Source organism: Hemicordylus capensis, chromosome 3, assembly GCF_027244095.1.
Source record: "Hemicordylus capensis ecotype Gifberg chromosome 3, rHemCap1.1.pri, whole genome shotgun sequence".
NCBI lineage: Eukaryota > Metazoa > Chordata > Lepidosauria > Squamata > Cordylidae > Hemicordylus > Hemicordylus capensis.
Window position 1 is genome coordinate 274915348 of NC_069659.1, and position 576716 is coordinate 275492063.

The 576716-nt window shown below is 43.5% G+C and overlaps 6 protein-coding genes and 1 long non-coding RNA gene across 35 annotated transcripts in view; 4 read left to right on the forward strand and 3 right to left on the reverse strand.

The window, feature by feature from the left end:
- The window catches only part of VTI1A (vesicle transport through interaction with t-SNAREs 1A), a 433539-nt gene extending 384553 nt beyond the window's left edge, over window positions 1–48986 (reverse strand). For 3 of the 8 annotated variants that reach the window (XR_008319201.1, XR_008319199.1, XM_053308122.1), the window contains exons 1-3: window positions 48693–48881; window positions 45503–45561; window positions 28133–28243 (exon numbers count right to left, since the gene is read on the reverse strand). Coding sequence is in view for 5 of the 8 variants with exons in the window: in XM_053308122.1 (XP_053164097.1) it covers window positions 28133–28243; window positions 45503–45561; window positions 48693–48786 (264 nt within the window). In the remaining 3 variants the exon portion in view is untranslated. Of the gene's footprint in view, window positions 1–28132; window positions 28244–45502; window positions 45562–48692 lie in introns of all 8 variants that reach the window. The other 5 variants (XR_008319202.1, XM_053308124.1, XM_053308125.1 and 2 more) reach the window with 5 other exon arrangements.
- A 114-nt stretch (window positions 48987–49100) lies between these two features.
- Window positions 49101–66536, forward strand: ZDHHC6 (zinc finger DHHC-type palmitoyltransferase 6). Of its 8 annotated transcripts, none has more exons than XM_053308116.1 (11): window positions 49101–49239; window positions 54392–54499; window positions 56707–56756; window positions 57246–57405; window positions 58680–58841; window positions 59191–59244; window positions 60938–61105; window positions 61249–61290; window positions 62272–62417; window positions 62507–62550; window positions 66197–66536. In XM_053308116.1, the coding sequence occupies exons 1-11, from the start codon at window positions 49234–49236 to the stop codon at window positions 66298–66300; spliced, it is 1044 nt and encodes a 347-aa protein (XP_053164091.1). In that variant the 5' UTR covers window positions 49101–49233; the 3' UTR covers window positions 66301–66536. The 8 variants fall into 8 exon arrangements, with proteins under 8 accessions (XP_053164091.1, XP_053164090.1, XP_053164088.1 ...); XM_053308115.1 differs by lacking the exon at window positions 56707–56756 and adding an exon at window positions 56902–56993; XM_053308113.1 differs by lacking the exon at window positions 49101–49239 and adding an exon at window positions 49437–49591 and having other exon boundaries at window positions 54392–54869.
- A 5245-nt stretch (window positions 66537–71781) lies between these two features.
- On the reverse strand, window positions 71782–122016 carry ACSL5 (acyl-CoA synthetase long chain family member 5). Of its 3 annotated transcripts, none has more exons than XM_053312228.1 (21): window positions 121906–122016; window positions 95180–95368; window positions 94951–95059; window positions 89854–89918; window positions 89678–89779; window positions 89060–89159; window positions 85286–85464; window positions 84192–84224; window positions 84045–84096; window positions 83380–83453; window positions 82469–82546; window positions 81592–81726; window positions 81129–81263; window positions 80901–80996; window positions 79730–79802; window positions 77457–77545; window positions 77258–77374; window positions 76126–76269; window positions 75478–75579; window positions 74206–74277; window positions 71782–72549 (listed from the first exon to the last, which is right to left on the reverse strand). In XM_053312228.1, the coding sequence occupies exons 2-21, from the start codon at window positions 95333–95335 to the stop codon at window positions 72412–72414; spliced, it is 2049 nt and encodes a 682-aa protein (XP_053168203.1). In that variant the 5' UTR covers window positions 95336–95368; window positions 121906–122016; the 3' UTR covers window positions 71782–72411. The 3 variants fall into 3 exon arrangements, with proteins under 3 accessions (XP_053168203.1, XP_053168201.1, XP_053168202.1); XM_053312226.1 differs by lacking the exon at window positions 121906–122016 and adding an exon at window positions 112743–112894; XM_053312227.1 differs by lacking the exon at window positions 121906–122016 and adding an exon at window positions 106463–106535.
- Window positions 122017–129272: 7256 nt separating this feature from the next.
- On the forward strand, window positions 129273–243851 carry LOC128350597 (guanylate cyclase 2G-like). Its single transcript, XM_053308994.1, has 22 exons — window positions 129273–129641; window positions 151268–151616; window positions 154424–154533; window positions 164917–165102; window positions 165974–166118; window positions 167729–167864; window positions 174730–174833; window positions 176664–176821; window positions 181161–181310; window positions 184784–184867; window positions 185027–185131; window positions 186045–186116; window positions 187546–187711; window positions 189389–189544; window positions 199897–200074; window positions 201203–201343; window positions 206027–206219; window positions 217111–217285; window positions 234121–234219; window positions 238979–239070; window positions 240577–240684; window positions 243353–243851. The coding sequence occupies exons 1-22, from the start codon at window positions 129273–129275 to the stop codon at window positions 243356–243358; spliced, it is 3282 nt and encodes a 1093-aa protein (XP_053164969.1). The 3' UTR covers window positions 243359–243851.
- Window positions 243852–245029: 1178 nt separating this feature from the next.
- TECTB (tectorin beta) lies at window positions 245030–301457 on the reverse strand. 6 transcript variants are annotated; one of them, XM_053306013.1, is made up of 14 exons: window positions 301438–301457; window positions 299119–299278; window positions 273904–273958; window positions 269729–269936; window positions 261052–261236; window positions 259554–259744; window positions 257225–257367; window positions 257049–257148; window positions 253153–253256; window positions 252992–253075; window positions 251093–251255; window positions 249457–249526; window positions 248456–248488; window positions 245030–245449 (listed from the first exon to the last, which is right to left on the reverse strand). In XM_053306013.1, the coding sequence occupies exons 5-14, from the start codon at window positions 261125–261127 to the stop codon at window positions 245397–245399; spliced, it is 1017 nt and encodes a 338-aa protein (XP_053161988.1). In that variant the 5' UTR covers window positions 261128–261236; window positions 269729–269936; window positions 273904–273958; window positions 299119–299278; window positions 301438–301457; the 3' UTR covers window positions 245030–245396. The 6 variants fall into 6 exon arrangements, with proteins under 6 accessions (XP_053161988.1, XP_053161987.1, XP_053161991.1 ...); XM_053306012.1 differs by having other exon boundaries at window positions 301350–301450; XM_053306016.1 differs by lacking the exon at window positions 301438–301457 and adding an exon at window positions 301147–301419 and having other exon boundaries at window positions 257049–257121.
- Window positions 301458–301470: 13 nt separating this feature from the next.
- Window positions 301471–369475, forward strand: GPAM (glycerol-3-phosphate acyltransferase, mitochondrial). 8 transcript variants are annotated; one of them, XM_053306008.1, is made up of 21 exons: window positions 301471–301636; window positions 305459–305589; window positions 307742–307864; window positions 308599–308672; window positions 313006–313119; window positions 314022–314171; window positions 314801–314897; window positions 317415–317551; window positions 322299–322398; window positions 324465–324677; window positions 326288–326401; window positions 334395–334480; window positions 336062–336177; window positions 345623–345693; window positions 350851–351115; window positions 352187–352329; window positions 352989–353066; window positions 355037–355174; window positions 357923–358112; window positions 358235–358293; window positions 361036–369475. In XM_053306008.1, exons 2-21 carry the CDS (start codon window positions 305488–305490, stop codon window positions 361150–361152), a joined length of 2487 nt encoding a protein of 828 aa, XP_053161983.1. In that variant the 5' UTR covers window positions 301471–301636; window positions 305459–305487; the 3' UTR covers window positions 361153–369475. The 8 variants fall into 8 exon arrangements, with proteins under 8 accessions (XP_053161983.1, XP_053161977.1, XP_053161982.1 ...); XM_053306002.1 differs by having other exon boundaries at window positions 301472–301636; window positions 355034–355174; XM_053306007.1 differs by lacking the exon at window positions 301471–301636 and adding an exon at window positions 301685–301732 and having other exon boundaries at window positions 355034–355174.
- Window positions 369476–376635: 7160 nt separating this feature from the next.
- On the forward strand, window positions 376636–379342 carry LOC128349212 (uncharacterized). Its single transcript, XR_008318618.1, has 3 exons — window positions 376636–376765; window positions 376921–377136; window positions 378562–379342. It is a non-coding gene; the product is annotated as an uncharacterized LOC128349212 (long non-coding RNA).
- Window positions 379343–576716: the final 197374 nt, after the last annotated feature.

Genomic DNA, 576716 nt, shown 5'->3' on the forward strand with positions numbered 1-576716 from the left:
TCCTGGCCATATTACTTGAGGGGGGTGGGGTGCATAGATGGAAGAATCAAGATATGCCTATGGAATAGGCAACCGTCTTCTTTTAGCAACCATCCCTCCTGACGAAAACGCAGCAGTTGAAGTGCTTTCCTTCCATTCAGCCATCTGCTATAAATGTGATAAGGTACATGGTTCTGCTGCACTAGCAATTATTATTGATAAAACAAAGAGCGCTCCCTCCTAATCTTTAGATCAGGATGTTTAATTTCACTGGTCTACAGAGAAAGTTGTTCTCTTTCACGGGACTACTGACTAAAGGCAATGTAGCTTTTCTTCCCCCTCTCTTCTGTGATGTGTACAGCACAGTTTGTGCCAGCAACCTCCCCTGAGTTCAGTGCTATTTCCCAGATTATCAACCAGTGTGTTGTGTGTGTTTGGTTTTGATCACAAGAGCAGCAAAAAAAGAAAAAGAAAAAAGAGGGGCTTCTCCAAATGCATCTAGCAATGCACCTGAAAAGGTTATATGTCAAAAGATACTGTCACAGAAAGCACCACACATGAAATATTATTAATATTAGTATTAATAATTATTATTAACAAATAATTAAGGGAAATAAATGTAAGTGGAGGAACAACAATAGAAATAATACTTAGTATTTCTATTTTAAATGCCTCTCTCTATGCTATATGCATAGTAGCTAAAGGCAAGCTGGAAACCAGCCAGGTCCTGGCTGCCAGCAAAAATTTTGTCACCTCCTTTGAACATCTGAAGTATGTTTACCCAATAGATTTCATTAAATTACACTTCCATTAGGAAGCATACAATGTTGATACTCATCTCAAAGATAAAAGGGATTGCTAAGAGGCATGTCATCCTGCTCCCCAGCTGATTGCTATTTCTGGGCCAATCAAGGAAAGGAGCCAGAACAATACTTAGTTAAAAAAAAAATACAGCATCTCCCCAAGGACTCCATGCTAAGAGACTGCAGCTCCATTATCAAAATGAGCATATCATTAATGACAATACAAATACAGTGTGTTATTTTAATACAACTCATACACAACAAAACAAGCTGTATTTGGGTCATTAGTTGAATTTGTAAAGCAGTACTTCCAAGGGTTAGCAACTCTCTATGAAGGCAGGAAGTTTTTCAGGTTGGCAAGGGCAAGGTGAACATTTCACAGCATCCCAAAATACAAAGCATCATCTCAAAATACAGCATCCACAAGCACACCAAAGAGATTTTGAGGGCTTTATAGTTGCTAATAAGCAATTTAAACAAAAGCCACTGATTTACATAAAGCAAGAAATCATTTAACCATTACGATCTGTATGATTAATTACTTTGAAAGGAGATTTAATATGAATCACCACAAGCACAGTTTAAACTGCAAAGTGTATCATTTTTCAAATCATTAAAAAAAAACTGTTTGGCCAACTGCAGAACTACCAAAATGAGGCAAAGCAAGGGTCATATATTAATTTTAGAAAACATTAAATACATATTGTATAATCAAAATAAATAATACACTTCTATTTGGAGACAAGAACACACATGTCATAGACATCTTCTGAAGTGAGGAATGATAGAACCTAGCCCAACAGGACTGATGAGCCAACACTGTATAGTAGCCATGCATGTACAGTGCCAAACATTACCATTCCCCCTGTCCACCACACACACAAAATTGACTAGTCTAGCAATTTACTAACCACACCTGTCTGTATATACATTTCACCATGATTAATGGGTCTAGTAACCTATTCACCTAGAAGGAATTACCTAGTCATCCAGGGTGAGTAGCTAACAGCAAATCAAAGCCTCAGCAGTATTAAGCAAAAAAACCCAAAGCAGCTCTCTTCTAAGAAATGCACTGTAATTGCAAGGTGCAGACTCCTCACTCATCTATAGAAATAACAGATTAAAATGGGATGAATGCCAAATTAAAACTAGACTTCATGACAAGGAAGTTGGGGAGTTTACAGTCCATTGACATCAATCAACCTGTGCACATATATCTCCAAGAATGTTCCTTACATGGTATTATGCAACTTCCATTTAAGCGGATCTCTTTCAACATGCAGACGAGCTTTTGGTTTAGCTATATTTGACATACCATATGAACTCTAATTATCCATCTTTTTGCAATTAATCATCTCACAATTACATTTCCTGCACCTATAAGCATCCAGCTGGGAACAGAGTTTTAATCTAGGAAATAAAAAGACGACGACTCAGGTTTCTAACAAATTGCTTCTAATTAACCAGAACCTTTCCTAGTCATTCCAACCTAAAGATGCCTACAGCAAGTTGAACAATTTATTGTTTGCATTCTTAATTATATTTTTGCAATTCTATTTAAGTTTCCCCAATGAGTAAGTAGCTTGCTGGAAATGCAAGGCTCTTATTTAACTAAACAAATATTTTGCAGAGAAACAAATATACAATTAAAAATAAGTTAAGCAACCAACCAAAATGATATGCCACACAAAAAAACACTCACTAATCAAGTGTTAAAGGAGTTAAAGAGTTAGCACCCTTGCTAACTTGGCAAAAAGGCACCTTTTAATTTGGTGATTCTCTATATTTAGCAGGAGGAGAGTAACTGGCCCTATCCACCCCCAGCACAGTACCTCCAGTGACTGTTGCTAGTATCTATTTTATGTTTCTTTAAGATTGTGAGCCCTTTGGGGACAGGGATCTATCTTATTTATTTTTTATTTCTCTGTGTAAACCGCCCTGAGCCATTTTTGAAAGGGCGGTATAGAAATCATATAAATTATAAATAATAATATTAATTATGATGATGATGGTACTTGCAGTTTGCACTGATCAAGTCCTGCAAATGCCAGTTATTATTTTAGAATAAAAGTTATACATTAGTCTGGATATTAAGGCACAGGAGAGAATGTCAAGGTTTTGGAGAGAACGTCCAAAGGTTCCCTCCAAAGGTTAGGAAAATTCTGTTGGCTCATATGTCTCTTCAGGCCCACTGAGCTTCTATGGCTAGTATACCAAGGCTTCTCTTCCTTTCCCACTGCCATTGTTGTGGATATTCTGAACATCTTCTGGGGCAAGAAACCCGACTACTACATTTCCTTGTTTACTTTATCACACACTCTTATCATCTAGAAAAGTTACAGCTGGCGTGGAAGCATGAGAGGCAACTGGAAGCAGCAGCTGCATACAGCTGGAAATCTGTAGGCAAGTCTAGCCAGCACTACCGCAACACAAATGAGGAACACTACTAAAATGAATAAGAAAACCAGGTGGAATTGCCTGGTCGAATGGAAAGCAACATCTACAAAGATCTATTTGCATTGATCTCCTGATGTGAAAAAGCACACTACAAGTAGGGTTAATAGTCCAAATAATAAGTGTCCTTGAAAATCACTGGAAAATAAAAACATAAATCAGCCCAATCCAGGTCGGGCCTCACTACATGGAAGCAGGTTTTAGGGAAAACAACGTGATTGCTACTACTATGGAATCCTGATGAGATAATCAGTAACAACTTCAACCACCTGTGCAAGCAGGAAAGGGAAAGGAGGGAATAAGCTTAGACCCACCCCCATCTACTCCCCCCTCACAAGAATAGCCCTGCTGGATCAGGCCCAAGGCCTAACTAGTTTAGTATCATATTTCACACAGTGGCCCACCAGATGCCTCTGAGAAGCCCACAGGCAAAAGCTGAGGGCATGCCCTCTCTTCCTGTTGCTCCTCTGCAACTGGTATTTAGAGACATCTTGCCACTGAGGCTTGAAGTGGCCTATAGCCACCAGACTAGTAGCCATTGATAGACCTGTCATCCATGAATTTATCTAAGCCCTTCTTAAAGCCATCCAAGCTAGTGCCCAAGGGACAGGGTCTGCCAAGGGACAACCACATCCCTTGGCAGAGAATTCCATAGATTATGTGCTGTGTGAAAGAGTACAGTACTTCCTTTTGTTGGTCCTAAATTCCCTGGCCTTCAATTTCATGAGATGAACCCTGGTTAGTGTTGTGAGAAAGGGAGAAAAAATTTCTTCTGTCCTCTCTCTCTATTCCATACATAATTGTAAACACATCTTAGGGGTATGCACGGAACTGGTTCCGTGCACAGATGGGAGGGGTCTCTTTAAGGCACAGGGAGGGCATTCTTATCTCCCCTGCTGCACTTCCCCCTCCGCCGCTGCATTAAAAATCACTGGCGTGGGCTGGCTGTATTCCCTGTGGCTAACCCAGTCAGCATAATACCGGATAGTAAAAACACCCTCCCCGTGCCTTAGGGAGATCCCTGCCCTTGTGTTCGAACCGGTTCAAAACAAGGGGTCCAAACCTGTTCGGTGGTCTGTGTATAGACTGTCAGACAGGTTTGTGCACGTCCCTAACACCTCTATCATGTATCCTCATAGTTGCCTCTTTTCCAAACAACCCCCCCCCCCCCGAGAGATTAGCAATTTTAAAAGGGCTATCACAGATAGTCTGACTAGGGCTTTGCACTCACAGCTCAGGCTGCTAGATAAGCTTTGAGACAGTAACAGTCTGGTGCTATGCATGTTGAATCAGGGCTAACATGTTGATGTATAGAATCTTCACCGGTAGTTCACACTGTACCAAACATACAGTAATAACGATTTTTTTATTGTTGCTCATTTGTTCCTTCCTACTATATGCCTTCTGAAACATTGTTGCCATGCCCACCTATTCCACTGCACCAGTGCATTCTCAGACTAGATCTTAGTCATAGGGACATAGAAAGCTGCCATATACCGAATCAGACCATTAGTTCATTTAGCTCAGTACTGTCTACTACATAGACTAGCAGCAGCTTCTCCAAGGTTACATACAGGAATCTCAGAACTATCTTGGTGATGCTAGAGAGGGAACTTGGAACCTAGATGCTCTTCCTAGAGTGGCTCCATCCCCTAAAGAGAGTATGTTGCAGTGCGCACACATGTAGTCTCCCATTCATATGCATCCAGGGTGTATCCTGCTTAGCAAAGGGGACAAGTCATGCTTGCTACCACAAGACCAGCTCTCCTCTTGGCTGTGTGTAATCAGTGGTCCTTCTAATGCTTTTTCGTCTCTGTGTGGAATGAGTTTTGTTCTGGGCGGCAATATCAAGACACTGTGTGCACACATGCATTCAGATTGAGACCTTCCTTATTCAACCTGAGCGGGAACTAAAAGTAACATCAGAAAACTTGTGAGCACAAGCATGCCTTAGAGGGAACAGTATGTGTAATGATTATATCACTGTTTCTAGTAAGAAATATATTTTAGAGCACTCCTCTTATTAAAGGGAAAGAGTCATTCTGGCCAGGTTTTTCTTGAGTGCCCCCAGTACTAAATCAGTAGTGTGATTGAAGAGATACCATTTTCACACCACTACCATTTTGAGTAGTGGTCAATAAGCATCGCTGTGGGGTGGGGGAAAATACTGTTTTAAACAGCAGCAAACTTACCCACCACCCATACCCAAAATGATCTATGGAGCAGAAGAGCCCAACCTGGCATCCCGCAGACAGGCTGCCCTGCCCCTGCTGCTCAGTTGGCCTCCACGCACACACGGAGACCATTTGAGGTGTCCGTACAGAACAAATCTGCTGTACTAACCCCTCAAATGGTCTCTACACATGCACAAAGGTCCAGAGCAGCAGGGGAAGGGCAGCCTGCCTGCAGGATGACAACTGGCTACTTCTGCCCCATACAGCATTTTGGGTATGCATGGTGGGGTAGGTTTGCTGCTATTTAAAGCAGTATGTTCCCACCCCTCACCACCACCTCTGGAGCAGTGCTCACTGGCCACTACTGCACTCCTGATAGTCACAGCCCCTGAGCGTGCACAGAGAGTGCTAGAATAGGCAAAACTTTGGAGCACTTGCTGTTCCCAAGGATTGAGGCTGCCCACTTCTCACTAACCCAACCATCCACCCTACTGGAAGCCCAGTGGAAAAAAACACCTTCTGTGAATTAGTCGTATTCCAAAGCCTCAGAATCTCTGAGCTGAAATCACTATTTTGGGCCCCCTCAATTCCTTGCAAGCTGGCAACTCAGCCAGGTAAATGTCCCATATCAGTGCTCCAGCACAAGGCAAAGTAGCTAGGCAGATATGTACAGACACCACCACCCATTTCCTAGTGCCCGCCACTGTATCCCCTGCCAAGTCAGTGCTAACATATGAATGTGTATTTGAGACAACTCTATGCCATTATCTGAATGGCCAGAGTTAACTGTGGAGATCTCTTCCCCCTGCCATTTTGTCTGAAGGAGTCATTTTGTGGCTCATTTTGGGGGAGGGGGTGGAACCAGACTCTCCCCAAATTTTTCACAGTTGAGGGGCATTTCATCCTTTTGGGGGCATTCTGCGCATTGGGGGGGGGGATTTCTGGACATATGCAGATCCTGAGGCGCATACCACAGTACTTTTTTTTTTTTTTTTTGCTATTTACCCTCCAACCTGGAACACAACTCCCCTTGTCCCTTAACCGTAATGCCTTGTTACTTGTGATTCCATTACTCAAGAGTTGGCAAGGAACATAAGTAGTAGGCAAGGAATGGAAGCTCCATGAGTAACAAGGTTCTCCTCTACTCTAACACAGGTGTATCCTGTCCATGGTCAGCTTTCCCAGTACCTTAGTTTTATAAGAGGGCTGTATGCAGGTTTGCACTAAACTGTATTATATTCCCCATGCTAAGCCAAAGCATATTCACAAAGGATGGTAACTACCATGCTTCAGAGTTGCATTCTTCACTGTGTGGCCTAAGAGTAGTCATCCCCATCAAGTACAGCTCACCCACAAAAACAGAAGATGAGCCAAAGCAGCAGCACGTTTTAGTGGAGCAAGACGGGGGATGATGATGCTTCAGCATGTTTTCCAGAAGACACTGCTGTGGGCAAGCTGTACTTAGGCTCAATGAGAAAAACAGTCCTGCAGAAGCCCTAGTTAAAGGGAGAGAGACAGCAAAGGCCAGGGGAGACATCTGTGGAGAAGAGGAGGGCTTGGATGCCAAGTAAACTTCCTCCCCTTCCTTAACCAAGCATAAAATACTTAAGAAGCCCACAGAACACATCATTTTTCATAATTTGGGTTCGCATTATTTTAGTAAAATAGTACCACTTGTTTAACAATAATCTTCCTTCTTTTTATTACCAAAGAGAAAACCTCTTTCATAGGTTTGATGTGTGTTCATGTGATGTTTGTGCATGGCAAAGTTTGGGGGTTTTTTTTGGGGGGGGGGGGGTAGACTGCAGTGGGGAGAAGTGTATTTGATTTTTTTTCCTTGATAAAGAAAGAAAGTTGAGGACATCTGCTAAGTATTATAATAGTTATTATACACTACTTTTCAAATAAGTTCTCGCAGCAGTTTACATAGCAAAAGATAAAAGACAGTTCCTTCTACCACAAAGGGTGATTATCTAACACACACATACACATGGACTATTGATCCTAAGGCAGAGTTGCAGTTGTTGCTCACCATAGTATGCATCCAGACAGGTCTTGCATGTAGATTTGAAACTTTTGGGTGGGATGCTGTGCTAGGGTTAAATAGTGACAGTTGCTCTACCCGTGCTACATAAGAAGAACCACCACTTGAATGATACCTAGGTTTTGTTGTTTTATAAAAAGATGACTTATACAAATGAACTTTGTTTTAGTTATACAAATCACTCTATAAAGTTACACTATTAAAGATACTAAGCAATGTCTAATTTAAGTGTTAGCAGTGAATGTGCTCTTTTATTCAAGCTTTTTTGCCAAAGTGGTCCTTGCCTGAAAGATAATGAAGATCACTGCCTTACAGCAGGGTGAACAACTCAAATATCCCAGTTGGCTGAAATCAATCATTTCTTGGTATGTAAGAGGACAGAAGTAAAGTTTCAGCACATTAATTATTACATTAAAACTAATTATTGAAATATTAATGAAAGTGAGGGGGCAGAAGACTGGAGGGGGAAGGCAAAGAGGAATGATGTCAGTGGACTCCAGTCCAGAGTTGGAGAGCATCTTGTCTCAAGAGGCCAGCGTGGTGTAGTGGTTAGAGTGCTGGACTAGGACCAGGGAAACCTGAGTTCAAATCCCCATTCAGCCATGATACTAGCTGGGTGACTCTGGGCCAGTAACTTCTCTCTCAGCCTAACCTACTACACCGGGTTGTTGTGAGGAGAAACTCAAGTATGTAAGTACACCGCTCTGGGCTCCTTGGAGGAAGCGCGGGTGAAATGTAAAAAATAAAATAAAATAAAATAAAACTGCACTGAGCCACTGGTGCTCACGAGCAAGACAGGCCAAGAGCTCTTCATTGTTCCTACTGTTGCTGAGTGATATTGCTGAGTAATATTCCTCCCTGTGGCCCAGCGGAAAAGTCCCTGTGGGCTGGATCCAGTCTCCAGGCCTTATGTTGTGCAAGCCTGCCTTACAACAATAGAAATCTATGAGCCAGATATAGATATATATAACTACTTCCCACGCATTTATTACACGACTGGCAAACTAACTGGAAGTGCCCACAAAATCTGCCTAGGGAGTTTATGCAAGTCCTACCTCAGAGGTCTTCCAAAAATGGGAAAGCACTTATTTTTGAGTATGAGACACGGGATCTGTCACAGCAACCAAGTTTGTTAGTAACTACTGAAGGCGAGACAGATGTGGGGAGGTGACAAAAGTGAAAACATGAGGAAACAAAACAGCAGAAGGAAAAAACCCACAGGAAAGGAGAAGCAGCTTATTTTTCTTAGGTGTTAAGTTTACAGACATCTTATCACATTAGTAGGCTCACCAGTGGTATGCCTAAATCACTATTAACATTTAGCACAATCAAGAATTTATTATTTGGTCAAGAACACATGCCCAGCATTACCAATGATTCCAATATAGGAAACAGCATACCTTTGTTTTTAAAAGATCTTTTTAAAACGCAACCCATGAGCATGCATTTCCAGGAATAGTCAAGCACAAACAGGAAAAGCTACACAAAGATCTCTCAGCTACCAGATGAGCATTAGAAATAAAAATAATTAGAAACAACGGTGGGGGGAAAGCTATACACAGCAAGTTAAGTAGTAGCACCAGAGAGATGCTCTTAAGTGCAACTCTTTCTTGTTGCAGCATTACTTCCTGCACACATGAAAAAGAAGTGATAACAGGTTTTAAAAAAAACAAAACTTTGTAAAGTTTAAAAAAAACCATGTAACTTAAAACTAACATATCTTCCAACACAAAAAGGTTAAATTGTGGGGTTGACATTTGCATTTGTTACGTTGTCAACGCTTCCTGCCTATCAGCCTCTGTACAAACAATATCTAAAGATGTCATCTACATATTTATACCAAAGGAGCTTATGAACAAGACCTGTCAGTATATTTTAACACCTCTCCAAAACGTCAGCTTTCATCAGGTATAAACACAACATGTATAATTTATTAGTTTGGTTTAATATAAAAAGTTGACAATCAGATGTCACCACAACTATTGATAAGGTAAATAAGGACTACAGGAAAATGTCAAAAAGTTATTAAAATGTTTTACAGTTTCCTGAGTGAAATTGTATTAATCGGCTCTTGTTTGTCAATAGAACATTGCAGGCTCTCCTTTATGTGGCTATTATCAAACAGCAGCCTAACACTTGAGTTAACAGAGTCAGCTACAAAAAACAAACATATGTTCTTTAAAACAAAATTGAATTGCAACGTTCTTGGAGACATCTAAATTTCTCAAGGGCCCAAGCACTATTTGCATTTTGTGTAAACATGAAGAAGGGCAAACATGGGCAGAAGTTATTACATGAATGGAAACTGGTATGGTTACTTCACAGAGGCAGCAGCAACAGGCACACTGGTATAGGTACCAGTAATGGGGGTCTTAGACAAAGACCTTCCAACTGTACTTCTGTATCCCTAAAACATTATGACATGCCAAAGGTTACCAAGTTCAAACCCTTCCCAAAGCTGACTGAAATAAGGGAGAAGGAAATGGAGCTAAGTTGCACAATCTAGACAGTTCAGCTATACATTTCTGACAAATGGCAATTGTGGATTCTGTATATGGCTAACCATTCAGAAATTTATCAAAACCATTATGTGAAGTCATATGAAGTATTTAGTCATCAAGGAAACTGGGATTTTTATATTTCCCATGGACAATAGTCTCAGTAACTAGGAAGGAGAGCCAGAGCACTGTGGAAGCTAGATTGCTGGAAATGGATTGAGGGGACCCGAATTCTAACATGAACACAGCCATGAAGCTCTCTGTTAGCCTTGGGCAAGGAGGTCTCTCTTATTTATTTATTTATCAAATTTGTACACCACCCCAAACTTTTGTCTCTGGGTGGTTAACAATAGCATAAAACAAGTTAAAAACATATACAAAAATGTAAAACAAATTAACAATTTAAAAAACAACCACAGATTAAAACCTATTTTTTAATTTTTAAAAAAAGCTGAGAAAGCTTGGGTGAAGAGGTGGGTTTTCAAGTGTTATTTAAAAATTGTCAGAGATTAGGAGGATCATATCTCAGTAGGTAGCTCATTCCACAGTCTCGGGGCAGCAACCAAGAAGGACCATCCCCATGTGGCCACCAGCTGAGCTGGCGGCAGCTGGAGATGGACCTCTCCAGATTGCCTCAATGGGCAGTGGGGCTCATAGCGAAGAAGACGCTCTCTTAAATACCCAGGGCCTAAGCCGTTTAGGCTTAGTTATAACTAGCACTTTGTATTTTGCCAAGAAACCTGTTGGCAGCCAGTGCAGCTCTATCAGCAAAGGAGTGATGTGGTCTCTCCGAGATGATCTGGAGACCAATCTGGCTGCCACATTCTGTACCAACTGAAGTTTCCGGACTACGTACAAAGGCAGCCCCACATACAGCACATTACAGAAGTCAAGTCTGGAGGTTACCAACAGATGTACCACTGTTCGGGGGTCATTCATCTCAAGAAACGGCCAAGCTGGCATATCAGCCAAAGCTGATAGAAAGCCCCTCTGGCCACCGCCTCAACCTGAGATAACAGGGAGAGGTGTGGATCCAGAAGTACTCTCAGACTGTGAACCTGTTCCTTTTGGGGAAGTGTGACCCCCATCTAGAACAGGGAGATCAAAATAGTCTTGGAGTTCTGACCTCGCACAGTAAGTACATCCGTCTTATCTGGATTCAGTTTTAGTTTTGACCTGTCAGTCTTGACCTAACCTGATAGTTGCTGTGATAAATCAAAAGCAGACAACCACCATGTACACTGACCTGGACTCCTTGGAGGAAGGGCAGCATTTAAGTGTGATAAAACTGGTAAAATAAGAATCAGTTCATCATTTTCCAACCCCTACCTCTTAGTAATCTAATGGGGTTAAAGATTTGATTAAGTGTCTTTCAAAATTGCAGTGGAAGTACTAGGATGAGAAGGTTCTACTGTGTTTCAATTATAAGTGAGTAAGTAGTAAAGCATGGCTACTCCAGATGGCTAGCAGAAAGTCAATAAGGAGAAAGTGAGGCAATACGTGGATTTCCACCTCAAATCAAAACAGGCTAACCTATAAAACCATTGTACCATATTAGCAACACACCATACTGGCACAACTTGATCTTTCCTTTGGTTATACATCTGGATCACTTGGGATGTAGGAACCATTTAAACATCTAAAAATAAAATAAATAGGCAGAGAACAAATTTTGTCATGGTGTTACTTTTCTAGAATTAATACATATATAATAATTTATGGTCCAAGTTGGAAACATGAAGCATATAAGCATCTGGAAATGGAAACTTTGTTTCAACTGCATCCCAGAACACAAAAAAGATGTTAGTTGTCAACCAACTCTAGAGACAGCATACTGCCAAAACAACAGATGCTTAGAAATGGGTTAAATATATATACATACTGTACAGTGAAACAAAGCATATCCACACGCAAATGGGACAATCAAGTAAACATGCAACATCCAGACTAAGCCCCATTGAAATTAATTGGACTCCATGGTCATGATTACCTCACCTCATTGCTTTCAGTGCTGCCTAATCATAACTAACTAGTATGAATGTTGCTAAATATAATCAAGTGTAAATTATATGACCTGAGATATTTTCCCCCTGTTGATTCTCTACATTCTCAGAGATTCCCACCGAAGCACCCACTGCTTATTTGGCTTAAGACTGTAGACTGAAGGCAAGGGTTCCATTTCAAACAAATATCAATATATGTTGTTAACTACATATATGCCTTCAAGCTATACAAAAATTATTTGATAGTTCAGCCAGAGAAACTATGTATGTGCACACAAACACTTAAGCAGGCAGACATTTTTCCTTGCAGAAACTCCCAACTGATAAGGAGGACAAGGCACTAAATTTAAAGAGAGGTTTACTTCTTTAGCTGTCAGAATTGTAGCAGAAAACATTTCAAGGAAAGCTCAAATTGCTTACACAGTCTCTACCAGCAGATATAGATATAGGATGCTACTGCTCAATACTGCTCGCATTATGAAACTATGTGGGGAAAAGAGAAAGCCATCTAACGGTGCAGCGGGGAAATGACTTGATTAGCAAGCCAGAGGTTGCTGGTTGGAATCCCCACTGGTATGTTTCCCAGTCTATGGGAAACACTTGTATCGGGCAGCAGCAATATAGGAAGATGTTGTGATGAAAATATAGGTGATGAAAATATAGGTGATGAAGAGCATCACCTCATACTGAACGGGAGATGGCAATGGTAAATCCCTCCTGTATTCTACCAAAGAAAACCACAGGGCTCTGTGGTTGCTGGGAGTTGACATCGACTCAACAGCACACTTTACCTTTACAAGCATCAGAACCATCAACCACCAAGTAGGGATATTAAACCTAAATAGTTAAATGTTTTCACCATTAAAATGGGTCTGAGCAATTTCAGTAAGTATGTTAAAAAAAACATAGTTCAATTGCTCCATTCCTTTCATTATGCTAATAAAGAACTAGGTTATTTTAACTTTTTTTTTAAATTAGCCAAGATACTCCTTGTTCCTGCCCACATTCACAACCTCATTTCTGAACCATTCCTCACTCTTACATAACAATTGAATCAGGACATCCAAATCCTCAGAAAGCCCTTTTTCTTCTGAATCAGTTGAATAAATAGTTCATCTATGCAGCATCCATAATATATTTAGTCATGTATCTTTGGAAAAACAAGTGCAGTCCACAGGAAGTTAAGCACACTTGGCTGTCCAAGGAAATAAGAGTTTAGTGCATGCTTCAATACTTAACCCCCGTTGATTTAAATGGGACTTTTAAAGTCCAGTCCAGAAATGTTGCAGCTATGAAAATGTTCTGTTTCCCATTAAACAGTAAAGCTGTAATAGACCAAGAAGCCAGCAACTTTAATCAGCCCCATTTAAGAGCACCTCACACCTCAGCACCAAAAGATCAATCCATTCAATCTAGAATGGACTGGCAGACTTAAGATTTCCAGGACCTACTATTGCCACCACCCCGCCCCCCAGAGCTTTTGAAGCTACCAGCATAAAATGGTGGCTTGGCAAGATGGAGCTAGTCACAAATGACAACTTGTAAAAAAAAGTAAAAAATTTTTTGCTGCTGCTGCTTCATTATCCTTCCCCTGCTTGCTTCTAACCAATCCTCATTGCTCAAGTCAAGCATGAGGAAGAAAAACGAAGCGTCCAGCAGCAAGGAAAGCAGTTTGCTGGCTAGGGAGAGAGAAGGGCCATTGCACATTCATGGCCAAGCACTGGTCACTCTCCTTGTGTCAGCATGCTGACACAGGTGAAGGAGCATGACCAGTGCAGAGTAACATACACAGCCTTGGCAGGGACCTTAGCAGCTTGTCCAAATACCACCAGCAACCTTGCTATGTCCATTATTTATATAGCCTGTCATAGCTCCTACCAGAGCTAGAGGAGGAGGGAGGAGTTCAAAGGGTTGAATCCTTGACTGTAAAGGATTTACAGTAGGCTGCCACCATCCACTTGAGTTTAATGTGGGACAAACCACTCTTTATATAAGATTTCTGGGGAGTAAAGTGGCAAAACTTCCCTAGAAGGGCTGAGCAGTCCTAGGCTTCCAAAGGTATGTGACTGAGGCAGATCCAAAATGAGGAGTAGCACACTTCACCAACAAGGGTTTATTTTATTATTTTAAAAAACACAAGAGTGTGCAATAAGAACAATTGTCTCTTCATAGAGCAGTTTTTGTGTGTGAGAGAGAGTTTTAATTAACCAAGCAACTCAGATTCAAACAATACCATAAGGAAAATAACTTCCCTCACCCATCTAACTGAACTGGTCCCTATCTTATTACTCACAGGCAGGGATCCTGCTGTCTCCAGCCTCCAGGCTGTGGCCTTCTCATTTCCCCAGCAGCTTTTCAGCCAGTTGCTTCCTCAGTGCACTCTTGGGACAGAACACACAAGAACAAAGCTTTCTCTTCAACTGCTAGTGGCTGTGAGTGTAGTTCCTGCTCAGTCCTCTGGATTGATCCTTCTGTTTTGATTTTCCCCAGGCTTTTTCCCCTATTAGGAAAGGTTCATCCTCCCAGCCAGAAGGCCTAGTCCTCCCTCAAATCTTTCCCATTACTACAGCCCCATTTTAGGGATCGGAAAAACTGAGAAATACAAACAGTCTAATCAATGCATTTTTTACTCCAGTTGCTCAAACAGAATAGTATACAGTTATAGTCTCAGAACAAGAACCACCATCATTTCTGTGAAATTTATTATCAAGAACTGAATACTGATGCCAGTACTATGCAAGATAATCAATCTTGAAAATTTCTAGGACTTGGTGGTTTGTTTGTTTTTTGCAAGAGATCTGACACACTGACTGCAAACCTTGTTTTTCTACTACTACTACGGCTATGAATATTTATACACCGCTTTTCTTCCTTTTAGCCCACAACAAAGATTGGCCAGACTGCTCAAATTCCTGGAGAGCTGTTTCAGGTAAGCCCAAAAGCAACTAGCAGCTCCCAACCTACCCTTCCCCCTTAGACCAATGGGTGGCATGAGCATTTCAGTACATACTATAAGAGAGACCAGAAGTCAAGAGTACCGGTACTCCCAGAATGAAGGACCAGTTTATAGTCCTTTTGGCTAAAAATGTGGTAATTATAGAATGCTATGATGAATTATCACAGCCATCTGAGAGGAACATCAGAATTTAGCATCAGTGAGAAGCAGTACTGAACCAGAACGAGCGGGGGAAGAAGAGACACATATCAACCCATGTTTTGGCCCTACCCCCAAAACCCCCCCTGACAGTTGCATATCTGAATGTGGGTCTTGTCCATCTACACTGCACTATGATGCAAACTTGACAGTATCTCCATCCAAGTCTTATCCCAACTAGTCAGTTAAATGCAATTATAACTAGACTGTGGAGAAAGTCCTGCTGCACAGCATTGGCAGGCAACTGAACTGTTAGTGTAGCATGGCAAGACAAAGAGCATAGACCCAATTGTCTGGCCAATGGATAGAGAGTGCATTCTCTCTTTCCACCTTGCCTTCAGGGATGTTAACATGTAGTAAAATCAAACTGACTATGTGGTGCTGTGACATCTTCATGGTAACTACTTGGTCTTTGACTTTCAAGTTAAAAAAAAAAATCTCAGAACAGGTATAGATGAGGAAAGTATGGCAGTGGGCAGGTATGGAAAAGAATGTGGAAGACCATCCAAAAGGGCCACTTTTGCATTGAGAATAATACTTAAAACCCATCATGAAAGCAAAACTCAGTCACTAACCATGGTCCACAAATAATTTGCTTAGCCTTATGGTATGTCCATTCAAAAACTTAGCTCTAGGAACCAACTCAGATTACACATTTATAGACAGCACAACTGGATTCCTCTTTGCACACACAGTGGCATGTTTTGGCTGCAATTCAAGAGTGTCACAGAGCTCTCCATGTACAAAGACTTTAGGTAAATAATTCTTTCTCCGCATCCGTTCCCCATTGGTAAAATGAGAATAATAATAATGTTGTGATGATGACAAACCAGATAAAGATTTAAGCATGCCTTGAATTAAATTAATACATTTATGAAAAGATTCAGTAATTTCAGTAATTTAGTAGTTTTCATTTTAGCATACAGAATGCAGTTACTCTGCAGAGTATGACAGCAATTTTCTTTTAATACAATAATAGTGTTGTACTTTGTACCTGAGGATATAGAAGTTTGCCTCCTGAACACTACTGGATATTTTGAGAAAGTGTGTGAAAAACAGTTTAACTGTTTCTTTTCCAAAATAATCCATCATAGGACACTATTGGCCCCAAGTAAAGTCCATCTCCTGCACACAACTTCACCTTAAAAGCAAAGCTATTTTTGACCGCAGCAATTAGTATCCTCATGTTCCAAACACTAAATTCTATTTTCTCATTAATTTTTAAACCAATGTGGCTCCAACTTAAAATAAACTGTACATCAAAAGAATGGAAAACAAACAGCCAGGAACACAATTTGACGAATTGGATTTATTTAGTTTATTTAGCTAAACAGGGTCCACTGGATCTCTTTAATAGGCTGACAGTTGCACTGGGCTGGTTAATAAAACATTCAACACAGTGTCTTCAGCCAATATAGAAATGCAAATCCCACCAGAAATATTTTATTCATGAAACAGTAATTTCAGTTACTACCAAAGCTCAAAAACCCCCACAAAACCCACAACCCTACCTTTCTTGCAAACAAACAGTGCCATCTAGTGCTGATATTTAAGGAAAGAAAGATGAAAAGGTCTGAAAATGCTCTATAATGGTTTGTTCTAGTATCAAGATCTTCTCTTTGAACCGAACTTCTTTACTCTCTTTAGAAGGAACTCGCACTTGAAATACCTTCACCTGAGAGAGAGAGTTAGGAATGAAAGGGGTTTTAAAGGAAAGTATGGTGGAAAATGTTTACATGTTTTCTTAATTTCTTTGTCTGCTACTGTTTTTAATGATGCTGCATTCACTAGTTTAGCAGAGCAGGAATAAGTTTCAGTGGTCCAAGAAGCACATTAAAAAGGTGAGCCAAATTTTCTTCCCTCTCAATACCCTGTAAGCATGGACAGTCAAGTCCCAAATGCACACTGCTCTTCATCACCGTAATCAGAGCAGGACAGCCACAACTAAGCAAGTTTTTAGGGTAGGCTGCTATATTTCTGGCTGTGATCCTCAGTTCAAACCAGATTAAATTTCTATGGAGACTGACCAGAAAAAATATTCTGTGGGCCACAGGTATATCATACAATGAAATGTTCAAACAAAATATAATGAAACTACAGCACCTTGTGTCTTTGTCTCAAAGGGAAGGCTCAGAAGCATTTTATCACCTGTAAGAATGCCTGCTAAATGAAGGAAGGGATGAGAATTTAACTTTGCACTCAGCATGTGATGTAAGGTATTTGCCTGAGCTATCTTTACATGTTTTATTTTTTAAAAAAATTCCTGGTGAAAGGACAAACTAAGAGTGAAGAAACCCACAGCTGCCTGCATATGGTCCCCTGAAAATTCCTTATAGCTTACAACATGAAATAAAGCAACAGCCATTCAACATGGAAATTACAACACTAGTAATCCAGCAGGAAATAAGAGCCTTTGGGAAAAGAGAACATATTCTGTGCAAAGAGGCATCTTTCAAAGTGGTGATTAACTGTATATTAAGCAGGGGGACAGCAACTGGCCCTATTCAACCCCAGCACAGCATCCTTCCAGTAGCTGTTGCTAGTGTCAACCTTGTGTTTCTTTTTAGACTATCAGTCTTGGAGAAACTGCTTTGGAAACATTTTTGTTGAAAAGTGGTATATAAATAACTCCACCACATTCAGGCCTAGAAATTGAAATAGTATTAAAGTTTAGGGGCACAGACAGGTTCAGCACAGGAGCTGTACAAAGCCCTTGATATCTGAGCATTCATTTCCCATGGTTTCAGCTATTTAGAGTCCACCTGCCTGATTTAGTTAGTTATCACAGGGGATCGTTTCACTTATTCACACGTATAACCCCCATCATAACTAAACTGTCCCAGCCACTCACACCTCTGTGTGCACCAGCTGAGAAGCGGGGAAGAGCTGCCAATAAATTGCCACTCTCCCCACCAGTGCTCCCTCTAATAGGAATTCCCAGATGTTGTGGACTACAACTCCCATAATCTCCAAGCAAAAGCCATTGCACCTGGGGATTCTGGGAGTTGTAGTCATCAACATCTGGGAACCCCTGTTAGAGGGAACACTGCTCCCCACTTCCCAGCTAGTGCATTTGGCAGCACGAGTGGCTGGGTGACTTTCCTGCTGCTTCTAAGCATCTCCACTTCCCTGGGAAGCAGAGTTGCTTAAAGAGGCAGCAGGAAAGGCATCCAGCCAATCACACCGCCTCTTTAAGCCTCCCCACGCATCAGCAAGGGAGAGTGGCAATTTCAGAGTGGCCACTCTGCCCACTTCCAAGCTAGCGCATGGGAGGCTTAAAGAGGAGGCGTGAGTGACTGGGACACCCTAAGTGTCCCAGCCGCTTGCACCATCTGATTGCTGAACCAAACCCTATTTTGGGGTTTAGGTTAAATACTCCAGTATAACAGATTCACTGTTCATGGGACTTTCCCAGAACATAATCCACATTATATTGGAGGGCTTCCAGTACTTCTAACCGATCCCCTGTCAGCAAATGTAATCCAGACCAAAATCTCTTTGTGTTGGTAAAGTACAATTAGATTTGACATATCATAGCCATGAGATGCCCGTCTATACTTCCAAAGTTCCAAAGTAGTGGGAAAGGATGTAGTTACAGTTCCTCCCATCCAGTTGGTCAGTCAGTCCATCTATCTTTCCTTTGTAGCAAAGCAATACTCCATGCAGAAGAAGGGAGGGAGAAATGGATTCTTGAGAGCAGGAAATGCAGATCTACATCTTCTCTTGTTGCATGGGACATTTTAAAGGTAGAGAAATTCCGGGTTGTGATACTGAGACCTTAGGTGTAATTCTCTCTTTATTAAATGAATGTGAAGAAGAATGGCAGCAGGCAAGCCTAAATTAATTGGGTGGGAATAAAATTACTTAACCTAGCTGTCCATTCCCTTTACACTTTTTATGTCAATCCTTTCTCCAGCTCCTTCATGCAGCTCACTGCCAAGCACAGAATAAGGCTCTGTAAGTAGGACCCTAAAGCTTATGAGCAAATAAATAAAGCAAGCTTCACTTGAGATAGTCCCTAAGGAATCTCAATTAAGACATTCATAGCTCTAGAGGTTAATTATAAATTAAGATTGTTAAATTGTCTTTCACACTTCCTTCTAAGAGATCACTTCATCACTGGTAAGTTTAATGAAGAAATAACTCTGTCTTCTGAGATACATATAATGGGGTGGGGGTGGGGAATGTCATATTATCCTTTTCAAATGCAGCAGGGCCTAAATTTTGGAGGTATCTTTGAGTTTTAGCCAGCTGCCTTATGGCTCAGTTTCTGCTGAAAACTTCAGTTTGAGACCTAAAGGCCAGTTCTCACAAGCAACACTCAGAAATAGTCAACTACTTTCCCTAACACTTTGTTCGTGATGAATAGTCATGGGAAAGCCTCACCAAATTCCTGCAGGGTATGCCTTGATTTGGTGACACACCCAATCAAATGTGAGCCAATTGTCGAATCATAACAAATCCACGTTCTACAAGAAAACTATACTTAAACAGTGTGAATTGACCAAACACACTAAAAGATCATGCAGTTACTTTGGCACATAGATATTATTTTCCACAGATCTGAGGCAGGGATCAAGTGTGCCACATGGTCTTCTCTTCCACATGACTGACTGACTACTGCCTTTAGGGGAATGTAATTTCATGATAAACAGTTTACTTGGTGAGTAAGCATCTGATGCCCTGACCCCTCAACAGACAGAGCATGCCAGACAGCTGACGAAGCTTATCCAGGGAAGGATTAGACAAGAGTTCTGCTGAATTCTAACAAGACTTTCAGGTTTAAAATAAATGAGGTAATCAGTAGCAGAATTTGGGTATTCTTTATTTGTCATTTGTTTATGGAAGCGACAGATTTATTTCACAAGCAAGTATTCTATTGTGGGATTAGTGCATTTTCCCAGTACCAAAAATACAGTATTGTGTTGCTGTGAGAAAAATGCACTCCATCACTCTAACTCTTACTTTGGTGTACTTGTGAGTGCTGCATAGAATGCAGGGTTACTGCCCGCCACCTAGATATGCACTGGATATAATGGCATTACAAGTAACATGTAACATGATGATTCTATTCCTCCCTCCTTCCCCCACCCACACCTTCTAATACACCTTTAAACATTGATCAGGGCATAGATGGATTTTTTAAAAATTGATTAATCTTCAAGGCCATCTCAATTTCCAAATAAATGGCAAAAATTTACAAATTTTTACAGATTACAATGGTGGCCCTTGGCTTGGCAATGGGACTTCTAATGGCCCCAGGACCCTGACAAGTGCTCATCTTGACTGATCCCTTACCTCTGTCATATCCATGTGAACAGGGCCGTCCCTAGGGGCTGGGGGTGAATCAGTATGTGTCTCCTTAACATTTCATATCATTACAGAATCATACTGATTGATAACATACAGTGTAAATAGTGTAAGTGAGGTTTTTGGACATATCTAACCAGCTTGAACATCAAGTGCATTTCTAAAGAAAACAAACAAACACAGAACACATGCTTCACAGTTCTCATTCAGACCTTCTGGGCTGTAAGCCAACTTGAGCACAGTACATTTATAAATAAATAAAATATATTGTTTGCTTATTGCAGAAGTGTTTGTAATTTTCTGCCATGAAACAAGCCACTTATAGGACATTTTGGTGTGTGTTTTAAATTAATTAAAAACCTAGCAATTCCCCAATCCATTCCAAGTTAAATATTCAGTGTCTTCCCTACATCTGTGCCCAATATCAAAGCCCTATGGCAAGCCAATCCCTAAATATTCAGCGGGGGGGGGGAGAATAACCACAAAAAGGAAATCACATTATACCTCCACTACTAAGCCTGAGGAGTCAGACTGTCAGCAAGCAGAGGCAGGGCAAGGCAGGGCGTCTGCACAGAGCTGTGGTAGGCAAGGGCAGCCAGCGCAGGCCACTCTGCCTCCTTCCTTCCTTCCTTGCTGCAGCAGGCAGTCTGCAGGCTTCAGCGAGGCCCACAGGAGAGGCCTCTCTGGAAGACCTGCCCACCCAACAAACAGCTGAAAGGCAGAGAAGAAACGAGCTGCAGCAGCTTGCCTGGAAGGAGCCTTTCAGTCACAGGCAAGCCTGCGTTTTACACATACACACACACACACGGACCACTCTCGGCAGGGCTCCACAGGGAAATAAAAAATGTTGGAACCAGACTGGGAGAGAGAGCAGGACAGGCAGTGTGCCCAGAATGGCACCTGTGCCAGCACGGGGCTGGGGATGATCTCCCCAGTCACCCCACCTGAAGACCAGCCCTGCATGTGAAAGAGGTACACATCCATATGGCAATTATAGTATCATGCTTTGCTTAAAAAGATTACCACACAATAACTTTCTTTCCACCATATAAACAAGTGTGTCGATATGCACTGGTAAATTTCTCTCAAAAAGGCTTTGTGCATAAAGTACAATCTGCTACCTTTCTGTGAAATCATGGGAACATATTATAGGCAGTGCCCCTAGGAGAAAAAGAGTTTTCTCCATATCCCTATTAATACAGGAATAATAAATTGTTGCTGAACTCAGATCCAAAAGATACAGATATTGTACATTATTTACAAAGCCATTGAATTTTAAATGGCTTGACAGTTAATATGCAAGACAGTTAATGTTTTTATATAATCACTGGACACCCAAGTAGAGATTTATTTATTTATTTGACATATTTGTATACCGCCCAAAACTTACCTCTCTGGGCAGTTTACAATAAAATACAAATTCAAATAATTTAAGATGTAAAACAATGTCAAAACTTTAAATCAGCATCTAATTAAAAGCCTGGGTGAAATTTTAGAAGTGGTCAGAGATGGGGAAGCACTTATTACAGCAGAGAGAGGGTTCCAAAGCCTCAGGGCAGCAGCAGAGAAGGCACATCCCGGTGCAGAGCCAGTGGCAACTGCAGACGAACCTTTCCTAATGATCTCAATGGGTGGTGGGGTTCATGGAAAACAAGATGTTATCTGAAATACCCAGGCCCTAAGCTGTTTAAGGCTCTAATGGTTATAACCAGCACCTTGTATTTTGCCCAGAAACATATCAGCAGCCAGTGTAGCTCTTTCAAAACTGGAATAATATGGTCTCTACAAGATGACCCAGTGACCGACCAACCAACTGGCTGCCAAATTCTAGACCACTTGCAGTTTCTGGACTATGTACAAAGGCAGCCCCCACAAAGAACGCATTGTAGTAGTCAAGTCTGGAGGTTACCAGCATATGTACCATCATTCAGAGGTCTTTTATCTCAACAGACGGACATAGCTGGAGTATCAGACAAAGCTCATAGAAAGCACTTCTGGCCGCTGCCTCTGCCTGGAACACCAGGGAGAGGCTTGGATCCAGAATCACCCCAGACTGTGTACCTGCTCCTTCTGGGCAAGTGTGACCCCATCCAGATACTGCTCTGGTGAGTTTGCTGTTCCTGTTCTCCACCAGGGCATTAACAGAATCATCAGCAGAGCAACACTAAATCCCTAGAAGGCTTCTTGGAATCCTATTGGATCCAATAACGATCTCAGGCAGACCATCCTAATGGGCCTCTCATCCCTATGAAAATGGTGTGTGATTGTGAGTCCAACCTTAACCAGATGGTGGTTCATCCATGAAAATGGGGAAATCATGTTAGTCCCCACCCACAGAACACCACCCTGATCAGAGTGAAAGACCAGGTCAAGTGTGTGACCAACAATGTGTGTCAGTCCCAAGACCACTTGGGATAGGCCCATAGTTGCTATGGCCTCTATGAACTCCTGAGCCGCCCTGGACAGATTGGTCCCAAAATGAAGTACCTCCACCAACACCACAAGACTGGGGGACCAGTACACCATCAGCATTTGCCATTTTGTTGCCCACTCTCCTAGTTTGGAGAGATCATATTGGAGCTCCTCACTCTCTCCTTTGGATTTCACTAACCGAAATAGTTTGGTGCTTCACGAAGTTGGCCACTTCACTGCTTACCCCAACTTCTAGGTAATGTATGAATAAAATTAAAAAGCACCAGTTTCCAGTACAGATGCCTGGGGGACCCCACTTCTTACTTCCGTCCATTATGAAAACTCTCCATTTTTACCTACCCTTTGTTTCCTCTCCTTCAACCAGTTAGCAATCCACACATGTACTTGTCCCCTTATCCCATGACTGTTTTCTCAGAAGTCTTTGATGAGGAACTTTGTCAAAAGCTTTTTGAAAATCCAGGTATACTATGTCAACAGGATTACTGTTATCCACACACATGTTCACACTCTCAAACAACTCCAGAAGGTTGGTGAGGCAACATTTACCTTCGCAGAAGCCATGCTGGTTCTCTTTCAACAGTTTAACACTTTTATCCTTGAGAATGTTTTCCATCAATTTGCTTGGAACAGACGTTAAACTAACTGGCTTATAATTTCCCAGATCTCCCCTGTATCCCTTTTTGAAAACTGGTGTTACACTGGGCTCCAGTACAGATCCTGATTGTAGGGCTAAGTTATACCATGGTTAACACTGGCTCAGGCCTAATAGTTAACCATGGCTAAGACTGGTAGAGGACAAGGAAATTAACATGTGAGAATTAACATGTAATCTTACAGCAATTACGAGTGTGTGTGTGTGTGTGTGTGTGTGTGTGTGTGTGTGTGAGTGTGTGTGTGAGAGAGAGAGAGAGAACGAGTACGTGTGTCTCAGCTCTGAGTTAAGCCTTTCATGCAGCAATACGGGAGGAGTCTTATACACATTATATATAAATTGCAATATTGCAATTATGTTACTAAAGGCTGGATTCTCAAAAGTAGGAATGTTGGCAAAAACTGCTAGACAAAATTTCTATCTGTCAACACCTCTTTAAAGCAATACCCAAAAATGTTTTGTGCAACTCCACATCTGGCCACAAGATAGAGCTAGCTACATAACACTCAATAAGCTACAATATAAAACAAGCATTTGTATGTTGCTTAGCATTCAATACTGCAGTCATTTGATTTTACTAGCAATAAACTCTCATAACATTCTAAAATGCAATTAGTCAAACAGAGAAGATCAACAACAATTATTACATAATTGTCTGCTACAACGTCTTACCTGCATCTTTGGAGACTACATAGCCAGACACAAACACATTGGGGTTTGTATCCCCAAGAGCTTGCTCAAACATTTTTTTCCCCTATTTCCTCCTCAGCACAGCAGCCTCCTCTGCCATCCAAAAATCCACTCCTGAGAGTTGAGGAACTCAGCAGAACAGAATTGTATGTAGCGCAAAGACTGTACAGCAAGGGGAGATTAATTCAAGTTCCTTCTGTCACTCAAATTCCTTCTGCTCATTCAAGAGGCACTTAGAATACAACGCTTGTAATTTTTATTTTCTTTGTTCAGGATCAAGTCAGAGTTGTATCCTATCAACTCTGGATACCAAGTTGTATCCAAACTTGCATCCTATCTTTTAAACACTACTATGTCTGAATAAAAGATATTTTAGCACATGCTCTATGTTTCTTGTTCTGCAGGACCAGCATGGCTACTCAGATATATCATGATTGCCCAAAAGGGCATCCTTAATGTACTGTATATGAAGCACTTCTAAAGACTGTTAATCCCAATTGTACTGATCCATGCAAACTTTATATCTGAATCTTAAGAAAAAGCTTATTCTACAAGTAATAAGCTACTTGTCAGGTAAATGCCATACAACATTTCCAGAAACATGGCAACTCCAAGGGAGCCATGGGATTGTCCCAATGATGAGTATGGTCCACCAAGAGCATGTTTTGCTACTACCTGCTTCTTTCAGAGGACCAGTACCTCCGTGGGAAGTATGAACAGGCCTAGAGAGCGAGTTTGAAAGAACTTGTAGTACAATTGTAGCTACCTTCTAACTGTGCAACTACCCTGAATGGTGAAAGTCAATTTGCAGTGTGAGCATGCAGTCACTCTTTGAGTGAATGCAAAGTGAGAAGATTCCTGGAATACATATTATTTGACTTATTTTTGTCCTTAGTAGACACTGAAAGAAAATACCACAAAAGCAAAGTGCTATCCAAGCTGAACAAAATAACAAAATCAATTACAATTGCTAAGAAAAATGTTGCAGCTCCATCTATGCTGAAGTGCATTTCATCTATGCATGGCAGAAAATTAAGCCACTCTGAATAGACATAGCCTTATGTCTTAGGTTATGATGTATCTCTCTTACTGCACTACTCACTTTTCTGGGTTTTTTTGTTTTGGGGCGGGGAGATGTTACACCAGGGGAGTTATTAAAGGCAGAGGTAGATTGGTGGGCACCGGTCTTAGCCAGTCTTTTTACATATATAGATCAGGCTGTGCAAACCCCAGAAGAATGGAATACGGCCGTTATTGTTCCAATATTCAAAAGTGATCAGTGTTCCAATCCTGTGAATTATCATCCAATAAGTAAAATGTAAGCAAGACATCTATGTCAAAAGCTTATTGAGTGGGCAGAACATAATAATGTTCTTAGAGAGGAACAGGTCAGCTTTCAACCTGGTCATTCCACACTGGACCAGGCCTTGGTTTTGCATCACCTCACGGAAAAATATACCAGTAATAATGCCTCCTTATATGCGGCATTTATCGACTTCCAAGCTGCCTTTGACTCAATTCATAGATCTCGTTTATGGAGTAAACTAGCCAAAACTTCAATAGACCTTCACCTACTCTCACTCATTCACATGCTGTATGAAAATACTTTTGTGAGAGTTAAGTATGATACTATTGGCCATTTATCTGATCCAGTTTCCACACAGAGGGGGATTATACAAGGTTGTATTTTAGCCCCCTTTCTTTTCAACTTTTATATTATTATTTTTAATTCCCCTCCTGGATAGCCCTGATGTTCATCAACCAAAGCTAGCAGGTAGACCTACTTCTATACTGCTTTATGCCGACGATGCGGTTATGTTACACTCGTTGACATGCAAAGAGCTTTGAGAATACTCATGTAATTTTGTGAGTATGAATCTCTTATTACCCATGTCTAAACTCATGGTATTTAGTAAGAGACCAAAAAATCATAAATGGGCAATAAATGACAATAAATGGTTCAACAGGTTAAAACTTGTAAATATTTAAGTATTGTTTTTCACTCCGGAGGATCGTGGAAACCGCATTATGAGTATGTGGCAGCAAGTGCCAAAAGGCGTGCAACTGCAGTTAAAACATTTTTCTATACTAAAGCTGGATATTATATTCCAGCAGCCCTTAAGGTGCTCCAGGCCAAAATATTAACCCAAATGTTATACGGGATACAGTCTTCCCTACAGGTAACTTTTCTATATCAGAAACTGTTCAGGCGGGCTTCCTTCAGGCTAGTTTTCATCTTCCTAAATGTGTTTCCAATGCCACCTTATGCCTTGAAGCTGGAGTGATTAGAGTTGAAGCCCAGGCGTGGTTATATCTGATTAATTTTTGGCTTAAACTCCACACCCGCCCCTTGGGCCTTGGGCCGTTAGTGTTGGAAGATGAATTCCAGTCATCCTGGCAAATAACTCACAGGTCATCATTGGTAAGTGTGGGTTCTCATGGCAATATCTGTCATCTTTAACACCTGATGCTGCTAAAAAGATAGTCAAGCAAAGAGTGCTAGATATGGAGAAACAAAGAGAACTAAGTTTGATTACTGCAAAGAATACCTTAGGTAGTTTTTTGAACTATCCCCAGCCAGCAGGATATTTGATACGCCTGACCACTTTAATCCATAGAAGAGCTTCCTCACAGGCAAACGTTAACGTGTTACCTTCTGTGGTGTTAGAAGGGAGGTTTAAGGTAATTCCCTTAAGGAATCGGTTATGCCCTTTTGGCGCTGGAGTTGTTGAGTTGGTAGCTCATGTGCCTTTACACTGTGCCTTTTATAGGACTATTCGCCCTATATGGATATAACCTCTTTTAAAAGACAAACCAGGTTATTCTGATGATTGTTATGTTTCTTATTTTTTAATGGATGGCCATGAGGAGGTTACAGAGAGGATTGCAAGATTTTGTGCTGCAGCATGTAAAATGAGAAGAGATAAACTTAGCTGTGTATGACCTTACTTTGTAACTCAGTTTTATGTAATTTATTCTTTTGATGTTGTATATTTTTATTGTATTGTATTGTTTTTATTCTTTGGGTTTTTTGGTCATGGACTGTAATAATAAATTTGATTTGATTTGATGTTGCACAAACTACACATTGAGACCTTGTGGAGAATCTGTTCATTGCAGCCAGTACAATTATAACTATTACTATTATTATATACATTTTTATATCCCACTCTTCCTCCAAGGAGCCCAGTGCGGTGTACTACATACTTAAGTTTCTCCTCACAACAACCCTGTGAAGTAGATTAGGCTGAGAGAGAAGTGATTGGCCTAGAGTCACCCCACAAGTATCATGGCTGAATGGGAATTTGAACTCGGGTCTCCCCGGTCATAGTCCAGCACTCTAACCACTACACCATGCTGGCTCTCTAAACTAAAAAAAAAAAAATCCTCCCCTTGAAGTTCATGCTTGGCTTCATGTAACACGAACAGTGGCCAACTGGCTCAAGCACACTGTTGACTAGCTGAAAGAGTTCCAAGTAAAGGAGACTAAAGATCCCAAGCAAACTCTACATCTGCTGATATAGTAAGAGTAACACCAATAATGGACAAGGTCCAAGTCAAAACATGGCTACTTTCCCACTTTGGTTTAATATACATTCTGCAATACAAATGTGCTTTGCTAACTTTAGTTCTTTGTGTAAAAAAGAAAAAAAGAAAAGGGAGTGGACAACAGTGAGATAATGGGCCTGGCATGGTTTGTTGCAACTTCAGACTTCCATATGAAAAGTGTTGAGATAGTATGTGAAATGGAAGGCAGATATAACAAAACAAAAATTCTTGAACAATGTCAGCATTTTTAGAGAGAAAATGCTTTCTGCCATTCTTCTACAGCAACCAAATGGTGATTGGAGGAAAGAATCATCACACCCACAATGAAGCTTCTGTGCAGCAGCATCACACCCTCTCACATACAAAATACCACACATAATATAACTCACAAAATCAGCTTCAAGTTTTTCCATCTCTTGCTTGTAGCTCCTCATTCTGCTGCTGTACATGCCTCGGCTCTGTGGAGGGATTTCTCGAACTTCAAGTTCCATTTGTTCCAACTAGTGATTAAAAACATGAAGAGGAAAGGAAATGAGAGAAAAGATAAATCAGATTGATTTGATGTACAAAAAGCCAATGCTTCAGGAAAGATTTCTTGAGCATAGTTCCAAATTACTCTTGCAAAAAGTCTTGTGGAATCTTAAGGCAGATTTACTATGGCATTAACTTTAACGGACTTGTCAGATAAAAAGTCTTTTCCTCGGCTGGCAGATAGTTACAGTACAGATACATATACCCATATACAGTATAACACAAAAAAAACCCTGGAAACTAATGTTAGGGAGAGTTGTACGCAGGGTGGATTTGATTTAAATCAAACTGTTTTAAATCACGATTTAAATCACTAGCAGGGTGGATAAAAATAAAAAAAATCTGATTTAAATAAAAAAAATCCAATCTTTTTGATTTAAATCAAATTTTTTTTATTTAAATCGGATTTTTTTTTATTTTTATCCACCCTGCTAGTGATTTAAATCGTGATTTAAATCAGTTTGATTTAAATCAAATCCACCCTGGTTGTACATCTTGTAGAATTCAAATGCATATACAATACCAGATAGATCCATTCACAAGTTCAGTCACTATGGTGATACTATTCTTCTAATTATGATGTACCAACTGAATGCCTGTAATGGGGGGCAGGGGGAGAAGCAGATTCCTACTTAAGTCAGAATAGAACAGAACAGAATTCTGGTTCTGCAATTAACTCCGGAACCTCTCCCTAAAATCTTTTTGTCTAAAGTCAGCAACAGAATGTCCTGGGAGAGTGAATGTTTTCATACTGGTTTTTGACTTTGCCAGTTGTTTAGTTGTAATATCAGTGTGCATTTATTCTCTTGTGTAAGGACTGATCAGTTTGTCCCACTTAGGCAGCAGCAGGGCATTGGTGGTAGACAATGGGCATGCATCATGTTGGAGGATGAGAAAACAAATGAGTCCCGAACAGTATGGCTAATATTATACTATATTATCAAGTCCCATCATAATGTCACAATGGTAATCTTGTCTCTTCTGCCTAGAAGGATTTTTAAAGTGTAAAATATTTTCACACACTCATGCACAAGGCTCAGGAAATCCACTAGTCCTCTAGTCCAGAGTTTCTCAACGTGTGGGTCCCCAGATGTTATTGGACTTCAACTCCCATAATCCCCAGCTCCAGTGGCCTTTGGTTGGGGATTATGGGAGTTGAAGTCCAATTACATTTGGGGACCCACACGTTGAGAAACCCTGCTCTAGTCCATGGTGAATGGAAAATGATGCCTGAAAAAAAATCCTGACACGTAATGTACAAACATAGCTCGAGGACAAGCAAAACATTTTGTCTGGCTGGTGAACTGAGCCAACATTTCTTACCCCTGCTCATGCATTTGGCTTTCTGCCCCCAAATGGACATTGATTTACTAAAATTCACTTTGCTGCAACCATTCAGAAATTGTCAACTGAGGTGCTCTAACAAGATAGCAATGAACTTGCCAGTAGTAACTTTTACACCTATTCTCTCTGCATTAGCATTGACAGTGCAGTCCATCAAACCATAAACCATAACTTCAAGGATACTTGTTTGAACTGCTATTCTCAAACACAAAATTTTGTGTGCATGTTTGCGCCCATGCCCACACCCGCCCACACACACAGCACGCAAAATATTGGCCTGTTGCTGAAAAGCTCTCCATGTCTATCCCTTTGTTCCCAGGCCCTTTTTGTTCATAGTTCTTTTTCCAGATTTCTTCTGCCTGTTCCTATTCTGTTGATCTGCTTTAACAGATCAACAGCTTTGCAAAAAGCAGCTCTGTTTCACTGAAAATGATTGTGGAAATATAATAGAAGGCCGAAGAACGAGGAAAAAAAGATATGAATTTATTACTCTTCTTCATGGTGTCATTTCAGAAGATACAACCCTCAATGAGGTGTTTCAATACAGACAAGTTGTTGCAGTTAGAGAAATTTACAAAGACATATATACACACTGTTCCCTCTAAGGCATGCACACGTGTACACGCTCACAAGCTTTTGGATGTCCTTTCAGTTCAACTTATATCCCACTCAGGCTGAATGAGGAAGGCCCCATTCTGAATGCAGGTGTGCACACCCTGCTTTGATACTGCCGCCCGGAACAAAACTCATTCCACACAGAGATGAAAATAATTAGAGGGACCACAGCGTTTACAGTAGTTCAGTAACAGAGTACAGCGAAAGCTATCCAGCATTTCCAGTTAAACCAATCTCAGAACTACAACTAGCTGAACCGGGCACAAAGCATCTGCACCTCTAGTTCTCTACCACCACCCCCTGCCGCCCACCCTCGCCGTCTTCTTCTGCCTCCGCTTCCCCACCTGCCAGCCTCCGCCACCGCCATTTTCTTCCTGGATGCCCTCCCTCTTTGCTGGCCGGCCGGCTTGCTAGCTAGCGCTATTTTGTTTTCCAGCCAGCTGGCCAGCTGCCGCCATCACCCCGTCACTATCCGACAGCTGCTTGAACTCTCGCATGAGCTGCCAACATGGGATTAGCGATGGGTATGCCTAAGAGAAATACAACTATATAAGTAAGAAAATAATGAACTTTATTTGTTAGCCTCCCCATAACAAATTGTTCTCTGGGTGGCTCGCAACAGAGGATTAAAACATACAATAAAAACACATAACACATAAATTATAAAAGACAAAAAAGGTGAAAATACAGAATACAACACAAAGAAGCTTAAAACCTCATTTTAAAATTGGCTAAAAATCAGATCAAATTAAAAAACCCAAATTCAAAAGGTCTTGGTGAACTAAAGGGTCTTTATTTGGCATCTAAAAGAACAAAATGATGAAGCCAGGTGAACCTGGCTTAGTCACTGGGAGGAGATCTAGTCTTGTAATAGCAAGCTAGTCTTGTAGTTAACTAAGCAGGGTCCACCCTGGTTGCATATGAATGGGAGACTATATGTGTGAGCACTGTAAGATATTCCCCTTAGAGGATAGAGCCGCTCGGGGAAGAGTATCTAGGTTCCAAGTTCCCTCCCCAGAATCTCCTAGATAGCTCTGAGAGAGATTCCTGCCTGCAACCTTGGAGAAGCTGCTGCCAGTCTGCGTAGACAATACTGAGCTAGATGGACCAATGGTCTGACTCAGTATATAGCAGCTTTCTATGCTCCTATTTAACCTCACTGGGGAGGTTATTCAATAAATGGGGTTCAGCTACTGAAAAGGCCCTCCCCCTGGTAGCCAACCACCTCAAATCGTTTGGCAGGTGCACCCAGAGGAGGACCTCTGAAGAAGATCTTAACGTTCAGGTAGGGACATGCAGGGGAAGGCACTCTCTCAGGTAACACAATCTAGTGGTGTGCACGGTTCGGTTCGGGGCCACTGAAAAAGCCTCCGGACCGGTCTGGAATTCCGGCAGTCTGGTAGGGCGGGGGAGTGTCTCTTTAAGGGGGGGGTAGTACTTAACACACACCCCCGCCGCTCTTCCCCCTCTGGCGCTGGTGCTTTTAAAAACGTTCTTGGGGCGGCACAGTTCCTCCCTGCCGCCCCTGCCCCCGTCGTTGTCCTTGTAAGCCTTAAACGACGAAGAGCTGGCGGCGCGCATGCGCCCTTCGCGGCGCGCGCACTCATCTTTGCTGCTGGTGCGTGTGCGTGTGTATATGGCGCGTGCGCGCCAGCAGCAGAGACGAGCGCACGCGCCGCGAAGGGCACATGCGCACCGCCAGCTCTTCGTCGTTTAAGGCTTACAAGGACAACGACAGGGGCAGGGGCGGCAGGGAGGAACTGTGCCACCCCAAGAACATTTTTTAAAGCACCAGCGCCGGAGGGGGAAGAGTGGCAGGGGGGAGTACTACCACCCCCCCTTAAAGAGACACTCCCCCCAGTGCCGGACCACGCTTCTGTGGTTCCGTACACATCCCTAACACAGTCCCAAACCATTTAGGGGTTTCAAAGTTAAAACCAGCACTTGAATTGGGCCCGGAAATGGACTGGGAGCTGGTGCTGCTGACAAAGCATGGCATAATAGGATCAAAACATCCAGTCCCAGTTAATAATCTTGCAGCCCTATTTTGTACTAGATGCAGTTTCCAGACTGTTTTCAAAGGCAGCCCCACATACAACAATTGCAGTAATCTAATCCAAGAATGCAGTAGGAGACTGAAAAAGAAACTCTGCTCAAGACCTTGGAGTAAACAGTTTGGGGTTAGATACACCAACAGTCTGACTCAGTATAAGGCAGATTCATGGGAAAGCTTTTTACACAATCATTGCCCAGGATAAAAACAAAAGGCTGAAGTAAATTGGGAATCAACAAGCTCTGCCAAGATCAAAGGCCCTGGAAATCATTTCTCATTCATCTCATGATAAGATATCACAGAAAAATAATAGGGTTTTTACCTCAGGAGAGTGTACCATTCCACACAGAAACACAGTGAATTACTCATGACAGTAAATAAGTGGGTGAACCTGAAACACTTTAAATTCCAAGTTTGCATAGACATCAGGATAAGGATATCAGTTTGGTTTTTACTAGGGATGTGCAAATCAATTTGGTTACAGATTCAGACAATTTGGAGACAGAACAAATCACCCCTGTGGTCTATTGGCTACATTTGAGTCCAAATCAAATCATGCCAGATTCGAATAGATTCAAGATTTGGTTTACTCTTATTAATTCCCCCAGATTCCCAGCTTTCATTTAAAAAAGAAAGCTAAGCTCTAGCCCTTGTAGAAGTAGAGTTATGGAGCAAAATGTGTGGTCACTATTTTTCAAGTGTTTGGATTTTTTGGTGTATAATAACTTCCTCACTGAATCCCTATGAGCATTCATTACACACCTTCATTTCTTCTATTCATTTTTAGTGTCTTTAGTGTCATGTGCCAACTACATGCCTTCCCACTCACAAGGGAGTGAGGTGCTACTTGGTTTATGTTCTAGGGAATTTTTTTAAGTGTTTAAACTCTTTGGTGTCTATTAACCTGAGAGCCAGTGTGGTGTAATGGTTAGAATGCTGGACTAGGACCAGGGAGACCTGAGTTCAAATCCCCATTCAGCCCTGATACTAGCTGGGAGACCCTGCGCCAGTCACTTCTCTCTCAGCCTAATCTACCTCACAGGGTTGTTGTGAGGAGAAACTCAAGTATGTAGTACATCACTCTGGGCTCCTTGGAGGAAGAGCAGGATATAAATGTAAATAATAATAACAACAACCTTTCCTCATAATGAATCCCTACGAAGATTCATTACACACCAAAGAGTCTAAACAACTGAAAAATTCCTAAAATATAAACAGAGTACGCAGTGGCTTGTGGGGGTGGTTGGCCCATGGGATGCCACTAATTCCCCCCCCCCTCAAAAAAAACCCTGAAAAGCAATGGAGTCAAAATGACCACAAGAAGTGAAAGTGTGTAATCAAGACACCAAAGAATCTAAACACTTCAATATCCCTAAAAAATAAACTGAGTACCCCACTGCCTTGCAGGTGACGGGGAAGGGGTAGTTGGCACTGTCCAATGATAGTCAAAATGAACAGAAGGAATGAAGATGTGTAATGAATCTTCATAGGGATTCATTATGCAGAAAAGTTATTATACAACAAAGAATTCAAACACTTAAATAAAATGTGCGGTCACTATTTTTCATTTATATACTGCCCTTCCAAAAATGGCTCAGGGCAGTTTACACGAAAACGAACACAATTAAAATCACTTAAACATTAAAATAATTTAAAACCAAAATTTAAAATTTAAAACCATAAATCTAATTAAAAGCCTAGGTTAATAAATGTGTCTTCAGTGCCTTTTTAAAAGTTGCCAGAGCTGGGAAGACACTTATTTCAACAGGGAGCACATTATAAAGTCCAGGGGCAGTATCGGAGAAGACACATTCCCGAGTGGCTGCCAAACGAGATGGCGGCAACTGCAGACGAACCTCTCCAGATGATCTTAACAGCTGGTGGGGCTCATGGTGAAGAAGATCCTCTCTTAAATACCCAGGGCCCAAGCTATTTAGGGCTTTACAGGTAATAACCAGCACCTTGTATTTTGCCCAGAAACTTATCGGCAGCCAGTGTAGTTCTTTCAACACAGGACTAACATGGTCTCTCCTAGATAACGCAGAGTCCAACCTGGCTGCCCCATTCTGAACCAACTGTAGTTTCCTGACTACTTACAAAGGCAGCCCCACATAGAGCGCATTGCAGTAATCCAGCCTAGAAATTACCAGCATATGTACCACCATTCTAAAGCCATTCATCTCAAGAAACAGACGCAGCTCGCGTATCAGTCAAACCTGATAAAAAGCACCTCTGGACACCGCCTCAACCTGAGACACCAGGGAGAGGTTCAGGTCCAGAAGCACCCCCAGATAGTGTACCTGTTCCTTCTGGGGGAGCGTGACCCCATCCAGTACTGGCAGATCAAAATCTTCTCCCAAGTTCTGAACCCATACAAGAAGTACCTCCGTCTTATCTGGATTCAGCCTCAGTTTGTTATCCTTCATCCAGCCCATTACTGCCTCCAGGCAGGCATTTAGGGAAGTTATGCCTTCTCCCAATGATGTTGACATGGGTGTCATCAGCATATTGATATCACCCTGCACCTAATCTCCTGATGATCTCTCCCAGCGGTTTCATGTAGATGTTAAACTACACTGGAGACAACATGGAGTCCTGAGGGATACCATTTTTTAAAAAATAACAGTCTCCGAGGGACACCATGTGGAATCTGCCCAAGACGTAGGAGCAGAACTACTGAAAAACACAGCCTCCACCCCCATCAGGCCAACCAAGGCAGTCTCCACCCCATAGCCCACCCAAAAGCCAGTTTGAAATGCATCTAGATAATCAGTTTCTTCCAAGAGCAACTGGAGCTGGGAGGCCACCAGTTTCTCAATCACCTTGCCCAACCATGGAAGGTTGGAGACAGGCCTATAGTTGCTTAATGCTGAGGGATCCAAAGCAGGCTTATTCAGAAGCGGTCTAATTATTGCCTCCTTAAGACAAGGAAGCATCCTGCCTTCCCTCAGAGAAGCATTTACAATCTCTGCTAGGTCCTCTACAACAGCCTCCCTGCCACATAGTATAAGCCATGTCAAGCAAGGATCAAGAGGACAGGTGGTAGGCCGAACCACTCTGAGCAACTTGTCCACATCCTCAGGAGTCACAAACTGAAACTGATCCAGGTTCATGAAATAAGAGGAGCTGCTGGACACCTCAGCATCAGATTCTGTAACAATTGTGGAGTCTGAATCTAAGCTGGCCAAAATATGAGAGATCTTGTCCACAAAACACTCATTTAAAATGTCACAACAAGCAATTGTTTGTTCCAGGTACAGATTCAAGGAGGAAGGGGTTCACATTAGCCCCTTCACAACCCTGAACAACTCAGCTGGACATCAACTTGCGGCCGCGATACGGGAGAAGACACATCACTTCCTTGCCGCACATATTGCCTGAGCATAGCTCTTCAAATGCGCCCTATGTAGTAATCTGTCGGATTCAAGTGGAGTCTTTCTCTACTTGTGCTCTAGTCGTGTACCTCACTGCTTCAGCTCCCATAGTTCCCCCGTATACCAAGGGGCCAGTTTAGAAGCGGGTCGGAGAGGATGCTTAGGAGCAATTGTGTCCACTGCCCCAGTGAGTTGATTATGTAATGTAAATAAAATAAATTATTCTAATTCTCCACCAGAGTGTCAACAGGATCACCAGCAGAATCCTATTGGATCCAATAATCTTCTTTTGCTCCATAACTCCACTTCTACATGGGCTGCGCTTAGCTTTTTTTTAAAAAAAAAGAAAGTAAGCAAGCTGGGGATCCATGTTAGGGTTAGAATATGGCGACTTTGTATCCCCATTATTTCCTATGGTAGAAATACACAAAATAAGTAAAAAATAAATAAATAAATAAATAAATAAATAAATGTCAACTAAGTGTCCCACTGCCTTGAAATTTGGGTGGCAGATGGCACCCATGGGGACCTACCAATCACCCGTTTGGTGCCCCTAGGACCTTTCTAAGTGGTCTGAATCTGAATCAAATCAAATCGAAATTGATTAGAGGGGACAGATTCAGACACAAAACAAATCAGTGGTGATTCAATTTGGGCACAAATCGAATTGAAAAAAATCAATTTGTACACATCTGTTTTCACAACATGTAATCTAGACTTTCTTAGTGACTCCTCTACCAATTATTTTAGCCTCAATCTCTTCTTGCCCATGGAGCCTGTAATATCACAGAACTATTTTTAAAAAATCTCACAACTGTGTGCCTCTCTGTGTGTTAGTGCTGCAGTTGCTGAGTTTGAGCTGTCAGGAGTCAAAAAGGATGCTTAAATACCAAGGAAGTACTAACTTATCAATGGACGGTGCTGCATTTGAATTTGTAGGTGTATACTATAATAATAATAAATATACTTCTAGCACCCATGATAAGCACTCACTCAACCTGAAGTTTCTCTTGAAGAGTTCTTGTATTTTACAACTCACAATAAAAGAAAAACACATAGACTAATGTCAGGCAATTAACATGTTTGTGACTGCCTGTCCTCACTTATGAATAATGGCGTTTCCAACCCACAGAGCCTATACAACTGAGCAGGTTACCAACCAGCTGAGTGTCTGAGAGCCTAGAGGATTTGAAAGAGCATACTATTATTCACATTACAAAATTTAGCTGCTGCTTGCTTTCATTGTTTCAAGTTTGCCAAAGCTACTGGTCAAGACTGTTTTCCTATAAGTTATTTAATACAGTACTTTGCATACTGCTAATTAGAGGAGATAACCAAGTAAGCAGAAAGCTGGCTGCCTAACTAAACTCAACTTTAGAAGAATGCTACTGTCTCTGAAAAAAGCTTTCAACGTTATTTACCCTATTCATCCCATGTTAACAAGAGGAGCAGAAATTGATTGTGCAAATAATTCCCTTCCCCTGAGCTCTATCCCAACAGTCCAAATTCACTGTTACGAGTCAGCAGGCCTGCTCTCTCTCTTCCCCCTGCCTCTCACACACACACTAGTTTGTGTTCTCTACCCTGGATGGATAGAGGGCACAAACTAAGATATATGCATGTTTAACTGCTCAGAATCATGTCCACAGTAATAAATCCTTCCAGGGGGAGCACATGGTAAGTGACCCTGTGATGGCTTTGTGGCTGCAGAGGATCTTGGATGATATGGATTATGGATACCCTTTTCAATCTGGCTTCCATCACCGCTGTGCTCATCTTAGTGGATAACCTGCACCAGGAACTAGTCAGAGAAAACAGATCCCTATTGGGTCTGCTGATACCACTAGCCGTGTGTCTTTTTGGGTTGCATCTTGGATATGGGTATTGGGGGCACCTTCTTAGGTTGTTTCTGGTCCTTTCTTTAGGGGAGGGCCCACAAGGCAGTGCTGGTCTATCCCGTGTCTTCCATGCTGTTTAGTGTTCACATGAAACCACTGGGAGAGGTTGTCAGGAGATTTAGGCTGGTGTCATCAATATGCAAACACCACTCAGTTCTATCTCACTTTGTCAGCTGTTACTAAGCAGAGAGAAAATATTCTGAACCAGGGATTGAGGGCAGCGACGATCTCAATGTGGATTAGTAAATTAAGACTGGATCATTAAGACTTCCATTAAGATGGAAGTGTTATGGTACAGTAGGAGAGCCAGTCGGGATGAGGCGATTTGAATGGCTCTTGAGGGGGATGCAGTACCATTATAAGCGCAGGTGTGCAGTCTGGTCAGGGATCCCTTTGCACTGCTTCAGCTACTGTACCAGCTGCTCCCCTTTCTCAAGAAGGCAGGTCTGACCACAGTTGCCCATGCCTTAGTAACATCACAGCCAGGTTACTGCAATGCACTCTAAGTGGTGATGCCCCTGAAGAATATTCACAAACAGCAGCTGGTAAAGAATATGGCTGAATGTGGTTCTTTCCATGGCCACTCACTGGGAGCATATTGTCCCAGTTGTGAAAGAGCTGCACTGGTTACCAATTTGTTTCCAGATACAATTAAAAGTGCTGGTCATCACCTTTAAAACCTTTAATGGTTTGGATTCTAGATATCTGAATGATACCTTGATCCTGAATGTTTCTGCCTGCCCAACAGTGTCATCTGAGGGGACTCTGCTCTGTGTGCCAACATTGAGAGAGGCTCGACTGTCATACCTACAGGACAGACTTCTCAGTTATTGCCCCCAGGCTTTGGAATACTCTCCTGGTGGATGTCTGTTCCCTGGCTTCCCTTACTACCTTTAAATGGCACAGCGGGCAAGTAACTTGCCTAGGGATCAAGAGGTTGGTGGTTCGAATCCCACTGGTATGTTTCTCAGACTATGGGAAACACCTATATTGGGCAGCAGTGATATAGGAAGATGCTGAAAGGCATCATCTCATACTGCACGGGAGGAGGCAATGGTAAACCCCTCCTGTATTCTACCAAACAAAACCGCATGGCTCTGTGGTTGCCAGGAGTCAGCACCAACTCGACAGCACAACTTTACCTTTAAGGAGTTGATATTAATTTGTGCTTTTGGCCCTTAGGGGGTGTTGTTCGCTCTGTTTGCTGCTTATGCTGCTGTCTTTTATTGTTGTATTTTGATTCTTTTAATTATTTGTTTTTTAAATTCTGAAAACTGCCTTGGAATAAAATTTATGAAAGGCAGTATAAAAATCCAACAATAAAATAAAATAAAATAAAACTGAAATGAAGAAAATGAAGTGGTTTGTGGTGCAATTGTGGAAGTACTAAGTACTTACCAGTCTGATCATATGCAGAGTTAAAGCATGCTTACTTAAGCTAATTCATTTCAGTTAGGTGGGTTCAGGCACACCTAGCTCTACAGAGGATTTGCCTATAAGCACCACAGGCTTTGGGTGGCAATGTTTCTGGTCCGATTTCTACTGCAGCCTGTTCTAGAGACTCTTTTAATGAGTTGTGTTACCCAGCCAGTTTTGTTCAAATTGATATTTATATGCAAGCCTTGACATTAATCACTAACATGTTAGGTAATTGCTTCAAGCCAATAATTGCATTAAGCACCTGTCTAGAAGTGTTAGTAGCAAGATCTGAAAACAAACACATGAACGAAAAAAGAAGTACATTAAATGAAGATCATCATTAGGATGGAAATGTTAAAACAGGATTTTCTTTTTAATCTTAGAGAAAAGTCAGCCAAATTTGTTCATATTATGATACAAGGAAGAAGCAAAATAATGAGCTGTTCGCTCAACTTCCACTCATCCCAGCATTTAAGAGCAGAGGAATATTTTGTAGAGAGAAGTAGATGTGAATTATTTGTTATCACAAAGACTGTCTCTTTTTTGTATTACATTAACAGCAGCTTTTTTTTCCTTTGAAAAGTTGTGGAGAAGGAGAGATTGTCTTATAATTATTTGGTTATCAATGCCTTTTATAATTAATAATTTACCTTTATCACTCATGTGAGGTAGAAAACTGTCACCCTTGCAGAATCAAAGAACCAAAAGCAGAGATTAAATTATCTGTCAAAGGTCATAGTATTGTAAATTGCTTTAATGGAACCACAAGAGGGATATGACGAATAAATATTCCATTGTGGAGTTAAATGATAGAAGGATATGTTCAGTAACACAAAAACCATTGTTATAAGATTAGAGTTGATGCTTTAAATTTTCTAATGATCTGAAAATGTGCAAGTTTCAAGTTATGATGCCCATCTTAACTTCTGCATCATATAAGCTCTAAAGACTTTGTACAGTGCCTTGTGTAGATGCATTCAGCAGAAATTCATAAGGGGCATTTCAAGCAAGTGACTAGGGAAACTGCCCCTATTCAGTTTCTACCTGGATGAATCCTTCCCCAGCCCAATGTCGAGATGAAATACAAGATTACACTTCAGCATATACATGATTTTTTTTAAAAGTTAAACAGTTAAAAAATATATTAAGAGGTCTTATATGATGGCCAAAAAAGGTAGCCAGCTAGTGTCCATTTTTAAACTGTGCTTCTCAGTCAATTTACATTACATCTGCACCAAATTTAGAAGGCTGGTGTCACTTGTCACCTAAGTTGATGTCTACAAATGTTCAGACAGATTGGAGAGATGGTTTTGATTTTGTGACCAATTGAGTGTTCACAGATTATAATGGGAGAATGTTGAAACAACTCATCTTACTGGTGCTGCTGTGCCAGTAGAATTACTCTCTGCTAGTTGAATGAAGAGGTACCTTTTGAAAGTGGTGGTTCTCTTATATTTAACAGCAGGAGAGCAACTAGCCCTATCCAGCCACAGCACAGCATCTCTCCAAGGGCTGTTGCTCATGTCTACATTATGTTTCTTTTCATTTGAGAGATATTTTGGGACAGGGTACCATCTTATTTATTATTTCTCTTTCTATATAAACACTTTGATAACTTTTGTTTAGAAGTGGTATAGAAACATTCGTAGTACTGGTCTTTTTCTCTTTAACACAGATCATAATGGTCTTGAAAAAAGACCATATGAACGAGAATCTTAAGCTACAAAACAATGTCCAAATTGCACTGCTATTGGGTTACTATTAATGTATTGCCTTAAAAATAGGTTTATTGGTTACAATGACACTTTAACACTTGTCTTCCACCTTTTAACTTCACCCTACATACCCCTCCAGTTAAATATGAATCAAGTTGAGCTTTTCTTGACATGCAGAACCAAAAGGTATCCTGTCTCATTTATCCTGGAAAAGCATTTTAAAAAATAATCTGATATTCTACCTGAATTCTTCTCATTCAATAAAATGTCTTAGACCAGACTAAAAAAGAAATACAGTATAAGTCCAAAGTATAGATTAGCCCTAAGATTAATGAGTTCTACCGTATTAATAATACATGCTTGGTGTGGTTCCATCAATTGTAGTAGTTCTGCAGCATGAGACTATAGTAATATCTTGACCACAGCCTATAATCTGTGATCCAGCAGAACAGAGATCAGGCATTCCATGAATTCCTTTACAGGTATGTATAAATAATTGTGCCTAGCACAAACTCTGTGAAAACTGTTCAGCCTATTAAAAGAATCAAGAAAAGGAGACTATGTATTTGACAGCTCACCAGACATAAAAGGGCTAAAAATCTAAACACAGAACCATCTGAGGTGAACTGCTGTGTAGTCCAAAAGCATCTTCTCACATTCACTTTACCACTTGTTTTTCTATCCTAAATGATAAACTGTTCATGATTGAAATATCTCTACAGGAAAATGGCTTCATCATGAGTATGATAAACAAGGTATTAGGGATGTGCACAAAACCAGTTTTGCCAGTTTGGTTTTGATTCCAGTCAAACTGGGCCTGGTCCAGTTTGAGTGCCGAACCAATTCAGAGCAATACTGGTAAAGGAGATTCCAGTGAGGATCCTCCTTTACCAGTAAAGAGAGGAGGGGTGCTTTCCCAGAGGGGGTGGGATGGGAGTAATATGTACTTACAAGTTCAAGCCACAGCAGCTCCCACCCCTGCCAGCCTACCCCTGACTAGCCAGGGTTGGCAGTGACCTGGTTTGAGCCTTCCCTGGCCCCGTTCAGGCTTCTGCCTATGCGTGGAGGTCATTTTAGCCACACATGTGTGGAGGTCACTAAAATGGCCTCCATGCATGCATAGAAGCCTGAACGGGGCCAGAGAAGGCAACTGGGCTGCTCTTGTACCTGGTTACTCAGGGGGAGGTCAGTGGATGGGGGGAGCCACCACCTGCAGCTGTGGCTTGCACTTGTAATACTAAATTACTTCCCTCCCACCCGCTCTAGACTTAGGAGAGCCCCCCCCCCGCCACCGCCCCTTTACTGGTAAAGGGGAATCCTCACTGGATTCTCCTTTACCAGAAGAGCTCCGAACCGGCTCAGTTTGAACCGGGCCTGATTCAACCCTGAACCCGTCGAACCAAGCCAGTTAGACGTCGAGTCTGGCTCAAACCGAGCCAGCTTACACACCCCTACAAGGTATTATCTAGCATTTGGCCAATAGTACTCTTCAGGGAGATAAGGAAACAAATTAATATGTTATTGTCCTCATTTTATGCTATTATACTAAGCCTCTGTTGGGCTGAAAATATATTTCAAAAGCTAATTAAATTGATTTTTAGTCAACTGACCTACATTTTTCTAAAAGATACTTTAGATGACTGGAATCCTCATGGTGATGGAAAGTGTGATTTGCAGGAAAAATATAATAGAAGTTATTGATCATTATTTATACAACTATCATTATATGAAGGTGAAGTTGTTTACACCTTTACTGAGAAAGGGAACAATGTATGGTCTTATCTTCATCAATAGTTATTATCATATCTCCAAGAATCTCAAGTTTAACAGGCCTGCTATTCAGCCTTGTTTCTGGAATTCACTGCTGCCTCATTAATGGAAACCAAATGATGGTTCAACTAGAAGTACAATCATTCGGAAGAACCATTTTTTAAAAAAAACCCTCAAATGCTGCATAGCAACCAACTAACACCAATTTAAGAACTGATCGATATAATAATATTCACAAGTGATCAAAGAAAATATACCAAAATCATTCAATATATCCAATTCCATTCTCTTAGAATTACTGGACTTGAATATATCCAGTAGGATTTTGCTTAACTTCCTTTCCCAAGGGAAAATCTTACACACATTAACCAAAATCCATACCATATACTAAACCTTCTACAGATTAACACATCACTGAGATGACAGTCTGCCACAAAGAGAATTGGGGGTGACGGGGAGATACAATACGAGCCTCCTGTAAGCAAGAGATACTTTGAATATCAAGTTAATCAGAGTAAGGAGACATATTACATCCCTGCACAGTTGTTGCAATGAGCATTCAGTGTGGTTTCTCCATGTAGCTGCCACAGCATATACTGTTCCTTACAACGCAGAGTCTGTGCAAGAATACACAGTAGTGGTGTAGAGCCTTTCCACACAATAAGCACTATGCAGCCAAATGGATGATATGTTTCCATGCAGAGGCCACAATATGCAGATCAACCCAAAGCCACATGAAGATAAATTTTATAAAAGCTTCTCAGCTAATAAAACCCAGAGGGTTGTTTTTTAAAAAAAATCATAACCACCACCCCCACCAAATATGATCATTAACTAGACCTCAAGTATTCACTGAGCTTCTCCCAAGGGAGAAAATGCTGTTAGCTTTTTAATATAAAGCTGTGCCATTCAGAATTCCATCTACAGCTGTTAGCAGTCCCAGAGGAAGGGGGAAAATGAGGAAATCTCCCTTTTAAACAAAAAACAAATTATAATTCATTCATATGTATATATGTGTGAACAAGCCCATTCACACACACAGATTCACATGCCCATCCATCTTCTCTTTCAGTTACACTAGGAACATAGGAAACTGCCATATACTGAGTCAGACCATTGGTCTATCTAGCTCAGTATTGTCTTCAATACTGCTCATTGTCTTCAATACTGCTATCTAGCTCAGTATTGTCTTCTTGGCAGCGGCTTCTCCAAGGTTGCAGGCAGGAATCTCTCTCAGCCCTATCTTGGAGAAGCCAGGGAAGGAATATGTATACTACATATACAAGTAGCAGTTACAGAAGTCAATCATCCTTCGATATATTCACTAATTTACCATGAGCAAACCACTGGTAAATCACGTGAATCTGTAGCAATTGGAATATTTCAGAAGTTAATCTCAGAACACAAATTAGGCTAGGTCATGATCTGTGTGCCAATAGCACAGAGATTACATTAGAAGGGAAATTAAACTGAATGTGCATTTCCTCTTTGCAACTGTAGTATTTACCAAACGGATCTAGTTTATGCACAGAGAATCCCTAGTCAGTCATACATCTAGTATAGTTCAGGCCTACACAGTATAAAGGCTACAAGCCAATTGCAGCTCTATGGGAAAATTCCATTGTTTGTGGCCCTTACTCACATTTGAGAACATCCAAGATCTACCCTAGGCCATCAAAAGTGGGGGGGAGATGGCGGGGGGATGACTGCATTGCTTCTCCTCCTCTTGAAATCAGAGCTGTCTAGTACAATTGTTGCTTGTTTTTCCAGCTTTTGCAGCCCCCCAGCCATGCTGCATAGCACACCTGTATCACTCAGTGCATCACTGTATCACTCTATTGCAAATGCTATTTGCAACAAATTCGGGGGGGGGAGGTAACAAATAAGACTGCAGAGATCCATAGGGTGAGGAAAGAGAAAACAAGTGAGTGACAGAGATGATGGTACAGAAAATTAGTATGTGCTATAGGGTGCAGATTGCAGAAGGAAAAGAGAAATTCTGAGATAGTACAGAGAGATTAACAAGATTATGTGATGGAATACAGAGCGGGGAGGAAGCATGGAGTGGAGAGGGGAAAGTATTTGAAAGACAGGTGTAGAGATACCAATATGGTAAGAGAAGAGAGAAAGAGGGAAACATCTGAGGCCTGCAGGGTAAGAAAACAGAAAAAAGCAGAAGTAATCAAGGCATGGGCCAGCAATTTACTCCAAATTCAATGCATGACATTGAGCCAATTCAGAAGTCACATGGAACTTGTGACTTAACCAAGTTAAATCTTGGTTCTGTGCACTATTCTCTGAGCCTCAGGAACGTGTTCCTTTCCACTTATCTGCCAAACCTCCGAGATTAAAAAACAAACAACAGCTGTGAAGTCCAAACTGACTGATCTTGACTTAGTCTGAACTCCGCCCTGGAAATAAACTGAGAACAGGACTCAAGTATGAAGTAATTTCAGATCTTGGTTTATTTCAAGGAAGTTGGTTAGAATAAACCAAGTTCAGTCAGTTCACAACTGATTTTTGCTGGGGGGGTTTTGTTTTGTTTTTAATGCAATTGGAAGTAGGGTTCTTCCATGGCTCATGCTGCCAGGTGCGATGGGAGTGCAAGCTCCGGGGGCCTAGGGATGTCATGCAGAGCCAAGGTTTAAACAATGTCTGAAACAGTCCATTACAACAAACTAGCCTGAGAAAAAATAAGTTCTAGTTTATTCTCCTCTCTCTACTGAAAAAGATGAATTGCAGGAGATGATTACTCTTCCCTTTTGTGATCTCAGCCTCTCTCAGAAGTCCTCCTCTGATATTTTACATCCTTTCCTTTCAGTACCCTATTTCTGTTGTCTCTCCTCTTTACCCTATCTAATGGCCCAGTCCCAGACATCCAGGACACTTCAATCAGCAACTTCCCAACAATAAGAATCAGCAGTTGGACAATGAATAGCAGTATCAAGCATAGTCCACTCCAGGCAGTAATGGGAGGAAGTTCATCATCAGGTACCTCTCACAAAAACTTTCATGCAATGCATGGAAAATTGCAATTTACCAGTTCTCTTGCTTCTTCCAGCTGCTTCTCCACATTTGAAACCATCTGTTTTTTTTCATCTAAAAATAAAAGAAAACACAAATTAAATATCATTCTCTGTTGGCAAGAGTTTATTTACAATCCAATCCAATCCAGTCCTTTGGGGGAGAATGCATTCTTCACCATTAAATTGCAGCTTAATTTGCATGTTGGACAGTCTGCTTTGAGAACATGATAAGGGGATTCTTGGGTAGATATGTTATGCATTTGCTGATATTCATCTCAGCACTGTATTTTGAGTTAACATTCATCTTTACAGAGAATAGCTTTGTAGGGGTACAGGGTAGGATGCCTCTAAACCCATATCATCAATCCCTTAACCCTGCTTAAATTTGATAGTGTTTCCACAATAGGGATGTGCATGAACCTCTTCAAAGACCCTTTTATGGGCCTCCGAATAGGATCGATAAGCGGGCGGTTCGAAGGCAGGGGGCATAACTTTAAGGGCGGGAGAGGGTAGTTCCCTTCCCACCCACCACCATGTTTCCCCTGCCGGTGCTCGCTTAAGAACCTGTCCGGCAGGGCAGCAGCATACCTCCCTGCCACTCCTCGGACCAGAAGTGACCAGAAGTAGTGCATTTCATGCTTGCTTGCACCCACACACTGACATGCGCAAGTGCTACTTCCGGTCTGAGGAGCAGATGGGGCAGCAGGGAGGTACGCTGCCGCCCTGCTGGACTGGTTCTTAAGCGAGCACCAGAGGAGGAAGTGCACCCTCCCCTCCCCTTAAAGTTATCCGCCCCACCTTCAAACTGGCCCCAGCTGTTTCCATGCACATCCCTATCCCACAGTACACTTTGTCTCAACCTAGTGAGGCTCTAAGACCTTGCAAGGATATGCTGCACCCAGCATAGCAACCTACCCTGTACCCCTACAAAGCTATATTCTGTAAAGTTTACAGAGGTGTAGCTAGGGTAGCTAGACTGCCTAAATTCTTTGTACTAGTGTAGAAGGTGAGACTTCTGGTTTCACTGGTGCAAGGGGGTGACCAGCACCCTTGCACCAATGCAAGGCCACTGGTTGGGAGCCATCCTATCCACCTCATCCACTGTTTAACATTAGATATTATGAAGGCCTCAATGTAATCCTTTGCAAACTTACTTGAAGTCAGCAGGACTAATTTCCAAGTTGGCATTAAACTAGTCTTAAAGAACTTAAGTTAGCCAGAGTCATGAGGGTGAGAATAAGTCACCCATTTCTGTTTTGTTTTGTTTTGTCAAAGAGGAAAGAGCTCCAGATCTCTCAGTCATTCTATGGTGCTGAGGATTTAACAGATTACTGCATGGTCAACATAGCAATTCTAACGTGATCCACTTGTGGAACTCTCTGCCACAGGATGTGGTGACGGCCAACAACCTGGATGGCTTTAAGAGGGGTTTGGATGACTTCATGGAGGAGAGGTCTATCAATGGCTACTAGTCAGAGGGCTGTAGGCCACCTCCAGCCTCAAGGGTGTGCCTCTGAGTACCAGTTGCAGGGGAGTAATGGCAGGAGAGAGGGCACGCCCTCAACTCCTGCATGTGGCTTCCAGCAGCATCTGGTGGGCCACTGTGGGAAACAGGATGCTGGACTAGATGGGCCTTGAGCCTGATCCAGCAGGGCTGTTCTTATGTTCTTATATTCTAACTTACAGTATTACTACCCAGAGCACTCAAAATTCTCTGATATGTTTGTTTTAAATATGTTCTGTGCCATCCTTCTGCCCAAATAGCATTCAAATCCATAAATAAAATAATAACACATAACTGAATCAATCATCAGGGAAAAGCCATTTAAAATAGATCTCAGGAGCAAGTTCCATAACTGAAGCACAATTAGAGAAAAGGTCCTAACTCAGGTAGGCATCTGCATAATTACTGAAGGCATGGCATCTGGAGAAGGCTTCTTGCTGGACAGGTTCATGGGGAGAAAGTGTCCCTTGACATACACATAAAAGTTTAAATCAGCACTATTATTAACAGTTTTATTCCAGTCTTCCTCCCAAGAGTGGTGTACGCTCCCATTCTATTCTCACAACTACCTTAAGAGCTGATAATTGACACAGGTGAGGTGATAACTGGCACAGTTATCCAGTGAGCTTTATGAGTGAGTGAGGATTTATCCCCAGGCTACCCAGATCTAGTCTGACACTCTAACCATATCTCAATAGGTTTCTCAATTGTGCATTGAAACAGCAATGAAAATCTTTAAATTTACTGTGGGTGGGGGGAGGGTGGTATTCTTATTCCAGAAAGTCCTGGTTAGCAACCTGGTCACCATATTCAGAACCAGGTCAAATGTCCCAAAGAAACACAACAGATTACAGTAATTGTGACCATCCTTCCCTTTCAACCCACCCACTTGCACCCTTACCTTCTCTGACCACGTTTCAAGATTGCCATGATAGAAAAGTTATCTTATCCTACAAAAGTGTGTTTTGCCTTTTTGTAACTATTCCTGTTGAAAGGTAGCAGAGATGAATGCAGCTGCCTGGCAGCATCTTAATACTTCTCCCAGTTACCTGGTCCAGCTTTGTCTAAGGATAAATCATTCTTTGTCTAATAATAAATAATAGAAAGAAAGTGGGTGTGGAATCTGAGCTACCAAAGCACACAACTAGAATTAGGCACCTGGGTGAATAAAGTTTGCAGGGGGCGGGGTGGTGGTGGTATAATGTTTGAAATAAGCAGTAATAACTGGTAGAGATTGAGCGAGAAGAGCGGCAGCCAAGTAAAGCACAGAGGAAGGAAAAGCTACGATTACGTTGAAGTGCAGCTTTAGCACCAACTCCTGGATTTATCACTCTGCCTTAGAAACTGATGTTGTGCTGATGCATCAGGTCTTACAGTATACACAGTCTGCTTGCCCCTTCTAGTTTTGAATTTCACTCCTGGTCTACGGTCACTGCCATTCAATTAACCCTACAGGGAAACCGTCTGCCTGTTTGTTTTAAGTGCTGTTTGATTCTGTACGTTATTTGTTGTGCACCGCCCAGAGCCTTTGGATTGGGGCGGTATAGAACTGTAATCAAGAAATAATAAATAAAGCTAGGAAGCCTAACCCTAACAACTCGGAGCCCAGGCAGAGACACCACCTGAGTAAATGCCGGAGAGACGCTGCTGCTGCTGCTGCTATCTACCACCCTCCCCATCTTTCTGTTTCAGCGACTCACCCCCCAGCAACTTGGGCACCTTCCCGATGCGGTTCGTGATCTCAGCCGTGAGCACCGAGAAGTCCTGCTCGTAGCCCTCGAAGTCGGAGGACATGGTGGTGGCAGCGAAGACGAAAGACCAGGCCGGGGGGAATAAAAGCGAGGATAGCTCAAGACGGAAGAGAGGTTGGTAACAGGACCCGAGCAGCCGAAGAAGCCAACCTCAATTCAGCTGTCCCTGCTGCTACCGCCGCCGCCTCTCCTGTAACAGCTAGGAGATTTCCGGGTTGCGCCCCATTAACAACATTCCCCCTTGGAGTTGCAAGGCACTAGGTATGGTTCCGCTGTCCTACCAGCATTCGTCTCAATCGTCTCTTCTTGGATATTTTAATCCGCCTCTCCACAATTGTCCACCTCCCTGTCTGCAGCTTGCCTTACTAAAGGGAAAGAGTGGGGCACAATCTACATCGGAGAAGGGACTCCTCCGCTCCTGCCACCGTACCGATTCCCATAATTGATACGAGGCACCGTATCAATAAATCCCTTCCCCTGCCTAGGAGAGATGAAGGTAAGAAGCCGTTGTGCCCAAGCATGGCTCAAAGTGCCTTATTGAAGCTCATCAGTTGTCCCTTAGATCCCGCTCATGCTGTTGTGTTAGAAGAGTTCCTGTCATTGGGGGTTGGGAGAACATGTTTCCCGGCGCACCGGCCAGGCTAGTGAAGGCGCGATGGAGTCAGGGCGGAACCGAAGGGTTATATGTCCGGGTTCTATCAAGGTGCCCCGAGGAAGTGGACGCGCAGAGAGCAGAGCAAGAGGGAGCGGCACAGTGACTCCAGCGGTGCTGGGCATGGCTGGCTGGCTGCCGCGGTCCCAGGAGGACGTCGCAGAGCAAGTGGCTGCAAAGGAGCCGATCTACTTTGGTAAGGCGCCCCCTTTGATCTTGATCGGCGGCATCGACCTTTCCCCGAGCTCTTTCCCAGGCTGCAGCCGCTGGGGAGAGGAGGAGAAGGAGGTAGCAGTCAGCCCACTGGTAACAATCCCGCCATCCTCCGCTGCCTTTGCCATGCTTGGGGGAATTGCTGAGAGACAAATAGAAATTCAGCAAATGCAGCCGTTTTGTCTTTTTGCAGAAACACAGTTCTGGAGCAGCCCGCTTTGCCTGTTGAACTGCTGCCCGCTACACTGCTCTGTTAGAACCACAGGGTGGGGGATGGGTGGGAGGTGACAACTCGAATTGGCAGGAAGGACCTGCTTCTTTATTTCTGGGTGGCTGTGGGGACACAAAGTATATCCCTAGAGCCCAAGCTATTAATCAAAAGCCAGAGACCGCACCCACGTGCTATAGCAGCAAGAAAAGTAGGGGCGGGAGGCTGTGGTGTCGTTGTGTGGTATTATCTTATAGAGGGCAGCTAACTTAACTGAGGCGCTTTCAGTTTTGGAAAGCTGTTCCTCTTATGTTTGCAGTTCTGCTACTTTTCCTTTCTCTCTTCGTTGGTTGGTTTGTAACTGTGTGGGTAGTTAGTACCATTGAGGTGTCTGCACTCGATTCCAGCTGAATACCAAAGTTCTCCCAGAGATTTCCCCTGCCTTCTTATCTAGCAAAATAAACCAAAACTTTCCATAAAATGTTCTCCTTTTAATTTGCAGAACGTTTGGTTTTGGTCACTGTGCTCTTTGAATCCAAATGCTTTTTGTTCTAGTGGTCCCACAGTTAGTAGGCTTTAATTCTCTTAAGTTCCCGCCCTCATTACTGTATACAGTTAGAGTGGGGCTGGCTGCATAAAATACATAGCTTTATTTTGTGTTCTGTAGGCTTGTCTTTAATATTATGCTGCCTTCAGATTTGTCAGGTAGTGGGAATGAAACTTACTGGCTCTTTCTGCTTTCTTCATACTGTTAATTTCAAGCAGAATGGTGGAACTGATTATATAGTAATTAATAAGTTCCCAAAATATGTGAGGAAAAGTGAAAGTGAAATTTGCTTGTGTTGCCATAATCAAAGTGAGGTAGATAACCAAGGTCAAGCAACATGAGTATGGCAAGCTAAATGAGGAGTTCCAAGGATGGTCTATAAAACATGTTAAGTGTTTCCCAAACTTCTGATAGCTGGGGCATACTTTGTAAAAGTCGCTCGCATCCTTGCTGACCTTGACATCAGAGTTTTGGCAGTTCTGGCAGACGTGCCTTTGGTACCATCTGGTCCTGTTGTGTTGGATTCTTTTCAGTTGGTGCAGCCTGAGGATGTGGACAAGATCCTGTGCAGTGTGTGGGCGACATTGTGCACTCTTGACCCTTGCCCTTCATGGTTAATAAAAGCTGCCAGGGAGAGTACAGGCAGATGGTTGGAGGTGCTCATTAATGCTTCATTAAGGGAGGGCAGGATGCCACCGTGACTCAAGGAAGTGGTGATAAAACCATTATTTTAAAAAGCTATCCCTTGATCCCTCCAACCTGGACAACTATAGACCTGTATCTAACCTTCCCTTTTGGGGCAAGGTGATAGAGCATGTGGTGGCATCCCAGCTGCAGAGGGTCTTGGATGATACGAATTATCTGGACTCTTTTCAGTCTGGCTTCTGCCCCAGATATGGGACTGAAACTGCCTTGGTCATTCTAGTTGATGACCTTTGCCGGGAACTAGACAGGGGGAGTGCGTCCTGAGTGTTGGTTCTGCTGGACCTCTCGGTGGCGTTCGATACCATTGACCATGGTATCCTTCTGGACTGCCTCTTGAGTATGGGAACTGGAGATACTATGCTGGGGTGGCTCCGTTCCTTTTTGGGGGGGAGGGTCCAGAAGGTGGTGCTGGGGGACTATTGCTTGGCCCTGTGGCCATTGGTCTGTGGAGTCCCGCAGGGTTCAGTATTGTCCCCCATGCTGTTTGACGTCTACATGAAGCCGCTGGGAGAGGTCATTCGAGGACTTGGACTGAGTTGTCAGCAATATTTGGATGACACTCAGCTCTATCTCTCCTTGTCACCTGATCCTAGGTGGATGTCCTGAATTGAGGGTTGGAGGCCGTGATGGGCTGGATGTGGGCTAATAAACTGAGACTGAATCTGGACGGAGATAATGTTGGTCAGTAGGAGAGCCAATTGGGATGAGGTGATTCTACCTGTTCTAGATGGGGTTGCACTCCCCTTGAAGGAGCAAGTATGCAGCTTGGGAGTATTACTGGACCCGGCTCTGCTTCTGGAATCTCAGGTGGGGGCGGTGGCCAGGGGTAAAATTGCATGGTCTCGGCTAGTGCACCAGCTGCGTCCCTTTCTTGAGAAGGCAGATCTGGCCACACTTACCCATGCCTTAGTCACGTCATGGCTGGATTACTGTAACACGCTCTACGTGGGGCTGCCCTTGAAGAATATCCGGAAACTGGTTACCAGTGTGTTTCCTGGTCCAATTCAAGGTGCTGGTTGTGACCTTTAAAGCCCTTAACGGTTTGGGCCCGGAATACTTGAGGGACTGCCTGCTCCCAAGGGTTGCTGCCCGCTTGACGAGATCATCTGAGGGGGCTCTGCTCTGGGTGCAGACAATGAGGGAGCCGGGAGGCTCGGTTGTCATGCACACAGGACAGGGCCTTCTCTGTTGCTCCCCCTAGACTTTGGAATGCTCTCCCAGTGGTCATTCGCTCCTCTATCACAGTTTTTAGAAAGCTTGTTAAATCTTGGCTTTTTATCCAGGCCTTTATATGATTGTTTTGTTGATGCTCCTGTGTGCTTTTATCTGTGTACAGTTTTTGTTTGTATTTTATATATTTTTAATCAGATTTGTTGTCATATTTTTATCTTAATACTTTTAACTGTCATTTTTATTATATGTTTTTAAACTTTTGTAAGCCGCCCTGGGATTGTTTTTAATGAAAGTTGGTATATAAATTTAACAATAAATAAATAAGAATAATAAATGAAATCTAGACTAGAAGCAGACTTCACTCCTAAGGCCAAAAAAAAAAAAAAAGTTTACTGTGTGTGAGATAAATAACTACTGTATATATACTCTAAAAGGAGCCAACCCTCTGTGTTTGTGCCTGAGTCACTGTTCTGGATTCTTGCCCTCTGAAGGTGGGTACATAGGAAGGTGCCTTCTACCAATTCAGACCATTGGTTCATCTAGCTCAGTATTTACACAGACTGGCAGCAGCTTCTCCAAGGTTGCTGGCAGAATTATCTTTCAGCCCTATTTTGGAGATGCCAGGGAGGGAGCTTGGAACCTTCTGCATGAAAGCATGCAGCTGGTCTTCCCAGAGCAGCCCCATCCCCTAAGGGAAATATCTTACAGTGCTCACACATGTAGTCTCCCATTCATATGCAACCAGAGTGGATCTTGCTTAGCAAAGAGAACAATCCACAAGACCAGCTCTCCTCTGCTGCATCTCCATTAGATGAGATTTCATGATCCAGTTACAGTACCCTTGATGTAGAGATGTGGTAGAATTGTCCATCTTTAAAGGTGGATAATGCGGCCAGAACAGTTACTAATGTCCTGGCCCACCACTTACTATGTATTCCAGCCCCCTTAGCTGCTATTTTTAGCCTACTTTCCCTTAGGCTTATGAGATCACCCGGCATTCTGTGTGTCTGTGTGTCCGTCCGTGTCTGTGTGTTTCCCCTCCCCCATTAACTCTGTAATACCTGGACCAATATGAACCAAATCAGGTACATTTGTAGGGACACCTCAAGTGTGTAGCTTGTGATGATGTTATCCACCCCAATTCAAGATGGCAGATGCATGAATGTTTGGTTAGGCAGTTCACAATTTAGCTCACATGTGGCTCAAACATTCACGCATCTGCCATCTTGCTACAGCTGTAGGGATAGGGACACCTCAGTAGCTTAGTTCATGGTGATGTTATCCACCCCAATTCAAGATGGTGGACACGTGAATGTTTGAGGTGCAAGTAGGCTAACTGATTTGAACCATATTTGGTCCAGTTGTGGTGAGTGACACACAGACACCTCAATGGTGTAGTTTGTGATGATGTCATCCACCACAATTCAATGCGGAGACATGTAAACATTTGTGGTGTAAGTGGGCTAATTGTGAATTGCCTTGTCCAGTTGTAGGGATAGTGAAAGGAAACTTAAGTATATTAGTTCTTACTAGAACAACTTGTTAAAATGCTACAGGCCGGGGCATGATATGGCTAAATGGGGACCAGTCATGTGGATTTCATTAAGGGCCCCTACCAGTTCTCACATAATCTGAGCAGCAGTTAGCTGCCTCTGCAGGTGGGTACTTTGGATATTTTGGATTATTTACCTTTTTATTTATTTTGACCCTTGTATACAGCTGAGGAATTACTGTGTTACATAATACAGGATATTTATTTTCCATTGTACTCAGAAAGGAGCTCTGAATTGTTTGCATCAGTGACATTTAGTGACTGGATATGTGTCAGATGTGGGTTTTCTTGAAAATTTGAATTTGAAATTTTTTCCATGTAATGCATATTTTCCTAATGTCCTAAATAGATTGTGATTTGATTTGACCTGTTTGACCTATTTATACAATTTCTTAAAAACAAAAACCCCTTCACTGTGTTAATTTTCTTTCATTGTATCTCAAAAGTTTTTCAAGAAGGCAAGTAGAATTTTAGAAATGGAAAATTTTCCACGGAAAAATTAACTCTGGAAAAATTTCCACCCCACATCTCTCGTCGTCTGGTTGTTTTCTTGGTTTCTTTCAAAATATTCTTGAATTTTTCTCTACTTCTTTTCCAGGTGGGCTGTAGAGGCAGCTTTACCTTCAAAGACTCACATGAAGAGCTTCTGTACCTGATGGTTCTTCCAAACACCCCAAATGGCCCAATCACAGCTACTTTGCACGTGGTACTTGGACATGTAATCATTGCTACAGATATGAAAGCGTATGACAAATGGAAACTAGTACCTGAAAGGAATCGCTTAAAATAGGAAATCACTTGACTGCACAATGGGAATGTTTTGTTCAATTGTCAGGTTTGAAAATCTCCATGAGCTGAAGAGACTGTGCCACTGGGGCCCTATCATAGCTCTCAGTGTAATAGCAATATGTTCCACCATGGCTATGATCGATGCTGTTCTATGGTACTGGCCTTTGGACACAACAGGAGGAAGTATAAATTTCATCATGCTCATCAATTGGACTGTTATGATTCTTTACAATTACTTCAATGCTATGTTTGTGGGCCCTGGATATGTTCCCATAGGATGGAAGCCAGTAAGCAAATAATAGCATGGGATTTGGGCGGCGTGGGTGGGTGGGTGGGAGAGCACAGCTATGTTTATCACAGCTTCTTTTCCAAACATATCTGATACTACCCTGACAACTGAATTTGTCAGGCCAAGCTTATGATACATAGAATCATATCTAGATGGAAGTCAAATGTGGATTGTCAGTATACAGGTGAAACTCAGAAAATTAGAATATCGTGCAAAAGTCCATTAATTTCAGTAATGCAAATTAAAAGGTGAAACTGATATATGAGACAGACGCATTACATGCAAAGCGAGAGAAGTCAAGCCTTAATTTGTTATAATTGTGATGATCATGGCGTACAGCTCATGAAAACCCCAAATCCACAATCTCAGAAAATTAGAATATGACATGGAACCAAGAAGACAAGGATTGAAGAATAGAACAATATCGGACCTCTGAAAAGTATACAGTGTACTGTGCTTGACTGGCCAGCAAACTCGCCTGACCTGACCCCATAGAGAATCTATGGGGCATTGCCAAGAGAAGGATGAGAGACACGAGACCAAACAATGCAGAATTGCTGAAGGCTGCTAATGAAGCATCCTGGTCTTCCATAATACCTCATCAGTGCCACAGGCTGATAGCATCCATGCCACGCCGCATTGAGGCAGTAATTGCTGCAAAAGGGGCCCAAACCAAGTACTGAATACATATGCATGCTTATACTTTTCAGAGGTCCGATATTGTTCTATTCTTCAATCCTTGTCTTCTTGGTTCAATGTAATATTCTAATTTTCTGGGATTGTGGATTTGGGGTTTTCATGAGCTGTACGCCATGATCATCACAATTATAACAAATTAAGGCTTGACTTCTCTCGCTTTGCATGTAATGCGTCTGTCTCATATATCAGTTTCACCTTTTAATTTGCATTACTGAAATTAATGGACTTTTGCACGATATTCTAATTTTCCGAGTTTCACCTGTAGATAAATTAGTACACATCCTCCCAATGTCTTGATCAATGCCAGTGAGTTACAAAATCATCACCATACAACTGAGGCCAAATGAATCACTTGTAGCCTCTGCTGAGTAAAACGTGCTTCAAGGTGAACAGGTGTGCTCCCTCACTGCACAGCATTGTGTTGCATTTTTCTAAATGGGAAAACAAAGCTCTAGGGTTGTGCACGGAACCAGTGGGGGGTGGTTTGAAGGGGAGGCATACCTTTAAGGGTGGGGGAGGGTGCCCTTACCCCTCCTGCCACATTTCCCCCCACCGGCGCTCCATTTTAAATTTGCCCGTCAGGGCAGCAGCGTACCTCTCTGCCGCCCTGGTGTCCTTCTTGGCTGGAAGTGCTGGGTGCTCGCACGTCACGGGAGGGATAAGGGCACCCTCCCCTGCCTTTAAAGGTATGCCTCTTTGCCTTTGAACCAGCCGAACTACCTGTCATTCAAATCATAAAGGGCCTCTGAACTGGTTCCGTGCATATCCCTACAAAGCACTACTCTATATTACCTGCTAATCAGTATCTCCCTGTCTCCTTCTCTGTCCTTAAAGGAAAATTCATAATACTTTTCAGGGTAGTGGGGGATTGTTTTAAACAAAATTTTAAACAGGTTCTAGAGTTTTACATAGCAATTACTCAGACTTAAATCAGTTCCATTGAACAAAATGGGCAGCACAGCCTAGCCATATGCTCATTTGTTTGGAAATAAGTTTTATTGAAGGAAAGGCTATTTTATTTTATGCAGATAGGCTGCTTTCTTAGCACAAACAATTCCTGCTCATTATTTTGTTCATTAATGTCAAGCTCAGCACTCAGATTGGCAGACAAATATAGTTTGTTTTTTCCTGACAAGGTGATAGCAGTGAAACTTCTTTCCAAGGAAAATATCCTGATGGGTGAAAGGTGAGGTTTGCCTCTCATTTGCACTTCCACCAGTTAGAAAAGTAGACACACCTAGGCAGATCAGAAAAACATCTTGGGGAATGTGCCAAGATGGAGTTTGCAAATTTGATACTTGCTCTTTACGTGCCTTCTCTTTGTTTTTGAGGAAAACTCTCAGGACTACATGTATCTTCAGTACTGTAAAATATGCCAGTCTTACAAGGCTCCACGTTCACATCACTGCCGAAAGTGTAACAGGTATTATTGCTATCTGTGTTGTTCATCTTCACAGTTTACAACTATGTAACACACAGTTGAAACTGATGTATTACAAAGTGTAGAAATAGATGCCCATGTCACTTTTCCATAATACACTTATGCATCTTTTTAATTTGGTTATAAATATCTAAATCTAGGAACGGGAATAATAGTGGCCCTCATGTAGACTTTGTTTAGAAAAGGCCTATTGGTACTCATTGTCAGGAGTATTAAATTTAGATTGCTTCTCAGGTGTGTGATGAAGATGGATCATCACTGTCCTTGGATCAACAACTGCTGTGGCTTTCAGAATCATGCCTCCTTCACGCTCTTTCTCCTGCTAGCCCCACTTGGATGTATCCATGCTGCTTTCATTTTTGTTATGACCATGTATACTCAGCTTTATAACAGGGTAAGAAAATGCCTTTGGCTACCTTAAACCTCTACAGAATGAATTCACCTCTGGAAATATAGCTTCTCTGTGTCTCCTTAACTCTATCCTGTTTTATCTCTGTGGTGATTAAATAGATAGATAATGTTTGTTGTGTAATCAGGTGAGGACTGTTTTGGCATTAGTACCTCTTTGGAGGCATGTGACATTTGCCTTGTGATTTGTGCCATATCCTCTTTATTTTTTCCTGCACCTGAGCAGAATTTAGTTACTTTGTCTATAGGAAATCTTACAAGAGCAGCCAAAGACTCAAAATAGTTCAAAACAATAAATAAAATGGAGTAGAAAAGAAAATCAATAATGCATTTGTGAAGTGTGATTATAAATAAATATAGTGAGTACTTAAATGATTTTCAGCTGGTTTTAGTTTTGTATTAATGAGTTTCACCCTGCTAACTTGGCAAAGAGGCACCTTTTACCGTGGTGATTCTCTTTATTTAGCAGGGGGAGAGTAGCTGGCCCTGTCTACCCCCAGCACAGTACTTCCAGTGACTGTTGCTGGTGTGTATCTTATGTTTCTTTTAGATTGTGAGCCCTTTGGGGACAGGGATCCATCTTATTTATTTATTATTTCTCTATGTAAACTGCCCTGAGCCATTTTTGGAAGGGCAGTATAGAAATCGAATTATTATTATTAGTATTATTATTATTATTTTATTATTTTATTATTGCTTATTTGTGTTTTATCTGTTTTTATATTGGTGAACTGCCTAGAGCCATCTGGGTGAGGCGGTGTAAACATCTACTCTAATAAATAAAGTGATTATCCTTCAAAGCAAAATTGTTTCCCAGGCATCTCTACCAAAATGCTTGGGATGCCACCTGGGGCCAAATGCAATACATGTGTCAACCATTCAGATATGGATTCTCATACAAAACAATTTCCATAAGTGTGGCTTTAATTAACCAGAGATCTCCTTCAAGCAAAACATAACTCTCTGAGGCTCATGTTGCTTAGGCATGTATTGTACCATAAACTTTGAGGCTGTTCCAGCACTGTTCCCTCTAACAGGGATTCCTAGATGTTCACTACAACTCCCAACATTCCTAGCTGCAATGGCCTTTGGCTAGGGATTCTGGGAGTTGTAGTCAACAACGTCTGGGAATCCCTGTTAGAGGGAACACTAGTTCCAAGATAGAGTTGTGTCAAGAGATGTTTCTTACTGGGTCACTTGATCTGCTTCTACAGGCAGCCATTTGCTCAAATGTTTGTACTTTGGTTTCTCTTTCAATAGGTATCATTTGGCTGGAGTTCTGTAAGGATTGATATGAGTGCAGTCAAAAGAGACCCCCGCCCAATTGTCCCTTTTGGATTGTCTGCATTTGCTGCATCCTTATTTGCCTTGGGACTAGCACTGGGGACAACCATAGCAGTTGGTATGTTGTTTGTTATCCAGGTGAGTCCAGTGTTTATGTTTAAAATGGTTAGTGGCTGAGAGCTATCTGAGGCATCAAACTGTTGTGTGGGACAAAGCAATTATTTATGGCTTGTTACATCATAAGTCATCTCTTATTCTGGGATTGTTCTTATCAGTGAACAATTCAGACAGAGTAATTAAACTAGTTGTACAAGGTTTTAGAAAGCCAAGTTTCCTGTATGTCAGCCTATGTGTACTGTATATTTCATACATTAAACAAAAATGCTTCCACACAGTGCTGAATGCTGATTCTGTTGAATCATTTTCTGTTCGTCCAGTCGATCCTCTTCTACAAATAGCCCCCAATATTAATTGTCGTTGTTTTTAGATTAAAGTCATTTTAAGGAATAAAACTTCAATTGAATCATGGATTGAAGAAAAGGTAGGATAATCAGTAATATATTGTGTCTGAGAGATGCTGGTCTATATTTGTGTTTTGCTTCTCCCAGTCTCTTATGTCTCCACATGTGCAAATAAATGGCTAAACAATCGATTATACCCATTAGTGACTAAACCACAGCCAAGATGCTTTCCTATTCATGACCCATACCCACATCTCTATTAGAATTACACTTGTATTATACTAATTTTGCTTTAAGCTTCTAGCCAAAAAACGGAATAGTTTGTGGATGAATTCTTATGACTTAAACATGGACATTTCAGCCCACCCAATGGTCCGCTGTAGACATCAGAGCTTCAGTGCCCCTCTGAGTTGCCTTTAACAGCACGGACTTCCCTAGCCAGTAAAACTGAATAAATCTTTACACATTAGAAGAGCCATGTGCAGAGAGGTGCCCCTCCTGAAGTGAATGGAGCATCTCGGGTGCACCCAAGCTCCATAAGCTATGTATTCAGGTAATAATGTGAGCAGCAACTCCAGAAACCTAAAATATGTTTTAATATATACTGTTACTGCATCACTAGAGGTCAGTATAACATAAAGAACTGAAGACTTACTCATTTTAAAGCTCACACTTGTTTTTGGTTATTACACTTTTTAAAAATCCATTGTACATTTTTCACATTCTGTTTTATTTGGTGACAAATTCCATAGCGAACTCTCTAGGCAAGGCCTGGTTTGCTTTGTCCTTAAAGGAAGCAGGTGTAAAGAGGTAGCTCACACACACACACAACAAAGTTTGAGCTAACAAAGTGTGTCAGTGTGAAATTTCAAGTCTGCCTAAGAATATGCAGTGTGAAAGCTTGCCGTGTGTTAAACAAGTTGCTTCAATAAAACTGTTCATCCCCAGGCCTCTAGACAGATAGTTTGTGGTGAGATGCCTTAAAGGATTTTGAATTATTGCAGAACAGCCAGAACATAAATACAGGTACCCTGATTAAAGTTATTTAATTAAATGGATTACTTCTTAGAGAGAAATTTGATAGAATACTTTTTCACTTGTAGAGAGATAAGCAGGGGAAAGGTTGGAGACTGACTTTTAAAGTGAAAGCTAAATATTCTGGGAGGACAGCTAGAATATCTCTGAGGTAGCTAGGCCTTATAGACTCCTCTCTTTAACTATGCTCATGCTCACCACTCATGTTCACATCCCCTGTTCTGCCAAGAAATTGGCACTCTATTGTATCTGATTGTGTACAGTTTGGTTGGACCATCTGTTCCTGCTGTTTCAGCCCTCAAGCTGTTTTGCCTTCCCCCTGCAGGATAGCTTATCAAAAGTCTTGCTCCTTTTCCTGCCGTTCCACCTCCACACCGCCTTCCTCTAGCTAGACAATAGCTCCTTCCCTCCATTCCCTAGCCCAACCTGCTGCTTACCTTAGAACCTGACCACTCCTCCTGAGTTCCTTTGGTCCTAGCTTGTGGCTTGGAGTGTTGGATCTCTGTGGTGTTCCTAGCTGACAGGCACAGTGGGGGCTTGTTTCTTTTATTCTGTTCACTTCCCAGAGATGACAGGAGCCATAGTTGACCCTGATGTGGCATATAAACCACAGTTGACCCTTCCTAGCCAGTTACACGGTGAATTTCATTAAGAAATTTCATAGTGCATGAACTGTGTCTACCATTAGCTTTAGGATTTTATTTCAAATTGTTTTGTGCTTATGTATGTCTCTTGCAGGCCAAAGACCGTATCCAATATTACCAAACCGGAGAAACCTTTATTTTTCCTTATGAACTGGGAAGCAAATGGAATAACTTCAAGCAAGTGTTCACTTGGTCTGGAAACCCGGAGGGAGATGGTTTGGAATGGCCCGTTAAAGAAGGCTGTCATCAGTACAGTCTGACGGTAGCCTGTTTCTCTCTTTCTCTCTCTCTCTCTCTCTCATGCGTGTGTACACACACTCAGAAATTAAATATATTCCAGTTAAAGTTGAGTAACTGCTCTCCAGTGAAATGCTGTCTAACCATTCCATGTATTATCTCTTACAGATAGAGCAGCTGAAACAAAAAACAGACAAGCGAGTGAGAAGCGTAAGTACACTTGTGTGTCTTCTGTTCTTAGCATGTTGCTCTGAAATCTATATGGACTTAGTCTGATTTATTATTGTGATGGGGGGGGCTATTTTGTGCTTGACAGCAGGCAGTGGAGTATTGGTCTCTCAGACTGCTGTATGTTGGGTCACAGCCCATATTCCCTGTAACAGGGAATCTTTGTTCATTTGATTGTTTGTCTGAAGATTTAACATGCCACCCAATCCACAGACTCAGGGCGGTGTACAAAGCGAGAACAGCATCTGAGATTTTTTTTTTTTTTTTAAGGGTTTTAAAGGGCAAAAACCTGGCGGAAAATAAATGTCTCCAATAAGGTCTTAAAGGCTGAAAGGGAGGAGGCAGACCAAATCAGGGGGGCGGGAGAGGGAGAATTCCAGTATTGTTGACGATAACTCTCAGGATCCCCAGCTGGAATGACCTTTGGCTTGGTAATGCTGGGATTCCTTGTCACAGGGAACACTGAACATGTGTACACTGTGTGTCTATGAATTGCACCCACTTGTGCACAAAAAGTCCAGTAATGCAAGATGATAGAGGAAAAACACCAACCCAGAACAGAAATCTCAGTTCTTTTCTGCTCCAGTCTGCCCTTTATCTCCTTCCATCCCAGTTAAGGTACATGTTCCTTTTGTCATCATGGTCTTTTAAATCACATTCTCTAACCTAGGTGGCTTCCGTTATTTGCAAAGAACATGAAAGACTGCCACATTTTAAGGATATGATTCCAACAAGCACTTGGAAACAAACTGCCCTGAGCCATTTTTGGAAGGGCAGTATATAAATCGAATAAATAAAATAAATAAGCACTTGCAGTTAAACTTATGATGCCACCTTCATCCTAGCACAGCATCAAGGGTATTAAGGCATTTTCCCCATGGAGGCCCAGATAATAAAGTCAGTGTGTAGTCAGCAAATGGTATCTGACAAAGATTTCTTATAGTGATCTCTCAAAATCATCAGGTGCGGTACCAAGCAAAAGAAGACTACAGTGGTGCCTGCTGCCCGCTTACAAAAGGCTTGAGGACCTTCTTCACAACTCCATGTACTGAAGAACCAAGAATTGCACTTCACAAAGGAGACCAGATTTTAGCTACCAGAGGCTTGAAGTCAGTACTTAAATGTTAAAGATTCAAACTTTTTATTGAGAACCATTTCTGGACTAAACTCATGCCTTATTTATATATTTATCTTTCAGACACTGGATGTATGGAGACAAAATTATTGACTCGACAACTGATGGTAATTCCTCTATTGTGGCTTGGTTGGGGTTTTGTTTTTAAAGCTTTATACTTTATACTTTAAAGCTATAATTCCCTATTTCAGTGTTTATCATTTCATCCAAAACTGATATCCCAAACAGAAATGCTAATTGTGTTACTCTTAGTTTGAAGGACTTAAGAAACAAAACATGTTGCTACAATTGGAAATCAAGTTGATTTGTATGATAAAAAGCCAACCAAGAAGCAAGGAGATTGCAAGCCAATCGGAAGCCAGTGCCAAAATCAGTCAGGAAGGGAAAACAGATCTCCCAAAATGGCACTCGGAACGTTCCAAGCTCATTCTGTTGGAACCACCAGCTCAAAACCAGTTCTGACGGAACGTTCTAGGGATTTGCATTCTGTTCCAAGCTCAAAACAGGAAGTAAATCCCATTCCATGCACATCTCTACTAAGAACTGAAAAACCTGTCAGATAAAATAGCTAGAAAGTGTTAATGAAACTGACCCTGGGGTGATTGGTCAGCACCCCAGTGTTTGGGCTTGTGTGGGGAGTTAGCTGTTAAAGGGGTCAGCTTCACCAGTTTTAATTTGTGCAAACGTTTGGACTCAAGAAATGACTGGATCTGAGACAAGGATATAGTTTCAAAATCAAAAGAAGAATTTATTGAAATTAAGGGAGATACAGGAAAAGAATGGTGTGATGAGAGTAATAAAAATGTCCTAAGCAATTTAACTACAGTGAGGCATTTCTCACTTAAAGAGCAATAAAGTATGTTTCTAAATAAATAAGGTCTAATTGTGTAAGTTTCCCAGGTGGGCAAGAGAAAGATGCTAAGAGAGGGGGAAGTTTGAAAAGAAATCATATATTGGGGTTCTGAGAGCCAAACAAGCACTTTATACTGTCTCTAGGCAGCGGGGCCTCGAGCAGCTGGAGATTCACTTCCTTTGGGAACAGCGAGGAGGAGAGCAAGGATTGCAAGGAGTAGTATAGGGAGGGATGCCGTAGTCAATAGTTTCAATGGGCACATTTCTGAGCCTACGTCACTGACTCATCTCCTTTGTGATGGGGAGAAAATTACTTCACTGTCTTATCTACTTTCTCCCTGCTTGGCATAATCTGTTCATTAGCAAGTTGTGTTTTCTCCTGTGAAAGGAGGGGAGTGATGTGGTTCATTCCAAGTACAGGGTGTCCTTGAAGGTTCCAAAGCCAAGGGGCCACAACCGAAAAGGCCTTGTCCATGATAACTGGATCTCTGTTAATTGTGGGGCCATGAGCAAGGCTTTAGCAGTGTCCTGACTCTGTGCCCTTTCCTTTTGTAGTGGATTTAACCCAGCCTTTGTCTTAGAGCAACCTCTAAGAAAAATGCTGAATCATCCTCTCTCTTGGTTCACCCACAAAGACTGCTCCCCAAAACTTTCCTGGTAGATAATACACTGACACCACACGCACTAATCAAGAGCTTTTTCCCCACTGGCTTGGGTGAATTTCCAGGGAAACCCCTTCTCTTTACTATTGGAAAAGTACATAAAAACCTCCGCGTGCAAACCTACATGTGATGAGAAAACTTGGTAGACTTGCTAAACAATCAAATTGAGATGTGTGTTGCACCAGAGTAAAATCCCTCTTCCTGAGTTAAAAAATCCATTCAGAGGCATGTAAAATTGCAAAGAACAAAAAGAGAAAAAAACTGTATTCAAAATACTACAGACTGTTTCCATCTGAGGCTTTCTCAGCTTTTAGTTACAGGTAAAAGGAGCACTCAGTAGCTGCAAGAATACTTCAAAAAGCACCCTCCGATGATATTGGAGCAGCACACTTTAAAAATCGTGGTGTACATGCAAAATACATAGATGTAGCAAACTACAAAAGCACCCTTGAAAGCTTGCAGGGACCTTTGCATCGCCCTAGCTGGATAGAGGGGAGCAGGCTACTCTTTCTTAGCTTGTTACATTACATATATAAAACAATAAAACAGTTGCAAGGCTATGCCAGGCACACGGAAGGAAAATAAAAAACGCAAACTGACTAACAAACTGTTGCCTATGCTAAACCTTTCCCCGAAGCCAAAGTCCTGGCTTCTTTCTTGAACTCACCAAATCCATGGTAGAGAATTCAAGTCCCTTCAGTCCTAACTTCCCAGGATTGCAGTCCTCCTTGTTGCAGCCATTTGCCCTGCCCAGCCTAGCTTCTTCTGAATAAAGGAAAGTTCTCTTCCTGACGCATGGCCTTCAAGGTCCCACCCCCCATGTGCTGAGTGGCTGGTCCTTAGAGGTCACTGCCTGTCAGTCAGGACAGGGTTCACTTCCGGTTCACTCTTTAGGGGAAAGGAGGGGCTGTTCAGTGACTGATCACTACACCTTTAGATTGGGCTGGAAACTTCTGTTGATTTAACCAGATCGGGGATTTTCAACCAGGGTTATGTGAGTCTTGTGGGAGTACATGGAGCACAGGGCCATATAAAGTGGGGCACAGGTGTCACATGCCCTTGGTATTCCATTACCCACTCCCTGAATGGATCATGCGTGAGTAATTTACTATGTATGTAGTCAATTACTTTAGTAGCCTGTGTCATAATTGTAACATTTACACGTGTGGTCTGCACTGACTGTCAGCGGCTCCCCAGGTTTTTCCTAGACCTACCTGGAGATGCCAATGATTGAACCTGAGATTTTCTGTATGCAAAGCAGACACTCTACCACTGAACTGTGGTCCTACCTGAGTTTATTTATTTTTACATGTATATCCTGTTTTTTCCTCCGAGTTGCTCAGATGGTGTACATGGTTATGTTTATCCTCACAACAGCCCTGAGATGTAGGTTAGGCTGAGAGTGAGTTTCATGCTTGAATGGGGATTCGAACTCAGGTCTTCCCAGTGCTAGTCCCACACTCTAACCACTACGCTATGGATTAATAAGTTTAAAGCTTTAAAGGGGTAGCTGGGTAATCGGGTTGCAGATTTTAAAAAATATTATTTTTAATGCAAATATTTACAAAAACTGAGAGTGGCAGGCTAATCTCATGTGTGACAGCTCTCGAGAGAGTTTGGAGAGCAGCTGGATAGCGACGGGCTGGACAGATGCTCTGCACCTGGCCCAGCTAGTATATTTTAAAAGACTCTACACCTTAAGGTTCTAGAGGTTTGTTGTTGGATTTGCTGTGTTCTTTTATTTAAAGTTTCATAAGAATTAAACATTTCATAACATACCTTCTAATATAGGTTTATAAAGTACTCTTCCAAAATCCTCATTTCCAACAGAGTTAATAATACTCTATAGCCAGAACCAGCCTAACTATTGAACAAATAGGCCTTTGAAGGGCAATGCAGAACAACCTAAAAAGACCTTGCTGATCGTGTGTGTGAATTTTTCCCAAAATGATAATAAACACATGAATCATAGCATGACCTCCAAGAAGCACAGCTGCTGACTGGCCATGGCCTGACACTTACCATAGTTATGCTGGGTTTGGGCAGAATGCTGACTACATGTTCACAAACTGAAAGGGTTGTGGCATTGTGGTTAGAGATACTTAGCAGTGTGTTTAGTAATGTGCAGGTGGCTTAGTCCTTGAAAGAGTCAGTTCCTACAGTGATTGGGAAAATATCCCTGCCAAATGTTGTTGGACTAACTACTGTTTTGCTGTTTGTTTTTCCCCGTTACCTCCAGATGGGAAGAGAATCAGAGGCTGGTTCCCAAGAAGGTGTGTAGAGAAATGCCTCTATGATGGTGAAACTAATCAGCCATTAGATAGAGAAAAGAAGACCAGATAGCCCTTTCCTTTTTTGTAGTAGTAGTAAATGGAAACGTTCCTTTTGGACTACTGTCCTTTTACTTGAAATGTTCTGTATATTAGGATAAATTGACACATCAAACAAAGAGTATGTATGTGTGGATTCATAAGGATGAGTGTCCCAGTGCCATAACCTTAATACCTTTTGCCATTTTTAAAGTGGAGGAAGCTGTCTGTGGTTACCTTTTTGATATTAAAGTCTCACAGTCCAGAACACATTTGATGTACTTTCCTTCTTGTTTAGTACTGATGTACGACTGATATCAGGTGTTGGTCACTTAAGGGTAGCTGTATCTTGTGTAAGCTGCTTTTCTTAACCTACCATTGCTTCATTCCTCAAGTTGCCTTGTCACCTCCACTTTGCAAGCTGTAAGAGACATTTGGGTGAATGCAGATGCAAGTAAAAGATTTGAAATCTTTTTATTTTAAAACTGGCTTTTTTGTGAATCACACCACCACTATTATCTTTGTATTCCATTGTACATATTTAGGAGTATACTACTGAACAGTTCCCTTCATCACATATGATTCTTTAGTTGCTGAACTTCTTTCTTTGGCCACTGATATTCCTAACCTATACACAAGGTGGTGTCAGCCAGCCTCATGCTGCATTGCTGGCACCCACACAGATCACTATGCTAGATAACTCTCAGTTCTGGCTTATTCTACAGCAGAGTGTCCTCACAAGTCTAAGTTGTATTGCATTATCTTGGAAGAATTTAGCAAAATTATACACATAGATCTAAGAATACTAGTGTTTCCTGCCTTTGTGGCTTTTACTCTAATGCAGCACAGTGGATCAAGAGTTCCTAGGCATAAATTACCATTAGGTTAGAGAGATACAGTGATCATAATAGAGGAGGATGAGCCATGCAATGCAGTGTATGTGTGGTGGCAAACCCAAGAATGGCACAGTTTTAAAAGCTTAGTGTAGAAGACCTAGTCCTATGAATGGGACCCTAGTAAAGAAAGCTGAGATTCTTGTCTTTTACTAAAACTATAATTTTGAGTAGCTAAACTGAAAATATATGAAAGCTATATGTATTTAAATTTGAGAGATGAAGAGCTTAGACCAACAGTTTTGTTATAGCCTTGTATTTTTGAATTTCTCATCAGCTAATTCAATGAAGTGTAGAAACAAAAACACACCATTAAGCTATGGAACCAATTGGCTTTAAAGAATTGGATTATTTTAATCTAGGTAGGAAAGGTCTATTAAAACCTATTAGCCATGGCGGTTAAACTAAACCCCTCTATTCAGAAGCACTGGATACTAATAGCAAGGGATAGTCTTCATGTTCTTTGTGTGCGTGTAGTACATTTGGCTAGCTCACAATAGATATTGGACAAAACTTTAGTCTACCCCAATTATGTTTGAAGCCCTGCTCAGCCAACTGGTCTCTTGAGGACCACTTTAGAAAGCAAATGAATGCTGGTTGGCCAGCACTTCAGCCCCTGCTGGTGGTTGTGTAGCCTCAGATTTTTTCTTCTGCTGCTGCTTTCAAGTTGGCCTATTAGCTTCTTCTTGCTAATACTAATCTTAAATGTTTAGAAATCAGGATTTTCAGTCTGAATTAAACATTAGCCCAAATGCTAGTAGGTAGTGGGACTGTATCTATTTCATCTCATCATAGTCTTGAGTCTAGACTGCTACTTCAGAGAAAACTAGTCCAATTTCTAGCCTTTTATTCAGCTGCCCTGGCTTGTGAAAGACTGCTTGCCCCAGCAAATGTATGCCAGCATTCTTTTGTTCCAGTGTGTATTTGTGTCAAACTAGTTCTGAATCCAATTATAGCCTTTCTTTGGTTTATATTTCAGTATAGTAAGGGTATGATTTGCATGTCAGTATCATGAGTAGAAATAATTTTTTTTTTTACTTTTGTGGATCTGGGAATGGGATAAGTAGTCTCACAATATTGAAGCAGCCCCAGTAGTGCGTGAGGGAGAGAGGAATATGCAGTGTGCAAAAGTTAAATTCAAAAGCTGTATAAAGGATTTGCTTTCACAGGGAAGCTGATTAGAATGATTTTCCATCTGTAAAGTTTGTACTGTATGAGACAGCTGTATTATTCCTATATCCTTGCTTAGACAATGTAAGACACACTGATGCCTCATATTGCTTGCAACTCAGCTTTTGTAGTATTTCATTCCATAGCTCATACTTTTCTCAAGTTGGTGTCAAACTCTAGTTTCCATACAGAGTGCATCTGAGCTTCTCAATATTTAAAGAATGAGCAAGAAAACCTCTGCACCATTATTTAGCATATTTATAAACCACCCAAAACATCTCTGGGCAGATGTTTAAACATTTTCATATTTTAATCAGTTAAGACAGATTAAAATATGAAAATTTAAACACAATGAATTCTATAAGTTTAATTAAAAGCCTGGATGAATCCATGTCTTAATAGCCTTTTTTAAAGCTGTCAGAGATGGGGAGGCTTATTTTGGCAGGGAGCACATTCCAGAGCCTTGGAGCAGCAATGGAAAAGGCCTGTCTGAATAGCCACCAGATGAGAAATCACACACAGACCTCTATCTCAGTAGGCAGCAGGGCTTATAACAGAGAAGGCATTCCCTTAAACATTTAGTAAACTGAATTCAGAGCCTATAGCTGGAGGCTTCAGCATAGACAGCAGAGATCTTATTTTAGCAACATATGAGGCTTTGCAGATGCTCATACAAGGGGCACAAGCATGCTAGGTATTTCCAGTAGCCCAAGAACAGCCCTTTCAGTTGCTTGGCATAATAGTAGAAAGCTTGTTTAAGAACACTCATGAGTAGTGAGTATTACATTATGGGTGCTTTGTCCAAATTTCTAGTAGCTAGCAGTTAGGCATTTATTGTCCTTTAAAGTTAAGGGACATACGAGTTATGTTCTTATAAGGGACTTAGACAAATGCATGGAGAACAGGTCTATCACTGGCTACTAGTCTGGTGGCTGTGGGCCACCTCCAGCCTCATAGGCACTATGCTTCTCTATTCCAGTTGCAGGGGAGCAACAGCAGGCGAGAGGGCCTGTGGACTCCCTAGAGGCATCCAGTGGGCCACTGTGTATAACAAGATGCTGGACCAAATAGGCCTTAGGCCTGATCTAGCAGGGCTCTTCTTCAAGTCAATCTACATGCTTCTAGAGTAGGCCGGCTCTACCTAGCCCACCAGCTGTTTTTGAACTCCAATTTCTAGTGGCCAATAGCCAGGGATTATGGGAGTTGTATGCCAACATCTGCAGGAGGGCCGATGTTGAGCAGCCCTTTTCTAGAGCATGGACTTCCATAGTAAGTTTCACAGGAATAGTGTCTATCCAAGTTTGTTCTTCCATATTAGTGCTGTTGTACTTGCACAGGAGCAGGCAACGGTAAACCCTTTGTGTTCTACCAAAGAAAATCAACTGGACAGCACACTTTACCTTTTACTGGTTCAAGGACCTATATAAGGCTGTGAAGTGTCACTTCAGCCTCCTAGCACAATAACTAATCTCTGGATTGTTTTGTGCCATGTCTTTACTCTGTCCTTGCACCAGTAAAAGGTAAAGTGTGCCGTCAAGTTGATTTCGACTCCTGGTGCCCACAGAGCCCTGTGGTTTTCTTTGGTAGAATACAGGAAGGGTTTACCATTGCCGCCTCCCGTGCAAGTACAACTGCACTAATATGGAAGGACAAACTTGGATAGACACTATTCCAGTGAAGTTCTTGCTGTGGAAAGTCCTTGCTCTACAGAACACAGCAAAGCAGCTAGTGATATGCATTTTCAGTTACGTTAGTACATCACCTGTCTGGATGTAGGCTGCTGTACTATTAAAAGGTCCACTAGTGAGACCAGAATTACCCTAATTCTTTGGGGAAATATCTGTAGCCCTTTGTCCAAAAGAAGAGCTCCAGAGTAAGTAGTGCTGTGTAGGCTCCAAATCCTGCCCAATCCTACTTAAACCACCTAAACAGGAAAAATGGTCAGTACAGCTATCCTTTTCTCCTCACTTTGGTTTCCACTCAAGACCTTAGATTTGGATATTATGATCATTGAAGTACAAGTGGAAAATGAAGGTTGCTGCTCATGGAACTGTGGTGGGAGAGCCAATAGGAAGACAAACAAGCCTTGTTCTAAGTACTTTCTGCTGTATATTAGAACTCATTTTAATTAGCAGAGCAATCCTATCTGTGCTTAGACAGAAGTTCTAGGTTTCCAATGGGGCTTACTTGAACATGTACATATAGCAGCCTTGCTCTGCAATATGAACATGGGCATATGTTTTCCCTCCCACTAATAAAAATTGGTTGCAGGCCAGTTTGTTTGTATCTGTCCCATGCAATTGGCTTGTGTACTATGGACAGTTTCATCCAACAGAAGACCATCTTATTGCGAGGAGTGGAAGAGTTCTAGTGTCTTAGAAGTTCATCTGTGGGACATAGGAAGCTGCCATATACTGAGTAAGACCATTGGTCTATCTAGTTAAGTATTGTCTTCAGACTGGCAGCGGCTTCTCCAAGGTTACAGGCAGGAATCTCTCTCAGCCCTATGGAGAAGCCAGAGAGGGAACTTGGAACCTTCTGCTCATCCCAGAGCGGCTCCATCCCATGAGGGGTATATCTTACAGTGCTCACACATCAAGTCTCCCATTTATATGCAACCAGGGCGGCCAATTTTAAACAAGCTCTGCTTATCAGAAGCTGCAGCCCAGGGCTGCCATGAAAAACTTCAAGCAATGGATTCTATCTCATTAAGCCCTCGCTTTTTGCTCATTATAGACATGCAAGCGAAGAAAATTATGCAACGTGCTTTGTTTAAAGTCATGTAAAAGAGACAACCTTAGAATGATAAATGGATCTCACCGTGGACCAGTATGCAGGTGCCACAGACCCCCACGATAGGATCCCTGGTAGTTTTGGCTTAGAGGGATGCAAGAAGCCTTACATCACTTTTTGATTGAAGTACCACCTGTGTCTTTCTCCATCTTGTAGGGGTTTGCACAGAACCAGAAAACCCAGATCAGCTTGAATCAAACAGGACTCAAGCCAAACAGGGTCCAGTCTGGTTTTGTGCACACTCTAATCAGACCCAGTTCGGTGGAGCTCAAAGCCATACTGGTAAGGGGAGATCCAGTAAGGATAAGTTTAATTTTACCTTAAACTTGCCAGTGGAGCTACCTCCCCCCACCCCTGCTGGAGCAGGTGGGCACAGAGGTAAATAAAATGGCCCACCACCAGCCCTGTACCCACTGAATAACTTTAAGGTATATTTTAACTCCCCTCCTGCCCCAACTCACTTTAGTTCAGCCTCCTGGTCTCCTTACCGGATTCCCCTTTACCAGTATGTTCTGAGCCCAGCTCAGCCCAAGCCCCATTAAGCCAGCTCACACATTCCTATGATCTTGGCACCAAGAAGGGACTGTGGCCCCAGCACAACAGCTTGCTAAGCAGAAACAGATTATGTTTCCCAATGTAGAAAAAAAGACTTCTGAAAATGACATTTGCTTGTTTATTTTTCACAAATTCAAGTTTCCCTGCAGGAATGCAATCTTATGCTTCAGCAAAAATCTGGATATCCCAACTAGAAACCAGAGTACTGGCAGCAATACATATATTTATCTGTTCACAGAGTGAGATGTGTATTATACAAATGTAGAGACTATATAACTGTAGAACCCCTTCAACATTAAGCAGATGCTCACAACAATATTGCATGTCCCTGTATGGGGAAGAACCATTCACTAGGGATCAGATCAGTACAACTTATCATTATAGAGTCTTAATTGCCTGCCACAAGCTTTCAGATAGATGCTCTACCACAGCCATTTTATCCATAACAGAGGCTTCATCTTCCAGCCATAACTAGACCTTTTCAGTTACATACAGATGTAACTGGCTGTATTTCACAAGGCAGCTTCTGCAATTTCTTTGAAGAAAACAGGTCAACATGATCAATTAGAATGTGATATTTTACACAGAACGAACTAGAGGCTGGTATTTGTTAGCTGGGTTGTTGTTTTTGACACAAGTTGTTTCATTTAGGCCCTTTGTTATCCAACTATTCGGACTTGAGTGCTTTCATAGTCCATTGCAAATCTGTTTGGTCAAGTTAGCCTTTGTGCCTCTTACATGTTTGAAGTATAAAGCGCATCAATTTGGCTCCTGAGGTATTTGGATATTTCTGCTCTCTTTGCCTTTAGTGTTGGGGTCAAGAGCCCATTTTCAATTGTGAACAATTCTGGATGAAGATAGAGATCTTTCACCTGGTTGTAAAGAGAATGTTGCATCATGATCAGAAATGCTAGACATGCTTGTAAACATCAAATGTTCTCTCTAGGATGCACAGAGCCATTTCTAGAACTACCTATGGTAAGGAATTCCTTTGAAGCAAGTGTCCAGTCTTCCCTTGTGTAGGCATTCCTATTAGAGATGTGTAGGGAAGGCCCCAGACTGAAGTACCAGCCACCATTTTATTTTATTAAGATTTAATATACCACCCAATCCACAGCCTTAGGGCGGTGTACAAAACAAGAAGAGCATCCGAGTTAAAGGGCAAATGCCTGGTGGAAAAGAAATGTCTTCAATAACATTTTAGAGGCTGAAAGGGAGGAGGCAGACTCAATCTGGGGGCGGGGGGCGTGTTTCCAGAGTAAAAGTAAAAGCCCTCCCACAGGCCCTTGTACTATGGACCTCTACGACCAGAGGCCAAAAGAAGGGCAACCTAAGAAGTTTTTGTTGCTCTACAACAGATAGTGCCTATTTCTTCAGTCTGTGATATTCCTCCTCAGCTATCTTATGTCATCTTCTCTCCCCTACTGCTCAGTACTGTATCATCCAGTGCAAGCCACTTTGGGAGTCCATCCTGGCTGAAAAGCAGCTGAGGGCTATGATTGGGGCCTTTTAGATTCAGAGGCTTGGGGAAATGTTCCTTTCCCACTTTCTCTAACTGAGATAATGCACAGCTTCTGCACGTTGTGCAACTGTTCTGTTCCACCATGTGCACAAGTCCATTTGCACAGTATTTCAGCCACTGTAATAACCCCAAACAGTGAAGTAACTTAATACTGAGGTTATATTTTAGCTGTTCTGTTTTACTCCTTGAATAAAGAGGATTGCTCTTATTTCAGATCCTAAAGCATACTTTGGGTGCTCCCTCAAACACAGGGTACTACTACAAATACAGTGTATGTAAGACAGTTTGTCATTGTATGCAGAGCGCAACAAGCACTATTCAGATACTATATTGTTCTTCATGCATCCAGACATCTGAGTTCAGGTACATGTTTCTGTATGAACTGTACTTATGTTCATTTTAAGAGTTATTCTGGGCACAATCCCCTTCAAATGCAGGACACAAATACATGTACTGATGTGTGTGCATTCAAGATGTTAATCACTACCTGTATATACTATACACAGATAGTACAGGTATTGGACATATGTTAACAGGGCTGTGTGTGTTTCATTTCTAGTGCATCTCTAATTTAGCAGCCTCAGTATGTGTGAAGCCATAGTAATCCAGCAGTGTCCTTGCCTTGTCAAAACGTCAGCCACAGTTTGAGGTGGCTAGAGGTTTGGACTATGTGTGCCAGCATTACACACAAACCCATCTATCATCCCTCCTGAATTACCCCAAAGTTTTTTGGGATCTCAGCAGTAAGATTTAAGGCCAGCTAAAACGCACTGAACAATTTCAAGGTCTCTTGTACTTGTAGATCTATGACCACCGTTAAATATGCTGGCCTCTTAAACAGAGCTATTAAAATCCCATTTATGCATGCAAGCCTTCAACCAAGCTTCCAACCAATGTTGGTTGAAGCTTAACTATGCTAGCCACATGAGCTTTTTGCAGAGTTTTGCATTAGAACAGATTTTAAAGAGCAGTTTACCAGCAAAAGCTTCTAGAACCAACTACTCACTTGCTCAAATGATTTGAGGCCAGCTTCTTTTCCCAACTTGAGCAGGTCTGTCAATATACCCTTTTTCACTACCTAAAAACAAACATGCAATGAATTTTACTTAGCATTTTTGGAACAACTGTCATGCTTTTAAGTCTAGAAGCAGAGACTGCAAACATGAACTGTACAGTACTGTGTAAGATTCATGTTTTAACTATAGGCCAGTTATCCATACAGTAGTGGCAAGCAGAACTGTTGTCACACTACTAAAAGCAGCCGTGAGACAAATCCAAGATACTTAAGGAAGCCACCTCTCTGCTACTTATTTCCCTTTCTATCCCTTAATCCTATGAAATGCAAGGCACAGTTGTCCTGCACATCTATCTTCAAGTAATAAGACCTCCTACATTCTAGGAGTTCAGTTTGTCCTTTTGATGAATGCATTTAGGTAGCATTTATAGCACCACCATTTCCAGGACTGTTAATCTGAAAACCTTCAGTAAGGGTACAACCCTCCCACTCAAGTGCCATTAGATTTATTTTAGTCATTCTGCTGAACAAGAGCACACACTTGCAGGATTTCAAGAAGCAGAAGTCCTTGCCAACCAGACTAGTCCCCACCCTAGAAGGTTATATGCAGATGTGACATGACACTGCACCAAAGAGAGAGTCACCAAGCATCGTCCAGTATCCAATCCACTGGTGTATTGCTCAAAAGATATGAGTCACTTTGTACCCAAGCTTCAAGTTAACATTTGCATCACTTTCCAATGAAGCTACACACTACAGGCAATGTACAAAGCTGAAATGGAATTCAGTTTTAAAGTGGCTATGCCTGAAGCTCAACATAAACAGTTCAAAAACTTCCTCTTATGTGACTCACTAGCCCAGACTAAGCTGCCAACACTTACTAACTGTAAACTAGCTGTAGACATATTTTTTCTAAGTCACTTTGGAGTGCTACTTCAATCCAGCTTGGCAGGCAGGCTATACCAAGGGCTTGTGCCACACACAAACCTTTTCACAATCTAGCATCATGCATCTACTTGTATGTGAACCATCAGTGGATTTTCACATCACCTGAAACCTATGCTTTTTCAGAAGCCCATTTGCACAGTCAGCTACAATGCCATCTGCTGCTGAATAATCAAGTCATGCCCATTTGTCTGCTAATCAGTTCTCATGTTATTACGCTGCAAAATCCAGTTTAACTAGACGGCACAGTGCAGTATAGCTTTCCCTAGTTAGCTGAAGGAGCTGTCTTCTGTAAGTAGGGGAGGGAGTAGCACTTACTTCATTTTTGCATAGTTCTTCATATGAACCTTTTACTCCCAGCTTTGCAGCAAAGTCTGCAAGAGTCTCTGCATCAGGAACCACCACACCCACCACGAAAGACTGTTGAAGGAAGCAGATTAGCATTCAGACTCCAGGCATTTTAGGAAAAAGTACTTGACATTGAAGATCCCCATGCACAGAGTCATAGGTGAACACAGGAAGCTGCCATATACCGAGTCAGACCATTGGTCGATCTAGCTCAGTATTGTCCACACAGACTGGCAGCGGCTTCTTGTGGGGTTGCAGGCAACTGGAGCTACCAGGAGGAAACCTGGAGCCTTCTGCTCTTCCCAGAGCAGCTCCATCCCCTGAAGATAATATCTTATACAGTGCTTACACTTCTAGTCTCCATTCATATGTAACCAGGGTGGACCCTGCTTAGCTAAGGGGACAAGTCATGCTTGCTAACATGACCTGCTCTCCTCCTCAGTCCCTTCTGGTCTGGGGCAGAAATCCTACATGCCATTTCATGTTTGGAAGCAGCCCTGTCTTTGTGTTAAATCCACAGTAAGCCACCACAACTACTTAACACATTCCACCTGCCCTCAAAGTAGGCCAGCCAGCACCTAGTTCTCATCTGAACCCAGCTCTAAGGTGTGCCATTACCTGTAAGCTGTCTCCATGGATGAAGACCTGTGCTACTGGAGCACTTCTGATGTAGATGTTTTCAATCTTTTCAGGTGCAATGTACTCTCCCTGAGCTAGTTTGAAGATGTTCTTTTTTCTGTCAATGATCTTCAGTACACCACTCTACAAAACAGTGTTACAGTCAGCAAGTTTCCTGGCTTAATTGTTTACTTCAGTCCCAAGCAGTTTCTTCTGCTAGAATTTCTATGGTTGTGCATGTGCTCTTTTGTATACGAAGGGTCCTAAAATCATGCCCTAAAATTACAGGGGTGCAGAGGGGATTAGACCCCTTTAGCTACTATTAGGTGAGCATGATTTTGATAGTGGTGGGGGAAGCTAAAGGTGGGGCTTGGGGATTGTACAGAGCCACACACTTGCTCTTGCACTTAAAGGATCTTCTTTAAAGAAGCATTATTTCTGTAGTCCGGGATTCCTTGCAGAATCAGCAAGAGGGCATGCCCTCAACTCCTGCCTGTGGCATCTGGTGGGCCACTGTGTGAAGCAGGATGCTGGACTAGATGGGCCTTGGGCCTGATCCAGCGGGGCTGTTCTTATAGTAGAGTCAGCCTTCTATCCATACCTGCTGTAAAACTAGCTATGATCATTTAACCTGTGACCCCCCATTACTGAAGTTAGCTATCTGGTGTCACAACACGTTGGTTGGATTTGGGGAATGAGTTTACACTACATCATTTTTGCCCAACCATATTTGCCAATGCTCCAGAAAGCATGCCCTCAGGCTACTACTTGTGTTATACTATACCAGCTACAGAATTTGTATTCAAGTGCAGACTGGGATATATTAAGATGTAATGGTGTTATTCCTACTTTATTTCTGCTGCAAGCCAAAAGTTAGTGCAAGTTTTCACACATGCAACTCTTCAAATAGTAGTTGCTCTGCCTCATGTTTACTGGGTGTCTCCTGTTTCATTTTGCAGGGATGACAGTCTTCCTCTCAGCTTTAGAGGAGGGGCTGTGGGGGAAGATGATGAACTCCTACAAGGCTAGACTCTTTGTCTCTAACTTTAGGTTTGGAGCCTTTTGGTGCTTTGAGTCATATGACCCGGCTACTGGATATTTTCTGAACCAAAATTCAGTGACCACTCCTTACCGGCATCCATTTCCCAATGTCTCCTGTGTGAAGCCACCCATCCTTATCAATAACTTCTGCTGTTTTCTCAGGATCCTTCAAGTAACCTTTGAATACACTTGGCCCTTTAATGCAAATCTACAGAAGACAGAGAGTTGGTATTAGAGTTGTTTAAAAGAAGTTGATCAGCCCACAATGCTATACCAGGACAAGTACTTACCTCCCCTTCATTGTTAGCTGAAAAATAGTTCATTTCAACAACATCATCAAGTTTTATTATGTTGCAAGCCAGGGGTGGTCCAACATGGCCTAGAGAAGAACACGCACATGGAAAAAGTTAGTTTGATCATCAAAGGATTTCCCTTCTTTACCTACTTGACAGATGTTTAGGTCAATAGAAGCTAGAACATCATCGAGTGCATGTTGCTGCATTTTAACACTGATTAGCCCATTCTTTTATTGCCCCTTTTTGAAGCTATTAAATTTATATTTTACACTTTAGAAACTATTACAAGCAGCCACTTTAGGCTACTGGAGCCAATTGCAAAGTTGAGAATAAAAATATACAGTCATTTTCTCAGAACAAGATACCAGCTTCTTCTCCCTTCTACCAACCATTAAAAATATTGATATAAGCAGTTTAGATACCAGGGTAGATTTTAAATACAAAGTCTACAGAGCTCCAGCTCCTCCCAGACACTAAATGTTAATCTCTTATTCAAGGACCCAGAGGCGGTGCAAGGGTGCAGTTGTATTCCCCCTGTGAATTTGGAACCAGATCAGTGGTTCCGCAGCGGCAAAGAAGGGGTTAATTTCACTTCTTTCTGCTATTCTCACTCTCTCCCAGCAGGAAGCAGCAGCCTGATTTGTTCTTCTAGGGTCTTGGGCTCCTCCCACTCTGGCAGGCCTCTGAATGTACTGCAATTTGACACGAGGATGATGAAGTTGCTGGCTCTTGGGCTTGTCTCCCACCAGGAAATAGCAATAGCACTAGCACTTACATTTATATACCGCTCTATAGCTGGAAGCTCTCTAAGCGGTTTACAATGATTTAGCATATTGCCCCCCAACATTCTGGGTACTCATTTTACCGACCTCAGAAGGATGGAAGGCTGAGTCAACCTTGAGCCCCTGGTCAGGATCGAACTTGTAACCTTCTGGTTACAGGGCGGCAGTTTTACCACTGCGCCACCAGGGGCTAAAGTAAAACATAAAAACATCCAAGCCTTATTTGGGGGAATGTGTGTATACACACACATGAGAGAAGTAATCTCAATTTGTGTGCATGTGTTTGTGAGAGAGTTTTACACATTAAAAAAATCATTTTCAGTTCTAATACAAATTTGTAAGAAAAACCCTCTCCATCTCAACAATAAATTTTCTTTTGGGAAATTAGTCAGTTAAAATGTATTATAAACTTTTTTTAAAATGAGAGAAGGAAAAATGCTCTAACAAAATGTTGAGGATTGGGGTACATGTGGCTAAAAGTAAATATAAATATATATATATGTTATAGACACATATCCCGTTCTTCCTCCAAAGAGTTCAGAGTAGTGTGCATGATCTTCCTCTCCACTTTTATCCTCACAACAATCCTGTGAGGCAGGTTTGGAAAAGAGGGAGAGAGACTGACTCACCTAAAGTCTTGCAGCAGGTTTCATGACTGATTGGGAGATGCCAAGTCCCCAGTCCTAATCTTAACACTCTAATCACTACAACACAGTGGTTCTAAACAGTGTGTGCATATCGATTGCAGGACAAACATGACTGCAGGAGAAGGAGACTAATTTTTAGCAGTGAAGTAAACTAGTCGAGAGGAGAATGTTAGATACCTTAGAGCATGAAAGGGTTTAATTATCAAAATGTGGGGAGGCTCTGGGCCCAAGCCCCAGATCTTTTAAGTACCTAGCAACACCTGCAAGGGAGAGAAGAGGGGAGAGTGGCAGGATTATGCATGCAAAATTGGGTATTGGCAGGTATGGTCAGAATTTCTTCTAAAATATATATTTTTTAAATTCAATCTTCCTCCAACTGTGTTTTGGTGTAAAGATTTGTGCATTCAGCGAATTTAAATGGCAGGGCAAGGGGCAGGGGAGAAAGGGAATGAGAAGAGGAAGACAGAAAGTGGTGCAAAGTGGGCACGAGGTGACAGAAGGTGGCATAAGACTGTGTGGCTCCCCAGAGGTTCATCAGAATCCAATCCGACCCTCCACCAGATTTGTGTTGGACACCTCTGGCATAGTGCATTTGCAAGAGAGAGAAAATCCAAGCCCCAATATTTTTTTATTGGGGGGAGCATTCCTGTTGCACCCCCTGTAATTTCATCCTGGATCTGCTCCTGCAAAGACCTTATCCCATACCTAGCCCATCTGAAGAGCTCTTTCAGTTCTCTTTTGGACTCTCACCCTTTCCACATAACATCCTGATCTTCCCACTGAGAGTTTGAGGTCCAAGACATTGTCCCAGTTTATACTTTACAGTTCAAAGCAATACCTGTTGTCCAGTCCCCTGGCAATGAGAATGTGCAACCAGCTGTACATTCTGTCTGACCATATGCTTCAAAAATCTGATTAGAAAAAAACAAGTACTTTAATATTAGAGGCAGCCCTTGAGTTCCAGTTTGCAATTTTGTTGTGCATGTTTTAGTCAACATACTGGTGTGAGAAGTACTGTATTGAGTCGTTTGAATGCCTAGCAGCCCAATCCTAAGCATGTTCAACCAGGAGTAAATTCTACAAAGGTCAACTGGAACTTAATACATTTGCCTAGGAACAGAGCCTAAATAAAGTATGCTGTACAGATTGGTTTTTAAATGGTGTTCCACTCTTTCACATAGAGCTTGCATTTTGTAGGACAGTTGTTTGCAGTAAGGTCCTAGACTCAGCGGTAGCTCTAGCCTAGTTATAAAAGCAGTGTGCCTACCACTTGTGCACTTAGATGCAAGTTTGAAGTGTTGGATGGAGTGCCATAATCAAATCTGCAGGGGACAGTATATGGGTGCCCCTTGCAGTGCTGCATTGGAACCTGTAGGATGGGAAGGAGGCCTCTGTAGCAGAATGGAGGTCAATGGTACCCCCACCGCGCCCTTGTAAAAAGGTAGAGTCCCAATCAGAACATGCCTCTGGGTCAGTGTTCCCTGTAGCAGGGATTCCCAGATGTTGACTGCAACCCCAGCCAGAGGCCATTTCAGCTGGGGATGAAGGGAGTTGTAGTCAACATCTGGGAATCCCTGCTACAGGGAACACTGCTCCAGAGCCATATGAAGTTGCATTAGCTGTTTTAGAACCTTCCACATGTTCACTGAAGAACTCAGCAGTTAGTAGCCTGTTTGTTCACAGAATGCCCTACACCACACCATGGAAGTTATGCTCTTATTCCAGTTAATAATTGACTATACCAAGTATAAAATTAGCCATTAGGCCTTTGGTGCATTCTACAGAGTTTCATGATATCCAAGATACCATCCAACCTAATCACACAGTTCCAAGTTCAAGGAGAGCAGGAAGAAAAGAAGTTCCTTCTCCCATATCTGTTCTTCAGACAACTTGTCACTCACACATTCCACCCTGCCAATCTTTTGTAAAGGAACGGGCAAGTTCCACAGTAATTCCAAACAGAAAGAACTCTGTTCTTTTGCAGAAACCATATTCCTCACCCACCTTACCCGACATCCAAAGGCTGCTCTGAGGAATGTAAGGACAGACTGAGATATTGGTGCAGCTCCAGTTACTACTATACGCAGGTTTCCGCCCATCATTTCCTGTTGAGTAATAAAGAGAATGTAGTCAATACACGTGTCCACATTAAAGCTCTTAGCAGCATTGTTTCATACCCAGTCTTAGCAGTTGTATAGATGTCTGTTGCTAACTTGAAATGTCAGAGCAGCACATACCTGAATTTTCTTGAACACTAGTTTGTCCCAGAGACTAGTATTTCGGAAAATGCCCTGCTTCACTTCAGCATGTTTCCTGGTCACAGCAATGTTCAGCATTAGCTTCTGGAACTTTGTTTGGGCACCACTTTGTATCTGCAGAAAGTTAATCCATTGTATTACAAACACTGCTGTGAACAAGCCACTTGCACATGAATTAACTTCATTCTGTTAAGTTTGGGGGTGCAGGTATCCATGTACTCCCTACCATTATGGCCATATTCCTGGTTAACGTGCTGGCATTTTACAGCCTAGTCATTATGTACTTTAAGGAATGAGCACCAAGTGCTTCATTGTCTAATGAGCTTTTGGTTTTTGCCATCAAATTGGTATACTAAAGCCAAAATATTTAAGAAGTTTGTATCTAAGATACATGCTCATTATTGTCAACTACTTTGTTTAGGTTACCATTTAAGTGTCTCACCTTGTCATAGATCCTATTGAGTAGTCTCGGCACCACTGGAAAGATAGTTGGCTTCAATGCTTTCATGTCATCTGTTAGAAGTTTAATATCTCCTTGAAAGAATCCCACTTTTCCTCCATTGCTGTACATTAGTGTCTAGAATGAACAGAGCATAACCATGAGTATATTGCAAGAGCAATCCGGGTGAAGACCACCCGAGCTCCAAGCCAAGTTCCATTGAAATGGTGTAGAAGCAAGTCTATCTCATTACAGACATTTGAAATGGTAGATATTTGTAAAGTAGGAAAGGGGACAGATTGCTACACTGTATTTCTAGAGCAGGCCTGCTCAACTTTGGCCCTTCTACAGATGTTGGCCTACAACTCCCATAATCCCTGGCTATTGGCCACTGTGGCTAGGGATTATGGGAGTTGTAGTCCAAAGATAGCTGGGTAGGCAAAGTTGAACAGGTCTGTTCTAGTCAAATCTCCCACCAGAGATCCAGTCCCAGTTTCTACTCAAGGAAATAAAAACACAACTGATGAAGAACAGTTGCATGTTTTACACAGTAGACCGACATCTAGTCTCATGCTGTTCAAGTTAACTGCCTTTGCTGTACCCAGCTTTTCTACTACAGAATTGGATTTCAGAGAGTACTTAAGGCAGGACTCCCCATCTTGCTTGGACATTCTTCAAAGTATTCATAGAGCCACTTCAATTGGGAAGGGACCCAATCCTGCTTAGAGAGCCATTATGTGGCTACAAGTACCCTCTGCATAGCCACTCACATGTGAGTGTCAATGTTTTGGAGCACCCAAAAGCCACTGTATCTCAAGTAAAGGTCGATTTCTACTCCTGGCGCCCACAGAGCCCTGTGCACCCAGGGAAAAACACTTACCTGCACTGCTCTCTCAAACATATGAGCCAGAGGAAGATAGGATATGGAGATATCAGATGCTCCAAAAGGAGTTGTCGTCTACAAAAAGAAGCAGTAGCAACATTTTTTAAAAGTTTGGTAAGAGTCTAACCCTGCTTTTCAGCCAGTTCTGAAAGCAGCTTATCAGTACAGAATAGCATCCACAGCCAGTGTGCAGAAGGAAGTGGAATTATTTTTACATTTATATCCCGCTCTTCCCCTGAGGAGCTCAAAGCAGTGTACATGGTTATTTTTATCCTCACAATAACCCTGTGAGGTAGGTTAGGCTGAGAGAGATACATGACTGACCCAGAGTCACCCAGTGAGTTTCATGGTTGAAGGGGGATTTGAACTCGGGTCTTCCTGGTCCTAGCCCAACACTCTAACCATTACACTATGTTGGCTAGTTCTTCACTTCTCATCCTCCTCGCAGCTCTACCATCAGTAGCAGTGTGGGATGTCACACCATTGGCTGCAGCTGGTAGAATAGGGAATATCAGACCCAGTGAGACTGTGGAGACTTCTTTCACTAGTGGAGCACAATAAGGCTGTACTTGCTCCCACCCCCCACAGCCACCAGTGCTGCATTCCTCGCCATTGCAGAGGGTCCCTTGAGTTTTCCAGTGAGTCTGGGGGCGGCAGAGAGGGTGGAAAGCAGCAGACGCTTCTGTGAACTAGTCTTCCTGCATGCGCTGCTATGGATGGTCAAGCTTCTGCTCAGTACACAAAACTAGTCCATCTCCCTTCCAGAAGGGTAGAGGTGGAAGGAAGGAGACACATTCCAACTGAATTGTCTCAGGCATCTAAACGTCTTAACCTCTCTCACACATTCTGCTTACCCTGTTAGCCTACAGACCAATAAGTGTCTCCCCAGTATGTACATGGCTCTTTACCTCTAAGCTTTTTATGAAGGCAGCAGCATTGGCAACAACACACTCATGTGTCAGCATGGCTCCTTTAGGGTTACCTACATACAAGTATTCAAGAATTAGTATCTGGGCATAAGGAACTAGGCATCCAGTACATTTTAGGGACAGCATAATGAAGCATTTCTAGTCAGGGCAGCTTGGGTCATTTAATTAAGCTTAGGTTGTCCTATGAAGACAGGGCCATGCAAAGCAAGTGGAGATCAGCTTGAACAGAAGGTACCTAGTCCTAGCTTATGGACACAAGCAAACATTCAGAAGTTTCAACTCGGGTTTCACCTACGTCATATTTTAAAGGGATCCAGTCTTTCCTTTCTTCCCCAAGGTGCTCAGCTCCCACTCACTATCTTAGCAACTGGAGTGAATTTCACCGAAATAGATAGGCAAGTTTTGAGGCTTCTATTCAAGCAGCTTATCCAAGTGAAAAAGTTTCAATAGCTCAGTAAGGATTACTGCACATCCCGATTAGTCACCCAGGAGTTTATGATGTAGAAGAGGAGGATTTTATTCAGAAGCAACTTAACACTTATCAGCCAAGGGTATTAACAGTCAGATGGTACATTTAAAGCATTTGAGTTCAAATTAAGTTACAGTACAATGCTAGTGATGAAACAGTTGCCCAAATCACATACCCGTTGTTCCACTGGTGAAACAAACGATACTAAGATCTTCTGGTTTTGGAGGCTGAAATGATACAATTGAGTCCAAATGGGTCTAAGTGTACAAGAATAGCACTGTGATGGATAAGCACAGTTTTGAGTAAACTGGAGAATACTTACAACTGGTTTGTTTAAGTTGTCTCTCCCTAGTGCCTATAGAAAAATGAAGAGAATAGGATTAGTTAGCACAATTGCCTTGTCTCTGGATGAACATCTGAGCGCCCAACCCACCCTTGCTAACTAAGCAAAAGTGGTTTTCTCCCTAGTTGGCAAAGGAAAAGAAACTGGCCCTATCCATCCCCAGAACAACATCTCTCCAGTGGCTGTTGCTGGTGTCTTTCTTTTGTTTCTTTTTTATATTTTGAGCCCTCTAGGGACAGGGAGCCATTGTGTGTATAAACCACCTTGATAACTTTTGTTGAAAAGTGGTATATAAGTATTCTTATTCGTATCTTGCTATAGTTTCATTTCTCAAGTGGCAGATTATTTGAAGTAATTGAAGCTTCCATCCAAAAACTTTTGAATACAAGTGTTCATTTGCCTTACTAGTTTGGGCTAGTCAAAACTGCATCTAGGCCAGCAAGGTGCATTCAGCACTCATGCTTGCAGAGATGATCTTGGCCATGTTACTGCCTGTCAGCTATAGTGCCTTGCAGTTCATGTGATGGGTTAAAACTACATGTCTTTAGGCCTAACACACATGTTTGAACTGTCAAGATACAACTTTTATGGGTATCTGCAGTTACCAAGGATATCACAGGCTATGTCAGGGTTCTTTGTTTATTAAAAAGACCAAAAAGATTCACATAAGAGTTGGAAAGGAATGGTGTGTGTAGTTTCCCTTTTAAAAAATATTGTCAATATTACAAATGAAAGTCTAGTATTATTGGGAAGGTAGCCATTTACAAAGCCTGTATCCCACTCTGTTCAGCAGAAGCAGTCTTGCTCAAAAAAGAACTAAGGGTAGGTATGATACCATCTGACAAATATTTTTGGAGGAACACTGTGGGTTTGTTCTGATGTTCAACCACAGTATGCCAGAACATCATTTTCAGTATCAATTAGCAGTCTCTGAGGAGTCTGACCTTTTAGCATGAGTAGCCCTGCATGTGACAGCAGAGCTCCAGTGAGCCAGATCGAGTGCACTTATTCTGGCTTTGAGAAGATTAAATGTTCAAGTAGAAGCAGACTCTGCAAGCAAGGGGATTCTGTACCTCAAGTTCTTTTAATGGCAGAACTTCAACTCCTAAGGTAGCTCCTTTTTCCTTTAGTTTGTTGTCAAAGGAATCCATCAGAACAACAGTCTTCAACCCTGGGGTCTTCCCTTGTTCACAGTTCTCAAGTATCAGTTGTGCCTTGTCAGGTTTGTCACAAATCACAGTAGATAGGTCAGCTGTAGGAACACACATACTTTAGGAGTTCTATCCAGAGGAACTAGAGTATAACAATGAAATTCTGACAGATCAACCCCAGTTGGCTTGTGTTACTCCAAAAGAGCTAGAAAGCAAATCTCATATGCTTCAGGGCCACTTAGTCCAAGCCTTGATTCCTTCCAGAACACTGTTGCAAAACCATTTTAGAATGCTGGGTAGGGGAAGTTTCACAATATTGCTCAACACCAATACCACTTAGGAGAGTCACTTAGGGCGCTCAAATGCATGCATCATCACTCAGTGGCCCTTTATCTGGAAATGCTGCATAGTATGAGAGCAGTTTGCATTGGAGAAGGGCTGAAGTATTTAACACCCACCTGCTTTTAGTTTTCTCCCTTTAATCAGCTTTGACCCCTCTCCCCATTCTAAACACATGCTTCACTGAGGGAGAAGAACTGCTGACAGGAGAGCTGGAGCAGAAAACAGTGGACAGAGAAAAACATCCCCGCCCACACTACTTGTGATCCCAATTATTCTTCCCAGTGCCGCTTTGCCAATTAAGCGAGTAGATGAAATGGTACTGATGCATTTGTTGTACAACTTGGCCCTTACCTGCTCTAAATGCAAGTTGTATCATGCCAATAGAACACAATTTAATGAGTTGTCATCTTGCTCAGACTAGTACAGGAAGTCTATAACTCATATGCCATCCCAAGAGACATCTTCTTGCAGAACTGGTTTGAGCTTTGTTGGTCTAGGTTTACCAGTTTTCCCCATAATAAGCATTAAGGTTAATCTAGCCAGTGAGAAGAGACAACTTGAAGGTACAGTTTCAACTGTTACCAAGAAGACTGCATTAGTAATTTTATTATTCCCCCCCACCCCTCACCATTACTGGAAGTTCCAGGACACTAACATTTAAGGAAAAGGCTGAACAACTGAATGTAGACATTTAAGCCCTTTATCCCTAATTACATTTCCCCTCAAGAGTTGTTGCCCCCTCTGTTTGAGGAATCCTTCTTTGGCTCAAGATAACAGTATCTCTCTCTTTCTCTCTCTTTAAAGAAGAGCTGAACTACAGCATCCTTTCCTACTTAGGTTTGCCAAGTGGCCAGCTACACCGTTTACTGTTGGAGATCCAGCTCCAGATGGCATCATCCTTTTGCACCAGTAACCCTAATGACCCCTAGGGGCATTGGGAATAGAGATAGATAGTCAGGGTCTCCTTCACTTTCCTGTTTATTTCTGCCTCTATGACCCCTCTATGGATAGAATGTACTCAGGAGGAACTTCCTGGGAGTGACTTCCTCCTCCTTCCCAGAATGATTCTAGTTCTTTCTGAGCACCAAGCTTTTATAGGTGTCTCTCTGACCAACATGTAGCCAACTGTTAGATATAGGTCTATTCTATCATCATGTACTTCTGAATAAAGTAGATTAGTTTAACCTTACATCAATCTCCATGCTTATCATTTACAAGCTGTTGCCCCCAGATCCTGTTAACTTCTGCTGTAATGGGAGTTAGCTCCTGAAATACTCTGCTATATGAGTAAATACCTCCAACGTTTACAGCACAGCAGTCTATTAGGTATCAAGCCACAATATTCACACTGGCTGAATTTATCAAAGCAGCAGCTTATAGTTCCAGTCAGGCAGTAATCTTGTGAGAAAATGCTTGATAGCAGCATGGATGAACAACATTTTCAAGAACTAAAGTAAAGTGTGCCATCGAGTCGTTGTCGACTCCCGGTGACCACAGAGCCCTGTGGTTGTCTTTGGTAGAATACATGAAGGGTTTACCCCAGCCATTTCCACACAGTATGAGATTATGCCTTTCATCATCTTCCTATATTGCTGCTGCCTGATATAGGTGTTTCCCATAGTCTGGGAAACATACCAGCGAGGATTCAAACTGGCAACCTCTGGCTTGCTAGTCAAGTCATTTGCCCGCTGTGCCATTAGGTGGCTACTTTCAAGAACTAGGACTTCATAATTACTTACCTTGCCCCATCCAATCATGCATAAACCTTTTGCAACCGAACTATTTGAACTGCTCTCATTTTTACCCATCTTTAAAGAGCTAGTACAGCAATATCACATTTGAAAGAAACAACTCTTTAAGGCTAAATGAACCAATATTCTTCCCCACTAGCTAGCCATTGTTATTAGGGCTCCTTGCCTGTATTTGCAGCCTTCTCTTCAAAGGGCATTTGTTTTTATTTTTGAAGAGTCTAGTTAGAAAAGCAGAAGTAACTGCAATTATTTGTTACAGGAACCCCTCCTGCTTGCCTAATCCAGCCATGCCTTCTCTGCTGGCCAGTTGGTCTGTTCTTTCACAGGCAGCGGCCTGATCAGGGATGTAGCTATAATTGAACAAGGTCTGAGACAACTGACCCTGAGCCTCAAGGGAAAGGTGCCCACCAGCTGAGTGACAGCTTGCTCCTCTCTCCTCTTCCACCTCCTGTGAAGAAGGTAGGGAGAGGCCTCATCTTCACTCTGTCCCAGGGCCCACTCCAACCTTGCTACACCCCTGAGCCTGGTGATGGGAAGGAAAGGAATGAAGGAATGAAAAGACAACACACAGAAGGAATGAAAAGGCAAATGCAACTTAAGAGGGTCCTTGCTAGTTTGATAAGAAAATATCAAGTAGTGCAAATGAAAGTTAACTCTTTCACTGTGCTCCTGATCAGGGTCAAGCCCTATACACCCTGTTTGGAATTTATGGAAGTCTAACACACCGACAAACACACACACACACACACACACACACACACACACACACACACACACGGTTGGAAGCAAGCAAGCAATTTTTATTACAGTCTCAGACTAGGGTTGTGCACGGAACTGATTCGGAGGCCCTTTATGGGCCTCCGAACCAGTTCGAACGGTGGGTGTTTCCGCTGGTTCAAAGGTGGGGTGTGCTGCTTTAAGGTCAGGGGAAGGTACACTTACCCCTCCTGCCGCTGTTCCTCTGCTGGTGCTCCGTTTTTAGAAAGTCCATCGGGGCGGCAGCATGCCTCCCTGCTGCCCTGCTTACTGGAACTAACCAGAAGTATCTGATGTGCCTGCACATCAGATACTTCTGGTTAGTTCCAGTAAATGGGGCAGCAGGGAGGTACACTGCTGCCCTGATGGACTTTCTGAAAACAGACCACCAGGAGAGATAAATGTTCCCTTCCCCACCTTTAAAGCAGCACACACATACCTCCGCCTTAGAGTCTCTCCCGCCCGGTTCTGTGCACATCCCTAATCTCAGATCAGAATAAAGTAAAATTACATAAAACAACTATTAAAAGCCTGTGGGTAAACTGGTTGGAAGCATGTGTTTGCATGTACATCTAGGTTGAGCCTTAGCTTTTCCACAGAAGAGCCCTGCAGTCACCACACCACCATTGGTGGCATCTTCAGTAGTCTGCTTTCCAGTAAGTGATTGGTATGCTGAAGACTATATCAGAGAGCTGCAGATATCCTCTTCTATATCTCCACAAGCTTTTTTGTAGACAAAGATACATATTCAGATTTTACTTGGTATTAAATAGGTCCCTATAAAAAGGAGGAATAGACTAGCTTTCCTCATTAAGTGTGGGTTTGTGAGGTGGGGGTGAAACCTTACCTTTGTTAATGATGTACACAATTGCCTCTGGCCCCAGAGTATCATAAATGGGAACAGCAACCATTGAATAAGTATAGCAGGCAAGTTCAGAGATGACCCACTAAAGACAAGAACAGAACAACAATATGACACTTTATTCCAGTTTACAGAACATTACTTTAAGATCAGGCATTTGCTAGAAATATTCTAGTAAAGACTCTAGACCTTGTTAGGAGAGCTTCCCCCCACCTTGCAATGTAGCCTCATTACTTGCATTTAACAGAAGCTACGCCTTATATTGAAGCGAACTTCAACACCCAAAAAGGAACTGCTACCATTATCTATAAGTGCCTGCAACAACTGTGTAAATTAAAAGAATCATATTAGGAAATCCTTAGGACATCACATACCATTTCACAGAGGTGATCTGAACAGTATTGGCATGCTACACATTCCTCTAAGTAAACAAGACAAGACTGATACATTACGCAAAGGGATGCCACTCATTCCACATGGTTGCAAGATTATCAGGCAAAGAATCCAGTTCATCTACTGAGCTGCTCCAGTATATTAAGGTAACCAGTTCAGACATGTACCATTTACAGCTATAGCCTCTCAACAGGAGTTCCTATAAATTACCTCTGGTCTATTCTGGGCAAAGATGCCAATGAATTGGTCCGATGATGGCTTACATCCTTTGTGCAGAAAGCCTGATCCCAAGTATTCAGCTCTATCCAGAACCTAGAAAGAAGCCACAGTCACTAAAAATCCATAGAAGTCAAATTATTTGTTCAACTCCATGTCTTTTAACCAACCTGTTGGTAAGACAGCCATTTATAAGGTTGTTTTGGTTTTCTGTATCCTAAACAAGGGCCATTTTCTGCAAAGTAAAGAAAGGTTATGAATATAGAGTGTGCATTTGTCTTCAGGCAAACTGAAGAGACTACACTTTTTAAGCAAGCATGACTTTATTCATACACATTTCGATACTGCCACATATGCAAGTCCCAGTTTGAAGTAGATCCATCTTATCGGTTTCTTCCAAGACTGCCTAGAGCCCAAACACCACCACCCTCTAAATCACCTTGCCCAGCCATGGGAGATTGGAGATAGGGGTGAGTCCGAACCGGTCCGGCGGCCATTCTAAAGAATGGCCGAACTGCTGGACCGGTTCGGCCCTTGCTGGTCCGGGTCCGGGTGGGGGGTATTGCTTTAAGGGCGGGAGGGCTTGCTTACCCCTCCCGCCTCTTTGCCCCCTCCAGCGCCCGTATTTAACAGACTAACGGGGCTCTGGAAACCAGCCGCCCCCGCCCCCCTGCCACGGGCAGATTTACCCACCAAAACTACCAATACCCCTGCCGCCGCCGTCGCCCGCCAGCCCTCCCTCCCTCCCAGCTGCCCGCCCGCCCGCCTGAGGACTCACTCGATGCTTTAGAAAAAATGAGAGGAGCTACCGGACGGAGCTCCTCTCGCTACGAAGGCCTGCTGCATACTGAAGGCGCTTTGCGCGCGCGCACATGCGCACGCCACAAAGGACGCCGATCGCCGGAGGCCCGGTCTACCCGCCGGGAAAAGGCCTCCGATCGCCGTTTTATCCAGACATCGAGTCCTTCCCAAGGACCTGGGATGGCTGAATTTTATTGTCAATTGTTATGGATATCGTCGCAGAATATAGGCTGTTCCCAGTAAAGCTGCTTTTTTTAATTGGCTGATAGTGATTTCTGTGGCCCCTATGGTGTTGAGGTGCTCTTCAAGGTCTTTTGGAACTGCACCCAGGGCACCAATTACCACTAGGATTATTTTAGTCTTTTTCTGCCACAGCCTTTCAATTTCAATTTGTAGATCTTTGTATTTTGTGATTTTTTCTATTTCTTTTTCTTCTATGCTGCTATCCCCTGGTATTGCTATATCGATTATCTTAACTTATTTTTCTTTCTTCTCGACTACCGTTCTATCTGGTGTATTGTGTGGGCAGATGTTTGTCTGTTTGTAGTCGGAAGTCCCATAATATTTTTACATCTTCATTTACTACCACTTTTTCAATTGTATGGTCCCACAAATTTTTGGCTACAGGTAGCTTGTATTTTTTGCAGATGTTCCAGTGTATCATCCCTGCTACCTTGTCATGCCTTTGTTTGTAGTCAGTCTGTGCAATCTTTTTACAACAGCTTATTAGGTGGTCCACGGTTTCATCTGCTTCTTGACAAAGGCGGCATTTGCTGTTTGTTGTTGATTTTTTGACTTTTGCTCTTATTGCATTTGTTCTTAGTGCCTGTTCTTGCGCAGCCAGTATTAAACCCTCTGTTTCTTTCTTCAAGTAACCATTCTTAAGGCATTGCCAGGTCTTGGTGATCTCTGATTTTCCACTTATATTGTGCAAATATTGACCATGCAGGGGCTTATTTTTCCATTTTTCTGCTCGGTTCTTGACTTGTTCTTTCTTGTAGGCCTGCTTTCTTTCATTGGTGTTGAATAGTTTCTCGTTGTTGACCATTTGAAGTGCATCTTCTTCACTGTCCTTTATATATTCTTCAAGGCCTCTTTTCTCCTCCTCTACTGTTTGATGGACTTGCACCATTCCTCTTCCACCTGAGCTGCAAGGGAAGTATAGCCTATCTACATCACTGCAGGGGTGCAGAGCATGACTGATGGTCATGATTTTCCTGGTCTTACAATCTAGCGTCTCTAGCTCTGCCTTGGTCCAGTCTATTATTCCTGCAGTGTATCTGATAACAGGTATAGCCCAGGTGTTTATGGCTTGTATGGTGTTCCCACCATTGAGTTTGGACTTGAGGATTTTTCTAACTCTCCTGATGTATTCTTTTCCAATTTTTCTTTTAACTTCAGTGTGTGCAATGTTATCAGCCTGGAGAATGCCCAAGTATTTGTAATGCTCTTTCTCTTCTAGGTTCTTGATCTTGCTTCCATTGGGCAGTTCTATTCCTTCTGTTTTTGTTATTTTCCCTCTGTTCATTATTAATGCAGCACACTTGTCTAGTCCAAACTCCATTGCTATATCGCTACTGAATATATGGACAGTGTTTAGCAGTGATTTGATTTCTGACTGGGACTTTCCATACAACTTCAGATCGTCCATGTACAGCAGATGGTTGATTTGACTGGATGTTTTAGATGTTTGGTATCCGAGGCCTGTTTTGTTTAGTATTTGTGAAAGTGGGGTCATGGCGATTACAAACAACAGAGGGGATAGTGTGTCCCCTTGGAAAATGCCTCTTCTAATGCTAACCTGTCCAAGTGTCTCGCCATTGATTGTTAACTGTGTACTCCATATGCTCATTGCTTTTTTAATAAATATCTGAATGTTTTTGCTGACACCAGTTGTTTCTAAACATTTTAGTATCCATGTGTGAGGCAATGAATCGAAGGCTTTCTTGTAGTCAATCCATACAACACTTAGATTTGTTTTTCTTCTCCTGCAGTTTTCTAAAATCATTTTGTCAATCAGCAGCTGGTCTTTTGTGCCTCTGGTGTTCAGGCAATTTCCTTTCTGTTCAACTGGAAGCTGTTTGTTAGTTAATAAGTGTTGCATCACTTATTAACACATCATCAAAATTATGTGCTTTAAAAATAAACCAAGGAAATTTACATGGACCTTGGATGGACATAAATTAGAACAGGTCAATCAAATAAAATATCTTGGGGTGGTTTTTCAACAAAATGCTGGGAAAGCAGCACATATGAGAATGGTAGCTGACTCAGCAAAACGCAGTGTGGTGGCAATTAACAGATTTTTCAGAACGCAGGGAGCAGGTTTCATTCCTGCGGCTTTTAAACTATATTTAGCAAAGGTTATCCCTCAGCTGTTGTACGGGATCCAATTGGGACCTTATGCGAACTTTGATATGCTTGAAAGAATTCAATCCAGTTTCTTGAGAGCTATCTTTGGGACTACAAGATGCACCGCAAATGTAATACTGCGTATGGACGCCGGCCTCATAAAGATCGAATCTCGTGCCTGGCTATTAATCATTTACTTTTGGTTGAGAGTCCACCTACGCCCAGTGGGCCTAATTCCTCAGTTTCTATCATTAAACCCACAACCGCAGTGGTGCACTGTAGTTAGTAAAAAGCTTGCTGCTCTAGGAATAGACCCTGAACAACTGCTGGAGTTAGACTTGGGAAATGCTAAAAGAATAGTAAAACAGTGTTTGACAGATAGTGAACTGCAAAATAACTGGGCCTCTCTGACAGAATTCTATAAAGGAGCAAGAACTAGATGGGATCTTTCACCAGCAAATTATTTGTCCCATATTACACTCAGCAAATTCCAGTGGGCATTTACAAGGGCAAGAACAAATTCTTTTCCCTCTGCACTATTAGCTGGGAGATACAATGGTGTTCCCCTGGAAGAACACTTCTGCAGATGCGGCAGTGGGGAAATAGAATCTATTGAGCATATTCTATTATCCTGTAAAATACATAGGCAATCAAGGGAGCACTTAATTCTACCTCTGGTCTGTAAACAGACAGACCAATCTGCTGAACAACTTGTTAAATTCTTACTTTCTGATGAAAATGTTTTTAATTTTAACTCTGTAGCCAAATTTTGTTATATTGCTTTTAAGATGTATAATGAGAACCTATACAGTTTTTTATAAATTGTTCTGCTATTTGTATGCATGGATTGTTTGGTCTAGGACCGTAAATAAAACTTGACTTGACTTGTTACATCACTTCATCTGCTATTATTATTTCAGCTAATAATTTGAACATGGTTGGTAGGCAGGTTATTGGTCTATAATTACTTGGAACTGCCCCTTTTGCTGGGTCTTTCATTATGAGATGAATTTTCCCAGTTGTTGGCTATTGTTCAGTATCACCTCCTTGCAAAATGTGATTGAATTGTTTTGATAGTTGTTTATGAAGGCTTGTTAGGTGTTTAAGCCAAAAGCCATGCAGTTCATTGTTGCCTGGTGCAGTCCAATTTTTAATTTTCTTTGCTCTTTCACTTATTAATTCTGGTGTTATTATTAGATCTTGCATTTGTTGGTTACATTTTTTGACCTCTTTCATCCAGCCTGCTTTTTTATTATAATGCATTGGATTGTCCCATAATTTCCCCCAGAATTGCACTGTTTCTTCTTTATTTGGTGTTTCTAGGTTTCTTGCAGTTTCTCCTTTTATGCTTTGGTAGAAACGTCTCTGATTCGACTGGAATTGGAGATTCTGCCTGTGTTGTGTAATTCTGGCTTTGTATCTGCTAATCTTCTTTGACACTGCTGTTATTTGCTGCTTTATTATTTCCAGGACTTCTCTAATTCTCCTTGAATCTAGGTGTATTTTTGGATCAGATACTGTTTGGTGTTTTGATTCTTCAGCTTCTTGTCTTTCATATCTTTCAATTTACTAGCATCTGATCTAAGCCTGGCGATTTTATTTTCTAATCTAATCTTCCATTTAGGTGACGTACAGCTTTCTTTTTTTACAGGTCCACTGATCTTATATCCGAGCTCTTGTGTTGTTATTGTTGCTGCACTGTTCATTATTATTATTATTTATTATTATTAACATTTTATATCCTGCTCTTCCTCCAAGGATCCCAGAGCAGTGTACTACATACTTAGGTTTCTCCTCACAACAACCCTGTGAAGTAGGTTAGGCTGAGAGTGAAGTGACTGGCCCAGAGTCACCCAGCTAGTATCATGGCTGAATGGGGATTTGAACTCGGGTCTCCCTGTGCCATTAACCTACCTCTCCTGCATAAAGTATCCTGTCAAAAGCCTAATGGTGGCTTTATGCCTTCACCACCACCACCCCACAAACAGCAGTCACTGAAACTAAAAGGGGTTGCAGGACCCACATATGTCCTTGCCATGTAATTTGGTATAATTACCAGCTGTTTTAACAGCAAGAATAATACATGGTTTTAGTGAACAAGAGTCCCAACTTACCTGACACATATCGTCCTCTTTTGAAACCCTCATACAAGGTCTTTGCATCCTCATAGTGGTAAGAAGGCAGTTTCCCATCATCTACAAGGACACTTCTTCTAGCTCCTCCCTACATTTAGAAGTTTTTCAGGTTAGTTAATACACTGGCATGAGTGATGAGTAGATTTAGTTCATATTTTCTCATCTTATCCATTTACTACTGGCTCAAAAATAGTTGCTTTGCTTTTACCTCAATGCCGACTGACTGATTATTTAAATTAACAGGGGGTACAGTTGGCTTTGGTTTAGTTATCAGCCAGAGAAAGATGGTTGTTCCAAAAGTAACAAGACCAATCAGAGCAGGAGTTGGGAGCGGAGAAAACAGGAACTGAAGTATCCAAATCATCCTGTTGGGTTAGTACTGCCAGAATGGTGAAGTCTAAAGTGAAAGTAACAAAATAGTTTGCAGATAATTCATTACATTCCTTAATATTCTTGTCCAGTGCTATATAAAAATGTTTTATGATTCAAGACTTAATACCACTTCTAGCCAAAGTTTAATCTAGACCCAAGGCAAGTAGTCCAATGCTTACTGCATTGTTATCAGATACCATACACAAAGAGAACCATATCATGGAGAGCAGACATCCTCAGGGATATGCTTGTTTGGCTGGAGTAAGTTCCTTCACAACACTAAATAGGAAGCCTGTTTGAATGTCTAGCCATGTTAGACTTGCAGGTTGTGCTATTCACGCCCACCTTAGACACATGGTAGTCACAATTCAATCTTCCAGCATTATCCATCATGCTACTCACCTCAAAGTCCTTTACTGGCAGAAAGCAACTCAGAATAACCCTCCTAGTACAATACAATACAATACAATACAATACAATACAATACAATACAATACAATACAAGCCAGTAACCCTCCTAGTACAATACCCTCCTTACAATGATTGTGTTCCAAATCTATATGCTCTCAAGTGCTCATATGCAGTTATTCACAGAGAACAGACGCAGAAAATGCAGTATATACAAGATAGGTAAGTAGAGCTAGTGTCTGAAGCTTTGTGACTTTTCTTCCTCGATAGTCATCCCTTCAAGAATTAACTTGTTTCCATGGTTACATTTCTCATGCGAAGCAAAAACTGACAGACAGGTATTAGATATAGTATTCATCATCATCAGATGAAGGTATGTTGGAACTTCGCTCTTAAATTAGAAGAAACTTCTTGCATCATCAAAATGATTTCCAGTCAATTCCCCAACATTCTTTATCTAGGATCAGAAAGTATTAGTTCAAGCCCTCATTCTGGTCACAGTGCCAGCTGGAAGTGGTTGTTACCTTCTCAGTATCATGCCATACTAGTCAAAAGCATATGTTTTGATACTGAAAATAGCTATTTTCTATGTTCTCACACAAAGTGAGCATTTCTCCCAATATTACTGGATCTTCCCCAGGATGATGGATTACATACTGCCAGTATGAACAATATTAACTTCTTCCTTTAAACAAGACTCAAAGAGCAAGTTCACTCACTGCTTCCTTCTGATTTCTAAAATGGTTTCAAGTCACATTGATTCAATTAGGCTTACATTCAAGTAAACCTGTCTATAGTTGGGCTAGGTCTCACTTCTGTTTGAAAGTGGAAAGCTGTTTTAAAGATTGAATTCAAGATAAAAGGTATTTATACATCCTTAAAGTTAGTTTCTAGAATAGAAAAATGAGGATGGGTCCCTGTCCTAAAGGGATTCTCAGTTTAAAGAGAAGATGAGATAATAGCTGTTGGCAAAGATGCTAAATTGGGATTAACAGAGAACTGTTGCTACCCCATCCTTAAAAGAGAAAACCCAGTTTTAGAAAAGGTGCCTCTTTGCCCAGCTAGGAGTAGCAGGAGCTGCAGCCTACTTGAATGATCAAATTTAATGACTCTGGGTTTAGACCCAGAGTTACTTTGCATGTGGAATACTCATGCAAAGTAGTTCATTGGCCTTTTACAGAGAGAGTGTTAAAGCAGTAGTGACCAGGCTTTCCAACTCATTGTGGTAGTTGTATTGAACATGATTCATTAAAATTCCAGCAAGAGCTCAGGGATAATCTTCAACCATTCCCTTGTTTGTGACTGACTAGACTTTAGAATACAGGCATGGATAAGTCTATACATGCAAGAGTAATTGGATGTTAATGCCAATTTCCTTGTGTCTTGGCAAATTAGGGCTTTCTTGGTTGAGTCAGATGTGCTAATTATCCACACTTCACCTGGGCTTTGAGCAAAGAAAAGGCTTGGAACGACTTACAATTTAAATCAACTCCCAAGGTTGATTTAAGGTATTAGACCCCACTTTCAGTTGTGCCAGGATAGTTAACAGTAACCCATCACTGTTACTCAAGTTTAGCACTCTAGATATAGCATTACCAAGATCCACAATAGGAATCAAGTTGAACTGGAGCAGCAGCAGGTCAGTTTAAGTGCTAGAGCAGGGTTCTCATACTTGGTTCCCCAGAGCAACTACTTAGTGGCATGTTGTGCTCACTGGGGCAGTGAATAAGTTAGCTGATGCCTTTGATGCGGTAAGTCATTCCACCGCTGCAGCGGCAGTGGCCACTGCTCAACTGGGAGTTATTCACACATGGCTTCATGCCTCAGGGGATCTGAAGAGTGAATCTGCTTTGTTTAATTTGAAGGATTAAATTGACAGTTCACATAGCTGTCGGCTCCTCCCCGCACTCCCTGACAGATCTTTTTCCTGTGCGTTCCCACCTACTTGCTCTGGGTTTTCCCTCCAACTACTCACAAATCAAACCACAGAGGAAGAAGCGAGAGAGCTCTGTGTTTGACAGCTAAGATTAGAAGACTAGCACAGCGGTGCTCTTACCCCTGGACATCCAGGCCAAAGTCCAGGGCCTCAACAGCCCAGGAGGACCCCCAAATCCCCTTTTGTCTGTCCTGAGTGGTATGGTTGCCTGGCCAGGCATGATGATGCTTAATTTAGGGGGGGGGGCTCCAAAGGCCTTTAGGTCCAGGCTCCAAAGTTACCTAGGTGCACCTCTAGATTAGCATGACCAATTACCAAACAGCTGGATCAAACAGCAGGATGCTTAACCCTTGCCTTTGTGAGTGACAGACTTCAGCACATCATGTTTTCACATACCACACACACACCACACCCCTAATAGAATCAGCTGAGACAAAAAAAGGACCTGGTTACATCCATTCTGCATATCTGAAGCCTATGTAAAACAAACGAAGACACACATTTTGTAGTTTGTGCTTGTTTTTAATTTAGTAATTTCTCCCCACCCCACCCCACAGAGTATCACCAATCTGCCACAACAACACCCCAGCACTTGCACTTGCAAATCACTTAGAGCAGACCATACCTAAAATAGCTGTCAAACTCCCCTTCATTAGGGCTGCCAAGACTGTGTTGGCAGAAATTGGGACGGGGACTCTGAGGGGGACAGGAAGGCCAGGGGCGTGGCCACCTAGGGGCAGGTTTTTAAAAACTTTTAAAGCCACAGCTGAGCAGCAACAGTGCAAGAGCAGCTCTCCCACCTCCCAAACTATGAAGGGAATGGCTCTCTGGGGCGGGTGGCATGCTGGCGAGTGGCAACAGGCACGTGTTGCTGCCTAAAGAAAGCCTGGACTCTGACTACAGCACTCACTGCCACAACCACTGGCCACTCAATGAGTCTGACTGTTGTATGTAACTGAAGAAGGAGGGAGGGGAGGAGCCGGGCAGGCAAGCGGGCAAAAAGCTCCCTTCCTTGGCCCTGCCTGCCTCCAAGTGAGGCAGATGGGCAGATTTCAGGCTTCTGCACATGCTTCAAGCAGCTGAGTGTAGTGCAGCTGCTGCAACTTGGGCTAGTTACCACATAAAAGGCTTCAGCTGCCTTACTCACCACACCTCACACCCCAGCAAGCAGCAGCCACCACTGCAATTCCCTTCATTCCCAGCAACAGTGGCCAAGGCCATTGTGGCAGGGGATGATGGGAATTTTAGTCCCAATAGTATTTGAGAACTCCTGCTCTGGAGAAGAGAGTGTACGTACTGTAGGATCTTGTTACATAGCACGAACATGGAAGTGGAGATTTGCCACATAGAAAGTGGAGTTTCTGCCCAATTATTTAATACAAGGATAATGTATTTGAGCAGTTTAAGTAAGGAGAGGGCTCCTAAGCCTCACTTAATATTTCATTTTCTTCTGTATCTGAGATTAACAATACTGAAGACATTTATACAGGATGGCTGCAAGATTTTGTTGGAGATGGAGTTCCAGTGCATCGACCTTTTGCACCAACTATCCTAATGACCACTAGGGGCATGGGGAGCAGAGATAGCTAGTGAGTGTCTCCTTACCTGTCCCTGCTTGCCTCTACTCTATGGCCCCTGCTTTGACTCCTCAGGTACTTCCTGTAGACAGTCAGTCATCTTCCTTTGCTCCTAGTGAGAAGATGGAAACATCTCTCTCTCCTTACCTATTAATTACGTAGCTGATAGGTAGGATAGGTCTTTCCTATCTCAAATGTAAAGTTAAGTTGCGCCATCGAGTCAATATCAACTCCTGGCAACCACAGAGTCATGTGGTTTTCTTTGGTAGAATACACAACCACAGAGTCATGTGGTTTTCTTTGGTAGAATACAGGAGGGATTTATCATTGCCATCTCCCACGCAGCATGAGATGATGCATTTCAGCATCTTCCTATATCTCTGCTGCCCAATATAGGTGTTTCCCATAGTCTGGGAAACATACCGGCAGGGATTTTAACTGGCAACCACTTGCTCGCTAAGCAAGTTATTTCCCAGCTGTGCCATTAGGTGGCACCATCAAATCAATTTAGTTTAGACTCTACATTGATCTCCATGTGTGTTACTTAAATAGCTGTAACAACTAAATTCTGCACTCTAACTGGAATGGTAGCTTCCTTGGTGCTTTGCTAAATAATCGCAAACCCCAACAGATTTAACTGACACAGAAATGCCAACAGGCCAATAATAGTCTCACATTTTCTCACATTTCCTCTGCTGCATGTTGCTACAGCAGCCAATGCCAAACAAGCTGCCCAACCTTTGTCTTCTCTGCACATATGGATAAGTCCATTCTTCTCTGCTCGACAAACCATTGTCAAGATATTAAGTTCTGAAGCCAGACTTATATAACAGATGGCAACAAGTTTACTTGGACGCCCCATTATATCTGTGGAATGGATTTAAAAGCTCATTGACAAAATTATTAGTAGATAGCCCAGTTTTCTGAATGCACAAGGAAGCTTCACACACGTGTCACTTAAATACATTTACTAATTCGAGAAAGAGGCACTAGGCACTAGGGAAGACAAAAATGGCTTCGTTCAAATTCAAACCAGGGTGGCTAGGTTTGTTTTTAGTTTTGCTTGAACCGCCCCACCCCCAACGTCGGTTCAGTTCAATTTTTTTTAAAAAAATCACATGCCCAATTGCTTTGGGGTTCAGGTGACAGTTGGCACCCATGGGTGCATACCACCTACCCTGGTTTTATGCCCCTAGCAGGCCGCAATACCAACAGGCAGTGACACAACACATACAACTAAAACGACACCAAGCTGAAAACTAAAAATCCCCCACAGAGTCAGACCTGCTCCTGCTGCTGTGCCCACACAACTGCAAAACCAAGGGAACCAAAGCAAACACCACAGACTGCAACAGCCACAAACAGACAAGACCTAGCAAGATGGTGCAAGACAGTAAAACCAACATAGCACACAAACTGCAAAGAAAGAGGCACAAGGCAAAAAACACACCACATTGAAGGAGAACTTAATGTAATGCACTTTGATTTTCTGCTCTTCTCTTCGCGCATGTGTTTTGCCTGTGGGGAAGAGCGCTTCAGAGTGGCAGGTCTACCACATCTTTGCTAAAGGCCACACAGGCCCCAGACGTATGGTGGCAACAGACCACACAGTCATAATCAATGTGCATGTGTGTTTGGTGTGTACACTAGACTGAAGAAGGGAAAAAGAGGAGGCTCTAAAAAAAAGTTAAAGGGATAGGAAATTCCGGCTCAGAGGCAGGTCCAGTGGAGGCCACATGATGTGGTGCAGAGGCAGACCGCTTACTCATTATTGCCGGTGCATGTGAGTTTGGTGTTTGTGCGTGCGTGTCAGAACTAAACTGGAGAGGGAAAAGAAAGGGGGGCCTAAATAAACACATTTAACAAATACATATACACAAGTATATACAAATCCATCTATAGAGCTATAGTATTTACACACCAATTATCTACACAAACCAAAGTTTCCAAAACACTATCTACACAAAAGAAACCTCTACCGACATCCAGTCACCCACACAACAGAAAATTCCACACACACAAGCGCGCACACACAAACACTTTTGCACAAGCACATATTTACACCTTTACAGTTTGAAATTTTTTACAGTCACCACTGCCACCTGTCCCTGAAAGTCACCTATGTATACATTCAAAAATTTACATACTTACAAATCTAAATATTTACAAATCAACACATTTACAAATATACACAGTTCCACACTGGCACAACTGCCTAGTGTCCATGTGTGCACCCATGGCCCCCTAGGTGCTGTGGCCAGGTGGAACCAGGGGCTTGTTCAGCATCGGTTTATGCCATTGTGGGGTAGGGGGTGTCCAGTTGTCATGTCACAGCACTAGCGGGCACGCTGTAACATGGCACAGCTGAAGGAGGAAAAGGGGAGGACAGGGACGAGTGGAAGTTGTTGCCGGGCAGGTGACCAACACTATGGGTCAACCATGGGCCAATCACTCACCCAGCTCAACGTCCAGCTCGGGGTAACCCAGCAGGGGGAGGTTGACCTTGAGTAAGGCCAACTGCTCAACCAAGCAGGGTCTAACCAAGACCGAGCGGCTGTTACCATGTCACCAGCACATAAAAACACCTGCTCCGATGCTGGTTGGCGGGCAGGAGAGGAACCAAAACAAAAGCAAGGGCAGTCACGGAAATACAACCAAGCAAAACAGAGGGGGGGAAACCCAACCGAGACTAAGACGAAAGTATAATGAAAATCATGTGTATCAAACAGAAATATGTATTACTATACAATAAGCCAATAGTAAGGTAGTATCCGATTTCTTTCACTAATGAGAAAATAAATAGTTGAACCAAAGATAATTCGAGATGAAACATGAATAATAACATATACACTCTCGAATTGTTATCTTTGGTTCAACTATTTATTTTCTCATTAGTGAAAGAAATCGGATACTACCTTACTATTGGCTTATTGTATAGTAATACATATTTCTAACTGTTTGATACGCATGATTTTCAATATACTTTCATCTAAGTCACAGTTGGGTTTCCCCTGCTCTGTTTTGCTTGGGCAGGAGAGGAAGCACACAGCAACCACCAGGTCCAGCCAGACTTGGTGGTGGGTTGCCCAGAACTGAGCGCAGTCCATCTTGGGGTTTTCCTCCACAGGTTCCTCCAAGTACTGGGCAACGCATTATGCAGCACTGGTGGGCCTGGTAGGCTGAGCCTCTTGCAAACCAGGCAAAGTGCCAAGGCACATCTGCTTAAGCCATTGGACTGATTTAGCAGGAGGAACTGACTTGTGTTGGCACCACTGCCTGGGATGCCACAACACTAGACTGGGAAGAAGAAGGGGTGGGAGTCAGCGGGCTGCCCTCACTGCTGCTGCTGCTGGGTGTGGGTCACACATGCTCGGGGGGCAGGCATCACCATCCTCCTGGTCTCTGCCAGTCCTAATGACCTCCTCCTCCCTAACTCTATCGACCAGGAGTCCCCACCACTTGGGCAAGTCATCCACGCAAATGACATTGCCCTTGATGGTCAGGTCACAGACAAGCCAGGACATACTGCTCCCTGTCACCCAACTCATTGACCAGCCTGTTGACAATCCCAGCCCTCAGCCTTCCAGCCAGAGCACACCCCTCTGGTGTCATCAGTGAGGTCCAGAGTTCACTCATCAGCTTCTCTAGGAGGAGAGCCAAGGGCAGGGCCTGAGTCTGAAGAGTGGTGTCGGCACACAAGCTCTTCATGGCAAGCAGGAAGGACTCGAGTGTCAACACCATCTCAGACATAAGCTTCCACTCCGTATTGGATAGGTCGCACATGCAGGCACTGGAACAAGAGGAAGGTGGCGTTCCATCGTTTATCTACATCCATAAGGATGAGATGTTGAGGAAGCCCATGGACACACTGCCGCTCGCAAAGCAGGCATATGGGCTTCTCACTGTGGTGGAAGTGAGCTGCAATCTTGCAGGACTTTTCCACAAGCACAGATGTGGCAGCAACAGCACCTCTCATGCAACGGCCCTGTTCCCTGGACTCCTTCACCTCCGTGAGGCCAAGGGCATCCCTGATAGCCAGGTGGAGAGTGTGTGGCATGCAGCAGATGTTCATACACTCCAACACTCTACTGCTGCTGTGATGTTAGAGCCATTGTCTGTCACAATCAAGCCCCAGGTGAGGTGTGGCAACCCACCTATCCACTCCTCAATTTGGAGTATGGCTGCCACCTCCTCCTTGGTGTGCTTGACAACCAGGGTCTCCATGTGCAAGATGGCCCACTGTGCCAAAATGTGGTGTGGGACGTGCTGGAGTCAGAAGCATCACCAGAGGGCCCCTCTCTCTCCAGACCCCACCAGTGAGCAGTTAGGGCTAGGAAAGCAGCGTGCATTCCACTCGCACTGTTCCAGAGATCAGTGGTGAAATCCACACTGGTGCCAGCCTGTGCTGCATGTAACATGGCTGACAAGAGCACCCTGCATCTTGCATGGACGGACACATTCTGGCTGAATGTGGTCCTTGAGGGGATGGTGTAGTTGGGTGCTAGCCTCTGGAGTAGCTGGCAAAAGCAAATGTTCTAAACCAACTGAAAAGGCTGGTTGTCAGTGGCCATCATCTCCCCTATGAGGCAGGTGAGGAGATGTGGTCCTACATGACCATGACACTTCTTGCCCAAAGACTGCATTCACCGCTTGACTGGCAGTGTGGCCTGCTTCATGGAAGATTTTGCACAGCTTGTGTCAGCGCTAGTCACAGGCACACTAGCACTGTCAGAGTCATCAAGGTGATCCGGGTGATGCCATTGCATGTGTCACCACATGGAGGTTGTCCCAAGAGGTTTAGCATCCTTGCCCCGACTGACCTGTGACCTGCAGTGGACACAGCGAGCAGTGGTTGGAACATCTTGAGGAATCTCAAAATGCCACCAAATATCACTGCTCTGTGTAGCCTCTGATGCCTTGGACATCATCTTGGGCCTTTTGGGTGACAGTGGACCTAGTGGGGCTGCTTGTGGTCACCTGCCACCATCATCCACCCCCTTCCACCCTGCACAGAAGAAGCAGGGCCAGGCTTCATTGGAGGAAGGGGGTCTTCACTTGTGTAGCAGTCCCTTTCCCCTTGAAGCCAGATTGGGAGGACCCAGAACTGGACTCTGCCACAACCTGGGCATCATCGGGGGCCCCCATTGAGTGGTAAGAACATAACAGCCCTGCTGGATCAGGCCCAAGGTCCATCTAGTCCAGCATCCTGTTTCACACATTGGCTCAAAAGATGCCGCTGGAAGCCTACCGGCAGGAGTTAAAGGCATGCCCTCCCTCCTGCTGTTACTCCCCTGCAACTGGTACTCAGAGGTAATCTGCCTTTGAGGCTGGAGGTGGGCTATAGCCCTCCAACTAGTAGCCGATGATAGACCATGAAGTTATCCAAACCCCTCTAAAGCCATCCAGGTTGTTGGCTATCATCACATCTCATGGCAGAGAATTCCACAAGTTGATTATGTATTGTGTGAAAAAGTATTTCCATTTGTTGGTCCTAGATTGCCTGGCAACCAATTTCGTGGAATGACTCCTGTTTCTAGTGTTATGGGAGAGGGAGAAGAATTTCTTTCGATCCACTTTCTGCACACCATGCATGATTTTATAGACCTCTATCATGTCTCCCTACACAGTCATCTTTTTTCTACACTAAATAGCCCCAGGTGTTGCAGCCTTGCCTCATAAGAATGGTGCTCTAGGCCCCTGATCATCTTGGTTCCCCTCCTCTGCACCTTTTCCAGTTCTACAATGTCCTTTTTGAGATGTGGTGACCAGAATTGTACACAGTACTCCAGTTGTGGCCGCACTATCGTTTTGTATAAGGGCATTATAATATTAGCACTTTCATTTCCAGTCTCCTTCCTAATGACTCCTAGCATGGAATTGGCCTTTTTCACAGCTGCCGCACATTGAGCCGACACTTTCAATGAGCTGTCCACCATGACCCCAAGATCTCTCTCCTGGTCAGTCACCAACAGCTCAGATCCCATCAGCGTATACTTGAAGTTGGGATTCTTTGTCCCAATGTGCATCACTTTACACTTGCCAACATTGAGCCGCATTAGCCATTTTGTTTCCCACTCACCCAGTTTGGAGAGATCCCTTTGGAGCTCCTAACAATCCATTTTGGATTTCACTACCTGAAAGAGTTTGGTATCATCTGCAAATTTGGCCACCTGGCTGCTTACCCCTACTTCTAGATTTATGAATACATTAAAAAGCACCTGTCCCAGTACAGATCCCTGGGGGTTCTTACTTCCCTCCATTGTGAAAACTCTCCATTTATACCTACCCTCTGTTTTCTGTCCTTCAACCAGTTAGCAATTCACACATGTACTTGCCCCCTTATCCCATGACTGCTAAGTTTCCTCAGGAGTCTTTGATGAGGAACTTTGTTGAAAGCTTTTTGGAAGTCCAGGTATACTATGTCAACTGGATCACTTTGATCCACACACTTTGTGAGGCAAGATTTACCTTTGCAGAAGCCATGCTGGTTCTCTCCCAGCAGGGCCTGTTCTTCTATGTGCTTTACAATTTTATCCTTGAGGATGCTTTCCATCAATTTGCCTGACACGGATGTTAAGCTAACCAGCCTGGTGAGAGGAGCGTTGGTGGGGCCAGAAGAGGGAAGGAAAATCTGGCTGCACTGCCAGCCGTCAAGCCCCTTCCCCCCACCACAGAAGCAGCTTCCCTGGAAGGAGAGCTCCCTGCACCACCAGGCTCTACACAGGGCAGCAGCACCAGTGGTTCATCCGATGGACCAGCCACTGGTCCTGGCTTGGTGATAGCAGGCTCCTCTAGATAGGAGAGCCTTTATGCTGCCACCTCACCTGGGGCAAAGAACTCACCAATGGGGACTTGTGGGACCCCATGCCATCTTCTCTGCCCCCCCCCCAAGCCTCCTGCACCAGCCTTGTGGACCCCTCCCACCTCTGCCTGCCACGAGCTCTGCTCACCACATGGAGCTCAGACATTCCCAAAGGTACCCTGGAGGCTTTTAATTTTTTAAAAAAGGGTTTTTTAAAAATAACCCTATTTTAAAAAGCCTTGTTTAGGAAAACCTGCAAAAACAAGAAACAACCTGTAAAAAAACCCAAAAAAACCACAGACACAGGGGGAAAAATACCTCCCCCAACCCAAACCAGAAATGAGGCCCTATTTAACAAATGCTTAGGACAAAGGTGCCCCGTAAAAAACGGCTTACCCCCTTGTTGTCCTGGAGATCTTCTGCCCCACACACTGTTCGGGGGGGGGAAGCTTTCTTGACCAGTGGCAGGCTGGCAGGCATACACAGCTGGAGCATGGGAGGGCAGAATAAGCAGCCTTTCAGGTGCCCACCCCCACAAACCAACACATTAAAATAAACACTAAGTAACTTAAAATAAAAACTGGTGGAGGGAAAGGGCTGTGGGGATGGGGAATAAGTGAGGGGGAAAGAAAAGGAGGGAAAGAGGACAGAGGGTAGGTGCTGCTGGAGTACTCTGGAACAGGCAGTGTGCTAAGCACAGCAAGAAATGGATTAAAAAAGAAAAGCACCTGCTCCAAAGGAAAAGCACACACACCAAAAAGCCCAAAATAAAACACAATTGGCAGCTGCTGAGCTGAGGACTGTGGTGGCTGAGCTCTGAGCTCTGGAGGACTCTGAGCTCTGGAGGACTGCTGAGCTGAGCTCTGTGGTGGCTGTTGCTTTTAAATCTCTATTCAGCCAAGATTTAAAAGCAACAGCCACCACAGAGGCAAAAAAAGGTGGGGGGGGGCAGTGGGGGTTAGGGAAATGGGCTGGAAAGAGAGGCCTCCCAGGCCAAAGGGCCTCACCCCCCCACCCCCAGCCCACAGCAGTAGGGGACCAGAGACATTCACTCACTTTGTGGGGGGGCAGGTAACCAGCAGCAGAAGCACACACACTCACACCAAGGGGAAAAATGGTTTAAAGCAGAGGGGAATGGGCGGGGGGGAGGAGAGAAGCAGGCATAAGGGGACTGAAAAGAAAACACACAGCACAAGTCTGCAGACAGACTCTCACCAGCAAACAGCAGTCAGCAGCACTCAGCAAGCCAAGGAGGACTGCAACAAGAGTGATTTTGCAAGGCCAGAGGCTTGCCTTTAAACACAACTTTTGGAGCCCCCACCTCCCCCGCCCCCAGCAAACAGGGTGCCAGTTCTCAAGGAGTGGCACCACTGCAGAGCCTACCAGAGAGCCAGACTTAGCTGGCCATTCAGGGAAGCATGAGCTTGGCAAATGAAATTAAGCAACCCAAGTGACACAAAATGGAGACTAGCACCTAAAGCCTTTGAACTGAACCAAGTTTGGTTGGCTCAAACTGGCATTTGCCAATGCAATGCCCAGTTTGGTTCAAACTTGAACCTTCAAACTGAACCGGTTCCAACCAGGGGCGTAGCTAGCCTGCTGGCAGCCCGTGTGCAGCCATGGCAGGCGCCCCGATAGCCACGCCCCCGCATCTGACATCAGACGTGGGGGCATGGTCTGGCTCCCGAACAGAGCCTTGAGGCTCCGTTTGGGAGTTGCTGCTGCTTGCCATTTTTAACTGCCGAAGGGGCCGCGCGGCCCCTTTGGCAGTTAGACAAAGCCTGGTGCTGCATTCGCAGCGCAGCCCAAGAGCGGCTCTTCCCTGCAGGGAAGAGCCATTTCTGGGCTGTGTTGCGAATGCAGCACCAGTCTTAGCTCCTGAAGGGGCCACGCAGCCCCTTCAGGAGCTAGTTAGGCTGGCGCTGCCTTTGCAGGGAAGAGCCGCTCCTGGCTGGCACTGTGAACGCAGCGCCAGCCTTTGTTTAGCTCCTGAAGGGGCCGCACGGCCCCCGCTCGGGAGCTAAACTACCACCCCCGCATCTGACATCAGACGCGGGGTGTGTGTGTGTTGGGGCCACTCTCGCGGCTCCTGATTGGCCACCGGCCCGGGTTCTTTGAACCTGTTGGCCCAGTGGTGGCTCCCCCCCTGTTTCCAACTCAAACCTGTTTCCACATCCCTAAGAGGCACTAGCTCACCAGAGGAGCACAGTCATGATAGTGAGTCCAGCCATTATTTGCTTTTAATCTGTCAAGTGTAAGATTGCCACTCTGGTCTTCAGTGCTATGATTAAGGTTATGAAAGTACTGGGAATATGAACTCCAGCTTCAAGAACACATCACCAAGCATTTACCAAGAAAAAGGGGTGGGTTCTAGAATTCAATAGATATCAGAGACCTTTACATAATGTTCTACAGAGTACTGAGTGTGGCTTTTGTCCTTGGATGTATAACTACTTGGCTACCTTACACAAATGTAGCTCACACCCCACAATTGCAGGAAGACCTTTTCACCTATTTATCACAGACATAAGAGGTCACGATTCCTCTTAGAGTGCCGAAGTTCAAGCAACAGTGAACTTTAAGTCTCTCTTATCACTCAAGTCCTCCTTGTATACCAAGTGCAGTTTCACACCTTTTCATTAGCTTGAGACAGCCAATTCCAGCATCCTTTAGAGTTCCACATGGAATCCATGCCCCTCTCCCTCTCCACACAAGCTAGTTCCTACAGTTTACAAGTAGGCGAGAGCCTGAATTCCAGAAGACAATGCAACATCTTCCCAAGGTATTTGATGAACAGAGAAAGTTAAGGTTGTGCAGTGAAGTAAAAACAGTGAAGTGTTGCCAAAACCTAAGGATTATACTCGTGGGTCAAATGGGCCATAACCAAAAATTTGGCTTTAAAAAAGCCAGATCTGGCAACAGAATTTTTACGGTAGCAACTGTTAAATTTTTAGTTCAAGATTGGCTCCTGAAACACAAATTCATTGCTTGGGGCATTGAAATTTAACATCTTTAAACTAGTATCAGTGCTGGACCAGGAAAAGCAAGCAACAGAAGAGATGCAGAGCTATAACTGACAAGTTTAGAGATTTAGGAACATAGGAAGCTGCCATATACCAAGTCAAACCATTGGTCAGTCTAGCTCACTATTGTCTTCACAGACTGTCAGTGGCTTCTCCAAGGTTGCAGGCAGGAATATCTCTCAGCCCTGTCTTGGAAAAACAGACTTGGGAAGAACTAACATCGGGTTTGAGCGATAGAACCTCTTTTCGAGGTCCCAGAAAAAAACCTTGAAGGAAACAGGACAGAACGGGTGCCCTCATACTTGGGAATTGGAATGTTCCCCTCCTCGTAATCAGGTTAGTAAACCTGTATGTCATTTATGCAATGCTCCTGCATAGGAATAGGGAGGGAAGACGCGACCAAGAGGTTCACGCAGATGAGACAGTAAATCTCTTCTGGAAAAGTTTGTATGGTTATGTGCAAAAAGACAAGAGTATCTCTTCTAAACGGCAGTGGGACAAATTGTGGAAATGGACGTCGAATGTAAAACCCCCCCCCCAATTACCTGATGTGCCTTGAAATCCCCCACCCCCGAGTTACAGTACTACCTGCATATACTGCATAACCATGTGGGTTTCCAAATCATTGTGTGTAAATCTTTGTAGATATATCATGTACAAACAACCACTTTGTATATAATTGTGCTTTGGCAACGTACTGTATGCTTTGGTAGTTTGTTGGTTCAATTAAAAAAATCTTGTCCTATAAAAAATCTTGTCCTATCTTGGAGATGCTGCCAGGAAGGGAACTTGGAACCTTTTGCTCTTCCCAGAGCAGCAACATCTCCTGAGGGGAATATCTTACAGTGCTCACACACATTCATATGCAAACAGGGCAGATCCAACCAGTCTCCCATTCATATGCAACCAGGGCAGACCCTGCTTAGCTAAGGGGACAAGTCATGCTTGCTTGTCATGATAGGGGACAATATATCCTCCTATTTCCCACATTGATAAGAGGAGCAGGGCCCCCTCTTATTACAGGGAGGGAAACTACAACCAATCTGTTTAATACACACTGCAGTTTTACAATGTAATCTTCATGGTATCCAGAAGTAGTCAGGACTGAACTTTGCCATGGGTTTTCTTTCCAAGCCTTTCTCTCCTCCCCACACTTGAAACAGCATCCCTGCTTTAAACAGACACCAACTCATTTGATAGTATAGTTAAAAGCCAGTTGTTGCCAATCCTTACATGACCTCTCACCCATAAACACAGTGCTGTCACTAGACAGACACAACTAGCATTTGTACTAGACTGCTACACAGAAGGAGGTTACTACCATTAGTTTATAAGCAATGGCACTGTAGTCTGCTAGCAGCCCAGCCCTGTTCTCATGCCGTTGTCACAGAAACAGGCTCTATTCATGTTTGTTCGATCAGGCTTGCAAGACTTAAGAAGGTATGTAGTTTTGTTTGTTAGGCTGAAACTGAAGGTTTTTCACAGGCAGTACAAATATATGAGTATTTAAACTACAAGTGTCCCAACTGATTAGGATTATCAGAAAAACTTCTGGGAGTAGTACTATCAGCCAGGATTTGAGAAGATTAACAAAAATGGGCTGCTGACCCACCTGAAATAGTTATATAAACAGAGGCGTATCTAGGGAAAATAGTGCCTAGGGCAAACACTGAAATTGCACCCCCCTGTCCAAGCATCTGACACCCATCTTTCAGATAACTTTACCATAATATTAGCTGAAAAATACAAGTCAGGCTCGTTAATCTTTTAATATTTCAAAAACTATTTAGCAGTGGACTTAGCCAGACCAAAAAATGCTGGAAAACTACAAATTTCAGTATGCTGGGGCTCATGAAATACCCAAATACTATGTGGAGGTGTACTTGGAAAACTAAACAGAAGTGCCTGTCTAATTCTCTACTATGGATTGTAGCATCACTATTACATAAGTTTTAAAATTTGACTTTTCCCAGATACTCTGAAAATAATTAAAGGATATGCAGAGTAAACTGTGTCACTGCTTGGAATATATTCTAGTCTTTCAGAAAGACAGTTAAAATGAGAGAAAGAGAGCAAGAAACTCCCAGTGGGCCTTAATATTAAGGATTTCACACTGATTCAAAGACAAACTCACCATTAATAGTCATATTATTAAGATATCACATTTAACTCACTTATCACAAGAAGCAAATTAAGAGCAAATGAATACAATCCTAGCTCATAAGCGTCAGCTCAGTATTCACAAGCCCTGATTCTCTGTACATAGTGCCAATCTGAATATGTGTACAGTGTCTTATATTATTATTATTATTTTATTTTTACCTGTAGCCCCTTTGGGGGGCTTCCTAAAGGCTAGGGGTTTTTTTTGTTTGTTTGTTTTTTGGCAAAGGTTCCCCCTGACCCAGTTGGCCTCTAGGGCCTCACAGGTACCATTTGAGCATGTGCAGTGGCCATTTTTAAAAATAATCTTTTTTTTAATGACCACTGAGTACAAAATGGCCACCGCACATGCTCAAATGGCCTCTGCAAGGCCTGGCATGACGTAGGGCCTCACAGAGGCCATTTGAGCATGCACGGTGGCCATTTTGTTTCCGGCAGCCATTTTTTTTAATTCTACAAAATGGCACCCCCCTTCAAGTGGCGCCCGGGGCACGTGCCCTGCCTGCCCTATCCCTAGATACGCCCCTGTATATAAAGTACCCTATTTGTTTTCAAGGAACTACACATTTGCTATATTCTTGTTTGAGAGAGAAATTAGCATAGAATAAAAGTTCATACTATGATTCAGTTGAATAAATAAAGCCAAGGCAGCCCAAAAGCTATGCTGTTTTCTCACACATTTTGTTAGTTATTGAATTAGAACCTTGACCTTCCAACTACAGCTACTATTTACATACTACTCTTCAACCAAAGTTCAAAAAGCAGTTTGCAAACCAAGTCATAAGGCAACAAGCAGCAGCAACTGAAATAGGATTTGCAAGAAAAAGAGAGCAAAAAACATGTTAAAGAGCCTCAGTATACATGCTGGAGCTTTGAGATTGGTTCCCAACTAAACAGGGGATTAATGCAGGGTTTCTTAACCTTGGGCCCCCAGATGTTGTTGGACTACAACTCCCATCAGCCTGACATGGCCTTTGTGGCTGAGGATGATAGGAGTTGTAGTCCAACAACATCTGGGGGCCCAAGGTTAAGAAACCCTGGATTAGTGTGATCTAGTAATTACATGTTCCTTTATTCCAGAGTTACTCAAGTCCAAGGTTCCATTGCACAAGCCTACAGAACTTGTTAGAGGACTTGAAGCATGTTACCATCCCTCAACACAGCCTATATTGCAGAATTGTAAGGTTAATATTACCACCACTCCTTTGTAAGCAAGAAATGAGGTGTAACAAGTGAAGAAACAGAAAGGCTTGAAGCAACATTATCAGCCTAATAATTTGTTTGCTGTTTATTTTTAAAATGAAGTTAGCTATATTTATATACTGGGTAGTTCTTTTAACAGGCAATTAACTCTTAACTTTCAGTCTTTACTCAAAATAGTCACAGCAGAACATAAGAATAACATAGGAATAGTAATAGCAAGAAATATAACTCAGTTAAATTATCTGCAACAGACTAACACAAATACTTAACAATAATAAAAAGACACTTACTAAATACAAACCACAAGCTTGCAGCAAACTCTAACTCACAGCTTTAAATAACAGTCACATCCAGTAAGTGCTGGAGTGGAAACCTATAAGGGGCAGGCTTCTCTGACAGGAAGTTACTAATCATACTTAGTGTTGCAGTTATACAGGCTTACTTGAATGTCAACCTTTGCACTCAGAGGAACTTACTGCAGAGTAAATATACATAGGATTCAGCTGTAAGTAGCTATAGAAAATATAACAGAAAGGGAAGTGGGTAGCCAGTCACATTTAGTCAGAAGTGACAGGAAATACTTGGAGTTCTGCAAAGGTCAGACCTTTCAACTTACACTCTAAGACTTTTATCCTAAAACTTAAACAAACAAAAAAGTTACATCTAAAGCTGAGATAAAGTAATATTGAAGATACAGAACTATCCTGAACACACTTAGGTACTAGTAAATGTTGCTGTCATTTGCATGTGAAAGTGCTTAGATTATAGTGGTGTATCTCATACATGTTTTTTTCAGACACATTCCCCACTTCTAAGAATGTGTGCATTGGATTGCAGCCTTAAATATTTAACTATGGTAGTTTATTTTGATCTGCTTCTGTTATAGGGAGTATCTTCTTTATACCAGCAATCTATCACATGGAAAAGATTTTTATAATGTTTTCAGTGGTAGTAAGTTGCAGAGATGCAGACAGATAAAAAGCTTGAGGAGTGATTTTTCACTTAATTTTTTGTTTGGTGGGGAGAGAGGAAAGGCATATGGAATGGGGGGGAAAGCTTTAGGTATTGAAGATGGAATGGAAATTTTATTTCAGTCATTGACCAGACAAAATACAGCCTATACAAAATATAAGTAAGAAACATAGGAACATAGGAAACTGCCATATACTGAGTCAGACCATTGGTCTATCTAGCTCAGTATTGTCTTCACAGACTGGCAGCGGCTTCTCCAAGGTTGCAGGCAGGAATCTCTCTCAGCCCTATCTTGGAGAAGCCAGGGAGGGAACTTGAAACCTGCTCTTCCCAGAGCGGCTTCATCCCCTGAGGGGAATATCTTGCAGTGCTCACACATCAAGTCTCCCATTCATATGCAACCAGGGCAGACCCTGCTTAGCTATGGGGACAAGTCATGCTTGCTACCACAAGACCAGCTCTCCTCTCCTTCAGCAATCATGGTTCTTACAAAGCACTGTTTACAATATATGGTACAATCAACATTCATGATTTTACCAACTGCTTCCTTACACGGCTTGCAATATAGCAAAATTTTGCCACTTTGATGGAAACATTAATATTACTGTTGGACAAAAGGAGAGACACATAAAAGGCCAATGGCCTACCTGGGAATCTAGACAAAATGGGTGACAAAAGTGTTAGCTGAATATCTCTATGAAACAAACAACATATGATCACTTGTCTGAACCGCTCCTGGCTGACATGGACATAACCGTTGAGCAAAAGGAATACCGAGATAGCGACCCTCTAGGAGAGCTGAGGGCAGCACATTCAGGTGTGCCAATGCAAATGCCCTTCTCAATTTGGCAAGAACAAGGTCAAGTAAATATTTAGCTGGTCTGTGAGGGTGGATTGTATTACCTAGGAAAGGTAAAGGTCTGGCTCAGGCCCTGTCTTCCTGAGTCACTATGTCCCAAATCAGTTGCCTAATTATCTCCTTGGCTTTTAGGATCCCTAAGGAGACCAACATTGGGATACTTAGCTCGTAGCTTTTGAATTTCCTCTCAACTCCCTCTTTCCATGCAGATGCAAAGTTGTCTTTCAGGACCAAAGGAGCAAGGCCTGCTTGACCAAGATGTAATTTCAAGTAATAAGAGATCTTTGCAACCCAAACATGTGCTTCAATTGGTACTAACCCAAGTTCCAGCATTAACACAGCATTGGGCATCCCTCTTGACACCCCCAGGATTGTTCTAATGAATCAACTCTAGGGGTTGAAATCTTTGTAAATTACTCAGCTGGGCGCCATATAGTAGTTGGGCTAGTATTTTCTCTTTGAAGACCTGAATTGTAGCAAGGAGGGACATAACCACCTCTCTTCTTGAAAAACAATCTAATGAGCACTGTCGCACTCTTTTGTGCCTCTTGTGTAACATGGAACAGATGTGCTCTCCAATAACATTGAATTGGAAAACCATGCCCAAATACTTAAAGAGCTTGACTTGTTCTATATCTTGGCCATCAATTTGCCACTTACGCTGCACAAATATCTTCTGAATCACCATGATCTTGGAGATTGAAGATATGGGTTATTAAGCTATAAGGTGGGGATTAGTAGAAGTAATGCTGGCAGGTCAGCAGGTCGTTCCAGAGGAAGGGTAGTCAGAAATTTAATAGCTGTCTCCCTCTCCGGCTGTCCTGCCAGCTCTGTGACCTTGAGGAGCACTGCCAACAACCTACATAGTCTTAGATTGCTCCTTTGCAATGCCAAAATAAACCCGAACTCATCCACGATTTGATTATGAATGAAGGGCCGACCTGGTGTGCATCACTGAGACTTGGTTGGGGGAGGCTAGTGGCCCAGTCTGATCCCAGCTTCTTCCTCCAGGGTATTCTGTAGAGAAGCAGGTGAAGGGACATGGGCGGGGAGGTGGAGTGGCTGTGGTCTATAAGGATAACATCACCAGGGTCCCTGTTAGGGTATCAGACCATATTGAATCTGTGTACTTAAGTTTGGGGACCAGGGATAGATTGGGACTTCTGTTGGTATACCGATCACCCTGCTGCCCAACAGAATACCTTACTGAGCTCACGAACTTGGTCGTAGAACTCGCGTTGGAGTCTCCCAGACTTTTGGTGCTGGGGGACTTTAATGTTCATTTTGGGACCAATTTGTCTGGGGCAGCTGAGGAATTCATAGCAGCCATGACAACTATGGGCCTATCCCAAGTGGTCTCTGGACCGACGCACACTGCAGGTCACACGCTTGATTTGGTCTTTTACTCTAATCAGGGTGGTGTTCCATGGGTGGGGACTCCTGTTATTTCCCCATTGTCATGGACAGACCACCATCTGGTTAAGGTTAGGCTTACAACCACTTTCCACCTCCAAAGGGGCGAAGGGCCTATTAGAATGGTCCACCCGAAGAGGTTATTGGACCCAAAAGGATTCCAAGAAGCCTTGGAGGGATTTAATATTGGCTTTGCCAGTGATCCTGTTGATGCCCTGGTGGAGAACTGGAAGAGCATACTCACTAGGGCAGTAGATACAATTACTCCTATGTGTCCCCTCCGACTCGTTTCAAAACTGGCCCCTTGGTATACGGAAGATCTACAGGGGCAGAAGTGGCAAGGTAGGCGACTGGAGCACAAGTGGAGAAAGACTCAACTCGAATCTGACAAATTATGACATAGAGCACATTTAAAGATCTATGCTCAGGCAATACGTGAGGCAAAGAAGCAGTTCTTTTCTGCCCGTATTGCATCTGCGAGTTCATGTCCAACGGAGTTGTTCAGGGTTGTGAGGGGGGTAGTACACGCCGCCCTTCCTTGAATCAGAATTTGGAGCCATCAGTTACTCGCTGTGATGTGTTTAAATAATTTTTTGCAGAGGCTCCATACTCTCTCCAATGCTCTTTAACATCTACATGAAACCACTTGGAGAGATCATCAGGGGATTTGGAGCGGGGCGTTATCAGTATGCTGATGACACCCAGATCTACTTCTCCATGTCAACATCATCAGGACATGGCATAACCTCCCTGAATGCCTGCCTGGAAGTAGTAATGGGCTGGATAAGGGAGAATAAACTGAGACTGAATCCACATAAGACAGAGGTACTTATTGTGCGGGGTCAGAACTCCAGAGATGATTTTGATTTCCCTGTTCTAGATTGGGTCACACTTCCCCAAAAGGACCAGGTTCACAGTCTGAGAGTACTTCTGGATCCACACCTCTCCCTGGCTTCTCAGGTTGAGGCAGTGGCCAGAGGGGCTTTCTATCAGCTTCCCCTGATACGCCAGCTGCGTCCGTTTCTTGAGATGAACGACCTCAAAACAGTGGTACATCTGTTGGTAACCTCCAGACTTGACTTCTGCAATGCACTCTATGTGGGGCTGCCTTTGTACGTAGTCCGGAAACTCCAGTTGGTACAGAATGTGGCAACCAGGTTGGTCTCTGGGTCATCTCGGAGAGCCCATATCACTCCTTTGCTGATAGAGTTACACTGGCTGCCAATAGGTTTCTGGGCAAAATACAAAGTGCTAGTCAAAACTTATAAAGCCCTAAATGGCTTAGGCTGGGTATCTAAGAGAACATCTTCTTTATTATGAGCCCCACCGCCCACTGAGGTCATCCGGAGAGATCTGTCTCCAGTTGCCGCCAACTCGGCTGGTGGCCACATGGGGACGGGCCTTCTCGGTCGCTGCCCCGAGACTGTGGAATGCACTCCCTACTGAGATACGATCCTCCCCATCTCTGACAATTTTTTAAAAGCATTTGAAAACCCACCTCTTCACCCAAGCTTTTTCGCTTTTTAAAATTTTAAAGTTTTAATCTGTGGTTGATTTTTAAATTGTTAAATTGTTTTAAGTTTTTGCAGTGTAGAAATTTGATAAATAAATAAATAAAATAAAATTTCCCCACAAAAAATAGCAGGAATCCCCCCACCCCCAAAGGAGCTATAAAATGTCTCTGTGCCAGAAAATGGTGGCTAGAAATGACCTCAGAGATCATTTCTGGTCACCTAGGGACCATGGATAGTGGTTTTTAACCCTTTTAAAACTGTGTTTTAAAAAACAGAGATTGTGTGTCAATTGCCCGACCGCTGATACACAGCACTATGAATGTCAGGACCACAAGTAATTAGGTCCCCCTGGTAGTGGAAAAAGGTTTCTCCATCAGTTTAGGGCACATATAGGAACATACAAATATGTCTTTTAATAAGTCAGACTCTTGGTCCATCTAGCTCAGTACTGCCTATACTGACCGGCAGAAACTCTCCAGGGTTTCAGATAGGGGTCTTTCCCAGCCCTATCTGGAGATGTCAGGGACATCTGGGAGATTCTGCAGACAAAGCATGTGCTCTATTGCTGAGCTACAGCCCCTCCAGAATATTGATCTCAATGCTAGGAAACACCTACTAACGTTTTTCCAGGCTGCCTGGCTATTAGGGGCTGGGGCACAGATGTAGGACCAGAAAAATGCTGTCAACCCTATGTTTCTATGCATTTTAAAGAACATATCCCAATGAAAGAAACAGATGTTTCTTAATAGCATGCTGGTATTATGCCCTAAAATATTGCAGGTTCCATTACTACCTTTTCATGGACAGAAGCTATATGCAGAGGTGCACCTAGGTAATTTTGGAGCCTGGACCTAAAGGCCTTTTGAGGCCCCCCCACCACCCTGCCAATTAAGCATCATCATGCTCCACTGGATGACCACACCACCCAGGACAGAATAAAGGAGATTTGGGGGGGGCCTGGGGCTGTGGAGACCCTGGACTTCAGCCTCAAAGTCCATGGGTAAGAGTCCCTCTGGCTATATGTATTTTGACAGTGGTCAAAAAGCAATATGTGAAACCTTTTTAGCATTGAGATACAGCAACAAGAAAAGCTTTTCAAGCTGATTACAATACAATAAAATGAATATTTATATACCGCTAAAGTGACAACTAAAGTTTCCAAAGTGGTTTACACAGATATAAATAAATAAATAAACAAACAAAATAAAACAATTACTGCCAACCATGTATCTCTTAAAAGCATAGATCCTTTGTTCACATAACCCTTCTCCTGAAAACAGCACATTGACTTCAGTTAACAAATCAAAGAGGTAAAAGTAGTACTTTCCCAACCCACTCCCCACCCCCAAGCATCTTCTTGTTATTTTAATTATTTTATTCTTGGAAACAATTTGATCTAGTCTACATATGGTATGATGCACATGCTTTGGAAGCTGTGGGATCTGCTTCATTCAGTCATGGTTTACTGCCAGAGAAAAGCTGTTAGATTCTTCTTCATAGCAAGTCATAGGATTCCCAGGGGCAGAGCCACCATTGGGTGAACAGGTCTGACGTCAGATGCAGGGACATTATTTCGGTCCCAAATGGGGCCGCGCGGCCCCATTTGGAGTCGAAATTGGCCTGCGCTGCGTTGGCAGCATGGCCGGAGTGACTCTCCCAGCCTTAAAGGCACGGAGAGCTGCTCCTAGTTCCGCTTCCAATGCAGCAGGGCCAATCGATCTCCCTCCCAACAGGGGTGGCCCCATTTGGGAGGGGGATCGATTGGCCCTGCTGCATTGGTAGCGGGACCAGGCGTGGTTTTCCATGCCTTTAAGCGCAGGCCGATTCATGCCCCCATGTCTGACGTCAGATGTGGGGACATGGCTAGCCAGGCGCATCTGATGTCAGACATGGGGGTGGGGCCAGGGGGCCGCCACCAGCCTGTCTCCGCTCCTGAGGATTCCTCAGGGTAAAGCAGGTTTTCAAGTGATACAGATATACCTTCCTGGCTAAAATAAGTGGTGGGAATAGCAAATAAAAGGCGACGATTAAATGCTTTCATTGGAGACTGCTTATTTATTGTATTTTGTTCAACATTGTCTTCTGTGCTCTAGTCTCCATATGGGGATTAAATCTTCCAAAGTTTTGTGGGGTGAGGTTTGAATGTTGTTTATTGTTTGTTAGGGAACTTTAAAATATGTGCCAGTGTAGGAAAAGCTGCATTAAATCAAGGCTGAGTTGAGTCAAATGGGGGGCTTGTGAAAGGGAAAAAATGCCCCCAAGGCCTCCAAACATACCCTTAATTCACTTCTGATGTGTTCACCAATTTCATAGCCAACTTGATTTGCCCCTTTGCTGTTTCTCTCTGCCATTTTCTCTTCTCTTTTACTGCGTTATCTTAGCCAATCATGGATCATGTTGTAAGTGTTGTAATATCATACTGCTACATAGCCAATCCGAACTGGCTGTGTACCATTGTTAATGAGAGTAAACGTTGCCTTCACTGGCAGGGGCAACTGCATGGCTCTTCATATCTTGGTACGATGCTGCAAGGCTGCACCACAGCATGAGAAGACAAAGAAAGTCACCTGCTTGCTTAGGAAACATGGCACACACTTCCTTGCTCCTGCCCTCATACAAGCTGGTCTTAATAGGGTCACACCCAAACAGTTGCTACATATAAAGGCTGTTTACATGACTGGAGGCAAGGTGGGGCAGGCAGGAGGAAGGCTGTGCTGAACTTACCTTCCCCCAAGATGATCTCCTCACCCTCCCCGTGGCCTCCTGGTCGTGTGGCTTGGCCGCATACATGAGCAGCTCTCCCGGGAGCTGTGCGGCTTTCTGAAGGCTGGGATAATGCCTCCAGGATACAATGCACCATTCAACAAATGTGGTGCATTAGGGGATTCCCCCATCAGATGGGTGCTCTAGGTGCCCATCTCTATGTCTGTTTGGCTGCAAGCAGCCCAAGCAAACACATAATCCTGGCTGCTGGGTTAAGGGTGCTTAACCCTGGCTAAAGGCCAGGTCAAAAAGGCAGGTTAGGCGCTGCAGCAGTGCTGGGATTCACCTTAATCCTGGTGCTGTACACAAGCAGCCTAACCCAGGCTGAGTTGCCCTAGCCTGGGTTAGGCTGCTCATGAGAACAGCCTTTAACTCTCCGATGCTAAAGTTTATGCTTCATGCACATTTTTTTAAAAAATGCTTGAAACAACTGTGCAGCAAGGTGATATCTTCCAGCAAGCAACATTCCCTTGCCCCTTTTCAGTCCGTAAAGGCAGACATACAGCTGAAGGTGGCTACCACCTGTTCAGCAGAAGTTTGTCTTGTAGCCATATGAACAAATCCTCTATCAGGAAGCACTTCAGTACACCCATTAGTTCTGTAGGACTATGCATCCCTTTGAGTTTTACTCTTTCTTTCTTTCTTTCTTTCTTTCTTTCTTTTTCTTTCTTTCTTTCTGCATAACATGGATATTCAGTTACCCTTACAACTAATTTCCAGGTGAGATCTACCCAGATCCAGTCCCTCCCTGTGTACCTCTAAAGCTGTGCAGAGAATCCAGAGGGCAGGGAGGAGAGAAAATGGCTACGGTGGTGAATACATCCAATGTAACCTGAAAGTCACTACTAGTGCAGCATGCTAGAGGAAAATCAAAGGGGTGTTAGGATGTTACTGTTTAGCAGTACTATATATGATCTTACAAGCCAGTCAAACCTTTTATCTATAGCATAGTTTGATTATTATTTAGCATCATTTAACTCTGTAAAAAAATACACTGAAAAGCACAGGCTAGAGAAAGCTGCAGGTCTGGCATTTTAATAGTGTGTGTGTATGTATTTACACACACAAACACATCACATCAATATATATATGATTATCATGTGTAGCTCTGTTTCAATATTTGATACACCAAACAGTAAATTGAAATAAGACTGCAGGTGGAACTACATAGCATTAAGAAGAGAATTTACTTCTACACTGAGCAAGGGACACAGTGGGATTCTTAATTAATTAATTAATTAATTAATTATATCTGCACTGCTTTTCAGCCATAATTGGCTTTCAAAGCAGATACAAGCCATTGGTCATTCAAATGAATAATTCCAGAGGGATAACATTGTTGTGTATCCCTCTAGTCTCCACAGTAACACAAAATGGAATCTTGTGAGATCTTAGATACTTTAAGGTGGCTTTAGTTTATGAAAGCCAATGTCGCAATAAACTTGTTAGACTTTAAGATGCCAGAAGACTTTTAATGTCAAATTAATAAAAACATCATGCAAAGATGAAATTTTTAGTTTCAGTGCTGGCTAGACTAATATTTTTCATTTTAGATTGTAGAGGAGTTCATTAGATCACTTGCTCAGTGATGGAATCACCACCATAAAACTGCCTTGTACTCTTCCTAAAACTGTAGCACTAATAATACTTTAAAATCTAGACATACTATACTCCTTGACCTCTTTCCTAGCTGACATTTTCCTGAATCATGTCATCCCACTAGCTTCTCTCATGTAACAACTGACAGTCAAGAATTCTCCTCAGCTATCGTGGCCCTGAAATGCATCTCACATTCTGGTATATTTTGTTAAACATATATACCATGAAACAGCTATCGCCTATGAGCCATTTCAATTATTTTTAAAAAGCACAAAAACTAGCCAGCTAGCATTACTAGATTTTGATTTGGAGATAAGTCATTGCAAGACTTACCTTGGTCCTGTTACAAAATACAAAATTTGGGTAAGATTTTGTCCTGTTTAGACCCAAACTGATATTTGCAGTCTGCTCATTTCACAATCGGTTTCTGTGTGTGAACTTTATATGGCATTCTTGCTTCAGCTGCTTTAATAAATGGACAACATTGTGCCTAGGCAATCTTTGAACCTACCTTGTGATAGGTTCAAAGGTAGGATTTACCTGATCAAATAGTTACAGTAATTTGAGTTGGTGTGAAATGTCAATTTATCAAAAGCTTAAACAGAGTACTTGCAGGTCCAAGTTTGTATCCTAAATTCCCAATGATGCAAGGGACTCCTTCAGCTGGAAAGTTTAAGCCTCAAGGAATCAGGTAGTTATATGCGTAGTACTGTACTTGCTTCTGAGTACTGAGTTACATGTGTAATATATCACCAAAATGGAAACTATGAATCCAAAACAGTTGCAGAGATGCAGCTGGGTAATTTTGGAGCCTGGACCTAAAGGCCTTTAGAGGCCCCTCACCCACTCACCCTCTGCAGGTTAAGCATCATCCCCACCCCACCCACCCCACACACACCCCGTGACACACACAGTATTTTTTGCACGTGGGTTCTAGAGGGCACAAACAGCAAATGAACTCATCAGAATGTAAGATTATAAAACAGGAATATTTATGCAAATATGCATTAGCAGAAACATTTCAACGTGCAACTTAACATATTCTCATCATCCCACATAATTGTTTCCCAACTTCCCACTCTGCCTCTAAAGCAGGTCGCAATCACACTCGGCCACCCAGCCCAACGGTGCAGCGACCACACCACCCAGGACAAACTAAAGAGGATGCGGGGGGGGGGCGGGGGTGTGGAGGCCCTGAACTTTGGCCTTGAAGTCTAGGGCTAAGAGCATCTCTGCTAAGTTATAAGGAAAAACAGAGAGTGAAACACTTGCAGCCCAGTTTTGTGTGTGTATGCATGTTTACTCAGGGGTAAGTTCCACTGAATCTAATAGGGCTTACTTGCAGTAACTGTGTTTAGGACTGCACCCTTCCTTTGGTGGAGCTATTTCTTATTTCAGTGCATTTTGTTTGAAAGGAAACGTATTTTAACTATTTCACGCATTGAACTTTGGAAGTAACATGAGGTACTGTATCTTCAAATCCAACTAATTTGGAGCAGAAAATTAAAATATATTTTTCTACAAAACTGCACATTGAATTATTTGAAGCACTGTAGCATTTTCTACAAAACTGCACATTGAATTATTTCAGCCTCTGCAACTTCGATGACACCTCAAGTTCTATATTAGCATATGGGCAAGTGAAGCAACCTTGTCCAGCCCTACTGGTTATCAGTTTAATCCCATTAGCAAATAGATATTGAGTGTTCAGGATTGTACCAACAGGGTTGCTGCAAGGTATTGGTGAGTCATTTTTAGCCTTACTGCTAGCATGTCCCCTTTATACACAGTTCTGTTTCATAGGGATATTTATTTACTTATTAATTAATTAATTAATTAATTAATTAATTAATTAATTTTAGCAATTCACTTCTTGTTCCTTTTCCAAATAGGATCATAAAACAACTCACAAATCCAAAAATGTAAAAGAGACAACAAAATTGCAGCATAACAATGACAATAAAACAAACTCAATTCGGCAGTAAATTAAAAGTCATTGAATGCTAATCAGTAAGTTTGAAAACATCAAGAAGGAACAAGGCACAAGTCAGGATATGCTAAAGGCTGCCATGAACAACAATTCACTAGGTGTCTTAAATTAATTAGTGTTGGGAAGATGAGCTGCTCTCTCTAGGAAACCTGTTAACAGGCTCTGAAAGTGACACAAAGGGTGGGGAGAAGGGAAGATTTCCAGTAGTCTATTCTTGTGCTTCTTGCAATGTTTTCAAGGTCTTTGGAGAGAGGAGGGCAGACCTTTCACTTCTCTCCACATTTGTTGCAAAGTTAGCAAGGGTCAGATTGGCCCCAGAGAGCTGCTCTGATGGCAGTGGTGGAAGACATCTTGCTGCCTTGCTGGAGCTCCGATAATCTGCCACCTGAGGTGACTGCCTCACCTCGCCTCATGAAAGTAGACTGCCCTGGCCAATGAAAAGCAAGAAGAAGAAGAAGAAGCTTGCCTAAGGAGAGATTTAACCTGGGAATCTCCTAGTTTATAGCTTGTGATCCACCCTTCAATTTGTAAATTGAGCCCTAAAATTCTCTAATTAGGGATGGTAGATGTTGGAGCATGTCCACATGAATTTTTGTTAAAGATGTGCCAGTTCCTCAAATCTCATCTCTGCAACTCATATGGCAGCTATGGTGATGTTCATGGTTCAGTGCTCCAGAAAAGGAGCGCCGAACCAGTTTGTGCACATCCCTAGCGATGGCTACTGCGGTGACATTATTGCTTCCTACATATTTAGTTTAGTATTAAAGATCTAAGATAACCATGTGCAAACTCCACCAGTTTAGATGTTCCTTTTGAATGTTTTAAACACACACAAGGGTTTGGCAACAAAAGGGAGTGATAATTCCTTTTGAAGAGGCTTTGAATATTGTAGACTCAACAGCTACATTAAAGTAAAATCTAAACCCTGCCTTAATGGTCTTGAACTTTGGGACTATTCAGTGATTAACAAAACTAGGGTTCAAAGGGAAGAATATCTGAGATGTAATATTCAGACACAAAGAGTTTAAAGAATACCTGGAATGTTTCTAAGTCATCATATTGTTATCAGTGTACAGAGCATTCTTTTCAGCAGTAATTTTTCTATAAAGCTGATTAGAAGTTTTGACTCAAGCATTTACCAATGTCAGCACCTTTCAGTTGATAATTAAATAAAATTATTTTATAACATAAAATAATTAAATATTATTTTAAAATGAAATAATATTCTCATATCATATTGTCACCATAAATGACATCTGAATTTGCTCAGCTGTTTCCTAGGAAAAATCTTTTATTTTAAAGGAGTTTGGGTGGGGGGAAGTGTATTCTAAGCAGAGATTTTAAAAAAAAATTCAAATCAAGATGTATGTAATGAAACATTGGGCAGATTCAGATGATGCGTGGAACCTGTTGAAGCCAAGGTACATATGACTTTCATCAGCCCCAAGAGAGTGTACTTCCCTGTCCCATCCTTTCTGGTTAGGATATGCTGAGATTTGTTGCGATGTCCAAACCCACCAATCTCGGCATATCCTAATCTGCTGTATTTATCCAAATAGAAGATGAGATTGAATTTAAGACACCCTTCTTTAAAAAAATAAAGCTTAAATACAGGTTATATATCTGTATTTACTTGAAAGGAAGAAGACTCTGAATTTAAGACAAACCCCAATTTCTAACATCAAAGAACTTGTGTGTGGGGGGGGGGGATTTGATCTTGGATACAGTGGATCTTGGATCTTGGATACAGTAAATACAGTGCTTGCTTCAGAAAACCTGAGCTCCAAAACTCACATGTGTTCAAGTGATTTTCAGGGCTCAGGTTTTCTGAAACAAGTAGGTTAGGATATGCTAAGATTGGACATTGTGATCAATTGCTGCATATCCTAACTGAGAAAGAAGTAGGCATTTGTGCGGGGAGTGAAGGTGAAAGTATGCCATCCTACGGCTGAGGGAGATTGTACAGACATCTGAACCTGCCCGCTGAATCAACATTCAACTTCAAGCAAAGGGAACTCAATTTATTTACCCTCTTGGACTCCTTCCTTATAGTGCCAGCTTCTCTGTATTGTCCGGCTATTTACAGCTATGTGTCAGGGCTCTGGGCTCTGGGGTAATTGGGGGTGCTTCTGGGAGTTTTGGAGTAGCTATTACAGTAGTGGTGGGGAACAGAAAATTTGGCGTTGGCAGTTCAGCAGGCCATTACAGGAGAAGGGAGACTAGAAATTTAATAGCTGTTTCCCCTTCTGGCTGTCCTGTCAGCTCTCAGGCCTCTGTGGGGCCTCATTCACCCAATTAACTCTCAGGACTTATTGAGCAGTTCCATTCACTCTCAGAACCTGACCTTGCTCCTTTGCAGTCCCAGGTCAGTCCAAAATAAGACCAAACTCATCCATGATGAGGGAGCCAACTTGGCTTGTATAACTGAGACCTGGTTGGGGGAGGCTAGTGGCCCAGTATGGGCTGAGCTCCTCCCTACTGGGTACACAATGGTGGAACAGGTTAGGGGAAGGGGCAGGGGGTGGTGGAGTGGCTGTGATCCATCGGAATAACATATCCCTTACCAGAATCCCTGTGAGATAATTTGGACCATACTGAGAGTGTGTATCTTGGCCTGGGGACTTGGGTAGATTGGGGATTCTATTGGTGTACCGAGCACCCTGTTGCCTAATGGAGTCCCTAACTGAACTGACAGAGCTCGTTGTGGGGTTGGTGTTGGAGTTGCCCAGACTTTTTGGTGTTGGGTGACTTCAATGTTCACTTTGGGGTCAGCTTGTCTGGTGTGGCTCAGGAGTTCATAGCATCCATGACAACTATGGGCCTATCCCAGTTGGTCATAGGGCCAACACACACTGCTGGTAACACTCTTGATTTGGTCGTTTGTTCAGATCAGGGTGGTGTTCCATGGGTGGAGACTCCTAGAGTGTCTCCATTGTCATGGATGGACCATCATCTGGTTAAGGTTGGCTTCATGGCCACAATCCACCTTTTCAGGGGTGCAAGACCTATTAAGATAGTTCACCTAAAAAGGCTATTGGATCCTATAGGATTCCAAGAGACTTGGAGGGTTTTAGGGTTGGTTCTGCTGGTGATTCTGTTGATGCCCTGGTGGAGTCCTGGAAAAGGGAGCTTACCTGGGCAGTAGACATTATTGCCCCTAAACACCTTCTCTGTTCTGCTTCAAAACTAGCTGAATGGTATACTGAACAGCTATGGGAGCTGAAATGGCATGGGAGAAGGCTAGAGCATATCCTCATCATCAGGAAATGGCATTCATTCCCTAAATGCTTGCCTACAGGCAGTAATGGGCTGGATGAGGGATAGCAAATTGAAACTGAATCCAAGCAAAGTGGAAGTGCTCATTGTAGGGGCTCAGAATTTATTGTTTGTTTATCTGTTTATTAGATTTATATACCGCCCTTCCAAAATGGCTCAGGGCGCTTCACAACATGATAAAAACCATTAAAACAATTAAAATCAAACTATTAAAACACAATAAAACCAATAAAACAGCTAAAAGCCCTGAAAATCAGGGCAACAGTTTAAAACATTTAAAACTCTGGAAGGCCAGCCCAAATATGTATGTTTTAAGGGCTCTCTTGGAGGACAGCAATGATCTCAAATTACGAATTTCTGCCAGAAGTGCATTCCATAGCCCAGGAGCAGCTACAAAGAAGGCCCGCCTCTGCGTCGCCACCAGATGAACTGGTAGCAACTGGAGACGGACCTCCTCAGATGACCTTAACGAGCAGTGGAGATCATGTAAAAGAAGGCGCTCTCTTAGATAACTTGGACCTAAGCCATTCAGGACTTTAAAGGTAATAACCAGCACTTTGTATTTTGCCCGGAAACATATCGGCAGCCAGTGTAGCTGTTTCAAAACAGGCATCATATGGTCTCTCTGGGTTGCCCCAGAGACCAATCTGGCTGCCGCATTCTGAACTAACTGAAGTTTCCAGACTACGTACAAAGGCAGCCCCACATAGAGCGTATTGCAGTAGTCAAGCCGGAAGGTTACCAGTTGATGCACCACTGTTTTGAGGGAATTTAAGGGATGAGTTAGAGCTTGATGTGATGGACAGGGTTACACTCCCCTGGAAGGAACAGGTACGCAGCTTGGGGGTACTCATGGACCCAGGCCTTATCCTAGGATCTCTAGTGGAAGCTATAGCCAGGAATGCTTTCTACCAGCTTTGGCTGGTTTCACAGCTGTGTCCATTCCTTGAATAGGATGGCATCATAACAGTGGTGTATCAGCTGGTAACCTCCAGGCTCGACTATTGCCATGCACTCTACGTGAGGCTGCCTTTGTACACAGTTCGGAAACTTCAGTTAGTTCAAAATGTGGCAGCCAGACTGGTCTCTGGGGTAACCCGGATAGACCATATTATGGCTGTTTTAAAGCAGTTGCACTGGTTGCCAATATGTTTCTAGGCAAAATACAAAGTGCTGGTTATTACCTCTAAAGCCCTGAATGGCTTTGGTCTGGTTTACCTTAGAGAGCGCCTTCTTCTGCATGATTTCAACCAAGTGAAAGTACAAGAAGCAAAATGGCAGCACCATGGAATCTATTAACATTTTAGATTGTGAGCCCTTTGGGGACAGGGATCCATCTTATTTTTATTTATTATTTCTCTGTGAAAACTGCCTTGAGCCATTTTTGGAAGGGCAGTATAGAAATCGAATAAATAAATAAATAATAATAAATAAATTAAAAGGCAACAACAACAGCAACAGTTTCTGTGCTGCTCTAATCTTTTGAAACAAGCAACATCCAGTATGCTCTAAAGGACATATTTCCAAAATTGTGAATCACCTACTGCAGGACATTTAATAGAAATCTGCACTTGTAACTTCAAGACTCAGAGGCGGGCCTTCTCTATAGCTGCTCCGAGGCTGTGGAATGCGCCCCCTGAAGAAATTTGTAATTTAAATTCTCTATTAGCCTTCAGGAGAGCCCTTAAAATGTATCTGTTTGGCCTGGCTTTCCAGGGTTTTAAAATCGGTTTTAATATTTTGACCCGGTTTCAGCGGTTTTAATTACTGCGATTGTTTAATTGTTGTTTTAAAATGTTTTTAAATTATTATTTGTTGTTATATTGTTTTTAATTTTTGTTTTAGCTCTTCACTGTTTTAATAGTTTGTTTTAATTGTAAACCGCCCTGAGACATTTTGGGAAAGGCTGTATAAAAATCAAATCAAATCAATCAATAAATAAAATAATAAAGTTATTCTTTTAATCTAATAACTGCTTCTGTCTAGATTGTACTTGTCATAACAACACTGCATAACAATGCTGGTATTGTTTTTGCCAGCATGTTGCTGGATCCTGCAATGTTGTATTTTGTGAACTCTCATTTATATAGGGAAGAAAACATGCCAGAATTTCCTTTTATTTCTTTAAATACCTCTTGTTGGCTCAAGTAACTCAAGCAGATGTTAATCAAGGTCAAGCAGCAATGAAAATTATTTCTTTAAAATATCTGACCAGATCTATGCTGTGTCACATATTTCAGAATGATAATACTACTGAATTGGTTACTGGAAGCAACTATGGTGATCAAGGATTTGTTAATTAGCACTGTTTCGTAAATGTCATGCCATGGGCAAAGGTGTTGATATCATCATTTAAAGCAGAAGTATAAGTAACACAGTGAAAAGGAGAATGAGGGCACTTTACAACAGAAAAGAGAGTGCATGTCTTAGAATGATGGAGTGCTACACCAGCAAATGCCCACAGAATTTCTTTCTCATTCACTATGGCTTGGTGATATCACTTGCTATCACAGTCTATGCCACAAATACTACAAGTGGTCTTGAAAGGCCCAAGCTCATAGTGGCCTTTCAGGCTCCTAGGAATATTTCCCATCCCCTGAGCGCTCAAAGGCTAAGTGCAGTTCTCCAGATTGCCATTGATAAAATCAATATGGATACATCCTACCTAGGCAACTACAGCTTGGAGTATGTTTATGCTGACAGTGGCTGTGAGGCCAAGAAATCCCTCCTTGCATTCCTTGACCAGTTTCAAAAGAAACACATTTCTGCCTTGTTTGGACCCGTTTGCTCCCAGGCAGCAGAGGTAGAGTATAAATTATTTCCCTTTTTCTTGTACTGGCTTTTATCCTACATGAAATTAATTTGATTTGCACCAGTTTGTGGAGTTGGATTTCACTTTTATATTTCTTTGCAGCTGACATTTTGACTGATGGCTTTGCTCAAGGATTTTGCTTCTTAATTTACATTAACATTATGGATTGTGAACATAAAACTAGCAGTAATTTGTGATATAGAATTTACAATGGTTGATATTAGATGCTTCAAGAGGAATTAAAAAGGCAAGGCTGACAGTCAGATTATGAATCAAGAGCATACTATTGTATTTGTTAGACCAATGGCTAATATCCATTGATAGATACAATTTCAATGAAAATAGCTGGTAGAAAAAGATACAAGAAATAATAATGTTATCTGAAATATGGTGTGTAGTGGTAGGGAGATAAGACTAGGGAGGAATGTTATCTCCCTACTGCTACATAGTGTATTTTACAACACATACCTGTATTATTAGAAATCAGTAGTATCTCTATTTCTGGCCAATATTGGTTTTACACACTGAGTGGCTACAAATTAGCCTGAGGTATGCACACAAAAATAACCCAACCCACTTTTTAAAGAAAGGTGACTGATCTATGCTGATGATAATGCTATAGCTATCCAGATATTTTAAAAAGTAACCACATTAAAAAATAAACTGGTGTTTTGTTTTGTTTTTGCAATCTAGTCATGAATATATTCAAGAATCTAAAGGAAAGTGTTACAAAGCAATAACCACAGAAATTAGTGGCAGGAAGAAAGGAAGACAGATCATTGTAAAATCAGAACTGTAGCTCATATGCTAAAGTGAACTAGTGACTAGCATGCTGGTTATTTTCTGGTTTCTGTTTCTATGTACTTTATTCTTACATCTCCTGCACAGTATCTCCCTCCCCAGTTCCAAAAGTGCTGTAGAAGTGCACTTTTTGATTTTAATTTATTCAGTTCATGAAGAGCTTCATTTTAGCTTTGGCCCAATATATTTAAGGGATCCCAATTTCACTAGGTTATTTCACTAAGGAAAGAACTACCACCGGAATAGTTAAGGTAGGGTGTAAAAAATAAACTAAAGGTCTAGCCCTAATTCCCAGCCCCCATTTTTAGGAAAAGCCATTTTGGGATTGAGCAATTCAGAGGGGACAAATGGCAGGAGTACTGGGGGTGGAGGTGTCCAAGGACACCCCCCATGTGTTTCTTTTTCAAAATAATTCCATCCTGAAATGACTTTTAACAATACCATCTGTGTACCAAGCTCTCACACTACAGGCTCATCAAGAAGTGTCTTTAGTGGTTACCCTGCAACTGTGAAAGTCCTTTCTCCAGATGTTTTGCCAGAGCTCAGGATTAAGCATCTTTCAGAAGCATTGTGCTACTTTTATTTTGGTTGCCTCCAAGTTTCAATGATTTAGTTCAGATGACTGTTTGGCATCTGAGTGCTCCATAAACTTTTACCCACTTAAATATTTGATTTTAAAAACAATAGTTAGCTGCTTCTAAAAATATATTTCATGGTGCAAGAGGCAACTGTAGCCTTCAACCATACAGTGAAACCTGGTGTTATTGCCTCCCTGCTTCCATGGATTTCCCAGCTGCTATGGATAAGTGATAATGATTAGCTTACTTTTTCATTGGACACATGATCCTCCTCGCCCCCGCCGACCCAACATGTGGTTACAAGCGCCTTACAGAAAATTATCTGCAAACAATTCACAGTTAGTCAACACATATAATAAAGGACAAAATACTGTGGAATATAGCCCCCTCCTTTATTGACCGGTGGTAACTGACGAGGTCATCTGAGGGGGCTCTGCTCCGGGTGCCGACAATGAGGGAGGCTTGGTTGTCATGCACACGGGACAGGGCCTTCTCTGTTGCTGCCTCCAGACTCTGGAATGCTCTCCCGGTGGCTATTTGCTCCTCGGTCTCCATCACAGCTTTCAGAAAAAGTGTAAAATCTTGGCTTTTTGCCCGGGCATTTATATGTGATTCTCTGCTGCTGCTCTTTATAGTCTGTATTGCTTTTATGCTTTTGTTTTAAATTTTTAATCAGATTTGTTTAATTTTTTTCACTTAATATTTTAATTGTGTCTTTCCCCCCATCTTGTGTTTAAATTTTTTGCTGTAAACCCCCTTGGGATTGCTTTAATGAAAGGCAGTATATAAATTTAACAATAAATAAATAAATAGGCCAATAATTAACACTTTGTTCACTTTTGACACCTAATATGCATTTAGATCAAGACCTGCACCAGGTTTCAAAAAGCCCTTTAAGATCTCTCAAAATAGGGTAGTATGGAGAATTCAGACCTAGTCAATTATTAATTAATTAATTAAAATTAAATTAAATTAAATTAAATTAAATTAAATTAACCCTAAACCCATTTATGCATATTTCTGCCCACTGAACCTAGGGGTGCCTCACTAATAAGATGGGGAGAGTGGTCGCCTCAAGTGGTGGCTTAGCAGAGGTAGCGGACTGACCAGCTTTATGTACCTGCCTCCTTCCACCTCACTCCATCTCACAGCCAACCCTTAAATTTTTTTTGTTCTGGCACCAGCCAGCACTGTCCATTGCTCCTCTACTTGTCCTGCTGCATCCTGTCCTCTGCTTGTGCCACTCCAACTTCCCTGCCTTCTGCTTTTTGAAGAGGCAAAGAGCAGGACCTGGTGAGGAAAAGAAGAAGCTGGGTTGGTTGTTGCCACCAACAGGAAAGTGGGGGTTCACCAACAGGAAAGTGGGGGTTCACTGTGTCTCTTGCAAAAACACCGAGCAAAGGAAGGCTGCCTGTAACTCTCCCTCCTCAAGTGGCACCCTTGCAGAGCTTTGCAAGACTTAGATCGGAAGCTTGCAATCCAAGCCTTGCAAAGCTTTTTGTAAGGGTGTTGTATGTTGCAGGGTGGGGAGCTGCTAGCAAACCAACCTCCTTGTGTGGTGCCTTTGAAGAGTCCCGTAGCACTCGGATTGGGAGCTTCTCATCTGAGCTTTGCAAGGCTCTGCACAGCCTCTATGAGAAGAGGGAACATTGCTAGCAGACCCCATCTTGCATAGCGTGGAAGCTATTTCTACTAATTTGCAGCCTCCCTCCCTCCGGCCATTTAGCCATCTATTCCTTCTTCCTCCCTGCATCTCTGCCATGCTGCAAATTTTGACTCCCAACCCTTGTCCAAGCTCTGCTTCACCAGTGGGTTCCAGTCAGCAGCGTGCAAGGTAAGCAGAAGGAAGATGGATGGCTTTGGAGTGTGAGTTAAGGAGAAGAGACTGCTACTTGCTGGCAGCTTCTTTCTTGTTGTGCTGGGCTTGAAAAGTTACCATGATGACAACTTGTTCTGTTTTATTATTATTTATTATTATTATTATTTTATACATTTCTATACCGCTCCAAACCAAAGTCTTGGGGTGGTTCACAATAATAAAACAATACAAAAACACAAAACATTAAAATCAATTAAAATGCCGAAAAGCAGCCTAAAAACAAAAACAATCTACAGTGTTTAAATTTTTTAAAAAAGTTAAAAGGTTAAAAGGCCTGGTTAAAAAGATGAGTCTTCAGAGCTCTTTTAAAAACCACTAGGGATGGGGAGAGTCTTATGTCAGCGGGAAGCGCATTCCAAAGTCTCAGAGCAACAACTGAGAAGGCCCATCCCTGAGTGGTCACCAACCGACTTGAAGGTAGCCAGAGACGGGCCTCACCTGACGAACGCAGTGGACGATGGGGATCATGCAGAAGAAGACGTTCTCTTAAATATCGTGGGCCTAACTGTGTAGGGCTTTATAGGTTATAACCAGCACTTTGTATTTTACCCAGAAACCTATTGGCAGCCAGTGTAACTCCTGTAATATAGGAATAATACAGTCTCTTCGAGATGACCCGGAGACCAACTTGGCCGCCACGTTTTGTACTAATTGTAGTTTCCGGACTACGTACAAAGGCAGCCCCACATAGAGCGCATTGCAGTAATCAAGTCCGGAGGTTACCAGCAAATGTACTGTTGTGGACAGTCTATAACATATCAGAACCAGAGGTACCAAATCAGAAGTATGGTGAAATATATGGGCCTGGGTGACTCCATGTTATATCAAGAAATGAAATAATATCTGAACTCTGATACTGTTCCTTGCTCTGTGAGGAGCAGGAAGCAACCTGGCATTGTGTTGTGCAATGTATATGCAATGTATATGCAATGGATGTGCAATGTATATGCAATGGATGTGCAATGTATATGCAATGGATATGCAAGAAACACACAAAGGCTTTGGCCTGAGCTTTCATATGCTAAATAGACAACCAAGGTGTCTGTGAAGGGTTTGCCAGACCTGTTGAGTTCCTCCTTCCATTGTCAGTGATGGCCCTGCAATGCCCAAGTGATTAGCACAATTGCTGTAGCCAAATGGATACTGAGAAAATACTTGTAGGCTTTAAGTATTTTCTCACTGATGATTCTGTCCTAGCCAAATTGTATTGAATGTCCCACACATGCAAATATTCTCTTGTTTTCAGTTACAAGAAAAACACTGGATAAAGGTACATAAGAAATACTGGAATGACTTGTCTCACACCTAATGGGACCAATTCCTCAATTCCATTACTAATTCTTGACTTCTTAACACCTCTTGGGGAAAGATGCAATTTGCAGCATCTTGGATGCAGATTTCCCCACCCCTCCCTTCCTGAGCGCACGCAGTTTACAGAAGCAGAAGATGAGATCCAGAGATATCTCTGGACTAGCTGATATCCTGAACAATTAAGATTTTGTTCAGAAGGTGGCAGGAAGTTAACACCTTTTTGGACATCCAGGAAAAGAGGAGATTTTGAATAGATCCTGTTCAAGGATCAAAGAGAAAATCACTATAAGATGAGGCTTTTGAGACAGAGAGTTCAGCAGTGCTGTGCCTACGGGCATTCTGCTCATACGCGAGCATTCTTGTGCCTACAACAAGATCTGCTCACACGCTTTCCCAGAGTTTGCTGCCCAGCCGCGGGGCTAAGCAGAAACTCTGCCCGTGCTCAGAGGCTATGACTCTCACTGCGCAGTGAGAAGTCAAGGCTCCCCAGCCATGGAGCTCTCAGCTATGATCTGAAACAACTGCACAACTCCTGTCTCCGCCAGCGCCTCACTGCTTCAGCTGAAGTGATTCGTCTCTCTCCAGCCTCCAGCCTCGGATCCTGGTAATATGCTACAAGCCTTGGGAATTCCCTTCATCTTTTCCCTACTCCCTCCTCTTCCCCCCCTTTTCCCTTCTACTAATCTCTGATCTCCCCAAAAACCTTATCAGCCCACAGCCTTCCCCCCCTTTCTTTTCTGCCTATATTTGAAATGTATTAGACCTAGGAAGATTTAAATGCCCACACATATGTAATTAGGCACACGGGTGAATACTGGTGCTGGTTAGGAAATACTGTTGCTGATATTAATAGAGTATTCCGCTTTTTGCCTTGCTAGATTATGTTGCTAGTCTTATATACTCAATAAACCCCATTGAATCCTTCTGAGTAGTTTGATCTCCTTTCCTTCATCGCTTCCAGATCATACGTGGTCATCAATATAAAAGAACTTGATCCAGACCTGTTTTATATACTAGCTAATGAGCATGTTTAGTATATAGATCAGGCCTGGTCTGTAACAGTACTACTGTTCTGAGGTCATCAATCTCAAGAAACGGATGCAGCTGGCATATCGACCGAAGCTGATAAAAAGCACTTCTGGCCACTGCCTCAACCTGAGAAACCAGGGAGAGGCGTGAATCCAGAAGCACTCCCAGACTGCGTACCTGTTCCTTCTGAGGAAGTGTTACCCCATCTAGAACAAGCAGGTCAATATCGTTTCCTGAGTAACGACCCTGCACAACAAGTACTTCCGTCTTGTCTGGATTCAGTCTCAGTTTGTTATCCCTCATCCAGCCCATTCCTGCCTCCAGGCAGGCATTCAGGGAGGATATGGAGAAATAGATTTGGGTGTCATCAGCATACTAATAGCACCCAGCACCAAATCCCTGGATGATCTCTCCCAGCGGTTCCATGTAGATGTTAAAAAGCATTGGAGACAATATGGAGCTCTGAGGGACCCCATATAAAAGCTCAAGTTTTGAAGAGCAACAGTCTCCAAGAGACACCATCTGGAATCTGCCCGAGATATAGGAGCGGAACCATTGCAAAGCAATGCCTCCTACACCCAACTCCCTCAGTCCAGAAGGATACTATGGTTGATAGTATCGAAAGCCACCGAGAGATCCAAAAGGACCAACAGAGTCACACTTCCTCCATCAAGTCCTAATTGGAGATCATCCATTAGGCCGACCAAGGCAGTCTCCACCCCGTAGCCCGCCCGAAAACCAGTTTGAAATGGGTCTAGATAATCAGTTTCTTCCAAGACCACCAGGAGCTGGGAGGCCACCACCTTCTCAGTCACTTTACCCAACCATGGAAGGTTGGAGACAGGCCTGTAGTTATTGAACTCTGATGGATCCAAGGTAGGCTTCTTAAGAATAGGTCTAATAATTGCCTCCTTAAGACAAGGAGGCATCCTGCCCTCCCTCAGAGAGGCATTAATAATTGCCACCAGGCCCTCCACAACAATCTCCCTGCCAGATAGTGTAAGCCATGTCGGGCAAGGATCAAGTAGACAGGTGGTAGGACGCACCACTCCAAGCAGCTTGTCCACATCCTCAGGAGTCACAAACTGGAACTGATCCAGTTTAACCACACAAGAGGAGTTGCTGGATACCTCTGCATCTGATACCACGCTAAATGTGGAGTTGAAGTCTAAATCGGCCCGAATACGAGAGATTTTGTCCACGAAAAGCTCATTAAAAGCATCACAGCGGGCAACTGATGGATCCAAATTTTGATTCAAGGGAGCAGGGGGTCCTACTAGCCCCCTCACAACCCTAAAAAGCTCAGCTGGACGTGAGTTTTCGGAAGCAATACGGGCAGAAAAGAAGAACTTCTTTGCTGCACATATAGCCAGAGCATAGGTCTTTAAATGCGCTCTATGTTGCAATCTGTCGGATTCGAGTTGAGACTTCCTCCACCTGCGTTCCAGTCGTCTACCTTGCCGCTTCAGCTCCCGCAGTTCTTCCGTATACCAAGGAGCCATTTTTGAAGCAGGTCGGAGAGGACGCTTAGGAACGGTCCTGTCTACTGCCCTGGTAAGGTGACTATTCCACTTTTCCACTAGGGCATCAATCGGATCGTTGGCCGAGCCAACATTAAATCCAACCAAGGCTTCTTGGAACCCTATTGGATCCAATAACCTTCTTGGACGGGCCATTGTAATAGGCCCCTCACCCCTGCAGAGGTGGGACGTAACTGTAAGTCCAACCTTAACCAGATAGTGGTCCGTCCATGACAATGGGGAAATCATAGGAGTCCCCACCCATGGAACACCACCCTGTTCAGAGTAAAAGACCAGATCAAGCGTGTTACCAGCAGTATGTGTCAGCCCAGAGACCACTTGGGATAGGCCCATAGTTGTCATGGCTGCTATGAACTCCTGAGCTGCTCCAGACAACCCAGTCCCAAAGCGGACATTGAAGTCACCCAGAACCACAAGCCTGGGACACTCCAACATCAAATCTGAGACCAGGTCCACAAGCTCAGTTAGGGACTCTGTTAGGTAGCGGGGTGATCGGTACACCAACAGAATTCCCAGTCTATCTCTGGTCCCCAAGCACAAGTACACACACTTGATATGATCAGATGTTCCGAGAGGAATTCTGGTAAGTGAGATATTATCCTTAAAGACCACAGCCACTCCACCTTCCCGCCCACATTCCCTCACCTGCTCCTCAACAGAGTATCCTGGAGGAAGAAGCTGGGCCCAAACTGGGCCTCCAGCCTCCCCCAACCAAGTCTCTGTAATACACACCAGGTCAGCCCCTTCATCCATGATCAAATCATGGATTACTTCAGATTTATTTTGGACTGACCTGGCATTAAAGAGGAGCAAGGCAAGGTTCTGCGGGTAGTTGGCACTGCTCCCTAAGGTCAAAGAGCTGACAGGGCAGCCGGAAGTGGAAACAGCTATTAAGTTTCTGATTTCCCTTCCCCTGTAACAGCCTGCTGACCTGCCAACGTAACTACTCCTATTCCCCATCACCACTGGAATAGTCGCCCTGAGACCAGTGGACATGCCCTGCTGACTCCCCATCTCCAGAAAGATTCAAAACAATGAAAATAATCCTAGCCAGGCCAAACTCACTCCCCCCACACTGCCTAAAGGTACCGAACCAGGTGGGGTGGCCTTCGCCCTCGTTGCTCACCAAAGGGGCGCTTTGGTGTCACCCCGCTGGTGGCAGGCCCGCCGCCACTGGCAGCCTTCTTAAATAGCCCAGGGTGGGCAGGTGGAGCCAAGACTGCTCTTGTATGTCTTTATTGAATTGTTTTTATCTTCTTGTTAACCACCCTGGGGTCTTAGGATGAAGGGGGAGGTATGTAAATTTTAATAAAGAAATAAACCTGAGAATAAAAGGCTGCCTGTAATTGTCTCAGCCACTCAGACACCTTTAGCCACCCCTAACGGAAACATATGGGCTTAATAAAAATCAGGACAGCAAGCTTATTACATTCAACTCAATGCAACAAGGTATGCATCACAATCTATACTTTAAAAAGGCCTTCAACCACTCTAAAGCAAAGTGAACCCTAAAGAGTCTTCTGACCTGGTACAGACAAATTGATGCATTAGACTAACAGATGAAGCTGCATCTGATGAAACAGACTTTGGTCCACAGAAGCTTATATCACAACACATCGCTTAGTCCTTAAAGTCACAAGACACTTTGTTGTCTTTGCTGTAACAGATTCCCACTCTGGAGTTGGTTCTTGGAATGTATGAAGGAGGGAACAGGACAGATGGCATGTCCACCGGAGTAATGCTTGTGCTCCTGGCTTTAAAGCACAACTGCCAGCACAACTATGCGTGAGGAAAGCTGTTCTAGGTAAAAGGAAAGACCTTCACAGAACATATCTTGTCAACATAAAGCTTTGTGTAAAAGGACTGCTTGTGTATACCTGATGGTCAGTGGATATAGACAAGATATGCAGAGGTGCAGCTTTCCAAGCAGTCCTATGAGATATGAATATGGAAATCATATCCAACACTTTCCCCAGAGACTTCTACATTTTGTTTGATATATAAAAAACTAGGTACCAGTAAAATATTTTAAAATACTTTACAAAAGTATTGCAAAATTATTTTTCTCTTTGAAAAATACATAGAGATGCAGCTGAACTCTTTCTAAGGTTATAGACTGTGTCAGCTCAAACACCAAAACCTTAACACCAAAACCTAATAGCACGGCGGGGAATGATTAGACTAGCAAGCCACAGGTTGCCAGTTCAAATCCCCACTGGTATGTTTCCCAGACTATGGGAAACACCTGCATCGGGCAGCAGCGATATAGAAAAGATGCTGAAAGGCATCATCTCATACTGCGTGGGAGGAGGCAATGGTAAACCCCTCCTGTATCCTACCAAAGACAACCACGGGGCTCCGAGGTTGCCAGGAGTTGACACCAACTCGACAGCATACTTTACCTTTACCTTACAGTTTTGGGGGCTCTTCAAGCAAAACCATAAAATCTGACATAAGCATATCTCCCTCAGAACATGAACTCCTGACCAAGGAAGGAATTGTACTATGTGACAAAACCCACTAATATTTTTCTCTCCAGTCACTCACCAGTTTCAGTAGAACATCCTTCTTCTTCTGAATTCCTGGCAACACTATTAGCACTTCCTCCTCTCTATGTTGAGCATGTTTAATTACACACCTTAATCTTGTGACAGCAACACCCTCCTACAGTACATAAATGATTGCTCGGCTACAGCTAGACTGCCTTCATTGCTCCCTACGTAGACAGACTTGTCAAACCAACAAATCTTTTCTAATTCTCCAGTGATGAATTATGAGGTATTTATTGTGATCATACTTCAGTTATATTTATGGTCACATTTAGGTGAATTCTTGCAGAAGGGAAAATCTGTAGGAAGAAACTACTAAGATTCCAGAAAAGCATTTGATCTCATATATTTCTTCATTCATTGGATCACAAATCAAATCCAGAAACCTTTTCCACAGCGAAGGCAAAATGAAAGGCCATGGGTGTGGTACCATACTCCAGTACTCTCTGCTCCACTTTGCTAAGCCTTTTTTTACCAGAAGCAAACAGCAACATGGGACACTCATAGACCCCTGCTAACTGGGCAAAGAGGTGCCTTTCAAAGTGGAGATTCTCTTCATATTAAGCAGGGGGAAAGCAAATGGCTTTATCCAACCCCAATACAGATCCCTCCTGTAGCTGTTGCTGGTGTCTGCCTTGTGTTTCTTTTTAGACTGCCAGCCCTTTGGGGACAGGGAACCATCTTCTCCTCACTATGCTTTTTCTTTGCAAACCATGCTGGGAACTTATTTTGTTGAAAATCAGTGTATGGCATAGCGGGGAAATGACTTGATTAGCAAGCCAGAAGTTGCCAGTTCAAATCCCCACTGGCCTTTTCCCAGACTGTGGGAAACACCTGATATAGGAAGATGCTGAAAGTCATCATCTCATACTGCGCGGGAGATGGCAGTGGTAAACCCCTCTTGTATTCTACCAAAGACAACCACAGGGCTCTGTGGTCACCAGGAGTCAACACCAACTTGATGGCACACTTTACCTTTAGTAGTAGTAAATGCAAACAAAAACAGCACTGGAGGCTTTACAGACAGGGCTTCTACCACAAATCTCCTTCAGAAGAGCGGGTGTGTGTTCATACACTAGCCAAACCTACCCCAAAGTCCCTTCGAGATCCGTGGACCCACTCCACACACAAACCGGGTTTTGTCTTGTGAATTCTAGCTTATCTCGAGGTATTTCCAGGTTTTTTAAATGCTTGTTTTAAGCTACATTTCTGAAAATGTTGGAGTAAATAGGGAGAGGCACTGAAGTAGAATCATTAGCATGATAAGAAGGATACTCTCTTTAGAAATGTGGATAGAGCTCTTTAGTACTCCCCCCACCACCACCATTGGCTAGAAGGAAAACATGGATGCATGCCATGTGAACATGCAGAAACAAAAACCAAGAGCAGAGGGGAGGGGCTGCTTACCTTAATGCTGCAAGTGTCATTCAAAATGGCTTTGATCAATATTTACCCCGCAGCATGACGCCATGTGCGAATACTTCCCTTCCTTCCACATGATACTATCTACCCACTCAGGTCCAGTGGGTGTGTGAGATAGGGCTTCTTTATCATAGTGTCCAAGCTGTTAAACTCTGCTCTAAGAAGTTCATTTGGCCGCTCCATTTGTGTCTGCCTTTGGCTTGGATGTTTATTGAATTCCTGCTCTCTTTTACCTTTGGGGGTGCTATGGTGTATGAAATTTCTACCCTATGTCCTGTTAGCCATCCTGTGTGTCATAGTGTATAGAAAAGTCACTTTGCGTGCTATACTGAATTAAACAAAGTACCAGCATTTTAAATTTACATGTGACTGGGAGCTGACTACAGCTGGGACCCTAATCAGTAGAGTATTTCGCATAATGGTTAATTCAGCAGCTCTGCCCACAGCAAAGCCTCAAACCAAACTAATCTCCCTCCATCCAGCCTAGCAAGATACAGATAAACTATGTACCTCTCCTTGCCACCTCAGGCTGTCCCTTATTGTGCTTCAGTTTGTTGATTTCCTGCCTTTGGAGCTGTCTGTTCTGTGCAGTGTACCTGGTCCAGATATTGCAGGGCCTGTGGTTGAATCGATAGATGCAGATTCTTCAGACAGTTCACTGCCGATCTAAAAGAAACTATGTAGGAGGCATGGCACCTGCTTGGTTGTGTTGGTGGCAGAACTATGCCTGCAGGTTGTTAGTGTGTGGGTGGCTGAGGGTGTTTTTAAAGGCAGAACACAGTGTAATCAAACTGGATTGAAGAGACTCAAAGATATCTTACTATACTGAGATGAATGACAATGTTGCGCCATGTCATCCATATCAAAAAGAAATCAGTTCTGTACAAGCATCACTGGGATAAGACTAATTAACAACATGATATCCTTTTCCCTTTGCCGGTGACACATAGGACCTGGGATGTAAGCTAGAGAGCTACCCCTGCTTTAAAATATTGTCCCAAGTTTGACAAAAACATAAATGGGACTGGCAAACCTGATGAGTGATGAAAGACATAACAAAAGAGCTTTAATAGTACCTCATGGCTGGAACCTCTCTCTAGACTTGGGGAAATGATGCCCATTAGAACTTGGGGAAGGACAGAGAGCTAGTTAGACCCAGTGGAAGTTTAAATTTGAAAGAGAGGGAGAAAACTACGTTATGACCTAGTTTAACTGAATTTAGGGATGTGTACTGGTTCGGTGCTGTGGGAAGGGGAGTGGCGAATGTTTTTTTGTTTTGTTTTTAAGAGGAGAGCAGGTCCTTACCTGCTTCCTTGTCTGAACCTTGCTTCATGAACATCCCTAATTGGATTGAACACAGCCCGGGAGGCTGCAGAGGTACACACTATTGCTTTCAAAAGTCTAATCTAGGAAAAGCAGTTTTGCTGCCTGAACTTCGAGTTTATGCATGTTTCCAATAGGCTTTGCCTAAACATATTTTATGTTATTGTATGTTATATATAGCATATTTATGCAAAACATATTATCATGACTTTCCAGTGTTCTTTTACCTCAAAATAAACAAAAGCCTGTAGCATTGTCCCTGGACATCTCGCCAGTTACCCCTGCTAACTGGGCAAAAAGGCACTTTTTAAACATGGTGATTCTCTTTATTTAGCAGGGGGAGAGTAACAGGCCTTATCCACTCCCATCACAGTACTTCCAGTTACTGTTGCTGGTCTCTGTCTTACATTTCTTTTTAGATTGTGAGCCTTTTGGGGACAGGGATCCATCTTATTTATTTATTATTTCTCTATCTAAACTGCTTTGGAAACTTTTGTTGAAAAGTTGTTGTTAGGATTAACTACCCTTCTCCATGAGACAGGGTTATTTACCCAGTCAAACAGCAGTGGGCCGAGAGAAACAGGGGGCTCCAGACGCTAGGACAACCTCAATAATTACCTTTCAGAAGTCAGGAAGGGCTCAGAGAGGTGGGCAACAGCTGCTACCAGCTCCACAGCTGTGGACGGGTACAGAAATGCTAGTGAAGGGGGTGGAGTTGGAGAACAAGTCCCCTTTGGAGGCCAGGAATAGGGTGGCCAATCCACTTGCCTCGCCATGGAAGGAGGAGCAAGCTGGAAGGAGGGAGGAGTGTCCTAAATGTAGGGCTTTATTTAAGGCAGGGGCTTCCAAAGATGAGACAATGAGACAGCCTTGCTGGATCAGGCGCAAGGCCCATCTAGTCCAGCATCCTGTTTTGCACAGTGGCCCACCAGAAGCTGCTGGAAGCCACAGGCAGGAGTTGAGGGCATGCCCTTCCTCCTGCTGTTACTCCCCTGCAACTGGTACCCAGAGACATCCTGCCTTTGAGGCTGGAGGTGGCCCACAGACTAGTAGCCGTTGATAGACCTCTCCTCCATGAAGTTATCCAAACCCTTCTTAAAGCCATCCAGGTTGTTGGCTGTCACCACATCTTGTGGCAGAGAATTCCACAGGTTGATTATGCCTTGTGTGAAAAGGTACTTCCTTTTGTTGGTCCTAGATTTCCCGGCAATCAATCAATGAGCAGGGATGGGGTTTGTTGGTCTGGTGGACTCCCAGAGAAGAGCTCAGACTTTTGCTCCCACTGATAGGCGAAGGAGTGAGGTGACTATACTTCCCTCCTCCCCCAACTCTGAGGCAATGCCCGTGCCTATAATTTAGTGCGAGAGGGTGGGAAGGTTAATTAGAGAATTCCTCCTCCATTAACACAGACAGCTGTATATAAATAATTGTTGTTGTTTTAGGAAAGTTGGGGAGCACATAACAATATGGTGTTACAGATACTGACAGGTGCTTTTTGTGTGCTGGTTGCTTGTTAATAGTCCATGATCAGCTGATAGAGATAATAATAGGATATAGTTTCCTGATAGCTGTGAATCCAACTTTTGGAATTAGATGCCCATTGGAACTTGGAGAAGGGGACACCCTGCTCCCAGCTGAGGGAAGGAAAGGAAAGACTAGAGATGTGCATCGGTCCGGACCGGTCTGGACCGGCACGGGGGGGTCCACCTTTAAGGGCGGGGGGGGTAGAACTTACCCCTCCCGCCGCTCTTCCCCCTCCGGTGCTGCAATTTAAATCCAAGTTTTCGGGGCGGCAGCATTCCTCCCTGCCGCCCCGGCCCCCGTCATTGCCTGGAAGCAGCTGTAAAGCAAACACGCATACATGCGTTGCAGCGCGCGAGCCTGTCGCCGCCATGCGCGCGCATGCCGCCTACGTCACACGCACGCATGCGTGTTTGCTTTACAGCTGCTTCTGGGCAACGATGGGGGCCGGGGCGGCAGGGAGGAATGCTGCCGCCCAGAAAACTTGGATTTAAATCGCAGTGCCGGAGGGGGAAGAGCGGCGGGAGGGGTAAGTTCTACCCCCCCGCCCTTAAAGGTGGACCCTCCCGCAGTGCCGTACCGCCGGACCAGTCTGTTTCCGAACCGGTTCGGAGGCCTACAACATGGCCTCCGAACCGGTTCGTGCACATGCCTAGGAAAGACAGCAAAAATCGGTTAGCAGTTGAAATTGACAGGGACAAAGTTAGACCTGAGAGTTTAGCCGGAGTTACAGTAGCTTTAACAGGGCTGAATGAGGTATGATGCAATATGTGCTTAGGAAGTAGGGGGCATTTGCTTTACCTATGCTCCAGTTAGATATTTGTAAATCAATCAAATATAACAAAGACACCTTAAGTCTCCAGTGCTTTTTTATCCAATAGAAACAAAACCCTAAAGAGTTACCCTGAGAATTTCTCTCCTCCTGGGAAAGTGAAAAGAGTGTAATGCACACACAGTTCAAGATCAGTAAAGTAACATTTAGGGAAGATAAAACTAACTTTTACCTAGCTCTTAACACATTAGTGAGCATCATAGCATTCATTGCTATTACATCTCTTATCTAAGAATTAGCTCTCCTAGCAGATGTTTAAGTACTGTTTTTAGACACCATTCACCTTTTTATACTCTTTTTTCAGGGGTGGCTCAAGATCTCTGGGTCCACTGAGGTAGAGAATCCAAATGGTTCCATTACCACCTCCACCTGTTGCAGGGTTGTCTCCTCTGCAGCCTCTGTTTCCATATCTGCCCCCTGCCTGCTCCACCTTTTGACACATCCCACAGCTGCCTGGCTTGCTGCTGGAAGCATCACATGAATAGCCTCTCAATCCTCTCCTTGCCATACCTGTATCTGAAAAGGAGTGGAAAAGGAAGTGCAGAGGAGAGAATAGCTACACAATTTACCACTCTCCTTTCCTCCACACTTATGTTCCCACCCATTTTGTGTGTGTGCCCACAGCACCTCTTTAAATACAAGCTTGCATAGGAGGGGAATGGAGTGTCTCTTTGAATGCTGTCATTGTTGAACTAGAGCAGGCCTGCTCAACTTAGGCCCCCCAGCTGTATTTGGCCTTCAACTCCCATAATCCCCAGCCACAGTAGGTAATAGCCAGGGATTGTGGGAGTTGTAGGCTAACATCTGCAGGAGGGCTGAAGTTGAGCAGGCCTGAACTAGAGGGTCCAGAGAGGGAGAGGAAGGGAAAAACATTCTATCGGGCAATAATTGGTGCAGAGTTCACCTGGGCTCTTGGCGGCTCGGGTGTGGGTGAGGGGAGTTCGCTCTGGGCTCCTCTGGAGCCCAAGCCACGGGGCTTCGGCGGCCTTTTCCATTGGTGGCCCGGGTTCTTTGAACCCATTGGCCCAATGGTGGCTCCGCCCTTGGCTGTACACTACCATGAGTGCTGAGTCTGTGCAGAGTACCTAGCAGGTTTGCTGGTCCTTTAGGAATGAAATTTGCCTTTGTATATATAAAGACATTTTAGTATTCTGTTTTTAGTTATTTCAGTTCAGCATTTTTAGTTATTTCAGCCTAACAGCTCAACAACCACCCCAGATTTGTTACTCAACAATGAGATAATGCAAGAATGTTCCTTCAGATGTGAATCTTAAATCTTATAAAGGAGCTCCTAATCTGTTGGTCCATGTTTGTAAAAGGCTGTGTGTGTGTGTATGCAACATTCAACTAATCTAATAGATATTCTTCTAGAATCACATAGGGAGAAAGAGGAGATACAGCACAGTGAAGTGCATGTCCCATTAATTGAGGGGGATACCACAGCATCCTGGTCAAGTAGATTCTTGCCTGCTCAGAGACTTAAGATGTGAATGCAAAGCTCCCATGTTACATACGCAGTTATGCACGCATCCATTTATACCAGGCCTGCTCAGCGTAGGCCACCCCAGCTGTTTTTTTGACTACAACTCCTATAATCACCAGTTTAGAGTGTGCCAGTCTACATATTAGTTTTATTTACCTTGAGGTCCCTGCAGGCTATCAAGGACGGGTACACACCCAACCCTGCTTTTCCCTGAATTACTGTTAAGAATTACTGTGCATTCTTGCTTGGCCTGAATTATGTCTGGGGTAAAAAAAAAATCCTCTATCTGCAGCAGTAGCAGCTTTTTTCTTTTTTTTAAAGCCAAGCTTTCTGGTATTCCCCACAGCTTGTGTGGAGTGGCCATTGGCAGTAATTCGGCTTTTTTCTAAACACAATGAAGGGGAGTTTGACAGCTTTGTTGTCTGCTCTGAGTGAACTGCAATTGTGAGCGCTGGGGAAAAGGGGATGCTGGGGGCAGGGGAGACAGAGTTCAGTTTGGGTGCCAGCTATCATTACTTCCCAAGCACTGAGCAAAAAGCCGTCTGAATCTAACGGAAGGCCAAGCGAGGGGGCTGGAAAGGGGGAAAATGGCCCTACTCCTCCATGGAGCAAGAGGAGGAGGGGAGGAGCATGCAAGATGCTAGTTCTGCATAAAAGTGTGTGTGTGTGTGGGGGGAAACAGTCCCCCTCCCTCCTCAAAGGATCTGCTGCCGCCATGGAGCAAGAAGAGAAGTAGAGTAGCATGCAAGATGCTGGTTCTGCATCAATAGGCAGTGTGTGATCACTGCGGTGTGTGTGTGTGTGTGTGTGTGTGTGTGTGTGAGAATTGGAGACACCAGGGGAAATGCAAGTTTTCTGCAAAAAATTCATTGGAGGAGCAGCTGCTTCTTCTAAAGTCTATGAGCTCTAAATAATAGATCTTGTCCAGCCAGGATGCACACCTATGCCGGCTTCTCAGTTCACAAGCAGAAAGTTCTTCTTGAATCTTTCTTCTCTTCCTCCTCCTCTCCACAGCTTCATTATGCTCCTCTTGCAGTAGCACAAGTAGAGAGAGAGGCAGAAAGAGAGAAAACTGTACAAAAGCTTCAGTGAGTTTCAGCAAACCCTTCTTTCCATGACAAGCCACCTGGGCTGACTGCTTCTTAACCCTCAATTTCCTCCCCACACTCTCCCTCTTGCTTCCTCTGTCAAACTAACAACAACAAAAAGTTATCTCGTCTGATTGTTTGGAGAAAAAAACGCTGAAGCCAGCTGTAGGAACTCACATAGGAAAAAGATCACAGCAATTGCGGAGAGGAGCCGACCCCATGTGGGCTGTCCCATTTAATCCCCGAAGTAAACATCTTGTGAATCTGCTGCAAAGTAGATTCACTCTTCAGTTACCCCAGGCATAAAGCCATGTGTGAAAAACCTCCAGGAGGGCCGAAGTTGAGCAGCCCTGATTTATATATTGGATATGTAACTGACATTAGTGAACTGGGATGCCCATGAGCACGCTGCGTGCTTATTATAGTTCCCATTAATTTGGGAGTCTACCAATAGGTACAATTTATGAAAAAGAAAAAGAAACAAATCTATGGTGCAATTTTCACTTGTTTCAGTGGGCTGAAACAAGTGAATATAGTCAAACTGATAGTGTTTTGTGGCATTGATTATATGCATGAGTAGAGGAAGAACTACTCACCTTGTTTCTTATACTTGTGTGTATAATGAATATTCAAATCTACTTTCAGTAAATGACTCCCAGTGGAATCAGAATAAATATTAATGTTAACAAGGTGTTATATCTAAATGTTGTTTTGACAGAATAATTAACTCAATTTTATTTTTTAAAAATACCTTGATATCATGTAATAGCATAGTCTGATTATGAGATGTTTGGGTTCTGAATAAATTAAAATCCTAATATGATTGCATTATCATTTGTAATAACCTATAATAAAGAAGAGGATGAGGAGGGGCAGGTGAGCAACCACTTTGCAGTCTGATGATAAATAACAAATTTTAGACTGGATCCAATCTTATCTGGAACCACAGATGCACCATTTTATTGCCCACTCCCCCAGTTTGGAGAGATCTTTTTGCAGCTCCTCACAATCTGTTGTGGATTTGGCTAACGTAAATAGTTTAGTGTCATCTGCAAATTTGGCCACCTCGCTGCTTACTCCAAATTCTAGATCATTTATGAACAAATTAAAGAGCACTGGTCCCAGTACCAATCCCTGGGAGACACCACTTCCTACTTCCCTCCATTGTGAAAACTGTCCATTTATTGCTACCCTCTGTTTCCTGTCCTTCAACCAGTTACCAACCCAACCTGGCCCCTTATCCCATGACTGCTAAATTTACTCAAGAGCTTTTGATGAGGAACTCTGTTAAAGCCTTTTGGAGATCCAAGTATACTATGTCAACCGGATCACCTTCATCCACATGCTTGTTGACACTGTCAAAGAAATCCAAAAGGTTTTAGTGAGGCATGACTTGCCCTTGCAGAAGCCATGCTTGTTCTACTTCAGCAAGGTTAGTTATAAGTTTATCCGGTCACTGACCAGCAAACCTTCAGCAAGGTTTTTTCTTCTATATGTTTAACCATTTTGTCCTTAAGTACGTTTTACATCAATTTACCTGGCACCGAAGTTAAGCTGACTGGCCAGTAATTTCCCAGATCCCCCTGGATCCCTTTTTCAAAATCAGAGTTACAATGGATACTTTCCAGTCCTCTGGTACAGAACCTGATTGTAGGGACACGTCTCATATTTTTGCTAGGAGCTCCACGTTTTCACATTTGAGTTCCTTCAGAACTCTTGGGTGGATGCCATCTGGCCCTGGTGATTTGCTAGTTTTTTCAGGACAGTTTAGAACATCTTCTCTTGTCACCTCAAGTTGTCCCAGGTCTTCAGCTGCTTAACCTGAAAAGCAAAATCCCAGAGAGGGTATATGGTCAGTATCCTCCACTGTGAAGACAGATGCAAAGAACTCATTCAGCTTCTCTGCAATCTCCTTGTCCTCCTTAACAATCCCTTTCACTCCCTCATCTTCTAAGGGGCCAATCATTTCCCTGGTAGGTTTTCTACTTCTGATATATTTAAATAAGTTTTTGTTATTCCCCTTGACATTTCTAGCTATATTCTCTTCAGACTCTCTTTTTGCATCCCTTATTGCCTCCTTGCATTTCTTTTGCCAGAGTTTATGTTCCTTCCTGTTCTCTTCATTTGGGAAGGACTTCCATTTTCTGAGGGAAGTCTTCTTCCCTTTTATAGCTTCCCTGACTACTTGTTAGCCACGCTGGTGTCCTCCTGAACTTGGAGGTACCGGTCCTCCTTCTTGGTATACATTCCAACTGAGCTTCTAGCATTGTGGTTTTAAACAAGTTCCATGCTTTCTGGAATGATTTGACCCTTCTGACTTTCCCTTTCAGCTGCCTTTTTACCAGTCCCCTCATTTTTTAGAAGTTTCCTCTTCTGAAGTCCAACACATCTGTGTTGGACTTCCTTGACAATTCTCCACTTGCATATATGCTGAATTGGATCACACTATGGTCACTGCTACCTAGTGATTCTGCAACTCTGACATCTCGCACCAGGTCCTGGGCACCACTCAGGATTAAGTCCAAGGTCACCATCTCTATGGTTGGTTCCATGACTAACTGTTCTAAGGCACAATCATTTAGCATGTCTAGAAATCTGGCCTCTCTGTAATTAGCTGAATGTGAATTTACTCATTCTATGTGTGGGTAGTTGAAGTCATCCATTATTACTCTCCTGTCTCTCTTTGACACCTCTCTTATTTGCTTCTCCAACTCCAGGTCACTCTTAGCATTTTGATCTGGAGGGCTATAGCATGTCCCTAGTAACATTTCCTTTCATTCCTTGTAATGTTACCCATAATGATTCTGTGGAGGACTCCAGTCCTCCTAGGTTTTCTAGCTTGTTGGAATCTATCCCTTCTTTGATATACAGTGCTATTCCTCCCCCAATCCTCCCCTGTCTGTCCCTTCTGTAGAGTTTATATCCAGGAATAACCATGTCCCACTGCTTCTCACTGTTCCACCAGGTTTCTGCTACACCCTCTTTATCTATGTTTTCATTCGTAACCAAGCACTCCAGCTCATCCATCTTCACTCGAAGGGTTCTGGCATTGGTATTCATTCATTCATTCATTCATCCATCCATCATATTTGTATATCACTCAAAATGCAAGTCTCTGGGCGGTTTACAACAAAACAATGAAAACAACAAATAAAAAGGTTAAAACATTAGAATAATTTTAAATTTTAAATGTTAAAACTATTAAAAACCATCAAACTATTAAAACAGTATCTAATTAAAAGCCTGGGTGAACAAATGTGTCTTGGCAGGCTTTTAAAAAGTTGTAAGAGATGGGGAGGCTCTTCTTTCAGCCGGGAGCATATTCCAAAGCCTCAGGACAGCAATGGAGAAGTCTGGTTCCTGAGTAGCCACAAACGAGCTGGTGGCAACTGCAGACGAACCTCTCCTGATGATCCCAATGGATTGTGTGGTTCATAGTGAAGAAGACGTTCTCTTAAATACCCAGGGCCCAAGCTGTTTAGGGCTTTATAGGTTATAACCAAGACCTTGTATTTTGCCCAGAAACCTATCGGCAACCAGTATAGTTCTTTTAAGATAGGAGTGATATGGTCACTCCGATATGACCCAGAGAACAACCAGGCTGCCACATTCTGCAGTGTCCCAACTAAGTACAAAGGCAGCCCTACACAGAGCACATTGCAGTAGTCAAGTCTAGAGGTGACCAGCAGATGCCAAGTCCTTCACTTGGTGTGTGCTATCCCACTTACCATCCTTTGAACTTGTTGGCCTGGATGTTTTCCATCCAGCTCCTATTCAGCCCCAACAAGGCATTCCTCCAGTGGCTGTTGCTGGTGTCTGTCTTATGTTTCTTATTTTGATTGTGAGCCCTGTGGGGACAGGGAGCCTATTTCTTTCTATTTATCTAAACCACTTTGGGAACTTTTGTTGAATAGTGGTATATAAATATTCATCATATTCATATTCATTGTATTTCCAGCTGTCTCTTCCCTTTCTTCAGATTCTCTTCCTCCATGTCCTTGCCTTCAGTCACCTACGCTCTATTCCAGCTTCTCTCCTCCCAATCCAACTCCAGCTGTTCTTCCTCTTCTCACAACTTTCTGTGCTCCTCCCTCCCTCCCTCCCTCCGGGTTTCTGTTTCTAAACAGAATCGGGCATAACACATTCATTTTACACACATTTTACTCACTCAGCTAGAATAAAATGCTACATATTTTTGCTTAGTTTTTGCTTTTTTGGATATTATTATTTAAAACAATTCTTCCTGTTTTCCCCTTCTAGGTTACTGGTTTGCTAGCATCCCAGTGGAACATTCCCATGTTTGGGTTTGTTGGCCATACTGCCAAGCTGGATGACTCATCCCTTTATGACACCTACATCAATCTTGTCTCCCCTCTGCAAAGAATAGCAGAAGTCTTGCACAGAACTCTTGATTATTTTGAATGGAGGTATGTTGGTCTCTTTGGCAGCTCAAATGATGTTTTCACCTGGGCTGAAATGGAAGAATTGTGGACCTCTGTAGAAAACCAACTCAAAACCAATATAACAATCACTGCCAAGGTGAGATACAACACAAAAGATCAAAGTCTCCATCAAGAAAAGCTCAACTACATATCATCTGTTGCCAGAAGTAAGTTGTAGAAAAATCAGGTTTCTATTCCTTTGCATTTAAAATAAAGCTTTGAGCAGTTTAGAAGAGGAGTATAAATGTGATAAACAAACATTAACCTAACCTCTGGTCTTATTTCTAAAAATTAATAATAGTGACTGTTTCAGATAACATGTATGATAATTAGGGAATATTATTAATTAACAACATAATCACTGGCTGCTATCATTTCCCAAGAGAATCACAACTATAACATTCTTATCTGTGGATTTATCAAAACCTTAAGAATCAATTTCTAAGTTTTCAATGAGAGGAGACTGACATGAACCCATTTCAAAAGTGTAGCCTTCATTCTGGACTGTTTATGTGATATTGCAGCTCATTGCATTGTTTTCTCCCCACATATCAGCTGTTTGTGCCTTTAAGTACATATGCTGTCTGGGGTGCAGTGCAGGGGATAACAGTATTGTGGATGGAAAATGTGCTACTGTTTCTTGTCTTTCTGCTGCTCAGCAATCCCCTACAAATGGGGCATTGAAAGAGGATGCCACATATCTTCTAATGGTTATATAATACATATACTATTCTCTCTTTTTAGCAGGAAATTGTCACCTGCATATTGCATTCCATTTGAAGATGTGCATTACTATTAGTAGACCTTTCATGTTTGTACCCTAGTTCAGTAACACTCTCCCCTACTTTTTATCAATGTGCTTTGGAAGAGCAAGATCATGGGACAAACATCCTATCCAGCTTTGAGAGCTGTGTGCACCCCTGATTTTTTTCATCAGGTAAAAACCTAAGTAAGAGGAGGGGGGAGTGATTGTGTGGGAGCCTCACATTGGGTAGGATGGCTTTTGCTCCTACTTCATTGAACAGTTGGGTACAGGTGCTAAGAAGGATGGTGCCATCCTACCCAGCACAAGGCTCCTACACAATAACCTTCCCCTCCTCCTACCTTGGTCTTTACTCATACACAATAAAAAATTGGGAGCAATACACAGCTCCCAAAGCAGGGTTGGAGGTTTGTCCTATCCAGTTTTTGGTTATATGAAAACCCTAGCACTTTCACACCAAACCCGCTACACACAGCTGCCCTACCTCCAAAACTCCTCTATACCCACATCTCAGCATATGGTTTGAACAGAGTGAACTGTGTAAAATCCAATGTACAGAGGCCAAAATCGCATGATTGATTCTTTGGTGTTTGGAGCTCAAATTGACTGCACAAATTGGGTTTAAGCAGATTGGTTTTACACACAGAGACCTTATTCAAACACTTATATTTGTGTGTGCATATTCAGAGTGCTGAATGAAAAAAAAAATGCATCAGATGGGTAGGGTGAATAGATTAGATCTTTCTCCTCCACTACAAGTAGAGAGAAGGTAGGGGAGTGTATACAGTAATTCAAACCAGGCCATAGATATTACTAATGATATAGAATTGACCACAATCATTGTAGAATGACCCAGGAAAAATGTGTAATATGTTAAGGATTTTCTTGTGTAAAATTGTTTCCGATAAGGCACTCTTGTAAAAACTCTTAAAGGAACAGAACTAAGAAAACTGTCAGAATTACCTATTGAAATCTAGCTTGGTGAAATAATCAGACTCTTTGGGTTCCAATACATAAATGGTTTTGAAGAAACAGGGAGCAAAACGAATTGTATGTCACCAAGCATTCCCATGTTCAGGCCCCTTGCTCTTCTCGAACATCCAGTTCTACAGCCAAGACTAGGATGTATTTCATTTTGGACATGTAAACTGACATGATCACAAGGCAAATGGCACTCATTGATGCCCATTTGTAACAGAGCTGTTATACAACACTTTGTAATGCAGGTCCCATTCCAACACTTTTAGAATGTAAGCAATTACTCCAGTTTTAGATTACATCTTTGCATGAAGAATATATGCATAAAGAACAAAGCAGGGCTTTTGGTGCCTTTCTTCTTAGTAAGTGATGCTACTGTTATTGTTATTATTATTAATATATTGTGCCATCCATGTGTATGTACTGCCATGTATCTACTTAGTACTCAGAAATGTTTCAAGACCAAATACTTGCTTTTTCTGTCTGAAATAGGTTACAGTACTCTGGACTGGATAGAGCAAGGAAGAACACTGATCTTTATATGCCTTAACCATTTAAATGTTTGTTTTGCACCAATAGAAAAAAGCTAAGAATGCATATAGGTAACTGGAGATGGGGTCGCTATGGTACAGTTTAAGTAGAATACTGGTCAACATCCAGATTATTAACACATATATGGAAGAAACTTTTGTGTGCATAACAGGAGAGGTGATTTTCAACAGTCTTGTGTTCCCTCTGAGAATTCCACAACTCTCCCTACATTGGGGAGGCACAGAGGACTGCAGAAGGAAGGAGGGAGATCAATGAAAACCACTCCTTTCCTATTGCACATGCAGGAACATTCCTCCACACTTGCAACTGAATGTGAATAGAATGAGACTTAAATTGCTAAAACCTTTTGCACTGCTTCATAGTGATGCATTTCTCACTTTCACAATCCACAACTTCCCAATACCTTTGTCAGTTCTCCATTCCCAACTGTTGTAAACCGCCCAGATTCTGTTGTAAACCGCCCAGAGACATAAATTTTGGGCAGTATAAAAATGTTTTAATAAATAAATATTTTTTAAAAAAACAAACAAACTATATTCAATATACATGCAGGAGTAAATTCTTTTTACTTTATTTTTAGAATACCGTTGCGTTGTTAAGAATTGGTTGCTCTCATTGAGTTGATTTGTATACTGGCTTCTTAGATGAGGTTCAAACTAATATTCATATTTTCTTTTGCAGTTATTGTTTTGATCTGCAGCTCTGGGGATGCAAGGTCTATTTTGTTAGAAGCTAAAGAACTAGGCATGGCAAATGGGCCATATGTATTCTTTGTCCTACAGCAATTTGAGGTCAGTAGCAGCAATATAGTGAGAATTTCTTTGTCATTAAAAAAATTTAATTAAAAATCTAGTCAGTGGAATAGGAAGAATTTAAGGTCATTTTTTTCCTGCAACAATGAAGAATGCTTTTTTCTACCCAATGCCCACATTAGCTCATATAATGCAGAACAGAGCATTCCATTACCATGGGAAAGTTGACAATATGGAACAAGGTCAACCTTGAAAGAGGTGCCTGTAAGACTTTAGCTCTGTGATCATGACATATCAAGGGTGAGTAACAGTACAATAGAGAAACCTACAGACTTTCAGTCGAATGACTGAGTGGTGTGTATGTACATCCTTCTGTATGCATGTAGAGCTCTCTCCTTGTGATCGGAAACCTAGCTAACAGGGTTCTAGATTATGTGGAACAACCCTTATGTATATAGGGTTGTATGTGGGAACATGCCATGCACACCTTCAAATGAATGTGTGTAGACTTGCTGCTGTGTCTTGAATATGTTGTGAGAAAAGGGTTCATAAATAAGTGGTCTGAGCAAATTAACCTGATCATGGCACATATTGCACAGGGGGGATACACACACACACCAACCAGTAAGAACTGTTCCCTTGGTATTAAGGCATGCCTATATGCTCAAAAGATAGGCTCAGAGCCAATGTAGTGAAGTGATTACAATGCTGGACTGGACATAATTAAATCCTTGGGTACTATCAAAGTCTCTAAAAATATTCAATTCTTGGGAGTGCACATTTCCAGGAATCTCACAAATCTTAAACATTTGAATATCACTCCAGTATTAAAATCTATTAAAAGAAAGATTCAGAAGTGGAAAGGGATTAACCTTTCTTGGCTGGGGTGAGTAGCAGCCTTAAAATGTATCGACTACCCATCATCATCAATTTTATTACGGCCATTGGCCAGCAGAAATAGGAGTAACAAATATACTCAATACAGTGATGTCAATACAATAAAACAATGCTAAAACAGAATATATAACAGAATACAATCACTCATAATAAATTACTTAAAAACAATAGACAGCTCTCGCAATTAAGCACTTAACCGGGACCTTAACCTAATGGCAATATAGAAAAATTTAGCCACAATTGTTGTAATCCTGGGGCTTGAATCCGCGAGGCAGTAATATGTGTAAAAGAGATCACACCTTCCGGGAAAACTGAGTAACAGAGGGGAAATAAGTTCTTCTCTAGCATCCCGATATAAAGAGCAATATAGCAATACATAGCTGACAGTTTCCAAGAGGCCAACGCCACAAGGGCAGAAAACCACAACAGGATGATCTTTAGCAAACCTCCGTTCCAAAAGAGAAGAGGGCAACACATTAAACTGGGCCTGAACAAATGAGACCTGAAATTTAGAAAAATGCAGTGTAGTTAAGTAATTAGCACCTCTATCTCCCCTAGGTGGCAAAATCCCAAAACATAAAGGGGAGCAAGTCCTATTGGCCGAAGACATAAGTTCCTGCTGCTCAATATCATGCAACCGGAGAAATAATATTTCCTTCACCTTATTATATTCCCAAGTAAGGAGTTCTGAAGGGGAAAGGCCCAGTTGAATAATTTTATTATTTACATACGTTAGCCAAGGGTTAGGATAAGAATCCACCCATAAATATTGGAAAAAAGAAAATTCCTGAATCTCTGAACAGAGTTTACTCCATCTTGCAAAAGTAAGCTCCCAGGCTTTACAGGCAATAGAGAAAGACCCAGATTCCAAACACAGAGCAGAATAAGGCACACACCTAGGCAATGCAAAGATTGCTCTTAGAAAAATAGACTGTACCCTCTCCAGTTCAGCTGTTACTCCCTGGATCCATAGCGGGACTCCAAAAAGTAGTTGGGCCACGATCTTGGCACGAAATACCTGGAGTGCCATGGGAACAAACTGGCCCCCTTTAGAGTAGTAAAATCGCAAAAAGGCACTGAGAGTATTGCAGGCTTTATGAATTGAAGACAGCCTATGGGTTTTCCAATTTAGATTATATTGAAATAATATGCCTAAATATTTATAGTTGTAAACCTGCTCAATGTGGTTCTGATTTATTACCCATTTATATAATTTCCTGGATTTAGAGAAAACCAGGACCTTTGTTTTTTTGTAGTTAACTATTAGTTTGTTATCATTACAGTAGCCAGCAGAAGTGTGCAACAGTCTTTGCAGACCTAATCTGGACTGTGATAACACTGCTGCATCATCGGCATAGAGTAAAATGGGCACTCGTTTGTTAGCCAGCTTCGGGGCATGGGAATCCACACTCTCCAGAGATGGAGCCAAATCATTAATAAAGAGATTAAACAATGTTAGGGCCAGGACGCAGCCCTGTCTAACCCCTCGAGTAGAGGGGATAGAATCAGTTAGGGCCCCATTGATAGCATATCTAACCCGTAATGAGGAATTGGAGTAAAGCTGCATCATCAAAAATAGCAATCTCTTGTCTATTGTTGTTTTTCCAAGTTTGGACCATAATAAATATCTGGAGATAGAATCAAACGCAGATTTTAAGTCGATAAAGGCAACAAAAAATTTGCATTTGGGGCCGCTAGAGTATTTCTTTGCTAGATGGTGCAGGACCATACAGTGATCGAGAGTAGAGCGGCCTGCTCTAAAGCCTGCTTGTTCAATCCCAAGAATTTGATTTTCTGAAATCCATGCCTCAAGCTTATCCGAAAGATACATAGCATATAATTTTCCAGCCACTGACAATAAACTAATAGGTTGATAATTGGATGGATCTGAATGGGAACCATTTTTGAATATGGGAACAACTATTGCTGTTTTCCATTGCTCTGGAACAACACCTGAACTGTTAATCGATGTAAATAAATTAGCTAGAACTAAAGCCCACCATTCTATATTGATTTTCAATAGTTCAGGAAGAAGAAGATCAGGACCAGGAGCTTTTCCATTTTTAAGGCGACCTATTAAATCCGTTATTTCAGCGGGAGTAACAGGAGGCCAATGGGGCAACTCCCCAATCAGAGGGGGAACAAAGATCTGGCTAGGCTGGGCATCATTATAGACAGCAAAAGAGTGAGATTCCCACGATTTAGCCAGAATTCTACAAGGCATATTAACCCAGCCGGTTGCTGAGACCAATCTCCAAAAAGTATGGCTATCTTTATTAGTAGTAGCCATAATAAGCTTGTTCCAGACATTTCGCAATGCTTGTTGTTTAGCATATTTAACACTACTTTTGTATGCCTTTTTAATCTGATAGTAGATTGGTGGGGCTGTTTGTTCTGTACCCAATCTATATTCTCTATGGATACTCAGCAATTGTTTACGTAATGCCCTGCAACGCAGATCAAACCAATTATTAGCTGCTCTTTTACTATAGGCCTGTGAGGAATGTAGCTTACTACAATGTAGGAACTTTTGCATAAAAGCAGTTTCTAATTTTCCGTAAGCAACAATTGTTTGAGGTCCCAGGTGAGCTTGCACAATGGAGTTAAATAAATCTCTACCTTCGGGAGAATCATAAAACCTGGAAATCTCATTTTCTACCTCCTTAGACCATTTTATTTTGCAGCTAAGATTGGCAGAACTTTCCTCAAAACCACAGGGGAATAAATTACCCCTCCTTTCCTGGGGAAGATCTAAATAGATGTTCATGGGTAAATGATCACTAAAAATTTGTTCACCCACTGCAAAGGAGGATACATAGGAAAGGATAGATTTGGAAACCATAACATAGTCCACAACACTATTTCCCCGCGAGGAAAGAAACGTATATTCCCCAGGAATATCCAAGGGTATAGTACCGTTTAAAATGGTCAACTCATGTATCTTAGTTAAATAGAGCAATTGGGCTCCTGATGACACCTTATTATTTCTGTTTCAAGTCTTACCAATCACTATATCAGCTAGTACCCTGTGGAGATGGCAAATAATTTTTATCTCTTATTCGCACTAACAAAAAATGAGACTTAGAAATAGCATTCTCTACACACACAAAATTAGTGGCAGAATAGGAATTCCATACTTGCCCACTTATTATGAGGTTTTTCATTTCCCAAACATCTTACGGATGCTGACCGATGTTGACATTAATTCTTGGGTAAAGATGGAAGTTTCTGAACCATGCTCTTATAGAGTTAAAGTATGCCTCTAATACCAGATTGGCTTATGAGGGGAAACTATGGTTGTTTCCCCAATTTTAGATAATATTAGAGTTTGGCTGGATTGATGATGGATGGGGCTTGTTGAATTAGATTTTGCTGTTTGTATTTGGATCAATGTTTAGAATTATAAATTTGTTTTTATAAAGATATTTAATTTTTTTTCTTTTTTAAACATTACAATACTGAAATAGGGCCGAGGATATTGACCACAAATCCTCTCTCGACAATGTCACTTCTTGGGTGACACTAGGCCAGTCACTATCTCTCAGCCCAGCCTAATTCACAGGGCTGCTTTGAGGATAAAATGGATGGGTGACATAACTTTGCATGCTGCCCTGACTTCCCAGAGGAAAGATAAAACTTCTGACTCCTGTTCTTCAATCATTTTGCAATGGAGTTAGGTAGGTAAGTGCAAAATGAAGTGAGAGCTGATATGCACACCACACAGAATGAGGTGGTAGACAGAAGTAGTGAAAATCTGGACTGTACCACTTCAGGCTACAGACGTGTGTCTGTGTGCACTATTTCTAAATGTTCCTTTCTCCCATATAAAAAGATCCTTGCACAAGTAAACTATCTAACAATCATATTTTTATACTGCCTGTTATGTACATCTCTAGGTGATGTACAAAATTTAACACAATATTTAAAAATCAACCCAGATTAAAATACATGAAACAATAAAAACAATAGCATAAAACAATAATTTAAACAAATTATTAAAATAAATTCTTATTAAAAGCCTGCGAGAACAGGTGAGTCTTGAGGGTCTTCCTGAAAACACACAGAGAAGAAGGTGCTCTTATCTCAGTGGGAAGCATATTCCAAAGCCCTGGGGCAGCTACAGAGAAAGCCCAGATCTCATGACAAAGGAAGCACTCTCTTAAATACCCAAGCCATTAAGGGCTTTAGAGGTAATAATCAGCACTTTGTATTTCACCCGGAAACATATCATGTCATGGTCTTTGCTAGAAGACCGAAGATCCACCGTTGGAATATTGATGGGCACAGAATTGAGCAGGTTGCCTGCTTTATGTACCTCTCATGCCTCTGGCTCAAGAAGGGCCCACTGTGAACACATTGCCCTAGCAGTACAGAGCAGCTCCTCCGCCATCATGAAGTTCTTACGTATTAGAGGCGGCCATTATGTACCTGCAGTGCTCAAACTATATGAAGCCAAGTCATTGGAACAATTACTATATGGCGCCCACCCAGGATCTCTGTCCAATCTAAATACCTGAGAGCCACATTACAAGTGCCTTGCTGTGTCTCCAATGCCACCCTACGGCTGGAAAGTGGCCTGATAAAAGTGGAGGCGAAGGTTTGGATGACAGTTCTCAACCACCGGCTCAAACTAGCCCTCTGCCCACAGGGCCTGGCCCCACTAACCCTGCAAGACAACTTTCAATCCTTATGGAAATAGGCAGTCTCCAACAAAGTGGCACAGCTGGGCTTCTCTCCATCCATTTTGCTTACAGGGAGCTGGGACAAGGTGAAAATGGCCATCAAACAGAGAATTCTGGACACGGAATGCCAGGCAGATTTAAGTAAGGCGACAGGCTTTTTGGTTCCAAACAGTCGTAGGTTTACTGTCTGTCCCTCTGCATATCTGGCACAATTGGAAATATCAAGCCATAGAAGGGCGTTCACCCTTTCCCTGTGTCATGCCCTTCCCTCCACCGTTCTGGAAGGCAAATACAAGAAGATCCCATTCATAGAAAGGCTCAGTCCTCATGACTCTGGGGAGGTGGAAACCATAGACCATGTACTCCTTTCGTGTCCCTTTTCTAAAGACAGTTGGGACAGACTCACATCTCCCCTGCTTCTTAAATACCCTGGCCACTCTAGTCAAGTCTATACCAAGATGCTGCTCTCAGATGACAATCGGTCCTTCATGTACAAAGTTGCCAAGTTCTGTGGGGAAGCGTGCAAGATCCGCAGGGTCCTGACCACCAGTGAATATCCCTGGCAGCAGATGTTTGACAAGCATTTTAAAAAATTGTATAATAATTTTAATTTGCCTTTTACTTCACTGCTTTTATATAGCTTGTATATATTATTTAACCATTTTATACTTTTAGTTGCCCTACTTTTAAGGATAGCTATTCATTTGTTCTATTAATCTTCCTAAAGGTTTTAGACTTAGCCGGTAGCATTTTACTTTACTAATTCCATACAGTTTTTAGAGTTGTATTTTAGGATTATAATCATACTTAGCTACTAGAGTTATATTTCATTTAGCATGAGTTTTATTATATTGTATCTGTACTTTATCCTGTGCTGGTCTTTCATCGTAATAAAGATGATTGATTGATTGATAGCACCAAGCACCAAACCTCCTAATAATATCTTCCAGCAGTTTCATGTAGATGTTAAAGAGCATTGGAGACAGTATGGAGCCTTGTGGAACTTCACACTTTAGTTCTCTTTTGCAGAACAACAGTCTCCAAGTGACACTATCTCTGATCTACCAGAGCAGTAGGAACATAACCACTGTAAAACAGTGTCACCCAATCTCACCTTCCTCAAGTGTTCAGAAAGATACCATGTTCAATGGTATTGAAAGCCGCAGAGAGATCCAAAAGGATCAGCAGAGTCACACTCCCTCTGGTGATAGCCAGTTGGAGATCATCCATCAGGCTGACCAAGGCAGTCTCAACCCCATAGCCCAAATGGAAGCCAGTTTGGAATGGGTCTAAATAATTTGCATCATCCAAAACATAAATAATCTGCATCATCCATCTTATTTATTTATTCTTTCTCTTTGTAAACCACCCCGAACCATTTTTGGAAGGGCAGTATAGAAATCAAATGAATGAATGAATGAATGAATGAATGAATGAAACTGCCTGGAGCTGAGAGCATTGGAGACAGTATGGATCACCTTGCTCAACCATGGAAGATTGGAAACAGGTCTGTAATTAGCTAACTGAGGGATCCAGATGCAGGTTTCTTCAAAGAGGCATCCTGCCCTCCCTCAGAGAAGCATTTATAATATTTATCAGACCTCTCTGATAATATGATTACTAGATGAGATAAGCCAAGCTGGGCAAGGGTTAAGAGAACAGTTTGTAGGACACACAGTCCGAAGCAGTTTGTCCACTTCCTCAGGCGTCACAAACTGAAAATGATCCAATCTAATCCCATAAGAGGAGTTGCTGGATGCCTCCACAGTAGACTCTGCAGTAGCTGTGGAATCCAGCTTGGCCTGAATATGAGAGACATTATCCACAAAAAAAGTCATTAAAAATATTACAGCGAGTGACCGATGGCTCCAATTTTAAATTCAATGGGGAGGGGAACAAACTCAAGTATGTAGTACACCACTCTGGGCTCCTTGGAGGAAGAGCGGGATATAAATTTAAATAATAATAATAATAAATAATAATAATAATATTAGCCCCCTCACAACTCTAGACAACTCATCTGGACATGAATTAGCAGAAACGATGATGGCAGAAAAGAACCGCTTCTTTGCTGCCTGCTGTCAGGGTCTTGACCGGACTTGGCTGCACGCTGTTGACATATAGTGACGAATGTTGTTTTTCAGCAGGGAGTAGCCAACTGACAATGTGATTTATAGTGCAAGCCTCGAAAGCTCCCAGCTGGCAGGGATTTAAGGCTTCTCAGCCCTCTGCAATAGGCGTTTGCTTCTCCTAATAGACTCCAATTGATCCCTGTGTCTCGTGACACACCGCTGTTGGGGGTTCAGCGGGGGTTGGTTGCATAGCTCTTCTTCCAATTGGTCTTTCACGATTTCTGCTGCCTCAGGTTGTTGTGCCTGCTCAGAGTCATTATCCACAGCTGTTTGAATACTGACAGCCGGGCTCTGCCCCTCAGACACTCCTGCATCGCCTGGAAAGTTGACAGCTTCCCCTTCCTCCTCGCTGTCAGAGATCGAGGGCGTGACACCTGCACTGCCAGAGCATAGACCTTTACATGTGATTTGTATTGTGCTTGATCAGACACGTGCCAAGTCTTCCTCCACTTGCACTCTAGTCATCTACCTTGCTGCTTCAGTTCCCATAGGTCATCTGAATACCACGGGGCTGTCTTTAAAGCAGATTGGAGAGGACGCTTAGGAGCAATTGCGTCTACTGCTCTAGTGAGTTCATTATTCCATGTTTGCACCAGAGCATTGGCAGAATCACTAGCAGATCCAACCCTGAACCCTTCCAAGGCTTCTCCTATCGGAACCAATAACCTCCTTGAGAGCACCAATCTAATAGGTCCTTCACACCTGTGGAGCTGGGTTGTGGCTGTAAGTTTACCTTAACCAGATGGTTATCCGTTCATGACAATGATGAGATGACAGGAGCTCCCACCCACGGAACTCTGCCCTGATCAGAGCAAAGGACCAAATCAAGCGTGTGACCAGCATCATGTGTCAGTCCAGAGAACAACTGGGATAAGCCCACAGTCATCATGGCCACTAAGAACTCTTGAGCTGCTCCTGACAACCAGGTCCCCAAATGAACATTGAAGTCCTGCACCACCACCAGCCTGGGTGACTCCAATGCCGACTCTGAAATCGCTCTGAGCCATTTTTGGAAGGTGGTATATAAATCAATCAATCAAACAAACAAACTTAAACTCAGCAACCAGGTCCATCAGCTCAATCAGGGACTCCACAGGGCTGTGAGATAATCAATATATCAGAAGTCCCAGTCTATCTCTGGTCCCTAGACTTAGGTATGCACATTCAATATAGGCTAAGACCCTGACAGGGATCCTGTTAAGGGAGATGGTATTCTTATAGCCACCCCACCTCCCCACCCACATCCTCTCATCTGCTCCACCATGGAGTAACCCTCTGGGACAAGCTGGGTCCAAACTGGACCACTAGCCTCTCCCAACAAGGTCTCCATGATACATTCCAGGTTGGCTCCTTCATCCATTATCAAGTCATAGACTACCTCAGATTTATTTTGAACCGACCTGGCATTACAGAGTGATAAGGTGAGGTTCTGTGGGTGGTTGGCATTGCTCTCCAAGGCCAAAGAGGTGGTAGTCCTGCTGAAAGGGGAAACAGCAATTAAATTTCTGAATTCCCTTGCCCTGTAATGGCCCACTGGCCTGCCAATGCCATATCTTCATTGATTCCTCACTACCACTGGTATATCTGCCCCAAAGTTGTCCCCCACCTCCCCATTTCTGTTCAACCCAAGACACATACCTGTACCAGGCCTAATTAAATACTAGGCAACAGTGAAGTGAGCATAAGTCTTCCTTCCAGTGGTCCAAGACAATAAGTTGGCCCCAGCCCTCAGTTCCACCCCCGAAGCTCACCACCGAAGGCTGGCCCCTTTGTTGGCCGGCTTTGGCAGCTGCCTGCCGGTGGCTGTATTTCAGTGCTGCTCGCCCTTATAAGGGCCAGGAGTTCAAAAGCTTGACCAGTGTAGTTCTCACCTAGCACCAATCAGGCCAGCCCCGCCCCCCCCCCGGTGCAAGACGTTACAGCACAAAGTGAGCTAACACACTAGAGAGCAGCCTGCAAAAGGGAGAAGCACACAGGAGCTGTTGTCAAAAATCCCTCCCATCCATCCAAGAAAGTGGGGGGGGGGAGGCCAGATGAAACAGGCTGCTTACCCATACAACATGCCTTCAGTCACTCTCTGGGCTGCGCCTCGGTGCTGCTCACCCTTATAAGGGCCAGGAGTTCAAAAGCCTGGCCAGTATAGATCTCACCTAGCACCAATCAGGCCAGCCCCCAGCCCCCTGCAATGTAAACTATTACATTTGTAAGAGGGCTACACTAAATCTTTCACTTTGATGTGTTAATTTAATCAATAATGTGGGCAGCGGGGGCGGGGGGGGATATACTTCCTCACTTGTTGTCAGAAGTGATACAATCGAGAATTCTACAAGCTCACTCTACCACCTCAGTCTCCCTTCTCACATTACCTTTACAGTCTGGGGGCTGTTTGTGTAATGCAAGAAGTCCTGGGGCATGTGAGAAGAGCACACTGGGAACAGAGGCACTGCTGCCATATGTAGGACCCATAGTATGCAGTTCTCCCGTGTAGCCTGGGGTGGCTTATGTTACCCAAATAGTGTGAGAAAGAGCTGCACTGCAGCAGCTCCCACACTGCAGAGGTAACATAAGCAGGGAACTTCAGTCTTTGTAATCAGGTGATTGCCTCAGCAGTACTGGAGGTGATCACAGAGTTTTAGCATTGAGTGCTCTGTCCTTATTAAACATGGGCGTTTATTACTTACAGTACTCACAGTCTCTCTCTTGTCTTCCAGGACAGTTTTTTGAAAGAGACTTGGAATAATGAGAACAGCAGCGTCCTAGATGCCTATCAGCCTGTGTTTCTGATCGCCCTCAGTTCTTACAGAGAATACAACACCTATTCTGATTTTGTCACAGAGGTCCATAAGAAGTTGGAAGAGCAGCAGCCTTTTCACCATTTCCTTTCTTCACCACCAGAGGTTGCATTCAGAATAACATTTAAGGGTTACAAGTATTCACCCAAATAGGGGGTCTAACAAGACCCACAGAGGAAACCAGGTCACCCACTACTTTTCCATATTTAATTGGTTGCCACTGCTGAGAATATCTAGTGTAGTGAGTGTTTAACTAACTATTCATCTAATTAAAGTACTAAATAGGGCTTCTATCAAATTGGTGCGGTGGGTTGCTCTAGTAAAGATGTCAAAAGTATCTTAGGGAAAGAAGCATCTCTAAAATTGCCTGTGACTAACAGCATGCTGGTTGGTTAATTCCCCATCTCCATCCCTCCCACCCTCCAAAGAGACTGGGGAACAATGGTTATATCTTTAGTGGGAGGAAAACATTAAATATATATAAGTGGGACTGTTATATGGAGCAAAACACTGGGAATATGATCCATTTATCTGTCTTGACTTCAGGGCAGATCAGGGACTGGCCAAATTGGCCATCAGCTCAAAAGCCATGGCTAACCCGTAATGACTCAGGGTACATATTGGGGTGCCAGAAGGAGGCAGCACTCCTGTGACTCTCCTACACCACTGCTGCTTTCTCCTACCGAGCTCCTTCTTTGTAAGTTTGTGGGAAAGGAAATAGAGTGGAGGGGTGATGAAAGTGAGTTCCAGAGGATGAGGATTTCCAAAAAGACAGAGACATTGCTTTGCTAAGGAGCACACTCATAACACAGCAACAAAAGCATTCAATAGTTCTAATTTTCCACAATCACTCTCGTTTAATAGCTATTAAATTTCTGATCTGACAACTTCTGAAAGAATTATTTCAGAAATCTATATTTAAACTCATTTTCTTAGAATTCTAAACTCTTTGTTTTCTTTATTGTATCTCTTTCAGGTAAGTTCGTATGCTGCTTACCTGCATGATGCAGTTTTGCTGTATGCATTATCTGTAAAGGAAATGTCAGAGGAGAAAAGGGATTTCCATGATGGAAGAAGACTTGTCAACAATTTGAAGGGCTACAATAAAACCCTATTATATGGTAATTTGTAGATGGTGTCATCCTATACATTATCACTCAGGATATCCTATAGCTCGATAATAAAGCACATGCTTTGAATGCAAGAGTGCACACACGTGGGGCATTCTTAGACTCCCCCCCCCCCCGATCCCTGCTGCCCTTACTGGCTCCATGACAGAGCAGGTAGTCGTGTGGATGGCCAATCCCGCAGAGCCTGGTTAAGTTCTACACATGGATTGTGTGTAGAGCCTCATGATCTTTAATAGGATTGAATAAGCGTCCAGCCCAAGTTTGGGAGCTGTGCACACTCCTGTTTTGTGATCAGGGCTATCATGTAGCAGGGCTCTGTGCTACGCAGCAGTTATATCCAGTTGTTTAATGAGGTGAAAGGAAACACCCTCCTACCCAGAGGGAGCCTTGCAGACTACTACTTCCTACACCCTACCTTGTGTTTTATAGGCACACAATCACAAAACGGGAGTATGCACAGCTCCCAAACTTGGGTAGGATGCTTGTCCTACCCAGTTAAAGATCATGTGAATCAGCGTATTATATTTTATGTGACAAGAAACTTTACAAAACATTTGGTAGACTGAAGTCCAATTAATATTTTACATTTTTCTTCATAGTCCCAAATCTTCAGTAGTCCCAAATCTGAGGTACATAATCACATAGGAAACATAGTGCTAACCAGGTAATTACACAGAAAGGGTGTAGCTATAATTGAGTGGATGGGTTCAAAGAACCCGCTCCCTTTATTGTCTTCATTATCTCCCTCAGAAGGGCTGCTGGGAAGAGGGGCAAACATGGCCCCCTCTCCCCTAGCTAGGCCTTTGTATACAGATATAGACAGCAATTATTCCTGTATTTGTTGCTGTGCAATGAACTTCCTGTGCAACATTTCCTCGTAACAATCACTGATATGATAAGAAGCCAAATGATGATGGAAGCATTGGGGTCCCACTACTGTGGAGATGGAAGCAGTGGTACCACTGTGTCCGACCAGGGGCTGCACAAGAAGCATTCCTACAATTTCCTCCATTCACCACAATGGGGGAAACCACAGGAAGGCAGTCTGCACAGTCACCGGTTAGCAACAGTGATGCCCTGATGCCTTCCATTGCTGTTAGGCTTGATTATCATGTTGGCCATTGTTAATTCAGAAATAGCTATTTTTCATATAACACAATAGATGCTGTTCATATAACACATTTTCCATGCAACTGAATATGTGGAGAACATTGTTATTGCTTGCATAAATTCTGATCCTGGAAAAAAAAATCCAGAGTGCATCGATGCATAATGTCCTGGTTGATTCTACCTGAGAGAGGAAGAAAGAAACTACTTCTAATCAGGTTTCAGAGTTATTTTGTTGCTATGAAAACAAACAATGGGAATAAAACTATGATCAATGTCACTCATGCAAATCCTTATGATTTGACCAGTGGCCTTTTTGACTAATGCAGAATAGACAGGCAGTGTAAATATGCTAAACACACCCGCCATGTTTGGAAAACTGATGTTCTAAGGAAAGGCAAATAATAAATAATAATCCCTTTGAAATCCAGACAGATGTTTTGCGCTGAGGACAGTGTTCTAATGCACATATTTTAAACATCTTTCTTGTTTAGGCATTACAGGCCCTGTGCATATTGATGAGTTTGGTGAGAGGAATATGGATTACTCTGTATATGATCTACAGGAATTTGGCAACTCGACACGCTTCATTCCTGTCCTTAACTTTGACAGTGAAAGAAAAACAATCAGGTAGTTTGTGTGTCTCGTGTGTATGTATTTCATAAACATGGTGTAATTTGATTAAATTTCATATTTTTATTATATATACACATATGAACCTGAAACAAAATGTTGCACTATATTCCTGGTGTGTATGCGTTACCTGAACTGAATCATGGTGACAAAATTAGCAACAAAGACAGAATTCTGTCTTCTAACTGGTTTTGGGGTTTTTTTGTGGGGGGAGCACTGGTGCTTAGTCCCACCTCCTTTTAATCTTTCAGTTCAAGAGTTAATATTAAGCAGCAGGACTCTTTAATTTTATGTGAACTAAAGCACATTTCTTCTTTTAAATCTCACTGTGGCCTCCAGAGTGTTCCCATAAAGCTGAGAAATTGTGAGGAAGTTCCCTTAAATCTTTCCTACCAGCACCTGGGAGGGCAATACTTCATTACACCAATAGATTAACTGTGTCAGACACCTTCCCCTTCAGAAACAGAATAGGAATGCCGGACTGGTGAGGTAGCCAAAGGTTCAGCATTTTCTTCTGTTGAGACTATTAAATGGTTTTTTGCCTTAGTAACAGAAGGGGTGACAGTCTTGAGGGGCTACTCTCCAAGCTGAGAAATTTCCCACTCTTTTTGCTGAAGTCCTCTTTCTCCCACATGGCCACTGGATTCTATTAGTCTCCCCCACCTGTTAATTATCTGAGTTCACAAGCATTCTGTCTCCTTGAGAACATAAGAAGATAAGAACAGTCCTGCTGGATCAGGCCCAAGGCCTAGCATGCTGTTTCACACAGTGGCCCACCAGATGCCGCTGGAAGCCACAGGCAGGAGTTGAGGGCATGCCCTCTCTCCTGCTCTTACTCCCTTGCAACTCAGAGGCATCCTGCCTTTGAGGCTGGAGGTGGCCTATAGCCCTCCGACTAGTAGCTGTTGATAGACCTCTCCTCCATGAAGCATCCAAACCCTTCTTAAAGCCATCCAGGTTGTTGGCTGTCACCACATCCTGTGGCAGAGAATTCCACAAGTTGATTATGCATTGTGTGAAAAAGTACCTCAGTTTTCTGGTCCTAAATTTTCTGACTATCAATTTCATGGAATGACCCCTGGTTCTAGCGATATGTGAGAGGGAGAACAATTCCTCTCAATCCCCTTTCTCCACACCATGCATGATTTTATAGACCTCTGTCATGTCATAAGAACATAAGAACAGCCCTGCTGGATCAGGCCCAAGGCCCATCTAGTCCAGCATCCTGTTTCGCACAGTGGCCCACCAGGTGCCGCTGGAAGCCACAGACAGGAGTTGAGGGCATGCCCTCTCACCTGCCATTTCTCCCCTGCAACTGGTACTCAGAGGCATCCTGCCTTTGAGGCTGGAGGTGGCCCACAACCCTCCAACTAGTAGCCATTGATAGACCTCTCCTCCATGAAGTCATCCAAAACCTCTTAAAGCCATCCATGTTGTTGGCTGTCACCACATCCTGTGGCAGAGAGTTCCACAAGTGGATCACGCATTGTGTGAAAAAGTACTTCCGTTTGTTGGTCCTAGACCTCCTGGCAATCAATTTCATGGAGTGACCCCTGGTTCTAGTGTTGTGTGAGAGGGAAAAGAATTTCTCTCTCTCCACTTTCTCCACACCATGCATGATTTTATAGACTTCTAGCATGTCTCCCTGCAGTTGTCTTTTTTCTAAACTAAAAAGCCCCAGGTGTTGTAGTCTTGCCTCATAAGAAAGGTGCTCTAGGCCCCTGATCATCTTGGTTGCCCTCTTCTGTACTTTCTCCAGTTCAACAATGTCCTTTTAAAGATGTGGTGACCAGAATTATACGCAGTACTCCAAGTGTGGTCGCACCATAGTTTTGTATAAGGGCATTATAATGTTAGCCGTTTTATTTTCAATCCCCTTTCTAATGATCCCTACAATTGAATTTGCCTTTTTCACAGCTGCTGCACATTGAGTCGACACTTTCAACGAGCTGTCAACCACAACCCCAAGATCTATCTCCTGGTCCGTCACCGACAGCTCGGATCCCATCAGCATATACTTGAAGTTGGGGTGTTTCGTCCCAATGTGCATCACTTTACACTTGCTAACACTGAACTGCATTTGCCATTTTGTCACCCACTCCCCCAGTTTGGAGAGATCCTTTTGGAGCTGCTCACAATCCATTTTGGACTTCACTACCCGGGAGAGTTTGGTATCATCTGCAAATTTGGCCACATCGCTGCTTACCCCTGCTTCTAGATCATTTATGAATAAATTAAAAGGCACCGGTCCCAGTACAGATCCCTGGGGGACCCCACTTCTTACTTCCCTCCATTGTGAAAACTCTCCATTTATACCTACCCTCTGTTTCCTGTCTTTCAACCAGTTAGCAACCCACACATGTACTTGTCCCCTTATCCCATGACCGCTAAGTTTCCTCAGGAGTCTTTGATGAGGAACTTTGTCAAAAGCTTTTTGGAAGTCCAGGTAGACTTGATCCATCACCTTGATCCACACACTCGTTGACACTCTCAAAGAAGTCCAAAAGGTTGGTGAGGCAAGATTTACCTTTGCGGAAGCCATGCTGGCTCACTCCCAGCAGGGCCTGTTCTTCTAGGTGCTTTACAATTTTATCCTTGAGGATGCTTTCCATCAATTTGCCTGGAACGGACGTTAGGCTAACCGGCCTATAATTTCCCAGATCGCCCCTGGATCCCTTCTTGAAAATTGGTGTTACATTTGCTACTCTCCAGTCCTCTGGTACAGAGCCCGATTTCAGGGATAAGTTAAATATTTTAGCAAGGAGGTCGGCAATTTCACATTTGAGTTCTTTGAGGACTCTTGGATGGATGCCATCCGGCCCTGGTGATTTGTTAGCTTTCAGTTTTTCCAGACAGTTTAGAACATCATCCCTTGTCACTTCTATCTGACTCAGCTCTCTAGCCTCAATCCCTAAAAAGCCTGGTTCAGGAACAGATATATGCTCAGTATCCTCTGCTGTGAAGACAGATGCAAAGAACTCATTCAGCTTCTCTGCAACCTCCATATCCTCCTTAATAATCCCTTTCACTCCCTCATTGTCTAATGGTCCAACTGCCTCCCTGGCAGGTTTCCTGCTTCTGATGTACTTAAAGAAGTTTTTGTTATTCCCCTTGATACTTTTGGCTAAATGTTCCTCAAACTCTCTTTTTGCCTCCCTTATTGTCACCTTGCATTTCTTCTGCCAGAGTTTGTGTTCCTTTCTGTTCTCTTTGTTTGGACAGGCCTTCCAATTTTGGAAGGAAGTCTTCTTCCCTTTTATGGCTTCCTTGACGGTACCCGTTAGCCATGCTGGCATCCTCCTGGACTTAGTGGTAACTTTCCTCTTTTTGGGTATACAATCTAACTGGTCTTCTAGTACGGTGGTTTTGAGTAAACTCCATGCACTCTGGAGCGAAGTGACTCTCCTGATTTCCCCCCTCAGCTTTCTTTTCACCATACTCCTCATTTTGGAGAAGTTTCCTCTTCTGAAATTCAAAATGTCTGTGTTAGACATCCTTGGTGATTCTCTCCCCGCATGTATGCTGAATTTATTGGCACTGTGGTCACTGTTCCCTAAAGGGTCAATGACAATGATGTCACGCACCAGGTCCTGGGTGTCACTCAGAATTAAATCCAAGATCGCCTTCTCTCTGGTTGGTTCCATGACCAACTGTTCTAGGGCACAGTCATTTAGCGTATCTAGAAATTTGACCTCTTTGTCCTGACTTGAATGTGAATTTACCCAATCTATGTGTGGGTAATTGAAATCACCCATAATTACAGCCCTGCCTCTCCTTGATGCCTCCCTGATTTCCTCCTGCAACTCCCAGTCACTGTCGGCGTTTTGATCCAGAGGGTGATAGCACGTCCCCAGTAGCACATTTCCTTTCCAGCCTTGTATAGTCACCCACAGGGTTTCTGTGGAGGACTCCAGTCCACCTAGGTTTTCTAGCTTGTTAGATTCTATCCCTTCTTTAACATACAGTGCTACCCCTCCTCCAAGGCGCCCCTCCCTATCCTTTCTATAGAGTTTATACCCAGGGATAACAGTGTCCCACTGGTTCTCACTGTTCCACCATGTTTCTGTTATGCCCACTATATCTATTTCTGCGTTAGCAACCAAGCACTCCAGCTCACCCATCTTGGCTCGGAGGCTTCTGGCATTGGCGTAAAAGCACCTATATGCTGAATCTCTCCCCGGATGTATGCTATTCTTTTGACTCTTTGACCTGCTGGCACAGGCTCCTGTCTGCTCTTTATGCAGTTCTGCTCTGTCCCCTTCTGTTTTATCTGATTTCTTTGCAGCCTCACACTTTAAAGGATGGCTTTTGCCAAACAAGATACTGCCCAGCTCCCATCGGCTGTTCCCCAGGTGTCATTTTAAAAGCTGCTCTGCAACCTTTTTCATTTTAAGCGCCAGCAGTCTGGTTCCATCTTGGTTCAAGTGCAGCCTGTCCCTTTTGTACAGGCCTTGCTTGCCCCAAAATGTGTCCCAGTGCCTAACAAATCTAAACCCCTCCTACCGGCACCAACGTCTCATCCATGCATTGAAACCCCTCAGCTCTGCCTGTCTCACTGTACTTGTGCGTGGAACAGGTAGCATTTCTGAGAATGCTACCTTGGGGGTCCTGGACTTCAAAATGCTACCTATCAGCCTAAATTTGGCTTCCAGGACCTCCCGACTGCATTTCCCCACATCGTTGGTGCTGACGTGCAGCATGACATCTCTCTCCTCCCCAGCACTGCCTAGGAGCCTGTCTAGATGCTGCGTAATGTCCGCAACCTTCACATCAGGCAGGCAAGTCACCGTGCAGTCAATACGCGGGTCACAAACCCATCTCTCTATCCCTCTAATGATCGAATCACCAACTACAAGGAGGCCCCCACCCCCCCAGAGGAGTATCCCCTGTGCGAGAGGATATGGGCTCATCATCCATGGAAGGGGTCCCTTCTAAAGGAGCATTTCCCTCTTCCTCAGACCGACGTCCTCCTTGCCCAAGATCTTTATTCTCCCTGACAGCAGAGGAGCTACCAGCCCTGGAGTGGGATGCCTCTATCACATCCCTGAAGGTCTTGTCCACATGCCTCTCTGTCTCTCTGAGCTTCTCCAGATCCGCCACCTTGGTCTCAAGGGAACGGATTTGTTCCCTGAGAGCCAGGAGCTCCTTGCACCGAGCACACACCCATGTCTTCTGCCCATGGGGCAAATAGTCATACATGTGGCACTCTGTGCAATACACTGGGAAGTGCCCCTTCCCCTGCTGACCTTCTATCTTCATACTGTTTTTGTTGGCTTTTTACAGTATTTAGGGAGCTTATTGTCCGTTTATTAGATAGTTTATTAGGATATGTCTCAGCTGTAATGGTCTACTATTTAACTGTCCAAACAGCCTTTCCCAAGAATATGAGGAAAACGAGGGAGGGATATGTACTTATGTTCTCTTCTCCACCAGGCTCCTTGTGATCGTTGTGATTGCAGGGGCTTGTTCCAGGCTCCCCTGCACACTTCCCGCTAAACTCCTGCAAAACTCCTACGTCCTGTTTGCTATCCCTGTCCGCTATGCTCTGTCTCCCTGCAGTCATCTTTTTTCTAAACTAAATAGCCCCAGGTGTTGTAGCCTTGCATCATAAGAAAGGTGCTCTAGGCCCCTGATCATCTTGGTTGCCCTCTTCTGCACCTTTGCCAGTTTTGCAATGTCCTTTTTTAGATGTGACCGGAATTGTATGCAGTACTCCAGGTGTGGCTGTACTCCTTGACTAACGTGGTGTGTGTGTGTGTGTGTGTGTGTGTGTGTGTGTGTGTGTGTGTGTGTGTGTGTGAGAGAGAGAGAGAGAGAGAGAGAGAGAGAGAGAGACCCACTTAGGGTTTTTTTTAATTCAGATTTTTTTGAAAAAACGGAATATCTGAGTTTTCCAGTACTTCCCACTTGCCCTAAGTTGCTCTGTTTCTCCATCACCCATGAGTACTGTAACATTTCCACCCATTTTGGAAAGCGATATAAGACAGTACATTCAATATGCCCCAGGCACAAAAGACTGCTAAAAGGAATGACTCTTTGCTACTGTTGGTTCTTCAACTAGTTTTACAGGACGTTCTGACTTGAATACTTTGTGCAGAATTCAAGTATCATTCAGTTTGAAAAACATGACTCTTTGCAACTCATAAGAATAGTCTTACTGAGAAAGTGCTCACATCCATTTCAGTCTTTTCTCTGCTAATGACCAATACCGGATATTGCAGAGAATTGTTTTCCAAAACAGTTAGCCAAAATATCCTGAACAATGTAATCCAAGAGCTAGATCCATAGTTAGGGGCTGTGGCTTTGTGAAAACAGTTAAGTGTGTGAGCAATATAAGTTTACCCTTGTAATGTTCTTTCTGATCCAGACTTATGGCATTGAAAAGGTCTGGGTTATATCCAAATCACAGCCTGCACGAACAATAGTCAGCTTTTGCTATCTAGCACTTGTGCAAGGCGGAGGCATGATCGATTCCAGAAGTTCTCTGCACCATTTTAAGACCTTCTCCTGAGGGTCAAGACCCTCAGAAACAGATTTTTGTAGAGTGTAGGGGGTTGGATAGAGAAGGCTAAATTATGGAAATCAATCATATTCCTGCCCTTGCATGACTGCTAGATGGTGCAAGTGCAAGGTGGGTTTGGATACAACCCATATTTGTTTTGTCAGACACCCATGTGTTTATTATTATTATTTTGAAATAAAAGATGATACTTCTTGCACCAGAAAGTCAAGGATACATGTTTTAGAAATAAAGTCTCCTTTACAGTATTTCTATTTATTTTTTCTTTATTTCTATTTTTTTACCCTTCTATAAGAAATAAATGGCCATGAACACTGACATGTTTATTGTATTTGTCCCTAGCCCAACCTCAGAAATTGGCTACATCAGCTGGTCCAATGGAGAAATACTTAAAGATAAACCGCCGTGTGGGTTTCACAACGAACATTGTAGAACTCCTGCTATTTGTGAGTGTAATGCTAAAAACATAATTGTGTTGTTGGAGAAGGAAAAGAAATTAAATGCATTTCTCATCCAAAGATATAGAGGCTGTTCTTACAAGCAGTCAAGCCCAGGCTGAAGCATCCAAGCCTGGGCTTGGCTGCCCATGAGAACTGCCAGGATCTGTGCGGGTCCTGGCGGTGCTGTGGAGACCAGGACAACAAGTCCTGGCCTCTGCTTACCTGTGCTGCTGGGAGCAGCACGGATAGCCATCTGTGCTGCTCCTGGCAGAACTGGTCATGTGGATGTGCAGCTTGCACACTGCCCGAGCTCAGAACAGTCATCTGTGCGAAGGATGGTTGAACCCTGCCTTCCCTCCGCCCACCAGACTGCGCATGCAGTCATGTGAATAGCCCCATAAAGTTATTGGTTGCACCCAAACATGCCTTGCATGAATAGAAAGGTCCTTCCACTTGCACAAAATACCCCGGATTTATCCTGATTCCTCCCACTGAGGGCCCTTTGACATCTGAGAATGGATTTTTGTGTGGCACAGGGTGTTGCAGGTGCTTTTTTGTGGAGGAGGAAGTGGCAGGAAAGTCTTGTTATGTCCTCTGCTCTCACTGTTTTGGATACAACCCACCCTTTGTGACATTGTTAGCTAATTTCCTTGAACTGGGTGGGAAGATCTGATGTGTCACATGATGGCAGATTCAATATTCTGAATTAAGCATCTGAATTAAGCTGTTTCATACCTATGTGAGGCAACATCATGTGGTTCAAAAATGGTACAAAAATGAATTTAAAATGTCAGTGATCTGTGAAAAATTATTCAGTTTAAAAATAATAATAATTTCATTGGCTGGCCTATAATTCTAGTGCTGGATATATCAGTATTATAGATTCATATTTGAAAATTGTTAGTAAGATACCATACCTCTAACTTGTTTGAAATGTTTTCCATTCTGTTTTTATAATTATTGTCAGATCTGATTCATTTTCTAGTTATATTATTTTCTTTTTGCCATGATGGAGCTGCTTGCCTGAAATATAGGATTTTAAAAATCATATTTATATGTTTCTCCATGCACAGAAGGGCTTTTACCCTCGCCCATTATCATGCCTCGCCTCCACTGTATTGGAAGGCAAATACAGAAAGATCCCAATTGCAGAGAGACTTTGTCTCTGTGACACTAAGGAGGCTGGAACCACAGAACATGCCCCTTTTACAGAGACAGGCCAAGCTTATATTTCCGCTACTTCTCAGTTACCCTGGTTGCCCAAGCCATGTCTGTGCCTGGATGTTGCTTTTGGGTGAAGACCTGGCCTTCATGTACAACACTGCCAAGTTCTGCATGGTAGCGTGTAAGATCCACGGGGCCTCGACTGCCAGTCCATACCCTTGCATCAGCTCTGCATAGCTTTAAGCTGCTGACTTCTTAAATCTTTTCTAGTGTTCCTATTTAGATATCTTATTTTATATACTCCATTTTAGCCACTGCTTTTTGCATTTTATATATTTCATATTTTATATGCTCATAATTCTTTAAATATAGCAGTTTACAAAAGGTTTTAATAATCTCACAGCTGCCCTCTTTTCTAAGGTGTAGCACTTCTATAGTATTAGAATATAGTTTTATAGTATTAGGGTAGTAACTTTAAAGTAGTATAGTTTTATGGTTCCATAATTTGCATTTATTAGTCATGCTCTACTGTTCTGTCTTATGCTGGTCTTGGGCCATAAAAAGATGATTGATTGATTGATTGATTGATTGTTTATTTATATGCATCACAAAGATTTAGCTACATATTCCTGTACCCAACTAATAATGTTCTCTTCTATCCATTGTCATTAGATGGTATGGCACTTATTGTTGTGATAATTATCCTGGCAATATCAGGGGCTTCTGGTGTGGCAACAATTATGAAGATCCATAAGGGGAACATGCAAAAGCAAATCAATGATGTCCGTTGGATAATTAATTATGAGGATATCATCATTTTTAATGATAAGGTAAAGTGCATGTGTTGTACCAAACTTCTGTTCACTAGGAGATATTCCCACAGTGCTTAATTTGAGGATCAGAAGCATTCATGTAGTCAGTGTTGAAAGGTAAACACAAAGTAGGCACAGCCCTACTCTGTCTACCCACATAGATGATGGGACTGATTTTAAGAACACCCCACTGGTGGTGCAGTCTGCATAGCTGGTCTTTCTATCTCCTTTGTCATGGCTTTATCGATTACTCATATGCATGCTATGATTTTTTTTTTTTTGTCATCCAGTAAATATGACCCTATTTTATAGTTCTGGAAATATAGTTCAGGAAATATAATTATATTCATAATTAGTTCTATGTTTTGCATTGATCAGATTGCGGTAATAGTAGATTTAATTTAAACGCTGGAATGGCATGCAGTATCAAGTCAGAAGAGCCCTGCTGGATCAAACCAAATATCCAACAAGTCCATCATTCTGTTTCCTACAGTGGCCAACCATATACTTCTAGGAAGAGTGCAAGCAAGGCCTAAAAGTGATATCTCTCCCTGCTGTTGCTCCCTTGCAAGCAGTTGGTATTCTGAAATATGGCATTTCCACATATCCGTTATGATTAATAGCTAGTGATTGACCTCTTCTCCATAAATTTTTCTAATTCCCTTTTAAAGCCATCTAAGCCATCACATCCTGTGACAGTGAATTCCATAAATGTGAATTTATGTGCAGTATGAAGAAGCACTTCCTTTGTCCATCATATGGGTTGGAGACTGCCTTGGTCTGCCTGATGGATGATCTCCAATTGGGAATTGACAGAGGAAGTGTGACTCTGTTGGTCCTTTTGGATTTCTCAGCAGCTTTTGATACAATTAACCATAGTATCCTTCTGGAACATCTGAGGGGATTGTGGGTGGGAGGCACTCCTTTACAGTGGTTCCGCTCCAACCTCACAGGCAGATTCCAGATGGTGTCTCTTGGACACTGTTGTTCTTAAAATCTGAACTTTCATATGGTGTCCCTCAGGGCTCCATATTGTCTCGAATGTTGTTTAACATCTACATGAAACTGCTGGGAGAGATCATCAGATTTGGTGCAGGGTGTTATCAATGTGCTGATGACACCCAAATCTATTTCTCCATGTCAATATCATCAGGAGAATGCCTGTCTGGAGGCAGTAAGGGGCTGGATGAGGGATAACAAACTGAGGCTGAATCCAGATAAGATGGAGGTACTTATTGTGCGGGGTCAGAACTCGGGAGACAATTTTGACCTGCCGGTTCTGGATGGGGTCACGCTCCCCCGGAAGGAACAGGTACGCAGTCTGGGGTTTGCTTCTGGATTCGAACCTCTCCTTGGTGTCTCAGGTTGAGGTGGTAGCACTGGCCAGAGGTGCTTTTTATCAGCTTTGGCTGATATGCCAGTTGTGTCTGTTTCTTGAGCTGAATGACCTCAAAACGGTGATACATATGCTGGTAACCTCTAGGCTGGATTACTGCAATGTGCTCTATATGGGGCTGCCTTTGTATGTAGTCCAGAAATTGCAGTTGGTCCAGAATGCGGCAGCCAGGTTGGTCTCTGGGTCATCTAGGAGAAACCATATTACTCCTGTGCTGAAAGAACTACACTGGCTGCCGAAAGGTTTCCGGGTAAAATACAAGGTGCTAGTTATTACCTATAAAACCCTAAACAGCTTAGGCCCTGAGTATTTAAGAAAACGTCTTCTTCACCATGAGCCCCACCATCTGGAGAGGTTTGTCTGAGTTGGTTGCTGCCAACTCATTTGACGGCTACTCGGGAACAGGCCTTCTCCATTGCTGCCCCTGCATGTTGGAATATGCTCCCTGTTAAAATAAGAGCCTCCCAATCTCTGGCAACTTTTAAAAAGGCACTGAAGACACATTTATTCACCCAGGCTTTTAATTATTTATTATTTCCCTGTGGCTATTAAACTCTTTGAGGCCAAAGTCCGTGCACAGCTCTTGTACGGAGTGCAGCTGGGCATATACTCTAATTTCTCTATATTAGAAGTGGTTCAGTCTAATTTCCTGAATATATTTCAGGTCCCTAGCTGTGTCCCTAGGGCTGTTCTACAGCTGGAAGCAAGGTTGCTCAAAATAAAGGCTAGGGCTTGGATTATTATTTTTGAACTATGGCTTAACATGGTTTTCTATCCCATTAGTTTAGCTCCACTGGTGCTAAAGGACATCTATCACTCAAGATGGGAAAAAGGGGTGGAGGAAAGGCTATATTATTACAGTGTTCTCCCACTACACTGCTAACTCTGAGAACGCCAGACTCAAAATAAGGGAAAGTATTTATGATATGGAGCAGCAAATTGATCAGGGATCCATCCCAGTTGGTGTCTTTTTGGGCAATCAAATTCTGAGCTTCACCCTGCCAACTATTTAAACCGCCTAACAGTCCCAAAGTACCGCAGAGCTCTGACATTGGCCCAGTGCAATGCCTTGCGCACAGCTGTGATGGGTGGAAAATATCAAAGAATTCCATATGGAAAGCGTATTTGCCCCTGTGGCTCTGGTGAGATTGAAACAACGGCTCATGTACTCTTGTACAGTCAATATTACTGTGATATTCGGCATAAGCTTATCTCTCCATATATTAGCTCATATCCAGGTTGTACTGATTTCTTTTACCTAAATTTCCTCTTGACAGATCAGAATGACTCTAGATCCTATAATGTGGCTATGTTCTGCCTTATAGCTAGCAAAGTTTGTTTAGAGTTCCTTAAGAACTAAATATTCTAACGCCTGTATGTTGTTGCCATACATAGTATAGAATACAATATGGTATGAGATTTAACACCTGTATTAATTACATAATTTTGCTGTCTTGCTACCTTTATACTCAGTGTCATTCTGATATTAGTGTTGCTTAACTTTTATATATAGTTTTATGTTCATAGTCTTAACTTTTAGCTTCTTCTACTTATTATATTAAGTAATTTTATAGAGACTCTTTATTATTTTGTAGTAGTAGAGTGTTTCAACTGTTTTTGTCTATTTTGCTGTTATGCTGGTCAAAGACCGAAATAAAGGCTATGACTATGGTTTATGGTTTCCACGTTTAATGTTGGTTTAAAAAATTGTGTTTGTTTTAATGTTTCAAATGATTTTAATTGTAAACCAGCCAGCGATGCAAGTTTTAGGCAGTATAAAAATATGTTTGTTTGTTTATTTATTTATTTAACATATTTTTATACTGCTCAAAACTTGCGTCTCTGGGCAGTTTACAAGAAGATAAAAACAAAGGTAAAACATTAGTTAAAGACAAAACAAGAAATTTAAAAAACCACAATTTAATTTAAAAAAAAATTCTATACATAAATAAATCTCTTGCCAGTCAATTTTATTGGATGACCACTGGTGGTAATGTTTTGTGAGAAGTTGTTACTGTTGCTCAGGCCTGAGGGAATGTGAGGTATGGGGTGGTTCATTGGGTGATCGTGGTCTTGGTCTCAGGCTCCATGTGTCCAAATTCCAAGGTCTCTGCATATCAGGTCTCTAGCTCCAGTTTCTCCCAAGTGACAGGCTTAGACTCCAGCCTGGGTATGGCTCCTCCAGCCCAACTACTCCCCCTTTTTAGTCAGACTCCATGCTAATGTTCAGGTCTAACAATCAAGACCTATTTAGAGAAGGGAACAGGCATCTTAAGCAGGAAATGGTGGGGAACAATGGGTGGTCTTCCCAGGCAAAGGATGGACCTGAGGGAAGTCGGTATCCTCATGAAGAGGGAGGCAAACTTCTACCTGCTGTCTGAAAGAATAAAGACCTAGATTTGCTTTAACATCTGCCCTTTGTGAGAACTAGGCCTAAGTTTTTTGCTCATTTAGCTTTTTGGTTACAACCAAGAATAAACATTTTTTAAAAAGGCAGATATTTAGTATTTCATGACGAGTTTTTAAATGGGCCCTCTGAATATATAAATTATATTCTAATATTTGTGAACTTAAAGAATTAAATCAGAATTGAAATAGATTCTTTATTCTACATGAATGGTCCACAGAACTTCAAAGAAAACACCACCCACCGCCAAATCAAGTAATGATTGAAATACCAATACATTGCTAAATTACATTGCTAAATTACATAAATTACAATACATTGCTAAATTAACAAATAGCAAGCTGAAAATAGTAATACCAAACTTCTCCCTATGTGCAGCTTCAACATGAACCTTTTTAACCATGTCTGGACAATTAAGTTTCATGTGTTTTGAAATCAGTACTTCAATGAATTGAAAGCTTGTTTTAAATAATAATTTCAGTGCTGTTTGCATTCAGTCTAATTTATCAGCTAGTAATATATTCTCTTATATCACCTTATATTCTCTTTCAAAGGAAAAATGTGATCTGTCTCAATCAAATGCACAGATGACCAAAGAAAATGAAACCTTTGGTTCCCATTTGTTTATGTCTAGCAATAATTGTTCTGGAATGACGGACAAGCAAGGGAAAGAAGTATTTTACACCACAGTAGGACTATATCAGGTGTGTATGTAAAGGACCAAGTAGCTGTATGTCAATAGTCCTGTTCTAAATAGCTCTATACAGTTCTATTGTACTTTATGGTTTTCTTCATGGTGTTTCTGTTCTGCACAGGTGAACAGGGCAGAGGCTGCCCAACAGACCAAGAGCCAGAATAATTCACAGGATTCACAGGTAGGAATATAAAGCTAATAACGTCAAAGTTGTCTTTGTAGATTACTTAGAATGATACCAGCATGATGCAGAAAAGTGAATTGCAATGTCTTTCCAAAGCTGTGAAGTTTCAGTTGCCTAACTAAAGCTGTTGATTATTCCCAGTTGCATCACTTGGCTTTAATGTACTATCACTGAACACACAACCATATGTTTAAATTGCAGTGATGAAAATCTGAATCATAATGATTAGCCTGTTGTTGATCCACTCATTTCGATACACTACATGCATTGTATGCTGTCACAATTCTTAAACAAGTGCACTGGCTCTTTCCTCATTGTAAATGCAATTCATTCCCCTCTAAATCCTTTAAAGCGTGTGTAGTGGGTAGTTAGGGATTAAGAGGGCCTAGAAATCCACAGAAGCCCTGCAATTATTAGCCAGGCACAACCTGAGACCAATAAAACTTGAAAGAGGGTTTCCTCATCCCCTCTCTTTTGGGGAGGAGGGGTCAATAGCTTAAATTTGGAGCTACTTTCGGTTTTGGTGTTCAGTTTGTTGGAAGCTGAAGAGAAAGCAGCCAGAAAAGGCTGGCATCGCATTCTTCCCTGAAACTCCCCCTGGGTTCTCAGTGGTAGCCCTAGACTGAGAAAGCTGAAGTCTAAGAAAAACTTTAAGGAAGAACTGCCTTCTAAGAAAAGCAGTGGTAGGAAAAGTTCTTAGACATTGTATAAGGTTTTTGTGTGTGTGTTTGTAGTGTGTCTATGAATACTAAAAACTGATTTGATTTTCCTATTACCAATCCTTATGTTTTTCTCAGCAATCAAGTGCTTCAGGAAATACAAATACTCTTTTTTATAAGACTGGTTTGGAATGCTCTGTAGGAAAGGGAAGTGAAATTAGCACCACATCAATGAACCTTGGAGCCTAGGGGTCACCAATTCTAACTTTCCTGTGAGAGTTCTTTGATTCCTGTTGGATGGTGGGTGGCGTGGGTCTCCATCTCTACCCAATCCAGGATAGCAATAGCAATAGCAATAGCACTTACATTTATATACTGCTCTATAGCCGAAGCTCTCTAAGCGGTTTACAATGATTTAGCATATTGCCCCCAACATTCTGGGTACTCATTTTACCGACCTCGGAAGGATGGAAGGCTGAGTCAACCTTGAGCCCCTGGTCAGGATCGAACTTGTAACCTTCTGGTTACAGGGCGGCAGTTTTACCACTGCGCCACCAGGGGCTCTTATTTATCTGGATACCCAAGGGGAAGGAGAGAAAGGCCCTACCCTAAAGTAGAGTAGGTGGTGGCAGCAATTATTACCAGACTAGAGGACCAGTTCCTTTAGTGGGAGTCAGTCCTTCAGTCCCGGGAAGGGTCTAACCAGTTGGTCTGGGGGGCACTCTGCTACAATGTGTGAATGTTGGTCTGTTTCACTTATCAGTATTGTGCAATAAACACATCTGTCTCCTATTTGTTGCACACAACCTTCCCTTAAAGTCAGTTTCACATATGTACAGAGGTGCACCTAGGCAATTTTGGAGCCTGGCCCTAAAGGCCTTTTGAGCCCCGCCCTCTTCACTTTAAGCATCCTTCTCCTATATACACCATGACACATGTAGTATTTTTTAACATGTGGGTTTTTTGAGGGTACAAACAGCAACTGAATTCATAAGAATGTAAGAATATAAAACAGGTATATTTATGCAAATATGCATTAGCAGAAACATTTAAACATGCAACTTAACATATTCTCGTCCCACATATTTCTTTCCCCACTCTGTCTCTAAAGTACCTGCAGGTTACAATCACACTTGCTCTCCTGGTGCAGTATGGGCCGGAGGTGTGGCACAGTGACCACACCATCCAGGATAGATTAAATAGGATTTGAGGGGCCCCAGGGGGTGTGGAGGCCCTGGACTCCGGCCCTGAATTCCAGGGATAACAGCGCCTCTGTATGTATAGAGGAGAACCTAGTTACTCACCTGGGTTCTGTTCCTTGCCTACTACCATGAGCAACAGAACCATGAGTAATGAGGCATTAGGGCTATGGGGGAAGGGGGTTAGGTTCTAGGCTGGAGGGGAAAATGCCCCCAAATGGCTCCAAGCCTACTGTAGCATACTCTGTGAGTCCTCATGTGCCTAGAAATGCCCGCAAAAGGAAGAAATGTCTCTGAAAACTGTAGAAAATCATGGGGGGAAGTCCATTTTTTGCCAGAAACCACAAAATAGCTCCATGAGACAAAATAGAGGGTGGAAGTGACCTCCACAGTCACTTCTGGCCCTCTAGGAACCACGGATATATGGGTTTAAACCCTATTGTTTCAGTGGATAGTGGAAACGGGTGTCTATTAGACACTCTGCGTATATGCAGAACTGTGAATAACAAGGTTCTTGTGTATTACGTGTTCTAAGCATTTATAAGCAAGTTTTCATACTTGATAAATACAACATCTTCCTTAGATATTGCTATTATTGCAGTCATTGTTGTATGACATGTGGTTGTGTGAATGCCACAAGCCCTTATGGTTTTAGATGTTATAGTAATGAGCAACACAACTCCCCCTACTCATCATTTTTTAAACTTTTAAAGCCTACTTTCTAGTAGGCTTATGAGATTGCTCAGTGTTCCACATGTGTGTCTGTCTGTATGTTCAATATGAACCAGATAGGGTACAGTTGTAGGGACACACAGGGGCACCTCAATGATGTAGTTTGTGAAGATATAATCTACTCCAATTCAAGATGGTGAACGTGTAAATGTTTGAGGCACAAGAGGTCTCACTTGTGGAGCGCCTAACCGATTTGGACAAATTTAGTCCAGTAGTAGGGATAGTGAAAGGAAAGTAGGCAGATTAGTTCTTACTAGAACAACTTGTTTTTATATGTGGAGGTCACATACTTCACCATTGTATTAGTGCTGTTTGATATTCTTAAACAGTTACATTATTTTAGAGTGGACTTTTTCGATCTGGTGATCCCACCTGCCATTTTAAATTTAATTATTAATATTTAAAACCACTTTGTAACGGTGCATTATTCCAGTCTTTCATTACTGCATAGCGACACATTCACCCAGACATATTTTTAAAAGTGTCATCCTGTCAGCAACAAAGCATGTATTATATGCAGATAGGATGCTATTGCATTATTGCCACCAAAAAGTCACTTGCAGGAGTATCTCACAACTGCAGAAATGATCTTGGATGTTTGATAGGATGCTTACAGTAGCTTTCTCCAAGAAAGCTTGGAGAGAGCTTTGAAAGCTTGGAAAACGTAGAAGTGTATATTAAAGTCTAATTCTCACCCTGTGTGTTTCAGGGGATTCTTGTTGCTCTCAAATTTGTTGACAATCAAACAGATGCCTGGAGTCAAAAACTATCAGTTCTTCATGAGGTTCAGATGGTAAGTTGCATTCTTAACCTACTTTTAACATCCTTCATAACAAACTCAGAATCATAATCATACTGTAGATATTTCTGAATCAAGCAGATGCTATAAGCCATATCTGAAACTGACTTGCAACATTTGAACGTCCTACATTTGCATATTTCTTTTATTCAGATGAGAGAACTCAGGCATGAGAATCTAGTGGTCTTCTATGGGATATGCACTGAAGCTCCAAACATCTGCATTGTGATGCATTACTGCAAGAAAGGAAGCCTAAAGGTGACAACTTTGCATCCAAGGTCAAAACAGTCATTTCATTTAGGTCAGATAGCAAGCATCAGATCAAGTGTAATCATTCCAGAAAGGGTTACTGAAGCATTATGCTTTCGGGGCACATGATGCTGAATTCAACTGTTTTGAGTTTTTATTGTTGTGTTATCACAAAAACTCATAGGGTCCAGTAGAGGCTGGTGAGGAGGGTTAAACAAGGCAACGTATACATTCAAGACAGTTTTCTTGCCATTTTTTAGCTGTTATTTTGCCATTTTCTCTCCACTCAAGGACTTAACCACCCCTTTCCCCATAGCTGTAATGACTCATTACTCGCAGTTCTGCTACTCGCCGTAGTAAATGAGGAATGGAACCTCCTCAAGTAACGCAATTCTCCTGTAAAGGTGTTTGACCATTTAATTCTGCCTTTTCCCCCATCAAAAATTCAAGCCCTCCAGCTGCTATGGGCCTCTGAAGGTGTGATGGAAGAAAATAGTATCCATGTCTTCAGAATCATTAGTCTAGTGTTTTGACTTTAATGGTTGAACCACTTTAAACTGTTTAGTTCAGTTGCATCTTAATGGGGCATTTGTGCAGTTCCTATGCCTCCTGATTGTTCTTTCACTGATCTTTGCCTATGCATTTTGTAAACATGAAAAATAAGCACAGCAAGAGATGGATTATAAAGTGAGGAGAGAAGGGGGGAAAGGATGAAAGAAAAGGTAATGAACTACATTAGACTTGCTTTGTTGCAGAGAAAACAGAAAATGTTTTACATGTATTAGTGCTGTAAAACACTCAGTGCCATTCAGTGATGAAAGAAGCACACATGGAGCAAGGATGGGTTGTATCAGCAAATGCAAACTACATCGCAAAAGAAGTATTTCCATAGATAAGACCTTTGGACTTACTGTTTTCCCAGGATGTTTTGATGCACTCTGATATTGAGCTGGACTGGATATTCAAAATCTCCTTTGCCTACGACATTGTCAATGTGAGTTATTTTTTTTAAATTTTTTTTAAATAAAGGTGTGATTAAACAAATAAAAGCTAGGACATTCATAAAAATTGTGATTGCTCTACAGAATGAGAATTAAAGAAACCAGATAGATTAGCCACAAGCACCTGTTGTTCTTGTTGGTGAAAGGTTGTCTCTCTCTCTGTGTGTGTGTGTGTGTGTGTGTGTGTGTGTGTGTGTGTGTGTGTGTGTGACAGAGAGAGAGAGAGCGCGTGCATGAATTCTTGTAAGCAAATAGGAATCTTCAGCTCGTGCAAATAATAATAAAAAGGTTATCCTGTTCCAACAGTGGTGGATTGCTTGATGTAACTGAACCCTTTACATCAGTGTTTCAAAATCAGAACTGGCTCTTCAAGGGCTTCCGAGCACAATTTCAAGTGCTGCTTATTAGGGATGTGAACAAAATGGATTTTTCATTCTGTTCTGAGTTTGGAACAGAACACAAAATCCCTGGGACATTCAATCAGAACAACCAGTCAAGCCAGTTGTCAGAAAATTCTGAGTGCCATTTTGGAATCCAAAATGGCACTCTTCTGGCCTCCGCACACATGTGGCAGCCATTTGCGTGGTGGTGATGATCACACAAATGGCTGCTTCACTTGTGCAGAGGGCAGAAGAGCATCATTTTGGATTTAAAAAATGGTATTTGGAATGTTCCGTCTTGGAATGGGGTCGTTCTGTTCTGATTTCAGAACAGGCCCTTCATTTGAAGGGCGTAATGTTCCAGCTGTAGAAAGTTTTGCACATCCCTACTGTTTTCAACCTATAAAGTCCAAAGTAGGCCCTGCACACATTAGATCCTGTTCTCTTTAACATATTGCATAGATCCACTGACAGCACCCTCTTGATTGTTCCATTCATGCACCATGTTTGGATAGCAAGGGCACATAAAGAAGCATTATCAGTGGATATCCCTCAATTATGGAATTTGCTTCCCTATAGAATTTGCAGCTGCCAGATGTCATGATGGCCACCAATCTAGAAAGTTTTTTAAAAGGATTAGACAGATTCATGAGGGATAGGGCTATCAACGGCTGCTTGACAGTAGTATATTTCCGTCAGGATTGGAGCAGGGCGGCATGGCCCCAAATGCCAGGTGCTAGAGAACACAAACAAAAGGGGGTAGTTGTTCTCTTTTCCTCGCTTGCAGGCTTCCCAGATGCATCTGGTTGGCCACTTGCATGAAGCAGGATGCTAGACTAGATTAGCCCTTTGGCCTGTTCCAGGAGGGTTTTTCTTATGTTCTTAATCAATCTGTAAAATAAATGAAATGCAATTCAAAGAAGCTGTTTCTGGAACTAGCACGTACCTCTTCTAAGCTAGGTATTCCACACTGACTGTGCTGTTCAGCTTTGCTAACCTATCTGTGTGAACTATGGGGTTGTGTGTGTATGTTCATTTTCAGGGTATGTTGTTCATCCACAACAGTCCCCTAAACTCTCATGGAAACATAAAGCCTACCAACTGCTTGGTGGACAGTCGCATGCAGGTGAAGTTGTGTGGGTTTGGCCTCTGGGAATTTAAATATGGAAGAAAATCCCGGGTAATAACAGAGGACACCCATTATGAAGGTAAAAGCTAAGTGCTTTTAGACCCACAAAGCACTGTAGCATATTTTCCACATCTGCCCAGAGCATTGTACTTCTGACATCTCAGTGGTTTAAAGACTCTTAAAGACAACCTAGTGGCATTGAGGTATAGCCAGCAAATACGCACACTTTTGTTTCCACACTATAATGCAAACCAGGATTAGTTCCACACTAATTATCTATTCTAGAATAACTATCTTTCCTTGATACACTAACAGGGAGGTAAGACAATGCAATTGTTAATCCATTACATTCCATGGGGTTTTTTTGGCATGCCCCTTGGTTTTCCCCAGGACATGTTTTATGGAACTGAAAGCAGTTCCAGGAGTGCAGAAAGGGTCTAGACTGAGGAAGAAAGGATATTTTTTCCTTGAGACATCTCTTCCATAGGTTTCTGGATATCAAATCCTAGAATCATACATTTCATTACCCAGTCCTCCACTGTGTGCACAGAGAGTTCAGAAGGGCTGCAAGGAAATTTATGAAAAGGAGAATGCACTTGAATCCACTGATTTCCCGTTACATATTCTGGAAAAAAGAGCTGTGAAAAAGATGAATGTGCTTTTCTCATTTGCAGCATTAATGCAAGAACCATTTGCTTAAAAAACACGTTAGCAACACAGCATTTGCTGCTGCCTAAACAAAGACAAGTAAGCATCTATACAGAATACCAGGGGCGTTGCTAGGTACTTAAGAGCAAGGACCCAGGCCCACAACCCCGCTTTGATAATTAAACCCAATCATACCCCGCAATAATAATTACATATGTTTTTTAAAGTCTCTAATATTAGCCCTTTTCAGATGTTATAGAGGGCAGCCATGTTCATGCTTACAAGGGAGAAAGGGGGAAGTCCCACCCTGCCACTGTCACTCATTCCGTCGTGCCTGATGACAATGCTTATGGTGCCCTTTGTCTGAAAGGGGTGGTGCCATAAGCATGTTCAACAGCAATTCCATGAGCTGCAGCCTGGATTGATGTAGATTAACGCTCATGGAATAGCTGCTGAACACACTTATGGCGCTGCCGCCTTCAAACGGCACCATAAGCATGTTCATCAGGGGGAGAGTGACTGCTGCAAGGTGGGACTTCCTCCCCACTTTTCCACTTGTAAATGTAAGCATGGTTGTCCTCCATAATTTCTGAAGAGGGATATATAATACAGAACCTATGAAGGTGGAAAAGAGAGCTAGGTGAGGCTAGGAGCCCTCTCTAACATGCTCTGTGCATTGGAGCACTTCAGTTACTGTGCTTCCTTTCTGGAAGAGTTCATGGCGGAGGGAGGTGGCTGATGAGTTTCGGAGCTCTGAGCAATTAACTAAGGGCCCATGCCCCATGGGCCACTCCCAAATAAATAAATAAATAAATAAAATGATAAAACTTTATGTGTTAGCCACCCCATAGCAAATCCTCCACTGTGTGCACAGAGAGTTCAGAATTGTTCTCTGGATGGCTAATAATACCCCTGCACAATACAAAAAGGAAAATAAAATGCTTTCATAATTACTTGCCAATAAGCCCTGTGTCAAAACAGGATAATACAGGGTTGTGAACTTTAACAGCTGGTTTAGGATATTTTAAGGATATCAGGAGTTTTTTAAAAAAATAAAATCCTACAGGGACTGCCTACTAGTTTCATCTTGTATCTCTTGTTATTGAAGCTCTCTATTGGACAGCTCCTGAATTGCTAAGAATGGGGGAATATCCATTACAAGGCACACAGAAGGGGGATGTTTACAGCTTTGCTATTCTTATGAGAGAACTGATAAACAGTGACGAAGATGGTCCATTCCAAGACCTGAACAAGAATGCTGAAGGTACAATTTTGTTTCCCCCACTTGAGCTTTGATCTGTAATTAATTCTTTCCTCTAATGTTGTAGATGGACAGGGACCCCAGTGTAGACGTGAGTGAGTCTGAAGTGTGCTGTGTTCTAACCTATCCCGCATCTCACATCTAACCTATCTCACATTAAAACATCAACAACTATGTGTATTCATTTACAGGGAGCCAAATGAAAGAGAGAGAGAGTGTGAGTGAGTGTGTGTGTGAGAGAGATCTCACTACCTTGGAATTTGCAATACATAATATTGGTTTGTTAAATCCATTTAACAGCCCTGAACTACCAATGTCTCAAACTAGAACTAGGGAAGGGGGGAGCCTAAAACATAAGAACAGCCCTGCTGATTCAGGCCCAAGGTCTATCTACTCCAGCATCCTGTTTCACACAGTGGGCCACCAGATGCCTCCGGGAAGAATTCACATCATTTCAAGGATGACCCCTGTTCTACTGGGAGGGGGGCGTATGGGTATATGTTTAGATCATTCTTGTTAGGTCCTGTAGTAGTGGTTGTAGATTCTTTTCAATCTTGTTATTCTGCACAGGACAATGACAATAAAGATCTATCTATCTATCTACTGTTGTGAGAGAGGAAGACAAAATTCTCTTTTCCCACTCTCTCCACACCATGCATACATAATTTCACACATAATTTCTCCACACTTAATTTCACATACCTCCATCATGTCTCCCCTCAGTTGTCTTTTTTCTAAACTCAAAAGTCCCTGGAGCTTTTACACACATGGCTGTTAGTTTGAATCTCCTCCGGAAAGGAGGGTAAGAGTCCACATATCAGCTGGACTTATCCAGAAGTTGCAATGGGCTATCAGGGCCCAGTTCTCCCCACATTATGGCTGTGCATTCTGGTTTAGCCCCAATTATGTCTGACGTTAAAAAATTCCTCTATTTTCAGTGGCTTTTGGAAAAAATACACCTGAGGCTTCTGGTAAACCCCAACACTTATTTGTGATGTGTGGAGGGGCCATTGCCAATAATTCAGTTTCCCCCCAAACTCGCACTTTCTTTCTTTTTTCTTTTAATGTTTGCTGGGTGGATTCCCAGAACACCAAGTGTTAGGAAGGAGAGTTTGACAGCTCCGTCTGCTCTGCTCTTTGCAATTGTGAGTGCTGGGGGAGGGTGGGAGGGGAGGGGTTGTGACAGATTGGTGAAATTCTGTGGAGGGAGTCCAGAAGGGGAGGGGGAGGGGGAAATTCCTGATGCAAAATGTGGGTCTTTCTATGCAGTCAAGTTAGGATTTGTCTTATTGAAGCCTGGTCACCATAGGAACCTAGGCTTTACATATGCAGATGTTGTTAGAAGCTTAACAATGGAGACTACAGTTTCCGATGTAAGTTGAACCCTTTGTGTCTGAGCTGATTGAGCTTGCATTTTTCTTCATGACAGAGAGAAAGCAATGATTTCTACTTTAAACTTCCCTGCCTCTTAAATGGTCTGTGGTGGGGGTGGGGAAATATGAAGTGATGAAGACAGTCACAAAGGCAAGTTCATTATAAAAATCAGCAAAGATTTGGGTCAGATTCAGCAGATCTGGGTTAATTTTGTCAATTAGTCAATTTTACAGAAATCCAGCTGGTTGTCAAACTAAAAAAAAAAGTAATAATGAAGGGAGGCATCCCACACCTCTTCCTCTGGGATGTGATTGGTGGGAGAAAAAACCCAGAGCAAGCTGTGGGAACGCACACAGAGAAAGATGCGGAGAGGAGCCGACGAAATGTGAATGGTTAATTTAATATCATGAATTAAACAGCTTGCTGCAAAGCAGATTTGCCCTTCTGATAACCCATGGCATGAAGCCATGTCTGAATAACTCCGTGGTTTTGTAGCCTTGCCTCATAAGAAAAGTGTTTTAGGCCCCTTATCATTTTAGTTGCCTTCTTCTGCACCTGTTCCAGTTCCATAATGTCTTTCCTGAGGTATGGTGACCAGAACTGCACATAGTACTCCAATTGTGGCCATGCCATAGATTTAAATGATGGCATTATGATATTAGCAGTTTTATTTTGCCCTTTCTAATTATTCCAAGCATGGAATTGGCCTTTTACACAGCTGCCACACATTGAGTTGACACTTTCAACGAGCTGTCCACCATGATCCCAAGATCATGATCAGACACCGACAGTTCAGACCCCATCAGCGTATATGTGAAGTTGGGTTTTTTTGCCCCAATATGCATCACTTTACGTTTGCTTACACTGAACCGCATTTGCCATGTTGTCGGCCCGCTTGTCCAATTCAGAGAGATCCTTTCAGAGCTCCAAAGAATCTGATTTGGATTTCATTACACTAAATAGTTTAGTGTCATCTGCAAATTTGGCCACCTCACTGCTTACCACAACTTCTAGATCATTTATGAATAAATTAAAGAGCACTGGTCCCAGTACAGATCCCTGGGGGACCCCAATTCTTACTTTCCTCTATTGTGAAAATTGTCCATTTATACTTATCCTCTGTTTCCTGTCCTTCAACCAGTTATCAGTCCACACATGAACCTGGCCCCTTATCCAATGACTAAGAATTCTCTAGAGTATTTGATAAGGAACTTAGTCAAAAGCTTTTTGAAAGTCCAGGTATAATATGTCAAATGGATCATCTTTATCCACACCATTGTTGACAATGAACTCCAAAAGTTTGGTGAGGCAAGATTTACCTTGGCAAGAGCCATGCTGGTTCTCCTTCAGCAGGGCCTGTTCTTCCATATGCTTAACAAGTTTATTCTTGAGAATGTTTTCCATCAATTTGCCTGGACATTAAGCTAACCAGCCTGTAATTTCCTGGATCACTTCTTGAAAATTGGTGTAACATTTGTTTCAGGGCTCCGTTGCCATGGCTGACTCCTCGGCACCTCCCAGGCACAGTGACGAGATCCTCCTGCATTGCTTGGAGACCGGTGTCTCGCCTCTGAGCCCGGGCACCCTGCGCCCTGTCTGGCAGCCCTGGATGGTCAACTGCCTGTTGACCATTCCCTTTGAGATACTGTGAGATCCAAAATCGGACCTGCGGGATCTCACTCCGCTACCTATCAGCCTAAATTTGGCTTCCAGGACCTCCTGACTACATTTCCCCACATGCCGACGTGCACTACAACAGCTGACTCCTCCCCAGCACTGCCTAAGAGCCTATCTAAATGCTGCATGATATCTGCCACATTCGCACCGGGCAGGCAAGTCACCGTGCGGTCAACATGCGGGTCACAAACCCATCTCTCTATACCTCTAATGTCAAACCATTCCTAGTTTCCGGAAGCCATACCTTTACGGATAATGGCAGCACTTAGGGTAGCCTGTGCTCTCCTATCTTTCTTTTCCTGAGTAGGAATACCCAAGGAAATACTGACTGACTAAGGGATGACTTTTTGTTCAGCCGTGCTTAGGGAGTTTGCCGAAGTGTTAGGAATTAAACAGCTTTTCATGTCTGTATACCATCCACAAATAGATGGGTTGGTGGAATAGCTAAACCAAACCTTGAAACAGATGTTGGTCAATCAATGGTACCTCTACCTGGACCCCTTGCTGTTTTCCCTCTGGGAAACACCCCAGGCTTCCCTGGTCTATGGGCGAAAGCCCCAGGACTTGTTGAACATAATGAAAGAATCCTGGATAAGCCCAGGGCCAGGTCCCACCATCCTGCCTACTCAGTATGTATCTGACCTACAAGGACGCCTACAGACAATACAGACAGTGGTGCGGGCTAATCTACAGTGGGTATAGAAAAGAATCACCCCCTTTGATAGACCTTAAATTCTGGTTCCCTTACATCCTGAAATGAAAACACAAAGAAAATTCCCTTCACCAGCTGTACTTATCCAATGCAGCCTATAACATCCAACTGAAAAACATCACAATTACAGTCCAGAAAAAGTGTCAGAAACAAAAAACAAGAATTACTGAGATTGAAAAAGGATCACACCCCCCCATGTCAATATTTTGTTGAACCACCTTTTGCTTCAATAACAGCCTTGAGTCTGTTGGGATACTTCTCTATCAACCTTGCACATCTTGACGGAGCAATATTTGCCCACTCCTCCATACAGAACTGTTCAAGTTCGGTCACATTGGATGGTACAGTAGGTGTTGGTGGACTGCTATCTTCCCTGGATCTGGTCGGCCCTCCAAACTGGATGGAAGAGCAAGGAGGAAACTGGTAAGAGAGGTTACCAAGAGGCCAATGGCCACTCTGAAGGAGTTAAAGGACTTCATGGCAAAGAGTGGTTGTTCTGTGCATGTGACAACAATTTCACGAGCGCTCCACAGATGTGGCTTGTTCGGGAGGGTCACAAGGAGAAAGCCACTTCTCAAGAAAGGCCACATTAAAGCTCATTTGAGCTTTGCCAGAAGGCACCTTGAAGTTTCTGATGCCAAATGGAAAAAGGTTTTATGGTCAGATGAGACCAAGATTGAACTATTTGGCCTCAACACCAAACAGTACACCTGGCGTAAATCCAACGCAGCTCACCATCCACAACACACCATACCTACAGTGAAGCATGGAGGTGGCAGCATCCTGTTGTGGGGGTGTTTCTCTGCCTCAGGGACTGGGGCTCTCGTTAGGGTAGAAGGAAAAATGGATGGGGCAAAATACCGTCAGATTCTGGAAGAAAACCTGCTACCCTCTGCCAGACAGTTGAGGATGGGCAGAAGATTCACCTTTCAACATGACAACGATCCGAAGCACACAGCAAAATTGACCACACAGTGGCTGAAGGAGAAAAAAGTGAACGTCCTCATGTGGCCCAGTCAGAGCCCAGACCTAAATCCCATAGAAAATCTGTGGGGAGATTTGAAGATAGCAGTCCACCAACACCTACCATCCAATGTGACCGAACTTGAACAGTTCTGTATGGAGGAGTGGGCAAATATTGCTCCGTCTAGATGTGCAAGGTTGATAGAGAAGTATCCCAACAGACTCAAGGCTGTTATTAAAGCAAAAGGTGGTTCAACAAAATATTGACATTGGGGGGGGGGGTGATCCTTTTTCAATCTCAGTAATTCTTGTTTTTTGTTTCTGACACTTTTTCTGGACTGTAATTGTGATGTTTTTCAGTTGGATGTTATAGGTTGCATTGGATAAGTACAGCTGGTGAAGGGAATTTTCTTTGTGTTTTCATTTCAGGATGTAAGGGAACCAGAATTTAAGGTCTATCAAAGGGGGTGATTCTTTTCTATACCCACTGTATATGTGGTCGAAGCCCAGCAAAAACAGTATTATGACAGAACCGCCAGAGCACGTAGTATGGAGCCCAGTTCTCCAGCACTAGTGTGCTCCGCAGTACTCCCAGAGATACATCAACGACCATGGATCGGCCCATTTCGGATAACCTGTCATCTTGACCCAGTTAGCTACAAGGTGGCATGTGGGAAGGGCTGGAATGCTCTCAAGAGGCTGCATATAAACGTTCTTAAGCAATGGGTGGACCGACCCGAAAGGAGGGGAGCCAGTGCTGGCACTCAGAAATGACAACTGAATCCCTATCCCCAAAATAGCCCAATTGCTCCCAGAAAGAGAAAAAGGGGAACTGCTGGACTTCCTAGGTGCTAATCCCAAACTCTTTTCAACATTATCCGGCTGTACAGATGTTATAGAACACTGTATCGAAATCCCGGAAGGGATGGTAGTACAGACTGCCCTTCGGCCCATACCATGGAAGAAGCAAGAGGACATAGCTCAAGAGGTACAGACCATGTTAGATCTAGGTGTGATCGAACCTTCAAACAGACCCTGGCACAGTCCACTTGTCCTGGTCCCGAAACCTGATGGGTCAACACGTTTTTGTATAGATTTCCGGTAACTTAATAAGAAGGAGTCTTTCAATGCATACCCAATGCCCCAGGTGGACCTCATGACAGAGAAGCTGGAAGCTGTCAATTATCTCTCTTCATTAGACTTAACAAAAGTTTATTGGCAGGTACCCCTCCATCCAGAGGATAAAGGAGAAAACCTCCTTTGAAAGCCCCCAAGGGCTGTTTCATTTTGTCACTATGCCCTTCGGGTTACATGGTGGTGGCACCACCTTACAATGGCTGGTGATCAGATTCTGGGGCACTGCAAGAACAATCCCATGACCTACCTTGACAACATTATCATTTTTAGCGCATCTTGGTCTGAACATTTAGGCCATCTATGATAGGTGTTCCAGGCCCTGAAAGAAGCTGGCCTCACAGCCAATCCCAAAAGGTTACTGTTGGCCACCAGTGAGCTTAAGTATTCGGGATAAAGCCACAAGAAGCCAAAGTTTTATCTATCTATCTATCTATCTGTCTATCTATCTATCTTTACATTTTATATCCCGCTCTTCCTCCAAAGAGCCCAGAGCGGTGTACTACATACTTAAGTTTCTCATCACAACAACCCTGTGAAGTAGGTTAGGCTGAGAGGAAAGTGACTGGCCCAGAGTAACCCAGCTAGTATCATGGCTGAATGGGGATTTGAACTTGGGTCTCCCTGGTCTTAGTCCAGCACTCTAACCACACCACCACGCTGGCAAAGTTGCTCCTCAAAACAGGAGCTGTTATATCGAGTCTCTCAGGGCTCCATTCTGTCACCAATGCTTTTTAATATCTACATGAAACTGCTGGGTGAGGTCATCAGGAGATTTGGTGCTGGGTGTTATCAGTATGCTGATGATAACCAAATCTACTTCTCCTTTTCATCTTCATCATCAGGAAATGGCATTCATCCTCTAAATGCCTGCCTATAGGCAGTAATGGGCTGGATGAGGGATAACAAATTGTAGCTGAATCCAAGCAAGATGGAGGTGCTCATTGTAGGGGCTCAGAATTTCAGGGATGAGTTAGATCTTCTTGTGCTGGATGGGGTTATACTCTCCCAGAAAGATCAGGTGCGCAGCTTGGGAGTGCTCCAGGACCCAGGCCTCACCCTGGTATCTGAGGTGGAGGCCATGGCCAGGAGTGCTTTTTATCAGCTTTGGCTGATTCGACAGCTGTGCCCATTCCTTGAAGAGGACCACCTCAAAACAGTGGTGCATCAGCTGGTAACCTCTAGGCTCGACTACTGCAATGCGCTCTACGTGGGGCTGCCTTTGTACGTAGTTCGAAACTTCAATTAATTCAAAATGTGGCAGCCAGATTGGTCTCTGGGTCAACCTGGAGAGACCATATTATGCCTGTCTTGAAACAGTTACACTGGCTGCCAATATGTTTCCGGGCAAAAGACAAAGTGCTGGTTTTTACCTTTAAAACCCTAAATGGCTTAGGTCTGAGTTATTTTAGAGAGCACATTCTTCTACATGATCCCCACTGCACGTTAAGGTCATCTGAGGAGGTCCGTCTCCAGTTACCACCGGTTTGTCTCATAGCAACTCAGAGGCAGGCCTCCGCTGTAGCTGCCCTGGGGCTGTGGAATGCACTCCTGGCAGAAATCCATAATTTGACTACATTATTGTCTTTGAGGAGAGCCCTTAAAACCTATCTGTTTGGCCTAGCCTTCCAGGGTTTTTAATTTGTTGTAATTTTTTTTTAACTGCTGTAATTGTTTGGCCTGGTTCTCCAGGGTTTTTAACTGTTTAAATGTTTTAACTGTTAATTAGTTTTATGCTGTTTTTATAGTTTGGATTTTAATTGTTTTTGTTTTGATGTAAACCACCCTGAGCCATTTTTGGAAGGGCAATAAATCATCATCAATTTTATTACAGCCATTGGCCAGCAGAAATAGAAATAACAAACATAAGGGCAATAAATACATACATACATACATACATACATATAGATGTTGCAAGACTGTCATGAGTCACACTGTTTTACAGACTGTCAGGAGTCACACTGTCATCAGATGGAGCAGTATTGCAGTGGAATATTTGAACAGAATTTCCTGGCATGCAGCAGTAGTGACAATTTCACATAAAAACCTCAAGGGAAGAATTCCTTGATTTCACTAAATGACTATGCTTTATAGCTAGTCCCTTAGGTGTTGCCATTGTACTATACCAATGACTTGGCGATTGGCCACCAGGGAGTCTTCTTGTGCCCCAAAGTCACTTTTGCACTCTGCATATGCTCAGGAGCTACCGTAGAGTGAAAAGGAGCTTGGCTGCACTTGCCACCCAGTGGCTACCTGTTCTTGGTACGGGAATCATAGATAAAAATTGTCAGAGAGGCATCAAAATACCAGTATTATGACTTTATGTAATTTTAAAACTTTATGGGAGTAATAGTAACAACATAAGGCAAGTCATATTCTAAAACCATCCTAGTATATGCATGCTAGCTATCTTATGTATTAAATGCATGTAAAATCAGTATTAGCTAGCAATCACTAGCACTAACATTCTAGATCAGGGTTTCTTAACCTTGGGCCCCCAGATGTTCTTGTACTACTACTCCCATCATCCTCAAACTCCCACCATCCTTGGGCCACAAAGGTCATGTCTGGGGATGATAGTCTAACAACATCTGGGGGCCCAAGGTTAAGAAACCATGTTCTAGATAATCTAAGGAGAGGAAGGGAAGAGGCAAACACAGAGAAGGCTTAGGGAAGGAGGCGGAATGGGGGATGGACTGTCAGGAGAGAGGAGGGAAGAGGGCAGTTGGATGGAGAGGCTGCAGAAAGCCTTCTAGGTGGATGTCAGAAAATGAGTGTTGCTAGGGTATGTTACTTGTGGATGGTGAAGTGGCAGCTAGGCAGGTGGATGGTGTGCCTCGGAGATCCTTTTCTGTATCTCTGAGATCACAACTTGTTCAATACAGATCACAACTTGTCCAAATTCCTTGCTACGCAGAGGGATTTGCTAACAAGTTATGTCCTATAGGACTTTCGTTTGATTGAATAGCCTAACAGAGTCAGTGAGTCTGAGCAAATGCATGTGCATTGGCCATTTGCATGGCGACAAAGAATGGGGCGCAGAGTGGGACACTGCTGTCCCAAGCACCCACTTTTGGAGAGAGCGCTGGTGGGGGAAGAGCGATAGGGTGGGGGCTGGCAGGTAGGAAGTGCCTTCCCTGCCTCTTAAGGGACCCCCCCCCTTCCCAGGAGTGCATGGAACTGGTTCCATGCACATCCCTAACCTGAATCAGTTCTTGGATGCAGTGATGGACTGGATGAGGGTGAATAAGCGGAGACTCAATCCAGACAAGACAGAAGTACTGCTAGTCAGTGGTTCCTCTGCCTGGGTGAATGATGTTCATCCTGCTCTAGATGGGGTTGCATTCCCCCTGAAGGACCAGGTTTGCAGCTTTGGAGTGCTCATTGATCTAGCAAGCATTGTCACTAGAGGCTCAAGTGGCCTCTGTGGCTTGGAGCACCATTTGTCAGCTTCAGTTGATATGCCAACTGCAACCTTACCTGGACGGAGAAAGCTTGGCCGTGGTTACTCATGCTCTGGTAACCTTTTGCTTAGATTACTGCAGTGGATTGTACGTGGGGCTGCCTTTGAAAATGGTCCGGAAACTGCAGCTGGTACAAAATAGGGCTGCAAGATTATTAACTGGGGCTGGATGTTTTGAGGATATTATGCCAGCGCTTTGTAAGCTGCACTGGCTCCCAGTCCATTTATGGGCCCAATTCAAGGTGCTGGTTTTAAACTTTAAAGCCCTAAATGGCTTGGGACTGGGTTACCTGAGAGAGTGCCTTGCCCCATATGTCCCAACCTGGACCTTCTTTGGAGGTCCTCCTCCAGGTGCCCCTGCCAAATGAGGTGAGGTGGGTGGCTACTAGGGAGAGGGCCTTTTCAGTGGTTGCACCCCATTTATGGAATAGCCTCCCCAGTGAGGTTCACCTGGCTTCATCACTTTGTTCTTTCAGATGCCAGGTGAAGACCTTTTTGTTCACCCAGGCCTTTTGAATTCTGATTTTCAGATCTGATTTTAAACTAATTTTTAAAATGAGTTTTTAAACTGCTTTGTATTGTGTTGTATTTTCTCTCTTTTTTGTCTGTTATGATTTAATGTGTTATGTGTTTTTATTGTATCTTAACGGGGTTTTTTAAATACAGTGTTGTGAGCCGCCCAGAGGACAATTTGTTATGGGGCATATAACAAATAACGTTTATTATTATTTATTATTATTCACCCTTTGGATCAATAATTCCCTGAGTTGGCAGTTTACTAAGATTTCAGCATGCCTATACCAGAGAGGTTCTGGTAGGAATATTTGAAATGAACACAGGTTTAATCTTTAGTTCTTGGTTGTTGTTGTTTAGTTCTGATATAGAGGATACGTTATGGGTCATAACAGTCTAAAGAGACTGCACTCATAAGTATGGTTTCACAGGCAGAGATTATATCAATGTATTTTTAAAAAACCTGAAGGGAAATGGAATATATTCTAAAATCTGATTAATAACCTTTGTTAATTCCAGAGATAATAAACAGAATCAAAAACCCAGAGTCTCCTGTTCCATTACGCCCCTCGCTTTCAACAGAGAAATGTAATGAAAAGATCATTGCTTTACTGAAGGAATGCTGGGATGAATATCCAGAGAGGAGACCAACATTTTCTTATGTGAAAAGAGCACTGAGAGATGCCAGCCCAGAAGGGTGAATCTCTTTCTATTATTAACATCATATCTATGCAATCATTAGTCAATTGAAAATATTCGTCTTTACAGTTAATGTGTCAGGCCTAGCTACTTATTAGTGTACAACAAATCACACATAGATAAGTTAGTACTCCAATATGCCTACTGCCCCCAATTCAGCAAATGTTAACAGAACACATAGTGAATTGGAACAAAAAAAATTTAATCAGCTGATAGGCTGAGGGCCAAACTATACATGATGTTAAGCCCGTTATTAGCCTGACAAGCTTCTTTGTAACTAAGTAAGTAACATCTGGATCAGGCACAGTGGCAGGTGGTATAGAAGTTTTAAGCCTCCCCCACCATGGTCCCAATCCATAGTGACCTCAGCTTAATGAGGGGGGAAATGCTTCCACTGATGCCAATAGGAGATTATTCCTCCCCTTGTTAAACAGCAGTCACAGTGGAGCAGGTCCAGATTAGAACCTGTGAGGTAGGGTAAAGCCCTTCTAGTCCCCTGCTACAATCCTGATCCATGCATAGCCTGAATGGCTATTGGGTCAAAAACAAGCCAGTGAACCCTAATAAAGGGCTTAATGTCTTATGTAATTTGGTCCTGAAAAGGGTAGTTTTCCTACTCAGCTAAGACATACTCAGGACTAGAGAGTTAGCTAGTACTATCAGCATCCTAATAGCTGGTTAGTGTTGCTGATGCTAATGAATTGCTGGGAAATAAAATACCACGAGTTAGTCCATTGGTCCATCTAGCTCGATATAGTTCAGCTTTCTAGAGTTTCAGACAGGTCTTTTCTAACTTACCAGGAGAGGCCAGAGACTGAATTTGGGACATTCTGCACATACTATTGAGCTGCAGCCTTTCTCCATCTGGCCTTTGGTATAGTATAAAATAGAAGACTACAGTAGATTTTCATTTAGCCAATGCCCAATGTGATTATCAGCTTGTATGCAATGTGATACATGTGGGATGGGAAGATTTTAAACAAAAGAGAAAAAACACTAGAGACTCACAACATGTCGCGCTTTCCCAGAGACCACAATGGTCCCTTTTAGAAAGAATGCAAAGCAAAATACAAAGGGAAGATGAATACTGTTTCCTTCAACATTACTGTTTAAACATTTCCAAAAGCCATTTCAGTATCTTGGACAACATGGTGAATAAACTGGAAAAATATGCAGTTCATCTGGAGGAAGTGGTTGAAGCAAGGACAATCCAGTTGGCGGCAGAAAAGAAGAAAACAGAAAAACTTTTATCAGCCATTCTACCTGGGTAACTGTAGCCCTTCTGTGTTCTTACATTATTCTCCAGTAGATGATTACATTGAGTACATGATTCTCCTAAAATCCTTTTCACTTTAGAACAGAGTCAGTCCCAAAACCAATGTTTGATGCTCAATGTACGTTAGCGTGGCCTACAAACTTTTGAATCCCAATATCCTTACCTTCTTTGCTGCTGGGTGAGGACATCTCATGTGGGTTATCCTTTTCAGCACGCTTCAGAGGCAGGATGTAATTAAGTCAGTTAGAACCTTTAAGAGGCCTGGGAGGATAGCCCCTCCCAGTTTATTTCATCCTGCAGAGCTCAGAGTGGTTGACCTTTGCCTCGCTTCTATCTCCTCGCTATTTCTACCTTCACCACTCATTCCTCCCTCTTCAAACTATCTCTTACCTTGCCTTCTATCACCCACCTTATTTACCTTCCTTAAAAAAAAAAATCTTCCCTTTCCCTCCGTTCCATCTTTTCCCCACCCGCTTCCTCTTCCTGCCAATGGAGCCTAAGAGGTCCAGCATTTTGCACGTCCTAATGCCGAAGGGTAAGAAATCGGAGACCTCTCATCTACTGGGCCAGCCCCAGCAGCACCGCGTGCTTGTGCGTGCCAGAGAGGACGCCCCACCTCGGATCATCGCGTCCTTTTGGGGAGCAACAGCGGGTCAGAAGGGCCATAACCCAACTTTGGGTCACTCAGCAGCCCAGCTAACAGATATTCAGCATGCAAGAAAGTGGGATCACCTCCCTGCTGAACCAGCCAGAAAGCCCCAACCTTGTGCTGGAGAAGGACGTCCAGGGCTTTTCAATGGGCTTGCCTGCCGACGTGTGACCAACGCTCCCTCCCTCGAGGTGCCATAGCCCAGCCAGATTGGACATCTCCCTGCACTCTCCCCAGGAACAGCTAGCGGTGCACTTGGAGGAAACGACCAGCATTCCAAAAGGTCCCACTGACATTGGGGTGCTGTGGATCAGCTTCAAACTTCCCGGAGAAACAGTCCAACTCTTGGATGCCACCGGAGACAGAGGGCTTCCACTACCAGCACCCAGGAGGCCATCTATACTGCCCAACAGAGAGCCGGTAAAGACGCCTATTCATCTCCCACCACTCCGGAGAGTCCTGCCCTGGCTGGGCCTCTACCTCCCACCCAACCTGAGCATCCAGAGGTTTCCACGGCCACAAATAATCTGCCCCCCCCCTTCGGGAAATCCCAGAGTCATGGCGCGTCTGGTTCTCAACCATGCTGTCCCAGGCGCTTCCACTACATCAGCCTCCCAAAAAGCAGGAAAAGCGCCCCAGGTCTAGTGAATCCTTCTCCTCCTCACAGGATTCTGATTCTTCCTGCCCCATCACTGTATGGGGCTGTATGGGGATCACTGCCCCATACAAAGAAAAGGAAGAGCCATAAGCATAAACAGGCCCATAGGCATAAGAACAAAAAGTCCAGGAAATCCTACCAAAAACGTAAGGGATCTTCATCCTATTCCTCCCTCATTTCTGACTATGACTCTGCCGACCCCCATTCAGGCAGGCCGGTGGACCCCCTGCTTCCTCAAGACCCTATAAGCCCTGTTGAGACCCCTAATATTCCAGGGGCTCGCCCACTTGATTTAGACCCTGATGCGGATTCTAAGGAAGAGGGGGACTGGTCAGATGGCCAGCAGGTAGAGCCCACATCGCATTCTCTCAGGCTGTTTCCCTCAGAGGACTTCTCCAACCTGTTCATTAAGGCCTTAAATACCTTGGGCATTCAAGGGGAAAACCTGCAAGGACCTCCTACAGCTCCTTCCAGAGAATCATTAGTACTGCCTACCACTTCCTCACAGGACCTGTTATTCCCTCTCCCTGAAACATTTGCAGAGGTGGTAAGACAGGAATGGCAGGCACCTTCAGTTCAGAAGAAAACAACTACCTTAGCTAACAAACATTATAATTTTGTTCCTACAGCAGCAGCATTGTTTCAAACACTCTTGGTTGACACTCACGTGGCCTCCCTCACATCCGGTGCAATCCTGCCAAGGGATGGTGAATCAGTGCTCAAGGATCCCATTGAAAAAAAGTTAGAATTTGAACAATGAATGCATTTCACCGTCCATCTGCACCTCCATAGCAGAATCTATTATATCTCTAACATCTCTTCTCTGGTCTGATGAATTTCTCCAGTCTCCTCCTCCGGATCCGCCCAGACAAAGACAGATTCTCCTCAAAATTCAAAAGACTCAGGTGTTCATTGCTGATCCTGGATGCAATTCATTTCGGGACCCAGGCTATGGCCAATAACGTAGTGGCCAGACGCACCCCGCATATTGTTATTCAAGCTGGCCTTCCTAATAGCCATCACCTCGGCCAGACGGGTTTCTGAGCTCCGATCCCTCTCCGCCAACCTGAGATTCTGTTACTTCTCCCCAGATTCCATCACCCTAATACCAGACCCCTCCATCTTGCCTAAGGTGCCATTGGTCTTTCACAGGTCACAAGATCTGCTTCTACTGTCATTCTGCCCTAACCCCTCTCATCCCAGGGAGAGTTACTTGCACAAATTGGACGTTCGTCATTGCCGCAAAGTGTACCTGACTTGAACCTCCTCATTCCATTCCACAGAAGCTCTGTTCGTTTCCTTTTTACCATCCACAATTGGACAGCAAGTCTCTTCACCCACACTGTCCAAATGGATAAAAGCCTGTATTTCCCTGGCTTATGAAGTTCAACACATCCCGACACCGCTGAGGCTCATTGCTCACTCCACGTCCTCAGCAGTCACTTCGTTGGCCTTTTCCACTAATGCTCCCTTATAAGACATTTGCAGAGCAATGACATGGTCTTCACCTTCCATGTTTACCAGACACTACAAAATGGACCTCATGCATTCCTCTCAGGTGGCCTTTGGCAGGTGTGTACTTCAACACGTTCTTCCTCCTTAGTAGCTGATTTTGCCCCCTTCCCAGGGTCTTCTTAGCTGTGGCATGTCCTACGTGAGATGTCCTCACTCAGCAGCAGAGAAAGGAGCATTGGTCACTCACCGTGAAGGCTTCTTCTTGCTGCTGGAGTTGAGGACATCTCGGCCCACCCTGGGCAACTTCAGCTACTGGTCTGTGTCTTTCCTCATCTACATGCCATCTGTGTCTGTAGTTTTCCTGTTTTACCACGGTTGTTGTCCATATTCTTTCTCCTACTAGAAGCCTGGCTTGCCTATCTAAACTGGGATGGGATATGCTCCTGAGCCTCTTAAAGGCTCTAACTGACTTAATTACGTCCTGCCTCTGGAGCGTGCTGGGGAAGATAACCCACGTGAGATGTCCTCAACTTCAGCAGCAAGAAGAAGCCTTCATGGTGAGTGACCAATGCTCCTTTTCTTTCTTTAAAAAAAATAAACTTCTGTAGTTCATGGCCAAAATAAATTATACTAGCTGGGCCTCTAGTTCTCACCTGCCCACCCCCCACCGCCATTCTTTTTCCCTGCCCGCTGTTTTCTCCCTCCCTGCCATCGTTTTCTGTGCTCCCCGCTGCCGCCATTTTCTCCCCCCGCCGATCTTTTGTGTTCCGCGTCGCCCGCAAGCCTGTCCACTGGCACCGCTGCTTTCCTCTCCTCCCTGCTGGCAACCCACTCATGAACTCTTGTGAGAGCTGCCACGCAAGGGATTAGCGACAGCTATGCCTTAGAGAAATATCTATAGATACTATTACTACAAATATTTATATACTGCTTTTCAACAAATGTTCCCATTTGTATGCATTTGGTTTCTGGCTAAATCAATTCTATACAATAAACAATTATGCTTATAAAGCAGTGATTCTCAAACTTGCAGGAGCAGCATATACTTTTCACATGGACTAGAGAAATGCCAGCCTACAGAGACTACAAGGTACCCCTCAGGAAATCCCTCAAGTACCCCTAGGGGTACATAAAGCACAGTTGGTAAATCACAGTAATAATAAATAAATAAATTTCAGTATTGCTATGGCATATGGCCAAACAAATGCATTTACTTACAAGGATCCTCAACTAATCTGTACAAAAATATCAAAATAATAAATAATTAAATGGCCCTAGGTCTGTATCCCAAAGGTATACATTCATTTGCTGGAAAAGGTGACATTTTGACCTATGGTGACAACGCTGTTATAGTTGTTAGGAAGTATGGATGTGAGCACAAAAAATGCTTTTCACATATACTCCTTTTTTGTAATTTCATCTTGAATCTAGCCAAGAGTTGGCACCCACATCTTGCTGAGAAGCTTGGCTCTCACTGTTCAGATCTCTGCTCCTCCACCCACATCCCACTCCACCCTGGAAATATGAAATGGTGATCCTGCCCAAATTGCTAAAAAAACTTTGCTAGAAACCTGCCACAATTCTCAAAATTACAATATTATTAAAACTGACCTGTTTCACTAGCAGTACATATATTTTTCAGCAAATAATATTTATTTTTAACCTTAAAAATTATATATTATCATTTCACTTAACAGAAGGCAATCATAAAACATTGTGGCTTCAGTCTTATATACATCTAAGCAGGCCTATATCTCCAGTGATTTTGTTGAGAGTTAATTGTATGTAACTGCACTTGGTTTAATTATGTCACTATGATGTTAAGGATCAGCTGTGCTTTTCTTCCAACGTAAAGATAGCAAACAGAAAAAATGCAGGAAATTATTTTCCCCTCTTACTTCTCTTGTTCCAGCTTTATTGGAGAGCAGCTTGTTGCTGGGAGATCAGTGGAACCCGAGAGCTTTGATTCTGTCACCATTTTCTTCTCAGACATTGTTGGCTTTACCAAGTTGTGTTCTTTCAGCTCTCCACTGCAAGTTGTTAGTCTTCTCAATGACCTATACAGTTTATTTGATAACATCATTAAAACATATGATGTCTACAAGGTAGGACAGAAAGTATTAATTGTGGGTAAGAAATTGGGGTAATTCTAGGAACATTCTGCTTATTTTGCTGCGCTTAATAACAGCCTGTTTTTGACACTGTACACTACATGACTTTGTTTCATATAGAGATAATGCACAGAAAATGCATGGCACTTCTAGCTGCATTCCTTCTAGCATTATCTACGTTGCTGTTCCATTTTGAGTTGAAAACATAGTTGCATTGCTACTTCCATGCCAGCAGGTTCTCAAACACTTTCATAATGCTATGACTTTTTTTTAACATTGTGATTTTAATTCATCTGTGAAAGACAGTATACCAAGCTGAATGCATGAATGGTGTAAAATGATGTGGTCAAACCTTCCTCTCCCTGCCCCCTTGTTCATGTGGTTCTTCAATGTGGTCTCTATCTTCTACACATATGGGCTATGCGCCTGCGCAGAGACCACGTCTGAATCTAACTAGCTCGATTTCTCCTGCTGGTGGGGGGGACCCAACCCCAAGCCACTATATGTGGCTGCACCACTCCTCAGTCTTTCTTTGTCCGTGCTTCAGCAAACATACCTGTAGTGGTGTCTTTCAGCTCGGCAACTCTTTGGCTCTGGAAGCCTGGTTGTGTTTTCTCCTGTTTTCTTCTGCTTCTCTAGTTTTCCTTTGTTTTTCTCTTCACGCAGTTGCATTTTTTCACCTTTGCATTTTCTTTTAACGGTCTTTCCTTCAAGCTCTGGTCCCTGCTGGGATGGAGCGTGGTGGCCTGCCGGCCCTCAGCGTGTATGCCAGGTATGAAGAACTTTTAAAAGTGTATCCACTGTGGATCGAACCTTTCCTCCCCTGATACTCACACGGAGTGCCTCTTGTGTTTGGAGGAGTCCCACATTGTCAAGACCTGTTTGCATTGCGAGAAGTTTACTAAGCAGGCTCGCAGAAATAGGGCTTCTCACTTGCGCGCTGCCCTGTGGGATCTGGCTCTCCATTCTTTGGAAGCCTTAAAAGTTAAACAGTCTCTGAAAATGGCTGCTTTGATGTGGGCAGACTGATCGGCTGTCGATACCGTGGAGGACCAGGTCCCGGTATTGGGATCGTTGCACTTGGATTCTCAGCCTTTGGCAGCATCAAGTGATAGGGTGCGGTCGGATGAGCTCCCCTCTTACCAGTCTCAGGCAGCTTCTGCGATTTCCCCCAAATTCGTCGGGAGTAAAGACAAAGAAGAAGAAGTCTAAGACTCAGAAGCACTCCCCAATGGATCAAGATCAAACCCAGGCCCGGACTTCTGGTTGGACGGCTGAAGAGGCTGCATGCTTCCTGACAGGGGAGACCAAGGAGGAGTTGTTTTGGGGGGAGGGGGTTGAGCCTTCTTAACCACACCACCACCCGGGATTAAAGGGATTGGACTGAGATTGTCCACTGCATCACCTGGAGCCTGCTCCTTATCTCAAGTTGCACTGGAAAGTACAGCTTTGATTTAAGTCGAGCGGTGGGGGCTGCGATTCATCAAGCTATACTCCTCCTTTGGAAATCCAAGGACAGAAGCTTCTCTGGCATCCAATTTTTTTTGGTTTGGATTATAATTAATGGTTATAGGTCAAGAAGCTTACCCCGAAGCATGATCAGTGATAAATTGCTGGAATTTTACCTGCTGTTGCTGTAACGATTGGGCTGCCGTCAAGCCATGGCTGAGAGGTCTGTGTGAGTCTGTCAACCATAAATTAAGGTTGGGAACTGAATCTGTGTATTAAATGCTGCAATTCACGTATTGAACTGATGGTTAAAAATTCCAAAACTTAAAAATTAAAGTAGTTGGGACTATTCTGTGAATCCTCCAGAGAGAGTAAAACTTAAGAAGCAAGTGCTCTTTGCAGTTGAATATGTCTATCAGCAACTGCACCAATTAGATGAAGAAGGAGGACCATTGAACTGTGGGAAAATAAATTTGCGGTGATAAGACAGAAGGGCTGTGGTCTGGAGCTGAGTCTATTTGGAAACAATTGGAGGCCTGTACATTTTTTGATAACAAGGAGACTGAATTTTGCTCTAAGAGTTGTGTTTCTGTGTTTGACTATTTACCTACTGCTTTATGTGAAGAAGAGTTGAAAATAATGCAAAAAGTTAAACAACAGAATCCAACACAAGCCAGAAGGCTTTCTGTCCCAAACCCAGGCTTGGGGGAAGGGAAAATGTCATCAGAGCTGAATGAGACATTAGTTGCTATGAAACAACTACTAGAAGCTAACTCTGGGACCTTACAACAAGTAAGTCAGGACATACAAACACTGAATAAGAGAACATCAAATATTGAGGAGACAGTGGAAAAATTAGCTGATGACAATAAAGAATTTAAAAGAAGGGTAGAAAGTTTGGAGCAAGACCTGGGATCATTAAGAGATGATAGGGAAAAATTACTAGACCAGATGGCTTTGCTAGAACTGAGACAAAAAGAGCGCCTTCTGAGGTTTAGAGGAATCCCAGAAAAAACTGGGCAAGATATCAGGAAAGTGCTTAGGGAGGAACTTGCACTTCTTTTAGGAACCTCAAGTGAAGAGATGGACAAGCAGATAGATTCAGCTTTTAGTCTAAATTCTGTATATGCCACAACGAACAAGGTACCAAGATATTCTGTGGTTCAATTTAACTCCAAACCAATCACAGAGCAGATACTGCAAGAACATTTTGCTAAAGCCCTTACCATTGAAGGCCAACATGTTAGAGTTTTGAAAGAAATACCATCCAGGATCTTAATGAAATGTAAGGATTACAAATTTTTAACAAATGCCTCAAATGCCAATGGATGGGAAGTGCCTGAAGGGGTCTCCTTTTTTTACAAAGGGAAGAGGAAGAGGTTTACAGAGCTCCTCAAAGTGCAAGAATTTTGGCGTAAATACAAAAAGACTTTTAACTCCAGAGCACCCGGATTTAAGGTTGTATTTTGATGCTGCTTGTTTGACGTGGTTAAAGGAATTGAGAACATTAAGAAATTCCAGAATACTTGATGTGGAAGGATTTGATAGAAGGTTTGGATGGCATTCTTATTTGTGGTACGATAAAACTCAAGTGCATAAAGATGTTCTTAATCACTATGTAAGAAGGAGTCTAATGCGAGTGTGGGTAAAATATAAAACATGGCTGGAACCTAAAATTCCATTATGGGTATCCCCGATTGAAGCTTTGGCACGTAAAGAGATAAATATGCAGTCTGAATGGGGTACCTATAGAGATTTGTTATGTTTTCAAGATAAGGGCTGTAAATTAAAAAATCTAGCTGAAGTCCAAGATTTGGTTAGCAACTGGTTTCAGTACATCAACTAAACGAAATTTACAAGAAGGATCTTAAAGCTGGATTTGAGGAACAGATGTCGAGATTTGAGATGGAGCTGTGTGAAAATGATGAAAAATTAGTCTCTAAGATGTATAAGTTGTTGCTTTTGGAGGAGACAAGAGATGAAGTGGTTAAAATGACTATGATAAAATGGGCTCAAGATGTGGGTCATAATATAGAGATGGCAGCTTGGGAAAAATTATGGAAAACTGATTTAAAGTTCACTGCCTGTTACACTTTAAAAGAAAATTGTTATAAGATGATGTACAGGTGGTATCTGACACTGAAAAAATTAGCATTAATGTATAAAAATGTTTCACATAAATGTTGGAAATATGGACAATGTGAAGGAACTTTCTTTCATATGTGGTGGTCATGCAGGAAGGCAAAGGCCTTTTGGGATATGATATATAATGAGTTGAAGAAAATTTTTAAAATGACATTTCCTAAGAGGCCAGAATCCTTCTTGCTGGGAATAACTCAAGGAGAGTTCTCTAGAAGAAACTTAACTTTTTTTATGTATGCAGCCACGGCGGCTAGAATAGTATACGTGCAGAAATGGAAAGACAATAAAATGCCTTCAAAAGAAGACTGGTTGATAAAAATTTTGCAATATGTGGAGATGGCAAAACTTGCAACACATATAAGGGATGAAAACTTGGAATGTTTCAAAGAAGATTGGGAACCTTTCTTGCTTTACTTAAAGAACTATTTTTCTAACATGGACCTTTCAGCAGGGTTTGAGATTTAGTAATTACAGCAGGTTGGGTAGGGTAAAATCGAATTGAAAGATGGAGTATATATGTTTTGTATTATTATAGCAATGGCTTATATGTATGGTTAACAAGAACCATGCAGACTGGTAAGCGGGAAGTCAATATTTACTTAATTAAGTGTAACTTGATTGTTAAGGTATTATTAAAATCAATAAAATTTTAAAATGCAAAAAAAAGGATCAAACCCAGGCCCCTAAGCCAGATCGATGGATGCCAAGGGATCGTTGGGCCCAGCCTCTAAGAAGGCCAAGACGATGTCGCTCCACACAGTGCAAAACACCTTGGTATCGACGTGTCCTGCTTTGCCTGTGCCGTCAGGGTTTTTGGACTCAGTTGCGGAGGGGGAACCCGACTGCGCTTTGGCTGAGGAAGAAGCCTACACTCCACCTGAGTTTGAACCCCATGCTTTGTGGATTCCTAGACATAGGTCACCCCCACATCAATACCAAGGAGAGTGATCCTCGGTGTATCAGCAGGATCTGTCCTGGGATTATCAGGATCGTTATCACACCATGGAGTATCATTCCCCTCTTTTGGAATCGGAGCGTGTATACAGCTCCTGGTGTCGGGACCATGGTTCCTATGATTGCTACCGGATGGATGGCAGCTCGGACTGCTCAGACTATGTTTGATCCCATTATGGGTCTTGCCATCTGGAAGACCTTGAGTATCGCAGCCTTTGGTACTGTAGACAGTCTGGATGCCCACGACGCATGCAGAGGGGCGACCGTGTTCCCACTCTCCATGTTGTTCGCCTCGGGACCGGGAGGATTGCGCTGGGGAATTCATGTTGGTATCGAAGCCGCACCAAGAGACAGTTCCAGTTCGGTGGTTGCTGCCAGAACCTTCGGTCCCAGCACTGGCCCACCCAGCTGATATGCCCAGTTCTCCATTGGGTTCAACCCCTGTGCCTCAGGACCAGTCGGTCGCAGGGGACCCTATGTCGGACAGCGAGGATAGTTCGCAGGACTTGGAGGCTGTCTCCCCGGGTTCGTCCCCACTTGGTCTCCACTCAGAAAGCCAGTTTCTCCGCCAGAGGACCTGACTATGTATACCGCCTATGTGACCCATATGGTGTCGGCTCTGGAGGTGAATATCGGTACCCTTCAAGAAGAGGAGCTGGACCCCCTGTTCAGCCTGATTGACTCAGAGGCCAAGGTGCCTGCTGCTTTGCCCTTCAACCTGGCCTTGTTGAAAATCGTGAAAGCCCACTGGAAGAAGCCTAATACGCTCTCTCAGCTGAATAGGCACCTGGAGAACTTCTACAGGGTGCAATTCCAGGAGGATACAGCCTTTTTGAAAAGTCACCCTACCCTGAACTCTATCATTGTAGAGGCCTCTTTACAGAGGTCCGGGGGTCATAGCCAGTCGACCCCAGGTGATAAAGAAGGCAAGAAATTGGACTTCTTTGGGAGAAGACTTTATTCTGCTGCAGCCTTGCACTCACATGTGGCAAACTATCAAGCATATAATGCTATATATAACCACTTCTTATGGGAGAAAGTGGGTCCATTCCTGGATCTCCTTCCTCAGGATAAGTGGGATCCTGTGAAGTTCTTTCTAAAGGAGGCTATGCAAATCTCCAAGCAGGAACTGTATTCTGCCCGTCACTCCATGGAGTGTGCCACTAAAGTGATGTCCACATCTGTGGCACTTAAGGCCACGCTTGGCTTAGGTAATCTGGCCTTCACTATGAGGCTCGTGCCAGGTTGGAGGACTTGCCCTTTGAGGGCTCTAGTATGTTCTCGGAATAAATTGATGGCACACTCCATAAAGTGCAAAAGTTGAGGAACACTGCACAATCCATGTCCTATAGCTCTCCATTGCCAAAGCTACAGAGAACTTCCAAATGGTCACCTCATCAGATGCAGAGAGCACCAGCTCACCACCAGCCGCCTTCTGAAAGGTTCTTTCAGAGCAACAAGTTCTCCCTCAGACAGAAATTGGGGGGACAACACAATAAGCCGGCCTTCCAGAAACCTAGCGCTAGCGTCCCACCAAAGAAACAATGACTTGGGGCACCTTGTTACCCACCTTTGTCTGTTTGCGGCGTGTTGAGACAAGGTCACTACGGACCAGTGGGTCCTTACAGTAGTACATTTGGGCTACGCCCTGGAGTTCTGTGGTCCACAGCCGGTATCTAGGATCGTGGTGACCCCTCGTATCCCAGAGTTGGACCAGGAGGTCATCTCTCTCCTAGAGAAGGACACGATTGAGGTTGTGTGAAATCCAGACAGTCCCGTGTTCTACTCCAGGTATTTCCTGGTGCCAAAGCTGGATGGTGGTCAGCGCCCTATCTTAGAACTCAGGGCTCTGAACAGGCATTTGATCTACAAAAGATTCCAGATGCTGTCGGTGCCTACCATCATGACCATCTTGGACAGGAACATGTGGATGGTCTCACTGGAGTTAAAAGATGCATACTGTCATGTGTCCATAAGGCCTCAACATTGTCGCTTCCTGCGATTCCAGATAGGAAGGATCTCCTATCAATTCAAGGCATTGCCTCACTACAGCTCCTTGCGTTTTCACGAAGTGCCTGGCCCTGGTGGTGGCGTTCCTACAGGAACACAGCCTGCAAGTACTGCCATACTTCGACGATTGGCTGATTGTGGAGAGTACAGAACAGGCGGCCTTGGAGGCCCTCGAGAGTGTGATTGATAACCTCCAGGAGTTGGGGTTCCAGATAAACTTCAAAAAGTCTCAGATGGAACCTACTTGGCAGATTCAGTTCATTGGACTGATATTTGACATGGCCTTGGAAAAGGTCTTCCTTCCGGAGACCTGTATCGCAACTCTTTGGAGACTGGCAGTGGTCTTCTCAGCCGGAGGCCCACAAACCTTGTGCTTTGTACAATGCCTGTTGGGCCACATGGTGTCCAGCACTTATGTTCTACCTCACAAATGTCTTCAATCCTCTGGGATCTGGATCATCTTCAGCATTTGCCCTCTCTGGGGGTATGAGCGGCAGTCCACTGGTAGACGGAGGTCCGGCACCTAAGCATTGGTGCCCCTTTCCAGGTGCCTGCTCCCTCCCAAATGGTCACGATAGATGCCTCGGAGCTCAGTTGGGGAGCTCACCTGGACAGCCTTCGTCTGAGTGGCCACTGGTCTCCAGAGGAACGGACTCAATACATAAAGTATCTGAAGCTGTTGGTGGCTGCTAGGAAGCCATCTACATGGAAGTCTTATAATCACAAGTGGGCTCGCTTTGTGTCCTTTGCCACCCTGCATGCCTGTAATCCATCTGTGCAAGACATTTGTAATTATCTGTTGTCCCTTAAGGAATCTGGGTTGAAACTTGTCTCCCTTAAGGTATAGTTGGCTGCCATTGTGGCCCATTCTCCCTCTGACCGGATTTCATGATTCAAAGATCCGGTGGTTAAAAGTTTCCTGAAAGGTCTGCAACACTTGTTTCTAGATGATCCGGTCATGTCACCAGCCTGAAACGTGGTTCTGGCTGGTCTGCTAAGGCCACCCTTTGAGCCTTTGGTTTCTATTGACCCTCATTTCCTGGCTTGGAAGGTCACTTTTTTGGTGGCCGTTACTTCCGCCAGTAGGGTTAGTGAGTTGCGGGCCCTGCGGGCTGACCAACCGCACCTGCAGTTCCATAAGGTCAAGGTAGTACTCAGGATGGATGTCAAGTTCCTGCCTAAGGTGATGTCCATGTTTCACCGCTCGTCCCCACTCACTTTGCCCATGTTCTTTCCAAATCCTTCATTGGATGTGGAGAGGCGGTTGCATCATTTGGATGTACGTAGGGCTCTGTCCTTTTACGTGCAGAGATCTGCTGAGTGGGGGAAGTCCCCCTCTTTGTTTATTTTGTACGATGGGCCACGGAAAGGGTTTCAGGTCTCAGCCCAATCCATTTCCCGGTGGATAGTCTCCACTACTGAATTGTGTTATCAACTGGCCGGTAAGCAGTTGCTGCCCCTGTGGAGGCTCACTCTGTTAGGTCCATGGCAGCCTCTGGGGCCTTTGATCAGGCGGTCCTGTTGGACGCTATCTATCAGACAGCTACTTGGGCTTCACCCCATTTGTTTATTCAGCATTATGCTATCGATGTTAGAGCTCATAATGATGCTGTATTTGGCAGGAGTGTCCTGCAATCGATTTTCAGTTGAGCTGCTTGTCCTGGAATAAATTCTTCCTGGTTGTTTACCTGTTGCCTCTGTTTTCCCCCTCCTCCTTGTGTGCTTCCTTGGTATAAGCCCATATGTGTAGAAGACAGAGACCACATCAAAGAACTACAGGTTACTCACCTGTAATGTTGGTTCTTCTAGTGGTCATCTGTACTTCTACACGCCCTCCCATCCTCCCTGCTAGGGTCGCTGAAGCTTGATCCTGTGACTGAGGGGATGAGGAGTGGCACAGCCGCATATAGCGGCTGGGGGGCGGGGTTCCTGCCAAAAGCAGGAGAAATTGAGCTCGTTAGATTCTGACGTGGTCTCTGCGCAGGCTCATAGCCCATTTGTGTAGAAGTACAGATGACCACTAGAAGAACCAATGTTACAGGTGAGTTACCTGTAGTATCTGGGCATGCATCTGTTGAAAATACACTGAAATGATCTAGTTCTTTGCCTCAGTAGGCTTTTTGTATGATCAAAACCCCAGAGTCACACTTTTAAATGTTTTATGCAAAAACATGAGGCGTATAGGATGGTAAAATGTAGCAAAAGACACATAAAATGTAAATACATGGCTAAAGGTAAAGTGTGCCATCATGTCAGGGTCGACTCCTGGTGACCACAGAGCCCTGTGGTTGTCTTTGGAAGAATACAAGAGGGGTTTACCATTGCCTCCTCCTGTGCAGTATGAGATGATGCCTTTCAGCATCTTCCTATATCGCTGCTGCCCAATATAGGTGTTTCCCATAGTCTACCAGCGGGGATTCGAACCGGCAACCTATGGCTTGCTAGTCAAGTCGTTTCCCTGCTGCGCCATTAAGTGTCAAAAGAAACATCAAAATACAAGCCTACGCAAAAAATGTTAAATGTGTGGCATTTGAAGCTACTATTAAGAGTGATGTTATGAGTTAATAATAAAGATTAACCACTAAATTGATCTAAAACCCTCAACCAATACCCTTACGAGCAATCATATTTACCCTTCTTGTAGCTCTGCTAAAAAGAAATCAGTACAAACTAAACAAAGAATTAGCTACTCAGTGGATAGGCGAGCATATCAAAATATAAGTTGCATAGATGAAACATATAGATGAGGGTACAATACTTAAGAATTAATAAGAATGATTGTTATGAAGGTGAGAATGGAAGAGAGAGAAAATAGTTTATGAGAGATTTACCTTGGACAGAAGGAAGACTCAAAAGGAGAGAAACAAAGAAAAGGAAAAATATAAGTGAACAAAGGGAGGAAAAGAAAAATCCTTGCCTTTTCAAGCTGATTTTCCCCCTTTCTATACGTCAAAAGTCCTACTTCTCTTCTTTGTCTGTCTTTTCAGACTCTTGATTGGTTTCCACCTGTTGCACCTCAATTCTCGTTGGCTTTTTAGGCTCCTTATCTCCATAGCTATTAGAAATCTAATATTCTGTGTTGATGATGGCAACTTGGGGTTCCATCAAAAGTCCAGTTCCCACCTTTGACAGGACTTCTTTACTCCCCCAATTCACTGCTACCATTAGGCCTGGGAATTATTCTTCTTCTCCTCTCGTTAAGGTACCAGGTTGACAAGGCACAGGTAGAATGGCCTCCAATCTCCTCCTCACATACAATCCATGACTTGAAAGCCTTGATGATTTATCTGCTGCCTTATCGCCACAGACTCTCTTTGGCTACATGGTGCCAGGCTGTGCAAGCCTCTCTTGCAGGAGGCCCCTTTCTTCAAGCAAAATTAGCCTGTGTTGGCCTCTCTGCTAGAGTCTTTTCATAGTATAAAGCAAATGTGCTCGATTTTCCATTCAGATCCGTTTCCAGTCCATTGTTCCCTTTTCAGTATGAGCTTCCATAGTCCAGCATAGTCCAGAAATATAGGCCAGAGTAACACCTGTGTGCAGCTTGGCAAGTAATTTTCTTTCAATGACTGATGCCATATAATATATTGATATATGGATCCACAAATGTTTTGTTGTCCCTCCTTTACTCCTATCCAAATGCTGACCTGCCCTGTTATATATAACAGGAATAACAGATATGAGCTCTGTACATAGATGAACAAGAGGAGGAGGAGACTGCTCCTGCCTTTATCTGCTCATCTTCTCTCTCTCTGGGCAACATGGCAGAGAGAATTGGAGCCTGTGGAGCTACCCAGAGAGCTTGTAAACTGGGAAAGGCAATGGGGCACCTCCTTTCACTTGCACTCTTCCCCCCTCTATGGTGTGGCAGAGAGGAATGGGCTTTGCCAGAGATCAGTATTGCTGGGCATCTAGTGAGGGCCAAGGGCCCTCTGAAGGACCCATTGCTGATCTCTGAGAAAACTTCTGTGCCCAAAGCCCTCATGTAGTGGTGATGGAGAGATTCTTTCAAGCCTAACTAGGTAAGAGGAGTCTGTGGTGGTCAATTTTCCATGGGCCTCCCGAAACCTGAAGCTGGTCTTGAGCACAGCCCAATACAAGCATCTGCCTCTCATTCATTTATCCTTTCTCTAGGAAGAGAATTGTCAAATTCCCACCACTGCAGTGTCCAGAAAGGGAGGGTGCAGATATGCAAATAGACAGAAGTGGCTGTTAATGCAAAGAGCAGTTACTTCACCCTCTGTTCACTCATTTGCTCTTGGTCTTGGCAGCACACATTTTGCTCTGATTGTCTGATTACATAAGCACTAAATTTAACTTTCATTGTTTGCAGGTTGAAACTATTGGAGATGCCTACATGGTTGCCAGTGGCCTCCCCATTCGAAATGGGACAAAACATCTTGAGGAAATAGCTACCATGTCTTTGCATTTTCTCAGCACAATGACTTCTTTCAAGATTGGGCATATGCCCAATAAGAAACTGAAGCTGCGGATTGGTATTCATACAGGTAAAGGGCATCAGGCTCCTCTGAATCTTAAAATTTAAAATCTCTGAATTTTAAAGCTATCTTGTTTCCATCAATAAACATTTAATTTGTCAGCCAACATACAGATCATTAATGAGACAATAAATTGGTCTTTGATACTGCATATTTACAGCAGTGCACCCCAGACCTCTGCTAATAACTGAGTTATGTATTGCTTACAACTCATTTGGAAGGCCAATGGCAGAATAGTTAGGCAAAATAACAGGTATAACTTATCTGTTTATTTACTGGCCCATCTGGGCCTAGGACTGTTCAAGCCACTGAGGAGCTCATACAGGGTCAAGTACAACGTGTGTTGCAAAAATGTAACTGTTCCCTCCAGGTCCTCCAGTCTCATCCCAGAAACTCATTCTGGATTTCCCTCTTATATGTATTATTCCTCCATGTTGCTGGGATCAAAACTGTTCTATAGGGGCTAAAACTCTCAGTCCAAAAAATGCCCCCCCCCCAACACACTCCTTTAACGTCTCTGTTCTCTTGTTGTGAAAGAAAATCGAGATGGAATGTTTGCCAATGAGTAAAACACAAGCATGGATGATTTTGTACCAAAATGCCTGCAGTGATGGTTTTGCCCTGCAGTGATGATGATGATGATGATGATGATGATGATGTTATGAGTTACCATCATTACTTCTGCCATACAGAACAGTAAACAAGTGGCAGGGTTCAGAATGAACAGTGTTTGGTTCTGATTCTGCATAACTCATCCGGATAGTAGGGATGTACGGACCGGTCCAGTGGTTCAGTCTGGTGGTCTGGGAGTTCGTGGTCGAACCGAACCCCCCCCCGGTTCCGTCGGACCAGAACCGGACTGCTGGGTCCGGTCCGGCAGGTCTGCGAACTTAATTTTTTTTTAAAAAAGTCAATTAAGTACCTGTAGCCCCTTCGCGGGGCTTGCTAAAGGCACCGGTGGGGGCAGGTTCCCTCTCCCCCTGCCGGCCTTCGTCGTCACCTCCGCAGCCAGGTTAGTAATGCCTTTTCGGCCCTTTCGGGCCTCCGTAAGATCGAGTAGCTGCCATTTTGGGCTGCAAATGGCCCGTGGGCCGCAAAATGGCAAATGGCCGCAAATGGCCCAAGGGCATTTGCGCATGCATGGAGACTGCCAAAATGGCGGCCGCTCAATCTTACGGAGGCCTGAAAGGGCCAAAAAGGCATTACTTACCTGGCTGCGGTGGTGATGATGAAGGCTGGAGTGGGGAGAGGGAAGCAGCATAGACACCCCCCCCCACGGCTTCCCCAAGCCCCCCGAAGGGGCTACAGGTACTTAATTGACTTAAATTTTAAAAAAAGTTCACGGACCGGTCCGAGACTGGACCGGACTGGCGGGCATTTGATGGGGGGCCGGACCGAACTGGCCTGGTTCCATTTGAGGCCAGAACCGAACCAGGCCCGACGGTTCTGTGCACACTCCTACCGGATAGTGCCTTTATTTCTATCTGTGTACAAGAGAGTCTCTATCTAAAGTTTACAGTATGTACTACAGTTGGCCCTAGATGTCAAGCTGAGATGTTTGCCATGCTGTTCAGGTTTCCACAACAGAAAAACAGCTATTTTACTGAATTTGTGGTTCGCTTTGAGAATTTATCCGAGTCTTTAGCCCTATTCACTTCTTATAGAATCTGGGGAGGCTGTGTTCACATACAGTATCGCCAAACTTTGATGCCCCCTTCAGCTCATTCTGAAACCCTGTCCTTCTTTTCTCCATGCTTGAAGAGCTTCTCTGCTGAGACAAATGCTGTACTCATGGAGAGATTTCTCCTGTGTTCAGAGTGCTGGGGTGATTCAGCATTCCATATCCAAGCTGAGACTGAATCCGGCTAAGACGGAAGTACTCATTGTGCGGGGTCGGAACTCGAGAGATGATTTTGATCTGCCTGTTCTGGATGGGGTCACACTTCCCCAGAAGGAACAGGTATGCCATCTAGGGGTGCTTCTGGATCCGAGCCTCTCCCTGATGTCCCAGGTTGAGGCAGTGGCCAGAGGTGCCTTCTATCAGCTTTGGCTGATACGCCAGCTGCGTCCATTTCTTGAGGTGAATGACCTCAAAACAGTGGTACATCTGCTGTTAACCTCCAGACTAGATTACTGTAATGCGCTCTATGTGGGGCTGCCCTCGTACGTAGTCCGGAAACTACAGCTGGTCCAGAATGCAGCAGCCAGGCTGGTTTCTGGGTCATCTTGGAGAGACCATATAACTCCTTTATTGAACAACCGGCTTGTCTGGTGACCACTCAGGGACGGGCCTTCTCCGCAGCTGCTCTGAGGCTTTGGAATGCGCTCCCTAGTGAAATAAGAGCCTCCCCATCTCTGACAGCTTTAAAAAAGTCTTTAAAAACACATTTCTTCACCCAGGCTTTAAATTAATGTTTTAATGGTTTTAATGCTGTTTTAAAGTATTCTTTTGAAATTTTTAAATTGTTGGAATGTGTGTGGTTTCTCCCCCCCCCCCCATTTTTAAACAAATGTTTTACTTTGTTTTTATTCTGTTGTAAACCGCCCTGAGACATAAGTTTTGGGCGGTATAAAAATGTTTTAATAAATAAATAATAAATAAATATCATGGGTAGGATCTCTCCACAAGTACAGCATTTGTCTCTGCAGACACTCTTGTGTGAAATGGAGTTTCAGAATTTGTTAGTGTGTGGTGGGGCTTGTGGGCATGCTTTCAGGGATGCTGTATTCGGGTTTGGCATCCATAGATTCTGTAACAACTGAACAGGGCTCTTGTTATTGTTGGATTTAGGAAGAGCGAAAGTCACACTGTGGCCTCAGTTATTATTAAGATTGTACGTAGAGTATTTATATATTTGTAAATATAGGTTTACAAATTAATATATTTGTATATAAATATAGATTTTAAATATTTATAATAACATAGCTTTTCCACAAAAAAAGTTCTCAAAGTAGTTTATATAGCAAAACTATTGAGAAAATGGTTCTGTCACGCCCTCGATCTCCGACAGTGAGGAGGAAGGGGAAGCTGTCAACTTTCCTGCCGATTCAGGAGTGTCTGAGGGGCAGAGCCCGGCTGTCAGTGTTCAGGAAACGGCTGTGGTGGATTCAACTAATGATTTAGAGCAGGCACAGCAGCCTGAGTCAGCAGAAAGCATGGGGGACCAATCCGAAGAAGAGCTATGCAGTGGAACACCACTGACTCCACAGCAGCGCAGGATCACGAGACGTAGAACGCAATTGGAGGCTGTTAGGAGGAGCAGGTGCCTGTTGCTGGGGGCTGACAAGCCATGAATTCCTACCAGCTGGGAGCTCTCGGCTTGCTCTATAAATCACATCTACCAGCCTCCTACTCATTGCTGAGAATCAACGTTCGTCAACATTCCTTATCGATAGCGTTCAGCCAAGCCATGTCTGATTTCAGCGGCTCCGCTTGCTTCGTGAACTTCCCTAGCAGCTGGCCAGACCTTGACAGTTTCCCTCTCTAAACGGGGGCAGGTGGGAAGTAACACACGGGAGGCACCAGCCACAAAGACTGGGATCAATGTTGTTCCAAGTTGAACAGGGACAGTTGCCCTTCCCATACTAAAGATAAGAAAATATACCACTTTGCAGAGTTAGTGTAATAAATCTTCTTCTATTTCTCCCAGAGTCCACACTCCAGAGACAACACTGAAATGATTTTAGAGGCGGATTTAATTATTCAAAAAGTTAAATATTAATCACCTTAAACAGACATTTTACACATATATATTTAAATCAAAAGCCCCAATTCCTGCAAAAGGTGGCTATTCATGAGGGTACAAGTATGCAAAAGAAAGCACAGGAGTCTCACAACATTTGTAGTCCACAAAATGCGAGAGGCAGCAGATCCTCCAGTTTCTCTTCAGTTCTTAGGTCCCAGTCTCCCTGGCTCCTGTTGCTGATTCTGTGGTTGAATGAAGGATGCTTGAGAGCAGAAAACTGCCATTCTCTTCTCCTTTTCAATAGGTCATGTTTTTCTCTTCTTGTCTCAAACTCTTCTTTCATGCTCTAATTTCTTCTCTCAAGGTTGTCTTTGTTTTCCTCACACGGTTTTGCCTCTAACTTTCTTTCTTTTTTTCACCATCTTGATCGATCTCTTACAACAGGCAAGCCTGACTTGTTGCAGCATGTAAGGGCCTGGAGAGGTGTGTACTAAAAATTCTATCAACACAACCTTATGAAAGATAAGTAAAGGTTGTAGTGACATATAGGCAGATATTTGAATCAAGTGTAATCATGTCAATGGCATATAATCATAAGAAGATTGTGCAGAATCACAAATCATATGCTATCTAGTTTTTTAAACTATTTATTTGAATTGGTATATTGCCAGACATGCTGAATATGCTGAGAGGTTCTGTTACTGTTAGAGGTAATGTTCTGTTCTGTACTGCAGTAAGCAGCTAAACGTGTATTGCTGCTGTGTGGGTGATCTATTAGACAACTCATTTGCATTGCAGCAATGGCACATAAGGAACCTGAATCATACACAGGCCAACATCCTGACTTAAGTTGTACATGTACAGCCAGAAGATGCATGCCTGCAGTTCTAGCATCCTTGTGTGTAAAGGGGCAATTTTCACCAATCTCCCCTTCCCTCAGAACTATTCTGAACAATGCTCAAATATGTCTGATGGCTGCTCAGAGTCTCCATTCTCCTTCAGTGGGAGAGTGTATCCTAAGCTGGGTTGCTTCAACCACCTGCTCCGAGACAGGGCCAATCAGAGAAGGTTTGCTGAGGCAATGTGGGAGGGGCTACCCCCTCAGCCTCTAGCTTTTGCCCTGTCTCACTTGGAGCACGAGCATCTTTAGTTAGTGGGTGCAAGCTTACTTGCATTTTTCCCCTCCCCCTGCCTTTCCTCATGTGGATTAGCAGCAAGTTAGGTGGAAAGGGATATAGAGGCTTGGCAGAAACAATTCTTCAGGTGCTGGGGAGCCATGATTCTGAGTCTGATGAGTCACGTTGCGGCTTCTACAACATGGTTGTTCATGCACATAGCAGCGAGGGAGAGCCCTCTCCCTCTCTCTCAGAGGACTCCACCAGAACTTCAGTTTGTTGGGAGGACTGGCTTGCGGCAGTAGTTGTTGCCACTGAAGCCCACCCAAAGAAGCCAAAGGAGGCGCACTCCCTCACAAGGCCTCAATTAAACAAAAGCCCTCCAACAAGCAGTCGCTGATATTCATTCCCAATGCTCCTGATAACAGGGGTTTGGCAACCATGGAATCTGAAGCCGAGGGGCACATGGACAGCCAGGGCCATCACAAACCACCAGTGGGCAACACAGGCACAACTAACAGATGCCAATTGAAGGGGAGAATCTCAACAGCTCCAATCATCCCTGAGTGTGTGTTGGATCTGGCCCAGAGAAAGAGATGGAGACCCAGGGAAAGGGTCTGGAGGTATGCAATTCCTGCATACCTCCAGACCCTTCTCAGGCAACTGGTGGCGGATGAACTTAGCAAGAGACAGCCCTCTCCAGTTCCCTCCAATTCTATGCCAGGGTGCAAACTCCAACCATCTTTGTCTCCAGGCCCCTGCACTGTCTCAGCCATCAATTCAAACTCTAAAGGGCACTCTAAAGCCCATGGAGCATTCTAGCGATTCATCCAGCAGTTTGGAGTCTCCAAACTGCTGGAGACTGCAACAGAGTCTCTCAAACAAAAGAACATAAGAACAGCCCTGCTGGATCAGGCCTGAGGCCTATCTTGTCTAGCATCCTGCCTCACACAGTGGCCCACTAGATGCCTTTGGGAAGCCCACAAGCAAGAGGTAAGGGCATGCCCTCTCTCCTGTAGTTGCTCCCCTGCAGCTGGTATTCAGAGACATCTTGCCTCTGAGGCTGGAGGTGGCCTATAGCCACCAGACTAGTTGGCATTGATAGACTTGTCCCCCACAAATTTGTCTAAGCCAGTTTTAAAGCCATCCAAGCTAGTGGCCATCAACACATCCCCTGGCAGAGAATTCCATAGATTAATTATGCACTGTGTGGAAAAGTGCTTCCTGTTGTTGATCCTAATTTTCCCGACCTTCAGTATCATGGGATGGCCCAGGTTCTAGTGTTGTGAGAGAAGGAGAAAAAATTTTCTCTGTCCAATCTCTCTACTCCATGCATAATGTTATATATCTTGACCATGTCTCCCCGTAGTCACCTCTTTTCCAAAGTAAAGAACCCCAGATGCTGTAGCCTTGCCTCATAAGGAAGGTGCTTCTGGTCCCTGATCATCTTGGTTGCCCTCTTCTGCACCTTTTACAGTTCTACAGTATCTTTCTTAAGATATGGTGACCAGGACTGTACACAATTCTCCAAATGTGGCCATATCATAGATTTGTATAATGGCATTATAATACTAGTTTTTTTATATTCAATCCCCTTCCTAATGATCCTTAGCATGGAATTTGTCTTTTTCATAGCTGCCATGCACTGAGTCAACACTTTCAGCAAGCTGTCGACCATGACCCCAAGATCACTCTTCTGGTCAGTTACTGACAGCTCAGATCCCATCAGTGTATATGTGAAGTTGGGATTTTTTGCCCCAATATGCATCACTTTACCCCTGCTACCTAGGCAAAGAGGCACCTTTTCAACGTGGTGATTCTCTTTATTTAGCAGGGGGAGAGTTACTGGCCTGATCCAGCCCCAGCACAGTACCTCCAATAACTGTTGCTGGTGTCTATCTTATGTTTCTTTTTAGATTGTGAGCCTTTTGGGGACAGGGTTCCATCTTATTTAATTATTTATTTCTCTATGTAAACAGCTTTGGAAACTGTTGTTGAAAAGCAGTATAAATACTTGTTGCTGTTGCTGTTGTTTACATTTACTTACATTGAACCGCATTTGCCATTTTGTCACCTACTCACTCAGTTTGGAGAGATCCTTTTGGAGCTCCTCACAATCTGTTTTGGATTTCACTACCCTAAATAGTTTAGTGTCATCTGAAAATTTGGCCACCTCTCTGCTTACCCCAACTTCTAGATCATTAATGAACAAGTTAAAGAGCACTGATCCTAGTACAGATCTCTGGGGGAACCCACTTCTTATTTTCCTCCATTGTGAAAACTGTCAATTTATTCCTACCCTCTGTTTCCTGTCCTTCAACCAGTTACCAATCCACACATGAACCTGTCCCCTTATTCCATGACTGCTAAGTTTACTCAAGAGCCTTTAGTGAGGAACTTTGTCAAAATCTTTTTGGAAATCCAGGTATACTATATCAACCATTTCACCTTTATCCATATGCCTATTGCCACTCTCAAAGAACTCTAAAAGGTTAGTGAGGATGACTTACCCTTGTGGAAGCCATGCTGGTTCTCCTTTAGCAAAGCCCGTTCTTCTATGTGTTTAACAATTTTGTCCTTAAGTATGCGTTCCATCAATTTACCTGGCACCAAAGTTAAGCTAACTGGCCTGTAATTTCCCAGATCCACCTTGGATCCCTTTTTGAAAATCAGAGTTACATTAGCTACTTTCCAGTCCTTTGGTACAGAGCCTGACTGTCGGGACAAATTACATATTTTTCCTAGGAGCTCAGTAATTTCACATTTGAGTTCCTTCATAACTCTTGGGTAGATGCCATCTGGCCCTGGCAATTTGTTAGTTTTTAGTTTTTTAAGACAGTTTAGAACATCTTCCCTTTTCACCTCAAATTGGCCCAGTTCTTCACCCGCTAAAGCTGGAAAGCTCAATTCTGGAGAGGGCATATGGTGAGTGTCATCCGCTATGAAGACAGATGCAAAGAACTCATTCAGCTTCTCTGCAATATCCTTATCCTCCTTAATAATCCCTTTCACTCCCTCATCATCTAAGGTTCTAACCGCCTCTCAGGCAGGTTTTCTGCTTCTGATATATTTAAAGAAGTTTTTGTTATTCTCCATGACACTTCTAGCTATGTGCTCCTCAGACTCTTTTTGCACCCTTTATTGACTAGTATTGTGGTTTTAAATAAGTTCCATGCTTTCTGGAGTGATTTGAACCTCCTGACTTTCCTTTTCAGCATCCCTTTTACCAGTCCTCTCATTTTTTGGAAGTTTCCTCTTCTGAAGTCCAACACATCAATGTTGGACTTCCTTGGCAATGCCTCTTCCAGTTGCAACACCTAGTAATGTCCTAATTGTTGTGTGCTTTACAACTGGGGTGAATATTTCATCATAATCCTCTCCAAATGTTTGTGAGTAGCTGTCAGAAATCTGGCCATCTGGTAGGGAAGTCTTGGATGATAGTTCACAAAAGACTAAACTGGGTTGCAGAAGCGAAACATGGCTTGGAAATATTTCTCTCTCTCTGGCTCAGGCTGAAAGCTGTCAACACTAGGGATGACATACATTGCCTTCCAGCAGCTAACTGCAAGTTGTAGACGTGATTTATAGTCCAGGCTTATAACTCTCAGCTGGCAGGGATTCAAGGCTTATCAGCCCTCTGCAAGAGGCGCTTACTTCTCCTGACTGATTCCAGATGTGCCTGCCATCTTGTAACCCGTCTCTGCTGTGGAGTCAATGGGGGTTGCTTGCACGGCTCATCCTCTGGTTCATCAGTCCCTGTCTCTGCTGCCTCAGACTGCTGTACCTGCTCTGAGACAGCAGCCGGACCTGCTTCAGCCGTCTCTTGGGAACTGACAGCCAGGCTCTGCCCCTCAGGCACCCCTGCATCAGCTGAAGGGCTGTCAGCATCCCCTTCCTCCTTGCTATCTGAGAGCGAGGGCGTGATAGTAGCCTTTTGCAATAAGCCAAGCCTTGTTCCACTCAATTTTGTCTTCTGCATTATATTTAATCTCAAATGTCTGCCTTAGCCCATTGGTTGGCTTCCCCTTCTGACATTTCCCGGATCTCTTCCCAGGATGATGGTTCAGGTAACCTATTGGTACTAGCTTTATATGACAGGTGGAGAGGTGGCTTACTTTTGTTTGTCCTGGATGATCATCTTAGTTCAACCTCTGTTGATTCTTCTTCCCTCTGCACTTCAGTTGGTTGTATATTAACTTCAACCATTTGTTCAGAAGGTTCTTCTGTGTCTTTGAGTGGTAGTTCTCCTGATTCTTGTAAAGTAATGACATCATCAGCAAAGCTTTCCTCAAATGTCACGCTGCTAGTAATAGTCTCTTTATCTGTGTTTACGTCTAGACTTCTGTATCCTTTGGAGCATTCACTGTAGCCAACTAGAATTCCTTCCACTGCCCTGTTTTGCAACTTGGTACATTTGTCTTTTGGGATATATATATGTACGCTTTGCACCCAAATAATTTAATATATCCCACACTGGGTTTTTCTCCATACCACACAGTTCATATGGGGTTTTCTTCACTGTTGTGGAGAAGGATCAGTTTTGCAAATATGTAGCTGTGATTGCTGCTTCTCCGCAGTATTTTTCAGGTAGAATTGAATCTGTCAGCATGCATCTGATCATTTCTGTTAGGGTCCTATTTTTGCATTCTGCCACTTCATTCTGTTTGGGTGTTTATGGGACCATTTTGTGATGCTTGACTCCATGAGCTCTTAAGAAATCCTCAATTTTCTTTCCTGTGAACTCGCCTCCATTGTTGGTCTGAAGTATAAGTGGCATGCACTGAAATCTGTAACTTGCCATGGATATGTAGACTTGTAGCTTTTCTAACACTTTATCCTTGTGCTTTATAAGATAGGTGACTGTATATCCTGAGAAGTCATCTATAAAGGTCAATATGTATCTGCCTCTTGGTGTTGGTACTTGCATCAGGCTGCATACATTACTGTGTATGAGAGCAAGTGGTTTTGAAGCTCTGGTTTGGCTTGCTTTGGGTAATGTTGCTCTTGTAGCCTTAGCTCTGATACAGCAGTCACACTTCATAGTCATTGAACAGGCTGACATCATAAGGTCTTTGGTCAGGTGCTGTTTCACCAGTTCTTTTACACTTTCGGAGTGCCTATGGCTGAGACACTTATGTGTGGTGAGCTTCACCTGCTCCATTGCTGTGCTCAAGTGATGCAAGTGTTCATCTGCAATTGCTCTGGCCAGGGTTTTTCTCTTGAATTGTGCACTCATTGCCCTGTAACTTAATGGTGAGACCTTTGGTTGCCATGCGCTTAACCGATAAGAGACCACCTTCCAAGTCAGGCACATATAGCACATCCTTTACTGGTATAGTGACAAGGTCCCCATCTGTCTTGGTGCAGTTTAGAAGTCCCTGTCCAATTCCCTCTGCAGTTACGCTACTTTCATCCGCAATGTAATTTTTTTCCTTGTTGCTCAAGTCCAGTTACATGAAAAAGTCTTTATCACTGGTCATGTGACTAGTAGCACCAGAGTCAACTCACTAGCCCTGGGAGGAGTTACTCTGTGTCACTTTGAAGCATTTAATTCATTGTTCTGTCATTATTCATAGGTTTTGCCTTTTGCTTAAGTGCTTGTGGAGACTTTCTTTTCAGTTTCCATTGTTCTGCCTTCCATATGGAGCTGTCTTTCTTTAAATGTCCCTCTTCCTTGCACCGGAAACATGCTTTCGTTTCCTTCTTGTGCACCTTGCCTCCTGCAGTTTTCAGTGAAGCTTCTCCATTCTGACTGATACAGTGCTCCATAACTTCCTTTCTGTGCTGGAATTCATCCAGAAGTCTGCCTCTCACAAATTCCAGTGTTAGGTCGTCCTCAGGCCTTTTCTCAAGGGCATTAATGGGGGTGCCATAGGAGTCAGGCAAGCTACATAGTAATAGGGCTGGTATGTGACTATCTTTTATTTTTTCCCCAATTCCATGCAATTGTGCCACCACTTCCAGCATGACATTTATGTGGTTTTGCATTTCTGTTCCCTCCCCAAACAGCTTCCTCAAAAGGAATAGTCAATAGTCTACTTTTCAAACCAGTTCTTTCATGCAAATTTCTCAATGCATTCCACATGCCCTTTGCTGTAGCCTGATTCCCTATGTGAATCAATTGGTCATCTTCCACTAGTAGACTAATGGTTCTCCATGCCTGTCTGTCCTTTCTATCCCATTCTTTGGGATTTGCTGCTGGTCTGTCTGTGTTAGTAACTTCCCACAAGTCATCCTTAGTTAGAAGCATTGCTACTTTAAACTTCCATAGCAGATAATTTCCATTATTCTGCTTTCCCACAGAGAGCTTAAATTCAGAGCTCCAAGCCATTTTTCTTTTGAAAAATCCTAGCTTTGCTTATTAGCATTCAGCAGGCTCCCTCTCAGAGGATCTCCTTGTGGCTTCTGCTCTTTAAAGGTTGCTTCAAGGTCATTTGCCCTTCAAAGTCGTTCTGGGCTGTATACTCAGTTGCTCTGAAGAAGTCTGGGCCTATAACCTGTTGCAGAATGTGAGCTGTCTGCATGGTTTTCAGAACAAACATCAGTGCAAGGTTTAAGACAACTTTACTTGTGAGACAAATGCTTAGAGGTCAGTGCAGAACTTGCTGACTCACATATACAGGAACAAGGAAAGTAGAAACTCCTAGCTAGCACAACCAATACAGAGGAAACTACAGTGCCCCTTCTGGCTTCATAGCAGATTACATGCATACTATACAGCAAGTTAGGCTGCAGTTGTTGCATATCCCAGCACTTATATGCCAATTCCTGAAGCCTCCGAGCCAAGATGGGTGAACTGGGTGCTTGGTTACCAATGAAAACATAGATATAGTGGGCACATGGGCATACACAGACTTTTTTTCTGGGAGTGAGGGGAATATTGGGGTGGTTTTTGTGTAAACCACCTTGGGATTGTTTTAATGAAAGGCGGCATACAAATTTAAGAATAAATAAATACATACATACATAAATGTGGATATTGTAGAACTGGAATAGGTGCAGGGGAGCAACAGCAGTAGAGAGGGCATGCCCTCACCTCTTGCTTGTGGGCTTCCCAGGGGCATCTGGTGGGCCACTGTTTGAAACAGGATGCTGGACTAGATAGGCTTTGGGCCTGATCCAGCAGGGTTGTTCTTACGTTCTTAGGGGGGAACGAGTCTGAATATTCTATCTCTGACCATGAGGAGGGTAAGCTTTCCAGGGATGATGCAGGGCTCTCACAGTCTGTCTCCTATCACCTTTTCTCTCTACAGGACTTCCCAGTCCTTTTGCAAAAGGTGCACAAAATTTTCAGGCCGAAAGTCACCTTACCTTCCTCCCCCAATACAACAGAAGGGAATACAGGTACTTGCAATGGTCAAGTCACAAGAGATAGCCATGCCATGTCCATAAGTGATTTTTTTTTTGTTTTTTGTTTACAAACCATTCAATCTGAGTGGGATAACCCCACTGAGGGCAAAGGTCCATTACCACCAGTGAGGAGCTCCTATACAGCCCTAAGGCTGTTATGATGGACAAACTTAAAGTCCCCCTAAACAGTGTTAAAGTGGTTGCTCTCATCACTGGAGCAATTTTGCCAAAGGATAGATCTGACTTAAAAACAAACAAACAAACAAACAAAAAACAACAGGATGATAAGAGGTGCAATGCAGCCTTACACAGATCACACACAGCCATAGCCTTGTTAATGCGAGCCTCCATGGCTATTTCTATTTTTGTTTGTGCATCCATCTTATGCAACAAATATCAAAGACCTCCTTCCATTGATCCCTCAGTGTTCTGCTAAATTCAAACAAGGTTTAAACAGATTGGGGGAAGCTGCAGTCGACTCTTCATTGGATGCTACTCAGCTTTCTGCCACAGCCCTGGCGTCTAATGTATCCATTTGTCAGATGTTATGGTTAAAGAACTGGAAGGTAGACCAGAAGTCTCACATTAATTTGGCTAATTAATCTTTCTAGGATGGGAAGCTCTTTGGCCAAGTCCTTTAACCGGTTCTGGATGTGATGAAAGATAAAAAGAAGGCTATTCCATCTTCTTCTTCAAAGGAGGATGGAAGGTCAAACAGGCCATTCACTTCTCAGTTTAAGGAGTCCAAGTTGCCCACTCATTCAAACAGAACTGAGCTTCCTGGACCAAACTTCAGTTCTCCTTTCGTGATGCTGTGGCTCACAAGAATCCCCAGGCCAACAACTCCCACAAAATGGGGTTCAAATGCAACAGCTCACAATGACTATTCCCAGCATGTAGTGGGGCACCTGCAGAGTTTCACTTTCACATGACACCAAATGTCTTCGGACTCCTGGATACAACAGACCACCTCCCACAGTCATTCCCTGTAATTCCTATCTCAACCACCAGATAGGTTTCTACCATCCCCCAAGTCCCGAAAGAAGGGCTAACACAGACTAATACTGCAAGCCATTCAGTATCTCTTCCAGATTCGAGTCACAGAACCAGTTCCACCATCAGAATATCAACAAGGGGTGTACTCGATCCTTTTCATTGTACCAAAAAAGAACAGGCAGTGAAGAGCCATCCTGGACTTCAACTATGTAAATCTCTACTCCATTCTTCACTGTATTCTGTTTTTCCGTTTTGCCTACAACAGGCTCCACTTTCTGTACTGGGCTCTTCCCTTCGGTCTGTCAACATGGGTGTTCACCAAGATCATGGTAGCAATTGTGGTACACTTGAGGACCAAGAGAGTCCATCTGTACCCATTTTTGGACATTTTATTCAGGTCCTCCTCATAGCTAAAGGACTTCAGGGACGTATGGGATACCCTTCTATGTCACCAGAGCTACAAGTTCATAGTGAACAAACAAAAAAGCTCCCTGACACTTCAGACCAGCTTTCACCACCTCGGAGCTAATATAGACACACTCAAGGGAGTGGTTTCTTTGCTCCATGCCACAGGCAGAAGATTGTGCAGGGCTGTTGAGTTCTGCAGCAATGCCCAAGGTCAAACCTCTTCTCACTAAGCCAACTTCAGGGGGCCATGATTTCCACAATAGATCTCATAACCTAGGCAAGATTCCACTCTTGCCCCCTGCCATAGATGCTCCTTCCATGGCAGGAAAAAATCATGGAAAGATCACAACAGAAAGTCACATTCCACAAGAAGTTGGTATCTTCATTCACATAGTGGACTTCATCTGCCACACTGAAGGGAATCCACTTCCTTCTGGTGTCTCAGGTTTCAGTAACAACAGATGCCAGTCTGGGGGTGGGGGGTGCTCATTGTTTCTACCACCTAGCACAGTGCCAGTGGTCTGCAGCCAAGAGAAAGCACAGCATCAACTGGCTGGAGTGATGAGCAGTCCAGAACTCCCTCTGGGAGTTCCTCCACATCATCAGATACAACCATGTCCTTGTCCCAGGTCAACCAGGCGGAGTCTGGAGTCAAGGACATGTCCTTGTCCCAGGTCTCTTCTCCAAGGCCTTCTATCAGATAGTACAAAGGTTTGGCACACCCCTCATGGACTTGTTCACCATGCCAAATAATGCCAAGCATCCCCATTTCATGTCCAGTTACCAATGCACATTGACACACTGACAGCGCCATGGCCAGAGGACCTGCTGTATGCAAGTCCTCCAACAGCCATTATTCCTCAATCAATTCGCAGGGTTTGCTCCCTGTGCATAGAAATTAGTCTGGTTGTGCTCGACTGCCCCGATGGGCTGTGGTTCTCAGACCTGTTGGAGCTTTCCTTGGAGGCTTCTATAAACTTGGGATCAGATCTTCAGCTTCTTGATCAGGGTCCAGGTTCCATCCAGAACCAGAATGTATGAAACTGTTTGCATGAAGGTTGAACGGAGCTCATAAGGGGCCTGTGGCTATTCTCAAAGTGTCCTGAGTACCATCCTGGGCTCTTGAAGGCTGGCTACCTGGAAGACCTTTATGGGCTGCTGTAACACTCAAGTCAGTTTTTCTCTTAGCTGTGTCAGTCTCCCAGTTGTTAGTTTCCTGCAGAAGGGTCTGGATAGGGGACTCCATCCCAATACCCTTAGGGGTCAGGTGGCAACCAGTGCATCATTTCTGGATGCAGATGGTAGCTCCAGACTTACTACTCATCCTCATGTTAGAAGGTTCCTAAAAGGAGCTTCCATTCTCAAGCCTCTCACAGTTCACTGGTTCCCTACCTGGGACCTGAATATTGTTCTTACAGTCCTGACCAAAGTTTCGTTCAAATTGCTCAGGTCAGTTTCTTTGAAATTTCTATCCCTCAAGGTCTTCTTTTTTTTATCACAATTACATCTGTGTGCAAGGTGTCAGAGTTGGGGACTCTTTCAGTTCACAAGGAGCTCTGTTTAGTCCTTACTATGTGCTCCTAAGGGCATACCCTCCCTTTATACCTAACATAAATTATCTTTTTCATAGATCACAAGAATTCATGTTACCTTTTTTCTGTTCCCACCCTTCTTCACCCAAGGAGAAAGCATGGCACACTTTGGATGTGCATAGGGCTGTCAGGGTCTATTTGTGGAACACCAAGTCCTTTAGAGTTACCTAATTCTTCTTTGTTTCTTTCTGCGATTGTTCTCTGGGTCATAAGGTATCCAATTCCACCCTAACCAGGTTGATCTGTCAGTGTATTGACTTGGTCTACTCCTCTCAAGCTCTAGCTCCTCCCAGGGGATTATGGCACACTCCACCAGATGTGCCACAACTTCTGTAGCCCTATCCACCCTGGCACCCTTGGTTGACATCTGTAAGGCTGCTGTTTGGACATCCTTGTCTACCTTCATTAAGGCACTATAGATGCAGAAATTGGCATCTGCTGATGCCTCATTCAGGAGATGGAGCTATTCATACAACAAGTAGTTTCAAACTGAGGACCAGTCTCTCTGTCCCACCCAGAAAGGTTAAGGGGCTTTGGCAGGTCCCAGCCTAGGATACACTCCCCAACTGAGGGAGAATGAAACATTGACACTTGCCTGAAAGGTCATTCTCCTCAGTGGCAGGGAATGTATCCTTCCCTCCCATGCATCATCTGGTCCTTTTTGGGCTTCTGTCCTGTCCTGTCCTGAAGGGCAGTTTCCTTTCTGGGGTGGTCCATTCTCCCTGGGGTATTTTGTTAGTGATAAGTCATATTCCTTGGGTTTTCCCCCTATCTCAGTTTGTTTGTTGTTATTGGTTTGACGTTCAGATTAAATCTATTTCTTGGCACTGGAGCATTTTTTCCAGGGCCTCTAAGCTGGAGGCTGAGGATGTAGCCCCTCCCACGTGGCCACAGCAAGCCTTCTTCTGATTGGCCCTGTCTTGGAGCAAGTGGGAGGAACAACCCAGCTTAGGATACACTCCCTACCTCTGAGGAGTATGACTATTCAGGTAAGTGCCAACATTTCATTCTCTGTATCATAGCTGCCAACTCTGCTGGTTTTCAAATAAAAACTGGATATGATCTACAAGAAGCAGAATAAAATTGGAACATGTAACTGATCTCTCCTTGGTTTTGAATCAAATTCACCTTGAAATTATATCAGATGTGCAATGTAAACTTATGCATCATTACTTACAAGTACCCCACTGATTAAATGGGACTTGTTTCCCAGGAAGTGTGCATAACATTGCATGGACAACTGATCATATCACAAAGAGAAGCAAAGTTGTACTCATGTAAGAATCTTTCACAAATGCAACTCTCCTTTGGTTCCCAGGAGCCCCTGTGAGTGGCGTTTGGATCCAAGCCTTAAACTGCAGCTAAAGTAGTATTAAGGTAGTATTTTGGTCCCTTCAAAAAGCCTAGATAGAATAATTGTGCATGCCACTTTGATCTTGTATTCAAGACAAACTGTTTTGCCAAGACACTCTACAGAACAGGACATTTACTTAGTAGGAAAGTACAAACAAGGAAACAAAACATACAGTTTTAGAGGGAGCATAAAACATACGCAGACAGGGCCTGTCCTTCCTCCAAGAACAAGTCTCTGTAAAATCCAATTATTCCTTGATATCACATTCTGAAAAGCATAGCATGTGGTATTTCTTTTCTCTCTGTGGGTGACCTTTTCCTTGTCGCTTTTGTTGTTATTGCAGGCCCCGTTGTTGCAGGGGTAGTGGGGATCACAAGGCCACGTTATTGCCTCTTTGGGGACACTGTGAATACAGCTTCAAGGATGGAAAGTACCAGCTTACGTATGTTGTATGCATTTGTTATGGGGTAACAGGTTGGTGTAACTGTGAAAGTCTGTTTCCTATCACATCCTGCTTTCAGAAACCATTTCAGGAGAGGCTATTGGTTACAGGAACAATGGATACATTTAGCAGGTGGAGAAGAACTTTCAGCAGCATGTAATATTGAAGAGAGGCCCTTAGGCCAGTTGCCAGGGAGCAACAGTGGGGGAGGCCTATTTTCATACCCTGCTTGTGTGCTTCCTGGAACATGTGCCTGACCATTGTGGAAAGCAGGGTGCTAGATTAAATGGACTGTTGATCTGATTCAACAGGATGTTCTTAGGAATGTTACAAAGTGGGGTTTCTCATGATCATTCAGGGACATCTGCAGTAAATGGTAAGTCCTGGACTAGCGCACATGTGTGTTCCTGATTTCCAGTCATTAGAACTTGGACATTTGCAGCATTGTGGGGGTTGGCACTGCTCCAACCTGGCATTTACCCGACCTAGTTAATCTGGGATTTGAACTATGGATGTTGATGTCAAGTAAATGTCATGTTGCCATTCCTGCATCACCAAAACTTTCCAGGTTCTCATGAATGGAAATTGGGAATGGTGTGCATGCACAGCTTAGGCCCAGGGTATTTAAGAGAACACCTTCTCTGTTATGAACCAGGTTGCCTAATGAGATCATTCAGTGAAGTCTGTCTGCAGTTGCCACCAGCTTCTCTGGTGGCTGCTTAGGGACAGGTCTTCTCTGTTGCCACCCTAAGGCTTTGGAATGCACTCCCTTCAGAAATAAGAGCCTCCCCATCTCTGATATCTTTTAAAAGGGCTGTGAAGACACATTTATTCACCCAAGCTTTTAATTAGATTTAAAGTATCTGTTGTTCTGTTAAGCTGATTTAATGTCTAATGTTTTATTCTTGTTTTAATTTATGTTATTTTATTGTAAACTTTCCAGAGATGTGAGTTTTGGGTGGTATATCTATCAATGAATCATTCAATATGATGCGCTGATCTAGTATTTAACTTTTACCATAGATGCTATGGACCATAAGAACCCACCCAAAAATAAATTTCATATGGGAAAAATTGTTGGTATGCCATCAAGTTCTGTATCAATAGTTGCTACCATTCCAAACATTACTGAATTGGCAGTTTGGGGGGCAGGTAGTATCCAAGGGAACTGTAGTTGGCCCAGAAGCCAACAGATTGTTTGTTTATCTGTCTGAATACCTATCAAATGTGTAGACATTTTACTGCTTTTAAACATGATGTCCCTTGCTCTACTGTGGTTTCTCCCTAATGTCCCTCCTGAGATTGGTCTTTCTCAGTTGTCACCCCTACTGGAATGTACTCACTGTGGCTATAAGAAGCTTATCATCTTTGGACACTTTCAAGAGAGCCAGAAAGAATATAGACCTAGCTTTTTAGCCTGGCTTCTAATAATATACTAGCTTGAATGGTGCAGAGCATCTGCATGCTAGCAGATGGCTTTTTTTGCCTCCCTGCCACAGCCCCCTCACCCCAGAGACCTCCCCACCCTCATCTGAGCCCTGCTCCTGCTCTTCCTTCTCCCTCCTCGTCCTCGCTTTCTTTCTCTTCCCCACTTCATCTATCCCTTCTTTCTTTCTCTTCCCTACTTCATCTCTCCCTTCTTTCTTTCTCTCTCTCTTCTTCTTCCCCATCTGCCCCTTTTCTCTCCCCTCCAGTGGCGGCGGCCCCAGACCCGTCTTTGCCTTGTGCACAAACTTTTCCTCGCCGCCCCCCCACATGAGGCACACTGTTTGCCTGTGCTCCTACATGCCTAGGCCAGCCCTTGGCAATGCCAAGATGCCCTTGCAGGGGCTGGCTCTGTTATGGGTGCTGACTCTGGGCTGGCTGGGTGCCGCTGCTGCTTCCTCTGCTGGCCTCTCGGAGCATCACTGCCCCCGCCGACTTGTCTTCAACATGGCAGCTGCTGGGAATGGATTTTCCTGAGTGCATATGTGCTCCCACAGTGCCCTGATTAGTTTAGCACTGTGAGGGCAGGACTTGCCACGTACCACCTAAAGCTTGCTTGCTATCTATCTATCTGTGTGTGTGTATCTCACACACACAGTATAAATAGGTTTTAAATGGTTTTTAAAATGAGTTTTGTTAATATTTCAACTGCTTTTATGTTAAATTTTAAAAGGTTTGAATTTCTGATATAAATTGCCCTGAGCAGTTCTGGGGTGGGTGGTATAGAAATGAAATGAAATGAAATAAAATAAATATTAGAGGCTTCCAATTAATTCTCAGCTATAAATACCATTTGAAGCTCTGGCTCAGGCTGAAATTTGCCACAGTTTGATAGATAGATAAACTTTATTACAGTCTTTGACCAGTACAGAAGCAAGCGGGGGGAGCACAAAATCAGGTCCATACAATGATATAGCAACAATAACTTTACAAATATACAGTAGTATAGAAGATTACTCCAGTAGATTACTCATTAGATGCCATCGTATATTCTTTGCTATTACACAAAACCTAGCCACGTTATGAGTAACGTGGGCTTGATGGTCTGATAAGAGAAATAAAATATAATGCTTCATCTCCTCTGCCTGGTAGGTCCTTAATCAGGGTAAAATTAATGATTCACGGGAATCCCTATAAAAATTACAGTATAATAAAACACGACCCACATCCTCTATGGCCTCTGTACTACATAGACAGTAACGTTCAGAATAAGGAACCCCGCCATATCTACTATATAGAATTGCTGAAGGCAGTACGTCAAAGCAGGCCAGCTTTGATATTTGGAAGTTATTACGGCTTGACAATAATCAGCTGGTTTGGTGCTAAAGGCATGTCTCCATGATTTAAGTCGTTTGGGGGCCTTACATATCTCCTGTTGCCATTCCATACCCAATATTTATTTTATTTATTGTTAAATTTATATACTGCCTTTCATTAAAAACAATCCCAAGGCGGTTTACAAAAGTTAATAATAAAATAATAATAATAATAATGACAGTTAAAAGTATTAAGCTAAAAATATGACAACAAATCTGATTTAAAATATATAAAATACAAACATAAAAACTGTACACAGATAAACACACACAGAAGCAGCAATAAAACAATCATGTAAAGGCCTGGATAAAAAGCCAAGATTTAACGAGCTTTCTAAAAACTGTGATGGAGTCCGAGGAGCGAATGACCACTGGGAGAGCATTCAAAAGTCTGGGAGCAGCAACAGAGAAGGCCCTGTCCCGCGTGCACAACTGAGCCTCCCGCATTGTCGGCACCCGGAGCAGAGCCCCCTCACATGATCTCACCAAGCAGGCAGCAACTCTTGGGAGCAGGTGGCCCCTCAAGTATCCCTAACCTGGACACACAAGTGCAGCTCTTTCAAAATAGGTGTGATATGATCACACAGGGCAGCTCCAGATAGAATCCTAGCTGCTGCATTTTGTACAAGCTGCAGTTTCCAGATATTCTTCAAGGGCAGCCCCACGTAGAGTGTGTTACAGTAATTCAGCCGTGACGTGACTAAGGCATGGGTAACTGTGGCGCACTAGCTGAAGCTGTGGAAAGGCACCCCTGGCTACCACTTCCACCTGAGATTCCAAAAGCAGAATTGAGTCCAGTAATACCCCAAAGCTGCATACTTGCTCCTTCAAGGGGAGTGCAACCCCATCTAGAACAAGTAGAATCACCTCATCCCAATTGGCTCTCCTACTGACCAACATTACCTCTGTCTTGTCCGGATTCAGTCTCAGTTTATTAGCCCACATCCAACCCATCATGGTCTCCAATCCCTGACTCAGGACATCCACTGCCTCCCTAGGATCAGGTGACAAGGAGAGATAGAGTTGAGTGTCACCCGCATATTGCTGGCAAGTCAGTCCAAGTCCCCAGATGACCTCTCCCAGCAGTTTCATGTAGATGTTAAACAGCATGGGGGACAAAACTGAACCCTGTGGGGCCCCACAGGTCAATGACCACAGGGCCGAGCAGTAATCCCCCAGCACCACCTTTGGGACCCTCCCCCCAAGAAAGGAACAGAGCCACTCCAGCACACTACCTCCAATTCCCATACTCAAGAGGTGGTCCAGAAGGATACCATAGTCGATGGTATTGAATGCTGCCGAGAGGTCCAGCAGAACCAACAGGGTTGCACTTCCCCTGTCTAGTTCCTGGTTTTACAGCCTATTCTTTGCTTTACAGCCTTTTTTGATTGTTTGTAACCCATTGATTGCAGCACTTCAAGGGAAAAGCTATAAAAGGCGAGCCTTAAAAGGAGAGACTTCCTCTGTGATTGAAAACTATCTTCAAGCATCAGTGGGGCCAGACCCATTGGTTCACCACCTTCAGCCAATAGCTAAGGGTGGTAATCCACACTCGAGTTTCCACTCACATGACTCCCAATTCCAATCTTAATGCTGTATTAGAGACGCATTTAGGGGGTTGCATAATTGATCTTAGAAGCTTAGATTGTATTGTCTCTATCTGGGCAAGGTTAAAATAAGGGTCCAACTGTGTACTGTATAGTAGCTGTGCCACTACTTTTGCCTCAAATAGTTTTGAAACCACAGGGACATATCGCCCTCCTTTGGTATTGTCACAGTTTACAAATGCCCATTTTAAAAAATTTCATAGTTGCGTCCTAATGCTGCAAGATTTAACTACTAGAAAAATAAGTGATTGGTCATATCCCTTTTAATTAGAAATTCCTAACTCCCTGTCCACCACTGAATATAGACCATACACAATAAAATTAATAGATTCCACCCTCTTCTTTTTGTAGCTCTCCAAATCCATGTTTCTATGGTCACAGCAAATGCTCTTCAAAGAATTGGAGGTTATGATTTGGAAGAAAGAGGGACAGTAAGGATAAAGGTATGGCTTTCAGAGAATCATAGGCTCACACACAGGTTCACATCATGCATGGCTAAGGAAGTTTCTCATGTAAGAGGGGAGGGTATTATTACAAATCACCCGTCCCTTTACTACCCCAATGCCCCCTGAAAATATGTCCCAGAGGATTGGGGAACCTTCAGGGATATATTGTGGCAGGGCATCCAGAGCAGCAGAGGGAAGGGAGATTGGTGACAATTGTCTCATCCCCTTATGTGTGAAACATTCTTACTTGTGTGATGTTAGTCAGTATGTGAGCCCTTGTTGTTGCAAAGGACCCAGGGGCCAAATCATCCTCACTCTGTTGATTAAATATTGCAATTCAGATAATAAGCCCTGTCACAAACCTGAGGGCATGTTTTGAAGGTGCGTGATTCAATAACCTTGCTGAAGCTAAGTAGGTCTGAGTATGGAAAGACTACAGAGGGGGAAAAGTGCTTCTGAGAGTCATTTTAAAATGACAGAAAATGCTTCCAGATGCAGATGAAAATAAAAAAGAGCCTGCCTGTGCAGGTAACCAGCAGAATTTGGGGTGTGGGGCATGACGCAGGGAAGAGTCAAAATGGCCAATCACTTCAAAAGTGAATCTGCTTGGTTAAGCCATGGTTACTTCAGTTTGGATCAAGCTGATTGAATTCTGCTGAATCTCCTCCAAACTGAATCAGCCACTGAAGCTTTGCACTGGCCTATTTAGATTATCTCCACATGTCTCGTGAGACTGTGAGAGAGTCACTTGACAACTTGCCTGAAGCAAATCTGCCCTGATGATGGATCTGAATGTGGAACAGGTATCAATAGGGATATGCACAAACTGAGGTTCATGCACTGGTTTGAAAATGAACTGGTTCGGCCCAAACACAAACTGGTTCAACAGTTTGAGTGTGGTGCCTGGGGGTGGGGTGGGGGCGCAGTGAACGACACGTTTAAAAGAGAGTAGAGCAGGTCCTTACCTGCGTGATGTCAGCAACATCATGCTGACCATGCAAATGGCTTCCACGCATACACTGAAGCCATGTGTTAGCCACCGCCGTGCATGCGGACCATGCAGATGGCTTCCATGCATTTACAGAGGCCATGTGTGTGCCACCACAGTGCACAGGCAGTTGGGCGGTGGGAGGAGTGCCTCTGCAGCAGAAAGCTGCATGGAGCGGCAGTCACATAGGTAAGGACCTGCTCTACTCTCTTTTAAAGGTGCCACTCACCAGTCCCACCCACTGGGTGCTGCACTTGAACCACCAAATCTGTTCGTGGTTGGGATGAACTAGGACAAGCTGGTTAACTCACTTCAGTTCGTGCACATCTCTAGATGTCAAGCTCTTAACATTTCAACATCCCTAGATCCCCGTTTTTTCATCTCCACCTTTGTTTTGAAGGGAATTCTTCCTCTTTTAAACTACCTATCCCTAAGAAACTTGAAGTCACTGAGAAGGTTATTTTTGTTTTTTTGTAAGATAACTCTGCTTTCATGCTATTTTTGTTGATTGCCAGGGCAAAGGTCAGCAAAGAACATTTTGGCTCAAAGGAAAAGCTGGCCTTAACATGCCTCTGCCAGAATGCAGCAGTAATGTGGAAAGGCACCCAAAGGGAAACATAGAGGTATGCTGTAACTCTTAAACATTGTTTGTAAGAACATAAATATGTGGGTAAGTATGTTCAGCAAGGAAGCGATTTTATTCTGTGCATATTGTGCCTGCAAGTTTTCATCCAGCAGAGTTGCCGAGACATCCAAAAGAACCAGCAGAGTCACAATCCCTCTGTCAATTCCCTGGCAAAGGTCATCTATCAGACTGACCAAGGCCGTCCCAACCCCATAGCCTGCTCTAAAGCCATTCTGAAATGGGTCTAGATAATCAGTTTCCTCCAAAACTGCTTGGAGCTGGTCAGCCACCACCCTCTCAATCATATTACCCAACTATGGGAGGTTAGAGACTGGCGTATATCTCCTTTGTAGACCTCCTTTTTATTGCGAATAAAAGAAAATTAATCCAACAACATTCTATAAAAAGCAAACATTTCAGCATAAAGACGTCATTATCAATGCTTGATGTTTAACAGTGTTGGAACCAGCATTTTTATATAGTACAAGCTGAAACTCTCCCAGCCACCTGAGGCTGATGAAAAGTACGGGGGAGAAGAGATAAGAATAATTTTCCGAGCTTAGCATGAACAAGGAGGGAGAGGAGAAAGGAACAAGCTAAACCACACACCCTTTAGAGGCCAATATATCTCAGAATTTCTTTAAGTTCTTCTTTGCCATTAATCCCTGGTTTCAGTATTTCAATGTACAATGCTTCTCTGATTTTTCTTTTAAGGGTGCAACGTTCTGTCTCCAAGAGAAAACACTTTAAGTGGCATTGTTTTTCCTTTATGCTTATCTCTCATGTGTATTGCCCAAGGTCTTTCTTATTAATATAGTTTGAATCTGCCAGATGTTCTTTAAACCTAACCAGTAGTGGCCTTCCAGTTTCTCCCACATAACATTCACCACAATCTATTCAAGTAATTTTATAAAACACACCTTTCTGTTTGCAGGTGCCTTCCCTATCTTCACACATCTTATAAACAACGCCTTTCTGTTTACAGGTGCCTTCCCTATCTTCACACATGGCAAGCTTTTGTTTCACACCTTTTATCATATAGTCTAAATCTCACCAAATGTTGCCTTAAGAGCTGTTTGGCAGACCACATTGGCCTTGACCCCATGCTTACCTACCCCATGCTTCCAGCCACTGTCTCCTTCAAACAAGATGGCATCCTGCCCTCCCTCAGTGAGGTATTCATGATATCAACCAGCCCAGCTCCAACAACTCTCTGCAAGACGAAATCAACCATGTTGGGCAAGGTTCCGAAGAACAGGTGATAGGCTGCACCGCTCCAAGCTAGGGGTGTGCACAAAACCAATTGTCCCAGTTCGGTTCAAATCCAGACCGGACTCAAACCAGACAGGGCATGTTCGGCTTTGCACACTCCCAAACAACAGCCCCTTCCCTGGTTTGGCTTGAATTCGAGCTGGTTCTGCGGTTCTGATTGATTTTTTTTAAAAAAATCAGCTTACTGCCTCTGTGGGGGGCACTGCTGCAGCAGTGATGATGGCATCTCCAGAGAATCCCCTCCCCCCACCTGCCTCCCCCAGCCTCCAATGGCCCAGTTCAGGTGGTTTTTTCCCATTTGGGGCCTCAGTGTAATCGCACCAACCATTTTGGAGGCAGCCCCACATGCTCAATGCTGTGCAACCATGTCCTCAGGAGTGAGAAACTGAAACAGATCTGATCTAATAATGCAAGATGGATTGCCAGACACCCCCCTAACTGGCCCTGCAGAGTCCAGATCAGCCTGAATGTGGGAGAACTCATTGAATGTGTCACAGTCAGACATTGTTTCTGGAAGCAGATTTGAAACAGAAGTGGTTTGAGTTAAACCCCTTAAAACAAACAAACAAACAAATGTTTATAAAGCCATTAGAAAAGGCTGATCCATAATTAGTGCAACCTCTGCACAGAGAAGGATCCATACTTGTTCATATGAAATAAAATATTCTCATATGAACATATAAAAGTGTATACTGTTGAATCAGACCATTGATTCATCTAGCCCAGTAATGTCTGTTTTAATTGGGATTTCAGGGCCTTGGGCAGGTCTTGCACATCACTAATCCTTTTAATCAGAAATGTTAGCGATTGAATTTAAGACCTTCTGCATATAAAGCATGTGCTTATCACTAAGCTATGGCACCTCCCTCCTGTTTTTGAATATTATTGTTATTATTATTATTTATTACATTTATTACATTTATAAACTGCCCCATCCAAAGGCTCTGGGCGATGCACAACAATGTGTATCATTGTGGCTTATTATGATGCAATATTAGATCCTGGAAATGCTTTGGTAATTACCAATTGGATTAATGGCTGGAGACCTTCCCCCCCCCCTTCCTCTACAGTTTCTCCTCTTGCCGCAATAATGTATATTTCCCAATTATTTTCCATTCTAGAGGTAGCTATGGTAAATTTGTTTAAATCCCTTAAGCAACAGGATGTTTTGATGTAGTAAACAATGCCAACTGGATTAAATGAGTGTCTTTTTAGTGTCTAGATACATTTCCAATTGAAGGCAAAATGTAAAATCATAGTAGTGATTTTTTAAAAACCTAGAAATTTCACTCATCTGTTACATGTCTAGATGCTTTTGACTATGATGATTAGTAAGTCAGAATCAATAAAGCTACTTTTGAAGGAGCTAAAAATCTAATCTTTTTCTATTTCAGAACTGAAAATTGAATAGTTGAAATCTCGGTTTTAGGAAAAAGGAGCCTTGTTTCACCAGATCTATCAAATGTTGAGGAATTGGTTAATTGAAATCAAATTTTGAATATTAAAATTTCAACCTGCTTGTCAAAGGTTCATAATAACAAATACTGCCCCTTTACATTAGGCCAATTGTTTTATCTACTTCAACATTCTGATTATACAGTAGCTAGCCAGTTCATGTATGAACTTGATATGGACATATCTAAATAATGGCAAAAATCCATCTATCCAGTGAAATCTAGAATACACTAACATTTGGTAAAGGACATAAATGAGTTTGCGTATAAGAGTTTGTCTTTCTACACATTCGAGAAAGTATATATAGTTTCAACTAAAGTCTGTATACCATGTACCTTAGTATTAGGTAGTAGAGCCAAGATCCAAATTGAGGAATGGCTTCTACTTAAAGATCAAAATTGATTAAGTATTTCTTCTACTGTATAACCTCAACTGTAATTTTCTCTCTCAAGACTTATACTGTCCAATAAAGATTAAATGTACAGAGTATATGCCTTTCGATATAATTCATGGCTTAATAAAGTCTAGAGGATCCTTGCTGCACATTGAGGAGGGATATTAAGGAATCATCTGATTTTATGTCATAATAAGCTTTTATTCAACCCTGAGCACACTTCATGGCCTTTCTTCAGTTGAAGCTCATATGCTGAGAAAGTCTGTCTCAGAGTAAAAGATAGCCATAGTTTAGAATGCAGCTCCTGAATCCCTGCACCCCAACAGTTTCCAGTACATAGTCTTCATCTGTTCTTTATATGGAACAGTCACTCCCTTGCTTTTGAAAAAGTAGCTGTCAGATGGTTCCTTTCTACATGGAATTTGCACTGTGCACCAAAGCAGCAGCACATAAAGTCTCTCAATACATATACAGTGCACATAAGCACTGATGTAGATTATCCACAGGGCTCCTTTCACTAGGCAGAGATCTAATTCACATGTGTATTATGTAGTAATACATGTGTGGGTATTTTGATGTAGTAAGGTTCCAGTTGTTATTGCTTGGTGATGCAGTCTTATTAAGCTCATTTGTGATTGCTGCACATTAGGACATCCTGATAATTACTAGTTACCTAAGTAGAGCAAGTATGTTCTAGAACAGGGGTAGGCAATGTTGGCTGTCCAGCTGTTGCTGAACTTGAAGTCCTGAACTTGAAGTGCTGAACTTGAAGTTATTGATCATAGATAGGAATGATGCAAATTATAGTTCAGCAGCAGTTGGATAGCCAAGGTTGCCTACCCCTGTTCTAGAGCCTTATTTGCCAAACTATACTCCCATGTACTTTAAAAAAAGAATACTGCTACAAAACCGTAAGCATTAACCCAGTTGGTTTTCCCAGGTGGGGGTCAATGACCAAGCTAGGGCACTTGCTCCAGTGGTGCAGGAGGACCTCTGTTTGGACTGGCAGGTCCTTGAGGGACTCCTGAGTCAGAGGATGAAGGCAGGACTGTGCCATTGGGTTGTGGGAGGCTGCTTCTAGGCCCCTCAGTTCCCTGGCATGCAGCGATTGTCCACTCAGTGTTGCCTGGAATCTGAACCAGGGTTTTCATAGCCTGATGAGAAAGAAAATCACCTGAATTATCTACCTTGTCCTGCAGTTGGGGGTGTCCCAGATCCAGGGTAATAACATCAATCCCTGCTGTGTGGAAGACCTGATTGCATCAGAATCTCAAGAATAATTTAGCTCCTTGATACAAACAGAAAGAAAACTGAGGGCCATCACATGTGGACCAGCAGTATGAAAACACAGCTTCTTGACTTGTTTCTCATGTTGTTATGCTTTTTCTTCCATGCAGAAGACTTGAGCTGAGATTTTTTTTAAACGCACATGTGGTACAAATCACCATTGTTCTCAGATGCCACAGAAACATAGGTCAGATATTATTTATTTTCTCATGTAAAATAATTCAACAGGTAAAATAAGCATCTCTCTGTAGCAGTGGAGTACCATGAAGATGATGCATCAACATCTGATGGTGGACTGAGTATTATAGTAAAACTGCACAGACTCCAAGCATGAGGAATACATGGAAAAGAATAGCTGCAAAGAAAATAAAAACAGCAAGAATGGAAATGAGGAGTTTCAGTGAATAATGTCTGTCATGGTGGCATCTTCAGTATCTCATAATTGTGGTTTCACAACCATTTTAAAACAACTTCCTAATTACTATCATTATTTCAATGTTATTTTACTGAAAACAGTTATTTCACTTGAATAAAAGCCACGGATTCAGAATCTGGTGGAAGATTTGTGAGTCTATCTGTGATGGAACTGCTACAAAGCAGGGACACATTGGAATCTGACAGTGTCTGCCATGGAGCCGGTTCAGACAATACTTTATGATCGGCCCACTTCTACGTGCAAGATGTGAGTGTGCATGTCTCCTCTCTCAGCACTGAAGAGAAAGATCGCATCCCCTCCCAGCACACAAGAGAGAGAGAGAGAGAGAGTGTGTGTGTGTGTGTGTCTGAACCTTCCCTCTGTGTGTTCCTCAAACACTAATTTAAAGTAGTATTTGGGGATGGTGCAGATTCAGAAACACATGATTCAGGAACAGTGTGCTGGGGTGGTGTGGGGGGCGGGAAGATGTGTACTCTCATGGTGCACTCACATCGTAATCACTGGGAACGGGGCTGGTTGGAAAACATATTCCAAACCAGTCCATGGTCAGGAATCTGTCAGCAGTGGTATAGGCCATGTCATGCAGTGCATGAGTGGCATGATCTACAGCATCACTGAAATGTCTAGCGTCACTAAAGCTTACTGGATTCCAATAGGTTTGTTGGTAGAACTGAGTCTTCGGGAAGCTCAAATATCACATTATTAGAGATGGTCTGGTAAATATCATAAATGCGTCTCTAAGGGAGGGCAGGATGCCTCCTTGTCTTAAGGATGCTATTTTTGGACTTTATTTGAAGAAACTTGCATTGGACCCCCTCAAGGTTGGCTAATTACAGACCTGTTTCTAATCTTTCTTGGTTGGGTAAGGTGATTGAGTGAGTGGTCACTTCTCAGTTCCAGGCAGTTTTAGATGACATAGATGATCTAGACCCATTCCAAACTGGCTTTCCGGTGGGCTGTAGGATTGAGACTGCCTTGGTCGGCCTGATGGATCATCTCCAATTAGCGATCGACAGAGGCTGTGTGACTCTGCTGATCTTTTTGGATCTCTTGGCGGCTTTTGATACCATTGACCATGGTATCCTCCTGGGTCGCTTGAAGGAGGTGAGATTGGGTGGCACTGTTTTACAGTGGTTCCGTTCCTACCTCTCTGGAAGATTCCAGATGTGTCACTTGGAAACACTTATTCTGCAAAGTGAGAGCTAAAGTGTGGAGTTCCACAAGGCTCCATACTGTCTCCAATGCTTTTTAATGTCTAAATGAAACCGCTGATCATCAGGAGGTTTGGTCTGGGATGCTATCATTATGCTGATGACACCCAGATCTATTTCTCCATACCAGCTTCATCAGGAAATGACATGACCCCCCCTCCCCCACCCAAGTGCCTGGCTGGATAATGGGCTGGATGAGGGATAACAAGCTGGAGCTGAATCCAAATAAGACAGAGGTACTGGCTGTGAGGGGTCGGGATCCAAGAGATGATTTAGATCTGCCTGTTCTGGATGGGGTTACACTCCCCCTAAAAGATCAAGTTCATAATCTGGGAGTGCTCCCGGATCCCAAACTCTCCCTGGTTTCTCAGGTCAAAGCTCTGGCCAGGAGTGCTTTTTATCAGCTTCAGCGGATATGCCAGACACATCCATTTCTGGAGACAGATGACTTTAAAACAGTGGTACATGTGCTTGTAACCTCTAGGCTTGACTACTGTAATGCACTCTACGTGGGGCTGCTTTTGTACGTAGTTCAGAAATTACAGTTGGTACAGAATGCAGCAGCCAGGTTGGTCTCTAGGTTTACCTGAAGGGACAATACAACACTGATTCTAAAAGAACTGCACTGGCTGCTAATACGTTTCTGAACGAAATACAAAGTGCTGGTTATTACCTATAAAGCTCTCAATGGCTTAGGTACAGGGTACTTAAGAGAGTGTTTTCTCTGTCGTGAACGCTCCATGGTCACCTATTAAGAGCATCTGGAGAGATCCAGTTACGGTTGCTGCCAACTCATTTGGTGGCAACTCGGGACCAAGCCTTCTCTGTGGCTGCCCAAGGGCTTTGGAATGCACTCCATGCTGAAATAAGAGCATCTGTTTGTTTTTAGGAGGACCATGAAGATGTATCTGTTTTCCCAGGCTTTTAACTGAAATTTTAATTTTAATGTGTTTTTATCTATTGAGATTTTTATCTGTTTTATGAATTTTAAATGTTTATATTGTATATTATGTCTTAACTTGTACACCACTTAGAGATTTCTATATCAGACAGTATAGAAATCCAATAAATAAAAGAATGAATGAATGAATGAATGACTAACATGATTCTGCTGAAGTATTTCTGGAAAAGAGCCAAATGGGCCTCCCATCTCTATACACCTTTGACTGAAAGTAGAATGGTGCGTAATGTTTGATAGCCTTGGCTGAGGAGTGGCTAATAAATAGTTTAACTAAGTGAATAAATAGATCTTCAATTTTTGGCACCTTTCGCGGATGTTATCTCGGTGAGTGTAACAATCTTTCTTTGTTAGAGTAATCTAAGAACATTTAGTGGTAAATTCAGGTAGCTATTGGATTAAAGCCAACACTTTGTTAAATAGCTCTTTCAGGCCTGTGTTTTGCCCTGTGGAAACATTTGTATTTTGCTAAACACTGTTTAGCAAACACAGATCACTAGTTCTCATTCAAACAAAAGATAAAAGATTAAAATTCGGAATAATGGGAGACAATCATTTCAGCAATAACACGATTCTTAGCAGCCTCGGTGCCTCTCTGAGCATCATAGTACAGTGTGGCTAGTTTGGAGGAAGACTGAGTGAGCACAGTCTACATTTCTTTCAGCGGGGCTCTGCATAGTACATCAGACTTTTTTTTTTTTTAATGTTGACAAAGTCACTTTGAATAATATGTAGGTTTAGTATTTTAATTCTTACCTGAGAGATTGAAATTCCTGGATAATCCTTGGCCTGCAATAAGAAAGGTTCCAATATTCACAGGAGGTACTTTAACACACCGGTGGGGTGGGGCGGGGGGAGGCAATAATTTGATTTCATATACATGACACGAACTATATTCTAAAATGTATTCCCCATTTTAAAAAGTCAAATGGCTTCATTTTAATATTTATTTCATTTAAAATATCCCACTCACATGCAAGAGGCAACATACAATCATAATAAAAATTATAATACACATTATTTATAAAAGCAATAAACACAAAATTATAAACAAGTAAACCATCCAAAACAGCAGCAACCCAGCTCAACTGACCTGAACTCCCAAATGCCTTTCTGAATAAGAAATTCTTGTAGCACCTTCTGAAAGCCATCAGAAATGTGCTTTGCTGAACCTCCTCCAGGAGGCAATAAGGGTCTCGACAGAGCTGCCTGTATCATTTCTTGCAGTATCCTTCAGATCATTCCGGAATCCATCTAGATCATAAGTGTCTGAGAATGGGCCATCCTAATAGACCTCCCCTCATTCCATGGAAGTGTACTCCTGTTTCTACCTGTGCCTTAATCAGATAATGAACTAACCACCAAAACTCTGATTTCAAGACCACAAACCCCCAGATCACCAGAATACTGGTCCATGCAAAACAGTAAAGAAAGGCAAAATGTGTCCTGTTATACACACTGGAGACCATGAAATCCTGAGCTCTATGTGTCAGAAACTGAACCTGGCAGATTACGGTAGCATCCTTCAGAATAAGTTAGTTAATTATCCTGCATAATCATTAATTAATGAATTCATTAATTAATGAATTAATTATCCTGCCTAGTCAGTTAAAATGATCATGTCGCCTTCCTTTCCCATGCAAGGATCAACTTTATAAAAACCCAATATCACTGTCCTCCTTTAAGTGTCACCCTACTACCAATTTATATATATTGATTTTTCATCATAACCCTAAATGGAAATGTTCTGCACTTACTGTTCACATTGAGCTCAGCCATTAAAACACCTCCAGTTTGCTCCAGACGTTGTCTCCGTTTTGCACACGCCTTAAAGAAAATAAATGTGCACTTTGTTAAGGTACAGAGTACCTAAGCTGGCCCTCTAGCAACAGAACCTGAACAAATGCTGAATGGCGGCACATTTTTCCTGTAGACTAGATGAAACGATCTTATATCAAGTTAGTGATACTCTGTACATCTGGGAACAACCATGTAGTGGAAGAAAGATAAGAAATCAGCCTGATCCTAGGCATGTTTACTCAGAAGTGTGTCCTTATCTTTTCATTGGGCCTTACTTTAAGGATCCCTGGCCACAGCAGGGTCTATTTAAATGAACTGCAGACCCCGGTTTAATGGACACCTTTTCAGGTAGTGGCTCTCATGTATTTAGCAGGTAGAGACTTCCCTTTTCAATTCAGCATAGCATCCCTCCCAGTTGCTGTTGCCCGATACTCTTTTAAAGATTGTGAGCCCCTTGGGGAGAGATAGATATTTATTTATTTAATATACCGCCCCTCCAAAATGGCTCAGGGAGGTTTACAACAAATAAAAATAGCCTCTCATTCCTTTTCCTATGTAAACTGCTTTGTGATTTGTTTTTTGTTGTAGAAAAGTGGTACTGTTGTAGTAGAAGAAGAAAGGCTAAATAAAAGATTATTATTGCAGGAATAAATGATCCTAATTTCTGAAAGTAGATGGGTTGAGAATGGATTTTCCCCAGCTGAAGTATTGCCTGTTTCCATTAATATGTGGTTTAATGTATGCATGCTTCATGCTCCTAATTTTTCCCATGCTTGTGATCATCATGCCTCCACCCATCACTGATCCAGCAGGTTAGTCAGCAGCCAGTGTCAACAAGTAGACATATCCTGGAATTTTTACTGTTTCATTCAAACAGGCATTAAGATAACTTTTCAAAAACTCAGCCCAGGTCATGAAGCTACCCGTCGACAGCAAAACTGTACTATCCATTACAAGATGGCTTCATTCTTTCAGAATCAAAGTAGATAAGTGTTGTCAAAGATATAACTTACTACCAGCCACGAACATTAAATGTACATGCCCCAATAAGCCATTAACCACATGTGGTTATATGGAACAATGAACCACATGTGCAATTATCACAAGTGCCTTCTTCTTTAATGGAGAGGCTTGAAGTTCATTCAGAAACATTTGAACTGCATTCATGTATCTACATAGCCTCATGCATTGCTCTAGCTCCCCCTAGTGAGTAGAATCATAGTTGTGTACTCTTCCATGTATCCTTTGTTTCTCCAAGGAGCTCAGGGCAGCATGAAGAGTGGTTTTCTTCAAATTATCTTCACAGTAACACTGAGTGGGTTAAGCTAAGAAAGACTGTAACTGGCCCAAGAAGCTTCGAGGAGGGAATCCAAATCATGCAGTTTATCCAATCCACGTATGGTTTATGCTAGTTCTCAGTACAAGTTGAGAGAGAGAGAGAGAGAGAGAGAGAGAGAGAGAGAGAGATGCTATTGAATATCTATCTAATAGATCTAATTTTGGTTCAAAACTCGTATCCACACTTTAATGGGCCTATAGGAACATGGACCCAATTTTTACAATCTAGGCTTAATTGCTACACAATGAACTTACCACAGGGCAGGAGAACTTCTCACTGTCACACACATGTGTCTCGCAATGCAGCCACACCTTGGAAAGCTTGGGAACGTTCCGGAACCGGAATGCATTAAACTGGAAAGTGGCCCGGCTGTCTTTCCCATTTTCATGCACTAAGATGGATTCATCTGTCGCACACCTGAGCCACATAACAACAGGCAGTATGAGAATGAGGAGAACCATGTGGACTCCCTCTTTTGATATATCTAATATTTTAATCACAATCATCCTGCCTATTGCAGGAACTTAACAGGGGCCATCAGATACACTGAGTGTATTTGAATATCTATCTATCTATCTATCTCTTGTAGACATGCTGGTCCATGGGGATGCATGGGGATGCGTGGCAGACCTCTCGTGAGAGGGGCGGAACCCTTGCAAGAGTTCCTGACAGATGTGGGAGGCAAGTACTTTGGATGGGTAGTGGAGCTGTGTGCATGCCAGGAGGTGGCTGGCTGGATCCAGACAGTTCTTTGGGCAGAGACAGCTGACAGGCAGAGGTGGCGGCTGGAGCCACACCGGTCAGCAGAGGCGGCTGGCCGGCAGGAGGTGGCCAGTAGGAGGAGGAGGCTGGCGGGATGAGGAGGCCGGAGGCAGAGCCACACCAGCAGGAGGCGGCGGCTGGCCAGCGGAGCCATGCAGAGGTGGCCGGGGGGAAGAGGCGGACCGGTGGGAGGAGGCATGCCTGCCGAGTGGAGGAGGTGGGCGAGCGGGAGAAAATGGGCCGGCGGGAGGAAGCGGCCGGTGAAGCTGCGCCGGCCGACTGGAGGAGGCGGTGGCCGGCCAGGGGCGACTGACAGGCGGGCGAGCAGGAGTAAACAGCTGGGCCAAACTAGGGGCGCAGATGCTCTGCGCCTGCGCCAGCTAGTTAAATTCTATTTTGCAAAGAGAAACAATGACTGGACAAAAATGAGAGTGTGAAATATCCTCCTTGCTATACCCTTCTGAATGATTGAGATTCACTAATAATATTGCAGAGTCAAGAAAATGACCATTAGCCAGAACATCTGTTATGTGACCTAGGACAATAACATTTAGTAATTTGCTCAGAATAGTAATATACCAATCACATACGTACACATGTAATTAGTGTTATATGATTAATACAATGTTGTACTATGCTATAAATTAGACCTGTGCAAAGATTCAGCTTCAAAGTGTCAAGACCTAATCATTTGCACACCTGCCCTGGCCCTATGTGGAAGTGGCCAGTCCCCCTTCTTACCTTCATACAGACTGCTCTATGCGAAGGGTTCTTAAATGGAAATGAAGCTGCAGGAAGTATCAGTGATATTCTGGAAGCTGCAAGGAAGGAATGCAGTGAACACTGGGAAATGTAGTCCTTCCTACTGCTTTCCCCATAGAGCTCTATGGAGAAAGAGTGCTGGGAAGGACTATATTTCCCAGCATTTCTCATGTACCTTCCTTCGTGGCTTCCACATCACTGGGGCTTCCTACAACTTCATTTCCCTTTAAAGGCACTCCCCAGTGTTGTGCACAGACTGCTATGTATGGTGGTAAGCAGGTTGAGTGGGTGCCGCCACATGAGTCCACGGGTGAAGTGCAAATGATTCAGCTTTGTTGCTGCAACGATGAATCTTTGCACATGCTTACTATATCTTTCCATTCCTTTTCCTGTGTAAACTGCTTTGTGAATCACACAAACACACTCTGAGATAACCCCACTGATTGTTACATGTTTAAATGGCTAGTTCACAGTTATCCAACTCATAAAAAAGCACTGCAGTTGACAATAAATCTTCTGTTCCACTTCAGAACTGCCTGTGTAGTTTAGGTGATACGTTAAAACAGTAGGATTCTGTTCTAAATTTTAAATGAACAAACTCATTTAAAAACACTCAAACAATTACTTACCCCTTAGTTATTAAAGGCCACTGGATTTGATAGAAATATTCTGATGAGGGAGTAGCCCAACAATTGGTCAGGACTACTTTAAATCTGGAGAAAACAAACAGATGTGAGCCATATAACAGCGATAATTTCATTGACAATTTCACATTGGTATTAATTGATACCTGTTACTTAAGCCTTTTGCTTCTACTCCAGCAAATACATCTGAACCAATATCTGAAGTTTCAACAATAAAGGGGGCTTCCTTCTTGCTTGAAAACTTGGCATTCTGAGAAAGAAATGGGGAAATAGATTAGTAGTATAACATAGGCACAGCAACTTTGAGAATTGGATATATAAAGTCAGCAGTGTGAAAGAGGCCATGTTGTGTCACTTACTGAGCAAGTTCCATTTTCTTTTCCCACTTTTGTGCTGTTTTTCATATCTGTGTTTCTCCTTTATCAAACCCTAGCTTTCTTTTTATGGTTGCATGTGTTTATTTTATTATTTCCTCTGCATAGCACAGAGTGACCAAATGCAACAGACGATAAGCTCCTGGGCCATTAAAATAGTTCTATAGCAGTAGGATATGTCTAGACTTTTCCCGTCCTTTCTGATTCAGTGCTTTTAAGGAACTGGGCAGGGCGAGTCTCAAACAAGCCAGAACCTCCAGCAGTCAAGTCTCCAATGCCTCTTGTATCATCCATGCCCTCAATCTTCAGCAAACAGGCAGAATAAGCCATGGCTGCGTCCATTAAAAGAACTACGATTCCCACAATCCATAATGCCAGATACATCCTAAAGACCTTTTTTAAAAAATGTACCTTTTAAAACATAAGCTGTGTTGAGCAGCCAGGCAGCTGGCTCTAGAAGAAGACACCACACTGCTGTCTGCTGTGCCAAGTCCAGGTAATCAAGGGTGACAGAGAGAGGGCAGGGGAAGGGGGAGAAGAAGGGGAGAGGGCAGTGCAGGTGCTCCAACAGAGATATTGGAACTCCAACAGAGTTCTGTAACAACAGGAGGGAATTTTGTCTGAGTTCTGACTGTTGGAGGTCCATCCTGTCAGTTCAGAACTCATGCTGATAATGCCAAGCATAGGACTTACTGGGTCTTTGTTAGAACAATCTGACTGCACAGCCCTATATGAAGTTGCCATCTACTCAATCAGATCATTGGTTCATCTAGGCCAGTATTGTCTGTACTGACTGGCAGTAGCTCTCCAGGATTTCAAAGAGGTGTCCTTCCCAGCAATATCTGAGATGCCAGGGTTTGAACCTAAGACATTCTGCATGCAAAGTTTGTGCTACTACTGAGTGATAGCCCCTCCCAAAACAAAGCAACCAAGCTCTGGCTACTTTAATATATTATGAAGTTGGTCCTGGATTGGTCCAATGTGGGGACACCTAAGGCTGGTAACATAAAGCTTGGAGGAAAGCTCAATAAAGTAGCCCTGAAGAAACTGCTGAAAGTAATACGCTGGAGTTACAGCCACATGTAAATAGATAAATATCAAATTGGGGGGAAAGATATTTAGTGGCAATATCCCACCACCAGGAATCTGAATGGTTCACTATTATCATGGGGTGCTAGTTACAGCACTGAATTGCATGTAAAAAGATACTCAGATCAACATGGACTCTTTGGTGAGCTATGCTCATGATGAACGTTCACATGATTTGGTGACCACCAAGACCACTTCACGTGACCATCCTTAAATATCCTTAAGTCTTTGTAGTCTTTGGTTCTGGTGATGGCTTAACGTTTCACCAGCCCACATGGTCTTCCTTGCTAAATATATTGAATAACATTTCTCCCATGCACGAAAGGTCAGAGTCATGGATGCTTATAGCAATAGCAATAGCAATAGCACTTACATTTATATACCGCTTTATAGCCGGAGCTCTCTAAGAGGTTTACAATGATTTAGCATATTGCCCCCAACATTCTGGGTACTCATGGGTACTTATGGTGGTATTCATTTTAGGGTTTTATCTCATTAGGATGCGGTCCTTGGTATGGCAGTACTTTGTTGTTGTTGTTAATCAGACAATCGGGCTACCTTGAAAAAAAATTAATTCTGAAAAAGTACTGGTGGAAGTAATGATTAATCTATCCCAACCTTTAGCCAAGGAGCCAAAATAATGAAAATGAGAGTTCTGGTAGGGTTTCTGTGCCTAATGCTCTTCATTCCTGAACCACAGATAGTTAAATAAATGTTGTAAACAGTTTCAAACAGTCTTTTGCTTGAAACAGGTTGAAATACAGAGTACAGAATCAGAAACAGTGTAGTTCCACTGATGTTCTATTGCTCTGAGGTCATGGAAAAATGCCAGTCACTTGACCCCCTGGAAGGAATCTGTGTACATAGTATCTTGAGGTCTGGCCTGAAGTTATTCATGGTAAAATCTAGGCCATCCTCTGCCTGAGATTTGAGGAGGGGAAACGAGATTTGGGGTTGATGTCTATTCAAGCAGCATGTGCACGAAAATAGCTAACACTGAAAAGGGAGTAGAACTCTCAGATAAAAGCTTCATGTCATAGGACAAAGATTAGAAACCAAATACAAAGCAGAATAAAAATCCCAAGAGAACATTAAGCATCTTCTGCATTCACAAGATAGCTAGGTAAATTTCAGAAAGAATGAAAGAAACGTCTATGTGTAGTGAGGGCTAAAAGACGATACACATTGGTCTTTGTTTGTGGCTTTCAGCAGGTTTTAATGGTTTTGTGCAGCACTAATACAGTATATAAAAGTACCACAGCATGTGTGCACTACAGTCTGAAAATGGAAGCATATAAATAATATGTATGAATGAGATACCCATTACACTATATTGTAGTATTGTTGTATAGTAGTGAAGAGAATGAATAAGGGCATGTTTGGTACTATACAGGAAAGAATCCTAGTGTTGGATTCATTTTCACTCACATCACGGCAAATGTTGAATTAACGCAATGGAAGTCAGTAGTGTAAATGAGCTGTACCAGACCAGCACAGGATATAGACAATATTCACATAAGTAATGGACTGTTATGCTACAAGACATCTTCTTCTTCTTCTTTTTCTGTGAACCAAGGGCTCCAAAAATAAAATCTGCATGGCTTCAGTCATCTAGCACCTTCTGCAGATGCTAAGGATGAGTTAATACATGTATGTTTATTATCACTCAGTGACTGGTGATAGGTTGTATGAGTGAAATATCTATTTCATAATGAATAGCACAGATAGAGCCCTACATCACACTACCACAAACACAATACTTTCCAACATAAGTAGTTAAAGACTTTAGTGTTTATATTGTAAAGTAGGTACATGTATGTGTGTAGCCACCTAATGGGCACAGTGGGGAAATGGCAGGACTACCAAGCCAGAGGTTGCTGGTTCCAATCCCCACTGGTATGTTTCCCAGAGTATGGGAAACACTTATATTGGGCAGTAGCAATGTAGGAAGATGCTGAAAGGCATCATCTCATACTGTGCAGGAGATGGCAATGGTAAACCCCTCCTGTATTCTACCAAAGAAAACCACAGGGCCCTCTGGTCGCCAGGAGCTGACACCAACTCGACAGCACACTTTACCTTACATGTATGTGTACTTCACTCCACCTCAGTCCTCATGCACTTATTAAATCCTGAGAACCATGGTAGGGCTCATTGTTTTCTACTGCCTATCATACATCAGAGAGTGATATTTCCAGCATAAAATTCAAATCAAACTTTCATTTACAATTGGTTGAAGGCAGTCACCTATGAATCTGTACATTTTCAGGAAGTGGTTGAATGCCTTATTCTCTTTGCCATTACATCACTAGTATAGTTCCCTGGTCGCAAACAGGGGCATAGCTATAATTGAGCAAAAGGGTTCAAAGAACACCGGCCCTCAGCTCCTAAGGGCCCTCTAGCTCCATCCATCCCTATTTTCTTCATTATCTCCCTCACTCTGGGGGCCCGCCAGAGAGAGGGATGAACACGGGCCCCTTCTCCCCTAGCTACGCCCCTGGTCCCAAATGCCTTGAAGAAATGACCCATCTGCCTCCCAGCATCATGGAATTTAGTGTGGAAATTTTCACAGTACTTACAGAATAGAAGTTGAGGGATAGCTGACTTTCAAATGAACCAGAGCTGCCATTCTTCACGTGAACTGTTGCCACTCTAAAAGAGGCAGAAAATGTCACATGACTGAATCATACACTATTGAAAGAAGAGTGAGGCATATTCTAGTAGATGGAGCTTGAGCCAATCAAGGCAGAGTTACCTTTGGTCAAAGGCAGCATGGTTCACCAGATAGTTTGCATGGTACGTGCATGTAAATGAATAGTTCACAGGCTGGCTCTTCAAAATTACTGAGGTGTCATTGGAGATAATGGAATTATAGAAGTGATAGATGGAGCTTTTAAACTGTAACAAAAGAAAGACAGAGACGTAAATTTCTGTACCACAAATGCAATTGTATGCTTTTAAGCTGCTAATGGTTCAGTTCTAAATTTTTGAAAGAGTAGCCTTATGGCTTCACACATTACAAGGATGCAGGGAAAGAAGAAGCAGAAAATTATTTATATGATGAAGTAGGCTCTTGCCTATGCATGTTCATGGTCAATAAGTGAGTTAGTCTTCAGAATGACTAAGATCTTTTTGATCAAAATTTTCTATTTCTGGGATCAGTTCACACATTTACCCATACTATGATCCTATTTGAATGGTGAAGCAGTGGGCATATGGCCCCTTGCACCATGCACCTAAGGGGGGGGAAAAACACAAACTGGGCATCCACACTTATGGGCCTTAGCATGGATTACCTGCCTCACATGTTACCTTAGGTGCGGTGGTGGAAGTGGGTGTGCTCCCTCTTCTTCACCATGCAAAGAGGATCGTTGTCTGAGTGAGTGAGTGAACCAACCTTAGGAGGCAACTGATGGTTCCATATACATTATTAAGTGTATTTTCTAAAGAGAAATCAGAAAAATATAACCATTGGATTAGGTAACTTTATTAGAATATCGTCTATATGCAAATATTTATTTAGGACCATATGCTAAGCTAGGAACATTTATATATGGTGGCTGATGTCCAGGCTAAGTATAGTATAGTATAGTATAGTATAGTATAGTATAGTATAGTATAGTATAGTATAGTACTATCCAAGGAGTAGTCTAAAGGACTACTTAATTCCACTAGGACTTTCAGGAGTAACTTAGTCATGATGATAGCCAGTAGTTCCAAAATATTGGGCTCACCACTCAAATCAACAAGCAGACCACTAATGAGGCAAAATACCATATTTGATATACCAAACATTTGAGAACAACTTGGTTATGGCCTGTTTTTTATTGTATATAGTGCTCATTATTATAACTCAAAATGTATTGTGATTATATAGTTATAATGCAGATAATAATAAAATCACTTTTGATTTTCCAGCCAACTGTGGCTGTGTTCTCACAATCACAACAATTTTGGTTAGTTAACCCTGCAGAGCTGGTTATGAGAATGAAGGCATTGTTGGTCAAACCACTGTGGTTAAACCATGTTTAACCAGGATAGATAACCAGAATGCAGCCTGTATAAGATACATCTTAACTGAAGGAGATGGAGACAACCAGTCATTATTTAAAATAGAGCAACATATTTCAGGGATAATGTTGAGTGTATTAGCTTTCTAAACGCTGTGGCACTAATGTAATGTTAACTGTAAATGAAAATAAAATTACTACAGGAACAATTGCTATGATATTACACAAGGAGACTGTTCTCATGAGCAGCCTAGCCTGGATTAGACTGCTTGTGTGGAGTGCTGGGATCCAGACAGATCCTGGTACTCCCACCCAGCCTAACCTCGCTCCCAAGACCAGCTCTTAACTGAGGTTAAGGGAGCAAGCATTCCCTTAATCTGGCTGCCGGGATCCTCAGGATGCACGCAGCCCGAGGAGACACAGAGACAGGAGCCTAGAACACCTGTCTGGGCAGTGCCCCAAGGTACAGCACTTGTTTCATAGTGCCTTCTGGGATATCCGGAGGCTGGGAAAATGAGTCCCATCTCCTGTTGATCTGAGCTACTCCTGGAAGTGAGGGGTCATCTGGGTGTGTGACTTGCGCACCAAAGCAACTAACATCGATCATATGGAGGAAGGTAGGTTGAACCCTGCCTTCCCCCCTTCCCTCCTGCCCAGCCACCTGCCTGCACAGTTGTGTGAATAGTTCCAAGTTGTTACAACTTTCAAAATAAAACCTTGTAGATTTAATCAGGTATTTACTAATGGAGATTAAATATCATTTTAATCCAGATTCCCTAACCAACTGTAAAATAGTTTTCAAGTGGAAGAAAAAGGCAGATAAATATGACAGTACATCCAGATCTTGTAGTGATGTGCATTTGATGTCTAACAAATTTTATTGACTTGTTTATATAAAATAATACTGAAAATATACAAGCCTGGAAAACTGGGCATACATTGTTTTTCAAATTATAATTTAAAGAATGTAATAAAAGTGATTAATGTATCTTCAAAAATAACAAAAGATTTGACTTAGACACAAGAGTCTTTTCTCGGTCTAGGCAAGGAATTATTTGTGCTTTGTCTACTTACATCTGATTGAGTTCCACAGTACGATTTATTTTTGGGTGACAAGTCCGGGATTGTAAACTGGTAATATCCTGAATCATGGACCCCATTATAGCAAACTCCACCAAGAGCCAGCTGATTAACTTCCCATCCATAAGGACATTCAGGGATTTTAGTAATTATGGTTTTAGGATAACAATATACCAGAATTACATCTAAAAAAAGAAAAGAAAAGAAAGGCACAGCTACAACATAGCTAAGGTAATGTGGTTAAAAAGGAATATTCTCTGTTTCTTATATTATTATTCCATATGTACCAGGCCTGGTCTTGACATTATAAATACAATAACCAGGACTAAACTGTGGCGAACCCTAATTCAAATTAAGCTCTCCCTAATAGCGTATTCACCTAGAACCATGTGTGCTTTACATTCTAGTATTTTTTAAAATAAAAATTAGTGACCACAAAATAGGCACTAATGTATTTCCAGCACTTCTATTTTGATGGTGAATGTCTTTAACTATTCACCACTTTTCACTAATAAGATCTCTTTTCCAACTTCCCAAACATACCCCATTATTTTTGCTGTCTCTTAGATGCAGATATCTTCAGTGTGCTCCAGGTTCCCCCCCCCCCACAACATTTCCTAACCCAGATAAATTTATCTCTGCACAAAAGAGAAATGTGTCCAAACAGCAAGCAAATTTGACATGCCTTTTAAAAAGTACTTGCCCTGTTCCAAATTGGAATGCATCAAATTCTTAAGCTAATGTGAATGTCTACAATTTTACAACTGCTTTCCCCAGAAAAATAGTAATTGGAGTTGTGCAGCTAAGGGTGATCACTCAGATATGTTCTGGCCGTTATCTTTTCTTTATTGGTCCATAGTTTTACAGGCATTATAATCATGTGTGTCACAGGAACTACACACTGCACAAAGATAGGCACAGATGTTTATGCCATAATAAACGTGTTAGTTTTTAAAGGGACCACAAAACTCTTCATCATATTTGCTCAGTCTTGGCATAAATTGGCCTTGGGCTAATCATTATTTCTCAGCCCCTTGTGTAAAATATAGGATTATTGGCCCTTGTACACAGGATTGTTGAAAAAGGGGGGGGGGGAATACTAAACTTTTTTGTGTATTAATGTGACATAAACAATATATAAAAGGCAAAGAGTTTTCACTGAAAAACCATGGGCATGATTCTCCTAAAGTTAAATGCCCCCTTTAATCCTATTGATTTAAATGGGAAAGAATTAATAATTTCAAATCAATTAAATTTAAATATGCCTAATTTGGATTTACTTGTGCCCAATTTGAATTCTCAACAATTTCTTTCTCTTTCTTTTTTGAAATTCTTCATTTCTAAAGGATCTGTTCCACATGTACCTTTTTGTAAACAGGCACTGGTGAATATTCCTGTTTGACTGTGTCTGTTTCCTTATTAAATATAACCAGGTTCTTTGCTTAATTGCAAGGCAGAAATGTAGTTGGATTACAATAAAAAATATTTTTACCTGCTTTATTTGGATTGCAACGGGCTGCAATGCCTCGAGCCAAGATGACCCACAGAAGAAAAGCAACCATCATCATGTCTTCCAAGGATATATAAATACTAATGAAAACAGAACTTGGTTTTCCAATGTGCTTCCAGGACTTGAGAAGGATTCACTGCCTCATGCATCAAACTTGTTTGAGGTTCCTGTTAATTGCAAGCAGAACATTATATGTGAAATTTCTTCACCCCGATATTGAGTTTTTGTTAAACGGGGTTCCAAATTTGAAACATAAATACTTAAAGCACTGATATTCTACATATCACACATGAGACAATGAGGAATTACATTTTTTCCCCATTATGGTTCATCTATCAATTTTAAATCTATATCAAAAATTATGTTAAAATATATAATAAAATATTCCTGTAAACATATTGTTGGTAGTATTCTATTTAAATAACATATTCACATTCAGGAAGATTTTTAAAGAACATCATACATACAGCGCAGGAGCAACGTTGCAGATCAAGGTGTTCATTCTCCCTATTCAAAATGAATGTGTATCTGCTTTTCCCAAGATGTCCTTGCAAATAACACCAGGTAGCATTATCTTTGCTTTATATAGGCCATCTTGTAAAAGGAGCCCTTCATGTATTCAGCCTTGATTATCCCATGTGGCGAAAGGAGGTTGGATGGATAAAAGGGTGGATAATTCAGTTTTCCAATATGATAGTTTAGTTTCAGTTTTCCAGTTCATGACTGTAGCTTTAGTTTTCTAATATCAAGAACATGACTTTTAGAAAAATATGTATTTTTAAATCATGTTTTAAAAGAATTCTGGGTTTTTTGGAACTGGCACATATTTTGTTTCACTGCTTTGTTAAGCAGACCTTCAAATAATGGAAGTGACTCCGTATTCATGATGTCTTTGAACAATATTAAGATGTAACCTTTTTTTGAACTTGTGAGTTTTTATTTTGGAAACAATAGGCTGGCCAAGTTTCAAGTGTAGTTCTGCAGCCATAAGGTCTAGATATATAAAGGGCTTCTTTAAAAAAAAGGGAGGGGGGAGAGGAAACCTTAGATTATCCAAATCTTTGTTGTCAATCTAACCATTCTTCTTTTTAAGGCAGCCCTAAAATCTCACCAGGAGTTAATTCTTTGAGCATTTCTCAGATGAAGAGAAGAGGAAATCTTTATTTTATGAATTTAACCCATTTAAGTGATAATTTCATCCCATAATTGTTGAAGGAAACAAAATTTCCCAAAGTCCCATCCTAAGAAAGGGGTTTTTAGGCACATGATACCCCTCTTAGGTTAAAGGTACTAATCAGAGTGAAGTCCTCAATACAATTTCTGCTACAGTGCAGAGTTGTCTGTAGATGTTTTTATTTGCATAAGAAACAAGAACTGCACGAAAGGTACTTAGGTGAAACAGCATTTGATATCTGCATTGATAAAAGGTGAAGACTCGGGGGAGGTTCATATTTCTCTGAGTAATTGCAGATAAAAAAGAACATTCATTAAATAGCAAATTATACTGCAAATGCTAATTGCACTCCCCAAGAGCCTGCCTTTAGATTAAGAAGATTGCAAAACCTTAATGATGGAGTATATCTATAATGATCTCCACAAAAAGTGAATAAATAGCTTCTTGTGATCCTTGCCTCAAAAAGCTTTTTGAGAAATAGCTTTTCTATTTCTTTTTGTTTTATGGCTGTTATCATTTTCTGTTCATTTGTTTCATGATGGCAGTCTATTGTACTGAGTGCAACTTGAAATAATCTTGTGGTTGTTTTGCATGATAATACAATTAATGTTCTAGAGCAGGGCTGCTCAACTTTGGCCCTCCTGCAGACGTTAGCTTGCAACTCCCATAATCCCTGGCTATTGGCCACTGTGGCTGGGATTTATGGAAGTTGTAGTCCAAAAACAGCTGGGTGGGGGGCAAAGTTGAGCAGGACTGTTCTAGAGGAAGAGAATAACCATTAGATCTTAGTAAAGATGTCCTCATAGGGAGCATATTCTTGCTGGATAAGCATAACAGTGAAATATCTTACAGTGTTCTAAGTAATATTTACTTACTTCCTTATTATTTATTAGTTGCATTTTTATATGGCCTTTCTGCCTTGACTAAAGCTCCAGAGCAGTCTACAACAGGGATTCTCAACGTTGGGTCCCCAGATGTTATTGGACTTCAACTCCCATAATCCCCAGCCCCAGTAGCCTTTGGCTGGGGATTATGGGAGTAGAAGTCCAATAACATCTGGGGACCCAATGTTGAGAATCCCTGGTCTACAATATTAAAAAACAAAGAAATTACATAAAGATTAATAAAGCTTTGTTGTCTCAGGCTGTTGGTCTTTTCAGGAGCTGAGGACAAGAGCTCATGGGCCTGGGTGCTTCCTTTCTTGTCTTCCTCTCAGGGAACACTGGTATTTTAGTGCTCCTGGGAAGGTGGAGAGGGGGAATCTCCCCAACAGTCCTCATAGGCCAATGCTGGTGTCTATGGGAGCCGATGTTATACTCTCCCCTGGCATGGCCACCTGCTTTCTTGTTTCCCTTTTAGGGCACACAGGTGTTCCTGTGAAGTATATCACACTATTCATTCATATGAAGTATATCACACTGGCCACATTTGCATGTAACATGGAACCAAAATTGCATGGGCCAGAAGTTTAACATCACATCTGAATGTGTAACTTTCAGATTATTTCCAGTTTGGTGCAGCAACAAAACATGTGATTTCAGATTTGGAACTCCAATTGGAACCCTCAGGTTGTAGAGAGTTTTGCCACTGCAACACGAGGTTGGACTCAGCCTGTTGTACATCTGAATGCGGAACCCACAGGCTGCATCCTCCGGAACTGGAGTTGAGGGAGGAAGCTCCTCCCTTAACTCTGGTGTGATTGGATGTGCAGTCTGTCCTTCAGTCGAGTAGGAAGCCCACACGGCCAGTTACCATGTTACTGTGGTTCCATGTTACATGTGAAAGTGGTCACTGTTTATTCATATGAGCTATCCTAATGACTACATATATATTATTATTATTTATTTTATTTATTCGATTTCTATACCGCCCTTCCAAAAATGGCTCAGGGCAGTTTACACAGAGAAATAACAAATAAATAAGATAAATAAAATCGATCCTTGTCCCCAAAGGGCTCACAATCTAAAAAGAAACCTAAGATAGACACCAGCGACAGTCACTGGAAGTACTGTGCTGGGGGTGGATAGGGCCAGTTACTCTCCCCCGCTAAATAAAGAGAATCACCACAGTAAAAGGTGACTCTTTGCCAAGTTAGCAGGGGTCTATAGAGGGGAGTGAGTGGGTTCCAAAGGTATACATGTAACAGCTCACACATGGAAACCGCTGAAACAGTCTCTGCATGGCAACAGTTTCAACTGACAGTAGCATATATAGGATATACATGTTCTAGTCCTGATGTGGAAGCTATTTTTTGCAATCCATTTCTACTAGGGGATTGTAGCGTGTAGAATAGCCTTCTGTGTCAAGTTGTTGTTACAAGTTTTATGCCATTAATTTTGACTCGGCTCCTATGTCCAACCCTTCTGCCCTTGCTTCCCCAATGAACACAAAAGCAGTTCACATGCTTATAATTAGGGTAAGGCGTGTGTCCTATGCCGGATTAATCTATTAGCAAATTAGCATTTGCTACAGGCCCCGTGTTTTTGAGGGCCCCGCGTGCCTGGCTTTCAAGTGCCTTGTTCTGTTCTCGTGCCGCGATGCGACTTCTCTCTTCCTTGTTGTTGCCTTGCCTGGCCATTTGTTTCTCTCCCAAGTTGGCTTGGCCACCATTGCCTGACTCCAATTGGCTGCCACCTCCTTGCCCAGTTGCCCTGCCTCTTCACCACCCACGTGCTTCTCCTGGGGGCTGATGATAGGTGCGGGCAGCCCACGCGTGCACTCCCTCCCTCTGTCCTCACGCCTGCCTTGTCACACCAAGCAACGCACGTGGTGCCGCTTGCAAAAATCGCCCGTAAATAGCTGCTGCCACAGCCCACCGCCATTCCCGCAGGCCAACAGCAGCCCAGCTAGCCCGCACGGCAAGCCTCCCTGAGGTGGCCTGGGGGGGTGGTGGTGGTGGCGGCGGCGGCAGCAAGCAGCAGCAGTGGAGCCCTCCACAAGCCCCCTGGCACTGGGCAGCAGCCCCTCTGCCTTCTCTCTCTCCTGCCTCCAGGATTCCACCTGGTGAGTAGGAGAAGCAGCCACCACCGCAGCAGAGCCCAACTCTCAGTCTCCTCCATACCTCCATCCTCCTTGACTGAGAAGTGAGCCAGTGGCAAAGAGAATCGTCTGGCTGGCTGCGGGGCAGCCAGTTCAGGTGGGGCCAGAGATTAGAGTAGTGTAGAGGGGCCTCCTTGAATGCAGAGGGTGGGATTCCTCATCCCGAGTAACAGAACGGGCCACTTGTGATGATACAGCAGTTAAAAAGCACTAATTCCCCAATCCTCCTTTATTTTTATTTTTTTAAATGATATGCCTTGATTATTGCCACCTAAAATGTGAGGCTGCGTGTCCCGCAGGGTGGTGGTGGGAGTTCCATTGGGATCAAGATCAGGTCTGATCTGGGTCTTCATTTTACAGTGATCTATTGGGCAGGTGTGTGTGTCAAAATGAAGTGGGGCAGTCGTGCAAATCATACTGTCTTGGGATGCCTGGGATTGCAGTTCTGGTGGCTTGCAGACCAGAAGCTTCCTAGAAGGGCATAACCTTGATTCTGGAGGATTATAATTACTTCAATACCTTTTTTAAAAACCAGGATACAGCACACACGTTTTGTGTTTGTCACAAGTAAATAATTTATGTTTTAATATTTATGTGCATTTTTAAAATTTAGGGCCCTACATTAAGCTATGAGCCCTACACTAGCTTAATCCTGCCCTGCATGTGTCCCACCCTAGTTCAGGAGCAGTGCACGCTCCCATTTTGTGGTCACGTGTAGGGAAACAGAAAGCTCAGAGAGGGTGGGAATTATCATCTGAGACAGAAGAACTGGGTCAGATGCAACTGTCCTCTCCAGCTCTCATATCCAACATTTTAACAAGGAAGTGGTAGGATGCTATCTGACCCAGCTCCTCTCTCCCAGATGATAATTTCCACCCTCTCTGAGCTTGCTGTTTCCCTCACACATGATTACAAAATGGGATCGTGCACCACACCTGAACTAGGGTATGACACATGCCTTACCCTAATTATAAGCATGTGAACTGCCTTATTATTTGATTCAAGTGGCAATAGTCAAGTGGAATAAGCTTGTCTGAAGGAGCTGAGTAATTGCCATCCAAACTGCCATCTGACCCAGCTCCTCTCTCCCAGATGATAATTTCCACCCTCTCTGAGCTTGCTGTTTCCCTCACACATTATTACAAAATGGGAGCGTGCACCACGCCTGAACTAGGGTAGGACACATGCCTTACCCTAATTATAAGCATGTGAACTGCTTTATTGATTATTTAATTCATCCAGTGGCACTAATCAAGTGGAATAAGCTTGTCTGAAGGAGCCAAAAAAGTTATTTCTTAATTCCAGATGCACAGGAAGACAGGTTCTCCTTAATCCCTGGTGAAGAAGTGAATTTTGCACATGCTTCATAACACTTTCCTTTCTATTATTATTTCTAAAGCACAGCCCTGATGTTCTAGTGTAAGGCTTTGCTCACATTATGTCCTGGCAGCGGAGCCTTGCCAAGTGGTTTACTCTTAGGATCTTCAGTTATGCTCTTTACTGCAGTCTCACATTCTCATTTCCAGCCTCTGCGCCATAGACCATGGACACAGCGTTTCTTTCCCTGAAAGCCATTGAACACGAACAATTTGGCTGGCTATGACAATCAGTGGAGAAAGACTCTGTTCGTTTGTCAGAATAAAGAGACGCTATTATGAGGCTGTTGCACTGCCGCCGCCATATCTGTGGCAGCCTTCCAGTGCTACTGGGATATTGTCCAGCAAAGAAACATAATAAGAGCAATGGCTTTGATGCAAGGGCTGACTGCCAATTGGGGAAAATCTGTCAGACTAATGAATGGCACAAAGGACTCCTTTTTTCTTCCTTTCTCCTTCACTAGAAATTTTTTCTCACTGGTATAAGAACAGGGGCTGCTGTAGAGATAGCAGGAATGAAAAGGCTTATAAGTGCTTGTGCATGAAGGTGGAGCTAGGTGGTACCACTTGCTGGTATGCTTGCCAAATACTAGGAAACTATGTCTCATGATATAGCAATATGCATTTTGTGCCAGATACCATCAAGTGTAGCGGAGAACTATTCCAAGATGATCATTTGCCCTCAATATATATCTAGTTCCTATCTGCCCACACCTTGCTTTGAAATACCTAGGAAATATTTGCATACCTTGAGCAAGCCGTGGATCAGACATATCAAGAGAACCAGAGGATTTTACTAATACCCTTTTCTAGAACATCCTATACCTTCTTAATATCCACAAATTACCCATAATACAGGTGGGTGGGGGGAGATTTTCCCACTGTAGAAGTTGGCTCTAACCAGACAAGCAGAAACTGACAATACTTTCTCTCAGACACTTCCAGCTTTCCCATGAACCAGTTTCCTTGGCTGCTTCTGTAACAGCAGCAGTTTACTAGTAGCTTAAAAGATCAGAACACCTTGGGTAACCAAGGGAGGCTTAAATACAGGTGGCCCTAATTATATGCAGGGGTGGATAACCAAACCATGAATTTTTTTTTTTAAAGCTTAACCCTATGAGGATTGGGGGGTGGTGGTTAGGTCTAAGCACACTGAAGTGTGCTGAAAATCATAAGAAAATGTGAGGGGAGCAGAAATAAGCAGAGTACCTTGCTCTCCAGCAATGACCCCCAAATGTCCAAATTCTCTGATTTTTGTTCCTTTTTTAGGTGCCCCCCCCCTCCGAGAAGTGCCACAAAATGGCTCAGCACCACTACAAAATATGGGCAGGAAATGTCAGAAGTCATTTCCAGACACTCAAGAACTGCAGATCGGTGAAAATAAACCTATTTTTGCCTCACAAAGAAAGAAACTGGGTCCCTATGACCCAACTGTGGATACATGAAACTGCAGGTGCCGGGAACATGGGTAATGGGGGACACTTATATTTCAAACTCAGAAATAGAACATGTTATTTGTTTGTTTATTTATTTATTTAACATATTTCTATACCTCCCAAAACGTGCATCTCTGGGCAGTTTACAATTACAATAATTTAAATATTAAACATTAAAATCATTTAAAACCCAATACTAAAAGTATTAAAACTATAAATCTAATTAAAAGCCTGGGTGAACAAATATGTCTTCAGTGCCTGTTTAACAGTTGCCAGAGACAGGCTTTTATCTCAACATGGAGTGCATTCCAAAGCCCAGGGGCAGCAACAGAGAAGGCCCGTCCCTGAGTAGCCACCAGACAAGCTGGTGGCAACCTTAGACGTACCTCTCCAGAAGATCATGGCGAAGAAGACGTTCTCTTAAAAACCCAGGGCCTAAGCTGTTTAGGGTTTTATAGGTAATTACCAGCCCCTTGTATTTTGCCCAGAAACTTATCGTCAGCCAGTGTAGTTCCTTCAACACAGGAGTAATATGGTCTATCCGAGATGACCCAGAGACCAACCTGGCTGCCGCATTCTGTACCAACTGCAATTTCCAGACTATGTACAAAGGCAGCCCCACAAACAGCACATTGCAGAAGTCCAGTCTGGAGGTTACCAGTATATGTACCACCATTCTGAGGCCATTCATCTCAACAAATGGATGCAGCTGTCATATCAGTCGAAGCTGATAGAAAGCACCTCTGGCCACTACCTCAACCTGTGACACCAGGGAGAGGTTTGGATTCAGAAGCACCGCCCTGACAGCGTACTTGTTTCTTCCAGGGGAGTGTGATCCCATCCAGAACTGGCAGATCAAAATTGTCTCCCAAGTTCCAACCCCGCACAATAAATACCTCAATCTTATCTGGATCTCAGTTTGTTATCCCTTATCCAGCCCACCACCGCCTCCAGGTAGGCATTTAGGGAGGCTATGCCTTCTCCCGATGAGGCTGACATGGAGAAATAGATTTGGGTGTCATCAGCATACTGATAACACCCTGCACCAAATGTCCCGATGATTTCTCCCAGTGGCTTTATGTAGATGTTAAAGAACATCGGAGACAATATGGAGCCCTGAGAGATACCATATGAAAGTTCAGATTTTGAAGAACAACAGTTTCCAAGAGATACCATCTGGAATCAGTCTGTGAAGTAGGAGTGGAACTACTGCAAGGCAGTGCCTCCCACCTTCAATCCCCTCAGACGTTCCAGAAGGATACTATGGTCAATAGTATCTAAGGCAGTCAAGAGATCCAAAAGGTCCAAAGAAGTCACACTCATGATCTCCAATTCCCAGTTGGAAATCATTAATCAGGTCAACCAAGGCAATCTCCATCCCATGGCCCACCCCAAAACCAGTTTGAAATGGCTCTCCAAGACCTCATGGAGTTGGGAGGCCATTGCCCTTTCAAGCACCTTGCTGAGCCATGGAAGGTTGGAGACAGGCCTGTAGTTGCTTAACTCCAAGGGATCCAAGACAGGCTTCTTCAGAGGTGGCCTAATGATTGTCTCCTTAAGACAAGGAGGCATCCTGCCCTTCCTCAGAGAAGCATTTATAATCTCTACCAGGCCCTCTGCAACAGCCTCCCTACCTGATAGTATAAGCCATGTTGGGCAACGATCAAGAGAGACCAGGAAGTAGGCTGCACCATTCCAAGCAACTTGTCCATATCCTCAGGAGTCACAAACTGAAACTGATCCAGGGTTACCACATAAGAGGAGCTTCTGGACACTCGGCATCAGACACTGTAACAATTGTGGAGTTTGAATCTAAGTCGGTCCAAATATGACAGATTTTATCTGCAAAAAAATCATTAAAAACATCATAGTGAGTAATTGTTAGTTCCAAATACTGATTCAAGGGGGAAGGGGCATGCACTAGCCACTTATACTTGTTACATTTACCAATGTAAGAGATATTAGGAAATAAGAACAAGCTGCAATACCTGATATGATCACAATTCTCCCTCCCGCACCTGTGGGCAGGGAGAAGCTCTAGCATGCTCTACAACTAATTAATGACACTCAAAAAGCTGGCAATAACACAACCAAACCACACCCAAGCCTTGTGATCCCCACGTAGAATGTGCCAGCTGAGCAGGGCCAAGGAAGCTGTTGAAAGAGAGGGTATGGCCTGCTAGGCTGCATAAGGTTTTCTGAGGGAGGAAGCAGCTCAGAGGCTCTTGGGAAGAGCAGAAAAAAGAGCTGAAGCCTATGTATAGGGTATGGCTCCCTTTCCTTTATACCTAAGGAGGCTGGAGAATGGGATCCAAACCACTTTCCCTATTAGACTAAAAAAAGTTCAACAAAGTAAATATATTTCAGGCAGGACTGGCCAAGAATCTCAGCCCTAGGTCAGAGCTGGCTTAAACTGCACGGGTTCAGTGCTTCCCCCCAATCCCCATCCCAACTATCTGCAGAAGAAAGCAGGAATATTCTTAATGAAGATGTGCCCTGGCACTTGGGTTTCAGAAAACCAAAGGAACGGATAGCATATCTAATCTAGTTATCTATGTCTCTGACCCACACCATTCATATGCTCAGGTCAAGCATACTTGTAAGTAAAGTTGTGCCATTGAGTCAGTGTCGATTCCTGGCGACCACAGAGCCATGTGATTTTCTTTGGTAGAATACAGGAGCGGCTTACCATTGCCATCTCCCGTGCAGTATGAGATGATGCTTTTCAGCATCTTCCTATATCACTGCTGCTTGATATAGGTGTTTCCCATAGTCTTGGAAACACACCAGCGGGGATTTGAACTGGCAACGTCTTACTCCCTTGGCAAGTTACTTCCCCACTGCGCCATTAGGTGGCCTACATGCATACTTGTAGGCCTGATTAAATAAAGTTTGCCACCTGCGGTATGCATGTAAAACACACACACACCTGCTACTCAGTTAGTCAATCATTGACTGACATTCTGGGCAGGCTCTGGTTGACAATAAGGATGCAGTGGAGCTCCTGTACAACTTCAAAGGCAGCCCCAACAGTGTGGCAATGGGACTGCTGTGCAATGATTTTAATCCACTCCTGAGCAGCAGAGCAGTACTCCTTTCTGTTGGAAAGTGGTTTAAAGTCATTCTGCAGGAGCCCTGTAACTAAACCATCATGGTTGTCTTTGAAGTTGAACAGCAGCTCCAGTGGGTCCTTACTGTCGATAGGACTGCCCAGAATGTTGGTCACTGAATCGAGCTGATTCATTGATTAAAAGTTGTAGGCCCAGTTTCAAGAATAGTTGTTTAGGCAACTTAGATACCATTTTAATAAAACAAGCTTCAGGGCAAGGGGAAGGTGTCAGATGAAGAGGGAGAAGGTGTCAGATGAGGAATATATGTGATAAACTGCACTGAGATGCATAAAGGGGGGGGGGGAAAAGATAGCCCATCACCCAGAAACAATGGGGTGTGGTGGTGGTATATGGCTCCTTCACCTTAATGGGATACCAATTGTACTATTCCACGCCCTGCCAAAGTCCAAAGTCTAATTTTAATGAGTTGGAAAGCAAAGGTGTCAGATTCAAGTAACATAGCAAATCATGGCTTTAGCTATGAAATTTAGCATTAATGGCTTTAAGGTTTACAAAGCAGAGAATACCGGCTGTCCTTTGAAAAACCTTTCCTCAGTAGTTTTACATACAGTTATTCAATGCACTGAAAACAATCTGCATCCACAGAGCATTCTCCTTCAGTCAGCTTTCTTATGAAATGTAAACATTGACCTTTTCACTCCTTCCAAGGATGGCGACTGATTAGACTAAAAGTGTCCAATTTTCCCAAGGCATGCTATCCTACTACACCATTTCCCTAGACCTACTTTCTTGATACACTGTAACCATTATCCTTCCTTTGCCCCAGTTTTTGAAAGTTTGTGATTTTCAGCTCGCTGATAACATCCAGAACGAGACAGTCTCTCATTGTCTTGGGCCTGATACATTTATTATGTGTTTGCTTTCTTTTGTGAAATCACACATCATATCCAACAGTGACCATCAGAAGTAAAGCAGCTTTTGTTCTGCTTACTTTGCACGTCTTCTCCCTCCCCTTTTAATTGTCCCTTTACAAAAGGACTTCCTTTCATTTTTCTTCTTCTCCTGAGATATGAAGCACTTCGGGACTTTGTTCCACTGGTTTCTTCATTCTGCAAAGGAAGGTCTAGCCCCATGCTGTATTTCATTAATGTGTTACACAGTGATATATTAAGGTGGAAAAGATAGGAAGCAAGGGTCAGACCCAAGTCCTGTTATCCCCGTAACAGCGCAATACCTGTAGTCAGAAAAGCATTAGGTCAATGACTCTTCAACATTCTTCTCGTGTAATCTTCTGTGCATTGACTGAAGACAAGAGATAGGAAGTGGGACTCTGCCAACTAGCCCCACCCCTAACACTGACGCGACTGTTAGCCATGGCCCTTGGCGGCTGTGCATTTAGCTTTCATGAGAAAGAGGCCCCACATCCATCCTGTACGTGAACAGGAATCCTGAACATTGAGAGTGAGAACAGGGCTTTTGTTTCCCTGCTTTTATTTCCCATTACGTGCTGGTGTATGACCTTGCTTCCTCCATGTCTACTACTCTCAGGCCTCTCATAGTCTCCTGTTCCTGAAAACAGTGCCACACATTCTTCTTTGTAGCCTTTTGTGCACTGAACTTCTTTCTAGAATTCATATATGGTGCCATGTCTCTAGCCCTATTCATACATTACATTTAAGTATATTATGTGAATAGTGTACACACATACAGTTATTTGTGCATTATGTTCAATACACATCCAGTAGACACTTCCTATTTACACCCTGGGTTTGAGGGGGCCAGATCCACTTTTAAAATGAACACATCCAGATTGTTTCACAAAAACAGGTACATGCGTACAACATGTACAACATAATCAGTGGGTTCATACAACCTGCAGTATGTCTGGTGGGTGCAAACCTCAAATTCCCAAAGAGTGCACACTCCTGGCATGAGCTGGTACCTTTGCCTCATTTGTGTCATGCAAATCTGTCCATGTTGAGTTTCTGAGCCACACCTCCTTCTGCCACCTAACATCTGTACCCAAGTTTTGAAGTTGAGTGGTGGCTGTCATGTGGTGGAGGAAAGTGTGGCTCAGCAACCCAGTATTGGTGGGTTCGCAAGACATGAAAGGGGTGAAAGTACCAACTCATGCCAACCGGACTTACTGCCAGTCATGCGAACCCACTCAGTATCTGATTAGAGCTTCTTTCTTCCTTCAAACTCTTCCTCAGACCCAAGGGCATAAAGAGCTCCCCAGGGTTGGGCGACATGCTTCTGCTGGCAGCCCCTTCCTTAATGGCTGCTGTGTGCAGTAGCGTGCCTACACAACAATGCTGACATCAGATGCAGGGGGGAATGACCTGTATCATAAAGCAGTGCCACACAGCCCTTCTCCTGCTTCTATCTGATCAGTACTTTATTGAAGCACCCATTGCATGCTTTTTTCTTTGCCTCACTTGGAGTGAGGTAGAGAAAGAAAGCACCCAGCTTGAGTTTGAATGAAGGAGAGAGAGGATGCCTCGTGCTCCCAGCCAATGAGTACTCGATTTGCCAGCTGGGTAAGGGAGGACAAGGAGGTGCTCTGAAGGAGGGGCAAGGGGGCACTCTGGTGGCTTCCTGGCCCCAGTGGCCCAGGCACATTTGTTCCCCTTTGTCCAATAGTGGCTACACCCCTGCTCAGAACCTTCCTTTTCTGTGAAGCCTTTGCTTAATCCCCTAATATCTATCCCCATCCTCAAGCATCTCCTATTTTGTACCTTCTTATTCCTGTTTCTTCTTTTCCTCCTCGGTCTTGTTTAATATGTTCTTTTCCTTTGGTTTTGTAAAAAAAAAAAATAGATTGTAAATTTCTCAGACCAAGGACCTGTAATTTTTGCTATGTGACTCTGTAAAATGGTATTTACATTATGGCTCTATATAACTAAATGATAATTGCAACCACTTTCTTGAGCATCTATAAGTGGCTCAGTGGATATCCCGCCAAGATAGTGGATGCTGCATGACTACTAGTGAGAGTTGCAGCTATAACGACTCCTCATTTTATTTACTTATTTGCATATTTGATTTATATACTGCCCTTCCTAAAGTGGCTCAGAGTGGTTTACACTAAAATAAAAAATACATACCAATTAAAATGAAAAAAGCAGATTAAAATTAATATTAAAACTAAATATCATTAAAAGCCAAGCTAAAAAGATGGGTCTTTAGGGCTCTCCTGAAGGTCACCAAGGAAGATAATCCCCTCATATTCACGGGGAGTGTGTTCCATGACCTAGAGGCGATAACTGAGAAGACCTGATCTCAGGTCGCCACCAGATGAACCAGTGGCACCCGAAGATTAGCTCAATCAGTGGTGGGGATCTTGTAGAGAAAGGTGCTCTCTCAGGTAACTCAGACCTAATCCATTCAGGCCTTTAAAGATAATAACCAGGTCTTTGTAGTTTGCCTGGAAATGTATTGGCAGCCAGTGCAAACTGTTTAAGCATAATGTGGTCATAATGTGGCACCCCATTTTATTTATTTATATTTATGTAATTGCTTTGGGAACTTTTGTTGAAAAGCAGTATATAAATATCCATCGTATTTGTCCACCCCAGAGACCAATCTGGCTGCTGCATTTTGAACTAACTGAAGTTTCTGAACTGCACACAAAGGCAGCCCTACATAGAACACATTGCAGTAGTCCAACCTGGAGGTTACCAGCTGGTGCACCACTCAAGAAATGGGTGGAGTTGTCAAATCAATTGCAGCTGGTAAAAAGCACTCCTGGCCATAGCCTCAACCTAAGATACTAGGGTGAGACCAAGGCCCAAGTGCACTCCCAAGCTACAAACCTGTTCTTGCTGGGGGAGTGTAATCTCATCCAGAACAGGAAGTTGTATCCCATTTTGCAGATTATGACCCCCAACAATGAGCACCTCCACCTTGCTTGGATTCAGCTTCAGTTTATTATCCCTCATCCAGCCCAATATTGCCTATAGCAGGCATTTAAGGGGCTAACGCCATTTCCTGATATTGATGACAAGGAGAAATAGATTTGGGTTTCATCAGCATATTGATAAAATCCCCTGATGACCTCACCCAGTGGTTTCATGTAGATGTTTAAAAGCACTGGTGACAGAATGGACCCTGAGGGACTCCATATAGCAGTTCCCATTTTGAAGAGCAAATGCCACCAAGCACCACCGTTTGATATCTACTCGAGACATAGGAGTGGAACCACTGTAACAGTGCCTCCTATCCCCAAATCCCTCAGGTGATCCAGAAGGATACCATGGTCAATGGTATCTAAAGCTGCTGAGAGATCCAAAAGAACCAGTGAAATGATACTTCCTCTGTCAATTCCCTGGCAAAGGTCATCTATCAGGCTGATCAAGGCCTTCTCATCCCCATAGCCTGCTCTAAAGTCAGTTTGGAATGGGTCTAGATAATCAGCTTGCCCCAAGACCGCTTGGAGCTCGTCAGCCACCACCCTCTCAGTCATCTTACCCAACTGTGGAAGGTTGGAGATCGGCCTATAATTATCCATCGCCAAGAGATCCTCATCATAACATCATCGAGGGATGCTCATGGACTTGTCAGCACATGCAGTGCCACAGGGGTGTTACTGCTTATTGCCAATCGGTCAGCACTGGATTATGGGAGCCAATCTGTGATTTTGGCACTTAGACGCAATACATGATGAAAGTTGGGGTCCATGCATTGAAAAGGAGAGAGGGCAGAATATGGGTGATGAGCAAGGCATGAGCCTGAGGGAAATGGCTTTGAAATGGATACTCTTTTGAGCACTGATAACTGTTCTAGCATAAAATAGTCTTTCAGCTTTCCCTTGAGGAGATTGTTAGTTACCCCTGAAGAAGAGTTTTGCAAAATGAAATGCATTGAGCCTTATCACATTGTTCACAACACACTGCTGAAGTCTCCTATCTCATTTGTTCCAGCCCAAACCATAACACACCTTTATAACTGGAAGTATACATTTTATTTCAGAGTTCTCCATTATCATTATTTTCAATAACCTCCAACCATACTGAAAGGATATTATAACTCTGCCTTTCATCTTTCATCTAATTAACTCTATCTTTCTCAGAAATTTTCTCATTTGAAAATAAATCATTGTATTGAATTGAACCATTGTATTGAACATATACAACAATAATCATGATCAGGAGAAAAATACAGGATTGTATCCCAACTAGCGTTGCACAAGTGGAATTTATGCTTCAACTCTTGCACAGGGTAGCAGGATTTCTGCTGACTCCACTGCAGTACAGTCCCCCACACTATTTCTGAGGTTCATGACCCTCAGAACTGACATTTTGGTGGGGGCTGGAGGCTGTACAACAGAGGTGGGGCAAGAAAGCCCCATTCCATGAGCAGTGGATCTCTGGATCCACTGGATCCTTGTGGATCTCTGGATCCAAACTATAGATTTCAGTTTCAGCCACAACATTCAATAAAGTGAGAACTGCAGGTTATGTTCAAAATTTTCCAGCAAATACTATAATTTGATTTAGAAATCCTCAATGAATTAAAACATTTAGGGTATTCTAGTTGAAAATATAACAGTTATATTCCTATAAATGTAGGCCCTGAAACATAATCTGATTTTATCTAAAATTGGAATTGGAATTAGATTCAGAACAAGAATATACAACCTGATCCCATAGATGTGAAAAAGTCAGCATAGGACACTATAATTTAGTATATTTCAAGGGATGGCAAAATGAGCAGCCAAAGTAGAAGCTAATTAGGTATCTGCATTGGAGCTGCCTGTTATGTTAAGATCTGAACAATGCCAGTATTGTTTTTTCTTGTTTTACTAAATCGAAATGACTGAAGCAATGAATTTGAGCAACTAAGCAGATTCAGGGGATTAATCAATTTTATTGGTGCCTCCAGTGTCATTAAACAAGCATTAAAACCAATTAATTGAGCTCTGTGAAATCTGTGCCTAAAGCACTCCTAGTGCCAGAGAGATAATTTGTGTATTCCACAGCAAAGTTTGGAAAAGCATCAACATTTCAATGGGTAAAGAGAAGAAAATATCATATAAAATACAGAGATGGTTGACTGGCCATATTGGGAGTGTGTGTGTGTGTGGGAGGGGGATTCCGCTGAATATTGTAAAAAATATTGGCTCTATCAATTTGGAAAGTGGGTTCAACAGTGGCAATGGAGGGTATAAAAGGCCATTTTTGCCAGTTATTGTTTGTGCTCAGCCCTGACACAGAGAGGAGGCTCTGTGCTAGTTAGAAGCACCAGTCAGGCAAGAGTTGAGACTGAAGGACCAATTTGAGGAGGCAACTAACATCAGGAATAGGGGGTGGGGTGGTCCAGTGAATGGCTTGGAACAAAAGCTGAAGCAGAGACTCAAAAAGAACTCAAGCAGGAACCAGAACCTGGGAGATATTCTAGAAAATACTCACAAAGAGGAGCTGTTGTACTGGCAAAGGTCAGGTTGCAAATGTACATAGGGAACTGGAGTCCCATCTATTCCTAGAGCTGAGAAAGGTCCAGATCCCTAGCAAATACCTGAGTTGGGCTCTCTTCTTCCTGAAAAGATCAATTGAGAGAGAGGCCCCAGATCAGCAGGTGGATAGCTGGCTGCCAATGCTGGAGCGCAGCTGCGGCATGCTAGATCCCCCATGTTCTTTAGGGATGTGCAAACCAGTTTGAATTTGAATGAATAAATTTGAACCAGTTCAGTTCGACTGTTCGAATTCGAACCGAACCAGGCATTGGTTTTGACCTGCCGGTTCGAATTTGAACTGAACTGAGCCTGGTTAATTTTGAACCGGTTTGAACTAGTTTGAGCCAGTTCAAGCCCCCAAAACTGGGTTGGGTGGTAGTCACCCATGGGTGCCAACTACCACCCAAACCCCAAAGCAATCGAACACTCCTAAGATTTTTAATGAATTTTTGAAATTTTTATTATTATTGCCCATTAGTCCCTATGTGGAGTACCTAGGAGCAAAAAATGGGTGGTGGTGGTAGGCACCCAGTGATGCCTACCACCCACTAAATGGCAAAGCAATCAGAGACTCCTGCGATTATTTGTGAATTTGTGAAGTTTTTTTTCCCATTTTTTGATTCCTCCCATAGGGAATAATGGGGATTCCAGCAAATGTATCACTTCACGTCGAGGGGAAAGGGTTGGTCCAGAGTGGAGTGTGGTGGGTGGTGTTGCCCAATAGGGGCAAGGAAGCTACCAGAATTATTTCAAAGGAATTGGGCAAAGGGCTGATTTTTTGTAATTTGTTGAAGTTTATGCAACTTTAAGGTTTTTCCCATAGGGAATAATGGAGGTTTCAGCAAATGTATGGCTTCATGTCAGGGGGAAAGGGGTGGCCCTGAGTGGAGTGTTTTGGGTGGTAGTGCCCAATGGGGGCAAGGAAGCTACCAGAATTATTTCAAAAGAATTGGGCAAAGTGCTGATTTCTGTGTGATTTGTTGAAGTTTGGAGTTCAACCTTGGAGAAGCCACTGCCAGTCTGTGAAGATAATATTGAGCTAGATAGACCAATGGTCTGATTCAGTATATAGCAGTTTCCTATGTTCCTAAGTTTACGCGTCTTTAAGATTTTTCTCCATAGGGAATAATGGAGGTTTCAGCAGCCCCATAACTGCATTTGGGGGGCACTGGGGTGGCCCAGAGCGTGTGGTGGCGTAGTTTACAGAGGGTGCAAACCACCCCATGGGTTGCTAACTCATGGGGTACTGGGTTTTGTTGTTTCTGAAGTGTTCTGAGTGTAGGTCCTCTGGCAGCATATGAGATTTTCAATGACAAACCATGAATCCACTCTCATTTGTTACCAGAGAATCTACACTCAGAACACCTCAGATACAACAAAACCCAGTACCCCATGGGTTAGCAACCCATGGGGTGGTTGACACCCTCTGTGCACTGCCCCACCACTCACTCTGAGCCACCCCAGTGCCCACCCCCAAGTGCAGTTATAATAATAAAAATTTAAAAATCTCATTAAAATCATAGAAGTGTCTGATTGCTTTTGGTTTTGGGTGGTAGTTCACAACCATGGGTACCTACCACCCAACCCAGTTTTGGAGGCTCAAACGGGTTCAAAAAAGTTCAAATCAGGTTCAAATTTGAACTGAACCAAAGGGGGGTTTGAGAAAAACCAAAACCAAACCTCCCCAACCCTGTTTGAACCTGGTTTGAATTTAAAAAAAACTGGACAAACCAGTTTGGTGCACATCCCTAATGTTCTTAAGCTCTTCCAGAGGGGCTTTGATGGCAGGGTCAGAAACTAGAATTTGTGAGGTGGTTCAGGAGCTCATAAAGAGGAGCTGTTGCAAGGAGCAAACATCTGGTTGCAAATGTGGAGCCCTACCTCTTTCTGAGCTAAAATGGATCCAGATCCACAACAGGCAGGTGAACTAGCCTCCCTTTCTTTCAGGTAGATGAATCTGAGGCTCATTTATATTCTGTCTTCCAATTATTGTATATTCACCATATCTTAAGAGGGTGTATAAATTAGTTAATGATTTCTTATAGCAAGGACATCCATGTGAGGGCACCATAGCCGGCTTTTAATGGATTTTGAAGCAAAAGGTAGGTAATATTTTAAAAGAACTACACTGGCTACCAATAGGTTTCTGGGCAAAATACAAAGTACCAGCACTTTGTATTTTGCCCAGAAACCTATTGGTAGCCAGTGATATTTACCTATAACTAGGCTTGAGCCCGAAACACTTCGGAGGCCATTATAAAGGCCTCCGAAACATTTCGGCTCCGGTGGCCATTTCGGTGTTTCAGCACCAGTGGGGGCGGTTCTTTAAGGGTGGGGGAGAGTGCACTCACCCCTCTCGCTGCATTTCCCCCGTAGGTGCTCCGTTAATTTCATGCCCCTCGGGGCGGCAGCATTCCTTCCTGCTGCCCCGTTGCCATCATCGGCCGGAAGTGGCTGGAAGTACTGATCTTGCATGCACCCGTCATGCATGTGCGCATGCCTGTCTGCCATGCACGTGCACGCATGTCAGGCGCAAGCACGATCGATACTTCCGGCCACTTCCAGCTGATGATGGCAACGGGGCAGCAGGAAGGAACGCTGCCGCCCCATGGGATTTGAAATTAACGGAGCGCTGGCGGGGAAAATGTGGTGGGAGGGGTGAGTGCACCCTCCCGCATCCTTAAAGAAACCTCCGCCACTTAATCAATCAATCAACTTTGATTTGAACTTTTTATATGTTTTAATTGTTTTAAAATTCCTTGGTTTGTTTTATTGTTGTAAACCGCCTAGAGATTTTGGTAGTGGGTGGTATACACATATGTTAAATAAATAAATAATAAATATGGTGTATGTTAAATATCTGAAATATCTTTGACAATGTTTCTATGAAGGTATCTTTCAGAGGGGACTTGCTTGACTTTGACTTTTCTTTCCTGCAGAGTGCAAATCAAGGAAAAATCAAATTTATTCTATTTGCTGTGATTAGAAATGTGAATGTTTTGTTTGCTAGCTCTACTGCTTCATGTGCTCCACCTTTTTTATCCATATGCACCTCTCATTTACTACAGCATGGTGGCAGCTGTGAGAAGTGCTGTGAAGCACACACTGAAGAATGATTCTCAGTGTGAGCAGGATGGAATAGAACCAAATAAAATCGTAAATGACTGGTGGGGGGGTTTAGATAGAATAATTGTTGGCCATTTCTCTTTCTTTTAAGGACTAAAAGGGACTGGCTGAATTCAACACATTTCAAGATAAGAATGAAAAAAACAACAACCCACAATCAACCATAATAATCAAGGATGCCCCAGCCCTAGTCACATGTCATGTTCAAAACCCATACAAATGTATTGTGTACACTGGTTCAGATCTGCACACAGGCACTTTATTTATTTATTTATTTATTTATTTATTTATTTATTTATTTATTTAATTTAATATACTGCCCACTCCAAAGACTCCAGGTGGTGTACAAAAACATGAAAATAAGGCAAATAAGGTTATTCACATGTTATGCTGAACACAGGTACAGCAGTATCCTTCCTATCTGTACCTTGCATTTGAGGGGCCTTTACCAAGTTCATTTTTAAAATAAAATGCTGGTACCTAGCCACCGAAAGGCGCAGCGGGGAAATGACTTGACTAGCACGCTAGAGGCTGCCAGTTTGAATCCATGCTGGTGTGTTTCCCAGACTATGGGAAACACCTATATCAGGCAGCAGCGATATAGGAAGATGCTGAAAGACATCATCTCATACTGCACAGGAGATGGCCCCTCCTGTATTCAACCAAAGACAACCACAGGGCTCTGTGGTCGCCAGGAGTTGACACCGACTCGATGGCACACTTTACTTTCCCAGGTTCATTTTTAAAATAAAATGATGGTACAGACATTCATACAAAAGCATGTACAAGTGTACAGACATCTGAATAGGGCTTAGGCTGTGTGTTTATGTATGTGTCTGTTTTACAATCCACATACACACACCTGAATACCCACGAGTTGCTCATTTTATGATCCTTTCATGTTGCATATTTCTGTTTCTTTCTTACTTGACAAGTTACATAACTTGCAGGTTGCGACAACATTAAGATATCATCCTTGTTTTCCTATTGTACTGATGGCCTCTCCTTCTGTGGGTGTGTGCTGCTAGGGATGACCCCATTACAGTACAAGAAGGTCCTGAACAAGATTTGTAATTGCTCTCCATTGACAAATCAATGATTTTCTTATTTTGTATCACACTGTACCTGCTAGGCCAGTACCCTTCTCCTAAACCAATTAAGATTTTGTTGCCCTGTTGGATAGAAACAGAAACAGCTGTGGCAATTGCTCCACACCACACAGACTGGCAAGCACATGGTCCAGAAAAACATAGGACATCGAGAGCCTTCACAGAGTGAAGATAAGCGCAGTTCTTCCTACAGGAACATGCTGCCCTTTGGGGGTGTAAAGAGTGTCCAATGGTTATGACTTTACCAGTGGTCCTAAATGTAGGCCAGGCCCTAGTTTTATCCTTATTCTGAGACCCTAATGACTATGCTAGACACTCCTGTGCTACTGTACCATATCATAGCAATCATGTGAGTCCATACAAATGTGAATGCTTGTTGAATTACAGTTTGTGTTATCTCGTAGTACATTATTATTGACTGCAGTAGTATAATTAAAATAATATCCATCTCATCCTGTTCATGTAAATATTCCTATACCTGTCCACAGGCAACACCCATAGTATAACCTGACATACATATCACTAAAACTGCTTTCCTAATCATGCAACTGTATGAGGGTGATATATAAAAATGAAACTATTCTGTGTTGTAAAGAGATTATTGCTATAGTACCCTAAGAGGAAAGAAATAATCTACTCATCCCAAATGCCGATTGTATTGACCATACCTTGTGAAGTCATGTAGGAAGCAGAACCTAACCCACTTATTTGGAAGTGCGCATGATACTCAGTTTGATTCATTATTCAAGTAATATTTTTGATTTTAATTCTCAGAATTTCCTGTCACTGGTCTAACCTGAATTAAAAGAAAGAACAGTCATATAATGTGGCTGTTCTCATGAGCAGCCAAGCTAGGCTTAGACAGCCAAGGGTGGATCCCATCAGTGCCACGGGGCCAAATCCAGTGCCAAAGCCTGGCTCTAAGCCTTGATCCTTAACGGGTCAAGCGCACCATTAACCGAGGCTCTGGGATCATATATCAGCACAGGCTGCTTGTAACCTGCACTGATTCAGAGACGAGTACCCAGGGTGCCAGTCTCCTGGGGGAATCTCCCAATGCACCAAACTCCTTGTGCGATGCATTGTTGGATTACCACGGCCTCTGGGACACCACGCTGGTCACCGCAGTGGTGATGGTGTGCAAAGCGGCATGGCTGGGGGCAGTCTGGATAGTCTGCGGGGAAAGTAGGTTTAACCCTGCCTTCCCTCCACCTGCCCGTGTGCCTGCCCACACACTCATGTGAAAGGCCCCAAATGTATTTTTCTTCATTTCCTGCACATATACAGTGGGTATAGGAAAGAATCACCCCCTTTGATAGACCTTAAATTCTGGTTCCCTTACATCCTGAAATGAAAACACAAAGAAAATTCCCTTCACCAGCTGTACTTATCCAATGCAACCTATAACATCCAACTGAAAAACATCACAATTACAGTCCAGAAAAAGTGTCAGAAACAAAAAACAAGAATTACTGAGATTGAAAAAGGATCCCCCCCCCAATGTCAATATTTTGTTGAACCACCTTTTGCTTTAATAACAGCCTTGAGTCTGTTGGGATACTTCTCTATCAACCTTGCACATCTAGACGGAGCAATATTTGCCCACTCCTCCATACAGAACTGTTCAAGTTCGGTCACATTGGATGGTAGGTGTTGGTGGACTGCTATCTTCAAATCTCCCCACAGATTTTCTATGGGATTTAGGTCTGGGCTCTGACTGGGCCACATGAGGACGTTCACTTTTTTCTCCTTCAGCCACTGTGTGGTCAATTTTGCTGTGTGCTTCGGATCGTTGTCATGTTGAAAGGTGAATCTTCTGCCCATCCTCAACTGTCTGGCAGAGGGTAGCAGGTTTTCTTCCAGAATCTGACGGTATTTTGCCCCATCCATTTTTCTTTCTACCCTAACGAGAGCCCCAGTCCCTGAGGCAGAGAAACACCCCCACAACAGGATGCTGCCACCTCCATGCTTCACTGTAGGTATGGTGTGTTGTGGATGGTGAGCTGCGTTGGATTTACACCAGGTGTACTGTTTAGTGTTGAGGCCAAATAGTTCAATCTTGGTCTCATCTGACCATAAGACCTTTTTCCATTTGGCATCAGAATCTTCAAGGTGCCTTCTGGCAAAGCTCAAACGAGCTTTCATGTGGCCTTTCTTGAGAAGTGGCTTTCTCCTTGCGACCCTCCCGAACAAGCCACATCTGTGGAGCGCTCGTGAAATTGTTGTCACATGCACAGAACAACCACTCTTTGCCATGAAGTCCTTTAACTCCTTCAGAGTGGCCATTGGCCTCTTGGTAACCTCTCTTACCAGTTTCCTCCTTGCTCTTCCATCCAGTTTGGAGGGCCGACCGGATCCAGGGAGGATAGCAGTCCACCAACACCTACCATCCAATGTGACCGAACTTGAACAGTTCTGTATGGAGGAGTGGGCAAATATTGCTCCGTCTAGATGTGCAAGGTTGATAGAGACGTATCCCAACAGACTCAAGGCTGTTATTAATGCAAAAGGTGGTTCAACAAAATATTGACATTGGGGGGGTGATCCTTTTCAATCTCAGTAATTCTTGTTTTTTATTTCTGACACTTTTTCTGGACTGCAATTGTGATGTTTTTCAGTTGGATGTTATAGGCTGCATTGGATAAGTACAGCTGGTGAAGGGAATTTTCTTTGTGTTTTCATTTCAGGATGTAAGGGAACCAGAATTTAAGGTCTATCAAAGGGGGTGATTCTTTCCTATACCCACTGTATTTCTTCTACCTTTTTCTTCATCCCCCCTCATGTCTTTCTTCCACCTAGCTATATGGGTTTGCATATAATAGGCTTAGAAGGGTTCCCATTTATGAAATTTCAAAGGAATTAGGAATCCAAAGAACCACTGTATATATGACAGATCTTCATGCGTGTAGGTTTGTCTGGTGTAACAACACGGCATGCACCTTACAGGGGAGGGGCAATTTGCATTTTTTTGCTTGGGGATTCTGGGAGTTGTAGTCAACAACATCTGGGAATCCCTGTTAGAGGGAACACTGGTGAGAAGGTTGGGGTAGAACCAGTGAGGGGCTGTGGCGGCGGTGGGGGAAAAGTCAAGAGATGGGGCAGTAGCAGTGGTGGAGAGGTGTGATGGCAGTAGCAGCAGGCAGGTAAGTTGATGCAAGTGGAAGGGGTGGGGCTCCTGCACCCAATGCCCTGTGGCTCACTGGCTGCCTGAAGCCATTGCCTGACTTTCCTCATGGGGGAGCAAGCCCTGCTCTTCAAGAAGTGGTGATGGAGCAATTCCTGCTTCTTGGGCAAATAAGCACTTTGGCTCTCTTATATTTAGCAAAGGGAAAACAACTGTCTTTAATTAGCCCAGGACAGCATTAATCCCAGTGACTGTTGCTGGTGTCCCCCTTGTGTTTCTTTTAAGAGTTTAACTGTTCTGGGACAGAGAATGATATTTTGCCATAGGAAACAAAACTTTTGCTATAGAAACATATTGAGTGACCTTTATGTTGTTGAAAAATACTCTATAATTAATCCTAAATAAATAAATAAGACTCTTGCAGCGGAGAGAGATAGGGGTGTGAAGAACCGGTTCAAATCAAATCTGGCTCAATTTGAACTGGCCTGGCTTGACTGCTTTGAACTCAAATTGGACCAGCCCCTAAAAAGAGGGGGCCAGTCGATCAGAGTTCAAACTGAACCAGGCCCAGTTTGGATCAAACCGGGTTAGCCCAGTTCAACCAGTTCGAGTGCCTTGCTTGTAAAGAGGAATCTGGTAAGGACAGCCTGGTTCCGGCCTTCCGCATGCTTGAAGGCCATTTGTGAGACCTCTAAGCATGTGCGGAAGCCGGAATCAGGCTGGTTGCTGGCCCACAGTGCGTGGGGAGAGCACTGATGGGGCCGAAAGGGGCCAGCGGGGCTGGTGGAGAGCTGCTGCCACAGCCACCACCACAGCTGGTAAGGTGCCCTCTTGCGCGCCCCTGAACCCCTTTTTAGAAAGGGAACACCCCTTTGCTTGTAACGGGGAATTATTACCGGATTCCTCTTTACAAGCAAGACACTCAAACTAGGTCGAACTAGGTTGACCCAGTTCAACAGCATGAACCAAACCACCGGCCGATACTAACAAACTGGTGGTTTGGTTCAAATTCAAACCAAACTGCTGCTGCTGGTTCCATGCACATCTCTAGAGACAGCCATTTTGTCATCACTTCCTCTTCTCTCAGTCACAAGAACTTTCCCCTAGATGATCCTATGATGGCACAGGGGCATCCTGGGTAAAGCTGCTACCTGTGGACAGATGGGGGGTGCCAGGAGAAGAGAGCATGACCTTTTTACACTCTTTCCCTCTTGTTGATGTCAGAAACATGCACACATACAGGCACACACACCGCCAACAACAAAAAGCCCTCCATAAACCTCTTAGGTGGGTGATGGCCTGCAAGATAATTTGCCAAGAGCCCCCACAGATCTCAGGTTGGCCCTACAAGATGGTACACAACAATGATCCATTTGACAATAAAAACAGTTTAGTAAAACAAATGGATGTCAAGAGAACAGGGCTGAGAAAATGACCAAAGAAGTCAACTGAATCAAAAGCCAAATGGAAGAGATACATTTGCACACCCTCTGAAATGTCTGTAGAGCAAGAAACTGCAGACCTCAAAGGAAACATTGTTTTATAGCTTTGGGACAATTGATGTAAAAGCCCTGCTGAGGTTCAGGAATGTGTTTCCTCTGTTAACAGAGTGCTTCTAGAGTGTAGGGAGAGTGTTGATAGTTGTGCTCGTGTGCAAGAGCACCTGCACTTCAAAAACATGGAGACTAATAAGGGGGCTAGCTAGCACTGCAGCATTAGGATGTCAGCCATTCTGTTAAATACACATATAGGACGCATCCGCCTCCTATCTGTAGCCTATATTTGAGGGGGCATCTACACAGTTTCACTTTTAAAATGAATTTATGTTCAGTCATACACACATGCATAATATCGGAATCTGATCTATGTGGAAGCCAGGCTGTGAAGTGTTTTAAAGGTTAGCACCAGCATCCTGAACTGAAGCACATGGGTGGCTAGTGCAATCAGAATAACATTGACTGAAATACAAGAAGAAATTGATGCAATATTAAGGTCATGTTCTCACAACTGTGTTAATCCTGTGTTAAATGAGGTTGACCGACATCAGTGTGATGCAGGGGCATAGTGAGACAAAGTCCCTCAGGGGCCCAGGGACAAAGTCTTTATAGGGGGCCCTAACCCCAAGCCATGCTCCCTGCATCTGACATCAGATACAAGGAGTGGGGCAACAAACATCTCCCCCCTACCACTGCTGCCCTTGCCCCGCCCTTGCCCCCCCTCGCTGGCCGGCCGAACTGCATGTGTGTGCAGTTCCAACTACTGATGTCACATGCCCACAGTTTGGCCAGTTGGTGTGAGAGAGAGAGAGAGGCATGCTGGCTGGCCAGAGAGGAGAGGCCCGGCTGAGCCACAGTGCCTGCAGCTGCCGCACAGGGGCAAAGATAAGAAGAAGTGGTGGGGCAAGGGCAGGAGCGTGACGGTGCAAGGGCATGGGTGGCAGCGGGGCAAGGGCAGTGGGGCAAGGGCAGGGGTGGTCCAGTCTGCTTGGGGGCCCCCTGACCCTCTGGGCCCAGGGACATTTTTCCCTATTTGTCCAATTGGCGCTACACCCATGGTGTGATGGTGAGAACCTGTGTGTGTTGGGTGTTCTGTCTAAATTCTGCATCATTAACAACCAGGATATTAATCCAGTAGTAGCTTTGAGAACTGTTGTTGGTAAGTGGTATATACCATATTTTTGCTCATATACCCACCCATTGGATGGATCTGCACCAGCTTAGAGCTCACAGTCCATTAGCATCTTTGTTATAATGCCATTTTACTAACGATTATTAACCAGAGATATCGGGAACCCCACATCAGTGGGGCCACCTAGAGTTGGATGGCCTACCTCATGATAGTGCAGTCCAATGGAGACCTGAAGCTCATGAAGATGGAAGCTCCATTCCCAGCAAAACATCCCTCCACTGGCTGTTGATGGTGTCTATCTTATGTTCCTTTTTTAGATTGTGAGCCCTTTGAGAACAGGGAGCAATTTTATTTATATGTGTGTGAAACGCTTTTGGGAACTTTTGTTGAAAAGTGGTATATAAATATTTGTTGTATTCATATTCATATTTGTTTTCATGGAGCCTCTAGTCCTCTCCAGTGGACTAGCCCTCTCATGAGAGGGCTAATCCTCTGCTGGCAAGCCAACAAGAGGGCAAGAGTGTGTCGGGTCTTCCTGGACTGCTTGTGTCAGGGTCTGGCCGACTGCCAGGGAAGATCACGGGACAAAACGGAGCTGCTGCAACAGGATACAGCTCGGAAAGTTCGTCTTGACCAGACTTGTCTGCACGCTGTCGACACGGAGGTTGACAAATATTGCTTTTCAGCAGTGAGTAGAAAGCTGGTGACGTAATTTATAGTGCAAGCCGAGAGCTCCCAGCTGACAGGAATTCAAGGCTTATCAGCCCTCTGCAAGAAGCGTTTGCTCCTCCTAATAGTCTCTAGTTGAGTCCTGCGTCTCGTAAGACGCCGCTGTTGTAGAGTCAGTGGAGGCTGATTGCATAGCTCCTCTTTGGATTAGTCCTTCACGATTTCTGCTGTCTCAGGTTGTTGTGCCTGCTCTGAATCATTAGCTGGATCTGCTGCAGCCGTTTCTTGGAAACTGACAGCTGGGCTCTGCCCCTCAGACACTCCTGCATTGGCTGGAAAGTTGACAGCTTCCCCTTCCTCCTCGCTATCTGAGATCGAGGGCGTGACAGCTTGGCCCTGATCTACCATTCCAAGAGCATCCTTTGCCATAGTGGACCAAACTCCAGGATGCTTTGCCTACCCTTGTATACATGTTCCCTCCTAGGAGGTCATCATGACCCCTTCCAGGAGTAACAGGAATCTAGTGCCCCTTTCCATCCTGCCATACCAGTAGTTGTGCTTGTGCAGGACTGTATGGCTTTGGGGACTTTGCAAGAGCAGTGATGTGAGGAACAGGTTTAAATGCCCTTTCTCTGCCACGGACGGCTGATCAGTGCTGAAAAGGCACGATTGCTCTGGAAATGTCCCCTTGAAGATTGCGGCCAATGGCTGCCACTTTACTGACAACCTGATGCCTTGCCCTCAGTCTGGCGATGTGAGCACTGCAGAGCTTGCTGGCATGTGTCCTTAGCAGACCAGGAAGAGGGAGGGGCCCCTCTGCCCACAAGCTAGACCATGGCTCCACAATAGTCTGCAGGATGATTCCTGGACTCACTGATTAACCACAGGGTTGTCTACCCGAGGATTCACACTATGTCTGAAGGTGACCTTACATAAACAAGCTGTGTTTAAATAATTTTGAGCAGTGATATAAGGGGGCACAGAGTTGATTACTTAAGCCAACCATTAGCAAACGTTATAATCTGGCATGCTGGGTGTGAATAAGAAATTGGGCATTAGTACAAAAGTATTTTGATACATTCCAGTGCTGAAGTGCTGGCTGTGATTGTGCAACTGGAATCTAATTCTATTTCATTACACTAACGAAATATTTTGTTACCTGTTAACTTGGCAAAGAGGCATCTTTTAACATGGTGATTCTCTTTATTTAGCGGGGGGGGGGGGGAGAGAGTAACTGGCCCTGTCCACTCCCAGCATAGTACCTCCAGTGACTGTTGCTGGTGTCTATCTTTTGTTTCTTTTGAGATTGTGAACCCTTTGGGGACAGGGACCAATCTTTTATTTATTTATTTGTTATTTCTCTGTGTAAACTGCCCTGAGCCATTTTTGGAAAGGTAGTATAGAAATCGAATGAATAAATAAATAAATAAATACACTAGGATTGATAAGGAATGAGGGCAGCTGAGATAAGAACAGCTAGGATAATTCAGTTATATCAGAAGCAATCCGAATGTTATAATTGATAGTATCACCTTTCACAACTTCAGACTCTGCCAAGCCCAGTTGTGGAGAAATGATCTCAGAACTTAGCCCTAGTTGCTATTTGGTGGTAGAGTAGGTGTACTTCAGGGCTGACTGAGAGTCAATTGTGCTGCTACCCTAGGTAAGCCATTAAGTTTTATGCCTCATGCCAAAACAAGAGAGACAGGAAGGCAGATTAGTGTGTTATCTGAAGTGATGAATTGCATGGCTGCCACATGGAAAGTGGGTGGAACAGCATTGACTCTGAATAGAAGGTTACTCTGACACTGTGCCACCCTTTTAAATAACATATAGAGCACCCACTAACACTACTAAAGAAATATGTGGAAGGTAATTTTGATTTTCCGTGTTTCCTGTTATAGTGAAGCAGCTGAAAGCATAAGCATGGAAACATCCTCAGGAACAAAAGCTGAGATGGAGTATCTCCATGATATATTCAAAGGAAAGACAAGAAATAAGCAGGAGATATTGGAAAATCAGAAAAAACAATACATTTCAAGGAGAGCTGAGAAGTCAAGCCAAGATGGAGGCAGGGCTAAGTTGGAAGAAGAAATTAACGTAGGTGAAAATTTAAGTCAAACAGGAGACCATCTCCTACCAGAATGCTGGATGCCAGCAAATCATCTCAGACAACCAACCTAGAGTGATGGAGCATATGTATGGGTAAAGCAGGACAATAGAGGCAGGCCCTGTACAAACTGTGGATAGGACTTATTTCTGAGTTATAAATTAGACTCAAAGGCTGTGATTCTATTACTTCATGAGAATAAGTTTAATGGAAATAAATAGGCTCTACTCCCAGATAGGTGTGCATAGGACAATTACCTAGATTTTACTTCCGTTGAATATGCACACTTTCTGTTTTCCTCTAAGCAAGGCTAAGCTCCATAAATTACAAGATGAGTGTTTTTGGAGGAAAAAACATGTCTATTGGCATCACTTTAACTGGCTAAGTAATGGTACTAGTCCATCATGTAGTGTTGTCATGAAGCCAGAGTGATTGCAATGCTTCCTGATTTTACTCCAAGTAAAAACAAACAAACAAAATGGTGGCTGCTAGTCTCCAGGACTCTTGACAATGCTGTTGCTACCAGGACTACCAAATACAAGCAAAAAATAAAAATAAATAAAAAATAAATGGTGAACTAGGAGTGGATTCTGCTCCCCCTGGAATGGAGTCCCCAAATTTCAAGCTGGAAGTTCTTTTAAGAGAACTTTCAGCTCAGCCCTGAAATAAATCCTGTTATTGGTGAACTAGGAGTGGATTCTGCTCCCCCTGGAATGGAGTCCCCAAATTTCAAGCTGGAAGTTCTTTTAAGAGAACTTTCAGCTCAGCCCTGAAATAAATCCTGTTATTTCCACTACAGAATTAGAAGCACCACAAGTTGTGTGTTCAAATAGCCAATAAGCGACTGCTTTTTGTGTGATCATAGTCAAAGGATGAAAAAAAAATGGGGTTCTTGTTCAGCTAAACAATAGCAACAAAGAATGCCCTAACATTTAGAGACGAACAATCCTAACCATATTTACTCCTAAGTAACTTGCTTGATTCTGTTCACATTTATTTCTAAGTAATTATCCTGAACATTTCAACTGAAGACTTTTATAAAGTACCTTAATGGTAATAAATTAATGGGCAGGCAATGCTGGCTTGCAAGAATAAATCCAATAACCCAGTATTAGAACAAATCTCATTTTGTGCTAATATACAATAGGAAAAAAAGGAAAGATTGTGCTGTCGAGTTGGCATCGACTCCTGGCGACCACAGAGCCATGTGTTTTTCTTGGTAGAATACAGGAGTGGTTTACCGTTGCCTTTCTCCTATGCAGTATGAGATGATGCCTTTGCCATTGTCATTGAAGTGAGCATCCACCTCCAGCACCTTCCTACATTGCTGCTGCCTGGTATAGGTGACTACAAATATATATTTACTAGGCGCAGTCTGGGAAGCACACTGGTGGGGATTCAAACTAACATTCTCTTGCTCCACAGGCAAGCTGCTTTCCCAATGTGCCACTGAAGACAAATAAAAGTATCTAGAATAGTAAAAGTGGCCTCTCTTTAATGTCTTTCTCATGACCTGTAGGTGTGGCAGGGAGGGTGCAAGGGGGAAGGGAGTATCAATCTTATCTTTCCTCTAGACGATCCATGTAGGCTTCCTGACAGTGCCATTTGCTAGAAGCCCTGCAGCGCCATTTGCTAGAAGCCCTGCAGCATTGGGAGAGACCACCTGCTTCCCAGACAGCCCCCCAGGGTGAGAGACTGGTGTGGGCTGTCTGTTGCTGCTGCATTGAACGTCTGCCTGCAGGAGAAGGAGAGGGAGAGGGAGAAGGCGGGTCCACCTGCCAGTCCACTGCCTGACCTGTAAAACTGTGACCTTTGGTAGTGCGTGCTTTACAGGATCAGGGCCAGGAGTGAGTCAGCAGTTCCTGCTTATCAGTTGACCAGAGGGGATATCTCTGGCCCTATATAGGAGCACTGCCTGTGGCAGCAGGCCTGCCACCAGCAGGTGCCCCTTTGGGGGAGCCACCTTGGGGGACAGCAAGGGCCAGGCCTCTTGGCCCAGGTATTTGTATGTGGTGGGCATTTAATAATAGGGCTTCTGTTTTAATTAGTCCTGGGTGAGAATGTGTCTGGGCTTACCTGGAGATGGGGAGACAGGGGGCGTGTCCACTGACTGTGGGGCGGCAATTCCGGTGGTGGTGGGAAACAGAAGAAGTAACTTTGGCAGGTCAGCGGGCCATTACAGGGGAAGGGGACATAGAAATCTAATAGCTGTTTCCCCTTCTGGCTGTCCTGCCAGCTCTTTGACCTTGGGGAGCAGTGCCGACTACCCTAGGAACCTCACCTTGTTCCTCTGTAATGCCAGGTTGGTCCAGAACAAATCAGAAACCATCCATGATTTGAAGGTGCCGACCTGGTAAGTATTACAGGTTGGGGGAGGCTGGGGACCTAGTGTGGTCCAACTTCTCCCTTCAGGGTACTCTGCTGAGGAGCAGGTGAGAGACCGGGGGCGAGGAGGTGGAGTGGCTGTGGTTTATAAGAATAATATCTCCTTTACCAGGATCCCTGAGAGAGTGTCAGACCAAATTGAATGTGTGCACTTAAGTTTGGGGACCAGGGATAGACTGGGGCTTCTGTTGATGTACTGATCGCCCCACTGCTCAACAGAGTCCTTAACTGAGCAGGCGGACTTTGTCTCGGGTTTGGTGTTGGAGTCTCCCAGGCTTGTGGTGCTGGGGAACTTCAATGTTCATTTTGGGACCAATTTGCCTGGGGTGGTTCAGGAGTTCAGAGCTGCAATAATGAATATGGGCCTATCTCAAGTGGTCTCGGGACCGACGCACACTGCAGGTCATGAGCTTGATTTGGTCTTTCACTCTGATCAGGGTCGTGTTCCGTGGGTGGGGCTCCTGTGATTTCCCCATTGTCATGGATGGGCCACCATCTGGTTAAGGTTGGACTGGACTTACAGTTACACCCCACCTTCGCAGGGGCGAGGGACCTATTAGGATGGTCCGCCCGAGAAGGTTATTGGATCTCATAGGATTTCAAGAAGCCTTGGAGGGATTTAGTTTTTGGCTCTGCTGGCGATCCTGTTGATGCCCTGGTGTAGAATTGGAACAGCAAACTCACCGGGGCAGTACACATGATTGCTCCTAAGTGTCTTCTCTGACCTGCTTCAAAACTGACCCCTTGGTATATGGAAGAACTACGGGGGCTGAAGAGGCAAGGTGGATGACTGGAGCGCAGGTGGAGAAAGACTCGGCTTGAATCCAACAGATTGCAACATAGAACTCATTTGAAGACCTATGCTCACGCAACACGTGCGGCAAAGAAGCTATTCTTTTCAGCCCGTATTTTATCTGCAAGTTCACATCCGGTGGAGTTGTTCAGGGTTGTGAGAGGGCTAGTTTGTCCCCCTTCTCCCTTGAATCAGAACCTGGAACCATCGATTACCTTCTGTGATGTGTTTAATGAATTCTCTATGGAAAAAATCTCTTGTATTCAGGCCGACTTAGATTCCGTCTCCACAATTACTTCAGTGTCTGATATGGAGGTATCCAGTGACTCCTCTTATGTGGTTCAATTGGATCAGTTCCAGTTTGCGACTCCTGAAGATGTAGACAAGGTGATTGGAATAGTACGGCCCACCACCTGTCCTCTTGACCCTTGCCCGACATGGCTTATATTATCTGGCAGGGGGGTTGTTGTAGAAGGTCTGGTAGAGATTATAAATGTGACTCGGAGGATGCCTCCTAGTCTTAAGGAGGCAATTATTAGACCACTATTGAAGAAGCCGACTTTGGATCCCTCAGAGCTGAGTAACTAGAGGCCTGTCTCCAACCTTCCGTGGCTGGGCAAGCTAATTGAGAGGGTGGTGGCCTCCAGTCTTGGATGAAACTGATTATCTTGACCTATTTCAAACTGGCTTCCGGGCTGGCTATGGGGTGGAGACTGCCTTGGTTGGCCTGATGGATGCTCCAACTGGGAACTGACAGAGGAAGTGTGACTCTGTTGGTCCTTTTGGACCTCTTGGCGGCTTTCAATACTATCGTCCATAGTATCCTTCTGGAGCGTCTGAGTGGATTGGGAGTGAAAGGCACTGCTCTGCAGTGGTTCTGCTCCTACCTCTTGGGTAGGTTCCAGATGGTGTCCCTTGGAGACGGTTGTTCTTCAAAATCTGAACTTCAGTATGGTGTCTCTCAGGGCTCCGTATTGTCTCCGATGTTGTTTAACATCCACATGAAACCGCTGGGAGAGATCATCAAGAGATTTGGTGCAGGGTGCTGATGACACCCAAATCTATTTCTCCATGTCAGCATCATCGGGAGATGGCATAACCTCCCTAAATGCCTGCCTGGAGTCGGTGATGGGCTGGATGAGGGATAACAAACAGAGACTGAATCCAGATAAGATGGAGGTACTCATTGTGCGGGGTCGAAACTCGAGAGACGATTTTGATCTGCCGGTTCTGGATGGGGTCACACTTCCCCAGAAGGAACAGGTATGCAGTCTAGGGGTGCTTCTGGATCCGAGCCTCTGCCTGGTGTCCCAGGTTGAGGAGGTGGCCAGAGGTGCCTTCCATCAGTTTTGGCTGATACGCCAGCTGCGTCTGTTTCTTGAGATAGACAACCTCAAAACAGTGGTACATCTGTGGGTAATCTCCAGACTGGATTACTGCAATGTGCTCTATGTGGCGCTGCCCTTGAATGTAGTCTGGAAACTACAGTTGGTCCAGTATGCGGAAGCCAGGCTGGTCTCTGGGTCATCTAGGAGAAACCATATTACTCCTGTATTGAAGGAATTACACTGGCTGCTGATATGTTTCCAGGCAAAATACAAGCTGTTTTTTATAACCTATAAAGCCCTAAGCAGCTTGGGCCCTGGGGATTTAAGAGAACATCTTCTTCATCATGAACCCCACCGCCCATTGAGATCATCAGGAGAGGTCCGTCTGCATTTGCCACCGGCTCGTCTGGTGGCTACTCAGGAACGGGCTTTCTCCATTGCTGCCCTGAGGCTCTGGAATGTGCTCCCTAATGAAATAAGAGCCTCCCCATCTCTGACAACTTTTAAAAAGTCTTTAAAGATGCATCTGTTCACCCAGGCTTTCAACTGATAATGTTTTGATTGTTTTAATGTTGTTTTTAGAATACTGTTAAAAAAATTTTAAATTGTTGTGTTTTAAATTACTTGTTTTTGTTTTTAACTAATGTTTTACTTTTGTTTTTATCTTATTGTAAACTGCCCAGAGATGTAAGTTTTGGATAGTATTAAAAATTTTAAATAAATAAATAAATAAATTCACGCGCCCACATGAGCAGTGCTGGCAGGAGAAGTGCAGTGGTCCAGAAGCCGGGGAAACACAGCCCGGCCTCCAGAAATCCCACTATGCACCACACAAGGAACATGGTGCATTGGGGGATTCCCCCGTAAGCTGGGTGCTCTAGGCACCCAGCTCTGTGTCTGCTCAGGCTGCCTGCAGCCTGAACAGACACACGACCGGTTACCTGGACAGAAGGGTGCACTCACGCTTCATCATCATAATTACAGAACCAAATTAATATCTGAATGATCCCTTCCATCCCTAAATACATTCCCTGACAAAATGAACAGGAGTTTCATACATTTTCTGTTCATTTTCAGGTTGGGATAGGAAAGGAAATAATCTCTTCAAGAAGATATATAGCATATCCCAGAATTGTTACAGCCATACAGCCTTATCTGGTAGCTGAGTAGCTCCTTGCAATCTCCAAATGTCCCCAGTATAGTATACAAAAAGCTGTAACATTGACATCGGAGCTTTCCACTGCCAAATTGCATAGACTGGATTGCTTGTACTCTTGTGAGGTGAAACTTGGTCAAGGAAACAAAAAGACCTTTGTGGAATGACTCCATCCTTCACTTTCTCTCACTGTAGGGTTTTTAGTTTCTGGACTTCTGTTACAATCAAATAGTTTAACAGTTTCTTTTAATAAATAATAATCACAAAAACATTGTATTTTTTTATGTATGCATAGTCTTCTTGTTTCTTATGAAAGCAATTTTGTGGGAATTGTTAGAAAAAAAGGATTATGGATAATTTGTAATCTTGTACTGTATATAGACTCTGGTGAGCAAATGCTTTAAGATGGAAAGGGAAAGGCTGTGGGAAGCCTCAGTATAACACTCCTGGAATTATTCTAGAGTAATTTGCTATAATTATAATGTACTGCACTGTAGCAAATTTTACAATTTGCAATTTATTTCAACTGTAAATATATAATAAAACATTTTTTTTAATGAAAGAAGCTTGACAGTCAGCTCCAGAATTCATATCTACTCTGTACATTGTGGCCCAGAAAATAGATTCAGTTTATTACAACACACAGATGAAGGGGAAACAGAAATACCTTAATTCATTCGCAAGCGATGGCAAGAATCCCATTCACTTCAATAGAAGCAGAATACAGCTTTTGTTAAGTGCCATCAAAAGACCATGTTGTCTGAGTTTTAGAAAAAGAAATTGTACAGGTTTAGAAACCCGTGCCTTTAGGCAAATTCAAAAACAATTCTCATTTGCTTGATTCTATAGCAACATCACACAAAAAACCAAGCACTGAATACCAAATGAAGATCTTTCTACATACACTGAGAGATCTCTTATCTGAAACTTTTACAGGATTTCATTTTGCAAGTACACCATTTCCACCAACCATTCACTTCAAAGGAAGAGTGTTCTCTACAGAAAAAAACTACCAAAAGAAAAACAAAAAAGCCACAAAGCCAAAAGAAAAACAACAAAGCCAACAACAAAGAGGGCGGGGGGCGGGGGGCGGGGAGAGATATTTTCACAGATCCATCTAGAACTCTCTTGTATGAAGCTTATGATAGATAGAATGTTTTTCATATTTTTACTGGCACTATAGAATGAATCTGCAATCCAATCTTTTTCTCCTAGATTAAAAGCCAAGTTCTGTTGTGCGTTTTGTGGGTGTAGTGGGAGTGGGGAGGTTGTCTAGTAGGGGTCTGCAATTCGGATTTTTGGTGTTTCGGCTCGGATACAAGCCGAAACACCCCCATTCTGTTCTGTGGCCAAATATGGCCCTCCCGAATCACCCCCCAATTCGGTTCGGACCCGAATTTATTCAGGTCTGAATCTGAATCTATTCGGGGCAAAAATTGGGTCCCAGGGGCAAAATAGTGGGGTGGGGTGGTAGTGCCCAATGGGTGGAGGCTACCACCCAAATTTCAGGGGGATTGGTCGAAGGGCTGATTTTTGGTGAATTTTTGAAGTTTTAGTGACTTTGGGGCAGATGGGGGCATAACGTGGGATCTGGGTCAAAAGAGTGGGGTGGGGTGGTAGTGCCTAATGGGTGGAGGTTACCACCCCAATTTCAGAGGGATTGGGAAATGGGCTGATTTTTGGTGAATTTCTGATGTTTACGCGTCTTTAAGGTTTTCCCCCATGAAGGGTATATTGCTTCACGTCAGGGGGAAAGGGGTGTCCTAGTGCCGGGTGGGGTTGGTGGTAGTGCCGGGTAGGGGCAAGGAATCTACCTGAATTTTTTCAAAGGATTTGGGCAGAGGGCTGATTTTTGGTGAATTGTTGAAGTTCACGCGTCTTTAAGGTTTTTCCTCATAAGTTATAATGGAGCTTTCAGCAGCCCCATAAGTGCACTTGGAGGGTGCTGGGGTGGCCCAGAGAGAGTGGTGGTGTAGTGCACATAGGGTGCCAACCACCCCCATGGGTTTCTAACCCATGGGGTACAGGGTTCTGTTGTTTCAGAGGTTTTCTGAGTGTGGATTCTATGATAGCAAATTAGAGTGGATTCATGGTATCTCATTGAAAATCTCATTTGCTGTCATAGAATCCACACTCAGAAAACCTCAGAAACAACAGAACAACAATGGGGGGGGGGGGAAGAAGGCAAAAAATTGGAGGTCTGAATCATCTGAATTTTCGGGCCCAAAATTTGAGTGATTCGGCTAGTGCCCGAAATTTCTCGGATCTTTTCATGGGTGATTCGGTTCGGCCCTGAATCACTCGAAATTCGCTGTTTCGGGCACAGATCGTTCTGTGCCCGAAACGTTTTGCACATCCCTATTGTCTAGGGGTGTTTATAGGAAGGGCAAAAATGATGTTTTAAAGATTTATTTGTGATGCTTAGTATTGGTAGGAGAGGTGCAAAATCCTCCCATGGTTCTGTTGTGGCTACCTGTCTAAAGTTTAAAATGAGAATATTAATTTTATCCACTGTCACAATAAAATGATGATAGGAAAACCCTTGACAGTCTTCCATTTAATGCAGGTCAATGCATTTAATATCAACTGTGTGGACATCTTTAAAGCTGGTGAAGTAGCATATTTCAAGAAAACCGAATAACTTCCTACATAATTCAGAAATATGCATGTTTGCTACGATAATTATTAGAGTACCAACTCTTGTCACATGTGGAAAAATGGCAATCCACTGGAGTCATATATAAAAATGACACTAGTGTGTATTTGTTTTCTGTATTCCATGACATGTCTCTGACTGAAAGATCATCAAACCCAGCACATATGTTTTTTAAAATACTTATATGCCACATAATATCCAAAGTGGTTTGCAAAATACAACATAAAATAACAATAAAACAATTCCATAAAAATGAAATTTACCACAGTAAAAGTAATCTAAAATAATACAGAACAGACAGACAATAAAAACAGCACCCATCAATCATCCACCTTGGAGAAAAGGTCTTGACCTGTCACATAAATGATCAAAGGATTGGTGACAGCTGAACCTGCCTGAAGAGAATGTTCCATACCTGGGGCTCTTTCCCCAGTTGCCATTCTGCCTAAGCTCTGAAGCTGGGGGCACCAAGAAGAGCATCTCTGTGGGGCAGGCTATGCACACTGCTGAATGCGAGAATATCCATTCACACATCTGCCAGGCAGAGGGTAGGTTTTTACAGCACAATCACCAGTCTGGAAAGTAAGGAAGGCTTGGATTCAGTTACAGATCCCTAGATAAAAAACTGGTTTCATCTAAGATCACAGACCCTTTCCATATTAATATTAATATTAATATTTTATTTATTTGTTTTCTATACCACACTTCCAAAAATGGCTCAGGGCAGTTTACACAGAGAAATAATATGCTGTTCCTGATCCAGAAGGGAACCAGGAACAGAAAAAGTGCTTGTGAATCTGGATCACTATAACAAAATTAGGGCACAGTTGATCAATTTATCAACTGATATCCTTCAGGTTTTTTTTCTTTTCACTCATGACTACATGCTATTATGCTATTATGCCGCATAAGCTGTCCTGCATGAACTGAGAGCCAAACTTGATGTGAGAATTTCATGACTGGAACTCACATCTTTTTCTTTTTCAATAAGGAGAGGAATTTGTACTGGGGAGGCAGGCAAAATGGGTCCGACCCTTTTCCCCTGCCCAGTGACATTGATCCAAATAAACCTCATCACAAAAGTTATGTTGAGGAAAACTTAGGGGCACAGGTTTTCCCCCTCCATGAGGCACTGTGTGGGCCCTCTGCTAACAGTTAAGATCACTTCTTTTTGTGTGATAGTGGTGGTAGTGGTGCAACTCACCCAAATTGGGGAGAGCCCATGGATGGAGGGCAGGTTACCAAGGGCCCCTTGAAACACGATGTCACTCTGCCTTGGCGTGGGGACAAATCCCCATCCCCATCCCCTCACAGCCCCAATCCAAATCAAGACCCACAAGTTGTAAGCAGAACTTTCCATGTCAGATTCATAGGTGGCATAGTGAGAGCAAGCACTGCCCTTAGATAAGTCACCTCACACCCCCGTTACTTGAATCACACTTTTCACATACTTTTCTTCTTATCATAAATCAATGTAAATATAAAGAGCAGTTCCCCATGGGCTTAATTCCACATATTTGGAGGGGAGCATTAATGGGCAACATGCTGTTATTTATATTTTGCTTATCCCCTCCAGAAATGTACTTTCCCTCTTCTGTGCCTCATATTTTTTCTAGTACCACCACTAGTCATGTTTGCCTAACACTGCACACTAGAAATATACTCAGTCCTTTCTTTTAGCTGGGAATGGCAGGTGAAGGCAAACAACAGTGGATAAATTGTCATTCAAGGAAGTTTTTCTACCATTATGAATCTTTTAATTGAGGACACTCTGATTAACATTCAGTCCCAGGATTCCTCAGAACACAGCTGGGAAACCATTGCATTAGAACAGGCCTGCTCAACTTCGGCCCTCCTGCAGATGTTGGCCTACAATTCCCATAATTCCTGGCTATTGGCTGCTGTGGCTGAGAATTATGGAAGTTGTAGTCCAAAAACAGCTGGGGGGGCCTAAGTTGAGCAGGCCTGCATTAGAACATCTGCATGCTCATAGTGGCGTACATGTGTCTTAGTTTTAGCTTAGCAAATAGTGAGTCCACTATCAGCCATACAGGGGCAATGAATACTGCAAGCATTTTTACACACCGTTATTTTTAGCAGCCCCTTACTAAAAGCAATTTCTGAATTTCCCATTATTTATCACACCAAGGCAAATGTGCATTTGATTTAATTATGGCTGTTGTTGCACATTTTGTATCTTAATTAACAATATTCATAGCACACTGTGAAAGAGGATTGAAGGCATTGTGTTATGTGTGAAAACTCCTTATGTTATGTATTTTGAAGCATTGGTATTATGACTGATACCCTGAATGAGGAACATTGATGGGTGTGTGGAGATTATTCACTTGTCCTATTTAGTAATGCAGTATGTAGCTGTTACACTGCTTTGCCTATACACGCTGTCATATGTGTTTGTGCATACTTGACCCTGAATACATACGTGGCGTACATGCTTTTTCCTATAGGGAGGGAATACATCTGCGAAAAATGGTCAGGTGTGCAATGTGGCCCTTAGACTCTCTGTGTGCGTATGTGCTAAAGAGCAGTTCAGTTGTTGGAGATGTTGCCGTGTGCTGGACACATGGAAACGATGTGAAATGGAGACAATTAAACATGCATGTGAAGAGAGCTTCGTCCGCTCACCCGCCCGCCAACATATCTACAGTGGAATTATCCAAGAACCACAAACACCAAGACTGCAGCACACTGAGAGAGGCAGAGACGGACTCACTTGGCGCCCTGCTAGGAGCGCGCAACGGAGGGAGGGACGGCCGGCGCGTCCTCCGCACCATGGCGACGGGCGCTCAGGAAATCGCGTCACGCCCGGCGTCCGCCTGCCCCTGCTGGTGGTGCAGCGTTAGCGAGCGAGTAAGTCCGTCTCCTGGCCGGCCACTGTCTCGACTCCTTGGCGGACTCTGCAGCAGGGACAGGTAGGAATTACTGCAGGCTGCGAGGTCGTGGGTTGCCTTCCAAAGGAGCCCAGTGGCCAGGATCGGTGGTTGGAGGGAGGCTGCAGAGCACTGAAGGTCGCTGTAGGGCAGCGATGGTCCGGGGTCAAGGCTGCTGCAGCAGCATGTGGGGACTGCTTGGGTGTCTCTGTTGCGGGAGATGCGTGTTTGGGTGTGTTGGCTTTCCGGTGTGAGCTCTGCTAGGACTCAAGAAATAGTTGGAAAGGCTGCCCGAAGAGCCTGGGGTGGTTGGGGGGTTGTGGCTGGGATGTCGCCCCTTTAACGGGCTTAGGGGATGTCTGGAGAGAAACTGATTCAGTGCTGGTGTGGGCACGATGCTCTGGGAGAACCGGGCCGCTTTGGGTTTTGTGTGTGTTCGGGTATTTGGGGGTTATTTCGAGGCGGTGCGCTAAAGAGAAAAGGGAGATTTTTGGGGCGTGACGAACCAGCAGCAAGCCTGACGCCTGTGAGAATGAAGGATGCTGGTGATTCAGCACGAGGGATGAACACACAGTTGGAGTGCAGCCTACGTGGAAGTTGTGTTTGGGGGGTCATGGCGGCTGCTGCAGAACTTTGCGAGGTCCTAATGGACAACAAGGGCAGAGAGTAATATTGGCAAAGCCTTTTGAATTGAAAAAATGTGTCTCCCGCATTCATTCTTGAGCTCACAGAGTATCCAAATAATATAGGAACATAGGAAGCTGCCTTATACTGAGTCAGACCATTGGTCCATCTAGGTCAGTACTGTCTACACAGACTGGAGGCAGCTTCTCCAAAGTTGTAGGCAGGAATCTCTCTCAGTGCTATCTTGGAGGTGCCAGGGATGGAACATGGAACCTTCTCCAGGCAAGAATGTAGGTGCTCTTCCCAGAGTAGCCCCATCCTCTAGGGCAGGCTTCCCCAACCTGTGGCCCTCCAGATGTTGCCGAACTACAATTCCTATCACCCCCAGCTACAACGTATTTTGGCTGGGTTGATGGGAATTGTAGTTCAGTAACATCTGGAGGACCACAGTTTGGGGAAGCCTGCCCTAAGGGAATATCTTACTGTGCTCACATATTCTCTCATTCAAATGCAAACCAGGGCAGACACTGCTTAGCAAAGGGGACAGTTCATTCTTGCTACCACAAGAGCAGCTCTCCTCCTCAAGGAGAGCTTGTCTTGTGGTTTGATGAGAGTTCTAACAAAGCATGTATTTCAGCTTCATTGCTAGTAAAGAGAAGTCTGGCCTTCATGCACAGCTAGGCTTGTGCATCTCTGCATGTTTCTGCTTTCCCTCCCTCCAGCAACTTTTAAAATATATACAGTATAATAATGGATGAAAGTCATTAAAGCACTTTTTGTTTTTGTGTTTGTTTTTTTAGTTTGAGGAACTAGACTGGTGGTCTGGATTAAGATTCAGAGTAGATGCTGGAAGAAAACTTGGCTTCCTTTTAAATAAGGATTGCTTCTTCTCTCCTTTTCTTTTGACCCTGCAATTGCAAGCCACTGGTGTACTTAACTAACCTTGTGTGAAAGCCCTTTCCATCATTCAGCCAACTTGGCTTATATCACGGCCGTTCCCCTGGTGATACATAGCTGGAGTGAAATCCCCTTGGCAGCAGCCTGCTGCAGCTCGGGGACATTCAACACCAGATACTAATGTCTGACAATTGTACTTCTTATTTATAGCAGATCTTTTGAATCTGCAGCTTATTTTTACTCCATGCTGATTCATATTAGCCTAAAGTACTTTGCTTTAACTAGATAAGATACTTTGTTTTACCTGACTGTAATTTATAAGCTGTTCAGAGAGCAGATCCGGAAAGAGGAATGTTTTGTTTCTCTAGAACACTGTGAATTTGCAATCTTTTAGTGTTCCAGTCTTTCAGATATGAACTTGAAAGTGCGTTTAATGAGACTTACTCCCAGGTAATTATTCAGAGAAGTGCAGCCTTAGCATGATTTTGTTTTGGAGTGACAGGTGGCACTGACAAATTATTAATTCAAAAAAATTATTAAATTGTGGAATTGTCCTGATACAGAACAAACTTGTTCATATATCAGCGTACATTTGTCCTGATACCAGTTTCTTTATTATTATACTAAGGTGTTTTAACCTTTGAAACAAACAAAACAAAAAGCAACTGGGAGAGAGAAAAGAACAAATGACCTCTCTAGCTTGCAGAATTGAAGACTTGTGAGGGATAAGAACCAAAAAGCTTCACTGTGTGAAAAAACATTAATTAAAAGCTTTGGAAACTTTGTGCAGATAAGATATGAGAGTAAGAGTATAATCCTATGCTTGATTGTTCAGAAGTAAGGCTCAGTGTGTTCAGATTGCTGGGTGTGTATAGAATTGCAGCTTAAATGCATAAATGTTTGCTTAGAATACAGTAGATATACATGTGAAGACATCATATATGTAATATGGATTTTGCTATTGCAGCTCTTGAGTGCACTGTATCATCAAAGTATTCCACTCAGTTGTCTTAAATCTATATCCTCCAGATTAGGTTGATAGAATCTGTAGTAAGTGTGCGCACACTTCTTTCCTTGGGTTGTCAATAGAAGATCTATTATGTACTCTCCTTTTCTACGGCTTGATATAAAAATCAAGTATCTGTGTGTTTGTTACAGAAAATAAGATGCTGTGACAATTTCATTTGCTGATTTTGAATTATACTGCATTTGACACTCTCAGCTATAAAGTAAGATGTAAAATATCATGTTGAAAATTTTATCAAAAGCAATATTAAAATGTTACATCCAGAGGTAATTTTCTATGAGTAATCAATAAGAACTACTCTGTTCAACAGTTAAGTTGTAATTCAGGTGTTCACAATCCTCAAATATGGTTGATTTTCTCATTTTTTGTTTGCTTATTTTGCATACTTTGTTGTGGATGCTAGCAATAGAATGTTCAGAAATAAGATTACTTAAATAATAATAGCATTATCTCCATGAGTATACATTGGGAAGGCACATGAGCCTGAGATTTTTCTTCCCTTCCATCCACAACAAAAATATGATGAAAGCAGCCACGTTTATTTGTTTGTGGATTAGACCTTTTTGCCATAAAGCAGGAAGTGTATACTTTTTACAGCAAAATATGTGCATGGATGAGGAGTGGAATATTGCTTCCTCCCTGCCTTACCTCACTGCACTTCATCGCTTTAGGCACTTTTCCCTCCAGCCTAGTTCACTTCCGGTATCTGAGCTAGGCTGTAAAGCATCCACAATGATGATGGAATGTGGGATGTAAATCAGAAGAAAGGGGCAGGGTTCAACTCTCCTTACTCACATGTACATCCTCTTGTACAAATCAGTTTCTCACTCCCTCCGCCTTTTGTATGTGAGCAAAGTAGACTCATGAAGCACAAATCCCATTGCATCTAATTATAGTCATTATCCACTGGCCACAGAGAGTATATCAGCTGATAGTGTGAGCACAGCTAAAGGCTTTTGTGAAGGAAAGATTCTGAAAGGAAAATGTGTTGCATACAGAAAGAGAACAAGTTATATTTTTAACAGGCAGCCTAATCCTGCACATGTTTCCTTGGAAGTAAGTCTAAGTATGCATAGCCTTGTACCTGAAAAGAAGCTAAAGAGAACTTATTGAAACTAACAAAGAATATTAAGGAAGAGAATAATAACTAATTTTGAAATGCAGACAGATTAAAGCTTTTTTCTGTTCATGCTACATCAACTACTTTGTTTATTTTACTTCTGGTACTAAAGTCTGCTTAAGTGTACTGTTGGAAAATTAGTTCTTCTGAATGTTGTACAACTTTTCCTTAACATCGATTGTATTTTCTCTTGTAGCTCATGGTATTAAATTTAAATTGTGTGTCATGGATGACACTGCTTTGTCACTTGGAGCAATAGATGTTTCCTATTCTTCGTCTTCATCAGAATGCACTGTTTCTAGATGTAAACACTCCAGTGAAGAATGGGTAAGAAAAATACATAGGAGGTAGTGTTCATGACCTTATATACTTAAGCATAAGATTTTTCTCCCACCATATGAAGAAAATCATAGCTCATATTTCTGTTTTTCAAAAATAAAAAAATAAAAAATTGGAATAAGCCATAATACTTACAATGTAGAATATAGTGTAGGCATACATTAGGAAAGCTAACACCTTGTCATTTCTCTAGATTGTGTGGTAATAGCAATTGCATCTGTGGCTTTTCAAATGAAGAAGACTCTCTACTTCGAAATAACCAACAAGGGGAAAAACTAAATGTTTAAAAGTTTAATGTGTGCAGGCATTGTGTGACACCATAGCTAATGCCTTCATAGTAGGGATGTGCCGAATCGCAGGACACATCCCTTTAAAACTGAGGGCCCTTTAAAGTGGAGGAGAGCAGGCCCACACCTGCTTCTAATCCGTTCATCGCTACTGCCGTCATCCCAGCGTTTCCCGCAGCTGTGCCCTTGGGGCAGCTGGGAGATGTCCCACTGGCAGACGGGATTAGCTGGGGGGAGCGCCAGGATGACGGTAATAGCGGTGAGAGGAGGGGGTATAGGTATGGACGTGCTCTCCTGCACTTTAAAAGGGCTGTGTAAGTCCTCCGTTTTAAAGGGTGTCCTGCAATTCGGCAGCTAAATCATGATTCGGCACATCCCTACTTCATAGCCCAATAAGATGTAGTGTATATAAAGAGAAAATATTTTTAGGAGGCCTAGCATAGATTTTTTTTTTTTTAAGAGCACACTGTGAGCCTGGAGTAAGCATAAAGAGCAATGAAAGGATGTCTCTCCATGGGTGGAGCATAAAGATAATCATGAGGTGGAGGAGGAGATGAGGATAGCAGGGTAGAAAAAATAAGATTATGTAGTATTCATGTGTGAGGAGCAGCTTGAACTTGAAACTCATGAAGAATTGGAGACATGGTCAGAGAAAAGAGGATTGCTCTGGCAGCTGTATCTTAGGTTAATGGTTTCTAGATAAGAAGAAAACAGGTTGCTGTAATCGACATAGGGGACTGTGGGAAACTAACTTGGTTTTAGCACGGACAGTTTGATCATAGTTATTTCTAGCAGGAATGAGAGGGAGGGTGGAAAGGAAGAAGCTGGAAGTCACTTTAATTTGATAAAAGTGTCTTTGATAGTATATGAAATACAGGCAGGGAAAGGCTAGGGTTATTAAAGTAATAACTTCATTTCAGTGTCAACTTTAGTCAAATAATGCTATTACCTGTACTGAATTATTTATTATAGTGATACATTTTGTTTTTAACTTTGTATTTGACAATTCTGATTTAGGTGGTCTGAACAAGTGTCCTTAATTGCTTTGTAAATGGATGCGTGCTGCTTATAAATATGTATCCCTGGTTGTACTCCATCTATACTTAGCATTTTTGTCTTATTTACAGGCTAGTCCTCTACATGTTTGCTCAGAAATAGATTCCATGGAGTTCAGTGCAACTCCTAAGTAAATGTGCATAGGACTGAACTTCTAGATTGTTTTCTCTGTGTTAGACTGTATCTCCCCTTCCTGATAACAGGCAAAACAAACATAGAAACCCAACGGCTTCTTCATTAAAGTAACTTAGCTTGATAAAACTGTCTTTGAAAATACTGTCAGAATGCTAAAGCTGTATGCTGTTATATCACAGTTGGCTGCCACCCGACTAAACACTTAACTATATACATTTACCATATAGTAAAACCCTGTAAGTGACTAAAGTAGTTCCAATCATAGAAACTAGTCAGCCATAATAATCTGTTTTATGCTTTAGATTCTGAAGTCTTGCACTCAGAAAATGTGAGGACATTGCTTATTTTTTTTTTGTATATATGCTTTGTGTACATTAGTTGGAAATTGTGGAACTTATAATAACCTTGGGCCATGATTTGTTCTTAAAGCTTAATCTTCAGGCTGAACCAGATTTAATTGTGCAATGTCCTTAATCTCTAACGGTGTGATCTAGCCAAAGTTGTCCCATTAGTTCTGAGAGTGACTTGAACACAGTCTTGAATTTCTGTTGAAATCAGTGAGTCTTAAAAGTGCTTAAAGTTGGCTGAATTGTCTCCAGGAAGGCTGTTTTACTTTTGTTATATGATGGCTTCATTTATTGTTGTATTTTATTGTTTTCAAGGGAGAATGTAATTCTAGGCCTACTGTCTTCCGGTCAGCCACTTTAAAATGGAAAGAGACTCTACTGGGCAGGAATAGGCCATTTGTGGGACGCTGCTGTTACGTATGCACTCCTCAAAGCCGGGTAAATTGGATTATATTGGTAACAAATTGAAACTTAATGTCAATTTTATTCATTTATTCATTCATTCATTTATTGAATTTATATGACACCTTTCATTAAAACAATCCCAAGGTGGGAAATACATAACAGTATTTATGCATTTCAGAGTTAAGGTCACTGTGTAATCCTGTATTGCCTATTCCAATGACTTAATTTTAATCTGACTGACTAGGTGAAATCTGAAATTAGAACATAAGAACAGCCCTACTGGATCAGGCCTAAGGCCTATCTAGTCCAGCGTCCTGTTTCACAGCATGGCCCACCAGATGCCTCTGGGGAGCCCACAAGCAAGAGGTGAGGGCATACCCTCTCTCTTGCTGTTGTTCCCCTGCAATTGGTATTTAGAGGCATCTTGCCTCAGAGGCTAGTCTGGTGGCTATAGGCCACCTCTAGTCCCAGAGGCAAGATGCCTCTAAATACCAGTAATCAAGATGCAGGGGAGCAACAGCAAGAGAGAGGGCATGTCCCCTCACCTCTTCTTGCCTGTGGGCTTCTCAGAGGCATCTGGTAGGCCATGGTGTGAAACAGAATGTTGGACTAGACAGGCCTTGGGCCTGACCCAGCAGGGTTGTACCTGTGTCCTAATTTCAGATTCCACCTAGTCAGTCAGATAAGTGCTTCACGTAAGGTACTGCTTAATATGTAAGTTAGGAATAGAAAAAATACTTATTCTGATACGTTTCTCTCTTCCTCAGGACAAGCTTTTTAATGCTAGTATTCCTTCTTTGGGCCTTCGTAATGTCATCTATATTAATGAAACACACACACGGTAAGATTTTTTTTAAAGGATAATGAATAATTCTGCTGTTATAATAGGTTGGTTCTAAATGATCACAAGTAAAAGGAAGTCTGAAGAAGGAGCTCTTCCTGCCGCCTTCTTTCACTACAGCCCCCTGCAATCCCTGAAAAACTGCTGCTGAAGGTTGGCGGGGGGACCCTCAAGGACAAAATACTGTACGTGTTGCCAAGGGGTGTGTGTGTCTGCTGAAGCTGGGCAGAGGCTCCTGAAGGTCCTCTAATCCTCAGCAGCTTTTCAGGGGGATGCCATGGGGAGGAGGGAGTGGGGAGGTCCCCTTTCATGAGCTTCTTTCGCAGGTGTTTGGATCCAGCATAATGTGTGTTGTGGGAGATGAATGAGAAGAATGGAAATTTAGGTTTTGTTAATGTACATTAAATTCATTGTATTGCTTAATTAAGTCTGCAGGTTATGTTAATACTTTGTGCGCACAGAGTGCTAAAATGTTAGTATTTGAAAACATTAGAGTAATGAGCATGTATGAGAGGATGTGCCTACTCATTGGGGAATGGCACATGGGTTGGCTGAAGTTTCAGTGTCCTTAATTTTAAAGATCTCAGAAAACTGTGTGCAGTATTAGCTGTCAGTTAAAAACAGGAGCACACAATTTGTGTGTGCGCTCGGTAGCCCACTGTTATTTTCTACTAGCCACCTATGAAGGCTAATTCCACCATGATTCTGCAACAATATTAAATGTATTTATCAAGATAGAAGTTTTTCACCAGACTTAAGTTATATATTAACAGACTTTAGATTAGTAATTTTTTTAAACTTTTACTTTTAGTCTGTAATTACTTATATGGCTTTGGCCAATTCTTTTTTCTTTCTTTCACATTTTTAGCCTGACATCTTCTCTGCAACTATATTATCTATCTATCTTCTATCTATCTAATTCTCTAAGGCATACCCGTGGCTAATCCTGTGTGTGGCAGCTCTCGTGAGATTGCATGAGCAGCTGCCAGGAATTCTGAGAGCTGGTGAGGAGGGAGGGAGACTGAGGAGGCGGCGGTGGCAGCATTGTGAGCCGCTGAGGACGACCAAGCAGGCAGTGAAAACAGGGCCACTGGCCTCGCAAGGAGGATGGGAGTTGGCAGGGTAGAGGTAGAGGAGAAGGTGGTGGCGCCACTGAGAGAAGCCAAGCAAACAGCGAAAACAAGACCACCGGCCTTCTTGCGAGGAGGATGAGAGTTGCCAGCGGAAAGGGTGGCAAGGGAGACTGGCTGAAGGGATGGGAGGAAAACTGGCTGAGCCCTGAAATGGAGGGGGAGGAAGGGAGAACTAGTGGCCCAGATGCTCTGCCCCTGGGTCAGCTAGTATTTATTAAAAGTTCAAATATGTTTACCTCATCTTCATTTTCTAATACATAAACCAGTGTAGTGAAAGTATGGATTTTGGCCAGTAAGATGCCTCTCTGAATTCCCTGTTCAAAAATGTTATTGCAAAGATGAAGGAGAAATTACAGGCTTTTTGGAAACAAGAAGTCCTAGGGCATCTTAAAGACGATCATGTTTCTGGCATGAATTTTCTATGGCTAATGCATACTTGCCAGATCCAATTTTTCAAGTCAGAAAATCTCTGCCTGCTGGATTTTGAAAAGCTACTTTAGTGTTTATTTTCAAAATCAGTATTCATAGAGAAACAAGGTTTTTTGTTTGAAAGGTCTTTCATTTGAAGCCTCGTGATTTGTTTCCTTGTCCAACAGCCTTCATGATGACTGACATGAAATTTTTCAACACAAGTAGATAGCATTTTGCTCTAATACTTCCTCTGGTCATAGCAATCTTTACCTCATTAGAAGTGGAAAAACTTCTGCCCCTTGACTGAAGGAATCACTTTTACCCAATCTTGTTGAGATAGGATTTTAAGGTGTATTTGTTTTCAGTGATGTTAGTTATTTTTGAGACTGAGTCATATAATATATATGGATAATGGGCAGCATCTAGACAAATTAGTCATGACTAAGCACCAGTGAAATCAATGAGACAAGAAAGTAATTACAGCTTAAATTAAGTCAAAAAATTTTCAATGGGACTTAGTCATGTCTTGGTCTGGAGGCTGCCCAATATATACATGCTTTTGGTAAGAAAAAAAAAATCCACTGAATTTCAGGAATGTTGATTATTTAAGTTTCTTTTAAACTAAACTTTCTTTTAAAATAACAATTTTAAAAACGCTTCTGCAACATTAGCTTCATTTAGGCTTCTTTTTTCAGTGCTACTTATTTTAAACCAACACTGCTTAGATTTTTTAAAATCTCTTAATAAATGGGTAGTTATGCCTGGAAAATAGCAGCATATGCATTAAGCGGTGTGTTCAAGAATGGAACCAGTGAGTGCATTGACATAGGAATGTAGTAAAAAGGCTGTAAAATATGCCTTTATTCCTCAGACTATCATCAACTTACTTAGTTTTGCAATCATTTGTTTAGCAGTTGTTTAGCATACTAGAAGGTCATTCAAATGCTATTGCCAGTATGACAGCACATTATAATTTCATGATAATAAGGTAGTAATTACCATATTTATATTCTTTACATTCTGTTCATCACCTTTGATATATTTTTAATTAGAAAGGTGTCTGGCAAATGAATGAGTAATCCAGGAACTCTGTAAACATCTATTACAGAACAGCTCATATCTTAGGAATAATGGTTGGAATCAAAGACCTACTTTAAGTTCTCTTAACTATTTGGCCTTCACAGAGAGATGAATTTTTATAGATGTAGATAATATAAAAATGGCAAGCTTCATTGTGACCTTTGTGAAATCATTGTTTGTGGAGAGCATAGGACAGTGCTTTTGAAATATAATGTATAAGGAGTCCTAGAGATCCATTGGGGAAAAGTTCTTTATCCAGGAAACCTAATCCTGTGCTATAAGTGAGCTATATTTGCATTACTATGTGATTCTTATTGAAACATGGATTTGTATGGAGTGGAATTTTTGTTCTCTTAGGCTTGAATGATATATGAGCCACCATGGTGTAGTGGTTAGAGTGCTGGACTAGGACCAGGGAGACCCGAGTTCAAATCCCCATTCAACCATGATACTTGCTGGGTGACTCTGGGCCAGTCACTTCTCTCTCACCCTAACCTGCTTCACAGGGTTGTTGTGAGGAGAAACTTAAGTATGTAGTACACCGTTCTGGGCTCCTTGGAAGAAGAGTGGGATATACATGTTGTTAATAATAATAATAAAAAAAAATATATAGTAATGCATCGGACACTGGAATCAGCATGTAAGAGCTGATGAGTGTCTGTATAAAGCGTAGATATCCTTTAAGCCCTGGAAGCTCACACAGAATCTTTCTGGTTTCTGGATATCGGCAGATGTTACTTACATATTTTCAGTTTGTTCAAATCTCTTATAGATAGGTGTTGCGCAGTGCAGTCATAGTGATGCAAAGATCTCAATTTCACATTTGTGATAAGGCCAAACATTATTGTATCCCTTTGTCTGTAAGTGTGTGCGCACAGGAGCAACATGCATGGTACAGCAGTGCTAAGAAAATATATTTAATCAGCTTTGGTTTTCATAGGGGACTAACTAATAAAATTTCTTGACCAATTTAACTTAGTATTTGAATTCTCAACAAATTAAAGAATTATTAGTTGGTTGATACCTTGCCCTTTAACTGATTAAATATAAACTAGCTGGGCCGGGTACAGAGCATCTGCACCTCTAGTTCTCCCCCTGCCCACCACCACCGCTGTTTTCTTCCCCGCCTGCCGCAATTGGGCGGTTGCCTTCCCCCACCTGCCCGCTGCTGCTGTTTTCTTCCACCCGCCATCTTTCCTGCCTCACTCGCAAGCCTGTTCTCTGGCACCACTACTTTCCTCTCCCCCTGCTGGACACTCACTTGTGAATTCTTGCGAGAGCTGCCACTCATGGAATTAGTGATGGGTACACCTGATAGATAGATAGATAGATAGATAGATGTATTTGCTTGTTGCCAGCATCTCATAATGGGTAATTCTTTAATTGATGAAGAATTAGAGAACATAATAATGTGAAACAAAAGATACCATGTTAGAAAACCAGGGAGAAACATTTGTTTTTTGTTCCCTGTCACTTGCACACCAAATTTCAAAAAATAACTTAACTCTCAGCCCTTCCAGTTTAAAAGCTGGTCTTAGAGACTGACCTCTTGATTAGACAACTACACTTTTGTTGATTTAAAAGTAGATATCTGCATTTTTAATAGTCTTTCTAGGGAATTGTCTGTTCTGAGAGGTACATTACTATAAAAAGAGTCTCTTGAATGAGATCTTTCCGGTGGTATATTTAATTGTAATATAATATTACAGGCACAGAGGGTGGCTTGCCAGGCGGCTCTGTTATGTTCTTTTTGTTCAAGAACGAGATGTTCATAAGGGTATGTTTGCAAATAATGTGACAGAAAACGTCCTGAATAGCAGCAGGTAAGATATTGTTTTGTTTCACTTTTAAAAACAAATTCCAACTCACCAAATTGAAGTTCTATCTCTGTTATGAGAAGACCCTAGTTTTGAAACCAGCTTTCTCACTATATAAGTCCAGGTTATGGTGTCGTGAAGCACCTTCTTTCTCTTCTTTACAACCTGCAAGCAACCCACTGAGGGCATCTGCTTGAGCTTGCATCTGGCTATGTGATGTGAATTATGTAGTTGCACTTCTGTTATCCTACATTGACCAGGAGACCTGCTGCCCACAATCCCAAGTGTGGAATGCTGCTAAGATATAAAGCATTACGAAAATAAGTTTGTAAAAACAATGACCAAGGAGCAAAGGAAACATGCAGCTGCTGCGTTCCAGACTATAGCAACATGGGCACTCACATGGAGTGGGCAGGTTTTGCCAGTCTCCCTTTCCTTTTGAAGCATTCTGTGTCACCTGAAAATATGTCCCCGAGGATTGCTTCCTCGGGGACATAGTTTTGGTCAGCACAGAGAAGCAAAGTTTGATTTAAAAAAAAAAGAAATCTGCTTCCCCCATGCAAATGCCTGTGCTGTTTTAGTTTGGAGTGCAGCAGCTGCACACGTGGCTTCCTTTGCTGTATGTGTTCTGCATTAGAATGTCAGCCAATAGATTGAAAAATACTCACTTGTAGATAACATATTATAATTTTACCTCCAAGCCACTCCACAATAAATGGTTAATTATTGTATGGAGTAAGATAGTTTCTGTTCCTTTGAGGTTATTCTGAATACTAATGTATCTGAAATCACTGCAACAAAACCAGGTGAAATGTACATCTAGTTCTTAAAGTTTCTATTACAGCATATTTCTAGTATACATTCTTCCTGCAGTGTGTGTTGAACTAGCCTTATTTTGTTGGTAACAGAGTGCAGAATGCTATTATAGAGGAGGCTTCGGAAATGTCTGCTTTGGCTGGCTCTGGTCAGCTGGACCCCAGAACCACCAGCAAGGTCAAGAAGAAAGCTAGAAGAATTCTTCAGGAAATGGTAGCAAATGTCTCACCTGCTTTAATCAGGTAATTAAACCAGAGTTGTTGTCTTTTGAATTCTTGGGAATGGAGTAATGCAGTCTACGCAAATCATAATTGCTGCCTTAACTTTCTATTTCTGTTATCTATTATGGTGTAAGCAAAACTCAAAGCATTGATATTTGTCCTTGAATAAAATACAGAATGTTTTATATCCTCATGTGACATTGCTAGTGCATTTTTCAATGAAACAAAATAACATTTTGTCATGAGGTAAGCTTCATGTTATCAGCCCAATACTGTCTTCTATTGTTGAGACCTAAACTGGATTAAAATTTCTTGATACATTTAGTAGAGCTGTGATAAGTGTTTTGTAAACCTTTTAAAAAACCAACCAGTGTGTTGGTTCCAAAATTCTGACAGCTGTTCAATATATTATTCTACTACAGCTACTTAATTGTTTTATGTTCCAGCACTATAATAATTTATATTTATTTTTAGCATTTTTATCCTGTTCTGTAATAATATTCAGTGAGGTTTTAATGGCAGCATGCTTGTGTGTGTTGATTTCTGCTGGGTTTTAGTTAGTCATTTTGCATATGAATAGAATCTAAAACCTGCATATAATAATATATGAATTCTATTACATCGTGGTTCCATTTTTATTTACCTTCTAGGTTAACAGGATGGGTGTTGCTGAAATTATTTAATAGCTTTTTTTGGAATATCCAGATTCACAAAGGCCAACTGGAGATGGTGAAAGCAGCAACTGAGGTAATAAGATAGTTGAGCTCAAGGTGTAACCAGATGCTGCGAATCATTAGCTTCTAATATAGCATGCTGCAAATCCTGTTGCCTTGGTCAGCAACACGTTTGCAGCAAGGACCATATTTTGAACGTAGCAAGAGCTAAACAGGCAGCAAAAATGGCTCCACCCACTGACTAATTCCTATAGGGGCAAAAGCAAAGGGCTCTTTAGAAATTGAAAGAAGGAACTGTACCCTTATTTTGCTCAGTTAAATAGCAGTTTCTCTTTTTTGGAGTGGGTGGCTGAGGAATATAGTGAAGTTGTGACTGTCTCATGTTCTCAATAGTTCTTTAAACCAGAGAGAAAGGAGTTAAAGACTCTTTTTACAATGTCCCTGCTTATGTGGCAGGAAGTGACTGAGGTAGCTATTAATTGCGGGGCTTAGGACTGAGAGCTCTGTAGGGGAACAGATGGGGAAATACCTAGGGGGTCTAAGAGTCCCCTGACAAGAAGCTGAGCATACTCTCCCTGGGGAGCAACTCTGCACACATTCCTTCTAACACTCATTCTCCCTAAATTTGGATATGCCTTTTACTGCTGATTGCTCTCTAACAAAATCTTAGACCGCTTTTGCTTGGCAGTGCTCTAGCAAGGGCAAATTTTAATCCAACAAGTTAATTTAACAGTTGAGGAGAGAGAGAGGTGGGTGAATCAGACATTTTTGTAGACCAAAGTACTGATGCTATTTATCAGGCTAAAGTGTTTAGAACATCAGCAGAATAAACTAGTAATATTTGCAATTTGGAGTCAATACAGGTTATACTCTGTATCTAATGATCAGGATGTATGGTGTTTTAGGATGAAATCCATTTGTCAGAATTTTGAACCATATATGTGAACAGCATTAGCTGAAAATGTATTGTTAAAAGCAACAGCTTGGTATCCACTGACTGACTGATTAATGAAGTGCCGTTAAGTCGGTGTTGACTCTTAGTGACTACATAGATAGATTCTCTCCAGGCATTTTCTGTAGAGAATCTTAATGGTAACAAACCATATCTATACCCGACCTTAATTGCAGTGACAGCCAACAACAAAAACCTTACTTCAGTTATATCATAAAGGTTGTTCACATGACTGGTCCTACAGGAATAGGATAGGGCTGGTCATGTGAAATGCCAGGATTGCTCTCGATCTCACTACTCCTCCCTCGGGCAGCCCTGCTTTTCAATCAAGGCTTAAAGTGAGGAAGGAAGACAAGTTGGTGCTTCCTACCTCACTCCCTGGTTGTGTGGGTGCTCATGCTGCTGGAAGATGTTTCTGAGCTGCTGGCAGCCATCTTGATTATTTAGATGGGGGAAGGAGTGGCCAGCCATCACGGAGCCTCCCCAATGCACTGCACTGCTTGCGCAGTGCATTGTAGAATATCTGGAGGCCTGGCTTCCTTCCCCACTCTGCCAGTTGCCTTGCTGCCATGCTGCTCTTGTGGGGACATGGGCAGCAGAGCCCTGGTCTGGCTCTGATCATCGGTTGTATGAACTTCGTAGTTTTGTATGTTCCGTGAAAATAAAACGAAAGGTTTTTTTTAAAAAATTCTTTCAGGTATCCAGCATTTCATAATTTATTTATTTATTTAATGCATTTTTATACCACCCTAACCCAAGGTCTCAGGTCGGTTCACAACAAATAAAAACAGTAAAATATTAATTAAAAACAAAAACAGGAAATTTAAAAGCAAAAAAATTAAACACAGTTTAAAATTTTAAAACAATATTCTAAAAACACCACTAAAACAATCAAAACAATATCAGCTAAAAGCCTGGGTGAACAGATGTGTCTTTAAAGACTTTTAAAAAGTTGTCAGAGATGGGGAGGCTCTTATTTCACTAGGGAGTGCATTCCAAAGCCTCGGGGCAGCAACGGAGAAGGCCCATCCCTGAGTAGCCACCAGACGAGCCGGTGGCAAATGCAGACGGACCTCTCCTGATGATCTCAATGTGCGGTGGGGTTCATAACAAAGAAGACGTTCTCGTAAATACCCAGGGCCCAAGCTGTTTAGGGCTTTATAGGTTATGACCAACACCTTGTATTTTGCCTGGAAACATATCGGCAGCCAGTGTAACTCCTTCAATACGGGAGTAATATGGTCTCTCCTAGATGACCCAGAGACCAGCCTGGCTGCTGCATTCTGGACCAACTGCATGCCAACCATTCTGGACCAACTGCATATAATACAAGTAGAACACGTTATATTTAATTACCTGTTACTTGTACTGTGATTTAATAGTTTCTGTGAAATCTCCAGAGATGTCTGAACAAATATTTGAGGAATAAAAATGAATCTACCTGGATTGTATTCATCGTCAAATATGTAGTGAGATCTGAAAACCACATGCTTTAATGGGTAGTATCCATAGTTGTTCTTACTCTGGATCAAGCATTTGTGTTCCAGACTGAGGACAACTGTGGGTGGTACATAGTGTTGGTCTAAATCTAAAACACTTGGTTATCTTTGTGTAATCTTTTCTTTTTTCTTTATGCAGCTAAATTTGCCCCTTATCTTCCTACCTGTTCACAAGTCTCACATTGACTACTTGCTTCTCACATTCATTCTTTTCTGCCATAACATCAAAGCACCCTACATCGCAGCAGGGAATAATCTGAATATCCCAATTTTCAGGTAATGCTGTATTGATGTATGCTTTCTTTTTGATGCCAGCCATATTGATTACTATTGATTACTTCACCAGAATCTTAGGAAAATTGATATCAATAGCTGAATGCTAGCAAAGAAATGTCTAACAAATAAGTGTGGGGTGTCTCAGCAGCTTTGTTGATGTATCATTATAATATATAGTCTGCAATTGTTGCAGCAATTTTATTCTGGTAAATGAATGTAATTACGATACAAATTGTAACCTTACTCTGACAATCTAAAGTCATTAATATCATCAAAATAGTGTACTAGGCCTAATGAAGGCTTAAGTAACAATTTGGCTCTTGTATACGCAACCAGTGGTCCCAGGTTGGGGAAACATGTTTGCATTTACATCAAAGATGTCCCCATTTCGGTGGGGCTCAGAACAACATAACGTAATAGATTGTGTGAGCAGAATCTTGCAGCAAGAGAAATACTCAGTGTGGTGCAATTCTATGCTGCAAGGGTGCATATGTACTCACAACCAAGGCCAATTGTGTTGGTCTTTCCTGTTGGATTATGACACAACTAAGAGGGGTACAGCTCCCATGCATCTGTTTTCGCAAAGGGGACTTGTGCCAAAAATGAATAGGAAGGGTGTTTAAATGCATAATTGTAGTGAATGGAGTGGAAGATCTCAATTTCTAGAAGGAACTGGTGAGATAAGTAAGTTCCTACAGCAAAGCTAGACTGGAAGTTATTCAGGAATCTGATTTAGAAATGGCACATTCTACTTCCTATAGAAAAGGGCTATAAACAGTGTTTGAGATATCTTCTATATATCATTGCGAGCCCTAAAGGTAAAGTGTGCTGTCAAGTTGATTTCAACTCCTGGCGCCCACAGAGTGCTGTGGTTTTCTTTGGTAGAATACAGGAGGGGTTTACCATTGCCTCCTCCCATGCAGTATGAGATGATGCCTTTCAGCATCTTCCTATAATGCTGCTGCCAGATATAGTACCAGCAGGGATTCGAACTGGCAACCTTCTGCTTGTTAGTCAAATATTTCCCCTATGAACTTTTAAATCACAATCTGATTCTCTGCATGTATTTGGAATAAGTTCCAATTTATCATTTATTCATTCATTCATTCGATTTCTATACTGCCCTTTCAAATATGGCCCCAGTGAGGCATATTCCTAAATAACCGTGCATGGGATTGCAACCTTGGAAATGGTGCTTGATGTAGGCCTAAGTAGAGAATGAATATGAAGACATAATTATAACACTTGTAGACATGTACAGCTGTTTTCCTTAAAGTATGTAGTAGGTGTGCCTTCCATGCTGCTATTAGCCATGTATAGGTATTACAAAATATAGATTCAAATCCCACAGGATTTGAGAATCAGTATCAGTTGTATGGGAAGACCTCTGCATCAAGATTTATGTGACTTCCTTATTTTTCCTCTAATTTTGTTGTTGATCTAGAAGAATAGTGTCTTTTGTTGATTTGAGTTGAAAAAGTTTATGAATAAGACAATTGGAAATGGTAAGCTGTTGTAGTAACTTGCTGGTGCCACAACAAATGCCAAGTTGTCTGACCAGTTTTCTCAAGACTTCCCGTATCCAAAGGATTGCTAAATTTTAGTGTATCTGGAGGAGGCAGTTCACTAAGCAAGTTGAAGCCAATGCCTTGGAATCTCAGTCAGTGCATAGTCTTTCAGGGTTACATAATTGTACTGAAGAAAAGCAGGTTTTGACATGAGGCCAAAGTCCTGCAAGTTTGTTCACCCTTATTACAAGGTGTCACCATAAACAGAAATGTGTAGATTATGTAGATCTTTTATTCTAGGCAATCTGCTTGGTGCTGGTGTGGCAGAAAATGCAAGTCTTAGTATCACACCTGTATTTCCATTAGTAGGGCACATGTGTGTGAATTCATCCACCCCCATGCCATTGTTTCACATTTAAACTTGGCATGCTGTATTTCTAAGCTAAATAATCCAAGGGTAGAGCTCATGGAAGTAAAAATATGCAGTATAAGTGAATCATTTATTGATCTGTAAAACGGTTGCTTGCTTTTGGTTTGCAAATAATTGTAGGGCTTTTGATTATTATGTATTGACATATGTATTAAGATATCCCTAAACTACTCTTTGTGTTAGGAGGTATAATAAGTGTGTAGTAATGTTTGAAAGTCTGATTGAGGTTAGGATTTGTGAGTTATTTCCATGTTTACCTATTGCAAGGGATTTGGGGTGATCTCCAAACTTTTACTGTTGAAATCCTGGCCTTACCCCTCACACAATACCGACTACTGTGTTGTTTTTAATAAACAAGCCAAGGTTCAAATATACTATTATTTGGTTAAATACATAAATATTTCACTTTTAAGATACTGACCAACATTGTAGACTGAAGTTGTGCCAACCCAACTGGGTTTTTCATCATGTGAGGAGGGATGCAATTTTCAGTGATTGGTTGGATCCTCAGGGTCACATTTTTGGGAGGCAAAGGCAACTTTAGGGGGAAGAAAGAAAAGCTGAAAATCACACCCCTCCATTTTAGTGTGGATGTCAGCCACTATTAATTATTTTATTTTATTTGTTTATTAACATATTTTATACCGCCCAAAACTTATGTCTCTGGGCGGTTTACAACAAAATAAAAACAAAGTAAAACATCAGTTAAAACAAAAATGAAAAGTTTAAAACATTACAACAATGTAAAATTTTTTAAAGAATATTTTAAACAGCATTAAAACCATTAAAACAATATTAATTAAAAGCCTAGGTGAACAGATGCATCTTTAAAGACTTTTAAAAAGCTGTCAGAAATGGTAGTAAAACATGGACTGATTTGAGAATTATTAGAACACTAATTAGTAGCTCTTGAGAAGACAAGGCTTCAAACAGGGGAGGCAGAAAACTTTTGTTTTCTTAAAGAAGCAAGCAAGCAAATAAATAAATATAGGAACGAGAAAACAAGGGGCAAAGGACATGGTAAGTTTGTTACGGCTATCTTTTTTAGGGTTTCATTTCTGGATGGCTAGAGATTTGTATTTGACAGGGAATAGGATCCAACAGGCTAGAAAACCAGGGAGGTTTTCTACATCTTGTTATACTTCCTCCACAGAATCATTATGGGTGACAATACTAATAGTGGGACGAAATGTGCTACTAGGGACATGCTATCGCCCACCAGATCAAATCGCTGAGAGTGCTCTGCAGTTGGAGAAGGAAATCAGAGAGATTTCAAAGAGAGACAGAGCTGTAATAACCAGTAATTTCAGTTACCCTCACTTAGGCTACTGGGTAAATTCACGTATGGGTATTGACAGAGAGGCCAAATTTCTAGACATGCTAAATGACTGTTCCTTACAACAGTTAGTCACGGAACCAACCAGAGAGAAGGCAATGTTTGACTTAATCCTGGACCTGGTCCAGGACCTGGTGCGAGATGTCAGAGTTGTAGAACCATTTGAAAAACAGTGACCATAGAGTGATTCAACTTAGTTTATATGCGAGTGGAATATATTCCTTATATGCCAAGGAAGTCCAACATGGACGTTGGGCTTCAGAAGAGGAAACTTCTCAAAATTGAGGGGCCTGGTGAAAAGGAAGCTGAAAGGGAAAGTTAGGAGGGTCAAATCACTCCAGAAAGCATATAATGTATTTAAAACCACAATAATAGAAGCTCAGTTGGAATGTATACCAAGAAGGAGGAAAGGTACCACCATGTTCAAGATGCCAGAATTGCTAAAAGTGGCGTCAGCGAAGCTATAAAAGTGTAGAAGACTTCCTTCAGAAAACGGAAGTCCTGCCCAAATGAAGAGAACAGAAAGGAACATAAAACTCTGGCAAAAAAAAAAAAAAAAGCAAGGAGACAAAAAGGGATGCAAAAAGAGAGTTTAAGGAGCATATAACTAGAAGTATCGAGGGGAATAACAAAAGCTTCTTTAAAAACATCAGAAGCAGAAAACCTGCCAGGGAGGCGGTTGGACTCTTAGATGATGAGGGGTTAAAGGGATTATTAAAGACTATAAGGAGATTGCAGAGAAGCTGAATGAGTTATTTGCATCTGTCTTCATGGTGGAGGGTACAGAGAATTTTTTCTTCCTCTCACAACATTAGAAGCAGGGGGCATCTCATGAAACTGAAGGTCAGGAAATTTAGGACTGACAAAAGGAAGTACATTTTCACATAGCGCAATTAACATTTCACATAGCAATTAATCTATGGCATTCTCTGCCATGGAATGTGGTGATGGCCACTAGCTTGGAAGGCTTTAAAGGGGGCTTAGACAAATTGATGGAGGGCAAGTCTATCAGTGGCTACCAGTCTGGTGGCTATAGGCCATCTCCAGCCTCAGAGGCGAGATGCCTCTCAGTACTAGTTGCAGAGGACCAAGAGCAGGAGAGGGCATGCCCTCACCTCTTGCTTGAGGGCTCCCCAGAGGCATCTGATGGGCCACTGTGTGAAACAGGATGCTGAACTAGATAGGCCTTGATCCTGATCTAGCAGGACTCTTCTTATATTCTCATGTACTTGCTATTCAGGGCTAGATGATAAGAAAATAGGTTGTTCTGATAGTTTGTGCTCAAATGATCAACAACACTGATAAGTGGTTTCAGAACCAAAATTAATCTACAACTTTCTCATGTGAGATAAAATAAGTGAGTTGCATGCTTTTCTATCTGATATGCTTTTTGGACACATAAGTTTTGCTAATGTTATATTCTCATCCTGCTTGATTTAAATGGTCAGTAATGAAATATTTCTTTATCTATAGCACCTTAATACACAAACTTGGAGGCTTTTTTATTCGGCGAAAGTTGGATGAAAGGCCTGATGGTCGTAAAGATGTTTTGTATAGAGCTCTACTCTATGTGGTATGTATACAGGTGAACTTTGCCACTTGTGGATCTGGCATCCGTGGGTTTTGCGTGTCTGTGGTTGAGTAATTGACACCCGACCTCGGCAAACACTGAGGATGGTGGTGGTAAAAAAGGGGTTAATTTTGTGTGTCTGTGGGTTTGGGGTAGATGGAAATGACCTCTGGGGTCATTTCTGGCTGCCATTTCAAGGAAAGGAGTCATTTTGTGGCTGGCTCTTTTTTTTTTTAAACACACCATGATTTTTCATAGAAAATACCTGAATTTGGAACTTTTGGGGGGCATTGCTGGAGAGCATGGCAGATTATGTTATTTCACATGTTTCTGCATTTTTAAGCCCCCTTTTCCCCTCCAGGAACCTTAGCCTCGGAGTCCCAAAGCCTCATTATCCGCAGTTGTGGTGGTGAATGAAACCCCTGCAGATACCGTGGTTCTTCTGTACTCTCTTTCCAATTTCTTATCTCAGTGTTTTCCTCTATGTTATCTGTCTGTTATCTTTGTTAAATAGAACTGTTTCATGCTTCAGAATGGCGAGTGGGAGGGGAATTTATGGCAAAGTTAGAAGATATGCTGTTTGAATCTATTGAAATTTACATTGCAAAGTGAAAGAAAGAAAGAAATCAGTGCCTAATCTGACATCCCCTAGAGATGTTTATATTAGACAGTATAGAAATTCAACAAACAAATAAATAAATATCCTGACTGGTGAAGCACCAGTGTTACAGAAGCACTGGTGTAGCACCAGTGTTCTTGAAGACTTCCAGACTAAAGTTGCATCCGTGTTTGTGTGGGTTGGGGTGGATTTCAACTACCTCCACTTCTCCAGAAACCCTCTGTCTCTCTTTGCAACCCCCAGGGACATATTTTCAGGGGCACAGAGTACTTCCTGTGGAAGAGGGGGTCATCAAAATTTCATCTCGCTGCTGAGCCTGCAGTGGAGCTGAGTGAGTTGAACTTTTCAGAAGCACCAGTGCTTCCTTTCTGCTGCACTGGTGCTTCATTTGAGAGAGGAGAGCTGGTCTTGTGGTAGCAAGCGTGACTTGTCCCCTTAGCTAAGCAGGGTCTGCCCTGGTTGCATATGAAAGGGAGACTAGAAGTGTGAGCACTGTGAGATATTCCCCTCAGGGGATGGAGCCGCTCTGGGAAGAGCTGAAGGTTTCAAGTTCCCTCCCTGGCTTCTCCAAGATAGGGCTGAGAGATATTCTTGCCTGAAACCTTGGAGAAGCCGTTGCCAGTCTGTGAAGACAATACTGAGCTAGATAGACCAATGGTCTGGTATAGGGCAGCTTCCTATGTTCCTGTGTTCCTATTAGGAAGCCAGCCAGTGTATTTTAAGATGGCTGTTGTTCACCTCCTTATACCTCTTAATAACCAGAGGTATAGGTGCTCCTGAGGAATAATGTTTGCTGTTAGATAGTGGGTTGGGGGGCATTGCTAAAAAGAATATCCAGGGAATTGCTCATCACAATTTACCAAAATTGTGATGAGTTAGTGGTATTGAATATTGTATGTGTCCTCTGCAGAAATTCCTCTGCTTCAGTAAGATACGGAAAATGCTTCACATTTGTAATATCCTTAATTTGCACTGTTCTCAGCTGATGTCAATGGCACTATGATCTTGCACCACTGGTTGTCCTGCGCAGTGTGTAATCTTCAATAAAACTGAAGGGATCAGTGCACATGGGCTAAAATTACACTGGGCTTGGAGCCATCCTCTTTGCTTCCAATCCAATGCAGGCTCTCCTCTGGCAAATCCGACAAACCAGTTTAAAGAGCGTGTGGATTGTTCACGTGTTTCTGTTCTCTGCAGCAAAATTGTTTTCAAAGAAACTAATGTCTAAACATTCAGAACTGGAAGTGGTTTAATTATCTTGGTTCTTCCCCCCCCCCCCCAGGTGTGTGTGTAATAACATTACAGATTTTGAAACAAATTGAAGATATGAATTCTCTTTTTTATTATTTAACGACTTCATATACTTTGATGCAAGCAGATTAATACTTTCTTTTGTTAGGCAGTGTATACAGCTTATGTTTGATTTTGCTGTTACAATTTTTTCTTATAGCATGTCCAAGAATTGCTTCGGCAGCAACAGTTCTTAGAGATATTCCTGGAGGGCACACGATCCCGGAGCGGAAAGACTTCCTGTGCAAGAGCAGGCCTCTTGTCTGTCGTGGTGGATGCTCTGTATGCAAATGCTACCCCTGACATGCTCATTATACCAGTGGGAATATCCTACGATAGAATAATCGAAGGTCACTACAATAGCGAACAGCTGGTAAGATGTCTGGAATGTTTTATGTGCTTAGCTGATCTGTAGAGCACTTCTGTCTGCATCGTGCTCATCTCACAGCATATATGGTTCTTCTTGCTCTCCCTCCTCTTATTGCAACAACTCTGTGAGATAGGTTAGCCTGTATGATGAGACAGGGGCTTACTCGATGCTTTCCTGGGATCTACCCTCAGTAGAGAGATTGCGCTAATCGTAATCTAGGATCACGCCGCTCCTTCGAAGTAGTCTGCCACCAGTTGAAGACTGATCTAAAGCCACTGACCAGGCTTAGACTTGGCTTCAACAAGCTAGAACTGTCTGGCTTGGGACTGACAGGCACTGAACAGCCGGAGTCCACACAAACCAGCTCTAGACAACAATATATTCTGAAAACAATTCAACAGTAGCGAATGACCTTATGAGGCACATGTGGAAGATTTTTGAAAATAACCCTCCAGAACCTTTTAAAGCAGACTGAAGCCACTTCTAAGTATATGAACTCTTTTAAGAAACAAGGCTTGCACCCAGAATGAGGAATTGGGGAAACTAGAAGTAAAGAAACACACACAGGAAGTTAAAAGAAAACTAACAAAAACTAACTAGCGCCGAGTTTTACCTTAGTCTAGCAGTAGGCAGGTCCTCGGCTGAGAGAATGTTAATCTCTACAGCTTCTCTCCTGGAATAACCGTTAGCAGATGGAAAATAGTGAGCCCTGGCCAGGCTCTTGCCCTCGGTTTTCATAGCCATTACAGAGGGGGAAGGCTGTCCTCCTCTTTCCAGGATAGACAACTCTTGGATCCAATGAGAAGGCCTGGCCCATCTCTGATGTCACACTGGTTTGGGGCCAGTTGGGATTTGAGATTTCCTCCTCCTTCATGGACCTAAATGTACATGTCTAATGGTGGGTCAAGTTTGAACTGGTTACCTATTGTGAAAAAGGGTTTAGGCTTGTACCTTGATGCCCCTGTCCCTTCAGTGACACAGATAACAGGCTGTCCCCATTTAGTAACAAAAGGGAGGGATGTCCCCACTTCAGAGTACTCAGAGTGGATTGTAAATGTAAGATGTTCTTGAGCTAAGATGGAGATCTGCATTTCGTCACAACCTGAGAGAAAGTGACTGGCCCAAGTCACTGACTGAGTTTCATGCTGAGCAGCATTCTAATTACACCACATCATCTTGGACTGAGTCAGAACCTTAGTCCATCTTTCCGTGCATTGTCCACTCTGAGCAGTGCTAGATTTGAGACCCTAACCACTACACACCATGCTGGCCCTTTAGTAATAAGTTTTAGTAATAATGTGTGCTTTGAAAACCAAATTGCATGGTTATTTGAACTTCAGCTTGTAACAATAAAAATGTGAGGAAGAATTACACCTAATATATCTGAAAAATTATTTGGGGCAGTACTTATTTGAAATAGCCAAATAGATGGCTGTCTTAGAGGACACAGCAATATAGAAATAAACCTTATATCCTTTGCATGGTGATTGAACTGGTGTCATTTTTATTTTTGAATATGAGCTGATCAGGTTTTTGATTTATGATTTGATTTTAATATTTAAATGTCTTTAAATGCAATTACTTAATTTTGGGGTCTTTAAAATATTTTTAAGGGAAAGCCCAAGAAGAATGAAAGCCTTTGGAGTGTAGCCAGAGGAGTCTTTCGAATGCTGAGGAAGAATTATGGGTGTGTTAGAGTAGATTTTGCACAACCATTTTCTTTAAAGGTAAGTTGTTTCAATTGAATTTCTGTTCTATTGAGCTCAGATTTGCTTGTGAAAACAAGAGCGCTCGTGGGTCAGATAATTAATCCAGCCAACCCAGTATCCTGTCCTCCCACGGTAGCCATATCTGGAAGATTGAGGCATTTCATAGCACTATGTGGTGCAAAATTTTTTTTTTTTTTAAAAAGCACAATTCTTGGCAGCTGACACTACATATTTTAAAACCTCATCTATGATGAAAAAATATTTGAGATTTCACTTTGGAGCTAAACTTTTCATGTGTCTTAGAACATAGTTGTATTTTATTATGCTTGCATGCAGAAGGTTCCAAGTTCCCTCCCTGGCATCTCCAGATAGGGCTGAGAGACACGCCTGCCTGCGACCTTGGAGAAACTGCTGCCAGTCTGGGTAGACAACACTGAACTAGATGGACAAGCTGTACTGTTGGATGGATCCTATGTACTGTTCAAGCAAGATAGTTCTGTTCATGCTAAACTGGAACCTGCTCTTGCAGCAGGGTGTTGAATGTGTTGCTCATCTGGCTTCATCCTGGCACCTAGCAATCAAGGCTGTATGTTTTGTTCCTGTTGCTGGGTCAGGCACCATGTATGCAACACTGGGCAGTCCGATTTGAAAGCTGTAACTGCCTTTCCTTTGAGAGGGAAAAAGAGCGCTTCCTACTAGGGATGTGTGAACGGGTTCGATATTGAACCCATTCAACATCAAACAGGGCCGGTTCGGTGGTTTGATACCAAACTATCCCTGAAACGAACTGGCCCCTGTTCAGCCTGATCATGGACTGAAAAACCCCTGGTTTGTGTTCGGGGATCCACTATTATTATTATTATTTTTTAAAAAATTAAACTTTTTTTAAAAAAGAAATATAACTCATTGCCTCCCAGTCTGGGTGCTTCTGTGTGGCTGGGGGTGGGGAGAGGGTGTCTCCAGAGGTTCCCCCTCCCGGCTTCTATTAAGCTCTATATAGCCCAGTTTGTCTTCAGCCCGTTCCGGGTCTCACCTCCATGGCAGTGGCCAATTTTGGAGGCTGCCTTACATACCGAGTGTACCTCTGCGTAGCTGGGTCATGACTGAACTGGGCAGCCTGGTTTTGTGCACACCCCTGCTTCCTACCCCATCCCTTGCAAAGAGGTGATCTGCTGTTGAAGCTGACAGTACTGCTAATTATATGAATAATTAGATATGCACAGCCGAAGTGTGAGTGTTAGGCTTCTTTCTAAAACCTTATGCAGGAAATTGAGGCTCTAAAGCATGTATAACTGGCCTGCTTCCCCGACTGCACGTCACCTGGCAGAAACTTGCAGAGTAGTCTGGTAGATTAATTTAATTAATTAGTTTCTACACCAGAATCTTATGATCGCTAGTACGTTTTCTGAGATGGGATCTCTCTGATCTAGTTTCAGAATTGACTGGGCTGATGTTGCAGTTATTCTTAGCTACATCAGAGGCCTCACCAAATCTCTGATCTTCATTCAGCACCGTCTTACAAGTGTGCACTGCGCTCTGACCAAAATTTTATCTCTGAGAGTGGGTTAAAAGTTACCCAGGTTTCAAGAAACTGGAATATATCAGTAGTGGGGACTGGCAGGAGACTTTGGTTGCTGGTGTTAGAAGATCTAAGTCCTGCTTTCTGGCACAGGAACTAACCAGTTCCTGCCCACCATTAGGACAAAAGGGAAACTCATGGTAACTCCAATTCTCTTCTTCTGAATGATGTCAGGTTTTGCAGACATTGGTGAAACAAATGTCCCAATTTTCAAAAGTAGGGGGGGAAATGCATTTACATGTTTTAAAATTCTTGAGTTCTTTTGAATTGGATGCTTTCTCTGTATTTCTCCCTTTCAAATGTGCAGGTAGCTGCTGAAAGTTATTCATGTCAATAAGACTGTTGAAGATCTCACAGCTGAATTTCTGTAGCAGAACAATTATAGCAGTCATTAAAGTTTGTCAATTTCACTAGTAATTAGGGAAGATAAAAGAAAAAGTGGTAATGTTAACAACTGTTCAATGGCAGACTCACAGCTAAGATATATACCATAGGGAATTTTATAATAACCTTTGGACTTTTCCCTACTTCAAGCAGAGAAAAATATTTTTTGTACATTCAGTCACTGTTCAAATGTAATAGTGTGTTGTGTTTCCAAGCTGCTAATAATGGTTAAACTAATTAGCACACAACTCACTAGCATAAGTGAGATCTAGTTGGCGAAAATAAAATTATGCAGCCTGGTAACAAGTGTTTTCTTAGAAATATGTAGGACATGTCTAATTATGATGGCTTAATTCTAACTATGCTCCAGACAGGTGATAAGACATTTCCTATGAATGATTTAACAAGCTAGTAGAATATGATCCCCTTTAGTCTTTAGAAGTTCAAAATAAGTACATTGCCTTAATTGTTGTATCTCCTATTAATTATGTGAGGAAGAGCTGTAGAATGTTTTCTTCACAAAGCAGTAAACGTCAATTTCATTGAAATATTTAATGAGTTTCTTCTAAGATTTTATTTTATTTATTTATTTATTTAACATATTTGTATACTGCCCAAAATGCAAGTCTCTGGGTGGTTTACAACAATACAATACAAATAACAAATAAAAAGGTTAAAACGTTACAATAATTTAAAATTTAAAACAATGTTAGAACTATTAAAAACAAACAAACTATTAAAACAGTATCTGATTAAAAGCCTGGGTGAACAAAGCCTGCATTTTAAAAAGTTGTAAGAGATGAGGAAAAAGTTGTAAGAGATGAGCTCTTATTTCAGCAGGGAGCACATTCCAAAGCCTCGGGGCAGCAGTGGAGAAGGCCTGTCCCTGATTAGCCACCAGATGAGCCGGTGGTAACTGCAGGCTAACCTCTCCTGATGATCTCAAGGAGCAGTGGGGCTCATAGTGAAGAAGATGTTTACTTAAATACTGAGGGCCTAAGCTGTTTAGGGCTTTATACGTTATAACCAACACCTTGTATTTTAACCAGAGGCTTATTGGCAGTCAGTGTAGCTCTTTTTTCAGTACTGGAGTGATGTGGCCTCCCTGGGATGACTCAGAGACCAACCTGGCTGCCTCATTCTGGACCAACTGCAGTTTCTAAACTACGTACAAAGGCAGCCCCTCATAGAATGCATGGCAGTAGTCAAGTCTGGAGGAGAACAGCAGATGTCCCATTGTTCTTAGGTCATTTATCTCAAGTAATGGACACAGCTGGCATATCAACTGAAGCTGATAGAAGGCACTTCTGGCCACTGCCTCAGTCTGGGACACTGGAGAGAGGTTTGCATCCAGAAGCACCCCCAGATGGTATACCTGTTCCTTCTTTGGAAATGTGACCCCATCTGGAACAGGCAGATCAAAATCATCCCGAGTTCTGACCCTGCACAATAAGTACCTCCGTCTTATCAGTATTCATGCTCAGTTTGTGATCCCTCATCTATCCCATCACTGCCTCGAGGCAGGCATTTAGGAAGGTTAAGCCTTCTCCTGATGATGTTGACATGGAGAAAAAGATTTGGGTGTCATCAGCATACTGATATAGCACCCTGTACAAAATCTCCTGATACTCTCTCCCAATGGTTTCATGTAGATGTTAAACGTCAGAGACAATATGGAGCCCTGAGGGTCACGATACTGAAGTTCAGCTTTTAAAAAAGAACAGTCCCTGAGGGACACCATCTGGAATCTGCCCGTGAGGTAGGAGTGGAACCACTGCAAAGCAGTGCCTCCCACCCCCAACCCACTCAGACGCTCCAGAAGGATACTATGGTCAACGGTATTGAAAGCCGCTGAGAGGTCCAAAAGGACCAACAGAGTCACATTTCCTGTGCCATCACTGATCAGGCCGATCAACGTAGTTCCTACCCCATAGCCCATTTGAAAGCCAGTTTGAAATTGGTCTGGATAATCAGTTTCATCCAAGACTGCCTGGAGTTGGGAAGCCACCACCTTCTCAATTACCTTGCCCAACCACAGAAGGTTGGAGTCAGGCCTATAGTTTCTTAACTCTGAGTGATTCAACACAGGCTTATTCAAAAGAATTTTAATAATTGCCTCCTTGAGACAAGGAGGCATCCTGTCCTCCCTCAGAGAATCATTTATAATCTCTACTAAGCCTTCAACAATAACCTCCCTGCCAGATAGTATAAACCATGTTGGGCAAGGGTCAAGAGGACAGGTGGTAGGCTGCACCACTCCAAGCAGCTTGTCCACATTCTCAAGAGTCACTAACTGGAAAACTGGATCACTAACTGATCTAGCCTAACCACATAAAAGGAGTCGCTGGATTCCTCCGCATCAGAAACTGCAGTAATTGTGGGGTCTAAATTCTACAATGCACTGTATGTAGGGCTGCCTTTGTATGTAGTCCAGAAACTCCAGTTGGTACAGAATGCAGCAGCCAGTTTGGTCTCAGAGAGATCACGTTACTCCTTTGTTGACAGAACTACACTGGATGCCAATAGGTTTCTGGGCAAAATACAAAGTGCTGGTTATAACCTATAAATCCCTAAACGGCTTAGGCCCTGGGTATTTAAGGGAACGTCTTCTTCATTATGAATCCCTCCACCCATTGAGGTAGTCTTGAGAGGTCTGTCTCCAGTTGCTGCCAGCTTGGCTGGTGGCCACATGGGGACGGGCCTTCTTGGTTGCTGCCCCATGACAGGAATGCGTTCCCTACTGAAATACTATCATCCCCATCTCTGACACTTTTTAAAAAGCACTGGAAAACCCACATCTTCAGCCAATCTTTTCCAGCTTTTAAAATTTTAGTTTTAATCTGTTTTTAATTTTTAGATTGCCTAAATTGTTTTAAGATTTTTGTGTATGTTTTAACTTGTTTTATGTGTTTGTTAACCATGCAGAGATGAAAGTTTAGGGTGGTGTACAAATTTGACAAATAAACAAATACATAAAATAAATCTAAATTGGCCTGTATATAAGATATTTTATCCACAAAGTATTCATTAAACATGTTTTCACAACCCTGAAAAACTTGGCTGGATGTGAACTTGGAGATGCACTATGGGCCAAAAAGAATCACTTCTTTGCCGCCTGTATTCCCAGAGCATAGATCTTCAAAGGTGCTCTATGTTGTAATCTGTCAGATTAGAGTCTACTCTTCCTCCACTTGCGCACCAGTTGTCTACCTCGCTGCTTCAGCCCCCACTAATTCTTCCATATACTAAGGGGCCAATTTTGAAGTGTGTCGGAAAGGACACTTTGTAGTCATGTCTATTGCCCTGGTGAGTTTTCTGTTCCAATTCTCCACCAGGGCATTAGCAGGATCACTGGCAGAGCCAACACTAAATCCTTCTAAGGCTTCTTGGAATCCTATTGGATCCAATAACCTTCTCGGGCAGACCATCCTAATGGGCCCCTCACCCCTGTGGAGGTGGGATGTGAGTGTAAGTCCAATTTTAAATAGATGTTAGTACACACATTCAGTATGGACAGATACTTCAATGGGGATCCTGGTCAAGGAGATGTTGTTCTTATAGATCACAGCCATGACCCCGCACCTACTCTTCAACATAGTACCCTGGAGGAAGAAGCTGGGACCAGACAGGGCCACCTAACTAAGTCTCTGTAATACATACCAGGTCTGCCCCTTCATCCAGAATCATGTCATGGATGGTTTCTGACTTATTCTGGACCGACCTGGCATTACAGAGGAGCAAAGTTGAGGGTCTGTGGGAGGTTGGCACTTCTCCCGAATGTCAAAGAGCTGGCAGGTGAGCCAGAAGGGGAAACAGCAATTAAATTTTCGATTTCCCTTCCCCTGTAATGGCCTGCTGACCTGCCAATGTTACTTCTTCTATTCCCTACCACCATCGGAATAGCCGCTCCATAGTCAGTGGACACACACCCTATCTCCCCATCTCCAGACAAACTAAGACACATTTGAAATACCCCGGAACTTAAAAAACACAGGAGCCAGAATAAAAATATCTGGCCCTCGCTGTCCTCCAAAGTGGCTTTCCCAAAGGGGCAAACCCCTTTGGTGTCGCCCCTTCAGTGTTGCTCCTGCCACCACAGGCAGAAAGGTGGCTAGTGTGGACAGATGGTGCTTACGAGCTGCTGACTCGCTCATCCTGGCCCCAGTCCTGCGCAGACTCCCTCACAGGGCAGCAGTCGCAGCCCCACAGCTTAGGTATCACACAACAGGCACCAAGTGGGCAGGCTGGCAGCAACACAGGCTTTCACCACTGGGCAGCAGCTATCTCTGGGAAGCAGGTGTTGAGGTGTCTTCCTGCAGGGCAGAAGTTGGGGTGGGGTCACCTTTTCAGCCAGGGATCCACAAATTTAAGATTAGCTCACTAACCAGCTATTATTTGTGCTTGCCGCTGACCCGCTTTCTTCCCCCAAATACTTTCTGGCACATAGGCAGAGGCTTAGAGAAGCAGGTTTTCCCTCATTTTCTGAGATATGATTCATTACTATTTCCATATCTTTATTCACAATATTTTAAAATACAATTTGAATAAAACATAGATTCTGATTGTATGCCTGTCAATATTATTTGTTCCATTATACCAGATTCCAGAAAGTCTTAATTTGCATAAAATCTGCCTTGGGTGGTCCATACATCCAGCAATTATTAATCAAGGTATAATCTTTTTCAGTCTGTGTGCAGTCAAATACCATTGATACTGAATTAAAAAGAACAAAAACCCTTTAGACCTTAAACGTCAGGCGGGCACAGCTTTGGCCCTCCAGCTGTTGTTGGACTTGATTAAGCGCTGTCAAGTTGGTGTCGATTCTTAGCGACCACATAAATAGATTCTCTCCAGGATTATCTGTCTTCAACTTGGCTTTTAAGGTCTCTCAGTGGTGCATTCATTGCTGCTGTAATCGAGTCCCTCCACCTTGCTGCTGGTCATCCTCTTCTTCTTCTCTTTCCTTTAACTTTCCCCAGCATTATGGACTTCTCAAGGGAGCTGGGTCTTCGCATATGTCCAAAGTATGATAGTTTGAGCCTGGTAATTTGTGCCTCAAGTTGTTGGACTACAGCTCCCATTATTCCCAGCTACAGTGGCCATTAGTTGGGCATGATGGGAGTTGTAGGCAAACAGCTGAAGGGCCAAATTTGTGCAGCCCTACTTTAAACTATTGTAATAGACTTCCTATACAATTATTGCAGATCCAGTTCCACTTATTCAGGATTTTTTTTTCCTTTTTCTTGTCTCTTGTCTTTCAGTGTAAGCTCTAAGAAACCTTTGTGCTGCCTGGTTCTGAAAGCTTTCCCCAGGATCTTAGGCTTCGTTTTTTTAAATGATCACTTATTTCAGATTTTACACTTTTAATACTATTCAATGTTGTGTTTGTCATCACACATAGTTGGTTTAAAATATATTGCAGATAAACTTCTAATTTGTGGAGATCCTAAATAAATTGGATAAAGTTAAGGAAACTTACCAAGTTATTATCTATTTCCCCCTTATTTTAAAGTAGAACTCATCTTCATGCTATGCGAGCACCATGTTAAGTGAGCTAGACACTTAGTAAGGGCAGTGACAATAGAGGCATCATGTTTGTTAAAACATTTTATAACATAAATAGTAACATTTTTTCTAAACTCCTTTTCAATATCTGAAGTCTCTATTTGCCATATATGTTAGTAGAACCTCTTATTTTGTAATTGCATATTTTGACTAAAGTAACACATTGGGGGGAAAAGTATAGAACTTGATTTTTTACAATATCATGAATATGCTATTGCTTTGTTATTTATTTCCTCCCACTTATGTGGCAGTCTGCCTACCAACTGGGGAGAATGATCTCAAGGTGTATTACAGGATTGCTACACTTCAGCATCTGTTGCTTCTAGTATTCAGGATACAGTATCAGTTAAATTTTAAATACATGTTCTTATCTGAATGGTTTTTGTTAGTTATGTTCTCTCAAGACCATTTTGTTATTTATGTAGTTGTCTTTTGAATGCTACTCAATGCAAGAAATACATGAATAATTTTATATATTTCCAGGAGTATTTAGATGGCCAATGTCAGAAACCTGTGCCTCTACCTCTTTCTTTGGAGCAAACTCTCCTACCAGCTATATTGCCTTCAAGGTAGGATGGATTTGTGGCATTTCTAGCAGTAATGAGCAAGTGATATTTTTAGAGAATAATATTGCATTAAATCTACTAGCATTATTTGACTGTAATTATTTTAGAGGTTATCTTGTGAACACTGCTGAATTGCATTATCATGTGCTTGACTTTAAGCAAATATCACTTAAGACAAATTGCCTGGTTCAGGTGATTAACAAACTGGTTTGTTGCATCAAGAATGTGAGCCGAAGCAGTGCTGAGCCCGCCCACCCTTCCCTCCAAATTCTGGCTTATTAAACCACATCTCTGCATGTTATTTGAACCTGGGAGCTGGAATCAGGATATGTAACTGAGGTCATATCCTGATTTGTAAACTGCTGCTCTCAGATTCAAGCTACACGACATGGTGTTGAACAAGGAAGAATTGTTTTGCACATAAGGTGACAAGGAAAGCTGTGTGGAGTTGGTGCTCCTTTGGCTTGCATCCTCAATGCGACAAATGGTTGTGCCATACTTAAACCACTTTTAAGTTGTCCCAGTGTTACAAGATTGTCATCCTGCCTTTTATGTTTTACAGCGCTTCAATAGCTTTCATAACTGTATTTAACTTACTGGGATATTTCATGTATAGACATAGGCATAGATATATTTGAAAAACAATTTCAATAGGATGCTCCTACTTAACATTGTATTATTGAGGTAAAGGCTATTGTTCATTGCTGTTTTAAAGCTTACAGCCAAACTTGGTGAATATCAGTACTTTTAGCGATGTTCCATATGGGCTACTGCATTCTAAAAGCATCTAGAGACTTGGATATCATGTCTTTACTGCAGTTTAACATATTTTAGTGAGAAAATGAATAAATCATTAATCTTCAGTGATTCATGCTAGGTATGTTCTGGATTGAAAATGACCACCTTGGTTTCATAATCAGCATTTGTTGCATATTAATGGAAAGAAAGGGTTATAGAGAACTGCTGATACTACAGAAAAGTTCTGAAAGGCAAGGGGATGTGATCTTTTTGACATGTTTGTGTGTAGTTGTCAGACAAATTGTAGAGTACTAAAGACTTAAACCTGTATATGGCACGGCTGTGTTGAAATCAAGCATCATGATGTCCCTGTGTTGTGACAGAATCTACGACTTGGTGTGGGAACCCAGAAGAGCTCTTGGCTAAAATGTGATGGCTTTATTCTGCATGCAGTTGTAGGGAGAGACTGCCATCTGCTCAGGGCTTGATGCTCCTGAGTCTGTACTATGATGGAACACAGCCTGATTGTTTTTTGGATGTGGCAGACAGTAATATGTGTCCTGTGGTGTATACTGATTACCCTTTTAGCTTGCTCTTCTTCTGAAGAGCTCAGAGCAGCTTGCTTATAGTTTCCAGGTGGCCTTCTTTCCATGCAGCTTACAAGAGCAAGTCACTAAACTTCAGTAGTCAGACTGCATCAAGAATTGTTGCCTAGACCCAATAAAGGAAGAAGCTGGTAGTTTTGCGTACCAGCACTTTTGGGCATTGATACAATGGGATATAAGAAATTACCTTAGTTTTAAGCAATGGTTTATAAAATTCATTTTTAATGTTTACTATCCTCAGGCCTAATTATGTAGTAGAAGAAGGTACAGAAGCTACCCTTCCTGATTCCAAGGATTTAACCTGTGAACCTTTGAGGAGGCAGTTAATAGCTAACTTGGCAGAGCACATAATGTTCAGTAAGTAGTGAATAAAGTACAGATTTGATTAAGCAACCTATCTGACTCATTGAGCTTACGTGTATATGTACTATATGTATGTATGACAGGGCTTTTCTCATCCCATCCCTGTTTCCTTACTTTTGAAAGATGTCATTTTGAATAAGCTTCTTCATAGGAATTGTATTTTGTTTGCTTTAACTGCATTTTAAGTCTTTGTGCATGTGATGACCTGCCTTTGCTATAGCAATTAGTGTCCTTCTGTTTTACTTCTGCAGCACTTTAATATATTTTAAAAGCCATATTCAGGTGTGAAAGCATCACACCTGAGTTATTTAATAGGCCATCTGTGAATAGAGTAATCCTAGGTAGTAATATCTGATTAAATAACATTCCATCCATAAAATATAGATACTCCACTATATTCTAGGAAGAACTTGGATGGCTTTAAGTCGGGGTTTAGACAAATTCATGGAGGACAGGTCTGTCAGTGGCTACTAATTCTGATGGCTGTAGGGTGCCTCCATGTTCAGAGGTTAGATGCCTCCCAATACAACTTGCAGGAGTGCAATGGCAGGGGAGAGGGCATACCGTCATCTCCTAGACCTGGAAATGATCAGTAGTCATCATGAGAAATTGGGTTACTGCACCTGCGCAGGGACCTTCCAGATGGATTAATTAGTTCCTCTTTGGTGCCCCTCCTTGCTGTGCGTGTTCTCCATGCCTTCCTTTTCCCAGCAGTTGGGCACCATTTTGTCTCAACCGCTGATGCGTTGAGACCTATGGTTTATTGCTCCTCAGTTTATAGAAAATGTTACTTTGGACAGATTCTCAGTGTTTTGGACTTTGGATTGTGAGTTGACTATTCTTACGTTTCCACGGCTTTGCTGTTGGAAAAGATATGACTGAGAGGAAAAAGACTACATTTAAAAGTTGTTTTCAGTGTAGGGCTAAACTACCCTCAACTGATGAACATGATCTCTGTTTGCTCTGCTTGGGTGAACAACATGTTCCAGCTTCTTGTAGGATTTGTAGATCCTTTTCAAAGCAGACTTTAAAGAATCGTTCATTGCGCCTCAGAGCGGTGCTGTATGGAGATGCTCTGCATCCACTGCCACCAAGGCCGGGATTGACACCGACATTGACATCTACCTTCTAGGTGTCTGCCCCAGGGTCTGTGCGCACACAGTCTCAAACCCTGAGGGATGATCTCGAAGAAATTGTCTTCAAAAAGCCCAAGTCTACCGACCCTGGGCATAAGAAGCATAAACAGCATCGTGTTACATCAGATAGCAATACACCGCCTCTGAAAAAGCACAAGTCACTCATCAAGGTCAAGGATGCCTTCACCATCGGCGGTCCAATATCAACCACCTCTGCCATCGTCGGACCATTGATACCATCATCTAATATAACATCCTCTGAACCATTCGTCCCACCATTGGCATCGACGCATACGGTGACATATACACTTCCGTCGGTACCGACCACGAGCTTTGCATAGACATCGATGTCGATGCCAAATTTTCCAGCACCGTCCACATCGCCCCCCCCCTTTCTCTATGTCAGCCTTCTATACCGAGATTGGTGCCCTTCATTGTACTCTACCAACCTCACCAAGGGCTACTGTTCTGCAACCGTGCAAACCGTTGTTGCTTTCTCTGGCGAGAACACCTCTGAAGTCACTGTTATTACTGTTTGATACTTCCTGTTGAGTGCATTGGACTCCTCCACAAGTACCCCTTCAGGGTCCACGTTTCAGGAGTTTGGATATGGAAGTTGATGGAGAGGAGGATGTGCCTCCTAGGACCCTCTCAATGTCTCCTTTCACAGCAGGAGCCAGGCCTTCATCTCTCCAGGCACCGATGGTGGTCCCACCTGCTATTACTCCAATGTGGAAACCAGTGCCTACTTTTGTTCCTCCTCAACAGAATGTGCCTCAAAAAGACCCCATTCATGCATGTGGTTTCCATCATAACTTCTCACCGGTGGCACAATTAGATTGTGCAGAGTTCCAATTGTGGAAGATGCAACACATGCTTCAAGGCCTTCTTCTGCATCAACCAGCGGGGACTGTTCAACAACGAGTACCCATGGTACAACCCTTGGTGCCTTTACCTCCTAAGTCCTCTGGAGCTCCATTGGTTATGAGCCAATGTGTTCAAACTATACTGGTGCCATTGGACGTGTCCTTGGCACCCATGGAGCGGCCACCTCAGCTTCCTGTTGCACCCTTTTGACCGTTCCCAGATCCACTTCCACCTTCCTGTCCAGCGGAACTACTGACCTCAGGTGTGCCCTTGGAGTCCTCTGATGACTAATATGATTCTTCAGGGTCCTTGGACATGGACATGTCAGGGGATGATGACACCCCACAAAATCCTTCAGATTCCCCTTTAGATGTTCCACTGAAGCTGTCCACTTCTCCAAACGAAGAACTGAAATCATACACCAAGATGATTCAGCAAATGGCAGAAATGATGAGCCTAGAGGTCAAGCACCCTACTACCGACCTCGAAGACCCCGTTTATAAAATGATGGCAGATGTACAATCTACACAACTGATTGCTCTGCCGATGCTGCCGGTCATTACTAAGGCAACCATACTGTGTGGGACATGCTGCAAACATCCACACCTACATCAAAATGTTTAGAGACTCTATATCATATACAGGACGAAGATAATACCTATCTATTGAAACATCCCGTCCCAAATTCCTTAGTTATAGACTACACATCTTCTAAGTCCAGCCAACGACAAAGAGAGTAGGAAACTCAATGTCCTTGGCCCCCGTGACTAATCCATGGCCAGCCTTTCTAGTTGCATAGCGAATTATGCAGCCCGCATGGCCCACTATAATTACTGTCTTTGGGAATCTTTCCGCAAAGACCTTACCACACTGAAAACAGGATCTTGTTAAGAAGTTTGTTGAAATGCTTAATAAATTGGGTGACCTCACCAGACAACAATTAAGCACTTTCAAACACTTGGTGGAGACTGAGTCTAGAATGATGACCACTGTGGTCTCCCTCAGCTGCCATGTCTGGTTGTGATCTACCACATTGCATAACAATATGAAAGCTCAAATTGTACATCTTCCATTTGATGGAAAGGGCTTTTTTAGCAAATCCACGGATGCAATGATGGAAACACTAAAACCCCCAAAATTTATGGCTAAGCATTTTTCTACTGCAGCTACCTTGTCCCAAGGCTCCTCCTATTATCGGACCTATAACCGTAAACGTTCCAGTTTCAAGTTCCAAGACTGCAAAGACTATAGGAAGCCTTTTAAATCTTGTCACAAAAAGGGCTATACCCAACGAAATAAAACCCAAGGCCCTCGTACTGGCAAGGATAGTACCAAACAGTCTCTTTGATCTCGGAGACTGTCCACCGCTTGCATCATCATTGCTGGCCGAAGCCTTAAACACTAATGCACTTGCCGTCATTGGCATGCCTTCAATACCAACTTGTTTGCCACCCAGCATCATCAGATTGCCCAGTAATGCCTTGGCATGGCAGCAGATAACATCCAACTAGTAGTACTTAAGAATGATCAACACTGGTTACGCAGTCGAGTCCATAACTTTGCCACATTTCTAGGGAGTAAAGACTACTCCCCTGACCCCGGTCCTGTGGGAAGAAATGCATGCTCTGTTGGGAAAAGGTGCTATAGTACCGGTGTGGTGGACAGACCAACTGAAGGGATTCTACTCACACTATTTCCTTGTCCCCAAGAAGGACGGAGGACTCAGAGCAATTATGGCTCTCCGCGGCCTTAATCAATGTGTGGATACACAAAAGTTCCGTATGACAACATTGCAGTGAATTCTTCCGTTCCTAGTCAAGGAGGAGTGGCTTGCCACGTTAGATCTCAAAGACACACATTTTCATATCGAAATTCAGGACAACCATTGGAAGTTCTTGAGATTTGCAATAGGAAATTCAGCGTTCCAGTACAGAGTTCTGCCCTTCGGCTTATCAACAGCGCCGAGAGTCTTCACAAAGTGTGTCAGCTATCATAGCTTATCTACGAATGTGAGAGATCACCATATTTCTGTACCTGGATGATTGGTTCTTGGTATACCACGACAAATTGACATTGGAATCTCAGATCCAATTCACCCTGAGACTACTGAAAGACTTGGGAGTTCAAGTCAATTGCGCCAAATCCAAACACCAACCAGCCAGATTGATAGTCTTAGATACTCAAACAAAAAGGGCCTATTTACATCTCAACATGTACCAACAAATCTGCACCCTTGTATGCCTCTTTGAGGATAGCCCCCAACAATGAGCTGATCAGATCCAGAGACTGCTGAATGTAATGGCTTCATACAAAGCTACAGTCCTTCACACTCAATTACAGATGCATCATCTTCAGCTGTGGTACTTACGATCGTTTTGTCCGAACAGCGATAGTCAAAGGATGCTGCTGGACATCCTTCCACAAGTTCTAAAGTCACTGAGGTGGTAGAAAGTGAGGGAGAACCTTCTGAGCGGGGTTGCTTTTGATCTCCCAACTCCAACATGGTGTGTCACTACAGACACCTCTCTAATGGGTTGAGGAGCCCATTGCGGAACCCATCAGGTTCAAGGTCTGTGGAAAACACAACCAACAATGTATGCACATCAATTTCTTGGAATTGATGGCAGCTTACCGGGCACTCAAGTCTTTTGCTCCTGTACTTCAAAACGATTGTGCAGTTACAAATGGACAATACCACAGTGATCGCCTATGTAAACTGACAGGGCAGCACGGTGTCGTGCTCTCTGTGTGCTCTGAGCACCCGATTGTGGAATTGGTGTATATCCAAGAATGTTTTCCTCATTTCCATCCACATCATAGGACTGGAAAACGTCTTGGTGGACGACCTTAGCAGGACTTTCGAAAACCAACAACATCACGAGTGGGAACTGAAACAATCGTGCCTAGATAATTTGATAAAAAGATGAAGCATTCCTTAAGTGGACGTGTTTGCTTCGGCCACAAACAAGAAATTTCCACAATTTTGTTCCAGAATGGGCATTGGGCGAGGATTCCTGGGGGATGCTTTTCAGCACCACTGGGGGGGAAAGGCCTCCTTTATATGTTCCCCCCCATAACCCCTGATCAACAGGGTAGTGGGCAAGCTGTTATAAGACAATGCACAGGCTATTTTGGTGGCACCATGGTGGCCTCACCAACCATGGTTTTCATCACTACTCAGACTGATGGGGAACAACTATTGCCACCTCCCACTGGACCCCAATCTGCTCTCAAGAGACGAGGCGTTAATAATCTTTACCCCCCAATAAGATACTCAACTGAAAAAAGGAGCCTATCTCTAGTCTTGGCCTCCCTGATGGAAGCCCCCTTTGAGCTGCTTGGTGAAGCAAGCCTAGGCTACTTAACGCTCAAGACTGTCTTCCTAATCGCTATCACTACTGCCCGGTGTGTAAGCGAGCTAACGGACTTAAGGGCGGATGTGCCATATACACAATTTTATCCTAATAAAGTTAGTTATGCGTGAACTGACCCAGCTTTCTTGCCAAAGGTAGTAACTGACTTCCACTTGATTCAGAATATCGCACTTTGGTCCTTTTTTCAGGAACCTGAAACACGATTAGAGAAAGCGTTGCACTCTCTAGATGTAAGGAGATGCCTTCTGTATTATCTAAAAAGAACAGAACGTATTAGATGAACTAAAATGCTATTCATCTTATTCAAAGGTAAGAATAAGGGCCTCTCTGTGTCTAGACAGAGACTGTCACACTGGTTGGTGGAGCTCATTTTCTTAATGTATAAGTTACAGAATCAACAACCTCCCAAGCTGATAAAGGCACACTCCATGAGAGCATATGCTACTTCCTCTGTGCATTTATCTGGCCTTCATTTTAAGAACATATGTGTGGCTGCTGTATGGTCGACACATTTACTTTTCATTAAGCACTATGCTATAGACTTACGTATGGTGGCGGAGGCCAGCTTTGGAAGAGAGGTACTCAAGATACTTCTTCAATAGTGGGTAAAATGGCTGCACCCTCCGCCATGGGGGTAAAAGCTGGCTTGTCACCCATTTCTCATGATGACAACGGATCACTTCCAGATAAACAGGATACTTACCTGTAACTTATGATTTGGAGGTGATCTGTTGTCAGTCATGAGACCGGCCCATACCTTGCCGCTGCAGCATTTTAAGAACAGGACTGACTTACCTGCTTGGTCACTGAATCACACGACATGTGGATTGTCTATAATCAGATGGATTTCCAAGCAATTGAGACAAAATGGCACCTGACTGTTGGGAGAAGGAAGACATGGAGCATGTGCACGACAGGGAGGGGCGCCAAAGAGGAGCTAATTAATCCATCAGGAAGGTCCCTGCACAGGAAGGTCCCTGCACAGACACAGTAACCCCATTTCTCATTACTGACAACGGATCACCTCCAGATCATAAGTTACAGGTAGGCAACCTGTTTTTCTGTGGCTTCCCAAGACATCAGGTGAGGCACTCTGTGGAACGGGGCAGGACTGTATAGGCCTTAGGCATGATCCAGCAACATTAAAAACATAAGAACAGCCCTGCTGGATCAGGCTCACGGCACATCTAGTCCAGCATCCTGTTTCACACGGTGGCCCACCAGATGCCGCTGGAAGCCACAGACAGGAGTTGAGGGCGTGCCCTCTCTCCTGCCATTACTCCCCTGCAACTGGTACTCAGAGGCACCCCACCCTTGAGGCTGGAGGTGGCCCACAGCCCTCTGACTAGTAGCCATTGATAGACCTCTTCTCCATGAAGTCATCCAAACCCCTCTTAAAGCCATCCAGGTTGTTGGCTGTCACCACATCCTGTGGCAGAGAGTTCCACAAGTGGATCACGTGTTGTGTGAAAAAGTACTTCCGTTTGTTGGTCCTAGACCTCCTGGCAATCAATTTCATGGAGTGACCCCTGGTTCTAGTGTTGTGTGAGAGGGAAAAGAATTTCTCTCTCTCCACTTTCTCCATGCCATGCATGATTTTATAGACCTCTATCATGTCTCCCCGCAGACGTCTTTTTTCTAAACTAAAAAGCCCCAGGTGTTGTAGTCTTGCCTCATAAGAAAGGTGCTCTAGGCCCCTGATCATCTTGGTTGCCCTCTTCTGTACCTTCTCCAGTTCAACAATGTCCTTTTAAAGATGTGGTGACCAGAATTGTACTCAGTACTCCAAGTGTGGTCGCACCATAGTTTTGTATAAGGGCATTATAATGTTAGCCGTTTTATTTTCAATCCCCTTTCTAATGATCCCTAGCATGGAATTTGCCTTTTTCACCGCTGCCGCACATTGAGTCGACACTTTCAACGAGCTGTCAACCACAACCCCAAGATCCCTCTCCTGGTCCGTTACCGACAGCTCGGATCCCATCAACGTATACTTGAAGTTGGGGTTTTTCGTCCCAATGTGCATCACTTTACACTTGCTAACATTGAACCGCATTTGCCATTTTGTTGCCCACTCACCCAGTTTGGAGAGATCCTTTTGGAGCTGCTCACAATCCATTTCAGATTTCACTACCCGGAAGAGTTTGGTATCATCTGCAAATTTGGCCACATCGCTGCTTACCCCTGCTTCTAGATCATTTATGAATAAATTAAAAAGCACCGGTCCCAATGCAGATCCCTGGGGAACCGCACTTCTTACTTCCCTCCATTGTGAAAACTCTCCATTTATATCTACCCTCTGTTTCCTGTCTTTCAACCAGTTAGCAATCCACACATGTACTTGTCCCCTTTTCCCATGACCGCTAAGTTTCCTCAGGAGTCTTTGATGAGGAACTTTGTCAAAAGCTTTTTGGAAGTCCAGGTAGACTATGTCAACTGGATCACCTTGATTCACACACACGTTGACACTCTCAAAGAAGTCCAAAAGGTTGGTGAGGCAAGATTTACCTTTGCAAAAGCCATGCTGGCTCACTCCCAGCAGGGCTTGTTCTTCTAGGTGCTTTACAATTTTATCCTTGAGGATGCTTTCCATCAATTTGCCCGGAACAGACTGACCATTTTTGCCACTTAAAAAAAACTAATTTTGAAACATCTGAAATGTTTATATTTAATCTCTATTTGTTACAATATAACTCATTTTATTTTCAGTGTTAAATATAACTTTTTTTAAAGTGCTGGACAACTACAGAGGTAATGTGATAGTATTTTAAACATGCACACTTAGCTAGCCAAAACTGTTTTACATTCACTGCTCTCCTTTCTGTTAGATGATATACAGAGAATATAGATGGTATACAGAGAGTATATAATCTAACAGAAAAAAACCCCATAACCTTGCACATTTCCACCTATGATAAATGATTTCTCTCCAATAAAATTTTTTTCCATAATAAACATGGCATGCAAACAGAATGTGAGTGGAGTGAAATATTGCAAGTTAAGAACATAAGAACAACGTTCTTGCTAAATGACTGTGCCCTAGAACAGCTGGTCATGGAACCAACCAGAGAGAAGGCGACCTTGGATCTAATTCTGAGTGACACCCAGGTCCTGGTGCGTGATGTCATTGTCATCGACCCTTTAGGGAACAGTGACCACAGTGCCATCAAATTCAGCATACATGCGGGGAGAGAATCACCAAGGATGTCAAACACAGACATTTTGAATTTCAGAAGAGGAAACTTCTCCAAAATGAGGAGTATGGTGAAAACAAAGCTGAGGGGGAAAATCAGGAGAGTCACTTCGCTCCAGAATGCATGGAGTTTACTCAAAACCACAATACTAGAAGCCCAGTCAGCTTGTATACCCAAAAGGAGGAAAGGCAAACAACTGTTGTCAGGGATTTTTTCCTCCTCCCCCTTGAGCTCAGTGTGGAAATGGCAGGGGTTCAGTCATCACCCTGTTTCTCCACCCAGCTGCTCTTTTGCAACTAGCAGCATGCCAGGGCTTCAGTATGGCTTCTAGCTCCCCTAGTGTCGCACCAACCTTGGGTCAAGTGGCCGCATCAGGAGCAGCAGTTGAGTGAGTTGGCTGTGCGTCTGGAGGGATGTCTGGAGCAATCAGGAGCTTGACATTTTGCAATGCAATCTTGCATTGCAAAACATTTTGCAATGCAATCTTGACATTTTGCAATGCAATGCAATATGAATAATTAATGCAAAATAAAAGCCAAAGACAGCCACCTCTGATAAAGTCTGTAATTAATATTCAATATAATGGTCCAGCACCTGATTGTTACAAAAACATGTAGGTATTAGTACTGTTGATTGTGTATAGGGGCTTCATTAAAAGTCACGGCTGAAGTTAGCTATGTTTCTTCTGACTTTGATTTAGTCTTATTCATAGCTGTATTGAAAATGTTTGACACTCTTTCAGTATAAAATGGCAAAATATCACTATTCTTGGTTCATGAGTAGCTAACATTTTGTTTGTTACTTTCTAAGCATTTTAGTTGCATGAGAAAGCTCCAGCATAGCTTTATTTTATTTTGTTTGCTTTTAGCTGCTAACAAGTCATGTGCTGTGATGTCAACACACATTGTTGCCTGTTTGCTGCTCTACAGACATCGGCAGGTAAGGCTGCTGTGCTTCTGCATTCACCAAGACCTCTTTTATGTAAACTTGCAAAATGCCAGTGGTGGCTTAGACTATATTTCTGTGCTCCTGTGAGCCATATTGTATCCTCCTCACTGGGTTGGCAGTGAAGTGTACACTCAAAAATTGCTGGCAGACTTACTGACCAGTTTGATTATTGGACCCATTCTACAAAACAAGCTACCAGTTTATGAAATTTGTTCAAAGTTATCTACTGATGCTTGAGCTTGTTTTACCAATAACTGGTTGCCACTAGTTCTACGTATTTATATGCTGCATTAAAGTAATTGATGCAGTATTGTGGAGGAACAGTTAAGCTAAATAGATTAGAGGGAATGAGTTTTAGCATTTGATGCTAAGTAAGTTTTATGCTTCTCTGGTTTCTTTTGTTTATGGGAAAAGACATGTAACCCTGGCCCAGTTAGATTTAATTATTTTAGTTAAAAATAGATTATTCATATAGCATACACAATCCACCTTGTGTTCTGAAATTAAGAACATTGTTAAAGAGATGGAAAATGCACACACAAACATGTGAATAATGTATTTATTTATTTAACATATTTATATACCGCCTGAAACTTGGGTGTCTGGGCAGATATTGTTCTCTACTCGTATAAGAGGTCACCCAGCGTGGGTTATCTCCACCCACATGCTCCAGAAGGCAGAACTTGTGTAAATGAAGAAACCCCTAATGTGCCCCTTATGAGTGGTTTCTTTCAGTTCTTTATCCTGCCTTGGCTCCAGACAGCCACAGATAGCCTGTTGCTCAGCAAACCCTGTTTAAGGGGTGGGCTACCTAAGCGGGCTAGCTGCTTGTAAGCTACCAGGCTTGCCTGCGAGCAGCAAACATCTCCTAGCCTGATTTTTGCTGCTCGTGGGAATAGCCTCACTGTCTTTCTTCCTCCTTACCGTCTGACCCAATGGAGAGCGAGCAAAGGAAATGGAATGTGCTGGCTTCTAGATCCAAACATGCACAGCTGTAACTATTCCCACCAAAAATGTGGGAGGCCTCCCCAGAGGGGGACAACAGAGGGAACTTCTCTAGCGCCTCTGGGCCCCAGCTGCTCCTCTTTGCGGTGCAGAAGATGGAGGGCAACATAAGAGGCTCCAGGCGTGACCAATGTTACCGGAGCTCACCTGGATGCCGCTGAAGGAGATGGCATCAATCCTCACTAAAGCAAAGGCAGCGTGATTCGTGTCCAGAGGGGAGCGAGTATGCAGCTGCAGAAAAGAGCCGTCGCCTTCCAAGATGCTTTCCCCTCCACTTTCGACTCTCTCCCTGCCAGGTGGAGCTCTTCAACTGGCATATATTTGTCCGCCACTGGAACACCATGATTCTGGATATGATCAGTCTGCATCAGAGGAGGGGAAAATATTGGAAGATTCCCCTCCTGCCCCCAATCAGCATTTGTTTTTGCAGGAGGATTTGCAGGCCTTAATTACGCAAGTAGTAGCTGCTCTTGAATTTAAGGAAATCCAGACAGAGGCACAGGATAAGCACCCTAAGTGGCCCTTAGTGCTTCCCAAGCCCACAAAATCTCAGACTAGGGCCCCTACGCCAGAGGGTTTCATTACCATGATAAAGCAGGAGTGGGATAAGCCCTCCACATCTAAGCAAACCCATACCATGCCTAACAAGTTTTACAATTTTCAAGAGGAATCCCTTGATTTGCTTAAGGTTCCCCTGACCGATATGCCAATTGTGGCACTGCTCAATGGTGTGGTGGTCCCAAAAGACGAGGGCTCTACATTAAAGGAATCCACTGACAAGAAGGCTGAGGTGGCCATGCACGGGGGCCATGAGTCATCATTCTTGGCAATCAGGGCAGACACTTCTGCTTCTCTAATCTCCAGAGCATCCATACTCTAGACTGATGAGTTATTAAATGATCCACCCTCAGATCCTGAGGCGCAGGCTTCTGTAGTTGCAAAGGGCTGCAGCATTCACCTCTGATGCTACATTGCACAGTGTTAGATTCTCAGCTAGGTCCATTAGCTCCAATATTATGGCTGGATTCAATATATGGCTTAGACATTGGCATGTGGACAACACTTCTAAAGCTAACCTCACATTGGTCCCTTACATGAGGACAAAACTATTTGGGGATGTGGCCCTAAAGGACATTTTGGTTGAGACTCAAGGCATTGCCATCTTTGGTTAAGGAGGAGGAGAAGGGTCCCAACTATAGGTTTAGCCAACCATTCAGAACCTTGTGCCCTTCTTTCAAGAACAGGGACTTTCTGAGGTCCAATAGGCCATCATGGAACAGATCCAGAGGCCAGGGCAGACAGTCGTTCCACCCTCAGCCCAGATTCAATTTTTCCCTGCACGCTAAAGCGCCCAGACAGCAGTACTGACGTAAATCCCAGCCAGTGGGAGGCCACATTACAGACTTTTGGTGCGCCTGGGACAACACTCATTGATCTGAAGCAGAGGAGCAGTGGCACAGCATAAACTGTTTAGAGTTCCAGGCAGTCTACCTGTCTCGGTTGGCGTTCCAGGAAATCCTGAGGGGGCCCAACATTTTGATCAAGACGGATAACGTCTCCACCAAAGCCCATATCAATTGATGGGGAACGCAGTGTGGTCCACGTCGTTGTATCTGCTAGATTCAACTCTCATTCAGTGGACGGAGACTCACCTAGATTCTGTACTGGCCTATCATGTTCTTGGGCAGACCAACATCAATGCGGATTGGCTGAGTTGCTGGGTCATTCAACAAGAAGACTGGAGCCTCGAGGATGGATAACCCAACAGTTGGGCTCTCCTTATGTCGATCTGTTCACTTCACCTGACAACGTGAAGCTGCCCAAGTTTGTGTCACGTTTTCAATGCCGTGGCTGCTATACTCCTTCCCCCAATGCCTCTACTGGCATGGTGTCTCGGGAAACTATGTATGACCAGGCATTGCTGATTCTGATATTCCTTCTGGCCTAGGAGACAGTGGCTTTTCAATATAGTGGCCCAGGCGGTGGAGGGTTTGCTGCACTTAACACTCCGGGAGGATCTCCTTTTGCAGGGTCCCATCTTCCACCTGGACCCAGGATGGTTAAAGTTAACTGCGTGGAAGCTGAAAGGGATCTGTTGAGCTCTCACGGGCTCTCTAGCTATGATCTTCACATCCTGCAAATCTTCGATGAATCGCATCTATCAGACGATGTGGAGGAGCTTCCTTCGCTGGTTTCCCAGGAACTCTATATCTATATGTGACTGTAAACTTGCAGAGCTTCTAGCATTTCTTCAGGAATGTCTCTCTTTGGGGTTGAAAGCTAATACCTTGAAGAGGCAAGCCTCGTGTCTTACACAGATGCTGTTTCAGGACAGCCTGCGGCCCACGGTATGTCATCCTCTGCTGCAAAAGTTCCTCAGGGGGTCTGCCCATGTGTTGCCTCTGGTCTGTCATTGTTTCTCGGCCTCTGACTTGCATATGGGTCTTTGCTTCCTTCCCCAGTCACCATTCAAACTATTGCGCAGTGCTGCACTTTGGATCCAGTCCATGAAGGTGACGTTCTTGGTGGCGATTACATCCACCCGGCGGATGTCAGACTTTCAGGCCCTATCAGTGAAAGAGGACCTGTGTATTTTCTCCAAGGAGGTTGTATAATTGATTCCTGATCCTTTCTTCATTCCTAAGGTCAACTCAGTATTCCATAGATCAGAGGACATTTACTTACCGTCCTTCTGCCCAAAGCTGCAACATGACAAAGAGAAACAGTGGCAGAAGCTGAATGTGCACAGGACTCTATGCATCTACCTGGCTTGCACTGTATCCTTTCGAAGGTCTGACTCCATGTTTGTCTCATTCCAACCACACACTTGGGTCAGAAGTTCTTGGCAGCCACCACTGGTTGCTGGGTGAAGGTGTGTATTACTCCGGTATATGAGCTGCATCGTGTACTTGTACCACAAAGAGTAACAGCTCATTCCACTAGGTTGGCTTCCACCTTGGTAATATTCTCCACCAAGGCTTCTCTGGAAGAAATCTATAAAGCTGCTATGTGAAAGTCACCATCCACTTTTTCAAGGCATTATATGCTGGAGGTGCCCGCCTCCTCTAGGGCGGGATTTGGCCTGAGGATCCTGCAGGGGGTCTTGACCAGGTGGTAGATTGGGGCTGAGATTGTTCCCTCCCATGAGTGTTGAGCTGTGGCATTTCCCATGATGAGTGACCTCCTACACCAGCAAAGAAAGAATGTTGGGTACTCACTGTGAAGGTTTCTTCTTGCTGGTGTAATGGAGGACACCCATGCCCACCCAGGATTTGAGGTCCTTTATTCTGGTCTTACCTTATGCCTTCCTTAGTTATCCTGCTGTATCTCATATTCTGCTACCCTGTATGGTGCTCTGTATACCTTGTTCTTGTTTGTTTGTTTGTTCTACCCCTTGGTGTTTGTTAGTTTCAGTGGCTTAGGCTTTTTCAATGGAGCTGGAAGGAACCGCCCATAAAGGGCATATTAGTAGTTTATTTATGTAAGTCCTGCCTTCTGGAGCATGTGGATGGGGATCACCCACGATGAGTGACCTCTATTACACTAGCAAGAAGAAACCTTCATGGTGACTACTGCTGTTCCTTTCTGTCTTTGGTTTTGAGGAATCATCATGTTTTACTCAGAATAGGTGTTCCTATTTCAGAAAAATGGGTTCACTGGCATTATGCAGTCTGTCTTTGAACTTAGTCTTAAGACCTTGTTCTGCGGTTTTTGTTGGAATGAACTGTAAGCAGTCTTAGTTGGAATTCCTTAAGTTGTGGTGACTTTTAAGATACAGTCTTGTGCAGTTAAGAGATGAGAAAAGCACATGCAAGTGCTAGGATTGAGTCCAGTTCATACATAATGTTCAGTTTAGGCCTGTGTCATATTTGTGTATTTATGATTTTTCTCTGGGTGCTGTCAATAAGTGGAATCGAACAGCACAAACAATAATATCTGAATAGTTTAGGGGATGTTCAAAGTGGCAAAATGATTAGTTTTATAAGTAACATAGCAGCTTACTTGGACTACAATTGGAACCACTTTTTAATTCATATAAGCAGATATTGAAAGATAAGATATGGATGGTAGAGTTTTTTGCTAGCTTAAAATGGTTTTTGTAAAAGATTTTCTGTCTTCTATGATATGTTTGCTTTTGTCCAGGGAATTGATCTTTCCAAGCTGGTGGAAGATTTCTTTTCCATGAAGGAGGAGGTCCTGGCACGGGACTATGACTTGGGATTTTCTGGGAATTCTGAAGATGTTGTTATGCACGCCATCCATTTGTTGGGAAACTGTATAACTATCACAAACACCAGTCGGAATAATGAGTTCTTCATCACTCCCATCACATCTGTTCCAGATGTCTTTGAACTCAGCTTCTACAGCAATGGGGCACTGCATGTGTTCTTCAAAGAGGCTATCATTGGTATGTTCTAAGGCTGAATTGAAGAGTGATCTTTTTGCCTTCTCCTATCTTGAAACTACCCTCTCCCTGCCCTTACAAATCCTGAACAATACTCCAGGGGTCTTGTTCCTAGTAGACATGTTCCTCCTAATGGGCTAGGGATTTTGTTGCAGGAATTGTTTTCATTCTAATACTGAACTTGAGTGGTCCAGTGCCTATCAATTTGGGTGTGAAATGGAGCCACCCCAAAATATTTTTCTGCATACTTGACAAACTCCCAGGTATGCAGAAGTATATTAGTTTGAAAATTAATTTTTTTTTAAATCCTAAAGAATCAATTGGACAATCACTCATTCTCCTTAGTTTCTCTTATCGTGCCTAAAGAATTGGGGGGGGGATGAATTGACTTCATGGACACCCTAATAGGTTATAGTAGCTTGCAGAAGGGTGTTCAGGAATTATGAGTCACAGCATTAAAAGTGGAGGGAGAGCTCTCCTTCTTGCACTATTCAGGTTCCCCCCCCATTTCCACTTTACTGAAACTCCCCCCATATCCATACTGTATAGCATTCAGTCACACTGGTTTGGGACTAGTTGCCAGTTGTGTGCATTTTTCCTTCTTCTGCCCCAAATCGTGCAACAGGGCTCCACTGTTCCCTCCAAGGCATGCACACGAGTGCACACTCACAAAGTTTTTGGATGTCCACTCAGTTCATTTTAGATCCTGCTCAGGTTGAGTCAGGAAGGCTCCATTCTGAATGCACATGTGCGCACACTGCCTTGATACTGCCGCCCAGAACAAAACTCACTCCGCACAGAGATGAAAAAAATTAGAGGGACCACTATAGGGCTCCTTGTTGTAGGAGCTTGCTGGAACCCGAGTCAGAAAGCTGGGGATACACGACAACATTTTGGCTAATTCCTGAAACAATTGCTGCTTGGTTTTGCTGTTGACAATGAAAAGGTATTTGTTACTTTGCAAGAATGGTTTGCAAATGGTGTGTGTGTGTGTGGGTGTGTGTGTGTGTGTGTGTGTGTGTGTGTGTGTGTGTGTGTGTGTGTTTGAGGGTAACTATTTCTATATTCTTTCAGCTTGCAGTCTACATGCAGTACAGAATAAAAGACACAGAAATGGCATCAATGGAATTCCATCCAATGTGATTAGTCAGGAGCATTTGGTCCGCAAAGCTGCCAGCTTATGTTATTTGCTTTCCAATGAAGGCACTATTTCATTGGTAGGTTTTCTTATGGTTTCAGTGCGGGGTGGGTGGGACGGTTCTAATCTAAAACACCTTATTGCTGTGTCACTTGCATTGCGTTTCAGTGTTGAAAAACAAAGTGGCATGTATTCGAATTTCTAAACATCATAAAACTCTAAGATAGAAATTACAAGCACAACAAAGAAAAGGATAATAGGGTATGGATTTTGATCAAAGGCAGCTTCTCATGTGTGTTATAGGAGGCAAGCAGAATTTCAGGAAAATTCAGCAGAGGAACAATTCAAAGTATGTGGCAGGTGATGGAGTATATATGTGAAATGCGGTATTTTAACTGTAGGTATAAAATAGTGGAAATGGAAAGAATGGGGAGAAAACAGGAAATTGACTGTAAGTAGCAGAGGACTCTCATACAGTTGGTGCTAGATATACCAGATTGTGCCAGGTTTGCAGGCAAGAACATGATAGGAAATGAACACAGGAGTAGGGTACTGAATGTTTGCGAGAGATTGGTCTCTTCCCTCCTTAGCCACCTGGGGGCAATTCTTAGTGTGGACAGCAGCCAAGTGACTGTTTGCAAAACTGCAGTTAAGAATGGACAGGATGTTCTTCAAGGATAAAACTGTATGACAGAGGAGCTACCATGAGTGATTCATCTGATTTGTTCTTCTGTTTAGCCCTGTCAGCTCTTATGTCAAGTGTGCCATGAAGCAATTGAACGGTTCATACAATATGGCATTCTTGTGGTGGCAGAGGTAAGATCCTGGTGGTATATTTACTATGTATTTATTTAAATATTTAGTCTCCTGACTTTTTATCTTTGAGGGATGTATAGAACTAGAACAGTGCTGAAAGATCTTGCATACCTAAGTTTGCTACCACCTAATCAGTAATCTGTACCAAGCCCATAGCTAAACGCAACAAAGAAATCCAACTTTGGCACTCATTCTCAGCAGTTAATAAACTTGCAAACTTAGTGCTTTGTTGTTGCATTTGATTTTGGTTAGAATTCTACCAAAAGCACTCATCTGACCTCCTTCCTTTAAGATTAAGATAGTTCTGTGAATCATCAATGAGAATATGCAATTTGGCACTTGTTCCTCTAGAAGGCACTGTTCTCTTTGGTATTGGTTCATAGCTTTTTCTTTTGTTCTGTTGAACAGCAGTTAGCTTTCAGAACATGATACAGAACTCTTTTCCCGAAGGCTGGGGCTCAAGGGGATTTGGGGGGGGGAGAGAGGAAGTGTGTTCTGTTTTTTCTTCTTCATAGATATGAAAGCACTTGTACATTGTATACGCCATGGTATATCACTTGACTGTAGGAATAGGTGACAAAATGCAACTTGAAGAACAAAATTGCTGAGCTTTACTATATAGATAGAGATGAAAAACTTATGAAAGCTTTGAAAGCAGTGGAAAAAATATTTCTGGAAATAAAAACATATGCAGTACCAACGTAATAAACCTAACCCTTTGCTTTAACCAGTTAAAGTGAAATACATTCTGTATAATTTAGCATATTCAGTAAGTAGTACTGTTTGATATATTTATGAGTTAAAATATATCGTCTGTGTTAGAGATGGAGCTTCAGGCTTCTGCTTCATAAGCTACCTAAAAATGTTTAGGAGAAAATGAAAAGAAAGGAGAAAAGAAATCATCAATACTGCTGTAAACAAAAAGGAAAGTTGTATTGTTTGGGTTTAGAAACAATGTATGGCAGCATTCTTAGTTTGCAGTGATGACTGCAATACAAGAACAACATTGTTTCTACAGTTGTCTAGTTAATAATTATTTACAGGTGTGTTCACCCTTTGAAATTTGTAGGGAAATCCACCCCTACCCCACAGCCACACCAGTCATCCCTTTGGAGGGCAAGGGGAGGGCTCAGCTAAGAAACCATGTCTTTTAGTGTACTCTCTGAGCCTCTATCTCTTCCCACAGAGCAGGTTCAGCCTCTCAAGGAAATCACTAGGTGCAGACTTTTGGGTGAAGAGAGAGTACTGTCACAACAGGCATGTTAACTCTGAGCCACATTGTGTTTTTTGAGCACAGCTCATTCAGGACCAGTGTACTGCACTCTGCTGCTGGGGAGATATTTCACATTGACAGATGCAAGTGTTCTTATGTGCCACTCTTGCTGGAGCTGGTTGCTGCTTTTGAAGGAGATTTTTCAACATACCCTGGTGGTCCCCACCTTTCTGCTATTTGGATGCTAAGTGTGTTTACATACTGGGGATTCACTTAACTAAACAAGTGAATGATTTGATTTTCAAATTTTTATAGGAACCTCTGTGTTTCTGTAACAAATTTAGATTAATCCTGTTCAGGATTAATATACAAATGCATGTTAATAAACAAATTGCAAAAATAAAATAAAATTGTATTAATCTTTCAACCCTTTCTCCAAAGGTGAATTTACTAAAAATTTCATCAGCAGCCTTTTTACTCTTCAAATCAGAATTAACTTTATCAGAATCAAATGCCATCCCAACTTCTACTTGTTGAGATGGCTGACAAAAATTGCCCCACATACCAGCAAAGCCAAATCTCAATAAAGCATTGAGGACTCTTGTATGAAGTTCTTTTGTCTGGGCACCTCTCCTGAATTGGCCTCAGGAACATTTTTCTCATGCAGTTTAGCAATTGTTGCCTGATCATGGTGCAAAATGGCCCAAAAGGTGTTAGTCTGTAGGTTCTTACTGCTTTGTATTTCTGAATTAAGCAGGATGAACAGGATGATATTAGCCCTAGCCTTGCAGAGCAGCACTGGGAAAAGAAACTCCCAGAGCCATTATCCTGGAGGAGTGATGAGGAGGATGAAGACAGTGACTTTGGGGAAGAGCAGCGGGATTGCTACTTAAAGGTACTGCATCAGCTGTAGGAGCAACTGTGACACTTGTTAGGTGGTTCATATTTGTAGCTGTGAGTGGGTATGCGGGAACAGGAAATTGAAAGTTAAAAGACACGAGGTCAGCAAAGACTGGCTTTGAACCATCTCATTAGAAAGTAGAGTGGCCTTTATATGCCCACCTTGAAATAAGGGTATGCAGGCATGTTGTTTTTGTGTGTGCATTCAATCTACCTTAATTGATGATCCTGCTGAAACTAATACTTTTCTGAGATGTGGTGCAGGGAGAGTCGCCTTCTAATTTTTAACTGTTTGTTTTTAAAATTAGAAACACACACACACACACACACACACACACACACACACACGTGCTGATTAGAGGCAGTTCTTGTCTGTGAAGGGAGTTCGTAGACAAGTGCAAGTCGCCTTGCTGGTGTCTATAGGGTTGCTGTGAGGTGAGCCAGACCTGGTTTTATAGGTCAGCACATTATTTCCAATGCTGTGGTGGCAGCAGCTGTTGTATATGAGTTGGCAAGAGGAACTCTTTCCTTATGCTCTGTAGCCCATGATTTTCTGCCATTGCTGCAGCAGTGCCGGTGTGGGGCGTGGGATAAAGGTAGAGCATGTCTAGTGGTCCAGGCCTGCTCTTACCTTGCTCTGCCACGCATAGCAGTGGGAAAAGTTTGTTCCCATGGTTAACTCACTTGACATAATTCAGAGTGATGTTTCTGTGCCTGCCAGCTCATGTCTAAGAAACTGAGACTCCATATAGGAACTTGCTTCAAGATTGCTCCAAAATTGCATGTGCACCTGAGCTCCTATCCAAACGATGTCCATACACTGTGGTGTTGGACTGGAGAACTAGCCCACATGTACGCCATACTGCTTTTCTGCTGTAAATGCATGGAATCTTTTCTGAGCATTAGGAGTGCCCGCTTCCCTACTCTCTTGTCCCCCCGTCACCTTATTTATTTTAATTTTATTTTATTTCTTTTTATATTTCTATACCACCTTTCATTAAAATAATCTCAAGGCAGTTTACAAAACATTCAACAATATAAAACCATAAAAACTACACAATAAGAATTAAAAGGAAATATAAAAATACAAATCTAATTAAAAGTTTAAAAAACATGTATAATATAACCATAAGATACAAAACAGCAGCAAAAAACCCACTCATTTAAAAGCCTGGGTAAAAAGCCAAGATTTTACTTGCTTTCTAAAAACTGTGATGGAGACTGGGGAACGTAGGCTCACCAGGAGAGCATTCCAAAGTCTGGGGACAATGACTAAGAAAGGCCCTGTCCCACACACATGACAAGTGAGCCTCCGTCACTGTCGGCACACGGAGCAGGGCCCCCTCTGATAACCTCGTTGAGCGGGCCGAAACCCTTGGGAGCAGGCAGTCCTTTAGATATCCAGGGCCCAAACTGTTTGGGGCTTTAAAGGTCAAAACCAGCACCTTGAATTGAACCCGGAAACAAATTGGCAACCAATGTAGCTCTTTCAAAATGGGGGTAATATGATCCCAGTGGCAGCTCCGGATAACATAGTAGCTGCCACATTTTTCACTAGTTGCAGTTTCCAAATATTCTTCAGGGGCAGCCCCACATAGAATGCATAGTAATCCAGCTGTGCCATGACCAAGATGTGGGTAACAGTGGCCAGATCTGCCTTCTCGAGAAAGGGACACAGCTGGAGCACTAGCTGAAGCCGTGCAAAGGCACCCCTGGCTACTGCTTCCACATGAGCTTCCAAAAGCAGAGCCGGGTCCATTAGTACCCTCAAGCTGCACACTTGCTTTTTCAAGGGGAGTGCAACCCCATCCAGAAGTGGTAGAATCTCCTCATCCTGATTGGCTCTCCTACTGACCAATAGTATCTCTTTCTTGCCTGAATTCAATCTCAGTTTGTTAGCCCACGTCCAACCCATCACTGCCTCCAGCCCCTGATTCAGGATGTCCTCTGCCTCCCTAGCATCAAGTGACAAGGAGAGATAGAGCTGAGTGTCATCTGCATATTGTTTTAATTGATTTTAATTGTAAACCACCCAGAGACGCAAGTTCTGGGAAGTACAGAAATATTTTAAATAAATAATGAAATATTGCTGACAATTCAGTTCAAGTCCCTGGATGACCTCTCCCAGTGGTTTAATGTAGATGTTAAAAAGCATGGGGGACAAAACCAAATCCTCCAGGACCCCCACAGGCCAATGGCCATGGAGCCAAGCAGTAGTCTCCCAGAACCACCTTCTGGACCCTTCCCCCAAGATAGGGCCATAGCTACTCCAAAACAATGCCTCCAATCTGTATACTGTAGAGGCAATCCAGCAGGATACCATGGTCGATGGTATCGAATGCCTCTGAGAGGTCCAGCAGAACCAACAAGGAAGCACTCCCCCTTTCTAGCTTCTGGCGTAGGTCATCCACTACAGCGACCAAGGCAGTTTCAGTCACATATCCAGGACTGAAGCCAGATTGAAAAGGGTCTAGACAATCTGTATAATCCAAAACCCTCTGTAGCTGGGACCACGCTCCTTCACCTTGCCCCAAATGGGAAGGTCTATAGTTACCTACATTGGAGGGATCAAGGGAGGGCCTTGATGGTCTTAGGGTTGGTTAAAATACCTTGCTATACGTGTTTTGGATTAGGGCAAAGTTTCTGTCTACATGTGGTTTTGCTGCAATAATCCATTATACTTCTTTCCATTGCTTTGAAATGATTAACTGTTGCTTTTCTTTTCCCTGCCCATTTTATGAAGGTGAGCCAGTCGCAGGAACACCAGCAGTACATCACCTTCCTGCAGAAACTATTGGGACCCTTACTGGAATCATACAGTTCTGCTGCCACCTTCATCCATAATTTCAGTGGTCCTGTCAGGGAATCTGAATATCTTCAAAAATTACACAAATACTTGATAGCTAGAACAGAAAAGAATGTTGCAGTATATGGTATGTATAGAAACAGTGGCTTTCTGTGGAAAGCTGTCCTTGTGTTTAAATGTATTCTGTCTTTGTGTTTTAAAAGTTCCTGTATTCAACTTTAAATGTACTTCTCTCTTCTCTGCTTACAGCTGAGAGTGCCACCTATTGCCTTGCAAAAAATGCAGTGAACATCTTTAAGGACATGGGGGTAAGTATTTTGTTTGCTTTTTAGGGCCTTATGGCACAATCCTAAAGACCTTGCTCAGTTTTGGCTCTAAATTCACTGAGACTTATGCAGCTGTGGTTCTTTATGGGGCGGGGGGGGGGGGGGGGCAATAATTGCAGGCCTAATTATTAGCACATATTTTCCAAATTGTATTTTATCGCACAGGGAGTTGGGGTGAGTAAGGTGTACCAAGCCAGAAGATCTTAATGTGTTTAGCAGAATAACTGGAGAAAAACATCAAAGAAAACAGTCTATGCCTTAGGCAACAGCGGAGGGTGAACATTTGAAAGATCTTTATTTTAAAATGTAAAAGGTTTGTGAGAAGATAAGCATTTGTAGTCCCATATCTTTTTAAGCTGAATGTATCTCTACAGTACTGGCTCCCTTTCCAAGTGTCTGGATTGTGTAACAAATCTGAATTGCTCCTTCTTTCACCATCTCAGGCACGTTTTGAAACACTGCCACTTTGCCCTATCTAGATAAATGTTGCCATGGGACTACCAAACCATCTTAAGCTTGGCATCATGGACCTCTTGCCTATATTTTCCATTGTCATTAACGCCCACATATATCACAGTCCTTGGACACACTCTAACAGAAATCTAGACACTTTTATGATATGCACTAAGAAAACAAATTACCTTGCCTGTTTATGTAGCCAATCCTTAATTATAGACTATCCCACAACAGTAAACTATCGTCCAGCTTTTGGAAGTATATTCTAAGAACAGAGGATAGTTATGCAGAAGAGTGTTCTCCTTTTAAGGAATTATTTTCCACTTCAGTAGGTTCCATCTTGCTTCAAGACACTCTGTCCCCCCGCCAACATGTTTTCCCCCACCAAAAACACTTCCAAAATGGAACTACGAGTTCTAGTATTCCAAATATTTTTATACTGCTTTTCAGCAAAGGTTCGTTAAGTTTACACAGAAAAATAAATATTAAATAAGGTGGTTCCCTGTTCCCAAAGGGCTCACAATTTAAAAAGAAACATAAGGTAGACACCAGCAACTGCCACTGGAGGGATACTGTGCTGGGAATGGATAGGAGCAGTTCTCTTACAGTATACATGAAACTCCTGCCTCTGAACCGGTGTTGATGTTCATTCTCCCCCACTCTCTTCAACATCCACCCACCACCCTATACACAAAGCGATATACTGAGACTCTGTGCCCATTACTCCACACACGTATGATGCCTTCTATAACATGTGGCATATTTGCACACATCCAGTCTTGTAGTCCTCTTTTCATCCCCACAAAAAAAGAGAGGGGAGAATTGCAGGAATCTGTCACAGGCTCACATAGCTGTGTGCACATGCCCCAGGTCAAGTGTGGTGACATACACTTGAGGGGCATGCACCAGCTGATTGCCCACCTCATTTAAAGGATAACTAGTTGGTAAATATGATCTGATCTGAAAAACCTTGCTGATTCTCTACCTCGGTCTCCAGTAACTTCACATTGGCTTCTTGATGAGCCTGTAAATGCAATCTGTTCTTTATAAAATAATCAAGAAACTGAAAGTACTTTGGTGCAGTATTCTAGCCTGTGCCATAGCCACAGGACAATCACAGGTACCATCCCTCTTCTTTTGGAAGGATTTGTTAATATGTAACCTTAGATCAGCAAAATGTTTCAATAGTTTATCATTTTTATCATTTTTCTTGTAAATGTCATGATGTTAAATATTTCACTTTCAAAAAAAAGTCTAAAAATTATTTATCCATTCCATATATATCTAAATGTCTTCATACAGGAGAACCTTGTTGTTTGCGGAACCGCTGTTTGTGGTTCTGTGTATCCGCAGGGTGTCTCATTGATACCCATTTTCAGTGTCAGAGGATATGAAAGTGTTAAAACCCATATATCTGTGGTTTCTGGAAGGCTGGAAGTGACCCCAGAGGTCACTTACTCCCACCATTTTGTCTCCAGGGAGCCATTTTGTGGTTCCTTTTCTTACAAAAATGGACCTGTTTGACTTTTTTTTGTGGGGGGCATTCTGGGGACATTCCTGGGCACACAGGGGGATTCCTGGCCACATACAGACCCCACGGAGCACGCCACAGTAAGTCCCCCCCCGAGTTATTTTGCCATTTTTTTGTCTTTTCCCCCACCAGAACCTAAATCTCCCTTTCCCATAGCAATAATGATGAGGTTCTCCTATACTTCAGTATTGTGTCTCTTGCCTAAAAGCATAAATATGTCTTAAGTTCAGTGCTAGTTTTAAAGATTTACAGAAGGGTGTTCTTCTGAAGATACGATCGAAAGATCACTAAGTTCAGGTATAGGAATATGGAAAATCTTCTTTGTTCTTTGATGTTTAATAATACTAGTGAGGTGCATGAAATTAAGGTTTTTAGTTATGAACCTACTCTGGCCCCATTACCACCTTGACTGTGTGAAAAATTAAAAGCTTGATCACATGTTTTGTTTTGAATGCTTTTTCACTTTCAGGAGTCAGTTGCCATTTTAATGAGATTTGAGGTATGTTTCAGAGCTTTACAGATTATGAAAGTTGCTATGGCTGAAAGTTTGCAGCTACTAGATCATATACTGTATGATTGAGGCAAGTGTGTAACCTTCATGCATGGGGAAAAATGGCCCAAGACAACATGGGAAGTGAGCCTGAGAGTCATATTATGCAGCTCTTTGATTGTGTTTGCAAATAAGTAGCACAGTTGGAGGAAATTACTGAAAATATGCTTTTACATGTTACTTTTAGGTGTTTAAGGAGACAAAGCAGAAGAGAGACTCTATTTTGGAATTAAGCAGTACTTTCCTACCTCATTGTAATCGGCAGAAACTACTGGAATTCATTATGGGTTTTGTTATACTGTAGAATGCATCCGTCTGCTTGTGCCAGCAAGAAGACTGGAAGACTTGGAGAATGTGACACAAAGCTTCAGGGCTTCTGCTGCTTCCATAGTGTGTATAGTGCCATTTTTGGTAAGGCCTTATCTGACCCAAACCACTGGAAGACAAGTGCCTTCTTATACATGCATGTCTGGATCTATAAGATTTGGTAGCCTATCAAACATTTAAAACACTTTGGATGGAAGTGATAAGCCATGTTTGCAAACAAACACTAGTTTTCATGAACCTGTATCCAGTGTTGCATTTTTACAATGCAAAGTGTTACATTCACTTCAGGACTAATGACTGTGACAAATGCACAAACATATTTACCAGCAATCTGTCATTAATACTGTTTTGAATATCATGAAAAAAGTTCAGCATAATGTATGAACTTTGCAAAAGTCTTGTCAGCAAGAACAATTCATTCTGTTCATTACTGCAAATAAATGGTTTCTGAGAAAATCTGAATGCAGTCAGGAAAAGGGCATTTAACTTTGGTTTCTACTGTACTGAACATTCAGATTTATTTGCATTTTACATTAAAACTACTAAGATTTTTTTGATTTTGATTTTGAATCAAAAGATTGTTTTCAGCTTGCTACTTGCTTGCATTTCATTCTCTGAAGTGATTATTTAAGCTCTATAAATTTCAGCAATAACATTGAAGTATTTCATGTTAGCCCATTCTAATCTTGAGTAATACTGGGTGGTGGAGGATAATTGTTTGACATAAAAATATTGCAAGCAACTCGTGCTCAAGCAGACACATAAATGGGTGTAGGTGTCTGAATACTGTGATAAAGTTTAGTGTTCATACTCTAAAGCTCTTATTCTGCATAATCCTATAGAACAATGGCCACTCACAAAGTAAATAGTAGGTTGATTACAGTGCAAGATCTAAAGGTTCACACAGTTGTTTAGCTAAAGCAATAAGCATGGCATTCATTCTTTAGAGAAACTGGATCGTTTCTCCTTCTTGCCTTATCAATTAAAGACGTATTTCAGTTTCTGCAGACTCTCCTCATTTTAGTTGGAGAACATGAAACAGTTTGATCCACAATTGATAAGGCCCTCTGTTGATGTTTTTTAATTAAAACGTATGCCCAAGTGACGAAGGCATTGTACATTCACTCCAGTCCAGTGCTTCTGTGCAGTTTTAGCTTGTATGTTTACTCCACTATTGTGTTTACTACACATTTATTAAAATCATGTTTTACAAGTATTTTATGGATGAAAGCAATTAACAGGTTGCAATCTTTCTCAGTATTCCCACAAAACAATTCCATATGAGAGACACTTCTATGCATGTTTCCCATTACTAAATAGGTGGTTTGAAACATTTAAGATGCATTTCTGAGCCCAAGTTGCATCATATCAGTGACAGAAGCAGGAAGTAAACCTGAATTAATTAATTTGTTTTACCATTTCCAGCAGGATAGCAGCTGAAATGAACTCAATTTGTTCTAATAAAGCATACTAGCTTCTTAGAAAGATTAAATCTCATCCTTGCTAATGTGCACTATTTGTTAAAATGAATGTTTTCTCTGAATAGCAATTTCTAGATTGCCGATGGCTTCCATTTAAGGTCAGATAAGTAGGTAGTTGTAAATAACTTCCCATTGTTTTACTACATTATCAGTAAACATTGAATGTATGCTAGAATGAAGATTGTGTATTAACAAAACAAAAAAAGAGACCCAAGCAATATATATTGTGGATGATGCTTGGCTAACTTTAATGAAAATATGACTAATTTTAAGAAATGAAAGACTAGGAATTAGCTTGGAGAAAGTAATTGCTGGTTGTCACTAATGAAAATAATTTATTGCTTTATTAAAATGTTTGCGGGATGTGGCAATGTGCATTTGAGTCAGTTAATATGTGTAGTATATTGTAATTGCTTGATGTGAAGGGATGCTTTTTAAATGTAGACTTTATAAGCTGAGAGCCTTTGCATGTTCAGAAATGTCAAGCTGTGAATGTTGTGCAGGGACAGAGAGAGAGAGAGATCCTCTTGTAGCATGGAGTTGTGTATGTACATGCTTACATGTGGGTTAGTTTTGCTTTTCCACAAAGGTAAAGCACAAAGCTCCTAAATCGAATTTTGCCCTTCTGGGAGTTTATTTTTAAGCCCTGATAGATGTAAAGTGTTCGTTTCTGTGCTGCTGGAGGACATCTTCTTTGGGTTATCCTTCCCATAGGCTCCAGAAGCAGGACTATGCTAATGAACTGAAAGATTTAAGAGCCTGGGAAGGATAGCTCAACCCAGTTTTCTGTAGTCCTGCTCCAGAGACAGCCTTCTCTCTTATCTTTTCCAAGGCCTTTACCTCTCTTCCTCAGTCTATTAATTTTACGTTATCCTCAGTTCTTTTTCTTTTTAATCTTGTTTTTTCTCTCCGCGTTATTTCTACTTTAAAAAAAATCTCCCCCCCCCCATCCACTCTTTCCTTCTATCCCTGGACTCTTCCTCAACTCTTCTCTCCAGGATACAGAGACAGGGACCACCAGTTAGGATTGTTTTTTCACCAAAAGGAAGGAATCACTCCAGCTTCTCGCCCAAACAGCCCTCAAGCGTGCCGAGCACCACCAGGTCCTTGTCATCACTGCCCAACTCCCCCACAACTGGCACAACCCAGAAGAGGGTCCTTCAGGCACTTCAACCACTGCCTCCGTGGGCTTGTCTTTGCCTTCTGTCCGGCGGGGGTGGGGGGCCCTGAGTCCAGCAGAGGCCATAGAGGGCCATAGAGGTCACAGCGGAGCCTTCTCATGCTTCAACCTGAGGCCCGCCCTTCTTCATGGCTTCCTCAGTGTCCACCATCTTGCTGCCTGAACTTGCACAACAGGGAGGAGCAGCTACAGGTCAGGAACAGCCAACACAGCCGACAGGGCCTAGCAGCCGAGATCAGCAGCAGCTAGGTCAGCTGATGGAGGTCTTGTGGCCGCCGCCAATAGCGGGACAAGAGTAGCAGTTGGGGGGCCATCAGGGCCAGAGCGCCTTGTATCCACCATGTGGCAGCCCCCCGAACAATGGAGGTGGCAACAAGGCAACAGGCATTGGAGGCAGCTCCCAAATTACGCAAGTGCTGGTGAGACGGCTCGCTTCCACACCAGTCGAGAATGTCATTCCTACAGAACTATAGGAACTGGTGAGACCTGGGCTATCTGCCAACCCACCTAGAAACTCTCCCATAAATCTAACCCAGCTAATGCCCCTACTCCCTCTAGGGAATAATCCATTGGGCCCCATAGCACCTGATGTAATCCCTTGCCTTAGACCTACCTACTAAATAATGAGGTCCCACTTGCCTGGCAGATATGGTTTCAAAATATGCTGTTCCAGTTGCTAAAGCAGAAAAGGTCCTCAAAAAGGGGGGGGGCATAAGTAGAGAAGGTGGGAGTCTTCCTCCTCACCCTCCTTCCTCTAGTCCAGTTTCCAGAGGATCTAATTGGGGGGAAATACATAGTAAGTCACTTAGGGCAAATGGGCATAAACGTACTTCTATGATTCTCTTGATCCCCATCCAAATGTACCAGAGGATCACAAAGAGGCAGATCCAGGCGGCCTAGATCCAGAACTTAACCACACACACACACCCAACCATACCTCTGGACTCTCATTCTGCCCCTTACTCTCCATTAGGAGACCCCGATGTGGAAAACAACTCCAAAGAGGATGGGTAATGGTTGGATGACCCAAAATAATGATTAATTGGCTACCTCCCAGTTTTCCTTCAGAGGAGTTTAACCATCTGTTAAGTCAGTTTCTACCCTGGGCTTACAGCTCCTTCTAGCCCAAGAGGAACAGCCTCTTCCAAAAGGCACATTGGTTTCCCCAAAACTGAACGCCTGGGATAATAATGTTCCTTTCCCGGAGCAATTTGTAGACACAGTGGGACAAAAATGGTCAGCCCCGGCTTCAAACAAAAAGCCCAGTCCAACAGCCACCAAATTTTATTCTTTACCTCTCAAAGCTGTGGAACTCCTAAAGGTTCTTCCCACAGATGCTCCTGTGGTGACACTTTTATTGGGCATGGTGCTCAATAATGATGGGGACGACAACTTAAAGAGATGCTTCCTACAAAAAGATTGAGGCAGGCCTCAAGAGGGCACATTAATCTTCTTCCCTTATTATTAGCTCATCTGCCACAGTCTCTATCATAGCTAGATCTTTGCTTCTATGGGTGGATGAACTCCTACAGAACCCACTTACTGATCCAACTAGACTAAAGCAAACACTATTGAAGATACAGAAAGTACAAGCTTTTATAGCTGACGCAGCGTTTGATTCCATATATTTTTCTGCATGCTCCACCTTCCAACAGTGGTGGTGTGCAGGACCTTATGGCTAAAACACTGGCAGGTAGATGTCATGTCCAGATCTAATTTTGCTTCAGTCCCTCTATACAGGGTCAAAACTATTTGGAGAAGAAACCTTCAACGATGAGTCAATTGAGACTTAAGGACAAAAAGGTCCTTCCCTCTGCCACAAGGAGGACAGGAGACAATACAGGAGGCCGCCTCATTCCTTTTGCCCCTTCAGAACCTCTTACAGACACAGGGACAAGGACAATAGGAAACAAAGACCCTACTGGAACAAACAGCATACGTTTAAACAGGGCTCCAGAACAGCACCTCCTTTGCCAACCAGAGCAGGATGCTTAAGCAACCATCTTGACTTGTGCCCACTCATTGTTGGGGGCTGGATTTCTGAGCACTTTCATGCTTGGGAAGTCTCCACCTCTGACCTGTGGGTTCTATAGGACATTTTTCAAGCCTAGAATTCAGTACTCCTCCCCCAAACAGACTCCTGAGGACCCGCTGCTCTTGCTAATCAAGCCAACATTTGGGGCTCCTACAGGCGATTCTTCACCTTCTGGAAATAGGGGCGATAGAAAAGATACCTTGGGATGTTAGAGGGATCTACTATGTTTTATCCACTGTACCCCCAAAAGACGGATCTCTCTCAGCCATATTAGACTCAAATTTCTGAACAAATTCATCAGGTAAAGGAGGTTCAAGATGAAGACCCTACGCTCGGTGATGACTCGATAGACCTCACAGAGGCATAATTATGCATTCCCATCCATCTTGCAAGCCATCCTTCGCTTTTACTATGGGGAAATCCATTATCAATACAAGGTCCTCTCATTTGGCCTCACATCGGTACCAAGGGTCTTCACAAATATTCTGGTGCCTCAGGGAAAAAAGAGTCTTCACAAAGATTCTGGCACCTAAAGGGGGTCAGGATCCTGGCCTACCTGGAATATCTCCAGATAAGGGCTCCAGCTCTCCCAGGGCAATAGACATGGCAATACAGACACTGACACAACATGGCTTCCTCATCAACATGGCAAAGAGCCATTTCATCCCCACACAGACGATCCAGCACCTGGGGGTCATAATAGGCACTGTAACGGACAGGCTCTTCCCCCATCCCACCGCACAGAAAATCTTAGACAGCATGTAGGAAATTACACTAGGCCAAAGGGTGTCCCTGCTATATCTGGCTCACCTACTGGGCCTTATGGTAGCACCCCTAGATGTGGTACAGTGGGCCCATTTTCATCTAAGACCCCTTCAGTGATTCCTCCTTCCATAGCAGAAAGCCATAGCACAAAACACCTGAAAGTGTGCTTATCACCACAAGTTTACCAGCCCATTCTGGTGGACCTCCCCAGAATGGCTAGAGCAAGACAGGCAATTTCTAGACCCACGCAGGTTAATTGTAGCCACGGATGCTAGTCTCACAGGTTGGGGAGCACATTCACCACTCTTCATGAGGCAGATGGTCAAAACAGGAACACATGCACAGTATCAACTGGCTGGAGTTGAGGGTGATTCACATTGCTTTATTAGCCTTCAAGCAATTAGTCACAAACATACTCATTTGGATGGACAACGTAACCAAAAAAGTCCATGTAAACAGATGGGGGAGGGGGACTGGGGACTGATCCTTTCAACAAGGCACTCTCCTTATACAGTGGGCAAAGTCAAATCTGTCCTCCCTGTGGGCCCACCACGTCAAGGGGATTCTCAACTCCCAAGTGAATTGACAGAACATCAGTCCAGCAGAGTGGAGCCTTAATCCCCAGGTCTTCTTCATGATCTCAGAGCATTTCAGTCACCCACAGTTGGATGTGTTTGCCTCCACAAGCAATGCCAAGATGGACAGGGAGCGGAGATGGTTGACACTCTATCGAACCCATGGCCCCTGGCTCGACTTGATGTCTCCGGTACCAGCGATAAATTGATTCCTATGCAAGGTACACTTGGACAGAGCAGAAGTAGTCTTTTTAGTCCTGTTTTGGCCCAGGAGGGTCTGTTTCCCAGAGATCCTGATTGATGCATGACCCACTGGCTTCTGTCAATAATCCTAGACCTATTCCAGCAAGGCCCTGTCCTACACCAGAACCCAGCTTAGTTGAAGTTAGCTGCCAGGAGACTGAATGGAACCTCTTAAGCCTCCATGTTTACTCACATAATGTACTCAACACTATCTTAGCTTCACTATGCCAATCCACAAATTGGATCTATCAGTACACCTGGAGAGCCTTCTTGCATTGGTGCACTAAACATCAAATTTGGAAGCATAAATGTGGAATAGAGAGCTCTTGCCTTTCTTCCAGAAAGGGCTAGACAAGGGATTGAAAATCAATACCCTAATAAAAGGCAAGCAGCAGCTATAACTAGTGCACTATCCATGCAAGACAAGAAGGACTTGTCCAACTATCCTCATCTTATGAAATTCCTCAGAGGGGCCACTCCTCTCTCCACCCATTTATATACATTGATTTCCAACTTGGAGTTTGCATATGGTGCTTACAAGCTCCTCCATTTGAACATATATGTTCAATTCCCCTAAGGTGGTTTTTATTTAAATTGGCCTTCTTAATCACCATCACCTATGCTAGGGAAGTATCAAAATTACAGGCCCTGTCTGTTTGCAAGCATTTGTGTGTTTTCACCCCTCCTTCATCCCCAAACTTTCATTTGTCTTTCATTATTCTCAGGACATTGTATTGCTTTAATTTTTCCCAAATCCAGTCCATCACTTGGAGAAGGCCTGGCACAAACTAGATGATTGTAGGTGCTTAGACGTGCCTCAAATGCACAAACTCATTCCATTCTACAGATTCGCTCTTTGTATCATACCTGTCTACTTCCATGGGTCAGAAAGTATTGGCACCCACTGTATCCAGATGGATTAAGGCATGTATTACCTTAGCCTATGAAACTCAGCATGTGAGATTGCCATCCAATGTTACTGCACATTCCACCAGACCAGCAGCACTTTCCACCAATACTCCCATTTCAACAATCTGTAAGGCAGCAGCATGGGTATCTCTCAACATTCACAAAACATTCAAAGTTTGACATTTTCAGATCTGCTACTGCGTCCTTCAGCAGAAGGGTATTGCAGAAAGCTCTTTCTCTTCAGAAGTCCAGGATGCCGCAACTGGATTTCTTAAGCTATAGCAACTCCCACAGGAGATGCCCTCCTCCAGCAGCAGAGAAAGGAACATTGGTTACTTACCGTGATGGCTGCTTCTTGCTGCTGGAATGGACATCTCGACCAGTCCTGTTGGCTTACCTGGATTACTGAGGATGCAGTATTTTCATTTGCACAAGTATATTATTTCTTCTCCTCTCGGCTGCCTTTTTTCTGCTCATAGTGAACTTGGACATTTGAAACTGGGTTGGGCTATCCTTCCCAAGCTCTTAAAGCTTTCAGTTCATTGGCATAATTCTGCCTCAGGAGCATGTGGGAAGGATAACCCACAGAAGATGTCCTCCATTCCAGCAGCAAGAAATTTTCACGGTAAGTAACCAATGTTCCTTTCCATTTTTAGAATACGGTTCTTCAGATTCTGGCTCTACAGTATTAACTACTCATAGAAGTATAGTTGTACAAATTAGTATAAAGAACAACATTCCACGTATATGTCTGTAAACATGTAGAATTTTCTCCAATGTTTAATTTTGTTTTTCAAATCTTTTCTGAATTGATTGCTTTGGGATGCATAATTATCTTGCCACAGTAATAACTTTATTCTAACATTTTCGTTAAGGTTTTTAACCAATTGCCTTGCCTGTACAGTTTTTTTTTTTTTTTAAGTATTAGCATGACACTTTCAATAATAAAGGGCTTGGGAAGAATTGCAAAACACTGTAGACACTCTGTGAACCCAGGCACTGTCTTGAAAAATGATACTGCATTTGTTTGCCTATTTAACATCATCTTCTGTATTTCTTGTACAGCACAGAGCTGCATAGTAACTTTATTTTAATAAACAGTTTGAAATGGGTTTATTGTAATGTGACTAAATCCTTAGATATTTCAAAGACCATTTCTGTATTATTTCCTGAAGTTTTCTGCCTTAAAAAAGAAAGAAAGATATAGACTGCCTTTCACATCAGCTTCAAAGTGGTAGACTGACATTTCCCAACCTGTGTGTTGTGGAACACTGGCCAGTGTACCACTCCTGAGTCAACTGCAAAAATGAGGCATTTAAAAGGAAAATTCCTCCCAGTGCATAAGGGTGCAAGCCAGATCCAAAAACTGGCTCAAAATAAATAGATATTGACAAACAAAGAAACAAATATGCACAACTAAGTCTGTCTCCAAATAAAAAGCATTGGGAAACACTGGTATATAGTGTAAAGAGAAATACATCATGTAAAAACATATGGTACTTTGTAGATTGCCATGTGCAGCCCTAGTCACCTAATGGCGCAGCGGCGAAGTAACTTGTCTAGGGAGCAAGAGGTTGCTGCTTCGAATCCCTGCTGGTATATTTCCCATACTATGGGAACTATAGGAAACACCTATATCAGGCAGCAGCGATATAGGAAGATGCTGAAAGGCATTATCTCATACTGCGTGGAAGATGGCAGTGGCAAAGACAGAGTGTGCTGTTGAGTTGATGTTAACTCCTGGTGACCACAAGCCATGTGGTTTTATTTTGGTAGAATACAGGAGGGGTTTGCCATTGCCATCTCCCGCACGGTATGAGACGATGCCTTTTAGCATCTTCCTATATCGCTGTTGACCCATATAGGTGTTTACCAGTGTGGATTTGAACTGGCAGCCTTGGGCTTGCTATTCAAGTCATTTCCCTGCTGCACCATTAGGTGGCTGTGGCAATGGTAAACCCCTCCTATATTCTACCAAAGAAAACCACATGGCTCTGTGGTCCCCAGGAGTTGACAACAACTCAATGGCACAACATTACTATGTGCTGCCCTACTATTCAGCTAAACTGCATAGCACTATGCTTTCATTTCTACAACAGTGGTCAGTTGCACTTTCACAAGAGAGGAGCCCTATTCACACATTATGCACTTGTACAATCTGTGTACAATATTGTTCACATGTTAGGTTGAATGCAGGTACTACAATCTGTACCATGTACCAAGCGGCATCAACCCAGTACAGTCTAGGGATGTGCATGGAACCGGCTGGCCCAGTTCGGTTCGAGTCTGGATTGGACCAGTTCAGTCAGGCACCCTCTTGAACCAACCCCCCCCCCCGGTTCAGTCTGGTCCAGATGGGTTCGAGGACCTTTTAAAAAAATAAAATAAAATAACAAATTTGTTTTGTACCTTTATTCCCTATGGGGGAGTTCCTTGAGGCGGTGGGGGGGGGGTCTGTGGAGGTTTCCCCTTCCCCTGCCAGCCTCAATGCGGCCAAAACCAGCCTGTTCAGCTGTCTCTTTGGCCCGTTGGGACCTTCCCCCTCGGCACGGTGGCCATTTTGGAGGCCACCGCACCTGTGCATTCGGCCTCTGAGAGGCCTGGCATGACCCAGGCTGTCTCTAGAGGCCAATTGCGCAGGTGCGGTGGCATCCAAAATGGTTGCCGCGCTGAGGGGGAACACTCGAACAGGCCGAAGAGCTGGCCGGTTTGGGCTGCATTGAGGCCAGCGGGAGGAGGGGGAACCTCCACGGACCCCGCAGCGGCCTCAAGGAACTCCCCCGAAGGGAGTAAAGGTACAATTTTTTTTGAATGAATGAATGAATGAATGTTCGTGAACCTTCAAACAGTTGGGGGATGTTCGGTCTGCGGTCAGACCGAATGGGGTTGTTCAGTTCAACCCCGGACCATCGAACCGAATGCTGTACTGGTTTATACCTTGGTATACTGCATTTACAGGTCAGCTCTGACCCACACTAACAAGAGAATTTGACATTTGCCCTGTGATCTGGATCTGGTGGGAAACTGTCTTTGAACAGGGAAAGTCAGATTGTCAGTTACCAAAGAAGAGCTGATCTTGTGGTAGCAAGCATGACTTGTCCCCTTAGTTAAGCAGGGGCAGCCCTGGTTGCATATGAATGGGAGACTAGAAGTGTGAGCACTGTAAGATATTACCCTCAGGGGATGGTGCCGCTCTGGGAAAAGCAGAAGGTTTCAAGTTCCATCCCTGGCTTCTCCAAGATAGGGCTAAGAGAGATTCCTGTCTGCAACCTTGGAGAAGCCGCTGCCAGTCTGTGAAGACAATACTGAATTAGATAGAGCAATGGTCTGACTCAGTATATGGCAGCTTCCTATGTTCCTATGATATTTTGTTTTGTTTTGAGTTTGCTTTCTGACAAGTGTCCAAAGAGAACCTGGAACCATATCTCATGGCTTCACTGATTTTCTGATCCTCCTGGGTGGTGCTGAGACATAATATTTTGTTACTGTCTCCTCTTCTTGAACAACTGCAATCAGAAATAATTTAAGTACTAGCTGGGCCAGGCACAGAGCATCTGCACCTTTCATTCTCCCCCCACCCACCCGCCACTGCTTTCTTCCCCTGCCTGCTGCCATTTTCTCCCCCCTCCCCATCTTTCCCGCTCACCCACAAGTCTGTTCACCGATGCCACCGCTTTCTTCTTAGGCCCTCTGGATCTACTCCATATATTTTCATACACCCACAGTTATATTTACTATACATATGTCACATAGTTATTAAATGTATAACTTTGCTTAAATAGTAACCCCTAATACCCGCAATGGTTAAGTATAGGTTTATCAGATGGCTGCTCTCACAGGAGTTCCTTTGGCAGAGACCTCCTCCTTCAAGCCCTTTGGATGCAGTGAGGATTGCATCTTTTTTTCCTTATATGGCAGTCACTACTAAGCTTTGCAGCCTTCAACTGGACAAGCTTATAGCATCTAATAGTTTAAGCCTTAAAGAGCAGGGGTTACATGTCCAGTTCTGGCCACTGTATTTCAAAAAGGATATCATAGAACTGGAAAAGGAACCAAAGAGGGCAGCCAAGATGATCAGGGGACTAAGAGCACCCTCCTTACAAGACAAGGTTATTCCATCTTGGGCTTTTTAGTTTGGAAAAGAGCTGGAGAGCTGGAGGGAGGAGCTGATCTTATGGTAGCAAGCATGACTTGTCCCCTTAGCTAAGCAGAGTCTGCTTGGGTTGCATATGAATGGGAGACTAGATGTGTGAGCCCTGTAAGATATTCTCCTTAGGGGATGCAGCTGCTCTGGGAAGAGCATGTAGGTTCCAAGTTCCCTCCCTGGCATCTCCAAGATAGGGCTAAGAGAGAGTCCTGCTTGCATCCTTGGAGAAGCCATTGCCAGTCTGTGTAGACCAGGGATTCTCAACTTTGGGTCCCCAGATGTTAGTGGACTTCAACTCCCATAATCCCCAACCAAAGGCCACTGGGGCTGGGGATTATGGGAGTTGAAGTCCAATAACATTTGGAGACCCAACTTTGAGAATCCCTGGTGTAGACAATATTGAGCTAGATGGACCAATGGTCTGCCTTGGTATAAGGCTGCTTCTTGTGTTCCTATGAGACATGATAGGGATTCATAACATTATTACAAGTTCTTCTCCCTCTCTCCCAGTAGAGATGTGCACGGTCCGGACCAGTCCGGACCGGCACCGAAGGGGGGCCCTTTCTTTTAGGGCGGGAGGGCTTTCTTACCCCTCCCGCCTCTTCACCCCCTCCAGCGCCTGTATTTAACCAAATAACGGGGCGCTGGAAACCAGCCCCCGCCCCCCCCCCCAGCAGATCCACATAGAAAGGTGCCCATACCCCTGCCGCCGTCGCCCACCCGCCCTCCCTCCCTCCCAGCTGCCCGCCCGCCCAAATTCTTACCCAAGGCTGCAGGAGTAAACGAGAGGAGCTCCCGGACAGAGCTCCTCTCGTTAGAAAGGCCTGATGCAGAATGAAGGCGCTTTGCGCGCGCGCCGCAAAGGACACCGGAGGCCCAGTCTACCCGCCGGGAAAAGACCGGGTAGACCGGGCCTCCGATCGCCGGAGGCCCGGTCTACCCGGCCTTTTCCTGGTGGGTAGACTGGGCCTCCGGCGTCCTTTGTGGTGCGCGCATGCGCGCGCGCACAAAGCGCCTTCATTCTGTATCAGGCCTTTCTAACGAGAGGAGCTCTGTCCAGGAGCTCCTCTCGTTTACTCCTGCAGCCTTGGGTAAGGATTTGGGCGGGTGGGCAGCTGGAAGGGAGGGCGGGCGGGCGACGGCAGCAGGGGTATGGGCACCTTTCTATGTGGATCTGCTGGGGGGGGCGGCGGGGGCGGGGGCGGCTGGTTTCCAACGCCCCGTTATTTGGTTAAATATGGGCGCTGGAGGAGGTGAAGAGGCGGGAGGGGTAAGAAAGCCCTCCCGCCCTTAAAGTTATACCCCCCACCCGGACCCGGACCAGCAAGGGCCGAACCAGTCCAGCAGTTCGGCCATTCCTTAGAATGGCCGCCGGACCGGTTCGGACTCACCCCTATCTCCCAGCACTAGAACCAGGGGCCATCTCATGAAATGGATTGCCAAGAAATTTAGGCCTGACAAAAGGTGCATAATTATCATAGTGCATAATTAATCTATTGAATTCTCTGCCACAGTGATGGCCACCAACTTGGAAGGCTTTAAAAGGGGTTTGACAAATTTATGAAGGACAAGTCTATCAATGGCTACTAGTCTTGATGGCTGTAGGCTGCGTCCAGGTTCAGAGGCAGGAGAGAAACAGTGGGAGAGGGGGCAAGCCTTCATCTCCTGCTTTGTGGGCTTCCCAGAGGCATCTGGGTGGCCACTGTAGGAAACAGGATGCTGGATTAGATAGGCCTTGGGCCTGATCCAGCAGGGCTGTTCTTATGCTCTTAACCAACTTTGCCCTTTTCTTTTGTGAGCAATATCTCCCCCTGGGAGGCGTGACTGAGCTGGAAGGGCCTTCCCTTCCATGTTTCCTGTTCCTCTTGGTGGTGAGCAGTTTCAGTGCTGCCCCTGCTATCCAGTCCATACCAGGTCCCATAGGAGCATCTTCCTCTGAGTAGGTCTCATCTAGTACTACCTCTGGCAGGTGGCATGTTGTGATGCCCTGATCTAAGTTCACAAATGCTACCAGCAGGTGCAGGAGAACTCCTGCCTGTGGGCTTCCAGCAGCATCTGGTGGGCCACTGTGTGAAACAGGATGCTGGACTAGATGCACCTTGGGCCTGATCCAGCAGGGCTGTTCTTATGAAAGGCTGACAAGAAAGTCATGCCTCACTGGGGTCATTGGAACTTATTCCAAATACATGCAGAGAATCAGATTGTGATTTAGATGTTCATAGGGGAAATGTTTGACTAACAAAAAGAAGGTTGCCAATTCAAATCCCCACCGGTACTATATCGGGCAGCAGCAATGTAGGAAGATGCTGAAAGGCATCATCTCATACCGCGTGGGAGGAGGCAATGGTAAACTTCTCCTTTATTCTATCAAAAGAAAACCACAGGGCTTTATGGTCGCCAGGAGTCGAAATCGACTTGATGGCACTTTTACTTTTAACCCCCATAATGGTCAGCCTCATAAGGAGGAATGCCCACCAGAACAGGGCAAAGGATTGGGTGTTGATTCAGCCTAGCTCCAGGTCCAGACATCACCACAACTGCAAGGTTTATCCTTGCTGAATGGAACACACACACACCCATGTGTGCCTAGTGTGTTGTAAAACACATGGAAAGACAATATAGTCTCTGAGATTTTTCAAAGCCATCAGGGAAGGGTTTAATTCTGCACTTCTCATTAAGCTTAATGACATCTGTGTCTACTTTAAAAATCTAAACCATTATCTTTTCCCCTAAGGAAAGATAATTTAGGCTATAAATGGATGAAACTCAAGAGTGGTGGGGTAGTAGGCAGTGGGGAAGGAGAGAAACAAGGTTGTAAACTATTTGTAAGTTATTAAAGGTGTGTTTTGATACTGAAGTGAGTAAGCAGTCTTGGGTTTTATAAACTAAGGGATAATTAAAATTAGAAAAATGGAAAACAAGCAGAGGAGAATTGGCACAATTGCTGGTGGAGCTTGAAAACCTTGACACTGAAATCTGTAGACTGGAGTGTATTAAATTTGCATGTCACAGTAAGATTTCTCTGCTTATTAAGGAACATGGCTCTTGTATGCCTCATTAAGGTCATATGTTAGCTACCTTAAGCTCTCTCACTCTTCCCAACTTCGGGATTCACATCCACACCCAAAATGAGTAGTGGGCATGTGCCTAATGAGCCACAAGAAATCAAGGCCTGAGGCTTTGTAATGGATTAATAACCCCCCAGTGAGCCTTAGTGAAGTTTTGAGCATTTGGGGAGATTTGATGAATCCTTAAACTGCTAGGGCTCTAGTTTCTTATGCTCCTACAAACCTTCCAACAGTCACTGGGCCTAGAACCAAACCAACCAGAGGGGAAAAAAGAATCAAAATGTAATCTCTCCCTGCCACTTTTTATGCATGGAAATGTTGGAAGGCACACACTGACAGTGGCATAACAAGTCCTGAAGGGGCCTGTGTGCAAGAAATGAACATGGGCCCCATCTATTCATTTCCCCGGAGAAATGAATGGAAGAATAAAAAAGATTAAGAACTCTGAATTATCAGTATTCTCTCCAAACTAGAATTTCCAGGATAAGAATGGTATAAAACATGCACATGTTCAGAGGTGCACCTAGGTCATTTTGGAGCCTGGGCCTAAAGGCTTTTGGAGGCCCCCCCCCCATATTTTAAACACATTTTAACACGACTACACCACCCAGGGCAGACTAAATACGATTGGGGGGCCCTCCAAACTAGAATTTCCAGGATGGTATAAAACATGCACATGTTCAGAGGTGCACCTAGGTCATTTTGGAGCCTGGGCCTAAAGGCTTTTGGAGCCCCCCCCCCGTATTTTAAACACATTTTAACATGACTACACCACCCAGGGCAGACTAAATACGATTGGGGGGGGCCTCAGGGGTGTGGGGGGGCCCTGGACTTTGGCCTGGAAGTTCAGGGGTAACAGCGCCTCATATATGTCTGTAGTGTAGATAGGTGCCCTCCAGCTATCTCTCCCTGTGCTGAAGGATGACACTTTGCCCCCACCTCTGCAGGCATCAATTATGACATCGCCTGTGGTTTCCCTATTATGATGCACTGGATGTCTCCTTGGTGATAGCTAAAGCTCCATCTCCATGCATTAGCTATCAAGGTGCTGAGGAGATGCAGGAGGAGAAGCAGCATCTCACAGGGGTAGCTTGTTTCTCCTCCTCCAGTCCCAAAAAGAGATGGGATAATCATGGCAAAGCAGTTGTGCTCCTTTTACATATACAAATGAGTGGGAAGGCTGCCAGGTAAGAAGTATCTTTTTGTTCTAGAAGAAGAACTTGTAAGGGCTGGAGGTGGTTTGAAACCAAGCCATCCAGCAGGTGAGGAGAGTATTTCAGTATCTCTAAATGCCAAGTTCTCTCCCTTCCTTTGTTTGGCTCTGTCAATGACCTTTGCCAAGACTTAATTCTAGAGACAGTAGGAGAAAAGATACAAGGTTACCTGGAGAAGAATCTTCACCCTGGAAATTGGTCAACTTGAACAGTAAATTACAAATGGACGGCAGTAAGACAACCTTAATATTGGAAATAATCTGGAAAAGCTAAAACTACAACCCTACAACCATAGATTCTGCCAAGTTTAAGAAAATATACTCATTACAAAATCATGATGCAAGGTAAGGAATTATGCAAGGTAAGGAGCATAAATTGTTGCACTCTTTCAGATAAAAGAAAGCAAAAATTTAGATATTAACATCACCAACATAGTTTTATTGCCAAAGAAAGCAGCCATTTGGTTTCTTTCCTAGACAATAAGGGTGTGCAAACAGGTTCAAGTTAGAACTGGTTTGAATCTGAACCGGTTTGGTTCAACGGTTCTAACTCAAACCAAACACCCCCTTCAAATCTCAGAACCAGTTCTAGATTGGACCGAAACGAACCCAGTTTGGTATGAACCAGTTCAAACAGGTTCAGAGGTTCTAGCCTTCCTTTTAGGTGCTGGTCGCCAGTGGTCCCTCTAATTTTTCCATCTCTGTATGGAATAAGTTTTGCTCTGGGTGGCAGAATCAAGGCACTGCGTGTGCACCTGCATTCAGAGTGGGGCCTTCCTAATTCAACCTGAGCGGGATCTAAAATTAACTGAGCGGACATCAGAAAACTTGTGAGTACATGCACGTGCACACACCTTAGAGGGAAGAGTGCTGGCATTTTGTGACACGTGTCACTGGATTTCATTTGCACATAGATCCAAAAAATAAAACACAAGGCTGGGTTTGGGGGTAAGGCACATTGGGCAACAACTTCACCCTCAATCCCCAGGGTGGTGGGGTGCATGGGTTCCTTTAAAGGAATTTTTATTTTATTTTTAAGTTTTGGGCCTGTATGACAGTTCTCTCAAGGAATCCTAGCTTTGTAAGTTCTTTTTCTCATAGGGAAAAATTTCCTTTAAAGAAACCCATGGACCCTGGGGATTGAGGGGGGAGTTGTTGCCCAATGTGCCTTACCACCAAACCCACTTTGGGGCACCTGCACAACCCCAAAGGGGGAATTGGGGCCACCTCAAATCCCCATTATTCCCTATGGCAGAAATGATGAAAATAAAAAAATCTTTAAAAATCATTAAATATCACAGGAGTGTCCAATTGCTTTGGGGTTTGGGTGGTAGTTGGCACCCACAGATGCCTACTACTCACATGGTTTTGTGCCTCTAGATGCTCTACATTTTATTTATTATTTATTTGATTTTTTATTTATTCCTACATAGGGAATAATGGGCTGGTTCGTCCCCATTATACCCCATGGAGAACCTATTAGAACCAGTTCAAGTTGGGTTTGAATTCGAATTGAATGGAGGGGGGGGGGGTTTCCGAGCAATGCCAGAACTGAACCTACCTGCCCTGGTTCAAGTTCAGATCAAATTCAAACTGAACCAACCAAACTGGTTTTGTGCACACCCCTACTAGACAATGAGAGCCAACACCATCACAACATGCCTTATAATCAGGAAAGGGCTTGGCTTGAAATGCATGGTTTTCAATCAGATTAAGAGATCAACAAAATCATTACAAAAAGTAATGATACATTGTTTTGCATTGTTTCAGGAAGGAGGAAGTATAAATGATCACAAGTGGTCACCATCAACATGGAGGTAAGTGCTTAAGAGGTAAATCCTTTCTTGCCAAAGCAAATGGCTACTTGAGTTCTTTTCAGGACCATTGCCTTTTTCAAATCAATCTCAGAAGACATCTTTCATAATTGAAGGTTGTGCTGACCATTTTGATTACTGTTTTGTAGACTGAAAGGTAATTTTCCAGTTCACTAGGAACTGTAACCTATCTCTTCTCACGAGAGAAAAAGATATACTTCTCTAAGGTAAGTAAAGAATAGTCCATTGTCTTACATGGGAGCAGACTTTTGCAGATAACACGATTGGTGGGGGGCGGGATCTGTGCCTTCACTTGAAAAGCATAAAACAATTCATGGTTTCCTGAATGCTGAAGAAAGCAACAAACTTGTAACAAAAAGTCTGGTGTAAGGAACATTAGAATTGTTGCTTTGCTTCAGGATATGTAAAATATCACCAACATGGAAATAAGATGAAGGTAAAGTGTGCTGTCAAGTCGATTTTGACTCATGGCCCCCACAGAGCCCTGTGTTTTTCTTTGGTAGGATACAGGAGGGGTTTACCATTGCCGCCTCCCATGCAGTATGAGATGATGCCTCAGTGCCAGCTCCTCTGGGTCCTGCCGGCATTCCCCCTCCCAGTATGGCCCAGTGGTGGCAGCCCGGCCATTTGTGTGACCTCCACACATGCTGCTGCTGTAGTGGAGCTGCCGCCACTAAGGTGTCCTCTTGCCCGCCCTTTCAATCCCTTTAGAGTAGAAATCCCCTTTGCTTGCAAAGGGTAATCTTCACCTGATTCCCTTTTACAAGCATAGCCACCTGAACCAGATTGAACTGGACATAACTGGTTTGACCACATGAACTGAACCACCAGCTGGTTCTAACAAACTGGTTTGTGGACTAATGGTTCTGTTTGAATTAGGCTCAAATTTGAACTAAACCACTGAGAACAAATCCATGCTCACCCCTGCCCTATATGTGATCATTGTCAATCTGTTTTATATCAGTTTGTGTTACATAACAAGATGTTGTGAATTCAGCATTAAATATAATTAACAAAGGATTGCCATATGACATAGGACTGCCATTAAAATAGGACTCCTCTGCTTGCTTTTAGGAAAACCCTCAAGATGTTCCTGTTTCCCCAGGCTCCTAACCGAAATTTAAATTTTAATGTTTTTATTTACTGAGATTGGTTTTGTCTGTTTTATGAATTTTAACTGTTTTGTATTGTTTTTACATTTGCTGTGTTTTAACTTTGTACACTGCCTAGAGACATCTATATCAGGTGGCATAGAAATATGAGGAATGAATGAATGAATGAATGAATGAATAAAATATAGCCACAGAGAGCTTTGTGAAGTTATTAGCTGCTAATATAATTGGTTTTCCTAAGCCCATAAACATCAAATAGCAAGTCTGATTTTTTTTTTATGGCAAGTGCTTCCTTCATTCTAGTAAGAGAGCAGTCCCTTTACTTCCCACACTCAGGAAATCAGGTTCATGACAAAAGTAAACAGAAAATAAAATAGCAATCATGCCATGTCTTCCTAATGGATCCCAATTGACTTATATAAAATATTTGCTTGCTGTAGCACAGACTCCACTATGCAACTGACTAAATTATAGACTCATAGAATTTGAGAGGGATCTTTGAGGTCTGCTAGGACAACCCCCTGCTCAGTGCCTGAAACTACTACAGCATGCCTACCATATGGCTGGCCAATGTCCGAAAGCCTCTGGTGAAGAAGAGCCCACTACTGCACAAGGCAGATGGTCCCAGGGTCAAGCAGCTTTTACAGTTGGAAATTTCTCTTAATATCTTGCCTGAATCTTCCTCGTAATATCAACCCATTTGATCTAGTCCTGCCCTCAGGAGCCTCAGAGGACAAGTCCGCTCCTTAGAATAAGCCTTGACAACAACTATCATATCTCCCTTTAGGCTGCATAAGCATCCTTAAGCATGGCCTACTAAAATTTAGTTTCAGATAGTCCCTGATGGTAGTGAGCTTGATTGCAGTATCAGGGTCTGGGGTTCCAACGGAGCCGGGACTGCTCACTTGACTTTTCACAGTGTTGCCATTCACTTTTTACATCAGCTAACATCATACAGCTTCCCCACAACATGAAGTTTTGAATGGCACAAATATTCTTTTGAAACAGCATCCCACTCCTTACCCAATTGCACATTTTATGTCCGTTGCATATTTTAAAGTCCTTCCCATATGGGGTATGGGTTCATTTTTAATGAATGGACCATGGAACCATTTGAGTTAACTTTTATTCATCCCAAATGCCTACAGCAGGGGTGCATAACTTCAGCCGTCCAGCTGTTGCTGGACTACACCTCCCATCAATCCCCAGCCACAGCGACCAATAGTCTGTGCAGCACTGGCCTTCAGGGTCAAAATGAACTGAATGACATATGAGCCATATGGGCGCCAATTGTTTGAATAACAAGTGTGTGTGTGGGTGTGTTTAGTTAACCTTCTAGAAGGGCAGAGAAGTGGACCTGGGGAAAAAAACTGTTTCAAAAAATGAAAAGGAATGTTGGATTTCCTCCTGGTGGCTGGTTCCTAGCAAGCCAGCTGGTCTTGTGGTAGCAAGCATGACTTGTCCCCATAGCTAAGCAGGGTCTGCCCTGGTTGCATATGAATGGGAGACTTGATGTGTGAGCACTGCAAGATCTTCCCCTCAGGGGATGAAGCCACTCTGGGAAGAGCAGAAGGTTCCACGTTACCTCCCTGGCTTCTCCAAGATAGGGCTGAGAGACATTCCTGCCTGCAACCTTGGAGAAGCTGCTGCCAGTCTCTGCAGACAATACTGAGCTAGATAGACCAATGGTCTGACTCAGTATATGGCAGTTTCCTATGTTTCCTATGTTCCTAAGCCACCACCACCCCTGCCCCACCCACGGTGCCCTAGGCCAGTGTAACCGGTCCAGAACATTGTGAAGAAAAGACTGTGGAGGGGCGAAAACTAGGAGATCTGGATCGTGATCCGTTGCATTCATAAAGAATGGGTTCTGCAGTTTCTGCAGACCGCCAAACACCGTCGTGCATACTGACGATCCTTCTTGAAACTTCAATTTCACTGCCTTGATGTTGCGGGGAGGCTGGGTGGGTATTATGAATACAACGGATCACCTCCAGATCATCTGTTACAGGTAAGCAACCTGTTTATCTGGATCGTGATCCGTTGCATTCATAAAGAATGGGTGATTAGCCAGCTTCCCGCTTTGGCGGCGGGTCATCAAGGCAGCACCCTCTTCAGGATACTTCGACCAAACTCTGCATCTTTCGCTTGCCGTATGTCCAAAGCATAATGCTTCACAAAAGGATGACATGAGGCCCATGTGGCTGCCCTACAGATCTCCGGCAGTGGCACACCCGCCAAATTTGCTGCTGATGCTGCATAAGCCCTCGTTGAATGCGCTTTAATAGAACTTGGGGGTGTCACACCCTGAGCATTATATGCCAGCCGCACGGCACGTACAATCCACTGCGCGAGCCGCTGACGCGTCACTGATAAGCCCTTAGTCTTGCCACGGTAAAGTACAAACAACTTGTTCGTTTTCCTTATGGACCTAGTGGCGTGCAGATAATACAGCAAGGAACGCCTTACATCTAGCGTATGCATCTTGATTTCCAACTGCGTCTGTGGGCTTTGGAAGAACACGGGAAGCACAATATCCTCATTGATATGAAACTCCGACACTATTTTGGGCCTGAACCTAGGATCCAGGCGCATCACTACTTTTCCCGGGTAAATTTGGGTGTAGGGCCGATCAGCCCGTATCGCAGCCAATTCGCTCACCCTACGTGCTGACGTCATTGCTATTAAGAATACAGTCTTTAAAGTCAGCATGCCCAAGGGCGCAGCCCCTAAAGGTTCAAACGGTGCCTCCGTCAATGCATTCAAAACTAAAGTTAAGTTCCATTGCTGAACGGGACGCCGTACAGGTGGGTACATGTTATTAACCCCTTTCAGGAATTTCTTAATCTTGGGGTGTGAAAACACAGTCTTTCCATCCCAGACACCATGCCCGGCAGATATAGCCGCCAGGTGCACCCGAAGTGACGAGTTTGCCAAGCCGGACATTTTCAAGGTCGTCATATACAGCAACACCTGCATGATAGACGCCCGTTTAGGGAAGAATCCTTTCCTTCTCGCATAGCTGCGAAATCTCTGCCATTTACTATTGTAATTACGCCGGGTTGAAAGCCTCCTACTATTAAGTAGGATCCTTTTCATTAACCTATCAGCCACGCTGTCAGCTTCAGCGTGTGTAGTTGTGGGTGTAAGATCATCCCCCTTTCTCGACTTAGCAAGTCCGGGTAAACGGGAAATTGGTGATACCGGCCCTTCAACAGCTTCAGCAGAAGAGCGAACCACGGTTGTCTGGGCCACCATGGAGCCACCAGAACCCCCTGCGTCTCGTCTCTGAGAATTTGCGCTAATACCCTGGGGACCAGCGGTTGTGGGGGGAACAGGTAATATAGGCCCCCCCTCCAGAGACGCTGGAACGCATCTCCCAGTGAGTGTTTGCCATGTCCTGCACGAGAGCAATAACTCTGACATTTTTTGTTCGCAGCAGTGGCAAACAAATCTATTTGCGGTGTACCCCACTTCTTGAACAGCGGCCGAAGGTAACACTCGCTCAATTCCCATTCGTGCTGCTGGTTCAGCTGAAACAATCTGCTCAGCATGTCCGCCTGAACATTGTCCTCCCCTTTGATGTGCAACGCCATAGGGCGTATGGAGTTCGCAATACACCAGGTCCACAGACGCTGGCTCAAATGACACAGGGTTCGGGACACCGTTCCACCTTGTTTGTTGAGGTAAGCTATGGCGGTTGTGTTGTCGAGGTTCACTTGTACAACCCTTCCCTGCAACTGGGGGCGGAAAGCCTTCAACGCCAAAAACACCGCTAAAAGCTCCAGATAATCTATGTGCTTCAGTTTTTGCTGTGGAGTCCACCGACCCTGTACTTGACAATGACCACAATGTGCTCCCCAACCCCATAGGGAGGCGTCCGTTGTCACGCAAAAGGATGGTGTCCAGGGTCGGAACTCCCTTCCTGATAGTAGATTGTCTCGTTGAATCCACCACCGTAGTGACCTCAGGACACCGACAGGGATGATTAACATCTTTTTCTGGTTGTCCACATTCGGACGGAAATTGCGGAGGTACCACAACTGAAGGTCGCGCATATTTAGACGGGTGTAAGCTACAGTAGAGTTGCAGGATGCCATTAGCCCCAGAAGCCTCTGGACGGCCTCCGCTGGTTGACGTGGCAACTTCTCGAACAGAAGCACTAAATCCCTGATCTGCTCGTACCGTGACTCCGGCAGAAAAGCCCGCTTCTTCGCCAAATCCAGTATCGAGCCTATAAAGTTCACTCGCCTTTGGGGGTCTAATTTGGATTTCTTCCAATTCACATTGATTCCCAACTGTTGAAGCAGTTGCAAGACCAATCGTGTCTGAGAAAGTAACCCTTCTCTGTCTGCGCTCACCATAAGCCAGTCGTCGAGGTAAGGGTACAGCCTTAGGCCCTCTGTTCTTAAGAACGCCACGACTGTTGCCATCACCTTTGTGAACACACGCGGGGCTGTTGAGAGCCCGAATGGCAAAACTGTGTACTGGTACGCTGTATCGCCTACTGTGAAACGTAGGAACCCTCTGTGATTCTCGCGAATCCCTATGTGAAAATAGGCATCCTTCAAATCCAAGGTGACTGCCCATTCTTCTTTCAGTAAGAGATGCAGAATGCCCTGTAAAGTGACCATTCTGAACTTCCTCGTCTCTATATAACAGTTCAGCTCTCTTAAATCCATTATTGCCCTTATTCCCCCATCCTTCTTGGGGATCTGAAAATATCTGGAGTAAAACCCCCTCAGTCTGTCCATCCACGGCACACGCATTATTGCTCGTTTCTCCAGCAGTACCTGCACTTCGTCCTGAAGTGCTGGTGTTGACCTGGTGTATTTCACACCCTGGAAAGGTGGCAAATTCTTGAACTCTATTGCATAGCCATAAGTTATAATTTTCAGCACCCACTGATCTGATGTTATGTTGTGCCACGCATTGGCGTGGCGTGCCAATTTGATGGATACATTGGCTAACGCGAGGCTGTTCTCGGGAGCCTCGGGTACTCTGGCTAATGAGAGGCTGGTGTTGGAAGCCTCGGGTATTGTAGTTGGTGTCGATATGCGGTGTTGCAGTGGATGGACCTTCACTTCAAAGAGACTGCTTAGATTGGTCTTTAGCAGCCCTCTGGCCCTTAGGTTTCTGATAATAGGGCCTATTCCTTTGATAAGGCCTGTTTTGTCTCCTGTAGTCTCTTCGATCCTGCTTATTAGAATACCTATTTTGCTGTCTTCCGTAGGGGCGACTACGAGACTGCTGACTAGCTGAAGAAGTGGATGTCATGAACGTTTTTGCCATGACCTTCATCTTTTTCCAGGATTCCATGGTGTCATCCGTAGAGTCTGCAAATAGCCCTTTCCCATCAAAGGGCAAATACTCAATTTTATCTTTCATTTCTGGCTGTAAGTTAGTAGACCTCAGCCACGCGTGATGCTGCAAAGTAATAGCTGTTGCCATTGCCCGCGATTCCGTCTCCGCTAAATGCTTGTACGTGCTCAGCAACTGCCTGGTCACCACCGTAGACTTTTCATAGGTTTGTGCTAGAGCCTTTTGTAAATCATCTGCAGACAACGTGGACGAGTCCTGGAAAAAAGTGTCCCACAGATGGTGGGCATATTGTGTCATACATGCAGCATAATTAGCGATTTTCACTGCTAAACTGGACGTAGAATAAACCCTACGTCCCAGGACATCAAGCTTTCTCCCCTCTTTATCAGCAGGGGTAGTATGGCGTTGTGCACCCTTTGAAGATGCACACTCCACCACTAAAGAGTTCGGGTCTGGGTGCCTCACCAGGTAAGTGTTATCAGCTTCTTGCACCCTATACAAACTCTCCAACTTTCTCGAGGTGGGCGTTGAAGTCCTCAAAACAGCCCATGCTGACTGTGCCGCCTTCGTAATTGCTGGAATCATTGGTAGCGACACAGGGTGAGTGACCTTAGCTTTTGCCATCATATTATACACAGGATCTTTCAGATCTAAGACTGGTAGCTGAACTTCCAGGCCCAAAGCTTCCGCCATCTCACGTAGTTGCGCATGGTACGCTTTTAGTTCCTCTGAGGGAGAGATCGAGGTACCCGGCGCAACCTCCTCTGGAGGGTCAGGCTCTCTGGGCTCATGCATGGTGCTTCCCTCAGTGTCTGACAAATATGATGTGTCTGAGTCGCTGTTCCTACTGCTCCCAGTCTCATGTGATGAAACACACTGCGTAGCAGGGACAAGGTTAGAAGGTGCTCCTTGCAACGACACTTGGGGACGTATGGACTCTGAGCGGTGTGGCAAGGATGGGTTATTTTGCAGCAATCTGGCCTCCAATGGTCGCTGCCGCTGTGGCAGTGGATCTTCACGAAGTGACTGCTGCGCCTTCCATATCTTGTATTCCGCATAATCTGGTGGAAAAAACACTTCGGGGTTGTGGCTGAAACCACAAGCATGTGTGATGTGGCCCACAGCAAGAGACGTGGCCGTTGATGCATCTGCCGTTCGTGCCAGAATAGGTATCGGCTTCGGCAGATTACGATGTTCCACCAAAGGAGCCATGAGCTGTCGAATGGGACTCGTGGCTGCTGAAATGAGTCGAGTAGTCTCTGAGTATGCACGGAGGGTCGCCCTGGAGACGCAGACGGAGTCTTGGGCACTGCTGTCCCACTCAGCTGGTCGAAGGTAAACCCGTGAAAGGTCGACCCGGAAGGCGTGCCTTCACTAGAATCCAATAGGGCCAACAATGGAGTCCGAGTTTTCTGCACAACAGTTTGTTCCTGCATGACTCCCTCACCAAAGTCCATATAGTCCTCCGGATGATAAGTCACCCTGGGCGACGCCGGAGAGTGAATTGGGGTTCTTGCAGGAGTTAAGTCCGCCACCAGCCGGTGTCGGTCTCCAGTCTGGAAAACACTCGGTGTTGAAGCAGTACATTGTTCTGTAACCTGAACTCCTGCAATCTGTGTAGACGAGGCTTGTAACTCCGACACCTTCGGTATCGAGTCGAACCCCGTCGACGCCGACAGCAGCGGGTCTATCGATGTCGGTGCCGAAGTCGACGCCGGTAATGCCCGATCTCTAGATTCCCTTCGATGTCGAGCTTTCGATGTCGACGCGTGTTCGTGCTTCGACGTCGATCTCGACGCCGACCTCGATGTCGATGGCGAACCTTCCGATGACGGGGAACTTTGTTGCACCCATGGAGACGGAGTCACCTTTAAAGTAGTATCCCAATCTTCCGCCTCGGTCTGTAAACCCGTCGGCGAAGGAGTCCTACTACGGACTCGTGTCTTTTTGGATCTCTTCCTCGGTGGCGAGGAAGCACCCTTTCGTCTGTGGAGGAATATTGCGCCTTTTTGTGTTTGCGCCTCTTCTTCTCCACACTCCCGGGCCTTTTAAACTCCTCATCCATAGTGGCTTTAGACTGCGATGAGGCAGAGTCCACAACAGGAGGAATCGAAGTCGACGGTATCGTAACGCTCGTTACCGACATCGATGTCGAGGGCCCCGAGCCCGGCCTCGGCGTCGGGGGTCTAAGTGCGTCCTCGTACAGTGCCGCCCGCAAACGCAATGCCCGATTTTTCAAAGTTTGTTTAGAAAAAGAGCAACAAATCTTGCAGTTCAACGGGTTATGTTGCTCACCAAGACAAAGCAGGCAGGCATCATGTGTATCCGTTGATGGTAATTTTGCTCTGCAGTTAGTGCAGCGCTTGAAAGTTGTCTTAACCGCCGCTTTCGACGCCATAGCACTCAGCGTCTCACGGCCAATAATAATGTTCCAATTTACGAATTTCTTAAGGGATATCCAAAAAACGTAGTCCAAAACAGTCCAAAGTTCAAAGCCAAATGTAGTTCCAAATCCGTTCCAGTCGTTGTACCGTGAAAACTATTAATTTACCGAGGAGCAATCGATCTGAGGTTTAGACGCAATGGCGGTCTAAAAGAAACTGAGGAAGACACGCCCCAACCGCCTATTAAAGTATGGACACGATCACGTGCAGGGCGGTTGGAGGCGTCGCGAGGAGCTAGTCAGTCGGTCCGCGAGGTCCCTGCGCAGGCGCAGAACCCATTCTTTATGAATACAACGGATCACCTCCAGATCATCTGTTACAGGTAAGCAACCTGTTTTTCTTCCTCTGGAGAAAAACTCCTACTTGCTCCAGGATGTTTTTCACACCTGCTTTTAATTTGCATCTCCTCTAGAATGGAGGTGTATGTTCACATATTTGCCAAATTTACTCTGAAGTCACTGTGCGCTATCAAGGAACACTTCACAAACAATTTGGGTTTTTCATCGTGGGTTAGAGTGTAGCCCGATTTATATCCAGGGTCCAAAAAATCCAATTTTTGCATCGTTTTTTGGGGGCAACTTCGAACACGCAGTAAAGCCTTGCAGAAAACCTGCGGTAAAGCTCCAGGAGGCAGCAACTAGAAAGATGTCAGATACTCTTTTCCAACTTTTAGAACAGTCCCTTAAAAAAAACCAAAAAAAAAAACCCCACTTTCCTGCTGCACTTCAGTGTAAACCCCACACCTTCCAGAAAAATGAATGGGGTAACAAAAACAGGGAAATTAATATTATTTTAGTGATGGATGGCGAAAGGAACAGAAGCTTGAACAACAGAAGCCAAGTGGGATGATGAAGCAGTTCTTTTTATTGTATAGCTGGTGTTGGTGTCTGCTAGAGTTGAACTGGTCTTGTGCCTGTGCATCTGAAGTGGCACGGTAGGGCCAGGTTGCCCAAGGCTGACTCACAGAGAGAACAATATGGCTCATTTTTAAATTTATTATTATTATTATTATTTTAAAAAAATTAAAATAGCATGTTTCAAGTGATAGTGTCAATGTGGGGTCTTGAGTGCCAGGATTCCAGAGATGCATAATGGTTTCTGTTGTTGCCAAGGAAGGCAATATAGCTGGGGAAAAAATGTGATTTGTGACCTTTTTGTGTATTAGGAATAGATAGTTCATCTGCTGTAGTAACTCAGTTAAGTACAAATTGGTTATTAATATTTCATTGCAGAAGATAAATGCTAGTGGAGGAGTTAGAGTAATTTGTCTATCATTTTAAGTCATTAAAAGATTAGCCGCAGCAATGCACTGCAAGATTCTTGTATGTTTTATTAACACCTCCTTGCTTTGCTTTATTAAGAAATCTGATTGAAATTCTGTAGTAGGTTTGATCATTAAGTTCCAGTCTAGAAGGGCTGTGAGTTATTGAAAACTCCAGTTAAGACAGAATGACTTGCCTCTCTCCATTCAGAGTGTATAATGGCTCCAACTGGCATTTTTATGACAAGGGTATAAGAAGACTAGAATTTTTTAAAAAGTACAGACCGCTGTACAATCCCTGAAGCAGTTTTTCTTCTAGCCACAAGTCACTGCAAAAAAAGAGAGAACAAATGGCTCAGTTTGTTGACAAGTTGTCAAGAACAGAAGAGAACAAATAATTCAGTTTCTTGACTGAAGTTGTCAAGAAAACCCCCCAAAACACATTTGCCAGAGCTAGCACTTCACCAACAAGTTCAAATGTGAAGCCATGCTAAATAAATTGTCCACTGATCAAGTTTGGGCCTGGAAATGGTTCTTCAGTGGTAGCCAACTGCCTTTTCCAGCTCCTCTTTGGTTTTATTCTGCCACAGCCCACTTGGGTGCACCAGCCTCCCCTGCCCTCTGGGCCACCTCAGATAAATGCTATACTCAGGGAGAGTGTGGATACTGAGTATGCTTGCATGAAGGGACGGGACAAGCTGGTGGACTCATAAAGGTACATGACTCTTAAACAAGAGTCTCATGTCTAATCAACAGAGGCACTACAAGAACAGCATGAAGCAACTTTAGCCTCTCTGTAGATTATGCTCCTGCCTAACAAACCATGGTGAAGCTGTTTCAATCTTGCCCCTCTTCTCCATGGGTTTCCTAAAAGATGTACATTCCAAGGAGGGCAGCTCAAAAAAGAATGGGGTTCAGAATTAGAAAGGAACCAGATGGATCATGAATGCCGAGAGTAACCTAGCATGGGTTAATCTTTTTCTGGACTCCACCAAGGAAAGGCAAGAAGGATGATGGTGCAGCAAATCCCTGTACTGATACAAGCCTGCTTGGGCAAATTCTGAAAATATCTTGCTGGCCTGTTGCTTCTTTGTGGAGTATGGACAGTCACCCCAAGGAAATGCTTATGCAGCTTCAGGCCTCCACTTTCCAGTATCCTGTCTAATAGGATAGATGTTGATGATCTACAACAGGCGTTCTCAGCCTTAAATCTTCAGATGCTGTTGGACAACAATTCCCATTGGACAACAACTCCCTTTGGCCATTGTGGCTGAAGATGATGGGATCTGTAGTCCAACAACAGCTGAGGTCCCAAGGTTGGGAACCCTTCTCTTGAAGAAGCAAAGCAAATTTTAGATTGTTGCCACCTACAAGCACAATTGCTGTCTGTTGCTGCAAACCCACCTGAGTTGTATGCACTATGCAAGGTCAGTTAAGATGGAAATCCTGTTCTTCTAGTTCAGCTGCTAGTGGTTACCCTGACTTGGATGAGGTTTCACTCTCTTGATATATCAAGAATAAAGTTTCGGGACCCACAACTGTCCCTTGGTCCTCCAACAACAACAAATATTTATATACCGCTTGTCAACAAAGGTTTCCAAAGCAGTTTACATAGAGAAATAATAAATAAATAAGATGGCTCCCTGTCCCCAAAGGGCTCACAATCTAAAAATAAACATAGATAGACACCAGCAACAGTAAGTGGAGGTACTGTGCTGGGGGTGGATAGGGCCAGTTACTCTCCCCCTGCTAAATAAAGAGGGTCATCACGCTAAAAAGGTGCCTCTGCTCCAAGTTAGCAGGGGTTGTCCAGACAAGTCTCCCTTTACAGGACCCACCAACACTGGCCACGCTACCAGAGGCTGATTCACATGCTCACCCAACAACATGATTTATGTTGAAAAGCAGCATATAACCTTTTAAAAAACCAACTTAATATAATTAATAACGATTAATAATGTGTCATGTGTTAACAATGCCGTCTGCTATTTACATAAGAACAGCCCTGCTGGATGAGGCCCAAGGCCTATCTAGTCCAGCATCTTGTTTCATACAGTGGCCCACCAAACGCCTCTGGGAAGCCCATAGGCAAGAGATGAGGGCATGCCCTCTCACTTGCTGTTGCTCCCCCGCAACTGGTATTTAGAGACATCTTGCCTGCTGAGGTTGGAGGTGGCCTATAACCTTCAGACTAGTAGACATTGATAGATTTGTCCTCCATGAATTTATCTCCTTCTTAAAGCCATCCAGGCTAGTGGCTGTCACATTTTGTGGCAGAGAATTCCATAGGTTAATTATGCATTGTGTGAAGCTTTTGTCAGTCCTGAATCTTTTGGCAATCAGTTTCATAGGATGACCCCTGGTTCTAGTGTTATGAGAGAGGGAGAAGAACTTCTCTCTATTCACTCTCCCGGCACCATGCATTTTATAGACCTCTATCAGGTCATCTTTTTTCTAAACTAAAAAGCATAAACATAAACATTAAATATGAGATGGTCTGTCTCTATAAAAAATAATAGACACAAATTTGAGAAACTAGTAGGAGAACATTTCATCCCTCAAGACACTGCTGCTAATCTCAAAGTGAGCATTCACCACCACCACCACCACTACCTCAAAAGGAGATTCCAGCATAAAGTAGATAAACCAGAATTAATAAGCAAGTTTGATTCTCTGTTTAGAACTCCATCAAGAGCATAGTTTTCTCTTCCAGCTTTGTACATTCGCACAGCAAAGCTAAGAAGATTGTAGTGTTGTTAATTTTTGTTGTGAATTGTCACTTTGCTTATCTTATATACATTTGAGCTTTGCATAGAAAACTTTACCACTGTTTCTTACCTGCCAACTGAGGACCACACTTCCTGCATGTGACGACATGAATTCTAGTCCATGAAACTTTATGCCACAGGACATCTGTTAGTCTTCAGGTGCCCGAGATTCTGTTTCCCCCCTCTTGGTATCCTTTAAATAGCATTTATAGTGTTTCAGTAGTATCCACTAGGTGGCATTGCAACCACATGTACAACTGTTCTCTCATTTATAAAGACAGGAGTAGCACATGATAGACCCATCCCCTCCGTCTCTTTATTATTTCATAGGTGCTATTTTGTTTTGTGTTTCTTGTTTCTTGACTGTTATTGGCTTTATTGAGCCTAGTAGCACCACAGTTAAGCATCCCGGGCTCTTTCCAGATTACACAATACAACAGTGTCACTACTGTCCACTACCTGTGCTTCCGTACTGCCTTTCGACATCGCAGTCCTCCTCTGTCAACAAGGTGCTGTTCACATTTCCGATGCCTTCTTTCAGATTTTATCCTTGCATTTTAGTCCTACAATGTTGCATGTGCGTCACAAAAAATAGCTGTATTTTCCTGTTGTGGCAGCATTGTGCCGGCTATTTACGTTTCCAAAAAGATCCTGCTGAGCCGAATCATTTTACTGCTGAACAGTGTGTAATCTGCAAAGCACCCCAATGGCAACTGCACAAAGGCTGGCATCTTGATTCATCCACCTTTAAGAATGAACATTTCTCCCAACTACAAAGAATGAGCCTTACACTAGATGTACTCCCTGAATTTGGAGAAATGAGTAATGGCAGCACTCAGAGCCCCAGTTCTAATGCAGTAAACTTACGGAATCCTTCCATTCCTTGACTTCTTCCCAAAAGAGAAATCACACATGCAAGGTTCTGCTCTGAGTACCTTCAGCTTTGAGCTCTGCATTTGAGTTCTACAGGGCAGTCTCTCTTCACTTTCCCACCACTTGTGGAACAGTGACTGCAAATACCTCTCTATGATCTGTTGTTGTTTGGACTAGAACAACACAGTGGAGATGGTGGTCTCATAAACTTAGTGATTGTAATGGAATATAAGGGAACAGGCACTTTCTAATGGGCCCAAAGAAGTATAAATATGATATAATTGCAAATAAAAAGATTAGAATTTAAAGGTCCAGACTGGGCTTCCAGTAGTCAATAAGTACTCATGGTGTTTCTACAGTCCATATAGCTTCTTTTAAAAGTCCATCTTACTGCCCTTCAGAGTCCGCTGCTCTTCATTATTCTCTGGATGCTTATTTCTGGAACAGAATTAGAATTCTGTAGACCATGGATTCTCAACCTTGGGTCCCCAGATGTTGTTGGACTTTAACTCCTGCCAACTCATTTGGTGGCTACACAGAGACGGGCCTTCTTGGTCACTGCCTCGAGATTGTGGGGTGTGCTCCCTGCTGAGATACAATCCTCCCCATCTCTGGCAATTAAAAAACACACACCGGAAAACCCATCTTTTCGCCCAAGCTTTCTCAGCTTTTAAAAACTGTTTGTTTTAATTTTATGGTTGATTTTAAACTGTTGATTTGTTTTAACTTTTATATGTGTTTTAATTGTTTTATGTTAACCGCCCAGAGACGAAAGTTTGGGCGATATAGAAGTTTGATGAATAAATAAATAAGTCTACACATGGATGATCTGCAACTCAAGTCAATCAGACCTGAGCTTCTGCCTAGCTCCAGAAGGCAGTGAGGAAGAGCCAGCAGGTGGCCACCAGCCCCTCTCTTTTCCAACCAAATAGCATCCTCTCTTTTCCAACCAAATGAAATTAGCTCCCTTCCTTTCCAGGACCGTCTTTTAAAAGGGTACCCAGCATGCTGTTTTGTCACTTTTAGGTCAAAAACACAATAAAAATCAATGCACATTGATCTGCATGGTATTTTCTCTTCCTAAAAATGGTCGATGGCTCCAGTGCATCAATACACCAGCTCAGGATAGAGCCTGCCTCTCCCTGCCTTTAAAGGCAGGGAGAGTCGCTCCGGCCCAATGCAGCGTGGGCTGATTTCCCTTCAAAACGGGGCCATGTGGCTCCATTTGGGAGGGAGACCACACCCCACATCTGACATCAGACACGGCATCTGGGCATTCTGTAAAGTCTGCTTAAGATTGCTAATTTGACCTTATCAGCATTAACAGTCAGTTAACAGAGTGTTGATGTCACACAGTTGAGTGCTGATGTCACACAGTTTTAATAGTTAACAGTCAGTTCATGGAGTGTTGATGTCACAGTTTTAAATGTTATTTATTATATGGGCAGAACCAGCGTTCTTCTCACTGCCAACCTGATAAAATGGCCACATGCTTTTTAAGGATATCAGTCTATTTCAGAACAAAAAATATCGCAACTGATAAGGTGGCTTCCTTTTTTATTCCCTGTAGTGGTTCTCTTTGTGGGCATGTTTAGATGTAATGCAGAGCTAGGATTAAATCCTGTTTTGCACAGCATCCCCCGAGCCTCAGAATCACATGCTTCCCATGCCCTGCCCATGTGAAACCTGGAAGAATTCTAATTCTGACTAGGTACAAGCCAGGATCGCTCATTACATATGAAATGAATGAGTTCTGAAATAGAGCAGGATTGAACTTGACATTCTGTTTCCAGATAGTCTTCCCTCTCCATCTCAGAATTCATCATAGAATTCAGTCCCTGAGTGAGACTGTTACAGAGACAAGCATTTGGGGCCCAGAATGGGAGCAAGCCTCCTTTCAGACCAAAACGGTATTGTTCTGCACCCTGACCAGTGTGAATTGCCTGGAATGGTGAAGCTCTCCTGCTCCTTGAATTTGTAATGAAGCTGGAATTCCATATGGAGTAAATGGGTTTTAAACAAAAGACAAACCCTATGAGACTGAGTAACCACATCCTAAAATGCAGTTAAGGCATGCTCTAAGATGGTTAATAAGATTTGGCATACTCGTGCTCTTTTATCCACCTGCGCAGCGACTAAACCATCCATGCATTTTTCCTGATCTTGTAATAAAGATTGCTAATTAGCTCCTCTGTTTTTGAATCTTCCTACCTTTGCAACTTCTGCCAAGAGACCCCAGAAGAAAAACCTATAAATAGTCTCATGTTCTAGTTTCATGTGTGTGAGATCTTCAGATGTGGGACTGTGGGAGGCACACTGCCTTTCTACTGTCCTGGATTTCACCCCATCAGTCACTCCGTTTTTGTGCTCTGACCTACCTAACCTGTCCCTCAGGAGTGCTGTTGAGACCACACTGAGTTGCCCTCCCTAATCCCAAACTGTCCCTATTCTGCCGCATCCACTCACACAGGCTAACATGGTTTAAGTCTTTGAGTTGCCCCCCTTTGTCCCTGTGTAGTGTGCTTTAGTGTCTGACCAATGGTGAAGCACATAGCTATGGACTCTTCCTTGTCTACTACTTTGGCAGCACCTTGGCAGGCAGGACCCTTGGATTGACTTGATGAGATCTGTTCCCTTGGCTTCACTCACAAAACATCAGACTTGAGGACAAGTATAAATGTTGTGCGCTCTCTCTCTCTCTCTCTCTCTCTCTCTCTCTCTCTCTCTCTCTCTCTCTCTCTCTCTCTCTCTCTCCCCACCTACATCTCATTGTTTGCCAGCCACTAGCCTATCCAGTCCTCCTCCTCTCTCTCCCTGGGAGTTGTCTTCACTCTCATCATTTTCCAGATTGCCAAATACAATTGTTTCACACTATGTGTCTGTTCTGTAAAAATAAACTTTATTTCTCCCCCCCTGCCCACTGCCAAGTCTTTGACCCTGAATTTGTTTGCTGCTCTGGGGTATTGTAACATATTTTAGCACTATCTGGACTATGATCCATATGTTAGTCCCCTTGCCAAGCTGGTTCTAAGTAATTTCCCCATTTTAGTTCCAAAGCATAGGTGCACATGTATGTATGATACAGGGTTTCAAGCAAGCATGTTAACGATTGAATCTAGGCACTGCCTAGCATTCTCAGTCATGGGCAGGATGTCTCTTTAAGTTCAGCACTTGTCTCTTCAGACAAGTGCTGTATTCATAGAGAGTGGTGCACAGGGATACAGAGCATGTTGAGGTGGGAGACAACACATTCCAGTTGCCACTGTAACTATGTGCAGTATTCAGGAGAATTCTTAAGCAACACCTCTGTTTGTTTGAAATAAAAGACAAATCTAATGGGGCGATCATGTGTTATAAAGCTAGGGTGTATTTCATGTCCCAACTCTTATGAATTTAATTTGTTTAAACCTCTGAAGGAGTTTTATTCCTTTAGAGGACTGAAGCATTGTGTGAAGGAGTGAGTGAGGAGGTTTTGTTGCCACAGTTCAATAACCAATACCAACGTGTTACATAAGCAACTGATTTATTGTAAGCAGAAAATGATGCTTCACTTATCTAAGCGAGTCCTAAGTTCCGTACTCACAAACAAGCAAAAGCTGGCCAGGCTTTAAGGTCACATTGATGAACAGGCCAAAGATTGGGAGTGTGTCCATCACTAGCCTGGATATCTTTCATTGGTGTTTACCAAAAGCACAGCTGCTAAGTGTCTTATTTTATGCTGGCATCTCACCTCATCACGTGGCCAGTCTCTTCCTCCTAAGCAGTCTAGCATGATCACAAAGTCAGCTCAAACCAATGGATCATTTCTGTGGTGGGCTCATCAGCACTTGTTTGTTTCTCATCAGTACTTGTTTATTGTTATATCTGAGGTGGTAGTTACAATGCACTTGTGTCTGTGCCTTCTGGGTCATCCTGGTGTCATCTCAGGGCACTGAGATGACACCACTGTGAATGAGCTCCTAACCTGGCTTCAGCCATGTTTCTTCCACAAAAGTGTCCATGCACACAATCATACACGCCTATTGCAATCTAAAGCAATCAGATATATATTAAAGATAAAATGCTATTAAGCATGTTAAAATCAAGATACTTATCACTTCATTAAACCACTGCTCCCAATTTCCCAGGACGACCCCTATTTTCTGATACCTGTCTCTGGTAAACCATGCCCCTATTTGTCTTTTAGGGTTGCCTACTACGAAAAATATTTCGAGGGTTGCCTACTAAAAATGTTTTGACGAATGTGACACCATATGCAGTAGAATTGTCATTCTTGAGTCTTGTCAACTCTACAAAACTTTCATCTCTGAACAGGGTGTGTGTGTGTGTGCTCCTGTCCAGAAAGAGCAGGCTGCTCAACATATTTGAGTTGCAGCTATTCTGTAATTAGACCCATTGCCAAATTAAACTTCCTAGTGTTTTTTTTAAGAAAGTAGTTAGAATTACTTCCCTAGCCCAGCATACACCAACTGAGAAGCATGCTCATGCTTCTACGTGTGGGATTATGCCCAGACAGTGGTCTTTGGTGTGACAAAGAAATATCCCTGTATTCATCTGTGAAATGTTGGTGATATAGTGCTTCAAAGGATATTCTGAAAAAATGTGGTGGCTTTAATGCCATAACATTAATGAACATCTAGCTATCCTAATGGTCTCCAGCTGTTTGTTGTAAGCTAACAGATGCTGGGCAAGAATTATCTGCTTACTGTGTGTCTGTTGAATGCCTAGTTAATGATCTCGATCATGGCTTCATTATGATAGAAGCAGTGGCTGTTCCTCAACATATCCAAGTGCAGGAGATAAAGCCACTGGTGGATGATGGCCTCATAGTGGTATTTCTGTAGGAAATATACAAGTACTTCTACAAGTACAGCTCCAAATTAAAGAGTTTGACACCCTCAGCAAAAGGTCTATTTAATTCAAGAGGCTTTATAAAGAAATGTACTTGGTTTAAAACAGAAGAGGGAATAAAAAAATTTATACACACAGGAGACATGATAGATGCAATTGTGTAGATGGCTAAATGGGCAATAAATAGCAAGTGGGGCATAATCATCTCCTAATACACTAGTGAATATTCTAGGCCAAATGATATTTGTCTTACCTTCAGGAGTAACAAATGGAATCTTCAAGGTTTTTGATCAAATTTTATATTATTATCATCATTATTATTTAAGATCCAGACTAAATTAATCATGAGTAGTTGTATTGAAATGAAGTAGTTCAGTTGAGTAACTTCGTCCAGATGCTGCTCATTGTCTTTCAAAAGGTTTGCCATTTTGTTTCTGCAGTTGGAACAAATTATATCTTTTAAAAACAGCTCCAATATTGTTTTAGCAAATATGTTGGTTGCTTTTGTTATTAACTTAAAAATAGCATATAAAATAGAATTAAAATGATATTTTGAAAATAATATACTTCGAGATGTGAGATTTCCCCCATGATGTTAGTAGCAACCTTCAAAGTGAAACAAGAAATACTCTGCAGAAATTGTACTGTGGAAGTACTTCCACTAATGTTGCATGATGATGTTGTACCAGCATTAAACTGAGTGACAATTTCAAACACTTCCCCCAACAACATTAATATAACTTTCCCTTAGGACTCTTTGACATAGCTTGCATATTACATTGCACATTTGTTTGTCCCTTGCTTCTTTACCTTTGCATGATTTGCCTTTGGGAAGTTCTGCACTCTCTGAGTGAATTCTCTTTTACTAAACCGTAAGTCTGTTGCAGCTAGGACCCTGGCAGCATCAGCTCTCAGCTGAAATGTCTCATAGTGACCACTGGGGGCAGGGGTGGATTAAGCTTTTTGCTGCCCGTAGCCAAAAAGGCTTTTGCCACCCTTTTACCTTAAACAAAAAAGGATTGCCTCTTTTTTAAGGCAAAAGGGGGGACTTTCTCCTCACCCATTCCACCCTTGCTGCAGCCACTGCTGCCCGCAGACAGGGGTGGCAACATTGGAGGAGGAGCAAAAATGTGCTCCTCCTCAAATTTTGCCATGATAGGCAAATGCCTACTCTGCCTCTCCGTTAATCCACCACTAGGGGTGGTGGTTAGGGTCATGGATAAACGTGCTGGACTCCTCCCCTCTTTGTTCTTCCAACATTAGTCTCCATTTTGTCTCTCCAGAGATGGCTGTTTGCTTTTGGTCTCTCTCTTCAGCCATGAGTTACAGCTGAAATTAAGCTGCAGGCTTTTTCACATCAATTTGTAACCTTGTTTAAAAATAAATCCTTGTAGTTCTTTAATACGAAAGAACTGTTTCAAGACCTCTTGCTCTGCTGCTTTCTCACCAAAATGGTTTTGCTCTGTTATTTGGGGACTGAACTGCCATTCTTCCCCTACAAAGTATACATGGCACTTTGGCATTATCTGGCTCCAGTGTGGCTTCAGCAAAATCAGCAGGCCAGTAGATTGGAAACCAGTGGCTAGGTAAAGAAAACCTTTCTCTCACACATCTACAAATCAGACTCACAGAGCTAAAGACACATAGAATCATAAAATTAAAAGCGATTTGATTGTTGCAACTGTATCCCTATTTTAGTCTGCAGGATGTTAGAGCAGTGGTTCCCAAGCAGGGTCCCTCCAGATGTTGCTGTGTCTGGGGATGCTGGGAGTTGTAGTTCAGAACATCTGGAGGAACCCTGCTTGGGAACCACAGTGTGAGAGCAGGGCTGCTCAATGTTGGCCCCCCCTGCAGATGTTGGCCTACAACTCCCATACCCCCTGGCTATTGGCCATTGTGGCTGGGAATTATGGGAGTTGTAGTCCAAAAACTGCTGGGGGGCCTAAGTTGAGGAGGCATCTATTAGAGGGTGCAATGCAAAACATTCTGTGAAGTAAATGGCTTTCTACAGGTGGATGAACCAGGCTATGGGCTTGGCTCATCATCTGCTTCAGTAATTTGGAATAATGTGCTCTGCATGGACTTCATTCCCTGCTTTCCATTTGCAGAATGCTTGGTGACAGAACTGTATACCACACCTCCCATATTGTTTGGCCATGCCCCCTACACATTCACAGACATGTTCCTAATTTTTTGTCCCTAGATATGCACTCAGTGGAAGAAATCATTCCTACAAATAGGGATTCGCATTATAAAGGTTTTTTTAAAAAATTGGAAACAATACTGTAAAAACTGTGGACCCCCTTTGTATAAACCCTAACAATTCCCCTGTTCAGGCATGATACAAAGCTGCATTATAGAAAGCAGGGATACTGTACTTGCATACCAAGTCCAAAGAATACGCTCTGAATCGCCGCCCTTTGCTCAGAAGTCTCAACCCTCCCATGATTAGACTTGTCAGTGTTCATTAATTTTAAGGTGTTAAAGACAACATATTTTTGCAGAATATTCTTTGAAGCTCTACACTGTTCAACATTTCAAGATGAAACAGGGATATTCTATTGACATACCAAAGACCACTGCCTGAGCACAATTCCAGAGAGAGTCATGACTACACTTCTTGGCTAGGCTCCTCAGTTGGTATACTTAGCTGGCTATGAAAGTAATCCTACCTGTTTAGCTGATGGCAATTGGGAAGAGCTGGATAAGGAGAAGGAGCTGCTATGTGAGCTTCTTTCATGTGCCAGTTCCTCCTTTCCTGCCCCCTAATCCCCAGTGGCCAATAGGAAGTGAATGGATATAGACACTGCTCTTCTTCCTACCCTCTGACTATAGGAAGGCAAGGAGCTGCCACCATGATCATTTGCCAATGAGAAGGCTGGGAGAAGCTGATGCCTGTTTCAGAGTCCCCCTCCCTATTCCCCGGGAAGAGTGTGTGTATGTGTGTGTGTGTATGAGGGGGCTGACTTTCCACTACGGGGCAGGCATGGACCTAATATACCCTGGGTGTTGCCCAAGCTCATAGCCCAATATTCACCCCAACTGTTCCTTGGTTTGTTCTGTACTAGAGTGCTGGCTGTTATTATGAGATAGATTTCATCTACTAAGGATTAGGGAGAATGTTTTTTAAAAATTATTATTAATGTCCTGCTGTCAAATGTTGCCAGTAATTTGGGGTATGTTGGATTCCATGTGTGCCGAGTTTCAGCTTTCTGACTAATTCCAGAAGTACCTCAACAATTTTGTCACTTGTCACTCCCCTATCAGTACATTTGTGGATAGATAAGTTACTGAGGTTCAAGTGGCTTTATAAAGAAAGATAGTTTTTCCTCTATAGTCACTGAGTCTAAAAAAGGCACATGTACCTGCAGTCCTCAGACAAACAAGGAAGGAGATCCCAGCATCAGTCTCCACACAGATGGAAATGTATGGTGCCAATATTTTATACCAGCGATGCATGGATATTAGCACGCTAGTTTGTTTAATGCTCTTCATTAACTGAAACAGAAATAAAAAGCTGGGTATTGGAGGAGAGAGGAAATAACCCAGAGCACAGCTATGACTAATGCAGATGATTTAGAAGCATACGGCATAATTCAACCACCAGCCTGAGGCAACCTCCAAGCACAAGATGGATGATAATGCTTTGGTGTCACATTTCCCTAGTATTCTCTGAGGCGGGTTTGCCAAGTGTGAGGCCAGACTTCCCAGAGCAGCCGACCTCCTGCTGTACAGCTGTAATGAGCAGAGTAGAGTGTGAAACTGAAAAAGAGTAGCTTGTTCAGCCTCTCTCTCTGGAACACTAAAAGGATGAAGATAATGTGTGTCACATGTGTCACATGAAAATACCTTTGAAAAGATCTTTGCCCTTGGATGGGCAAGGTGTCATTCAACAGCGCATAGAATGCAGAGTTATCAGATTCTTCCACAAAACCTCAGTTTGTGGAAGGCAAAACCTCAGTTGTTGCTGGTGAAACTTAGAGATAACCAAAGGTTCCAACTGGAGTTTGGCGAGGCAAACCAGAGTTAGCTTTTGGCCCGTAACTGCTGTTTCACATGTTCGGGGATATTGTAGTTACAACCTTGGCCAGCTATAACTATGGTTATCTTGTATGTCTGAACTCAGCCATAGGGGGAGAGGCAATTGTATGTCCCAGTAGCCCTGTTCAGACAATATTGTATTCAGGTGTCTGTACACAGGAGCATAGGAAGCTGCCATATACTGGGTCAGACCATAGGTCCATCTAGCTCAGTATTGTTCACATAGATTGGCAGCGGCTTTTCCAAGGTTGCAGGCAGGAATCTCTCTCAGCTCTATCTTGGAGATGCCAGGGAGGGAACTTGGAACTTCTGCTCTTCCCAGAGCAGTTCCATCCCCTAAGGGGAATATCTTACAGTGCTCACACATCAAGTCTCCCATTCTTATACAACCAGGGCAGACCCTGCTTAGCTAAGGGGACAAGTCATGCTTGCTACCACAAGACCAGCTTGTTACCACAAGATCAGACATATTACACAGATATACAGTATGTGCTTGTGTGAATGACCTTAGAAAGTGAAACTGGCTACAGACCCTCTTAAATACAGAGTATAGGTAGAAAGGGTACTGCTGCATGTGTGTTGACAATAACAAATGAATAATTGTATGTGCATATGTAACCTCCTACAATTTATCCCAGAGTCCACACTCCAGAGACCAACAGTGAAATAAATTTAGAAGCTAATACAAAGAAAACCATAAACTGGTCTCTTGTCTATGGCAACCCTCCTGGGCCAATAATACTAGCAGCAGCAGCAACACAACTCACTCCCCATCCAACAGAGGACTACACACAGGGTTACATGTACACTGTGCACAGCATATATGTGCATTGGACACTAATATGTGAATAGGCTACTGCCGCCGAAACTCTCCATGTGATATGAGTGATCCAGGTGGCAAGTGGATGTACAAGTTGCAACTGCTATACTGGAAGTTTTCAGACAGCTTCCACATGGTGACATGTAGACTGGTAGATCCAAATGGTATTTAATTTCTTATTCACTTCACTATGTGCTTGAATGAAAAGGAAACCACCTCCTGAAGCTACAATTTAATTCCTTGCTAGAAATTACCTCCGACCATCAAAGCTTAAACCTGTTATCGTCAATCTGGTCAGGGCTATGGATAATTACAAATGTTCAGCCATGAATATGCCAAGAAGTCTTATTTTAGTGACACTGACTTCCATTTTGCAATGGAATTTGTAAGATAGGCATAATTTCAAGAGAGATAAAATGGCACCCCATACGGCCCCACTCAGCTGTTGCTGCTGACAGACATCTGTGAACAAGTGAGTCTCTTAGGGATACTTGCCAACTGTGTGACTGCAGGAAGACGCAACAAACTGAAGGAGGTTGAAGGGAGCTGGAGGAGTGTGTTGAATCTAACAGTTATATCTGAGTGTAGGAGGGAAAGTTGTAAACAGCCTCTATTGCAAAAGGATAACTCCGGTCCTTCTGAAAATCTATGAGAGCAACAAAACATTTATGGAGAAACTCAGGTCCAAGCCCAGTTATCACATGTGCTCATAATCTCAAATCATACTCAAAATGGAGCTGAAGACTCCTCTCTTCCCTCATGACCATCCCTTCAGACATCATTCCCTGCATTGTAGCTATTAAGCTTTAAGGGAATCATTAGGACTCTCACTTGCTTTTACCAAACTCAATTTCCTATTTGCCATGCTTCCCACAGATATTATCGTGATTACCGCTCATTTGCTGCCAGAATGTTTGCCAGACAAGCAATATGTAGATGACTGAGTTTAGCTGTGACCAGACTCCCATGAAATAGCACAATATGCAGGGGATGTCAGTGTCTTGGATTACAGATAGACCCAATGTCCTGTGTTCTCTATCATGGTGGGCTAGTTCAATGGGAACAAATGTGTTCTAGTGCAGGGGATTCCAACCTATGGTACTCCAGATGTTGCTGAACTATAACTCCCATCATCCCCAGCTACAGTTGCTTGTGGCTGGGGATGAAGGGAATTGTAGTTCAGCAATATCTGGAATGCCAGATTCAGAACCCCTGTTCTATTGGATAGAGTGCTGCTCTTCGGGGAACTGAGATCAAATCCTACCTCAATAATGAATTCAGTAGAACACCTTTGGCAAAATGTATTCATTTATTTAAAATATTTATATCCTGCCCCTCCAGTGCAATACTGCTTGGTATAGTTCATTACAATAGTATTTTGTCAGTGGTGTAACAAACTCTGAAACAGCCCGTGTGAAAGAATTGAACATGGACCCCACTGGATAATTTCCCCAAAGGGATCAATGGGAAAAAAGATTAATTCCCAAATGGCTGGACAGCAAGCTCTGACATTTCACATGGTGGTACATTAAATTAAATACTTAATGCTATCACATGATGCTAGCATTAAGTGTGCAGACTTTCAAGGATATTGGTTCAGTCATTGATTTTTAATTATTATTTTTTAAAAAAATGCTTCTAAAACTGTTTAAAAGTGTCATAACTGCTTTGTTTCATGGCAGACATTTTTAAAAGTTCTGGAATTGCATCTCCCACTCTGTCCATCATTCAAGTCTCATTTGGAGGAAACTGCCCCTTGCCTTCATATGACAGGAATAATACTCCCATTTTTTGCACCCCATGTTATAATACCAGAATGGCTGGGCAGAACATCCTCAAAATTCATATGGTGGTAGTACATAATGATAACTTTAGATGTGTGGAAGTTCAAGGAGATTAGTCAACTCATTAATTTTTAATGATTTTTTTAAAGTGTCAAAAACCTTTTAAAAATCCATTCAAAAACAAATGGGTAGAGTGATCTCCTTGCACACCCACATATCGATAATAATGTAATGTTCTCTGCCCAGCCATTCGAGTGCTATTAATAATTTTTAATTTCCCATCGATCCCTATGGGGAGATTATCCGATGGGGCCCATGTTCATTTCTTTCACACAGGCTATTTGGTTTACCACGCTCATTTTTATAAGACTGAGGAAGCCTGCTTCCTCACAGCCTGGTAATTATGCCACTGCCTGCTAATGTCCCTCTCTTTATACAGAACATGTTATCATACTACTTACAATGATATTCAAATGAAAGATATTTTGCAATTTGCAAGTCAAATTCAGGTAATGCATTTGTTTTCCATATAGTTGATAGATTTTGCTAGTCATATTAATCAGTTTCAAACCAAGATTATAAAAATCCAGAAGATTGTAAACTGATTAGTCGGGTCACTTGCATTCAGCTTAAAAGCAAGAAATGACTTAGTAAGCAACATCACTTCTGTCTGACTTGGGAATAAGAAAATTTGTAGACATGAACACTGTGGCCTGCTAGGGTGATCTTTTAGCTGTACTTTTAGCTGATGGATTCATTCTGAGTCACTTTTATTCTTAATGTATGTTGTGTTCTGTTTTCTTATAACTGTCTTATCATATTGCCCATTAACTGCCTTGGACATCAACAGTAATAGAAGACAGGACAGATATCTTTTAAACAAACACACGCACGCACACACACCTAGGTATGTCCTCCATTATGTTACAGTTTAAGTCAAAAGACCATGCGTTTCCAAGCATACCTTTCTATTGTCCTGTAGAAATGGCAATCACCACTATGGCCCTTTCTACAGGAAGTGGCTGACTTCCTGATGAGGAAAGTTACTCAAAGTCCCATTGAAATTAAAGGACAGATTAGGAAATGCCTATTTTATCCTTTTAATTTCAGTGGGACCACTTCAAGCAATTGCTCTCATCATAACAGCCAGTGACAGTACAAAGTGTCCATTACCCTTACTCAGGTGAGGGGACTGTCTAAGCTCTGGTTAGGGTGATGACAGAAAAGTTCTAATGGACTGGAATACTGCCCTACAGCTGACTTAGTTTAGCAAGTGTTCTAGCTGCAAGTGTTTAGTGTTTAGCAAGTGAATCAAGCTGACTCCAAATCCAACTATCAGGGAGTGATATCATACTCCACGTGTTCACCAATGACACAACATGTATAATCAAGGATCTTAGTTCACTGCAAATCAAATCCCAATGTTCTGCAGCAAGAAAACCAGATTGTGCATATTTGTAGAACCATTTAAGGAAATTTATTTACATTTTGATGTTTGTAAATATATTTAGTCCAGTTTTTAGAAAGTTTGAAAAGCAGTTTTAAGAATACTTTCCTATGTTATATATCTAGCTGTAGATAATCCCGGTTTAAGTCTTTAAGAAATATCTTAGTTATACATAAAATCAGGTACAATGATAGTATGGTGCTGATTGTCTGGTTTATAGCAGAAGAGAAATAAATGTAGTCATCCAATCAGCCCCTTTTGCACCTGAAATCTCCAGAGGCAAGACTGATTTCATGCTGTTTGAAGTAGTATAAGCATTTCAGTATCTATTCCAGTACGTTGTTAGATGAGTAGCTTCATATTTTTGCTGCAAGGATGCTAATATTCTAGTATTTGCTGGCTTAGGACTTTTCCTCTAGAGGTGTACTTAAATCTGCTCCCTTCTCTTGTCAGGAACAGTCTACGCATGGTTGTCTCAATCTTTTACTCTGCTGCATTGTGAAAGCCTGGGCTAATGATACTGGAAGGAACTGAAATCACTTTTAAAAACATCTTATTCAGACATATGCATTACAGAGGAGGCAAAGATGTAAAAGGTTGTTTTAATAATAAAGCCTTGTGGGATTTCCACCCCTCACCCCCGCCCCGCAGTATGGCTTTGTCTTAGCAGGAGACTTTCAAATGGAGTGAACCAGCAATCTTTTCTGTCTGCCATGTGATGCATAATTGAACTCAATTATACATCAGAGCCATCAAGAGCTGTTTTAGAATTCTTTTTGGATCTAAAGGGACCTTTCTCATGGTTTTGGATTTTGGGAGGAATGGGGAATAAACTGGACTTGCCATTTGCTTTTTAATGGCAAAAGATTGTTCTCTGGGGTAATTCCTCTCTTCTCCCATAGGAATGGTAGAAGCATTCTTGAATTACCAAAATAATTTGAGAGGTATATAGTATTCAGAACATGCTGGAGAGAGGAAAAAGGAATGGATCATGGCTGTCTTATGATCAGAAGTAGGCAGAAGGGGCTAGATGATGTATAAAGCCATAGTAGGAATACAAAGTTGGATACTGAATAAGTCACAATCACTCATGCTTCACTTTATTCTGTTGCTCAGGGACAACCAGGAGCTGAAATATGATTGTACTTTATATTGTATATAGAAATTTCTATGGTTCAACAAAAGGCTGCTTATCAATTGGTAACCCTTTCATATCCATAAAGCTTGGCATTTTTAAAATTATTTGATAGTTGATAGGAAAGGAGAGTACCAAACTGAATGCAAAACTGGTTACTCAGATGCAATGTGTGGCACTATATAAAGAGAGCATGTTGATCAAGTCACTGTGGCAATGCTACTGAGACAGAAGCTGCAACTATTGTGCTATTATATACACAAACATTACCAGTGCGAGAAGGCATAGATGAATGGTCTAGAGGTAGGACTGAGGAAGTCTCACTTGTCATCTGAAGGGACTTTTGGTCTTCATGGAACAAGCTGTGTTGACACCACACCACACACCAGTGTTGTAAACTAGATTTACTCGGCTTGCTTCTCATAGCAGGTGGTTTAGATACTTAAGGAAAAGCCACTCTCTGCATAGTACATGCCCTGTGCATGTATAGTCACTGGCACAGGAAGGAGAAACAGGATCCCCCTTCTGTGGCAGCAGCAGCAGCAGCCCAGCTGCCTTGTCACACACACCCCATAGTGGTGGGGGCAGTGGTCCCTCTGGGTGTCTCGCCACGCTTTCCATCCCTGGCAGTGCACCACACTCCCCATCCCTGGTGACGCCATGCTCCTGCCACTCACCACCACTTTCCCAGTGCTGACCCCGGGCTGGCTGGGAAAAGAAAGTGTGCATGCGACCTCCATTCCCAGCTGGCTTAGGGTCAGTACCTGAATTGCAGGAATGTGGCAGAGTGCTGGCAGCAGCAGGTGTGCAGAGGCAGGCAGCAGAAGCACAATGATGTGTGGGAGGCAGAAGTGTGGTGGAGGGCATCAGGAGCATGGCACTGCGGTGGCGGGGCGGGGGGGAGAGGTGGATGGGGGCCCAGCCACAGTTCCACCCAGGGGCCCCAGTGCCTTGAATGTTTTGGGAAACCACTAGCTCTGCCCCTGTGTAGAATAGATGCCATAAGGCTGCAAACCAAAATGCCACATTATGAACAAGTAACAAAGTGAATGAATGACCAACTGCAAATTTTATTTTGCCTAAACTTTAAAACACACATTTCTTGAATTAAACTGTTCTGAGAGGTTGTTGTTGTTTTTTTAATACTCATTTCAGTAGTAAGAAAAAAATTACCATTCTTTGACCTTTTAAATATTTGTTGACATTTTCTGACAAAACATAACATGCTTTGTTTTTAATAGCCTGCAATTGATTTTTGATGCTGACATAATTGGATCATAAGAATGGGGACTACATAAATGATTAGGTTATGGAGCCTTTGAATTAAGTAAACAGAGGATGGTGTGGTATTTATAGCTACTGCATATCTATATACTTAATTCTCCAAGATGTGCCAGTCCTGGATGCATGGGGATATATGGCGGAACTCACATGCATAGGGGAATTCTTGCCAGAGTTCTGCACACCCTGGCAGCCAGGAGTTTGGGTGGGTGGGTGGGTGAAAGCAGCAAGGCCAGACCTCTCTGGGCTGGGCACAGAGGAGGTGGCCGACAAAGCCCCGCTGGTGCGAGGAGATGGCCGGCAGGCGGGCAAAGAACTAGGAGTGCAGATGCTCTGTGCCTGGTCAGCTAGTACAATATTATGTCCAAAGCTACAAAAAGAATTTTTAAGTTATGTCATGCATATACATGGAGGAATGCCATAAATCCCTCTGCTTTGGGTAATCTAGGCAGTGCAGCACAAGCAAAGGATCAGGGCAACCAACAAGAATGACAGAACCTGCCCCATCCTAGATAAGTGAGTGAGTAAGAGAGAATCAAAAGGGGCAGAATAAATGGAGGGCGTTATAAGTCTGGACAGTAGAAAAAGCAGGATGGAGCAGATATGCCACTGACTGGGCATATTTGGATTGCCGCATACATCTTTCCCATGCTACTTCCAATGCAAGCTTAGCATGTCCTACACAAATGGCTGCATGCTACATTCATAAAGTGTCCTTCAGCAGCTTGCTTTCAGCCTTCATGGGGAGGAAGGTACATTTATGAGCAGGTGGGACACAAAACTTGTGTGCTGCATTTTTCACATTGGCATTCCATTTTAGATTGCCAGGCACCCACCCCTCCATATTCAGAGTGAGGAGGGGTGGGCCTGACTGAATCCAGGGGGTCTGACTGAAAGCAGAGTGCAGATGTCTCCCACACAGATCTCTTCCTGGCAGGGACCCCCCTCTTCTTATAATGCTATTGTGCTCGGGCTCACATGCACCTATTATGCCACTTCCACTTCCACTGATTCCAGCTGCTTTTCCAAACAGAAATTGAAGTTGTTTGTGCAGCTAAAACTTATCTGTAGAATTGGGGAGTTAGATAGCTTCTCTGAGTGGGCTTTCCTTTCCTAACTAGGGTCCTCTTCTTGAATCTGGAAGGACATCCCCAATATTCACCAACCTCAATTAAGATATGCTGGTGACTCTGTCCAAATTGTCTTGCCGTTGTCTCCTTTTCTTCAGCCATCTTTTAAATGGACTGTGTTTGTTGTACAGTACTTCTGATATTCTTTCCTGGATGGCCATGCAAAGTCCTGGCAAAGGACTGGTCAATATGACTTTCTGGTTGATTTCCAGGCTGATGGTTCAGGGGTTCCATTATGGATTCCTGGTTTGTTTCAAGATAAAGAGCTGTTTTGGACAATACCTTATCGGCCCATACGATTAGAAAGAGGAGGTGCCGAGAGCATTCCCATTGGGCATCTTTTGCAGAAGTCATCTCAACACCTCCCAGTATATCCCTTTATTGCATGGGGGTGGGCTGTTCTCCTGAATAGCTGCAGAGTGGACATTTGGATGAACAGCCCACACCTATGAGTGCCCAGAGGGTGTTGGGACATCTGTGGAAGTCTCCTGGTGGGCATGCTCTTGATGTGTCATAATTTTTATGTTTCTAACATCTTTCTATGTGGGCCATAAGGTACTGTCTCAACCAGCCCACATGTAACATGTGGAAACAGATTTGGCCACTTTTTGGCAAACAGTAATTCTGCCCCTGGTGGTGGTATATTGAGATACACTTGGCATTATGACTTCAGTTACATTCCCTTCTCCCAAAATATAGCTTTATGCTTTCACAAAATGGTAAACAATGGTACAACTTCAGCTCTTTCCTTTAATGTTTTGAACATATATTTTCAGTCTCTTCCACTTCTTTCAGCTAAAATGTGTTTGTTTCTATCATCAATTCCTCGCTTCAAGTTTTATCACAACATTAAAAAACACACAACACAAACCACTTATAGATTTGATTTCAGCCTGAGGAGACGCAGAGTGCCCGTCTGATGGGGGAATCCCCAAGGCAACACAAATGTCACACATTGCATTGTGTGAGGTCTGGAGGCCAGAACAACATGTTCCAGCACCAGATCCCTCTGCCCTGCTCTATGCAGCTCTGAGCAGTCCTGCCTGTGTGGGTGCACAGGAGGCACACTGAAGATGACCTGCTTGATAGTCTGGGGAAAGGTAAGTTGAAACCAACCTTCCCCCTGTGCCCTCCTTGCCCACCTGCATGATTGTGAGAATCGTCCCAATAATTTTTAGACTCAGTTGTGGGCATGGTATCAAATGCTGCTGAGAGGCCCAGCAGAACCAACAGGGACGCACTCCCTTGTCACGCTCCCGACATAGGTCATTCACTAGAGCAAACAAGGCAGTTTCAGTCCCATATCCAGAATTGAGCCCAGATTGAAAGGGAACTAGATAATCCATATCATCCACGATGTGGCTCCTCTGTACCCAGAGGACACCACCACATGCTCTATTACTTTGCCCAAACAGGGAAGGTTAGAAAGAGGTCTATAGTTGTCCAGGTTGGAGGGAATCAAGGATAGCTTTTTAAATAACAGTCTTACCATCACCTCCTTCAGGCATAGTGGTATCTTGTTCTCCCTTAGTGAAGCACTGATTATAGCCCCCAGCCATCTGCCTGTACCCTTCCTGGCAGATTTTATTAGTCATGAAGAGTGAGGATCAATAGCGCATAATGTTGCCCATACACTGCTCAGGACCTTGTCCACATCCTCAGCCTGTACTAACTGAAAAGAATCCAATACAATGGGAGCAGATGGTACCTGAGGCACATCTACCAGTACTGCCAAAATCCTGGAGTCCAAATCAACACAGATGCAAGCAACTTTATTTGCAAAGTAACAATCAAACTGATCATAATGGACTGTAGATGTTTCCTCCCCCATTATCTGGGGAGATGTGTGGAGCAATGCCTTTGCTACATGGAACAGCTCCACTGGTCTGCACTGAGCAGATGCAATGGAGGCAGAGATAAAGTGTTTCTTCACTGCCCGCACTGCCATGGACTATACCCTAAAATGGGCTCTAGCCCATGTTCAGTCAGATTCATACCAACTCTTCCTCCATTGTCATTCCAGCTGTCATCTGAGTTGTTTCATTGCCCTAAGCTCCAAGTAAAACTAAGGAGCAGAATGGGCTGCACCAAGCTGAAGGAACAACCATGTCTCCACATTCCAGAGATTCACCAGGGCCTTGACAAAGTCACCAGATCTGGACATTGGAAACTCCCCAAGGGCTCTCTGGAAACTAAGCAGATCCATAAGCCTCCAGGGGCAGACTTATCTAATTGGTCCACCAGCGGAGGAGAGATGGAGCAGTAAAACTAAACCCTACCAAATGATGATCTGTCCATGACAAAGGAGTAATCTCAATCTCCCCCACCTTCAGATCATTTATTACTGGTCAGCAAAAACCAGATCCAGAGTATGTCCTGCCACATGGATAGAGCCTGATACCAATGAGATAGGCCCATGGTTGCCATGGAGGCCATAAAATCCTGAGCCGCTCCTACAAGGGGAGGGGGGCTCAGTGTGGACATTTAAGTCCCCCAAGACAATAAGCCACCTCTGAGACCACCCCTGCCAGTTCATGTAGGGAGACTGAAGTGAAGTAGGGTGGTTGGTACACCAACATAATCCCCAGCCTATCTCAGAGGCCCACCCTCAAGGACAAAAATTCAAAATTCTGAGATTGCCTAACTGGGCACCTGGAAAGGGGAAAGGTCTCACGATAGATGATTGCAACACCCCCTCTCTGATCCTCAAGGTGGGGCTACTTCAGGAAAATAAAACATGGGGGACAAAGTTGAGAAAGACCAACCCCACCCAGCTCATCCAACCAGGTCTCCATCACACATACGAGGTCAGCATGCTCATCCACAATCAAATTGTGGATAAGATATTTTACCATTTACTGACCTGACATTCAACAGCAGCACCCTAATCCTAGAGGGTGTGTTTCCATAGTTCCCCAGGGCTGCAGGGTTGAGAGAAGAGCAGTAAAAGGTTAAAGGCCTCAATTGCCTGGAATGTTTCCCCCTGTAACAGCCCGCCCAACTCCCATATTCTCTGACTCCATATTTGTGGTTTTGCATATCTGCAGTTGGGGAATTGACAACCAAACTTGGTATACACAGAAAAAACTGCAACTAAGGGGTTACATTTCATGTATCCACAGGTCGGGGGTGGCTGGAAATGACCACAGAGGTCATTTCTGGCCACCACTTTGTGTTTGAAGGATCAAAATAGCTCCTTTAAAAACAACAACAAAGTCTGTAATTTTCAGCCATTCGGGGGCACAGCTCAACTCAAGGGGACCAGTGAAGCACAGTAGGCAGCTTTCCCCCAAATTTCCCCCCAAAATTTGACCAATTTTTGATGATTTTCCCAACCTCCAGGAACCTAACCCCCACAATCCCATTGCCTCAATGCCTCCATATTTGCGGTTTCCATATCCGCGGTAGCAGCAGAAAACAGAACCCCCGTGAATATAGAGATTCTCCTATAAGTGCTTGAGGGACTTAATACTTTGCATTCGTGTGCCAGTCACGAACTGTTTAGTTCCTCTGAGAAAAGAGTCAGAAATCCATCTTGGTGCAATTGCTCTTTGAGGGATGAGTGATCATATAAAAAGTGATGTCATAATTGTTGTCAATTTATCTCTCTGCCTCAGAGTGCCAATGATGATTTCAGAGACTGGTTGTGAGTCACAGATGAAAATAATCTCCACGGGTCAAACTGAATTTAACAAAAGAAAAGAAAAATCTGAGGAACACAGATTTGGCAGCAGAATGGAACTTTTTGATAAGATGAAACAATGAAATCCACTGCTGTGCAGGTGAACATAAAACTAAAGGCTAAGCACATATTTCCTTGTCTTGGGCTGATGTATTTACTCTCCTGATGTTCCTCTGTTCATGTTCTCAGCAAGTGAGACAGATATTCCTTCAACACCACATGGCGTGCAATATGGGGTTGGCTTTGACACCTTAATTTGCTCTGGGCAGGTGATAAAACACTGAAGAAAACTGTGTCATTGATCTAACACAATATACTTCCTCCTAGGAAAGACCTTGAAAAAACTGAATACTCTTGAGTTCTGCACAGATGTTCTCCTGAAAAATTGTGTTGGTGGGCACACAGCTTCTCGTCTATTTGCTTTTGGTAATAATTGTGCTGTTTTTACTTCAGCAGCCAATGCTAAGGGAAAGGTTTGCATATAAATTACCTGCAACAGTTTAAGGGGAATGGGCAGTTAATACTGAAAAGAACTTCATTCTGTTAGACATACACTGTTTACTTAGGGACATTAAGAAGTTAACTGGCAGCTAGGAGAAAAGCTCCATTGGCAGCCCTCTCCTCAATTATTCGCCCTTCACGTGCTAGCATGTGCACACCAACCACACCCCTTCTATTAATCAGATGCAGGAGGCATGGCCAGTAACAGGAAGAGGGGCTGAGTAGCCCCTATCCTGCACCTTCCCAGTCAGCACTTCATTCCAATGCTGACTGGGTACTTCTTTCTCTGCTTTGCTCGGAGTGAGGCAGAGAATGAAAGCACCTGTAGTGTATGTTGCTTTAAATGGTATTGCTCTCCCAGCACACTTGCAGTGTATGAAAGGTATTTATGCAGTTTGTCCTTAGGGAGAGGCATGCCTTCTACCCCGGATGCCTTACTTGGCTGGACTGTTTTGGTCCTGGTCTTATCTCCTCAGTTAATAAACCGCCTTGGGGTTATCTTTTTAACGAAAGGTGGTATATAAATGCAAAAATAAATAAATAAAATAAAAAAACTGCCTTGTCACCATTATGGACTTGTGTGCGTTGGACTCCCTGCCGCAACCAAGGACACAGCATTACAGAACTCAACCAGGGCTTGAATGAAGCACTGGCTGGGAGTGGTCAGAGGACAAGGAGATGCCCTGAGGTGGTGGCCCCCCAGTCCTGGCAGTCCAGAGACATTTGCCCTCTTGTGCATTAGTGACTATGCCCCTGTCTTCACTTTTGAATGCAAACATGAGGTTGCATTGCTGGGAAGAGACCATTGGTCTGAGGGATTACATTTTAAGAGTCACATGAGTGGCAGGACAGTGGCAGGGAGGGAAAGAACAGCAGCTTGAAGTCTGTAGTCAGCTTGTAGTTTGTGAGAACTGAATTTCAAAATAATAAAACTTTGACATGTTTTTGTTATAAACAACCCTGAGTCATTTTTGGAGGGGCGTTATATAAATAAATAAGTAATAAACAACTTTATTGGTTAGTTGCCCAATAACAAATTGTTCTCTCAGTTGTTCTCACAACACAGCAATGTTCTCACAACACAGCATTAAAACATCAAATAAAAGCACAGAATACATTAAATCACAACAACCAAAGGGGGAAATACAAAACAAAGCAATTTTTAATTTTTTTAAAAAAATAATTAATTAAAGAGTTAAAATCAATTTTAAAACTCAAATTTAAAAATCAAAATTTAAAAGGCCTGAGTGAACAAAAAGATCTTTACCTGATGTCTAAAAGAACAAAGTGATGAAGCCAGACAAACCTCACTGGGGAGGCTATTCCTTAAATGGGGGCTACTACTGAAAAGCCACCCACCTTACCTAGTTTGGCAGGGGCTCTTGAAGCAGGGCCGCTGAAGATCTTAAGGTCTGGGTCAGGACATATGGGGCATGGCACTCTCTCAGGCAACCCAGTCCCAAGCCATTTAGGGCTTTAAAGGTTAAAACCAGTACTTTGAATTGGGCCTGGAAATGGACTGGGAGCCAGTGCTGCTGACGAAGCACTGGCGTAATATGATTAAAACATCCAGCCCCAGTTAATAATCATGCAGCCCTACAGGTGAAACTCGGAAAATTAGAATATCGTGCAAAAGTCCATTAATTTCAGTAATGCAAATTAAAAGGTGAAACTGATATATGAGACAGACGCATTACATGCAAAGCGAGATAAGTCAAGCCTTAATTTGTTATAATTGTGATGATCATGGCGTACAGCTCATGAAAAGTATACAGTGTACTGTGCTTGATTGGCCAGCAAACCCGCCTGACCTGACCCCATAGAGAATCTATGGGGCATTGCCAAGAGAAGGATGAGAGACATGAGACCAAACAATGCAGAAGAGCTGAAGGCCGCTAATGAAGCATCCTGGTCTTCCATAACACCTCATCAGTGCCACAGGCTGATAGCATCCATGCCACACCGCATTGAGGCAGTAATTGCTGCAAAAGGGGCCCAAACCAAGTACTGAATACATATGCATGCTTATACTTTTCAGAGGTCCGATATTGTTCTATTCTACAATCCTTGTCTTCTTGGTTCCATGTAATATTCTAATTTTATGGGATTGTGGATTTGGGGTTTTCATGAGCTGTGCGCCATGATCATCACAATTATAACAAATTAAGGCTTGACTTATCTCGCTTTGCATGTAATGCGTCTGTCTCATATATCAGTTTCACCTTTTAATTTGCATTACTGAAATTAATGGACTTCTGCACGATATTCTAATTTTCCGAGTTTCACCTGTATTTTGTACCAGCTGCAGTTTCTGGGCCGTTTTCAAAGGCAGCCCCATGTACAATGCATTGCAGTAATCTCAGTGAGAGGATAACCAGAGCATGAGTAACAACATCTGCATTCCTATGTAGGACTGAGAGTCCAACTGTGAGTCCAACTGTTGGACTGTAGAGTTCAACGCATGGTGAATGCGAGTGACTTTACCCTCATAATGCTTTGCAAATGTGTCACGGTGTGCTACCAAGGGTTCTAATACATCTTGCCTGGGGCCAGATTTCAAGAAGTCCCACACTACCCGGAAAAGTCCTGCTGGATGACATTGAGAGGATGCAACGGTGGTTGGAAACAAATATTCCTTCTGTTTATCACTGCCACAGAATAGTCTCAATAGTGAGTTCACTCAGACTCACCCTGAGTTTTCCTCCACTTGAGTTCTAGCCATCTCCCAGCTTGCTTCATTGCCCTTAGCTCAGGTGTATAACAATGTGCTGCATGGTCTCTGCTTTGCAGGAGAGGGCACTTGGGAGTGATCGTGTCAACTGCCTGAGTCATCTCTCCATTCCAAAGAACAACTAGAGCTTCAACAGGAGCACCTGCCATACCAGCTGGAAAATTCTCAGAGCCCTCAGAAATCCATCAGTCTCTAGGGTCCACCACCCTTGCAGAGTAGTATAGCTGCTGAAACTCTAAACCTCAGAAGCTAGTGATCTGACCATGAGAAGGGTGTAGATGACACATCCCCACTTCCAAATCACCATTCTCCTGTCCAGTAAAAAACAAATCAACCCAGATCTAGAGTATACCCCAATTCATGTGTTGGGCCAACAACATATTGGGACAGCCCTATGGTTGTCATGGCAGCCATGAAGTCCTGAGCCACTCCAGACAAGGCAGTCTCAGCATGGATGTTGAAGTCACCCAGAACAATCATTCTGGGAGTCGTCAACACCAAATCAGAGACCATCTCCATGAGCTCAGACAGCGAGAAAGCTGAGCAGCAGGGTGGGAGGTATACGAACATAATCCCCACTGTGTCCCAAGAGCTCAACACCAAGTACAAACACTCTGAACCGGCACTCACTTAGACAGGGGGCCTAGAGAGGAAAGTAGAGCTTTTATAAATTACAGCAACCTCTCACCCTCCCCAGACCTCCAGCTGCTGCTACACCAAATACCAAGGTGGACACAGCTGGGAAAGACTAATCTCTCCCAGCTCCCCCACCCAGGTTTTCATTATACAGACCATTATACAATTATATCGTGGATGACAGAGATTTTATTCTTGACTGACCTGGCATTAACCAGCAGCACCAGCAGGCCAAAGGACATGCTGGTAAAGCAGCCAGCCCTCCCTTTATGGGAACAGCCAGAAGAAGGAATAGGAATATGTTGAATCACTCTCCTCTTCTTCTGATGTAAACAAGGCCCCACATCATACCTTCCCCTACTCATAACCACTCTAACTGAAGCACCCCCAGGTTCACATACTGAGGCACATAACTAAAACAGCTAAAACTACTCCCAGCAAGCAGAGAGGAGTCCTTGAAGGGGCTCCCAAAGGGGTAACCCCCTTTGGTGTCACCGCTTCGGTGGTGATCCCTCCAGTGGTGAGCTTGTCACCCAGGGCAATATGCTCTTTTATACTGCCCACCCAGGAAATGATGCAGGACCCAGCAGGGACTGCTGAGTCAGCACTTTGGGCCCTCCTGGGAGGTCAGCTCTGCCACCAACAGAAGTCTGCAGCAATGTTGCTCCCAAAGAGAGAGAGCCGTAGGAAAACAGGGAGGCAACTGCTGGTACTTACCACAAGCTCTAGTCTCCGTCTTCCAGGGTAGGATGACACAGGGTACATCAGTAAAAGGCATGTGGTTAGTGCCTTGAGAATACACCCACTAGGGATACTGAATGTTCTAGGCCTGTTCACATTCAGTCGACTGGCAGAACAGGTCCTACACCCATGCAGACTGTAGGCTTGTCCACTCAATCAGGGGACCTTGTGTTCTGCAGTCCCCAATTACACATCCAGAGACAAGACCTCCTGAGTAACAGACATTCATCAGGCTAGCAACTAGACAGACCAAACATTGCTAAGCCTCTACTGAAGGAATGTTTGCTTTGCCTAACTGCTGGCCTGGAGAATCTCTGTGACTTTGGAAAAGGTGCCTCTTGGCCCAGCTAGCAGGAGTTAGAGTATCATTCAAACCAGCTCAGTTAGAATTTATATGGAAGAGCTGGTCGTATTTGAATATTCATTTGGACACATTATAATTCAATGGCAATGGTTTAATTCAAAGATTGCTGGAATCTTTAAGTTGCACTTTCCTAGCCAAACTGTTTGGATTAAAACATGTTTCTGCTTGTGAACCCTTCCAATCTCGTGAAGATAAGGTTCATTTTGTGAACATTAAAACATTCCTTGAAATAGGAAGCATTTACTGAGTTCAAACAGAGTTCACATGGCCCTCTAAAAAGCAACTGTCTTCAAAATTACTAGACTAACAGAAACTTACACAAGGTTTCCTAAGAACAGCTGTGTGTACTGAATATGCAATGGACTAAAATGGTGGGTTTACAGTTAAAAACTGCTTTGCTCAGCCATATCCTTTTTCAATTACGGATGTGCTGAGTCTCTTCAGACCCACCAATGCAATACTATGGTGCTCTTGTACTTTCATACGCGAACCATTTCTGGTTCTTGGATTAAGGGAGAATTCAGCAATCTTTCCATGTACATTTTTTCCCCTTTAGTTAGTGGTATTGCATCAGCTGCCTTCCAGTTTTCTGGTTGGAAGGCTGATTTTAATTGTTTCATTTTAAATGTGTTTGGTGGATGCATCACCTATATACTACCACCCTGAAAGAGGGTGGTATTTTTCTTTCTCTGTATTGCAATCAAACAAAAAAGTATTAAATAAGTACCTCTGCCATATGAAGAAATAGTGCCACCAATGTATCTTATCTGCTTACTTAAAATGCAGTACTATAACTCAAAACTTTCTTACGATCTTCTCTAGTTCTCCACTGCATTTCCTTCAAATACCAATTTTCCTGGGGGACTTAACAGGTCTATTTTTACTTCATCGTTTTTCTTTATTTTGCTTCTTGCACCACATATAATTTGCTGCTACAAACTTTTAAAGTGATATCACAGGAGGCTCAAGTGTGGAACCAAAGAAGTTTACCATAGAATTTACCCAAATACAGGACAACTTTGAATTTAAGACGACCCCCTTAAAAATACAGGTTAAATACAGTTATATAGTATTTACCTGTAAGGAAGAGGACTCTGAATTCAAGATGACCCCCTGCTATCTAACATCAAAGAATTGGGGGGGGAACCCTAGTTTTTGATTCAAGTAAATGCAGCACTTAACCCTTTGCAACACTTACAACAACTGATCTCCAAATGGCTTCTACCTTAGCTTTGAATTCGCAGTTGTTCTTTCTATGCCCTGACTCATGAAACACAATGGCTGCATTCACATGTAACATGAAACCAGAGTTTGCCAAATCCATGGTTAATTTTTGTAACCTTGGATCCCTCTGGTTTCAGGATAAGGGAGCCCCACCTCCTCCTTGTTTGCTGAGCCTGCATCCCAGCAATTGCCATAGCCAGGCACAGAGCCAGCCGAATGATGGCCTGAGTCTGGCTCCACCCAGTGGCCCCTCTAGTGATGCCCTGTTGCGATGTCATGTGCACAGGGCATGTCTCGGGCTCTGGAAGAGCCCCGAGCAAGCTCTCCACTGTCCTTGTCAGGCAGCATTTGCTGCCTGACAGCCATTATTTCCCTTTCTCTCCCTCTAGCGAGGGAGAGAATGGAAAATAGATGCTGTCAGGCAGCAATTTCTACCTGAAATGGCAGGGGGAGAGCTCACTCAGGCTCTCTGGAGCTTGAGGCCATGCCCCCATTGCACATGACATCATGTGGACTGGGGTGTGGCCTTGAGCTCTGGAGAACCTGAGCAAGCTCTCCCTCTGTCATTTCAGGCAGTGCTTGCTGCTTGACAGCATCTATTTCCCTTTCTCTCCCTTGCTAGAGAAATAATGGCTGACAAGGACAGGGGAGAGCTCGCTTGAGGCTGTTCGCGTTCAGCAGAGCTATCCCGTGTTGTGAGGAGTCTAATTTCTGCTCCTTCTGCTTTAAACTAGTCCCTGGAAACATTCTGCTGTGATGCTTTTAATGGTTTCTTGGTGGACAAAATTTCCTGTATTTGGGCCAACTTGGACTCCACAACTTTTTCAGGGTCTATGAAGGAGGTGTCCAGCAATCCCTCTTGCAGTATTAGGTGTTGGGAATTCTCTCTGGTAAGAGATACCCTTCTATTACAGCAGAGTGCACTTAGGCACAACACAGTGGAGTCTGCCTAGGCATGCATGTATGCGGAGAGTAAAAGAAACTTAGAGCCAGTTCATAGTTTCAAATCAATATAAGGAGTCTTTATTAGTGAATTCCATTCTAGACAGTAAAGTGGAGAGATAGGCTCTCTAATCTAGCTAGCTAGCTGGATACAGAGGGATGGATTCTGCATCTCTGCACACATGGTGCAGGGAGAGAGGAGCATGTGTGTTGCAAGGGAGAAGAAAGGAAAAAAAGAGAAGGTGGCAAGGCAGGCAGGCAGGAAATCCCTGAGAGTAGCAATCTACATACTAAAGGGATAGTGTCAGAGCAGTAGAGAAGGGATGACCAATGTCTTGACCCCCTTGCCCTCTGACTCACTAGTCTGTCCCCCTCTGTCATTGAGACTAGAGACAGCGCAGAGTCCTTCACTTCCAACATTAGGTTGGATCAGTTTCAATCTGTGACTACTGAGGTGCTTAGGGTGCTTAGGGTGGTGCCACCTACCACTTGTTCTCTTATTCCTTGCCTGACTTGGCTGCTTCTATCTAGCAGGGAGATTGTCGGAAGTGACCTGGTTAATATCATAAATGCATCACTGAGGGAGGGTAGGGTGCCTCCTTGTCTGAAGGAGGCAATGGTTAGATCCCTTCTTAAGAAGCCTTCCCTGGACCCCTTAGCAATGGATAGTTATAGGGCAGTCTCTAATCTCCCTTGGTTGGGCAAGGTGATTGAGAGGGTGGTGGCCAACCAGCTCCAGGCTGTTTTTGAGGAAACTGATTATCTAGACCCATTTCAAACTGGCTTTAGAGCTGGATATGGAGTTGAAACAGCCTTGGTTGGCCTGATGGATGACCTTTACCGGGGAATCAACAGAGGGAGTGTGACTCTGCTGATTCTTTTGGATCTCTTGGCAGTGTTCAATACCATTGACCATGGTATCCTTCTGGATTACCTGGAGGAGTTGGGGATAGGGGGCACTGCTTTGCAGTGGTTCCGCCCCTATCTCTCAGGTAGATTCCAGATGGTGGAGCTGGTGACAGTTGTTCCTCAAAATGAGAGCTATTACATGGAGTCCCTCAAGGCTCCATTCTGTCACCAATACTTTTTAATATCTACATGAAACCACTCGGTGACATCACCAGGAGATATGGTGCTGGGTTCTAAATAGGGTATAATGGGGACTCAAACCAGCCCATTATTCCCTATGTGGAGTACCTCAGGGCACAAAATTGGGGTGGGTGGTTGGCACTCAGTCTCTCCTCATTCATATAAATAGAACTCTGTGAACTCAGAGTTCACAGCAATTAAGGTCACACACAGTTCTACTTATGAATGGAGAGAGACTCCTATGCCTCACAATGAAAGAAAAAAAATATTACAATCCTTTTAAAACACACACACACACACACACACACACACTAAATCCTACAAACTTGGGGCTGCCTGGGGGGAGTTGAGGCCATACCTGCCATGCCCCCAGATCCACTTTGGGGTGCCCTGGCACCCCCCAAAGATGGGGAATGGGCATCCTTAAATCCCCATTATTCCTTATGGGAGAAATAAAAAACTTTTAAAAAGTCTTCAGAAAATCATTAATAACCACAGGAGTGTCCGATTGCTGTGGCGTCTTCTGGATGTCACGGAGCTATAGGGTGTGCAGAGAGGCTCTGAGGGAGAAGAGGGGGAATCTCCTAGGCTCTGACCATCTATTACCAGTGACCCTGGTGTTGCCTTCAGTTTGTCTATCATTTCTGCCCCTTCGACTCTGGCCTGGGTCCAGTCCAGGCAGGATGGTAGGAGAGTCTAGCATGCTCCCAATCCCTGGTGGGCTATCTTGGGTATTCGGCTCAGCATTGTCAGAGGTGGTTCTTGGCCCTTTATCCTGTGTGTTTATGTCTTCTGCAACTTCCGAGATGGTCTGGGATCTCATATCAGGGAAGATAGCAGTAGGGACCTGGGTACATGTTGGGGGTTGTCTAACATGTCAACAGTCTCCAGTTGGACATCACTGGACAAGGGCATGTCAGTTCCCAGCTTTTGTACTTGGGGTGATGCATCCCTTGAAGTAGCAGAGGGGTAATATGATGGCTCTGTGAGTAGGGGTAATGTGAGGGAGCTCTTTTCCTCACGCTTGTTGGTTGCCAAAATATTTGTAGGGATCGAGGCTTCCATCTCTGAGGCCAACTCCTCGGTTTCAAAAGTGCAGATTGCAAGAAGGGCCTGAAAAGTCTGTGGCATAAGCAGCCTGTCTGGGATGAGGAGGGCAATGACACTATCAAAGTGTGGGTCTGTGGCTAGCATCACTCCTGGATGTATGTCAATTGTTTCTGGGACCTCTGCCCTAAATATCCTAGGATATTCATTAGAGACAGGGAGAAGCCTGGGGGATCGGTCTTGATCACAGTCACTTTCCAGATCTGTTTCAGATCCTGATTCAGCTGCAAGATCAGCTGCATTCACTTTTTAAAGGCATTTGCAGGGTGTTTTTAGCTGGACTTCCTGATAATTCCTGATCGGTTTCAGAGTCTGTGGTAGGGTTTGTGGCTGACTAACCATCTGTGTCTTTTTTGGGTTCAATCTCTTCAAAAGTGCAGCAAGTTTATTCTTTAATTGTAGCAGGTCATCTTGTCTACATGAAAAAACACGGTGCGAAGTAATGTGGAATTGTCTCAAGCGCTGGGCTGAATGTATTAGCTGTGTGGGCACCCTCGGTGACTTAAAAGTTATGAATAGCCTTTTATAGTCCAGCTGTGCCACAGAAAGTGAAAGTGCTCTATCTCTGAAGGGGAGATTTGTTTGTTTAAGAGCTCCGAAAGGGAGGTATCTTTTTTGCTTGTCCATGAATATGAATCCTTCCTGGGAAAGTGGATAAGAGTCTGATGGGTTTGCAAGATTCTTTGCAGTTTTCCTCTGTTATTTCCAGCTGCTTCTGGGTATACCCAGTGCAGTGAGTCAGATGTTGAGGAAGAGTGGAGGGCTGGCTGGGAGCTGTTGACGTCAGCTGAGCTGTTAACCCCTTGCTGGGTCCTAGCTGAGAAATGGGCAAAAGCCTGTTTTTAACTCTCTATGTGTCCCCCAATTTGGTTCATATGCCCTAAAATGAAAATCAGACTTTCTGCTGAGATCAGACAGGCATCGCTTAGCTGCTGGGTAACAAGGTCAGACTGGGAGTGAGGTACTTGTCCAGCTATAGAGCTTTGGACCCCTTGTCTCAGCGAGTTTCCCTCCTCATCCCTCTGATGAGACAATTTTAAAGTGGGTTGTTTGATATCTGTCTCCTGGGGAGCCGGCTTGGCAATGAGGTGGGGGGCTTTTGTGGCCAGGGCTGTGAAGCTGTTCTTGGTACTCACAGAAAACAAGTCACCCAACGCTGACTCAGTATGTGTGTGAGAGAGTTTTCAATCTTTAGCTGTTTCTTCTTTATACTCCCCTCTCCTTCCTCAGGGCGGGTCTTGCTGCTGGGACCCTTCTGCAATCTTTTTCTCTCCCTGGAGGGGGGTCAGCCTCTGATGGCATGCCTGGGGTGGGGGAATGTCCAAGTACAGGCAAGAGCTTGGAAATTAGGCTGTTAGCTGGTTGCCATCTTGCCCCCCACCCTGGATTGGTTTATGTGATCTGAACAAGAGAGATTGTTCAGGGGTTTGTCGTTAATATTGCTGATCAATGGCAGCTTTCTAATGAAATGTAAATATATAGAAATGCATGTTGTGATCAAATTGCTTTGTTGGTTTGTTTCATAAAACTCACCATAGGACAAGAAACTGAGATGTACATGCAATAATCTGCCAAATACTTCATCCAAGTAGGGAGTCTTTATTGTTCACAGTGAGCAGGCAATTAGTTCTCCATTTGACAGATTTATTGTTCACAAAGGCATTTTAATGGATTGGATCTTGCAGTGTAATTGTTAAGTATTTGAAATAATTTGCATTAACGATCAAATCTTTATTCTCAGTTATTAGAAAGGTTATATATCTGGACCCCATTTAGTTTAATACTTGTCCTTAGCTACCTGAGCACAAATGCAACATTATGTAAATTGGATATTCAAATATTTCACAGATTTCCCTTAAGTCTTTTCTCAGATTATTCAATCTATTTTGCTTCATATTAATGTATTTTAGGTCTGGACAGAATGAGAAGGCCAGATCATTCAACCCCCAAAGCAAGTATCCACTATGTGCAAAGACCCAAAGCATTTCCATGGCTATGATCCAGCTTTTTAGATGGTTACAGATCTAGAATGGTACCAATCAGAAAACAATATTTAGGGAATAGCTGCAGGCTAAGCCTATGCACACTTGCATGCACATATATTCAATGGAATTCCCTCTGAACACGTGTGCAGTCTGTGTAAGGTAGCAAGACAGGTAAGCCATACTAGAGGAAATGAACCTCAGAGTCCAAATTTACATGACTTGCTACTTGAATTCAATGAAGATTTAAAGTGCCTTTAACTCCTTTACTGATCTCATGAAAGTGAGGAGGAAGCAGAATGGTGGCCTGCCCTACGCATTTATTATGTCTGAAAGGAGTCCCCCTGTGTATTGTTGGAAAGGCAGGGTTCCTGGTTGCATGGCTAGAACCCTCTGCACATACATCTGTGCCCAAGGGTGAGGAGGACTCTGTACAGGAATCCTAATGCATGTGCATAGGTCAGAAGGCACTGACTGCTTCTTCAGCCCTGAAGTGCATTATTCTGTGTGAATAACAACTGAAAAGGCCAAGAAAAATTTAAAAAGTATTCTTGTACATATTCCTGTGTGTGAACAGAACCTCCTACTGCATAACCTGTCCCAGAAGTTATCTCTAGACTTGAACTCACCAAGGGCCACAGAAAGTTGCCAGCTCTCCAGAATCAGCCTGGAATCTTCAGGAATCGGCATCAATCTCCAGGTGACCATAGAAAGGAATCCTGAAGATGTTAATGGCTTGATAGTGAGGAAAATATTGTAAATATGCTTGGGGAAACAAACCTCCCTCCCAGAAGAGTTTCAGTCAGAGCTGGCAACTCTGGCAAGCCAGACATGGAGGAAAAGGAAGGGAAGGAAGGATTCTCCACTGAGCTCTGTGCTGAATCCTGCCAACATTTGCAGCTACATTCCCTCAAGGGGGATGAGTAAGGACCCAACTCTTTAGAGTTGCTAAAAAAAAAGTTAGGCATTTCTATGCTGAATGTAGTCTCTTTGTTGCGCAGTGACATGCATAATTGATATATTCTTAACGAGAGAAATAAACTTTTTTTACAGGATAACTTAGTTAATGTTCATGCACAACCTTATGAAGAAAGCAGGGTGAAAAGGCCAATAATCTGAAATTATTATATTGCTAGAGGGAATATTGCTGTATGAATGTTGATTACATTTTAACTCTCGTCTGATGGAATATTTAGATTTCTCTCTCTCTTCAAGGCTGAAAGGTCAACAGGCATAGCATTGTGCTTATATTTTGTTTTCAGCAACCAATTAATATTTCAAGATTGACAATCTTTGCACAGCCTGTTTATGTTGCTGCTGAGTATTTTCACTAATTACATAACACATTTTGTCAGAATTTATGTAGTAAACAGTAACTTTTAAAAACATGATGTTTAGTCTGACATTTTGAGAGCTAGTATTGTGAAGCAGCTATAAGTGAACAAGAAAATGCCCAATTAAAGTTATGCTGGGACTACAATTGTAAACATACTCACTAGTGAGTAAACCCCACTAACTACAATGGGATTTAAAACACTTTTATTGGGTTTATCACAGCATTAGCTCTTCAGTTGTGGAGGTAATAATGCTGACTTACCATACAGAGTTGCTGCAACAGACACTGATATAAAATATGTGAAGCACTTCCAGCATACCGAATCACAATAAATGCTCCTGCTGGGTTGGTTTTTTTTTTGGGGGGGGCTTTTAATTGACTGCTTTATTGTTTGAATAACTTCTTATTGTTTTGTAGAAATGTAGGTAACAATCCTGTCTAATAAAAGGCTTGGTGTCTGTCCGTGGACGGACACCAAGCGTGTGTTTGTGCCTCCCTGGGCTGTTCTGGGCATGTGTGAAGCACATGCCCAGAACAGAGCAAGGGAGACACGATTGCCAGCACCCAGTGGCCATCTTGGGCGGCCAGAAGCTGCCGCCCCGAAGAAGCCGGGTAAGCGGCGGGGGGAAAGTGGCCGAGGCGCGGCCCGGCGGCGGTGGAGCCATGGCCGAGGCCTGGCCTCGCCGCCGAAGCCGTGCGGGGGGAGGCGGCGGCGGGGGAAGCTGGCCGGGCCTGGCGCCGCCGCTGAAGCCGGGCGGCTGGGAGACGTTGGGCCCCTTGCCTGGCCGGGGAGAGCAGCTGCGGCATAGAGGCTGGCGGCGGCAGGAGGGGGAATGGCGGCCGGGGGGCCCGGAGCACCTACTAGCGCCCATTATTTAATGGGCCTAAATTGACTAGTCCCTACATAAATGAACATATTAGTTATTGTTGCTGCTAGAGAGACAAATTTTCTTTATTCATCAGGCAGCAGTGGGGTATTTCATCCCTTTTCCTCAGAGACAACAGTCCCATATGCACAATGTGGGGAATGGGAAGTGCCTATATTGATAGTAGGAATAACTGTCCCCATTCACATGTAATGCCAAACCAGAGTTTAATGGGGCAGAGGTTGGAATTCCTGTACAACCAAATGCCTGAAATTGCAGCTTTGTGCCAAATGCGACCTGTGGTTTCCCTCACCAAACTCCAATTTGAACCTGCAATTTGTGGTGAGTTTTGCTGCCCCAACTGAGGTTTGAAGGCATCAGTGTTATGTCCAAATGCAGCCACCACCATAACCGCAGCTTCATGCTGTTTCTGGAACCAAAATCATAGAGAGGCTGGCCCAGACCCACCCAGGAAAATGTCTGCTCCATGCCTGCCATGCTTCTCGGTGGTCGAATCTCTGAGCAGTTGCCCTGGCCCCTGTCACCGAGCTACTCAAGCCATTGCCTGACAACAGGGATGCCAACATGTCCCCTCCCAAGCTTCTAAGCCTGTCAAACAGGAAAGTCACATGCAGAGGCGGTTGCAAAAAAAAGAGTAAAAACAAAAGATTTAACGTGTGTGGCAGGGCAGCGGCGTGGCAGACACAGGGCAGTGGCGGGTGAGCACGGGGCAGCGGTGGGGATCTGGGGAGCCCCCCCCCACGAGACAGGAGGCCACCGACCAAATTCCCAAGGTATGTGACTGAGTGCGCCTCTGCATACAGTTGTGCACTGAACCCTTGCTCCCCTCTACCCTCTCAGTGCTGCCTGCAAAAGGTTGAAAAGCTGAATGGTGATTGGGTGCTCCTCTTTAGCACCACCACCTACAATTAGAACTGGACCACTATTTTAGATTTTCTAGATGCCCTGATGTTTGCTGATGCACACTCTGACTCCTGGGTAATCTAAGGTCCATCTCAGTCAAACCTCTGGCCTGCTAACCAAGTCATTTAACCACTGTGCATTAGGTGGCAGCGGGAAATGACTTGACTAGCAAGCCAGAGGTGGCTGGTTCGAATCCCCGCTGGTATGTTTCCCAGACTATGGGAAACACCTATATCAGGCAGCAGCAATATAGGAAGATGCTGAAAGGCATCGTCTCATACTGCATGGGAGATGGCAATGGTAAACTCCTCCTGTATTTTACCAAAGACAATCACAGGGCTCTGTGGTTTCCAGGAGTCAACACCGACTCAATGGCACACTTTACCTTTGAGAATAGGGAACCATCTTATTTATTATTTATTTTTCCTAGGTAAACTGTTTTGAGAACTCTTGGTAAAAAGGGGTAAATAAATGTTTATAGTAGTAGTCAAGAGTAATAATTTAAAAATGAGAAAAAGGATAATTGTCAGCATTTTAAAAATAATAACAATAATTATTTTCAATGAGGTTAGGTAGTTAATAGGTCACAAAGCTGGATCATTTCAGGCAAACTAGTTTCAAATGTGTAATTACAATGGATTTAATGCCAATAGGAACAGTTTCAATTAATTTCATTTATGTTCATGCAAAGGACAGATCTGGCATATTTCATAACAAATTACTCACATCATTTCTTAAATCATACACTCAACCTCCAAATTTTATTATCGTTCCTAAACTAACTCTCTGCTCCATTTGCAACAAAGTGTGAAATTGTTTTTCTAAACCAATTAACACGCAGTACATGAAGGAGGGATTAACTGAGGTCTAGGGTGTAGCAATTTACACTTCAAATACATCTTCCTCCCAGAAAACCTGTTGAAACAGTGAGTTGTAGGATTGCTTGTGAAGCTGCCCACTTTGCACACTGTATTGGATTCAATTGCTCATCAAGGCTGCATGCAGTAGGAATGTATTACAATTTTGCATTAGCTGTGATTTCCAGCTCTTATTAATGTAAGTCTCCTGTAATTAAATGCCAAGGCAAATACTTTTTTGGGCAGAAGGATATTTAACAATATTTTAATGTTATTATTATTTAGAATTATTTTTATATCACTTTTCAGCAAAAATTAAAAAATGTTTCAAAGAGATTTACAAACAAAAAGAACAAGAAGATGGTTCTCTGTCCTAGTCAAAAAGGAAACACAAGGGAGAGATTAGGAAGGAACAGCCACTGGAGAAAACACTGTGCTAAATGATCAGGGACTAAATGATCAGGTTGCTTTTGCCCTTCTAAATATATGAGAGCCACACCACTTTAAAAAGTGTCCCATTGCCCAGCTAGTGGGGCTTAGAAGTTTGTACTGCACAATTCAGATTATGTTGGTGTCTATGATTCTCCACTGGATTAAAAGGTGATTGGATACTGAATCAGATGTTGCTAAACCAATAACTAATAGAAATGTGCAAATCAATTTGAGATGAATCAATTCAAGCTCAAATTGGGGTGATTCGACTGATTGGAACTCGAATTGAATCACCCTTAGAATAAAGGCCTGATTCAGGTTCAAATCAAATTGGCATTGATTTGAGCTTGAATTTATTTCAGTGATTTGAGCGCCATTTTGGCTCCCTGTTTTTCCCTTGCTGATTTGTTTTCCGCCACTGGCTTTTGATTGGCTTGAGATCTCCTTGCTTCTTGGTTGGCTTTTTATTATACAAATCAAGTGTTGTCATGGGCAACTGAGCACCCATTGACTGGGTGGAACCAGGAGGGAGGGGGTAGCCAAGGGAGATATTTTCAAAATGTATTTAATGGACTGCTTGGAGGCAGAGAGTCAGAGGGCTATTTTGTGTCTCAGGAGAGGAGTAGGATCAATGCTGCTATGGCTGGCTTTAAAAAAAAGCCTATGGCTTATCTGTTTTTCCTTTCCTTAATGCAACTGCTTCCAATAAATAAATAAACAAACAAAAATTGTACCACCAGCAGCAGCCCCGGTGACTTTAACTGAGTGCTGCAGCTTTGAATTTTTTTCTTTCTTATTTGGGTTTCTTCTTCTTGCTTGTAGCCAGTCCCCAGTGGTTTTAATAACTGGGGTGCTGTGCTAATGTTTTTGCAACCCTAAGATGCACCTTTGCTGCTGCTATGTGCCAGTCTGGATTCAATTTTTGTTTTTGTAGGCTGGTGTGTTGACTTGTGTCTAGTGCTCAGTCTGCCAGACTCTCTGTTTCCCCTTTTTTGTTTTGATTTTTTCGGTGCGTGGGTGCCTGACTGGTGCTCACCTGTCCTACAAAATAGAAAGTTGCAGAATAGTGACTGCAATCCAGAGCCACTATGAATCCATATATACATATGAATATGACAAATATCTATATACTCCTTTTCAACAGAAGTTCTCAAAGCAGTTTACAAAGATATAAACAAACAAACAAACAAACAAACAAACAAACAAACAAACAAACAAAATGACTCCCTGTCTCCAAAGAGCTCACAGTCTAAAAAAGAAACATCAGATAGACACCAGCAACAGCCACTGGAGGGATGCTGTGCTAGAGATGGATAGAACCAGTTGCCCCCCCCCCCAACCGCTCAATAAAGAGAACCACTGCTTTTAAAAGGTGCCTCTTTGCTCAATTAGCAGGGGGAAATTGCAAATTATAATTTCAGTGGGACATCATCATGTACACAGTGCAATTGGACACAAGACTGGGGATGATCAGCGAGAAAGAGTACATAACAGTAAGTTTTCATACGTCAAGATTTTCTCTCCCCACCCCCTTGCATCTGAGAGACTGAGGATAATGAAATATTACTTCTCAGGAAACCAAGTCATGGTATTTAAAATGTAAAACAGCTAATACAATGTAATATTTGTTTAACAATATCATTGAGAGTTTACAGAACACAGAAATAATGATGACTTGGCCCAGAAGCCATGTAATGAAAAAACTAATGCACACAGAGAAGGCAGAGAAAAACAAAACACACGCAGACTAGCATTGAGAGAGTTAACCAAAACTGTTGGGATTTTAACTGTGTTCTGAAGGCTGTGGTTTGTTTTGTTTTGTTTTTTAAAGACATTTTAATTTGCTATATTGTTTTATGGTTATGACGTGGTTAGTTTGTTTTTCCCCCTTGCAAGATAATGTACATAACCCAGAAAGCTATTTAAATGGAAATAGCAATAAATAAACTTGGCCATATCCTTTTCTGTTCTTTAAATTGGCAAGAAGGGAAAATCTATGTAGAAATTAAAACAATTAATTTTGTTCAGGGGAGAAAAAACCAACGGAAATATTCAAAGCTGCTTTCTGTAACAGATTCAGCTATTCATAGGCCATTGAAGAAAAACACCACAGAATCAAGAAGACTGGGTGTGGAGAATGCACAGCAGGGGAAACTTATTAATACCAGTGGGAAAAGGAGTTAATAGTACTGAGTACCAAAGTCAAGGGAGATATTCTGAGTGCTCATTTTGATTGGGTATGATTGTCATTCCTGATGAGAGACATACATTTTCATCCAAGATGAGGCATGTGGTTGGATTTCAATTGATTTGATCATATAGTGTATCTCTACTACCAGGATATGTTCCTTTATCATGTATTCCTTTGCTTATCATACCTTACTGGACACATATATGTATGTATATGTCCAACACCTTCTTGGTCCATTTAATGCATCTGATAATGTAGGCTGTTGGCTTTGAATGCTCATATTCCATGTGAAGGTCTGTATGCATGAAGGCCCCAAACACTGGTTTCTTCTCCCCAACTCCACAGTGGGGAACAATCATGTGAATCAGGCAGGGGCGGCCCTTCCATGAGGCAAGGTGAAGTGGTCACCTCAGGCAGCAGATTGTTGAGGCACCAGTGAGATGCCCCCTTGCCCCTTTTAAAAAAGTGAAAGAGAGGTAGGAGGTGCACACTGTGGGGGAGGGCAGCATGGGCACCCTGCCTCAGACACACAGCTGACACTGGAATGAAGTTTCACATGTTGGGGCCTCTATGTGGCACCCACATCACATTCCTTTAAAGTGCATAATGCATTCCCCTGCCCCCCTGCAAACTGCTGTGTATCTTAGGTTGTTATCTTGAAAGCTCCCATAAAGTGATTGCTTACAGATTCTCCCCAAAATTCTGGGTCTGCCTCAGCTACATCCCTGGAACCATTCTGGGCTCTGCTTCTGGATTCAGAAGCCCTCCCACTGGTTCTGCCAAGATACCATAATGCTTCTCAGAATTCTTCAAAAGGGGAACATCAAAATGTGAATGCCTCTGCTGAACTAGAAATGCCCCCTTTTGAGTGAGGATTAAGTCCCTTTTGAACTAGAAATGGGGGGTCTTCACTGCACTACACCACTACTCTGTCCTCCCTGCTATTTACTGCTTTCCCCCAGGAAAAACAAATTAGTCTGAGGAAGGGAGAAAGTGTGATACAGTAGAGGGCTCTGTTGCAGATCAGAGAATCTCTGCAAGGTCTCTTCTTGGCTACAAATGATGTGCAGGATGTCATTTTTTGTATTGGGGATAATGGTATTTGATCATCTTATTAAATGTTGATTCAGCATTGACCTTAGTTTCCAACCTACAGAGCAAGAGAATTGGGGCTGTGCTTAAGCACAAAAGCTGTGAGCCTAGAGAGTACCTTTACCTCATGTAGGACCCTGAACCTATAATTCTTGTGCTTTTTGGTGCATGAGTGAATTTGTAAAACCCTTAATACTTCTCTAAAACCAAAGGTTCTTGTCTAGAAGATTAATTGCAAAGGGGTACACATATGCATGTTAAAGCACTTACAAAAGTGTTACTGTTGTAACTAAGATCTTAGGGTATTTTTTTAGGTGACTTCATTGATTTCTTATGTTTTGGTCTATCACATGATATTACTGAACTCTGGTAGGTGCCTCCTCTGGGAAGCACTGAACTGGCTCGGGTGCTGGCATTCAAACTGGTTCAGTGGGGCGAGGAGCAGTTCCCTTAAAAAGCAGGTAAGGGGCTCCTTACCTGCTTGTCCATGCCCCGCCGCTGTTTCAGTGGTAGCATCCGCTCTCCAAAACACTGTACATGGCTGTACCACTATTCCCTGCAGCCTCTGTTTAGTGTTGGCATGCACATGGCTGGCGTGCATGCACCATTTAAGTGATGACAATGCCCATAGGATGCTGGAAACAGGGAACTTCCTGTCCCCATGCAGGAAGCTCCCGGTCTGGCACGGCTTATCTGCAGAGATGGTGTGGCCATTTGGAAGTGACAGCACCACAGTACGGTGGCAGAGGAGTGCCAGAGGGGCAGGTAAAACCTGCCTCCTTCCATTTAAGGTGCCCACTCACCACCCCCATGGATGTGCACAAAGTGCTTTGTGCACATCCCTATTTACAATCTTTCTTATTGTCAGGTCACATGATGACAAGTGACATATCATAGAATAAATCAAAATGAGAAAAACAAAGTTAATTAATGGGATGGTCTCATGGGGGCCGTGAGACCTCAAAGTAGGTCAAAGGGCTAATTTATAGTAGAGCTACATAGTAATATACGGAAATAGTTGCAAGCTGAAATCTTTAAATTTAGGACTCCGTATCTCTAAGGTTAGCTAATATTTTTCACAGATTTATCCCAGCAGGATTATTCACAAATATCTCATTAGGAACACATAAAAGTTCCTCTATAGTCAACGTGTTCATTATAAAGAAGCCTCTGGTCTTTGTATTAATTTGCAAAATGCTCATTCCTATTAGCAGCCAAAACTCTCTTATCTAGTAATTTTTTTAGCTCAGTTTAGTACATGTTACATTTCTCAATTATAGTTAGTACTAAAAGCATTCAGATCTTGCTCATGACTAATAGATGAAAAGGAATTTATGAAAAGACCCAGGCACAGATCTGACAAGTCATTCTCTGGGTGGAATATTAGAGACAAATTATAGGGGAGTATAATGAAGTACAATTCTTTTAACAAGCTTGGCCAGGATTTGACCTGAAAGGACTAGTTATTCATGAGAGGATAGGGTAGCAACCAAAAAGCACAATAGGCCAGTTCAGGTGAACAGCAGTCCCTACACCAGATCATGTCGGACTGTAGCAAGGATGCGCCCACTCTGATGTCACTAAAGGACATGCCAGAGTGATCTTGGCAACATTCTTTAATTGTATGTGGGGGCTGCTCTTCTGAATCGCCCCTCTACATGTGCTACAGAACCTTAACAGGGTTTTGTATCATGTGTAGAGGAGTGATTCTGATGGACACTTCTCAAATGTGATTAAAAGACATGCCAAAATCATGTTGGCACATCCTTTAGTGATGTCAGGATGGGCACAGTGAGCACGATCATGTGTCAGAGTGGGCACAATTGCATGTTGTTCATCAGAACTGTCCCATTGTTTAGTTTAATCAATGGTTATGAGATTGAATGAGGTTATCACTTGGTATTGATCGAAGACAAAGCCTGGTCAGAATCTGAGATTTGACATGAGCTAAAGTTCTTGTATTGCCAATTCTTTAATGGGAGATTTCCCTGGAGGATGGAGGGATGTGCATTGAGCAAATTATTGGCATCACTTCTGAACTGATACTGTTAATTTTGCATCAGGTTGACAATGCACAGGGAGAGATGTATTAAATTGAGGCAATACATCAAACTGGTTTGATGCATCAGCCGGTGATTACCTGAATCTAAGTTGTGGGCTTCCTTCTAACTGGAAATGGCCTCCTGGGTAGCTACAGCAGCAGTGCTTTAAAATGCCACCTTCCCACTCCGAGCAACTGGCCCAGAATGCACTGAGGAAGGAAGCAATGTCACACTGTTGAATCCTTTCCCTGAGACATTGTGGGGGGGGGATGGTTGCTCCTTCTAGTTACAGGACACAGCCTTTCCCCCCAATCATGACCTGGAGAAAGGATGCAATGTGATATTGTCTCCTTTCCCAGGGCATTGTGAGCCAGTTGCTAGGGAGAAAAGGTGGCATTTTAAAGCTCTGCCACTGTGACTACCAGAATGCAACCAATTTTCATTTAGACGATAGAAAGAAGTGCACTGCTCAGATTCAGGCAACTTCCTCACTCCTGCTGAGGCAATTCAATACAATATAATACTGTTTTGTATTGAATTGTATCATTTTATCAGATTGGATTAAATTCAGTGACCAATTGTCTCATGAGGCTTGCATCATATCAGTTCCAATTATCAACCCTCGGTGATGTGCAGTCTTAGTGAAGAAGCCAGTCTCATCCTTCTTCTTGCTCCCACCTGGGCTGAGGGGAGGGGGCTGTGTTAAGCAGGATGTGTGTGAGGAAGCAGTTTCAAAATAACTGTATGGAGAAAGGGAGAACTGATGCTCCTTGAGTGACCGGGCCACACTCTGGGGATCCAATGTGATGTGTTGCAGACCTGTAGGAGTGCACTCTTGCTCATCTCCATCTGATTCTCACCTTGGATATTTGTAAATAAACAAAGTATTACAAAGACACTATAAGCCTCCAGAAATCTCTCCTCCAAAGGAAGGCAAAATCCAGATTGTCTTGCCTCTGGAACTTTTAACCACCTGGGGAAGTGAGAAGCAGAAAGAAGCACATAACATGACTAATTTACAAATAGCTACACAATTAGAAATTAGCTTGGGGTAATTGCAGAGGTTCATTAGGGCTCACTGAAACCAAGTCAAGATTTTTCTGAAGCTTAATGGATCAGTGGTTTAATTAATCATTTCCCAAGGCTGTGACAAAGGAAGCAATGGTGTGTACCAGTGTTGCCTCTAATTTCTTTCATCTGTGCATGGAATGAGTTTTGTTCTGGGCAGCAAGCAGTATGCACACATGTGCATTAGAGTGGGGCCTTCCTGATTCAACCTGAATGGGATCTAAAATTAACTGAGCTGACATTAAAAAAAACAAAAAACTTGTGTGAGTGTGCATGTGCACAGTGTCCCTTAGAGGGAACACTGGTGTGTACCATGTACAACCACTTTTGACTTCCCAAAACCAGTGGAACATACAATTAAATGCTCATCTATTATGAGAATGAGTAAAACTCAAACTTTGAGACCATAGTTAAGTAGCTTGATCAATTAGCTTCCATCCCCAGCACAGGACTGATTCACATATGCATGTTTTACACTTAGCAGCACATTACTCATGAGAACTAGCTTCATTGAAAAGCATTGTGTTTTATGGAATATGTAGTGGTGGAAAGCATTAAAAATAAAATTATCAACTATATGAAAGAAGAGGTCTTGCCAGGTGGAGGCCGGGTGGCAGGGATGCCCAGAAGCACAGAAGTCCTCCATACACTGTGCTCCTGGTGTGGTGGGCTGGGGAGTGGCAGGATCAGGTCTGGGGAGGCAGGTAGGAGCCTGACTCCCCACCAGCCCTCTCCAGGTCTGGGTAGGTGGGTTGTGTGAACAACCTTAATGCATAATTAATTAATGGAACTGCTAAGGGTAGTGGTGAAAAGTATTAAAAATAAAATTATCAACTATATGATAGAAGAGGCCTTGCTGAAGCAGAATAAGCACAGTTTCTGCAAAGGGAGTCCTGCCTCATTAACCTTTTAGAGCTATTTGAGATGTCAACAAACGTGAATAGGGATGATATGATAGGTTTGGTATACTTGGATTTTCAAAAAGCTTTTGACAAAGTCCCTTACCAAAGGCTGAACTTGGCAATCATGAGATAAGAAGTCATGGGTAAACAGTAGGGGTGTGCATGAATCTATTTTTGTGTTTTGATTTGTACCCAAATCAAAGGACCCCCAATTTGTTTTGGGTCTGAATCTGACGCTCCCATCACCTTGATTCGATTTGTACCTGCAGTTTCTGGATCTGAATCCATATAGGTTTGGATCAAAGAAAGGGTCCTGGGGCCAAAAGAGTGGGGTGGGTGGTGGTGCCCAATGGGTAGAAGCTACCACCCAGATTTCAAAGGAATTGGGCAAAGAGGTAATTTTAAAAGAATTTTTGAAGTTTACATGTCTTTAAGTTTCCCCTTATAGGGAATAATGGAGATTTCAACAACCTTATAGCTCCACGTTGGGGGCACCAGGGTGGCCCAGAGTGGGTTGTGGTGTGTGGCATTGCCCAATGGGTGCAAAGAAGCTACCATCCAGATTTCAAAGGAATTGGGCAAAGGACTCATTTTAAAATGATTTTTGAGGTTTACGCATCTTTAAGCTTTTCTCCATAGGGAAGTCTACCCTGCCTGAAAATGTTATCCCATTCTGACTTACAATAATATTTGTATAGTCATTTCAATGATTTCCCATTATTATCCATGGGTCCTGACCCCGATATTGAAATACTGGCCACATTCACATGTAATGGAGAACCGCAAGTCCAATGGACTCTCTCCCCGCCCACCCTCTGTCCTATCCAAATTCAGACATAAGGGAGAGCTCCTTCTTTGCAGTCAGTGAGACTGCAGAAAGGAGGGGGAACTGGCTGCCTGGGCTTCCTTCTTGATTGAAGGACAGCCCTGGCAGCCTGTCTCAGCTGGAGAGAGGGAGGAGCTGACAAGAGAGACTTCTCTGCCGCATTTGGATGTAATGCTGGCACTGCAGAACCAGAAAATGAAGACAGCAAGACTCTTGACAAACGGAAGGCACCCATCTGAGTCTGGGGAGAGAAACCGTGGGTCCATTTTTTGTCCAAACTATGGTTGCAAGCATTCAGATGTACACATATTCCAACCGAAGGCCTCTTTACCTTCAGTTTTATGTTATGTCCGAATGCGGCCACTGAACAATTCAACCCAGATTGATTCAATTAGCAGCTGCATGATACAATAATCACTTGCATCATATTGGATTGGATAAATTCATCCATGCACAGCCTCAGTCAACAGCTTCTTAACTGAGTTTCCCCTTGCTGGGCCTGAGCGGCTGCCTCCAAAAAGCAAAAAGAAAACCTCCCTCCCTCCCTCCCTCCTTCAATATTAGTGATGAAGTAAAACTGGTTCACAGGTGATTTGGAACAGAAAAAAGAGAGTACTTCTCCACACTATAAGTTCGTTCACACGACCAGCCTTAACCAGGCTTGGACTGCCCTACCTGGGTAGGGATGAGTGTGTGGAGCAGCAGGATTGGTCCCAGTCCTGGTGTTCTGCACCGGGGGAGCTTAGGTTTTGTACCTGGGTTAATAGTGAGGTAGAAATGCCCTTCTACTCCATTTCCCGGTTGTGTGAATGCTTGGGCAGTGCCCGGCAGCACAGAAGTCCCTCAATGCACCGTGCTCCTGGTGTGGTGCATTGTAGGATGCTGGAGGACTTCCTCTTCCGGCTTCCAGCCCTGCTGCTCACCATGGCGCCGTTCATGTGGGCATGTGAGTGGCAGAGGGCTGGGTGTGTGTGTGGCAGAATCATGTATGGGCAGGCAAGCGGAAGCCTGACTCCCCACCAGCCCTCTCCAGGCCTGGGTAAGTTGGACGTGTGAACGACCTTAATGCATAATTAATTAAGTAATGAAACTGCTTAGGGCTACTAGCTTAGATGGATTTTAAAGTGGACCACACAATTTCATGTCGGAGAGATCTATCACTGGCTGTTAGTCATTGTGGTTACATGGATCCCTCATTTTCAAGAGCAGCTGGATACCATTTGGCAGTGGCGAGCAACAGAGGAGATAGTTATTGCCTTATGCCATGCTTGTGGGCTTCCTGGAGGTGTCTGGGGTTATAGACTGTAAGACACAGAATGCTAGATTTGATGTCTTATGAGATTCTTAAGGTACGTTACCTTTAAAAAGGATTTTTTAAAACCATGGTATCCTGATATTTCAAGTAAGTGATGCTTCCCTTCTCCCAGAAGCTTTTTTTAAAAAAAACTATTGCCCTCTAGATTACTCTTTTCTGACCAGCCTCCCACACAGTTTCAGCAGAGTAATGTCCTTTAAATATTAATAAACTCTTTAGTCATCTTATTGCCTGTGTTCACAATAGCAATTATGTCATTAAAGTATAATTGCGGTTAAAACTTTATTTCCAGATTGTTCATCGTTTAGCAAGATGAGCCAGTGCTAATGGCTGAGAAAACGTTTCAACTTGCATCACAGCAATGATATCAAGCATGCTGAGTTTTTTTAAGTGAATGGGAAAATATCAGCACACATCAAAGAAGTTAAACCATTGGTTTTAAATGACATAATTTAAGTGACACAATTAAAAATAGTGTTTGCTGAGAAGTAATTTACAAAGTTAACAGCTGTGCCTCATCATTCCCATGGTCAGAAAAGAATGCGAATTGGGGTAAAATGTGGTGGTATCTCTGTGTTTCACTTCCCAACCATTTGTATCAGAACAATTAATTTTAACAGGCCTGTCAGCCAACCAGATTTGTATTACCCAACATGAATTTCATTTACTCCTGGCCACTTGGTTTAGAATCTGCACATGCTTAGAGGTACTCAGCCCTTACAATCAGTTTTTTAAAAACTATCAGAAGGAAAAGGCATTTACAACAATTGAGACACTGTGTCCCAGTGGTTGGCTCCCTTGTGCTCATATTCACAAGTGCCTTATCTTAGGTCTTTAAGAATGTTTGTGCTATAAGAGAAGAAGCATTCTGATTCTGCACATGCTTGGAGGTGCTTAGGTGCCAGATTTTAAAAAAACAAAAGCAAGCAACCCTGATAAAAGAGTCAGGACTGCTGAAGTACTCAATACATAGCTTAGTGGGCTACTCTCGCAACTAACCATATGATCATCAGTCCTATACATGTACTAAGTTGTTGCTATGGCCTGTGAAATACAATGAGATTCATTGTTCCCGGTGTGCACAATTAGCAAACCACAGCTTTGCAGGCTTAACCAGATGTAGCCTTAATCAGGCTGGGACTCTTGGGAGGCAGTGCAATTAGTTACCTCCAGAATGGAGAACTGGCAGAGATACCCAGTTCAGGCATCATTTTCATTACTAATCAACAATTCTTTTATGAGGAAATAGCTTTACATTAGGTTGCCATCTTTTTTCTGACATGGTTCCTTTGCCTTTAATTGGTACTGTACATGAACAGCAGTAAATACTTTCTCAGTATGGAGACAAGGTCTTGACCCAATACCCAATACTCAACACGTATCCATGCTAAAATTCTTTCTTTGGGATTTTCCATGGATTATCTGGTTTTATTGAGCCATAATCAAGCTCTACAGGCTCTGAAGCAGAGAATCCTGGATACTGAACATCAACACGAGCTTTCTATGATCCCAGAATGTTCAAGAAGGAGGCTGGGTTTATGCACTGCTGTTAGGGGTCCCACCACTTATCTGTATACCTTGAGAACCCGTGCTATCTGAGGGCCTTCTTTAGAGCAAGGTAAGACCTGCTCTCGTCGGCTGTCCTGGAAGGGAGGATAAAGAGTATACTTAGGGAAGATAGAATCTGCCCTTGTGGTTATAAGGAGATTGAAACCATCCAACATGTATTGCTCCATTGTCTGTTTTACAGAGAGTTAAGACGCTCCCTGATATCTCCTTGTCTGGCATCCTTTCCAGAAACTATCTTCTTCTTTAGAGAGGTGGAGAGTAGAGCTTTCACTTAGCTGGTAGGCCTCTTCTCCCTCAGGGGCCTAGGGACATTTGTCTCCCCATATTCAACTATAGCTATGCCCTGTGAAGCCCTATGCATATAAAATGAAAAATGGGTGGATTGGGGTCATGGAATTGTCCGCAATGACTCTGCGTCCATCTTCTGTGCAATCACTATAATCTCTAGCTTCATTTAGATATTATCAAATGGAAGCTTTACGTACAGCCTCCGAAAAAGAGGTGGAAGTCCCACCCAGGGGTCAATCACTCTTCCGTGCTGCTGGGCAGGTCCATCTGAAGAGGTGAAGGCTGTAAGCATGATGGAAGGTGCTTTAGTGGGAGGCTCCAGTGCCCAAGTCTTCCACCCATGGAAGCACCCTCCATCACACTTACAACCTTAGCCTCTTCTGGCAAACACTGCTAAGTGTAAGCAGGGTGGGAGGTGAGTGAGGAAAATGATGGATGGTGTAGTCCTGCTTTGGATGATGTACCTGATACAACATCCTTTTCTAATAATGCCTGAAGAGGGCCTCTATATCTTTGCTAACTGGCCAATGAGGCACCTTTCAGGTGGCGGTTCTCATGTTTATTAAGGGGAAAGCAACTGTCCCTCTTGAATTCAGCATAGCAGTTCTCTAGTGGCTGCTACTAGTATCTTCTTTATGTGTGAGTAGACTTTTAAAAAATTGTAAGCCTTTTTCAAAAGGAACCATCTTCTGTTTTCTTTTGCTGTGTAAACTGCTTTGTAAAAGAAAAGTGGTATATAATATATATATTTTTGTTACTATAATATTTTCTGTATGATCAAGTGTCTTGGGAAAGCAGGTTTCCTGATTCCATGGAGAGAACTGGATGCATATAGGCTCAATGCAGATATTAAGCATGAAGTCTGGATGGTGACAGTGTGCGTAATTCTGCTTCCTCCCCTATGTACTTTTCCCCTTTTTCTTTTTACTACCCATGGTCAGCTTACAAAGCAACTAGAAATGGTAGAATAAAAAGAATCCTACAAGAGGTTAACAGTTGCTAGAAAGTAATAAAACATCAATCACATACAGTCCCAATCAAAGACTTAACTAGCAATTGCTAACAATAAAATATAAATATAAACTAAAAATTCAGGAAGAACATATGCATGAAAAAAAAACTTGACAAAACCACATAGCATTAGAACAAAACTTTGCCACTTTATATGTAATAGATGGAGATTGATCTGCCAGAAGATAAGAAACACAAAAATCTTCTAAGCATCCTGGAAAGGGTGCCAGACAAGGAGATATCAGGGAGCATCTTAACTCTCTGTAAAACAGGCAATGGAGCAATATATGTTGGATGGTTTCAATCTCCCTAGAACCACAAGGGCAGATTCTTGTGGTTCATGCCCCCAACGGGAGCATGTCATACCTTGATCTAAAGAAAGCCCTCAGATAGCATGGGTTCTCTAGGGTATACAGATAAGTAGTGGGACCCCTAACAGCAATGCACAAACCCAGCCTCCTTCTCAAACATTCAGGGATCATGGAAAGCTCGTGTTGATGTTCAGTATCCAGGATTCTCTGCTTCAGAGCCTGTAGAGCTTGATTATGGCTCAAGAAGACCAGATAATCCATTGAAAATCCCAATGAAAGAATTTTAGCATGGATTGCCAGGGTCCAAGAAGATTGAAAACTATCAGTCGAAATCACCGAAATCCATCCCTGAGGAAAGAAGTTTATCTTAAGCCAAAATGCTAGGATCAACATCCAAGCTCTAGCCTCAATTCTCAGAATACTCAGATCAACTCTCAATGTCACAGAAGGAGCACATCTCTTCCCCTGTTCCTCCCCTATGCATTCATTATAACATGTGAATAGGGCTAGATTTTTTTTAACCCATTATATGATCCATGGGGGAAAGTGACATGCCTACCATCCTAGCATGCCATCTCAGGTTGAACATCAGAAAATAGTAATGTATGTATAAATAAGTGTTTGTGTTAATGCTAAAAGCTGCATTGGCCAGAATTCTCCTTCTGTGAAATAGTGATTAAGGCAGGTGTTGGCCTTAATCTGTGGCTAGGGATGACGGAAGTTGCAGTTCAACAACAGCTGAAGTGCCAAAGGTTGTATTATAACAGTTAACTAACATAGCGGTTAACAGGATTAAGGTATAAGATTCCTCTCAAGCTCTGAACTGGACAATCTAGCTTGTCAAAGGACATACTTGTGCCTAATGTTGCTCATCTGTTAAAGACACAGTCCCCTTCTGGATATCCTCTGAAGCATGCTTTTCCCTTTTTTAATGCATCACATTTTAAATTATAATTCAACCCAATACCTCGAGCATTTCTTAGAGAATTATTTCAGAAGCCATTACTCTGGTGGGTTGAATGGGGTAATTAACACAAATGAGATAACATCCCCTCAGCTAACCTGCTGTTATCTTGAGCAACATAAAGGCATCTAATTAATGCCTACTCTTTTGATGTACTAATAAATCAAGCTTTTCAAGAAAACTTCACTTGGGTAAATCCTCAAGACAACTCCGTTGTATTCCCTTCGTCTAGATGTAGTAGTACTAATTGCTAATCAAGATACTTTTGATTTCAGGCGTTATTACCATTTTTAATTTTGGATGCTTCCCCTTCTTTAGTTTAATGTTTCATGCAGAGATGATATCAGATATCTATGAACTTCTAAATATTCCTGTAGGAAAATACTTCAGCATTACCTATTTGATATTTGAGAATTGTCTTTTTTAAAGGATTGGCAAAATATATGGGTGATATCCAGAACAGTATTAGCAGTACACAAGGGAGAGTTAGTTCAAGCCATTTTCTTTGTCATCTTCTTGCCCCAGCAGCCTCTGAACCCCCATAAAAGCCATTTGTGAGAGGAAGATGGCTGCAGGAGGTGGGGGCAACCTTCTCACCCAGGTGTCACCACTTGGTTTCCGGGGTCTCTCCCCTACCCCTGAAGTCACCCATGCCACAGCCCACACTTTTACCAAGGATTCCTCCATTTTTATGAATGGCTTTTTGAGGGGCTCAGGAGGCAGCAGGGAGGAGGAAAGGGCTCAGAAAGTGGCTTGTGCGAACTATTCCATGCTCTAGCATTGCTCTGGATGCTGTCCATTATTTACCTGAATATAGAGGAACCAAGATGTCAAGGAGAGGACTATATTAGATGTTACCTGAACATAAGTTCATTGAATTGTTTGCTTTGCTCTTTTTTTCTTAGCAAATGTGTTCAAAGTTTCAGAGTTCAAATATGTTGAGTTTGTGAGCGAGCTGCCGGGGAAAAGCGAACAGGCAAGACAAATGGATGAGAGAAAGGGGCTCTGGGGAAAGCACCGAGGATGGATGGGCAAGAGAAAGAGGTGCCGGGGAAAGTAGTGGTAGGGAAAGCGCTGAGGATGGACGGCTGAGAGAAAAGGCAGTGGGGAAAGCAGCAGCAGGGGGAGCGATGGTGGAGGAGGGAAGAGGTGGGGTGGGAAGTGGTGGGGAGAGAAAGCAACAGGCAGGCAGGCAGCCTGAAATGGTCCAAGAACGGGGGTAAGAGCCTAGGCGGAGGGGAGAGGGCCATGAATGAGGGATGGAGGCTGAGAACAAGGGGCAAACTAGAGGCGCAGATGCTCTGTGCCTGGGCCAGCTAGTTTTAACTAAATGCCAGTCCCTCCTTTGTCACAACTTACTCATCCTCTCTGATGTGTTACATATTTTATGGATGATCCACATCTATGGAAGTCAATTGCAATCAACATAAGGAAATGTGATTATCTGCACAATATTTAATGATTTTGCTAACACTTTCTGAACATTCCTGTTATCTTTAGGCTCCTTCAGATGTTATCACTGTACCCATGAGCAGCAGGGCAAAGGGGGAGGCAGTCCTGCCCCCTCTGCATCACTCATCCCTGCGCCCCATCACTCGTGAGTCTGATAGGGCTTGTCTCTGAAGCAGGAAAAGCCCTCTTTGTGATGGTGGGTGGACCCATGATTGCGAGGGTGCGACCCAGGTCTGCCCTGGGTCTGCCCCGCCACCCCCATCATGGAGAGGACTTTTCAGACAAGCTCTGTCACGCTCATGAGCAACGGGGCACAGGGGATGAGTAATGCGGTGGAGGCGGGACTTCTTCCCTCTTCATTACGCTACTCATGGGTATGGCGATAATGACTGAAGGATCCTTTTGTTCTGTTTTCATTGACTTCAGGGTCACTGAAAGGTCATCTGCTGAGTTAATAACAGAGGCAATGTTTGATCTGGTGATTTTATTGTTCACTGTATGCCTTCCTTTCAGCTATATTAATGGGGAGATTTCAACATCTACCCCTGGAGGCTTGCTAGCACCCTTGTGGTTTGGGCAAACCTGAATCAATTGCTCACATTTTATTACACTGTAGATTCTATAGTAATATTAGATATCATTTGATTTTGCCGCTTCTTTCTAGGTTTCAAAGTCAATCGGATGATTTGCTGGTGAAGTTTTTACTCTAAGATAATGCACTCTGCATTTCTCATGTTGCAACAAAATTTTGTTTCATTGCAATTAGAATTCGTAGTTCACTGATTGATGCTAAAGTTAATGGTTGAGTTAATATTGAATGCTGAAATAATGTTTATTGTTTGTGTTGTTGTTTTGTTTTGGCCATTGGCCATAAATAAATAATCTATCTATCTTGTTCACTGTACTACATTTCAGGCTACTGTAGTACAGTGAACAAGGAAATCACCCGATCAAATGTTACCTCTGTTATTAACTCAGCAGGTGATCTTTTGAGATTCAGAGTGTTACACATACACCATCTCACTAATATTTACTATAACCCTGTAAAATAGGTCAGGATTACTACTTTCATAGCCATCTTATTTATGTATTATTTCTCTATGTAAACCTCCCTGATCCATTTTTGGAAAGGCGATATAGAAATTGAAATAATAATAATAATAATAATAATAATAATAATAATAATAATAATAATAATAAAATAAATATTATTGCACAAGGTTTGAAGTATAGTAGTCCTTTTCAGGAGTCATAGAGCTCAGAGTTGCTCACAGTTACAATTACAAATATGATGAATATTTATGTACTGCTTTTCAACAAAAGTTCCCAAAATGGTTTATATAGATATAAATAAAATGGCTCCCTGTCCCCAAAGGGCTCACAATCTAAAAAAAGAAACATAAGATAGGCACCAGCAACAGCCACTGGATGGATGCTGTGCTGTGGATGGATAGGGCCAGTTGCTCTCCCTCTGCTAAACAAAGAGAATCACCACTTTAAAAAGATGCCTCTTTGCTCTGTTAGCGGGGAGGGGGAAAAGTGGAGAGGAGAAAGTGGGGTGGGGGGAAGCTTCCAATCACCCCCTCTAGCCAGCTGCTCATGGATTGCCCAAAGTTGCTGCTCACAAAAGCAACAACCATCATGGTTACGGCACTTCTCCCTTCAGACAAACGGAGCTGCAATTGAGCGGCTAGAGAAAAGGGGTGAATGACAGCTTTGGGGCAGTTCTGCCCCGCTTTGGAGCTGTAACTGTGAACAAAGCTTTGAAGATTAATGTCTGAATAGGGCTAGTTGCTTTCCTGAAATGGGATTTGAATTAGGAGTTTCACAGCTCACACTTTTATAACCTTTTCATTTGTGAGATTTAAATTATCTTTATATCTGTCTCACTCTATTTTTGTTAGTATCTGTTATATAATATAACAGATACGAACAAAAATAGCTCAACTCTGCATTGTTTTCCACATGTGTGGAAAACAATGCAGAGTAGAGCTATTGATAATGGCTGACCTTATGAGGAAAACTACTTAAAGTCGTCCCACTGAAATTAAAAGGACCAGTCAGGAATTAACTTCAGTTAACTTCAATAGGACTGCTAGGAGCAATTTCCCTCATGTCAGCTAATGCAAACGAGCAATCTGATCTGTTAGTGTTACATTCACATTACAAAGTAACTAACAGTAAGAGCCACTTTAAAGATCATGTGTGAAAACACCCCAAACCACGACACTACTACTTCTACCCACAAAGCCATTTATTCTTGACAACCTTTCTGGTCTCTCTAGCCTTTGCTTACTTTTTTGCACCCATTCACAAAAGTATTTATTCATGTGATTATTTCAAAATAAGTAAAATTTCATCTGATAAATCTCTCCACATATATCTGTGAGTGGAGGGTATTTTTTAAAATCTGTATTTTCTTGAATGTGTGCTTTTGATTAAGCATTGACAAAGCTTGCAGTTTGTTTACACTCACTCATTCCTATGTGTTTGTTCTGTTGTAGCCTAAAGAGTAGTTATGCAAGAGCTTGTGGTGAAGTTTGCAGTTTATCAGCTCCTAGGATAATTATCTGATGTGTTTCTGCCTCTGATGGCAGTCAGTTTCCTTGTTAGTTTTGTGAGCGTCTTGATGGAGAAAAGGGCTTTTCTTGTTCATCCATAAATCTTCTTCCTCTAGCCTAAAACACGCTCTGTAATTATTCATAGATCCTACTGCTGAGATTTGGAAGAACACACACAGGATTGTAGATTTGAAAGAGGTTTTCTTTATGTATTCACAAAGCAAAAAGAAACACAACTTGAAAGCAGACAGATGAAATAGCAAAGATGACGAGATAGGAAGCCAAATGGGGCCTTCAAAGAAACATATAGACATAGAATGGATTGTGGCTGAAGTCATATCATGAGAAGGGATGCCTTTTAAAATAACCCATAGAGGGTATTCTGTTGGAGGAACTTTGCTTACCTCATTTGAAATGGAACAATACCTGCACAACCATGGCAGGATTGGCCAGTGAGGGCAGCGCCAGGTGGGCAGCGAGAGGCACCTTTAAGGAGAGGAGAGCTGGTCTTGTGGTAGCAAGCATGACTTGTCCCCATAGCTAAGCAGGGTCTGCCCTGGTTGCATCTGAATGGGAGACTTGATGTGTGAGCACTGCAAGATATTCCCTTCAGGGGATGAAGCCAGGTTCCCTCCCTGGCTTCTCCAAGATAGGGCTGAGAGAGATTCCTGCCTGCAACCTCGGAGAAGCCGCTAAGCCAGTCTGTGAAGACAATACTGAGCTAGATAGACCAATGGTCTGACTCAGTATATGGCAGTTTCCTATGTTCCTATGTGCCTATGAGATAATAAGTAGGTGTTTGCCATTGTGTAAGCAGCACCCGCAAGCTGTGATGGGGCAGCGGTGCTCTGTCTGGCATCTGGTGTGTCCGTGGAGTGGCCCTGGTTTTTGTGCATATCCATGCGTGCGCAGAGGCTAGGGCTACACAGCAGCCCCACAGGATGCTGGGCAGAGTGCCACTGCCCTGTGTAGGATTGCAGGGAGAGCACCGCAGCTTGCAGGTGCTGCTTACACAATGGTAAGCATCTGCTTATTACCTCCTTAAAGGTGCCTCTCACCCAGAGGCGTATCTAGGGAAAAGAGCGCCTAGGGCAAGCACTGAAATTGCACCCCCTGTCCAAACATCTGACACCCATCTTTCAGATAACTTTACCATAATATCAGCTGAAAAATACAAGTCAACCTCGTTAATCTTTTAATCTTTCAAAAACTATTTAGCAGTGGACTTAGCCAGACCAAATAATAATAATAATAACAACAACAACAATAATAATTATTATTAATTCGATTTCTATACCGCCCTTCCAAAAATGGCTCAGGGCGGTTTACAAAGAGAAATAACAAACAAATACGATGGCTCCCTGTCCCCAAAGGGCTCACATTCTAAAAAGAAACATAAGACACACACCAGCAACAGTCACTGGAAGTACTGTGCTGGGGGTGGATAGGGCCAGTTACTCTCCCCCTGCTAAATAAAGAGAATCACCACGAAAAAAGGTGCCTCTTTGCCCAGTTAGCAGGAAATGCAGGAAAACTACAAATTTCAGTATGCTGGGGCTCATGAAATACTCAAATACTATGTGGAGGTGTACTTGGAAAACTAAACAGAAGTGCCTGTCTAATTCTCTACTATGCATTGTAGCATCACTATTACATAAGTTTTAAAAATAAATGGAGAATTTGACTTTTCCCAGATACTCTGAAAATAATTAAAGGATATGCAGAGCAAACTGTGTCACTGCTTGGAATATATTCTAGTCTTTAAAGAAAGACAGTTAAAATGAGAGAAAGAGAGCAAGAAACTCCCACTGGGCCTTAATATTAAGGATTTCACACTGATTCAAAGACAAACTCACCATTAGTAGCCATATTATTAAGACATCACATTTAACTCACTTATCACAGGAAGCAAAGTAAGAGCAAATGAATACAATCCTAGCTCATAAGCTTCAGCTCAGTATTCGCAAGCCCTGATTCTCTGTTTCTAGTGCCAAACTAAATATGTGTACAGTTATTTATATTATATTAATTTTTTTTTTAAAAAAAATTACCTTTAGCCCCTTTGGAGGGCTTCCTAAAGGCCGGGGGATCTAGAAAGGTTCCCCCTCCCCTCGCTGGCCTCTAGGGCCTCGCAGGGACCATTTTAGCATGTGCAGTGGCCATTTTTTAAAATAAATTTTGTTTTTTAAAATTGGCCGCTGAAAACAAAATGGCCATTGTGCATGCTCAAATGGCCTCTGTGAGGCCTGGCATGGCCTAGGGTCTCACAGAGGCCATTTGAGCATGTGCGGTGGCCATTTTGTTTTCGGTGGCCATTTTTAAAAAATGTTTTAAATGGCGCAACCCTTCAAGTGGTGCCCGGGGCATGTGCCCTGCCTGCCCTACCCTAGATATGCCCCTGCTCTCATCACCCCCCACTCTAGCACTGCCCTCACCAGCCATTCCTGAACCATGGGATAAAACACTAGACTATTTCCTTGTACCATCTTCAAGGTAATGGCTTAGTGGAAAGAAGGCACAGATTAGTGAAAGAAAGTTTACAACTGGCTACTATGCAACAACCACCTTGGAGATAAGCAATACATGAATTTCTATTAGTTTATCAAACTACTCTCATTCTACTACATAAAAATCACCTTTTGAACTGCTGAGAGGATGCAAAGCTACCACCAAACTTACCCAATGGCAACAACTGACAGGGCTTTCTGTGCTGCCTCACCCCAAGGATGCAGAGGTTTGTGATTGGGTATGGGAGAAGCAACAGAAATATAAATTGTATGTGGATTAGCAAAGGAGTGTGAAACAGTGAACATTTCAGGTGGGGGACTTTGTTCAAGTAAAGGTAAAGTGTGCTGTTGAGTCGGTGTTGACTCCTGGCGACCACAGAGTCCTTGTTGTCTTTGGAAGACAACAAGAGGGGTTTACCACTGCCATCTCCCGCGCAGTATGAGATGATGCCTTTCAGCATCTTCCTATATCGCTGCTGCCTGATATGGGTGTTTCCCATAGTCTGAGTAACATACCAGTGGAGATTCAAACCAGCAACCTCTGGCTTGCTAATCAAGTCATTTTCCCACTGTGTTCAAGTTCAGCTGCTTTATAAAGTGAGAAAAGGATGTTCCCGATATTCTGGACCAAAACAAATAATCACTATCTGAGAAGATCCTGTCATACTGGATCATGGAAAGAAATGGAACATTTCAGGACTTTCAAGCATGCATACTATGAACAAAGAGGGAAGGGATTCTGATTTCAAGAGAGGAACTGGATAAGAATTTGATCTTTTCTCCAGTTTTGACCTCAAAGATGAAGTTTCAATCCTGACGAGTTCAACGGAATAACTCTCAAGTAAATGTTCATTGTATTATAAGACCTAGACTGAACATCATTATGGTTTTGGTTATGTGCGAAAGGTTATGTGTGAAACAATAAATGCATACCCAGACTATTAATGGAGGTAACATCTGTGGATGAATTTGTGTTTAATTTTGTTGAGATGTTCATATTTTTTCCCCTTATTTTTATACTTTTGCCAAACTGCAAGAAAGCGATGACATTTTTTGGAATGACATGTCCATTTGTCATAGAAAAATGCATAGTTAATGCATTTTCTTGCTGAGGAATGATACTTATTTTAGGATATTTCTTCAGTGTAATCAATTAAGGATTAACAATCCCATCAATTCAAATGCTTAAGTATAGTTCATATGCTTAATTGAAATTCTTTATATAATAATAATGGGAAGTTTGGGTATGAATGCAACATTTGAATACTAAATTCTACATGAACAGAAGGGAAGATCGTTAATTAGCAATCGCCTGTGTGTACTTTGAAATTAGAAAATGGTATGCATGATTATTCTTTATTTTTAAATTGCTCTGAAAGTGGCTTTGTATTGGAATAAGTAAAAATCCTCTGGGAGAGGATCACGTATTGCTTCAATTTAATTGAAATTCACCTCTATAATTACAGGAGACAAACACTTTTTCCTGTTGCTCACTGGTGAGGAGAAAAAGTCCCCAGCTGTGCACTCTTCGTTTCTGTTGCAAACTGAAGTTGTGGGGAGGAGTTCAAGTGTAGCCATACTGCAAATAAGCCTAATTTTTAGGCTTTCATGTGTAGAGTGGTGAGCTGCATACACAAAGAACATGCTGGGTGGCTATCAGGATATCCTGGAAAGATGTCAGAATGGGTTTACTCTTGGTTCATCCTCCTTCTTAATCGTGTGGGTCAGTTGAGGGGCAAAGTATTGTCTGAACCAGCCCGATATCTTTCTCACTATTGCCTTTTTGTCTTATTCTCAGCTTCTTTCCCACCCCCTCTCCCCAGTCCTGCTATGCTGCCTCATCGTGGCAGGGTGTGTGTGTTCCTGGGAGGGATGAATGAAGTACGCTGGGAGGTATACTCCAAGTAGGGTCACCCAAAGTGCGAAGGTCATCCCAGCTGGCCAGCTAAAGCAAGCAGGCACCTATATTCGGCAGCAGCGATATAGGGCGGTGCTGGATGCAGACGATCACTTCAGTGACAACAACAAAGAAATCATTTCATATTGCACGAGAGAAGGCAATGGTAAACCACTCTTGTACTTTACCAATAAAACCACATGGATAGACAAAATAGAATGGTTGTCAATGTAGTGCCGGATGATGGGCCCCTCAGGTTGGATGGTACTCAACAGGCTACTTAGGAAGAGCTGAGGATCTCTCAGAGTACCAATGGTGTTTATGATGCGGTTAGACTAAAGCCTTTTGGATGTCTAGCAGCTGATGTTGCCGTGCGGGAAAAGAAAACCCAAAGCTGCAAAGACAGAATTACAATGGGAATGTGGAACGTAAGAAGCATGAATATGGAAAAGCTCGACACAGTGAAAGATAAAATGAATCGAATACAGATTGCTATCTTGGGCATCAGTTAATTAAAATTGACTGCAATGGGCCACTTTCAGTCAGAAAATCATACCGTTTACTACTCAGGTCTTGAAAACCAAAGAAGGAATGGTGTTGTTTTCATAGGCAGGAAGGATATAGCAATTACAGTACTTGGGTACAATGCAGTCAGTGACTGACTAATATCAATGAGATTTCATGGAAAACCCTTTAACATGACAGTTCTTCAAGTCTATGCCCCAACGACCGATGCAGAAGAAGAGGAAGTTGATGAGTTTTATTCTCCAGTTCAGTCTGAAAGTGACAGAACATGCAAACAAGAAGTGATAGTGGTGGTTAGAGACTGGAATGCCAAAGCTGGAAAAGCTGAGGCAAACACATTCGGACTATATGGCCTAGGAAACCGAAACAAAGCAGAACAACTTATTAGTTTCTGCCAAGCCAGTGATCTGTTCATTGCTAACACATTCTTCAAACAACCAAAGCAGCGCCTATACACATGGACATCACCAGACGGAATACACAGAAATCAAATTGATTACATAAATGGTGCAAGGAGGTGGAAGAGCTCAGTTATAACAGCGAAGACATGCCTGAGGACTGACTGTGGAACAGATCGCGAACTGCTCATGTGCAAGTTCCAAGTCAAGCTGAAGTGGAAAAACAAAGCTATCCAGCTTCCATGATATGATCTTGAGAATGTACCCACCATTTTCAAGGAGAACATCAGGAACTGCTTTGAAGTTCTGAACCTCATTGATAGGGAACCAGAGGAACTGTGGAATGAAATCAAAGAAGTTGTTAAGAATGAATGTGAAAAGAGACTGCCAAAGACCAAGAAAGGGAATTTCAGAAAGCTGTTAGAAGAGACAAGAAGCAGTACTACAATGACAGCTGTAAAGACCTTGAGGATGGAAATAGACATGGAAAAACAAGTAACATTTCCCAAAAGATCTCTGAATTCAGAGGGAGGTTCCAACCTCAAATTGGTATGTTAAGGGATGCCAAATGACAGATAGCAACTGATTCACAGAAGATCAAACAGAGATGGATGGAGTATACTGAAAATCTGTACAGCAGGGACATCAACATCCAAGATATTCTAGAAGATATTCCCTACTTGCAAGAACTTTAGTATGGGAAGATGAAGTTAGATCAGCACTCTGGTCATTACCATGTCGGAAGGCTACAGGAACTGATGGAATAGCTACAGAAATATGGCAGGTAACAGAAGAAGAATCAGTCAAGGCTCTAACCAAGCTATGCCAGCAAATTTGGAGAACGACACAGTGGCCAACAGATTGGGGTCAGTCTACATACCCATGCTATAGAAAGGAGACTTAACAGATTGCTCAAACCATCACACAATATCCTTAATTTCACATGCTAGCAAAATAATTCTCAGGATCATCCAACGCAGATTAGAGCCCTACGTGGAAAGGGAAATGCTTCAAAAAAGGTTTCAAAAAAGGCCAAGGAACAAGAGACATCATTGCCGATGCATGCTGGATAATTGAGAAAGCCAAAGAATACCAGAAAGAAGTCAATATGTGCTTAATTGACTACAGAAAAGGCTGTTGACCATGTCAAGTTGTGGAATATCCTTAGGAAAATGGGCGACTCGGAACATCTCATTGTTCTCATGAGAAACCTATTCACAGGACAGGAAGCCACAGTCCAGATGGAACATGGTGAAACAAACTGGTTCCAGATCAGCAAAGGAGTAAGATAAGGCTGTATATGTTCTCCTTTCTTTATTCAATTTATATGCTGAACATATACTGAGAGAAGCTGGATTGGAAGAAGATGAGCGTGGTTTTAAAGTTGGAGGAAGAAACATCAATAACCTATGCTATGCTGATGACACCACTCTCACAGCTGAGAATGTGGATGATCTGCAAGCTCTAGTAATGAAAGTCAAGGAGCACAGTGAAAAAATGTGTCTACAACTAAATATAAAGAAGACTAAACTAATGACAACGGGTACAGCAACCAGCCTCAGAATTGATAATGAAGACTTTGAAGTGGTGAGTAGCTTCTGCATTTAGGATCGACCATCAACAGCACTCGTAAAGGATCCAGCAGTCAAGAAATACACCACAGACTAGCACTTGTGTTGCAATGAAGGCCTTGGAAAGGATATTTAGATGCCATGATATGTGTACACCTACAAAGATTAGAATCATTCGGACCATGGTTTTTCCCATGACACTCTATGGATGCGAAAGCCGGACTTAGAAGAAACAAGAGAGAAAAAGCATTGACGCTTTTGAACTTTGGTGCTGGAGAAGACTTTTGAGGATACCATGGACAGCCAGGAAAACAAACAAATGGATCCTAGAACAAATCAATCCAGAATTTTCACTCGAGGTGAAATGACCAGGCTCAAACTATCATACTTCAGACACATTATGCAAAGATCCAGCTCCCTTGAGAAGTCCGTAATGCTGGGAAAAGTTGAAGGCAAGAGAAGAAGAAGACAACCAGCAGCAAGATGGATGGACTCGATTACAATACCAATGAATGCACCACTGAGAGACCTCAAACGCCAGGTTGAAGACAGATCATCCTGGAGAGAATCTATGTTGTCACTAAGAGTCAACACCGACTTGACGGCACTTAATCAATCAATCAATCAATCAATCAATCAATCAATCAGCTTCTTTCGCAGCCTTCTTTATTTTCTCTTTTGATGAGTCTCAGATCTTCAACAGGTCCTCTTCTCCACAGCAATTTCTTTCTCACAGCCATTTCTGTTAAAGTGATTTTCCTAGTCACCTTTGCCCCCTGCTGCCTTTTCCTAAGCATTGCACATTAGACAGCTTATGCTAGGCTACAATATGTTCACATGGTTTTCATAAGCAGGTCTCACAGAACTATCTGAAGTCACCTCCTCATATGATTTAACTGTTGAAGCCAAGGGAATCTGAACTTTACCAGTGCCCTGAATTCTGCTATTCATTGTTGGGAGAGTGAAGAGAGGGTGTATGAAGGGTTTGAGATGTTTATCTCTGGGAACAGTATATATAGATGGTATACCAAATGGCCGAGATAATATAATTCTGTTCAAAGGATGGCAGGACTGAATGAGTGGTCATAGTGTCCCTGTTCCTGGAATATCCCTTGCCCAAGGAGGTCCTCAAAAGCTGGAATCAACACTGTCATAATCAATGAGGCTACACGGGGGAAATCTGCAGTGACCTTCAAAATGTCCCATTCTGATCATGGTGTATGAGTCCGATAATCTCTTTGCCATAAGAGAATAAAGGCCATCAAAAGAAGAAAGCATTGTAGTCATATGTAGCAACCCAAAGTAATGCTTCAGACAGAAGTTTGATATGTAGTTGTAGTTAGGGATGTGCAAACAAGTCCGAATTCAAACCGGCTTGAATTTGAACCAGTTCGGTTTGAAGGTTTGAACTCGAACCAAATAGGGCGTTGAACTGGCAATGCTGGTTTGAGTTTGAACCAAACAGAACATGGTTCTATTTAAACTGGTTCAAACTGGTTTGAGCCTCCAAAACTGGGTTGGGTGGTAGGCACCCATGGGTGCAAATTACCACCCAAACCCCAAAGCATTTGGACACTCCTACGGTACTTAATGATTTTTTGAATTTTTAAAATTATTTTTCTCATAGGGTATAATGGGGACTCGGACAAGCCCATTATTCCCTATGTGGAGTACCTAGGTGCACAAAACTGGGGTGGGTGGTACCTACCACCCACCAAACACCAAAGCAGACACTCCTATGATTACTAATGGTTTTCTGAAGATTTTTTCAATTTTTGCATTTATCCCATTGGGAATAATGGGGATTTGAGGATGCCCCATTCCCCACCTTTGGGGATGCCAGGGCACCCCAAAGAAGATCTGGGGGCACGGCAGGCATGGCCTCAATTCCCCCCAGGCAGCCCCAAGTTTGTAGGATTTATTGTTGTTATTTTAAAATAATGTTTAAGAAGATTTTTTCCCTTTTCATTGCAATGCACAGGAGTCTCTCCCCATTCATAAGTAGAACAGTGAGAGTGACCCTAATTGCTGTAAACTCTGAACTCAGAGAATTAAGGTCACACACAGTTCTACAAATGAATGTGCCATACCTGCCATGCCCCAAGACCCACTGTGGGGTGCCCTGTCACCCCCCAAAGGTGGGGAATGGGGCATCCTCAAATCCCCATTACTCCCTATGAGAGAAATGCAAAAATTGAAAAAAAAAATCATAAATAATCACAGGAGTGTCCGATTGCTGTGCCTACCACCCACCAGTTTTGTGCCCCTAGGTATTCCACATAGGTAATAATGGGCTGGTTCGAGTCCCCATTATAACCTATTTAGAACCTTTTAGAGCCAGTTCGAATTTGAACCTGTTTGAGCCAGTTTGAAGGTTCTAGAAGCCATTTTAGGTCCTAACCTCCATTTTGTGTCACTTGTTCTGCTTGATTTTCCAAACCTGAAGGGTATACTCGTGGGTCAAATGGGCTGTAACCCAAAATTTGGCTTTTAAAAAGCCAATCTGGCAACCAAGCGAGTGGTGCCAGACCTTGAGAACTAGCATCCTATTGACCAGGGGGGAGAGAAAAGGTGAGGGCTCCCAAGGGTGGGAGCAGGGGCGTAGCTAGGGGACAGGGGGCCTGTGTTCATCCCTCTTTCTGGCGGCCCCCCAGACTGAGGGAGATAATGAAGAAAATAGGGAGGGATGTAGCTGGAGGGCCCTCTGGAGCCGGGGGGCCCGTGTTATTTGAACCCTTTCGTTCAATTATAGCTGTGCCCCTGGGTGGGAGTTTCAAATCCTCTTTAAAGCCAAGCCTCTGGCCTAGCAAAATCACTGTGGTTGCAGTCTTCCTTGGCTTCCTTCTGGCCTGCTTGTGCTGGTGGTGAGAGTCTGCTTGGCAGACCTGTATTTTTGCAAAATGCAGGCCCAAAGAAAAGAGCAGGAAAAATGGTTTGTGTGTGTTACTTTAATTTCTCCTCCTTCACCATGGTGTGTTTTTGCCTTGCCCCTCTTTCTTTGCAGTTTGAGTTATGCTGGGTTGGTTTTACTGCCTTGTGTGGCCATCTTGATAGGTCTCTTGTTGGTTTGTGTGGCTATTGTGCCATCTGTGCTGTTTGATTTGGTTCCCTTGGCTTTGCAGTTGTGTGGGCACAGCAGCAGCAGGTCAGCTTCTGTGATGGTTCTTAGCTGGGTGTCTTTTTAGTTGTGTCAGTGTGTGTTGGCAGTGTGGCCTGCTAGGGGCAGAAATCTGGGGTGGGTGGTAGTCACCCATGGATGCCCACCACCCACTGAACCCCCAAGCAATGGGCACTCCTGTGATTTTATGTGATTTTATTTTCTCAATTGCATTTTTTAATTTCTCCCATAGGGAACAATGGGGGCTTGAGGTGGCCCATCTGACCCATTTCCACACTTTGTGTGTGTGTGTGTGGGGGGGGTGCCTAGGCACCTCAAAGTGGGACTGGTGGTACAGCAGATTGTGCCAGAACTCCCCCCAGGCAGCCCTTCTGAAGAGCTTTTCATAATATTATATATAAATCAGAGAATCCACTCTGAGATAGACTATTAAGCGAGGCCAGAACTAAAAAAAATCCTGGAAAAAACCCTGGAAACCCCACCGACTTGGGGCTGCTTGGGGGTGGGGAGTTCTGGCACAACATGCTGTGCCCCCAGACCCAATTGGGGTGCCCAGGCACCCCAAAAGAGGGGAAATGGGGCTGCCTCAAATCTCCATTATTCCCCTATGGGAGAAATGCAAAAACTGAAAAAATCTTCAAAAATTCATTAATAATCACAGGAGTGTCCGATTGCTTTGGGGTTTGGTGGGTGGTAGTCACTCCTGGGTTTTTGTGTCCCTAGGTGCTCCACATAATTGGCTGGTTCAAGTTCCCATTATATCTGATGAAGAACCTTTTAGAACTGGTTCTAATGGGGTTCGAATTTGAACTGAACCGGGGTGTGGGGGAGGTTTCCAAGCAAAACCAAAACCAAACCTACCCACCTTGGTTTGAAGCTGGTTTGAATTTGAACCAAACAGGTCAAGCCGGTTTTGTGCACATCCTTAGTAGTAGTTATAGTTAGGGCATTGGGCTATGCAATCTGTGACACTTATTTTCACAGTAAACAGAATGATATAATGCAGTTGATATAAAACTATTATAACATATCAAAATGTCATTTTTTTCACAAAAGCTCTTTTATAAAAATCTGAGACATTTCAAGGGAAAGAAAGAACCTTTGTGAAAAAATAGATTTAGCATGGGCACAATGAATCTGTAAAATGAGAACAAAGCAAAAACATCTCTGTCTAGGTGGAATATTAGATAAAATGTTCTCTTGGTATATCTGTCAGATCAATATTATTACAAAGTCTTACATTCTGGAGTGATAGGGGTGGGGTGAAGATGGTGCCACCTTAAGTGAACAGAATATTTTCTTCTTTGCCTAGGTAGAAGTATAGAAGTAGATCAGTTTTCAAAGTATTCTAGGGGTGTTGTTTTTGCTACAATGGGTAGTGATGGTTGATGTGATGGTTGCATGTTAAGCAGATGGCACTTGAAACAGACTGGAACAAAGATGGTTGTTTGTTTGTTTGTTTATTTTATGCTTTAGGTCTCTCTTAATAAAGTTGCTTTTTGTTGTTTTAATGGTATAGTATCAGAAGTTATTCCTGAGGCCTGTCTTGCTCCTCAGTTCTAAACGTCTGTCAATATGACTTCCCTAATAGCCCATGCAACACACTGCATCCAGCTCTACACAGCCAGTTTTCAATATCTGAAGATGAACTGCACTGAATAAGCTTAATAGGAACAGTTAATAACTGCACATTAGAATCTCCATTATTTGAGCCTGCACATTAGAATCCCCATTAGGTGAGCTTCACACATTAAAAACATTAAATGCATGTACCGTTGCAAGATTAATGTTTATTCCAAAGGCTGGAGGGCATGACCTCTGAAACAAGGAACTCCCCCTTATATCTGAAACTTTTACTTTTCATATTAATTAAGGATATAATGCCATTTACTGTGGGAGGAAAAACATGGATAATAGAACACTGCAACCTATCTATCACATCTGTCCCAGCATGGTTTGCTGTGCTCTCAGAGAGAGAAGGCAGGAAAGAGAGCTGAGAAACTTTTTCTTCAACTGACCAAATGGTCCCATTAGAATATCATACCACTGGAGTGTTTGTAGAGTGGGGTGGTGGGAGAGAGAGAGAGAGAGAGAGAGGGAGAGAGAGAGAAGGAGAAGACAAAAAAACTGATAGAAAATGCACAGCTACTGGGCTTAGCTTGCACAGTCAGCAACCAATTTGCATAATATACAGATTAGGTTTAGATTTGGGAACCTGGGACATGGCAGGCCCATACCTGCCTACATGTCCCTACTTTCCCATTCACCTGAATGGGAAAATAGGGGCATGTTGGCAGGTAACACAGGACTAGCTGCCATCCATGTCCTGTCTATCTTTTCTCTTCCATATCATTCTCTGGGCCCACACTTTTATTTTCTGTTTTAGTAACTTTCCCATTCCTTGGGGTTTTACTTCCTTGAGGTAATAACTTCTCAGCAGGGGCATTGTTGGTCTTGCTAAAAGTACAAGACTCACTTCCATTAATGGGAACAAAGTGATAATTTGCAGTGAATTCTAGTAGCCAGCAAAGTAAAGTCAGAGATACTTTGAAGAGAGATACTTTGGAAGAAAATTAGAGAATAGTGTGGAAATCGGGGGCTCCAGCCAAAACACAGAAGTGAAACACAGGCCCCAGGAACTGCAGAGACAAAAGATTCATCCATCTAGCCTATACTTTTACTACATAAGAAGAACAGCCCTGTTGGATCAGGCCCAAGGCCCATCCAGTCCAGCATCCTGTTTTACACAGTGACCGACCAAATGCCTCTGAGAAGCCCATGGACAAGAGGTGAGGGCATGTCATTGATGGACCTGTCCTCCATGAATTTGTCTTTGCCCCTTTTAAAGCCACCCAAGCTAGTGGCCATTGCCACTTCCCATGGCAGAAAATTCCATAGATTAATTATGTGCTGTGTGAAAAAGTACTTCTTTTTCTAGGTCCTAAATTTCTTGGCCATCAGTTTCATGGGATGACCCCTGGTTCTAGGCTTGAGAGAGGGATAAAAATTCCCCTCTTTCCACTCTCTCTACTCCGTGCATGTATTCCTGTAGTTGCCGCTTTTCTAAAATGGGTGGAAGGGGAGAGGGCCCACTTTGATTGCTTCTTCGTGACAGTTGCAGAGACAGGGAGAGGTGTTGCTAGCATACATATCCCTGCAGCTTGCTTGTATAGAGCAATCAGCCTGGGTGGCATCTGCCGTCCAGCTCACACATGCGTGTCTTCATGGCCTGACACTCTTGTGAGAGAGCAGTCCATGGGATAAGGGATGCCATCACACATTATTGGTGATTCTGCCTGACACGCCTATCCCCACAGACTGTTCTCATGAGTTGTGAAGGGGTATCCCTGTGGCCTTACACTCTCATGAGTGACTGGTATGCTCAGGAACAGCATCCATTGTCATCACACATGTTGAATTGTTCCTTTTACTGGAGGCAATGCTGATCCTGCTGCCTGGCCATTCTCATGAGGAAGCCTAGGGACCACATGCGTTCACTCAAAGGGAAGGTTCTGAGCCACACTTCCCCAACATGATTGTACAAAAAATAGACCTGAGGCATTCAAGAATTCCTGGGGCTGCCTTTATACCCAACCCCTGATATTGCTACCCTGCCAAATGTTCCTATCCCAGAAATCGAACTGGTTCACTCTGTTTATGTTGCCACCATGACTGCATTTGCTTGTGAACATATACCTTGGTCACTTCATTTTTGGAGAGTTCAGCACATGTTGCCTGTCTTGACATCCCGTCCCCTTTCTCTCCTGACTGCCAGGAAAGGGTGGGGAACAAGGGACAGAGTAGGAAGAAGGCATGGACCCATGTTATTTCCCCTTTTGACATGCTTGGAAGCTTGGGATAGGATGTAGTGGCTTCCCTGTTGCCAGGCAACTTCTTTGTTAGATTGGAGACAGGGGGTGGAGCAATAGCTCAGAGGGGTGGCCAGCGAGAAGCACTGCAGGCATGCAGTGGGCGTGACCCTGAGAGGCTCTGGGCTGCCATCTCTATGATTATGGTTCCAGAAACAGCATGAAACTGTGGTTATGGCAGCATCTGCATTCAGGTGTAATATTGCAGTAGGAAAACCTCTGGTAGGGGTGGTGAAATTCACCATAAACTGACAGTTCAAATTGGAGTTCAGCAAGGGAAACCACAGGTCACCTTTGCTACAAAACCACGATTACACACATTCAGACATCCATAAATTCAAATCTCCATTTAACTGCAGTTTCGCATTATGTGCAAGTGTGAAAGAAACTGCCAGTTTCTGCAGTTTCCAACTGCCAAAGAAACAGACCATAGAGTAGAATCCCGCAATCAATTTTTGCCAGGAAGCTAAAGAATCATGACAAAAACATTCTATTTATTTTAATTATTAAAAAACAAAACTCCAGAGACTTTTAGGTGTATAAAGTCCTAACAAGCAGAGTAGTTATATTTAAAGCTGATGGAATACATAATACTTACAGTTCAAGGTGTGATGACTGTAATTTAATTTTCCTTTTTTTAAAAAAAAATGAACAACAAAAACTACTACTAGTACTATGCATATTTATATATCACTTTTCAACCAAAGTTTTCCAAGTGGTTTACACAGAAAAATAAACATAAATAAAAGGGTTCCTGTCCCCAAAGAGCTCACAATCTTAAAAATAAAAACATAAAATAGACACTAGGGGTCAGTTCGAATAGGTTTTTGAGATTCGTTTCAACCGTGAATCAAATTACAAAAAATTCAAATTGATTCATTGAACCACCTGACAATTGCTGGTGGGTTTGAGAAATCAAATAAAAAATTCACAAGAAATTCATGATTTGCCCATAGGGAACAATAGGAAAATCAAATCACCCCATTGTTCCCCATAGGTAGATCTTGGGGATACCAGAATGGGTTGGGTGGTAGGGCATGATGGGTGCTACAGATCACCCAAACCACAAAAGAAACAGGCAAGCAGGTGGTTTTTATTTTTTAAAAAACCTTCCCCAAAACCCCATAGGATCCTATGAGGGTTTAGGTTAGGCTTGTGCCCGAAACGTTTCGGCGGCCATTGTAAAGGCCTCCAAAACGTTTTGATGCTGGGGCAGGATTTGGTGCTTCGGCACCGGCGGGGGTAGTACTTTAAGGGCGGGGGAGGGTATACTCACCCCCGCTGCGTTTCCTCCGCTGGCGCTCTGCAAATTTCAAGCCCCTCGGGGCGGCAGTGTTCCTCCCTGCCGCCCCGTTCCCCCTGTTGGCTGGAAGTGGCTGGAAGTTGCGAGCGTGCGCGCGCTCACAACGTCCAGCCACTTCCGACCGACGGGGGGAACGGGGCGGCAGGGAGGAATGCTGCCACCCTGATGGGCTTGAAATTTGCAGAGTGCCAGCAGGGGAAACGCGGTGTGAGGGGGTGAGTACACCCTCCCCCGCCCTTAAAGTACTACCCCCGCTGGTGCCGAAGACCATTCGGGCACATCCCTAGTTTAGGTTATATATTTTTAAAAAAATCCCCCCACTTGCCTGTTTCTTTTGTGGGTTGGGTGGTAGGTAGCACCCATCATGCCTTACCACTGAACCCACTTTGGTGTTCCTAGGACCTACCCATGGGGATCAATGGGGTGATTCGAGTTCCCCATTGTTCCCTAAGGGCTAAAAAAGCAGAGCGCACTGTGCACACATTTTGCAATCCTCCCTTGAAAAACAATACTGCAGAACTGAAGCAGTACACACTGTCCCTCCCAACACAGAACAACACGATTTGCCAAATACTGAGTCCAATGATGGCCAAAAAAGAACCACTGACCCAGAATCTACTGCCAGACAAAATGCCGACACTGCAGTAACATCATGGGCACAAGTTGCTCTCTCACACAAAATTAGGACTCCATTCTTACTTGCAATAGCTGCCACAGCACCTTAGAAGCCAGCAAGCATAGCCATAAGCTCAACTACAGCAATGTCTTTAACCACATTTTGACAGAGTGAGTACATCCTGCAATGCAGAATGCAGATTGCCCACTGGGAGAGCAGACTGCAGACCAGAGTAGTGAGTGAAGCACAAGTTACACTCAAAGCCAGACATGGAGCTCATCACAGCAATAACCAAGAAATTTTACACATGGAGCCGAGCTGCCGCTGTCCATGTCTTGCCACAACACCATCTCAAAAACAGACCAAACCACGGCTCAAGGCAGGCAGGCACCCAAGTTCTGCCTTTGAGATCCAGCAAAACCAGATAGTTATAGCAGCACAAAATCAAACCTCCTTGCCTCTCCTGATGTAAGGGCTCTCTCTGCCTCCCAGTCCTTTTGAATACATTTTGAAATTACCTTCTTTTTTGTCCCCCCTTTGTCAATCTGAAATCAGCAAAACAATTATAGCAGCAATAATATACTCAGTGCTGAGAAAGGAAAACAACAAAATCAAACCTTCCTTCCCCCCCTTCTTCCTGTCTTCCTGATGTATCCTGTCTCTCTCTGCCTCCCGGTCAGTTTGAATACATTTTGAAATTCCCTCAGTGTTTCCACCTCCCACTAGTAAATGGGGGCAACACTTGATTTTAATAACAAGCCAACCAAGAAGCAAGGGGATCTCAAGCCAATCAGAAGTGTACCAGGAAACTAATTAGCAAGGTGGGGGCGGGGGGCGGGGAAGCATGCCAAAATGGCTGCATGAATCATGCAAACCAATTCGTGCCAAATCAGGGCAGATTTGATCTCAAATCACCCCTTCATTTAAGTGGTGATTCAATTTGCACTCAAAACTGTGAATGGCCCCCAATTTTGTGTGAATCAATTCACATACAAATTGAATTGCACATCCCTAGTAGACACCAGCAACAGCCACTGGGGGAGTGCTGTGCTGGGGTTGGAGAGGGCTGGTGTGATAATTCCTCTAATTCCAGTAGTTTTCCTCATAAGAATTAGTTCTGAATTAATATGAACAGAAAATAAAAGTTCCTCTGAAGTACCTGCAAATATTGTACACAGAGATTCTAGTGTCTGTCTTGTCTTACAGCAATTATGGCTTAATGTCTACAGCTGACAGCCCTTCATATTCCACATTGTCTGTATCAATCATGTAAAAATAAAAGCCTTCAGCATATAATAGCTGGCAAAATCATCAGTGTCTCTTGGGCTTCCTCAAATGTGTTGATTAAGCAGAAATTAGTAACACAAAATAAAATTCTTTTTCTTGTGTCTCACTGGGACATCAGTGGTTTAGTTTTCAGCTTAGTTAGCTTAGTTTGAAGAAGCACTTTTTTAAAAAGCTGGTTAACCGGCCAAAAGTGAGGTAAGTCAACATGAGCCAAAAGAAAAGAAGGAAATCTGGATTATATTTTTTAAAAAATGCTCACAAATATTCTGTTTATAAATGTAGTATTGTGTGTTTCAGCATTATTGTGGATTCAGTGGAACACAATGTAGGTTAAGAGACAGTAACTTACAAAGTGCAAATTTTAAGGCAGAGAGGGGATGAACTCAGATCTCCCTGTTCCACACTGGCTAAAAAAGTGATGATTACAACCAAATGAATTGCCTTCTCACTAGTCTAGCATGAGATAGGTCATTAATGACAGTAACACAAACTTCTGGGTTACATGCTACAGGGGCATGCTGAATGATTTGAGAGAAGTCGGCAAGTTAGTTGCAGTACAAATCAGTTTGCCTGGCAGGCACTCCCAGACAGGGGTGGTCCAAGACATTTTGCTGTCTGAGATGAATGACAATATAATGCCTCTAGTTCTGAGAAAGGGTACTCCTTATTAGGGATGTGCAAACAATTTGAAACGGAACTGGTTTGAAGTAAAACTGCTTTGGTTCGAAGGCTCGGGGTTGAGGCAAACCAGTTTGAGGCAAACCAGTGACCCCAGACTGAAGTACACCCCTGGTCCATTCAAGGGGTTTGCAAACAATTCTCTCCCAATTCACCCCCGGGGGGGAGTTTCTCTGAGGTGGTGGAGGGGTCAGTGGAGGTTTCTCCCTCCCACCACCTTCTCACCTTCAAAAACGGCTGAAGCGGCAAGGTAGGCGACTGGAGCGCAAGTGGAGAAAGACTCGACTCGAATCCAACAGACTACGACATAGAGCACATTTAAAGATCTATGCTCAGGCAATACGTACTACAAAGAAATGTTTCTTTTCTGCCCGTATTGCCTCTGCAAGTTCACGCCCAGCGGAGTTTTTCAGGGTTGTAAGGGGACTAGTATCGCCCCCTCTCCCTTGAACCAGAATTTGGAGTCATCAGTTACCCGCTGTGACATGTTTAAAGAGTTTTTAGCAGATAAAATCTCTCAGATTTGGGTTGATCTTATGGAGACTCCACAGTTAATTTGATGTCTGAACTGGAGGTGTCCAGCAACTCCTCTTATGCGATTCGACTGGATTGGTTTCAGTTTGTGACTCCTGAGGATGTGGACAAGCTGCTTGGAGAGGTGAGGACTACCAATTGTTTTCTTGACCCTTGTCCAACATGGCTTGTTCTATCTAGCAGGGAGGCTGTTGTAGACAGCCTGGTGGAAATCATAAATGCTTCTCTGAGGGAGGGCAGGATGCCTCCTTAAGACAAGACAATCATTAGACCTCTTCTAAAGAAGCCTGCCTTGGATCCCTCAGAGTTGAGCAATTATAGGCCTGTTTCCAACCTCCCATGGCTGGGCAAGGTAACTGAGAGGGTGGTGGCCTCTCAGCTCCAGGCGGTCTTGGAGGAAACTGATTATCTAGACTCTTTTCAAAATGGTTTTTAGGCGGGCTATGGGGTGGAGACTGCCTTGGTTGGCCTGATGGATGATCTCCAATTGGCAATTGACGGAGGAAGTGTGACTCTGTTGGTCATTTTGGATCTCTCAGCGGCTTTCGATACTATCAGCCATAGTATCCTTCTGGAACATCTGAGAGTGTTGGGTGTGGGAGGCACTGTTTTACAGTGGTTCAGCTCCAACTTCTTGGACAGATTCCAGATGGTGTCGATTGGAGACTGTTGCTCTTCGAGATCTGAGCTTAAGTATGGTATCCCTCAAGGCTCCATACTTTCTCCAATGCTTTTTAACATCTACATGAAACCGCTGGGAGAGATCATCAGGGGATTTGGAGCTGCGTGTTACCAGTACACTGATGACACCCAGATCTATTTCTCCATGCCAACTTCTTCAGGAGCTGGCATATCCTCCCTAAATGCCTGCCTGGAAACAGTAATGGGCTGGATGAGGGAGAATAAACTGAAGCTGAATTCAGATAAGACGGAGGTACTTATTGTGCGGGGTCAGAACTCTAGAGATTATTTTTATCTACTTGTTCTAGATGGGGTCACACTTCCCCAAAAGGAACGGGTTCGCAGTCTGGGAGTACTTCTGGATCCACACCTCTCCTTGATTTCTCAGGTTGAGGCAGTGGCCAGAGGTGCTTTCTATCAGCTTTGGCTGATACGCCAGCTGCGCCCGTTTCTCGAGACCAATGACCTCAAAACAGTGGTACATTTGTTGGTAACCTCCAGACTTGACTTTTATAATGCGCTCTACATGGGGCTGCCTTTGTACATAGTCCAGAAACTCCATTCAGTTCAGAATGCAGCAGCCAGGCTGGTCTCTGGGCCATCTCGGAGAGACCACATTACTCCTCTGCGGATGGAGCTTCACTGGCTGTGAATAGGTTTCCGGACAAAATACAAAGTGCTAGTTATAACTTACAAAGCCCTAAATGGCTTAGGCCCTGGGTATTTAAGAGAGTGTCTCGTTCACTATGAGCCACACCACTCATTTAGGTAATCAGAGGAGGTCCGTCTCCAGCTACCACCAACTTGTTTGGTGGCTACACAGAGATGAGCCTTCTCGACTGCTGTCCCGAGATTGTGGAATGCGCTCCCTGCTGAGATATGATCCTCCCCATCTCTGGCAATTTTTAAAAAACACCTGAAAACCCATCTTTTCACCCAAGCTTTCCCAGCTTTTAAAAACTGTCTGTTTTTAATTTTATGGCTGTTTTTAAATTGTTGCATTGTTTTAACTTTTATATGTGCTTTAATTGTTTTTATGTTAACTGCCCAGATATGAAAGTTTGGGTGGTATAGAAGTTTAATAATATAAATAAATATATATATATATATATATATATATATATATATATATATATATATGAACCCATTCAGCCGTTCAGCCCATTTGAGCCTTCCCGCCACTGCTGCAGTGGCCATTTTGGAGGCCGCCATGCAGAGGCCCATCGCGCAGGTGCGGTGGCCTCCAAAATGGTCACCGCGCTGGTGGGGGAAAGGCCTGAACGGGCCGAAGAATGGCTGAACAAGGCTGTTTTTGAAGGCAGGAAGGCCGACTGGGGGAGGGTGAACCTCTGCGGACCTCCCCACCACCTCAGAGAATCCCACCCCCACAAGGGGGTAAGTTAAAAAATGTTCTTTTAAAGGTTTTTGTTAATGAATCCCCCCAGACCGAACCAACCCCGGGGGGGGGCGGGTTCGAAGGGGTGCTGGACCAAACTGGCCCAGTCTGGTTTGGGTCCGGTTTGGACTTGAACCGAACCAGACCAACCAGTTCCATGCACACCCCTACTCCTTATTTTCAATCCATGGTGCTGAGGCAACAACATGTGAACTCAGACTATGCCACCAAACCAGAAAGTGCTAGATCAAGTTGGTGGCGGGGAGAGAAGAGGTGTGCCCCTGCAGGACATGGAAGGGAAAACAAAGAGTGGCAATGGATAGTGAGGTGCCTTGTATGTGAGTCTGTGTGGGATTGGTGCCGGGGGAGTGAGTCAGTGGTACCTGAAGTCGATCTGCCCAGACTAGTCATCTTTCTGGGCTTATAAAGGACGGCTGCCCTGTGGTGGTGGGGTCACCACTGAAGGGGCAACACCAAAGGGGGTCACCCCTTTGGGGGAGCCACTTCAGGGGACAACAAGGGTGAGGGCCAGGTATTGTTATTTTGTCTTTTGGCCCTGGGTATTTCAGATGTGTCTTGGTTTGTCTGTGGATGGGGAGACAGGAGGCGTGTCCACTGACTTTGGTGTGGCTATTCCGGTGGTGGTGGAGAATAGAGAAAGTAACGTTGGCAGGTCAGTGAGCTGTTACAGGGGAAGGGAAATCAGTAATCTATTAGCTGTTTCCTCTTCTGGCTGTCCTGCCAGCTCTTTGACCTTGGGGAGCAGTGCCAACCTCCCACAGACCCTCACCTTGCTCCTCTGTAATTCCAGGTCTGTCCAGAATGAGTCAGAAACCATCCATGGCTTGATTCTGGATGAAGGGGCAGACCTGGTATGTATTATAGAGACTTGATTCAGGGAGGCTGGTGGCCTTGTCTGGTCCCAGCTTCTCCCTTTAGGGTACTCTGTTGAAAAGTAGGTGCAAAGGAGTCCCTAACTGAGCTGATGGTCTCAGTCTTGCATTGGAGTTCCCCAGGCTTGTGGTGCTGGTGGACTTCAATGTTCACTTTGGGACCAATCTGTCTGGGATGGCTCAGTTGTTCATAGCAGTCATGACAACTATGGGCCTATCCCAGGTGGTCTCGGGAACGACACATATTGTTGGTCACACACTTGATCCATGGGTGGGGACTCCTGTGATTTCCCAATGTCATGGACAGACCACCATCTGGTTAAGGTTGGACTCAGTCACACCCCACCTTCATAGGGGCGAGGGGCCCATTAGAATGGTCTGCCCGAGAAGGTTATTGGATCCAGTGGGGTTCTGAGAAGCATTGGAGGAATATAGTGTTGGTTCTGCAGGTGATCCTGTTGAGTTCCTGATGGAGAACTGGAACAGCAAACTCATCAGGGCAATATACATGATTGCTCCTAAGTGTACTCTCTGAACGCTTCAAAATTGCCCCCTTGGTATATGGAAGAACTACAAGAGCTGAAGTGGCAAGGTAGATGACTGGAGCCCAAGTGGAGGAAGACTCGATTTGAATCTTACAGATTACAACATAGACCACTTTTGAAGATCTATGCTCTGGCAATACGTGTGACAAAGAAGCTATTCTTTTCAGCCTGTATTGTGCTTGTAGGTTCACGTCCAGCAGAGCTTTTCAGGGTTGTGAGAGGGCTAGTAAGTGCCCCATCTCCCTTGAATCAGAACTTGGAGCCATCTATTACCTGCTGTGATGTATTTAATGAGTTTTTTTGGTGGATAAATATATCTTGTATTTGGGCCAACCTGGATTTAGACCTCACAATTACTGCATTGTGGATCTGGACTCCTGAGGATCTGGACAAGCTGCTTGGAGCAGTGCGGCCTACCAGCTGTTCTCTTGGCCCTTGCCGACATGGCTTATACTATCTGGCAGGGAGGTTCTTGCTTCTCTGAGGGAAGGTAGGATGCCTCCTTGCTTCAAGGAGGCAATTATTAGACCTCTTTTGAAGAGGCCTGTGTTGGATCCCTTAGAGTTAACGAACTATAGGCCTGTCTCCAACCTTCCGTAGTTGGACAAGGTAATTGAGAGGATGTTGGACTCCCAACTCCAAGCAGTCTTGGATGAAACTGATTATCTAGACTCATTTCAGACTGGCTTTCAGGCAGGCTGTGGGGTAGAGACTGCCTTAGTTGGCCTGATGGATGATCTCCAAGTGGGAATTGATACAGGAAGTGTGACTGTTGGTCCTTTTGGACCTCTCGGAGGCTTTCGATACTTTCGACCATAGTATCCTACTATGAGGGGGTTGGGGGTGGGAAGTGCTGCTTTGCAGTGGTTCTGCTCCTACCTCTCGGGCATATTCCAGATGGTGTCCCTCAGGGACTGTCCTTCAAAATCTGAACTTAGGTATGGTGTCCCTCAGGGGTCCATATTGTCTCCGATGTTGTTAAATATCTACATGAAGCCGCTGGGAGAGATCATCAGGAGATTTGGTGCAGGGTGTTATCAGTATGCTGATGACACCCAAATCTTTTTCTCCATATCAACATTATCATTAGAAGGCATAACCCTAAATGCCTGCATGGAGGCAATGATGGGCTGGATGAGAGATAACAAACTGAGACTGAATCCAGATTAGATGGATGTACTTATTGTGCAGGCTCAGAACTCGGGAGATTATTTTGATCTACCTGTTCTGGGTGGGGTCACACTTCCCCAGAAGGAACAAGTACACAGCCTGGGGGTGCTTCTGGACACAAACCTCTCCTTGGTGTCCCAGACTGAAGCAGAGGACAGTAGTGCCTTTTATCAGCTTCAGATGATACACCAGCTGTGTCAGTTCTTGACATAAATGACCTTAGAACATTAGTACATCAGCTGGTCACCTCCAGACTTGACTGCTGCAACATGCTCTAAGTGGGGCTGCCTTTGTATGTTGTCTGGAAACTGCAGTTGGTCCAGAATGTGCCAGCCAGGTTTGTTCTCTGGGTCATCCCAGAGAGTCCACATCACTCTGATATTGAAAGAGCTACACTGACTGCCAATACGTTTCTGGGCAAAATACAAGCTCTTGGTTATGTATTCTCAATTCTCTAAGGCATACCCATGGCTAATCCCATGTGTGGCAACTCTTATGAGAGTTTGGAGAGCTGCTGGATAGCCATGGGACAGGTGGGAGGGAAGAACATGGTGGGTGCAGCAGCCGGCCAGAAAGCAGTGGGGCTGTAGTGGGGGGAGGCGGTGGTAGGTGGGTGGGCCAGCTGGAGGCACAGATGCTCTGTGCCTGGCCCAGCTAGTAACCTATAAAGCCCTAAACACCTTGGGTCCTGGGTGACAGAACAACAAAAAAGACAGAACATCTCTTTTGCTATGACCCACACTGCCCATTGAGAACATCAGGAGAGGTTCATCTGCAGTTGTCACCGGCTTGTTTGGTGGCTACTCGGGGATGGGCCTTCTCCACTGCTGCCCCGAGGCTTTGGAATGTGCTCTCTGCTGAAATAAGAGCCTCCCCATCTTTTACAACTTTAAAAAAGGCAGTCAAGACCCATTTGTTCACCCAGGCTTTTAATTAGATACTGTTTTAATAGTCTGATGGTTTTTAATAGTTTTAACATTGCTTTAAATTTTAAATGTTTTAACCTTTTTACTTGTTTTTATTGTATTGTTGTAAACCGTCTAGAGACTTGTGTTTTGGGTGGTATACAAATATGTTAAATAAATAATAAATAATAAATATAGCTATTTGTTTTTATGTAGCTTGATAAACTCATTTGAAAAAAAAAGCTTGGGCAGTACAAAAATGCTGGATACAAAGGAACACAGCAAGGTTGTTCTCATGACCGATAATGTCGGGGATGGGGAGGGCTGGCGGGGAGTCAGGGTCCTACCTGCCTCCTTGCATGCAGTTGAAGTTTCTCAGAAAGCTCTGCCACTTGTGCAGTACATGAGTCGTGTTACACCAAGTAGCAGAGGCAGGGGGATGTCCTCTGGCATCCCACAATGCACTGCACCAGGAGTGTGGTACATTAGGGGATTCCCCCACTGCTGGGTAACCTTGCCGCCTGGCTTTGTGAATACTCAGGTTGCAAATAGCCCAATAGGGAGTGGGGTAGGAAAGCACGCTTCCGCCCTTCCACTCCACTATTAGCCTGGGTAAAAAAAACCCCAGGCTACCCTCTCATGGAGGGCTAGGAGCGGGGCCGATCCTGGTGTTTCTCACGACTGGACTCTTCCCAGGTTGGGTTGCCCTACCTGGGTCTAGCCAGTCGTGATCATGACCTTAGCATGTGCTTCTAGACTCCATGATATAGCTTGTGCTTGCAGCAGAATTCTTGTGGAGTCCTTGTATTTGCCATTGTTTCTATCCATTTTTATGGAATCAGGAGCATTTTGAGATGCTTATGGGGCCTGAATGAAAATGGAGCCAACTGTATTAAGTAGTAATTTTTAATCTTGTCCAATGGCACTAATGATCCTAAGCAAAGAGTCCATCCTGAAATCTATAGCAGTCAATTTGGTTAGAATGGTGCTTCTATGTCAAAAAATCCACTGAAAGTATTTTTCACCTTGAAGATTACTACTCTGGAGCAAATACAGGAAAACAGTTATTCAGTTATCATGTTTTGGCCCTTAAATGCTTAGAGCATGATTATAAGAGCTTTTCCTACAGGCCATTAGCATCAAACTAGAATATTAGGGTAATTTCCCAGAAAAATAAAGTATAATCTTGACAAGGTCCTTGGAGGGGGCTCTGCTCCATGTGCTGATGATGAGGGAAGCTCAGCTGTGCACTTGGGGCAGGACCTTCTAATTTAGTGCCCCCAGGCTTTAGAATGCTTTCCCAGTGGGCATCCACTCCTTAGTCTCTTTAAACAGCTTTTAGAAAGCAAATAGAATCATGGTTTTTTACCCAGGTGTTTATATAAGTGTCGTTTTCTTGGTGCTGTTGCTTGTGTGTTGTGTTTCATGGCTTTATTCTGTATATGTTTTTTTAACTTTTAAAAGAGATTGCATTTTTTTCTTATATTCTAAATTAATATTTGTAGTGTTTTGACTTTTTGTTTTGTTTTTTAAATTTATTGTAAACCACCTTGAGTTTATTTAAATGAAAGGCAGTATATAAATTGAGTGGCAAACAAACAAACAAACAAACAAACAAACAAACAAACACAGAATGTATATTTTGGTTGTGCTGACAGAAAGACGCACTTGCTCTGTGTGGTGTTTCCCAGTGAGTGGCCTTACAGTGCCTTTCCTGTGTGGAAGTTTGCTGTTTGCTGTTGCCTGAAATCTTACTCCCATGGTAAGATTTCTTTGGGTTAGGGCAGGAAGAGGGGATTAACAGGGAAGGAATGGTTATGCTTTAATAAATCAAGCTTTCCAACCATTTCTTTTGAATGTTCATAACACTCCTCAAAAAGTCTAATTGATTTTAATGTTGTTTTAATGAGATTTTTATAGATTTAATTGTTATACTTGAGCTTTGGAAACTGCCTTGGGATACGTTTTTTGAAATGGGGTATAGAAATCAAATTATAAATAAAATTAGTAGTTAGGCTTTATGAGGGACACCAGAAGGGGTTTGTGCATCACTCTTTGTTCCATACAGATAGGATCTGTATGCACACGTAATTCAGAGACCTGAATGAATGCCTCTGATTCCAAACTGGTTTTGCTGCCCACAATTTCACCCCTGGCCCTGCTCCCTGCCCCCAATTTGAGCTATCAAATTTTCAGCTCCACCCTAGGGTCTTTCAAAACAAAGCTTAGGCCAAACTTGAAAGGCAAATTTATGTTGTTTCAGATAGGCTTTCAGGGGTACAAGGCACTTGAAATATTTCTGAAAATACATCATTAATATAGTTTTAGAGACATATGATAGCAGCCAGTTTCTCACATGTTCCCTCTGCTGTGCAGACTTTTTAAAGAGCTGATTTGTCATCATTAGTTGGGTCTTTTATAGCCAAGGGATATTTTTCTCAGGCAGATGCATACATATCTTCAAAACCCAAATTGATAACCTCCTTCTCTGAAATCTCATAGCCAGTAATTCTGTGCAGATGTCCATTTGTGAATACAAATGAATGTGTGGAGTAGGGAATCACAGGCACATCATTTAGTCTCTGAATTCCATGTGGTCAAGCTTCCATTCTCACAGGAGCCTATGCACATAGACTTCCAATGATGAGCTGTCCTCTCCAGTTTTGGCCCTGTGAAAATTAAAGCTTGAACATATGGAGCCCACATGTTCATTTGTAGTCATAAATGAATATCTGCACACACTACTTGTTTTAGAAACAAAAAAGAAAGCACTCACTTGTACACAACAGATTCTTATGGCCTAGGTGTTTCCATTGGTATGTTGCACTATTGCATCAGTGCAGTCATGATGTACGGTATAGGGATGTGCACGGAACTGGTTCGAAGAACCAGTGGTTCCACCGGTTCAAAGGTGGCGGGGGGTCTCTCTTTAAGAGCGGGGGAGGGTGCCCTTACCCCTCCCACCACTTTTCCCCTGCCAGCGTCCGTGTTTCTTAATGCCCATCAAGGTGCCAGCATACCTCTCTGCTGCCCCGTTGCCCTTGTCTTCTGGATACGGGCGCAGGTATGTCAGCAACTTCCGGTCATATCTGGAAGACAAGAGCAACAGGGCAGCAGGGAGGTATGCTGCTGACCCAATGGGCAGTAAGAAACATGAACACTGGTGGTGGTGGGGGAAAGCAGCGGGAGGGGTAAGTGCACCCTCCCTTACTCTTAAAGGGAGACCCCCGCTGCCTTCAAGCCTCCCTGCAGCGGTTCCATGCACATCCTTACTACGGTATGGTGAGGATACCCAGGAGAACATGCCACTGGAACAGCATAGGATGCTGCTGCTGGGAGAGCAGTGACAACCTGTATCCTTTCTAAATCCATTTAATATCCATTATATCTAAAGCGTGGGTTGGTTGGTGCAAAATAAAGTCATACTTCCTGATGACCTACAGTTTTGCATACACAATCCTCCCACTGAAATTAGCTGAATGCACTGCTTTTCACGCTGGAATATGTTTGGTGAAAATGTAAAAAAATAAAAAATAAAAAATTGGTCATTTCCCCCCAAAGAAATTCTGAATATCATTATTCTGATTACCTACGGACATCAAATTTTGCATGAACAATCCGGCCACTTAAATAAGCTAAATGCCATACTTTTCACACTATAATATGTTTGGTGAACATTTAAATATTTGGGTTTTTTTGGGGGGTCTAAATATAATCATCATATTTTAACTGTTTTTGTTCACAAGAGATTTTTAACATTCAATCATCAGATCAATAATTCTAAAACAACATGATGCCCTCGAAAAGCAGATCTTTCCCAGATTCAAATTTACCAAGACTCGTTTACCATATATAGTCATTATTCTATAAAAAGAATAATGTTTGAAGTTGAAATCTTACAAATTTCAAGCTGTTCTTTTACTGCACTTTTTGCAAGCACATTGATAAAAAAACCTGTTATAAACATTTAATTTCTTGCATGGCTTTGCCTGGTCAATGACAGGCCTCACCTACTAGTAGACTATGACTGAAGAGGGACAACATCATTTCTGTGTTCTATACAGAGCCTAGCACATTGTTAACATCAGACAAACATTTAAAAGTAGGAGTAACATTCCATAACAATACCAAACTGATCTGGGGAGGGCCACAAAAGATGATGACATTAGGGACAATTTATGAGGCTGAGAGCTTTCCCAGTCAGCAGGCTTTACTGCAAGTTTACTGTGAATTTGAATTTACCCAAAAAACCTGTCACAAAAAGTGTATTAAACTCCAGACATAAATTGGGCTAGGGTCTAACATGCAATGAAGAACCCGAATCATGTGTGAAGTGCTCTCCAATACCTCGCATGGACTTCGGTGTGAATCCTCCATTCTGGTGGAGAAGCAAGCTAAAAGGCCAATCTGGGAATGGTCCAGGCATTTTGGCTGCTACACAGATAATGGCATCAACTCAAACTGATGGTAATAGGAATAGGAATGTGAATGCGAAGACATCATAGTAGAATGGAATTGTGCCATTTGCTTAGCACTGATTGTTTTTCTAGCAACTCAAGGCTACTGAGTGTCCCGTGCAACTGTGCATTCAGAATGTCAGTTTACTTTTGTAGCCCAAAGGTAGCATATACCAAATGATAGATGACCAATACGTGGGCTGTGGGGGCTTCTGGCTGCTGATAAATATCACCTAGCAAGTGACTGAGTAGATAAACAAAGTACACAGCTACAACAAGGCTGAAGAAACAGTGGGAAGTATATTCATTCTGAAATTGAATTGTATGTATTTATGAGAAATATGATCAAATCTTTGTACTAGTATAGCTGTCCATTCATGTCAGGCTTTCTCCTAAAATGTTGTTGTCTTCCCTCACACACCTTTTCTCTGAAGAATCAGAAATGCCCAGGAATATTTAGATAGGAAGAAGAAAGGATGTTATACTGTTGAGTCTTATTCTTTTCACATCCTCATTTTTTCATTCTTTTCAGTATGCTTCTTGCACAGCAAGGAAAACAGCTTGTTAATTTTAATTAAACGCCAGTAAACTGCTTTCCTCCAGCATCAATCTATCACTCAGTCACATATTCTGTGGAGAACCCAATGGGAATCACAGAATATTTTTGAAGAAGGAGTGTTCAAAGCAATTGAGGGTAACAATTGATTTGGAGACATGAAGCAGGAAGACAATTGTATGATATGAGGGATGCTAATATAGTTTCTGTTCATAATAAAAGGGGGTTATAATAAAAATAAAAGGGGGTTATAATAAAAGGGGGGAAAATAGAGCTCTATGGAGAAAGTGTTGGGGAGGATTACATCTCTCAGGCTCTCAGCTCCTTCCAAGATGTCAAGGGGGTTTCCTACAGCTCCACTTGTCCCCAGACCCCGGCCCAAGAAGACACAGAGACATAAGATGGGTGAAAAGGGCCACATTTTATTAATAACACATAGGCAGGAACGGACTGAAAACAGGTGATTAATCACCAACAAAGAACAGTGCGGGCTCCTAGGCATGCTATAGGATGCTATCATCCTATACATCACCTGACATGGGCGACACACCCTGGCTCAGGAAACAGGTGGGTATATCCCACCTATCTCCTTCAAAGCCAACCACCCTCCATAGAGGAAGGGATCTGGACAGCTCAAGGTCTTCACCCCCCCCGGACCGCACAGCCCAAAGGTTGATGAAATCCTTAAGCAGGCTTCCTGGCAATCAATTTCTCCCTGTGCCGCACAGGCTACAAAGGAGTGATTAACCATTCCGCCTTACAATATCCAAAGGTGCTCACCATACTCTAACAAACCACTTACCCCTTAGCCCGCACTGTCACTGCCACCCAGGGAGGTCAGCCATTGCTTGGCCTCCCTGCTCCCAAGCCATCCAAAAGTGCAGCAAGCCCACCCCGAAGATGGCGCAGGTACAAATCGCACCCAACCTCTGAAAGATGAACCCCATCTGGGCGGTATAATTCCGGGAAACGGGCTGCTAAATCCGTTTGCCTAACAACATCCCCTCCAGCGGCGACTACCAACTTACCTATGGCCGCTGAGACCTTGCGACGGGCCCGTTCCAAACGGGACCCATCAAGCGCTGCCCGCCAAACCCGGCGCTGCAGCCAATGGACCCAGAGGATGCGGATTCCAGGCATCCACCTATGCAGTGTAGACAAATCGGAAGCGGCTTGCTGCACGATGGACAGCCCAGTCCTCCTGCCCAAATCATTTTCACCTAGGTGAAGGATCAGAACCATTGGGATGGGAAACCTGGCTAAGTGATCCCTGAGGGCCTGCAGCAGCTGGCTCCACAGCATGCCCCGCATGCCCAGCCAGTACACAGAGGCTCTTCGCCCGAACCCAAGCTGCGAACCCCAGTGAGAGGTGCTGGCCCGCCTGAAGGCCCAAAAGACCAGCGAGTGGCCGCAAATCAGGACCCGTACTGGAACCGCTGCCCCGCCAGCACCTGCCGAAAGAAAAAACAATCAATACAAATACTTGAGTCCGCTGTCAGCGCACATACCGCCTGACCGCCAAGGACTTCCACCGGCCGATCCGCCGGATCTCGGCCTCCTGCAGGCCCAACCGAGATGCTGTAGTAGCTGCCCCAATCCGAAAGGAATGTAACGTGAGACCCTCCAAGGTAACCCCAGCAGCCACCAAAGCCTTTCGGACAACTGCTAAGAATTGATATTGGGTGAGGGGAACCTGGTCCGCATGCACAAACAAGCACCCAGTAGACGCGGGCCCTAGGGCCACATAACGCCCCAAGGTGAGAATGGGGCAAATGCTAGGGTCAGCAGAGGCCGCCAAGCACACCAATTGCCCTTTACCACGCTGATCTGTTTTGGATTGGCGTAGGAAAAGCCGCGCCATCCCATCGGTCAAGGACAAGTCGGCATATTGCAAACACCGGTCTCTAGGGGAGCCCTTGTTTCGTGGCAGCAGCTCCCCAGGGCGGAAGGCGCCAAAAAAGGCGACTAACACAGCCACCCCAAAAAGGGTAACTTCCCATTGGCTAGCACAGCAGGCCTCCAAACGCCCAAGCACCACGGTCACCAACTCTATGGTGAACGGACGTCTAGAGTCCTGACCAACTGGGTGCTCCCTGGACCATCCCTCAAGCATGCGCCGTACCCTAGGATCCATTGAAAAGTCCCTAACCCCTTTTACCTGCGCTTCAAAGGCCAGGGCAGCCAGGTAACCTCCAAGCGTGGAGACAGCCCGTCCTGCCCTACGCAACATTACAAGAAACTGCTGTAACTGGCACACGGGAATGGGCCAAACCTCATCCAAGCCTTCCGCTCTCCGAAACAAGGAAAAGGCCTGAATCTTGGCAGCATAACTGGCTCTGGTGCTGGGTGCCAAAGACGCCGCTATGGCCTGGTGTGCCTCCAACTGCCAAGTTGCCATAGGAAGGCGGGCATAGGGTCCGGTTGCAGTGCCGCCTCGGGAGCTAACTGTCTGAACCTCTGCAACTGAAAACGAGACAAAGCATCAGCTATGTCATTGCGCACTCCCGGAACATGCCGAGACTGGAACAGAGTGTTAGTCCGGAGGCACTGCAACACCAAGGCCCGCACCAGACCCATAACCCTGCGGGAGCGAGATGACTGAGAGTTAATGACTTGCACTGCAGCCTGGTTGTCACACCAAAAGCGAACCGATGAGTTGGAAAATTCGTCGGCCCAGATGTGAACTGCTACCACGATGGGGAAAAGCTCCAGGAACTTAAGATCCCTACTCAAACCCATCCTAACCCACTCCGCGGGCCAACGGGCCGCACACCAGCGCCCCCTGAAATAAACCCCGAAGCCGACTCCACCTGCTGCATCAGAATGGATCTGCAGATCGGCTTCCACCAACTGTTCCCTCCTCCAAAAGGCCACTCCATTAAAGCCCAACAGGAAAGTTTCCCACAGGGCAAGGTCAGCTCTAGCACCTTCCGTGACCCTGACCCGATGATGGGGGCCCGCAGGCCCGCCATCAAATCACATAGACGCCGTAAAAAGGCCCGACCCGGGGCTACCACCCTACAAGCAAAATTAAGATGGCCAACTAACACTTGTAACTCCCTCAGAGTAACTTTCCGGGCCCGACCAGCTGCCTGCACCAAATCCAGGAGGGCCGTCAATTTACCTTGCGGCAACCTTGAACAGCCAGCAACCGAATCCAGCTCAATCCCCAAAAAGGAGAGCTGCGTATGAGGACCCTCAGTTTTATCATTAGCCAAAGGGCCCCCCAATTCTTCCGCCAGATCCATGAAGGACCGGAGCAGGTGATGGCACTCATTAGAATAGCCCCTTCCAACAAACAAAAATCATTTAAATAATGAGAGGTGGATACAAGTCCCGCCCTCCGCCGCACTGCCCACTCCAGAAATGTGCTGAAAGCCTCGAAAGCTGCGCAAGAAATGGAACAGCCCATAGGCAAAGCACGGTCAAAATAGAGCTGGCCAGCAAAGGCGAAACCCAGCAACTCGAAATCCCTGGGGTGGACAGGTAGCAGGCGGAAAGCAGACTCTATATCACACTTGGCCATAAGAGCCCCAGGCCCTAGACTCCTAACAACCCGGACTGCGTCATCAAAGGACGTGTAACGTACCGAGCATAGACTAGCCGGGATGCCATCGTTCACAGACGACCCCCGGGGGTGTGAGAGATGGTGAATTAACCGGAATTCACCAGGTACCTTTTTAGGGACCACCCCCAGGGGAGAAACCCTCCAACCCGGAAAGGGAGGTTTCTCAAAAGGACCCGCGACCCTACCAGCAGCAACTTCCTTGACAATTTTTCTAAAGACTACCTGTTCCTTACCTATGACAGACTTTAAATTGCAATAGCTGCTAAGCCCCCGCCGCGCAGAGGAGGGAATCCTAAAAGCTTCACTAAAACCCAAGAACAAATACGCCGCCGCCGCCCGATCAGGATAGTCGCGGAGTAATCGCTCCAAGACTTCAAGCCTGATGGGGCTGGGACCCTTTACCCGCAGGCGGTGGGGGAGGGGCACCCCTCCTATTGCCGCCGCTGGGTCGAAACATGGCCCCGGGGGTGCTGAACTTAGCCCTGGGGCAAGCGGAGCTTGGGTGCTTGGCCCCGCACATGCCACAGGCATGTCTGAAATGACAGGGAGAGCGGGAACACTTGCCATGGGAGTTATACTCCCAGCAGACCAGGTGGGGTTGAACCCACTGCTGGCCAACCCCTCCAGAGACTGGCGTGCCCGAGGCCCGGGACAAGAGGTGGCCGCTGTCAGACCGGTCCCCTTCCACGGGGCGAGCTGGGGACATGATTACTAACCATAATTCCTGCAAAGGAGTATCCCACGGCAGAGAGGGATCCAGAGCAGCTCTCATACGAAAGCTTTCATCATACCGGATCCAGGAGGAACCTGCAAAATCTGAGACAGCCTTGTGGATGATATCCATGTACTTTAACAGGGCCGGTCCCCGAGCTGGCTGCGCCTGAACTATGACGCCCATGTATATAGTAAACCCAGACAGCCAGTTACTCCAGGTTTTCTCTACCGGTTTACGTTTAGTGACCTCATGGTCCTTGCATGATTCCCCTTCCTTATGTTTTACTTCCGGCTCGCGAAAGAGAAGACTGAATATGTCTACATACTCACCTTTTAAGATCTTATCCTTAGTAGCCGGAAGTAAATGATCACCAAGGAGTAACCCCATGCCACCATAAGGGGCGTGAGATCCAGAAGGGAGAATACCCCTAGGATAGAGACCACTAGCATCCCCTGAAGCCGGAGCCTGACCAGGGCCTACGCCTCCCGGCGGAGTGACCAGGGAACCCACAGGAGCAGTACCTAACCATACCCGCTCAGCTGCACCAAGTGGACCAGCAGTGATCCCCGGCAGAATGCCAGGGGGCCCCATTCCCCAAGGATATGGATAAGGAGGCCAATAGGAATGTGTTCCCCAACTTCCGCCTGCTTGCATCGGCCAGGGTACATAGGGCCACTGGCCGGTGCCGCTGGGAGGTGTAGGTGCTGCTGGCTCACCCGGAACAGCAGGAGCTCGAGGATCCGCTGGCGAAGAATCCACAGGCGCGGCTGGGGACGGAACCAGAGGAGAATGCAACACAGGAGCTGGGTCATCAGGCAACGGCGAAGGAGTAGGCCCCACAGGAACAACAGCAACAGGTGAAGGAAGATCCTCAGGACCTGGAGGAGGTACCGGGCCGGCCGGGGCCCCACCCTTTTCCAACGCTTCCAACCTAGCAGAGATTGATTTTAGCAATTGAGTCCTAGTCGCCCCCCTGGTTCTACGAGGTACCTTGGGAGGAGGAACACCCTCCCCCCACCAGAAGGACCTGCTCCTAGATCAGAGGGAGTGCCACGGGCTTTTTCCAAAGCTTCCATCCTGCTTATCAAACCCCTAATCAAGGTCATCTCCTCCTCATCATCATCTGAGGAGGACGGAGGAGGGGCGGGCCGTTTGGGCTGTTTAACTGGCTTCCCACCTTTCTTCTCTTTGGCTTTCCTAGGCATGTTGCAACCCACAGGCCCTTGTAAACCAAACCAGCAAAGCCCCAACCACCAAGTCCACAAAAAACCCTTCAGGCTCTTTACAAGAGAGTCAGCAGCAGAAGCTGGCCAACCCAAAAGCAATTAACCCACAGGGAGACAGAAACCTACACGCAGCCCAGCCACCAATACCTATCCTAAGGAAAAAACCTCCCAGAGACTACAAAACACCCCCAGGGGCAGCCCCCCCGCCGCGGCCCGTTCAGGCCCAGAGACAAGCAAACCAGAAGGGCCAAGGCCCTGACGAATCCCAGTTTTCAAGTCCAGGCGAGGAAGCCACGAGGCAGGGAGAAACGCCGAGGAGAGAAGCCCAGCTGGGCCGACGCGCCAGTGCAGAGCCACCTCCTATGCAGGCCAGATACGGCCCGCCGACCGAACGGCCACCTGTACTGCTGGCCACGGAGCCCCGAGGCCAGCAAAGGAAAGAGGGCACCCCCTAACACCGGCACAGCAGGACCACAAAGGCACCCGCTGGATCACCACCACGCCCGCTCTCGGGCGAACCCCCCAAAGCAGCAAGAAGGAGCTCGGTAGAGAGCTCCTTCCAGGCAGAGACGCTGGGCCGAACTGAGAAGTCTGGGCGGGGAACGGCCTCGCTACGGCCGAAACCCTGCCCCCTTTCCAAACTGGCCAATCAGGCCGCTTCAAGGGCCTCGTGCTAGGAGGCCTGTGGACAAACTCCCTCCCCCCCGCACGAGGCGAAGGGGAGGGGAATTCTCCTTAAAGGCCCACCTTGGCACTATGCACTTGACCGCTCCGTGCAGAGGTATGAGATGGGAATAGCTGCCTCTACATGAGGCCAGGAACAATCTACCTATGGCTCAGCTTTGCTTCTTTGAAGATGAATCTTTGCACAAATCTAATTTCTGTTACATGTACTTGTGCTTCATTTTACACACACACACACTTTTGCTTTGTCAAAGTGCTTCATATGGATTATCTCACTAATTCTAAAACCAGTAACAATCATATAAGGCAATTCAGTATTTCATACTGTGTGGTTTATTGAATTTTTCATTATTGTGACCCTTTGGGTTAGGAAACAGGATACAGTTTTTAAGAATAAATAAATAATACTATCTCCATATTGTAGTTGTGGGGTTGAGGCTGAAACATCAGAGTTAGCCTAAGGGACCTAAGGGCATTTATGTATGTATGTTTGTATGTATGTATATGTATTTTGTTTATAGACCCCCTAATACAGAAATCTCTGTACATAATTAAAACAAAAAATAAAATATTAAACATTTAAAATACATTTTTAAAAAATCATAATAGATAAAAACACATTAAAATTTAAAAATTTGATCTCAGTTGAAGGCCAGGGAAAATAGGTACATCTTCAGGGTCCTCCTAAAAAGGAGATGCTCTTATTTCAGCAGGGAGCACATTCCAAAGCCCTAGAGCAGCCACAGAGAAGGGCCCGGCCCCGAGTTGCCACCAAATGAGTTGGCAGCAACTGCTTAGTTAGGACTTAGCTGAAGTGTGACTGGAATCAGTGCCCTCCCAGCTCAGCCAGTTAGCCATTAAACTCCACTCATAGTGGGCTTGCAGTTTGGTTAACAATCCCATCTATTAGATAAGCTGGAGTGAAACAAACCCAGCAGTGGTCAATGTCAGACAGAATATTCCCATACTAGCTGGGTCAGGCGCAGACCATCTGTGCCTCCGCCGGCCTGCTTTATGGCTGGCAGGCTGGCCAGCTGGCCCACCACCTCCTCCCGCCCGCCAATTCCTGGTGGCTGGGCTGGCCCACTGCCACTTCCTCGTCCCAGCAGCTGGGCCAGGCCGGGCTGCCACCTCCTGTTCCCGGAGGCTGGGAATGGCCTGCCGCCGCCTCCTGTTCCCGGCAGCCGGCCCGCCGCCGCCGCCTCCTCCTCCTGGCAGCTGGGCTAGGCCGGCTTACCACAGCCTCCTTTCCGTGGCTGGCCGCCACCATTGTCTCCCCGTCACTATTCCCGAGGCAGCTGCTCTTGCAAGAGCTGCCATGCATGGGATTAGCAACAGGTATGCCTAGGAGAAATAAAAATATAGACGTGTCAGCCTGTGCACTTCAATTATCACTGGAGACTCTTGTGCACATACCCTTCCTGTTGGGGCTGTGACAGCAGGTATCTACAAGGAAAAGGGCCTACTTGGTGTTGATGTTGGCTTTGTGGAATGCCCTTCTATGGGAGACCTGTTTGGCCCCTTCTTTGTACTTCTTCATGGCCTTTTCACTGGCATTTTGGCAAGCCTGTGTTTATTCAGTGGCAGTCAGTACAGGTGGATTGAGGGGAAGAAAACGAGTCTTAGGTGTGTCTTGTTACCCCATCTCAGCTGCCTCACTCTCCCTTGCCATGCCAGCTGCGGTGTTAACCCTTTGCACGTGGGGTGGTCATCTGCCTACTTTCCCAACCCAGTGAATGGCCAGTCACCAAGCAAGGAATTAATGCTGCAGCCGGGCTGGGAGAGCAAGGCAGCTGGGACCAGGTGAGAGAAGTGGAATCAGCCTCATCCATCCAATCTCCTCTACTGGCCACCACTACACCTATTTTAAGGTGGCTGTTTCCCCCTGCCCTTGTTCTGTACTGCTGAATTATTGACTTTTATGCTGTTTTATTATTTTTATTGGGTTTTATTATTTATATATTTTAATAGTATATTTCTGGTGCTATAAGCAGCTTTGGACTGGTGATGAGGAAACAATGTTCACGTTTCAAAAATCAATAAATAACATTCTGGTCTTGATGGATCACCAGTGTGACACATTATGGAGTTACATTCTCAACTCAGAGCCATAATTACTTTTCAAACCCTAATTCTAAAATGAATTGTTTTCTTAGGATGTGTAATATTTCTTCAGAGCATATACCAAGTAATTTTAAAACAGCTATCACATCCCTCTGTTTATTAACTTGTGACAAACATTTCTTCTCTGATGTTCAGCAAGCAATTTCCTGAGAGTACTAGAAGCTAGGTATACATGTTTGGTGTTCTGGCCATTTATGCTATTGGCATTTATATGCAAATGTAATTGTACTTATTTTACCCCAATAATGTGAGGAAATGCCATTTATGTAAATAAATACGTTATTTAAAAACAAATGGCTCTTTGTTGTGTTATTTTTCTAGGGGGGTTATAAATATTTTTAGGAACACAGGAAATTGTGGGAGTGGTACTTGACATTTAAGACTTCCTGATAAAAAATTGCAGAGATGTGGGCCACAAATTGAAACAGAGCAGGCTTATTTCAGAGGTAGCAAAGCAGAGTACTTACAATTTTCCATTAGCAACATGGTAATAGAGGACTAGAGACACAGATGGGCATTGACCTTTGAAAAGAATATTTAGAATATGATAGTGTTTCATTTATTATTCAAAATCTGTTGTTCTTTCCTTTAATGAAGAGTCATTTATTGATAATCCACAAGTGTGTTTCTGTGCAATGCAATCAGGCACAAATTATTATCTTTGTACAGAGAAAAAATCCTTTGTTTTAAGCCTCATCAAGACACTCAAACAGATGAGTTATTTGGATGCCAATCTATAAAAGGCTGATAATAAAATGAAGACTAGCACTATGATCAAGTTTTACCCTCTCATGCTTATGGAGCTGGTTCACACATGAATATTCATCACTTGGTAACTGAACATCAAGATCTGCATATGTGAATGAGCCATTACATATAATGCTACAGACATAATTTTCATTTCACCTCACATTGCCTCTGAGAGTTCACAAGTGAACCTGCCCACTCCATCAAGTTTACAGTAATAAATCACATGATGCATGTGCATGTGTGAACTAGTCCAGTGGTTCCCAACCTGGGGGCCTCCTGATATTACTGAATTAACTACAACTCCCAGCATCCCGAGACACAATAAATCATAGCTGGGGATGCAGGGAGCTGTAGTTCAGCAGCTTCTGGAGGCCCCTAGGGGAAATCACTGAAAGAGTTCATACAGAGAAGGCAAAAAATGGAAGTGGGTATTCTCAGTATTCAGTATTCTCAAAATCATGTTTCTCTCTCTCTCTCAAAATGAACACCTGGATTGTTTTTGGATGAAGAGTTTGCTGTCTACAGCACTGAGTAAACATTTGCTCCATTTTCTTCCCCAGTGCCTAGTGGGAGCTTTTCTGGATTGGGGATTCATTGTCCACACTTGACACCACCTATGTCTCCGGTGTATGATTACTAATAGTCTGTAGCTCTTGGAAGCAGAGGCAGGTGCTCGGATTGTAGTATGGCTTCCATATGGCCTCCTGCCCCTTTCTAATTTTGATCTGACTCCACTGACTCTACTAATTTTATTCATGGACCCTGCAGTCTTTTCTAGCTTCAGTTTGTTGTTTTGGCTCATTATGCTATTCAATGCCCCCTGCCCCCCTCCCCCAAATTGTATTAAGCAGTGACATTGTGGAAATGTTGAAAAATGAACCATATTTGACCCACTAATGATGTATTTTGATAGCATTACCTTGTTAGAGATGGCTCCGCGTCTAAAAAGGGTCACTGAACTGAAATCATGTTTTACTCCAGCACACTAAGGAAGTGAGATTTCACTATGACCCAGAAAATGCTGCTGCTTTTTCTTTTAAAGATACTGGAGGTTTTACAGACAGGGCTTTTGCCCCCAAATCCACTTCCGATTGGAGTGTGCCAGTCTACATATTCACCGGATTTAACCCAATCTCCCTGCAGGCTATCAGGGACCAGGAGAGACAGGGCTTTGTTTTTCCCTAAAGGGAGGCTGCGAATTCTGGTTTAGCCCAAGGTATGTCCAACTTAAAAATAATCCTCTATTTCCAGCGACTTTTGAAAAAAACCCTCAATGTTTCTGCTAAGCTCTGATGCTTGTCTTTGATGTGTATATGGGAGCAGCTGAGGGCTATGTGAATGCTCCACCTAATTCCCCGGATTAAACTGTCTTGAATCTGCTGTGAAGTAGATTAGCTCCTTGGATACCCCACAGCATAAAGCCTATCTGTAAAACCTCCTGTGGGAAAACAGAACAAAATATTTTGAGCCATACATTAGTCAAGGCTTTAAAATATGGGGCTATTTTCCTGCCAAGATGCATTGTTGGTTGTTGGCAGTACATGTTGAATACATTGCAAAATTTGAAATCAGTTGTGCTAGGCGTTCATCCACTCCAGAATGCAAAAGTGAACAAGTCTACAACATCCCAAGAGCAGCTCAGACTTAATCCTCCATATTATGTTTCTGGAAGGGTTACTTGACCATTTTCATGGGACTACCTGCTTGAAATCATTGCTTTGGCTAGTTAGTAGCAGAAGTGTTTAGATAATGCAGAGGAAAGTGAATATGTTTTCATGACTGGGTTGGTTAGTGCAGGGTCTCTGGGACTAATTAGTTCATCTGAACAAAGAAGCAAAGTATTGAGATGGTGACTGGCTACATAACCATCTCACTACTGGTGAGATGGAGGAGAGGGGCAAGGTGAGGAGGCTATCTTTTTGCCAACTACAGCTCCCTTTGCTTGGACTTACCAGCTCCAGCTCCCTGGCTTGGATGTGCAGATATATTTAGGGGTGTGCAATTCAGGTTTTCGGTGATTCGGTTCGGGACCCGAACCGAATCACCCCCGATCTGTTCTGTGCCCGAATCTGGGCCACCCAAATCACCCTTGATTAAATCTGAATCTGAATTGATTTGGGAAGGAAAAATGGGTCCCAGAGGCAAAATAGTGGGGTGGGGTGGTAGTGCCCAATGGCTGAAGGCTACCACCCAAATTTCAGGGGAATTGGGCAAAGGGATTATTTTTCGGAAATTTTTGAAGTTTTAGGGTCTTTGGGGCAGTTTGGGGGCATAGAGTGGGATCTAGGCAAAAAGAGTGGGGCGGGGTGGTAGTGCCTAATGGGTGGAGGCTACCACACCAATTTCAGAGTGATGGGGCAGAGGACTGATTTTTTGGGAATTGTTGAAGTTTATGCGTCTGTAAGGTTTTCCCCCATAGAAAAGCATTGAGGTGTCAGCAAACGGATAGCTTCACGCGGGGGGCAAAGGGGTGGCCTAGAGCAGTGTGGGGTTGGTGGTAGTGCCAGGTAGGGTCAAGGAAGCTACCTGAATTTTTTCAAAGGATTTGGGCAGAGGGCTGATTTTTGGGGAATTGTTAAAGTTTACGCGTCTTTAAGGTTTTTCCCCATAGAGAAGCACTGAGGTGTCAGCAGCCCCATAAGTGCACTTGGGGGGTACTGGGGTGGCCCAGAGCGAGTGGTAGTGTAGTGCACATAGGGTGCCAACCACCCCCATGGGTTTCTAACCCATGGGGTACAGGGTTCTGTTGTTTCAGAGGTATTCTGAGTGTGGATTCTATGATAGCTAATGACCCATCATGAGCCAACAGTCATCATAAGACAAAGGCTGGCAGGAATCATTCACTGGTTTATAGACACACACACACACACACACACACACACACACACACACACACACACACCTTCTTCTTCCCCTATTTTGCTAGTGGCTATTTGGGCAGGTGATCCTCTAGGACAAAGTCATATTTTTAAAAAAGAATGAGATGAGACAGAGAAAATGACACTTGGAATCCTCACATAACTCCTGACTGTTGTTCTAAGTCTTTTACAGAGATGGCTCATGTTTTCAGGTTTTGATCAACAACCCTGTCTAGATGGTACAGTGTTCCTTTTAACGGGGATTTCCAGATATTGTTGACTACAAGTCCCACCATTCCTGTTTGGACAGGGGCGCAATTTCAGTGCTTGCCCTAGGCGCTATTTTCCCTAGTTACGCCTCTGCTGTCAAAGCTGCCTCGGAGGGGGGGCTTTGGTGCTGGGCCTTTGGTGTGGAATTGAGGTCCTGGGGGAGGTTATATTTGGGTACGAAATTAGGCTTTCTTAGGTTTGGGGGCTTGGGCTACTCCTCCATTTTATTGGGTTGTGCCAGGCCACTTATAGGTATGTGTTTGGGCTCTCTTGCAGAGGTGGTAGTGGTGTGTGTGCTCTGTAGCTCTGGGGTGACTAATACTGTAGTCATGAGGAATAGAAGAGTTGGTGCAGGCAGGGTAGCAGGCCATTCCTGGGGAAGGGATGTTAGTAATCTAGTTACTGTTTCCTCTTCTGGCTGCCCTGTCAACTCACAGGTCTCGGGGAGCAGTTCCAACACCCCTGAGAGCCTAGCAATGCTTCTTTGTAATGCCAGGTCAGTTCAGAATAGGATCAAAATCACCCATGACTTGATTGTGGATGAGGGTGCTGACCTGGCATGTGTAACTGAGATCTGGTTGGGAGAAGCAAGTGGCCCAGTTTGGGCCCAGCTCCTCCTACCAAGTTACTCTGTTGTGGAGCAGGCTAGGGGAAGTGGGGGTGGTGGTGGTGGTGGTGGTGGAGTGGCTGTGTGTCTCCTCCACACTGCTTCACAGATGGCCCAGGGTATACAGAAGCATTACAGGGGGCTGAAACAGCAAGGTAGGCAACTGGAATGCAAGTGGAGGAGAACTCAGCTCGAATTTGACAAGACACAGCATAGAGACCATTTGAAGGCCTAGGCGGTGGTGGTGCATGCAGCAAAGGAGCAATTCTGGTCTGTCTGCATTGCGTCTGAGGGTTCATGTTCAGCAGAGTTATCCTGGGTTCTGAGGAGTCTAATGCATGCTCCTTCTGTTTTAGATCCACCCCCATTGTCTATATTCTGCTGTAACACTTTCAGTGGGTTATTTGCAGATAAAATCTCTTGTATCTGGGCCAACTTGGACTCCACTAATTCTGAAGAGTCTATTAAGGGAGTGTCCAGCAATCTCTTTTGCAGTATTAGATTGGATCCATTTCAATCTGTGACTCCTGAGCATGTGGACAAGCTGCTTGGGGCAGTGCAGCCTAGCTCTTCCTTCCTTCCTTCCTTCCTTCCTTCCTTCCTTCCTTCCTTCCTTCCTTCCTTCCTTCCAGTGGCGTATCGGGGGGAAACAGCGCCCAGGGCAAGCTCTGGCCCTGAAATGGTGCCCCCTGCCCCCCCGGCCCTCCGGGCCCCCAATTACCTGTGAGGGCACGGCGGCGCCCCCCAGGCGGCAGATCGCTGGCGGTGGCAGCGATTCGGCGGTGGCGGGTCGCCCGCTGAGTGCAGCGGGCATGCGGCGGGCAGCAGCGGGTCGCCCGCTGAGTGCGGCGGTGGCTGGTGGCTGGTGGCTGGCGGCGAGCTGTAGCACGGCCCGAGCGGCGGCGGCGGATCGCCCGCCGAGGACTGCAGGCAGAGTGACGCCGAGCCTGCCTTCTGGCCCGGCGTCGCTTCCCAACTGCTCAGGCGCGGAGATAATTGAGATAATTAATGCATTGTTGAAGGAGACAGAATACCCCTTTGTGAGAAGGAGGCAGTGGTTAGACTGATTCTTAAGGTGCCTACCTTGGATCCCTTGGTGATGGATAGTTATAGGCCAGTTTTCAATCTCCCATTGCTGGGCAAGGTGATTGAGAGAGTGATGGCTAATCAGCTCCAAGTGTTTTTTTAGGAAAAGGAATAACTAGACCAATTTCAAACTGGCTTTAGAGCTGGCTATGGGGATGAGACAACCTTTGTCAGCCTGATGGATGACTTCTACCGGGGAATCAACAGAGGGAGTGTGACTCTGCTGGTTCTTTTAGATCTCTTGGCAGCTTTCCATATCATTGACCATGGTATCCACCTGGATCACCAAGGGGAGATGGGAATCGGAGGCACTGCTTTGCAAAGCACTGCAAAGCAGTGCCTCCACTCCTATCTCTCAGGTAGATTCCAGATGGTGGCACTTGGTGACAATTGCTCTTCCAAACAGGAGTGATTATATGGAGTCCATCAGGGCTCCATTCTGTCACCAATGCTTTTGAATATCTACATGAAACTGCTAGGTGAGGTCATCAGGGGATTTGGTGCAGGGTGTTATCAGAAAGCTGATGACACCCAAATCTATTTATCCTTACCATCATCATCAGGTAATGGTATTCATTCCCTAAATGCCCGCCAACAGGATAGTTAAGGCATAATAAATTGCAGCTGATTCCAAGCAAAACGGAGGTGCTTATTGTGCAGGATTGGAATTTGAAGGATGGGATAGATCTTCCTGTTTTGGATGGGGTCACAGTCCTCCAGAAGGAACACGTATGCAGTTTGGGGTGCTCTTAGATCCAGGCCTCACCCTGGTATCTCATGTGGAGGCCATGGCCAGGAACACCTTTCATCATCTCTGGCTGATTCAACAGCTGCGTCCATTCCTTGAAGAGAACGATCTCAAAACAGTGGTGCACCAGCTAGTAACCTCCAGACTTGACTATTGCAATGCACTCTTAATAGGGCTTCCTTTGTTTGTAGCTGGGAAACTTCATTTAGTTCAAAATGCAGCAGCCAGATTGGTCTCTGGGTAACCTGGTATGGTAACCTGGAGAGACCATATTATGCATGTACTTAAACAGCTGCACTGGCTGCCGATACATTTCTGGGCAAAATGCAAAGTGTTGGTTTTTTTACCTTTAAAGCCCTGAATGGCTTAGGTCTGTGTTATCTTAGAGAATGCCTTCTTCTGTATGATCCCCACAACGTGTTGAGGTCATCTGGAGAGGTATGTCTCCAGCTGCCCCTGGTCCATCTGGTGGCGACTTGGGACTGAGTTTTCTCTGTTGCTGCTCTGGGGTTGTGGAATGTACTCCCTGAAGACATTCATGGTTTAGAAACATTAATTGCCTTTAAGAAAGCCCTTAAAACTTATCTTTTTGGTCTAACCTTCCAGGGTTTTAAAATTATTTAAATTGTTTTAAATGTTCTAAACTGTGTTTAAATTGTTTAGATTTTTACGATCAATTTTTAAATGTTTATATTTTGTTTTGGTTGTGTAAACTTCCAAGAGCTGTTGGATGGGATGTTATAGAAATGCAATAACAACAACAACAAAATTAATAATAATTCACTCTAGAAAAATATTATATTGCTTTCTCGACTGGCTTGAAGTTGCCTGAACAATGAAATTAGCAATTAAGGGCTATCTAGGACTAGGGATGTGCATGGAACTGGCCCGGGCAGTTCAGATGCAATGAACTAGAAGTTGGGATTAGCAGTAAAGTGGCTAAACTGGTAGATGACATTAAACTATTTAGGGTAGTGAAATCCAAAATACATTGTGAGGAGTTCCAAAAGGAAATCTCTGCACAAATGGGTGACAAAATGTGGTTTAATAAAAGCCAGTGTAAAGTGATGCATATTGGGGCAAAAATAAATAAATCCAAATTTGCATATACACTAATGGGGTGTGAGCTGTCACTGACTGACCAGGAGAGAGATCTTGGGGTCATGGTGGACTAGGGGTGTGCACGGAACTGCCAAATGCAGTCTGGCACTGGGGTGGGGGGGTACCTTTAAGAGCAGCGGGAGGGTTTACTTACCCCTCCCGCCGCTTTCCCGCTTGGCGCCGTAAAGTTCCGAGTAATTGGGGCGGCAGGATACCTCCCTGCCGCCCCTTCCCCGATGTTGCTTCAAAAAACTCCCAGGAGTGCTTTGCGCGTGCGTGCGCACGCCACCCCCGAACCGGACTGCCCAGGTCCGGACCGGTCCGGGCCCATCCCTATGGTGGACAACTCATTGAAAGTGTTAACTCAGTGTACTGGAGCTGTTCAAAAGGCAAATTCCATGTGAGGGATTAGCAAGGGGATTTAAAATTAAAATGCGAATATTATAATGCTGATGAAACCAAACCAGACCTGGTCTGGTTTGGTTTCATCACTGAACCAGTCTGAACTGGTTCAAAGAGTGGTTTGGGGGTCTACTTATAAAGGGGATTCCCCTTTATGAGTAAAATGGCAGGCGGGGGGGTGCTTTCTAGAGCTAGAGGGTGTGGAAGAGGATTCAGAGCTACTTACCTGAATGGTCAGCAGCAGTGTCAGGGGAGAATGGGGACAGCTCCCACCCCACCCCCTGCCAGCCTCCTTAAGAGTAGTCCAGGTTGGCAAAGGCCTGAACTGGGCTGCAGCTGGCTTTGGATACTCTGGAGGAGGCTGCCACCCCCACCATTGCCCCCGATGCCACTGCTGGCCATTCAAATTAGTAGCCTTGTCTCCCCTCCCACACCCCGTAGTTCTAGGAAGCCCCCTGCCCCTTTACTTGTAAAGGGGAAACCTATCTAGATTCCCCTTTACGAGTAGACCCCGAACAGGCCCAAACCAGTCTAGTTCGAACTCAGAATGGCACCCCCTTTTTGGGGGCCAGTTTGGTTCAAACTCAGATCACTCAAACCACCCTGGTTCGAGTCAAACTGGGGTTTGAACCAAATTGGTCACACACCCCTTTCTAGGACCTAAGTTTGCTACAACAAAGCAAAACAATTTCCAACACAGCTCATAAGAACATAAGAACAGCCCTTCAGGATAAAGCACGAGGCCTATTTAGTTCAGTATCCTGTTTCCTACAGTAGGCCACCATATGCCACTGAGAAGTCCACAGGCAAGACATGAAGGCACACATTCTCTCATGCTGTTGCTGCCCTGCAACTGGTATTCAGAGGCATCTTCCTTCTGAGGCTGGAGGTGGCCTAAAGCCACCAAACTAGCAGCCATTGATAGATCTATCCTACATGAAATTGTTCAAGCCCCTTTTAAAGCCATCCAAGCTAGTGGCCATCACCACATCCTGTGGCAGAAAATTCCATAGACTAGTTATGTGTTGTGTGAAAAAGTACTTCCTTTTGTCAGTCCTAAATTTCCTGGCCTTCGGTTTCACGAGATGACACTTGATTCTAGTGTTATGCGAGAAGGAGACAAATTTCTCTGTTCACTCTTTCTACTCCATGCATAATTTTATACACCTTTATCATGTCTCCCTGTAGTCGACTATTTTCTAAACTAAAAAGCCCCAGATGCTGTAGCCTTGCTTGATCATCCTGGTTGCCCTCTTCTGTACCTTTTCCAGTTCCACAATGTCCTTCTTAAGATACGGTGAACAGAACTGCACACAGTACTATAAATGTGGCCACACCATAGATTTGTATAAGGGCATTATAATATTAGCATTTTTATTTTAAATCCCCTTGCTAATGATCCCTAACATAGAATTTGCCCTTTGCACAGCTGCAGTACACTGAGTTGACACTTGCAATGAGTTGTCCACCATGACCCCAAGATCTCTTTCCTGGTCAGTCAGTGACAGCTCAGACCCCATTAGCGTATATGCGAATTTGGATTTATTTATTTTTGCCCCAATATGCATCACTTTACACTTGCTCTTATTAAACCACATTTTGTCACCCATTTGTGCAGAGATTTCCTTTTGGAACTCCTCACAATGTATTTTGGATTTCACTACCCTAAATAGTTTAATGTCGTCTACAAATCTGGCCACTTTACTGCTAATCCCAACTTCTAGATCATGCATGAACAAGTTAAAGAACACTGCTCCCAATACAGATCCTTGGGGTACCCCACTTTTTTCCTTCCCTCCATTGTGAAAACTGTCCATTTATTCTTACCCTCTCTTTCTTCCTGTCCTTCAACCAGTTACCAATCCACAATTGAACCTGTCCTCTTATCTAGTTCAGGTCTTGATACATGCTATTAACACTTTGCAACACAGTAAGAGTCTGGACAACCAATTAACCCTTTCAATCATCCTTGCTCATTGTACACCGCCTAGAGGTGTACAGATCAGATGGTATAAAAATATGATAGATAGATAGATAGATAGATAGATAGATAGATAGATAGATAGATAGATAGATAGTACCTTGTGAAAAGCACTTTCAGAAAATGATTGTCTAGTCCAGTGTTTCTCAACCACCGGTCCCTGGACCGCTGCCGGTCCCCGAAGGGTTGAGTGCCGGTCCCTGACTGGGAGTCAACCCCCCCTCAACTGAAATCAAGGCACTCACTTTCTCAATTTTGCACATGGCACGGAAGAGGAAGAGTATCACGGAGGCATGGGACCCTTCTTGTGCCTTGCTTCCACGTGCTGCTGAGATCTTCCTACAGCTATCTTATTCCCTATCTTTACAGCTTCAAACTGTATGCGGTGCAGGGGCATGGAGGAAAAAGTATGGCAGTGGGCGCCACTTGAAGGGCTGCTGGTTCTTGCACGCTCATTGTTTGCAGCCAAAGGTTGGTTGATTGAAACCCAGCTGCCTGTTGTGGTCGAGGTGCCTTGAGAGGGGACGCTGTTTCCCTCTTGCATCAGTGGGGCTTGCTTGTATGTTGTTTTCATTGGCCCCATGTAGCTTTTGAATTTTTCTAATGGCCCAACATCCCCTCTCCATTGAGTAATCACAAGCACCTCCACTCCAGACATACTGGAGACAAATGTGTTCACCCAGGCTTTTAGATTCAGGGGTTCTCAACCTTGGGTACCCAGACGTTGGTGGACTTCTACTCCCATAATCCCCAGCTATAATGGCCAAATGCCATTGTTGTTGGGGGTTATAGGAATTTAACTGAGGGACCCAAGGTTAAGAACCCCTAATATTCCATGTTTGCAAAAGATTCCAAATTTAATTATTTTAATGCTTATATTATTTTCATTCTAAACTGCCCAGAGATGCAAGTTTTGGGCAGTATAGAAGTCTGAGAGATAGATAGATAGATAGATAGATAGATAGATAGATAGATAGATAGATAGATAGACTTGAAACCCCTTTACTAACTGCTGGTCCGGGAAACTGCGCATGAAGAATGTAGCGGTCCTTGAAACTCTGCACGAAGAATTTAGCGGTCCTTGACTCCAAAAAGTTTGAGAAACACTGGTCTAGTCAGTCATCTTTGATCACAAAACTGCTTTCTTATTTTTCATACATGTCATTTGCTCTGTCCTCTTAAGCTTCCTTCCTGCCCAAATTACTCTTATGTTTATTGAAATGGTTAACTCACCTCAGCTCATTATGGGACTGGGCTTGCCACACTCAGCTACTTGTCGAAGGGGCAATAGATAATAGTTTTCTTTTTCTGAACCATCTGATTGCAAATTATGTTATATTATGTCTCACATTACCCTTCTTTGCTAAGTTTCTGTTCCCCAAAGGGTGAGTTTCCCAAAGGTGATTTCAAGTATTAACAGATTTCTTGCAAAGAAAAACACTTCCACGTTGCAAAAATGTGAAACCTGCATACAGTTCACCACTATGTTGATCACTCGTGTATATTCCATGGCATATGCATGCACTGAAAACTGGATTTCATACCTCCTTTAAAACAAAAGTGCTTTTAATGTAGGAAATGTGCATATTTCGATTCAAACATGTCCAAGATCTTCACATCATGCTATTCTTTTTCTTTCTGTGGATAAGAATGTGATTGACCTTTCCATAAGAATTTCACACTCTTTTAAAGAAGAGATTGCTGAATTACCTTTGGATACATTTTATCTTATACATATAATAGATATTTCAAAGAGACTGCCAATCTTCCTAATTTTTTTTAAAAAATTATTCTTGGGGTTATTTTAATCCTTGAGAAGCCACATTATGCTTGATAACAGCAAGCATCACTTAGATTTCAGATACAGAACAGGGAAGGTCACCCTATACCTTTCACTTTATGCTAAAAGGCAATGGCATGTTAGATAACATTTCAAGTATTTCACCTTAAGTTTCTTACAGTGACTGTGCTGAACTGCAGTATATGCCTTGACTGACATCAGCATTTATCTTCCACAGAAGAGAAAGGCATTTTGCTTTGTGTGAGAAAAATAACCTAAATAAAAATGTGAAGGGGGCAAAAGGGACTTGCTTTGAATTTGTAATCAAGCTATTCAGCTGACCTTGGCCATTTTGTTATCACCTAGAAGCTGGCACCTTCTGGCCTCCTTGACATTTTGGTCGGCTTTCTTTACACACTTTTGTTAGGATCTTCAGAATCCAAGCTTTTATTTATCGGCAAAAGTAAAGTTTAGTACTTGTATTAGATGAGTGGATAAATCTGATACAATGCTTTAAGTAGTGTAAAAGGTCCAGAAGCGAGAAGGAAAACAAGAAGGAAAAGGAAAGGGACAATCTAAGACTGTTGATAGGTTTTCTAAAAAGTGTTAAATTCTGGTTTATTGAGCTAATTTTAATCAATTTTATTATTTAACGTGGGCGTCCTAAATTATTTATAGCAATATTACCTCAACTGTACAGTATAGCAGACCCACATACAGCTAGAGGTGTGCATGAACTGTTTGATGCCGAACCAGTTCGCCTTGAACTGGGCCAGTTTGGCAGCTTGATCGTGAACCAAACCGGGTGTGGTTTGGGCCCTGATCTAACCAAACTGGTGGCCAGCAGGGGGTTATGAGAGAAGTAGTTTAAAGGTCTTACTGGCCTGGTCTAGCTGCTAGTGCCACCACTTGCCCCCCCCCCGCTCAGCCCAAGCTCATGCAATGCCTATTTAGCAAGTCATCCGCATGGCAGGGGTGCATTTCCATCCTCCTCAGATGTGTGGAGGCCATTTGTGTGGTGTCCATGCATGAACAGAGGCCAGAACCGTGCTACTGCTGCACAGGCAGCTTGCCAAGGGATCACGTGTGCTTGGGCTGCGCCGGTGGAGGGGAGCGATGGCACCGGAGCTGCGGCAATCAGGTAAGACCTTTAAACTACTTCTCCTGCTGCCTCCTCACCTCACATTAGAGGATCCCTCCACCCCTTCACTTGTAAAGGGGAATCCTCACAGGATTCTCCTTTACAAGTATAGCTGCTTGAACCGCCAAACCAGTTCGGTCAAACGGACCAGACCATTCGGTTGGTTTGACCGAACCAGTTCAGCAACATGCCATTAAGTTCAAATTCAATCTGAATTTGAATCAAACCATGCTTTCTTTTGTTGCTGCACAGCCCTACACACAGCTGTTTGTTGTTATCCACCATCTTCATGAAAATGACACTTGAAATGACACACAGCTTTAACAGACTAATCAAACCCACCACCCTACCTCATAAGATTTGCTGTGTCAGCCTAGGAGTTGGATGGTACTTCAACAGCGGTTATAGCTGGGTCTGTTTCTAAAGCCAATAGCAGACATTAATCAGATAAAGCTTTTTATATATTGCATCAGTCTGGTCTATCTGGCTCAATATTGTTTACATTGACTGGCAGTGGCTTTCCAAGGATTCAGACAAAGGTCTTTCCACTCACTTGCTATTGGATCTAACTGGGATTGAACTTGGGTCTTTTTACATGCAAAGTATGTTTTCTGCCACTAAGCAATAGCTTCTCCTTCATTCCCTTTGCTGTCACAAGAACACAATGGTGTTCTATAGCAGTTTCCTTTTGCAGTTTTGCTCCTTGAATTATGTTTATTAATGGTCACTCCCTGCTCTCCATTCTGCTTTGGTATTTTCCTCACTTTATCTATATAGTGAACCCTTTTGTATGACTATATGGGGGTGGTTTGGGGAGGTAAAGAGCTCCTACCCTGGTAGCCACAGACAATCAGAAACTCTGTTTGGGTCTGCAAATTCAGCACCCACATGATCCAGGCAGTCACACTCTATATTGCTTGAATCGGCATCAGCGTCCTCTGAAGATTGAGACCGCTATCCAGTAGGGATGGGCCCGGACCTGTCCGGAGGCCATTAAAAAAGCCTCCGGACTGGTCCGGACCGGTCCAGAGCTGGGTCCGGGGGTGGGGGGTACCTTTAAGAGCGGCGGGAGGGTTTACTTACCCCTCCTGCTGCTTTCCTTCTTGGTGCCGTAATCTTCAAAGTAATTGGGGCGGCAGGACACCTCCCTGCCGCCCCTTCCCCGACGTTGCTTGCAAAAAACCCCAGCAGTCCTTTGCACGCGCAAAGGACTGCTGGGGTTCTTTGCAAGCAACGTCGGGGAAGGGGTGGCAGAGAGTTGTCCTGCCACCCCAATTACTTTGAAGATTACGGCGCCAAGCAGGAAAGCGGCGGGAGGGGTAAGTAAACCCTCCCGCCACTCTTAAAGGTACCCCCCACCCCAGTGCCGGACCACAGTTGGTGGTTCCGTGCACACCCCTAGTATCCAGCATGCATCACTGCCAGTAGCCTGGCAATCCTCATTACATCATCAGCTCTCCTCTGATTGGCTGTGAAGGGGCAGGAGGCAGGCCCGGCCCCAACCCCACTAAAGGCATTGCAAGCAATGGACCATAGAGTCTGTTTTGCGAAGTAGCACATTCACAGATGTCAGCCCCTGTAGCTACAACATTCTATTGTCAACATGGCTGATTCTTTCCAAGACCGGCTGTCAAAGGCAAGTACACTCAGACAACCAAAACATCATGGTAGGAGCACTTCTTTTTTGTCCTACCTGGGTGAAGAACAGGGTAGAGGATCTGGGTTACCCAGATCTGGGTAACAGCTGAATTTACTGCCTTCTGCTCTCTTTTTGCTGGTTGGAAGAATGGGCTCAGTATTGCAGAACTGCAAGGATGCTTGAAAAAATACAGCAAGAAAGTACATATATGGATTAAAGATTTTCCATACAATCTGATACCTTAGAGAAAATAAACTAAGCCATTTTGGTTTTTTTAAACAAGTGTTCTGACTACTTCCATTATATTAACTGGCAAAAGGCCCATCAGGTTTGATGGCAGGAAGGGAGGAGGAATCAAAAGATAATTGCCATGGATAAAACAATGGATGGACCAGGCCTGCTTTTCATACCCTTTCTGGGCCCCTGTTTCCCCAAAGTAAGCCCCTTCCTAAGTTCTCTCCCCCAACCCCAACCCCACCCCCCAATTTCTGTTTCCTCCTCCCACCTCTCAAACCCTGGAGCTGTCTTCATAAGGGAGGAAGGGTGTTGCTTCCTCCATGGTGTCCTTCTTGGTGGGTTGTGTTGGTGATGGATGAGTTGTGTCCCAAATCCAATGTTGTTCCCAAGCTTAGCATTTTACTTTCCCCCCATAGAAATGAATGGAAGGAGAAAATAAAGCAAAGCTATTGGAGACATCATTTGGTAGAAGCTCCACCAGTTTCCTGCTCTTGGTGATCTCCACCATTAAGAATCATGCCTACTCCTTTCTGCTTAGCTCTATTCTGCTTGGGTTCTGTTTCTTGGTCACATCAGAGATTGATGGAATGATGGAAGAGTGAGCCAGAAAATGGAACTTGTATTTTTGTGTAGCCCTTGTCTTTCAACATCCATAGTTGTGCACACACTTTATAGGTACCTTAGAATGAATTATAATGAATTCCAAAAGGCCAACCAGTGGATTTCACAAATAAAGCTGGGTGTTCCATGTTCAGACCCAGTGTTCAGTCCATAGCACCACACTGACACAGGCCATCCAAGACACAGGCCATCCTGACACAGGCTATCCGAAAGAAAAATAGAGCAATAGCCCGCATGTGGCCCTGCTCCTGTTTCTTCATTGCCTGTGTACTAGGATCCCAGAGAGCACTGAGTGGCTGATATCTTCGATGTAAGTCAAAGAAGGTCTGAGTTTGAAATTAATATTGATGGGAGATTTGCCCCACTCATGTCAGACTGACCGAGAAAATAAGCCAAGTTGCTGCCAAAAAAAAAAGGAAATAGCTTTGCTTCTTAAGGCTATTAACATGAGCGAGAGAGAGGGTTGGCAGGAGGGAAGGCAAGGATGGACCTACCTTCCCCCCAGACAATGGTCAATGCTCATTTGAGCATGCCACAGCATGCCCACACTATTCATGCTGCTCCTGGCAGCATGGATTGCTGCAGGCTGGGACAAGTCCTGGCCTCCAGTTTGTCATGCTCACGTCTTTTTAAATGCAAATATTATGAGCCCCTCAAGCTCATTTCTTGGGATGTCTCTGGTAAGCTCTGCCATGACATTGCTGTGATGAAACATTCATGGAGAGCAGCTCCAGTGGGGCTGTTTCATGTTTTGCTTTTATAATGTACTGTAAGGCAAGCCAATTTATTCCTGGGGGTGGATAATGCATAGGCTGTAACCTTAGGTTCTCAATTTTTTAGGCTCTGTGTTCTGGCCCTTCTCTCTCATTAGCATTAGGCCCCTCATAATCTCAATCCAGCCCTATTCATACTTTTCACCTGCAGTATTAAAATGAATAAAGACTACTTTTAAAAACATGATTGTGAACAGAATATCTTACATTAGGATTCTAAGACTACATTCTCACAATCATGGCAATCTTGTTAAAGAGTAAACTCGGATTGCTGAGCCCCACAGAACTTGTTGTGAGAATGCAGATTTCCCAGTTAATTCTGGTCAAACCACAGTAATTAAACCACATTTAACCTTTGTTATCTACCCTGACTGAATGTTGTTTAACCACTGTTTTGATCAGGATTACTCAGGAAAATGTTCATTCTCATAACCAGCTCTGTGGGGCTCAGCTCTGTGGGGCTCAGGATTCTGTTTAACTCTTTAACTAGGATAGCTGTGATTGTGAGAACACAGTCAAAATATTTTTGTTTTAGATTTCTGAAGTGCTGGTAGCTATGCAAGAGGTCAGATACTTTTAAGTTTTGAAACCAGGTAATTTTAATGGGATTACTTTTTGAAAGGAGTAAGGAAAAAACCTCCCCCACATATGAATCTTTAGTTGTTTTTATAGAAGATAGTGTTAAATATTTGCTTTCTACACTTTTCAATTTTGCTCAGGAAGAAGTTTTATTCTATTTTGTGAATAATCTTTCCAAGTAGTTATGCCAGACAGTGAACCTTAACAGTTGTGCTCAGTTTCAGCCCTTTTGCCATCCGCTGAATTGCTGAATTATGCACATCCATTCTTTCATACACTTTCTACAACCAATAATACATTTCAGTGGAAATGATATTTTGTCCTTTTCCAAACTCTTGCAGAGCTCACAAAAGCATATAACAAAATTGCAGAGTCACTTGAACAGCACAGTTCAGGCTTTCCTTAATGGTGAAAAAAGTTAGGATTACATAATAAAAATAATAGGTAGCTCTGATCTTTTTGGTAGCTTTGCTTTTAAGTTACATTTACAATTTTGCTTCACCGCTGTCTTTGGCGAAGCCAGGAAATCTGCTTAGGTTTTAAAGAAGAAAAAGTAGCAACACTATATTGAGATTAAAAAAATAATTAAGAGGTTCTGCAGAGCAGAAGTCAAAGAAAGCATTATATTCTTCATTATAAAAGGCAGTTCATGCAACTATTAATTGGGTAGGACATACATTCTACCCAGCTTCGGGAAGCTGTGCGCACTCCCAGTTTTCGATGGTGTACTAGCAAAACACAGAAAGAAGATGGGGAGTGATAGCCTGTGAGACAGGAGCTGAGTAGGTGGTGCTGTCCTACCGAGCACTTGTGCCCGGTATTTTAATTAGGAAGAAGGAGAAGTCATCCTACTTAGCTCCTGTCTCACAGATGAGCACTTCCTGGTCCTCCTACCTAGGTTTTTGCTAGCACACAGTCAAAAAGTGGGAGCACAAACATCTCCTAAACCTGGGTAGGCTGCATGTCCTACCCAGTTAAAGATCATGTGAACTGCTTTGAAATGTCACTTTGAAGAGTCACTTCAAGTTGAGGGAAGAACTGAGAGACAAATCTCATGTCAAAAAGAGGAGAAGGAGATCTACATTCTGTCCCCACTGTCCTGTGTGGGGAGAGGATGTGTGAATTCAACACACACAGACTCAAGACACATACACAATCTAGACGTGTTGGAGAAAAAAAAATGTCACTCCTATTTCTTCTCTTACCTCACCCCTGAAAGGTCTGGAGTAGCTTAATACTTTTCGCTTCTCTACAATATTGAATTCAGACAAAGCTAGTGGCTTACGAGAGGCGATATTAGCCCCACGTACTATGCAGGAGAGGGATTCCATTTTTGCCTATTACCATGATATTTTGGCCCTTCTACTCCCTGTGGTAGTTAAGTCTCGTTCTTATTCTACAAATAACCTCAAGGCTTCATCTAAACCGTGGTTCTACCTTGACTGCCTGAATGCAAAAAGAGATTTGGCAAGGGCCTTTAAAAGCCATGTGGCTGATCCCTCGCTAACCTCCAAGCAGGTGGTCTCAAAGAAAAAATCAGAATACAAACAGCTAATTAGAGATAATAAATTTAAAGCTGCCAGAGAAAATTGGGCCAAATTAATTGAGGCGGCTAGATCAAAGAATCAAGCTATCTTTTGGAGGCTGATCTCACCTGTAATGGGCAAAGCTTTCTCTTCCCCTTCTTATTGTATCTCAGCTGCTGCTTGGGAAGAGCACTTTCGAACCCTTTATCAAAGGGTTAGCGGGATGGATGACAATATTATCAATGAATTAAATAAAACCATGATCCCCAGTTGGGACCCTGTATCGTGTTCCGAATTTGAAAGCCTTATTAAATCTTTCCCTAGAGGCAAGGCCCCAGGAAGTGATTTTATTACTATTGAGGCGCTTCGGTCCAATCTTGACTGGTGGGTACCCCTACTTGCTTCTCTTTTCTCTTACATCGACTCCACGGCTAATGTTCCCTGTGATTGGGGGGTAGCTATTATTATACCCATTTATAAAAAGGGCAACAGGGATGACCCCAAAAATTACCGCCCAATTAGCCTTCTGAACGTGATTAGTAAGATCTATGCTAAACACCTATTTTGTAAACTGGAGGATTGGATTGAGTCAAATAACGTTTTGGCTCCGGAGCAGGCTGGCTTTCGGCCGGGCCGGTCCACTTTGGAGCATGCCCTTATTTTGCAATTCTTATCTGAAAATATTCTAGTAAGCCAGCTTCCGGACTTTACATTGCTTTTATTGACCTTAAATCCGCATTTGATCTCATATCCCGTGAAAGGCTCTGGCGCAAATTGTGGGACCTTACAATCGACAGAAGGTTGCTATTATTGATTTCCTCCTTGTATGAAGGTGCCTTTCTGAAAGTTCGATGTAATGCACTGGGGTCCCTTTCGAATGCGATACCCACATACAGGGGCGTGAGGCAGGGCTGCATTTTAGCTCCCTTACTATTTAATCTATATATTAATTCGGTGGTCTCCTTTGTATCTATACCTTCCACGCATCCTCCCAAAATAGCAATAAACATGTATCTATTCTTTTATATGCAGATGATATGGCAATCATGTCCCAAACCCCAATTGGTTTGAGACGTGCTTTGGGTCTCCTCTCAAAATTTTGCTCCCAAGAGTCCATTGAGATTAATTATGGAAAAACCAAAGTCCTAGTCTTTGCCAAACGACCTAGGCAATATTGTTGGTCCCTCAATGGCCACAGGATTGCACAGGTCAACTCCTTCAAATATCTAGGAGTGGTTTTTCAGTCATCAGGTTCATGCAATGCCCACCTCAAATCCACATTGCTGACGGCACAGTCAACCACGAACCTTATTACCTCTTTTCACTTTTCGAGGGGGGCTTCTTACATCCCCACTGCAGTTAAACTGTTTGTATCTAAAGTCCACTCCCAAGTTCTGTACGGAGCCCAAATAGGACCTGTCAGCAACTTTATGGCTTTAGAAACCCTGCAGTCTAAATTTCTGAGATCTATATTGTTAGTCCCCTGATGCGTGCCCAATGCTGTGCTTAGACGAGAGGTGGGTATGATTAGATTGGAAACTTGCTATTGGAGGACTATCATATTATTTTGGTTAAAATTTGTCTTCTCTTGCGTAGGACTGGCCCCCCTTATTAAGACTGATTGTTTCCAATTTAAGTGGCAGACCCAAATCGCTGACAAATTGGCTCACTATGGTTTCTCTCAGGATGAGATTATAAAATTGGGATATGATCGTGCCAGGATTGAGATTAAACAACGTATCATGGACATGGAACTGCAGGAAGAAGTCGCTTCTCTGCCTAAGAATATCTTTCTAGAGGATCAAATCTTCAACACTAAGCCAGCTAGCTATCTAAGTCTGGTTACCATCCCCAAATTTAGACGTGCTCTGACGCTCGCCCGTCTTAATGCGCTTCCATCTGCCGTCATGGAGGGAAGATTTAAAGGTACCCCTTTTTCTGCTCGACTTTGCCCTTGCGGGTCTGGTCAAGTGGAGACAATTGCGCATGCCATACTTTATTGTAACTTTTATTGGGACACCCACTTAAGATTAGTGTCCCCTTTGTTGCAACGTTTTCCCGGGCACTTGGATGACTTCTATTTGAAGTACTTATTGTCCAGTTCTGATGACAACCTAATCATCAAAATGGCAAGGTATTGTCACATCATTTGCACCATCCGCTCAGGTTTTCAATAATGTTCTGTTCTTTTCTTTCCTCTGTGATTCCTGTTTCATGATTGCAATGGAGGATGCTCTGCGGTTTTCAGTCAGACCTATTTGGAGTTCACCATAACTGTTCTAATTTTAACTTGGTACTATTGTGTTATAATCTGTCCGTTTTATTATGCTGAGTCTCTTTTCTTATATGTAAGCATGTAAGCATGCAAGTATGTATGTTTTAGCTATGCACTGGTCCATGACCGTAATAAAGGACTGACTGACGCTCTCATACCTCGTTGTTGATTTATCATAGTATACAGGATGACAACTCTTTTTCTTTCTAAAATGTCAAGAATCTCTTTCATACTTACTCACATTAACATCACATGTGGTGCCTCCTAATTGTACAGCAGCAAATTATATATTTGCTTTCACTAGAGATGCTTAAGTCCTGATGTCAGAAGTGTAGTGTGTGGGACAATTAATTTTGCATAGATCCTTCTGAAATGGAGCAGTGGAAAGAGAAGGAAAATTTTAGTCTCATGAAGGCTGGCCACTTCTACAGAATATGGCAATTTGTTCTTTTTACTTCATCAGAATTTGATGCCTTGTTTGTTTCTTTGTTTAACCTTTAAATTCTGCAACACATATTTCATTCCTTTAAAAAGTGAACTGCTAAAGGTGATGTTGACAAGCTACCACAAAGGGCATCTACACACGACTTTCTGACATATTTGATTTAGTGCTTTAGTACAGAACTGAACAGTTGACAGATGTTCCTAAAAAGTAGGTTGGTGTGGTGTGGGGCCTATGCTGACATTGCACCATTCAATGCATGACTCACTATGGTACCCTCTGTACTTGGTTCCTTCCTGGTGCTATGCAGAATACCTGCTCAGCCTAGGCTCAGAGTCAGTTAAGGTACACATATGGCTTGAGGAGATGGGAGAACATCAGGTTCTTGAAAAAGCCATGTGCAGATGCGCACCGTCATGAGCCCTTATTATGACTGCAATATTTCCAAGAACAGTACAATGTAATTTTTTTACTAGTTCCTACATATGACTGATTTCAACCATCATGTAAGACAGGAAAAGTAGCAATATTTTCATGTTTAAAAAGTGTAATTCATATTTTGTAAATGGTTGATCTGAATATGTACTGTTCAGTAAAGGTGGTAGTTTTGACTGTATATTAACCTCCATTATATTTTCTGTATGCAAGTGTTTGAATTATCCCGCATTCCAATGTGACAGGTGGCCATTTTACCTCAGAAATGTGTCTTTCGCAAAGGTGAATTGCAATATACTGTACTTTGACTTTGCTTTTTTAAAAAAAGCAATTTGCTGTTCTATTGTGAAAGATAAACATGTTAGTCATTATTCTTCATATTTGGATTTGATTTTATTGTGTGAATATTATTCACTGCCCACTAAAACCATTAGAAAACACATTAAAAATGCAATGCGAAGCCATATAAAACTAGACACCCACCCCCTGCCCCAGGTCCAACAATTACCTTTTGAATGTTAGTGGGGGGGGGTTAATCCTCTTAAGAGAAATCCAAATTCCACTGTCAAAGTAATTTGCTTTCCCCATTATTCAAGCATTATGAAGCCCCTCTTCAAAGCCCTACACCAGCTCCCCAGGTGCTCCTGCATCTAGGACTAACCCACTGTGCTTATCTCAAAACTATTCCTGGGGGGTTCCACCTTGCCAGTCCAGCCATATCTCTTATATGTCTGTTTCTCGTGAGTTTTGCTCTTGCAGTTGCGTGATGTTCATCTATCCAAATGTCTCTTGCTCCCTAAACACCTCTGCCAAATTTCACTTGCTGCCCCTTTCTTCTAGAACTCCGTCTCAGAACATGATGTCCATCTCATGTGTTTGTCTATGACTTTCTGTAATTGGCTGCATTTATTAAACAATCTAGAACCTCCTCAAATATAATACACAGAAGTAGCCTGATCCACTGTAAAAACAAACTAACCACACACAACACACACATCCCACATATCAAAGTAGGGCCATACATTTAATAGGATCAACTAAAAAAAAAGATAAATGGCAAGCAGCTGTTCGAAGACAGCCTATTTCTCCTGCTCCTTGTTCTTTTTGTCCATGCTGGGAACCAGTAGTTCACTAGCAGAAGTATCCCAGCAGAATCAAACAGGCATTTGTTGCCACAGAGAAAGAGTTGATCTTAGACTGGATCAAGTAGACCTGTTGTGCAAAGCTAGACTGGTGGAGAAACCATCTGAAAAGAGGAGGCTTTCCATGGTTAAACCATGGGCATCAGTAGTATAGAGACTACTGGCATCCTTAAGGAAGCATGAGTTCCTGACAGATAATATAAATGTGAATATGCTAAAAGGGATATCCCAGAATATGGGAAACACCTATATTGAGCAGCAGCAACATAGGAAGGTGCTGAAAGGCATTGAGGCAGGTCTCACGATTCGTGAGACCTGCTTTTGTTAAAACTGCCGGGAGAGAGGGCTAAGCCCACTTTCCCCGCAGATGAGTGGGCAGGGAGCCGCCCACATGATGGCCAGCTCCATGACGGATCCGGTGGGGGTGGGGGGAGCAGGGGCCGTGCGGCCCCCGCAAGCCCCAGTATGCCCTGCTCGAGCACATAGTGGGGAGACCCCCGAGCCAGGAGGCAGCTTTTCGCCTCCCAGCCGGGGGTCTAATCATGAGTAGGTGTGGCGCAAAGCTGCACTGCGGCTACTCATGAGCCTAAAAAGCAGGTTTGCTGGAGCGCTCGCTCCAGCAAACCTGCTTTTTAGCAGGGGTTCTCGAGCAGGTTACCCGCTCAAGAACCACTGGGCTCGGCTGCGAGACCGGTGGTTCTTATGACCAACAATAATCGGGCTAGGCTCTCCTAGCCCGATTTTTGTTGGTCATGAGAATGGCCCCCCTATCTCACACTGCATGGGAGGAGGCAATGGTAAACCCCAAGTCTATTCTTCAAAAGAAAACCACATGGCTCTGTGGTTGCCAGGAGTCAACACTGACTTGAGGGCACACCTTAACTTTACTTTACATGAGGCCACAACAGTCTTCAACCTATGAAGATGCCCTGAAATACAATCAAGGCTAGGAACCTAAACCTACATTTGCAGATTATGGACAATTAAGACTTTTGTTCTGGCGATCCTTTGAATGGATGACATGCACTCACACTCTTTCAAGACCCAGACCCCTGAATATGGTTTTTATGGTTTTTAAACTAACAGTTTCCCCACCTTTGGGGGTTTAAATATGATAAAGCCCTATAAAACATGCTGCCTTCCCCTTGTGACTGTTTGATCATTCTGTTCCCAGGAAGGAGATTGCTGAGAGGTAGCCAGGCCTGCTACCACTGCAGGGATTTGGCAGTGTGAGTTGTCAGATCGCTGCTGCAGAGGACTTACCTGTTTTCTGCTCTCACACAACTTTCCTTTTCTTTGAGCTGACATCACTGAGCTGCGGAGCTCCAAGTTGGAACCTGGATTGTGAGATTCATTAGCTCTGAGCACACCTTACATGGGACAGCAAATGTACTGCCCTGGTCACTCTCAGCAACTTGAGTCCTTCTGATACTCTCTGCATTGGGCTTACATGATGAGACCCTTCTTGTGCTTTGACTGTTTGAAAGTCCCAAGACTCCCTGAGCAGAAAACCTAGAGAGAATCCTCAGATCTCTAGTTAAAGCATTGATTCTCACTTGGTAGCTTATATATGTCAGGCACAAGTGTGGTAACACAGCAGGCTTTCAGTTTCTTCAGAACCATTCATCAGGCTGGATATTCAGAAAAGGCAACAAAGGAGAGGGGAGTCGGCATGATGGAAAGGCTGAAAGGTCTGCAGTTTGAAAAGCTGTAAGATGCAATGCAGGAGGTCATAAGCAGACTATTGTAGTCTAGCATTTTCCCACCGGCTCTTGTGGCAAGCCTCCAGCCTCAGAGCCTAGAGCTGGACCTCCAGAGGGCGGTAAGGTGTCTGCTACTGTCACAGAACACCCACCTCTCTTAGCCAGCTCCAGTTGCCCCTGGTTCCTGGTTCACAGAGCTCTCTTCCCCGGGGCAGCTCTCTCCAGTCTGGCCTCTCATCATCGGCCTGGAGTCCCTTATATAGTCCCAAAATCTCATCAGCAATCTCACAGGATTTCAGAAGCCTGCCCAAAATCTTGCAAGATCTAATGTGTCAGCAAGATCTCAGAGTGAGTCCCAGTGGATCCAACTCCGGATCCCACGGTATCTCGTAGGGGGGTGGCCAACAAGCAGTCAGCTGCCCAGGGCAGCCAGATGGGGCTTTTGGAGCCCAGGCTTAGAGGTGAGATACTCGCCTCCAAGCAATGAAGGAGGGGCCCATCCTCGCGTCTGGTAAGCGGCGAGCAGTCGGGCGCAGACTTGACACAGACCTAATCAGTTCAGCTACTTCTAGGTGTGGGATGATGTCCTTCCACCACATCTAAAAAAGGACATTGTAGAACTGGAAAAGGTGCAAAAGAGGGCAACCAAGATGATCAGGGGCCTAGAGCACCTTTCTTATGAGGCAAGGCTACAACACCTGGGGCTATTTGGTTTAGAAAAAAGATGACTATGGGGAAACATGATAGAGGTCTATAAAATCATGCATGGTGTGGAGAAAGTGGATAGAGAGAAATTCTTCTCCCTCTCCCATAACACTAGAACCAGGGGTCATCCCATGAAATTGATTGCCAGGAAATTTAGGACCAACAAACAAAAGTACTTTTTCACACAATACATAATCAACTTGTGGAATTCTCTACCACAAAATGTGGTGACAGTCAACAACCTGGATGGCTTTAAGAGGGGTTTGGATAACTTCATGGAGGAGAGGTCTATCAATGGCTATTAGTTGGAGTATAGGCCACCTCCAGCCTCAAAGGCAGGATGCCTCTGAGTACCAGTTGCAGAGGAGTAACAGCAGGAGAGAGGGCATGCCCTCAACTCCTGCCTGTGGCTTCCAGCGGCATCTGCTGGGCCACTGTGTGAAATAGGATGCTAGACTAGATGGGCCTTGGGCCTGATCCAGCAGGGCTATTCTTATGATGCCATTTTGCACAGAAGGCCACTGGAGCAATGATAGCAATTTCCTCCATATGTTGAAAATATAAAACCTAGCAGTTCAGTCTCCAACACTAAATGGAATCCTGGAGTTTCATGCAAGGCAGAGAGTGGTTGGGGGTGGGGTGGGGAGAGAAACATGATAGTCTTTATATTGGCCATTTTTCAAGTTTATATTTATAGTTGATAGGAAACTGAGTCATCCAGAAGATGGCTATCATAAATAATGGGAAATTATTTTATAACAGCTGTAAATAGGACTTAATTTATTTGTTGGGGGAGTCCTCTAACCCAGGGATTCTCAGTGTTGGGTCCCCAGATGTTACTGGACTTCATTATTGTTATTGGACTCCCCAGATGTTATTGGACTTCATTATTGTTATTGGACTCCCATTATCCCCAGCCCCAGTGGCCTTTGGTTGGAGATTACGGGAACTGAAGTCCAATAACATCTGGGGACCCAACGTTGAGAATCCTTGCTCTAACCAATAGATGATACTAGGGCAGTTCACACAATGATGACTAGGGTAGGAGACACTTCCTATCCTAGTTCAGGAGCTGTAGACACACCTGATATTTGATCATCTGTGAGGGGAAAACAAAGTCGGAGGTCCCTTCCATCATTGTGTGGTAAACAGGAGGCGGGTTGAGGGCTCCCTCCTACCCAACAGTTGTACCAAACTGCTGATGATTAAGGTAGGCGGAAAAACCTCTGACCCAGCTTCTGCTTACCAAATGATCAAGGCTGGATACCCTCCAGCTTTGTTTCCCCTTTTTAGGTTGTCAAATATTGGGAGTGTACACAGCTCCTGAACAAGGGTAGGAAGCATATGAACCACACTACACACTAATTCAGCTTCTTTTGACTCACAGAATGCCTGCTCTTTCTTTAGACCAGTTTAAGCAGTTGGCAGTAGGAAATGCTGCTAAGCTGTAAAAACTTCTTCACTGGCAGTTTATGAGGCTGATTCACATCTAACATTTTGCAGGCTTGAGAACTCTTCTGAAAGAGATGCCAAGAATTTAGAAAAAGTTAGGAATTATTGGGATGCATTAACATTGAGGAGACTAATGCATTTATATCCCATTGATTTCAATGAGACTCATAGTCCAACGTTTTGCATCTTGTTAACTCAGAAATAAATCCTACTGAACTGAATGGCACTTACCCCCAAATAAGGGTATCTTGCAACCTTTACCTACACATATATTCCTGGGTAAATCCCATGAACTCAGTAGGGCTTACCTTTGAGCAAGAATCCATGGGACTGGGCTGAAAGATGCTTAGGGTGAAGACAGACAACTTGAGTGAATTCTGTGGATTCACACTCATCATTTTGGACTCATGTATACACTTCCAAAGAGATTTGTGCTCAGGAGTGACTGAGTCTTCCTGTCTTCAGGAGAAGCTGGCTGTGTAGGGTGCTGATTGGCTGATTCTTTTGCCAGTTTCCTCCCACCCAGAACAATGTTTCAAGGTTTTGCTCTTTTTTTTTCTTTTGTCTTTAAATTGTCTTTAGAAAAGTACAGCATCTAAAAGGACAAAATGGCTTTTAAAAATTGTTTGAAAAGCCAAAGCATGGGGAGAGCAGTGAAAATCCTTGTAGGAATTGGATCCAGGTATGCATATCAGTATAGGAGCAAGGGCAGGGAGCAGAAGAGTTTATTTCTCAACAGTATAACCCAGTCGTAGAGGGGGTCATGTCTGCTCAATATTTAGTTTTATTTGAATGCTATCCATTGTGTGAATGTGTTACATTCATGAATGTATGCATATATCACATTTATAGATCCAAGATACAATGTGGATTGACTCTGAGAAAAAAATGGATAAACACCTGACACACATAAATATAATAAATAATCATTTGACTCAGGAGAACCCTTGACATTTCTTTCCATTCTTCTCTTTTGTGAGTGCTACAGGCAAACACAGGAAAGCTTTTTTTTTTGGTCCTCTTAATTCCAGCTAGATTGAATACGAGATACAGTATTTTTCTGGACCTCTGGATTTTTATCTCTGTTTTTCCTGCTTAATTAGGAAATCAAATAATGAAGCATTGCTGTTGCAATTCTTGTTATTTATTTATAGCACACCATAGGGGTACCATACACTAGAAGAGCAATATTAAACATGCAGCAAAATGAGCACCACATCCTTCCCACCAAGAATAATAGGCTGTCAATGCAAATAGGCCCAATCTAGGGCAAAATAGTCAGGAGCAGCTTGTGATGGTCGTCTTTAGAGTTGTGGCATTTCAAGGAGATGGAACAGACATGAAGCTCGCTCTCTCAAGTGGTTATATGTTCAGTTCATTGTCTATCTCAGATCTTTAGTGGTTAGGTGGGAGGTTAGATGGCATCTAGTCCAAGCTTGTTTTCAAGCCTCACAGTTTCAGAAAAGCAGAGTCAAAGAATTCTAACATCATCATTTTTTATTTTTTATTTTTTGCCCTTGCATCCCACAGAACCCATGCTGTTTGAGCAAAGTAACACCCCTGGTAGCTCTCTTATTTAATTTAACAGCTGATCAGTAACTCAAGTCCCTAATTAACTATCCTACCTCCTGAACCCAGAGTGCAGGTTAATTGCCTCCTAGATGAGAGACTTTAGGGAACCATCCTCTCAGCTGGTTAGGGTAATCCTGTCCTGGCTCAATGCCCAAGAACAGTATTACGTACTGCCCTTCATATGTTATTGCCACCTCTATGAGCCTGGCCTCATGAACGAGCCCCAAACTGATATGTCTTGTAGTGTAATGAGACAGACAGCCTAGCCGGGAGATTCTGGAAGGGACCACATCAAAAGGCAAACACTATCCTCCAGCTGAGGTGCTGGCATATTCAGACTCTGTGTCTCTCAAAGTTTTAAAAAGGTCTTGATTCTGGGGCATTTGGGGAAAAGTGGCAACCTCCTGAGAACCACCCTTTTGTGGTTCCATTCATTTCCCCAGAATACCTCAGACATAGCATTGCTACAGGGCATCCTGGGAAAAGAATGGTAGCTACCAGTGTGTGTCTATGTGTGTGTGGGAGGGGGTTGGTGCTCCACTTTTTAACTGGTGATTAAACCAGTGATTGGAAGGAAGCTCCACCCTTTAAACTGGTGATGCTAGCATGGGGTCATCGCCTTCAGCTGCGGCAGTGGCAAGATCAGAGATTGGAAACACCTATTCCCACCATGCTAATAAAAAGAGACCAGCATCACAAACAAAAAATTAACAACACAATCTGATGGATGCAAGAGTCAGATTTATTACAAGGAATCAAATAGCACTCTCAGCAGCCTCAAACGTATCATGGAGGCCACTATGTTTTGCCTAGAATGCACTGAAGTGACATTACATGACACTACTGGGGCATTCTGGGACAAAATGGTAGCAACTGACTGGGAGGAGTGAGAACAGCGAAAAGGGGAGCTGGAACTGGCCAATTCCCAGTGCTAGCATCTCCACGCCCCCACCGCCCAATTCCTACTGGAGCTACTGGTTAGACTGCACTGTCTTAATATGAGGGGTCGGAATGCGGCACCTGCTGTGTTATGTGCTGAAGCAGACCACTTAAATATGCATGCCACTTTAATATGCATGCCACTGCTCTTCCTTCATGGGCTAGGCTGCATGAGGCCTGTTAGGGACCTGTTCTCCACCACCTTTCCTTTGTGCTTTCTTCTGAATGAGGGAACATGCAGGAGACTGACAGTGGGGTGCATTATTTTCATGGTGGTTGCGTAAATATCATTCAAATCTTGTGATGCTCACCTTCAAAGAAATTTCCACAGCTTTGAATTTTCATAAGGTGTCTCAGAATGCATTGCATAGGCTCACATGGCTGTGCATTAAAGAGTAGAGAATTACAGCTAAGAGCAACTGTTCTATATTTTGGCAGGACAAAAATAAGCACTGACATGGAGCTTTTGCCCCCACTTCTGAGATGGAGAGAAAAAAGCTCTGTGTCAGCACTGAACAAAGCCTGTCGCTATCCAAACATCACCCAGGTTTAACTCAGGACAGTTCTTCTCATGAGGTATGTCCAAAACTGCATGCTTGCACCCAAGGGGAAGGGGCTGGGACCCCCCTCCCCCCCACGAACTGGTACAAAAAGTAGAACAGAATCACCAAAGAATTCTAGGGGCTATATTTTAACCCAAACTTCAGGTTCTCCTGTTGATTGTAGACTTTCTGTTGCCGGCACACTTGCTACTGTGCCAGTCTCTGGGGCATCTCCAACATGGGGAGGGGGGCAGGATTAGACATTTGGATACACATACATTTATGTGCAGTGTTTAGGGGGCACTCTGTACAGTTTGCAGAAGCAGCATTGTCCATCGGAACCTTAGTAATACAGGCAATGTCCAGGCATCCAGGAAAATAAATGCTCTGCTGACTGATCACACTCCAAATGCGGCCCCTTAGAAAGGATGCCTTGCTGGGCACTCGATCAAGTGTGTTATTAATGAAAGCGTTCCTTGCGCATGTGTCCCCTCCCTTTCCCAAGACTGAAGTTGCCAAAACATCTTGTATGGGAATTGCAATTAAAGGTCCTGCGTTACTGCGTACCAGGCAATGTACCAAGGTGTGCATTGCGAGTTGCTCAAATAACACAAGCAGATGGACAGATACAGACAGGAGATTTGTGGGGATACGTGTTGTCTGTTTCTTTATCTGACTGAACAAGAGGAAGGTTTCCACAGGTTTCTGTATTATGTTGGCACATTGGTATTTCTGCCAAGCAGGGGTGTAGGGAGCTTTGCGGGAGCTGGGGGACAAAGTCTGACTGATGGCTCCCTTGCTCCCTGGGCGTTCTTTTGTGTGTGCAAAGCATGCATGCATCCCAAGCCACAACCCCTACATCTGATGTTAGATGTAAGGGGTCGGGGGCCATTGCAGAGAACGGGGCTGTCACAGCCCAGGCATAGTTTCATTTGCCCTGTCAGCAGTTGGCAGAATTGCTGAAAGGGAGCTTCTTTCCCTTGAAAGGAGCTCCCTTTTAGCGATTCTGCCAACTGCTGATAGGGTAAATAAAACTATGCCTGGGCTGTGACAGCCCTGTTCTCTGCACTGGCCACATCCCCTTGCACCTGACATCAGATTCAGGGGAGGGGTCAATGCCCGGGGGGAGAGGACAATCCCTCCCTCCCTTCCCAGCCAGTGTGAAAGCTGTGGCAACTGATCAGAGAGGCAGCCAGTGAGAAGCATGGATGACACAGAGCTGACACATTTCTGGGCTGACCTGAGCCACCCTCTCTATGGTTTTGGCAGCAGCCACATCACAAAACCCAAGTTAAAATGGCAGCAGAATTTGGAGGACATAATGCCGCCTTCAAACCTGTGGTTTCAGTAGCGAAATCCAGTACAAACCAAAGGTTACAGTTTGTGGTCAAAAACCTCTGGTCAGTTGGGTGACAAAACCGTGGTTCCACACATTCGGATGACCACAAAACTGAACCTCTGGCATGGTTGCCTCCATGGTTTGGTGTTATTTCTGAGCACAGCCTATGTTTCCCATCAAATGCCATCCACAATTTTCAGCTTTCCACAGCCATTGATGTGCCAGAGAATCAACTTGTCAACAGCAGTTGTCAATTCTCTCAGTCAGGTCGCACTTATGCATAAACCAGTGCAATAACATGGTAGGCCAAAAACCTGATCAAACTTCCAGGGCATTAATAGTTTATAGTGCATCTTAAGGCTGCAAGGTTACTCAGAGACCCTGAAAATTCAGAACACTGATTCAGTTCCTCGGGTGCATGGAATATTTGAACATTTCTCTCAACAATTCCATCTTAAACAGCAGGATGATCTTGATGGAGTTGAACTTGCACAAAACTAGCATATTGTTACCGTTAGGGAAAACATCCCCACTGTCCTTTAGGCTAGCTCTGCTTCTAATCTAACTGAGAACAGCTGCTTTCTTATTCTGGAGTTTGAAGGCATTCCTACCTGGGGCTCTCGTGTGTGTGTGTGTGTGTGTGTGTGTTTTATTTATTTATTTCTATTTCTATTTCTATTTCTATTTCTATTTCTATTTCTATTTCTATTTCTATACTGCCCTTCCAAAAATGGCTCAGGGCAGTTTACACAGAGAAATAGTAAATAAATAAGATTGATTCCTGTCCTCAAAGGGCTCACAAACTAAATTGAAACATAAGAAAGACACCAACAACAGTCACTGGAGGTATTCTGCTGGGGGTGGATAGGGCCAGTTACTCTCCCCGGCTAAATAAAAGAGAATCACCACGTTAAAAGGTGCCTCTTTGCCAAGTCAGCAGAGGTCACACACACACACACATGCCACTATCTGCTGTGGTTACCAGATAAGCCTTGTCAGGGAGAAATGATCTTGGGGCAGAGAACACCGGCAAACCGCAGAGATGGGACAGTTGGTGAGCAACATGTTCTGAATACAAAGTACCCCTCATCAAAAGATACCCAGAAGCCATTCTTGAACAAAAGACACTGAAAAGTGCCAGCATATTTCAGAGTTTCTTACATCTTTTTCTCAGTTCCCAGAAATCTATTATAAAAAGTTAAATGCATGGTAGAAAAAGACCAAACAGCAACTATTGTTGGACCCACATCTTTCATTACATTGACCATGGGAATGCATTATATTTACAATAATATTCTGTGTGTATTACCATGTTTTTTCCTGATGTGCTACGCATGGCAACCTGTGAAAAATTGAACTTGTGAATGATGAGAGGCATGTATATGCAACTTTATTTCCTTCAAGAAATTGGGTCTTCTTGACCATTTTATGTTTGTATTCACTTATACTGAGGTTGTTCTCACAATCATTTTTCTTGGGAGTGGGTAGAACTGGAGAGAAGGCAAGATCAGTCCTACCTTCCTCCACATGACTGCCAATGATACCCTGTACACTACTTACCATGCTCCCACATGATCACCTTTGCAGAGAGTGGCGTGGCAAGAGAGAGGCAGGGGGAAGGATATCTAGACACTACGAATCCCACAATGCCTTTGCTGGGTGCACGGTGCATAGTAGAAATTCCTGAGGCTGGGTCGCTCCTTCCCTTGGCCTCTATGGTTGAAATGACTGCCAGCAGCGCTGGAGGTGATGCTGGCAGCCTGGTCATCCACACAATCAGGGAGTGGGGTAGAACGGTGTGTGCACACCCTCCTACCTCACTTTTAGCTGGGGTACAAAACCTGGTCTACCTGGTTGAGGAGCTCTGGGATCAGAACAGATCCGAGCACTTCTCACTACCAGCTTTACCCAGGCTAGTACAGCTCTACCTGGGTAGAGCTGGTCATTAGAACAATCTCCCTATGTATTAGCCATCATTCCACGCAAAGGCACCTGTGATATATAACACTGGAGCTCAGTTTTAAAACACAGAACATACAAAATCCAGTCAGTAACCATCAGCAGCATAAATATACTATTTAAAAACATAACATTAAAACTGCACAATATTAAAAAAAAATAGAATGACAGCATCCAAAAGCAGACTAGGGATGTGCACAAAACTGGTTTGCCCGGTTCGGTTCAGATCCGAACCAGGTCCGAACCAGGAGGGGGTGGTTCGGTTTAGGTTTTGTCCGAACCACCCCCAGGTTCGGTTTGGATCTGAACCGGTTCAGACCGGTTCGGATTGGTTCGGACACCTGAAAATTGGTAGGATGGTAGCTGGCACCCAGGGGTAAAGCAATCGGACACTCGGACAAAGCAATCGGACAAAGCAATCAGACACTCGTACGATTTTTTATGAAATTTTGAAAATTATTTTAATTTTTTTCTCATAGGATATAATGGGATGCGAAGCAGGCCATTATTCCTTATTGTGGAGCACCCATGGGTGCCAACAACCATGCAAACCCTGAAGCAATCAGACACTCCTATGATTAGCATATTAGAGTGGATTCATGGTGTCTCATTGAAAATCTCATTTGCTATCATAGAATCCACACTCAGAATACCTCAGAAACAACAGAACCCTGTACCCCATGGGTTAGAAACCCATGGAGGTGGTTGGCACCCGATGTGCACTACACCACCACTCGCTCTGGGCCACCCCAGCACCCCCCAAGTGCACTTATGGGGCTGCTGAAAGCTCCATTATAACTTATTATGAGGAAAAACCTTAAAGACGCGTAACTTTTAACAATTAACCAAAAATCAGCCCTCTGCCCAAATCTTTTGAAAAAATTCAGGTAGCTTCCTTGCCCACCCTAGGAACTACCACCCACCACACTCCACTCTACGACACCCCTTTCCCACCGACGTGAAGCTATACATTTGCTGACACCTCCATGCTTCTTTATGGAGAAAAACCTTAAAGACGTGTAAACTTCAAAAATCACTTAAAAATCACCCCTTTGCCAAATTCCTTTCAAATAATTCTGATAGCTTCCTTGCCCACCCTAGGAACTACCACGTGCCACACTCCACTCCACAACACCCCTTTCCCCCCGACGTGAAACTATACATTTGCTGCAATCCTAATTATTCTCTATGAGGAATTCAAAAATATTTTAACAATTCACCAATAATCAGAGGAATGTCCAATTGCCTTGGGGTTTTGTGGGAACCCCTGCCTGTCTACCACCCACCCTGCTTTTGTGCTCATAGGTGCTCCACAATAGGGGATATGGACTGGTTCAGGTCCCATTATACTCTATGAGAAAAATAATTAAAAAATTTCAAATATTCTTAAAATATCATAGGGGTGTCTGATTGCTTCAGGGTTTGCATGGTTGTTGGCACCCATGGGTGCTACACAATAAGCAATAATGGCCTGGTTCATGTCCCATTATATCCTATGAGAAAAAATAAAAATAATTATTTTTTCAAAAATTCATAAAATATTGTACGAGTGTCTGATTGCTTTGGGGTTTGGGTGACAGGTACCCCTGGGTGCCAGCTACCATCCTACCAATTTTCAGGTGTCCAAACTGATCCAAACCGGTCAGAACTGGTCTGAACCGAACCACCCCTGGTTCAGTTCGGATTCGAACCAAACCGGGGGTGGTTTGGTTCAGATCCGAACCTCCAAACCGCCCCCGGTTTGGATCTGAACCAGTTCGCACATCCCTAAAGCAGATAGCAGCACACTTAAAACCACCAAAGTTAGCAGTAAGACTTCACAGCAGCAGCAGTAATGAAAACTTAACAATAAGCAATCCAAGCAACTGACTTTGAAAGTACTTTCTTGGTGGACCTTACTCCTCCAGTGAAGAAACAATAGAGCTTCAAGAGAGGTCCAAATAAATCTTTGAGGAAGTGTCACTGTAGTAGTGCGCTTGTCCACATGTGGTGGTGATGTTCTCTAGTGGAGGCATTTTGAGACAATATCTTCACAGAATGAAGAATAGGTCCAAACAAAATATCCCAAAGAAGACCCTGATACTTGCAGTTCTTGGTATTTTCAAAAGAACTTACCGTCTACACCAGGGATTCTCAGCGTTGGGTCCCCAGATGTTATTGGACTTCAACTCCCATAATCCCCAACCAAAGGCCATTGGGGTTGGGGATTATGGAGTTGAAGTCTAATAACATCTGGGGACCCAAAGTTGAGAATCCTTGATCCCAGTCAGTGGTGGCTGGTGCAGGTGTCACCGGAGGACAGAGCAGTAGGAAGAACCTTTAAGTGTAAATAAGTTGGTGCTTATCTCCTGTACTGCTGCACCTGAAAGCTTTTCCCAGCAGCGGCACAATGCCCAGCACCCGCTGCGGCAGAAGATTCGACTCCGCAACTCAGCTGGCTTCTGTACATGTGTGGAGGCCATTTCCTCCACTGCCGGAGCTGCTGGGAGACGCACTGCTGTTGGGAAAACCTTTCAAGTGCGGTGGTATGGGAGGTAAGTACCTGCTAATTTACACTTAAAGGTGCCTCCTGCCACCCTCCTGGCAGCGCCCGAACCAGCTGCCATGGCATCCTTTGCTTTATTGTCATTAGCAGTAACAAGAGCAAAAATTGCAATTGATTATAACAGTTCAGCAGAGTTATCTGTCAGGGCTTCATCTTGGTCTAGGAGGCCTTGGGTCCATTTATTAGTAGATAATTCATTAATTTATTAATGGACATGCTCACTTCTGACATGAATACTGTTAGAGGTCATACAAAACTCAAATTATTCCATCTAATACAGTATCCATTTTGAAATACATTGGTTATGTATCCCAGACCCAACCCCCTCCCCTTCTCTGCCGGACTATTATAAGAACTTGTTGACATACTAAGAGAGAATTATTACAGTTTGAAGATTTTGTGATTGATTGTAGTTTAACCTTTTTTTTTAATGCTGTTCATTGTATATTGGAAAAATCTATATAGAAAACTAGGTACTTCCTATATAAAAAAGGAAGTACTTTTTCACACAACATATTATCAATTTATGGAATTCTCTGCCAGAAGATGTGGTGACCGCCAACCGCCTGTATGGCTTTAAGATGATTTTAGAAAATTTCATGGAGGACAGGTCTATCACTAGTCTGAGGGCTATAGGCCACCTCCAGCCTAAGAGGCAAGATGCCTCTAAATACCAGTTGCAGGGGAGCAACAGCAGGAGAGAGGGCATGCCCTCACCTCCTGCCTGTAAGCTTCCAGCGGCATCTGGTGGGCCACTGTGTGAAACAGGATGCTGGAGTAGATAGGCCTTAGGCCTGATCCAGCAGGGCTTTTCTTATGTTCTTATGTTCAGGGGTGGTTTTTTTAAAAAAAGAACCGGAATGGGGTTCAGAACAGAAATGGGGTTTAAAACCATCAGAGTAAAACAATTCTTTGGGTATTCAGTAGAGAAAAATAGTCTAACCACTGTTTACTTGTTTCCTAACTTTGCTGCCTTCATATCCAAGTTTTTAAAAAAATATATAGTTTTATGAGTCACTCCTAAAAGTCAATATTTAATGATGTGTTTGAACTCAAGAAGGGATCTAATTTTTAAATTAGCTTTTGCATAATATTAATAAGTGATGAGGCACTGTAATAATTTAAAACCCCAAAGCAGAAGTAATGTCACTAAAGACTCATATTTACACCTTAACCATCTCTTCTCTTTTCCTTAACATGGATGCACTCAGTAGGGAATGACAGAAAAAATCATCAATTGATATATAAGCAGGTTATGTTCCTGCAGGGTTTGGTATGAATACATAAATAAATGAATATTTAAGTTGTCTGCATGGCATAGGGTAGTTAGACATGTAATCTTTCTGAGCAATAAATGCATTTTGGAACCATTTGATTTTACATTTTCACCTAAGAGACTTCATTTTTGATTCACTTTATATAAATTGGCTTTATTTGCTCACAGGACACGTGTAGCAAGATGAACAAGATCTGACCCTTTGATACTATAAGTCTTTAGCAGATGTATGATAAACAAAATTCAACAGAACAAATTTTCTATCATTTCTTGTCCTGCAGCTGTTAAACCTGCAGTGCCAGAAAGAAAGGCTGTAACTGTAATTGCAATGTTTGAAGTTCAAAATTAGAGACCAAGCATCTCAACATAGAGGGAAGCAAGGTACATGACTTTATAAATGGAGATTTGAGTCACTTTTGTGCTTATGGAAAATTGGGTATTCATTGCCTGAAGTTTCAAATCAGGGAGCAAACATCTCAATATGGAGGGGGTAAGGTACATAAGATGGACATCTCAGAGTCCCTTTTTGTCCTTAAGAAGACTGGGAGGCAGTTCTTTACTCTTTACTCTTTTAGAGTGCAGATTTGCATTAAATCTGCTTAGCAGGGCATCTAGGACTATTCTTATAATCATATATACTGCTTTTCAATGAAAATGTTCACAAAGCAGAAAAAGACATAAGAATCTAGCCACTTGTCCTAGCTTGCCATGGGTGTGGTTTGTTTTCCCCAGCTTCCTTCAATAAGGACAAAGTGATGGAGCTATAATGAGTGGCTGCCGGGTCAAAGTGGCACCTGGCCCAATGCCTACACAGCCTGGCAGTCCGTGTTTGGAGAAGTGACCGCTCCCTCCCACTCTGAGACCTAGTGTGGATTTTGCTGGTTGCCCTTTTGGAGGCCGGGTAGGAATTTTTGGGCTCCATGTTCAAATTGGTCTGGTAATGGAGTCTTTTTTGCCTACCACATACTAAGCTCTTTTAACTAGTTAGGTCACAATCGCAGGTACAATTTTTCCTGGTCACAATCACAGGTACCAAATTTAGATTGGTGAGCACCTTAAGGTTTGACATAAGAAAGACTCTCTGTCAGTCTGTAATTATTCTGTGGCTCAGGGAGTACTGGTCAGGGGGGTGCTTCTAATCTGCTAAAACATCACCTGTCCAAAATGCTTCATGGCTTGGGGCTGGTGATGTGAAGGTGGATTCCTGACATTAGGTCAGCTAAGATGGGCAGCATCAGCTCTAGGCTGGATGCTATTCAGAGCCAAGGTGCTTTCACCCTTTGCATTACAGGCCAGACTTACACCATGGATTATGAGTCTGTAGGGGCTGCACTGTGGGTGGAGAGCCAATCCCCTTTGCTTAATTGCCCTCATATCTATATATTTAATTCTCTTAGCCGGCATGCATGCCCAGGATTTGGCGGCGGAACTCTCGCGACATGCTGTGAGAGTTCTGGCATTAATAATGGCAGCCCGGCCAAGTGAGGAGGGAGGAGAGGGGGAAGAAAGTGGCAGTTGCGGCAGCGGCGGCAGCGGGAGGGCAGATGTTCTAGAACTTGGGTAGGGAGAAAAAAGTGGCAGGGGTGGGTGGATGGGGGGGTGGGGGAGAAAAAAGCAGTGGCAGCGGACGGATGGGGGGCGGGGAGAGAAAAAAAGAGGTGGCAGGCGGATGGCAGGGGAGAGAAAAGCGGTGGCAAAGTCGGGGGCGGGGGACTAGAGTCGCAGATGGTCTGCGCCTGGTTCATCTAATATATTAATAAACCACTTTGGGAACTTCTGTTGAAAAGCGGTATATAAATATTTATCGTATTTGTAAACTTGTGGCCTTTTATACCCAAAGGTTGCCATGTGTCCTTATTAATGTGGATGCAATAAGATGATCCCCTGCCCTAAAAGGGCTCACAATTTAAAAAGTATGACAAGTTAGACATCAGCGATTGTCATGGGAAAAATCACTGTCCTGGGGTTGTATAGGAACATGCATTCTTCTGCTGCTACATATAAGAGTCACCACTTTTAAAGGTACCTCATTTCAAAGGTACCTCACAGGGGATAGCTGGCTTCCCCCCACCACCCGCCCGAGCAGTTGGTAACCGTCATCTAATGCAAGGAAGCAGGGGTGTAGCAAGGTGGGAGTGGGCCTGGGGATGAGATTTTAAAATGGCCCCTTGCTGCAGAGTAACAAAGGAGACTTTCAACCATGCAGTGTGAGCCTATGTATGTTTTCTCAGAAATCCTTGTTTGTGATTATTTAGCAAAACACCAAGGAAGCTAGTACTCTAGTTACAGAGTGCAGAATTGAGTTATTGCAACTTTTAAAGTAACACACATTGAGATCACTGTAGAGTCTAAACTCAATTGATTTATTGGTGAAGTACATTTGAGATAGGAAAGACCTGTCTTATCTTTCAGCTACATAACAAATAGTAGGGGGAGAGAGAGATGTTTCCATCTTCTCTCTAGGAGAAAAGGAAGAGGACTGACTCACTACAGGAACTACCTGAGGAGTCAAAGCAGGGTTCATAGAGTAGAGGCAAGCAGGGAAAGGTAAGGAAACCCTCACTAGCTACCTCTGCTCCCAATGCCCCTAGTGGTCATTAGGACAGTTTGTGCAAAAGGTCGATGACCTGGAACTCCATCTCCAACACCCCTTCTCATTGCCTGTTGCACTGGCTCACAACCATTTTTTCACGTAGCATCTGGAATCTGTTTCTGGGCAGTGGCTTAGTCAGTCCATCTGCCACCATCTCATCTGCTGGGCAGTACTCCAACTGGACTAACCCTTTTTCTTGCATGTCTCAAATGTAGTGATACTTTATGAGAATGTGCTTATTTCGAGACTTCATCATTTCCATCTGCAAGGTCTGGATACAACTTTGGTTATCCTCAAACATTGTTGTGGGCTTTGGTTCCTCAGTCCGAAAGTCTGATAGTAGCTGGTGTATCCACACTGCTTCCTTGCATGCTACAGCTGTGGGCATCTTTCCCATATCTTGCCATGTGGTGGGTTCTTGTATCTTTTCTCCTTTGGTTATGAGCGAGAGTCTTTTGGGTTGAACTCCTTTGCCGGGCCCCTGTGAGTGCCTAAGTTCCAGCTCAGGCTGTGCAGCCCCTTCTGAATCTTTAGCCCCTTCTGAATCTGCTTCTGGTTCTGGCACAGATTCTTTGGGTTCACTATCTGGCTCTAGCTTCATGAAGATACACTCACATGGTTCCTCATTCACCTGGGACTCTGGCACAAGTTCTAGAACATCACCTCTAGTTGACCCTTGTCTCTCATCACAATACACCACCTTGTGAATTCTGACCTCTCCACTTGCAGGATCAAGGATTCTTTATCCCTTTTGGCCAGGCATGTATCCAACCTACACTCCCAGTTCACATCTGCAATTGAGTTTGATTCTCTTGGCCTTTGGGGCATATGTGTAAGCCTTAGATCCAAATACTCTGATATGGTTTAGAGAGGGTTTGCGCCCATGCCATAGTTCATATGGTGTCTTGTCTACTGCTTTGGTTGGCAACCTGTTTTGCAAGTAATTTGCAGTCATCACTGCTTCTCCCCAGAATTTATTTGCCAAGCCAACATCATGTAACATGCATCTGGTCATTTCTAGTAGAGAGTGATTTTTTCCTCTCTGCCACACCATTCAATTCTGGTGTGTATGTGGGAGTAGGTTCATGTGAAATCCCATGTTCCTTTAGGAATCTTTTAATGTCATTTGACATGTATTCTCCTCCACTATCTGACCTTAGTCTCTGAGACTTTCTTCCAAATTTGTTATTGACCAGTGTAACATATTCTTAAAAATTTTCAAACATTTGACTTTTCTCTCTCAGAGCATATACATAAGTACATCTTGAAAAATCATCAATCATTGTAAGTATGTAGTGATTGCTACTCCATACTATTTTCAAATGGACCACAGATATCAGAATGTATAAGTTCCAGAGGATGTTGTGAGAAAAGCTGTGTCTCACTCCTTTACTAAGTTTGGAACACTGACATTTAGTAGTGGCTTCTTTGCATGATTCCACTTTAAAATCCTTAATTAGTCCATTTTTGTCAGGCTCATTTATCACACTTATTTGCCTATGCGCTAGTCTTCTATGCCATATGATAAAACAGTTCTTGTGTTTGCCTGAGGCTGTGAGGCTTGCCTGTTGAGTTACACAATCCAACTGAAAAAAGCCCGTCTTCATGCATAACAGCTATCAGAATTAAATCATCATCTTTGATAGTGTATCAAACTTTGTCCTCAAAAGTCACTTTGCAACATTTATTGACTCCATATCCAACAGTGATTAAGTTACTGTCCATATCAGGGACGAAGAAAGCACCCTGGATAAAGATCCTTTCAATCTGCCAATCAGACTGCTGGCAATGAAGTTCAGCTGATCCTCTCCTTGTTGAATAAATTATGTTCCCATTACTAATAAGAATAGGAATTTTGTAACTTTTGTCTAAATCAATAAATAGTTCAGGGGAATTCAGAACATTTTGGGTAGCTCCGAAATCAATAATAAAACCATCCCTTTTCTCCCAGTTGTTAAATTGAAAGTCTTGGCTCATTGATTGCTTTTGTTTGTGTCCTGTTCCTTAATGCCAGCATGCTGACTGCCATATGCTCTGTTGTTCTGTGAACCTCACTCCTTTTGGGCAGCCACCCCATCAGTTGGTTGTGGTTCTGTGAGAGCTCCATTAAGTCCTTTTGCCATCAGAAGGGCTTCCATTTTCATGACCCATTGATTGTAATTCCTTCCATTAGGACAGTGCTGCTCACCTCTGGATCCATGCTGTCTTACTAACTCACTCAGCTGCACTTTAAAAGAAAAACTCTGCAATAGACACTTAGGCTGGTGTGCCCATAACCCTGTTGGGGTTTGTGATCATTGGCAAGCCCTGGGCAGTCGGATTGGCTGCCCAGACAATTACCGGCTCTGTCATGGAGCCGGTAGGGGTGGTGGGGATTGGAGGCCATCTGGCTCCCTGAAGTCCTAAGATGCCCAGTGCAAGTGCAAGGGGAATTCTGGGGGAACCCCTGAGACTGGGAGGCTTGTTGTAGCCTCCTGGTCAGGGGTCTCCTTGTGAATTGCCTAGTGTGGATGTGCGCTGTTGACAACTCCAACAGGGTTAGCGGAGTGCTCGCTCCGCTAACCTCATTTAAGGAGGGGGCAATTTAGAGGGCTAGCAGCCATTAGCCGTGAAGCTCCCAGTGCTGTACATGACCTTGGAAAACTGGACTGGGCTCCCTTAGCCCCATTTTCAGAGATCGTGAGAATAGCCTCAATCTGTTTCAAATTAAATATTCAGAGTTTTCTCAGTCTGCCCTATCTCCCCGCCATATCGAAGTCCTATGGCAAGCTGATCCCTAAATATCTGGTAGGAATAACCACAAAAAGGAAATTATATTCTACCTCCATTACTAAGCAGGCAAAGGCTGGGCGGGGTGGGGCAGAGGGTCTGCAGAGAGCCGTGGTGGGCAAGGGCAGCTAATGCTGTCCACTCTGCCTGCCTGCCTCCCTTCTTTCCTTCCTGGAGAACTTCAGGCTTCAGCAAGGCCTACATGGAGGCCTCTCTGGAAGCGCCACCCACTTGCCGAACAGCTGAGAGGGAAGGAGATGTAGCAGCTTGCAGGCTGCTTAGCTCACCCAGCCAGTGAGCAGGAGGGAAAACAGGAGAGAGGGTGAGCAGGGCAAGGAGGTCTGGCCAAGGGGCCTTGGGGGCCCCCCAGACCCTGTGAGCCTGGGGACAATTGTCCCCCCTTATTCAATGGACACAATGTCCCTGCAAGGAAGAGGAGGACTAACTGATCCTGAATATGAAATTTATTTTTAATCTTTAGTATAGAATTGCTTTACTAATGGTAATTAAAAAGAGTCATTAGAAAACCACCTGGACTATTCCACTAGAGGTATTAGGAGTAGAGAAAGTCAGTAAGGGCATTCCCTCTCTGACTATGCTTTCTCTACTTTGATTCCCCCTTTGTTAGATTGATAGTCTCAAGTTTCATTCTCTCACCTGGAGAGGGATTCTTCCATCTGCTCCCCTCCCCACTCCCTTTATGTAGCTAACAGCCAGGCACGTAGGCTGAATCTATCTTCCTGATGGATTTCCTAAATAAACTAATTTATTTAGAACTTTAACTCCATGTCTGAAGACAATATCAGTTAGCAGTGCTCTCTTTACCTGTGTACTTCTGCTGCAGCTGGGGCAGGTAAATAAATCTTTCCTCCAAGCTCCTAAACAGAAAGCTTGTTCATCAGTGATTCTGTGAGCAGCAACTTGGATTAATCCAAGTTACTGATGACAGAATTGCTGGTGAACATGATTACGGCATATGCCCCTTCAGACAAACCACATTGTGTGTTTACGAGGTGGGAGGAGGTGAGTGACAGTGGCAGAGTGGGACTGCCTCCCCACTTTTACAGATGTAGGCGTGAGCATTGCTGGCACTCATAATGTTTAATGAGGGCTTATGTGGTTGCCTGCTTATTTTCCATATTGCACTGTAAGGTGAAATCTGACTGCCATCTCATTTTTACCCCTGACAGAGATTCTTTTGAAGTACTGTATCCATGTTGAGAAAAGTAGCACCTGTTGAATTTATGCCTGTCATACAGTTAAAAGCACAAATCCTCCAGCAGGAAGAACAGGTGGTAACCCTTCATGGAAATGGAAGAAAGGAGACTAATGAAATTGGTTCACTGAATGACCTACAAGGCAGCTGAGAAAGGATTAATACCTATGAAATTGATCTCAAGAACTGCTGAGCTTACTTGGCTCACTTTCTATATAGAAAAGTTTAGGAATGTCAAGATCTTATTTTCTGCCTAGCAATACATTATAACAGAAGTGGGTAGTAAAAGCACACCAGGACTAGAAAGGCTTGGAAAGCAGTACCTGTAATAAGACAGTGTCAAATTATTCCTCGTAGCTGGAAACTAAGATAATAGCAACAGTCGCAATTAAGGCAGAATGAGATTTTCATTCTCATTTATTTCTGAAATGAGCAATGAATTACTGGAAATGGATGTTGTGAGTAGTACAGGTTCTTCCCCCACCCCTGAAATAGCCAAGCTGGTTCAAGGCCAGAGAGAAAGAAATTACCTTTTCAGGAGACTGCCAATATGGCAGTCATATTGCACCCACTCAGTTTCAGCCCTTTTACTCCATTTCCCAGCTGTCTCTAGACACTGCCTTCCTATCTAAGATTCGATACAGCATAGCAAATGTCAGTGTTAAATTGTGTATGCAGCGCAGTCCTTTCAGGTGGTTGAATTTGGACATTGCACTGATCCCCGCCACTCCACAACCCCATGCCAGCAACAGGAGGGGGATTCCAGCCTGGAATCTCACTATCCCTCGTGCCAGGGCTGGGTGAGTCAGAAGTCAGTTGATGCAGAGGGTGGAAGCTGTGCTCTACCAGCACTGACAAGGATGGATTAAGCTTTTGCCACCCATAGGCAAAAAGGCTTTTGTTGCCCTTTTGCCTTAAACAAAAATGGTTTGCCTTTTTAAAAAATAAGGTAAAACAGGGGGACTTTCTCCTTACTCCACCCTTGCTGCAGCAGCCACTGCCCACAGGAGGGGGGCAAAATTTGAGGAGGGGCAAAATTTTCTGCTCCTCAAATTTTGCCACCATAGGCAAATACCTACTCTGCCTCTCCGTTAATCCACCACTGGCACTGACACCACATAGATCTCCCACAACCAATGGCCCAGAGTGCAACTGCCACCTGCTGCAGCAGTAGCTGCCCTCCAACTTGGCTGGACCTCATGGTGCACTGTGATTGGCAAACCAGCATGCACTGTGGGGCTGGCAGAGTTGGCGAGTAGCTGCCATGGTGTATGGGAGTTGTGCTCTGTTAGTGGTAGTACTTTTTTTAAAGAACTGGACATTTCTGTGTACATTGGCACCTACCATCTTCTAGTGGCAACAACAAAAGACCACTGTGTGTTATGATAAATACTAGGCTGCAGATCTCTATCTTACATGGTACTTTTCTGAGTGCCGGCATATCTCTAGATGGAGAATCACTGAAGTGCTCCAGTCCAGGAGAATGCTTATGAATTGATGAAGATTTGAGGTGGATAGGAGGAGCATCAGATCAAATCTCACCTGACTCCTCCCCGAGACAGTACCGCCTCCTTTTAAATTCTTTGAAAATTACTGCACAGAGCAGCCTTTCATTAATATGCTTCATTCATTTCATTCAATTGCTTGGACTCCCATATTTGTCCTATGGTCCAGATCTAAATCTTTTTTGAGTTATGGTCTGTCTGTTGTGCAGGGAAAAGAGGAAATGTATTGCTCCCTTACAGGAAAAATAATGCTGAGTAAGTGGATTTAATCCCCCCCCCCCGCTTTTATAACCTCTTTTGCCTTTAGAACCTCCAGAACAGGAGGTTGTGTGACATAGATCCTAAAAATATTTTTAATGCAGATAAGACATATGAACTTGCACTGGATTCCCAAGACGTAATGAGTGACTCATCTCAGAGGGATTATGAACATGTATATCAGGAAGAAAAACATGATGTGAACTTGTATGAGAAATTAGAATCAGAGGAATAGGAGATGGCACCAACAGGAGATGGATGTTCTGTCTCCAGCATACCAATAACAACTGGTACAGTAGAAGCAGAAATGTTTTCTTTCACACAAATGCTGCATAACACTCCTACTGGAGTCTCATACAGCAGAGCCATTAAAAGATTCCTGACTTTTCAACCAACGCCAAATACCTCAGATTTTCATCACTCCTCTCCATTAACGGAGGCACGTCGCTGTTATGCTGCAGGTTGCACTGTAATGGCAGCACTCATGAAAAAGGCTAGAACAGGCCTGCTCAACTTAGGCCCCCCAGCTGTTTTTGGACTACAACTCCCATAATTCTCAGCCACAGCAGCCAATAGCCAGGAATTATGGGAATTGTAGGCCAACATCTGCAGGAGGGCCAAAGTTGAGCAGGCCTGGGCTAGAAGAACATCATCTGCTGAATGGAAATACTCCGTGAGGAACCCAACAGACAAATGTGTAGTTTTTTGCAACCTCTGCTGACGGACAGTTCACCTTGGGAGACATAGTGGCAGTTGAAGGCTTGGAACTAGCACAATGCATCACCTCAAATTTAAAATTTAATCACAGTGAGGAGGGACTCAAGAGTGTAGGAGGTGCCATCAATGCACCATCCCCATCTTAGTCTGCTCCAAACACTGTAACTTCTGGATTGACCTCTGCTCAGCTTTCAAAGGCAATTCAAAACAGTTAACCCTTCAGAAGACCATTAAAAAAACCCAGCAATTCCCTGATAACCATCCTACTGCAAAGCTGACAACTAATTCCCTTGTGTACATGCTGACTCTGCATATGCTGCCATTTTCACTTGTGTAGGCAGAAAAGTTCCTTGTGCACCATGAATTAGTTGCACCACAATATAAGGTTCCCACATACTGCTATTGCTCCAGAATTGCAATTCCACAGCTGTATTTTGCTACAATGGTTGAGGTGAAGATAGCCTTGTCTAAAAATGTGTGCACTAAAGTGAATTTTATGACTGTTCTGTGGACTAATGCAAGATATGTGAGCTTCTTGTCAGTCACTGCATACTGGATTACTGACAGCAGAAGTGGACTTTTTTTGAGAGAATTCTGCTCTTTCTATGCCAGAATTCCATGAGAGCCACAGTGCAGATCATATAATGAAGGAGTTCACTGATGTGACACACTGCTAGTTAGCAGAACTTGGACTATCTGTGGGGTGTGTGGCAGCAGACAATGCTGCCAATTAGGGGTGTGCAATTCGCATTTTCTGTGTTTCAATTTGTAACCGAATCGAAACAACCCTGATTCGATTTGGATCTGAATCTGAACCATCCGAATCACCCCAAATTTGATTTGGATTCGAATCGTGGCTGATCCGAATCGAATCGATTCGGGTTTTGGATCTGTCCTATTAATTTCCCCAGATTCCCAGATTTCATTTTTTTTTAAAGCTAAGCTCTCTAGCACTTATAGAAGTGGAGTTATGGAGCAAAATGTGTGGTCACTATTTTGCAAGTGTTCAGATTCTTTGGTGTATAATAACTTTCACTCAATGAATCCTTATGAGGAATCATTACACACCTTCATTTCTTCTATTCATTTTGACTGTCTTTTAGACAGTGCCAATTGTCAACTGCCATGAGCCAACTATACCCCACTCCCACCCACAAGGCAGTGAGGTACTACTCAGTTTAAGTTAAGTGCCTAATGGGTGGAGGCTACCACCCAAATTGCAGAGGAATTGGACAAAGGGCTGATTTTTGGTGAATTGTTGAAGGTTTAGTGTCTTTGAGGCAGATTTGGGGCATAAAGTGGGATCTGGGGTGGAAGAGTGTGGTGAGGTGGTAGTGCCTAATGGGTGGAGTCTAACACCCAAATTGCAGCGGGATTGGGCAAAGGGCTGGTTTTTGGTGAATAGTTGAAGTTTACTCATCTTTAAGGTTTTTCCCTATAAGGTATAATGGAGGTTTCAGCAGCCCCATAAGTGCACTTGGAGGGCGCTGGGGTGGCCCAGAATGAGTGGTGGTGTAGTGCACATAGGGTGCCAGCCATTCCCATGGGGTTGCTAACCCATGGGGTACAAGGTTCTGTTGTTTCTGAGGTGGTCTGAGTGTAGATTCTATGGTAGCAAATGAGAGTGGATTCATGGTTTGTATTGAAAATCTCATTTGCTACCAGAGAATCTACACTCAGAACACCTCAGAAACAACAGAACCCTGAACCCCATGGGCTAGAAACCCATGGGGGTGGCTGGCACCCTCTGTTCACTACACCACCACTCACTCTGGGCCACCACAGCACCCCCCAAGTGCAGTTATGGGGCTGCTGAAAACTACATGATTTCCTATGGAAAACTTCAACAATTCACCAAAAACCAGCCCTTTGCCCAATCCCTCTGGAATTTGGGTGGTAGCCTCTACCCATTAGGCACTTAAATTAAATTGAGTAGTACCTCACTGCCTTGTGGGTGGGAGTGGGGTGTAGTTGGCACATGGCAGTTGACAATTGACGCTGTCTAAAAGACAGTCAAAATGAATAAAATAAATGAAAGTGTGTAATGAATCCTCATAAGGATTTATTGAGTGAAAGTGATTATACACCAAAGAATCCGAACACTTGAAAAATAGTGACCACACATTTTGCTCCATAACTCCACTTCTATAAGGGCTAGAGCTTAGCTTAAAAAAAAAAAAATGAAATCTGGGAATCCGGGGAAATTAATAGGACAGATCCGAACCCCGAATCAATTCAGAGCGAATCGGCCGCGATTCAATTTGTACCCGAATCTAGCCAATGGACTACAGGGGTGATTTGTTTTTGTCTCCGAATCACCCGAATCAGCTAGATTTGGGTACAAATCGATTTGTATCCGAATCAATTCACACATCCCTACTGCCAATCCGATGAAAGTACTCAGAGACCTTAACATACAGCACATTCCGTGTATGGCTCATTGTTTGAATCTGATTGTGAAAATGTTCTTGAAGGAGGAAGGAAGTGCAGTCTCTAACATTTTTTAAAAAGAAGGAAGATAACAAGTCACTTCCACCATTCTTCAGTAGCATCAGAGGAACTCACTCAATTACAAGGTTACCTAAAGCTCATATGCCAGCAAATGCTGTCAGATGCGTCCACCCGCTGAAATTCCACATTGCTTATGTTGCAGAGGATTCAAGAGCAGAAAGTAACTCTGATAGTCTACTTTCAGCGACATGGTAAAAAAGAAAAAAGAAAAAAGAATTTCCATTGACATTGAAGACTGCTGAATCATAGACCTTCTGGTTGATGTTCTGAAACCCATAGAGCAAGCAGCACGACTTGTGATGTGAGATGCCATTCCCGTGAGCGAGATGCTAATAACAGTTGTGGGACTGAAACTCAGTTGTCACTACTCTGCCAACATGATTATTCTGATGGTGTTTCTCTCTGTGACAAACAGTTGAAAACCATCAACAACAAGCAACTTAATGAAATGAAAAAGAACATGTTCTGCAAGATTCTGTGATGCCTTTTGGAGAAAGTAAAGACTCATGCTGTGAAACTGGCCTTCCAAAAAGCTTTCGACAAAGTTCCTCATCAAAGACTCCTGAGGAAACTTAGGAGTCATGGGATAAGGAAACAAGTACATGTGTGGATTGCTGCTGTAACTGGTTGAAGGACAGGAAACATAGGGTAGGTATAAATGGAGAGTTTTCACAATGGAGGGAAGTAAGAAGTGGGGTCCCCCAAGGATCTGTACTGGGACCGGTGCTTTTTAATTTATTCATAAATGATCTAGAAGTAGGGGTAAGCTGTGAAGTGAGTGGCCAAATTTGCATATGATACCAAACTCTTTCGGGTAGTGAAATCCAAAACAGATTGTGAGGAGCTCCAAAAGGATCTCTCCAAATTGGGTGAGTGGGTAACAAAATGGCAAATGTGGTTCAGTGTAGGCAAGTGTAAAGTGATGCACATTGGGATGAAAAAACATTGATGGGATCTGAGCTGTTGGTGACTGACCAGGAGAGGGATCTTGGGGTCGTGGTGGACAGCACAGTGAAAATGTCGACTCAATGTGCGGTAGCTGTGAAAAAGGCCAATTCCATGCTAGGGATCATTGGGAAGGGGACTGAAAATAAAACTGCTAATATTTTAATGCCCTTATACAAAATGATGGTGCGGCCACACCTGGAGAACTGCTTACAATTTTGGTCACCACATCTAAAAAAGGACATTGTAGAACTGGAAAAGGTGCAGAAGAGGGCAATCAAGATGATCAGGGACCTAGAGCACCTTTCTTATGAGGCAAGGCTACAACATCTGGGGCTATTTAGTTTTGGAAAAAGATGATGGCGGGTAGACATGATAGAGGTCTATAAAATCATGCATGTTGTGGAGAAAGTGGATAGAGAGAAATTCTTCTCCCTCTCACATGATGATGATGATGATGATGATGATGTATTTAATTTCTATACCAGCCTTACAAAAATGGCTCAGGGCGGTTTACACAGAAAAACAATAAATAAATAAGATGGATACCTGTCCCCCAAAGGGCTCACAATCTAAAAGAAACATAAGATAGACACCAGCAACAGTCACTGGAGGTACTGTGCTGAGGGTGGATAGGGCCAGTTACTCTCCCACTGCTAAATAAAGAGAATCGCCATGTTAAAAGGTGACTCTTTGCCAAGTTAGCAGGGATTAACACTAACATAATACTAGAACTAGCGGTCATACCATGAAATTGATTGCCAGAAAATTTAGGACCAACAAATGGAGGTACTTTTTTACACAACACATAATCAACTTGTGGAATTCTCTGCCACAAGATGTGGTGACAGCCAACAACCTGGATGGCTTTAAGAGGGGTTTGGATAACTTCATGGAGGAGAGGTCTATCATCGGCTACTAGTCGGAGGGCTATAGGCCACCTCCAGTCTGAAGGGCAGGATGCCTCTGAGTCCCAGTTGCGGGGGAGTAAGAGCAGGAGAGAGGCCATGACCTCAACTACTCCCTGTGGGCTTCCAGTGGCATCTGGGGGGCCACTGAGTGATACAGAATGCTGGACTAGATGGGTCTTGCGCCTGATCCAGCAGGGCTGTTGTTATGTTTTTATGTCCTGTGACTCATCATCACTGCCATGCAAATCAGAAAATGGAGCTGGTGGGACAGGGGATTCTGTAGTGGTGGGACATGGGATTTCTACAAATCCACATACAGAGCACTCATTAGAAGACAATGATCAAGACATGAAGACAATGATCATGACACTTAAATTTCTTGTAAGAAGATCTTGAGAAAACAGAGGACATGACAGTCAAAGTGCTGGTTTCCTAGATGTAGGACTGCAGCTCAAAGCTTACCTCTGTGATCCCCGCATTAAGAGCTTTCAAGACGATCCTCAAGCCAATCAACTTTTGTAATGGTGCAACAAAAAAGGGCATTGCTATTTAAGGTAGCAATTTGACACTTGGCCTGCCTACAAACAAGTGTCAAGTCAGAAAGAATGTTTAGTACTGTAGGCAATATTTGTGATAAGCGCAGAATGAAGCTTCTGCCAAAAAATGGGGTAAAGAACATAAGAACAACCCTGATGGATCAGGCCCAAGGCCTATCTAGTCCAGCATCATTTTTCACACAGTGACCCACAAGATGCTTATGGGAAGCCCACAGGCAAGAGTTGAGGGCACATCTTCTCTCCTACTGTTGCTCCCCTGCAATTTAGAGGCATCTTGCCTCTGAGGCTGGAGGGGCCTATAGCCCTCAGACTAGTAGCCGTGATAGACCTGTACTCCACGAACTTATCTAAACCTCTCTTAAAGGCATCAGGCTGTTGGCTGTAACCACAACTTATGGCAGAGAATTCCATAAGTTGATAATGTGTTGTGTGAAAAAGTACCTCCTTTTGTTGGTCCTAAATTTCTTGGCAATCAGTTTCATGGGATGACCCCTGGTTCTATAACTATGAGAGAGGAAGAAAAATTTATTTCTATCAACTTTCTCCACATATGCATGATATAAAGACCTCTTATCATAGGGAAGTACATGGAACCGGGGGGGGGGGTTACCTTGAAGATGGGGGGTTACCTTTAAGGGTGGGGGAGAGTGCTATTACCCCTCCTGCCAGCACTGTACGTTAAAAGGGTTTCTCCCACCAGCATTGCACATTAAAAGGGTCAGGTGGGGCGGCAGCATACCGCCCTGCTGCTCCATTGCCTTGAGGGACCGGAAGTGACCGGAAGTACCCGATGCAAGTGCACATGTCAGACACATCTGCACATCATGCTCACTCATGTGCACACACAACGTGCACATGCGCATCAGGTACTTCCTGTCACTTCCTGTCCAACGAGGCAACGGGTCGGCAGGGAGGTACACTTCCACCCCACCGGACCCTTTTAATGTGCAGCGCTGGCGGGGGAAATGCGGTGGGAGGCATAAGAGCACCCTCCCCCACTCTTAAAGGTATCCCCCGCTTTCAAACCGGCCCAACCGCCAGTTGTTCAAACCTGTTTGGAGGCCTGTAAAAGGGCCTCTGAACAGATTCATGCACATCCCTACTCTATCATGTCTCCCCTCAGTCGTCTCTTTTCTAAATTATAAAGCCCCAGGTGTTGTAGACTTGCTTCCTAAGAAAGGTGCTCTAGGCCCCTGATCATTCTGTTTGCCCTCTTCTGCACCTTTTCTAGTTTTACAATGTCCTTCTTAAGATATGGTGACCAGAACTATATGCAGTACTCCAAATGTGGTTGCAGCATAGTTTTGTATAAGGGTATTATAATATTAGCAGTTTTATTTTCAAACCCCTTCCTAATGATTCCAAACATGGAATTGCAAGCATGGCCCTATCCAACCCCAGCACTGCATCCCTCCAATGGCTGTTGCTGGTGTCAACCTTATGTTTCTTTTTAGATTGTATGTGAGCCCTTTGGGGATTTTATTGATGTCTTGTTTATTTTTTTATGTAAACTGCTTTGAGAATTTTGGTTGAAGAGTGGTATATAAAAACCTGTAGCAGTAGCAGTAGTAGTAGTAGTAGTAGTAGTAGTAGTAGTAGCAGGAAGAGGAGGAGGAGGAAATTGGCCTTTTTCCACAGTTGCCACACATTGAGTTGACACTTTTAATTAGCTGTCCACCGTGACCCCAAGTCAGTCACCAACAGCTCAGACCCCATCAGCGTATATGTGAAGTTGGGGGTTTTTTGCCCCATATGCAAAAATATGGGGGCAAACTTGCTAACATTGAAGCCCTAACAATCATTAGAGAAAATATAAGGTATATCCCTAGAGATTGTGTATTCTAAGACAAACCAGAGGCCCTGACTGAAGGCCAAAATCATGAGGACCAGTTAACACTGAGCAGCAGTTCTGAGGAGGAGGAAGAAAATGAGCGTGAAAAAGATAGGACTATGCCTGGTCAATACTAGTGCATTGTGCTTTTAACAATAAATGATGTATTGATAATATTTCTGCAGCTGGCACATGGATGGATCATGAGGCTGTTGTTATGGTTCACAGATGGTATTTAAGAGAGTGTCTTCTTCGCTATGAACCCCACCGCCCATTAAGGTCATCTGAGGAGGTCCGTCTCCAGTTACTGCCAACTCGTTTGGTGGTCACACAGAGACGGGCCTTCTCAGTTGCTGCCCCGAGATTGTGAAATGCACTCCCTGCTGAGATACGATCCTCCCCATCTCTGGCAATTTAAAAAAAAAATTGAAAACCCCCCTTTTTTACCTAAGTGTTCTCAGGTTTTAAAAATACTGTTTGTTTAATTTTATGGTTTTTAAATTATTGTATTTTAACTTTTACATGTGTTGCTCATATGTTGAACTGTTTTAACTTTTATATGTGTTTTAATTGTTGTTAGCTGCCCAGAGACGTAAGTTTGGGCGGGGTAGATATTTGATTAATAAATAAATGAATAAATGGAAGTGAGGCATAGGCTGACATTTTACATTTGCTGATCAGATAGAGTCAAGGCACATAGGATTACATGTACTAAAGGGAGAAAAGCAATGACCTAACAGTTTCAGATGGTGCTGTTCAACTTGATTTCTGTTTCATTCACAGGTCCACTGTCTAAAGAAATAAAATATTTTGAAAAAAGAAATGAGTATTTGATTGCTTAAAGCCTCCTAATCTCTGACCACTTTTTAAAAAGAAGCATCTATTCACCCAGGCTTTTAATTAAATACTGTTTTAATAGTTTTTAACATTGTTTTAACATTTTTATTCACCTTAATCTCTCTTGGAAGATTGGCTACACTGTAAACATTAACAAGTCAATAGTAGAAAATGGGTGACAAAAATGATGGGGGAAGAGATGAAATAAGAATTCTGCCAAGCCAATTCACACATCAGGTACAATGTATTCTGTGTTTTGTAGGTTTCTTGCTTAAAAAAAAAAAATACTGTGGTGTAAGCTACCATGAATTCTCCCTGCTGCACACTCTGCACACCCTCTGCACAAGTAAAAATGAAATGATTTTATTTTCTTAAAACAATTTACTTTCTGAAAAATGGAAATGTATGTGGGCTCTTTTTCTATGGGTGAAAAAGAGGGCGGTCTTTTTCCATGGGTGACATGTCATTTCACCCAGCTGAGTAATGTGGTGCAAAGCAAAACACAATCCCTCCCCCCAATTTCACAGTATGAAACGACCTTATTAATATTGCTTCCAAAAAGCTGGAGGCATAACTAAAAGACTCCTTTGCTACCAAGAGGCAGGAATATCAGAACTACATAGGAGAAGAGAGCCCACAGACACCTGAGGTGCTGTCACACTGAAGAAGGAGCATATTTCATACACAACAACCCTGTGAAGTAGGCTGCCCAACTTGCCAGTGTTGGACTTTGAATCCCATCATGCCCTGCTGTGATAGATGATGATAAGTATATATGGAAGACAATAAGGGCGATAAACATTGGAGTCCAACCACAGTTGCTGAGCTTCAATATCCACCCCGACCTGGTGCATAACTGCCCAACTTTGGCCCACCTGCTAGTGTTGGACTCTGAATCCCATCATGCCCTGCTTTGATGGATGATAGGGTGATGGATGTTGGAGTCCAGCCAAGATGATGAGCTTCAGGATCTACCCCTGACTTGGAGCATGGCTGCCCAACTTTGGCCCTTGTTAATGGAACTGCCCCAGGGAGATTGGTGAACACCCTAAAACTGCATTCAGGCTTTGTGTGGGGAATTAGTGATTTGGGGTGGAGCAGTTCCATGTCAGAATAATTTTTGTGCAAAGCTTTGGTTACAGGAAAATGAACTGACAGAGAGGCTGAAGTTCAAAAACAAACAAAGGTTTTATTGTAGGGTAGGGGTACAGTAGAATAAGGAAGTTGATTAAAGCAACATTACTACTAAAAATGCATTAGAAGATTAATCAGATAATGACGAAGAGGAAATTTATAGGGATGTGCGGACTGGTCCGGAGGTTCCGGGGTTCAGTCCGGAGGTTCGGGGGGTTGGGATCGAACCGAACCTCCCCCTGGTTCTGTCTGGACTGGAACTGAAGCTCCAGACAAGTCTGCGATTTTTAATTTTTAATTTTTTTTAAAAAAATTAAATACTTCTAACCCCTTCGGGGGGCTTTCTGTAGGCCGCAAAGGGGGGGGGGCTACAGGAAAAAATGGCCACCACACATGCGCAAATGACCTCTGTGAGGCCCTGGACCATGCCAGGCCTTGCAGAGGCCATTTATGCATGCATGGCGGCTTCCAAAATGGCTGCCGCGTGCACTTGCAGAGGCCCGAACGGGCCAAAAAGAAGAAGTTTCCGTGCCACGACGGTGATTTAAGAAGCTGGGGGGGGGAGGGGGAACCTTCATGAACTCTCCCCCTGCGGCCTATTGGAAGCCCCCTGAAGGGGTTAGAGGTATTTTAAATTTATTTTAATTTTTTAAAAATAAATAAATAAATTGTGAACTCCCCCTGACCAGACCTTGACCGGTCAGGTTCGAGTCCAGTCTGGACTCAAACTGAACTGGGCCAACCGGTTCTGTGCACACTCCTAGAAATTTAGCTTAGTGTCTGAATTAAAATAGCTTCCAGGCTGGTTAGAGAAAGGAGGTTTGAGAGAAACATGTTTTTGGATTTAAGGAGAGAGCAGGGATAGGGAGCCCAGAGGGGTACAGCGCTTATCATACAACATTGTCCTTCCTTTAGTGGCAATTAGACCCTTGTGGCAACCAAAGGACCTCTTTCCTCAGGGATGGAACCAGGCAATGAAGAATCAAAGACAGCTTTGTTAGGTAGCAGGGGTAAATCCAAAAGATGCCCGTTTTTGTGTAGCTAGCTTCTAGAGCAAGGTGAGCTGGATGGATCGGGCCAGGCAAGAGGGTCAATCTGGAGGCTGGAAGTGTGATTGGCATGCAGAGCAAAACATGGCTAGGTGTTATAGCAGGTCAGGTCTAGCGCTCAAAGCGTGGGTGACTCCAAGGTGTAAGAACCAAATGAAGCACACTGGTTCAAGAAACTAGGGGCAGTTATAGCCCAAAATGTGTCCTGAGGCCCTTCGTACCTGAATAGGGCAAATCCGGGGACTCTCAAAAGGTTCCATTGCCTGTGTTTGCTGTGTTGGAGGTACAACACAATGATTCAAATGCATCAATAATACCCTGTATGTAAATGGAGTGCATGAAAATGCAAACATGGTATCTCTTAGGTCTGAAGAACCTAGGAAACGAAGCAATATTTTAATAAGTACACCTCTGAGTTTCTATTGCCCACTTAGCTCTCTTCTGATAGGAAGGGAGTTGAATCACTGAAACTTATCTGACTTTCCTGCTGAGGTGATTTAGCTTGTTTGAGGCAACTGCAGAGGAGGGGAAGTAATGGGGTCAATCTTTAGACAGACAGACCTTGAGAAGAGACTAACCTGAAAGTGAACTCTGGAGTTTACTTCAACATCCTCAAACTATAGGGAAAGGCACAAGGCAAATCCTCTTGCAATTTACTTAGCAGCTGTCAAATCTGGGGGTGACCACTCCATTGCCTGCTAAGTGACTGGTCCCCAATATGCCAACAAATGGGGTGCTCAAAATCCCATGGGACTCCTGAGCATGTTAAAAGTGAAAAGCACATGCCTGTGGTCTCAGACATAAGCAGAGGCTTATAGGAGTCCACAGGAGAGCAGTGCTAGCAACACCCTCCTGCAGGTATTGGACTCTAAATCCCATCATGCCCTGCTGTGTTTGACAAGGGTGATGGGTGTTGGAGTTGAGGCATAGTTGGGGACCCACAGGGAAACAATAGAATTTTAGAATCACAAGGTTCCCATCTCTTTGCATAAATCTGAGCATGGCCTCACCATGGTCTTCAGAGCAGTGGGAAAAGAACCCCTGATCAATTTTCCTTCTCAGCCACTAAGCTAACCAGGTGACCTTGTGCCAATCCCCTGCTCAGATTAATCAAAAATCAAATTGATTAATAAAAATATATATTCTTACTTCCATAACATACCTTAAAAAAACTGCCTTTTCCTGAGAAGGCATAACTCTACCTCCCCTGCTGAGAGACACAAATTCCTGGTGCTAAGCTGGCAATTGCCTCGTAGCTGATTTGCAAAAAGGTGCAATTTAACTTTTCATTTGCAAATGAAGCCACAACATTATTCAGAGAACTTTCTGAGAATAATTGAAACTCCAGCAGGATATTCTTGGAATTTCCCATCTCATATATTCACCGTGTTAATCCTTTGAGAATACTTTGTGACATATTTGTCCCAAGTCTAGGATAGAGTTTGTGGTGAGATTGGTGTGTGTGTGTGTGTGTGTGATATGAGAAGTGTGCTTTGTTTGGGAGTCAGCATAAAAAGCATACTTAGAAGAAGTTATCAATGATTGTTTTGCTTCTGTTCTCTCTTACCGGATTGAACAGATTTGTCTAAGGACTTGAGTTGTTTCTTTAAAGCAAGATTCTAGTCCTTATGCTTGCAGAAATAAACTTGTTGACAACATGAATGATCCAGAAAAGAAAGAGTTACTAATTTAGAAAGAAAGTATAATATGTCCAGTAAAAGAAATAATTGTATAAACAAAAAATGGAGAAAAGAAGGAGTAATTTAAAATATCTATGGGAAACTGCCACCCACCAATAGGAAGGAACATACAGAAGCATTGATTAGGAAAAGAATAATGTTCAGTACATGTTTGGTCACTGATACTGCAGTCCTAAGCATGAATACTACCCTCCTACCACACCTCTGTGTATCAGAGTACATAATAATGAAAAGAGAAAAATAGTATGTGGGATTCTTTGCAGATAATGTAAGGTACTAAACTCTGGATAGACTAAAAGATGGGTGGAATATAGGGTTGCCAACATTTCATTGCCAGAATGAGGGACACAAGTTCCAGAATGAGGGACACAAGTATGTGGGGGCTGGCTGGGGGTGCGGTTGGGAGGTGAATGCAGTAGTAATCAAGAGCCTGAGTATCATTGACGTATATGTAATTGAATTATATGCTATTCAATAAATGAGGGACAAATGCTGTTCCTATAAGGACCAACATTTCATTCTTGAAATGAGGGACATCCTGCATAATGAGGGACAGTTGGCAACCTTAGTGGGATATGGCAGGGCTCAAGAGAAAGATTTGAGTCCCAATAAAATATTTTGCTCTAGGAATTTTTTTGGATCCTTAGAGAACAGGCATAGTCCAGAAATATTTTTTTTGGAAGATCCCAAACTCCATTACATCATATTGTTCAGCCATTATCATTAAAGGTATTAGATTTTGTAACTATTGGCCTTGATAGATAAGACTGTGTTTCTAACCATTTTTCTCCAAGCATCAGTAACAATTTCTGCCTCCCCCGACCCTACTCAATCATACATCTTTTCTTTACCTTTTAAACCTAGAATAGCTTTCCCTCTGAGAAAGCAAAGTTATTTGTGTATTCTGCATCTCCCACAAGTGATGCCTATGTAATTCAAAAAATTATGCACTTCCAGGAAGTGTCAGAGGGAGGGGAGCACACTAAGAAATCATAAGCCAGAGAGGTTGGTTGATTTTTGCTGTGCGTAGACTTTCTTTGTAGTATGATAATGATTAATGCTGGTCATCAGCAGGCACTGGTTTACCAAATGAGCCGACCCATGCAACCATATTTTAATGCATGTTTGTCAAGAATCAAATTGGATTGAATTTTGTATTTTATAAATGATTAATAAATAAACAGTTTCAGATGAAGGCCTTCTTGCACAGAAGTACACTGAATCTTTAGCTGGTTGTTTAATCCACAGCAGATTCAAAACTATGAGGATTTTTTCACTAGGTTTAAATAATTCTATTTTCTCCCACTTAAACAAAAGAAGTCCTTGGAGTAGATCAAGGCTGCACAACTTTGGCCCTCCTGCAGATATTTGACTACAACTCCCCAAATCCTTGATTACTGGGAACTGTGGCTGGGGATGATGGGAGTTGTAGTTCAACAACTGCTGGAAGTAGATCAAAATCATCAAAGCAGAGCATCAAATGCCTCCATATGTTCTGCCCCCTCACATCACATACACACACACACACACTCCACACTGCCAGGCAGGCAGCAGCTGCAAGTAAGAATATTGCTGCACCCAGTGGTGTCCATGGGTAGCTCTTGCAGCTGCTGTGATGAAAATGGCAGCAGTAATGACAGGTAGACAAGTTGCACCCAGCCAGCAGGAAGTGAATGGCCATACTGCCACACTTCTTCCTCTTCATCCATTCAATGTTGAAAAGAGAGGAGGAGGGAGAGGAAAACAAGGAGGTGGAAGAAGTGCTACCCGTAGAATTGGACAATGGCTAGAGTTACATTTGAAAATAACCGGTGGGTGAGTGAGCAGTTAGGAGTTGTGGGACATCTCAAAATCTGTTGTTCCCTCAAATTCACTATCTAAAGCAGCTCCCTTCACCTTGCTCAACCTGCTTGCCCTGCTATATGGCAGAGCCAGACCAGAAGAGAACCCAGAGTCTTCCCAGGAGAAAGGCTTGAGCCCAAATTCTCTACACAGATAATGTTTACTAGCTGGCCCAGGTGCAGAGCATCTGCGTCTCTAGTTGTCCCTTTTTTCTCCCCCTTCCTCCCCCCATCGCTCTTGGTTCTCCCCAGTTCTCTCCCCACAGCCGCCACCGCTTTCTCTCCTTCCTGGCCACCGCTTTCTTCCCCCAGCCGCTGCTTTCTCTCCCCCCAGCCACCACTTTATCTCCCTCCCGTTTGCTGCCGCTTTCTCTCCCACTCTCCCCGCTGGCTGCTGCTGCTTTCTCTCCCCCCAGCGCAGTTGCCACCACTTTTTCTCCCCTCTCCGGCCTCCTTCTCCCCCCCCACCCGGCTGCTGCCACTTTCTTTCCTCCCCCAGCCGCCAATGCTTTTTCTCCCCTCCAGTCACTGACACTTTCTCTCCACCCTCCAGCCTCCTTCTCTCCCTCTCCCAACAGCTTGTCGCACACTCTTGCGAGAGGTGCCACACACAGGATTAGCCAAGAGTATGTCTTAGTGAATTATACATAGATAGATAGTACTATACATATTGTGTGTGTATTACTGTCTCAGTAAGGGGAGCTAGCACTTGGCAGAGCACTGAGAAAAGTGTTGGGGGACATGTACACAAAGAAGATTGAAAATTACAATAGCAAGCTGATAGCCAGAGGTACTGTGAACAGCCCCATAACTCAAATTCAAGTCAAATCCATTTATTGTAATATATCAATTTGCCATTATACAAAGTCCACCATAAAACAAGAAAACAAATCTTATGCATAGAGCATTTAGAAGTATTGAAATTAATACAGAAGTCATGATTAGGGGTATGCATGAATGGTTTGTGCTGAATTACTTCGTCTTGAACTTGAGCTGGTTCAAAGGTTCGATGGCAGACCAAACCGAACCAGGCCTGGTTCAGGTGAACCCTTTGGGTACAATAAGGGGCAACTGGGCAGGGGCAGCAAGAGAGGTAAAAAGCTGCTCACCTGGCTGATGCAGCTGCCAGTGCCACTGATCACCTTCCCTGGTATGGACCCCACACAAACCTCTGTCCCCATAGCTTCCATGTGGAGAAGGAGCCCATCTAGGTAGGAGGGGGCCCATTAACAACTTATTTTGAGGAGAATATCCCATTATTGAAGCTAATAAGACTAGTCTCTGTCTCTCATTCTAACCTACCTCACAGAGTTGTAATGAGGATAAACTGGGGGAAGAGGAACCATTGTGCTGCCCTGAGCTCCTTGGAGGAAAGAAGGGATACAAATATAATAAAGAAATATAAAAATAAATCCACAAATGACCTTCACAGGATCAGTCCCAGGTTTCAGAAGACCCTGGCTTCTATGGGCCAGAAGATCTGCCTCAATGGGCCCCCTCCTACCTGGATTGGCTCCTTCTCCACATGAAAGTTAGGGGGACAGAGGTTGTTTCAGAGATCAGCAGTGGGGATTGACAGCTGCCCAACAATACCACCTTCTGATGCTGTGGCTGGGCCTCCACAAGGCACTATTGGAGGGTCCTGATGGCAACAATAATTTAAATAAAGTGAGACCAGTAGAAATCAGACCTCCTTGCTTCAGAAAGCAGTACTCCAATTACATAACCACAGGAAGAGACAAAAGAGATGCTTGCAGGTCCCAGGCCCCTAGCACATGACACCCTTCCTGTGCACACACGTGTCGGCCATTTGCATGGTGACACTGAACGGGGCTGCAAGGAGGAATGCTGCAGGCCCGCACCCATGTTTTTGGGGAGAGTGCTGGTGGTGGTGGTGGTGGTGGTGGTGGTGGTGGTGGTGGTGGTGGGAAACCAGTGGGGCAGGGATGGGCAGTTAGGAAGCAACCTCTCTGCCCCTTAAAGTAACCTCCCCACCCTTCTGGGAGTACACGGGACTGGTTCCGTGCACATCTCTACATATTTGCAGCCAGTAGATTTCTTTTAAAATCAGTTTAATATGGTCCCTTTGAGTTGTCCCAGAGACCAGAGAATGCTGCTGCATTCTGTACCAATTGTAGTTTCTGGACCACATCCAAAGGCAGCCCCACGTAGAGTGCATTATAGTAGTCAAGCCTAGAGGTTACCAGCACATGCACCACTGTTTTAAGGTCATTTACCTCCAGAAATGGACATAGCTGATGTATCAGCCAAAGCTGATAAAAAGTGCTCCTGGCCACTGCCGCAACCTGAGAAACCAGAGAGAGTTTTGGATCCTGGAGCACTCCTAAGCTATGTACGTGATCTTTCAGGGGGAGTGTAACCCCACTCAGAACAGGCAGAACTAAACCATCTCTCAGGTCCTTACACCCCCCTCCAACAATCAGTACCACTGTCATATTTGGATTCAACTTCAGTTTGTTATCTCTCATCCAGCCCATTACCACCACCAGGCAGGAATTTAGGGAGATTTTGCCATTTCCTGATGAAGTTGATCTGTTAATGAAGTCATTAACATATTGATAAAACCCTGCACCAAATCTCCTGATGATTCCTCCCAGTGGTTTCATGTAGATGTTAAAGTGTAGTGGAGACAATTTGGAGCTTTGTGGAACTCCATACTTTAACTCTCACTTTGCAGAACAACAGTCTCCAAGTGATACCATCTGCAATCTACCAGAGAGATAGAAATAGAACCACTGTAAAACAGTGTCACCCAGTCCCACCTATCTCATGTGTCCCAGAAGGGTACAATGTTCTAAGGTATTGAATACCACTGAGAGATCCAAAAGGATAAGCAGAATCACACTCTTTCTGTCAATAGCCAATTGGAGATCATCCATCAGACTGACCAGGCAGTCTCAACCCTCAACCCCATAGCCCACTAGAAAGCCAGATTGAAATGGGTCTAAATAATCTGTGTCATCCAAATTGCCTGTAGCTGAGAGGCCATCACCTGCTCAATCACCTTGCCAAGCATGGAAGATTAGAAATTGTCTGTAATTAGTCAACAACTCAAGACAACCCTGGACAACCCAAGACTCATACCTATACCAGGCCCAGCCAAGTACAAGGCAAATGTAATAATATAATGAACAGAAGTCTTCCTTTTAGGAGTCCAAAACAATACATTGGCCGCAGTCCTCAGTCCCATTGCCTAAGGCCGCCACCAAAGGCGGCCCACGGCATTGCCCACCTTTTAATGGGCCAAGAGTTGGGGGGGTGGGAACCCACTGTATGACTCTCACTCATCCTATGGGGCAGAGATGGCTCAGCTGCTCAGTGTTAGAGCAATTAGGAAGGGCCGAACAGCTGATAAGCTGCCAGGGAGGAAAAGGGTGGGAGAGGCCAGCCCTCAGCAGAGCCTTCCTCCAGCCTCAAAGGGAGAGCAGGGAGGGAGGACAGATGGAATAAACGTGTATCTGCCAATAGGAATATGCAAACTGGTTCAAGCTTGAACTGGGTTCTAGTCTAAGTAGCCCAATTCGATCAGTTCAAGATCAAACCAGACTGGCCCTCCAAAAAGAGGAGCTGATCTGAGTCTGAGCTGCACTGGGCCCGGTTCAGATCAAACCAGTTCAATGTGGTTTGGCTGGTTCTAGTGCATGGAAAGGGGAATCTGGCAAGGATTCCCCTTTAGAAGCATTGGGGGAACCTTGCGGGATTGAAAAAAGGACGGTGGGGGCTGGTGGAGGGGGTTTCTCTTTTGTGCCACGGTGGCTCCACAGCAGCAGCGGGCTGGCAGCTATTTCCCTAGGACCTGCCAGCGCTTCCCCCATCATCGCGGGCCAGTAGGGGCCCAGTTCAGGCCTCTGTATGTGCGCTGAGGCCCAAACTGGGCCAGAGAAGGCCTGAACTGGACTGCAGCCAGCCCAGGCTACTCTGGAGGAGGCTGGCAGGGGTGGGGGGCTGCTGCTGTTGCTGCTGCTGCCACCCTGCTGCTGCCAGGCTGGTTCTGTGCACATCCCTTCCTCATAGCATCTCCAAGTTTCCTCCTGGCCTGCCCCAGCTTTGCCCTCCTCCAGCCTCTCATTTAAGTTGCTTCATTTATAATTAATGAACAGCTAGTCTTTCCAGAGAATAGATCTTACTGAACCATGAAGGCTGTTTCTGATGTGTGTGTGTGTGTGTGGTGGGGGGCAATTATTCATAGGCTCAGAGGAATATTATGTGATTGGGGGTCATTTCAGATTACTGAAGGGAACTCTGAGAGAAAAATCTGCCACTGATTATTTTCCTTGATGATACATTGATAAATTCCTTTTTGAACAAGAATTACAGTCATTCCCTGATCAACAGAATGTTACTCATGCTTAAGTTCTGTTGCAATCAATAAGACTTAAATTGTGATCACCTGAAGTTCTATCAATTTTACCTGGACTGTAGCATGACTTTCTCTGGATGGGACTATTAATTACCAATTACCTTTTAGATTAGGAACACAGGAAGCTGCCTTATACTGAGCTAGACCATTGGTCCATCTAGCTCTGTATTGTCTACACAGACTGGCAGTGGCTTCTCCAAGGCTGAAGTAAGAAGTCTCTCTCAGCTAGATCTTGGAGGGAGCTAGGAACCAGGGAGAGAACTAGGAACCTTCTGCATGCAAGCATGCAAATAATCTTTCAGAGTGGCCAAATCCCTAAGGGGAACATTTTACAGCACATGTAGTCTCCCATTCAAATGCAAACCAGGATGGACCCTACTTAGCAAAGAGGACAATACGTGCTTGCTAGCACAAGACCGGCTCTCCCAAACCATTTCATTTTATTTCCTTTCCTCTACACTTTCTATCTGAACTGCTGTGCTTTAATTCTTATGACTGTTCATTGCCATAATGTGGGCAGTCAGAATAATGGGAAGAGTGGAGAGGTGACAGGAAGCAACCAGCCTGCAGATAATCAGGGATACATTCACCACCATGACCCATCTGATATGAAAGTATAGCATGCAGTTACATCAGCATTAATGCAGAGTAGTTAGCTAGGATAGGAGGGGACACGGTCCCTGTACACACTTTCCATCAAATGTTTTTACATGCTGCCAATCCAATTAAAGAAGGCAGAAAGTATAGGCTGAAATCACACAGGCATAAAACTAGTTCTGCCAACTCTCCCAATAAAACATGATTTTTAGAGTGATGCACTTCCTGGCTGAAACTTGAAGCGATGGGGCTGCCACACATATTTGATGTATTGGATTAATTTTAAAAACAGCCCATGTTGCATGTGTAGATGGGAGCGAATACAACCAGTGCAAATACAACCTTTTCGAGGAGGTCTGGGTAGGGATGTGCGCGAATCAAAAATTGCCATTTGTTTCATGGTTGAATCAAAACCAACTGTTTTGATTCTACCATGAATCTAGCCTTCTCCAAACCAAGTCAATTAAATTCAGACCTGATTTTTCTAATCAAATCTAAATTGATTTGACCTGTACTGTTGTGGGTGGGGCAGGCAGACAGGAGAGCCTCACATACTTTAAAAATAGAGGCACCTTTTAACCACTCTTCTGATGGGATCAGAGACATTGGTAATTCAGAGCTGGCAGAGGTGGGGAGGCAGCGATCAGACCACCATCCCACCCTGCAGCCAGCCTGGTCAGCCTAATGCAGAGCTGGCAGTGGAGGGGAGGCAGTGATTGGTCACCATCCTGCCTGATCACACTTAGTAAACTTAGCACTGGGCTAAGCCTCCTTTAAATAGTCTCTGCGCATGTGCGGGGAGGCCATTTAATGGGATCACCCGGCGTTCTTTTAGCTAGAACAACAGAGTTTTTGTGCAAGAACACCAGTGTTCAAGCTAAAAGAACGCCAGTGACTACAGGACAATAAAACAGAGAGCCAGCGTGGTGTAATGGTTAGAGTGCTGGACTAGGACCAGGGAGACCCGAGTTCAAATCCCCATTCAGCCATGAAACTAGCTAGGTGATTCTGGGCCAGTCACTTCTCTCTCAGCCTAGCCTACTTCACAGGGTTGTTGTGAAATAGAAACCTAAGTATGTAGTACACCGCTCTGGGCTCCTTGGAGGAAGGGCGGGATATAAATGTAATAATAAAAAAGTGCCCTGAGTAATAGTGGCACAAGCATTACATTAATGTGGATGCTGAGTCCAGGGGCAGAGCCTAGGTCCCTTGTTATGTGCGGACAAAAAAGATATGCCAGTTTCCTGAAATACTGAATGGCCTCCCCCCCCCACAAGTACATGCATATTCTCTCTCACACAACCACACACTCCCTCATTTATGGTCAAATTACACAGAAGAAATAAATAATGGAATCTTACGGACCATGTCAACATGTAAAACTGCTTTATACTGAGTGGGAAGATTGTTCCATATAGGTTAGTATTATCCACACTGACTGGCAGCAATTCTTTGGAGTTTCAGTTGGAGGTTTCCCCCCTCCTTTCTGCAGATGCTAGGGATTGAATCTAGGACCTTCTACAAGTGCTTTGTCACTGAGCTATGGCCCTATCCCCAAACTAGATTTGAGGATCTGTGATAAGCAAAGCTCTTCTGCACTTTTAAAAAGTTCAAAGCAACCATGGGGAAGAGGGGATTGATTTGGTTTCAGGCCATGGCTCTAGGGGAGGTGGAGTTCAACCTTCCCCCAGTTTTCCTGATTTAAATTGCCTCCCCAAAGCTGCTATTAGCCTCTGGGAGAAAACAGTAGGTAGCCATTTAAGGTACTGTAAGGGTAAAGTGTGCTGCCAAGTTGATTTCAACTCCTTGAGCCCACAAAGCCCTGTGGTTTTCTTTGGTAGAATACAGGAGGGGTTTACCATTGCCTCCTCCCACACAGTGTGAGATGATGCCTTTCAGCATCTTCCTGTATCACTGCTGCCCAATATAGGACCAGGGGGGATTTGAACCAGCAACCTTCTGCTGATTAGTCAAGCATTTCCCCTCTGCGCCACTTAAGGTGACTTACAGTACTGTACCTGTATGTTTTTCACCATGGGGCAAAAAGCAATTTAAAGAAAAGGTGCAGAAAAAGTATCAAATCTTCCTTCCTTGTCTCCCACTGCAGCTGCTTTTAATTAAGAAAGTGTCCAGGGGAGATCCAAGGCTGATTTTGTTTGGCCCTAAGTTTTACCATCAGCATTAAAGTGCCCAGATGGATTGAAGTAAGACAATAGCAACATGTTCATGCATACATATACATATGGATAAAGTTAGTCAGTCAATCAGTTAATAGACACAAATTTGTCAATTACAGTTGTGAATGTTGCAGTCTTTTTTAATGGTCTTTGACCAGAACACCTAAAACGATTACATACATTTAAATGCATTAATACTGATTAGGTAACTATACATTGATTCTACTCATTAGCAAGCAGTGTACATTGGATTTGTATTTCAGAACTGCAAAATTTGCAACTGTAATTGATGAATTCGTGTCTATTAACAAGTGTTCAACATAAAATTCATCCAGTCATTCCAGAATTTTTTAAAGAACAGGATCAATTAAACTTAGCCTAAGAATATGTATAAACCCATACAAATATGTATGCTTGCTGATGAAACATTGTTTTAATTTTGCATCCAGTTGGTATCTCAAGCCATGTAACATATGTCAAGAATTATATGACAGCAAACCAAAGTTTGAAACATGGTGCAAAATTGACAGGGAGCTGCAGCCTGTCCTGGCTTTGATGCGTATGCCTATAGGATACTCGTGCTTCCAAGCTTATACTTGTGTCATTCACTCATTTTAGGTAGACACATGTGTAAACTTGGAAACTATAACATGTGAATCAGCTTCCAGAGTTAGGAAGTAAACTATTTAAAATCTGCATAATGAAAAGCATTAATATTTTCAGGGACAGCTATAATATCAGACACAGACACAGAAACACACTTCCTAAATCTGTAGCCACCATTATATTTAAATATCAAAGTCTCTAATATAGCCCAATACTTTTCCTCCAAAAGAGCAATCTCTGGGATTTTCACTTTAGTTGCCGATATGTCAAATTGTCCCTGATATAACTCTACTAAATTCAAGGAAGTCAATGCTGAAATTAGCTTGTGCCCACAGATTATATAATAAAGCATAAGAACAACAGCCAAGTATTCGTTTTATAGCTGATTCTCTGCACTTCTGTTTGCTGGTCTCCTAGCAACAAAGCAGGAGAAAGTCAAATATCTTTGATTAAAGTGAAATAGAGAGAGGACACATCTAAACCTTTAAGAACTGTATCTGAGTGTTGCAAGTTGAATAGTAAATTTGCTCTAACTAGGGATGGGAACATTAGTGCCCTCTAGTAGGGCTATGTCACCTTAAGTGGCACAGTGGAGAAATACTTGACTAACAAGCAGAAGGTTGCCGGTTCGAATCCCTGCTGGTACTATACTGGGCAGCAGCAATATAGGAAGATGCAAAAGCATCATCTCACACTGCATGGGAGGAGGCAATGGTAAACCCTTCCTGTATTCTACCAAAGAAAACCACAGGGCTCTGTGGGTGCCAGGAGTTGAAATCAACTTGATGGCACACTTTACCTTTAAGAAGGGCTATGCTTTGGAGCTTCTGAAGCTGAATAATCTGTACTACTCTTTTAGAACCATGTGAAAGCAGCTACCTCCTCATGGTTCCAAAATTGTGGTGCAGATTATTTGGCATTGGATATCTAAAGTACAGCTTACAGTGGCACAGACCTGCTAGTTTGTATGCCTACTGGTGTTTATTTCCCACTCTGTTCCTCAGGATCAGTGCAGTTTACTGGCAAAAGGCTACAGTATACAGTATATAATCGCAAAAGATGGGAACCTTCTGCATGTAAGAAGGCAGGTGCTCTGCTCTTCCCAGAGCAGCCCCATCCCCTAAGGGAATATCTTAGAGTGCGAGGAGGAGGGGCAAGATGGCGACAGGCTAACAGCCTAATTTCCAAGCTCCTGCCTGTGCTTGGACGTTCCCTCACCCCAGGCAAGTCATCCAAGGGGCTGACTCCCCCCCCCCGGGGGGGAGGGAGAAAAAGACTACGAAAGAGTCCAAGCAACAAGAGCCCACCTGAGAAAGGAGGGGGAAGAACTAGGAAGAAGAAACAGCTAAGAATTGAAAACTTCCTCCCCCCAGCTGAGGCAGTGCCATTTGCTGAGTACCAAGAACAGATTCACAGTCCTGGCCACAGAAGCTCCCACCGCCAAGCCGACTCCCCAGGAGACAGATATCAAACAATCCACCTTAAAATGGTCTCATCAGAAAGAGGAGGAGGGAAACTCCTTGAGACAAGGGGTCCGAAGCTGTATAGCTGGACAAGTACCTAGCTCCCAGTCTGACCCAGCAGCCAGCAGCTAAGTGATGCTTGCCTTATCTCAGCAGAAAGCCTGATTTTCATTTTAGGACATCTGAACCAAATTGGGGGACAGACAGAGAGTTTAAAACTGGCTTTTCCCCACTTATCAGTAAGGACCCAGCAAAGGGTTAACAGCTCAGCTGACGTCAACAGCTCCCAGCCAGCCCTCCCCTCTTCCTCAACATCTGACTCACTGCACTGTGTATGCCCAGAAGCAGCCGGAAATAACAGGGGAAAGTTGCAAAGAATCTTGCAAACCCATTAGACTCTTATTTTATTCATTCATTCATTCATTCATTCATTCATTCATTCATTCATTCATTCATTCATTCATTCATTCAGTTTTTATACCGCCCTTCCGAGCTGGCTCAAGGCGATTTATCCACTTTCCCAGGAAGGATTTGTATTTATGGGCAAGCAAAATAAAGATACTCATCTCCCTTTTGGAGCTCCTAAACCAATCAATATCCCCTTCAGAAATAGAGCACTTTCACTTTCTACTGACACAACTAGACCATAAAGGGCTATTTATAACCTTTAAGTTAGCAAGGGTGCCCACACAGGTAATACATTCAGCCCAGTGCTTGAGACAATTCCACATTACCTCGCACCATGTTTTTAAAGATTGTGGCATCAGACCATTAATAAAGGGCCTCAAAAACATTAGCATCAAGAATCTTGTCTCCTACACTAACAATAAACTTCCCCCTCTGAGCTGTAGCAGCCCCTCACTAGCTGAGGCTTGGAATGCTCAAACAAGGACACAAATCCAAAACAAGCCTTCTAGCCAAGATAAGTCACAACCAACTCTCTCTACAGCAGAGGCGTAACTAGGGAAAACGGCGCCCGGGGCAAGCACTGAAATTGCGCCCCGCCCCGCCTCCCCTGCCGCTGCCCCCCCAGCATACATCTGACTGACACACATGTGTTTTTTCCTCACAACAACCCTGTGAAGTTGGCTTGAATCTCAAACAACAGAATTATGATGCAATGATGATACACACTACATTATACTTAGGTTTTTCCTCACAAGCAACAACCCTGTGGAGTTGGCTTGTATCTCAAACAACAGAATTATGATGCAATGATTGATGATACACACCACATTATACTTTGGTTTTTCCTCACAAGCAAGAGAATATCTCCAAAGGTCCTGGCATATAACCCCCTCCCCCATTTTTCTTGCCAAACTTTGTGTCTTTAGCAGGATACCACAGGCACTTGTTAAAGCTAACACTGCAGGTTTTTCTGAGATGGAGCTGTTATAGGAGCACTTCAGCGTAAACTGAGATCACAAGGCAAGCTTTCACAGTGCAAAAATGAGCATGCCAGCAAGCAGAACTCATGGTAAAACTCTCTTGAAACACCTTGTAACAATGCACAGTCAGCTATGTTACACTGCTTGAGTCAACTCACACTGCTGTACTACCCAGGCTGTGGGAATTGACTCTCAGTTCCATATACATGCATGCATTTAAGATTGAGTGCCAAAGAATCTTTATGATTGTTTTTCTTTCTTTTGGGGCGGAGAGAGGAGCGTATAATGCAAACATTACCTGTTAGGCACCTGAGAACCATAGTTGGGCAGCTAAATAAAAGCCTGATTCTTTAATATGTTTCCCCCCCCCCCCCCACATGTGGCTTCTGTAGTTTTTGCAACTCATTCTCACCCTGACACTTGGTCTGCTGCTTCCACCCGCCCGCCGCCAAATCCTTTCTTCCCTGCGGGTGTCCATGTGTGTCCTCGTCGTCCTGCCTGCGCCTGCTGCAGTGCAGCCCCAGCCCCAGCAACCAGCCCCAGCCCCAGCCCCAGCAACCTCCGCAACGGCGACCGCGCCACCATGTGCAGGCAAACAGAGGAGGACGGACGCACCGCACGCATGCGCAGCGCGACTCGGCACGCCGGCCGAGTCGCGCATGCGTGCGTCACTGACTAGAGACCCTCTGGCTGGCAAGCCACTAGAGGGCCTCTTTCTGGCTGTTCCAGACTAAGCGAGCGACGGAGCGAGCGAGCCTCAGCCAAGGGCAGGCACAGTGAGCAGCATGAAAGGCGCCCGCCACCAAGCCAGACCACTGACTGGGCACCAGCAAAGCAATGGGGGGGGGGCGTGGGTGGCGTGGAAGGGACCGCTCATGGGGGAGGGGGCGCCAATGCGCTCTCTTGACTGCTGCAGCACTGCTGCACTGAGCAGGAGAAATTTGTATTAAAAATTAAAAAAAGAATTTGGTCATGGCGGCGCCCCCCATGTGACCTGAAAAGATGGCGCCCGGGGCACGTGCCCCCCCCGCCTCCCCTATAGTTACGCCTCTGCTCTACAGAGCTGGCTGACTCTCAACCCTGCAGACAAGATGACCTGATACAATTAAAGAGTAAATTTGCTGCACTTTTGAAGAGATTGAGCCCAAAAAGACACGGAGATGGTTACTCAGCTACAAACCCTACCACAGACTATGAAACTGATCAGGAATTATCAATGGAAGTCCAGCTAAAATCACCCCCCGCCCAAGACTTTTAAAAGTGAACGCAGATGATCTTGCAGCTGATTCAGGTTCTGAAAAGGATCTAGAAAGTGACTGTGATCAAGACCAATTCCCCACGCTCCTCCCTATCTCTAATGAATATCCTAGGACATTTAGGACAGAGGCCCCAGAAGCGGGCGAGGGATCTCTGCCAGGGGCTACTACCTTGCAACAATTGCGCCCTGGAATGCTATTTGCCTGTGACCCACACTTCAACAAAGTCACTGTGCTGCTGAACTCAGGCAACCCGTACGTGTCAGCCACCCTAGGGGAGAGTCTCCATGCCCCCTCCCACATCATCTCCACAACCTGAGGAACCACAAACCATCTTGGATACACCTGAGAGTAGGATGTGCCCCCAGCTCCATTTGTCCCCCTACCTGAGCCATGATCAACTGGAGGACAAGGCTCTTTTGGGACAGTCATCACCTCAGAAGCAACAATAGATACATACATCCCTGGAAGTAGGCTGATTGTCAGAGGTAGGGGCCCCTTCAGTACCCCCATCGATCCAGCCCCTCTCTGTAACCGCAGAGGACACCAGCATACAATTGGGTCCAGGAACTCTCTTTGACAGCAACCCCCCTCTGACACTTTTACCATGCTAACCCCTCTAGAAGGCTCATCTGCATCACAGGGACTTACAACACAAACTACAGAGATTTCCTCCCAGGGAGGACTGACACTCACAGAGATGGGTGCCCAGGAACCTGAAAATGCTCCACCTGCTATCTCCCCTCAGGACTTATGCTTCCCACAGTAACCCTGTGTGGACCTGATGACATCGCAGGATCCCTCCACACAACCGCCACCCTTTGACTCTGCAATGACATCCCCCAGATCAGCATGAGATCAAGCTCATATCATAGAACCTCGCCGGGTAGGTTTGTTGCAGAGTCACAGACTGCAATAACTTCCTCTGACAATTTGAAATTATCCTAGCCCAGGAAACCTGGATAGCAGCCAATCTTACACTCAATGGATTTCACCCATTATCTTTGGAGGCAGTACCTAGGACTGGGCATGGAAGGCTCAGAGGAGGCTTGGAAATACTTGTCTCCACCTCCCTGCTGGCAACGCTGATCCCCCTCACCTCGTAAAACAATATGCTATGGCCTTGTTAATCGATTCTGGCCCCAATTCACTGCTGCTAATCAATCTATATTTACCACCTCAGCAACAGAAACCTGTAATTTGCTCTCTATGGACTGAGACTGAGCAATACACGAACTACCTACTGGTGGCGAACCCCAAAGCACTGGTGGTGATGGGAGGTGACTTCAATGCTAGGATGGGACCAGATGACCACATCTTATAGCTATCCTCCTCTCACCCAGGATTGGAGCTCCTACCCCTGACCTGTTTGTCAAAAGATCTGAGAGCAAATTATGCAGGACTCTGCCTAGCACAAACAACTGCCAGACTCAACCTTCAGATCCTAAATGGCTCACTTGAAAGTGTCTACCCAGGTGAATTCACATATCTATCCAGTACCAAAACAAGCACCATAGACTATATTGCTGTTACCAGGAAACTGCTCCCTTGGGTGATGAACTCTGAAGCCATCCCTCATGTAGATAGTGACCATTTTCCATTCTTCCTCCAACTGGCGCCCTTGGCCCAACAGTTACGCCTGGAGATTTGCTACACTCCCAATATTTTACCAGAGATGCCGTGCCAAATGGACACCTCAGCTTGATCAAAGGATACAAGAATTGCTTGCACTAGAACCGTTCCTGACTTATCAGTGAGACCTCACTTCAAAGGAGCTGTCTCTTGCCCCTCTGGCGAGATATGACACTTTAGTACATGAACCCCAACATCATTTAATTAGGAAAGTGGACTATGCTTCAAAGCTCCCCAGGCATCCATCCAAACTGTAGTTCAATAAGGACTGCATAGAAGCGAAGAAAGCCCTTACATCCACTTACCTCTCCTACAGTGCTGGCTCTGGGGCAAATGCCCTAGAGGGCCTCTCACATCTCTCAGATCTTAAGAAACAATATAAACACCTGTTGACAACCAAGAAGAGAGAGGCCATGAGGGCCACTTGGTCATGACTCATCCAGGCAGCAAAGGATAAGGACTCCACATTTTGGCGCATCATGGCCAACTCCTCCTACAATGGCATGACCCCAGTAGATTACCACATCCCTCCAACAACCTGGGAATTGCACTTCCAGAGCCTATGTGAGGATGCAACGGCAAACTTAGGTCCCCCTCCAGAGGATATAAAAGACTTTCCTAGCTGGCCACTGGTCACTGCAGTGGAGGTTGAGTCCCTTGTCACACAATCTAAAGTGGGAAAGGCCCCTGAAGAAGACCTCATCCCTACAGATCTTATAAAAAGCAACCTGGAGTGGTGGGCCCCAGTCCTGGCCTTGCTATTACCCATATTGACTACCAGGGCCGCATCCCCAAGGACTGGGGGCTGGTGATCATCGTCCGCATATTCAAAAAGGGCCAAAGGGATGACCCTGCCAATTATAGACCTGTTAGCCTTCTCAGCACCATCAGCAAGCTGTATGACAGGCACATACATGGGGAATTCAAGGACTAGCTAGAGCAAGAAGAGATGTTGGCAGATGAACAAGTGGGATTTAGGGAGGGCAGATCTACTACTGACCAGTGCCTGGTGCTCCAACATCTCATCAAAAGGTAGTCTTCTAACAATTCTACCTCCCTCTATGCTGCCTTCATAGACCTTAAGGCTGCATTTGACTTCATCTCCCGAGTCAAGCTTTGGGGAAAGCTTGAATCCTCCTCTATTGATAGACGCCTGCTGTATCTGATCCGTGCCCTTCACACAGACACATCACTTAAGGTGAGATGTAGCTTCCAAGGACACCTTATGAACCCTACCCAGAAGGGAGTTAAACAAGGATGTATCCTGACCTCGCTACTGTTCAACTACTATATCAATGCCATGGTGAGCTGCCTCAGCAACCCTGACTTCCACCCTCCCAAGCTGGCCAGAAGACCCATATCCATCCTAATCTATGCAGATGATGATGATGCTATCCGCTCGAAGACCCCTGTAGCCCCTACACCGCCAGTTAATATCCCTGCAGGTGCGTAACCAGGGTGGGGCAGGCAGGGCACGTGCCCTGGGCACCACATGAAGGGGGGGCACAAGATGGCTGCCCCCCACCAAAATCACAAGCCCCAGTGGGCGCCGGCGCTGCTCACCGCTGCAGCTGGCCGGCATTGGGCGCCCGTGCTGCGGCGCCGGTGGACCTCGAACCTGTGCACCCCCCACTCGTGCAGGCGCAGCAGCTGAAAAGCGCACTCGCAGGATCTCCAAGCAGTGGGCGGGCACTCCCATTGGCCGGCAAAGCGTGTGCCCCCGAGCTGTTGAATCCAGCGCATGCCTCCCTGCACAACCACGTGGCCCGGGAGACTAAGAAGCTGCCTGCTGGGTGTTCTGCGTTCCTTAGCCCTGTGAGTTTGTTTGTCCCCCCTGGCTTCCCCCATGCTGCTTCCCGGGCCAGGCACCTTCCTTAGAGATGTGCTCCTTCCTTAGCCCTCTCTCAGTGTGTGTGTTCATTCCCCTGCTTCCCCCACGCTGCTTCCCCGGGCGCCTTCCTTAGAGAGCTGCTGCTCGGCTCCTTCCTTAGCCATGTGCATGTTTGTTGGTTCCCCCCGCCCCTTCCTCCTTGCTGCTTCCCCGTCGCCTTCCTTATTTATTTTACTATTATTTACTGTTGGATGAGGGTTGCGCTCCTTCCTAAGTCCTCTGTGTGTGTGCATGTGTGTGTGTTCCCCCCTTCCCCCACGCTGCTTTCCCAGTCGCCTTCCTTAGAGTTGCACTTCTCCCTTAGCCCTGTGTGTGTGTTTGTTCCGCCCCCCCTTCCCCCACATTGCTTCAAGTCTGATGTTTGGAAAAAAATGCTTAGTTGGTTTCAACTGCTTGTAAAGAATTCTAGGAGACTGGTATCAGTGTTCAAAGGCAGCATGAGTGCAACACACATGCACAGTTCTTGGACCTTCCCAGCTTTTGGTGAGCTAAAGTCTCTTTCTCCCTTTTTAAAAGGATTGTATACTTCAGTGGTCCCTCTGATATGCAGCAACCGGAAGGGCGTCCACAGTTCCTAAATTGTAAAACCAGGACTGTAGGGGTTCAAATGGGCTTAGAAGCTTATTTCTTTGCCCATTTGGGAAGCCCTTCAACTAGAGCAGGGGTTCCCAACCTGTGGCACTCCAGATGTTGCTGAACTACAACTCCCATCATCCCCAGCTACAGTTTTTGTGGCTGGGATGATGGGAGTTGTCATTCAGCAACATCTGGAGTGCCACAGGTTGGGAACCCCTGAATTATGTTAAAGTTATCTGAAAGATGGGTGTCAGATTGGGGGGGGCGCAATTTCAGTGCTTGCCCTAGGTGCTATGTTCCCTAGATACACCTCTGTATCCCTGGCAGCTGACTATTGAACATTTTATTTTCTTGATTGTATAATAATTTTAATTTGCCTTTTACTTCACTACTTTTATATTGCTTTTATGGAGTTTGTATATATTATTTTAACCATTTTATACTTTTAGTTGCCCTACTTTTAAGGATAGCTATTCAATTACTCTATTAATCTTTCTACAGGTTTTAGGCTTAACCGGTAGCATTTTACTTTATTAATTCCATACAGTTTTTAGAGTTGTATTTTACTATTATAATCATACTTAGTAGGGGTGTGCATGGCTCGGAGTCCCCCCCCCCCGGTCCAGCAGGGGGGGACTATGACTTTAAGTGGGGGGGTGGTAGTACTTACCCCCCCCTCCGCTCTTCCCCCTCCAGCGCTGGTCCTTGGAAAAATCTTCTTGGGGCGGCAGAGCTCCTCTCTGCTGCCCCTGCCCCCGTCATTGTTTGGAAAGCCTTAACAGAGACAAGCGCTAGCGGTGCGCATGCACCCTGCGCGGCGCGCGCTCTCGTCTCTGACGCTGCAGCGCGCGCGCCATATACGTCCCCACCCAGCCGGACCGCCAGACCGCCGGACCTCTGGACCAGTCCGGCGTTCTGTTCAATTATGCCGGACCAAAACCATGCACACTCCTTATACTTAGCTTCTAGAGTTATATTTTATTTAGCATGAGTTTTTATTATATTGTATCTGTACTTTATCCTGTGCTGGTCTTTATCCTGTGCTTTATCCTGTACTTTATCCTGTACTTTATCCTGTGCTGGTCTTTGACCATAATAAAACTTGTAAACTGTCCAGAGAACTTGTGTTTTGAGCGGTATAAAATATGTTTGATGATGATGATGATGATGATGATTGATTGAACAGCAAAAGGTTGTGCAAACATGTTGTTAATAGAGGTTTTCTGGAATTTCTTATGTTCCCTTCAGTGGGAATTGCAATAAAATGAAAGGTGGACCATAATGACATTTTGCTTTGAAATTTCACAGCAATTGTTTTGAAAGATTAAAGAGCCCTTGAACCAAAAAAGGAGTAAATAACCATGGGAATCAGAGGTGTGTGGAAGTGGTTCAGTTTGAACCAGTTTCAACTCGAACTGGGCCGGTTTGACCAATTCGAACTTGAGCCAGACCGGCCACCCAAAAGAGGGGGTTGGTCTAATTTTGAACCAAATGCGGTTGAAATTGAACCATTTTGAACTGGTTCAATACTTCGAATGTCGTGGCAGCTGCCATTTTGTCTAGTCCGTTTACAAGTTTTCTTCCTTGCTGATTGGTTTTCTGCCAGTGCCTTCTAATTGGCTAGCAATTTCCTTTCTCCTGGTTGTCTGGTTATCATTCATATCTGAGTGTTGTCAGGGCAACTCTGCCTTCATTGGCCGGGGAGAGGGTCAAGGGAGGGGGGGATCAAAAAGGAGGGTGTTTCTAAGTGTATTTAAAGTGTTTTTAAAGCCAGACAGTGCCTGCCTGACTTCACTCTGCCTCTGGATTCTGGAAGAAGAGAGAGAGCTGCCTTCACTTGCTGCCTTGCCTTGCCGCCTTGCTCTGCTTCTGCCACCTTGCTTTGACTGGGGTGCTACCCTGCCCTGCTACTTGGCCTGCTCTGCTGGACTCTTTCCCTCCTGGTAGACCCCCTGCTTTTTTGCTGCTGGTGGACCCCTGCTCTTCTACTGCTTCTGGTGAACCCCTGATCTAGTGCTGCTGGGGGTGCACACTTGTTCTTCTGTTACTGGTGGTGGATTACCTTGCTGGCTGCTTCTGGTGGATTACCTTGCTGTTGAGTGCCAGTACTGCTTGGCATGATTGCCCCAGCTGAAGATGTCAGATTGGTAAGACTCCCAGGTTTTGTACTTTTGTTTGGTTTTAGGTTTAGGATTTGGTTTTATGTTTTGTGCTCTTGGTGTGGTTTTACGTTAGAGTACCTTTTAAAAATAGGGTCTAGATCAGGGAAACGGATGTCCAGAAGGCTGCAGGGCACAGCTAGGAGCAGGGTCAGAGGGAAGAGTGATGCTGGTGGAGGGAAAAGGTGGCAAGAGGGGCCTACTCCCTAAGTTGCCACTGTCCCCTAGAGTACATTGTGTGCAGGCTCACCTATTCAGAGATGCCTGCTCCCTTGGCACAGTTGCCTGTGGCAGCTAAGATAGAAGTAGGGGAGGGGGCTGTCAGGGAAGAAGCTCTCCCCTTGGTGGTAGCAGAGGAGGAGGTGTTGATGGCTGCTAGTCCAGCCAGATCTCTCTCTCTCTCTCTCTCTCTCTCTCTCTCTCTCTCTCCATCTTCTTCACCACTAATCCCCTTTTCAGTGCAACTCCCATCCAGTCTGAGAGTGAGGAGCAGGAGGAAGTCATTCCTGGTGCACCTTCTCAGCCCCTGATAGAGGGCAGTGGGAGTGTGGGGGTGGCGGTGGCCCCCACTAGGAACCAGCAAGCCCAGTAATACTGCCACCACCAAAATAATCCAGAATTGGCAGCAGCAGTGGGTTGGGTTACTTTGTGCTCTGCTGAGGTGAGCCTACACATGCTGTCTGCTCCCACTGCAGGGAACAGGTCAGCAGGGGGCAAGGACACCAAGCACCTTGGGATGATGTTGATGTGTAGGCACCTTGAACGGCACCATCTGGAGATCCTTGTTCCTGCTGGTAGCACTAGGCCGCCTGGTGTGCCATCAACTAGCAGCAACAAGGCACACGCTCCAGCTCCAAACAGGGGACATTGCCAGTTATGCAATGGGTGCAGCCAGTGGGCAAACAGTCTGGTCACCCAAAGGCACGCCTCATTACCCAGGCTATTAGAGAGATGATGGCTGTTGACGACCAGCCATTCAAGATAGTGGAGCACACCAGCTTCCACCTGCTGCTCCAGCTGCTTGCCCCTGATGACCAGATCCCCTCACACACCACCATCAGTAGGCAGGAGGTAACCTCCCAGTACCAGTCATGCAGGGAGGTTGTGTTGGGGCTGCAGGAGTCAGCACGGCCCGACAATAGTCTGCATTTCACTAAAGAAGTGTGGACCAGCCATAGTGGGATGCAGGCCCCTAGTTCTAGTGTTATGTGAGTGAGAGAGAAATTTCTCTCTCCACTTTCTCTACCCCATGAGAGATTTTATTGACCTCTATTATGTCTCCCCACAATCTTTTTTCTAAACTGAAAACCCCCAGGTGTGGTAGCCTTGCCTCAAAAGGAAGGTACTCTAGGCCCCTGATCATCTTGGTTGCCTTCTTCTGCACCTTTTCCAGTTCTACAATGTCTTTTTTTAGATGTGGTGACCAGAATTGTATGCACTATTGCAGGTGTGGTCGCACCATAGTTTTGTATAAGGGCATAATAATATTAGCAGTTTTATTTTCAATCTCCTTCCTAATGATCCCTAGCATGGAATTGGCCTTTTCCGCAGCTGCCACACATTGAGTTGACACTTTCAACGAGCTGTCCACCAAGACCCCAAGAGCCCTCTCTTGGTCAGTCGCTGACAGCTCAGATTCCATCATACTTGAAGTTGGGTTTTTTCATCCCAATGTGTATCACTTTACACTTTTCAACATTGAACCGTATTTATCATTTATTTATTTATTTATTTATTTATTTACACAGTCAGACAGGTGTTATTGACTGGTTTGTTTTATCCAGACATTGAGTCCTTCCCAAGGACCTGGGATGGCTGAATTTTATGGTCAATGTTGTTGCTGTTGTTATAGATATCGTTGCAGAATATAGGCTGTTCCCAGTAAAGCTGCTTTTTGTAATTGGCTGATGGTGATTTCTGTGGCCCCTATGGTGATGAGGTGCTCTTCAAGGTCTTTTGGAACTGCACCCAGGGCGCCAATTACCACTGAGATTATTTGGGTCTTTTTCTGCCACAGCCTTTCCATTTCAATTTGTAGATCTTTGTATTTTGCCATTTTTTCTGTTTCTTTTTCTTCTATTCTGCTATCCCCTGGTATTGCTATGTCAATTATTTTGACTTGTTTTTCTTTCTTCTCGACTACAGTTATATCTGGTTTATTGTGTGGCAGATGTTTGTCTGTTTGTAGTCGGAAGTCCCATAATATTTTTACATCTTCATTTTCTTCAACTTTTTCAATTTTATGGTCCAATCAATCTTTGGCTACAGGTAGCTTGTATTTTTTGCAGATGTTCCAGTGTATTATCCCTGCTACCTTGTCTTGCGTTTGTTTGTAGTCAGTCTGTGTGATCTTTTTACAACAGCTGATTAGGTGGTTCACTGTTTCATCTGCTTCTTGACAAAGGCGGCACTTTCTGTTTGTTGTTGACTTTTCTACTTTTGCTCTTATTGCATTTGTTCTTAGTGCCTGTTCTTGTGCAGCCAGTATTAAACCCTCTGTTTCTTTCTTCAGGTTGCCATTCTTAAGCCATTGCCAGGTCTTGGTGATGTCTGATTTTCCACTTATATTGTGCAAATATTGACCATGCAGTGGCTTATTTTTCTATGTTTCTGCTCGGTTCTTGACTTGTTCTTTCTTGTAGGCCTGCTTTGTTTCGTTGGTGTTGAATAGTTTCTCGTTATTGACCATTTTAAGTGCATCTTCTTCACTGTCCTTGATATATTCTTCAAGGCCTCTTTTCTCCTCCTCTACTGTTTGATGGTTTGTCATTGTTATTATTTGATGGTTTATTATTATTTTTATTTATTTATTTCATTATTTATTTATTTTATTATTTATTCGATTTCTATACCACCCTTCTAAAAATGGCTCAACCTGCTCATCCAGTTTGGAGAGATCCTTTAGGAGCTCCTCACAATCTGTTTTGGATTTCACTTCCCTAAATAGTTTGGTGTCATCTGCAAATCTGGCCACCTCACTGCTTACCCCAACTTCTAGGTCATTTATGAATAAATTTCATAAATGTATTCATAAAAATAAATGTATTCATAAATAAACATCAATTTATTGATAAAAATTGTCCATGAATATGAATAAATTTCACAAATTTCATGAGTAAATTGTGATAGATGTGCTTGGCATTAAAGAGACTAGGACCAGGGAATGTAGAGGCCTCCCCACTGGAGGGTGTGCTGCTGCCACAGCTGCTCTTGTTGAGAAGTGCCACAAGATAGCAGCCTACTTCCACTACATAAGAAATGGTAGGCAGATGCGCAGGGAGAGGCAGCATGTGTTCGGCCTACCTGGACACATCATCCTTAGATATGTTGAGATGTGGTGGAAATTTCTCTTGTACCATCTCCTGAAGAAGATAGTGGGTGAGCTCCAGACAATGCTGACCACTGGGGAAGCACGTGCCCTGGCAGGTCAGTTGATTACTGGAGTTGTGGATCGGCTCAGCAGGAGGTTGGGTCAATTGGCAGAGCATGTTTTGGTTTGCCTATGTGACCCAATTATGAAGAGCAATGCTGTCACCCCTGGTGAGATGCCCAGGTAGAGGGCCCTTCTGGTTCAAGCGGCGGAGAGGAGGCTCAGTCTGAACTAGGAGGAGGGTGCTGGAGTGCCTACTTCTGAGTGCGCAGTCCATACCCAGCATCAGCATCAGTACTGCTTTCCAGTTCAGGAGTGTGGTGGCCTTGGCAGCGCAAATGCAACTGAGACTTCCACCCATGCATTCCACCCTGTGGTTCAAATGAGGGTGCTGATGCAGAAGAGGTTTTTGTAGTTAAGCTCAGCTTATAACTCTGTTGCAATGAAGTCATAACTGTGTGTGTGTCAGTGTGTGAGAGAGCAACTTGTGCCAATGATGCTGCAAGGGACTGTGGCTGGCAGAATCTGGGACAGTTATTCTTTTTTGTACTGTGTTTTGCGCTCCTGTGGTGTCTTTGTTGGGAGATTCCCTTTTTGTACTGTATTTTGCCTATAGGGGATATGGGGGAATTTAAACCACCCCAGCCCATTATTCCCCATGGGTAGCACCTTGGGACACCAAAGTGGGTTGGGTGGTAGAGCATGATGGGTAGGGCATGATGGGTGTGACCTACCACCCAACCTGAAAAACAATCAGACAATCAGATGATTTTTAATGATTTTTTTTCATTTTTTTCTGGGTTAGTAGGTCAACCCTAAGTTAGAATACTCAGCCAGGCCCTGCTTTCAAGAATGGATCTAATGAAACATCACTTCTGTATATGTGCAGAGAGACTTTTTTTTGTGTCAAAGGAATAAATATTGGTTTCTTAATTCTCTAACAAATGGTTGCTTCAAAACATTAGCATCTAAAGATGATACATTGTAGAAAGGTCTAGATCAGGGATCCTCAGCGTTGGGTCCCCAGGTGTTATTGGACTTCAACTCCCATGATCCCCAACAAAAGGACACTGGAGCTGGGGATGATGGGAGCTGAAGTCCAATAACACCTGGGGACCCAATGTTGAGAATCCCTGGTCTTTGTTTGCCATGTACAGCAATATGTTCAATACTGTACTCCTTTCACCACCTGTTAAATATGTAAGATTCCTTTTTCTAAAGGTGCTTCTTCAAAAGGAGCATGTCCATGCATCATGCACCTATACTCATATGAAACACTTAAACACTTTTCTTTCTATTTTGGCTTTGCAGCCTCTTGTTCTTCCAGAGACAGACATTTGTACTCTATGCCTCAAAACAGCCCTGATTACATATTGGAGCCATGTTGCTTGAACTTTGGCAGAAACTCTGGAATTACTACCAAAGTCAACATGTCTGTTGCAGTAAAATTAACAAAGAACCTTGTGGCCTCTGAAAGTGGAATCCGATCTACTAAAGTATATGCTACAATAAATAGCATTATTGCACACCTTAACCTGTCAAAAGACCCTTTGTTATTTTTATCCAAATATGTGTTCCACAACATGTTAATGTGCAGCTCTATCTCTACACAATCACAAAAACCTTAGGATTTCCCCCCCATATTATTAAGAAAGCCTAAGAAGTTTGTGAAATAATCTCTAAATGACCCTAGAGTAGTTACTTATAACTTATTGAAGTAATCAGGAGTTTTGCCATTAAACTCAATCCAGATTTTGAATATTTTTTAAAAATAAACTTTTTAATGAGCAACAAAATATAATTTACAATAATGCATTAAACATTATGCTCTAGTTCCATAAGGCACTGGCAGTCTTAACTCTGGTGTGTTGTGTGTTTCATGAATAGTAGCAAAAATCAGCCAAAAGGTAATACATTTCCAGGAACAAACTCTGCAATTATTATACCTTGGGGAAAGCTTTCATATTGTGATGTTTATTTATATATGCAACTATAAAGAGAAGCAGAAGATATATATGCAACTATACTGAACTACCTCCTGGGGCCAATATTTTGTTTAATTCAACTGTCAGCACTTTGCATATCATCTTAAATACGGTAAGTTTTAAAATGAATTTTAGGTCTTAGGAAATACTTTAGAGGATTAACATGAATCTAAAAATCAAAAGCCAGATTAAGGAGAGAGTTTGAAATGTTTATTGTACATGAGGTAAGCCAATTGCAATGCACTGAAATGCTGGAGAACGGAACTTTAGATTATGTATTCCATATAATGCTTTAAAAACTTGCTATAGTACGAACCACAGATGTATTACTGTGAGGTCTACAGTACTTGCAAGAGGCTAACAAAAATTCCAAGAGAGACATGTAGTGGCGGCTCGTGAACACGCCCCTGGGGGGGCAGTGGGAGGCACCTTTAAGAGTTAATTAATTCCAAGTTAATTAATTAAGAGTTAATTAATTAATTAATTAATTAATTAGAGCCCCCGCCAGCGGCCAGGTGAGTGGCGGAGGCACTTCCCCACCATAGGGGCTGCTGGGCGGCACATTCCGGCTCTGAACAGTGTTCAGGTGCCACCGCGGCGGAGGTGAGCACTGCATTAATTCACTTTTAAAGGTGCCTCCCGCCGCTCCCCCGGAGGCGTGTTCATGGGCCACCACTGGAGACATTTGATCATATAAACAGCCAGATCTCATTTGCTTCAATGGAATGGTTAAATACATCTCATGATGTACTTCATATTAAGCTGCAGTGCATAGAACTATGCAAGTCTGCATTTACATAGCAATTTCCAGATATTATTTCAGTAACCTTTGCAACAGCCTCATAAAGTAGCCCAGCAGGGATGGCTCAAGATTTATTTTATGTTATTTTATTTTAATGTGTTATTAATGTGTTTTTATCTATTATGATGTTATCTTTTTATGAATTTTAAATGTGTTATGTTTTATGTTTTAATTCTGTACACCACCTAGAGATTTTTTTTACTAGGTGGTATATAAATTCAATAAATAAATAAATAAATAAAATAAGATCATCATGCAAATGAGGCAAGGTGCAGAATGTTGCTCCCCTTTATGCACAGTCCTACTCCTCTTTCCCTTTTGTTTACAGTGGAAGTAGGAGGGCCTCTTACTGCCTCAGTTATGCCCCAATAATCCACTGCCTGAGGCTACCACCTCACCTTGCCTCAAGGAAGGGGGCTGACAGTTGCTTGCCTAAATCTACTCAGGCAATTCACGGCAAAAAGAAGAAGAATATGGAACTTGGGACTTCTTCGTCTAAATCTGCATCACATTTGGTTTGTTTCCCCCCATAGCCTCCTATACCTCAGGGCAGAGAGCAAGAAAAACTCTAAGGGTGCCAGAGTATGAACTGGGTAAGAGGGCTGGGGAAACATAATGATAAAGGATTTTTGCACCAGCAACAACTGACTGCAACTGTGGAGCTTAAAGAGGGTTCAGGAAGGCCTCCATCCTCTTTCTGGTGCTACTCAGTCTCCACCTAAGGAGGCCCCTCTGCCTTATGAAGAAACCCCTTCTGAATGTGGGCTACCAGTCAATGGAACAGCTGCATTTGAACGCAGGTTCAACAATGCTATCATCCCTGGGGATCTGGTGGAGATACTGGTGGTTCCCCAGCAGATGAAAGATCTAGGGATCTAGGGTCTTTAGGATATGCTCTTTTATGAGTGTAGTCTTGCCCAGGTGTTCCTAGGGCTGTGAGGGCTTTAGTAGAGTTAGTAAAGTAGTTAGTAAAGTAGTAAAGAGGATTTCTGCCTCTGCATCAGAGCATTGGTGTCCATGGGGCTTTTTCTGGAGGGGGGAACAAAGAGAGAGAGGAGAGGAGAGAGGAGAGGAGAGGAGAAAAGTGAATGAAAGAGAGAGAGAAAGATGGATGAGAGAAAGAGAGACAGAAGAGTGGAGGAAAGAGAGAAAGAGAAAGAGAGAGACAGAGGGAGAGAGAGAAAGAATAGGGTGTGAGAGAGGTGTGTGTGTGTGTACAGTATTGCAGGTTGGGTGACAGGGGCTGATGCTTAGAGAGAGAGAATTAGCAACAGCTGTCCCTGTGTGCTGAGACAGAGACAGATTTATCCACCAAATTATAAATTTCCAGAGGTTCAGTCTGCTCACTCATCATGGAGACTCCTGCTAACTCTTATGATACTTAGGGATTCCTTGTGATTTTTAGGGATTTTTGTTTATCCTTAGTTATTTCTAACTTTCCTCCTTCATATTGCATTGCTTTCACAACTGTGGTTCCCCATACCACCTCATTACCATGATGCATGCGGTGGCGCCATTTACATGCCGATGTCATGGGAGGAATGCTGTGGGATGCATCCCATTGCTGCGGCACGGTGTTTTAAAGGGGCAAGTGGCATTGTCTGCTGCTTGCATGAAGGTATTTCCATTTAAACAGCTCCACGGCGGGGTGGCAGGGGCTTGGAGGACAGGCAGGTAGGACCTGCCCGCCTCCTCTTAAGGGAACCCTGTGCTGAAACATTTCAGTGCCAGGGAGCGGAAGCATTTTGGCACCTCTCCAAAGAGGCGCCAAAACGCTTTGGGCTCATCCCTACTAATGGGTGCAGGACCATGATTCCAGGCTAGAATCATTAGGAAGGGGATTGCAAACAAGAATGCAAGTATTATAAAGCTTTTATACAAATCTATGGTGCAGCCATATTTGGAATACTGTCTACAGTTTTGGTCAGTGTGTATAAGAAGGATGTTGTAGAACTGGAAAAGGTGCAGAAGAGGGCAACCAAGATGATCAGGGGCCTGGAGCACCTTTCTCATGAGACAAGGCTATGACATCTGGGGCTTTTTAGTTTGGAAAAGAGGTGACTACAGGGAGACATGATTGAGGTGTATACAATTATGCATGGAGTAGAGAGAGTGGGCAGAGATAAAATTTTCTCCTTCTTTCACAACAATAGAACCAGGGGCCACCCCATGAAACTGCCAAGAAATTTAGGAGCAACAAAAGGAAATACCTTTTCTACACAGCACATAATTAATCTATGGAATTCTCTGCCATGGTATGTGGTGATGATCACTAGCTTGGATGGCTTTAAAAGGGGCTTAGACAAATTCATGGAGGACGGGTCTGTCAATGGCTACTAGTCCCGTGGCTATAGGTTACCTCCAGCTGCAGAGGCACGATGCCTCTGAATGCCAGTTGCAGGTGAGCAATGGTGGGAGAGGGGGCATGCCCTCACCTCTTGCTTGTCCGCTTTTTGGAGTCATCTGGTGGGCCACTGTGTAAAACAGTATGCTGGACCTGATGGGCAGTCGGCCTGATCCAGCAGGGCTGTGTTCTTGTGTGAAGATTAATTTTAACTAGGGATTTGCACAGAACAGGCTTTCCCAGTTGGGCTTGAATCTGGCTTGGATTTGAATCGTCCCGGGAGGTTTGGGCTTGCACTTGATAGAGCCAGGGCCCGGTGTGGTCTGGCTGTCAAGCCGCCTGAGCTGCTTTGTGGGCCAGATCAAAGGGGTACACTTTTAAAGGGGAATCCAGCAAGGATACCCATTTACAAGCAAAGGGCTTTGCCACAGAAAGTAGGGGAAGGGGGGCCATGAGGAAAAAGTTATTTTTTAATTTAAAAAATGAGCTGGGATGGTGGCAGCAGGGACAACGGCGATGGGGGATTCCTACAACACACAGACTCCTACGGGAACCAGCACCCCGGCCGGCAACCCCCCTGCCAGTCTCCCAAATGACAGGCTGGTCAGTCTGGAGCCCATTTCGGGCCTCTGAGACAATGCAGCACACACAAATGCAGTTGTTGATTTGGGGGCTGGTGACTCAGCTAGCAGAAAATGCATATTATTATTATTTCTTGTTTACACAGTCAGGCAGGTGTTATTGACTGGTTTGTTTTATCCAGACATTGAGTCCTTCCCAAGGACCTGGGATGGCTAAATTTTATCATCAATAGTGTTGGTTATTATAGATATCGTCGCAAAATATAGGCGGTTCCCAGTAAATTTGCTTTTTGTAATTGGCTGATGGTGATTTCTGTGGCCCCTACGGTGTTGAGGTGCTCTTCAAGGTCTTTTGGAACTGCACCCAGGGCGCCAATTACCACTGGGATTATTTGGGTCTTCTTCTGCCGCAGCCTTTCAATTTCAATTTGTAGCTCTTTGTATTTTGTTATTTTTTCTATTTCTTTTTATTCTGTTCTGCTATCCCCTGGTATTGCTATGTCGATTATTTTGACTTGTTTTTCTTTCTTCTCGACTACAGTTATATCTGATGTATTGTGTGGCAGATGTTTGTCTGTTTGTAGTCGGAAGTCCCATAATATTTTTGCATCTTCATTTTCTTCAACTTTTTCAATTTTATGGTCCCACCAATCTTTGGCTACAGGTAGCTTGTATTTTTTGCAGATGTTCCAATGTATCATCCCTGCTAGCTTGTCATGCCTTTGTTTGTAGTCAGTCTGTGCGATCTTTTTACAACAGCTGATTAGGTGGTCCACGGTTTCATCTGCTTCTTGACAAAGGCGGCACTTGCTGTTTGTTGTTGACTTTTCTACTTCTGCTCTTATTGCATTTGTTCTTAGTGCCTGTTCTTGTGCAGCCAGTATTAAACCCTCTGTTTCTTTCTTCAAGTGGCCATTCTTAAGCCATTGCCAGGTCTTGGTGATGTCTGATTTTCCACTTATATTGTGCAAATATTGACCATGCAGGGGCTTCTTTTTCCATTTTTCTGCTTGGATCTTGACTTGTACTTTCTTGTAGGCCCACTTTGTTTCATTGGTGTTGAATCGTTTCTCATTATTGACCATTTGAAGTGCATCTTCTTCACTGTCCTTGATATATTCTTCAAGGCCTCTTTTCTCCTCCTCTACTGTTTGATGGACTTGCAGCATTCCTCTCCCACCTGAGCTGCAAGGGAGGTATAGCCTATCTACATCACTGTGGGGGTGCAGAGCATGATTGATGGTCATGATTTTCCTGGTCTTACGATCTAGCGTCTCTAGCTCTGCCTGGGTCCAGTCTATTATTCCTGCAGTGTATCTGATAACAGGTGTAGCCCAGGTGTTTATGGCTTGTATGGTGTTCCCGCCATTGAGTTTGGACTTTAGGATTTTTCTAACTCTCCTGATGTATTCACTTCCTATTTTTCTTTTAACTTCAGCGTGTGCGATGTTATCAGCCTGGAGAATGCCCAAGTATTTGTAAGGTTCTTTCTCTTCCAGGGTCTTGATGTTGCTTCCATTGGGCAGTTCTATTCCTTCTGTTTTTGTTATTTTACATCTGTTCATTATTAATGCAGCACACTTGTCTAGTCCAAACTCCATTGCTATATCGCTACTGAATATACGGACAGTGTTTAGCAGTGATTCGATTTCTGACTGGGACTTTCCATACAACTTCAGATCGTCCATGTACAGCAGATGGTTGATTTTACTTTACGTTTTAGATGTTTGGTATCCAAGGCCTGTTTTGTTGAGTATTTGTGAAAGTGGAGTCATGGTGATTACAAACATCAGTGGGGATAGTGAGTCCCCTTGGAAAATGCCTCTTCTAATGCTAACCTGTCCAAGTGTCTCGCCATTGATTGTTAACTGTGTACTCCACATGCTCATTGCTTTTTAAATAAATATCTGAATTTTTTTCTGACAGCAGTTGTTTCTAAACATTTTAGTATCCATGTGTGAGGCAATGAATCGAAGGCTTTCTTGTAGTCAATCCATGCAACACTTAGATTGGTTTTTCTTCTCTTGCAATTTTCTAAAATCATTTTGTCAATCAGCAGCTGGTCTTTTGTGCCTCTGGTGTTTGGGAAATTTCCTTTCTGTTCAACTGGAAGCTGTTTGTTAGTTAATAAGTTTTGCATCACTTCATCTGCTATTATTCCAGTTAATAATTTGAACATGCTTGGCAGGCAGGTTTATCGGTCTATAATTACTTGGAACTGCACCTTCTGCTGGGTCTTTCATTATGAGATGAGTTTTCCCAGTTGTTAGCCATTGTTCAATATCACTTCCTTGCAAAATGTGATTGAACTGTTTTGATAGTTGTTTATGAAGGCTTGTTAGGTTTTTAAGACAAAAGCCATGCAGTTCATCGTCGCCTCGCGCTGTCCAATTTTTAATTTTCTTTGCTCTTTCACTTATTAATTCTGGTGTTATTATTAGATCTTGCATTTGTTGGTTACATTTTTCAGCCTCTTTCACCCAGCCTGCTTTTTTATTATAATCTATTGGATTGTCCCATAATTTCCCCCAGAATTGCACTGTTTCTTCTTTATTTGGTATTTCTAAATTTCTTGCAGTTTCTCCTTCTATGCTTTGGTAGAAATGTCTCTGATTTGACTGGCATTGGAGATTCTGCCTGTGTTGTGTGATTCTGGCTTCATATCTCCTAATCTTCTTTCACACTGCTGTTATTTGCTGCTTTATTATTTCCAGGACTTCCCTAATTCTCCTTGAATCTAGGTGGTATTTTTGGATCAGATACTGTTTGGTGTTTTCTTTCTTCAGCTTCTTGTCTTTCATATCTTTCAATTTACTAGCATCTGATCTAAGCCTGGCGATTTTATTTTCTAATCTAATCTTCCATTTAGGTGATGTACTACTTTCTTTTTTTACAGGTCCACTGATCTTATATCTGAGCTCTTGTGTTGTTATTGTTGCTGCACTGTACATTAGTTGGTTTGCTTCTTGCAAATTATTGGTTGTTATTTCTGAAAGTGCAGCATTGACATCTGTTAATGCCTTAGCAAGTTGTTTTTTGGCAACTGTTTTTAGAGCTGGAAGTCGAACCCTGGTGGTTGTTTGGTTCATGTGCTCAGTTATTTTTTGCTTTAGTTCTTGTTGCTTTTCTGTTAAACGGCATTTGGGTTTTTGAGGTGAAGGCAAAGGGGCAGTTGCCTGGTTTTGGTTTTGAAACAGTTCAGCAACAATGGCATCCTCTATTTCCAACACCACCACCTCCACCTGCTCCTGAGCAACTTCTTCAGTTGGTGGTAATTCTTCTTCCATATCTTGAGTCTGTGTTGCTCTTTGCAGTTCTTCCAGCTAAACTTCTGTGAATACTTTATTTCTTATTATGAATCTTCTCTGGTCTGCTAGCCTTTGTTCTGTTATTTCTGTATATAGATGTTTCTCTTTCCAAATTTGGTACATTCTTTTTAAACAACCTCTTCTAGTTGGACTAGACTTGTAATAGCAGATCATTATTTCCTTGTTGGCATTTTTCGTATTTTTTTTTTTGGTTGAGCGACTTCCAGTAACCTTGCAGTCTCCAGCCCTGGTTGCTCAACTGAAGATCCTGAATTCTGTAGCCCACTTGCCACCAGATGTCCAGGGACTCCAGCACCTGGTGCGGTCCTTGTTGACCCCGGCGATGACCGATCCGGTATACATTTATTAAAGTTACGTCTCACCATATTGTTGAGGGGGGGGAACTCTTTGTCTGGCTCCTCTGGTGAGACCTGTGCAGTATGGTTGGACCTCTGGCATAGCTCTCACCTTCCTCAGAGCATGCAAGCCCTACAACCACGCCAAGGTAGTGCCTCACTAGGGGTTGTTGTTGTTGTTATTATTATTAATATTATTTTAATACATTTCTATACTGCCCCAAACCAAAGTTTCGGGGTGTTTCACTATCATAAAACAATACAAAAGCACAAAACATTAAATCAATTAAAACTCCAAAAAGTTGCTTAAAAACAAAAACAATTTACAATATTTAACATTACAAAAGCTAAAAGGCCTGGTTAAAAAGATGAGTCTTCAAAGATCTTTTAAAAACTGCTAGAGATGGGGAGAATCTTATGTCAGTGGGAAGCGCAATCCAAAGTCTTGGAGCAACAACTGAGAAGGCCAGTCCCTGAGTGGCCACCAAATGACTTGAAGGTAGCCACAGACGGGCCTCCCCTGTTGAATGCAGAGTACAATGGGGATCATGCAGAAAAAGTCGCTCTCTTAAATACTGTGGGCCTAAGCTGTTTAGGGCTTTATAGGTTATTACCAGCACTTTGTATTTTGCCCGGAAACCTATTGGCAGCCAATGTAACTCCTGTAATATAGGAGTAATATAGTCTCTTTGAGATGACCCGGAGACCAACCTGGCTGCCATGTTCTGTACTAATTGTAGTTTCCGGACTATGTACAAAGGCAGCCCCACATAGAGCGCATTGCAGTAATCAAGTCTGGAGGTTACCAGCAAATGTACTATTGTTCTGAGGTCATGAATCTCAAGAAACAGACGCAGCTGGTGTATCAACCAAAGCTGATAAAAAGCACTTCTGGCCACTGCCTCAACCTGAGAAACCAGAGAGAGCCGTGAATCCAGAAGCACTCCCAAACTGCGTACCTGTTCCTTCTGAGGAAGTGTGACCCCATCTAGAACAGGCAGGTTAATATCGTTTTCCGAGTAATGACCCCACACAAATACTTCCGTCTTGTCTGGATTCAGTCTCAGTTTGTTATCCCTCATCCAGGCCATTACCACCTCCAGGCAGGCATTCAGGGAGGATATGCCTTCTCCTGATGAAGTTGACATGGAGAAATAGATTTGGGTGTCATCAGTGTACTGATAGCAACCCGCACCATATCCCTGGATGATCTCTCTCAGCGGTTTCATGTAGAAGTTAAAAAGCATTGGAGACAATATGGAGTTCTGAGGGAACCCATATAAAAGCTCAAGTTTTGAAGAGCAACAGTCTCCAAGCGACACCATCTGGAATCTGCCTGAGAGATAGGAACAGAACCACTGCAAAGCAATGCCCCCTACATCCAACTCCCTCAGACGTTCCAGAAGGATACTATGTTTGATAGTATCAAAAGCCGCTGAAAGAACCAAAAGGACCATCAGAGTCACACTTCCTCCGTCAAGTCCTAATTGGAGATCATCCATCAGGCTGACTAAGGCAGTCTCCACCCCGTAGCCCGCCTGAAAACCAGTTTGAAATGGGTCTAGATAATCAGTTTCTTCCAAGACTGCCAGGAGCTGGGAGGCCACCACCTTTTCAATCACCTTACCCAACCATGGGAGGTTGGAGACAGGCCTGTAGTTATTAAACTCTGAGGGATCCAAGATAGACTTCTTAAGAATAGGTCTAATAATTGCCTCCTTTAAACAAGGGGGCATTTTGCCCTCCCTCAGAGAGGCATTAATAATTGCCACCAGGCCCTCCAGAACAACCAACAGTTCCTGTCCATGGACAGAGTTCCTGCTTGTTGCCCCGCGGTTTAGGCAGCAAACTCTGGGATGGCTCTTGAGCAAGTATGCTTGTTAGGCAAAGATTGCTAGCTCTCTGTTTGGCTTGTTCCATTTTTGTAGTTGCTTCTCCCTTTGATCTCCATAGAGACTATTCAAAATGTCCTCATCCTTCCTGGGTCCCAAAAAGGTGACAATTTGCTGTTACCTTCTGGATATTGTCTTTTAATTATTCAGGATATTAGCTCAGTCCAGGGAGATCTCAATCCCATCTTCTGTTAGCTGCTATCTTGGGGAGGGGATGTTCTATTTTGCCCAAACCAAATCTGCATCTCTGAGCAGCAAATGGTCATCTTCTCTTGTCCCCAGATTTCTGGTCCCAGAAGGTGTTAAAAGGTGTTAATAAAATAAGAGTTAAATCTATAGGTGTTTTCTTTGTGTGCATCTACCTAAAGTGGAATTTCTATAGACAGCAATTGAGTATCCCCATTGGGTATAGCAAAGCAATCATTGACAAGGATTAACCTAGACTTCTTGCAGGAGGAAATCGGAGCTCAGCTCCTGACCTCTTCCACAGACATTATCTGATAGAAAGTTAAATGTTAGCATTTGGATAGCTCAGGCCTGGCCTTTGTGTTTCTTTTGAGTACCCATTCACAAACACTGAGAATACAATGCTGGATTGCCTCTTCCTTCACAGAGCAGTTACGGTAGCAGAGGCAGTCATGAAACCTGGGTGTCAGTTCACCTTGAGTTCAGGCATTAATTGATTCTTTAATAAAATGGAATTAGACACAGGTCTGGGTTCCACATAATTCTGGGTTGGTAGCTCTGGGTTGAATTTTAGGGTCAGGGGGTCCCAAACAGGGCAAGGACCAAGTAGACAGGTGGTAGGACGCACAATTCCAAGCAGCTTGTCCACATCCTCAGGAGCCACAAACTGGAAATGATCCAGTTTAACCACACAAGAGGAGTTGCTGGATACCTCTGCATCTGATACTGCGCTAACTGTGGAACTGAAGTCTAAATTGGCCCGAATACGAGAGATTTTGTCCACAAAAAACTCATTAAAAGCGTCACAGTGGGCAACTGACAGATCCAAATTTTGATTCAAGGGAGCAGGGGGTCCTACTAGCCACCTCACAACCCTAAAAAGCTCCACTGGATGTGAGTTAGCAGAAGCAATACGGGCAGAAAAGAAGTGCTTCTTCGCTGCACGTATTGCCAGAGCATAGATCTTTAAGTGTGCTCTATGTAGTAATCTGTCGGATTCGAGTCAAGTCTTCCTCCACTTACGTTCCAGTTGTCTACCTTGCCGCTTCAGCTCCTGCAGATCTTCTGTATACCAAGGAGCTATTTTTGAAGCAGGTTGGAGAGGACACTTAGGAGCGATCCCATCTACTGCCCTGGACTATTCCAATTTTCCACCAGGGCATCAACCGGATTGTCAGCTGAGCCAACACTAAATCCAACCAAGGCTTCTTGGAATCCTATTGCATCCAATAACCTTCTTGGACGGGCCATTGTAATAGGCCCCTCACCCCTGAAGAGGTGGGACGTAACTGTAAGTCCAACCTTAACCAGATGGTGGTCTGTCCATGACAATGGGGAAATCATAGGAGTCCCCACCCACGGAACACCACCCTGATCAGAGTGAAAGACCAGGTCAAGCGTGTGACCAGCAGTATGTGTTGGCCTGGAGACCACTTGGGATAGGACCATAGTTGTCATGGCCGCAATGAACTCCTGAGCTGCTCCAGACAACCCAGTCCCAAAGTGGATGTTGAAGTCCTCCAGCACCACAAGCCTGGGGCACTCCAACACCAAATCTGAGACCAGGTCCGCAAGCTCAGTTAGGGACTCTGTTGGACAGCGGGGTGATCGGTACACCAACAGAAGTCCCAATCTATCTCTGGTCCCCAAGCATAAGTACACACACTCGATATGATCAGATGTTCCGACAGTACACATACTCAATATGATCAGCTCAGTTTAAAAGTCTTCTACTAGCTTCTACATGAATTCATATTATGATCTTTCAAAATTGTTTCCTCTGCTCTCCTCTCTGTTTTTACCCTTCTTTCCTGTCACCTTATGTTCCTCATTATTTCTTGTG

Bases quoted from the DNA above. Each gene is read 5' to 3' on its own strand.
- TECTB (XM_053306013.1), bottom strand. From the start codon at position 261,127: ATGATGATGGTTGCTTTTCTTCTGTGGGTCATCTTGGCTCGAGGCATT. The intron at 253,257-257,048 runs GTAAGTACTGTG...TTTCTTTCTCAG, and splicing joins TATCCCTCAACTTCTATTCT to AATGCCAAGTTTTCAAGCAA. The intron at 245,450-248,455 runs GTAAGAATTAAA...TTTTCTTTGCAG, and splicing joins CAGGAATTTCAATCTCTCAG to CTATTCTTTTCCATGTATTC.
- ZDHHC6 (XM_053308112.1), top strand. From the start codon at position 54,603: ATGGGAATGTTTTGTTCAATTGTCAGGTTTGAAAATCTCCATGAGCTG. The intron at 57,406-58,679 runs GTAAGAAAATGC...CTCTTTCAATAG, and splicing joins ATACTCAGCTTTATAACAGG to GTATCATTTGGCTGGAGTTC. The intron at 61,291-62,271 runs GTAAGTACACTT...CAAAATCATCAG, and splicing joins CAGACAAGCGAGTGAGAAGC to GTGCGGTACCAAGCAAAAGA.
- LOC128350597 (XM_053308994.1), top strand. From the start codon at position 129,273: ATGGAGTGCTACACCAGCAAATGCCCACAGAATTTCTTTCTCATTCAC. The intron at 200,075-201,202 runs GTGAATCTCTTT...CATTTCCAAAAG, and splicing joins AGAGATGCCAGCCCAGAAGG to CCATTTCAGTATCTTGGACA. The intron at 217,286-234,120 runs GTAAAGGGCATC...TTGTTATTGCAG, and splicing joins GCGGATTGGTATTCATACAG to GCCCCGTTGTTGCAGGGGTA.
- ACSL5 (XM_053312228.1), bottom strand. From the start codon at position 95,335: ATGATTTGGATACTTCAGTTCCTGTTTTCTCCGCTCCCAACTCCTGCT. The intron at 84,097-84,191 runs GTAAGTATTCTC...GTATCATTTCAG, and splicing joins ACAACTTAAACAAACCAGTT to CCTCCAAAACCAGAAGATCT. The intron at 80,997-81,128 runs GTATGTGCTGCT...ATTACTCAACAG, and splicing joins TAGTGTTCAAGAAAATTCAG to GAAATGATGGGCGGAAACCT.
- GPAM (XM_053306002.1), top strand. From the start codon at position 305,488: ATGGATGACACTGCTTTGTCACTTGGAGCAATAGATGTTTCCTATTCT. The intron at 353,067-355,033 runs GTAAGATCCTGG...TTCTGAATTAAG, and splicing joins GCATTCTTGTGGTGGCAGAG to CAGGATGAACAGGATGATAT. The intron at 355,175-357,922 runs GTACTGCATCAG...CATTTTATGAAG, and splicing joins AGCGGGATTGCTACTTAAAG to GTGAGCCAGTCGCAGGAACA.